The 562,544-nt window shown below is 43.0% G+C and overlaps 8 protein-coding genes and 1 long non-coding RNA gene across 32 annotated transcripts; 3 read left to right on the forward strand and 6 right to left on the reverse strand.

The window, feature by feature from the left end:
- Nucleotides 1-4,993: 4,993 nt before the first annotated feature.
- On the reverse strand, nucleotides 4,994-229,640 carry MSH3 (mutS homolog 3). Of its 5 annotated transcripts, none has more exons than XM_075932217.1 (24): nucleotides 229,302-229,640; nucleotides 222,124-222,238; nucleotides 218,273-218,496; nucleotides 216,616-216,831; nucleotides 204,984-205,100; nucleotides 204,098-204,217; nucleotides 202,596-202,739; nucleotides 187,607-187,773; nucleotides 146,679-146,791; nucleotides 145,413-145,527; nucleotides 139,179-139,263; nucleotides 138,425-138,534; nucleotides 117,521-117,653; nucleotides 114,156-114,343; nucleotides 101,541-101,709; nucleotides 80,186-80,250; nucleotides 78,344-78,460; nucleotides 76,407-76,514; nucleotides 74,044-74,158; nucleotides 66,572-66,729; nucleotides 15,163-15,349; nucleotides 14,819-14,948; nucleotides 12,485-12,659; nucleotides 4,994-5,459 (listed from the first exon to the last, which is right to left on the reverse strand). In XM_075932217.1, exons 1-24 carry the CDS (start codon nucleotides 229,638-229,640, stop codon nucleotides 5,369-5,371), a joined length of 3,501 nt encoding a protein of 1,166 aa, XP_075788332.1. In that variant the 3' UTR covers nucleotides 4,994-5,368. The 5 variants fall into 5 exon arrangements, with proteins under 5 accessions (XP_075788332.1, XP_075788336.1, XP_075788335.1 ...); XM_075932221.1 differs by having other exon boundaries at nucleotides 229,408-229,539; XM_075932220.1 differs by having other exon boundaries at nucleotides 229,273-229,485.
- Nucleotides 229,641-229,694: 54 nt separating this feature from the next.
- DHFR (dihydrofolate reductase) lies at nucleotides 229,695-278,685 on the forward strand. Of its 2 annotated transcripts, none has more exons than XM_075932227.1 (7): nucleotides 229,695-229,828; nucleotides 230,431-230,480; nucleotides 235,310-235,415; nucleotides 239,894-240,020; nucleotides 273,095-273,210; nucleotides 278,300-278,359; nucleotides 278,460-278,685. In XM_075932227.1, exons 1-7 carry the CDS (start codon nucleotides 229,743-229,745, stop codon nucleotides 278,491-278,493), a joined length of 579 nt encoding a protein of 192 aa, XP_075788342.1. In that variant the 5' UTR covers nucleotides 229,695-229,742; the 3' UTR covers nucleotides 278,494-278,685. The 2 variants fall into 2 exon arrangements, with proteins under 2 accessions (XP_075788342.1, XP_006124393.1); XM_006124331.4 differs by lacking the exon at nucleotides 278,460-278,685 and adding an exon at nucleotides 277,406-277,477 and having other exon boundaries at nucleotides 278,300-278,452.
- An 11,280-nt stretch (nucleotides 278,686-289,965) lies between these two features.
- On the reverse strand, nucleotides 289,966-294,131 carry LOC142829918 (uncharacterized). The gene is made up of 3 exons (XR_012904833.1): nucleotides 294,016-294,131; nucleotides 292,977-293,126; nucleotides 289,966-290,243 (listed from the first exon to the last, which is right to left on the reverse strand). It is a non-coding gene; the product is annotated as an uncharacterized LOC142829918 (long non-coding RNA).
- A 61-nt stretch (nucleotides 294,132-294,192) lies between these two features.
- ANKRD34B (ankyrin repeat domain 34B) lies at nucleotides 294,193-320,935 on the forward strand. Of its 3 annotated transcripts, XM_025185284.2 has the most exons (4): nucleotides 294,193-294,331; nucleotides 295,112-295,278; nucleotides 314,817-314,949; nucleotides 318,615-320,934. In XM_025185284.2, exon 4 carries the CDS (start codon nucleotides 318,661-318,663, stop codon nucleotides 320,209-320,211), a length of 1,551 nt encoding a protein of 516 aa, XP_025041069.1. In that variant the 5' UTR covers nucleotides 294,193-294,331; nucleotides 295,112-295,278; nucleotides 314,817-314,949; nucleotides 318,615-318,660; the 3' UTR covers nucleotides 320,212-320,934. The 3 variants fall into 3 exon arrangements, with proteins under 3 accessions (XP_025041069.1, XP_006124387.1, XP_075788337.1); XM_006124325.4 differs by lacking the exon at nucleotides 295,112-295,278 and having other exon boundaries at nucleotides 294,203-294,331; XM_075932222.1 differs by lacking the exons at nucleotides 294,193-294,331; nucleotides 295,112-295,278 and having other exon boundaries at nucleotides 314,520-314,949; nucleotides 318,615-320,935.
- On the reverse strand, nucleotides 303,207-361,685 carry FAM151B (family with sequence similarity 151 member B). Of its 6 annotated transcripts, none has more exons than XM_075932223.1 (7): nucleotides 360,884-361,261; nucleotides 358,510-358,635; nucleotides 356,754-356,919; nucleotides 345,671-345,888; nucleotides 336,050-336,185; nucleotides 332,172-332,254; nucleotides 303,207-304,528 (listed from the first exon to the last, which is right to left on the reverse strand). In XM_075932223.1, exons 2-7 carry the CDS (start codon nucleotides 358,526-358,528, stop codon nucleotides 304,434-304,436), a joined length of 717 nt encoding a protein of 238 aa, XP_075788338.1. In that variant the 5' UTR covers nucleotides 358,529-358,635; nucleotides 360,884-361,261; the 3' UTR covers nucleotides 303,207-304,433. The 6 variants fall into 6 exon arrangements, with proteins under 6 accessions (XP_075788338.1, XP_075788339.1, XP_075788340.1 ...); XM_075932224.1 differs by lacking the exon at nucleotides 360,884-361,261 and adding an exon at nucleotides 360,639-360,784; XM_075932225.1 differs by lacking the exon at nucleotides 360,884-361,261 and adding an exon at nucleotides 360,480-360,553.
- A 9,435-nt stretch (nucleotides 361,686-371,120) lies between these two features.
- Nucleotides 371,121-459,767, reverse strand: ZFYVE16 (zinc finger FYVE-type containing 16). Of its 4 annotated transcripts, none has more exons than XM_075932214.1 (19): nucleotides 459,611-459,758; nucleotides 456,776-456,883; nucleotides 441,005-441,113; nucleotides 438,516-440,770; nucleotides 425,324-425,420; nucleotides 424,531-424,704; nucleotides 423,681-423,823; nucleotides 417,681-418,077; nucleotides 403,722-403,844; nucleotides 396,239-396,394; nucleotides 394,593-394,817; nucleotides 393,166-393,248; nucleotides 390,041-390,145; nucleotides 384,248-384,395; nucleotides 380,970-381,050; nucleotides 380,174-380,336; nucleotides 377,735-377,840; nucleotides 373,704-373,868; nucleotides 371,121-373,090 (listed from the first exon to the last, which is right to left on the reverse strand). In XM_075932214.1, the coding sequence occupies exons 3-19, from the start codon at nucleotides 441,072-441,074 to the stop codon at nucleotides 372,929-372,931; spliced, it is 4,653 nt and encodes a 1,550-aa protein (XP_075788329.1). In that variant the 5' UTR covers nucleotides 441,075-441,113; nucleotides 456,776-456,883; nucleotides 459,611-459,758; the 3' UTR covers nucleotides 371,121-372,928. The 4 variants fall into 4 exon arrangements, with proteins under 4 accessions (XP_075788329.1, XP_025041067.2, XP_075788331.1 ...); XM_025185282.2 differs by lacking the exon at nucleotides 456,776-456,883 and adding an exon at nucleotides 445,108-445,261 and having other exon boundaries at nucleotides 459,611-459,752; XM_075932216.1 differs by lacking the exon at nucleotides 456,776-456,883 and adding an exon at nucleotides 453,077-453,182 and having other exon boundaries at nucleotides 459,611-459,752.
- Nucleotides 459,768-476,129: 16,362 nt separating this feature from the next.
- On the reverse strand, nucleotides 476,130-517,005 carry CCDC125 (coiled-coil domain containing 125). Of its 2 annotated transcripts, none has more exons than XM_006124319.4 (12): nucleotides 516,879-517,005; nucleotides 514,323-514,681; nucleotides 512,070-512,128; nucleotides 509,330-509,416; nucleotides 505,050-505,127; nucleotides 502,723-502,808; nucleotides 499,028-499,110; nucleotides 493,364-493,479; nucleotides 487,938-488,045; nucleotides 483,692-483,866; nucleotides 478,443-478,576; nucleotides 476,130-478,294 (listed from the first exon to the last, which is right to left on the reverse strand). In XM_006124319.4, exons 1-12 carry the CDS (start codon nucleotides 516,887-516,889, stop codon nucleotides 477,857-477,859), a joined length of 1,734 nt encoding a protein of 577 aa, XP_006124381.3. In that variant the 5' UTR covers nucleotides 516,890-517,005; the 3' UTR covers nucleotides 476,130-477,856. The 2 variants fall into 2 exon arrangements, with proteins under 2 accessions (XP_006124381.3, XP_075788345.1); XM_075932230.1 differs by lacking the exon at nucleotides 516,879-517,005 and adding an exon at nucleotides 516,513-516,803.
- Nucleotides 517,006-517,238: 233 nt separating this feature from the next.
- Nucleotides 517,239-525,167, reverse strand: AK6 (adenylate kinase 6). 2 transcript variants are annotated; one of them, XM_006124318.3, is made up of 5 exons: nucleotides 525,015-525,167; nucleotides 523,968-524,060; nucleotides 520,947-521,005; nucleotides 520,699-520,844; nucleotides 517,239-520,550 (listed from the first exon to the last, which is right to left on the reverse strand). In XM_006124318.3, exons 1-5 carry the CDS (start codon nucleotides 525,049-525,051, stop codon nucleotides 520,361-520,363), a joined length of 525 nt encoding a protein of 174 aa, XP_006124380.1. In that variant the 5' UTR covers nucleotides 525,052-525,167; the 3' UTR covers nucleotides 517,239-520,360. The 2 variants fall into 2 exon arrangements, with proteins under 2 accessions (XP_006124380.1, XP_014429665.1); XM_014574179.3 differs by lacking the exon at nucleotides 525,015-525,167 and adding an exon at nucleotides 524,468-524,907.
- On the forward strand, nucleotides 525,138-561,861 carry RAD17 (RAD17 checkpoint clamp loader component). Of its 7 annotated transcripts, none has more exons than XR_001368355.3 (18): nucleotides 525,214-525,608; nucleotides 525,975-526,076; nucleotides 527,959-528,228; nucleotides 529,570-529,653; nucleotides 534,258-534,414; nucleotides 534,916-535,052; nucleotides 537,453-537,505; nucleotides 537,598-537,723; nucleotides 537,814-537,883; nucleotides 538,801-538,912; nucleotides 545,474-545,668; nucleotides 548,255-548,340; nucleotides 548,503-548,649; nucleotides 549,158-549,304; nucleotides 552,917-553,037; nucleotides 557,060-557,117; nucleotides 557,936-558,241; nucleotides 560,887-561,023. XR_001368355.3 is itself a non-coding variant. In XM_075932229.1 (17 exons), exons 2-17 carry the CDS (start codon nucleotides 526,032-526,034, stop codon nucleotides 561,152-561,154), a joined length of 2,076 nt encoding a protein of 691 aa, XP_075788344.1. In that variant the 5' UTR covers nucleotides 525,138-525,157; nucleotides 525,975-526,031; the 3' UTR covers nucleotides 561,155-561,861. The 7 variants fall into 7 exon arrangements, 5 of the variants coding, with proteins under 5 accessions (XP_075788344.1, XP_006124376.2, XP_006124374.2 ...); XR_003089605.2 differs by having other exon boundaries at nucleotides 557,065-557,117; XM_075932229.1 differs by lacking the exons at nucleotides 525,214-525,608; nucleotides 557,936-558,241 and adding an exon at nucleotides 525,138-525,157 and having other exon boundaries at nucleotides 560,887-561,861.
- Nucleotides 561,862-562,544: the final 683 nt, after the last annotated feature.

A 562,544-nucleotide genomic window follows, 5' to 3' on the forward strand; every position in this document is an offset into this window, starting at 1 on the left:
GTTTAGGATAGTCAAGACAGAAGCAGACTGTGAGGGACTCCAAGAAGATCTCACCAAACTGAGTGATTGGGCAACAAAATGGCAAATGAAATTTTATGTGGATAAGTGTAAAGTAATGCACATCGGGAAAAATAACCCCAACTATATGTACAGTATGATGGGGGCTAATTTGGCTATGACAAATCAGGAAAGAGATCTTGGAGTTATCGTGGACAGTTCTCTGAAAGCTTCCACACAGAGTGCAGCGACGGTCAAAAAGGCAAATAGGATGCTAGGAATTATTAGGAAAGGGATAGAAAATAAGACCCAGAATATCTTACTGCCCCTGTATAAAACTATGGTACGCCCACATCTTGAATACTGTGTACAGATGTGGTCTCCTCACCTCAAAAAAGATATTTTGGCCTTGGAAAGAGTTCAGAAAAGGGCAACTAAAATCATTAGGGGGTTTGGAACGGGTCCCATATGAAGAGAGGTTAAAGCGACTGGGACTTTTCAGTTTAGAAAAGAGGAGACCGAGGGGGGATATGATAGAGGTATATAAAATCATGAGTAGTGTGGAGAGGGCTGATAAAGAAAAGTTATTTATTAGTTCCCATAATATAAGAACTAGAGGACACCAAAAGAAATTAATCGGTAGCAGGTTTAAAACTAATAAAAGAAAGTTCTTCCTCACACAGCGTGTAGTCAACCTGTGGAACTCCTTGCCAGAGGAGGCTGTGAAGGCTAGGACTATAATAGAGTTTAAAGAGAAGCTAGATAATTTCATGGAGGTTAGGTCCATAAAAGGCTATTAGCCAGGGGATAGAAATGGTGTCCTTGGCCTCTGTTTGTCAGAGGCTGGAGAAGGATGGCAGGAGACAAATTGCTTGATCATTGTCTTCGGCCCACCCTCTCTGGGGCACCTGGTGCTGGCCACTGTCGGTAGTCAGGATACTGGGCTAGATGGATCTTTGGTCTGACCCAGTACGGCCGGTCTTATGTTCTTATGTTCCGGCTTTTCCCCAAGATTTAAATCCCCCGCAGATTTCCCTATTCCCAAATTCAAAATTAGCATGCCCCTTCCGAAGAAGGGGCCAGTGTAGACGTAGCCATCGAACAAGCTATCTTCCTGTAACAGAGAGAGTCTGCAGACTGGTAACAATTAAGAACGGCCATACTGGGTCAGACCTAAGGTCCATCTCACCCAGTATACTACGAGTATACTGTCTTCCAACAGTGGCCAATGCCAGGGACCTCAAAGGGAAAGAACAGAACAGTAATCATCAACTCATCCTTCCTCTTTGCCCATTCCTAATTTCTGGCAAGCAGAGGCTAGAGACACCATCCCTGACTAACCTGGCTAATAGCCATTGATGGACTTAACCTCCACGAATTTATCTTTTTTTTTAAACCCTGTTATAGTCCTGACCTTCACATCATCATCTGGCAAGTAATCCACAAGTTGACTGTCCATTATGTGAAAAAATATTACTTTTGTTTATTTAAAACCTGCTACCTATTAATTTAATGTGGTGAGCCTTAGGCCTTGTGTTATGGGAAAGAATAACTAAGTCTTCTTTATTCGCTTTTGCCACATCAGAGCTTCCATAGTATGATTCCTGAGATAGTTGCAGTGCTTTCCGAGTAGGCAGAGTTCCTTTTGGCTTTGTCTACCACAGTGGGGACCAATGGAGAGGATACTGGCAGGTGGTGCTATTTGTGGATTAAAATTTCAGTCTTCTAAATAAGAGTGGAAATAAAATTGTTTTGCTCCCTAATGCACCTAAGTCATCTCTGTTAGCACGATATTCCAGAGTCTTGGGCCTGCATTCTGACAGTTGTTTTTCTGGCTTCTGATGATTTTACCTATTATTAGTCAACATGTGCCAGCTGATTGTAACTGTCATGATGGGTCCTAGATGGAGAAATGAACTTTGACATAGTTTGAGTCAATTCATAAATGGCTTTATTGATCAAGACCAGAACACTGAAGTAGATCAAGAAGCCAAAGGGAAACCATGTTCAGATTATGGAACTCTGGCACAAATATACTTTCTTTAGCACATCCTGTTTCCAAGACAAGCTATTGTACATTCTGTTATGCAACATATGTAAGCTTACTTATGAACATCTTTATCCAGACCTAGGTAAACAGTCCAGTTGAGATGTGATAAGGACATGGGCTACTGTAGCAATTGTTTGTGAGGAAGGGATGGGATCCCCTTGTTTAGCCACAGATGAGGGGTACCCTTATGTTGACTATTGCTATTTCAGTATTCAAACTCAGCAATGCTTCTGTAATACCTTTGGGGGATGCTTTGTAAGCTGCAGAACGATTCAACACTAAAAAAAAAAAAAAATCTTTCATGAGTTATGTTGACAGTTGCTTTTAAATGTACAAAAATCTATGTGCATCTTGGGATTAAATTAGTTCTTTACAGTGTAAGAACCATAATGTTCACTGACAAGATGGTACAATTTCAGTCATTTTAAGATACATTTAAAATGTATTATTTAAAAAAAAACCATGGATTCTTTTTTATTCTTGCGACTATAATCAGGCAGGTTCTCAGCAGCAGTTTTTACAATTGAGAAAATGCATTTTGTTCTTTTTCTCACAGCAAATGTTCAAAATAATAAGATGTTTAACAAAATTAGTGGAGATTTATAGAAATAAAATAGCTTTATAAGTACAGTAAATATGCATATTTTACTAAATCTTAAATGAACTTTATCTGGATTCATGTACTTTATTTTCACAGTGGCAATAACTTTTTTTTCCAAAACCGACACCAACTCAAATCATATTTCTATCTGTAAACTTATTCTTATATCTGAAACATCTAAGATCATTGTAACTCAAAAAGCTTAAAAGATTTTTTTTTCTTTTTCAGTTTTGCTCTGTCCAATCAACAGGACTTTATGGATTGCTACTTGCACACTTTTGGACTTGGTTGCTCCCTCACTATCTTATGCATTAACATGCTAATACCACTCTCACACAATGCTCTGGGAGAAACTTAGATGTAGTCTTTTCAAAGACTCTGCCAGAAAGAGTCAATAGCAGCAGTAAAACTGAAGTACAGTAAAACTCTGGTGGTCCGGCATCCACTGGTCCGTTACGCCTGATGGTCCGGCACCAACTGCAACCCGGAAGTGCTCCAGCAGCTGCTTCAAGTTGTTAATCAATTACACTAACTGCGGCTGGATCTGCAGGCGACAGGCTTGCAATTTATCTTTGCTCTATCTATTGCCTCTGGGGGGCGGAAGGGGACCGAGGTCGGCGATAGGTGCAGAGGCGGGGGCGCCAAATTCTCCGTCATGTTGCAGGGTGGTGAAGAGGGGGCAAGAGGCAGGCAGCTACTTCAGGAATTTCTAGTCAATTATACTGCCCCGGGCTGGATCCACAGCCGACAGGCTCTCAATCTACCTTTCCTCTCTACTGCCTGGAGGGGAGAAGGGTGGGGTGGGGTGGTGGGGGTGTGCCAAACCCTCCCTCCTCTTGCAGGGAGGCAAAGCCTGCGAGCGGCAGAAGGGGAGAGGCGGCGAGAGGCAGGCAGCCGCATTCAGGAAGTTCTAGTCAGTTACACTTACTCTAGCTGGATCCACAGCCAACAGGCTCTCAATCTACCTTTCTTCTCTATTGCCCGGGGGGGGGGCAGGAGAGGGTGGGGGTCGGCGGGGGTGTGCTGAACCCTCCCTCCTGTTGCAGGGAGGCAAAGCCTCTGGCTCTGGCAAGCGGCAGAGCCAGAGAGGGGGGCGAGAGGCAGTAGAGAGGAAAGGTAGATTGCGAGCCCGTTGCCAGGGCAGTGTAATTGACTAGAACTTCTTGAAACAGCTGCCTGCCTCTCCCTCCCTCTCTGGTTCTGCCGCTTGCAGGCTTTGCCTCCCTGCAGCAGGAGGGAGGGTTTGGCACCCCCCCGCCCCCTCCCCCGCCAACCCCTACCTTCCCCTGCCCCCCTCCCTCCTCCTTCTCCAGGCAGTGGAGAGGAAAGGTAGATTGAGAGCCTGTCGGCTGTGGATCTAACCTGGGGCAGTGTAATTGACTAGAACTTCCCGAACGTGGCTGTCTGCCTCTTGCCCACTCTCTGGTTCTGCCCCTTGCAGGCTTTGCCTCTCTGCAACAGGAGGGAGGGTTCAGCACCCCCGCCCGCCGACCCCCTCCCCACGCAGTAGAGGGGAAAGGTAGATTGAGAGCCTGTTGATCCAGCAGCGGCAGTGTAATTGACTAGAACTTCTTGAAGCGGCTGCCTGCCTCTCTCCCCTCTCTGCTTCCGTGGCTCGCAGGCTTTGCCTTCTAAAATGGTGGAGGGTTCTGCCCTTGCGGCGCTGTTCCCCTCCGACGAGACCCGCCCCTGCCAGAGTACCTCCTGATAGTCCGGCATAGTCCCAAAGGTGCCGGATTATCGGAAGTCTACTGTAGATACTGAAGAGGCAACAAACCATTGGGAGAATGGAAAAGAAAAAAGTGAGCACATCTGGCACAGTTGTTTTTTGTCTGCTGATAACACTTTTACAAGCACGAGAAGCAGAAAAATTCCCTTATATCCGTACCCAATGCACACTTTTTCTAAAAAATTAATGTTTAAACATTGCTTAAAGGGTGCTTTACCAGAATCATGAGCGGTGAGGAGTCCTGTGGCACCTTATAGACTAACTTCAGTTAGTCTATAAGGTGCCACAGGACTCCTCACCGCTTTTGCAGATTCAGATTAACACGGCTACCCCTCTGATACTTGACTCCAGAATCATGAATAATTTAAAAAATTAGCCAGTATAAAAATAATCCAATTGACAACGACCTTTATACAACTGAATCAAAAGTAAAAGCAAAATAACGTTGTGTGTTAATATGAAGATATGCCTATCACTACAATCAGATACACAGAATGAACATCTGAATTAAAATTTCGCAGAACACACACACACACACACACACACACACACACACACACACACACACACACACACACCAATATTTAATTTCTTCAGAAATCAAAGCACAAAAACCTTTAAAGCCATAATTTTATTTGTAATAAAAGAATTTTCTAACAATTACAAACATAATTATTTGTATTTTCCAATCACACTGTAAATTATCAAATGCAAATAGTCAGCACACTTTATTTATTTTTTAAATATAATTAAGGGATAGGGTAGAGAGAATCCATAAAATGATCCTGCCTTTAAAAACTAAATATGGAGTACATTATGATGTTTATCATCAAAGGGTAAACACCATATAGATTTACAGTCCACTTAATGTATATGAAATTGCACGTTGTCCAAATACATTACTCTGTACAGTAGTATTTTGAAGTGCTCATATTTTGTTAATTATTTCAGACCTCAATTACGCAGGATCTGACGCATTAAAATGGTCTATTCAATCATCTCCAGTTTCATGCATACTCCATTTTTGTAGTTCCTGGGAATCACATATAGTCCATATTTTGGCAAAAGATTTTAGTCTTTTTCTGAAAAACAAAAATCAAAATGACACTAACATTTATAAATTTAAATACATTAGCCACTGAAAACACTGAGGAGCAAGCCTTCTGAACTCAAAAGTAAAATAGTCCAATAGGTAAAAATGCTGTGTTAACTATCACCATTTAAATATATGGCCAAAATATTCTACAGTACATATTTAATATTTTTGGTCACTACTATAAGTGCATGAAATGCTACAAATTATTTTCATGAGGCTGCTAAGGTACAGAAAGCAACAAACACATGGAACTAAGGACTGTCTGAACACAATATAAGTTAATGAAGAGAAGAGAAATAAGAATTTGTTTTACATAGCTAAGAATGTTAAAAACAAATACCAACAGTCATTCAGCAGCAGTACTTTCATTGCTGAAATATGCACTTGTTAGAGACTGGAAGAAATTTGAGATTTAGTCTCATAATTTGTAAGAAAACAAATACATCCAATTATTTTTTCTTTAATTTTTTGATGCCCCAGAAAGACAGTAAGAGGAAACCAATTAATAGCAGCAAGATATTTTAAATGAGCGAGAAAGGATTTCTAATATTTCACATGAATATGAAAAGCTAGTGAAGTCCTTAGTGGAAAGTTTGGATAGACAATATCCGATTCATTTTCACACACAGCATACTAGGAGATATAGAAAAAAATGACGAGTCAGCTGACTGTGTAAATCTAGTGGTAGCACAATACAGTGACATATAAGGATCTAATTTTGATCTTCAAGTTCATATCCACATTTCCATATAGGAAGCAGCTGGGAGCATACTAAACTTCACTGGGAAGAAACCACTTCTTGTCAATTGCCCATGACCCTATATGGCAGGTAAGAGTTATATTAACAGAAGAAGATGTATCTAACAACAAATAAAATATGCATATTTGATATTACTCTATTTTAGAAAAATCTATCAAAAATATGAGTGCTTTCTTTTATTTAACGTTTCATTTTAAAATGTAAATATTCACAATATTAAATATTACTATTAGAAACAGAGATGGAGGGGGTTTTTTTGGTCAGAAAATGCTGCTATAACCCACATACCTTCTGGGTGTGCTGTACTATCGCATCTAGTATCACCTAGGCCACTTACAGAGAGAAAGAATGAGTTTCCTCTACAACCTTAGATGAGAGCAAGCTTTTAGCAAGCAAGTGGTAGAGATCAAGCACTAAGCTCCAAAGGTCCCAGGTTTGGTTCCACTTGTTGATGTTATACCGATTCATGAAAAAGTCTCAGTTTTGTTCTGACATGTAATGGAAAAATTTTGAAATCTCAGAAACTATCATAGGAAAGGAAAACCATTTCCTAAGATCTAATTACTATCCATTCATTAATGGTTTTTTTTTTTTTTTTTTACACAAAGTAATGCTGCAGATCAAATAATAGGGATATTTAATATAGGTTTCTCAACTCAGACCAATAACTGGAACCTGAGTCTCATCCTAGATGTACGCTCTAACCACTAGGACATAGAGTTACTTTCTTTTCTGGCCCAATTAACATTTAACTACAAGAAGGAAAAACAGATCCAACAGGGGACACTGAGAACAGGGAACAGCATGGTAGATCAAGGCACCAGCCGAAGAAATCTCAAAAGTGTTCATAGGACAGGAAACCTATTTCCCATGCCGTACTAATTACTATCAGTCCAATAAAGCTTTTGTACCTGACAAAGAGCGTACACATAATGTTGCAAATTAAAGAAATGGGGATACTATAGTGAATCATCAATTTTCATATAATTCTAAGAATTATATAACAACAAAACTATCACTAAAAATGGTTAGCGTTTCATTTCTCGGTAGGAGCATTTGCAAAATACTATGATACTAGTAGGATTATAAAACTGAAATGAAAGGCATGAATAGATATATCTGGAAGAAAATGTTTTTATCAAAAAGTAAAAACTGGAAGAAAGAATTACATTCTATACTAATGGAAAACTTCTTATGGTATGCAATCAAATGACATTTTGGTAATTTTGGCTGAGATTATACACATTACTTCAGACCCCAAATTTTTGAAGGAATGAAATAAAAGGGAAGTTACCTGCAAAGTATATGCAAGAGAGATACATCAACATGTGTACTCACTCCCTAGAAGTTTGCACAATAAGGTTCTTCGTTGTTTTAAAATAGGTGATGTTGATGAAACATCATAAACATCAAAACAATGACTGAACATTTTACAAAAATTATAATACTATGTACATCTTCCTAAATTAGGAAGAGTCCAAATTATACAGCAGTACAGCATGCGGACTGTATGTAATACAGAATAGCGAAACTTCCATATTGCAGTTTATTAATATTATTAATTATTCTATCATTTGACAAAAACAATGCTATACAATATCAAGAAAAAAATGCTAAAACATATACATAACACTGCAGTATTAAGGTTCAGCTTTCAATTATTACTCTACGTCTCCTAATATATGGCTACTTGATCTCTCAACTTTTTAACACCTCCTTCCAGAGGGAAAGGTCTAAAACAAGGCTTGTGACATTTTTTGAAGAACTCTGATGTCCCAGTGGTTTACAGAAAAACTTTTGACATTTAGCAGAGAAATAATTCTGGAGGCAAAAAGGAGCCTTTTGCTGTCACCATGTAATTCCATACAGATTAGGCAGAGATGCAAATTGTTGAATATCACTATTTTCTATCTGTAGTTCCCATGGTTGAGCTGGTTTTTGGCAGCATACCAAAATCCCACAACATTATGGCAGTGTACATCCAATGCCCTATTGTCTCACTTGAACATTTACCATTAGCACAAAATCCAAACAGACAAATGGATTATCTGGAGGTTGACACTAATTTATATACTCCTTTGATTAGGAGGCTGGGCATTGCATCAGAAAGCATAAGTCTGAGTCCAAGACTCACTACTGGTGCTAATTTTGTACCTTTCACAAGCAAAACCTCATACCTCACTGAAAGGTTTCATAAGTTGGGAGCAGGAACCTGATCTCTAATATGGGAACCCAACTCCCACCTGATTAGACTCATAGACTTTAAGGTCAGAAGGGACCAATATGATCATCTAGTCTGACCCCCTTCACAATGCAGGCCACAGAATCTCACCCACCCACTCCTGGAATAATCCTCTCACCTATATCTCAAATATTGAAGTCCTCAAATGATGGTTTGAAGACCCCAAGATGCAGAGAATCCTCCAGCAAGTTATCTGTGCCCCATGCTACAGAGGAAGGTGAAAAACCTACAGGGCCTCAGCCAATCTACACTGTAGGAAAATTCCTTCCCAACCCCAATTATGGTGATCAGCTGAATCCTGAGCATGTGGGCAAGACTCTCCAGCCAGTCACCCAGGAAAAAGTTCTCTATAGTAACTCCTATTATCCCACCATCGGCCTATTTACCACTGATAGTGAAAGGTCAATTAGTTGCCAAGATCATGTTATCCCATCAAACCATCCCCTTCATAAACCCATCTAGCTTTATCTTGAAGCCAGATAGGTCTTTTGCTCCCACTACTTCCCTTGGAAGGCTGTTCCAGAACTTCACTCCTGTAAGGGTTAGAAACCTTCATCTAATTTCTAGTCTAAACTTCCTGGTAGGCAGTTTATATCCATTTGTTCTTGTGTCCACACTGATACTGAGCTTAAATAATTCCTCTCCTTCCTTGGTATTTATCCCTCTAATATATTTAAAGAGAGCAATCATGTCTCCCCTCAGCCTTCTTTTGGGTAAGATAATCAAGCCAAGCTTGATTAGCCACACTGCCTCACAGAAAGAGTCCACTGTGATTCTCTTTTTGTCTAGGCTGTCTGTAAATGAGGTCACTCGGATATTTCCATTTCTTAGATTGCTGTTGTCTAGGGGCTGCTCAATATCAGATAACAATTTTCCCCTGATGACAGCTAGTGTAGTTAGTTCTGGAATTCAGGTGGTAGAATGCTGTGGTGTGCTGGAGTACTGAAGGAGCATGGCTCAACTCTTGGTGGTAATGCATGCTGACGGGTTTAAAACAAATAAACCCTTACTTTTGCTTTTCCTTTTAAAAAAATCCTACATATGCAAAGCTCTCTTAAAATGATGACTATGTAAGCTTAATTATGTGAACTGGGAAAATTCAGATGAGGCAGAATTAACATTACCAACTCCAACTAAGGTTAGGTCAAAACACCTGTGTTGCTACTTTAAACTGTCTTCTCTTTACACAGTAGTCTTTAATCAAATTCACAGCCATGAAAAATGCAATGCAGCTCACAAAATCTTGTTTCCCCCATGACATCTGGCATTTTGTGTAATTTTGCCCTATACTAGACATATTTTGGGGGGAGATCAGCATTTCTCAAAATGCAACTGCTAACCCAAAAGAGGGGTCTCAACGTCTATGTTCTCTCTAACCTGCCTGGTACGGCTACTGCCCAAGAGTGATTCAAGTGCCATGTGCTTGATTAGCAGAGCCACGCACATTGGCACCGTGTGTTCAGGCACCCCTCCCCCATTTTGAACCACATTTCTCAGGAAGCTTCTGGGATCCTCCTCCTGGCTGTGCAGTGTGGGGAGAGGAAAATGCTGATATCACGATGTTCCCCTCCCCTAAACACCGTCGCCACAGAGCAAGGAAGAGCGGAGAGCCTGTCAGAGGACTCAGAGCAGGAGTATACTGCTGTGGTCTGAACTAGCCTTTCCTTCCCAGTCAAGGGCTGAAACCCAGTCTCCCTTGTTCCAGTGCAGGTATTATCGTGCCAAGAGTGACCATCCTGAATCTTTGGGAGTGTATGGATATGTTGAGTCATCACAGATCTACGATGGGTCACCATCCTCCATTTTTATTTTGGGTCAGGAAATAGTGGAAGTAGAACCCTTTCCCTATGTCTTGCGGTGGAACTGTTGGAGCAAGGTCAGGACCTCTGTTCAGAACAGGTATTTGTTAGAAGGGTTTCTGAAGAGGGATGGGGAAGGGTGAAGGGAAAGCTTGAGTGAGATTAATGGGATAGAGTACCTAGAATGCACTATCTTGAGTACACAACAATCTTGTGTGATGTTGTGCCATGCTTGGAGGAAGTGTTTCAGGCAAAAACCTGTTGGAGAACACTTGAATCTTCCTGGACACTCATTAATGGATCTCCAAATCATCGTTTTGTTTCAGACCAATTCCACAAGCCAAATACACAGAGACGGATTGGAACTTAACTTCATTCACAAGTTTAATTCTTATGCTAATGGTTTGAACCTGGATAGAGGATAGCTCACACACTATCTTCCACCTTTTAATGACTTAAACCAGTGTTTCTCTACCCCTCAGGGGTACTCGAGAGAAGTCTGGGGAGTATGCCAACACAACTGAAATTTGGGGAAAACTGAACTTTTGTTTTAAGTTTTACAGCGCTTTATTATTTTTGTACTTTTTACACCCAAAAATTTCATCACCCGCCCATGATTAAGTTGTTTAAATAAATGTGTTGCAATGATAAAAAAAAAAATTGTGTGTCTGAAAACTGTAGGTACTGGGGATACTTATTTTTTTTTGAAAAAGGGGTCCTTTATATATATATATATAAAAAAAAAAGGTTGATAAACACTGACAAACAGTGGAGGTGCTAATGGTTCTTAATAGGTCAGATAGTTATATGAGGCTATCTACTCACTGTTTCTCTTTTGCTTCCTCCTCTACCCTCCCCTCCCCTCCCCTTTTTCCTTCTTTATCTCTCCCCCCCTTCTCTTATTTATTCTTGGATCTGGACTTACTATACTCCAGTCATCTGAAGTGGGTTTTGCCCACGAAAGCTCATACCACCATCTACATGTTTTGTTAGTCTATAAGGTTCTACTAGACTATTTGTTGTTTTTTAAGATTTTCTTCTTAAAGGCTCAGTCCTACAGAATGTACTATTTACATATGGGCTGTGTCTACACTGGCATGAATTTCCGGAAATGCTTAAAACGGAATACTATTCCGTTTTCAGTTTTTCCGGAAAAGGAGCGTCTACATTAGCAGGCCGCTTTTCCGGAAAAGCCCTTTTTCCGGAAAAGCGTCTGTGGCCAACGTAGACGCGCTTTTCCGAAAAAGAGCCCCGATCGCCATTTTCGCAATTGGGGCTTTTTTCCGGAAAAGACTACTGGGATGTCTACACTGTTCCAGAATAAGGACTTATGCCCGAGCAGGAGCAGAATAGTTTTTCCGGAATAGCGGCTGATTTTGTACAGTAGAACATCGTTGCTTTTCCGGAAATTCAAGGGCCAGTGTAGACAGCTCGCAGCTTATTCCGGAAAAGTGGCTGATTTTCCGGAATAAGTGGCCCAGTGTAGACACAACCATGGTGTATATAAAGTTTATATTTGAAGTTCAATATTAGCAAAATCATTAAAGTTCCTAAATTTTTGGAAAATGTAAAGTTTTGAGGTTTCTCAAAGCTAATTCAAAGATTTACTTTTAATTAAGTAACAAAGCTCACCAGGGTCCTTCTCTATTTTTATAAACAGCTAGCAAATGTGGTTTACGTGTCAAGTAAACAAATTGAAATTACTTTCTAAATTAAAAATATCTGGATTAAACATTTCAAAACATCAACCAATCATTTTGGTACCTGTTAATAAATAAGAAAGTTATATAAGTAGACATCGCATTACATATTTTTTTTCCTGAAGAAAATGTAAAAATATATGTTTCAGAACAAGTTAGCTTTTTAAAAGTCGCTGTAAAAATTCAAAATTGTTCCTGCTCATACTAGTTCAAATTGTTAAAAAAAAAAACCAAAAAAACCCCAAATATACCGCATATTTTAGTTAGTATAATTTTTTGATAGTGACTGAATACATAACTAATATCAATTATTTAATTTATAAAGCTTTGAATTAAGAGGACAGCATAATTTCATACATTTTTCAAGACTATTTTCATTTTTTAATTATTTTAGTGTGTCTACTGTAGCTTTTAATGCTCTTTTTGATACCCCATTTACTGGGGAAAAACTCCCCTACTCACATCTCAAGGTTTAATACACACAGAAAAATACATCACAATTATTCTGACCTTTTCATATTCACTAATCCCTCAAGCTCTTTTGATTTGTGAGCTGCTTTCTTTAAGATTTCTTCAGGAACATCTGCTAGTTTAGCAACATTTAGTCCATAACTCCTTGCAGCAACTCCTCTAGTTATCTGATAAAGAAAAGTGATAAATTCAGGATTCTCTTCATCTTCAGTTCCTAGAGAATAAATTTAAAAAAATCACTATTGTATCAATAGAATACAAAATCCTTAAGATTAAGTTGACATAACTTATCTCTGCAATTCGTGTTTCTTCCTTAATATCTACTCTACAAGGAACATTAGCCAAAAGATGATGGATTATATCAAGTACCAAATGTCTCTTACCTAGTTAGTATACTTTGCATAGCCCCTTTCCAACAGCTTTATTTTCACTTGGGGCTTGATAAGGGAGAAATTATGTGGGGGGAGAGACTGCAGAATTGGGCTCTATCTCTTTATAAGGCTGGTAAGGATACCAATAATAACTCAGGCTACATTTACACTGAAAACTGTACCTGGCAACATACAGGGTATATGTAGCTACAGATCACAATGAAAAGCAGGCTTCATCTCACAGGGTATGTCTAGACTACAGGGTTTTGTTGACAGAAGTTTTGTCGACAGATATTGTTGACAAAACTTCTGTCGACAAAGAGCGTCTAGACTACATCCAGTTCTGTCGACAAAGCAAGCCGCTTTGTCGACATAACAGTGTGGACGCAAAGGACAGTGTAGATGCAATAATGCCTTCTATCGACAGAACTCTGTCAACAAAAGGCGTTATTCCTCGTAGAATGAGGTTTACATACGTCGACAAAACTGCTGAGTTTTGTCGATGTTATGTCGACATAACTCAAAGGCAGTGTGGACGCAGGTACAGTTTTGTCGACAGAAGTCCACTTTTGTCGACAAAACCCTGTAGGTCCAGACACACCCACAGTGGTGTATCTTCACATACATCAGTAAAATGCTGTGACAGGGGAATGCATTTGCTAAAAACAGCAGTGTAAACAGAGAAGGCAATGCTTGGGCATGCAGAGTTGTGTACAATATGTACTCTAAAGGTTCAGACGTGTCTTTATCCAGCTACTCAGCTACATTTTCATGGGCTAGTGGAATATGCAATGTACTTACTTGACATGCTGCCATAAGTAATAAGCAGCGCAGACATACCCTTAGTGTACAATTTAAATGGATAAAACTAAATAGTTCTCTGAACCATAATATCACATCTCTTCAATATCCCTGAACAGATACTGAAGGAGTGGAGAAAGTGCCAGGATCTGTCCACAAAGGGCTCTCACACCAAAAGGCTCTCTGGACACCAATGGGCTTAATTTGAGGAAGAGCAGAGTGTGGGGATGGTGGAATTAAAATTACAGTTATAACTCTATCTATGTATTTTAGAAATGTGCATCTGTCTATCCATGAGTCTGTTTGTTCAAGAACTCCTCATAAACAGTAATAACTAAGACCACCAAATTTGGTATGTAGCTTCCTCTTATCCTAACTTAAAGCAAAGTCAGGGTTTGGTTATGCCAGGAAAATGGCAAGTGCCAGTAATGGGACTGTTTTCAATAACATTGAAAGGGAAGGGGCATACAATAGTGAGAGTGGCTACTGGGGGCAGGGAGCACAGGGTACACACACTACTGGGGACAGCCACACCACCAAGACAATGGCCAGCTGAGGATAAGTTAAGGATGTTAGATATTGGTTATTTTAGTAATCGTGCAGCCACAACAATTTTTAGTGGTTACAGAGTTACTAAAATTCTCCCTGAGCAGACTGGCTCCTGCCTGCCACCCATACTGCCTGCTGCATTTTATACAGAGGCCACGGGGGAGGGGATGTTCATGTAGTCATTTGGATTAATTGATAAGCCCAGGTTTAGCGGTACATCGTTTAAACTACATCGCTAGGATGAGGCTCATCATCCTTCCTGCCACCAGACTGGGTAAATAGCCCCCCGCCCCAAACCCTTCACCATCACCCTGGCCCTGGCTGCATTGAGGGGGCGAGGAGGCCCTTGCTGGTTAGGATGAGGCTTCCGGAGGGGAGAGAGAAGGCCCCTGCTGGCCAGAGGGAATTGGGAGGAGGAGAGAAGGCCCCTGACAGTCAGGTGAGGGGGAGAAAAGACCCCTGCCACATGGGAGCCCCTGCCCTGAAATCCTCCTCACCCGCTCAAACCTTATTCTCACCCCCCCACAGCCTTAGCCCCATTTACTGAGCTCCTCCTTAACCTCCCAACCCCACTCCTGTAACCCTCATGCCCCAGCCTCCTGCCCTGCCCTAGTATCTTTACTAGTAATCTCAGACACATTTAATACTGTACCTTTTTGCTGTTCACTTTCTTCTTCATTCACCAGGAAGGCCATATGGTAGTTCCCAACCTGTTCTGGGTATATCTTTTCTAGATCACATATTGAGGGGTAGTGAGTAACAAAAAGTGTCAACGGTCCCACCTACAGCAAAAGATACACACGTATGATATTTTACAACATCCATTTACTACGGTTGTCCTCTCTTCCACAGTTCTTCATTTTAAAGCTGAATACATGCACACTGCTCCACAAAGGAAAAAAAATATCCTTCCAGATGTGCATAGCATACCATTCAGTGTTCCCTAGAATACAGATACAAATATATTTAAAAGTGCATGACAGATTAAACACTTACATCTCTAATAAAATGTTCAAGTGTAGCATTAGCAATAGCAATTCCATCATGTGTGCTAGTCCCTCTCCCCAATTCATCCAATATTACTAGTGAACTTGAGGTTGCTTTTCTTATTATCTCTGCTGTATCTGTCAGTTCCTCCATGAAAGTGCTCCGACCCTTGTATATGTTGTCTGAAGCACCCATTCTGCAACAGAAAACAAGGTAGATAGTTTAAATTATTAAATTCAAATGAAAACAATCTGTGCTTTGGAAAACAAGCATAAAAATTCAATACTTTGAAAAATCAAATCAGCTTCCCATAAAACTTTTCTTGCAGTTCCAAGGACAGACATAAGGCTTGAATTATTATTGAACATCTGTAAAAACACAAGAGCCCATCTCTTCCAATTCTAAATCTCTTCTTTTAAAAGTTACAATAATACAAATATCCCAAAACAAAGATATTCTAAAAGAAAGAAAGAATCTGCAGTATAATGATGTAAGTAACAAATGTGCCCTAGAGTGATGGCATGTACTGACCTAATAGGATTTTAGGGAGAACCTTTCCAGGTCACCAGTAATCTGGTTTGTTCGAAGGCAAGTAAACCCATTATCTCTGTATCTGCTTCAGGATTTCTATAAAACCAGCAGGGGTTTAAACAAGTGAGTCTATTTGGCATCTGATCCTTGTTATTTTGACAACAAACCCTGCTGGAAAACCATAACCTGCAGGCCCTGGGAATTCATGAGATCTGCCAGCTCATAGTAAGGACTCTAGTGAAGATAAGCTGTAATGAAAACAATTTCTTCTATGCTCTGGACAGTTTGTTCCTCTTTCTTGTAAGTGTTTTTATTAACGTCAAGCAGAAGCAGCACAGATAGGACCTGAAGAAGAGATCTTTGGTGTTTTTTGGTTACTTCTGTTCTGCTAAGTGAGTCAAATAAATGTCACATTCCAGAAAATGGGTAAGACTTCATCAAACAAAGTGTCTGGATGACTCCTTTATGGCAGGAAAATCTAGGCTTTGTTTCAGAGCTTAATACTCAGAACAGAAGAGGAATAAAGGCATAACAGCCAGTGGAAGTTACTGGCATTCCCAAATGTAGGTGCAGAATCAATACATGGACTTATGGGAAAATCTGTGCACCCAAGCAGTGTTTCACTATGAAGAGCCCTCTGGACAATTATAGTCAGGGCTGGATAAACTCTTCTGGGGGTCTGGGGCTATGAGATTTTGTGAGGCCCTCTAGGCTCTGTAGTAGGGCTCAAAATGACGGGTCCAGAGTGCGGGAGGAGGCTGAGAGTTGATGCAGGGGGACTGGGTGTGGGAGGAATGAATTTCCTATACTTAACCTATGTTTCCAAACATAGGTTTTTTCTTTTCTTTTTCTTTCTATAATATGGATTTTTCTTACCCTTGAATGGACTATCTGTATCTCTCTCAGTTCTACCTACCATTCTCTTAACTACTGTTTACATAGTTTCCATGAAGCCCTCCCATCCATCTAGAAATTTGTTAATCTAATCTGTGTTCACAGAAATAGATTTTCAGGATTTCATGACTAAATGCTCAAGCTACAAATAGAAGTGAAATAGCTGTAAAATACATCTGTTTTTACTATCTTAAACACTGAAGTCTACTTCAATCTAATCCAACAGACAAAATAAAAACCTGATAAAGTTTAAAAATTCCATAAAAACAATTAATGTAATCAACAAACCAGTATGGATCTAATTTTCTGAAATTGTTCAGGAATGTTAAACTTTTGGAATTCTTTCAGCTCATTTTAAACCAATACATTCTCAAGAATGCTTAGAAACGAGTCTCAGAGTGATAGCTTTTTAGTCTGTAACTTTAAAAATGAGTAGCCAGCGGCACCTTACAGACTAACAAAAATATATATACTCACTGGGTTTTGCCAATGAAAGCTCATGATACTATATTTGTTAGAATCTCTAAGGTGCCACAGGTAAAAGAGGTGTAGTAGGTAAAACTGTTTAGTACTGCAAGTAGTTTAATTAAAATCGAGGAGTATTTAAAATCTAGATATTTTTATCTGCATGCCCACAGCATAGAGGGCCACATTTTTATATTTTATAAATAAAATGAATAATAAATATACCAAACTATATTTTATACGTATACTACACCCATTACAATGGTAGAAAACACTAGATAGACAGAAAAATGTAGTGTGACTGGGGGAGTACTAGCGATAAGAGAATGGAGGTATCCAGATAGCCTATGGATTATCTATGGTAGCTTTTACTCAATGCTAGATAAAGACCACCATGCACACAAAGGAAATGCATTAAAGAGCAGAATGTAATATTTCAGATTGCAGTAGGAACTTTACCAGCTCCATATAATGTGCTACTCCTGCCAAAAGCAATCTAATGTTAAACTTCCAATTCTGTAGGATTTGTTATTAAAATATTTACAATATATAAACCCAATAGTATTATATTTTGAAAAATATATTGTGTAAACATGTAGCATGATTATAAGCTCCTCTTAAGTGCTGGTGAGAGATTCGTCAGTGTTGAGAAAATGGAGTTTGGCTAGAAACAAAATAAAGCAATTTTTGTACAATTAAAAGCTCTTTGTATCACTTTAGTCAGTATACAAAGTAATATCTTTTCAGTGAAAAGTTCCAAATGTTAAATATTTTAAGATACAGACTGTATCAGAAGTATAATATTATTTCAAGACTATTTCAGAATATATGAACTGACATGCAATTGTAGGTAGTGCCATGTAAATCAGTAGCAATGAGCGTTTATGTGCTTTTCACTCAGATAACAGATAAATAAAAGCCCACAGCGAGAATGATTTTTTTCCTGCAGCACCTTATAGTCTAACAGATTTATTAGAGCATGAGCTCTGGTGAGGGGGAAGGGAGCAAGGGCAAGAGGCGTATTACAATCTCCCTGTTCAGCAATCACAGACATGGAAATGATAGCTTCTGTTCTAAGAGACATCCTTGGGAGTTGAGTGCAAGGCTGATCTTGACTCCCCCTCACCCCTGGCATCCTAGGGCACCTGGAAGAAGAGGCTATGGGACTTGGTGAGGAAGATAGGTGCTTCAGCACGGGATGCGGTGGGGAGGGGGCATCTCTGTGCTCCAGATGCTTTTTCTGGGCCTCTACCAGGTACACCAGCAGCTCTGTTTGCTGTCTCATGAGCCTCAATCTCATCCTGGGTCTTGTGTTTGTGTTCCCTGCATGCTCTCCACATGGTCTGTTTGTGGCATTTGCAGTATCATTCTCCACCATGCATTTAGTTGCACCCTGTCAGTAAGAACAGATTGCATTTGCTCATTAAACATGGCATACCTAATATTTTTTCAACTTCTGATCTGTAATAGCTCAAGTGCTGGAGGAGCTAGGGGAGTGTGCAACAATCTCACTGTTGCACCTGCTGTAATGAAAAAAGTAAAGGGCAGACTTTAGAGAAGATACATTGTAGAATTCAGAATCTGATCTTTTACTATGAAAGAACGTTTGTCCTACACAATAGGCATCTGTTATGCACAAGGCCAAAGTTATGCTTTTAAACACCCACTAGGCATATACAACACACAGCTCTGAAGGGAGCAGCTGGACTCGGTTTGGTGGCACTCATGGTAAACAACAGGTTGGGGGTCTTGTTTCCGCTTTGAAAGCATGTGCGACACAGTGGCTGCAAATTGTAGCTTTCACGGCTAGATGTGCATCTGCATTTGCAATAGGGGTCCGATGTTGTGAAGGGTTGTGCTGGAGAGTGGGGGATAGGTTTTGCAGGGTCTCGACTGGTCACCTTTCCTGTGTATGCCACCCCATTTGCCAGGAGAATGTAACTTGGCCTTCCCATTGGGGCCTGCTGGGAGGAGATGAGGCCAGGCATGGTGGCATGAGCTCCTATGGTCACTGTGTTTGCCACCCATTATTTTTCGGGAAAGTGCAACTTCCTCTTCCCACAGGTGCCTGCCTAGGGAAGGCAGGGCCTGGCAGAGTGGCAGGAGCTCAGGTGGTCAGCAGGAATGAGCAAACAGAGATTTATTGCCTCAGTGGTATCAACTTAAAGCTTTGCTTGCTTCATCCAGGTTGCAATGCACAGCATCAGTCTTCTGTGAATCACGCAGAGTGTTACGGAGCAGATGCTGACTGAATGTGGCCAGAAATCTGGACCTTAAAGTGCAATGCTTTGTGCTGCAATGATGCCAGATCACTTACTGCTGGCTTGGCAAGGTGTCCTACCATCAAGGGGCGATAAGGCAGGTTTCCCCAGACACTTTGTGAGATGGATGAAAGAGTGTCTTTATGAGAGCTTTGCAGAAATGTGTAGGAAGGATTCCTGCTCTGATTCCAGACACCTTAACCAACTGTTCCGGCGAGCCCCTGCTATGTAGGCAGAGTGGCCACCACAGCAATATGTCCTGGGAAGAGGGGACAGGCTTCAAAATTATAGAAAGGTCCTGGCTGTTAGTGAGATCAGATGCTCCATTTACCTGTTGAGCATTCTCTTCCTCCTCTTCTATAATATCCTCTTTGTTGTTGCCAAAGGCTGCCTGAAGAATCACCTGAGACGTATCCAGACACCTGTGGGACACTGGGTGGGTCCCTCTAGAATCCCATGCAGCTGGTCATAGAAGCGGCATGTTTGTGGCTCTTACCCAGACGGTTTGTTTGCTTCCTTTGTCTTCTGGTACACCTGCCTAAGCTCCTTTATTTTCATGTGGCACTGCTGGTGTATCCTTTTTCACTATGCCCCATGTGATTTTGGCACAGATATCAGCAAGTCTTCTGCTGCTTTGGAGTTCTGCCTACAGAGTTTCCTCTTCCTGAGCAGCAGTCAGATACAAGATGTCCTGCATGTTCCACACTGGAGCTCATTTGTGACCCTGGGCATTCATGGTCAGGGTATGCTGCTGAGGTGTGCTCCCGTGCTCACCATACTGGCCAAACAGGAAATGAAATTCAAATTTTCCCGGGACTTTTCTTGTATATCTGGGAGAGCAGTTGAGCTAAAAGTGCTGGCCAAAATGGTCACACTGGGGCCCGTGGCACACCTCTTAGAGTCCAAGAACATCTACATGCACAGCGCTGCATTTGCATTACCCAAAAGTCCATCACGCAAGGTTGAATTTAGTGTTACTCCTCTTAACAAGCAGAAATATTTTAACAGCCCTTAAAGTTGGCGGAACGGGCTTCCTGGTGTAGACACATTGTTTAGAAAATTGACCTAATGCAGCTAAATTCAACCTAAATTCATAGTGAAGACCAAGCCTCAGATTTTAACTCAGGTTAAGAGCTCAAGTTTAACCCCAGGCTTAAAATAACCAGTTATATTAATCTGGGTTAGCTAAAACAGTTTAAGAATACTTTGATGGTTTGGTGTGAAGACATATCTTCAGGGGACGTTTATATGGCAATGAGGCTAGCCTGTATCAGCCAATTCAGGCTTGTGGTGCTCAGAAGGGAAGCTGAAAGGCCAGACCTATACTAGACCTGGAAGTTCATCTTAAGGTATTCTATTCCAGCAGCGTAAATAACTTAGCTGGAATGGACATACCTTAAGCCAAGCTATATGCAGTCATCACAGCAGGAGGCTGATGGGAGTAAACGCTCCTTTTGGCTTCCCTTATGCCTTGCAACCATGGGCGCTCTCAACATTCAATTTAGTGGGTCCTTACTATCCCAGCTGAATTGAATGCCAGAAGATCAATCTCCAGCATGGCAAGTGGAGATGTGGCCAAAAACTGCAGAATAGTCACTCAGTTTCAGGTTAGAGTCCAGGCTCTGTGACCTTTCCTCTTGCAGGATCTTAGGGTATGTCTACACTACAGAGTTAGTTCGAACTAACGGACGTTAGTTCGAACTAACTTTCATAGGCGCTACACTAGCGCTCCGCTAGTTCGAACTTAATTCGAACTAGCGGAGCGCTTAGTTCGAACTAAGGGGTGTGTAGCCCCTTAATTCGAACTAGTGGGAGGCTAGCCCTCCCCAGGTTTCCCTGGTGGCCACTCTGGCCAACACCAGGGAAACTCTATGCCCCCCTCCCGGCCCCGGACCACTTAAAGGGGCACGGGCTGGCTACGGTGCCCGTGCCAGGTGCAAGCCTGCCAGCACCCAGCCAGCAGACTCCGCACCTGGCACGGATCGAGCCAGCCACCCGATGCCCCCCAGCCCTCCCCCTCTTCCCGGGACCAAGCTGGTGGCTCCCGGGAGCTTGCCCGAGACCACAAGAGGCGGGCACCCGCCTGGGCTAGTGCGGACATCGTGGACCTCGTCCACAATCTCCGCACTAGGCACAGGAAAGTGGCCGTCTAGGGCAGGAGAGCTGCCAGCCTGGCCACCCAGGAGCAGGTGTGCATGAAAATCAAGGGGGTCCACTGAGACCCCCCCGACCCTGAGCCCTGAGCTTACAATGGCCGTCCTGGGTCAGACCAAAGGTCCATCTAGCCCAGAAGCCGGTCTGCCGACAGCGGCCAACCCTAGGGACCCTGGAGGGGATGGACCGAAGACAGTGACCAAGCCATTTGTCTCGTGCCATCCCTCTCCAGCCTTCCACAAACCTTGAGCAGGGACACCACTCCTACCCCCTGGCTAATAGCACTCCATGGACCCAACCTTCATCACTTGATTTCACGTCCCTTTAAACTCTGTTCTAGTTCTAGCCTTCACAGCCTCCTGCAGCAAGGAGTTCCACAGATTGACTCTTTGCTTTGTGAAGAACTTTCTGTTACTAGTTTGAAGCCTGTTACCCATTCCTTTCCTTTGGTGTCCTCTAGTCCTTCTTTATGGGAACTAATGAAGAACTTTTCTGTATGCTCCCTCTCCACCCAACTCCTGCTTTTAGAGACCTCTATCCTGTCCCCCCTCCGTCTCCTCTTTTCTAAGCTGAAAAGTCCCAGTCTCTTTAGCCTCTCTTCATATGGGACCTGTTCCCAACCCCTGATCATTTTAGTTGCCCTCCCCCTCTCTTCCCCTCTCCCACCTCCTTTTCCCAGTCTCTCCCAGTTTTGTTCAATAAAGACAGATTCCATTTTTGAACACAATTGTCCTTTATTTTGTACATCAAGAAAAGGGGCTAGGGAAGGGTAAGTGGAAGGAGGTGAGGGAGGAATGGGGTACACGCCCCCGATGGGGAGGACTGGGCTGGCTCTGCGGGCTTTTGGGGTGGAACCTCTCCTGCAGCCCCCCAATTGTCCCCTCTCCCCAGATGGCAGCCTGCGGCAAGTGCAGCCAGTCTGATGGCTGAGTGCTGTGATGTGCCCAGTGTGGGCACTCCGGGCACTCCAAGCCAGGACTGGTTTGCAAGCAGGGCACCCCTGAGAACTGTCTGTCCGGGGTGGGAGTCGGGTCCCTTTAAGCACAGCCCTCGGCTAGCCTGAGACAGCATCTCCACGCTCTAAGTCCTCCTCTGATGCCCTGCCAGCACTGCTTCCGGCCATCCTTAAGCCCGGTTCAGGGTCCACTTAATGTGGACATGCTAGTTCGAATTAGCAAAACGCTAATTCGAACTAGTTTTTAGTTCTAGACGCATTAGTTCGAATTAGCTTAGTTCGAATTAACTAATTCGAACTAAGTTAGTTCGAATTAGCGCTGTAGTATAGACGTACCCTTAGAGCCTGAGGTACAGCCTGAGCCAAAAGATTACACATCAGCTTTATAGCCCTGCTGCCCCAGCAAGCTGACACACACCAGCTAGGGGTGCTTACAGACATACCCTTAGAGACAAACAGGGGGATTCCACCGCCACATCATGTTAACATGAATTTTCTCACTGATACCTGAAAACATAAAACTCTGAAAAATTAGATTAGCAAAAACAAAAGCATTTGGAAAATCCTTTTTTCCAGACAGCTCATCATTTGTATATAATGAATGACATGTTCATTTCCAGTTTATACAACATTTAATGCTAATCCAACTGGACAGTTCAATCAAACTTTAACATTTCACACTTTTATGTTGGCAAAATTAAATTTGGTGTTAAAGCCCATATGTCTAAAATAAATATTAGAAAAATGGAAATTGGTTCCTATTGCAGAGGGATGACCTGTCTGCAGATTGTCTTTACAATCTGACTAGATCATCAAACAAGATATTCACGTGTCCTAGAATGCTTCGTATTCCCATGCACCACAGAAGACCCACCGTGACAAGGCACCCTCTTTGCCACGCCAGGATTACCATTTCTGCCTCTGGTGATCCTGATGTAAATCAGTCTCTCTGCAAAGATTTTATTCTTCACTGAATTTTATTTTCTAATATTTACAAGCTGAGCCTCAGAGTAGGCTCAAGCTGTACTCTTCAGCCATGCAAACAAACAGAAGACAAACATGTTACACAAGAGACAAGAGAGTTACTCACCCTGTGCAGTAACGTCTGTTCTTCGAGATGTGTCCCCCCGTGGGTGCTCCACTCGAGGTGCTGGGCTCGTTCCAGCGCCGCAAACCGGAGACATTTTTATTAGCAGTAGCCCCCCTGCCGGACCACGCATGCATGACTGCCTCTTCGCCCCTCTCAGCTGAGCGCAGTCCGGTCCTGTCAGCTTCCTCCCAACCGGAAGCATCTGAAAGATATAAACAGGAGCTCCGAAGCAGGGAGGAGGGTGGAACGTGGAGCACCCATGGGGACACACATCTCGAAGAACAGACGTTACTGCACAGGGTGAGTAATTCTCTTTTCTTCATCGAGTAGTGTCGCCGAGGGTGCTCCACTCGAGGTGAGCACACAGCAGTGGTCCAACATTACATGAGTGCTTCGGACCTATCACCCCCGTGCTGTAGACAAGACAGCCTGGGCCACCCTTGAATCAGAGGTAAGTATGTTCGCGAGGGCATAGTGTCTAGCGAATGTGAGGGCAGACGACCAGGTTGCCGCACAGCATATGTCCTGCAACGGTACTCCGCGAAGATAGGCAATAGATGTTGCTATGCCCCGGGTGGAATGAGCACGAAGTCTACTTGGAAGAGATTTATTGCACAAGGCATAACATCGTGTGATGCAAGCGATGACCAAGCGGGAAATACGCTGTGCAGAGAGTTGGTTGCCCTTGGAGCATTCGGCTGTGGAAAGGAAAAGTCGCTGAGACTTCCTAAAGACCTGAGTTTTGTCAACGTAAAAGGCCAGTGCTTGCCTGACATCCAGAGTGTGCAGACATACATCTTCCAATGATGAGTGAGGCTTTGGGTGGAAAGTCGGCAGGGTTATGGGCTCATTTATGTGAAAAGTGGAGTTGATCTTTGGCAAAAACACTGGTTGGACACACAGTACTGCCGGATGACTGAAGAATTGCATGTACGGCGGATCAGTCGAAAGAGCTGCCAATTCACTTACTCGACGTGCCGACGTAATGGCAAGTAAGAACACTGCCTTCATCGTGAGCATTCGAAGATCACATGTTGCCAGCGGCTCAAACGGCGAGCGAATTAGAGTGTCCAATACCAAAGGCAAGTCGCAAGGCTCCAGCGGGATCCTGTGGGCTGGATATAGATTGCCTAGTCCCTTCAAAAATCTTTTGGTGATAGGATGGGCAAACACCGAATGGCTGTCAACCAGAAAGCCAAAATTGCTGCTAAATGCACTCTTAGGGAAGAAATAGCCATTCCTGTCCCCTTTAGATGCATCACATAATCTAGGATCTGCTGTATAGACAGCGAAAGAGGGTCAAAATCTTTTGCCAAGCACCATGACTGAAAATGACGCCACTTGTGGAGGTAGGATTTGCGCGTCATATGTCGCCTACTGTTAATCAACACATGCCTCACGTCTTGAGAGCAGGAGAGCTCGGATGCTTGGAGCCAGCTAGGAGCCACGCTGTCAGGTGCATGTGGTCGATGGCTGGGTGAAGCATTATGCCGTGTTGCTGAGACAGTAAATTGAACTGTTCCGGTAGTTGTCGTGGTTTGGCAACTGACATTTTTGACAGCTGTGTTAGCCAGACCTGACGGGGTATCAGAATTACTGTTGCGCCGTCCGATGCTATCTTCTCCAAAACTCTTGGGATGAGTGGAAGAGGAGGAAAGGTGTACAGCAATTGGTGATGACTCCAGTCTAGGAGGAAGTCATCCCCCAGAGAGTCTGTGCCAATGCCCGCTCATGAGCAACACTGATGACATTTCCTGTTGTGTTGAGTGGAGAACAAGTCCACATTGGGGAAGCCCCAGAGTTGGAAGAGGTCGCGGAGCACCTTGGTGTGTAACTTCCACTCGTGTTGTGAGAGGAAATGCCTGCTCAGAGTAGCGGTGATCACATTGTCTTTGCCGGGAAGGTATGCTGCTGTTATGGTGATACCTTGCCGAATTGCCCAATTCCACAGGCATACAGCCTCTGCGCAAAGAGAGCGGGAGCGTGCCTTTCCTTGTCTGTTGATGTAATACACCGTGCATATGTTGTCGGTGAGAATCTGTATGGAGTGACTTCGAATGATGGGTAGGAAATGTTTGCAAGCATTGAAGACTGCTCTCAGCTTGAGAAAATTTTTGTTGTAGCGACTCCTGGGGCGTCCAGAGACCTTGCGCCCGGTGCTCCTGTAGGTGAGCGTCCCAGCTGAGCAGGGAGGCATCTGTAGTGATTTGTAGTGATGGTTTGCGGGCATGAAAGGGGACCCCTGTTAGCATATTGTTGGGACTGTCCCACCATGCCAAGGAAACCCAGACCTGGCTGGGCATAGAAACCCTGTTTGTACTGTGCACATGTACACGGTGAACAATCAATGCTGAAGACTGAGCAGATGGAGCCTGGCTTGCGGAATCACATACGTGGTGGCCGCCATGTGTCCCAACAGCTGTAGACAAGTAAGTATTCGGGACTTGGGAGAAAATGATACTGACTGCACCAAGTCCTGTATGAGTTGAAACCTCTTTACAGGCAAGTATGCCCTCGCAGTCAGGGAGTCGAGTCTTGCTCCAATAAACTCCAGGTCGCGAGTAGGTGTCAGGAAGGACTTCTCAAGATTGATTATGAGTCCGAGGACTGTAAACAGAGTGGTAGTTGTGGACACTACCCTCGTGGCCCTGTCGACAGTGGAAGCTTTTAGCAGGCAATCGTCTAGGTACAGAAAAACTGTGATGTCGAGGCGCCGCAGATAGGCCGCCACTATCACAAGGGTCTTAGAAAAAAAACTTGTGGGGCCACCGACAGTCCAAAAGGTAGTATGCGGTACTGATAGTGGTCGGACCCCACTACGAACCGCAGGAACCTTTTGTGAGCCGGGTGTATTGTTATGTGAAAGTAAGCATCCTGACAATTGAGGGACGTGAAACAATCCCCTTTGTCGAGAGCAGGAATGATTGAAAATAATGTGACCATCTTGAATTTTTGCCTTCTCAGAGGACGGTTGAGCAGACATAAGTCCAGGATAGGCCTCCAACCTCCTGACTTTTTCTGGGTGAGGAAGTAGCGAGAATAGAATCTTCTCCCCAAAAAGCGTGTCAGTACCCTCTCCACTGCCACTAATGTGAGTAGGCAAGAGACCTCTTGATGGAGAAGAGTCTCGTGAGAGTGGTCCCTGAAAAGGGATGGGGAAGGGGGGGTAGGGAGAAGGAAGAGAAGTGAAGGGAATGACATATCCTGAAGTGATTACATCATGAACCCACCAGTCGGTGGATATGAAAGCCCAACGATGCTGATAAGGCCTGAGACGATGATGGAATACACCTTCTGTGATGCCTGGAGTCTCTATCAACGGGGTGGTCCAAAGTCCCTCGATCATCACATCAAACCTGCTGCCGGCCCTGCTGCTGGACAGGTGGCTTGTTAGGCTGTTGGCATCGCTTTTGGGGACGTTGCTTTGGTCTCTGTTGATCATATGGCTTGGTCTGAGGCGTCGCATAAGAGAATGGCCTTTGCCTGTTGTAGGGAATGTATCTTCTGCGCTTGTAGGGAGGTGTGTACATCCCCAGTGTCTTCAAGGTTGTATGTGTATCCTTGCCTGAGTGAAAGACCTGATCGGTTGACTGAGCGAAGAGTGACTGACTATCGAAAGGCTCACTAACTCGCCTTGCTGATGTGATGGCCAGTAGAAACACCGTCTTTACTGTTAACAGGAGTAGTGTGCATTTGGAAAGTGTCTTTAAAAAAACAATTCCAAATCCCAGGTGGGTGCTATAGGTCTATGTGGTGGATTGAGATTATGTAGGCCTTTGATAAATCTTTTAGAGGCAGGGTGAGCAAATACAGAGAAACTCAATCTGAGGGTGAAACACTGCAAGCGTAGCTAGGTGCACCCTGAGTGTTGAAACTGACAAACCTTGTTGTTTCAGGAACATAATATAGTCAAGGTAAGTACTGTGAGTGGTGTGACATCTACTGTAAAGTAAGACATTCTTTACTTGTTGCAAACATCTCTGCTCTGTTTCAGAGCCAGAGAGAAACCATGCCATCAAATGTAGTGTTTGTGGCTGCAGGTGGAGAAGAGTGCCCCTGTTTTGTGATAGGAGATCTGGAAGGTTCAAAAGTGGGTAAGGAAGTTGGAATGATATCTGATAGAGATAGGGAAACCAGTTCTGCCTGGCCCACTCTGGGGCTATGAGGATGACTACGGCATTGTCTGACTGTAACTTTTGCAGGACTCTGTAAATGAGCAGGATGGAAGGTAAAGTGTAAAGGAGGTGAGTATTCCATGAGACAAGGAAGGCGTCTCCTCGCGATCTGGGTCCTATGCTCACTCTGGAACAGTACTTTGGACACCTGGGCTGTGTCTACACTGGGCCACTTATTCCGGAAAATCAGCCGCTTTTCCGGAATAAGCTGCGAGCTGTCTACACTGGCCCTTGAATTTCCGGAAAAGCAACGATGCTCTACTGTACAAAATCAGCTGCTATTCCGGAAAAACTATTCTGCTCCCACTCAGGCATAAGTCCTTATTCTGGAACACTGTTCCGGAAAAGGGCCAGTGTAGACAACCCAGTAGTCTTTTCCGGAAAAAAGCCCCGATCGCGAAAATGGCGATCGGGGCTCTTTTCCGGAAAAGCGCATCTACATTGGCCACAGACGCTTTTCCGGAAAAAGGGTTTTTCCGGAAAAGCAGCCTGCCAATGTAGACGCTCCTTTTTCAGAAAAACTGAAAACGGAATAGTATTCCGTTTTAAGCATTTCCGGAAATTCATGCCAGTGTAGACAGAGCCCTGGTGTTTCGGCAAGTTGCAGAGATCTTCCCATTGGTGGAAGATGTTGTGTAGGACCAGGGTTTAGATTTCCCATTCGTGGTCCACTGCAAACTGGAAATGAGAGTATCTACAATAGTATTCTTGACTACAGGTAGGTATGATTTGATGATGTTGATGTTGTGTTTACACAGGTTCCACAGACACATCGCATCTATACAAAGGGATCAAGTTCGGGCGCCTCCCTGCCAGTGGATGTAACATATGTCGCTGAGGATGTGATGGACAAAATGTTTGCAGGCATTGCGGACCTCACGGAGTTTCAAGAGATTGATATGGAGCGCAGACTTGTGGGTGGACCATTTGCCCTGAACATGGTAAGGGCTGACGCCTCTGTGGCAATAAGGATGGCTGGCTGCATCTGATGGAATGGGACACGAGCAAGAAGGTTCTGAGGATTGGTCCACCAACATAACAATGATAGGATCCTCTGAGGAATCAATACTTGACCGTGCACATAGTGTTTGGCCACTGTGTACACCGAGGTAAGCCAGTGCTGAAGACAGTGGAAGTGCAGGCATGCATGTGGGACCACATATGTGGTAGCAGCCATGTGGCCCATGAGACAAAGTCAGGTTAGTATTGAGATTGTTGGACTCAACATCATGCTTGAGATCAAACTTTTTATGCTGTTGAAGAGCTGATTTGGCAGGTATGCTCATGTTGTTGTGGAATCAAGATAAGCTCCTATAAATTCTATGGATTGGACAGGACACAGGGTAGACTTTTGTTTGTTGATAACGAATCCGAGGGATTTGAAAACCACTTTTGTGAAAAGAATTATATCCTTTGTGGCTTGCTCAGATGGGGCACAAATGAGGCAACTGTTCAGGTAAGAAAAAATCATGACACCTTTGCAGCATAGGTATGCTGTGATTACCGCCAGGGTCTTGGAAAAACCTCTTGAGGGCAGATGAAAGACCAAACGGAAGAACTCTGTATTGCAAATGGTCTGATGCTTCTGTAAAGTGGTGGAAGCCGCGTATATGGTTAAATGAAAATAAGCATCTTGGAGGTCAAGGGCTACAAACCAGTCTCCTTCATCCAGTGCCAGGATGATTGTTGCCAGTGTGACCATCTTGAATTGCTGTTTGCGGAAATATTTGTTTAGATGACAAAAGTTGAGGATGGGCCTCCAACCACTCATCTGTTTTTCTATAAGAAAGTAGTTTGAGTAAAATCCCTAAATTATGCAAGGTGGGCTTTCAAGTAGGAATAAGAAATCCTCCAGAAAAGGGCTTATTTTCCGGAGAATCGCGTCTAGACTGGCGCTTTTCTCCGGCTTATCCCCAAGCTGGAAAAAAGCGGCAGCCATGTAAATGCAAATGCCGCAGGGGATATTTAAATCCCCCACGGATTTGCAATTCCGACTGGTCTAATCTGCATCCCTTTTCCGGAAAAGGGGTGCAGTGTAGACACAGCTCAACAGTGGAGCACCCTGGGGATATCACCAAAAGAACAACCTATGATCCTTTGAATGTGTATATTCTGTTTGTGTGCATATATTATTCTTATATGCACAGTAGAAATAGGAAGTGTAAACCTGCTTATTAATCTAGCATGTCTAGTGAAAGCCAGTGTTGGTGTTTAAGGAACTTAATAATCTGTAAATAGTTTCCTTTTCCTGTAAGTCCAAACTGTGGTTGGTCCTCCAAAGACATGTGACCATGCCACCTGGTGCTGGAATCCCTCTTGAATTTAGTATTTTTTCTGTGGGACAGAAAGGATTAAACAAAGGATTCCTGCCTGAGGGCAAATTCTATTTAAGGGATTTTGAAACGGTCTCCCCTGCCCTAAGAGGATACCCATGAAGAGACCTGAAAACAGAGAACTCTAATGACTCAAGAAGCTGTTAGATCCAGGCCAGAGAAAATATCAGCTCTGACTTGAAGGATTTTACCTGAAATTTCTCACCAGTAGTGTGAGAAATATGATCTCTAAAAAATCTCTCAGGGTGCATCTACATAGTTCATTAGTTTGAGCTAGGTAGGGCAAGGAGGGCAAGTGGAGTTGCAAATGAAGCCCGAGATTTAAATATCCCAGGCTTCATTTGCATGTTCCTGGGTGCCGCCATTTTTAAATCCCCCTTAGTCCGAACTCAGTGCCCGTGGCTACACGCAGCATGGAGTAGGTAGTTCGAATTAAAGATCCTAATTCGAACTACCGTTACTCCTCATTCCAATTACTTCCAATGAGGAGTAATAGTAGTTCGAATTAGAATCTTTAATTTGAACTACCTACTCCGTGCCACATGTACCCGCTGGCACGGAGTTCGGACTAAGGATGATTTAAATATGGCGGCGCCCAGGAACATGCAAATGAAGCCCGGGATATTTAAATCCCGGGCTTCATTTGCAACTCCGCTTGCCCTCATTACCCTACCTAGCTCGAACTAACAAGCTAGTGTAGACGTACCCTCAGTGTTTTAGGCTTAACTGGCATGTTTTATTTATTTTAGTAACTTACTTTGATTGTCTATTTTCACTTGCAATCATTTAAATCCTACTTTTTATACTTAATATAAACATTTTGTTTTTTATTAAACCTGGTGTAAATAATTGTTACCTCGTATTTGGGGTAGGGTGGGGGGAACAACTACTGAGAATGTTGGCTAAACACTGGACTAAATTCCCTTGGTACAATCTCCATTACTGGAGATTTTTAAGAGCAGGTTTATAAGAACATAAGAATGGGCATATTGAGTCAGACCAAAGGTCCATCTAGCCCAGTAGCCTGTCTGCAAACAACAGCCAGTGCCAGGTGCCCCAGACGGGGTGGACCAAAGATATTGTCTCTTGACTTCCTTCTCCAGCCTTTGACAAACAGAGGCTAGGGGCACCATTCCTTACCCCCTGGCTAATAGCCTCTTATGGACCTAACCTCCATGAATTTATCTAGCTCTTTTTAAACTCTATAATAGTCCTAGCTTTCACAGCCTCCTCTAGCAAGGAGTTCCACAGGTTGACTGTGCACTGTGTGAAGAAGAACTTTTTTTTTATTAGTTTAAAACCAGCTACCCATTAATTTCATTTGGTGTCCTCTAGTTCTTACATTATGGGAACACGTAAATAACTTTTCTTTATTCACTCTCTCCACACCACTCATGATTTTATATGCCTCTATCATATGCCCCCTCAGTCTCATCTCTTCTAAACTGAAGAGTCCCAGTCTCTTTAGCCTCTCCTCATATGGGACCCGTTCCAAACCCCTAATAATTTTAGTTGCTCTTTTCTGAACCTTTTCTAATGCCAAAATATCTTCTTTGGGGTGAGGAGACCACATCTGTACGCAGTATTCAACATGTGGAGGTACTATAGTTTTATATAGGGGCAGTAAGATATTCTTTGTCTTATTTTCCATTCCTTTTTTAATAATTCCTAGCATCCTATTTGCTATTTTGACTGCCGCTGCACGCTGTGTGGACTTTTCAGAGAACTATCCACGATGACTCCAAGATCTCTTTCCTGATTAGTTGTAGCTAAATTAGCCCCTATCGTATTGTATGTATAGTTGGAGTTATATTTTCCAATGTGCATTACTTTACACTTATCCACATTAAATTTCATTTGCCATTTTGTTGCCCAATCTCAGTTTGGTGAGATCTTTTTGACATTCTTTACAGTCTGCTTTGGTCTTGACTATCTTGAACTGTTTAGTATCATCCGCAAAATGATTGTTAGACAAACACCTGTGAGGGATGGTCTAGATAGTGCTTGGCCCTGCCATGAGTGCAGGGGACTGGATTCAATGACCTCTTAAGTTTTCTTCCAGAGCTAGTATTCTATGATTCTGTGATAGCAGACAGATGAGCTCTCTCTTTATGACGCTTGTATACAGAATAAGATGGACTTATTTTGGGTTTTGATCCCTACTGAGATTTGTCCTAGGTGCTGTCAAGTCCCCATAATCCATGCCCCAGAGCTGAGGTGGTTCATCCTCTGTTACTTTAATGGGGGCTGTTACCCCAACTCTGGGATTTTGCTGGGCGACCAGAGCTTCTGGCCCAGTAAGACATGATGGTGGGACATGCTGGACAGCAGATAAGAGGACTTGTCTTTTGAAGATACTGTGTAAGTCAGATATGGAGTGATTGCTTTTTGAAAATCACTTTGAAAATCATCTTTGAAAATATCCAAAGATTATAGGGTGTTTTCATCTTTTATCATTTTTCTCTGTGAATTCATTTCAGAATATAGTGATTGTCTGGATTCACCCACAGAGTTTGTTATTAGGACATCTGATGCACTGGATGAGGTATACCACATGTAGGACCTACGGATATCTGAGTTCTCATTATGTTATGTGAGGACTTAGATATGAGGTAGCCTTATAACCTGCCCACTTCACTCCTCCTTACAACAACAAATGGAGAAATTCACTGGTATCCATACATCAAACAATACATTCTCAGACTCCCATTACAGTGAATGTGCCAACTGGAAGGCTGAATTATTAACCTAACTGTGAAGAAAATGAAGCTCACCTTCCAGAAAGAAAATGATCTGACAGTCCAGAGAAATAAAATTGAGAACTGGACACCCTGAACAATCTACAGGCAGTCCCCGGGTTACGTACAAGATAGGGACTGTAGGTTTGTTCTTAAGTTGAATTTGTATGTAAGTCGGAACTGGTACATATTGTAGGGGAAACTCTAGCCAAACATTTCTCCAGAGCTCAATTTTATTCTCCCGCATCTCACTTCCCTCAGTCCTTTATTCTCAAGCTGAGGTGTCTGCTGAGAAAAGCCGCTCTGCGTCTCCCTGGTCTGCTGGGGGGGGGGGGGGGGGGGGGGGGGGCGCTAGCTTTGCATTTCCCTGGTCTGCTGGGAGGAAGCAGCTAGTGCCGGGTTGCCTCACCCCGTTTGTAAGTAGGGATCCGATGTAAGTCGAATCCATGTAACCCGGGGACTGCCTGTACTTTCTCTCCTACTGTAGTCAAATATCTGTGCATTATATTTCTTTAATAGGGTTAGTTTTACTGCTTTGTGCACAAAGGAAAGATGAAAGCTAGCATGTATTAGGACATTTACATCTGACTGTCAACATGAATTTTTTAGTTTAAAATTAGGACACTAGGTCTGAGGTTTATAACCTTAGATTATTTTTAATATTTACTGAACTATTATCAAGTTGGCAGATTATTACAAAAGTCATGTCAAGAAATTAATATGTAATACCTCTACTACGGAAAATAAAGCAACATTTTTGATGAATGAAAGAGCATCTACAATTTAGCAAGTATTACACTAATTAGTAAATGGCTGAAAAACCTCACTTGCTGATAATTCAGCTACTTTATTATCAATAGGCAATTTCTTTCCTAATTCAAATCAAATTCATGACAAGTAAAATAGTTTACACAGACAAAAATAATGTTTATACTAAATAGCAGAATGCATTACTCTTACTATAGTTTGAATAACACCATATTTATTTTCCTATTATTTATGAAGAATGTCCTACCTATAAACATTTAGAAGTTTACATGGATGATATGCACTCAGAACAGAATTTCAATACAACTAAAGAAAATCCCATTTATGAAAAACATACATCATCAGAACTATTTTACACTTAATACACACATTCTAACTGAAGAAATATACACAGCATGGTAATTGCACCTCCATTCATTTAGAGTTATACAGCATGGTAGGAATTTCAATTTTCAGTCCTATTTTTATTTTTTATAGTTCAGAATTGTGGAATTATTGATATTCCCAAGGACTGATAGTCTGATGTTACTTCTTTTACAACTGGAAATCCTAATCCGCCAGCCAGCCAGATTTTGTATGCAATGTATCCCATGTAATTTTAACACCCACTCTTCCAATCCTACTGTTTAGTACATTTCTCTCATACCACACAGACAAATTGAAGTGGCAAGTGGAAATTACATCTTAAATTTATTACTTTATAGGCATGGTCAAGAGAAAGATATTAAACAAGTGTAATACATCAGGTAACTTGCAAGCAACTTATGTAATGATTACCTTAACCTTCAGGATCTGTACTGCGCTGATTTTTGCAAGCACAAGTTACAGTGTTCAACATCCAGTATTTAAAAACCTCAACCTAAACTAACAGAACTGGATAGGATTGTGTTTAAAATCTATAAAACCATTCAAGTCAGTACAGTCTCAGAATAAAAAAGGAGTTGCCAACTTCAAAATATTCCTACGGTGCGTCTAGACTGGCAAGATTTTGCACAAAAGCGGCCGCTTTTGCGCAAAATCTTGCCAGCTGTCTAAACTGGCCGTGAGAATTTGCATAAGAACACTGACGATCTAATGTAAGATTGTCAGTGTTCTTGCGCAAGAACTCTGACGCTCCCACTCGGGAAAAAGCCCTCTTATGTAAGTGTTCTTGCGCAAGAGGGCCAGTGTAGACAGGGACAGGAATTTTTTGCGTAAGAAAGCCCCGATGGCGAAAATGGCTGCCGGAGCTTTCTTGCGCAAAACCACGTCTATGCTGGGCACAGATGCTTTTCCGCAAAAGCATATCTTTTGCGCAAAGGCACTTGTCAATAGAGACACTCTTTTGTGGAAATACTTTTAACGGAAAAACTTTTCCGTTTAAAGTATTTCCGCAAAATCATGCCAGTCTAGACGCAGCTCTAGTGTTTTACATGGCAGCAAAAAAGATTTCCATTCTCCCATCAGCAGTTCAGCCACCACTCAAAAATCATAGAATCCTAAGACTGGGAAGGGATCTCAAGAGTTCATTAGTCCAGTCTCCTGAACTCATGGCAGGGCTAAATATTATCTAGACCAGTGGATCTCAAACTACAGCAAACAGAGAAACATTTTGATGGTTTTTTTGGGGGGGATCCCCTTACCCCTTCACCAAAGCCCAGCTCCCCCATCTGCTCCATGCCCCTCCCTTTGTTGATCGCTCTCCCCCACTGCACTCATTTCACCTGCTTAGTGCTGGGGGTGGAATATGGGATGTGCGATTAGGGATGAGGAGTGTGGAGCGAAGGAGGGAGTCCAGGCTGAGAGGGTGTGGACTCCAGAATGGAATTTTGAGTGTGAGAGAATCTGGGCTGAGGGTTGAGGTACAGGCTCTGTGATGGGGCTGGGGTCAAGAGTAATGGTGTCTGGGGGTATGAGTTTGGGGGGGTTAGGTGTAGGAAAGAACTCTGGGAAGGGTAGGAAGGTTGCAGGATACTGGCAACACTTACCATGGCTTCTGGAAGCAGCCAGCAGCTCCCAGCAGGGATCAGACGCCGCCCCTGCAGCTCCCATTGCAGTTCCCAGCCAATGGAAGCTGTGGAGCCTGCATGCTGCTTCCAGGCACTACACACAGAAGAAGGGCAGATAGGGAGCCTGCCTTAGGCTTAGGAAGCACTGGGAGGGAGGAGTTGAGGGAGAGAGGGAAATGAAGAAGTTGATTAGGGCCTACAGAACTCCTAGATTTCCCACGCAGATCCCAGTTTAGAAACGCTGATCTAGATCATCCCTAACAGCTGTTTCTCTCACATGCTCTTAAAAATCCACAATCTCCCTGAGCCATTTACTCCAGTGCTTAACCAATTAGGAAGTTTCTCTTCACATCCAATCTAAACTGCCCTTGCTGCAATTTAAGCCCATTGCTTCTTGTCCTATCTTCAGAGGAAAAGGACAAAACATTTTCTCCCTCTTCCTTGCAACCAACTTCTTATGTACTTAAAAAGTTATGACCCCTCAGTAGACTCTTCTCTTGATTAAACAAGTCCAATTTTTTCCATCTTCCCTCACAGGTCTTGTTTTTTTAATATTTAAATAATTTGTGTTCTTCTCTGGACCTTCTCTAGTTTTTCCACATCTTTCTTGAAATGTGGCACCCCAGAACTGGATACAATACACCAGCTGAGGCCTAATTACTGTGCAGTAGAGTTGAAGAATTACTTACTGTGTCTTGCTTACAACACTCCAGCTAATACATCCTGGAATGATGTTGGCTTTTTTTGCAACAGAACTAAACTGTTGACTCATATTTAGCTTGCAGTCCACTATGACCCCTGCAGTACTACTTAGGCAGTCATTTCCCATTTTGTATGTGTGAAACTAATTGTTTCTTCCTAAGTGGAGTGCTTTGCATTTGTTCTTATTGAATTTTATCCAATTTACCTCAGGCCATTTCTCCAGTTTGTCCAAATCATTTTCAATTTTAATCCTATCCTCCAAAGCACTATCAACCCCTCCAAGCTTGGCATCAACCACAAACTTTATAAGTGCACCATCTATGCTATTATCTAAATCACTGATGAAGACACTGAACAGATCTGGACCCAGAATTGATCCCTGCAGGATCCTACTCAGTATGACCAGTTTGACTGTGAACCACTAATAAACTACTCTCTCTGAATGGTTTTCCAAGCAGTTATGCACCCCATCTAGCATAGTAGCTCCGTCTAGATCAGGGTGGGTAAGAATCTGCCCACGGGCTGCATTCAGCCCGCCAAGCCACTGGATCTGGCCCACGACTGCCTCGCTGGGACCCTTAAGGCACAGTGCAGTGGCAGCTGCTTTAAATGTGGCTGTTCTATTTTGGGAGTGAAGAGAGAGGCTTTGTGCTCTGTCCCATCCCCTCACCGAAATATCTCAGCTCCCACTGGTCAGTTTCTGACTAATAGCAGCTGAAATATTTTGCTGGTGGCAGGGGCAGCCAATGAAGCCTCCTCCCTACCACTCCTTCACCCTGCCTGGAGCAGAGCACATTCCTGCAGGACTGGCAGCTGCTTAGGTAAGCATCTCCTAACCAGAGCCTGTCTCTTGCACCCCCACACTCTTCCCTCCCTCCACAGCCATCTGCACCAGGCCACCACCCAAACTCTCTGTAACCCTTCCCCCCCACGTCACAACTTCCTCCCAGACCCTGAACCCTTCCTAGATCCCCTCCCTCAGGCTAGAATCCTCTCCTGCACCCATATCCCCTCCTGGACTCTGCACCCCAAGCCTCTGCCCCAGATCATCACCCCCTCCTTCATCCACACACCCTCTCAGAATCCACACCTCCTCTTGCATCCAATCTCCTACCCCAAGCTCCCTTCTGCATCCAATCTCTGTCCCAGACCCCAAGCCCCCTTGGTAGAAATGTGGCCCTTGACCAATCACCAAAATATTGGAATGACCCCCCATTAAAAATTATTACCCGCCCTGATGTAGGTTTTATTTCCCTATACTTACCTTATGCAAGGAAAGATTAGACATTGAGTTAAAGTTTCCCTACCTCAACAGAGGTAACTCAATAACACAAATACTTGCCAGAATATTCTTTTACATTTGTTTTGTGCAAATAAATTATTTGCCATTAAAACAACTCTGTTGGAGCCTCACTGCTTTCAAAAGCCTGTTCAAAATTATTATTATTATTTTTAGAACTTTACATGGATTTGGTCAATCATACCTACAAGGCCACATCTCTTGCTACTCTCCTCAGAAAACTAGCTGGCCACTAACACCACCATGGGTGCTTGAAACCCATAAGCATAGATAAAACCAAAAGAACAAAAAAAAGACTAAGTAGTAATAAGAATCTTTGTCACCTTTCCTCTGGAGGAAATGGAAATACAATACTTTTTCCTTTAAAGGACTCAGAGGGGAAAAAAGTTAGTCTATAACTTTAAATACAATAGGATTACTTGTATTTTTCCCCTAAATACTGTAATCATAAACCTCCCTGCCCAAAGCTAGAAATAACTCAGGGCCCCACAGCCAAGACAGAAGGACTGATCTAAGTAAGATAAGCAAAAGATAAGAGATGTGAGTATTTATCTGCTAAAGAGTGTTGACAACTCCTGTGACCCACTCATGTCATGGAACAACTTCAGTGTGGAACTCCAACACTGAATTTTAGAGTTGCTCAGTAGAAAAGGTGACTTGAATGTGACTCAAAAGACCCTTTCTGTTGACACTTTTTGAACAAAGAATCTAGCAAACACTGTTCATTAGCGATAATCATAGTCATTAATCCAAAAAGTCACTATGCTTAGTGCTATTGTATTTCTGTCAAAATGGACAGCCCATTTCAAAGTTTCCTGGAAGTTAAGGAATGAAAGTGTATGGTTGGCTGTAAGTTCTATGAGGTTTTAAAGTATTTTAAATAGTCATCAAGTTTTCAGAAACTTGACAGGACTAAATGCAATGACTTACTGATACAAAAGCAAAATTATAATAGGCAGTTATAAGAACATTTCTGGGAACACTCTTTTATGCATGGACGCATAAGATATCAAATCTCTTGTATTTTTAAGATTTTCGGTAGTATTTATAACTTGAAAATAATTTGATTAGAACAAGTTAATCTGCATTCCTTTATCCTATTACACCAAAATTGTGGACAACAATTCAAGAATTTGAGATGTATTCAGTTGACTTGGATTCTATAAGCAATTGTGGATTGGACAGTGCTAAAGCAATTTGTATAGATGTGCAACTAAAATGTGACTAGAATGCTTTATAACACTGTTTTGGTTTATATTTTATAATTATTTTCAATTTAATACAAATGAAACATTTAAAAATGTTTAAAATTTGAGCTTTTTCCTCTGTATAATACTGCTGGGCTTAAATAATATTTTCACTCAAGTTCCTTGTTCTGGATGCAAGAGGTATACAAATTGACACAATATGTATAGAAAAGCAAGTATGAGATGCCAGAGATGTTATGAAGTGTATATTAATCTGTAGTTTTGAAAATATGCTATCATCACCCTGATTTTCTATTTAAAAGTTAATAACTAAATAAGCCATATAATTAGGGTAGACAGTAATGAAAAAACTAGTTAATATATAATTGTCTTCTATTAATATATAATATATAAAAAACAGTTTTAAAATCTGTTTTTGATGCTGAAATTTTAGTGCTGAGGAAATTACAATAGCAAGAAACAATATTGCTTCGCTCCAAAATTAAAGGGTAAGAAGAATAAAATACAGATATTCTGATTCATATAGCATCAAGGAAGGATGAGGTCATATTTTTGGTATCAGTGAGTATATAATATCCTCATTCTAGAAGAATGCTTAAAATAACGTTAAGCAATGTTTAGTTAAGGGAAAGTTAAACAAAAAGTACAGTTCCTAACTGGATCCACTGAGGAAGATGGTCACTATGGTTTCCACCTGAGAGGAAGGGGGTAGCCATTTAACTGCTTGTAGCCAGACAGGAATCCCCTTGTAACATCCATTTTTGCTTGCCTGGAGCATACAGGGCACACAGAGCAGAAGGCCCAGGCTGTGTGACCGTGAATGGCTATAAACAGAGATATGCCAATTGCTGACCAAGAGGCTGCTAAGGAGTGCCCTTGACTTAACCTATATTGATACGAACACACATCCATCCGCGGGGGGAGGAATCTCTCGCCCAGTAAAAAAATGTCTAGTGCTCACAATTTAGTTATCTCTCTTGCAAGTGTAAATTAACTTGAAACTTGCTTGTAAGAACTGGCGCCACAAAACGGACCAGTACAATTCGGCATCTTAGATAAGAAAGAGAATACGGGCCCCCCCGGGTATAAAGATAGGTCCAGCAGCGCATTTTCTCTGAGTGTCAATCTACCATCTATCTGCTGGTCGGGTTTGGTGTTTGATCTCCCGAGGTTCCAAGGGGACGCCCACCTCGTATTCGTCTTTCTTAGGAATTGAGAGACCGGCCCTGGCCTGACACGCTGGAGTCGAGAGGCACAGAAAGGGGTAAAAATTGTACCTGGATGTGGTCCTTTGTTTAAGTGTATATATATATACATAGACTTAGAGCTCTTTAGAGATTAAGCTGTCACTTGGTACCATTATTTCTATTTTCTATCTTTATTTTCTTTGTAACCATTTTTAAAATCTGTATTTGTTAGCATTTAAGAAATAGAGCAATAGCCATTGTAACCATATGCTTTTATAAGTCTTTTAATAAACCTGTAACTGTTTAAGCTTTAACCTGACTCCTTCAGTTGCTGTAACAGAACCAAGCACAATTTAAAAGAACTTCAGCCGGTCATAAAGGGACAGACATAGGGAGAGCTTGGGCGTTTGGATCTGTGTCACTCCCAGGTGACAAGATCCGTTGGGGCACCTTTCCAGCCTTTCCCAGGCTGCCCGCTGCGAAGGAACCCCTGTGTTCTAGCAGTTAAAATCTAAGGTGTAATAAGCTCTTTCTATATAACGGGGCGTCTGTTGGCCTGCTGGCCACCCTCTGCGACGGGACCCCAGTCCTAGCAGTAAAGACACGGACGTTAAACCTTTTCTCGGAAGCATACACACACACACTGCCCTGACCGTCGGCTGACACTGCTGTGTAGACATTCACACCTGAACTGTACTTTAGGACACAGGCAAGCCCAAACATTCATACTGTAATCATCACAGCTCCTCAACTCAAGCCTCATGAGCCTGAGTCAGCAGGCACAGGCAAGGTGTTCATTTTTAATGGCAGCATAGACATACATTCCAGGAAAGCTGACCAGGAGGAAAATGATGGGTCAGGATCCTTAAATACTTGCACACATGCTCAACATTGTTATCATAAGTACTGTAGTCTCACTGAAATGAGTGGGACAACTCGTGGTAAAAAAATGTTAAGTACGTGCTCAAGTGTTTGCGGGATCAGGACCAAAGAAAGGCATGCAATGCAGCAGCAGAATAAGGAAGATAACTAGAGTATTCAGCATGATAGATAAAGCTTTCTACTTGCCGATGGGTAAAGTAGTGGACAGTCAGAAGCCCAGTCCAAATGGTGGTGAGGTTAAATCAAGGCTAGAAAAACTCCATAAAGACCATGGAAGAGAATGAGTTTCACTTTAAAGGACTATTCCAATGTTACTGCAACAAAAACTGTTAGCTCCCCAAGCAAATGTTGCTCTGTCTTAATGATCTTCTCAACTCTTTTCCAGATACAGGCTAACCTATTGTACATAGGGTATTTTGTTACAAATCTCACTGTAACTTCTGGCACCTTTGCATTTTCTGCGTATCATTCCTAACATTAGTAACTAGATTAAAAAAAATTAATGAGTGTTAATCACTGCTGAGCATATATGAATTATTTTTCCTTTGAGATTTTCTACATTAGCCCACATGGTGGTTATGGTTTTTCCATTAGGAGATGAAAGTAGTACACTGACTATTTTTGCTAAAGTCATTTCCTTATTTATAGAGAGCTTGCCATTTTCCTGAATGCAACTGAATTTTTAAAAGCAATTTATATAATGTCTATATGTGACACTATGTCCCCATACTTTATGGAAATGTGTTTTTGAATATGAATATGCATAACTCCAATCGGCTTTATGCAAAATGGACCACGTAACCTATCATTCAAGAGCTTGCAATCCCATTAATGTATACATTCTATTTGTGTGCATGTATCTTTCTTATATATGAAGTTAGAAATATGAAGTTTAAATCTGCTTATGAAGCTAAGTCTTTTAGTGAAAGCCATTAGTGGTTCTTAAGAAACTTAATGGCCCGGTGCTCCAGGCAATGACCTGTGTGTGAATGGTTTTTTTTCTTTTATGAGCCTAACTTGTGGTTGGTCATCAAAAACGTGTAACCATGCCACCTGATGCTGGAAGCCATCTTGATTTTGGTACTTTTCCACTGGGGTAGGGCGAATGGAACAAAGACTCAGACTCATAGACTTTAAGGTCAGAAGGGACCATTATGATCATCTAGTCTGACCCCCTGCACAGTGCAGGCCACAGAATCTCACCCACCCCCTCCTAGAATAATCCTCTCACCTATATCTCAGATATTGAAGCCTTCAAATACTTTGAAGACCCCAAGATGCAGAGAATCCTCCAGCTGTGATCTGTACCCCATGCTACAGAGGAAGGCGAAAAACCTCCAGGATCTCTGCCAATCTATCCTGGAGGATAATTCCTTCCCGACCCCAAATATGGCGATCAGCTAAACCCTGAGCATGTGGGCATGTGAGCCAGACACCCAGAAAGTATTCTATAGTAACTCCTATCATCCCTCCATTGATGTATTTACCACTGATAATGAATGGTCAATTAGTTACCAAGATCATGTTATCTCATCAAACCATCCCCTTCATAAACCCATCTAGTTTAATCTTGAAGCCAGATAGATCTTTTGCCCCCACTACTTCCCTTGGAAGGCCGTTCCAGAACCTCACTCCTCTAATGGTTAGAAACCTTCGTCTAATCTCAAGTCTAAACTTCCTATTAGCCAGCTTATATCTATTTGTTCTTGTGTCCACATTGGTATTAAGCTTAAATAATTCCTCTCCTTCCCTGGTATTTATCCCTCTAATATATTTAAAGAGTGCAATCATGTCCCCCCTCAGCCTTCTTTTGGCTGACATCCTGCCCTGAGGAAATTCTATATAAGGAATGGACAGCAAACAACACAAACCAGTCCAGTGTCATCTGAAAGACTAACAATTTATTGTAAAACAATAAAATTGTTAGTCTTCAAGGTGCCACCGGACTCCTTGTTGCTTTTGCTGAAAAAGACTAACATAGCTATCTCTCTGAAGCAAACAATGATCGTCTTCAGCTGGCTTCACAGGCTGCCCCGCATTGTAAGAGGATACATGGAAAAACCTGGAAACAAAGAACTCCAATGAAAGACGGGGGAGATGCAATGGGGCCCAGGTAAGAAAAAGGTCAGCTTTGGCCTGAAGGCCATTACCTGAAATAAGGATTAGGGTGAGAAACCTTGATGTCTAACAATTTATCTTGGTGTATTAGACTTAGCTGGCATGTTTTGTTTTAGCTTAGTAACTTACTTTCATCTGTCTATCATCACTTTCAACCACTTAAATCCTACTTTTTATTCTTAATAAAAATCACTTTTATTTATTATCCAACCCATTGTAAATAATTGTTACCTGGAAGGGGGGAGGGGAAAACAGCTGTGCATATCTCGCTTTCATTTATAAAGAGAAACAACTCTATATGCTTTGTGTGTGTAAACCTTTTATACAGAGTAAAATAGATTAATTTGAGGTTTTAGTCCCTTTGGAGGGCTGTGCTCCTGGGTGCTGTCAAGTCCTAGAACTGAGCCACCCCAGAGCTGAGACGCTGTCAGTGCCTGTGTTAATTTGCTGGGAGGATGTTACCCCAACTCTGTGCCTTTGCTGGGGCAGTCTAGAGCTTCTGACCCAGCAGGACAGGGTGGTGGGGAAGACTCAATGGTATGAGCAGCACTACAGGTGACATCTCAAAGGGATCTCCATCATCCAACCTATCACACGATGTACTTTAGGGTAGTCACACCAGATCAAACCAGTTGTTCATCTAGACAACTCACTACCCTGTTGCCAAGACCAGTTGATCCAAGGCAGGTACAAGAAACCCTGAATGAGCAATTATAGATTAACTCCAGAGAAAGATCATTTCATATACAATCAAATGTAGTGCACATGCACTAAATTTCAAATGTAAAAATATTGTTGAAGGGAGGGAGTGGTTTTTAACCTCTTTGATACCACGGTTACTAGCCCCACTTCTCTAGATGGGACTCCTCTTGCACTTGTCATTAAGGGAAGGGCTGGATGGCCACCTGCCCTCAAGTTTCATTGCTTCACAGTTTAAGGCAGAAGGGTCATTGGATCATTTAGTCTCACCTCTTGTACACCACAAGATATTAATTTCATAAATCACCTCTATGTTGAGCTCAATCATTAAACTAAAATATTTAAAAGCTTCAGAGGGGTAGCCAAGTTAGTCTGTACAGGATAAACTTAAAAAACAACAAATAGTATGGTAGCACTTTATAGACTAACAAAACATGTAGATGGTATCATGAGCTTTCATGGGCACAGCCCATTTCTTCAGATGACCAGAGTGTTGGATGTCCAGAAACAAAATTAAATAGGGGAGAAGGGGCAGGGGAGGGGGGAAATGGGAGGGAGGAACAAAGAGGCAGTGGGTATATAAATATCAAGGGGAAAACCGAGCTGGTATGTAACAGGCAAAACTGATAGTCTATGAGCACCTAAAGATCGGATAGTTAAAAGAAACAGATAAGGACCATTAATTGGCATTTACAGAGGAAGAGTACTAACACAAGAATCTACACAAAGAATCATCAGCACCTTCATTGTTTGGTTGGTTGATAATGTCCCGGCCATCCTGTATCTCAATTCAAACCACTGACATGAGAATTGAACTTGTGAATGAATTGTAGTTCCAACCCTTCCCTGTATATTTGGCTTATTGAATTGGTATATAACAAAACTGCAACTTGAAGATCTCTTAATGAGTGACCAGGTATTTCAGTTTTAGGAATGCTATATATAGATCCTGTAGGTGTTTGTGTCTGTCTGCGGGATTGGAGCAAATCCGGTTGTATTTCAGGGCTTGATTGTATACAATGGATTGACAAATGTGTCCGGGATGGAAGCTGGAGGCATGAAGGTAAGTGTAGTGGTTAGTAGGTTACCAGTATAGGGTGGTAGAAATTTGTCCAAAATATATTTAAGTCATCCAAAATATATTTAAGACAAAAATATTTAAGTCATCAGGAAAGAGCCAGAGAGAGAGAGGAGGGACTGAGATGCCACCAATGCCAGAGGCCCCTGCAGTAGCAGTAACTGCTTAGGTGAGATATACCTAGATGATCAGAGCAGGTGAACCATGGCCCATACTACACAAGTGGGTGAAAAATCCTTTAAGTCCCTACTAGTCTGATTTGGGGGAAACTTCCTTCCTGATTCCAAATAAAGCAATCAGTTTAACCCCGAGCTTATGAGCAAGAGATGCTGCCAGGCACCTAAATAATATGACTGTCTATACTGTGTCAAAGCACTGGTCATCTCCCTCCACAGTTCTATATGCAGCTGTGGCCAAACTCTGATGCCTTAGAGCAAGACAAAACAAAATCTCAGGATATTTCTGGACAAGTGTGCAGTGGGAGAAAAATTCTTTGACTCCTGCTGAAGCCCTGAAAATAAAATTTGATTATAGTCACTGTCTTAATGCAGAACTACAAGTGTTATGAGCATACTGAGGATAATGCAGGCAATCCCATTCTCCTCAGGGCCCATGAAAAAAAGGGGATGAATAGGAGGATTCATAGATTCACAAACTCCAAGGCCAGAGAGATCATCACCTTCCAGCTTGAACACACACAGGCCACAGCATTTCTCCCAAAAGCTTGATTAACATATATATTTTAGAAAGATCTCTATTCTTTACAGACACCAAGGGATGGTGAGTAAACGGTTCCATTTCTACAAAATTGTGTCTTATTTCAAGGTTGAATTTGTCTAACAGCAAGTTCTAGCTGAACCTTATTATGCTTTTCAAAAAATGTGGAGTAATGTTAGTTCAAACCCAGGGGTTTGATTTGAACCAACGTATCCCGGAGTTCACTTCCTGGTTCGAATCAGCTGGCGAGCAGAATAACGCGCGGGTGAGATTATGCTAATGAAGCATGGGATATTTAAGTCCCCGCTTCATTAGCGATTTCAGTTGCCTACATTTGCATCCCTAGCTTGAGCTAGGGGGCAAGTGTAGACGTACCCTGATAGAATAAATAAATATAGTGTTATGGTTACTGAGAGAATAAATGCCAAGCATCTATAACTGTGCCGGCCACCCTTCTTGGTAAGCAGGGAGGAACGATCTTTTAGGCCATTGGTAAAGATGCATTAGGCGGACTGCTTGTGTCTGTATCTGAAATTAAGTTTATTCAGCATGATCACTATTGCTTTTAGGAATAATTAGAATATAGGTTGTGTATAAAGAAAATATGAGAAATGATTAAAAGTTTGTACTAACAGAAGCTTTGAATTAGAAATAGATTGGATACCTTACAAAGATGATTATATCCCTTTGTCCATGTGAAACAATTATTTAGTTCTTGGAGGGAATGAATGAGTGAGGAATGTGGGTGTTTGAAGAGAGATAAAAACTTGAAGGCTACCTCAGAGTCCCAATGGCCAAAGAAGAAGCTGGAGATTTGGGGGTGCCAACACACTATCAAATGGGACCTTTATAAAAAGAGACTGGTGCAGGACAGATAGATAGCCTTGAAGATAAAAGTAAGCACCAACCAAGACAGAGAATGCAGTTCAAAATAACACCAAGGAGGAGGCACCAACATACTGATAATAGATGACAATACAAAAAAACACCTTATAGATAAACAGGTGTTCCAAGAACTGATTGTGACTGATTAAGAGCTAACAGAGCAAAATATATAGACCTAAATGGTCTCAAATCTCTTCCTCTCTTTCTCCTATATTATATTGGTTAAACAGTGGAATAAATTGCCTAGGGAGGTTGTAGAATCTCCATCTCTGGAGATATTTAAGAGTAGGTTAGATAAATGTCCATCAGGGATGGTCTAGACAGTACTAGGTCCTGCCATGAGGGCAGGGGACTGGACTCAATGACCTCTCTAGGTCCCTTCCAGTCCTAGTATTCTATGATACTATATGCATATTGTTACATTATCAATAAATGTGTCATTTTCCTTATCCCTCTGAAAAAGATCCCATGTAATGCTTTCAGGTATAACATTTTCTGTCATTGCTTAGATATGATCAGTGCAAACATAAAATATTCTAACTCAGCTGCAAAAACAGATTTTTGGAAAGCTTCACAGAGTTTTCCTACATATAGCACATCCTGTCGGTTGATAGCAAAACAGGAAGTCCTCAGGAAATGGATCTTTCCAACTTATACTAGACAACTCTTGAAATCTGAGCAAAAATAAAAATACATATCTATAGTGTCATTTATATGGTAATGAAAAGGTCTGGTGTCACCTAAACTCTTCTAAAATTGTTCATTAAAATATGTGCAGTCATCTCATGAAGTTATTGGCGGATAGCATCACTGCAGAGGGGAATTTGGCAGCAGCAGATCCCAACATAACTTTACCACCACCCAAGTGAAGGTTGCAATCAATGTTTCTCCAACTATAGGAGGCTTGACAGCTTTTAGTATTTGCAGTAACATCAAGTATTCATTCTCCACATTCATCTTTCACAGTATCTCTGCTGATTCTCACAGTCTCTATGCCTTCTCCCAGCCCCCTGAATTACAAAGAGGCAGCCATTCTGCCTGTGGATGTTGCTTCAATCTCATTGAAAACCATGGGAAGTACCAGGTGACTTTAAAACATCACTTCCACATGAAGATAAATTGTAGGGAAGTGGTGGCAATATTGCTAACTTCAGCCTCACAACTGAACTCTTTGGTAAGAAATGGCAATTACTTGCAACCAAAAGGAAAGGCCTGGTGTCAACTTGCATTTGAGGAAGGATGAATAAGGACAAGCTGCACAAAGGTGATGAAGATGAAGCTGTAGTAAGATGAAGGCCTAAAACATAAGTCAATATAGCAGAGGCCTGTGGCCTACCTAACAATGGACAAAACATGGCTTACATAAAGCAAAGCTAAGCTATGAGCAAGAGACAGCCTCTTACCCACAGAACTTGGCACAAACAGGTCTGAGAGTGCAAAACACTAACTGGTAATAGTCCCAGGTGCAGAACAATAATTGGTCATAAGTTGAAAATACATGGCATCACCAGCTCATCAAAAAAGACCTTGGTACCTACTCCTCACAGATACAGACCCAGGTTCAGGAAAGGGTCTAAAATGACAGCACAATTAATAGAGATGATCTAATCAAACCACCAGGTACAGGGTGATGGGTGGTATCTAAATAGCATCAGAGGGTGGCAACTTGATACGTCAGCAGTGATGTGTGATTTGTTTGTACCTGTATATAAAGTAGTGTCTTGGGGGGGGGGACAGTCTTTATATGACCTGGGAGCAGTGGAAATTTCCCACTGACTGAGTCATTCCACTGGGGCAAGTACATATGCATAGTGGTTCAGTAGAATCTACTGACAACTATTACTGTACTTCGCTTAACAATGAACATGGCCTGGCACCTTCGATCCTTATCTGGTTTGTTATCGTTGGGGGCTCTCTGAGAGTCTTCTGTGGTCATTGGGCCACATCATTGAGCACACAAGCAAGCAGCCTTCTGGTTATCATCATCAATGGAGCCAAAGACCTATGAGGACACCTTAGCAGTAAGTCCTCCTAACTACAAAGTGACTTTGGAGCATTTTTCTGAAAATATCCTGAGAGATTTTTTCCTGACACCATACTCCTAGACAGGAAGGTGACAGGCCATCACTGACCTACAACTCATTACTCAATACAATTTTAGGTAATTATTTGTGATGTTTTAAACCTATTGCTTATGTTGTGCTTAAATCTAATAAAGAAGAATAGATAAAAGTGCAGTTACTTGTATCAATCATTCATCAGCCAAAAACACTGCGTCCCCATGGATGTATTTCTGACATGCCATGGAGTGTTTAAAGAAACAGGTAACAGTTCCACTTGACAGTAATGGGAGATAGTGGCCATTTTGAATAAGACAAAAGCCAGCTCCCCATGAGCACCAGCTCCCACCTTCCCCTGCTCCCCGCTGATACAGAGGCAGCAGTGAGGGTAGAGAGGAAGGCCAGGCTCCAGGGGAGAAGGTACGCATGGGGATCTAGCTTAAAAGCAGTCTCCCCGCATGCACCTCGCCCTGGTTGTAAATGTGTAACTGTTGAAATTTTCAGCAGTTATAAGTTCATCTAAATAAATGCATTTTAACATCCCTAATAGACAATTCATCCTTAAGCCCTCTGCCCTCATAAAAAAAAAACAATGACAGCTGTTTATAGCGCCAAGCTGAGAGTCAGTGGAAGGAAACATAAGTTACTATTGACGATAGTGCCTGCGCAGGTCTGCACCAAGAATTTCATTCCCACCCACCGCCTCAGCAGAGCTGTGCAGCTGCGGCATCAGATGCTCCCAGGGGCAGAGCTGTGTGGCAGGTGACTGCCCACCCCATGGGAAGCCACAGTGCGGCCTGTATGGCAGCTGCCAGAGCTGGAGCCTAGACCACGGTAGTAAAAACAATACTGTGGCCTGGCTCCAGTTCCGGCACATGGGGCAGCCACCCGACATGTGGCCCAGCTGGGACTGTGGCTGCGTGGTGACTGCTGGGGCTGGGACCATGATACTAAAAAGAACACCACGGCCCCTGCTCGAGTCCCCATGGTGCAGCTGCTCCTGGGCCAGGGATGAAATACTAAAAATAGCACCACAGTCCTGGCTCCAGCTCCGGCATACAAGGCAGCCAACCACCCTGCTGCCCCACCTAGAAGGTGCAGGTGTCAGGATGGCAGAAGGGAAGGGAAGGGGCAAGGGTGGATAACTAAAGGGAAGATGGGATGAGGAGAGGAAGGGACTGAATGGAGTGGAGGGGGACAGGGCAGGATAAGAAAGGGGAAGGCACCAAGGGGCAGAGTGGAAGAGACACAAATGCCAGGGGGCCAAGAGGAGACAGCAAGGGGAAAGGGCAGAAGGAAAGCGGGTGGAGAGAAATGGGAAGGTGTCAGTGGTAGGGATGTTAAGTTTAGATTAATTGGCTAATTGAATAGTTGATGAAATTTTATCAATTCTTCGAATTGTGGATAAGGGCACCTCTGCCTTTGAAGTGTAGCAACAGCCCCAGGCAAAAGCGCTGTGGAAAGCATGGGGCCAGTGGGGGTTTCAAGGTGGCAGTGCCGCATGGAGCCCGGGATCAGCGGGGGAGCCCCTAACTGACCCTGGACTCCATGAGGTGCTGCCGCTTTGAAGCACTCCCTTCTCTTCCCCCACCATTGCTGCTTCTTTCTGATAGAGGCAGCTGGGGGGGGGGAGCGACTACTCAACTAGTGTGCCGACTAGTCGTTCACATCCCTAGTCAGTGGGGGTAGGACAGGGGAGGGGACAGGGTGATGCTGGGAGTGGAGAAGAGAGGGTAGGGGAGGGCAGGAGTAGGTGTCGGGAAAAGAGGGGTGGGCATGAATAAGGCGGGGGATGGAGCAAGTCATGTGCGAGGGCACAAAGGGGCATGAGGACAACTGAGCCAGAGGATGGTGAGGGGGTGGACACCAGAGAGGAAGAGGGCAGGGGGGCAGATGCTGGGAAGGAAGGGGCAATAAGGGAAGGGGGAGGCACCAGGAGGATGCAGGGGGAAGGTAAGGTGCAGGTGGGATTGTGAGCAGATATGAGGAGGAGTGTGGAGGGACAGACACCAGAGGGCAGAGGAGAGAGGCAGGGCAGGTGGGTAGAGGGAGGTGTTAGGAGAGGGGATGACAACGGGAACTAGAGGAGGGGAGGGAGGGCAGGGCAGTTGCAGGGGTCAGAGAGGATGGGGAGGGGGACAAGTCCCAGGAGGGCTGAGGGGAGAGAAAAGGGCAGGAGCCAGGACAGCAGAGGAGGGCAGGAGAAGGAGGATAGCAGCAGGCACCAGGGGAGCAGATGGGTCGAGGGGAGAATGGGAGACACGGCAACAAAAGGAAAAAGAGAGAAGTTTGTAACTTGGGTGCCATAGTGGCACACATCTTAACAAGAGCACATGACCTCAATATTGGTGCACAAGACAAAACAGACTCCGCTCGTGGATGGAAAAATCATAGAGGAAACACTGCTCACAGATACCCATTTTTGTTCCACCATCTCAAAAGCATTGAGTTAGCCATTCTGTAATATGCAGTCTTCAGATCCACCAGTGGTAAGTTGATTTAAAGTGTCTCTTCATTAATTTTTGTATTTGGGAGTTGCCTTTCCTATGTTGCAATCCACTGTGAGTGGCACTGTGTACTGAGGATGTTACATTTTGATTAATTGACTAATCAATTGCAAATGGCATTGACTATTCGATTAGTAGATAAGGGCACCTCCACCTTTGAAGTGGGGAAACAGCCCCACCCCCACTGGCCCCGTGCTCCTCATGGCATTTCAAAGCGGCAGTCTCCAGAGTGGGGACTCTCCTGCTGACCCAGGGCTCCATGTAGTGCTGCCGCTTTGAAACACAGCAGGGAGCTCAGCATCAGGCTCCACATGGTGTTTCAAAGTGGCAGCACTGAATGGAGCCTGGGGTCAGCAGGGAGGTCCCCAGCTAAACCCGGGCTCCACGCGGTGCTGCTGCTTTGAAATGCCACGTGCAACCTGGGGATTCCCCAGCTGGCCCCAGCTGCACACGGTGTTTCAAAACAGCAGCACTGCGTGGAGCCAGAGGTCTGGCAAGGGAGTGAGGGGAAATGACTAGTTGACTTGTGTGTTGACTATCCGATAATCATCTGCTTATTGGATAGTCGACTACTCATCTAGTCATTCATATCCCTATATATCCCCACCAGAACACAAAAACCTATTTATTTCAGTGATTAGAAATTCCTATTTACAGTATGTCTATCAATGAAATAAATCCAATGGAATTTATTTGAACATGGAAATAGATAGATAGGTGATTTATTTATTTGTTTAATTTATTTAAATATGTTTGCCTCGCCTTTCTATTTAAAATATTCAAGGTGGCTTAGAGGGGAAAGATTTTTTTATCCCTTTACCAGTCCCCAGAGTCATACATTCCATTTGGATTATTCCTCACATTGGTAAGAAATACACCGAAAACACATTTTTAATTTAAAATTTCCACTCGAGGGCCTTCAGTAATTGGAACTATTAATTGGATTGTTTACTTGAGCATACTCTTACCTTTAAACCATTACTCTCAAATTTTGTGACTTGAATCTTGATCAGGTTGATAATAATTACAAGACTGTCTGACAGCCATTCAATCATCTGAGACAAATGGATTGGATATCTTACTCGAGGTCCTGGCAGACAGTGTCTACATCACAATAACCATAATTCTTGACCATGGATACTGATCTAAATTCTAACCCCTATGGGATGATCTTTGACGGTGTTGTGGCACATATGCTGGAGAAGTGTTGGGATCCTTACAACGGATGTTACATTTCAATTAATCAGCCAAATGTACAGCCATAGGCGGTTCTTGCACATTTCAAAGAGAGAAGCACAGCAGTCAGAATCCTGTGCAAGCGGGGGCTGCTTCAGTCCTGGCTGCGCCTCTTCCTTTGAAATATACAAAAGCCCCAGGGAGCTCCTTTTAAGCTGGCTCCTCCCAGCACTGGCTCCTGTTCTCTCTACCCCCTTTGTGCCTCTGATACAGAGGCAGCAAGGAAGGGAGATGGGGAAGCGACTAATCGAGCAGCGACTCGACTACCCGATAACCCTAGGCTTATTGTGTAGTTGACTAGTCGCTCACATCCCTAATCCTTACAAAGCTGATTTTACTGTATCTTTCTCTGTAAGTAAATAGAATACTTTAGTTTCTGCTGCTTTGAGTAGGATACCTTTCATATTGACACACGCACACTGTTACTCTTAAAAATATCTTGCAGTTTCAACATCTGAATGACCAGTGCTTAAAAGCATACATTAATCTTAGAAAGACCAATATGAATCAAGGGTTATTTTGAACCAAAAATTAATGAATTTGCTACAAAAAAGACTACAGACTGGGATTTTCAAACACACCTCAGGGATTTAACTACTCGCACTTCTCATTGAAGTCAATGGAAGTTGACTAAATTTCCTAAGAATCCTCTGGAAACCTTATCCTCAATACAACATATTTTGTTTTACACTATGATCACTTGAAAGTATTCCACTTTGCATTGCACAAGTGAAAAATAAAAAAAAAGCAATCATTAAAATATCCTCAATATTTTTATTTATTCACCTTTCCAATAATAAAGCTGTGTTAACCAATTCAGAAGAAATTAAAGTTACCGAAACTACATTTTAAATGCACGTGCCTTCTCTGGGTCATGCACAAATTGTGTGGACATACAAGTGAAGACTGTTTTACACATGCACCTTAATAAATGTAAGCCATAAAATCCATGTCTTCTACAAATACTTTTTATAGGAAATGATTATTTTTAGTGTCTCACTTCATGCAACAACTGATGCATAACCAGCAAGGTAAGTGCTCTAAAACATGGAGTGCTCACTGTATTTTGCACTTCATGTGGCAAATGCTGCATCCTCCTCTGAGAATGAGGATTACAATATAGTAGTGAAACTGGCACAGTTTTACTGCACAGGATTTGAGGAGTCTACCCAGAGGAATTTTCTCAGGGTATTCCAGAGTAGCCACCTAAAATATATTGTGAATGAGATCAAGTAGGGGAATTGAGGACATGCTACTCTAGCTCTCTGTGGATCAGCATTTCTCCTGATGTATTATCTGGAGGAAGGATTCTTTCCCCTCCCTCTTCCAATGAGGAAATTACAAGCACACGTGTGAAATGCTTGGGTTGGGTACCGAGCACACGTTTTGTGTCTATATGCCCAATAATGCATAAGAACTGCTCATATTCCCATTTTATTTATAAGCAAATATTTGCTTTATTGTATAATCCTCCCTCTACAGATCTACAATTCTGAATATAATGCAGTATTTAAAGTCAATTCGGAGAAGCTATAATACATAACCGCTAAATATAACCAAAAGAATAACTGTAGTAACAACCTTTCAATTTCCATGGAAACACTACTTAGAATACAAGACAGGAAATCTAGGTAAGCGTTAATGTAATAAACCTATATAAATTCACACGCCAAAGTGAAATCTACAAGAAGGAATTCTACTAAAAAAGCTCTTATTTTTAAAGATAGCAAGGAGCACCAATGTTGCTCCTCTTCTTATATATTAACCTTCAAACAGTCATCCTAACAAACAACCCCTACCGCAACTTAGCTTTTTTTTAGTAGCACCGCCTATTAAAGACGAATCAACTAAGGCGGTCACAAAAATTATATTGCACTGGATATATGCCTATGGCAATAATTTTTCTCCAAAAGATTAAAAATCTATCTAGTTAGCAAAATAAATTATATTCCCACTTTCCAGCTATATTACTGACTGTAGTTCAGGCTGTGAAATGCAGACGTGGCTTATGGATAGCAGTATTCTCTGAAAAAACAGTCTATAGAGGAACAACAAGATATCTGAGGCCAAACTAAAACAGAAAGCCTAAGAGTGAGGTAGGGGAAAGGAGAAATATAAACAGAAACCTCTGACCCTTTCCATCAACCAATACCTGTGCAGACATATCTTCTTGCATAAGCCCACTTCTAAGAAATCTGCTGTAATGGGCTGTGTCCACAAATGCTTGTACACACAGTTGCAATAGTGTCTAGTGAAAGAATGAAAGGAACACCAAGTGGCAACTTTGCAAAGCATGTCTGCTAATGATTCCTCTCTCTCCACTCCAGCCCAAAAAATGGCAAAGGCTGTGGTGAAACAAGATCTTAGTCTCTTTTCTGCAGGAGGTTCATTTGATTTGGAGTAGTAAGGCTGCTGGAGACATTTCCCTAAATCCTAAGAGAGAAAAATGTGGAACAGTTTCTAATCTGTAAAAGTACACTTTCAGGGCACTCCTGAAATCCAAGATATGTTATGTCTCTGCCTTTCCTAGTTTAGGACAGGGAAATTGGTGAGTTGGTTAGGTAAAAGAGAAGTAGGCGAGGTGGTCAGGGACCACCTTGTGGCTATTGAAGGCCAAATGTGGAGGATTTCAGGAAAGTACTAAGAGCTCTCCTATTCATCTTACAGAGGTGATTGCTAGTTATTACTTTCAGGAACTGCAATTGCTGTATGATTAGCATGACGACTGCAGCACAACTGTGCAGTTATTCACATAACTGGCCATATGTGAACAAATATACCTAATTTCTGCATAAAATTTCAGAAAGACAAGTTGGGTGACAATTTGTATGCACAAACCTTTGAAATCAGGCCTCAAAGACACATATCCAGACACAAAAATTAGACAAATGCAAAATTTCAAACAACTGCTGGGAAACATATTAGTTTCATTACTGAACTACTACTACTATTTCAGGAAATCAGTTGAAGGCAACTTTTCTTTAGCTTAACACTTCCAAAAACTCCAACTGTACAGTACACTAAACTAGCTGGAGTTACCTGGTGTTGCTCAGTCCTGCTCCCCACTGGTCAATTTGCTTCCCCCCGTCCCCCACCAGCCCTACTTCCTGCTGGCCAGTTCTCCTCCTCCTGATCTCCCCTGGCCAGCCCCCCCCCCACTCTGATCTCCCCCGACCAGCTCTGCTTCCAGCCGGCGGCCCCCCAATCATCCCTGGCCAGCCCTGCTGCCCCCTTCTCCTCTCTCCAACCAGCTCTGCTTTCTACTGGCCGCCCCTCCCCTGATCTCCCTCAGCCAGCCCCGCTGCCTTCAATCCTCCCTCCCCCCCCCATCAGCTCTGCTTCCCGCCGGCAACCCCTCCCCTGATCTCCCCCGGCTAGCTCCATTGCCCCCGGCCCACCCCCGTCAGCTCTGCTTCCCGGCCCCTCCCCCTTCCTCCCGGGCAGCTCCGCTACTCTGCCAGCCGGTTCTTCCCCCCCACCCCTGATCAAGTTTGTCCGGATTTTTTTTAAGACTACCTGGTAACCATAGCTGTGGGGGGCAGGGTCAGTGTCTGAGCCATTGTGTGCATGGGAGTGGGGCAAGTCCTGGACAGCGCTGGGGGCCGTAGGTGGCAGGCACGCAGCGTGGAGGGCTATTTTTTATTTTTACAGGTTGAGATTGGGCCCGATTGAGTCCAAAAGTACCTTAAAATCTTCTCCTGGAGGAAAGGTTATCCCATGGAAAGTTTGGTTGCAGTAGGTTTTATATTATCCAACTTATTAGAGCACAAACATACAAACATTCTCCTTTATATCTCTCTGGAGATATTTAAGAACAGGTTAGATAGACATCTGTCAGGGATGGTGTAGACAGAATTGGTCCTGCCTTGAGGGCAGGGGGGCTGGACTCGATGACCTCTTGAGGTCCCTTCCAGTCCTATGATTCTATGATATATTAGATAATTAGCCCAATTTCCCAACATATCTGAAGTTGCCTACAGCCTTAGAATACAATTAGGTCCCATCCGCATTACAAATTGTAGTAGTATTTTACAAGATCATTGGATTTTGCCTTTGAAGCTGAAAAACAGGAGAGAAGGAAGAAAAAAAAGGAAGAACTTTCTCTTAGCCAAGAGTTAGCTTGCCAGAAATGTCTGTACATATCACAGATTTGCAGACTTGAGAATCATTTCAGGACACATATGTAAACCCATAACAGAGATCATCCTCAAGTTGAGGGATCACTGATGAATGCATGAATATTTCTAAGTGCAAAAGTGTACATCTAGGAACAAAGAATACTTAGAGGATTGGGTACTTCATCCTGGGAATTACTCTAAAAAGAATTTTGGGACTGGTGTAGATAATCAACTAAACACAAGATCCCAGTCCAATAATGTAGCCAAAAGGACTAGTATGAGCCTTGCTGGCATAAGCAGAGGAATCTTGAGTAGGAGCATAAAGGCTATTTTAGTTCTGTTTTATTGCTGCTGGAATACTGTGCCCCATTCAGGAAAGATGTTGAAAAATTGGAGAATTTTCCAAGAAGAGCCATAAGAATAATTAAAAGATTAGAAAACATATCTTGCAATAAGAGACTCAAGGACCTCAGTCTGTTTATCTTAATAGATGGAAAGTTAAGGGGTGACTTGGCTATAATCTTGAAGTACGTCCATGGAGAACAAATAGTTAATTATGGGCTCTTCAGTCTAGCAAAGAAAGGTAAAACACAAATAGATGAGCTAGAAGTTGAAGGTGGACAAATTAGATTAGATGTATATTTTTGACAGCAATATTTAATACTCAACCAAGGGTCATGGTAGATTCTCTATTCCTGACAATTTTCAATTCAAGACAGGATTTTTTAAGCCATTTGTTCTACCCATTATTTTAGGTATAATATAGGATCACAAGGGTCCCATAAGGGTTCTTGAGCACTTGGGCGAGGATCAACCATTTTCATTCATGGTCTTCCTCAATTCGAAATGTCTAACTTTCAGTTTTGGATCCGGAGTCTCTATTAAGTGAACTAGCTTTAAAAAAAAAATCCCCACCACTTAAGGTTAATGATCATTTCTCCCAGAAATTATTTTGAATGTTGTTTGTTTACATGTTTTGCTTGATTAATTTTGACTCATTTAGTTAGCTCTTAAGTACGAGCATTAAGGATGTTAAAATTAGGTAATTTTAGAATTTTGATTGACTAGTCAATTACTCAATAGGGGAAGGCAGCCAGCCCCTAAATTTAGTAGGAACCAGGTGGGCAGTTACCTGATCTGGACACCAACAACATCTAGGGTTGCCAGGTATCTGGTATTGAACCAGACAGCCCAGTATTTGTGCCTTCTGTCTGGTAAAAAAATTCAGAAAATACCGGACACATAAAATGGCTTGGGCATCCGACAGAAGGGCGGTTGGGACATGCGGCACAAGTTGGGCTGGCTGGGGCCGGGGAAAGATGGAGTGGGCCAGGAATTAAAGGGGCCGTGACTGTATTTCTGCCCCAGTCAGTCCTTCCGCCCCCCCCTCGTCCCCACCCTTTTTCTTTTTTTGCTCAACAACTCTTGCTTTTTTTTTTTTTGGTTGGTTGTCTTTTTTGCTCAACAAGTTTAGCTGGGTTTTTTTGGGGGGGGGAGAGGACGGGGGTTTTGATATTATTTGTTAAATCATCTGGCAATAACATCTCTAAAAATTCCATAGTTCCCTTTTGTAAGATTAATTACAACAACTGATCAGAATATCAGATGAGTGTCTTCTGTGAAACATAGTATCAGAGTACTTCCCAATACTATGCAATAATGGAGCATTGGTTCAGCATTGACCCAAGAGGGAAAAGAGTCAACTAGTGAATCACTAGTTTTGTTTCCTTTAGCATCTAAGTCTTAGAGACCTTGGAGACCTTTCCTCAAAGGACTGACTTGGTCCAATCCTGTTTAGCTTGAAAAATCTAACTGAAAGCAGCACATGGCATGGTTGACATGATTGCAGGGAAAAATTGTGATAAAGATCTATGCAAAAATATAAATCATGCTAAAGGAAATATTTAGTGTCACAGCAATGAATAATAAAAGAACACCTGCAACTCAGACACATAGAATGTGAGTTCAGACTGTGAAAGAAAGGATGCATAATACACTGACACCCTAATAACCATATAACCAAATGCCATTAATAGAGACACTGATGAGACATAAATTTGTCAAACTCTCTGAAGAAACAAACTTTCACAAGTGGCAGCTGAATATAGTGAAGAAATGGGAGTAAAGAAAGTATCCGAGTAATAGGAGGAAAGTAGAAAGCACACTTTATTGGACCAGTCTTGAGTTATTTTCAAATGATAATCTGTAATCATCCCACACACAGCAAGAAGCATACTATCTACAGTCAGGAACTTACATACCATGGACTTTCTACCTCCAAGTAGAAAGTCCAGCATAGATGCTCAAAACTACCTTCACTAAACAAGGACACTCCACCAGAAGTATATCACATCATGGAATGGGTCATCTAAATATCCCAAGAAAACCTGCTTCAATTCAGAAGAAGAAGTTACTCACCTTTGTGCAGTGTGTCCCCGTGGGTGCTCCACGTCTGGTGTCGGGCTGGTCCCGGCGCCGCAAATCGGAGCTTGCCAGAGCTGTGTTCAGCTGGACCGCGCGTGCGTGACCCAGTTTCGCGCCTTTCACCTGCCACACGCGGTCCGGCGCCCGCCAGTTCCTCCCGCTGCCTATCTGCAAGACAGAAAGAGACGAGATTCCGAAGCGGGGAGGAGGGCGGGTCGTGGAGCACTCACGAGGACACACCTTGAAGAACCGTTGTTACTGCATGAAGGTAAGTAACTACTACTACTTCTTCGGGTAGTCCCCGTGGGTGCTCCACGTCTGGTGACTCCGAAGCAGTAATCCCAGGCAGACGTGGGCTTCTGAATCATGATTCTAATAACTAGGCAGTACTGCTAAAGCTACCGCTGAATTGGAGGCGAGGTGCTGCACGATTGCATAATGTCTTGAAAAAGTGGTACTAGAAGACCTGGTCGCCACCCAGCAGATGTCACGCAGAGAGACTACTCTCACGAAGGCTACTGACGCAGCAACTGCTCGTGTCGAGTGAGACCTAGGCTGCGATGGGAGTGGCTTCTTACAAATAGCGTAACAAGTTGTGATACAAGAGACAACAAGTTTAGAAATACGCTGGGCCGATAGGGGCTCGCCCCTAGAAGGCCCTGATGTCGAAACAATGAGGCAATCCGTCTTTCGAAGAATGCGGGTTCTATCTATATAGAATGCCAAGGCTCGGCAGACATCCAGAGTATGCAGGAGAGCATCACGCTGAGAGGCATGAGGTTTTGGATAGAAACATGGCAAAACGATTGGCTCATTTATATGAAATTCTGTGCAGACTTTAGGTAGAAAGGCTGGATGAGATCTCAATATTACGAATTCATTATTAAAGACTGTATGGGGGATGTTGACATCAATGCAGCTAATTCGCTCACCCTACAGCAAGGAGGAAGAGTACTTTCATTGTAAGCATTGGCATAGGTACCATAGCCAATGGTTCAAATGGTGGCCGAGTTAGGACATCCAGCACCAGGTCAAGACTCCATGTAGGTGGCGGAGGCCTACGTGGTGGGTTAAGGTTAGCCAGGTCTTTGAGAAATCTAGTCATTATGGGATGGGAGAAAACTGACCTCCCATCGATGGGGTAGTGAAAAGCAGCAATTGCTGCCACATGGACTTTAAGTGATGACATGAAGAGTCCAGTCGCCTGTAGGTGGAGGACATAATCCAGTAAAACATGTAGTGGTGAAATAACGGGGTCTAGATGCGTGAATCTAGACCACTTGGACAGGTAGGTTTTCCTGGTGCAGTCCTTTCTGCTGTGTAGCGGGACATGCTTCACCTGGTTTGAGCAAAGATTCTCAGACGTGCTGAACCATCTATCATCCACGCGGTTAGGTGCAGAGTGTCCAGCTTCGGATGAAGAAGGGACCCCTTCTGTTGTGTCAGCAAGTCTGGTAGGAAAGGAAATCGGTACAGTGCTCAGACGGAGAACTGTAGGAGAGCTGAGTACCATGGCTGTCTGGGCCATGCTGGGGCTATGAGTATCAATCGTGCCTTGTCCATCATGAGCTTCTTGAGTACTCTGGGAATGAGCACAACAGGGGGGAATGCATATAAAACTGATGTCCCCCAGTGGAGGAGAAAATGCATCTCCCAGGGAGTGACCGCCCACTCCTGCTCTGGAACAGTAAGCTCTGCATTTCGCATTGGCATGTGTGGCAAACAGATCTATCGCCGGATGATCCCACCGATGGAAGAGAGGTAAGAGGACGTCCGTGCGGATCACCCACTCATGGTCCTGATGAAAATGTCCGCTCAGCGCATCCGCAATGGTATTGTTCACACCGGGAAAGTATGACGCGACGATAAAAATGTCATTTCGAATGCACCAGTTCCAAAAGCCGGATCGCTTCTGTACAAAGGGAGCGGGAGCGGGCACCTTCCTGCCTGTTCAAATAATACATCGCCACAATGTTGTCGGTGAGAATTCTGGTGACAGTGCCTCTTATGTGCAACTTGAAGTGTTCGCAGGCATGAAACACCATTCGGAGTTTGAGAAGGTTGATATCGAGCATCATTTCCGTCGTGGACCAATGGCCTTGGACTGTTTCTGTGCCCAGATGGGCACCCTAGTCGATAAGAGAAGCATCCATGGTAATCTCCCTTGGCAATATGACCCAAGAGTTGCAGGCATACGCGTACTGGGAGCATTGGAGATTGCAAGACCGTTTTTATCAAGTCTTGTATGAGTTGAAAACGCTCGGCTGGCAGATGAACTCTCTCTGACCGAGAGTTGAGTGGTGCTCCTATGAAGGTTAGGGTTTGCGTCGGTTGCAGACGTGATTTTTGAATGTTTACAATAAGGCCAAGGGAGTCGAATAGATCTCGAGTTGCAACTACCATGTGATGAGTCTCTGACTGAGTGTGGCCCTTGATAAGGCAGTCGTCCAGATAGGGGAAAATTGAGACCCCTTTTCTGCGTAGATGGGCAGCCACTACCGCCAGCGTTTTGGAGAACACTCTTGGGGCTGAGATAAGGCCAAACGGAAGTACCCTGTACTGAAAGTGGTCGTCCCCCACTACGAATCGCAGAAATCGTCTGTGAGCTATGTGTATTGTCACATGAAAATATGCGTCTTGTAAATCTAGGACTGCGAACCAGTCTCCTCTGTTTAGTGTTGGTATGATCTTGGCCAGCGTGGTCATTTTGAAGCGCTGCATCCGGATTAAATGATTTAGCCCTCTCAGATCGAGGATAGGTCTCCACCCCCCGGACTTCTTGGGAACTAGGAAATACCTGGAGTAAAAACCTTTCCCCCGGAATTCCGCGGGTACTCGCTCTATGGCTCCGATCTCTAGGAGGTGAAGGACTTCTCCTTGAAGAGCGACCCCGTGAGATTGGTCCCTGAGCAGGGACAGGGTGAGAGGGGTAGTGGGAGGAACTGAGGTAAAAGGGATAGTTAGGCCTGATGATATGACCTCTAGGACCCATCGGTCCGAGGTAATGCTGGCCCATTGATGAAGATATGGCCTCAGCCGGTGATAGAACAGGCCGGTGGCAGGCTTTTGTGTGTTGACCACTGGAGACGTGTTTGAGTCCTTCGCACAGAAGTCAAACCTGCTGTTTCTGAGCAGGCTGAGCTGATGGGCTATTCTGCTGCTCATGTTTGCATTGAGGATGCTGTCTAAACCTAAATTGGTCAGATCCGCATTGCTGTTGCTGCTTGTAGGATGAGTAATCGTATCTCCTTTGAAAGGAGTAGTATCGCCTGTGTTTGAAAGGCGGCGTGTACATCCCTAGGCTACGTCTACACTGGCCCCTTTTCCGAAAGGGGCATGCTAATTTTCCAGGTCGTAATAGGGAAATCCGTGGGGGATTTAAATATCCCCCGCGGCATTTAAATAAAAATGTCCGCCGCTTTTTTCCGGCTTGTAGAAAAGCCGGAAAAGAGCGTCTACACTGGCCCCGATCCTCCGGAAAAAAGCCCTTTTCCGGAGGATCTCTTATTCCTACTTATTCCTACTTCAAGAATAAGTAGGAATAAGAGATCCTCCGGAAAAGGGCTTTTTTCCGGAGGATCGGGGCCAGTGTAGACGCTCTTTTCCGGCTTTTCTACAAGCCGGACAAAGCGGCGGACATTTTTATTTAAATGCCGCGGGGGATATTTAAATCCCCCGCGGATTTCCCTATTACGACCTGGAAAATTAGCATGCCCCTTTCGGAAAAGGGGCCAGTGTAGACGTAGCCCTAGAGTCCGGAGGGTAGTACGAGAGTCCTTCCCAGAATGGAGAATCTCATCAGTAGTGGAGGCAAACAGCTTTTGACGGTGAAAGGGTAAATCTTCCAGTTTAGACTGCAACTCCTTAGGGGCTCCCACCGACAATAGCCAGGCGGCTCTTCGCATCGCAATACCTGTAGCCATGGCCCGTGCAGCCGTGTCCGCGACGTCAGCGGCGATTTGAAGCTATGTTCTGCATGCCGTGAACCCCTCTTGGACAACTGCTTTAAGAAGAGGTCTCTTGTTGTCGGGAAGGTGTTGCATAAGTTCCGGAAGCTAGGAGTAATTGTCAAAGTTATGGTTTGACAAAAGGGCAGCATAATTGGCAATTCGTAGGAGCAAGGTTGAGGAAGAGTAAATCTTACGCCCGAAAAGGTCTAATTTCTTAGTATCCCTATCCGGTAGGGAGTTTTTGAAGTGGGGCATCTTACTCTTATGGCGAACCACATCCACTATCAGTGAGTTAGGCTGTGGGTGATTGAAAAGAAAGTCCAACCCCTTGGACGGAACGAAATACTTCTTATCCGCTTTTTTGTTGGTAGGCAGTATTGATGTTGGCGTTTGCCAGATTTCCTCTGCTACCTCCATGATAGCATCGTCTATCGGGAGGGTGTAAATTCTTGAACAGCTTATGTTGTTTCACCTGGGCCTCAGTAAGTTGTACCTCCTGGGATTGCGTGACGCATTTAAAGAGATCTTGAAATTCCTTGAGGTCGTCAGGAGGTGTCATCTCGACGAGAGTTACTGGTTCATCCCTCAGGGGTATGGACGAGCAGGCATTAGGAGAAATGTCTGGGTCGGTTTCTGAGAGTTGCCCTTCCTCAAGGTCTGACATTTGTGATTGAGGGACCGGAGAACGTGGAGGTAGTGTATCCCGGAGCAGAGACTGCTTCTGAAGCTCTGAATGTACAGAACATGGGCTGATCAACCGACAGGAACATGGTGATCTGTGGTGAGATCGAGAGTGACTGTGATAAGATGATTCAGTGTAGTAAGGTCAGAGCCTGCAGATGACGAATGACTAGAAGACCTAGTGCTGCTATGCTTGACCTAGGAAGCGCTCTGTGGCGAACGGATTGGTGAGCGTGAGCGTCTTGATGGAAAACGAAATCTAGAGAATCTGTGGTGTGAGCAGCTGCGCTCCCTATAATAATGGTGGCGAGATGACACGCTTCGCCCATGATATTCCCTCTGAGCCCTTGTATGGTGTGCAGAAGTAGAAGGGTGAGGGGATGATTCCGGAGAGAAAACCGGGGAGGGAGAAAGAGATCTCCTGGACATTTGATTTAGGTGCTGCTTTAGTAGAGGCTGCTGGAAGCTGCTCCGAGCATGCAGAGTCATCAGCTGGCTGCAGTGAAGGAATCACCTGGGCAGCAGCATGCCCCTCGGGTGCCGGTGCTGAGGACAGCTCCTTGTGAGGAGGAGTGACTGCAGGGATCTCAGAGGCCCGTGCGGAGACCCTCGGTGCCGTTGTAACTGGCCCTTTAAGAAGCTCTGCTGTAGGCTGCGGTGCCGAGGGCTGCCGGGACCGGGAAGTGCCGGCCAGCTTTTTTGAAGTAGGTGCACGGGTCATCCTCGAGCCCGAGGTACCCGGCTTATCACCTGTGCTCACCCGCGATTGAGGAACAACTGGCAGGGAACGAGCAGGAGAGGCTCTCTTCCCTTTAGGAGATGGCACAGCTGGGGAAGGAGCTCTCCGCTTTTCTGGCGTAGGGTCCAAGGCAGAGGAGCCTGTTACATTGGAAGGCATGAGAGCCTTATTAAACAGGATCTCCTTTAGATGTCGCTCCCGCTCCTTGCGAGCTCTCGTCGTCAGCCTGGCACAATGTGTGTACTTTTGGGGAATATGTGCCTCCCCCAGGCAACGGACACAAGCAGAGTGCCCGTCAGAGACCGGCATTGGCTCCCCGCACATAGAACATTTTTTAAACCCGGGGGAGTCCGGCATTTTGGCACCCTGAGAGGAGTGTGAGTTCGCACCTCCTATGTGCCGCCGCTTTTGACTCTGACCGTGGTGTTTTGTTTTGTTTTTTTTTTTAAACAAAGAGCCCACAACCAAGGGCTAAACAAGAAACGGGATATAAAGCTAAAGAAAATATTATCTAAATGTTTCTAAACTTCCACTCAGGTAACCGTCTGAGGAGAAAGGGGGAGCTCTGTGTGCGACCCAAGGCGGATGAGAGGAAACTGGCGGGCGCCGGACCGCGCACAGCAGATGAAAGGTGCGAAACTGGCTCGCGCACGCGCGGTCCGGCCAAACACAGCTCTGGCAAGCTTTGATTTGCGGTGCTGGGACCAGCCCGACACCAGACGTGGAGTACCCACGGGGACTACCCGAAGAAGAAATAAAATAACTTCTGTCTGCACGTGTTGTCATTCTCTCTCCCCCACCCCCCGAATGCATACTGACTGTCATTGAACTGCTATAACCCATATTTAAAATTTTTCTTGAATTCCCCCTTTTCTAACCCTCAATCAACTCTCCTACCTCTCCAAGCTAATAATCAGAAGGCACAATCCCCACAACTCCTCAAAGGAGCACCAGACTCTGCCAAAGCAATCGATACAAAACCTGTAGACACAGTTACAACAATCAACAATCCAACAACACACCTTTCAAGATCAATGGGCCCTACACATGTTTAGCATGTGGTGTGTCTCATGCCATGTACTAAATTCCCCCACTAACAACTCTGAGGGTAAAACCAGACTGTCACTACATTCTCAAATGAATTCACACAAGAAAAGAAGGCAGGGTTTGTCTGGGATTTGAGCCCAGGATCTCTCTCACACAAAACAAGAATCATGTCCCTGGATCAGCAAGCCACATTTTTACAGGACACAAGAAAATTATAAGAGAAAAACAACCACATCACCTGTAGGTGAAAATTTTCCACAGAATGATCCCTCTATATTAATTTTCATCCTCAAAAGAAACCTGCATAACATTTTCAAGAACCTGAGCTTTGGAACTTAAAGTAATAAATGTATTAGACACTAAAAATCATGGACTGAAAAGACATACTGGATTTATGGCTTCTCACAACAATCTATAACCCATTAACAACCCCCTTTACTGGTCCTCCAATCCCCCCCACCCCCGCCACAAACACCTTCCTTTTCCCCTTACTGTAAATAGATCACATGAGATGCTGTTCCTTCTAACTATGAAAACAAAGAGATAAAAATGCAACATTTTTAAGCTATAAAAAATTACTAATGGACAACACAGGCTCCTTGTTTTCGCTAACTCTAAAAAGCATTTGAATACCACAGTACCTGGCACCGTATGAGAATTTATATAGAAGACCTCTACCAGAGGAATATGATCTGCTCAAAATTTAAATTCAAATGGTTTCAGAAATATGACATTTCCGCAGGGCCGGCCCACAATATTTTGGCACCAGAGGTAGGGAGCTCAAATGACACCCCCATGCCTGCTCGCTGCACCAGCAGCGGACACAATTTTCTACACTCTGGGTCCTAGTGGCGTCCCCCAGAGTCTGGCACCTGAGGTGGCCGCCTCAGTTCACCTCATGGTAAGGCCAGCTCTGCATTTCTGCAGTGAGAAAGAGGAGACCAGAAAGAGGAAGGTATGGGATGGGAGAGGGGAGAAATTACAGCAGGACATTTTCTAGAATTCATTATAGCTACAAAATACAAAAAATTGGAGTTTGTTAATACTTATTCTGAACTGTTTTTCTGAACACATCTATGACATTTCATGCAAGTTGAACTGTAATGACTAATTTTTTTAAATGAAGTAAGGGATAATATGCTCAAAGATAAGGCATAAAATATGTGGGCCACACAGACATCAATGTACTTGGTATGATTTTCAGATATGCCTAGCATTTCCTGATACCATTCACTTCTGTGCAAGTAGCAACTGCATCTTTTAAAATTAATCCAGAAAGATTCTGTTTAAAGATTCAAATGCCTAACTTTAGGAATAGAGGTTTAGACATTTTGGCCGGATGTTATATTGAGGGGTGAGAAGCCAGAAAGCGGATAGTTCATTTATAAGCAACATAATTTTGAAAAATATATAATTGTACATGTAGTCCTAAATTAAAAAATGAAACTGCTCTCAGCAATGAAAAAAAATGTGTTACAGTAATTCCATTCCACCCTCCACCACATTAAGAAAAGTTTTGATAGATTACCTGGTAAAAATACCATCTACAACACCAACTGTAGACTCCTCTGCGGGAACATAGGAACCTATCTGTGCCATGATCGTGATCAGTGCAACTTGTTTTATGTAGGAGCTCTTTCCACCCATGTTGGGTCCAGTAATTATCATTACCCTTTCTTTGTCCGCCTGAAAAATGCAAAACAACTGGTAAAAATACAGTACTAAGATAGAGTGCATATTTAATTTACAGTATGTTTTACAATGATTTACATATGAGATATATGTACAAAAGATACGCTCTCCGTATTTAATATGTCGTCTACACCATAAATGTCTTTTCCTGAGAGAAAGAGGAAGCAGCTTCAAAGAATTATTAGCAGAAGTAAATAACTGTCATTTTAAGAAACCATTTAACAGGACCACCCACTTTTGTTGCTCCATGTATAGTGTAACACTAGTGAGAATTCCCTTAATTTCATAAGAATGCTTGGCCAGCTTTTGAAAGGGTTGTATTTTCTAATATGGTCAGAAATGTATCCTTCAACCACATAAAAAAGTGCTACTATAAGGTTGCAACGCCCAATGTTTTACAAATTACTACTGCAGCATTAGAACAGGCATACTGGGTCAGACTAATGTTCTATCTGGCTAAGTGTCCTGTCTTTCGACAGTGGCCAGTACCAGATTCAGCAGAGGAAATGTATAGAACAAGACAATCATCAAGTGGGCCAGTCTTGGTTTCTACCTATCAGAGATTTAGGGACACCCAGTGCATTGGGTTGTATCCCTGACCATACTGGCTGACAACCACTGATTTGCCTATCCTCCACAAATGTACCTAATTCTTTTTTGAACCCAGTTACTTTTGGTCTTCACTACACCCTTTGACAATCAATACCACAGAATGATTGTGCGTAGTGTGAATAAGTGCTTCCTGCTGTTTTAAACCTGCTGCCTGTTAATTTCATTGGGTGATCCAGGGTTCTTTTGTTACATCACTTCCTTATTTCCCTTCTTCCATACCATTCATGATCTCATAGAACTCTATCATATTCCCCCTTTGGCTTCCTTCTATTCAAAATAAACAATCCCAGTGTTTTTAATCCTCCTTACATGGAAGCTGTTCCATATCCCCATTTATTTTTGTTGCCTTTCTCTGTAGGTTTTCCAATTCTAATTTTTTTTTTTAGATGAAATGACCAGAATTGTATCCAGGTGTGGGCATACTATGGATTTATATTTATATTTTCTGTCTTATTATCGATCTCATTCTGTTACTTTTTTGACTGCTACTGGACATTAAGTGGATGCCTTCAGAGAATCCACAATTACTCCAAGATCTCTTTTGTGAATGGTAACTGCCAATTTAGAATGAATAATTTTGTATGGCTAGTTGGGATTATTTTTTTTTCAAATTTTGCACTTACCAATACTGAATTTCATTTGCCATTTTGTTGCCCAGTCACCAAGTTTGTAGAGAAGTTGAAAAGACATCTCACAATCAGTTTTGGATTTAACTATCTTGGGTAATTCTGTATTATCTGAAAACTTTGCCATGTTACTGTTTACCCCCTTTTCCAGATCATTTATAAATATACTGAACAGCACTGGTTTGGGTATGGATCCTTGAGGACCACACTATCTACCTCACTTTACTATGAAAAACTGATGGCTTATTCCTATCTTTTCCCCCCTATTTTTTAACCAATTTGTGATCCATGAGAGGACCTACCCCTTTATCCCACAACTACTTAGTCTGCTTAATAGCCTTTGGTGTGAGACATTTACAAAAGATTTTTGAAAATCCAAGTACACTACATCCCCTGACTAATCCTATTCCACATTCTTACTGATCCCTCAAGACTGTTGACTCCTCCCAAACATACTATGTTCATCTATGTGTCTCAGAATTATCTTTTTTACTGGGATAAATCTGGCCCACCAAGAGGATTGATTTAGCTCATGGAGGCCCTGCCGCTGCCTCACACCCACACCAATTAGGGTGTGGAGACAGGGGGGAAGCGCATGAAGTTTCCTCTGCACTGGCGGAAGATTTTGTGCACTCCCCCTGATTGACCTAGGGGCGGGGAGCACATGAAGTTTCCTCCTCCCTGCACCCGCCCTGCAATGAGCATGCTGCGCTTTGAAACGCTACATGCTCATGGAAAGGTGGGAGGACACTTTGTACACTCCCCCACTTCCAAGCCTTTATTAGCCTGGGGGCAGAACAGGGAGTGTACAAAGTCTCCTCCCACTGCCAGGAGCATGGGCACCTAGGGGAAACCTCTGGGGAGCGGCAAAGGCACTTCCCCACCCCCAGACCAATCATGGGGGAGGAATAGCTCAGTGGTTTGAGCATTGGCCTGCTAAACCCAGGGTTGTGAGGGGGCCATTAAGGGATCTAGGGCAAATCTGTCAGGGATGGTATTTGGTCCTGCCATGAGGGCAGGGGACTGGACTCTCAAAGACCTCCCAAGGTCCCTTCCAGCTCTATGAGACAGATAGATAGGTATATCTCCATGTATTAGGGTCTGTGGGTGAGGAAGCAGGGAAGTATCCTGGCTCTGCCCTGCCCCTTCTACTTGAGGCCCCACCCCTTACAGTGCAACCCGGGGCCACTTTCCCTGGTACTGATGTTAGGATCAATGGCCTGTTATTGTCAGGATCACCACAAGAACCTTTTTAAGAAAATCTGCAATTTTGTATTTGAGTTTCTTCAGAATCAGAATTCTTGGGTGAATACCATATGGGCCTTATGACTTATTGTTTAATTTATCAATTTGTTTCAAAATCTCCTTTATTGAAACTTCAGTCTAGGATAGTTCCTTAGATCTGTAACCCAAAAGAATGGGTCAGGTGTGCTAATCTCCCCCCGCCTCCCCAATCCTTTGCAGTGAACATGAATGTAAAACATGTATTTATTTCTCTAATGGCCTTGTCTTCCTTGAGAGCACCGTTAGCATCTTGATAATCCAGAGGCCTCACTGACCATTTATAATTTGTATACAAGAATTTATCAAATGTATACATATCTAGTTGTTTACCTTCATGTGATATAATTGAAGGGGATTCTTTTTTGTTTGGCAGTTTCTCTTCAGTTCTGACTTGTATTTCATCAAGTTCTAGCCTCTCCTTTTACTAAGATCTAAAATAGCCCCTTTAATAAAGCCTCCCTAAGGAATGTTTCTGTCCAGGCCATCTACTCCGCTGCATCTGTCAGCTCCCTCGCAGTCCTTATTTGGACTGACTGTTGTGTAACATCAATATTTTTTTCCCTTCAAAAGGGCTATCATGATAACACTTTAAAAGGTGTTGCAAATGTACCAATATTAACTGCCAATATATTTAAAGATTCACAGTTCCATAACTTAGTATTTTTAAAATGGGTCCAAGTGATTAACACTTAGATCTAATTCTCATAATTTCTATTTTTAATTCCAATTAATTAAGTTATATTATTTAAGTTATTTCTGTACACAAAAAAAGAATAAAGGAAATACAGTAATTCCTCATTTAACACTACAAACGTGTTATGCGGGGTCAATTTTCCCATTGAAAATAATGGAAAAGGTGGGGGTTGCGTTTCAACTGGTGGTGTCTGTTGGGACCGTGACATAAGGTTGGGGGAGAAAGGAGACTGGGTTACAGCAGGGAGGGGAGGTGTTTGGCTCTGGGGAAGGGAAAGGGAGGCGAGGGGAGTGGGATTGGGTTGGAAGAATGCCCCTGTGACGGGTCTGCCAGGACCCGCACTGTGTCCAGCGAGGGGGGGGTCGCCGGGGAATGGCACGGCGAGCAGCTAACCCTCCGCCGCTTTGCAGGGAGGCAGGGGAAGCCCCGTGCAGCCGCTGGCAATGGTGGGGAAATCGTGTTATTCTGCGGACGGTCGTGTAATTCAAAAAACATTCCCTAAAAAAAAAAATTGTGCTATCGCGAAAACCTGTTCAGCGGGCAAGTGTTAAATGAGGAATTACTGTATAATACTTAGCATGGTACTTATAGGACTCCCACAATCATAATATCTGACCACCACCAAAACATTTGAAAATGGAAATCTATTTCTTATTTCCCAGCATATGGAAGAGATAGCTTAGTTATATAAATATGCTTTGAAATAATAAAACCAATTGTTAGGTTTAAAGTCTCATCATAAACTTGATATAAACGAAGAATAATTTCTGAATACAGGCAGTCCCCGGGTTACGTACAAGATAGGGCCGCTGCTGAAACTGACCGCCAGTTCTGACTTACATACAGATTCAACTTAAGAACCCCAAGCTTCCCCAAGTCAGCTGCTGCTGAAACTGATGAGCGCTGATTCCAAGAAGCCTGGGGCAGAGCAACTCTGCCTCGGGCTTCCTGTAGTCAGCGCTGGTCAGTTTCAGCAGCGGCTGACTTGGGGACGCCTGGGGCAGAGCAGCTGGGGTGCTGCTGGGTTGCTCCAGTAGCACCCCTCGGCACTACTGGACCAACCCAGCAGCACCCCAGCTGCTCTGCCCCAGGCGTCCTGATTCAGCCACCGCTGAAACTGACCAGCAGCGGCTGAATCAGGACCTGGGGCAGAGCAGCTGGGGTGCTGCCGGGTTGGTCCAGTAGTGCCCAGAGCGGGTGCTGCAGGACCAATCCGCAGCGCCCCAGCTGCTCTGCTCCAGGGTCCAAAACAAAACCCTGGTCTGCTGGGGGGGGGCACACTATCTGCGCCCTCCCGCCCCCCCAGCAGACCAGGGACACGGGGAGCAGAGCAGCAGCGGCAGCGGGGTGCTGCGCCTCTGAGGCTTTGCTCTGGCAAAGTCTCTGAGGCGCGGGACCCCCCCCGCGGCTGCGGCTTCAGTCCCGGTGCCTGTGGTCTGCTGGTGACGGTCCCCAGCAGACCACAGGCACCGGGTCTCAAGCAGCAGCAGCAGCGGTTCCCGCGCTTCTGAGCCTTTGCTCTGGCAAAGCCTCAGAAGCGCGGGAACCCGCCCGGTGCTCCTGGTCTGCTGGAGCAGCTTACGAATGGGGCTTTCTCGCCCCGGAGCTCGCAGGTACCAATCCGCTACTTCGACCTCTGGGGCGAGAAAGCCGCGTTCGTAAGTGCGGATCCGACGTAAGTCGGATCTGCGTAAGTCGGGGACTGCCTGTACTTTTAAAAGGAGATCAAGGGAGAAGGGGGACATGCTCATGTTATGGCCCTAACAGAAAGACTCTAGCAATTGTTTCAGGCAAATTTAAAAAAAAAAAAAAAAGCACATTGAAAGGCATAGTCCACTGATGATTCAAACTTATATTTGAAATTAGAAGCATTTTGAAGAAAGAGGTTCCTACCTACCATCCACAGAAAAGTAAAGAGCTGAAAACACCACTAGAATTAACACTGACTATACCAACATCACCCAGATTTTATCTATTGCTTCTGTAACAAATGAGTTGCTAAATTACAAAATTAGAACACGGCTAACAGAAAAAACACAGGATAATTATTGAATTAATGTCAGATCTTTTAAAAATACCGTTTGCAATGAGTTTTGAGTTGCAGAAATTTTTAATGTTCATTTTGCACTGAAGTCACATAAAATACTTTTATATCAACATTCTAGAATAGCTTTGAAAAATAATTCACATGTAAATGTATGCAATACAAAGTCGATTATACTTTACCATAGCAACAGCTCCATATCTACACCTATAGTAAACTTAGAAAAATATATTTTTAACCTACTTCTGAACATCAGTTGCCTTTGCACACTATTTTTTTTTCCCTGTTTGTACAAACCAGAAGTATAATATTACAAAAAAAAAAAAAAAATCAAGCTGAATAGTTAGTAGCAAGGCTTAAAAGATTTTGCAATTCATGAGAGATTTCAAGTTTCTTAGAACAACTTAACACATCTCTCCCCCCCCCAAAAATCATATTACATATGTTTGTCAGAAATATGCATATAAAATAAGAATATAGGACAATATTTTACTGCATTAGTTATATGATTATATAAATCTTTTATAGTAATGCATGTGCAGTCTACCGAATCATTCTGTGATATTACCGAGAGAACAGTAATCAGAGCTCCAAGATTATAAGGTGGGTTCAATTAGTGCCATACACATTTTTAAAGTACAAAAATGCTTTTAATCTAGTAAGAAGTAAAGAAAATTTAGAGTACAAATACTATCTAAAAGGACTGAGAAAACTGAAAACTTAATGAGAAAACTGTTATGATGCAATTCATGCAATTTTGTATACAGGCAGTCCCCGAGTTACGCGGATTCGACTTATGTCGGATCCGCAGTTACAAACAGGGCTTTTCTCGCCCTGGAGGACGGGAGCGGCGGGACGCCCAGATGCGCCGCAGTCCGCCGCCCCCATCCTCCGGGGCGAGAAAAGCTGCTCCCCGTCTCCCTGGTCTGCAGGGAGACGGGGAGCAAAGCCTTGGAGCACGCCCACAGCGGGACAGCCCGGGCGCGCTTGAGCTGTCCCCCTGCGGGCGTGCTCCGCGGCTTTGCTCCCCGTCTCCCAGGTCAGTAGACCAGGGAGACGAAGCAAAGCCGTGGAGGACTTGGGCGGTCCCGCCACCCCCGTCTCCCTGGTCTGCTGGGGGGGAGGGTGCAGCTAGGGCTCCCCCCCCCCAGCAGACCAGGCTTTTCTTGCCTACCCCTGGGGTAGAGCAGCTGGGGGCTGCCGGGTTGGTCCCGCAGCGCCGCTCCGGACCAACCCGGCAGCACCCCAGCTGCTCTGCCCCAGGCGTCCCCAAGTCAGCCGCTGCTGAAACTGACCAGCGGCTGACTACAGGAAGCCCGAGGCAGAGTTGCTCTGACCCAGGCTTCCTGGAATCAGCCGCTGATCAGTTTCAGCAGCAGCTGACTTGGGGAAGCTTGGGTTTCTTAAGTTGAATCTGTATGTAAGTCAGAACTGGCGTCCAGATTCAGCTGCGGTTGAAACTGATCAGTTTCAGCAGCGGCTGACACCAGTTCCGACTTACATACCGATTCAACTTAAGAACAAACCTACAGTCCCTATCTTGTACGTAACCCGGGGACTGCCTGTATTGTCCACTTTAAGTTTGTAAATAACAGTAATAAGGGGGAAAAAAAACACATAAAAAGTTTTGAAATGCAGCTACCACCTCTATATAGTCACTGGGTACTAAAGTAAGTACACCTAACTATGGCAATAACATTTAAGATAATTAGCAGATAGCCATCATATCTTCCTTAGAATAAATAACTTACATTCCAGTTTTCCTAACCCTAAACGTACTGAATTTTGATTTCACTTCTTCAATTTGTTTGTGCCACTAGTCAGAATGATATTGTAAAAGTGTGCAACTGGCCTTCTGAAACCTGAAAAAATGCAGACATCAAACAATGTGGCAAAACAGATGTGGACACGGATTCAAGTGATATCCTTCTGAAATGCAATCAAGCTGCCAACTGTATAATTAAATGATTTAATTTCTTGGGTTAGAAGCAAATTCTAGAATCCTTCCCGTGATTGATATTCAATCCCTCATTATACCCCATACTTACTGATAGGTTGGTGCTGTTCGGAACATACTGATCTTGTTCTCCTAGGAGTACATCAATCACAGGATGTCTGCCATTTTTTATAATTATTTTTTTCCCTTTATCTTGTACAACTGGTCTGCACAAAGAAGTAGACATCAATACATTTTTCATTACATTAATGATTTAGATGTATCATGAGGAAATCTTAAGAGGGTATAAGGAAGGAAAGTATTACAGCAAACTGATATCTTTTCAATAAGCCAGAAACAAAATGCAAAAATAATTTGAGCTTTAAGTTTCTCATGTAATACTATACTGAAGAGAATGTGAGATATAAATGTCATTTTCTGTTATAAATTGGTATTTTTTATTCTCTTCTGTATTTTTTCTTGGAATGAGGAAACTCCTTGATCTGTAAATACATTGTCTAGATATGAAAAGGACTTTAAAAACTGATATGGGTCACAAGGAGAAGAGAGATCCCTTTCATTTTCCAATCCACATATAGGCTGTGCAATATTCAAAGGTTTACTGCTTCACATAAAATTATTCCTATTAGCCTTAATTTTCAGAATGATGGATTTGATGAATAGGTCAATCTGCCATCAAGTGAAAGTCTAAGCTGTTAGGAAAAAAGCAAGAATATCATGACGGAGGTGCTCGTATTTATACATATAAACCAGAGACTTCAGTAAAACAGTTATGCTCCTAATGTAAAAATTAACAATGGATACGTCTGAAAGCTGTTCCCAAACAGGTTTAATATTCCTTACAACAAATAATCTACATATACAGGAAACGATGGTGATTATTTAAAAGATCACTGTCAAAGATGGGAAATGAAAATAGAAATGAAAATATATTAAAAATTTTAAAATATAATCCGAACTCCCCAATCTGTTTATATTCTTTTTACCCATAGAAGGCCATTTAAAAAAAACAAAACAAAAACAGAAAATATATTTTATTGTACAAACTTTTTTTGATGAAAAACACAGGTTTTGGAGCTTAAACAGAACTCTTCTTCAGGTCTAGGAAAGGTACTCAAGGCCAAGCTTACAGAGTTAGGTTGACATAATGCAGCTGACATCAATCTAAGGGTATGTCTAGACTACATGCCTCTGTCGCCAGAGGCATGTAGATTAGGCTACCCGGCATAGGAAAATGAAGTGGCGATTTAAATAATCGCCACTTCATTTACATTTAAATGGCTGCCGTGTGGAGCCTATCAGCTGTTTGTCGGTTCAGCGTGGTAGTCTGGACGCTCTGCGGTCGACATCAAAGGAATTTGTCGACCTCCCTGGTATTGAATGGCCATTTAAATCGCCGCTTCATTTTGCTATGTCTAGTAAACTCATCTACATGGCTCCATCGATGAAGCCATGTAGTCTAGACACACCCCAAGAGACATAGCACTTAAATCAATGTAGTTAGGTCGACAAAGTGTCTATGTAGACATTGGCTTGCTTACATTGCCTGTTACTGCCTGGTGCTGAAAGCTGGAACCCCGCACCCCCAGGGCGGACTGCTAGTGAAGCAAACCTCCAGCTGTCAGCCCTGGGATGATGTGGTTCCAGCTATCAGTGGCCTACATTTAAGTCAGTGTAAGCGTTCCTTGTGAGGACTCAGCCCACAAATAGAAGGATCAAAGTGTGGACATGAAGAGCCTATTTTATTATACCCCGCATCCTCAGCCCCCTCACTCACCACCCACTGAGACCTCGAACACCCCAGACCCCTCACTTACCCCTTCCACTGAGATCTCACACTCCCAGACTGCTCCTGCTCCCTCCCCTGCTCTTGCACCCTCCCCCCCATGGCCAGACACCTACCCCAGAAAGAGGGGGGTTGGCCAGCCCCCTGGGGTATTCTAAACATAAAAAAAAAATCTTATATGAATAAGCAAAAAAAATTCTCTCTTCATATTTATCCCACTTTATACCAATATTGATAGTTTAAGAAGAGATTTTATATGGTACATCAGCTGAGAACTACCAAATTGAAACAAACTTAAAACTCATCAACACTGCAGACATTTCAGGACCTGTTCACTAGGAGCATAAAGTTTTGGCCCCAAACCTATACAGATTTCCACAAATTTAATATGAAACAGTGTGAGCAGCCCCTATGCATGTATGAGTAAACTGTTGATTACAAAATGCATGACTGTCTAAAAACTTAGTTTTGTCTTTGAATTATATAATTCCAGTTATAAGCTCACCAGGGCTAAGACCATGCCTTACTTTACATTTGTAAAACACTGTTAAAGCTTACAATACAGTCAACATATTTAACATTACATTTTCCTGTACAAAGTCAAATAAAAGCTTATTTTAATATTCTGTGCCTTTTAAATCAATAAGCAACAGTTTAAAACTGATTACCTGCAATAGTCCCCTTGTTTAGGAACCTTGGCCAATGAGAAAATGCAGTCAATAGTTGCTAGGTGACCAACCGCTTTCAACACAGAGTGATAATGTTCACTAAAATTACTATACATGTATAGAAGAGGGAAAATAATGGATGAATAAATAACTAAATGCATAAATAAAGCAAACTTCATATGAATCCACATATACTGTCAAAATGTAGCCTTTGCTTGGCTCGGACATGGCTCTTGTGATATTCAAATTACGCTAAAATAAAATTGCCCAGCAGTTTGTTAAATTTATAAAGTCAGAACTCAGCCTTATTCATGATGTACTTTGTATTCACAGTGTAACCCTGGATTTTTTCTGTACATTAGAAAGACCATAAAACTAAATTACTCAGCTAGTATACAAAAGGTCTGCAGCTGATCCTTGCAGCCTAATGGACTCTACAAAAATGCTCCAGTTTATCACAGTGGCCAACAGGATGCTTTTGCTCACTCAAATTGTAAGTAAGTTACCATAAGGAAAAATTCAAAAAAGTGTCCAGCCACAGGAGCTCTCCAGGATCTCTTAGAAAACAATCATAATTCCATTTCCTTGAGTATGCATGTATGAAGTTAACAGAAGTAAAAAAGTTTTCAGTAAACTCATGCCCTTAATCTTAATACACACATGCCCTTAATCCTCCCTTTCCTGTTAATTTACAGTAGAAACATTTAAAGGTATCTTTTGTTTCACTTGAAAAATTGGAAGCACAAAGGATATACAGAACGTGCTGAGGAAACAAGAAGTTCAAAATATGTAAGATGGTTTTCTACAAAGTAACCCTCCTTCCCCCATCTCTATACTGCTCTTAAAACAAAATCAGGGAAATTCACTCAAGTGGAAGGCAGTTTGAAGGGGAAGAACTCAAAACATTAAAAATGGATCATAAAAGAAAATACCTGAAGACCAAAGATGAGAACCAAAGTTTAGAGGCTTTAGGCAAAAAGAATGTGAGTCTAATCAGTATCTGAAGAGGTGTAAGCCAAGAAGTTGGAAGAATAACTTTTAAACTCCTATGAAATTCAAAACTCACTTCTGATTAACTAAGAACAATTTGAGTAAACTCTACTTAGATGCAGACTTCCAGCATACGTAAATAGGGAGGGGCAATTTATTAAATTATTTTTCAAATGAAAGCACAATTATAGATGATAAGATGGCTAAAATCCAAGATGTATATCTGCAGAGACTCTGAACAGTTATATGAAACATTAACTCTGGATATTCTTCGCATCCTCAACAACAACAACAAAAAAACAACCCTTATCAGTATTATTATATTAGAAGATTTACCCAGCATTGTTCGGGTTCTTAGCTCAATTAAGTTTTGTTTTTCTTCATTTAAATCATTGCTCTTGGTTGGGGTTAGGACTAAGGGGCTCAGGATGCAGGCTACCCTGAGCAGAGAGGACACTCCAGCCCCCCTCTCACTTCAGCTGCTTGGGCCCAGGTGAGAGGCGCCTGTCCATGGCTACTGCAGCTGCTGTTTTTCAGTTATTTTGAACTTGAACAATAAAATCACTGACATCAGTTTCACTTTCCTTTATAAGCAGTTTTACCTTTCAGGTTCTTAATGCTGCAATATTTAGGTTTAAACATAACTCACCATTATTTGTTTGTTAAAAACTGATTTCACTGGCATTTTAAAATACCAAGAAACATTCCTGTCTTAGGTTTGATAAACCTTATTTAAGAGCTTTAAATTTAGGACCATATTTTATAGTTTTTCATATGGCAGTCTACAAGAAATCTGATGAGCAATTTCTTCTTTTCATTTTGATAAACGTTTTCTTGTCTTCCTTTCAAAACTAGCAAAAAAAAAAACAAAAACAAAAAAAAAACAAAAAAAACCCACCACCCCAAAACAAAAAGCCATCAAATTCTAGTTTTCATTGTAAACTCACTCTAAAAAATTTAGCCATTCAGCATTGCAGTCAAGGACTAGCTGCTCCCGGAGCTGATTCAGATGTCTGTAATTTTCTACAATAAAAGGAGAGTGGAAACGGCTGACAGCTTTTGTGCTAGAAGAGAGGAAAAAAAGCCAAATAGGAAATCAAGGTTACTAAGCAATCAGTTATGCCATCAACGTGGAAAATTAGACTGTGAGCCTTGAAAACAAACAGATGTAAAAAAAAATGAATGTTCTATTATTGTAGTATTGAACTCTGCTGATTTAAAATATTTTTTATTGTAAATATAGTACATGGTTACTATGGTGCAGTCAGTGTAGAAAGCTTTTGAAATACATTTAAGAATGTAATATTAATAGCTAAAGAGAATGGTATACAATATTCTGCTTAACAGAGGTTTATCAGCTTTTAAAAAGCACAAATGGGTGACTTTTTTGGATTATACATATAACGAACATCAAACAATTTCACAATTATAACTTCACTGAGAAAGACTTATTGGTAGCCATAGCAAAGTTAGTAAAAACAGACCGGCTTGCATGAATGCTAGTTTGATCTTGGACACTTATTTAAAACTGAAAATATCTTTTTTTCACATTAGCACACATTTTGCAAGTTATAGAGTAAATATAATTTATTGTGCAAACCTTAGTTATAGGCTGCTGTATATACTATTGTGGCTCTTCTATAAACCAAAGTACACATACCTAGTGCATGCTTTATGATGCCCATTACTGTACTAAATATTAAATATTATCCCTCTCTTAATAACATTGACCATTCAAGTGCTCAGTGACCTTGTTAGTCATCTTTGCAGGAAAAAAAACAATTAGATCATCCAGTCCAACCTCGTCACATCTAGCAGAATTCTTCTTTCCACAAAAATATCTAAAGCAATTCTTATGTAACCTAATCAACAAAGCAAGGACAGTTTGCATGCATGAGTATAAAATGACATTTAATAACAATGAATTCATTCAGATATACAAATGTCACATCTTTAGATGGCTAAGGTTATAGCCTGTGAATATATATAAAATCATCATAATTAAGTTAACACACATACACCTACACACCCCAAAGTTCCTTCTAAAGTGTGCGCCTGCACCGTCGTTCACAAAAAATTTGAGTCCTACTCAACTCCTCAGCAGAGCCATAGTGGCTGCTCAGCTGCTCCTGAGTGGGGCTGTGTGGTGGTCTGATGCCCTGCACCAGGAGCAGCTGAGCAGCCACCACGCGGCCCTGGTCCCAGCTTCAGCTCTTCTTATTTGAAGAAGCCCAGATGGGAAAGAATCTGGGAGAGGACTATAAAACAGAGGAAGTTGACTAATACGGAAACATTTTCAATATTACTTTTCTTTTTATTTAACTTCATATTGAACAAACATTTAAAGTCATGCACCTTGTTAATTATTCCTTGTTTTACTATTCTTTCTTCCGTACCATTTTTAAATATATTTTTTAAGATATTTGTTAATAACCACGGTGGCACACAACCGAACAAGCACACATGACTTCAACACTGGTGCACAATACAAATCTCACTCCACTCATGGATGGAAAATCTTACAGGGAACAATGACACATACCTATATATATTATGGAATACAGATTATTTTTCTGTTAAATATTTTTTCCAGGAATTCAACTTGCCAGTACTTTACAGAATTTACTATAACAGTTTAAATTAGAGGCTTTTAAAATTGCTTTCAAAAACTCTTTAAAGGTAGGGCAAACAAAGATACACACGACCTATTTTTTAATCATAAAATAATTATATTATAGTTCTGTCTATGTGCTGGACTAAAACAAAAAAATTAAGACACTTTTACATACCTGCCAACCTTAATCCAATCAGAGGGTATAGAAGATATAAGTGAATTCTTGACTTCTATCATAAACTGAAATAAATAAAAAAGTTACACATTAAAGATGTGATTATTAGACAGACTATTTAATAAAGTTTTTCATACACAAAAACATCTGTGTGCAAGAAACATTATTTGACTCTTGATACAGGTTGGACCTCCCTGGTGAGACCCAGATGAGGGATTTTGCCAGACAGGGGAGGTTATTTCTTGCTCCTCTGCTATCAGCTCCCTCTAACCCTGGACCAGCCATCAGCTTCCTTCCCATTTCCCCCATGGCACCAGCCTCGCTGGCCTGTTGGTTCCCCCACGTCCTTCCCTGCTATGCTAGGCAGCCTAGCTCCCTGAGTTCCTGGCCCCGCGGGGCAGCCATACTGCGGAGGACTGACCTCCTGGCACTGAGGGGGAGCCCTGTTGGGTTGTGCCTGGCTGCCCCGTTGTGATGCACCGGGCAGCCCAGCAGCGGGGAGCCCAGCCCTCCACCGTGACTCTCTGGTTCTGGAACACCCGTGGTCCTGCCGGACAACAGATGTTCAACCTGTAGTGTTCACAATATGTTGAACTGAGTCTACATGTTTAGGAAAAAAACAACCCAGCCCTGAACACATTCAAACTGGGGAGATTTTGAAGAAAACATCCTTTGAGCCTGTGAGAGCTCTGCACCAAAAATTGATCTTTTTAGTAGTGATATATACTGAATATATATATTAAGACATGTAGTTGGAGTAGATTAAATAATGCCCCATGCATAAAACCTTTTAGGTTTTGTGATGGATAGGAGTCATGCTGGCTAGGACACAGTGACGAAAGAGTTAAAACTCAGGTAGCTAGGGAGTATTGCAAGGGAGCCAGAAGAACCAATGGGATACAGTTCTGAAATTTGAATTGTAAGGATATGCCTGCCTGCCTATTCTCTTTTGTGTGAGTTTCTTAAGCCAGGAGATGGGAGAAACAGGATGTTTTAAATCAAGGCAGGATTACCATGCCTCCAAGGAATATTGGGCATAGAAATGGACTGGACTTTGAAGTGGATCATGAGTAATAGGGAAAAATGCATATTTAGTCACAATCAGGTTGTTTCCTTTGTTATGTTGTTGGTTAATTTCTCTGTGCTAATCCATGTGCACCCATTCCCCTTTTCATTGTATCTAAGATGAAACCCAGAGAGACTATGTTTCTCTGTGTTTTAATTTGTTTTTCTTAGTTGCTCTGTATCATTTAGCAACCAAGTATGCGCTTCATCAGTCTGTTTTGTTGAGTTAATAAAATCACCTTTTTTAAGGCATTGATGATTCAATTCTTGTGTCCTGGAAGGTAACATTAGGTCTGTGGGTATGTTTGCCTAGACTGAGAGATCAGCTATCAGAGATTGCAGGGATGTTTGGATTTTTGTTCGTTTTGTCGTCTTTTTCCAGCTTTCTTGTGGTAAAAGAGCTTGGGATGCTCCCTAGAGGTGTTTAAGTCTCGGCTTGACAAAGCCCTGGCCGGGTTGATTTAGTTGGAATTGGTCCTGCCTAGAGCAGGGGGCTGGACTTGATGAACTTCTGAGGTCTCTTCCAGTTCTATGATTCTATGATTTTATGATTCTATGCTCCTCTGGAAGAAATTCAAGTGATTCTTTCTGGATTACAGAAGAAGTTTTTACACTTGATGATGGCAGCCTATGTCCCAGGGCCATGGAATCTGTGACCTTGGGGAACCTTTTTTAAGCAGAAGCCTATTGAAGCAAAGTATTTTAAGGCCTCTTGCAGGCCCCCACCTCCTGCACTCAGACCGCCAGAGTGGGGAACTGCCCTGACAGGTTTCTTCCCAGTAACAGAGTTAATCCTTGCCAGCATGGATGTAGAAGCTCTGTACACCAACACTCCACACGAAGATGGATTATTAGCTGTCAAGAAATACTATCCCTGATGACGCCACTACACGTCTGGTTACAGAGCTCTGCAACCACGATAAGGTGGGTGCATAATTGGCTGGATAACCGTAGTCAGAGAGTTGTTGTTAACGGTGCTAAATCCTGCTGGAAAGGGATAACAAGTGGAGTTCCGCAAGGGTCTGTTTTGGGACCCGTACTGTTCAATATCTTCATCAATCATGTAGATATTGGGATAGAGAGTACGCTTATTAAGTTTGCAGATGATACCAAACTGGGTGGGGTTGCAACTTCTTTGGAGGATAGGGACGTAATTCAAAATGTCCTTAGCAAGTTAGAGAAATGGTCAGAGGTAAACAGGATGAAGTTTAATAAAGAGAAATGCAAAGTGCTCCACTTAGGAAGGAACAATCAGTTCCATACATACAAGATGGGAAGCGACTGTCTAGGAAGGAGCATGGCGGAAAGGGATCTAGGGGTCATAGTGGACCACAAGTTGAATATGAGTCAACAGTGTGATGCTGTTGCAAAAAAAGCAAATATGATTCTAGGTTGTATCAACAGGTGTGTTGTAAGCAAAACTCGTGAAGTCATTCTGCCGCTCTACTCTGCACTAGTTAGGCCTCAGCTGGAGTACTGTGTCCAGTTCTGGGCGCCACATTTCAAGAAAGATGTGGAGAAATTGGAAAGGGTACAGAGAAGAGCGACAAGAATGATTAAAGTTCTAGAGAACATGACCTATGAAGCCAGGCTTCATGAACTGGGCTTGTTTAGTTTGGAAAAAAGAAGATTAAGGGGGGACATGATAGCGGTTTTCAAATATCTAAAAGGGTGTCACAAGGAGGAAGGAGAAAATTTGTTCCTCTTGGTTTCTGAGGACAGGACAAGGAGTAATGGGCTTAAAGTGCAGCAAGGGAGGTTTAGATTGGACATTAGGAAAAAATTCCTAACTGTCAGGGTGGTCAAATATTGGAATAAATTGCCAAGGGAGGTGGTGGAATCTCCCTCTCTGGAGATATTTAAGAACAGGTTAGATAGACATCTGTCAGGGATGGTGTAGACGGAGCTTGGTCCTGCCTTGAGGGTGGGGGGGCTGGACTTGATGACCTCTCGAGGTCCCTTCCAGTCCTATGATTCTATGATTCTATGAACTTTGTTCTCATCAACAACTATTTCCAATTTGGAGACAATTTAGATCTTCAAATCAGTGGCACAGCTATGTGCACATGCATGGCCTCACAATATGCCAACATCTTTATGGCTGACCTTGAACAATGTTTCCTCAGCTCTTGCTCTCTATTACCCTTACTTTACTTACGGCACATTGACAATATTTTCATTAAATGGACCCACAGGAAGGAAACCATTGAAGAATTTCACAGGGATTTCAACACCTTCCGCCCCACCACCAACCTGAGCCTGGACCAGACCATTCAAGAGATCTACTTCCTTGACACTTCAGCACAATTACACGACAGACACATTTCCATCACCTTATACCAGAAACCTACTGACCGTTACACTTACCTACATGCTCCAGCTTCCATTCAAGACACATTTCCCAATTAATTGTTTACAGACAGACCCTAAGACAACCAGATTTGCTTCAATCCCTCAGAGACAAATAGCTACAGGTTTTATGTAAAGCATTCTTAAAACTGAAATACCCACTCAGAGAAGTGAAAAAACCAGAGTGACAGAGCCAGATGAACACCCTGTCATTAGGTACTTCAAGATAGGCCCTACAAAGTAAACAACAGGACATCATTTGTCATCACCTACAGCCCCCAACTTAAACCCCAATGCATTATCAACAGTCTACAACCTATTCTGGAAAATGACCCCTCACTCTCACAAGCCTTGGGGAAAGAGAAGTTATTCACTCTGTGTAGTAACAATGGTTCTTCGAGATGTGTGTCCTCACGGGAGTTAATGACACTGTTGGTGTCGGGCACCACGTATAGGAGACTTTTACAGCAATGTCCAGTCGGGCTACACACGCACGAAAGGTGTGTGGTGTTCCCTCCTTTGAAGTTAGCGCATGAAGCCCAACTCCTGTCTGTTTCTTCTTTGACCCCCTTCTGGAAAGTTGTTAGTACCCAAAGAAGTCAGGGGCAGTGGAGTACCACGGGGACACACTTCTCAAAGAACCATCATTACTGCACAGAGTGAGTAACTTCTCTTTCTTCTTCGAGTGATGTCCCCGTGGGTGCTCCACTGTCGGTAGCTGTGTAGCAGTGCCCAGTTAGATGGTAGTTGGGCTTTGTCTAATTGTTGCAGGCTGTGGAGAGGACTGTGGGAGCTACTGCGGTGTCTGTTGTCGAGCATAATGGAATCACATAGTGCTTCATAAATGTGTGGTTAGACGACCATGTGGCTGATCGACATATTTCATGGAGCAACATTCCCCGGAGGAAGGCCACTGACGTTGCCATAGTTCTGGAGGAATGAGCTTTGGGAGTCACTGGTAATACAGGATGTTATCAATTTTGACATGCGCTGGGAAGAAAGTGGTTTTCCCTTGGACCTTTCAGCTATAGATATCAGTAGTCTCTCTGATAGTCGAAAAGACTGCATCCTATCTAAGTAGAAGGCAATAGCCATTCTCATATGTAGCATGTGCAATATGGCTTCATCCCTGGAGCAATTCAATTTTGGGTAGGAAGTGGGAAGGAGTGTGGGTTCATTGATTTGAAATTTGGAACAAACTTTGGGTAAGACGTAGGAGTCGGATTGCAGAATAACTTTGTGTGTGAAAGGTCATATATCGAGAAGACGACGTGAGAGGCACGAGTTCACTAATTCTCCTTGCAGACGTGACTGCCAAGAAGATCATCATTTTCATGTCTTAGCTAAGTCTTTAAGGTGCTACTAGACTCTCTGTTGTTTTTTTTAAGTTTTTACCATTTTCATGGTGAGAAAGGTAAGTGATGAAGTTGCCCTTGGTTCGAAGGCTAGTTTTGTGAGTGAGTGGAAAACCAATTCTAAATCCCACGTGATAGGTACGGGTGTCTATAGTGGGTGAAAGTTCTCTAGGCCCTTCCAAAACCTCTTAGAGATGGGGTGGGCAAATATGGGGAATCCATCTATAGGGTGGTGAAAGGCCATAATCACAGCCAGGTGAACTCGTAGTGATTAAAGAGATAAATTTTGTTGTTTTAGGTGTATGTATTCCAGGATGAAATGGAGCAGAGCTGTAGATGGTTGGACTCCTTTCTGGGTGCACTGTGAAAATCGTTGCCATTTATACAGGTAAGTATTACATGTAGTTTGTCTTCTGCTATGTCGTAGTACAGTTCTTAGTTTTTCTGAGCACTGTTGCTCAGCTTCTGAGAATCAGATAGGTACCATGGTGAAAGGTGCAGTGTTTGTGGCTGGGGATGAAGCATCACACCCTTGTTCCAAGAAAAGAGGTCAGGGCAGGTCGGAAGCAGGCAGGGAGGTCATAAAGACAGATGATAAACACGTGGTACCATGTCTGCCGAGGCCAAGCTGTCGTTACTGGAATTAAACGGGCCCCATCCATCTGTATCTTCCAGAGAACTCTGGGGACCAGATGGATAGGAGAAAAGGCATGTAACAGGTGAGTATTCCATGGGTACAGCATTGCGCCTCTTAAGGAGTTGTGTCTTAGGCCTGCACTCAAACAGTATTGGTGGCATTTGGAGTTTTGGCTGCTTGCAAAGAGGTCTATCTTCAGTCACCCGCAAGATTGGAATAGATTTTGGGTGACCTCAAAGTGCATTCCCCATTTGTGCTTTGAGACAAAGTGGCAGCTGAGAGTATCAGCCATCGTATCCTTGTCCCCAGGTAGGTATGCCACCATGATGGTTATACTGTGAAAGATACACCAATTTCAGAGTCAAATCGCCTTCGCACATAGAGAAGGAGATCTGGCGCCCTCTTGGCGGTTGATGTAGAACATCATGGTCATATTGTCAGCGAGGATATGCATTGAGGATCCCTGAATGTGTGCAAGGAAGTGTTTGCAGGTGTTGTGAACTGCTCAAAGCTTGAGCAGGTTGATGTGGAGCCTGGACTCATCGTTGGACCACTTTCCTTGGGCCTATTGTTGCCATAAGTGTGCACCTCAACCTAGAAGTGATTCATCTGTCGTGATTTGTTTGAATGGCTGATCATGGTGAAAGGGTAACCTGCTGCAGTGGTTCTGTGCCTGGTTCCATCACTGTAAAGAGGTAAAGACTTTCTGAGGAGGCAAAACGTGCCTGTGGACGAGGTGTCTGGTTGGTGTATAAACTGAGGCAATCCAGTGTTGGAAACATCGAAATCATAGTCTGGCAGGAGGGACAACATATGTGGTAGCTGCCATGTACCCCCATGAGTTTGAGACAGATAGGAATGGGAATAGTTGGGCTGGTGGTCATGATTGTGACAAGGTTTTTTATAGTTTCAAAATGTTGATAGGCACATACTGTCACAGAAACTATTGGAGCCCCTATAAACTCTAAGGACTGTGTGGGGCATAGAGTGCATTTTTTTTTTTGATGGTTGATGATAAATCCTAGAGACTGAAGGAAGGCCTTTGTGAATCTGATCATGCCCCTTGTGGTCTGTTGGAAGGGACCTCGAACAAGGCAATCATCCAAATAAGGAAAGACTCACGCCTTTTCATCAGAGATGTGCTGCTGCAACTGACAGGGTCTTGGAGAACACTCTGGAGGAAGAGCAGAGTCTGAACAGAAGGATTCTGTATTGAAAATGGTCTGACACTACTGAAAGTGCAGGAAACATCTGTGCGCAGGATATATCATGATATGGAAATAAGCATCTTGGAGGTAGAGGGCTGCAAACCAATCCCCTCTGTCCAGTGCAGGAATAATCATGGCAAGTATAACCATTCTGAAGTGCTGCTCATGCACGTATCTGTTCAACTGACGGAGGTCTAAGATAGGCCTCCCAACCCCCATTCTCTTTTTGGTGAGAAAGTAGTTTGAGTAAAAACCTCTCCCTTGGTATTGTTTGGGGACTGATTCTATAGGTTCTATGTTGAGACGGTGTTGGACTTCTTGGCAGAGCAAGGTTTTGTGAGAAGGGTCCCTGAAAAGGGAGGGAGAAGGTGGGGAGGCTGGGGGGGATAGATATGAAAGGAATAGAGTGCTTGCAACTGATGACTTCTAAAACCCACAGATCTATGGTGATTGCTGCCTACTGGTTGTAAAAAGGGTGCAAGCAGTGATGGAAGATGTTGGACCTGGCACTGGTATGGAGGGGAGGTCGGGCAGACCTTCAGCCAAATTCTCACACCTGTTGCTTAGAGACCTGACTCGTGGAAGAGTGTGTATTTGGCTCTCTTCTCTGATGGTTTCATGGTTGGAATCATCTGTGGTCAAATGGTTGATGCTGCTGCTGTCTGCCAAAGGTTGTGTCCCTATGTCTTTGGTAGGAATGATAGCGCTTCCTTCAGTATACATCCCCAATGTGCACAAGATAGTGTATGAGTCTTTGCTAGAATGCAAAGCTTCATCAGTCTTTGCAGCAAACAAATAATCCTTATTGAATGATAAGTCTTCTACCATAGCCTAGAGGTCCTTAGGAACTCCAGCTGCTTGAAGCCAAGACGAGTGTCTCATTACTATGGATATTGCTGTAGCTCTTGCTGCAGTCTTGAGGGCCACCTGCAGAGCTATACAAGATATAGTATACCCCTCTTTAATAATGGCTTTGAGGATAGGTCTCATCATCTGGGAGACGCTGCATGAACTCTGTTAGTTTTGCATAATTGTCAAAGTTGTGATTAGTGAGTAGGGCTCTGTAGTTAGCAATACGAAGTTGGAGGGTTGAGGAGGAATACATTTTCCTCCCAAACAAGTCCAGGAGTTGTGGTCTTTGTCTTATATATTTGTTTTGTATTGAGGATTTTTAGACCTTTGATTTCCAGCATCAACCACTAAGGAATTGGGGTAAGAGTGTAAGAATAAAAAAATCCATGCCTGTGGATGGAACCAAGTATTTTCTATCTGCTTTTGTTGGTAGGCGAGAGGGGCTGCAACTGGTGTTTGCCATACTTTCTCTGCTGCTTCAAGTACAGGCATTCCCCGAGTTATGTGGATCCGACTTATGTCGGATCCGCAGTTATGAACGGGGTTTTTCTTGCCCCGGAGGACGGGAGCGGCGGGATGCCCAGATGCGCCGCGGTCCCGCAGTCTGCGTCCTCCAGGGCGAGAAAAGCTTCTCCGCGTCTCCCTGGTCTGCTGGGAGGGAAGCCCCCCCCAGCAGACCAGGGAGAAGCAGAGCACAGCCGCGGAGCACAGCCGTGGAGCACGCGGGCAGCGGGACAGCCCAGACGTGCCACGGCTGTCCCACTGCCTGCATGCTCCGCGGCTTTGCTCCCCGTCTCCCTGGTCTGCTGGTCTCCCAGCAGACCAGGGAGACGGGGAGCAAAGCCGCGGAGCACTCGGGCAGCGGGACAGCCGCGGCGCGTCTGGGCTGTCCCGCTGCCCCCGTGCTCCGCGTCTCCCTGGTCTGCTGGAGACCAGAAGACCAGGGAGACGGGGAGCAAAGCCGCGGAGGACCCGAGCGGCGGGACCGCGGTGCGTCTCCATCTGCCGCCCGCGTCTCCCTGGTCTGCTGGGGGGAGGGGATGCAGCTAGTGCGCCCCCCCCCCCCCCCAGCAGAACAGGCTTTTCTCGTGGACGCCTGTGGTAGAGCAGCTGGGGCGCTGCCGGTTGGTCCCGTAGTGCTGCTCTGGGCGCTACTGTATCAACCCGGCAGTACCCCAGCTGCTCTGCCCCAGGCGTCCTGATTCAGCCGCTGCTGGTCAGTTTCAGCAGCAGCTGAATCAGGACGCCTGGGGCAGAGCAGCTGGGGTACTGCTGGGTTGGTCCAGTAGCACCGAGGAGCGGCGCTACTGGAGCAACCCAGCAGCACCCCAGCTGCTCTGCCCCAGGTGTCCCCAAGTCAGCCGCTGCTGAAACTGACCAGCGCTGACTACAGGAAGCCCGAGGCAGAGTTGCTCTGCCCCGGGCTTCCTGGAATCAGCCGCTGATCAGTTTCAGCAGCGGCTGACTTGGGGACGCCTGGGGTTCTTAAGTTGAATCTGTATGTAAGAACTGGCATCCAGATTCAGCCTGTTAAAACTGATCAGCGGCTGATTCCAGGAAGCCAGGGGCAGAGCAACTCTGCCTCGGGCTTCCTGTAGTCAGCCGCTGGTCAGTTTCAGCAGCTGCTGAATCTGGATGCCAGTTCCGACTTACATACAGATTCAACTTAAGAACAAACCTACAGTCCCTATCTTGTATGTAACCCGGGGACTGCCTGTATTGCCTTGTCTAGAGGCAGCATAATTTTGGATTTTGTAAAGGGTTGGAGGTTCTATAGAAGCTTATGCTGCTTTTCCTGCACATCAGATATCACAACCTCCTGACTGACAGCCACCCTTTTGAATAAATCTTGAAATTGTTTTAGGTCATCACTAGGTGAGGAATCATCTGGGATAACTGCTTCATCAGGTGCAGAAGATGTGTTATCATTTGGTGGCATGTCTCCTTGCTGGATGGTCAGATCAGCCTCAGTCTGCTCTTCTTCGTGGTCAATGCCCTCTGCAGAGAGCGTGGTGGGTTAAAGTGTGTAGATGACAGTGTGGTGTGACAGGTGTTGGTTCTCGGTTCGGTAAAATGGCGGGAGTCCCAGAGGCTTAAGGCCAAATACCCAGTGAAAATACAGAATGATGTCTAGACAATAAGTTTTAACAAAGAAGGAATGATGTATTAAACTGAACAACTTAAAATGAGCAATTACCCAGTATTTGCCACAAAACAATTGAACCACAACAATTTTTAAAACTCTACCTAAGTTACAGCTAAGTCAAATATCTACACATTTCAAAAACTGTTTCTTTAAACACACTGACAATAGCAAAGGTAAAAGTTACAACTGAGCAATATATTTTCTAACCTGTCTCTTTTAAACCTCTTAAACAGTGATGGTAAATTAGTTACCTACGAACTCAGCAACAACAACAACAGCACAAAGACATACAAGGAATCGGAGCATGCTCGAGATTCATACACCCCTTTTTAAATTCGGTGGGTGGGGGGCAGCCTTTGGGTGATCAGTCCTAAGCCAGACTCAGATTCTGTCTTCCAGTATTCAGGAGTAGTCCCCGAGCTTAGGGCTCAGGGGGTTTTATGTTATTGCCTATTACCATATTTGGTATTTTTTGTCTTCTGGGAGTGGCATGGGCGTGGTCTGGGTGCAGTGTGATGCCCATATATGGTGTTGAGTGCTGGACTCTGACAAGCTCCATTTTATTGGTAGATATGCCTTGTTGCTATCCATGTGACGTGCTGAGGTAGATCTCGGCTATGCGCGCGAGACCTGGCCAAGAGAACCCATACTTGACTGCCGGGACAATGGAGCTGTGTCTTTGTGCACAATAATGATAGGGGGACCAGCGGCTATGATGCTCAGGGTAGTATTTCCAGTCGGGGTGCCATGGGAGGTATTGATACTGTTGTAGCCTGTGTGCCTCATATGATGCACGTGCTCTCTCTTGGGATGAGTATTGTAAGGAGAGACTTATTTATGAGTAAAAGTTCCCCTCCCCTTTTTTTTTTTTTTGTAGTTTGCTGCAGCTTGGACTGCACTAAACTGTCTAACTATATAGAAACTGAAATAAGAGAACTGTTTTGTTTTGTTTTTTAAACTATCAACTCGTTAACCAGTGAAAAATTAAGAGGAACAGGTAAGGCTACACTATCTAGCCAATTTTCTTTTTTTCCTTCACAAAATTGACACAAGAAGTAGAGAGGTTGGAGCTCTGTCCATAGGCGAGGATGGTGAAGGAGGCACTGAAAGGAGTTGGGCTGTGTGTGCTAACTTAAAAAGTAGGAACACCATGCGCCTCTTCTGCATGCATAGCCCAAGTGGACATCTCTGTAAAAGTCTCAGATCCATGGCACTGGGACGAGCCCAACACCAACAGTGGAGCACCCATGGGGACATCAGTCCAAGAACAGACCAATCCGCACCTACAGACAACCCTCTAACCTCAAACAAATCCTTTCCAAAATTACGCAGCACACCTCCATCATACTCATCCAGGAACCCACCCTTGCAATCAACCCCAATGCCAACTCTGTCCAAACATCTATACAGGCAATATGACAGGACCTAAGCATGTAAACCACCACATTACAGGCTCGTACAACTGCATATCCACTGTTATCTATGCCATCAAGTGCCAGCAATGCCCTAATGCCATGTATATTGGCCAAACTAGACAGTGTCTACAAGAATTAGTGGACACAAATCGGATTTCCGAAAAAGAAACACACAGACCCCATTGGGGAATATTTTAACTTGCCTGGGCACTCAATCTCAAAGTCACTGTATTATTTCAAACCAATTCCAAAAATCAACTCGACAGGGAAACTGTAGAACTTAATTTCATTTACAAATTTGATTTGTACAACAGAAGTCTAAATAAAGACATCGTCTGGACAGCCTTCTACATTCCACTCCTAATGACATAAAAAAACAAACAAACAAAGGGTGCTTAAAGTGGGTACTAAGTATTCTTATCAGCTTCATTTAGCGTGGACACTGACAATTTCTTTCCCCTTTTTTTTCTTTTTCTTCCTCTCTCCCCACATACTCTCTCTGGGCTATGTATTTGAAAACTGCATCCATCCCTTAAACTCCATTCATCTGAAGAACTGAGTTGTGCCCACAAAAGGTCATGATACTATCTATATTTTTAGTTAGTCTCCAAGATGCTGCAAGACGATTTATTGTTTTATAAGTTAATGTGAATTGTTATATAGACAGCTTGGAATTGTCTTAACCACAATGCCAGCTCTTTTTTCAAATAGCCATATAGAGAAAAAAAATCCCTTTTCTCTGGATAGCTGATTGCCATTAACTAGCCAGAGGCTAACATCCTGCATAATCCATGAACAAACTATTTTCTGTGACTAGCTACTCTGCAAGTGCCTCTTGACTGGATACTGAAATTCTCAGTGATAGGTCTACAACTAACAGGGATGAATGACCATATTCCCATCCACTCTAACCTAAAGTATCAAATACAATCCAATTTGAAGAGAGATTACTTTCTAAGTAAGAGTCTTCCACCAGGGTAAATGAGGAACTGGAGAAACAATGCATTCAGATGACTCAAGTATGGGTAACAAGGTAAGGAGAGTCAAAGATGAACAGCTATATTTGCTGTGGGCATAGTGACTAAGAATTGGAGGCAGTGACCAATTAGCGTGCAGAAATTCATAGAAATCAAGTAGAACATGTGGTAAAAGGAGGAAGAGAACATTTAAGTAACAGCTGGAGCTGATAGGACATTTTAAAAGGAATGTTTTTCCATTGGAAAACAATTAGTTGAAACCAAACTATTGCTAATTTGGGAAGGAGTGATGTGGCCAGTGTCCCTGCTGTGTCCCTCCCTAGCCACCACCACTGACTATAACTGCTATGATTTAGACTTAGTCTACACTTCAAACTTTAAAGTTCAGCTACAACTGGCTTTAATGTGGCAGTGTGGTCATGGCACCAGAGCTACGAGAAAGCTCTCCCAGCATTCTAGGTAAACCACTTTCATGGGGGAGTAACTAACAGAACTGGGTTCCTGTTTATACTGGCACTTTACAGCACTGTAACTTGCTGCACTCAGAGATGTGGTTTTTTTACACTCCCGAGCAAGAAAGTAACAGTGCAATAAAGTGTCAATGCAGACAAATCCCTAGGTAAACAGCCTTCCTCCCTCACAAACTCAACCTAGTCAACACCCTAAACATAGTCTTTTGTAATAAGGGAAAGAAGAACAGCAAGAACAAAAGATTCCATAAAGTCCACTATGGACACTATGCAGCTGTTGATCTGGGAAGCATTTAGATGTCACAATGCCCGGCCTTATAAAATTCCTAAAACTGATAAATTACATAATGAGATAGATGCAGGTTGGAGCAAAGCCACACAGGGGCTTTAAAGCGAGGAGAGTAAACGGTTTCTAACAATAATAGGGTTGCTGGTAGATTTATTTTTACAGCTTACCTCCTGATTAACTTATGATAGGATGGAGCACTGCAACCCATACATACTCTATATTTATTATCTAATGAATTTGAACCAAATTAGTCAGTTTGTTCTGCTAACACCTGTAGCAAAAAGTGAATGTAGAGATTTCAACATCACCTAGAAAATACTGAATGGTAATGCTTTTTCATCCTTTAATTCTTAGTACTATCAGATAAGCACTTGTTATATTTTTATTAAATGGTGACTGAAGCACGGCTTATGCCATAAAGGAAGCAAACCATTGCCAGATGCATCAGGAATTTTCCAATCCTTGCACAGAACAAATAGTGCTGCTATCACTAACTAGACAAACCTCTCTTCTGTTTAATATCTAAAATGAACGGCATTAGAGGTCCGGAAACAAAAGATTAGACAGACATGGGTGTAGCTTCATATGTTGTAGAACAATCCATCTGCCAAAATGGAGTGGAATTATCTGAATTCCAAGAGGAAATTAACACAAAATTTAAGTCAATATGAGTTGTAGGTGTTACCCGTCTGAAAATTATGCCCCATGCTTAGATTCTTAAGTTTGGCTTTAACAGTCACTCTTTAGGCAACTGGTTTATAAAATTTTGGCCCATGGTTCTTTGCATGATTACATGTTTTCTACCCAGAGTTTCCTGACTGGAAAGGTGAACTGCTCAAGTCTTTCCTACAGATTTCCAGATTATACCCCTATTCCTCAACCAACTCCAGTGAAGAAATATTAAACTAAAGGTGAACAGTCAAGAAAAACAGAAAATAATTTAAGCAAAGATTTCTAGGGTGCATCCATTACAGACAGAAACAGTACTTATTAGTAATTTACTGTCAGAGTACTTCCTCTTCTCCCATCCTGTGATAATTCCAAACAGCAAGCTACATAGCACCCTTTACTAGCATGAGGGGAAGGCAAATGATGAAAAACGTAGTAAAGTTATAAGAATACACTCCATTTCCCACCTACAGTAAATTTTTAAGGCATCAATTCCCAGCCAAAAAGAGTCCCCCACAGCACAAGGTGAGGATGAAGGAATTCAGGGTGGAAGACAAGTAGGGATTATGACAATAAATTACTAGTAAGTAATTTGTCTTTGCCACTTATTCCCTTCTTCTCCCATCTTTCCAATAAATGTAGGCCCAACCAATAGGTATAGAAAGCAGACTCAAAAGAGATGGGCTTCCATGAAAGATGACTTGAATAATCTTTCAGCGTTAACTCTGCCCCGTCACCTATATTCTCCTAAGAAAGTATCATGACATTTGAGGATCACTCAGAATTTCTGCCTCACAGTTTTCCAGTTTCTGGACCTCAGCCTTCTTAGCCAAGAACGTAGAAATGCATCTTTTCTAACAAAAGGTGGAGTCCTGAGTAACTGTCTACAAGTCAGGTTCACAAGTCATGAACATAAGAACAGCTGTACTGGGTCAGACCAAAGGTCCATCTAGCCCAGTATCCTGTCTGCCGACAGTGGCCAGCATCAAGTGCCCCAGAGAGGGTGGACCGAAAACAATGATCAAGCGATTTGTCTCCTGCCATCCCTCTCCAGCCTATGACAGACAGAGGCCAAGAACACCATTTTATCCCCTGGCTAATAGCCTTTTATGGACCTAACCGCCATGAAACTATCTAGCTTCTCTTTAAACTCTATTATAGTCCTAGCCTTCACAGCCTCCTCTGGCAAAGAGTTCCACAGGCTGACTACGCGCTGTGTGAAGAAGAACTTTCTTTTAATAGTTTTAAACCTGCTCCCCATTAATTTCATTTGGTGTCCTCTAGTTCTTCTATTTAGGGAACTAATAAATAACTTTTCTTTATCGGCCCTCTCCACACCACTCATGATTTTATAGACCTCTATCATATCCCCCCTCGGTCTCCTCTTTTCTAAACTGAAAAGTCCCAGTCTCTTTAACCTCTCCTCATATGGGACCCGTTCCAAACCCCTAATCATTTTAGTTGCCCTTTTCTAAACCCTTTCCAAGGCGAAAATATCTTTTTTGAGGTGAGGAGACCACATCTGTACACAGTATTCAAGATGTGGGCGTACCATAGTTTTATACAGGGGCAGTAAGATATTCTGGGTCTTATTTTCTATCCCTTTCTTAATAATTCCTAGCATCCTATTTGCCTTTTTGACCGCCGCTGCACACTGTGTGGAAGTTTTCAGAGAACTGTCCACGATAATTCCAAGATCTCTTTCCTGATTTGTCGTAGCCAAATTTGCCCCCATCATACTGTACGTATAGTTGGGGTTATTTTTCCCCGATGTGCATTACTTTATACTTATCCACATTAAATTTCATTTGCCATTTTGTTGCCCGATCACTCAGTTTGATGAGATCTTCTTGGAGTCCCTCACAGTCTGCTTCTGTCTTGACTATCCTAAACAGTTTGGTATCATCTGCAAACTTTACCACCTCACTGCTTACCCATTTCTCCAGATCATTTATGAATAAGTTGAAAAGGATTGGTCCCAGGCCTGACCCTTGGGAGACACCATTAGTTACCCCTCTCCATTATGAAAATGTACCATTTATTCCTACCCTTTGTTTACTGTCTTTTAACCAGTTCTCAATCCAAGAAAGGACCTTCCCTCTTAGCCCATGGCCATGTAATTTATACAAGAGCCTTTGGTGAGGGACCTTGTCAAAGGCTTTCTGAAAATCTAAGTATACGATATCTACTGGAACCCCCTTGTCCACATGTTTGTTAACCCCTTCAAAGAACTCTAATAGATTAGTAAAACAGGATTTCCCTTTATAGAAACCATGTTGACTTTAGTCCAACAAATTATGTTCTTCTTCATGCTTCACAATTTTATTCTTTACTATTGTTTCGACTAATTTGCCCGGTACTGAAGTTAGACTTACCAGTCTGCAATTGCCAGGATTGCCTCTAGAGCCCTTTTTAAATATTGGTGTCGCATTGGCTGCCTTCCAGTTAGTAGGCACGGAAGCCGATTTAAAGGATAGGTTACAAACCACAGATAATAGCTCAGCAATTTCGCATTTGAGTTCTTTTAGAACCCTTGGGTGAATGCCACCCGGTCCCGGAGATTTGTTAACATTAAGTTTTTCTATTTGTTCCAAAACCTCCTCTAATGACACTTCAATCCGGGACAGTTCCTCAGATTCATCACCCACAAGGGACGGTGCAGATTTGGGAATCTCCCCAACGTCCTCAGCCATGAAGACTGAAGCAAAGAAATCATTTAGTTTCTCCGCAATGGCTTTATCGTCCTTGATTGCTCCTTTTATAGCTCGATCATCTAGGGGACCCACAGGTTTTTTTAGCAGGCTTCCTGCTTCTAATGTACTTAAAAAAAAAATTGTTATTTCTTTTTGAGTTTTTGGCTAGCTGTTTCTCAAAATCTTTTTTTGCTTTTCTCAGTACATTTTTACACTTGGTTTGACAGTGTTTATGTTCCTTTCTATTTATCTCACTAGGATTGGACTTCCACTTCTTAAAAGATACCTTTTTGTCCCTTACTGCTTCTTTTAAACAGTGGTTAAGCCACGGTGACTCTTTTTTAGGTCTCTTGCTATGTTTTTTAATTTGGGCTATACATTTAAGTTGGGCCTCTATTACGGTGTCTTTAAAAAGTTTCCATGCAGCTTTCAGGGATTTGGCTCTAGTCTCTGTGCCTTTTAATTTCTGTTTAACTAACCTCCTCATTTTTGTGTAATTCCCCTTTTTGAAATTAAATGCCAGGGTGCTGGACTGCTGAGGTGTTCTTCCCACCACAGGAGTGTTGAATGTTATTATATTATGGTCACTATTCCCAAGCGGTCCTGTAACAGTTATTTCCTGGACCTGATCCTGTGCTCCACTCAGGAGTGAATTGAGAATTGCCTCTGTCCCTGTGGGTTCCTGCACCAGCTGCTCCAAGAAGCAGTCATTTAAACCACTGAGAAATTTTATCTCTGCTTCTCTTCCTGAGGTGACATGTATCCAGTCAATATGGGGGTAATTAAAATCCCCCATTATTATAGAGTTCTCTATTTTGGTAGCCTCTCTAATCTCCCTCAACATTTCAATGTCAGTATCGCTGTCCTGGTCAGGTGGTCGGTAATATATCCCTACTGCTAATTTCTTATTATTGGAGCATGGAGTTACTATCCATAGCGATTCTGAACAAACAAGAAGGGTGCTTGTGACTCATCATCACCCTTTTACCCATAAGATTGTTTTATTCTTTAAGGCTACAGCTACACTGCACGCTTTTTGCGCAAGAATGGCTGTTCTTGAGCAGAAACTTGTGGAGCATCTACACTGAACGCGCGTTCTTGCACAAGTAAATTTACAGTAAAGCATCAAAAGAGAGGGCTTCTTACCCAAGAGATATTCCTCTCCCCATGAGGAAGAAGCCCTCTTGCACAAGAGCTCTTGTGCAAGAAGGCAGTGTGGACAGGCAACAAGGGTTTCTTGCACAAGAAACTGCTATGGCTAAAATGGCCATCAGAGCTTTCTTGTGCAAGAGAGAGTCCACACTGCTGTGGATGCTCTTGCGCAAAAGCACATGGCAGTGTGGACGTGCTCTTGTGCAAGACATTTCATGCAACAACTCTTGCACAAAACAGTTCTTGCACAAAAAGCCTGCAGTGTAGAGGTAGCCCTAGGAGTGTAATAATGCTTTTAGTATTATGGAAGAACTTGTAATATTTACTTTAATCTTACAATATTTTGTACTAGATCTGTTTTTATAAAAGCAACTATGTAATTTTTGTTTGTGTGAATGTTATTAGTCTGAAAACCAGCCCAGCATACAGATGATCAGAAGAGGGGTCGGAGACTTGGGAGTGCAAAGGAACTATTAAATGATTCCACAGTATGCTGTGACATATGAGGGGCAGACTGGCAACTCTGATCTTAGAAGCCAGCACTCCCAACAAATCCCATCAAAGCCAGGGTGGGGCAACATCCAGAAAAATCAGCAGCAGACTGATATTAAACAACAATGAAAACTATCTCCAGATAAATAAATACATGGTGCAAACTGACTGATTACAACATAGATTTGCATGAGAAGAGATTCCCATAAAAGATGTGGTGTCCTTGCTTGGTTCTTCAGGTTCCGTCCTGCCAAGATTCTGGTGCATTGGTCTACTGACAGAGCCTGGCTCCTCCCTTGCACTCAGGCTAACCAGCCACTAGGTTGATGCAAGCAACAGACTGGGAACTATAACAAAGTTAGTAGGACTGGGATGTGTGTGTATACACATGCACATCTGAGGACGGATGCATATGCTTTATTTTGTATTCTCAATGAACACAGCATATTGCCTTTTCCTTTAAAAAGATGTGTGCTTCTTATAAGCATAGCATGCACCCTTATGAAACACACCATGAGCACTGGGGTTGGAATGTAAGCCAGTTCATAGCAGGTGTGGGTGCAGGGGGTAATCCTGGTTCTTGATGCACACCCTTTCAACTCTCACTACAGTATTACCCAGCATGCTAGAGATAATACAGTTTTCAGAAGAGCAGTGCTCCAGTCTGTGATTCTATAACTGTGACTCCACCTCTGGGGTAAGGCTTTGCAATCACCTAAGTAGAATCAATATAAGCAAGCACTCAAAAAAAACCAGTTACTCAAAATCTTGTGGTTATTCTTTAAAAGGTGTTGCTAATATCTATGAGCAGATGTAGATGAGATCCTTTGCAATGAGACCAGAAGACCTTTCATTCAGTCTGCCATCACCATAAACAGTTCAAGTTTCATACGTTTTGTGCACTCAAAGTAAAAGACGAGCGCCCATCAAGCGTCCAGTAAATGGCATATTTGTTCCCAGCTGCTCATACGAGGTTTAGGGTCAACAGAGAGGACAATATTCTGTTTGGAGTGAAATTCCAACACAACCTTTGGAAGGAACTCCAGGTGAGGTCTAAGCTGTACTTTGTCCTTAAAGAAAACCCATATAGCAGGGTTCCCAAATGCTTGGCCCATGATTGCACAAAAAGGCTGGCTGGGGGGAGGACATTTCTGTTACTTCCCCCAAGCTCCATCCCTTCGCGTTCCACCCTCTTCCCCCCATGGCACCCTATCTCTTCAGGACATGGCTTCAGGGATCACCGGGAGGGCCTCGCATGGCACAGCACCAGCAGTCAGGACTCCCTCTCCTTCCCTGCCCACACTCTCCATGCAGCAAGGGCTGAAGGGAAGCAGAGCACAGTGGGGCATGGGCCAGGAGTGTGAGATCCTCATCATAAAGGGAGGGTTGGAATTGAGGGCCTTAAGTTCCGAGACCCTCCTCACTAAAGGAATGGTAACTTGAAAGGTAACCTTCCATGATGGATAGAGAAGTGACCAAGTAGTAGTACGGCTCTGCTCAGTGGTGGTTAGACCTCAGCTGAAGTACTATGCCTAATTTTGATCAGCACTGTATAGAAAAGACAGAAAGAAACTGGAAAGGATCCAGAGGCAAGCAACAAAGATGATCAAAGGGATGAAATACAAGCCATATGAACAAAGGCCAAAGGAATTGGCACATTTAGTTTGGAAAAGAAACTTAATAGTGATCTTCAAATACTTGAAATGCTGCTGCTAAGAAGAAGAAAAGTTGTTCTCTTTTGCCACAGGATAAGAGGCAATGACGTCAAGCTACAGGGCAACAGATTTAAATTAAATCTCCGGAAAAATTTTGTAACTGTACAAACAGTAGGATAATGGAACAAACTGCCTAGGGAGTTTGTGGAAGCTCTTTCACAGGAGATTTTCAAAAAGAGGCTGGATAGACATCTGTCTTGGAGGATTTAGACACAACAAATCCTGCATCTTAAAAGGGGATTAGACTAGATGTTCTTTCTAACCCAGGCCTGGGCAAAATATGGCCCGTGGGCCAGATCCAGCCTGCCAAGCCACCAGATCCAGATCCAGATCCAGCCCATGGAGCCAACAAGGGAGCCCCAGGCAGGCTCTCTAGCTTGCCCTGCAGCCCTGCTCACCGTGAAGAAAAGTGGCTGCAGGGTTCTGTTTCTGTTTTGATACAAACTGGAGAGAAAAAGTTTCAGGATCCCCCCCCAGCACATTTCCATTGGCCAGTTTCTCACAGAAACCGGCTAATGGGAGCCGTTTGTTAGAATAACAGGCAGCTAAGAAGAATCACACCCTCTCTCCTGAGCTCAGTTATTCATGAAACAAATAGCCAGGCAGGCTGGCTGGCAAACATTTTAAGCTCTGCAGGCAGCTGACAAGATTCTTGGCCCCAACCTGTTTCTGGCACCGCAGCCCTTTCCTGACTCAACTCTTGCCCCCCCAATCTATCTTCTAGAACTGGAAGGAACCTTGAAAGATCATCGAGTCCAGACCCTTGCCCTCACGGCAGGACCAAGTACCATCCCTGACAGATTTACCCCAGATCCCTAACTATCGCCCTCATGGATTGAACTCACAACCTTGGGTTTAGCAGGCCAATGCTCAAACCGCTGAGCTATCCCTCCCCCCTTACACCTGCTGTCTCCCTGTTACAACCATACCCCCTCCCAGATCTGGCACCCAATCTCCTGCCCCAGATCATAAACTCCTCCCATCGTAGGTCACATCCCAAAGCCCTGCACTCCAGTCCCCTACCCTAGGTCACAACCTCCGGCTGCATCCCAACTCCCTCCCAGACTCCGGTCTCCCTTCTGCACCCCAGTCCCTTACCCCAAGCTCCCTTCTGCACCCAACCTCCATTCCAGACCCCACATCTCTATTAATATCATGTAAGAGTGCGGTCCTTGACCACTTTCCAAAATTAATGCCCACCCCTGTTCTAACTCTATGACTCTACTCCTTCACTGGTCTCTGTATAACCATCTGTTTTATACTTTGATTGCAAGCGCTTTGGGACAGAGATCATATTTTTGTTTTGTGTTCGTATAGAATCTATCACAAGGAGTCCTGGTCAGGGTAGGACTCCTGAATACTATAGAAATAGAAATAAATTTAAAAATGAGAGAAGAGAAAGACAAATTAAAATAATTGTACAGAAAAGAAAAATATTTTAAAAAACTGGTTAAAATTTCTAACTGTACTTCCTGGTTCAATAAAGATCTCAGAATATTATATCAGAAATATTTTACCGACAGTCTCAATTCAACCACATTAACAGTCTTTGGAAGCAAATTACCAATGGAAGCAAAATATTGATGAACCTAACTGAACCACACTAAAATGAATTCCAGTCTCTCAAAAACCCTAAAGTAACTGCCAAGATAGAATACCCATGGTGAAGTAAATAAAAAAGCAGTAAGAATAATATAACTGAAAATAACAAGACAGTACAACAATGTATCCTAACAGGCCTCTTCTCACAGACAGAATTGCTTTTATTTAGAGACATAATTTAAATAATCTTTCAGGTAAACCTAAGCTATTTGATTGTGCAAATCCAGGTAGGTGCATACACAAAATGACCTGTGAGATATTTATATTACCTCTTGTCCTGATACCGTAACATACTCGGCATATGGGTTCTTTATCAGTTGTCGTATTTCTTGCAGATGAAATTGGATCTGAGAAATCACCGTCTGAATGTCATCCTTCCGCCTTCTGATAGTAGGGAAGTCTGTAAGATCCTTGAACAATTGGGTTTTATCTCCAGTTCTATTTACAGGAAACAGAAAAAGTGGTGAATTCCATAATTTGACTGTTCCAGCACAATTGTTTATTTCCATCATAAACACAAATTATCTGGTGCCCACAAAGTTTTGAGTGCACCATATTATGCATTTGCCTCTTGCTCGCTCGCTCAAAATGCACAAAACATGTAACTTCACAAGGAGAAAAACATACATTCTGCAGATATGATCTCACTTATTTTGGGCCCCCATGTACATATGAACTTTGATTACATGATCACACAATATTTTTCTACCTTAACAGTAAGGCACTACCATCCCCACCTATAATAGAAATATTTTTATTTTAGAATAAATACAAAAATGTAATCTTTCTGATGCCACATTGTAATCTATTAAGTGATAAAAAAGTGGACACCAATAGGATAGCTTCTTGGTTTTCATAATTCTAGGAAAGACATAATAAACTGGACAAAGATGCTCTCATCAATTTGTCAAGATTGTTCTCAATTCTAATCCTGTTCACCAAAGTGTTTGCAAATCTGCCCAGCTTTGTGTCATCTGTAAATTTTATAAGCATATTTTCCATTCCGTTATCGAAGTCATTAACAAAGTGGACAAGCAACTGAACATAAGCTCCCAGCCAGTGTTCGCTCTACGCTGCACAGCAGCATAGCTTCATGGGTGATCAATCAGCCCTACCCAGTCAGAGGCTCAGGGCTAAGTGGACAGATCTGACTGACTGGTTGGGGCTGACTGTGAAGCTGTGCTGCACAGTTTAGAGGGAACACTGCTCCCGGTGTACAGTCCCCCGCTGGCCCCGCTCCCAGTGGCACTTGCTCCTGAAATGTACAAAAGCTCTCCCAGACCTATAATTAACAGGTACTTCTTTTACTGTTATACCTATCTATCTATCTTGATTTCTGTTATTTCCACTCCAACTCATCTGATCAGGTGGGTTTTACCCACGATAGCTCATGATTTTATATATTTTTTATTAGTCTCCAAGGTGTCACAGGACTACTCATTTTTAAAGTTACAGACTACCATAGCTACCCCTTTGAGGCTTATTATGAACAAGAAGCAGGTAGCATTATCTCCTGAAAATGTAAACAAATGTATTTGTCTGAGTGACTGTCTGAACAAAAAAACAGGGCTGTGGGCATTTGTAGGCTGTACAGTTTTACATTCTTTGAATTCTAAATTAAATATAGCCGCATTCAATTTTACATTTGGAAGTTTAACTTTCATAATAAAGAAATTGCCCTATAGTATTTGTATTAGCTGCATTGAAAACTACTGTTTCTTTTATTTTTTACAGTGCAAACCAATAAAAATAAAGTGAGCACGGTATACTTTTTTTCTGTGTTGTAATTGATAAATAGAATACAATTTAAATATTTGTGGGTGTTTTCTACATTTTCAAATGTATTTATTTCAATCTGTTGAATTGCATTATTAATTTTTAACCATGATTAATTTTTATCACTGACAGTTCTAGTTGAAGTTAGACTAGAGATTTAATGGCTCCTTTTGGCCTGAAAAACTCATAATCTATGGAACACTTACTGAACTTGTTGAACATACAGCTTTATAAGTTTTCTGTACCTAGAAGTTTGTTGCAGCAGTATGTTGTGTCAGGATTACAGACAACAAAAACCTCCTTATGGAGAGGCAGACAGCACCAAATCATCAGTAATTCTATGCAGAAATTTATGAAGAAACTTTTTTTTTTGCACAAAAGAGGGTCTTAATACATAAATCTTTAGGAATACTTAAATAAGGTATTACTGCTGATCACTGATTACAAGAGCAACAATTGCTCAATTAAAATATTTGATAAAAAATAGTAATTTATTTTATAATTTTATGGTCAAAGTGAACACATGTAATATATTACATCAATTAATTACATGTCATTTCATTAATGGGGAAGTATACATTTTTCTCTTTAGGTATGTCTACACAGAAGTGTTATTTCGGAATAACGTTATTCCGAAATAACAATGTCAAAATAACTAATTGCTTGTAGTGTAGACACGAACTATGTCAAAATAATGTCGAGCTGGAGGACTTCTTACTCTGACTCCTATAACCCTCATTTTACCAGGTGTAAGGGAAGTTGGAGGAAGATGCTCTACCTCACCGCCAAAATCCAAAATAAGGTACTTAAACTACGCAATTGATGTAGCTCAAGTTGGGGACTTATTTCAGCTTTAGCCCTGCTGTGTAGACATGTCCATACTTTCAATAAAATATGAACAAAAAGATTAAAAGATGTGACCCTGAGCTATTTCCATCAGAAGTTTCTGTTCACAGTAAGTTGAAGAAAAGAAGATGCATTTTGATGGATGCATCTCAGAATAGCGAACTTCCTCTTTTCAAATACTGTTCAATTTCCATTCAAGTGAAACTTCCATTTCCTTGAAATCTTTCATTCTGCCCTCCCTGTAAGCTCTTTTCCAGGTGATTTAAAACAATGTTTGAATGTTTGGGTCAATGGAAATCACTGAAAACATTTGCATAAACAGTAAAATGTAATTCAAGCAAAGGTGTAGTCATTTCAGCTACAAATTTGTTGAGATAACATACAATACCAGGAAATATTCAGGAATAAAATACAACACTGGAACCATTTTGTATGTTTCTACTAACTCAGACAAACTGAGGGCTGGAATTTCTGTGATGGAATTTGTGAATTAATTGCATGATTAATTGTGGTTAAATTTTCATAACATTAATTTTATCATCTGACAGCCCTAGTTAATAATGGGCTCAATATAGGAGCAACTAAACAAAATTCTATGGTAATATATAGAAACTCTGACTGGATGATCTAATGGTTGCCCGTGGCTTGAAAATCTCTGAATATATCAAACACTGAGGTGGAGATATTTCAGCCACAAACAAACAGTTCTACAAATTCCATTGAAGTATACAACACTACATTGCTGCTCTGTGAATCTCATAGTAACACAAATGATCTAAATGGTTTACCTAAGTGGCTCTCAAAACTTTTCAGACTATTGTACACTCTTCAGGAGTCTGATTTGTCTTGACTACCACCAAGTTTTGCCTCACTTAGCCCTGGTCTACACTTGGTCCATAGTCTGAAATAACCCCCCAACTTTGCATTAATAAATTGTGTGTCCACACCACCAAGCCCATTATTTCAGAATAATGGGCCACAGAATTCAAACTCTGTACTCCTGCTTTTCATCAGGAATAACGCTAATTCCAAATTGTAAGTCTGAAATAACGTTAGCATGGACACTCCGGTGCCACTAATTTCAACTAATTTGCTTTCAGGGGCCTCCTGCAGCTGTCAGCTCTGACTGCTATGGCCACACCTGGTGTCTCCACTGCTCTCCTCCTCCTGCAGAGCTGTAAAAGTCCGAGGAACAGGAGAAGAGCTGGTCTCACATGGCCAGCTTCATGAGCCCTGGGTGAGAAAGCACCATGGTGAGACATGAGTGCCCCCAATTCCCCCTAGGACTCTCCGACAGCTGCTAGCACGTCTGTTGATCCTACAGCTCCACTCCCCAGTGATGCAAAAGAGCTCTGGCCTGGACTGGATGTGGAGATCCTGAACCTCACTGAGATGTGGGGGGAGGAGTCCAACCTCCAGGATCGCCACACCAAGAAAAAGAACATAGACATCTACAATAGGATCGCCACCAGCCAGGCAGAGAAAGGCCACAGCAGGAGCCTGGAGCAGGGCAGGCTCAAAATAAAAAAGCTGTGCCAGGCCTACCATAAGGCCATGGAGCAGAGAGAACACCCTGGAGCAGCACTTCAGACTTGCTGCTATTATGAGCAGTTGAATGCCATCCTGGGGGTGGGGGAGGAGGCTGGTTCTCTCTCCCACTGTGGTCATTGAGTCTGGCCAAGACATGCCTGGCATCAGCCTGCAGAAGGGCAGGTTGGCAAAGGATGACGACGACACGGAGGTAGCGGCAGCCAGCCAGGCAACAATGTCCAAGAGCCAGGAGCTGCTCCTGATCTTGGAGTTGGTCTCCTCTCCCCCCCCCATACCAGGGCATCTTTCAGGCTTCCTATTACTCTGGGAAGGGCACTGCTGGTGAGTTCTCTAGCTTTCCCTAGCTACAAGCAGGGTCAGGTGACTGGCTGCAAGCTCCTCTCAGCGTACTCAGTGTGGGGGTTGCACAACAGCTTCTTCACGTATGTACATGGAGCACCAGTCCGGAGCACTCAGCTTCATGACGCTCTCACACAGGAACTACTTGATCCTTCTCACCAGGTTCCTGGAGAGGCCTGCCTTATTCCAGCCTCCTTGGTGGGACACCTTCCCACAGCAAGCCACCACTAAGGTGGCAGCCAGAGCATACAGGCCACCCAGAGGCAGGCACCAGTCTCAGTCCCTCCCTGAGCCCTCTCCGCCATTCCAGATTCTTTTCCCATTCCCTCCCGTTGTATGTCCCTCAAATAAAGATTCCTGTTTTTAAAGAACAACGTATTTATTGTTTGCTCTGGAGGGAAGGGGGAGATGGGAGAAGGTGGGACAGAGGAAGGGAGAGAGGAGAAGGGAGGGGTGGGGGTTGAAAGGCACACACAGGGAATACAGGGGCCCTTTGTGGACAGCCATGAGGGAGAGTATCAGAACTGGCCTTGCATAAAACTGTCCTTCAAGGCTTCTCTGATGAGCACAGCCCCTTGTTATGCTCTCCTGATGCCATTGGTGTTCTGATAAGGTGTTCTGCCTCAGCCATCCACCCTGGCAGAAAAGTCTCCCCTTTGTTTTCACACAGGTTGCAGAAACATCACAAAGGAGACGTTGCACTCGCTGAGGTCCAGGTGAGTGAGGAGACTCCTGAACCTCTCCTTTACATGCCCGAATGCACATTCTGCCACCATTCTACACCTGCTCATCCTGGTGTTGCAGTCTTTCTTACTGGGGTCCAGGCTTCCCATGTAGGGCATCACAAGCCAAGGGTAGGCTGCGTCACCTAGGATCATGATGGGAAGGTCTATCTCTCTAACTCTGATGTTGTCATCTGGGAAAAAAGTGTCTGTGTGCATCTTTCAAAAGAGGCAGGAGTTCCAAAAGATGAGAGTATCGTACACCTTTCCTGACCATCCAACACTGATGTTGATGCAGCATCTCTTGTGGTATGTAAGTGCCTGCAGCATCATGGAGAAGTATCCCTTTTGGTTGATGAACTCCAAGACACAGTTGGGGGCCAGGATGAGGATGTGTGTGCTGTCTATTCCCACCTCTTCCCTCTCACCCCCACAGCTGGAGGAGCCCACGGTGGCAAAGATGCTATTCACGTTGCCCAGAGTGACGACCCTCAGTAGCAGCACATGATTGATGGCCTTGGCTACTTCTATGAGCACACAAGCAATATGGATTTCCCCATCCCTAACTGGTTCCTGACTAAACAGTAGCAGTCCGACATATTGAGCTTCCAGAGGATGATGGTGTGAAAGCAGAACTAAGGGAGAGGAGATTTGGGTGGCCACTTCAGGTTTTGTCAGCAGCAGAGCAAGAGTCTGGTTCACTCTGACTCCTGCTAACGCGAGAGCTAGAAGAGACGCTGCGTTCGCCTCTCTGTCTCGCTCTCCAAGATAAGAGTGGAATGCTGACCTCAGTGAGAACCTTGGAGATAAGACAGTGTCCGATGGGAACTGAGTGGGCAGGGAAGTAATTGTTTAATGTTATATGTAACTGAAAGGTATATATATATTGGTTTTTAATTGTTTTGTATTTGAAGATCCGCTTATGCTGTCTTCCCTTGCAATACTGCTCGAATAAACTGCCTCTGGCAACTTGTTGCTTAAACACAACACAGAGTGAAGGCTCGGTATCTTCCACAATGGCCATGCACTTCTGCATGGGGATGGTGGGTCTCATGCAGGTGTCCTGTTGCCGGAGGGGCAAGCCACCTCGTAACTCCAAGAAGGTGGCCTTGTGCATGCGACAGTTGTTCATCCACTGCTGATCATCCAATCCCTGCATGATGGAACAGACTGAGCTCAACTCCCAACACCAGAAGCAGCATTCAACTGCGTCTAGGGGATTGAGGGGCATGCGCAGCAGAAGCACTGGGACTTGGTTGAGAAGGGACTGCAGGCCACACCAGGGTTCATGCTCCTCCTCCTCCTCCTCCTGCTGGAACAACATGCTGGGGGGTCCGGAGTCCAGTGGGGAGCCCTGAGGGATCTGCTGTTGGACATCTTGAGGCGCAGCACAGGAGCCATGAGCATGGCACTGCTTTAAAGCTGCTTTGTCCAGCTCCATGGTGGCAGTGCTATGGTGTCCGCATGGGCAACTGCAGCACGAGAAGGGGCGTGCTCACCATGCCCTTTTCTGTCTCACAACTGGGGAGGTGTGCCTGGCAAGATGCAAGCATAGAGAGGAGCTTGTGTAAGCAGTTGGTGCAATTTGTTGGACTGAGCAGACACAGGAAGTATCCCTCCTGGCACACTCCCCATAGTGCTTCTGGGGGCTCTAAGTCCAAGGCAGGCTCCATTAAATGTGGATGCGCTATTTTGGGCTAATTTTGAGGCTTCCTCATAATGAGGACATGCAAGTTCGAATTTATTAAATCAGGTGCCCAAAAGTAAAAATTAGTTATTTCTAAATAGTTTTCTAGTGTAGACATGGCCTTAAAAATTATTTGCTTACAAAATCAGACAAAAATATGAAAGTGGCACAAAATGCTGTTACTAAAAAATGCTTACTGTTCTCATTTTACCATATCATTTATAAATCAACTGGAGTCTAAATCTTGTACTTATTTCAGTACATAGTATATAGAGCAGTATAAACAAATCACTGTCTTTATGAAATTTTAGTTTGCATTGACTTTGCCAGTGCTTTTAATATGTAGTCTGTTGAGAAGCTAGGCAAGTATATAGATATGTTAATGTACCTCCTCAGAGAACTCTATGTATTCCCAGGGGTAATGCAACCCTGGTTGAGAATCACAGATTTAACTAATTGTATTATACAGAAATAGTGTAGTCATTTAAGTAGTTTGTGAGCATTGTAGTGGTTCTCACTGTTTTCTGTTCTAGAAGTCATCAGAACCCATTCAAAGGAACAGTATGCATTAGGCTAGCCCTTGTATCTAATATATATTTTAGAAACTATGTGTGTCTATCCATCCAAGTTTCTGTTTGTTCATGAACTCCTCCTAAAAGGTAATAGCTAGGGCCACCAAATTTGCTATGCAGCTACCTCTTATGCTAACTTATAGCAAGGTAAAGATTTGATTGTGCCAGGATAATGGGATGTGCCTGGAATTCAACTGTTTTTCATACAATGGAAAAGGAGGGGTCTGGGAGGAGGGACAGTTATACTGTAGAAGGACCATAGAAAGGCAACAAGACAGTAGAGATGGGAACCAGGACAGCTATAACCCCAATGAGTCAGCAGGAGGCAGGGATGGAGACAGGGACAGCTATCTGCTATATATTTAAGAGTTTGTCTGCGTGTGTCTGACCCCAAGCCAGGGAAAAATGCATCCCTCCACAAGGTGTGCCCCCTGCAGCTGCAGTGGCCATGGAAAGGCACTTCTCACCTGGCCCCAAGCTGCTGCACTTAGAGAGGACTGGGGTTCTCCTCTCTCCCTGGATCAGCCTGCATACTGAAGCCCACGTGTCCAGCCCCACTCACAACAATTATTTCAATGAAGAAAAACTAAACTTATTTGAGTTAAGGACCCAAGCAACACAGGGTAATTCTTCTGGTATTTACATATAGTAAATTAACAGGATTATCTGAGAGTCACCTGTACCAAATTAGTGTATTTTTGTTGCATAGGAAGAAAAAGACCATAATAGAGGTTTTATATCTGCAACAGAAAAGGCAACTCTTAATAAATTTAGTCTTTTTTTCCTGTTCTTAGTTCATGTAGCAGTCCTATAGACTTTTTTATTTGTAACTATTACACCATTTCCGATAAAACATTGCAGCTAGATTAGCAACAAATTGGCTGAATATTGATTTTTGTTGATTTTACATGCATATTTACTAAAAAGACCATGATGCATAATAAGAAAGTGGGGTGGAAGTGTGGTATTTGGCAGCATACTACACATCTGGTCACCCCAGGGACAGCAAGTGGCATATCCTGGCTCCTGAAAAACAGTTGGACAGTGATAGGAGTGACATTTGGGGTGACACCAGACTTATTTTGTAATGTAGTATCAGCCAAATCCCACCTCCTTACTCAATCACCATGTACAAAAAAGGGCAGTGTAGGGACGGGTATGACATTTGGCAATTTATTGCATAGGAACGAAGCTTCAGGTCAATGAATGGAACATCTCCACACCTTCAGGACAGTCTGTCAGTGGAGCATGTCATTTAACGTTACTGAAATGTATTTTGTCATATACATCCCAAATCTCTATAAGATTATTTAATAAATAAGTGTAAGCTAAATTTTCAAGCATATTACTGTGATATTTCTAAAAATTTTGACTTCTGAATGAGGAACTACAAACCATCAACAACAACCTGGTACCAAAAGCAAGAATTGGGAATAAGGAACAACTTCAGCCTCATGGCCAGCCTTTGGAACAATCCTGTTTTTCATATTCATGGACTCCATCAACAGGAATAATTCAAATGGAAAAGCTAAGACATTTGTACATGCAGATGACACAGCAATGTAGGCGACCCCAAAAGACAACGCTAAAGGAAATAACAAACCAGTGATATGGCCACCTAGACAGGCATGGGATGAAAACAAGCATTACTAAGATACAGGTCATGTGGCTCATTAGAGGTGCCACATAAATCAGACATAATAGTACTTACATAAAGAGATACATTTTGAAATGCAAGTTTTAGAACAAACGTCAAAGTCCCTGATACAGCTGATAAAATACAAGAAGCATTACTTTGCTGATTTGGATACATAGAGGGGATGAATGGAGGGGACCTTTTGAAGACAGCAAGGTAGAAGTAGTTACTAGGAAAGAGTGTTAGGAAAGCCAAAAAAGTGATGGATGGACTGCCTCAAAAAATACAGAAAGCAGATGGACCTTAGTAACATGGTGAACAAACGAAGATGCCTGATGTTTGCATGCAACCAGACTCTAGTCAACAGGATAAGGAGAAGAAGATTATTATGTATTAGCTGTGATATCTGATACCTGAAGAGGAAAAAAATCCAAGCCTGTTAAAAATAAGGTAGGAAAAAAACCTTACTAATTGTACCCGATCCAACCTCACTTTTCACAAAGCTAAAACTTGAACTACAGTTAGTAGTCAAGAGCATAACACTGATATAAGCTCTCACTCAGAGAACTTAATATAGATATTATACAAGAGAAATTAAAGCCAGCATTTTATAAAAGTGTATTTTTCAGAAATAATTTAACTGCCGATTAGTCTCATTTCCAGGGGAACTGTAGGAGAGAGACAGCTGCTAGCCAGCAGTTGATTATTAAAACTCTGTCATTGTCTCATGCTAGCTGTCTACTGAAAACAAAAATGGCAAATTTCAAAAAATGGCAACTTCAGATATTTAGACATTTTAGAGTTTTAAAGTCAGTAGTCCTTTTCAAAATATAATACAATATAAAATACAATGACAAAATATAATACAATATAAAATACAATGACAAAACCAACATCACTTATAGAATATCTATAGATATACAAAATACATGATGAAATGGGATAAAATACATATTTTTACTGACACAAGTATGAAACTCCTGCACTAGTTAAAATGTATAACAAAGCCAAGAGTGAGTTCTCCTGGTAAACACAAACAAATTCAAATAAACAATTTGCATTATGGTGATGATATTTTCTATTTATACTCTTTTAAACAAATGAAAAAATAGGCTAGCATTTTCCTTAGAACTATTTTTGTATTACTCTATCTACAACAGTGGTCTCCAATCTTTTTAAGCACAAGATCATTTTTTGAATAAGTTAGCCCAGGATCTCTCTCAAACCACAATAACTCTGCCCTGCACCTTCTCTAAGACCCTGTCCCTGTACCACCCCTTCACCGAGGCTATGCCCTTCTCACTCTGTGAAGATGGGGACTCGGCGCCTTCCTGCCTCTGTCTCACCCACCCTTCACAACAAGCAGGAGGCTCCAAAGGGGTAGCTCTGAGGCTCTGGGCAGGAGCAACAGGGAAGTGTGGGGAAAGGGCAGCTGAAGTGCTGGTACTTGATAGTCTCCCAGCCAAACTAGTCAGGATCACCTGTCAGAGGCTTCAAGATTACCAGTAGATCCTGATCTACTGGTTGGTGACCACTAATCTACAATATCAAGCTCTCTTAGATACCATGTGCAGTACATAGTGACTAATATTTTTAAAACTTTTAAGATGTAGCTATAGTAGAGCTTTTCCAAAGATCAGGTATTATAATGATGAGGTCTTCTATCTCACACCCTGCCAAAGCTTTAACTGAATGCTGTATATCAACAGGAAACCTATAATCCCCTCTATCCAATAGGACACAGCAAGTGTTTCTAACCTTTTAATTCTCTAATAACCCTTAAATCTGTCACTAGTCCAAGAGCAAATATTGGCAGTCCTAGATGCTGGCTCAGTTAACTTTTCAATCCCTGCTGTGGAGACAGATGAAAACATTTTTCTGTCAATTATTTTAAAATAAACATGTATTTTAAAAGTGCTCAGAGATTTAGAATATGAAATGTAATCCTGTTAAAGACAGATTAGAAGGCAAAGCATGAGGAGAAGGTCAAGAGACAGAAGGTGGAAAATAAATAAAATTAATTTCAGGGCAGCTTATTTTGTTTGAACCAAAGGATTTACTGTATTACTATGCAGCCCAAATATGGTGTAAATATTTATATAGTACCTTTCATCAAAGGATCTCAAAGCACTTGACAAACTAAACCTCTAACACCCCTATGAGGTTAGTCTTTTGCAGATATGGAACCATTGCAGAAAAGTTCAGTGAAATTTGCCCAAGGATATACAGGAAGTTGTGGAAGAACTAGACACAACGCTTGGAGGAGACACAGTTCTGGGCTCGTAATGTCTGTTCTATAAATATTACACACAAAAATCTACACTGAAAGAATATAAAGGCTTCAAAGTCAAGCTCTCAAAACTACTGAGGAGAGCAAAGGGAGAGCATTGGGAACACAAAAGAGACTGTCTTCCTTCTCTCAGTTCCTGTGCCTGACATAACAGTGCTTCTGGAAACCAAGAGGAGTAATTGCAGGGAAGGTCCTGCTGAGCCCCTGCAGTCCTAAGCAGGAGTGCGTTCTATTGTTTGTGGGGCTGATGCTTAAACATTCAGTCAACACTGGAGCTGTGAGGGGAAAGAGCATGATTAACACAGGCAGTATTTTCAGAAATGTTAATGCTGCCATGCTCAAAAAAGTTGCTATTAAACACTTGTGAACTAAGAAAAGGCTCATAACCTGATATTATTTGGATGAATTTTCACATGGACGGGAAACAGCTACTTCTTGACTCCACAGCAACCCCTCACCACATCTCCTGTCAAATATAATGTCCCTTTCCCAATATATGAAACTTCTCTGCAAAATGGCTTTAAGAATTTTTTTCTTACATGGGCAAACAATGCACTCTTCTTCCATCCTCATTCTCAGAAACAGCTGAACAATTCTCGGTGAAACTTTCAAAAAATAATGAGACTGAAATATTCATCCAACATGGAAAATTTCAGCCTGAAAGGCAGAAGAGATGATAGCATCTGTTGGTGAGACACACAAGCTTTTGAGCTCACCAACAGATCTGGAAAATACACTAGGCATGTCACAGCTCAATACAAGATGGAACAGATTGTTTAGCGTAAGTGGCTCACATCTATGTCAATCAGTTCCGTCTTACACCCTGAGTGTCACAACTCAGTGTGACTACACTGCACCATAGTTTGAAATAAGATTCACAATTTGAGCTACGTAAATTGTGTATCTTATTTCAATCTTATTTCAAAATAGCTTATTTTGTATTTTGGTGCTGTCTACACAGCGCCAAATTTCAAAATAACCTCTGCTATTCCTAAATGTTCCTTACTCCTCATGGAATGAGGTTTACAGGGACATCGGAATAGCGAGCCCATTATATTTTGAAACAACAGGCTTGCTGTGAAGACATGGGATCGCTATTTCGGGTTACTCCGGTATCCCAAAATAGCACTGCAGTATAGCTGTAGCTTCAGTGACAGTCGGCCCACTGAAAGAGATTACCTCACCCTTCTTGTATCTAATATCCTGAGAGCTACACAGTTACAACATTGCATACGTAGCCTGAATGGTTTAAGTTTGGCAAAATTATAAGCAACCAAAATCGTGGACTTTCAATGGAAAGTGTCAGGCAACCTTAAATATAAATAAGCCTATCTATGTCATCTATAATATACATTTTGTATTTATGTATTACATAAATGACGTAGATTAACCAATGTATAAAATTAATTCATCAAGTAAATTTATTAAAGACTTACAAGGCATGCAAACAGTTTTTATTACTTACTTGGCTGCTTCTTCATTAAGTATCTTTAAGTAATGTTTCACTGGGCAGAGGAGCTCAGGAATTTCCAAGAGGGCAATCTGTAGTAAAGGAGCTTTCACTTGGGAACGTATAGCTGGGACCAAAATTTGGAGTTCTGTCTCCAAGCGAGAGAGCGTGCTGACTATCAAGAAGAACTCTTGAGTTGAACACTGAAAGTGTAATACGTTTTAGTTTAAATTGTTACAACATTATATGTTCCACGATTCCCATATTACAACCTATTTAAATTAGACAAACTACATAGTTAATTTTTAAGTATTAAAATACTATTTGATAATCTGATATTCAAAAGATAAACCGGATGATTAACGTATTTATTAGTAACTTATTACAGTAGTGCCAAGGAACTGACTTAAAATGGGCGCTGGCAGTGAGGCCTGGCAGTGGAGATGATGGGGCTGGGAAGTACTGGCAGGGGAAGTAGGGCAGGGAGTCCCAAGAAGAGGAGTCAGCAGCCAGCAGGGGAGTATTGATGTCCCCTGGTCCAGCAAAACTCCCTGGTCTGTCCTGTTCAGGTCCCAGGGATTCTGGACCACGGAGGTCCAACTTGCAGAACATGATTCAACATCTGGAAATTAAAGCTAGACAAATTCAGGCTGCAAATGTGCAAGTTACTGATCATGAGGCTGGAACAACTTATCAGTGATCATGGTGGATTCTCTGGCACTGAATTTTTAAATTCAAATTGGAGATTTTTTCCCTAAAAGTTCTGCTCTAGGAATTATTCTGGGGAAGTTTTAAGGGCTCTGCTACATAGGGGGACAGACTAAATGGTCATAGTGATCCCTTCTGGCTTCGAATCTATGAATCTAGATTCCTGCCTGGTCACACACTGTCCCGCATGTGACTCCGTTATGATTAGTATCTTTGAAGAATTGAACTTTTAGGGGCTATTTTATTGCTAGAAACCTCATAAAGGGAATAGGTGAACAGTTTCTGAGAGATAATGAAAATGCCCTTTATTTACTTACTCACATCATGGCATACTCAGGTTTTATTTTAGCAAGCGCTGAAAACCGACAGTTAAATTTGACACCTTTGAAAAACTGGATCATTTAGATTACAAATTGGAACGGAAATGTAAATGTAACACTGAAGAGAAATTAAATCTCACCAGATTTTTTTTAAAATCAAAGGTAACACTCATCTTTATTATAAATGAGAAGCTTTGAGAAAAGTACAAAAAAAATCATAATTCACATGAAGTAAGTATGGCAGAGATAAAAATCTCTTAAAGATCCTCTCAGCTTTAACCAGTAATATTTTAAAACTAACTTTGAACCACCTCGAGTATTAACTAGAAATCCTTTCAACATGAGAACAATAACTCATAGCTGGCAATTGCTGATGAGCAGAAAGTATGCAAGACACCATATTGATGTGCAATGTTTAGTGCTGTTTCTTGAATAGCATTAAAGAAGTACACTACCAGCCAAACTGTTTTCAGCAAACCCTGAAAGAGGGTCACGAAGATTTGCTGTTCACAGCCACCGTCAACAGTAGATTGAGGAAGGGGCTTGTGCTGAGGGGAGACTAGGGGGCTAGGGCAGGAGAAGAAAGGGGCAGGCTCCAAGCAGCAGGGTAGAGGAGAGATAAATGCCAGGGGATCAAGAGGAAACAATGAGGAAAAGGCGGGGGAGAGGGGAGAAGGTGTCAGTGGGCGGTGCGAGAAGGGAAGGGACAGGGAGATGCTGGAAGAGGAAAGGGGAGGACCAATGAGGGCAAGAGGGGGGGAAGCGAAAGGGGAGGAGTGGGTGCCGGGAAAAGAGGGGTTGAAAGGAGGGATGGATATGAGGAAGGCAAGGGATGGAGCAAGTCATGTGTGAGGGCATATGGGGAACTGGGACAGAGAGTGCTAAGGGGGTGGGCACTAGGGAGAAAGAGGGCAAGGAGGGCAGGGATAGTGAGGGAAAGGGGAGGCACCAGAAGGATGCAGGGGTAAGGGAAGGTGCAGGTGCCAGGAGTATTGTGGAGGTTAAGCAAAAAGGCAGACACATGGAGTGGGGGGACAGCCACCAGAGGACAGAGGCAGGGCAGGTGAGTAGAAAGAGGTGTTAGGAGAGGTGATGAGGAGGGATAGCTACAGATGATCAGAGTGGGGCTAGAGGAAGAGGAGGCACGGGGGAAGAGAAGGGTGGGTGCAAGGGTCAAACAGAATGGGGAGGGGGGGCAGGTCCCCAAAGGGCTGAGGGGAGTGAGAAGGACAGGAGCCAGGACAGCAGAGGAGGGTGAGGGATGGGGGGGGCAGGACCAGCAGCAAACACCATCTACTGAAATGATAGTTTTGCTATCCCTCTGCACACCTATTTTTATCCAAAATGAATTACCAACGTATTAAATATAACAGGAAATAAAAGAACATAAGGTACAGCATACATGATATTAGCACATTAATCTGCTTCAACTAAGAATCAGCAGTGTCTCATTAAAAGTAATTTTTATTAAAATGTTCAAATAAGTTTATAAATTACAGAATTTATGCACATTAACATTAAACTGCAAACAGTAACAGTTAACTACAGCAAAGTTATTTTCACTTGGGCTATGTCTAGACTATGCAGAAGATTCGAAAGAGGATATGCAAATTCTGCGGGATATTCAGCAGAGCTTTCGAAAGTGAAAGTAGTCGGGACGCAGCTTTTTTGGCAACCCCAACCCTTTTTTTGAAAAGCCTCTCTTCCTCAAAAAATTAGGTTTACACAGTTTTTTGAAAAAGGGAGGGGTGCCGAAAAAGCCACATCCCAACTACTTTCACTTTCGAAAGCTAGGCTTCCAACTTTTGAAGCAATGCTTTCGAAAGTGATATCGGAAGGAGATATACAAATTCCTGCAGAATCTTTTGAATCTTCTGCATAGTCTAGATGAGCTCTTTTTGAAGATATTTTTAGATAAAAATACACAATTTAAATGTGCTGCTTTAGGGAACAACTGAATGCATACCAATCTATAGGATTCCTCATCTGCTAAGAGACCCAATAGATATTATGTGACTACAGAGATCTATATATTTTGCATCAGTTATAAGAACAAAATTTTGAATTGTCATCTAATACTGCTATGGCTTTTTTTTTCTCAAACTTAAAACAATATATTATTGGCCCTATTGGTGTTAAACTTGGACTCTACTGCAAGAAAAAAAATGTTTGTGATTTCATCTTCTACCCTCTTATTAAGTAAAATTTAACTTTAACTAAAGTTAAGAAAAAGTAAATTGAAATAAATATGTTTAAGTATTTCCTATAAAAAGTATGAAAGCACATTTAAGCATGCTGACACACAGTGCCAACTCTTTGTTTCCTAGACAGATTTGTTAGATAACTATTTACCTTTTTGTGATAAATACTACAGAGTCCTCTCTCTATGTCTGGCATCTTACACAGGTGATTTTGAATTTCACCAAACACACTGGATTCCGACAGGAGAATTTCAGACACAGCATCAAGTCGGGCATTTATGTCACTGGAAAACAACAACAAATCATGAGATCTGTAACTAAAATTTCAACTTCTTTAAAGAAGGGAACATGGCTGTCCAACATTTTGGACTATGGTTAAACCCATGCTATCATATATAAAGTAATATTAAATGTTAAGACATTGTTTATATTTGAGCATGATTAAAATTATCAAAAACCTCAAACGCATTCTTGAAATAATTTTCTCAGAGCTCCAGGGGGTAAAGTTGCCACCGTTGTAGGGCCTTTACTGTTTTGACTACACTGAAGAAACAAAGAGCAGAATGTACAGTGGTCCCGACTGGATTCTTTGTGTTCTAATTTGAAGTGCACCAGCTAGCACACTTACAACCATGCCAAGTTCCATAGACTATGGTGGTAGGGTTTATAACTTTACCAAAACCTAAAATATGCACCTGCATACCACCTAGATTTTATCAGTTTATCTTATTAGTTCAATGAAGGCTCAAATATGGTACTACTCAAACTGGATAATAGCTTGTAATCCTCCCCGACTACTGAAAAACCACATTTGAGACTTTCCATAAAAGTTCTACGTTCCTCCAACACAACCTTCAAAAGTTGTGCTCTCTGAAGTAGTAATGAAGAGATACACGTCTCAGAAGTTACAGACAAACTATTCATTTTCTTGAGTTTTAAGGGATTGAAAATGGTGTGCACAAACAATAAGGACATTCTCAGGAAAAATAAATTTAATGAACACTAATTATTGAGATTATAATTCCCTTTAAAATGTTTCTAGATGCTTAGTTAAAAAAAAAAGAAACTCTGGAAAGTAAGGAAAGTTTCAGTTTCCAGCTCTTTTCCCATATCCCCAACTATTCTCCACATGTGCGTTATATATCTTATTAGCTAACCTTATCCACCAACCTTATCCACATTTCCAAATGAGTGACCCACAATACACATATCTGTATCAGTGGCACATATCTGTATCAGTGGCACATGGCAGGCACACTGACAACTTGCCAGGATTCTGAACATTTCACCTAATTTGCATGCAAGTCTGTATGGAGCAAGATACAGGTCTTCAAAAACAAAACAAAACAAAACATGCTAGCTAACATGTTTTAGTTTATTGGTGTTTAACACTTAGTAGCATCTCATCTTTAGGGGTGACCTCAACCAGTCTTCCACAATTACAACTAACAGAATAAATCTGAGGGGTTTTTTTTTAAAGTATGGATGTAAACCAATATGTTTCATGGTATGAGCCTAACTAATGGGGCTGTAGTTTCTTGTACCTTTCTCCATATCACCTAGATCAGAGAGACTACTGGTGTAATCCAACGCCTAGGTTCCAATTAATATTAATATTTTTGAACTATGGGGCTATCCGCCACAGCTGGATCATAGCCTCTCCTCCTACCTGTGCCATAGCAGGAGGGGGACCATCACTAGCCCTTTCTGTGGACCTGGATCAGGATCAGGACTGGGGACAAGATGCTGCAGCCAGGTATGGGTTGAGCTCCAATTGGGGGCTTGTTGGACAGGCTTCATTTTTAATGTAAGTAAAATATTAAGTTAAAAAAAAGATTTCAACATTGTATTTATTAATAGCAAAGGTGGGAACCCTTTTTTGGGTTGGGAGCCTACAGAAAAGTCAGTTGGGGACTACACAAGAAAGAAGGGGAAAAAAGCCCCTTCAAAACCTCCCAACCCTCAATGATGTGGCCAGCCAACTGAAACTTCCCTGGTGCTCCATCCCCAGGGTAAGGTGGGGAAAGGACTGAGGTTCAAGGCCTCAGGCCAGATTAATTCCAGTGTTAGTGGATTTTGTGGGCCCTCTAGGCTATGTGGGGGAACCAAAAATGAGGGGTTCAGTGTGTAGGTCAGGGCTGCCAGTAAGTGAGATAGGAACTGGCCAGGAGGTGGGGTGTAGGAGAGGCTAAGGGTGCAAGGTCTGGGTGGAAGCTAGGGGGCAAGAGTGATCTGGGAGCAGGGCGTCTGACCGGAGAGAGGGGGCAGGAGCTGTCTGGGGGGAAGAGTGTCTGGCCGGGTGGAGGGGGGCAGGAGTAGGTTGGGGCAGGGTCTTAGTAGGGGATTGAGTGAAGGACTGGGGGTGCAGGGTCTGGGCATGAGGGGGTGGGGGCACTTGTCTTCAGGCCCCACATGGATCCCAGGCTTGGTCTTCCACTGCTCCCATTAGGTGGGATCTGGCCAATGAGAGCACAGGAAAAGGCTTCAGACAGCACGCTGCTGTTTCCCCAGCCTAGTAGGGGGAGTGCTCCCCCCAACACAGCAAGAGTGGGGGCTTTCTCTCCCTCCTGCCTTGCTGTGTGGGGAGAGAAGGGCAGACTCGGGGCTTTCTCTTCCTCCTGCTTCCCCTGCTGCAAAGCTCAGGGCTTCATCCCCCAAACCCAGTGAGGTTCAGGGATTTCTCTCCTCCACCCCACAGTGGGAAGCCAGTGCCAGTGCTCCAGTCATCCAAAGAAGGAGGAAGGGCGAGGGGCTGCAGCACCAAGCAAAGGGGGCCCAGACCACTCAGGTCAGTGCTGCCAGGTGCCTCCTCACCTGCCTTGCACATGTGCCACTCGCTGCTGCAGTCCCGTGCATGGCTGGGAGGAATGGAGGCAGTCTGGGGGCTGGGCTTGGGTCTCAACGGAGCGGCTCAGCATTGGGGTGAGGACGCAGCCACTCAGTGTGCGGTGGAGAATGGAGCGCTGGGACACTGGGAACCTCTCCCTGCACCTGGCACTTCCCTTGAGCCTGCTGGCCCAGCAGCGCCAAAAACAACAGTGGCCCAAGCAAGCAGCCCTGGAGCAAGTCCCTAAACAGTGTCCAGGGAAGGGAGCCTGTGAGACGCCAGAGTGATGTGCTAATATTACTCTGTTGTTCCACAGGAAAAGTTGTTTTGTTTTCCAGATAGCTAGTGAGAGAGAGCAAGCAAGAGCAAGAGAGCGAGAGAATAGCCCACAACAAATGTGAAGGCTAAAGGGAGAAATACACCAAAAGAGAAGACTGGCATTATTTCTGTGAATCCAGTTTCTTCATATCTGTCTTTATCGCTGTAGTATATGTAAGCATGACAGTCAAGTTCATGACAGACAACATATCCTCATGACCATACATTCTCCCAAAGAGTCATGCATAAGTAAACAGTGGCTATTACAAAAATCAGTGTACAGGTCATTTGGAAAGCACTTAAAATTCAGAAAGATTCTTTCATGAAACCTGGATAATACGATAATATGCCAATCAGTTCTACAATCTTCAATTTACTGTCATTTTCCAGCTAAAACCACATTGATTTCTTCCCAAAAAACAAACCCTTATTGTCCCTTCTCTTTGCTGAGCCATGAAAACTCAGAGCACAAGAAGATATATAGTGATGAAAACTTAATCATAAAATGTAAAGAAGTGTGCGATTGTAATGAAAGCAGGAATAAACAGGACTAGATCTTCCATAGATAAGCTTTACTGGTGATAGGATGCAGCAGCACTAAAGTATTTTTTTCTTTACAATCATCCAGAACAGAGGAAAAGGAATTTCTACACATACTGTTATATGCAGTATTGCTGTTACTGAATTGGTCCCAGGATATTAGAAAGAAAAGGTAGGTGAGGTAATATTTTGTATTGCACCTGTATTACACTCTGTATAAGCTCAAAACTTGTCTCTTACCAACAGAATTTGGTCCAGCAAAAGATAATACTTCACCCACCTTGTCCACTGAGAATGTAACTTTTTGGGAAAGGGACCTACCTTTTTTCTTTGTAAAGCACATCAACAACCCGCACATACATCACTGAAATAATTATCATCCCTTGTTGGTAGATAATTATGAGAGTTCAATTTGTAGACCTTGCAGCTGACTGTCTGATTTGCATCCACCATACAAATGTAAAAAAGGCTCCTCAGGTGAAGGGGAGAAAACCCAAATGCACAAATACAGAATGGGGGATAACTAGCTTGGCAGCACTGCTAAAAAGGATCTGGAAAGGAACTGGAATGGATCCGGAAGTTAGCAACAAAGACAATAAAAATGAATGGAATTCAAGCCATAGGCTGAAGGAACTATGTTTAGTTTGGAATATGTTTAGTTTGGAAGAGGAAATTAAGGTTGGATGTGATACCAATTTTTAGACACTTGAAAGGCTGCCATAAAAAGATGGAGAAAAGTTGTCCTCTCTTGCCATAGAACCAGGGGCACTGGCATTCAACTACAGCATAGCAAATTCAGATTGTATCTCTGGAAAAACTCTAACTGTACGAACAGTAGGACAATGGAAGAAAAACAGCCCAGGAAAGTTGTGGAATCTCCTTCACAGGAGGTTTTCAAAAAGTCTGGATAGCCATCTGTCTTGGATGTTGAAACACAACAAATCCTACAACTTAGCAGTGGGTTAGACACGAGACCACCTTTGGGAGGAATGATGGTGTGAGCGTAACTAGATTTTGTCCCCGAAGAATACTATATACGGAGGCTACGATGTGATGGTCTAGATCTCTGGCACTCATCTGGCTGAAATGATGGCCAGAAAAGAGGGTAATTTTTCAAGAAAGGTGCAGCAATGAGCATGTTGCTAGTGACTCAGATGGGGTTCAGTATATTTTGAAAGGACACAGTATAGATCCCAGAGCAGAATTGGACTTATCTGGGGATAATACCTCTCCAGGCCTTTGAGAAAACCGATCACATCTTGTGTGAAAAAACCAAAACTGATTGTTGACCTGGGGATAAAAGGCCAAGATGGACCTTAACTGAAGAGAGCTTGTTTCAGCTGCAGAGAGGACTACAAAGGTGCAATTTCCCATTGTGAATACCAGATGGAGAACCACTTCCATTCTGCAAACTAGGTGTTCCTGGGGGAGGGCTTTCAATTGATCAGTAAGACCTTGAAGATCTGCTCTGAATAAGCTTGATCCTCCGGATTCATCCATGGAGCTTCTATACTATCATATGAAGAAAGCTGAAATTCAGGTGGACCAGCTGACCATGGACTCAGAAGAGCTTTAGACGCTATAGTAGTGGCTCTACCAACAAGTGTAAGAGGATAGTTAAAGACAGCCTGGTCCATGCCAGGGCTATGAGAATGATCTGGATTTGATCCTGGTTGATCTTCATGAGAACTGTACGAATCAGCAGGATAGAAGGAAAAAGCATAATACAAGTGCTTTGTCTATGGCAACAGGAACACATCAGCAAGGGACATTGCAGAGTGCAGAACTGATAACTTTTCCTGTTATTAAGGGTGATCAACAGGTCTATAGAAGGAGACACTCACCATTGAAAGATGTCCCTCATGATGTCCAGTTGGAGAGAACTCTCATGATGAGAAGACAAATACCTGCAGAAGTGATCTGCTAGTTGGTTCTATGTTCCCCAAAGGTAAGATGCCTTTAGACCAGGGTTTCCCAACCTATGGGTTGCCATTACATTTCAAAAGGGTCGCCAAGTGTCTCCCCAGGTAGCTCTGCCCCCATCATCCCCCCATTTTTGAATTGCCTTGGGTCACCAAGTTTTCCTGAATTGTCAAAATGGGTCCCCATCTAGAAGAAGTTGGGAACCGCTCCTCTAGACCAGGGGTCTCCACACTACGGCCCGCGGGCCGGATGCGGCCCGCGAGGCCCTCTCATCCGGCCCGTGGAGACCGTCCCTGGGGCGCCGCCGAATGGGCCCTTCTTGCCGCGGGGGGGGGGGGGGGCCCTGTCAGGGGTGTGCGGCGTGTACTCACGCCGCGCCGGGGCAGGAGAAGCGGGCCGCTCCGCTGACAAGCGGCCGCGCGGCGGCAAACGGCGCAGGGGGCGGGGGTTAGCACGGGCGGCGTTCCCCCGCCCAGACTGACAGGGCAGCCGGCCAATCAGGGGGCAGGATGGGCGGCGGTGGTAACGCCCGCCCGGCGACGTGCGGGGGAACGTGAACCCCGGCGGGAACTTTAAAAAGGTGACCCCTTCCGCCCGGGGGGGGGGGGGAAGGAGTGAGCGGTGGCAAGCAGGAGGGGAGGACAGCGTGCAGAGGAAGGGGAGAGCAGGGGGAAAAGCCCCCCCCCCCTTCCGGGAGAAACGGATTCGCAGGCGAATATTCTGAAGAGGAAACATTAAAAGCAACAATCTCTCTACCATAAGTGGATATATTTGCACACTATATTCAGGTAAGTTTAACTTAAGAAATCATAAGAATTTTTAAAAATTGTTTCGGGTCATTTGCAGCTATTATTGCGACAAAATTAGTTCGCATAATCAGGTTTTTTGAGCGATATTGTGTGCAAGATACTTTCAGTTTCATTATTTATTCATGTTGAATTCACTTTATTTTAGTGCCCAGCGATGGCCGAGAAGAGGAAAAGAAAAATAGACGATGAGTGTCGGCAATTTCAAGAAGAATGGAGTTTGAAATACTTCTTCATCAAATCCGGCGAGAAAGCATTGTGTGTGATTTGCAACGAAACCGTGGCTGTGATGAAAGAATACAACCTGCGCCGTCATCATCAAAGCAAACATCAGGAGAAATATGTACAGTTGAAGGGTAAAGTCCGTGCCGAAAAATTTTCTAAATTACAAAATCAACTCACATCTCAGAGGACATTGTTCAGTAAATCCTCAAATGAAAATGAATCCTTAACTAAGGCCAGTTATAAAGTTGCCTACGTCCTGGCTAAAAGTGGCAAACCCTTTACAGATGGTGAAGTAGTGAAGGAATGTTTGTTGGAAGTGGCTGAGGAACTTTGCCCAGAAAAGTCAAAACAATTTGAAAATGTAGCTTTGGGTGCGAATACCATTGCCCGCCGTGTTGCAGACATGGGTGAAAACATTGTGACTCAAATAGCGAAAAATGCAAGCAAGTTTCGCCATTTTTCAATTGCAATGGATGAATCGCTGGACAGCTGCTCCACCTCTCAACTGCTTGTGTTCATTAGAGGTGTGGATGAAGACATGAACATAACACAAGAGCTGGCTTCCCTACATAGCATGTATGGCACTGTTACCGGAGAGGATATATTCAATGAGTTGAAAAAAACATTTGCTGATTATAACTTGGACTGGACTAACCTCAGTTGCCTGACTGTTGATGGAGGAAAGAACATGAGTGGCATAAAGAAAGGCTTGGTTGGACAAGTGAAGCAGATGTGTAATGAGAAAAACATTATACAACCAATGTTCCTGCACTGTATTATTCACCAGCAAGCTTTGTGTGCTAAATATGTGGACATTAGCAGTGTACTGAATCCTGTGGTGAAGATGGTGAATTTAATAAGGTCACATGGGCTCAACCATAGACAGTTCAGAGACATGTTGAAAGATACAGACACAGAATCGCAAGATTTGCCATATTACACAGCAGTAAGATGGCTAAGTTGTGAGAAAGTTCTGAGCAGAGTATTTAAGTTAAGAAAGGAAATAGGTGACTTCCTGGAAAGTAAAGGCAAGCCACAGCCATTACTGTCTGATGAAGAGTGGGTATGGAAATTGGCTTTTGCTGCAGACATAACTAGTCATTTAAATTTTCTGAACCTAAAACTACAAGGAGAGCAAAATCTAGTTTCTGATCTATACACCCACCTAAAGGCCTTCAGATCCAAACTTGTCTTGTTTTTGGAACAAGTACAAGCCAACAACTTGACGCACTTTCAGCAGTGCAAGGTCTTCATGGCTGAAGCAACAGCTGAGTTCCCCACGTCATTTGCATGCGAGATCATCAAAGACCTCCAGCTGCAGTTTCAGCAGCGGTTTTCTGACTTGGATTCAAAGGCAGAAGAAGTGAGATTGTTTCAAAACCCATTTGAAGCAGATGTGGCCAGTTGCCCAGATGAACTGCAGCTGGAAGTCATTGAGTTGCAAGCAAATGACCTCCTTAGGGACAAGTTCAAAATAGGACTGGGGGGTTTTTACCAGTTTTTGCCCAAGGAAGACTTTCCTAATGTCAAAACTTTTGCATCAAGGTACCTTTCAATCTTTGGAACAACATACCTGTGTGAACAAACATTTTCAAGAATGAAATATGTGAAGAACAATTTGAGAACAAACTTGTCCGATGATAATCTCAGGTCACTGTTGATGTTAGGGACATCAAATCTAAAGCCAGAAATGTCTGCTATTTTGGCATCCAGGAAACAATTTCACCATTCACACTAATACAGGTGTTCATGTGTAGTGTATCAATGTGTTATTAAATAATAACTGAATAAAATAATATTAAATAAATAATTAAAAACAACATCCATGTTTTGATTGTTTTTTTATTTGGACCTCAAGTGTGTAGTCGGCCCCCGAACTGCTGTTTGATAGTTAATGCGGCCCTCGGGCTGAAAAGTTTGGAGACCCCTGCTCTAGACTAATGGAATAAGGAATGCTGAACTTTCACACTTGAACTGTTTCCTGTCACGGGGGGGAAAAAACACACACTCCTGTCTCATTATGCAGAACACGGCTGTCACATGTCCTGAGGGGCACCTGTTAGCATTTTTCCACCAATTTAGATGAGTGCTGGATGGTGGCTGCGGTTCACCAGAGCCTTTTGTTCCACTCTTATATGCCCTCATTTTAAGAACAAGCAATCTTGACTGGGGTTGAAGCAGTCAAGCGGTCAAAGAAATTTTGCCATGTCTTTTCTTTGATCATTGTTTCAATACTCAAGGTGTTCATAATGCAAGCTAGAAGATCCTGAAATGTCTTTAAAAGATCATTGACCACTGGGGTAAGGGCTGGTGTGACCTACAAGGTGACAATGGTGACTCCTTCAGCAGAAACTAGGTATGCAGTTATTTCTCCATTGCTCCCAGCCTCTTCCATGCCATCTGCTCTAGAGTCAGTGGCCTGGGAAGAAATGACATGAGGGAGTATGATCTCCTCCCCTTCCTAGACCTAGAGGATGGGAACCTGCCATAGGACACTTGAAATAATTATTCTCAACAGAGTCACCATGGCCTGGTGTTATGTGTGGTGGCCTTGTTGCAGCTAGGGGGTCCAATGCCACTTGTCTCTTTTGTGGTGGTGCCCTGTGAGAAAGATCTCACATACTGGCTCTAGGTTCATAAAAATATAAATAGCCAGCTTTGTGATAGTAAAGAGAACCCCACAGTGAATTGCCTGCTGGGTGCCCAGGTTATTAATCTCTCGAGGCATATAAGACTTCTAAGGAAGCATTCTCCAAAACACTTTCAGTTTCAGGTGCAGAACTACAGAGTCTCGGTGCATGGATAAGACAATAGGATAGAGAGGAAGGTTCACTAAGAACTGGAGAACACTTTGAGAAAGGAGGAATCTTTTCAGGAAACAGGTTGCTGGCATGTAAAAGGTCATAAAGGAGCTTTGGAAGGACTTGGGGAAAAGGTCATCAGACAGACAAAGACTTGATGACCTCTCAAGATTCCTTCCAGTTCTAGTATTCTATAAAAGATATTCCACAAGAAAAGGCCTGTTAAAGGGTATTCTCGATATCTGTGGTGTCCAAACAGTTTTGAAGCAGTAGCCTCCATAGTAGTTCACTAAGTGAACAAGCCACACTCAACTGGCCAAATAGCCACATTATTCAAGCCAACTAGCAACATTCAGACCAAATAGCCACATTTGGCTAGCAGCTAGCATGTTGGACACCCTGGCTCTAGGATCCTAGTGAAAAGGAAAGAACAGAAGTTGATCAAGTCGTCAGGGATTAGAGCTAAGGCTCAGTACCAGGTTATCTGGAGTGCGGCAAGATAAGGGCACAAAGGGGGAAATAAAGAAGGAGCAAGGTTTGAAATAAACAAGAGCAGAGCAAGGCTTAAAATAAACAAGAGCAGAGGCTACTGCAGTCATAGGCAAATGTTCTGAGCAGCTTCTTGGCTGCTGCTTCTGGGCATACGGGCCAGTCTGCTGACTCTTCCAACCAATCAGGCAGTCTACTATAGGCCAGCTGTGTTTATTAAGTTGCCTAGAGACTGGCTGTGCAGCATGTGTGATTTCTGACACATCCTGTACAAACAAAGCTGGACAATAATTACTCTATGCATTCTGCCGAGAAGTGAGATCGCATCACCCATATACAGTCAAGAAAAAGATCTTATCCCATACAAAAAACACAACAGCAGCAGATCCCAAAGTATTCCATAATCCTAAGAGGGAGCTTTATTTCTTCCCTCTCTCTCCTTAGAGGAATAAAGAGAGAAAGTTTGTGGCCATATTTGATGCAGCATCAGAATGTCAGTTTCAAACTATTCACCCTCCACTTGTGTCAGCTCTGTTACCATATCATGAGAGGCTTTCCCCCTAATATATCAGATGTTGGCCATTCTGGTAGATTCAAATAAATTCACATCAGATTTACTTGAACAGCTTTGAAACAAACCAATCTGAATGGAGTTATAACTTGATACGTAACATTTTAAACATTGCAAGCCTTCCTTATTATCACTGCTAGAATTATAGGTATAAGAAAATTCAATCACATTTTGCTCATGAATTAACAGATTAAAAAAGGCTTGTCTATAAGAGAATTTTTGAACAAGGTATGTACCTGGTTACATTTACATTTACATTTAAAGAAAAGAAACAACTGGGCCAACTTTCAAAATCAAAAAGTAAAGTAAAAATCAAATGTAATAGAGTGGCATCCACTTCTCACAAGTGCTCTTTCTGGTTGGGCACAGCTGTAGTGTTAAACAGTCCCAGCCCTGGTACAGGGCCATAACCCCAAAGTTTCTTCTTTGGGGATGATGGTTTTGCCCTCTTGGTCTGTTCTGGCTCTGGTTCCAGCTCTCCAACTGGTCATCTTGGCAGTTTAGTTCCCCTTTGAGGGTATAATCACAGTTCAACTGTAGGCCACTTACCCAGCTGTCTACAGAAAGGATCTGGATCTGCCCACTATTCTGGATCCCAGTCTAGGAACACGAAGAACAGCCGCCATGTGCCATCATATCCCTTCAACAAAACTGCCTTCAATCTCCTGGGGCCACATCCCCAGCCTTCAACAATGCTGCACCCTTACCTCAGAAATCTTTTATAGTCAGACTTAGCAGCCAGCCAGAAGCTCTTTGGAATTCCCCTGGGCCCTGCTAGCACTGAGCTGTCCATGGTGCTGCAGTTCCCTTTGGCCAACCAGGAGCAGCCCTGAGCTCCTGATTCCAGCAAGGAAGCAACTATTTTTTTTTTAAATACAGCCCTCCTAAGCCCTGATTGGCTGCTCCTTCTAGCCTCTGTGACTGGTTGCTTCCTCTACAGCCATTGTAGACTGCTTGGAAGACTCCTCTGTTGCTCCCTTCCAAGTAAAGGTGTGGCAGAACACTGATGTCTCTATCAGGTGGGCCTATTGGCCTTATTCACTCTGTCACAAGTTATATCTTTTTGTGCAGCAACAGTTTCAAACAGTTTATCACCTAAATTACAAAGGGAAGTGGTGGATTCTCCCGCACCTAACATCAAATAAAAGTGACTGCTTCTACAGAAGATGTACTTCAGCCAAACAAGTTTTTGAGCTTAATATAGGGATAAGTGGGTGAAATGTAATGGCTTCTGATGCACAGGAGGTCACACTAGATGATCTAATTGTCTCCTCTGGCCTTAAATTCTATGAACTTATGTGCCTCCTCTTCCTTCTCACCATCCAGTGTCAACTCTGCATGTAATACTAGCAGAACACAGCTATCATCAACAGTGCAGTATCTGCTCACAAATGTAGGGACCATTTTCAACAAATGAAATCTCAAGGATGTATCTGACATGTAACAAAAGCATGTACCTAGTGTAGAGTGGATGGGTTGATAAAGGTTATGCAGCAACAAAAACCAAAGAGAACATAGAATTAAATTTAGATTAATTGGCTAATCAAATCAATGCAATTTGCATTAACTATTTGATTAGTCAAGAAGGACACCTCTGCCTTTGAGTGTAGCAACAGCCCCAGAGCTAGTGTGTCAACTATCCGATAAGCATTTGCTTATCAAATAGTCAACTAGTCATTCACACCCCTAGTTAGAATCCACACAGAAGACTCAAGAGAACAAGCTTAACATTTACAGAGCAACTGGTGAGAATTTCTAAACAACTAACAGATGAGGAAGGACATTAGATTTTGTTCATGACAGTGATGAAATAATTGAATATTTTAGTTTTACAGGTCTGAAGCCTTATTTACAAGTCTAAAAACTTTAATGGACAGTAATATCAACCGAAATTCCATTTTAATGAAGAATAAATGAAAGTATAACATAACATGCGACTCCTTTCTGAATTAAAGTTGTATTGCAAAAATACACTACTTTAAAACAAAAATAAAGTTTTATTAAATCAATGTATTTTAGAGGGATATGTAAGCAAAAAGAACTGCATTTTGAAACATACTGTCTATTAATAATATAAGCTCTTCTGGTAATTGTATGGTTTCAATGTGTAAATTAGATGCAGATATTTAAAAACAACCCATTTTTCAAAGGTTAATCTGGACTTTCATCATCCTCACATATAGGTACGTTACTGTTGTACCGGTAAACTATCACAAAATAAGCATCCATACAGTTTGCTTGGTGTTATCCTTCAAATAAAAAAGGACCAGGACAACATCATCAAACAACTTAGCATCTTTACCTGTAAATAAAACATGTGTTGCTAGATTTCTATTTCAAGAATCAAAGAAAAATAGGACTGGCACTAGTCTAGCCCTTTACACACAAGGCAGAACTAATTAGTATATAGATTATCCCTGACAAGTGTTTAGCCTGCTCTTAAAAACTCCTAATGACAGAGATTCCAAAATCTCTCTTGGCAATTTGTTTCAATGCATAACTAACCTAACAGGAAATTTTTCCTAATGTCCAACATATACTGTCTTTGCTACAATCTAAGCCCATTGCTTCTTGTCCTCTCCTCAGAGGTTAACAAGAACAATTTTTCTTGCTCCTCTTTGTAACATTTTATGTACTTGAAAAAACTGTTAATACCTTCCACCCTCAGTCTTCCCCAGACCAAACAAACCTACTTTTTCCCCAATTTTTCCATGTTTTCTAGACCTTTTTTTCCCCCTCTTCTCTGGACTGCAATGTGGCACCCAGAACTGAATACACTACTTCAGTTGAAGCCTTATCAGTGCTGAAAACAGTAGAAAAAATTACTTCTTGCATCTTACTTAAAATTCTCCTGCTAATACATTCTAGAGTGGTTTTTGCTTTTTTTATAACAATGTTACACTGTTGACTCATAATTAGTTTGTGATCTGCTATGACCCCCAGATCCCACAGTGCTGCTTTTTATGCAGTTATTTCCCATTTTGTATGTGTGTAACTGATTGTTCCTTCCTAAGTGGAGTGCTTTACATTTGAACTTGAATCATCTACTATATATTTTAGTTTGTCTCTGTTTGAGTGTTTGTTCAAGAACTCCTCCTAAATGGTAAGAGCTAGGACCACCAAATTCAGTATACAGCTTCCTCTTATCAGACCTTAAAGAAATGTAAGGGTTTGGTTGTGCTGGGGGAAAGCTGCTGGAATCCCCTTCATTACTGTCAAAACGTGGAGGTGAAGGTCCAGTGTGCTGAATTCCTCATTCTGGCTCAGGAGAACAGAGGGCAGGTAAATTGTGCAGTTTGCTCTTGCTCCCTGACATGGATAGGAAGGGGAACAGCAGATTCGAACCCCTCTTCCCCACATTCCTCCCCTACACACACCACCAACAACACCCTGTATTGAGCCACACATCCAGACCCCTGCCTTGACTACTGTTCCCCTCCACATTCCCACCCATGCACAATAGTTTGTGGGGTTAAAGATAGTGGGATGCTACTCCATTTCAGAAAGAAATAAGGATCAAAATGTTTCCAAGAAATGCTTCTTCATTTTTCTTAGTGGAAGAAAACTACAGGTTGGACCTCCCTTGTCCGGCATCCTCAGGACCTAATGAGTCCCAAATGAGGGAATTTGCTGGACCAGGGGAGGTCCCTCTTCTGATGGCCCATGCCGCCCTGGTACCCCCAGACTAGAGCAGCCTGGCCCCGCTGCTGCCCCAGCCTGGGGCTTTCTAGCTGCTGCCAGCCCCACTGCTGCTATGGCTGGAGGGGCATGGCTGCAGCTCCACAGCTAGGGCTGGCACTCTGCAGCCACTTGGCTCCGTGGATGTGACTCTGCAGCCCCAGCAGGGGCTGAGGCAAGAAATCCACAGCTGTTGCTGGGGTTGCAGCTCTCTGCCCATGGCCAGAGCTCCACAGTTGACACTGGGGTCACAGATCCCTGGCTGAGGCTGGAACTCCACAGCTGCCACTGAGTCATAGTTCCTGCTCCGACTGCCGCTCAAATTACAGCTCCCTGGCCATGGCTGGAGCTCCCTACTGCTGAGGCTACAACTCCCCGCCATGCCACGTCCCCAAGTCCCAACACTGGGCTCCCGGCTGATTTCCCAGTCCCCTCTACCACGCTCCTACCCTACCATGCGACCTCCCTGTTGTCAGACCAGAGGTTCCCAGTTAAGGGAGGTACAACTTGTAGTTCAAATTGTCCTGTGGTTTATTCTGTTTGCTGTTTGAACAAAATAGGTTTGCTTACATATTTTCTTATTCTTGTGTGAAATTCACAAAAAAGAGTTTTCTATTAATTTAAGACCACTAGAAGTTAGACATCTAAAGCTCATTTTCATAATATGTGCATAGCAAATAATAGCTTTATAATTCAATGATTCATTACACCCAAATGTTTCCCAAATGGTGTTCCACGGAACCCTGGGGTTCTGCGAAGTGAAAATTAGGGTTCCACGAGAAAACTCCATTACAATAACATTTTTGTTTTTAAATATGCGCAATTAAACCAAATGTTGATCTCATGTCCTTGTTAAGCATTTATTTATTATCATCCTTACTTATTTGTCATCTACTTTTTCAGCTCCATATATTAGACTGTTATTAGAGGTTCCACAAAATTCTTTCGAATTTAAAAGGGTTCCATGGCCAAATAAAATTGGGAAACACTGTATTATACTATAGGTACATAGCAATTCCTGTGTAATTACAATGTGGTTATGAAGTTTGATACTTGCAATTATCACTAATTCAAACAACTAGGTATTTAATTATGTGAGCGAATTACTATAACCACCACTCTAGTTTGATATTTAATACAAGTGTCTTTGAACCCAGGTATATGAACTGCATTGCATTTTATGCTGTAATTACTTTAAATTACTAGTGAACATTTACATTATATGCAATACTGAAAATGTCAGGTATCAAGAAGTATAATGAAAGTGGGATTGCACTATAATTACTATGCATCTTCAGTGTAAATAATTATACTGTCATCTAATAATAAATTAATCCCTTCCTTTCAGGTTCTGTTCCCCTGTTCTTCTTACACAGAAAGACAAACTAATACATCTCTCAATCTAACAATTATTCTTTTTTTTTTAAATGCACTTTTACCCTAAATAACTGAAACATGAAGCCTATGGAAACAGTGTTCTTGAATGGATCTAAAATGATTACTAGTAGTACGCAAGTTTTATGAATTTCTATTGCCACATCTGTTAAAAGAATGTGCAAAATATCCAAATGATAATCAAGCTTTTTTGTTTATATTCAAAAATAAAATGCATTTCTGCCATTTGTGCCGATCAAGGGACTTGTTAGCTATGTTAGTATGAATGAATGAATGAATGCTGCATTTGCATGGGGATAAAAAGTGTATACAATGGTACCAAAAACACAGCTAGCAAACTGAATAATTCGTGTAAGCATGATGCAATCCTTTACTTTACTAACAAACTTTAAGATCTAAGAAATATGTTATAAACCTTCACTTATGCAGTTAATACTGATAGTGACGCCATAGAATCTTTCATTTTAGGAGGAAAAATTAGTTCATTATAGCCTATCGTAAGATTGAAGTATTAAGCCAAAATCATTCCTAGAAATGAACTCTATGATTGAAATGGGTTTTCAGTGAGCTTTGGATTAAGGTGAATCCTCAAATTCACTCAGATAACTTGTTCTGCTTGGCTATCTTACTGTGGAGGCCTGGGAGCAATAATGTAGTTAAGTTTAAAAAAAATGTCCATGATAATTTTAAATTTGGACTCCCACTTTCCTCCTTCTTCTCTACTCACTCACTACATTTAATTTGAAACACCTGTTTTGGTATCTTGGCCACACTGTAATTTTAGATGGGAAGAATCTGAATTTGCTTTTATTTGAAGAGACTTTAATATAAATATATTATAATATATGGATATATACCTATTTCATAGAACTGGAAGGGACCTTCAGGGGGTCAATCAAGTCTAGTCCCCTGCCCTCAGGGCAGGACCAACTACCATCCCTGACAGATTTGCCCCAAATCCCTAAATGGCCCCCTTGAGGATTGAACTCACAACCCTGGGTTTAGCAGACCAATGCTCAAACCACTGAGCTATCCCTCCAGTTACTATGGAACTGTAACAACAGTTTTCTACAGAAGAATAACCTTACAGTTTTTCTAAAGTGCCCTAGCTCAAAAACTAAGCAATCTTACTTTACTAACTTCAAATGTCTTCTATGCATCAGTGTTTGGTGAAGGCTTGTGTATATTTCTGATTTTGCTATTTCAAAACTCAGGGCATTAGTATTATCTATCACAATATTAGTCATTTCTCTCTCCAGTCTGCTCACTAGTATCAACGCTATTCAAGTACAGTTTTGATTCATTCCAAAGTATCTAGGCAGTATTTCCAACTGAGACAAACATAGGCAAGGGAACTAGGGGTGCGCTCCGGGGCTCCTGGCCTAACATCCATGGTCCTGATTATGCCCCAGCAGCTGCTCCACATGCCCAGGCTCTGCTCCTAGCCACAGATGGTGGGCAGGGGCAGCACAGGGTAAAGGGGGGGGGGAAGATGTCAGCACCACACTCTTAAAAATGTTCCTGTGTCACTGAACTCTAATGACAAAATCATTGTGAATGCCACATTTATGAAATTCAGATATCACAAATTTATACTTTACAATTTTCATCCACTTATACCAACATGTCCTACAAAACTTGTAAAGCTCACAACTAACCCCAGTTGAAAAAATAGAGGGATCACTAAAGATTTTAAAAAACAGTTGGGGCCACTGTGAAAACTCCATCTGTGCTTGGTTCCTGTTCTAGCTCTCAGTCCACTTCTGCTTCCAGTTTAGGCCTTGATTCTGATATTAAATCTTGCAACGTTAAAGACTGCAAATGGATGAGGATAATGCAAATCACAAAATCTAGAACACAAAAACATTTCAGAACACACAGCACATTCTCAATCAATCAGATCCAGCCATGGAACAAATTTTCAAAAGATATTAGACTAATGCAGAGAGTCTGTAAGGTCATGTTACAAAATCATTCTCTTTGATGGTGCTTTCCTACCATAACCAGAATGGTATTTACAACAAACACCAGCACTCTCTCAGAAAATCCTACCCTACCATCCTATAACTTAGGCACAAAGAAAAGCCAAAGACTCCACAAAGCCCACTTTGGACCCAACTATGCCAATCTATTAACCTGGTAGGCACTCAGTGCCATGGCAAGGGACACTAAAATAAAACCCTTAGATAAATAAAGTAAATATATTTTAGTTATGTTTCTAAAATGTATCATGCCTATAGTTTGTCCACTCTTCATCTGCTCACCACTATGACCTATTCATTCATCCATTATTCTTTTCCACATTTGCCTACGAATACACTCTCATTTATGGCATAGGCTTGAACAAGCATCTTTCAATTCATCCTCCATTTACATACCAAAGATGTTATCTTTCCTGTGCCCAGATTCCTGGACCACGTTATCTTGTACATACTCGTGAAATCTAGAATCCCTTCAATTCTTCCAGAATCAAACAAAACAACCACTTTAATGCAATGCTCCAGATTCTATAAGTATCCCAATAAAACTCAGGTCATCTGAAGAAGTGGGCTGTGCCCACAGAAGTTCATGATACCATCTACATGTTTTGTTAGTGCTACAAGATCATTTGTTGTTTTTTAAGTTTACCCAATAAAATAGGCATATTAAGCGACAAATTTCTTAATATTGTATATTAATCTTAATTTCTAGTTTAAGCACCTACTCACAGTTCTAAGTGTTATATACACTTAAATTATACAACAAAAATAATATATTCGTTGTACAATAGATTTTTGCACAAGTTATGCCAGACGCATTTCTAGACCTAATATGATCTTATATTTGACTTCCCTCTAGAACTGTTGAGAGGATGACAATTCCATTTTGGGGTAACTTTTAAGATTTTGAAATTTATTTTTGTTCCTTTGAATTACAACATATAGTAAAAAAACAAGAGAGTTCCAGATATATTTTCTCTGCATATACCTGAGTGCATGTTAAAAATAGTGCAGAATCGAATGGAATTAATACAGACAGACAGAAATGGAGAAACTAAGGAAAAATTAATTACTTTTGTGGCTTCACTTGAAAAGAGAAATGTGAACAACTGGTTTGAGCAGAGGACGACTTCTTACACTGAGAGGAAAGTCCTGGGAGGGAAAAGACTCTCAGTGCTAGTTCTCTTCCTGTCTCAAATCAAAGACCACCTGGGAGAAGTGCAGAGACTAGGATTGCAGTCTACTAAATTTGGTTTTGCTGGAGTGTAGGAGAGAACGTGGTTGGCTTCAGAATGTTAAGCTGGTCTTTAAACTTCTAAACAGCTGCACACCCCAACTTGTCCTACTAGTTCCATCACTATCAAGCTATTGTGAATATATGACAGATGTGTCTTTCTTTCCCCTCTTCAATGCTTAGGACTGCAGTGGGGCCAGCGCCTTAGCCCTGGCACCTTTTGCTGAAAACAACCCAAGCAGTTTCAAACAGGCTGTATGGTTCCAGAAGTGTCACAAAAGAAATTAAGTAAATGTTTTAAAATTATTTTAATAAAATATGATATGACTGATATATAAAGATGGTCATACACCAGGATTCATTTTTACACCAAATGAGTTCCAGAAGTTGCATCAACCTTTTATAATCAGAAAAGGTCAGGCATATAATATTTAGCTCATTAAAATCATATGATAGATTGAAAGATGGGAGCATATCAAATGTTAAGTTTAATTTAAAAAAAAAAGCATTCAGGGTGACCTTAGGAATTACCGACAAACGAGAGCCTTACTTTAGTATCAGAAAAACTGATTCAACTAAAAAAAGTTATATAAATACTCATAAGGAATATGATATTATACAGACTCATTAGCATGGCTCTATAAAAGAAAACAGTAACTCATCAGTATATTGCTTCAGTAACTCATCAGTATATTATGTTTTCTGAGTACGCAAACAAAACAGTGGAGAACCAGAAGATGCAATTTAGTTGGATTTTTAAAGAGTCCCTGACAAAACCATATGAATTTGGATCTACAGACTAGGAAACTAAGCACTTATGAATTAGGAGGTGAATAGCTTTAATGGATTAGAAACTGACTGAGATAAAAAACAAAGAATACAGTAGGAATAATGATTGATGAGGAAAAAAGCAGAAAGATAACAGTGGGATACCCCAAGATTCCATTCTAAATGGGTAAAAGATGGCAAATGGATGGAAATTTTTAAGGTAAAATAATATTTCAGATAGCCTTGTCAAAACAGATCAGTGAAGGCAACTGTTCAATTTTCAGCTGTAGTCAAAAAAGCACGCAGAATGTTAGACTGTACAAATAATGGGATAGAAAATAGCAACGTTATATTTGATGGTAGGTCCGCCTCTGGACTACCAGGTTCAATTCCCATATCCTCGTCTCACTAGATAAAAGAAATAGGGAAGTTCACAGAAAGGAACTAAAAATAGTTAAAGGAATGGGAAGACTTCATTATTACTACTAATTATTTGTATTGTAGCACTGCTATAGAAGCCCCACACAGGATTTATGAAGGCAAATTAGAAAGATGAACACCGTTCAGTTCAAAGAGGAGAGGAACAACAAGGAACACAATCGAGGTAGTACCAAAAAATGCATTTTCAAAGAAATTAAATCAAGTGTTCCTATTTACTCTGCCATATAATTACAAGAACAAGGAAACATTCAATGAAATTCAAGGCAACAAATTTAAAACTGATAAAAGGAAATATTTTTCCTATATGACACATGATTTACAGAGATAATAAAAATAAAGTAAAATAAAATAAAATAAAATAAAATAAAATAAAATAAAATAAAATAAAATAAAATAGGGATCAGCAATGTTAATGGTAAACCGGGTGAGGCTTACTGTGTGAGGCTTATCAGTTACGGTTAACTGGTGTGGGCTGGAGCAGCCCCTAGGTCTGACATAGGCAGAGGGCTGTTCCACTCCTGTGGGGCCCACCACAGGTGGGGGGCCACTTCAGCCCAGTCAGAAGCAGGAGCCTCCCCAGCCCAGCTCACTCCTGTTTAGTCAGTTAACAAGTTAACTGATTAACTAATGAAAAAGGATTTTACATCCCTATTATGGATATTAAGCCCTTACATTTCAAGGAATAGGCCAAGCAATAAGTGGCAGAGAAAAAAAAACTTCCCCTACGAGCTGTTTATTCTTTAAAGTTTCCGATATTGGTCTCTGTCAAATAAAAAGATTCTGGTCCACATGAACCACTGCTCTGATTCTGTAAGATAATTTCTGAATTCCTATGAGACCACTGTTACCAAAACTTAGTAATGTGTACTATGGCAAAAGAGAAATTGACAGATTTCTCATGTTTACAATATAACAAAACATGAAGATTACACTTTTACCAGTTAATTATGTATCTTAATTTTGCTTTGGATCTCAGATCTTATGAAAAAATAAAGTGTTTCTTAGCAAACACTATGATTCAGAAAGCACAGACTAATTCTAAGATAAAGAGTTACTTTACCTGGATTTCATGAGAGGTTGTGTCACCCATTTCTTTAGCTTCCGACGTCCAAAAGAAGTTTTAGTATGATCCAAGACCCACAATAGGCTGCCTTTTGTTTTCATATCTGTCTAAGGTAAAAATAGCAACTGTTCTTTATTAATTTAATTGAATAATCGCACATATATCTAAAATAATTCTACCAATCCAAGTATTAAATAAAAAACATTAAGTTTAGTTTTTCCATAAAATAAACAAGTCCCTCTATTTTCACTTGTATGCAAAAGTGTTATATAAAGAGCATCAGAAGATATTTAAGATTTTTTTCCCTCTTTTTTAAAGCATGTTTTCTCACAATATGGCCTCACAAATTAATTGCAATGAATTCTACAAACTAAATTATATTTGTAAGCATGATCAGTGATACAGAGTTTGGGTAAAACAACCTCCACAGTAAAATAATCTAAATCAAGTTCCTCAAGAGCTTCCAGACATAAGGGCCGATTTTCAAAAGCACTTGTGGCAGTGGCAGCCTTAACTCCCATTCAAAGTCAATGAACGTTGAGGCCTAACTGCCATTTGTGGCTCTGAAAATTCTCTCCCTTTATAATGTTCCATTTAAAAGCATTTAAAGTTACCGGGTGAAATTTCTGAATGGCCATAGGGGAATTTAGATGCATGGTTTCTATTAACTTCAATAGAATTAGTGTATCTTAATTCTATAGGCAGCTTTGAAAATAATTCAGCCTTTATCAATAAATAATTATATTTTTACCTGATTCTGTAAGATTTCCAGATTTTTCAGTGTTGTCCCATTAATTGTCATGTATTCAGCTTCACTTGATAATTGTTTAAAATTACTGTGAAAAATATTTCATAGGTCAAATTGCAAGTGCAGAAAGAGACATCAGTGAAACACAAATATCTTGCATCAAACATCAGCTGTATGGTGGAAAAAAATCAAGTAAAGATGGAAAGCAAATAAAAAAAACTACAGGTTGATCCTCTCTAGTCCAGAACACTCTGCCCCAGAAACATCCGCCCTCTGGAATGATTTTAGGTAGCGCCAGACATCCACTTTTCACGGGTGTGGCTAAGTTTTCCACAGTCCTATAATGTTTGTTTACAGCCACCAGTCCTAGCTCTCTGTGTTCTGTGCTGTTATTTAGCTCTGCTTTACCCCTAAATGTCCTCTAACAGCCCACTAAGCAATGGATGTGTTGGTAATGCTGCTAGACAATACTGATCTCCCGTGGTCAAGAAAATTCTCTGGGTCAGAACCAATAAGTTCCCAAGGGTGCCAAACTATAGAGGTTCAACCTGTACCAATAAAATATCTATCAAATAAGGATCTTCATCATGTGACTGATAGGGACAATAAGGAACAGAATATCTGAGCAACTAATCCAAGGTTGCATAATGATTTAATAAGGGAGCTCAAATAAAACCAATTCTCACATTTCTAGTCCAGCACACCAATTCCTAAGCACCCTCCCATCTGCAGGCCAGCAGGAAAATGAATGACTGGCATTTCACTGGGGTCCAGAAAGATTTTATGATGTTTCAACGGGAGAAGAGATTTACTTCTCTCCATCTAAACAACACGTGTAATACAAATAATACAGATATGCGGAATTCTAAGGATAGATTTTATCATAGTCTGCTATCACAATTATTAGGGAGGAAACAACTATCAGAATGTGTTTAATGATTCCATCCAATATTTAATATGATGTTATCATGGATCAAAGTAATATCGCCTTGACTTCTTGACACAAAAATCCTGCACCTCCATTGTTATTGGTACCAAGAAGGTCCCTTGCTGCTGCTGCGTCATAGGGGCAGTGGCTGCAGACTGCCTCAATAGCACCAGCCTGAGTGCTGGAGTTGACAACTCTATATTAGGTTCAATCAGCTCTGGGGAACACCTCTTCTCCGGTGACTCTTTATCCCACATGCTTGCTAGTTGACAGTGCCAAAGAACATGACCATTTGGATGAGTCCTTGGAATCCCTTTGTCGGTTTCTTTTTTGGCACCAGAGAAGCAGATCAACACCATGACGTGTCAATGTCTGCAGAAGCACTCCTACTCAGAGTTGATGGACTTAATACCCACTCCAAGCGGGAAGGCTTGGAAGGCAGACACAGAGAAACCTCCATGAGAAAATGACACAGTCTCACCTCTCTATCCTTTGTTCTGGACTTAAAGTTCCTGCAGATGTGATAACTGTCAGAGACATAACCCTTTCTAAAGCACTAAAATAAGAATGAGGGTGAGTCACCATCTGGATTTTCTGCAATTACTACAAGGCTTAAAGCTTATAGACAAAGCATTCCCTAGCACTGGACATCAGTACCCAGAACCAGTAACTGACTGAACTTCCAATCATATTAACTAAATAATGTAAAATTAGATAAATACAAAAAACCTCATTAGGGCTGTCATGCATAGGATTTGTATTGGTCCTCCGCACAAAGGGGTGAATTTCAACTTTGAGAGTAAAATTATTGAGAATAACCCAACAAATTTTCTCCCTTAAAACTCTTCTTTTTTAGTTTATGAAGGTAAAACTATTTTCAGATGATATCCAAAAGGCATACATATGATTTATTTCTGACTGCAGATCCTAAAAGGAGAAGTTGCATCACCTACTAACCAACAGCCCCCACTGTACTCTCTAAATTACTCAAATTGGATATTTCTTCAGAGGTTGATGAATTCCCTCAAAGTAGCTGACATTAGACTCGAGAAAATGGTGCTATAAGAACTAAATCAATATGAAGACTACAACCAGCATACCCTTTAACTGTTGAAAGTACTAAAGATAAAGGGGGGAGAATTTAAAATGTGCTAATGGGAACTAGGCACCCAACTCCCACAGATTTTCAATTAAAATTCAGTATCTAACTGCCCTTTATGCCTCTGACAATCTCCCACTAGATGTTACTCATCCTTTTTGTAAAAATCTCACAGAAATAAACGATCATCTAATCTTACAATATTATAATAAGAAAATATTCGTAATATAGAAGCATATTCTTATTCGCAGTTGAATTTAAAAGCCTCTCCTGAAGAGTAATAACAAAATCTGGAGTACTTACTCAGACTTTAAGGTCACAAGGGACCATTATGATCATCTAGTCTGACCCCCTGCACAGTGCAGGCCACAGAATCTCACCCACCCCCTCCTAGAATAATCCTCTTACCTATATCTCAGATATTGAAGCCTTCAAATACTTTGAAGACCCCAAGATGCAGGTAGAATCCTCCAGCTGTGATCTGTACTCCATGCTACAGAGGAAGGCGAAAAACCTCCAGGACCTCTGCCAATCTACCCTGGAGGAAAATTCCTTCCCAACCCCAAATATGGCGATCAGCTAAACCCTGAGCATGTGGGCAAGACTCACGAGCCAGACACCCAGAAAGTTCTCTATAGTAACTCCTATCATCCCTCCATTGATGTATTTACCACTGATAATGAATGGTCAATTAGTTACCAAGATCATGTTATCTCATCAAACCATCCCCTTCATAAACCCATCTAGTTTAATCTTGAAACCAGATGGATCTTTTGCCCCCACTACTTACCTTGGAAGGCCGTTCCAGAACCTCACTCCTCTAATGGTTAGAAACCTTAATCTAATCTCAAGTCTAAACTTCCTACTAGCCAGCTTATATCTGTTTGTTCTTGTGTCCACATTGGTATTAAGCTTAAATAATTCCTCTCCCTCTCTGGTATTTATCCCTGGAATATATTTACAGAGTGCAATCATGTCCCCCCTCAGCCTTCTTTTGGTTAAGGTAAACAAGCCAAGCTCCTTGAGTCTCCTTTCATAAGACAGGTTTTCCATTCCTCGGATCATCCTAGTGGCCCTTCTTTGTACCTGTTCCAGTTTGAATTCATCCTTCTTAAACATGGGAGACCAGAACTGCACACAGTATTCCAAATGGGGTCTCACCAGTGCCTTGTATAATGGCACTAACACCTTCTTATCCCTACTGGAAATACCTCGCCTAATACATCCCAAGACTGCATTAGCCTTTTTCACAGTGGTGGCTCACAGTCATCCTATAATCAACCTGGACTCTGAGGTCCTTCTCCTCCTCCGTTACTTCCAACTGATGTGTCCCTAGCTTATAACTAAAATTCTTGTTGTTAATCCCTAAATGCATAACCTTACACTTTTCACTATTAAATTTCATCCTATTGCTATCACTCCAATTTACAAGATCATCCAGATCTTCCTGTATGATATCCCGATCCTTTTCTGAATTGGCAATAGCTCCCAACTTTGTATCATCCGCAAATTTTATTAGGACACTTCCACTTTTGGTGCCAAGATCAGCAATAAAAAGATTAAATAAAATTGGCCCCAAAACTGATCCCTGAGGAACTCCGCTAGTAACCTTCCTCCAACCTGACAGTTCGCCTTTCAATATGACCCGCTGTAGTCTCCCCTTTAACCAGTTGCTTATCCACCTCTCAACTTTCATATTAATCCCTATCTTTTCCAATGTAACCAATAATTCCCCATGTGGTACTGAATCAAATGCCTTACTAAAGTCGAGGTAGATTAGATCCACTGCATTTCCTTTATCTAAAAAACCTGTTACTTTCTCAAAAAAGAAGATTGGGTTGGTTTGGCACGATCTACCTTTTGTAAAACCATGTTGTAATTTGTCCCAATTGCCATTAGCCTCAATGTCTCTAACTACTTTCTCCTTCAAAAATGTTTCCAAGATCTTGCATACTACAGATGTCAAACTAACAGGCCAATAGTTACCCGGGTCGCTTTTTTTCCCTTTCTTAAAAATAGGAACTATATTAGCAATTCTCCAGTCAAATGGTACAACCCCTGAGTATAGAGATTTATTAAAAAATGTTGCTAATCGACTTGCAAGTTCATGTGCCAGTTCCTTTAATATTCTTGGATGAAGATTATCTGGGGCCCCCGATTTACTCCCATTAAGCTGTCCAAGTTTAGCTTTTACCTCGGATATGGTAATATCTACGTCAATATCCTTAGTCCCATTTGTTATGTTGCCATTATCCCTAAGCTCTTCATTAGCCTCATTAAAGACTGAAGCAAAGTATTTGTTTAGATATTGGGCCATTCCTAGATTATCCTTAACCTCCACTCCATCCTTAGTAATTAGCGGTCCTACTTCTTTTTTTGTTTTTTTCCTATTTCTATGGCTACAAAACCTTTGACTATTGGTTTTAATTCCCTTTGCAAGGTCCAACTCTACCTGACTTTTAGCCTCTCTCACTTTGTCCCTACATGCTCTAACCTCAATAAGGTAGCTTTCTTTACTGATCCCTCCCATTTTCCACTCCTTACATGCTTTCTCCTTTTTCTTAATCACCTCTCTGAGATGCTTGCTCATCCAGCTTGGTCTAACACACCTGCCTATAAATTTTTTCCCCTTTTCTTGGGATACAGGCTTCTGACAGCTTCTGCAACTTTAACTTAAAATAATTCCAGGCCTCCTCCACCTCAAGAGCACTTCATGCAAGAGCATTATTTCTTTAATTATGTGGGGAAAAGTTATCTTGACAACTAGTTCCACTATTCTCTAAGCAGTCTGAACTGATGTTTAACAGTTTGCAGGCACTCTTTATAATTCAAATGAATGTCTTTTTGTCCACACCTGCTTCCATTAGATCTATAAACTTCTTAGACCAGAAGTTGTTTCTCACAGCACATGGTATGTTCATTAACTCATCAATACATGCTCATTGACCTGAATTCTTTCTGCATTTTTAAGCTGTCTGTCAGTGTGGAAGAATCATTTATCTGCTTTATGTAGAATTGTCATTTTCTGCTATCTGATACTAACCACATAAAATGGATTTCCTTTCCAGAAATTAACCTTGTGTAATATTGTACTGATATCTTTAATGTTTATTTTTAATATGATGGAAGTTGTAAGTTGGCCCAATACTTTTTTTTATATAACAGGTTACTAATAATGAGCAGAGTTCCAGGAAACAAGTAGCTACACATGTCCTTCCAAATCTAAAGAGAAAGTACATACAATGTGTTTGTGAAAAACAAAACAACATCAGAAAGGCTCATTGTCATGTAAAAATGTATAAAAAGCAGAAGCAGATTTTTGTCCACAAAACAAATGAGAAGTTGAGAATGAGATGTCTAGGATTTATTAACAAACTTTTTCATTTCCCCTGACAGTAGCCATTTCCGCAGCTTGTTTGTTAATTACTTTTGGCTGTAGTACAAGCCAATTTAAATAGAGCTGGTACTGACTACAAGTGAATTCTTTCCTATTTCTAAAGATTTTTATTGAATATCACTTGGTGTTTTGTTGGTGTTAATTAGGAACTCAACTGTAGAACATCATGTATACAAAGACCAGGTTTATCACAGAAGCAGGTGGATTAAATTTGAAGAAAGGGAAGTTGCCAGCTAGCATTTACAAAATGGCAGATGGCTAAGGCCCTACTTCATTCACAATACTGAGGAAATTACAGAACCCATAATATTAGGCTTCAAACCACAATTCTGATTCTAGTTAGATTACTTTGTACATTTCACAATTTTGCATATATTTTGAGTATGCAATTAGCAGTGCACTAACATTCAATACCCTGTAAAATATCTAAGGCTTAAGTGACTGGACTTGCTTTCTACAGTAATTGTGTTAAGACTTTTAGTCTTTTGAATGTTAAATTATAGGTGTTTTAAAAATTAATAATATTATAGCTGCAGCAAAATGTCTGATTACCCAAAAAAAATTAGCAAGCATAATATATTATTTAAGTATTTGTATCATTCCAGACAATTTTACTTAAACAAATACGTCTACTCTGGCTTTTCTAAATTACCACTATTAAAGGCTCATTATTACTTTTCCACAATTTTCCATGTCTTGTTCGCAATTCAGACACATTTATTTGAAGACCATCCTGCAATTCAAATAGAAGTTTATTATCTATAAGGCCCTATCATTATTTTGATTTTCTGTGAATTATATAAAACCACTTACCTAGGGTTGTATAGTATCTTTTCCAAATTAAATTCTTTGAGGTACATGATTACTGCTGCCAAAGAGCAAATCACAGGCTTATCCAAGTTAAGGATTACAGATAGTTTCTGAGAACCTGCAAAAATATTATTTCCTTTATTAAATAAGTGTTTGCCACTAAAACATTAGACAAGATAATCTATTTTCCAATTAAGTGAAGCAGAAATCGAAGATTAATTGTGAAAGTGTTAAAAACATTGCTGGTAAAACAACAAAAAAACCTTTTAAATTAACATTTACAAACTAGGACAACAGTTTACGTACTTCTATGTTGTTCCAATGCAAGTGGAGATATAAAATACTGCCATCTTGATATAGACAATTGCAGGATTGAAGCCTTAATCTGTAAATCCATAAACCATACGGATTGATAATCAGCAATTTCTAGGGGATGGCACTGGCTTTGTGGGGTGCACATGTTTGCCCATGTAAATCAGATCCTATTCTGTAAAGTTGCTTTATGAAAGTGGAATTTTGCTCTTTCACTATTACGCTCTACTATAGCCTCTACCCCAATACCAATACTGTAAAATGTTGTAACAAAAGGAACATTTTACCAGACTTTGAAAGTGTAACAAGAATAACTGTGCTTTTTATAAAATGTTTTCTTATTAGAGTGTTAATGAAGAAACATTTACATAGGTGACTCACTGCCCTGACCGTCGGCTGACAATAGGTTTTTGACAAATTTTCTTCATTGTTTTTACACAAAATTTAGAATTTAAGTTTTCAAAATAAGCATCTTCAGATGGGAAAAAATATTAAGAATTCTTTACTACTAGCTCACTTCTCCAGATCACATCAGCACTCGGAGTTTTACAAATTTTAAGATCTGCTCTCATTCCACTCCAAATTTAGTCATAGATGTAGATGTTTTTGAGATGTTACCTCTTTTACAATACTACACAGCTTTACATTTCTGCCTTTTTCCAGCTACTGGTACTTGCTTTGCAACTACGTACCAGTCCAGATTATAGTTATTATTAAATATTACTAATAATTCTAAATCCAGGTCCAAGTTCCATTGTACTAACAACCAGGTCCATATTTGTCTATACAGAAGCTAATCAGCACCTGTGTTCCCTGTAAGCTGAGTGAGTGGCCTGATGGTTCACATTTGCACATACCTTGGTGCATGTAACCAATGTTATTCCACATATGTACAGAAAAAATTAAAGGGAACATTGATCAGCATTACAAATGTCAAAGACTTTCTCAATGAAGTACCTGTAGTATCAAGCATTCCTCTTGCATAAAAATCAGTAATTAACTGGAAAGCATGGCTGTATTCAAAATAAACACTTTCCATTCTTTCTATTCGAATTCTGTCATCTTGTAAACTGCAAAGAAAATAATGAAAATGTTAACGGGTTTTCAATTCCTAATCTCCTTTTATGAACAAGAGTAAAGGCGGCTCAAGTATCAACTCTCGGGGGGGGAGCTCCCCCTTCTTTCCTCTCTTTACATTGCTAAGAAGCCAGGGGATAGTAAATGAAGACATCCATTACTGCATCTAATTTAATAAAGATTCTAAAACAATTTTAACTTTTTAATTAAAAACTCATCTTCTCTCTGACACACTGCATGATTAAAATGTTACTTTCAAAAGCGACCATGTAAAAACAGTACCTTTCTACTCACCAGATTAGTTTCCTGAGTGTTTTCAGAACTATATCTGCTTTTACTGATAAAACCAATTTTATACTGCTTTTTACACCTCTCAAAGTCAACATAGCTAAGAAAGAAGGAGATGATTTCTTGACTGGATTTATCTGGAGCTCCCACTACTAATTGAGCTGGTCCACTGTCATGAACATACATGCATACCTATAACCATTAAGCCTGGACATTCACACCATGCTTTGTCAGAAATAAACCTGACCACCAAGTTCCTTTGCTAAAAATCAAGTCTGTGAATTGAATGGAGAGTTCAATCATAGTCTACTGTCTCCACTATCTGTGCAGAGCTGGGGCAGCATACAAAGAGAACACAAACCCTATCAATAATCGCATGTGTATTTATTGTTATATAAATTAGGACAAACATCACTGGCTCTCCAACATTATTTGGAACCTATAGCACACATGCATAACATTTAGTATCTTTTCACAAAAAAATTTTTTTAGGTGAGACTACTGAAGTAAAACATGTAAAATTAAACACATAGCTACAAAATACAACCATCTTTCTGGAAAAGGTCACTATTTAAGGTGGGTAAACACCTCTACAATCCAAAAGTTAAAGCATATATTGATTAATACTATAGCCCTATCATAGATGGACAAAGCATTCATATTTCACCCTTGAAAAGAGAAGAAGAGTTCAGCTCACTGAGATGCTCAAATGTCAGCTAGACAAGCTGTGCATGCCTTCCAAGGTAAACTACTGAGAGTGTCACCTTCAATGTAAGCCCAACTAGTGAGTCATGGCTACTTTAGCGGCCATCTCTGAAGTACTGGAGAGAAAGCATTCCTGATGTGGCAGGGAAGGTGGGAAAGCAGCCATTCCCCCTCAACAGTTTTATGCATTATTTTAATGAGTTAAAACAGGGAAGGGATTGGGAGTAGACAAGAAAGGAGGAAGAGAAGTACTAATTAATGTTTGAGCCACAAAAGTTACACACAACTTCAGTTATGTAACACTCCCAACTACTGAAACAGCACATTCTGTCTTCCTAACTGTTGGTATTATGTTATAACGAGGCCTCAGTGCTAGTTAACAGCTTAATCTGTCTCCATCCTACACAGAGAAAGGACATACCCACAAGTATTGACTGACCAGAATGCCTTGAACGGAGAACTTATAGTTTACAACAAACTACTTGAGAATCTGGCATAGGCTGTTTTCCATGTGTTGGGGAAAAAAAGTTACCTAACATTTGTTTTGCCATATTTTTAACAGAAATATCTGGACTGAAAACGGGACAGCTGGTGACTCAATTACTGTTCTAATTTGCATTCCCTTTGATAAGCTGCTACAGATTTAAAAATCCATTAAGTGTGATGAAAATTGACTTGTTGATTTTCTAACTAATTATTTTAGGCTTCTCTTGAAGATTTACAAAAATGCTAAAATACATCCACTTTCCTAAAGTATGTATTAAAACTTCATAATAAAATGTTTCAGTAACTATCCATATTTATATTGTTCCTTTTAAAAAATCCCATGATTAAAAACATTTTAAAATCGAAGAGCAAAAGGAACATATCCTAACAATAGGCTGCCCAGCTTGATTTCAGATTCTAAGAATAACCAACACTGGAAAAGAAACACAAATGTCATCAATACAAAACATTAATCAGGGTCTCTTCTTTGTCATACTTGCCTTTATTATGTGACTAAGCAAGGAGCATCCAATTCTAATGCACAGAAAGCATTTTGCTAATCTGCATTTCCCCACCAAGATTTGAATGTTCATCAAAGTTCAAGAAACTTAAATGGGTGATGTTGCCTAGAAAGCTCCTCGGAAGATTATACAACACCAATTGTTTCAAAAACTATTTCCAGCGTGGAAAATTCTGACATTTTCTCTCTCAAAAATCCCTGCAAAAAATTAACAGTCAATGCTGCAGGCTCAAATACACTTTCATGTAATTCTTTCCACCTTCACATCCAAAAAAAAAGCTAACTAATACTTGTTTAAAAAGAGGGACACTCCAAATCATCTACAAATGACTGGTACCAAAATACCTGGTTCCAAAAAGCAATTGGGATTCAGCTTCATTTATTATAGCATTTTATATGTCTTTACCAAAGAAAACTAATTTGAAGAATAACCCTGTTACCCATGAATTTGGAAATCCAGGAGCCCACAGCGTACTCTATGATTTTACACGTGTCAGAAAAGAAACCAAGGATTTATCCTTTCCTTTCATTCAGTTCCTATGCTTTTAAAATATGCTATGACTCAGCAATTTATAAACTCTCAGAGAGGTAGCTATATAAGTCAGTAACTAAAAATGAGTAGTCCTGTGGCACCTTACAAACTAACAAATATAATATATGATGAACTATGTGGATAAAATCAACTTAATCAGATGAGGTGGAATGGAAGTTACAGAATCCAGAGTATAACAGCAGCAAAAGCAGTTACCCATCAATTGTAGGACCGGTATTAAACTAATCGAGTCTGGCTGAATGTGTCCCATTCATAGCTTTTGATGTGTAAATGTGAATTTCAACGGCAGGGGAAATTGCCTTTGTAGTGAGTTAACCAGTTAGTATCTTTATTCAAGCCCAAAATTCATAGTGTCAAACTTGTATATGAATTTTAGTTACAACTACAGTTACAATTCATTTACTGTCCTTTGAAATTGGATTAACCCACCAGTAACAATCGCATTATAGTTTTCTATCACTATGAAGCTCGACTGGATTTGAACTGGCAACTTGCAATATCTACTGTGTAATTAGCATGTGATAAAGTTAAGATTGGTTAATTAAAATTATATTTTAGTTGTTTAATACACTGTAGAATAGATTCTCATTACTACAGTAACAATAAATCCATTGCTATATTCAAGTCAAAATTATGGAGAGAAACATTTCTCCTCATTTTAATCCTCCTGAAGGTCCGTGTCTGCCTGGGCATACAAAAAGAGTAATCAAAACAAAAATCAAACTTCTGTAAACCCTGTAGGTTTTATTTATATTTTGAAAAGTCCTCTAACTAGTGTACCCATAATTCACTATTTAGCCACATCATTCTTTAATTATAATTTCCTCTCTGGTTCCCGCATGTATTATGTCTAAATTAAACTGTTAAACCTTCAGGAAAGGTACTGTATCTTTTTATTCATACTATGATATGTCTAGCACACCTCTGAGTATTGCAATACAATATTATTGTGTACAATATTATTATAAAATATAATAAAGATGAGCTAATCAAAATGTGTTACGCCCTTTCCAAAGAAGAAGTGACTATATCAAATACCATGACCACCACATTTGATATCCTTATTGTAATCTCATCAAAGGATTGAATTGGCAGGGAGATTTAATTAACCTTCCAAGTAACAGTTGAGAAAACAGTATCACTTATCTTTTCACATCTGTTTAGTACTGGACTTCAGCCTTCAACAACTCCCTCCCATTCTTTTGATGGGTATTAAATTTACATTTTCTTAAAGTTACAGTACTGTATTCTGCATTCCAGTTACAAACAAGTTTCCCACCAAATAATCCAAGATACCACTGAAACCAAGCCCAGTTCAATGGGAATAAAGCTAGCATCTGCTGACTGTAAGGAATTCAACATTGTACCGATAATGTGATCCTATTGTAAGTGCATGTTCAAAGTATAGCCAAGAAAAGTAAGTGAAGCACATTTATTTTTTCACCTACATAATAACAGCCATAGTGGGTCAGACCAAAGGTCCATCTAGTCCACTGTCCTGTCTTCTGACAGTGACCAATGCCAGATGCCCCAGAGGAAGGGAACAAAACAGGCAATCATGAAGTGATCCCTCTCCTGTTATCCATTTCCATCCTCTGACAAACAGAGAAATCCTGGAAACCTAGATTGGCTCAAAACAATAATTCTGATGTTCTCAGCCAACATATTCTATTCTGCCTGGCTCAAACCAGGTCTATTTCTCACTTATTAACATAAGTAGTAAATTAAATTTGAGAGTGAATTTCAACACAGAGAGAGAAACCAAATAATATTTTAACATCATTAAATCATAATTGCATTTTAATACAGTAATTACAAATTATTTCTGTAGGTAGGCAAGCTCAAAGCACCAGCATCCACACACTGACATCAGCTACAGCCTCAGGACTGATCCTGACTGTGTATGAAATCTGTTGGGCCACATTTAATTCCATAAACTGATTAAACAGCTTGAAATTTAAAATACAGGGTGTGCGTGCTATTTTTTCAGTCATTTATAGCTCAGGCCTCAAGTCTCATTGTCCATATGTTAATTCTAGAACTTTGTGCCAGTAACACAATACCAAAATGTTACCAAGGTGTTCCCTCAGACCTGTAAGCAATACAAGATCTTATACTGCTAGTCAGTGGGAAAATGTGTCCCTTATAGCTCTTGAGATGTACAGGTCTCCACTAACTGGTGACAGTGCTCTAGGCTGGTATGAGGGGACCAGTAAGTGAGCAAGACTTTTTAAGTTGGAGGGAAGAAGAGAGTGTTGATAGCAGAACAGAACTCCATATCCCCTCTACGTACCAACCCAACAAACTAAATCCATAGTGTCCAACATGCTAGCTACTAGCCACATGTAGCTAGTTGGTTTGAACGATGTGGCTATTTGGCTGGCTGAGTGAGGCTAGTTCACTAGAGCAGTAGACACTGCTTCAGAACTGGTTGGACACCACAGAACTAAATGGTAGGCCTGGGGCAGATAGTCAAAAGGGGAAGGTGACAGCAGGACACCCCATCTGGCACATGAACAGAAAGTCTCTAGCCTTTCAGGCGGCACAGCCATTTCTGTTGCCCATTCCAAACACAACTGTGTTTATCCTGCAGAGCCTGCAGCATGTGTAACAATGTAACCACTAAGTTTTTTAGCAGTTACAGGACTACCTTATCGTAAAACCTTTACATCCTCATTAGAAACTTACAAAAAATTCCCTGAAGTCCATCAATATATTCCTTGCAATGCACCACAAAGTTTAAAAAACTATTATATTAATCCTGTATAGACCCATGTAGCAAAAATGTATCATTTTAGTATAGGTATATAAATGTATAATGATTTCCTTATGAGATCTGTATGCTTCTATTTCACCTTGTTTCTCATGAGTAGACAACAATGTCTGCATTGTAAACTAAGTTGTGTCTTCTAGTAACTATGTAATCCTTATCTGGAATGCTCTGTAAATTGTTTGGTATGAATGGAGAATGTGTCAAAGTCATCACAGAAGCCCAATTGGTCAAGAAGTGGAAACCTTGAAAATAAGCAGGAAAAACCCACTGTAACAAAGGCTGAATTAAACTAGCAGAATTGACAAACCCCTGGAGACAGGCAGACACCCCCAAGAGTGAGACACAATTGACAAGGATGGAAAAACTGACAATAGCCATCAAAGGATAACTGTGGAAAACTGAGATTAACACCTTTTAAGGATGAATGATTGCAGCATGACACAGCAATACCTACAGACTCCAATGGGAATTTACATGTGCAAGAGCACAGCTTCTTATAATTCTGGGTTCAGGCCTCAGAGGAGCCTCGAATAGCAATCAAAAGACCCCGATTCTTCACTCAGTCTTGCCTGGCCAGACAGACTGACTTGAGCCACAAAAGACTGGTAACTATACACCAGGCATGTCCAAAGTCCGGCCCGCGGGCCAAATGTGGCCCGCGGTCGGATTTAATACGGCCCCCCGCTTCTCCCGGCTCCCCGGTGCTTTTTTTAACTGGCGCGCTGAGCGCGCCGCTTCGGGCTGCCGCCGCCGCCGAAGTCCCAAACCCTGCCCCCGCACTCCGCTTTGGGGCTGAGAGTGCAGGGACAGCCCCCGCTTCCTCCCCCTCTCCTGGCTCCCCGGCGCTCCTCTGACTGGCGCCGCTTCCGGCCACGCCGCCGCCTCCGGCCATGCCGCCGCCGTCCATGGCGGCCGCTGCGGTCCTAAAGTCCTCCATGTAGGGCACGTCCGCAGCCCCGCTCCCCCGCTTGGCTACAGGTTCGCCCTGCCCCCGGGCCGCCGTGAGGCCAGCGTGCTCTGCACTCTCCGCCCGCCTCTGACCCTGCAAGCCCTCTACCTTGGGGCTGAGAGTGCAGGGACGGACTCCGCAGCTGCTGAGATCAGGGACGGACTCCGCAGCTGCTCAAGCTCAGTATCTGTGATTGGCCCTGCGCACTGTCAGCTTCCTGGCGGGCTCAGGCACGTGGAGCTGCGAACATTAGAGACTTCGCCACAAACGGGCTCAGGCACGTGGAGCTCATCATTAGAGACTTCGCCACAAACAGCCACAAAGGCAAGAGAATTCTTGTTGGGCAGTGTATTAGTGCAGTGTATTACTTGGGCAGTGTATTAAACCTCTGGCACTGCGCTCACATGATCCCTTCCCCTTCTGGTCAATTTAAAAAAATGGCAACTGTAAATAAGAGAAGGAAAGTTGACAGTGAGGGCCGCCGCTTCCAGGACAGGTGGAAAGTGGAATATTTCTTCACTGAAATAGAGAATCACTGTGTTTGTCTGATATGCCAAGAGACTGTGGCTGTTTATAAGGAATTTAATGTCAAGAGACACTACCAGTCGAGACATAGCACATACGACAAGCTTACAGGGCACGACCGCAGTGAAAAGTTGAAGCAACTTGAAGCTGTTTTAATGTCACAACAGAAATTTTTCATAAGAGCCCGTGAGTCAAATGAAAATGCCACAAGGGCGAGCTATGAGGTGGCAACGTTAATTGCTAAAAATTGCAAATCTTTTGCTGAGGGTGACTTTATCAAAGAATGCGTTATGAAAATGGTTGAGATTATCTGTCCCGAGAAGAAGCAAGAGTTTGCCAACATTTGCCTGGCTCGTAACACTGTAGCACGGAGAATTGAAGAGATTTCATCAGATATTAAGAGACAGTTGACATCCAAAGGAGTGGATTTTGACTTCTTTTCAATAGCCTGTGATGAAAGCACGGACCTATCTGACACAGCTCAGTTGCTGATTTTTATGAGAGGGGTGGACGATGAAATGAAAGTGACTGAAGAGCTACCTGACCTCCAGAGCCTTACGGACCAAACAAGAGGAAAAGATTTATTTGTTTCTGTTAGTTCCGCCATAGATGACATGAAACTGCCTTGGAACAAAGTTACTGGGATTATTACTGATGGGGCACCTGCCATGGTTGGTGAACGAAGTGGATTATCAACCCTAATCTGTAACAAGGTGATCGAAGAAGGAGGCAAAGCTATTAAACTCCATTGTATCATTCATCAACAAGTTCTCTGTGCTAAACATCTCAAATATGATCATGTTATGAAACCGGTGCTAAAGACTATTAATTTTATTCGCTCTAAAGCCCTGTGCCACCGCCAGTTTAAACAGTTTCTACTGAACATCCAGGCTGAATACGAAGATGTTTTATATCACAACGATGTAAGATGGCTCAGTCGGGGGTCTGCACTGCAGCGTTTCTACTCTCTCAGAAAGGAAATCGGAGAATTCTTGGAAACAAAGGGACAACCAATGCGAGAACTATCTGATCCTATTTGGCTGGCTGATTTGGGGTTTCTAGTTGACATAACAAAGCATCTGAATGTACTGAACACGAGTCTTCAGGGGAAAGATGCAGCGGTGAACCAGCTTTATTCACACCTCAAAGCCTTTGGGACAAAGCTGCAACTTTTCATAAGGCAGTTGTCACAAACACAGCCCAATACCATACATTTTTCAGCGTTGCAGGAAATAATGAACAGTTTTCCACAGGACAATATCAGTGCGCAAACGAGCAGGTATGCAGCAGACATTGCATCTCTGGCTGGGGAGTTTAAACGGCGCTTTCAGGACTTTGCAGCTATTGAAAAGGAGATCAGCCTTTTCTCCTCTCCATTCTCTGTTGACCCCGAGGATGCTCCAGATCAGCTGCAGCTCGAGCTCATTGAGCTGCATTGTGACAGCGAGTTACGCAGTCGTCACCAACAGCTCTCTCTTGTGAACTTTTACCGCCAACTGGATAAGAGCCGGTTTCAAGAGATTCGAACATTGGCTAAGAAAATGCTGAGCTTGTTTGGCTCAACATATATGTGTGAGAAGACATTCTCTGCTATGAACTTTAACAAGAACTGCGTGAGGACAAGACTAAGTGACTCTCACCTGCGTGACATTTTGCGCATCAAAACCACTGCCTTTGAACCAGACCTAGCCTATGTACTGCAGTCCAGATCTCAGTTTCACCCTTCACATTAGTGTAGGCAAGTTTTTTTTTCAATTGAGATGAATACATTGTAAAATCTCAGTTAATGTCAGTTGGTCTAAATCAGTTATAAATATATTTGGACACAACATGTATAGTTGGTGTTATGTCGTTTGCCGTTTGCAATAAACTTTGCATAAAATAGTTAATTTGCATTTAATTTTAATGGTTCAAAGAATGTCAGGCAAAATGGTCGGCCCTCACGCATGTTCACTTCATCAAATCTGGCCCTCTTTGAAAAAAGTTTGGACACCCCTGCTATACACCATCTGCAGGACCTCTGTGAGTATGTGTGTGTGGGGAGGAGGGGCTTTACGAAGCCTATGCTAACTGCTAATTTGTTTGACGTACAGTAATTCCTCATTTAACACTATAGATATGTTTCAGAAAGTGATCTTATTAAGTGAAAACATGTTATGCGGGGTCAATTTTCCCATTGCAAATAATGAAAAAGGTGGGGGTTGCGTTTCAAGCAGTGGTGTCCGTTGGGACCGGGACATAAGGTTGAGGGAGAAAGGGGACTGGGTTACAGCAGGGAGGGGAGGTGTTTGGCTCTGGGGAAGAGGAGAAGAGGGAAGTGGGATTGGGTTGGGAATATGCCCCTGTGACGGGTCTTGTAGCCAGACAGAAACCCCCCCTTGTAACATCCATTTTTGCTTGCCTGGAGCATCCAGGGCACACAGAGCAGAAGGCCCAGGCTGTGTGACCGTGAATGGCTGTAAACAGAGATACGCCAATTGCTGACCAAGAGGCTGCCAAGGAGTGCCCTTGACTCAAACCCATATTGATACGAACACACATCCATCCGCGGGGGGAGGAATCTCTCGCCCAGTAAAAAATGTCTAGTGTTCACAATTTAGTTATCTCCCTTGCAAGTGTAAATTAACTTGAAACTTGCTTGTAAGAACTGGCGCCACAAAACGGACCAGTACAATTCGGCATCTTAGATAAGAAAGAGAATACGGGCCCCCAGGGGTATAAAGATAGGTCCAGCAGCGCATTTTCTCTGAGTGTCAATCTACCATCTATCTGCTGGTCGGGTTTGGTGTTTGATCTCCCGAGGTTCCAAGGGGACGCCCACCTCGTATTCGTCTTTCCTAGGAATTGAGAGACCGGCCCTGGCCTGACACGCTGGAGTCGAGAGGCACAGAAAGGGGTAAAAATTGTACCTGGATGTGGTCCTTTGTTTAAGTATATATATACATAGACTTAGAGCTCTTTAAAGATTAAGCTGTCACTTGGTACCATTATTTCTATTCTCTATCTTTATTTTCTTTGTAACCATTTTTAAAATCTGTATTTGTTAGCATTTAAGAAATAGAGCAATAGCCATTGTAACCATATGCTTTTATAAGTCTTTTAATAAACCTGTAACTGTTTAAGTTTTAACCTGACTCCTTCAGTTGCTGTAACAGAACCAAGCACAATTTAAAAGAACTTCAGCCGGTCATAAAGGGACAGACATAGGGAGAGCTTGGGCGTTTGGATCTGTGTCACTCCCAGGTGACAAGATCCGTTGGGGCACCTTTCCAGCCTTTCCCAGGCTGCCCGCTGCGAAGGAACCCCTGTGTTCTAGCAGTTAAAATCTAAGGTGTAATAAGCTCTTCCTATATAATGGGGCGTCTGTTGGCCTGCTGGCCACCCTCTGCGACGGGACCCCGGTCCTAGCAGTAAAGACACGGACGTTAAACCTTTTCTCAGAAGCATACACACACACACTGCCCTGACCGTCGGCTGACAGGTCTGCCGGGACCTGTACTGCGTCCAGCGAGAGGGGGCGGAGGGGGGTGTCGCTGGTGAACCCTCCGCAGCTTTGCAGTGAGGTGAGGGAAGCCCCGCGCAGCCACGGGCGATGGGCCAACTGGGGAAATCATGTTATTCCGGGGACAGTCGTATAATTCAAAAAACGTTCCCTAACAAAAAATTGTGCTAATCGCGAAAATGTGTTAAGCGGGCACGTGTTAACTGAGGAATTACTGTATTCTTAATAAATGTGGCATCTTGCCTTTTCTCCTAAAAAGATCCTGTGTGCTTCTGATAAGACTAACACATAGATGCAAATTCCAATCCTACTCTTATTTAAAAATCAACTATTCTTTCATTAGGGAAATGAAGAAAAATAAGCAAGCTGTATGTAAAACATGTTTTATGTTGTATAAAGTCTCTTAACTTCTTCAGCTTTGTACATAATTCCATTTAGTATCTAGCCAAGCCCTTCCGGCCTTCCCAGAAAATTAGAACAGCTTAACACATAGATTCACACTGCAAATCTGGGTTTTAGGTATTTATTTACATGATTAATTAAATTCTTCTGTTATCCTTAAATTTAAAGCTCCAGTTCTAGCTTCTGCCTCTTATCCCATATCCTTTCCCCCCTCCCTCCTTGTTAGCCACAATTGGAGTTTATTTTAAATAAATAGTTCAGCATACACTAATTTGCTCTTTATAGTGTTTTCTTGCTCTGCTACAAGACTTGGCAGGAGGGAGTTCAGTAGCAAGTCAATCACAAGGCTCAGGAGAAAAAGGATCTGGCATGTGAATCCTGCTACCTGGCAAAAACGGGCTGAGAAGCAAATGACTAATTATGCGCTTTTTACAAAGGCTTATTAATTATTATTATTATTATTATGTCTAAAGGGAAAGTCTGCACCCAACAGGATTTACTGAAATCATCTTACCAGCACTACAGATAGAGTACAAGCTGTAAACTAGAGACAAACATTACAAGCTATGGATGTTAAATACTGAGTAATTGACTAATCTCATAGTCAATGATGCATTTTGCATCAGCTATTCGATTAGTCGATAGGGAGCCTAGGGCTGTTGCTACACTTCTAAGGTGAAAGCGCCGTGTGTAGCCCAGGATCAGCTTGGGGACTCCCTTGCTGATCCCATTCTCCATGCAGCGCTACCACTTTGAAACACAGCGGGGAGCCCAGCATCAGGCTGCACGCGGCATTTCAAAGCAGTAGCACTGCACAGAGCCCAGGGTCAGTGGGGAAGTCCCCAACTGATCCCGGGCTCCACATGGTGCTGCCACTTTGAAATGCTGTGTGCAGCCTGGGGACACCCCAGCTGGCCCTCGGCTGTGTGCGACATTTCAAAGTGGCAGTGCCACACAGAGCCAGTGTCTGACCACTGGCTCCTCGCTGTGCTGCTGCGTTGAAGAACTCTCACCACTTCTCCCCGTTGCTGCCTCTGAGGCTGTGTCTAGACTACATTCCTCTTTCAAGAGAGGAATGTAAATTAGGCAAATCAAGAGTGCAAATGAAGTGCAGATTTAAATATCCCATGCTTCATTTGTATATTCACGTCCGAACGTTTTTTCGAAAAAGTTTTTCAAAAGTGAAAGCACAGTCTAAACGCAGTTCTTTCAGAAAAAACCCATTTTCGAAAGAACTGGTATTCCTCATTTTTTTCATCACTTCTATCTGCATGCCAAGCAGCTGCAAGTAGCATTGCCTGTTTCATTCACAATATATTTACCAAGATTTTCAAAATTAAACCTAACGCCTAAGTAACCTAAATCCATAGTAAGAGGACTTAAATAAGTGACCTGATTTTCACAAGAGCTAGGAACTCACTACCTCCCAGTAAGGTTAATGGTAGGTGTTGGATGAAAAAATTCAGATTTTTAGGTGCCTAATGTGGACATAGAATCCTAATTTCCAGCCTTTTATAAAAAAAAAATATTTTGACCATTAGATATTTTGATCATTGGTCTTAGCCAGTTTTTCTACTGCTTTTCAAAAAGTTTCATACCACTGTATATTAAATCTACTAATGTCCTTCAAGACTCACAAAGTGACACTTTCTCTTTGAACAAATGCCAAATGTGTATCTATATATGTTTATAAATGACAGTATCAATTAGGGATGTTAACAACTAGTCAACTATCCGATACGCAAATGCTTATCGGATAGTCAACACAGTAGTTGCTTGCCTCCCCCCGCCCCCCCCCCCCCCCCGCTTGCTGCTTCTATCAGAAAAAGGGAGGAAGGTGGGGGGGGGGGAGAAGCGGAGGGCATGCTTCAAAGTGGTAGCGCTGCATGGAGCCCAGGGTCATCTGGGCACTCCCCCGCTGACCCTGGGCTCCCTGCAGCATTTTAAAGCAACAGTGACACAGAGCCTGGGGTCCCCAGCTGACCCCGGGCTCCATGTGGCGCTGCCACTTTGAAACACCGTGGGGAGCACGGAGACAGCAGGGGACTGGCCAGACACCCTGCCCCAAGACCCTACTGTACCCTCCCTCCTGGCCAGACACTCTGCCCCAAGTTTTCTCCTGTACTCTTCCTCCTGGCCAGGACATTTCAGATCATCTTTGTGATTTATACACAAAGATCATGAAGTATTTTCCAACCATAAATGACAACAATAACTGGATTTTACATCCAGAGAGTATAACAGGAAACAGTCAGTTTTTCTATGCAAGATTATGAAAACCTCATCGAAATCACTTCAGATGGCCAATTAATACAAAAATTTTAAAAAGTTTCTATGATTACGTTTTGGGGTGGCTTATGTCAAGAATATTCAGCTTTATTGAGACGTGCAATTCATCAGTTGTTACCCTTCACCAGCACATACTTGTGGTAAACGGGGTTCTCAAATTACGCAGCAACAAAAACAAAATACAGAAATCAACTGACTATAGCACCAGATATGCAAATCCAACTTTTTAGTATTAAACAAAGTATAAAAAGAATTTGCCAAGAAAAGAAAAACCACTCTTCACCACTCTTCGCCAATATAATTCATATTAGTTTTTGAGCTTTATTTTTTTGTACACTTTAAATGTTATTTTTGTTTTTAAATATGTGCAATTAAACTAAATGTTGATCACATGACCTTATTTAGCATTTGTTCATTATTATCATCCTTACTTATTTGGTCTACTTTTTCAGCTCCAGACTGTCTTCCTTGGGGGAGTCGTGGAGCCCAGATCCAGAGGCTTTTTTTTTTTTCCTTCTTCTTTGCTTGATAAATTTTCTCCTGGGTACCCTAGGCCTGGCTATAGGGGTTCCTCGAAATTCTTCCAAGTTTAAAAGGGTTCCATGGCCAAACAAAATTGGGAAACACTGCTCTAGGCCCTTTCCCCAAGAGACATGGCCTCAGGGATTACTAGGAGACCTGGTGCAGGGTTGCAGCAAAGACTCAGAGAGCACATCTTCAGTGGTGGCAGTGGAGCAACACGGCAGCCTCTGCTCTGTGGACATCTCCCAGGCCTGCCCAATTGCTCCACTTCTCTGTGGCAGAACTGGGCTAGATGGACCTTTGGTCTGACCCAGTATGACCATCCGGTTATTCGTATATAGAATCCATCTGTCTCTCTCCCTCCCCCCTTTTATAACCCACTAAACCCCACTCCACTCCTTGAGCTAAGCTAGAATGCAGGAGATCTGATGGGGTGTCTTCCTTGGCAAAGTTAGTAACAAAGCAAGAATACACATTTACATTTTTAAATCTAACTGTGCTCTTTAAGTGACTTGCCAGAAGATGTCAGAACATATTATTAGAGCTGATTTTTAGATGCCACTTGAGTACAAGTTAAATATCTAAAAAGTGCACCTTGTCACATAGTAGGGGGAAATACCCAGGTTTGGACTGAAAGGAGAACAAATTACAGATCAAGTTGAAAAGCTACCTTTCTAGTAAGAATTGAAGGTATAGAAGAGACTCCAATATATTACAGGCAAGCTTGTCTAGTCTTCTGTTCCTCAGACAAATCATAGCATCTTCTTGACTCCTCAGTAGAAAGATGCAGTTTGTCTCTATCCCTGCAGTTATAGTCCAACAACCCATCGTCTTACTTTTCATATGGATAAGCTTCACTGCTTCCCTTGTCCTGTATAGAACCTCCCCTGAAGATTTTGTGATCACTTGATTAGCATTTTGCTGAGACTGCTGTTAGGTGTTTGTTTTGAACTATACTATACTCAATTTACATGTAGACAAACTAGGGATGTAAAAAACCAGTCAACTTCCAATAAGCACAAGCTTATTGGATAGTCAATTGGTGATGCGACTAGTCACTTCCCCCCTGCTTGCTGCCACTATTAGAGAGAGGCAGCACGAGGTGGGGGGAACAGGAGCTGGTGCTTGAGGGAGCCTGCTTAAAAGCCAATTCTCCTCTAATACCATCTTCGCAGGGGGCAGGAGAGGTGGAGGCACAGTGGGAAACAGCACGAGTGAGGACTGAAGCAGTCTCCACTTGCACCAATTCTGCTGAGAGTCTGCTTCTGAAATGGGACTCTTGTGCATTTCAAAGGCTGAAGCACTACAGGGAGCGTGGGGCCAGCGGGAAGGCAGAGGCGTCCTTATTGACTAATCTAATAGTCGATGGAAATCCCATTGACTATTCAATTTGTTAATTAATCTCAATTTAACAAATGTGGAAGCTACTCATGAGTCACTTGTTAATGATTCCTCCAGCATGGGGAATTCCAAGAGAACCATAATGCTGCCATTTAAGCTCATTCTTTGCAAATGTTGGCATAGGAGGCACATTAAGTGAAGAGACAAAAAGTGGCAGGAGACTCCTGTGTTCTAGTTATTCCCAGATAACAATTTGGAAACTAGCTAGCTGACAGAAGTAACAACAGAATTCCACACAAGGGTGGAAAAAATTTCCAGGAACATTGTCTTTGACCTCCTGATGTGTGGATGGCCCCAAAACACAATTTAACATACTTCAACTCCAGCTACATAATTAACATAGCTGGAGTTGTGTATCTTAAGTCAATTGTCCTTTAGTGTAGGCCAGGCCATAGTGAGTCTACTCGTTTCGGCAGCAGAGCAAGTGGCCTGAGAAAAGGCAGCAAGGAATCGACCAAAAATTGCTTCAAGTGTCCCTTGATCATAACAGACATATTATGTAGGTCGCAGAGATGTAGGAGGCCATACTCCTTTCTTCTTACCACCTTCCCATTGTGACAAGACTGATTAAAATATTTCAGCTGAAAAATTATAGCGTGAAGCTCAGAGAGCACATCTTCAGTTAATAATCAAATACAACATTTCTTTTCAACATAGTCACCCTCAAGAGCCGCAGATTAGACAACAATGCTATCATGTTACTGGCATAGTGGAAGTTAGTGCATGAGTTGTCATTCAGCGAGGAGTATTTAGCTTCTCACATTTGGCAATTAACAGCATTTTAGTTCAGTGTACATAGATACATTTAGTCAAGTTACACACCTCTTCCTTTCATAGTTCATTTAACAAAAGACTTGCAGTTCCCATTTTAAGGCAAATAAAATAAAGTGCTGAAAAAAGTTTATGCACAAAACATTTATGTTATTTGAAAAAGCACAAATCCTTTTTCTCCTGCCAATTGCTAGTGTAGGCATGGATAGATCACTAAGGAGGAGAAGCGTGCTACCCCAGACCCGCCAATTGAAAGATGAACAAAAAAAAAGCAAAACATGCAACTGTTATGTGATGTCGCCAGATCATTTCTTACATTTCCTTTGCTCATGCCAACTTATGCCAGCTGGTTGAGAGACAGTGTTTGTCATCTACTCCCACAACAGCCCTGGGCACCAGCTATTTACCTCCTCTTCAAGAATAAATTACAATGCATCTTCCACTTCTTAAACATGGTATTTATGCAACCACATATTTAACAGTGCTGATATTCAAACAGTGTTCCTACTCACACAGACTCATGATCTTTGGCATCACGTGTTCTGTATGCTCAAATCTATACATTATTTAGTACCACCTAGAGACTCTAATAAGCACAATCTCATTACACTACAGATGTGCCCGACTGTCTGTCTGTTCAAGAACTCCTCCTAAATGGTAAGAGCTAGGACCACCAAATGCAAGGTAAGGGTTGTGCACCATCCTACCTCTCCTGCCTCAACTGGTACAGGAACATTACTGGCTGCTGCCCTTCCTTTGGGAGCGAGTGGAAAGTGCACAGTTTGCTACATTCTTGAATCTAGCTGGGGAGCACAGGAGGCAGACGAATGTGGACCTGCCCTGCCAAGAGACATGCATCTCCCTCCCCTGGCTGTGCCCAAGGGAGCTACAGCTGTCATGGAGAGGAACTTCTCACGTGACCGCAAGCTACTGTGGTGAGAGGGCTGGTGTAGCTGTCTCTCCCCAGGATAGCCTACATACTGAACCCTTCATTCCCAGTACCACCCCAAAGCAATGATTCAAATGAAGAAAAAAATTGAGTTAAGGACCTGAGCAACACTGGGTAAATCTTTAATCTAATATATATATTTTAGAGAGCTTGTCTCTCTGTTTGATCAAGAACTCCTCCTAAATAGTAAGAGTAAATTTGGTAAACAACTTCCTCTTATTATAACTTAAAACAAGGTAAGGCTTTGGTTGTGCCAGGAAAACAAGATGTGCCCACAATGGGATTGCTTCTCATAAAACCAAACTGAAGAAAAATAGAACCACCCAATCAAGTAGAATCCTCAACGTTGACATAATTGAATGAGTGATGATACAGACTGACTCGAGAAGAGCCACAAAAAATAGAATGGACCTGGAATAGGATTGCTTATCAATAAATGCTACAGAAAAAAGAGATAAAACAGAAAATTTGGAGTAGTGCTGCATAGCATAGGCATAGGCATAACTAAATCAATGCCTAAGGTATGAAAACTAGAAAATAATGTTTAGAAACCAAATTGACTATAGCCCTTTTTTTGTTAAAACACAAGAAATAAGAGTTTATAGAGATGATGAAATAAAATACCCTTAATGGAGTTCCCAAATTACGGACCCAAGAAATGCCAGGAAATCTGCTAGAATGATAGAACTACAACCTATGAGTTTACAATTATAGTATGTGATAGACCACAGAAAGGTGGGAGAAACAGATGAAAGGCCATGGTAATAATAAAACAAGCACATTTTTAACCGTAAGCAGTACTCACTGACCATCTCTTACCTACCACAGTCACAGCAATTTTAACAGAACAATCTGAAAGAGGGATTTGGGAGAAGATTAGATAATTGCTTTCCTGATTTTTTTTCCATGCTTCACAGACAGCACATGCAGAAACATGAAGGTTTTTGGGAGATCACCACTGGTAGATGGAAAATGAGGAGCTAATGTAAGGTTATTTTGGTCAGAACTATGAGCCATAAAGATCGTAGCAGCTGCATTATGAATAGATTTGAGGGGGTCATGGTTATTAGAGTCTAGGGTAAAGATGATGATGATGCAATAGTGACAAGATGACAATATCCTGGATAACAGTTCTGGTCATGTGATCAGAGAAAAGGCCTCACAACCTACTTGGGTAGAGAGAGGACTGAGTCCAAGGTGACTCTCAGATTACAGGCTCAAATAGGTGAGAAAAAGATGGTTGTATCCTATTCCACAATAACGGAACAAGTAAGGAAATTCCAAGGCTTAGAGGCAAAGATCACAAACTTTGCTTTGGCTATGTGGAATTTAAGTTGACATCTGGAATATCCAAAAGGAGATGTCAAAGAAACAGGCCAATATATGGTTTTAAGCATAATTAATAGTTTAAAATGGAGAGGTAGACTTGTGAGTCATCATTATAAAATGATATATGGCTTTCACAGTACCCTGGGATAACATACAGAAGGAGAAAAATGGACCAAGGAAGGAGCCCTATGGGATCCTTATCAAGTTAGCAATACCCCTCTTAATGAAACACTGAAAGTACAATTAAAGAAGAAAGAAGAGAATTAGGAGAGGAGAGTATCACTAAAGTCAAGGAAGGACATGCTTTCAAGAGGAGCCAGCAAGGGGGGGGGGGGTGAGAGGGGAGCTGAAGAAGTTGTGTACTGACTCTTTGACTTGGCCCACAATTAGTCACAGACTGTTCAGTACATGAAAACTGTCCATATTTCTGCAAGAAGGCTCTCTGTTACAGAAAATTATTTTCTTGGGTCTAATGAATCAGAGAAATTAGTTACAAATCTCTCCTCTCCATCTGAGACAACGTACTACTTGCCAGCAAGGACCACACTCATCTGTCCAATGGAAGCAGCATGCTTCTGTTAAGACACGTTTTGTTTGTTTCTTTTAAATGTTTACCTGATAGAATATAAAAAAATTGCTGGAAAAAAATGTAACCAATTAATTACATTTTATATGGATTTCAGTGCATTTCCTTCAGAGAGTTTGAGAGAAATACTAAAGGATATAGCTTACCAAGAAGAGACATCAACCAGTACTGAAAAGCTGGGCAGCTAAGTAACATGCTGCACCCAATAATTTAACAGTAAATAGATAACCAGTTTCACTGAATTATGCTAACTCTTCTAAAGGCTCTAGGATGAAAATCCTGGCTTCAATAAAGTCAATGGCAAAACTTCTAGGCTGTGTCTACATTGGCATCCCTTTCCGGAAAAGGGATGCTAATGAGACACTTCGGAACTGCAAATCCGCGGGGGATTTAAATATCCCCTGCGGCATTTGTGTTTACATGGCTGCCGCTTTTTTCCGGCTCGGGGTTTTTGCCGGAGAAAAGCGCCAGTCTAGACGCGATTCTCCGGAAAATAAGCCCTTTTCCAGAGGAACCCTTATTCCTACTTGAAAGGGCTTATTTTCCAGAGAATCACGTCTAGACTGGCGCTTTTCTCCAGCAAAAACCCCGAGCCGGAAAAAAGCGGTAGCCATGTAAACGCAAATGCCGCGGGGGATATTTAAATCCCCCACAGATTTGCAATTCCGAAGTGTCTCATTAGCATCCCTTTTCCGGAAAGGGATGCCAATGTAGACACAGCCCTAATGACTTCAATAGGGCCAGCATTTCACCTTCAATATTCAGAAAGTGCAACCTTAACTATTTTTGTGTTGTCACATGCACATATTAAAACAAAAAAGTCAATTAACCACTATGATAAACATATATGCTGAGCAACCAAGTCATTTTATTTTTGTAGAAATCAGCTTTCTTCACCATGTCTATTCACTTACTGTTTGTTACTGTCACTGTCATGCCTAAATTTACACTTTAAGCCCTTTGAGCCTGGGACCACATCTTCCTGTTTATTCTGCAGCATATACAGCACTGCACCACTAGTATGCATCTCCACAAGAATAATTATCAAGCACATTTTATTCAAGATCACCCATAAGACAAATGTAAAGTAACACTGTTGGCTTATTTGCTATTTATTTCAAAGAGTTTGTCTGTCTGTTTATTCAAGAACTCATCCCTCAATGGTAAGAGCTAGGACAAATCAAATTTGGTATACAGTTTCCTCTGTCATAAATGAAAGCAAGATAAGGGTTTGGTTATGCCAGGAAAATGGGATGTGCCTGGAATAAGACTGCTTCCCAGAAAACCATTCAGAAGAGACATACAATATCCAGGCAGATGTAAGAGGTTGGCCTCCCATCTGGGACAGCCTTGGCCCTAAGCTTCCCACCACCCAGCAAGCACCCTTGGAGGGGGGGGCAGAAGCTCTGCCCCACCTCCCAATTCTTATGGTAATATTGCTGACTGTTTCCCTTTGTCAGGGAGAGAAGAGGGAAGAGAACAATTTATTTCTCACTTTGGCTGGGGAGCCCAGGTGACAGGTGAACCTGGATCTGCCCCCATCGGGGGACATGCACCCTTCCCACAGCTGTACCCAGTGGAGCTGCAGCATCCATGGAAAGGTACTTTGCACCTGGCCATCAGCAGCTGCAGTGAGAGAGGGCTACGGCAGTCCTCTCTCCCTGGGGCAGCTTGAATGCTGAACCCAACCCCATCCTAGAGCAAACCCATCCTAGATTTAAATGAAGCATGTATACTGTATTCTCATTTTATTAAAAAAAATGAGTTAGGGGCCTGAGCAACACCAAGTAAATCTAGTATACTGTCTTTTTAAAAAAATAATTTTCCTTACGTGTATTATAAACAGCACAGGTAGCAACTCTATAGTTCAGTTTCACCAACTCTTCCCATTATAAAGACTGTCCAGTTTATAGCTTTAACAAGCATTAACCATTTAAGATAAAAATCTTCCATGCCACATGTATGCCTCAAGCAAAAAAAATTTTATTTAATTTTGGCATAAATTGTAAAGCCATTTTTGAGGGTGGAGAGATGTGCCTTTTCCCCTCGTGTTAATTTTTTTAATTTTTCTTAAGAAGTTCTGCACCTCCATGTTTTGAAGCAGGGACTTAAAATTTAGTACAGGCATTACCCGTAGTGTCTTAGATGTGCCTTTTGCTGTTCCTCTGGAAAAATGTCAAGTTATGAGGCCTCCAAAAAAAAATGTCCATTTACACATTATCAGCAGAGGGGTTTGTATAGTTTGCAATCTAAATCTCCAAAGAATTCCTCTGCATTAAGCATGCTGTAACCACCAGAGTCTGACTAAACAGCACTTAATATAAAGGATAAACATAATGGAGCTGCATAAAGGATGCACACACAACCTTCAGTCTGCCATTTCTTAACTTTGTGTTAGATTTGACAGCATGAACATACTTTTAACATAGATTTTGGATTTATTTACCAATTTGCCTTAGATTTAAAACTGAAAGAGGTTTAAAATGTAATATAATCAATTTTTTTTGTTTATCTTTTTTACTTTATTCAACTTAGAAAATGAAAACAAACTCATCAGTCTAAAGAGAGTTTCATTTTATGATTTAAATGCACTAACATACTGATTTAAATTAATCTGTGGAAATTCTTTCGCTATAACCACAAAGCATCCATCTTTAAGCAGTAGTGCTTCTTGCTGATTGCAGGCCCATCTAGGACTTGAGGAAGGATTTTCTGTGGACTGTTTTGTTTTTTGACAAAGTAATCTTAAAAAAGTACCTCTTTATATAGCTGCTTCATGTCTTTGTTGAGCATTTCATTGTGGAAAATTTAACTGTGATAAAATTTGTGGGTGTAATAGGATGGCTTTTAAGGGCAGGAAGCCTGGAGCTAGCCAGACCCATATAATTAGCCCTGAACTACTAGGAAAGGTACAGAAAATAAGACTGAAAATATCATAATCATATAAATTCATATAGCAAAACCTGAAAAAAAAATCAGGGTCTAGCGCAGTGAGGGGACACAGCTCTGGCCAGGCATGACTGGTGGAGGGCTGGAGGCAGCGGCAGGCAGCAGGGAGTACAGCCCCATCTGGCAGCCTACAGCCGGGTAGGGAGCCTTAACCTCCCCTCATCCAACAAACCCCATTGTTCAGGATGACTCAGGTCCCAAAGGTGTGGACAAAAGAGGTCTGACCTGAATATTGATTCAGGAGTTCACATTTGTTACTGGCTCAGTGAAACCTAATTATAGGACGTCAGCAGTTTGGGATATCTGCCCTTTCTTTCTGACAGTATATCCCAATACTCACAGTTGTAAGACACGCTAGACAGCGTGACAGGGCCCAGATGAGGGAAATAAAAACAGAACATTACAAAGCAATTATAGCCACGAGCAGGTGTGTGTGTGTGTGAGAGAGTCTGATTTCTCACAGTAAGCAACACCAAAATTAAGTGGGAAGTTAACACTCAGAAGAATGGAACCCAACTGAATAGCCTGGAGATACTACAGACTTTGTAGCAACCGGCAGAAAAGGAAAATGAGGTACTCATCTCCAAAATGAGAAGTCCAACGTTCAACAAATTGGAGAAGGGGAGAATAGGGTAAAAATAAAATGGCAGAGCTTATCTAAACAGCTACACCCATAATATTAAAGTGAGTTTATTTTCACATTCCTAATGTTGTCCTATTTACTTTTTCCATATACACAAGTATAAATAAATTAATATTAGTAAGAGTTAAATCAGTTTATGTGCATCTAAATAAGGGGACTGCATCATTTTCACTATGAGTTTATTAATTTACTCCAATAATAAGTGTACTTTTCTAGACAAGTCCTAAATTAAAACAACTCAACTCTTCACTACAGTAAGTTTTAACACCAGAAAGCCACAAGTTCTGACAGAAGTTTCTTTGAATACAAGATAAACGCAGTGCTTGGTCCTGCCATGAGAGCAGAGGACTGGACTTGATGACCTCTCAAAGTCCCTTCCAGTTCTAGGATTCTAAACCAAAAGTCTGTTTCATTCCCAGGGCTCCACTGCAGCAGCTCTCACAAGATTATCATCTCTTGATGGATCCTTGTCATTGTTATATTTGCTGAAACAGTACTTCAAAGAAAAAGAGGTGTCTCAGATGGTGGTATAAGAAAAAAAAGGCACTAGCAGTTCCTAAGGCAAAGGGTAAGTAAAGATGATAGAGAAAAATCTCTGTCTGAGAAAACTGTCACTCTTACAAATTAGCCACTATAAAGTTACCCAAATATGCACTACAGATTCTACCTCTATAAACCGGAACTCTCTGGCCCAGCAACATCCATGGTCTGGCAGAACCACAGATGTTCTAGGATCAGAAAACCCCAGCGCACTGCAGGGGGCTATCAGCACAATCCAGGTGAGTTGGCGGGATACCAGTGCACAGCCCACTGGGCTGCAGCTCATCTGGCCAGGAAGGCAAGAGTCAGGAAGCCTGACCCAGGGCTCTGCTGGTCTGGTGGATGCAGGGAAAGAGGGAAAGGTCAGCACGTGACCCAGCTGGGCTGCTGGGAGAGCTGAGAATCCCAGTGGGTCACCACAGCAAGGGGTTGGGCTGCAGCAGGGGGGCCAAAAATAGCCTCCCTTGGTCTGGAAAAAAATCTCTCATCTGGGACTAGTCAGGCCTCAAGTGTGCCAGACCAGGGAGGTCCAACTTGTAATGTAATGCATACACACTCTTGGGAAAAGGCTGCATTGTGACTTTTTCCCACTCCTGACAAGCCCGTGGTGTCCAACATGCTAGCCACTAGCCACATGTGGCTGTGTGATCAGGTGAATGTGGCTAGTTCACTATGATCAGGTGAATGTGGCTAGTTCACCTTCAGAAATGGCTGGACACCACAGTGACAACCCCTAAATGGAGGTGCCTCAATCTACCATTCAATACTTCAAAGTGTTTTGGTACATTTTCCTGCCACATATACGTTCTACAAAATTTCTTATTAGTGCCATCCAGAGTCTCAAAAACAACCCGGACATTATAATCAAACCAGCTGACAAAGGGGGTGCTGTGGTCATTATGAATAAGGCCGACTATAACCAGGAGGCAACCAAACAACTCTCCAAAACCACATTTTACAAACCTCTCTCCTCTCATCTTACCTCGGAATACCAAAAGAAACTACATTGTCTCCTTAAAAGCCTCCCCACAGCTACTTGGGAACGAATCCACACAGAAACACCTTCTGAACCCCGACCAGGATTGTTCTATCTACTTCCCAAAATCCATAAACCATGACACCCCGGACATCCCACCATCTCAGGTATTGGCATGCTGACTACTGGTTTATCCAGTTATGTAGACTCTTCTCAAACCCTACACAACCAATACCCTCAGCTATCTCCGAGATACTACTGACTTCCTAAGGAAACTACAAAACATCGATAATCTCCCCAATAACACCATCCTTGCTATCATGGATGTAGACGCTCTATACACCAACATCCCACATGAAGACGGATTATAAGCCATTAGAAACACTATCCCAGAGGACAGCACTGCCAATCTGATGGCAGACCTATATAACTTTGTTCTCACCCACAATTATTTCCAGTTTGAGAACAACTTATACCTCCAGATCAGCGGCACAGCCATGGATACATGCATGGCCCCACAGTACGCTAACATCTTTATGGCTGACTTAGAACGTTTCCTCAGCTCCCGTCCCCTCTTATCCCTTCTCTACTTACGCTACATCGATGACATCTTTATGATCTGGACACATGGCCAAGAAACATTGGAGACATTCCACAGAGATTTTAACAACCTACACCCCACCATCAATCTCAGCCTGGACCATTCTACACGAGAGATCCATTTCCTGGACACCACCGTACAAATCATCAATGGAAAATTAGACATCACTCTCTCCAGAAAACCCACCGACTCATACAGTTTCCTACATGCCTTCAGCTCCCATCCAGAACACAGCATACGATCCATCGTCTATAGCCAAACCCTTCGATACAACCACATCTGCTCTAATCCCACTGACAGAGACCAGAAACTTCAGGATCTCTACCAAGCACTTATAAACCTCAACTACCCACCTGGAGAAATAAAAAAAACAAATTGAAAGAGCCAGACGAATACCTAGAAACCATCTACTTCAAGACAGACACAAGAAAACCAACAATAGAATACCACTTGTCGTCACCTACAGCCCCCAACTTAAACCTGTCCAACACATTATCAATAAACTAAAATTGGAACAGGATACTAACCTCCAAGAGGCTCTGGGAGACAGACCCATAGTCTCCTATAGACAATCTCCTCATCACAAGATGATTCTTACAACAACCACAGGACATACCACACTAATACCAACCCTGGAACCTTCCCTTGCAACAAACCCCGTTGCCAGCTTTGTCCACATATTTACTCTGCTGATACCATTATTGGACCTAACCAATTGAGTTATAAGATCAAGAACACATATTCCTGCACATCCAGAAATATAATTTATGCTACCATGTGCCGAAAGTGTCCGTCTGCTATGTACATTGGACAAACATATCAGGCACTTCGCCAAAGAATCAGTGCCCACAAAACAGATATTAGACAGGATCACAAAGAAAAAGCAGTTTCTTGCCATTTCAACCAGAAAAGGCATTGTCTCAATGACTTGATTACCTGCATCCTGATTCAAAGACATTTTAACACCAGACTTGAAAGAGAATCCTCTGAACTGTCATTCATGCTTAAATTTGACAGTTTACACCTAGGTCTTAACAAAGACATTAATTACCTTACCCATTACAAAGATAGCTTCCCCAATTATCACCTCTAATATCATTAGCTCACAGACATTTACCTTCCCCCCCCTTATCCCGCCCTTCTGTTCTGAAATTTGATTTGTCCTTTTCATATGTGTTCATTTTTTTTTTTATTGTATCCTTTGGTATATATGGTCATGCCAATTTTCTTCCACTATTTGATCTGAGGAACTGCATCTGGCCCACGAAAGCTAATAAATCTAATAAATCATCTTGTTAGTCTTTAAAGTGCTACATAGTCCTGTTTCTTATTAGTGGCTTTCACATACTGTGCCCAGACAAACGTATTTGGGGAGGATGATATTACATAGTATGCAAAGGGAAACAGATTGCAGCTTTTTTGGCCTACATGCCAAGCAATGATCTTGTATCCACCCCACCCCAACCCCCCCAAAAAAGGCAACACAAGGTTTCATGAAAGAATCACATCTTACCATGGAATATCAGCAAAGTAGCAGGCACAGAGCACTCCACTGTTAGGTATATATTCCATACATTAAATATTTAAATAAAATGTTGCTTAAAAAGCAATTAAATTATATAAAAAGCTGGAATATGAGAAAGCAAGGTGACAGCATATTGGAAATACTGATCTTATATGAAATACAGCGAGGCCCTCTACTGTTAACATTTTCTTACGCTAAGAATATAAATTGAAGGGAGTTGGTTTTTTGCTTTTCAAAGAGGCTGCTGAAACAAAGTGAAGCTCTGGATTTTATTTCTATCACTCCAAAGCAATTAAGTAAATTTAGTCTGGAGAATTGCCTAGTTACCTACTACAAAGTGAAATATCTTACTACCATCTGTTCACAAAATCAGCCAAAGTATTTTAATATAAATAGTAAGCCACTTACTAGCATCAGATGTGTCTATGAAAGAAAAATAAAATGTATTTCATTAAACGGTCCCACAGCTTAATACATTAATTTAAGTCGCTTTTTTGTAAAATGCATTTGTTTTGCTAACAATTACTACTACAAACTCAAAACCAATTTTTAACTGGCTACCGATTTTGACAAATCCTGCTTAAGAATCAAGGGATACTGAAGTAGAATCTTTATCTGAAGTACCCACAGCATACTAGGCACTTTAAAAACAAATAATCAAATAAAGATATGCCCTGGGCCCTGTCTATAAGTTGACACAACACAAATGCTGGTAACAAATAAAAGAGGAAAAAATAAGTCAAAAGGAAGATCATGTGATTTTCTATATACATACATATACAGTCCCAACTTTCAAAACAAGAAAAAAAACACTTTGTAATATCAAAGAATAATTGTATAGAAAACATGAATTTACTTTTCTGGCAAATGGAAATTTCTATGAATTTACAAATCACTACTTCTATTTCTCTTAGTCCTAGCAAACCAGTTTTATATCAAGGAACGTGTTGGTATCAGTTATTGAATATTCAGTCTATTTAAAAAAATAAATCAACATTTTTGATTCCTGATTTCTATACATTCCCTCAAACACACTATTTTAACAGAAAAGTCTAATATGTCATATGATTCCATAATATAGGAAGTATTCATGCTCAAAATATTTAATATGCTGTAACTCTTGATTGTCACCTTCAACTTAAAATCACTAATTGCACTCCTTCATGAAGTCACATTTTAAAAAGATCCCTAAACCATAAAGTAGGGATGTAAACAACTACTCGACAATCAATAAGCAAATGCTTATCGGATAGTTGACACTACTCAACTAGTTATTTCCCCTCCCCCTTGCTGCCTCTATCAGAAAGAGGAAGCAAACGGGGGGAGACAAGGTACTGCTTCAAAGACCCTGGGCTCCATGCACTGCTGTCAGTTTGAGACTCCAAGTGCAGCTCCTGGCCAGCTGAGGAGTCCCCAGCTGACCAAGGGCTCCATTAGGCACTGCCACTTTGAAATGCCATGGGAAGCATGGGGCTGGGGAGGACTGCTTGAGTCCCCTGCTGGCCCTGTGCTCCCCACAGCACTTTCACCCTTGAAGTGTAGCAACAGCCCTGGGACTGTTGCTACACTTCAAAGGTGGAGGTACCCTTATTCACTCATTGAATAGTCGATGAAAATTGCATCGACTATTCGATTAGCCAGCTTATCTAAATTTAACATCCCTAACATAAACAGAAGCTTTTATTCTCTGGTCTGAGAATCTTGCCTCTCCCAAGATAGTCTACACTTCAATTCAGCATGCTCAAGCTAAAGTGCTAAAAAGAGCAAAAACAGCAGCGTAGCCATGGTAACACAGGCAGCAGCTAGTCGCCACAGTACAAATCCACCCAGATTCCTCAGCACCCATGCCACGCCGGTTGCACTGTTGTTTTTCCACACACTAACGCAAATAGAACCAGTGTGTGTCTGTCTACTGACATCAGGACACACTCAAAGTAGGCGTGTAGATATAACCTAAAACAGTTTGCCTTTGAAAACCTGATTTTTTAGTACAACATCTTTGGCGCCATCCATTTCCCCAGATGTGTTATAGGAAATGATTAGGGGGCTGGAGCATATGATTTATGAGGAAAGGCTGAGGGACTTGGGTCTGTTTAGTCTGCAGAAGCGAAGAGTGAGGGGAGATTTGATAGCAGCCTTCAATTTCCTGAAGGGAGGTTCCAAAGAGGATGGAGAGAGGCTGTTCTCAGTAGCGACAGATGGCAGAACAAGGAGCAATGATCTCAAGTTGTGGTGGGAGAGGTCCAGGTTGGATATTAGGAAAAACTATTTCACTAGGAGGCTGGTAGAGCACTGGAATGGGTTACCTAGCGAAGTAGTGGAGTCTCCATCCCTAGAGGTGTTTAAGTCTCGGCTTGACAAAGCTCTGGCCGGGTTGATTTAGTTGGAATTGGTCCTGCCTAGAGCAGGGGGCTGGACTTGATGACCTTCTGAGGTCTCTTCCAGTTCTATGATTCTATGAAATCAGAATTTTAAACTGTCTTCTGCCCAAGCTAGGTAACTGCCTGTCCTGTCTCTCAGACCTAAGTAATGTTTAGGGATGACAATGGAAGCATAACCCTTTTGGGGTAACAAAGAGACATTCTTCTGGCAAATTCATTTTTTTAAAAGGCAGATGTTTGAAGCTGCTGCATAATTTAGAATGTCAGAACAAGCCATAAAGGAGATGGATAAGTAAGTAGCATTCAGGTGAGGCGTCAAAAGTGCTGGATAAATGCAATTTACAAAAAGGATATCACCAAAGCACATATGATAGATTTAAACAACAAGATATCAATTGCATTAGAGAGATACTTCCTTGTTATCTGTTTTTTAAAATGTAGGTTTCAAAAGGATCTTTAGATTTTTCTGATTATGTATGTTTACTGGGTCATGCTAGTCTATTTTTGCTTTCTACGTTTGAACAAATTTCTAAACATAAAACCAAAAAACATGTTTGAATGAAAAATAAAAATGTCAGTCAAGAGCTTTTTGTAAAAGAAATAGCATTCCTCTGCATCATTTGCAACCTAAACACTGTGACCAAATATTGTGCTTTTCCATGAAAATCTTTAAGTGTAACAAAGTACAGATGTATTTAACAAAAATTAAATCAATCGACATGGATAACATTTGATTATTGAAATAAGAGGGGAAGATATTTTAACATGAGCTGTCTTTTATATAAATGCATTATTATTTAAAAAACTGTTTAAATTATTAAAATCTGATGACAGCTCATTGATGCAGCATATTCACTTTATTGAAATTATTTTGATTGATTATAGTAAGTTCATGCCTTAACATAGGTTATCATCATTTCAAATTTAAATGGAGCTTCTTTCTAATTATATACCTAACTAAAAGATTTACCTGGCATTACTTGGCCCTTAACAGAAATATTTTTGTTTTTCTTCATTTAAATAATTGCTCTGGGGTGGGGCTGGAGATGAGGGGGTCAGTAATTCAGGTTGCTTTAGGGAGAGAGGACTACCCCATACCTCTCTCACTGCAGCAGCTTGGGGTCAGGTGGAAAGTGCCACTCCACAGCTGCTGCAGCAAACAGAGCTGAGGGAGGGATGCATGTTCCCTGGCTGGGATAGGTCCAGGTTCCTTTGCTGCATTCCTCATTTTGGCTGTAGAGCGCAGGAGGCAAACTGTGCACTTTACCCTTGCTTCCTGACAAAGGGGAATAACCAGCAATGTTTCCATACCGATCGGGGGAAATAGAGGGAAGCCTCCTCCCTAAAAGGTGCCTGGGGTGTGGGAGGCTTGGGACTAGGGATAGGCCCAGAGGTGTGGGCACCCACAGCTAGCCCCTTTCACCTGTCTGGTGATTCTGTCTCTTTTCTGTATGGTTTTAGTAAAGGACTTATCCCGCGTTGCTCAGGTCCTGAACTGAAATAATTTTTTTTGTCTTCATTCCAATCATTCCTCTCTAGCTAGCTGGGGATGATGGAGTACAGTACGCAAACTGTCCCAGGGAGAGAGGACAAACCCAGGCCTCTGAAACCGCAGCAGCTTGCACCAGGTGAGAAGCACCTGTCCATGGCTTACCTTGTTTTAAATTATGTTAAGAGTAACCTATGTACAAGGGCTGTCAAGTGATTAAAACATTTAATCACAATTCATCGTGTGCGCCTTTCCTTTGAAACGCTGCCATGGTGTTTCAACGGGGCAGCGCTGCACTATGCTCCCTTTCCCCTTCCTGCCAGAGGGAGAGGGTCAGGCCAGCCTCGGCACAGGCCAACCACGGCCTCCCCCCACCACAGGCCATATAGTGTGCCAGGCCAGCTGCAGCCTCTGTCCGGGCCCAACCCTGGTGGCTGTGTAGCCAAACATGAACCCCATCTTGTTTTCCCCCCACCCCCAGAGAGCAAGAGAAAGGCAGTCAGCCTTTGATGCCCTGGGAACGCAGGTGTGCTGCCTGTCCCTGACTCTACCATAAACAGAAACCAGACAGTAAACGGACTAGCTGACGACTGGGAGGCCTCCCGTCGCCATGATGGCTAGTATCAGTAATTGACACACCTGCACTGTCCCAGGAGAGGAATCTTCGCCCATCACATACCAGAGATGCCCATTGTCTGCATTTTCCCAGGTGTGAATTATGCTTTGCACCCTTCATGGGAAACTTGGCGTTCAAAGCCATTTTTCCTAATTGGCCACTTGAGACCAGGAAGAAGCCTACATGACCCAAGGAGTATAAAGAGGGGTTTAGTAGCCCACCCCATTTGAGCTCCAGTCACCTACACCTGCTGGCAGGTATTGATTGTCTCCCGAGGTCCGTGGGACACCCAACCTCGCCCTACTTCTTCCCGAGAGATTGAGAGAAAGACGCTGGCCACGCCAAGTCTGGAACGAGGGGTGAGAATTGTACCTACAATGTGTTTTCTTTATGTGTACACTTTAATTGTCACTCTGTTGTAAGTTTAGTTACTTTATTATAGTTTCTTAAGTCAAACTGCTTCATTTCTATTGTAAACTGCCTTTGGTAAGGTGATTTAGCTAAAAACTTTGGAAATAAGTGGGTGCCCTCATTCACTTATAAATATATATATATTGAACCAAGTTTCTTTTATTTTATTTTCTCTTTCTTTCTCCTATAAATAAGCCAGTGTGTGTCAAGCTTCTGACTTGAACCCGTGCTGCTATACCCGAACCGAACACAAACAAAAGAACTTCAGCCGGTCAAAAGGGACAGGTATAGGAAGAGCTTGGGTGTTTTGGATCGTGTCACTCCCAGGTGACAGATCCGTTGGGGCATCTCTCAGTCTTTCCTAGACTGACCGCTGCGAAGGGATCCTGTATCCTAGCAGCTAAAATCTGAGGTGTAATAAGCTCTTCCTATAAACTCGGGGCATCTGAGAGCCTGTTGGCTGCCCTCTGCGACAGAACCCTGGTCCTAGCAGTAAAGTCACAGACGTTAAACTATTTTTCGGGGCGCCCTCCAGCCTCCTAGGCTGCCCACTGTGACGAGACCTTGCGTCTCAGCAGTTGAAGACTTGGGTGTAACACACACGCACACACTGCCCTGACAATCGGCTGACAGGCTGGGAGGGAGGCAGGCCAGCCTTGGTCTGGCACAAACCCCTGGTGGCCAGAGAAGGGACAGCTGGGTCAGACTAGGTCCACCTCCACTTCACCGACAGCCTGAAGGGGGAGAGCCGGAAAAGACCAAGGTTGCCACACGTTGGGCTGGCCCTCCCCAGCGGCCTGGGGGAGAGCTGGGACTGCCTATCCCCAGAGAGGGGTGTTAGCAAGTGTAGCAGGTGGGGTACCTCCCCGTAATTTAGCCATAATGAATATTATGTAACCTATCTGCAGAAAGATCACAAGTTGTAAAGGCTCATGTACACTGTGAGATATATGTAAGGTAGTATTTACAGATAACATATTTATACTAAAAGCATGTTTTATAGGCTTAAAATAAAAATTACCAAGGCACATCACCCCTGGTGATTAAACTGTCAAAGGAAGAGGGAGTTGTCACTCCACCCTATTCAGCTGGAGAAGTAATGTGAAGTTCTTGTCTTCCTTTTTCACATCCCAGTACGGTCAATGGAAAACCATCGACAACTTCAAACTCAAAGCCATTTGCAAATGAAAAAGAACATGACTGGAATCAGGAGATCACTCTGGCTATGAATAAAGACAAAAGACTGTTTTCAGTTTAACAGAATGTATGGGAATGGATTCTGGATCCATTCATTGAGGAAAACCCCTGGCCATGAAACCAGCCAGCTTTGAAACAGACTGGAATTTCTGCAAGTAACCAGGGTCCTAGGCTAAATCTCACAGGGGGAACAAAGGAACTCAGAATTAACCAACCTACAAGGAGAAATTAGGGCTGGCATAGCCCAGTAGAGTGCTTGAATGGCTGACACGCAGCTATCTTTTGCTGGAGGCAAGGGGTTACAAGGTGATTCACAGTCCTGGGTACTCTGACAACCATCACAAATTACTTACCGTTTCTTCTGCATAGAAAAGCTTTTGCCTTAATTTTCATTTAGCTAGCCTATTTTATGCGAAGTTGAGAAGTCACCCATGAGCGCAAAATGCAAGAAAGTATCTTTTGCTCTAGCTATTTTTGAGTAAAATCAAGATGCAGAGGATGTGACCTAATTTTAAAACCTTCCAAGACAAGAGCATGCACATTTCAAACAGTGTAACCAAGAAATGCAAGGCCTGGTTGCCTGAATGAAACATTGTCATAAGAGATGTTCCTTTTCAGGAGGAAGCTGTGTTGATGATGATGAAGAAAAGAACGTGTCTGTATATAGAGGATCTTCAGGTTGGTAAACTTATTTTATTTCACACTTCTTTCTTAAGGACTGCCTATGTTCCTTCTGGACTATTCTTAAATTCTCATGTTTGAGCAAAAAAAATCTAGTTGTTATTTTATGGAACTACCATGTTTTATACAATTGTGATAAAAATCAGTAGTTGAAACAGGCAGCAGGTCTTCCTTTTACAGTTTCACCTTTAAAGTAGTAGCGAGTGTCAGTGAATGCAGTAAGTAATACTAAGTGAGCAGTATGACAATAATAAATAATTCCATTGGCCTTATTTTGTTTAGGAGAATCCATCAACATATAGGATTCTGAAGACTATCCACCTTCAAGATCACCATAATTTTCTATAGTTTCAGAGTCATCTGACAATGATAGGTTTTCAGGTCATACCATGTATGTGACATAGCCACAGTATATCACCTTTAGCAAAAAGAAAAAAAAATCTATCCTCCAGAAACAACTATAGATAAGTTTGTAGTAAGAACCAGATTACAAAAAGAAGTGATGAAAAAATTGCAATAAACTCTCTTTTTTCATATGATAGAAAACCCACACTTCATTAACATGATTCAGTCATTAAGACCAGGATACAGTCTACCCAACAGAGCAAACGTTGCAGGCAAATTGCTGGATAAAGTGTATGAAAGAGAAATTAAGCAGTGTGCAAAAATTCTAGAGGAGAAAGTTGTTAACCTGAGTCTTGATGGATGGAGCAATGTCCAGGATGATCCTGTTCAATGCGCTTGTGTGACAACAGAATAAGGGAATGTCTTCCTTACAAATACAGCTGATAGATCTGGAAATGCTCACACAGCAGAATACTTATAAGAAGGAGCCGTAAAAGCTATAACAAACTGAAAAAAAATCAAATGTCTAGTATGCACAGACAATGTTGCAAATATATCCAAAATAAGAAGAAACTTAGAAGAGAGCCCCAAGCTAATACCATACAGTTGCAGTGTTCATTTGATGCACCTTCTAGCCAAAAACTTCAGTGTTCCAGATATAAAGGCTAATGTTGTTGAAATTCCAAAATGTGTCTGTAACAATCACTTTGCAGCAGCTGCTCAGAAAAAAAAATGGGAGGAACCAAGTTAATTCTCCCACACAACATGTGATGGAACTTAGTGGTGGACCGCTGAACAATTTTGAGCACTATATCAGGTGGATATAGCTTTGAGCACTATATCAAGAACTGGCCTAATCTGATGATAGGTTGTGAACAAAATCATGAAAAAATAAATGGCACTGTCACAGCCAAGGTTCTCAACACTGGGCTTAAGAGAAATATTCAACACATGCTGAGTACCCTGAAGCCTATTTCTGTAGCTTTGAACAAAATGAGGGGAAATAGCTGTTTTACTGCTTATGCTGTTGAAATTTTGAAAGAACTGAGATCTTTAAACAGAGAAATATGAAATGACAGAGTTGACTATGACATGGGCATCCAGTGATCATCCCTCCATAATGCCAATTATAACAAACTTCAGAACTAAAGGTGAACCATTCAAGAAATACGTGTTTGCTGATGAGGTTTTAAAAGAAAGTCACGCCAGTAAACTAGTGGAAGTCACTTAAGCAGTTGGATTCAGAGACTGTTGAAGTAATAATCCCACTTAACAGCAGTAGCTTCTTCAGCCAATATAGAAAGAATATTTTCTTCCTTTGGACTAATTCATTTCAAATTGAGCAATCATTTGGGACCTGAAAAAATAGGAATGCTTGTTTTTTTTTTCTTTTCCAGGTTATGGACAAACAAGAAAATGAAGATGACTAAGTTAACTCCAGAAGCCAAAATTTTAAGTTTCTTACGCTGACCTGGCTGATGCAGTCAATTTAATTTTGGTTTTTTTTTTTAAATATTTAACTATTTTAGTTAAAAAACAAAAACAAACCTGATTTAAAAAAAACTTGCATATTTCACTAAATTCAATCAATCATGTTTGTTTTGTTAAAAAATGTTAATATATGTTAACATATATTTATGTTAATGTAGGTTCGCTGTTGAAGAAAAAAATCTAGACTACGTAACAATGTTTTAGTTAAAAAAAACTAATTTAAATAACTGTCTGGTGAGGTTTTCCTCCTAATATAGCATGACAAGAAAATCCTCCAAATATTAATGATTAACTGGTTGAATTGGAGATATTTATGAAGTCATTGAGAGGTGAACTATCTGCTTCAATTAGCTTTGGTAAATGAAATAACCAAACCATCATTCATTTTCTGATATAGCTGTAAAACCCATCTGAAAAGTTTTCAAAATAAATCACTGTTTAAAAATGTATACTGTGTACCTTCTCAAAATGAAACCTACATCTATGAATTGTGAAGAATATGTATTAAGGTTATAACAACCAACAAGAATGCACTTTTATCTAGAAAACTGTGATTAAATCGAGTCTTCCTGACTAGTGATTTAAATAATAATTTAAATCAATTTGATTTAAATCATATCCACCCTGGGTGTGACTAGTTTTGCCTCAGAACGGAGAGATGGACTTGATGACCTGTTAAAGTCCCTATATTTTTATGATTAAAATCACTGATTTAAATCAATCCACCTGGAAACTAAACAGTGTATTTCCATGGTCCAAGAAAATCAAATAATAGATGGCTGAGGCCCTCTTTCTTACTTTCAAAGGCAAAGCTAGAATCTGAGCCAGTTCTACGTACAGTAGTCTTCCAATAATCCAGCACCTTTGGGACCCACGTGGTGCTGGATTATCGGACATGCTGGACTATTGGGAGGCACTCCGGCGGGGGGCTGTGATGGGTCTGCCAGGACCCGCACTGCATCTGGTGGGGGCGGGAGGGCGGAGACTCGGCGGGGAACGGCACAGTGAGGACCGAACCCTCCACCATTTTGCAGGGAGGCAAAGCTTGCAAGCAGTGGCAGCAGAGAGGGGGCGAGAGGCAGGCAACTGCTTCAAGAAGTTGTTAGTCAATTACACTACCGCGGGCTGGATCCGCAGGTGACAGGCTCACAATTTATCTTTCCTCTACTGCCTCTGGCAGGGTTGGGAGGGGTGGAGGCAGCAGCCAACGGCACGGTGGGGGCTGAACCCTCCACCGTTTTGCAGGGAGGCAAAGCCTGCAAGCAGTGGCAGCAGAGAGGGGGCGAGAGGCAGGCAACTGCTTCAGCAAGTTGTTAGTCAATTACACTACCACGGAGCCAGCCCCGATGATGTCGGTCTTGGAGCAGAATGCGGCTCATTCGGTGCCGCTTCAGCTCGTGGTGCCACCAGCGCCGGTGCCGCTTCAGCTCGCAGTGCTGCCAACACCAGTGTCAATTCAGGCCATGGTGCCATGCGGGCCGTCAGCACCAGTATGAAAGAAATTGCAGGGCTAAGCGCAGAAGTGCTACAGGCTTTAGATGTCTTGCCCGCGGCATGCTTAGGTAGAAATCCTGATGTGCTCAGTGCATCCCCTGCACTAACACCCCTGGCTGGGGGGGGGGTCTTCTCTTCATGGGACTTATACGCCACATTTCCCTGTCCTGTCTGGCACGGGCAGTTAATTTGGAGCAACGAGTGCACTTTTGGGGGATATGCCCTTCCTCCAAGCACCTATTTACACCGGGAATGACTGTCTGACGCTGGCATGGCGTCTCCACATGACGCACACTTCTTAAACCCGGGGGAGCTGGGAATGATGACTAGAGAAAGTCCGTCAAACTCAGTCAGTATGAGTTGGTCAACTGGCCAAATAACTATATACAAAAACAGCATATTTTTTTTTTTAAAGTAGAACAAAGTAACTAACTAGAACTATAGGGTAGAGGCTAAATTGGGACAAAAACCAAGCTTTCTATCTTTTAACTGCTATACTATGTTTCTCCTCAGGGCGGAGGTAGGAGCTCGTCCCAACTCCGTCCGCAGCCGGGGACGGATAGGAGGAATTGGTGGGCCAGACCACGCGACACAGAAAAGGCGCGAATGGCACGAGACACCTTCTGCGCATGCATGGTCCACCGGGGCTACTGCTACAGAAAATGCTTTGAGCTACAGCGCCAGGACAAGCCCGACACCTTTGGTGGAGCACCTACGGAAACACTACTCAAAGAAGAATCACTTCTTCCAGGGGGCCAGGGCTGCACTACCCAGGCCCCTGGCCAGCCGTTTTTGGGTTGCCTTCTGTCCAACCCCACAGGCTAGCTAGCCTGCCCGACACCCCAGTGGCACCCTAGGAGGGACGGGGTGGGACCAGACTGCAGTTCCCAACACTCACCAGCCTCTACTCATGGGAGGGGCCTGGGCTGTGGTTCCCAGCACCGTGGCTTCTACTTGCAGAGAAGGGGGCTGTGGTTCTGGCCCCTGGACGTCTCTTCATGGGAGGGCCATATCACAGTTTCTGGAGGAGTGTCCCCCTGGAGGGACAGGCCATGATAGTCCCAGGAGGGTGGCACGGCCCCAGGGCTGGTGGGAGGCAGGTCTCTCCTCCCCCATACCGGTCTGATGGCCAGTAAGATCATAGAATCATAGAATCCCAGAACTGGAATGGACCTCAAGAGGTCATCAAGTCCAGTCCCCTGCCCTCACAGCAGGACCAAACACTGTCTAGATCATCCCTGACAGGTGTCGGTCTAACCTGTTCTTAAATATCTCCAGTGATTGAGATTCCACAACCTCCCTAGGCAATTTATTCCAGTGTTTAACCACCCTGATAATTCAGAAGCTTTGCCTAATGTCCAACCTCAATCTCCCTTGCTGCAATTTAACCCCATTGCTTCTTGTCCGATCATCAGAGGCCAAAGAGAACAATTTATCTCCCTCTTCTTTGTAAACATCCTTTTAGATACTTGACAACTGCTATCATGTCCCCTCTCCGTTTTCTCTTTCATAAACTAAACAAGTCCAGTTCTTTCAGTCTTCCCTCACAGATCATGTTTTCTAAATCTTTAATTTTTTGTTACTCTTCTCTAGATCATCTCCCATTTCTCCACATTTCTTGAAATGTAGCTCCCAGAACTAGGCACAATACTCCAATTGAGGCCTAATCAGTGCAGAGTAGAGCGGAAGAATGACTTATTGTGTCTTGCTCACAAGACTCCTGTTAATACATCCCAGAATCATGTTTGCTTGTTTTGCAACAGTGTCACACTGTTGACTCATGCTTAACTTGTGGTCCACTATGACCCCTAAATCCCTTTCAGTAGTACTCCTTCCTAGACAGTCACTTCCCATTCATTATGTGTGAAACTGATTGTTCCTTCCTAAGTGGAGTACAGTAAAACTCCATTAGTCCGGCATCCAATGCTCCGGGACTCCTGATGGTCCGGCACCATCAGGAACCCGGAAGTGCTGGGGCAGCCGGACAGGCTTCCCCCATTCAGCTGCTGCTGAAACTGACCAGCAGCTGAATCGGGGAAGCCGGGAGCAGAGCAGCTGGGGTGCTGCCGAGTTGGTCCCGTAGCGCTGCCCCTCGGGGCTGCAGGACCAACCCGGCAGCACCCCAGCTGCTCTTGGGGACGCCTGGGGCAGAGCAGCTGGAGTACTGCTGGGTTGGTCCCGCAGCGCCAAAGGACGGCGCTGCGGGACCAACCCGGCAGGACCCCAGCTGCTCTGCCCCAGGGGTCCCCAATTCAGAGCTGCGCTGCCCAGGGCTTCCTGGAATCAGCCGCTGATCTGTTTCAGCAGCGGCTGACTTGGGGACCCCTGGGGCAGAGCAGCTGGGGTGCTGCCAGGTTGGTCCCGCAGCCCCGAGGGGCAGCGCTACGGGACCAACCGGGCAGTGTCATTGCAGGCATCCCCGATTCAGCTGCTGCTGAAACTCAGCAGCAGAGCCGGACTATCGTAAGGGGGGGCTATGAGGGGTCTGGGGTGGCATCCCCTCCCACCCCACTCCAGACCCCTCATAGCCCCCCTTCCTGATAGTCCGGCATATCTGATAATCCGGCACCCCTTGGGTCCTAAAGGTGCCGGATTATCAGAAGTTTACTGTACTTTGCATTTGTCCTTATTAAGCTTAATTCTATTTACCTCAGAACATTTCTCTTGATTGTTCAGATCTTTTTATTTGTTACCCTATCCTCCAATGCACTTGCAACCCCTGCCAGCTTGATATCATCAGCAAACTTATTAATCGTACTCTCCATATCATCGTCTAAATCACTGATAAAGATATTCAACAGAACCTGTCCCAAAACAGAACCCCTGAGGTATGCCACTTGGTATGCCTTTCCAGAATGATTGTGAACCATTCTTCTGTGAGAATGGTTATCCAGCCAGTTATGCACCTTATAGGAGCAAGATGGTGAGCCCTGGCCCAGCTGGCCATTGTCTTGCTGGAGCGGCCATCCTCCCTGTGCTCACTCTGCAGTACATATGCCCCCTCATACACACACACACTCACTGCCTCGCAGTGGCCACTCTGCAGGATAGCTTGCCCTCCATTCAGCCCCATAGGATGGAAATCAATTGAATTCCAGACACATCCCATTTTCCTGGCACAACCAAACCCTGACCTTCCCTTAAGTTAGGATAAAGAAGAAGGTGCATACAAAATTTGGTGGTCCTTCTTCTTAGCATTTAAGAGGAGTTCTTAAACAAATGGGTCCACAGATGGACATAAAGACAGACACACATTTCTAAAAGAGATATATATATATATATATATATATGCTGGCTGCCCTAACACATAAGAAGGATGATTATTTTTTCAGATAATGAAGCACCACTTTCTCTTAGACAATTCAGAACTCCTGAAGTCACAAAACTGTTCATTTTAGCTGCACGGTAAGTCATATTGAGGACACCTTTTTTTCAAGATTATAAATACAGGCAACATCCAAATATAACTAATCTGAAATAAAATTATAACAAAATGTAAAACTGAATACTGCAAAACTAATGCTGAAATATTTTGGAAAAAACTCACAAGCAACTATTTGCAAAATGTAGAGTCCTCTTTAATTCTGAGGAATTTTCCAGAGCACCTGACCTCAACAATTTTATCAACACTCAGTCAACTGAGAAATTTGCTATCCAAAGTAAGTAATATAAACTTGAAGTTTTACTAACTGAACTAGCCGCTACATAATTTTAAAGCAAAGGTATCTTCATTTTACTAATTGGAACCCTATACACTGTTAAAAATTGTCATTAAACTCTTCTGAAGAGAGCTCTGTTAAACAGGACATTGTTTTTAATTAATAATTGTTATATATTATACACACACACAAAAACTGGTTTTTCCCCTTCAAAGTATCTGCTAATCTATTTTTCCATTTGGACAAAGAATAAGTGTTGTACCTAGCTACCAACAATTCCAAAGTTCTACAAGTTGGCTAATTTGTTCAAATACTATTATACAACTCTTTCCCATGATTAAGTATCTCTCATATACTGTGTCTTGAACACAACCAATAATGTTTCCATCTAGAAGAGCAGAACTACATTTCAAGTTCATTTATTCCTGTTTTCACAATTCCTGTATAAATACAGGAAAGCTGCCACTATAAACCAATCAGTTGAACAGCATGGCAGTCCTGCAAGATAGAGTTCAGGAACTCACTGGGGCCTGTCAAGTTCCAGCATAATTTTTTAATCCTGCTGTGTAAGGGAAAAATTGTATGGCTTCTTTAAAAACTAAGAAAAACAGTTCCTTCAATATTGACAATTTTTTTAATTGTTTATAAAAAGTGACACTACCTTCTCAGAAAAATAGTGGCAACCATAAAAAGTGTCAGCAGAACTTTGAGAGTTCACAAGCCATATTTAGAAGGATGAAGTGTTCTTGTCCTATTGTCAAATAGCTATGCTACCAAGCTACAGATTTATAATCTATTTTTATCTCAGCTTGAAAGCCACAATAAATTTGCTACTGAAAAGGACCTCCAATTGTCTTTTGAGTTACTTGTCATTAAAAATATAATGCTGAAATATAAATGATGGAACAGACATAATACTTCTGTCCCAGCAGTTTTAAGAGAATCTAATAGAATAGGAAGTACCAAAACTTTCCATAGGTACGTATTTCACTCTCCAGCTTTAATTAAGTGCTGTAGAGAAAAAGGCTTCACATCATTCAAAGATATTAAAAGCATAAAACCCAAGTGGCTCAACATGATATTCAGATACCACAGTGATGGACACATTAGAAATACTTACATTCAAAAGATAGACCATGTCAGTTGAGGGGATAGTTATGCAAAGTGAACTGTGAAAATGTTAAAGATGATATTAGCTTAGAAAACTATGTATCACTGCTAGTTTCCTGAGGCAAATTTGCAACATAATATAACAAATACCTTAAAGAGGTTATACTGCTGATGAGCCTCTCAGAACAATCCGACAATACTGATGGAAGCAGTAGTTCAACTGGCTGCAGGCGCAAAACTCGACTCTCTAATTCTAAGCGAGATGCTGAGTCTTGAAAACTGTCAAAAATTACTTCTCCAGTAGTGGGTTGGACCGCCTGTCAAAGACAAAAATATATCAATAGAGTTTTTGCCCTGTCACTGACAATCATATTTTGTTCGGGCAGCAGAAGCCAAAATAAATCAATTATTCTTGCTTCTGAGCGTGTACAACAATTATTGCGTATCTGTGAGCAGACATAAAAAGCTGAGAATAGCTTTGGTTAGTCAACCACTGTAGGTTTTAACTAATTAGTAAAGAAATTTCACAAACATGTAATGGTGTGTTATGCAAAAAGATGACGCCACCAGTCCCACAATTTCTTGGTGACATTACAAAATTAAAAACTACACATTTCAAATGAGAACAAGGTCCTAGCCTAATTTTAAAAGCCCAAATATCAGTCTACACAAGGTAATGATGTCTTTTAAAATGTTAAGATAGCATTGGTTCATTTATATGACATTGTGAAGAAAATTACTTACCTCGTAACTGTTGTTCTTCGAGATGTGCTGCTCATGTCCATTCGAATGAGGTGTGCGCTTGCCACGTGCACGGATTCCAGAGCTTTCTCCCCCCCGGCGGTACTTATTCGGCCAGCAGGGAGTCCCCTGGAGTGGCGGTACTATATTGTTGCATATATACCACTGCTGGCCCTCCCCACCCTCAGTTTCTTCTTGCTGGAACTCTTCAACCAAGGGGAGGTGGATAGGATTTTGAATGGACATGAGCAACGCATCTCGAAGAACAACAGTTACAGGGCAAGTAACTGTTTCTTCTTTAAGTGCTTATGTCCATTTGAATTAGATGACTCTGTAGCTGAAACATAGGGGGCAGGGTCAGACACTAGTGGTTCCTTTACGCAGAAATTAATTGCAGCACTGCCCTATCAAGAGCAGCAGAATGCCTGGCCGGCTGAGCAATGGCGTAATGTGCTGCAAAAGTGTGCATAGAAGACCACCTAACTGCCCTGCAAATGTCCAGTATGGGCACCTGTGTCAAGAAGGCCAATGACGAGGCGTGCACCCGAGTGGAATGAACCATGATAAGGGTAGGGGTGCTGCCTTACCAGCAAGGCCATAGCACTCCTTAATACAGGAAGTGATTCATGATGATAAGCACAGGGCTGATCCTGGCAGGCCTTTCATCCTCTCCACTATTGAAATAAAGAGCTGTGGTGATTTCCAAAACCCTCTTGTCCTGTCTACATAAAAGGCCAGTGCCCTCCTGGCCTCCAAAGAGTGCAAGGTATGCTCTCTAGGTGACAAGTGGGGTTTGGAAAAAAATACTGGGAGTTAATTATCTTGTGACGTGAAAGGTGGAGATCACCTTAGAGAGAAAGTCAGGGTGGAGGCAAAGCTGGACCTTGAAGAAGACAATACAAGGGAGTCTGCTGCTAGCACCCTCAGTTCTGACACTCTCCTAGCCAACATAACAGCCATTATCAAGGTGACCTTATATGGTAAGTGCTTTAAGGAGCATGTAGCCAAAGGCTCAAATGGGAGGCTCATGAGCCTGGTGAGTACCGGACTGAGACCCAAAGAGGCACCTGTTGCCATACATAAGGAAACAATCTGTCCACACCCCTGAGGAACTTCTCAACCATTGGGACAACAAACATCCTGGCCCCCTCCCCCAGTGGAAGGCTGCTATGGCCACTAGGTGCACCCTGAAGGAGAACGTGGAAAGGCCTCTCTATCTCATATCAACAAGATAGTCCAGGATAACCAGGATGGGTGCCTGTAAGGGTTGTAAACCCCTCTGCAAGGTCCACACAGAAAATCGCCTCCACTTAGCAGAGTACATGCCGGCCTGGTTGAGGGATTCCTGCTTTACAGCGGAACCCTCCTCACTACCTCTGAGCACGCCTGCTCCGCCCAGTCAGACATGAACATTCCATGCCACCAGATGAAGAGACAGAAGGTTCGGGTGGCATAGTTGGACCTCCCCCAGGTCCTGACACCAGCGGTTGGACAATGTGTCCCTCTCGTACCAAGTCAAGGAAGGTTGTGAACCAGTGTTGATGAGGCCATTCTGGTGCTATCTGAATGACCACAGCCATTCTGGTGATATCACAATGACCATATCCCTGAACCTCTTTACCCTTATGAAAGCTTTGTCTATCAAGGGGAAGGGCAGGAACACACAGCAGGACTGGGGGCCACCTGGCCTGCACTGCATCCCCTGGGACCCTCGTCCATCACCTAGGTAGGAATAGTATTCCTGGCATGTCTTGTTACTGTGGCAGGCAAAGAGGTCCATTTAGGACAACCTCACCTCTGGAAGATGTCCGCCAGCACATTATTCTTGAGGGACAACTCGTGGACAGCAAAGGACTGGCTTAGCATGTCTGCCAGGACATTCCTGTTCCCCACTAGGAATGCAGCCTTCAGATGGATGTGGTGGGCAATACAGAACTCCCAAAGGAGCAGAGCTTCGCAGCACAGAGAAGAACGAGCTCCCCCTATCTGTTGATATAGAAGATTGCTGCCATGTTGTCTATCTGAACAGAGACCACCTTGCATTTCAGGTCAGACAAAAACACCCCACATTCCAACCGGACTGCCCTTAGCTCACTGACATTTATATGAAGGCCCCATTCCTCAGGAAACCACATACTTCAAGTCTGGTGATCGAAAAGATGTGCACCCCATCTTGTGTCTGAGGCATCAGTGACCAGCCACACTGAAGTGCTCTAGCTGGTGAATGGGGCCCCAGCACATACCACTGCCTCCTGCAGCCACCATTCAATGGAGTGGAGGATACCCTGAGGGTCTGTGAGAACCACACCCCTGAGGGCATGGACCTGGTTGTGAGTGCGTGCCAGCCAGGCTTGCATAAGTCTAAGCCTCAGATGGGCATGACAGACCGTATAAGCGCAAACTGACATGAGGCCCAGCAGCTTCATGCAATTCCTCGCCATATTGAGAGGCGAGATCCTGAGGTCTTGTATAGTAAGTCTCATCGTTATAAACCTAGCTCTGGGGAGCAAGGCCATGTCTCTGGTTGAATCCAAGTGGATCTCCACAAAGTCTATCACCTGGGTTGGCATAAGAGTGGACTTCTCATTTTTGAGGAGACCAAGTCTGCGGAATGGACTTCTGACTAGATTTGGGTGTTTTAACACCTGGTCCCTTGAGTGGTCCTTGATTAGTCAATTGTCCAGGTAAAGAAATACTTGAACTCTGCGCCTCCTTAGGAAGGCAGCTATGATGGCCATACACTTTGTGAAAACCCTTGGTGCTGTGGATAGACCAAAGAGGAAGACCTAACACTTGAAATAGTCTTGTCCTATCATAAACCTGAGAAACCTCTTCTGGGCCAGTATAATGGAGATATGAAAATACGCATCTTTCAGATCGAGAGCAGCGGACCAGTCTCCTTTCTCTAGTGAAAGGTGTAGCCAGCTAAGATATATTTTCCTTATCCTATTCTTAATATATTTTTAGTAATAGTATGCTAGTAATGCAAGTTGCCTACAGGATTAAATTTACTATATGGCCCAGCTTTAGCAGAAGTATAGTAGTATGGTGATAAGTCTAAGATTTATTTCTTGTTATTGTCCGAGATAAGTAGTGTGTCAAGATTATGAAGGCCTTTGTGGTTAGTTTTATGGATATTTGGAAACCATTACTCAATTTTGACAGGGACAACATGATCAAAATCTACAAAATTCAACCAACTGACTTTACCATTCTAACAGAAACAAAGCACCCAGATTTTCTCCACCTACCCACAATGCTTCCCATTTTCTCCTCTGTTACGGAAGCCGGTCCAAGAAGTCATGTCTTCTCATTAATATATATTAGACACACACACACCCAATATTCTGCCCAATCAGCTGTAGGTACCTACAGAAATCTTAGGGTACCAGGCCCAACTTTGGGTAAGGTATTGGACATCCAGGACGTTTTAGCACCGAAAGGGAAACATAGGCCCAGGGATTAAGGAAGTCAGGACTGCTGCAGCCATCGCTGCCAGGGCCCACTCCGGAGTGCAACCTGTCTTCTCTTGAGGTCAGAAACCAAGTTTTCCTCTCTCTTCTACTTTTATATTTCTATCTTGCTTCATTTATTTTAAGTCTTGCTCCTAAGTATCTCATACTCCACCTGCACCAAGACCTCGCAGGTGAAGGGAGGCTGCTCCTTCCACACCTTTGTGGGAAGACTAAGATTCTGTGAGTATGAAATGCTGTTAGGTAGGTAATCAAGATCTGTATACTTAAATAAATCTAGTTTGTGTTAATGCCATTTACAGAAGAAATTAAATTAATCTGTGTGCTCAGTGCCATATTTTTGTAGTTTTTGTGAGTTATTCCCGGGGCAATAAAACTAATTTTTATTTCATTTCCTGATTTGCAGTATGACTGTCAATCGGCGCTTGCAGACCCTTACGAGGGAGAATCTAATGGTTCCACCCACTTGTAACCTGCGATAGGGAGGACAAACTTCAAAACTCTGATCAGATCGCCTAGTCTTACCCAACTAAATTCCACTATAATTCCTTCCCAAGCTACAAGGGATAATGGAGGCCAATGTGACCATCTTGAACCTTGTCTTTGTTATGAAGGTGTTAAGGCCTTTGAGGTCCAACACAGGTCTGAGGCTTCCTTTTGATTTCGGGATAAGGAAGTAATGTGAATAGAAACCCCTCGCCCTGCAATTGTGAGGGACCTCTTCCACGGCTCCCAACGGTAGAAGTGAGGACACTTCTTGATGTAAGAGATGCTGGTGAGAGGGATTCCTGAAGAGGGACGGGGTTGGAAAGTGGAAAGGGATAGTATATCCCATTGCCACTAGGCTCAGCACCCAACGGTTGGTTTTAATCTGAGGCCATGCCTGGTAAAAATGGAAGAGCCTGTCTCCAAAGGACGGAACTGGTATTCTGTCCTCACTCATATCTCAAAATAAAGACTTGGGATACCGAGGAGGGGGTAGCCCATTGTCCCTTTCCGAATCAAAGCATGACCTCCACCTTCTATTGCACCCACAAGTGTTATTATTGGCATTATTCCTGCCCCTACATCTTCCTTGGTCTGACCTATAAGGGTATGTCTACACTAGAAAGTTAGTTCGAACTAACGTCTGTTAGTTCGAACTAACTTTCATAGGCGCTACACTAGCGCTCCGTTAGTTCGAATTAAATTCGAACTAACGGAGCACTTAGTTCGAACTAGGTAATCCTCATTCCACGAGGATTAAGCCTAGTTCGAACTTACTAGTTTGAATTAAGGGGTGTGTAGCCCCTTAATTTGAACTAGTGGGAGGCTAGCCCTCCCCAGGTTTCTCTGGTGGCCACTCTGGCGAACACCAGGGAAACTCTACTGCCCCCCTTCCCGACCCCGGACCCCTTAAAGGGGCACGGGCTGGCTACGGTGCCCATGCCAGGTGCAAGCCTGCCAGCACCCAGCCAGCAGACCCTGCACCTGGCACGGATCGAGCCACCCACCCGATGCCCCCCAGCCCTCCCCCTCTTCCCGGGACCAGGCTGGCGGCTCCCGGGAGCTTGCCCGGGACCGCAAGAGGCGGGCACCCGCCTGGGCTAGTGCGGACATCGTGGACCTCGTCCACGATCTCCGCACTAGGCACAGGAAAGTGGCCAGCTAGGGCAGGAGAGCTGCCAGCCTGGCCACCCAGGAGCAGGTGTGCATGAAAAGCAAGGGGGTCCACTGAGACCCCCGACCCTGAGCCCAGAGCTTACAATGGCCGTCCTGGGTCTGACCAAAGGTCCATCTAGCCCAGTAGCCTGTCTGCCGACAGCAGCCAACCCTAGGGACCCTGGAGGGGATGGACCGAAGACAGTGACCAAGCAGGGACACCACTCCTACCCCCTGGCTAATACCACTCCATGGACCCAACCTCCATCACTTTATCTCACTTCTCTTTAAACTCTGTTCTAGTTCTAGCCTTCACAGCCTCCTGCAGCAAGGAGTTCCACAGGTTGACTCTTTGCTTTGTGAAGAACAACTTTCTGTTACTAGTTTGAAGCCTGCTACCCATTCCTTTCCTTTGTTGTCCTCTAGTCCTTCTTTATGGGAACTAATGAAGAACTTTTCTGTATGCACCCTCTCCACCCCACTCCTGCTTTTAGAGACCTCTATCTTGTCCCCCCTCCGTCTCCTCTTTTCTAAGCTGAGAAGTCCCAGTTTCTTTAGCCTCTCTTCATATGGGACCTGTTCCCAACCCCTGATCATTGTAGTTGCCCTCCCCTCTCCCACCCTCTCTCTTCCCCTCTCCCACCTCCTTTTCCCAGTCTCCCCCAGTTTTGTTCAATAAAGACAGATTCCATTTTGGAACACAATTGTCCTTTATTTTGTACATCAAGAAAAGGGGCTAGGGAAGGGTAAGTGGAAGGAGGTGAGGGAGGAATGGGGTACGAGCCCCCGATGGGGAGGACTGGGCTGGCTCTGCGGGCTTCTGGGGATGGAAGCTCTCCTGCAGCCCCCCAATTGCCCCCTCTTCCCAGATGGCAGCCTGCGGCAAGTGCAGCCGGGCTGATGGCCGAGTGGTGTGATGTGCTCAGTGTGGGTAGTCCGGGCACTCCAAGCCAGGACTGCTTTGCAAGCAGGGCACCCTTGAGAACTGTCTGTCCGGGGTGGGGATCGGGACCCTTTAAGCGCAGCCCTCGGCTAGCCTGAGACAGCATCTCCACGCTCTAAGTCCTCCTCTGATGCCCTGCTGGCACTGTTTCCGGCAATCCTTAAGCCCGGTTCAGGGTCCACTTAATGTGGACATGCTAGTTCGAATTAGCTTAGTTCGAATTAACTAATTTGAACTAAATTAGTTCGAATTAGCGCTGTAGTGTAGACGTACCCCAACTTTGGTAGATCAGTCTCACGGAGGGCCTAAGGGTATACGTACCTCTTTGTGGTGCAGGGGTATGGATACCTAGGGATCTCAAGGTGGCCCTAGAGGCCTTCAAACTATGAAGCTTGTTATCTGTCAGTTGTGAAAAGAGGCCTGTCCCCTCAATCAGTAGGTCCAGCAACATGTTCCGGACCTGTGGAGGTATGCCTGACACTTGTAACCAGGCACTATAGCGCATTACAATACCAGTGGCCATAGTACCCGCTGCTGAATCCACCGCGTGTAGCGCAGCCTGTAACGCCATATGGGAGATCACTCTAACCTCCTCCAACAGTGTGGCAAACATTTGACGGGAATCCTGAGGGAGACGCTCCCTGAACGTCTCCATTGTCAACCACTTGTTGTACATGTACCGGCTTAGCATCGCCTGTTGGTTGGTGATGCATAGCTTCAGGCCCTACATACCATATGCCTTCCTATCCATTCTCTTTGGCTCCCTACTTTTTGGCATTGACCCCGGCTGACCTTACCTTTCCTTCTGCTTGGCTGCCTGCACCACAAGGGAGCCCAGGCGTGGGTGGGAGTATAAACATTTGTTCCTCATCTGGGGGATAAAATAACGTCTCTCCACTTCCTTCTGGTGGGATAGATGCTGTTGTCTGCCACAAATTATTGGCGATCTTTAACACCATCTAGTAGGCGTGTCCACATTAAAATGTCCACCATAAGGTAGTCTTCATTAACCATCTCTACTTGATCACTCCAAGTGGCTGCCAGCTTGCGGAGCAGGTCCTGATATCCATAGACTGCATAAACAGGGCAGAGCCACCAAAGCCTTATCGGGGAGGATGACGACGACTCCCTGAATATGGGTTGGTCCTGAGGTAGTTCCCACTGCCTACGATGCTGGAAGCTGTTTGTCTTTTTTCAGGATTCCCCTATCCTCAGATATGGGGGCCCTCGTTAAGTGGGGGGGGGGGGTCACCAACAGTATGCCTCAGTGAAACGTTACCAAGCCCTGGGTTGAAGATACGGGGCCCTGCATCTGATGGCAGGGGCAAGGGGTCCAGAAAGGCCAGTGCAACTGTAGTGCAGGATCAATGTGTGTTCGTTGGCACCATGCCATGAACTGTTCACCCTTTTGCAGGTAAGTCTTTCGAATGGATGGCCTCCTAATATGAAGGACGATGGTTCTCACTTATTCTGAACATCGGGATTCAGTGCCTTGGAACCATAAAGAAGCCAGATGTGAAAGTGTAGCATATGCGGTTGGAGGTGAAGTAGTTTTCCCCCATTTTGAAACAGAAGGTCGCATCGATATGGTAGTGGGAGAGGTGGCTTGACTGACATGCGCTGAAGGTACAGGAACAAAGTTTGTCTGGACCATGATGGGGCTATTAAGATGACTCGAGCCATGTCTGATTTTTTACAGATCCTGGGGATCAGCGGGACTGGGGGAAATGCATAGTGTATAGTGTAAAGATTTGTTCTAGACAATCCGGTATGTATCGCCCATAGATCCCTTGCCCAGTCCTGCTCAAGAACAAAATCAGCAACACTTAGAATTATCCTTGGTTGCGAAAAGATCTATTACTGGGTAGCCCCACCTGCAAAAGATAGATTCCGTAAGCATTGGGTGCACTTCCCACTCGTGATCTGTGGTAGAACTCAAAGTATCAGCCATGATGTTGACGACTCCGGGTAGGTAAGACCCTTTGAGGACAACCCAGTGCTGTACCAATTCCAGAGGTGAATAGCTTCAGCACAAAGTGATCAAGAACAAGCACCACCCTACGTGTTTATGTAGAACATGGTTGTTGTATTGTCCGTTAGGATCTGGACAGTGTGGTTCATAATGGTGGAACCAAAGCGTCTGCACGTACTTCCTGACCGCTCTGAGTTCAAGAAGATTGATGTGCAACGTAGCTTAGTGTGGTGACCACCTTCCCTGTACTGTGTGGTGTTGCAAGTGTGCTCCCTATCCTATTACTGAGGCGTCTATGGTAATTTGTACTGATGAAGCACGTTGTAGGAAAGGGACTCCCCATATGTAGGTTGTGATGTGAAGTCCACCATCTGAGAGAATCTAGTACACTTGCCGGGACGACGACTCTTTTCCCGACAGAGTGACAGGAAAGTTTGTAGAACGAAGTCAGACAAAGCTGCGCATAGCGTGGAAATGGAGATGCGCATACTGGACAAGGTACATAGTAGCTGCCATATGGCCAAACAATTGAAGGCAGGTATGGACAGTAGTCAATCGGTTCATGGTCAGGGTAGTCGCTAAGTCCCGAAGTGCATTGAATCGTTGGTTTGATAAATATGCCCGGGATGATATAGAATAGAAGCAAGCTCTGATGATTTAAATGTTTTGAGCTAGCTTGCAAATTGACATCTGTTCGTTTATGAGAAGTCCAAGATAGTGGAATAATCATGTGGTCTTGGAGACTCTCTCAGATGTCTTTGCCTGTGGTCAGCCCTTGATGAGGCAATTGCTGAGATACGGGAAGATAATGACCCCTCGTTGCTGGAGGTAGGCTGCCACCACTGCAAGCACCTTCGAGAAGATGTGGGGGGGCCGCAGAAAGGCCAAAGGGAAGAAACGTCTACAAAAAGTGGTCATCCCCAACCGTGAACCGGAGGTAACATCTGTGAGAGGGATATATTGTGACATGGACGTATACATCTTGCAGGTCGAAGGCTGCGATCAAGTCTCCCTTGTCCAGTGCTGGAATTATTGAAGCAGGTGTGATCTTGAAATGCTGTTTGCATAGGAATTTGTTTAGTTTGCGAAGATCCAAAATGGGCCTCCAACCTCCTGTCCACTTTTGGATGACAAAGTAGGTTGACTAGAACGCTCTCCCTATGTAAGATTTGGATAACCTCTTTATTGTGCCTATTTGGAGGAGGTGGTCAATTTCCTGCCTGAGAAGGGTCTCATGAGAGGGGTCCCTGAAGAGGGACGGGAAAGAGGGGGGGAAAGGTAGGGGGAAGCAACATGAAGGGTATGGAGTATCCCATATGGATGACCTCTAGTACCCATCAGTCTGATGTTATCGACTCACAGTGATGGAAAGAGGGACATGCCTGTTTACCCACAGGTATTTCTGGCTCATTATCACTGGATGGTTGGGGAGGTCAGGCAGACCCTTGACTAAGTTCTCAAATTTGCTGCTTGGTGGCCTGTGATCCGGAGGAGCATGCTTGAGGTGGGTGCTTCCTCTGGGACCGCTGCCAGGATTGGTTGTACTTGTATGGTCTTTGCTGGGGATAGTTACAGTAGCTGTTTCTATTTCTGTTATAAGGAGTGTCTCTCTTTCTCCGATATGGTGGCGTGTACATATCAAGCATGCGGAGCGTGGTGCGGGATTTCTTCCTGCTACGCAGTATCTCATCTGTGCTCACAGCAAACAGCTTTTGTTTGTCGAAAGGGAGATCTTCCATTTTCATTTGGAGATCTTTAGGCACCCCTGCTGCATGTAACCAGGAGGCTCTCCTCATCACCACAGCTGTGGCCGTCGCTCTAGCCACTGAGTCAGCAATGTCTGTGGCTGCTAGTAGAGCAGTACGGGCGATAATGTCCCCCTCGTGGATGGATGACCACCCTGAGAACGGGCCTCTTGGAATCGGGCAGATGTTCCATGAGTTCAGCCAGCTTTGAATAATGGTCGAAATCATGGTTAGCCAGTAGTTTGCTATTCTAAGCTGCAATGTGACTGATGAATAGGTCTTCCTGTCAAAGATATCTAGCTTCTTGTACTCTTTTTCACTGTTCACAGACTTGATCTGGGGAGCTTTGGAGTGTTGATTCACTGTATCCAGCATCAGTGAGTTTGGCTAGGGGGTGGGAGAAAAAAGTCCAGGTCCTTGATAGGGACAAAGTACTTTCTATCTGTTTTTGCAGGTTGGTTGGGTGGAGGTGGTTATCCGCCAAGCGTCGTCAGATATCTCCATTATTGCCTCATAGCATCATCGGGGGTGGGAATGAATGATCCCCAATTGTCTGCTGGGCTTGTGAAACACTATCCCCGTCAGGAATTTGACCTTCTTCCTCCTCTTCGAGTCTACCAAGGCTGGAAGGGTATGAGATGGAGAGGCTGGTGGGAGCCTCCAGTGTGAGACAGATATGCTCCTGGACTGGCATCTATGGGGCTTCCAATAGTCCCATGAAGTCCACCAGGGAGGAGATAAGTAGGGAGGGGGATATTGCCATTCTGGGTACCAGTTAGAATAGTGAGGTCTTTCATGGTAATAATGAAACTGACAAGATGTAGTTGGAGATGAATGTTGTGAAGAGAAAGTACTCCTCTGATCGTCTTCATCAACTGAAACATTCCCTTGTATCAGTGGAGGTCTGGCACAACATGGGGATGGACCTGGAGAGTCAGTTGACAATAAGAGGACCCCCCCCCCCCCCAGTGAGGGAAGGAGAAGCTCAACTGAATATTGTATGTTTCAGCTGTTAATGCAGCATTGTTCTCTATTAGCGCTGACTTCTTGTCCTTGCGCTTGTGCGTCAGCCTCCGGTGGAGAGGGTCTTCTTCTGGGTGACGGCTCAGGAAAAGGTGGTGCCGAAGATTTGCAAGGTCATTTGGTCAGTGGTTCCATGCTCCATCGCGGCACCAAATGGTATGGTGCCAATTGCAGTGGTCTGCCAGCACAGCGCCTGCGATGCTGCTAATGAGCGTGCCAACACAGAACTAGAGGGGCTTGCAGCTTCAGCCGTGTGTGGTAAAGATTTTGCCACTGGTCCCACTGATACATGTACTGTGTCCCCCCTAGTCAGTCTGGGGGACAGCTTTGTTGGTAGTGATCTGGCTCGAGAGACTTTGCCCTGCGATGTTTGTGGCATAATGGAGACACAGACCTGTGTTTCAGGTTTCTGTGTTTCACAGCTGGTTCCAGCTCATCTGAAGGTTGCAACGCCCTTTCAAACAAGATCATGCAGAGCTGCATTTCACAGTCCTGCCTGGCCCTACCCATCAGGCTCCTGCAATGATCACATTTTTGGGGGGCATGTGCCTCCCCCCAAGCATCTAATGCACAAATCATGCCCATCCAAGGGTGGCATGGGCTCTTTACATTGTAGGCACTCCTTAAACCCTGGGGGGCTGGGCATGGCTGAGTACTGTTTAAGCTCAGGCTGCCTTCTTTTCCTTTGGTGGGTTTTTTTTTGGGGGGGGGGGAGGAAAAGGTCTTCGAAGTTATAACAAGTAATCAATTAAGGGCAATAGCCAAGAAACGAAGAAAAAAAAAAGTAACAAGAGTGTGTGAAGAGACAAATGCCTGAGGTGAAAGAGAGATCAGAGCTCCATCCGCAACCAAGGGCAGCTCAAGAGGAACTGAAGGGGAGAGGATCAGGCTGCCACGCGAGGTGCCAAACTATCAGTGGCCTCCTGCACATGCACAGCCCAACTCCTATGAAAAGCTGTGAACAGCGGTTCTGAAGGTCGCCCATCACCAACAGTGGAGCAGCCACAGGGACATCACCCAAAGGCGGCGGCCATATTTGCTGCATCTGGTAACCCTGGTGCCAGGACCAGTGCTGCAAACTGGACCAGTGCATAGAGGCTCTCAACCATACCCAATCAGCATCAGACTCTGATGAATAGCCTGACGCTGACCAGGAAGGCATCAATAATGAGGGTGTCAAGCCATTGCCTCCAGCTTGCCTCAATGGATCGGTGCTGGTGATCCCATCGGTACCAGAGGGGGCCTTTCCACTACATGCTGTACCGGTGCCACCATGGCTCCTTGTGCTATAGGTCGTGCAGTCAGGTCTGCCGGTACCAATAATGCTGGTATAATGGACACAGTTGGTACTGCAAGTGTTACCCACACCATTGATGTTGCTGGTGCCATCGATGCCACCAGTGGGCCCATCTATGGCGCCACATCTGGCCTGCTGCAGCTTGGAGTCTGGTGAGGCTGTGATCTCTGCAAGTTTTCTGGCAGCGTCGAAAGCATCAAGAGTCAACGGTGGCCTAACATCCTGCGGTACCATGTCCAGCACTGGACTCCTTGGACACACCATGCTCAACCGGTGTCTAGATGGATTGGGGGCCTCGAGATGATGAGGGGACAGTTCTTCCAAAGGACCCTCACTTGGTGCTACCCTCTATGTGCCTGCTTCAAGGGGGACCTCCCTCTATGCGGTCTCCCCTTGGGCACTGAAAATTGCAATCAGTGCTTCAGAGCCGAGCTCTTCTGTGGAGCCACGGAGTACCTCAGTGCTGTTGAGGTCTCGTGTACTAATACCGGCGCACTTTGCACCACTGCTGCAGATTCCAGTGCTGACTGCAGTGCAGACTCCATGAGCAGCTGTTTTAAACAGCAATTGTGATCCCATTTAATGCGCAGCTTGAAGCTTCTGCAGATTTTGCAGGAATCTGTGAGGTAACCTCCCCCAGATACTTCAGACAAGAGTCATGGGGGTCCCCACAGGGCATTAACTTTGGACAAGTCGCACAAGGCTTAAAACCGTGTGGCTCTGTTATCCCCTCCCCAGGAAGGGAGAGATAAACATAGCCTTAACTATTTACGCTACAAGAACAATCGAAACTACAAAGCTAACTATATATATATATCCTAGGTAGCTGAGAAAGCACAAAGATGCTCCAGCTATCATCACATGTGGTAAGAAGGAAATGAGGGTGGGGAGGGCCTGCAAGGGTATATATGCACTGTTAAAGCGGTGCCACTCCGGAGGGCTCCCTGCTGGCCCAACGGGTACCGCTGAGGGGAAAAAGCTCTGGAATCTGTGCACACACAGACTTCATTTGAATGGACATGAGCAAGCACTCAAAGAAGAAATTGTCACTATTAAAGGGAAAACAAATACTATGAAACCTGTGGAATTTAGACAGGATTCTCCCTAAAGATGAGATGTCTTTCAAAATGTGCTTTTACACTTGAGAAGGGACAAAGTCATTGAGGTAATATCTTTTATTGTTTGTTGGTGAGAGAGACAAGTTTTCAAGTGAAAGTATCTGTAATATCTTCATACTGACAGGATATGTCACCACGTATAATTGAGACAGATACTCAGTGGGGTAGTCAGACATCACAATGATAAAGTGCAATCAAAAAGCTGGAAAATAAAGTGAATGAAACGATCATTAGACTGAGTGTCAGTTCTCATTTTAGTCTCCTCACTGTTTTCGCAGTTACATTGTTCTCATTTCACAATCCCCAAAGAAAATCAGCAATTAAAGTCTAAGAAGACTGTTAATCTTTCATTACTAAACTTATGTGAAGAAAGAGCAATCTACTGAGGAAACTGATCCAGTTAGCAATAAGTGTAAGTGTTTTGAACATATAGAAAGGATAACATTTTAAAAATAAATTTACAAAACATATTTTAACTCTAATATTGTCTTTTTTGGTCTTTGTTTAAAACAGTACTATGTTTTCAAGCAAACATGTATAAGCAAAAGTGGTAGATCTTGTATATCTGATATACAAATCTGGCTATCCACTCAAGTGGTTCTGAATATTTTTAAACATACAGGCTGTGTCTACACTGGGCCACTTATTCCGGAAAATCAGCCGCTTTTCCAGAATAAGCTGCGAGCTGTCTACACTGGCCCTTGAATTTCCGGAAAAGCAACGATGCTCTACTGTACAAAATCAGCCGCTATTCCGGAAAAACTATTCTGCTCCCGCTCGGGCATAAGTCCTTATTCCGAAACACTGTTCCGGAAAAGGGCCAGTGTAGACAGCCCAGTAGTCTTTTCCGGAAAAAAGCCCGGATCGCGAAAATGGCGATCGGGGCTCTTTTCTGGAAAAGCGCGTCTACATTGGCCACAGACGCTTTTCCGGAAAAAGGGCTTTTCCGGAAAAGCAGCCTGCCAATGTAGACGCTCCTTTTCCGGAAAAACTGAAAACGGAATAGTATTCCATGTTAAGCAGTTCCGGAAATTCATGCCAGTGTAGACACAGCCACAATGTAATAAGGCATAATGCAAACACTGTTGCTGTCAGAGAGACAACCACAAAAAATTTTTTAGAAGTGAGAGAAATCACAAAATTAGCCCTAGCCATAAACTCAAATTCCTCAAGGAAGACAACTTACCACTATGCCTATGACAGCATCTCCTTTCTTCTTGTCTCTTAAGCTTTCTTTATTTTCACAGATGCAAAGAAGATAGTTATCAGAGACATCAAGTGTTATTTCTTCAACTTCTACAGAATCATCTAGCTTCAGCAAAGGGTTCACATTTGATAAGTATTAAAAAAAACAATGGTTCACATGGATAAAACCAGTGATAGTTCCTGAAAACAATTTTCTTTCTGGCATAAACATGGCAGCATTCCATATTTCCAACACAAACATCAACTTGACAGAGGACAACCTCCTTCCTACCTAAAATTGACTCATATGGTATGACAATTTCTTATTGCTGACCACACCAAAATCAAAAAGTCAGTGGTAGCTTTAGGACCATGTCCACTAGAGCCTCACAGTGAATACATACATATGATCATTCCAACAACAGAAAAGGTATTTATCGTATGTCTGAAGACTTCCATTCAGCAAGCTGCTGCAGGTACTAAATTGTAGTCTAGTAGACAGCTTATAAACCTTGTGCAATTGTTAGTAAAGAGCAAAATTTGCTGATGAGCATCGTAGTCCAACAAGCTAGGACCTGATGTAGTAGCAAAATGTGCAATGAAAACCACTACCATCCTAGCAACAGTAGTGGAGAGCAAATTAAGTCCTGCACTTGTTTATTCCATTCAGACTACACAAGGTGCCAGTCATTCAGTGTTGTTCCTCATTCAGCTTGCTTTTACCTAAGCCTTCCAATACATTTCAAGAATAACTAGAGTCACAATGGTGTCTCCAAGAAAAAAAAAAAATATTTTATTATAATGCCCTTGCTCCATTAAGCAACTGTACAGCAAGTCACTCCCCTGATATATGGGTTTTAACATCTAGTATCCCTTTCGCTAACTGCAGTTTTAGGGTGACTTAAACATGAAATAAATAGAAGATGTGTTTTCTCTTATCTCTTGTCTCCCTCCTGGCACATAGGGCCTCACAAAGAGGGCAAGTGTACCAAACCTGAAGAATGATTTTGGCAGGAAATAGAAAGAATGAGTTTAGACACAAGAGGTGGCAAGTGGATGAGACCACACATCTTACTTGTATATGGCTAGCTCATCCTAAAATAGTGAGCTCATGTTAGGGATACTAAAATGCATTTATTTTGGTATATGTGAAATTTTCAGAAGTTACATTTTTAAACGGGCGGAGGCTGCACAAAGAGCCGATGCGTGTAGAGAGCTGGCTTAAAAGTCAGCTCCTGCAAACACTGGCTCCTGCCTGCTCCTCCCACCATGCTGCTGCCTCTGATACAGGTACAATACAGTCAGAACCTTTCCAATGATGAGGGGGGCAAGAAAACAAACAGTCAGCACTTCCCACCCACCTCAGTTACTGAACATGCTCTCTTACACTGACACATTATAGCAAAAAGTCTCAAACACACACAACACACACAGAACATTGAACAACACAGAGCACAAAGAAGGCTGGTATAAAAACAAAATAATTAACACCAAAAAAAAGATATCTTCTCCAATAAGTGTAGATTTGGTATAGAGAGAGGTCAGTTTTCGAGTAAATAGAGCGCTTTTGTTTTCTCCAGCAGCCTTCAGGGCTGCAGTTTCTGTTTGTTTTATAACGCCTACCTGTAATGTACACAAACAGAAAACGTTAACTGTTGAAAGAAAAAAGGATAACCAAGTTTAAACAGCAAAATTTTAAATTATGATATGCAAATATTAAATCATAATTTTTTGATGAGGGGGGGGGGAAGGGCTAGAACCAAACCTGCTAATTCAGCCTATCAAGTATGACAGAAATTCATCTTACCTGGAACTTCCTTTCTGCACTTGCCCTTACTGTCTCATGTTCTATATTGAAACATAGCTTGAAAGGTTGGCTACCTGTCAGGGAAGAAGTGCTGCAACAATTCTCTTTCGCTGTAGACAGTAAAGTTCACCAAAACATCAGGCAATAAGAGGTACAAAAAAAAATTTAAAAAAAACGAGGATTAGCATAAAGGGGAAGGGAAGGGAAAGAGATTAGCAACAGAGAACAACAAGAGAAAAAAAACCCATGGGAAAAAAGCAGAAAACAGAAAGAGGTGGGGGAAAGAAACTGAGAGTTTTCTGTCCCACTTTCTCACTGACAGGCAGAACTGCTTCCAGAAAAGTCAAAGGGACCCTGAAATTATGTGAGAATAACTAAAAAAAAATCCTAAAACATTATATACAGAAAGCACTGAATGAAAGTGAGTTAGTCTGTTATGTTTTTCCAGTAAAATATTAAACTGTTTCATATTTTATATTTCAAAAAAGTGACACAACATCCATATAACATCAACTAATTCTTTCCGTAAGAAATGAGACTATTTTGTTTTAAAAAATATATATAATTAAATCCAAAGATGACCTTATATCCTTTTGCTACAAGCCGCCGTACGTGAACAAATAATCTGTGAGTTGGTATACTGGCAGTCATAAAATTGTGATCCTGATGACAGTAAATGTTTAGCTCTTTGGCTGCAATCTGCAAAGTATTAAAAAAAACATTCTTAGCATATTAACTGGAACAGAGGTTCCACTCCCACAGGTTAACTTATCAACGTAGATAAAAATCAATGTTTTTTTTTAAAAAACGAGATTTTGATTTAAAATGGATTTAAACGCCAGGGTGGCATTTCAAAGGGGCAGCACGCGCGATTAATCACTATTACATTTTTTAATCGTGTGATTAATCGCAATTTTTTTTAATTGCTTAGCAGCCCTAAAATGAACCTGTTTAAATGGTTACCAAGCAATGAGAATGAACTTTTCTTTACAGAGGTGAATAAAAAGTACAGAAACAAGCTTAAAATTGTTAATTTAAACCACTGATGTAAATCAATCCCCTTTGCAATTTATCCCATGGTATCTTGAATGAATATAGCCAAAGAATTACCCTTGAAGTCCAGAGCAAGAAGGCATTCTTAAGTCATGTTACCTTGATAAGCTACCTGGCCCTTGAAACTGCACTTATCACAGTAGCATACAAAAGAAGATTACTCACCTTTAGCAGTAACTGATTTTCTTCAAGATGAGCGCCCCTGTTGGTGCTCCACAGCAGGTGTTGGTGCATCCCAACACCATAGACCAGAGCTTTCATAGCAGTGCCTGGGGAAGGGCCATGCATGTATGGCAACTACAGCATGCCATGCGCTGAGACTGCACATGTGCAACTTCCCTCCCCTCAGTTCCTTCTCTACCCAGAAACACGGCCAGTAGAAGATTTCTGAAGTAGAAGGGAAGAAGAGAGGGTAGTGGAGCACTCACAGGGACTCTCATCTTAAAGAATGTCAGTTACTGCTAAAGGCGAGTAACTTCCTCTTTGAGAGAGACATGCCCCTTTGGGTGCTCCACAACAGGTGACTACAAAGCAATGTGTCCTACAGAGGTAGGGACTTTGGATCAGGCAAGTACTCTGTAGACAACACAGACTTGGCCACTTTGGTTGTTGATAGCAGGCCTTGAGAGAGTGCATAATGTTTGACGAATATCTGAGCAAAGGCCCATGTAGCTGCCGCACATATGTCCACAACAGGAAACTTGTGAAGAAAAGCCACTGATGTGGTCACAGCTCTGGTGGGAGTGAGCACATATTGAAGTAGATGGCATTACTTGGTTATGTTCATAACAGTCTGAGGCAGTGTGAAATCCAATGACAGAGCTTCTAGGATGATATAGCCTTTCCCTTATTATGTTCTGCTAGTAAAACAAACAGCTTTGTGATGATCTGAAGGGCCTTGTTCTGTGTATGTAAATGGATAGTGCCCTGCGGACATCAAGCATGTGCATTTTTACTTCAAATTGATTGGAGTGAAACTCAGGGAAAAAGATATAGTAAGGTGAACTGTCTGATTTATGTGAAAGGAAGAGTCCATTTTGGGCAGGAATTTGGAATGGATGCAAAGGGTTACCTTATCCTTAAAAAAATATGGTGTATAGAAGGTCAGCTACTAGCGCCACTATTTCTCCCACACATCTGGCCAAGGTAATGGCCTCTAAGAAGGCAGTCTTCATCAACAGGTAGAGTAAGGAACATTTGGCTATGGGCTCGAAAGGTCCTCTGGTGAGCACGCTGAATACCAAATGGAAATCCCATGGTTCAGTCATAGGAGCTACGCCGGGGTATAGGAGCTGGAGACCCTTGAGGAACCATTTTGTCAGTGGGTGGGCAAATATGGCAGTATTATCAATTTTTTATGTGGAAACTTACAATTGCTGCCAGGTGGACCTTGATAGAGATCATGGAAAGATGAGACTGTTTCAAGTGTAAGAGTCATTCTAGAATAGAAGGTAATTGAACCACCTCAGGTGGAATGTTTTGTGATGTGGCCCATTGGGCAAATTGGGTCCATTTGTGTGCATATGCTTTTTGAGTAGACTCAGCTCTACTATGTAGTAATAGGCTCTGTACTTGTTTGAAGAACTGCAGCTCTAACCCTGAGAGTCATCTAGGTGCCAAGCTTCCAGTGAAGCCTGCATAACTGGGGATGCTGAATTTGGAGCCCTGGCTGGTGTAACGGAGCAAAATAGGAAGCAATTTTTGTTGCTGCTTGTGGCAAAAAGGTCTGTCCCAGGATAGCCACAGTGATGGAAGATTGTTGACAGTACTCTGTAGTTCATCTGCCACTCATGTTCTTGAGGTAGGGTTGTGGTATTTAGAATGCCCGGGACGTAGCAGACACTTACAGTAATCCCATGTCTGAGGCACCAGTTCCCAAGGGTAATAAGCTTCCATACACAGAACATGGGAGCATGCATTGCTCTGTCTATTTGTATATAAACATGCATGTGATGTTGTCGGTGTAGACCAGGGGTCTCCAAACTACGGCCCGCGAGGCCCTCTCATCCGGCCCGTGGAGACCTTTTTGTCTACGGAAAAAAAATTACGGAAATTTACGTGTATCCTGCCAAGATCAGCCGCCGCTTACGTGGACGTTATGTTTTTACCGAATTAAAATAGAGGCACGCAGTAGTGCGTTATGTTTTCCAACCGATCATTACATTGCAAAAACCTTATTCGCTGCTTACTTTTTCTACTTCCGTTCACAGTCAATGAGATGATATAACGCCATCTAGTGGCGGAGTTTTTAAATGGTTTGCTGCTGGTTCAAGACTTGATTATTTTGATCACAGTTTGCCAGTTGCGGTTGACTGTTGCAATGAGGAGGTGTTGGTGTCAATTAGCGTCTGATTTCGAAACATGTTGCACTCTATTTTATTTAGTGATAATTTCCTTCGCGTAATTACTTAGTGTGTTTAAAGTATTGGGAATGTCGTTAGTTTAGTAAGAATTTTTCGAATATTCTGAAGAGGAAACATTAAAAGCAACAATCTCTCTACCATAAGTGGATATATTTGCACACTATATTCAGGTAAGTTTAACTTAAGAAATCATAAGAATCAATGTGTTATTAAATAATAACTGAATAAAATAATATTAAATAAATAATTAAAAACAACATCCATGTTTTGATTGTTTTTTATTTGGACCTCAAGTGTGTAGTCGGCCCCCGAACTGCTGTTTGATAGTTAATGCGGCCCTCGGGCTGAAAAGTTTGGAGACCCCTGGTGTAGACTGATACATCTGCCCAACAATGCTGGGAGAAAATGGTGGCATGTGAGTCTGATGGCTCTGAGCTCCAGAACATTTATGTGCAGGGTCCTCTCTGCTGAGAGCCAAAGACCCTGAGTTGTTGTATTTCCCATGTGCACTCCCCATCCTACGAGGGAAGCATCTGTATGATGAGGACAGAGGATTCTGGAGTTAAGAAAGGAATTCCTGTGCATAGATTTTTAGGTTTTGTCAACCATGGTATTGCACTTTTCACAGTTAAGGGGACGGAGAGAGTCTTGGTCAAGGGGTGGCTGTTTGGTTTGTATACTGTCCTGAGCCATCCCTGGAGACAACACATGAAAAGGTGTATTTGGTACTACAGGATTACCAAGGTTGAGCAGTCTCCTGCCACCACTGCGAGGAAGAAACGTAGGGTAGTGGTGGTTGGAGAGTCTTCTGAGGGGAACGGAGGCGCCCATTTGTCACCCTGACAGTTCATCTCGAGAGGTATGCTGTCTGCCAGGGGCCCATATCCGAGATGTTACGGAAGCATTGTCGAGGATTATCCGGCCCTCTGACTACTACCCCATGCTACTCATCCATGTGGGCACAAATGATACTGCCAGGTGTGACACTGAGCGGATCAAGCGTGACTACAGGGCTTTGGGAGTACAGGTGAGGGAGTTTGGGGCGCAGGTGGTATTCTCTTCGATCCTTCCTGTCAAAGGTAGGGGCCCGGGCAGAGAGACGTGCATCCTGGAGGTGAATGCCTGGCTGCAAGGATGGTGTCGCCAGGAGGGCTTCGGCTTCCTTGACCACAGGGTGCTCTTCCAAGAAGGACTGCTTGGCAGAGATGGAGTTCACCTTTCCAGGAGCGGGAAAGCCTTGTTTGGACGCAGACTGGCTAACCTTGTGAGGAGGGCTTTAAACTAGGTTCGACGGGGACAGGTGAGCAAAGCCCACGGGTAAGTGCTGAATGTGCGGGACTGGGAAATGGGTTGGAAATGGGGGGGGAACACTACGGCCTATAATGGCAAGGAGAAAGGAGGGTCAGGGGACATCAGGGAGGCAAGATCAAATCAGTATCTTAGATGCCTATATACAAATGCAAGAAGTATGGGTAATAACCAGGAAGAACTGGAATTGCTAACCAATAAATACAACTATGATATCATTGGTATTACAGAAACCTGGTGGGATGGGACGCACGATTGGAATGTTGGTATGGAAGGGTACGGCTAGCTCAGGAAGGACAGACAGGGAAAAAAGGGAGGAGGGGTTGCCTTGTATATTAAAAATGTACACACTTGGACTGAAGTGGAGATGAACGTAGGAGATAGCTTAACCCAGAGACTCTCTACACAGCTAAAAGGGGTAAAAAATGAGGGTGATGTCATGCTAGGAGTCTACTACAGGCCACCTAGCAAGGTGGAAGAGGTGGCTGAAGCCTTTTTTAAACAATTAACAAAGCTATCCAAAGCCCAAGATTTGGTGGTGATGGGGGACTTCAACTATCCAGACATATGTTGGGAAACTAACACAGCGGGGCACAGGCTATCCAATAAGTTTCTGGACTGCACTGGAGACAACTTTCTGTTTCAGAAGGCTGAAAAAGCTACCAGAGGAGAAGCTGTTCTGGATTTGATTTTAACAAATAGGGAGGAACTAGTTGAGAACTTGAAAGTGGAAGACAGTATGGGGGACAATGATCATGAAATAATAGAGTTCATGATCTTAAGGAAAGGTAGAAGGGAGACCAGCACAATTGAGGTAATGGATTTCAGGAAGGCAGATTTTGATAAGCTCAGAGAACTTGTAGGTAAGGTCCCATGGGAAGCAAGACTGAAGGGAAAAACAACTGAGGAGAGTTGGAAGTATTTCAAAGGGACGTTGTTAAGGGCCCAAAAGCAAACAATTCCGCTGTGTAGGAAAGATAGAAAATATGGCAAAAGACCAGCTTGGCTTAATAAGGAGATCTTGCATGATCTCAAAATAAAAAAGGAGTACTATAAAAAATGGAAACTAGGACAAATAAAGGATGAATATAGGCAAGCAACACGGGAATGCAGGGGCAAGATTAGAAAGGCAAAGGCACAAAATGAGATCAAACTAGCTACAGGCATAAAGGGAAACAAGAAGACCTTTTATAAATACATTAGAAGCAAGAGGAAGACCAAGGACAGGGTAGGCCCACTGCTCAGTGAGGAGGGAGAAGCAGTAACAGGAAACTTGGAAATGGCGGAGATGCTCAATGACTTCTTTGTTTCGGTCTTCACCGAGAAGTCTGGAGGCATGCCTAACATAGTGAATACAAGCAGCGAGAGGGTAAGTTTAGAAGATAGGATACACAAAGAACAAGTTAAAAATTACTTAGGAAAGTTAGATGTCAGCAAGTCCCAGGTCCTGATGAAATGCATCCCAGGATACTCAAGGAGCTGATAGAGGAGGTATCTGAGCCTTTAGCTATGATCTTTGAAAAATCATGGCAGACAGGGAAGATTCCAGAAGACTGGAAAAGGGCAAATATTGTGCCCATCTATAAAAAGGGGAATAAGAACAACCCAGGAAACTACAGACCGGTCAGTTTAACGTCTGTCCCAGGGAAGATAATGGAGCAGGTAATTAAGGAAATCATATGCAAACACTTGGAAGGTAATAAAGTGATAGGGAATAGCCAGCATGGGTTTGTGAAGAACAAGTCATGCCAAACTAATCTGATAGCTTTCTTTGATAAGATAACGAGCCTTGTGGATAAGGGAGAAGCGGTGGATGTCATATACCTAGACTTTAGTAAGGCATTTGATACGGTCTCGCATGATATTCTTATTGATAAACTAGGCAAATATAACTTAGATAGGGCCACCATAAGGTGGGTGCATAATTGGCTGGATAACCCTAGTCAGAGAGTTGTTGTTAATGGTGCTAAATCCTGCTGGAAAGGGTTATCAAGTGGAGTTCCTCAAGGGTCTGTTTTGGGACCCGTACTGTTCAATATCTTCATCAATGATGTAGATATTGGGATAGAGAGTACGCTTATTAAGTTTGCAGATGATACCAAACTGGGTGGGGTTGCGACTTCTTTGGAGGATAGGGACATAATTCAAAATGACCTTAGCAAGTTAGAGAAATGGTCAGAGGTAAACAGAATGAGGTTTAATAAAGAGAAATGCAAAGTGCTCCACTTAGGAAGGAACAATCAGTTCCATACATACAAGATGGGAAGCGACTGTCTAGGAAGGAGCATGGCGGAAAGGGATCTAGGGGTCATAGAGGACCACAAGTTGAATATGAGTCAACAGTGTGATGCTGTTGCAAAAAAAGCAAATATGATTCTAGGTTGTATCAACAGGTGTGTTGTAAGCAAAACTCGTGAAGTCATTCTGCTGCTCTACTCTGCACTAGTTAGGCCTCAGCTGGAGTACTGTGTCCAGTTCTGGGCGCCACATTTCAAGAAAGATGTGGAGAAATTGGAAAGGGTACAGAGAAGAGCGACAAGAATGATTAAAGGTCTAGAGAACATGACCTATGAAGCCAGGCTTCATGAACTGGGCTTGTTTAGTTTGGAAAAAAGACGATTAAGGGGGGACATGATAGCGGTTTTCAAATATCTAAAAGGGTGTCACAAGGAGGAAGGAGAAAATTTGTTCCTCTTGGTTTCTGAGGACAGGACAAGGAGTAATGGGCTTAAAGTGCAGCAGGGGAGGTTTAGATTGGACATTAGGAAAAAGTTCCTAACTGTCAGGGTGGTCAAATATTGGAATAAATTGCCAAGGGAGGTGGTGGAATCTCCCTCTCTGGAGATATTTAAGAACAGGTTAGATAGACAGCTGTCAAGAATGGTGTAGACGGAGCTTGGTCCTGCCTTGAGGGCGGGGGGCTGGACTCGATGACCTTTCAAGGTCCCTTCCAGTCCTATGATTCTATGATGCCATGTGTCCCAGCAGTTGTAGGCAACTGTGGGCTGTGACTCAAGGCATGACCCGTCATTTGAAGACTAGGTCCCTGATTCTTTCAAACCTGTCGGCTGGTAGAAAGGCTATGGTCATTTTTGCATTTCGTTGCACTCCTATGAACTGTATTGATTGCTATGGAGTGAGCACTGACTTAGTCTCTTATTAGCAGATCCAGGGAGTTAATGTATGCTTTGACCAGGGACGTACTGCAGTGGGAGTCTAGTTCAGATTTTGCCTTGATCAAGCCATCGTCCAGGTAAGGAAAGACTATGTCTGGCTTCCTTAGGTAAGCGACAACTACTGCCTGCATTTTAAAAAAGGCTCTTAGTGCTGTGGAGAGTCCAAATGGCAGGACCATATACCGATAGTGATCAGTACTTAGGACAAAGTGGAGCAGGGTAAATCGTTACATGTAAACAGGCATCCTGGACATCGACACACAAAAAACAATGCCCTTCTTCCAATGCTGGGATGATAGTGGCTAATGTCACCATCTTGAATCTTTGCTTCTTTACATATCTTTTGAGAGCTCTAAGGTCTAGAATTAAGTGCCAACCTCCCTTCTTTTTCTGTGTAAGTAATGTGACTAAAACTTCCCTCATATTCATGGGGGACAGCTTCTGTGGCGCCTATCTGGAGGGGTTCAAACTCCTGCATTAGCGTAAGATCATGAGAGTGGTCCCTGAAGAAGGGTGGGGTGGGTAGATGGATGGGAAGGAGGGAGACAGATGAAGGGATAAAGGTGAAGGGAATGGTGTACCCTGACTGGATCGTTTGGAGCAGTGGTTTCCAACTATTGGCCTGCAAACCGGTGCCAGGCCATGAACCTCTGGCTGCTAGACTACGGCACACTACACACTCTGGGACCAGGGGTGGAGTATACTCCTGGGACGTCATTATTTATTAAATGATTTGTAACTGAGTAATGACACTGGAGTGGATGATAGTATTTTCTGTCCCTCAACAAAGGCCTTAAATTTGCTTATTTTGCTGTGGTGGATGATTTGTAGAATGGTTTCATGTAGACATCTACGTTGTCTATTATAAACACACTGTTGTTGTGAGGGTGGTCTTGTCTTTGGTGCTAAGTATATTGTGGGTACCTTGGTCTGGGGTATGTCTGGTATCTATATTGTCTTCTTCGGCTCTAAGCAGGGTCCTTTCTGCTGGAGACCAAAGACTCTGAGTATGTATTCCCAGAGAATGAAGTGTCTCTCTGGAGTCTTTAATGGAATGATCTCATTGGTCTTGGTTGAAAGCAGTTTCTCACCCTCAAATGGAAGGTTGTCCACGGTCAATTGTATCTTGCAGAAAAAAGCTGCTGAGTTGAACCACAAGGTTCGTCTCAGGACTACAGTACTTTACTTGCTGTAGATTTTGTAGTCTTGTCTGCAGCATCAAGAGGACTGTTTGAGAAATTGTGTGGCCTTAGCAAAGGCAGCTTTAAACTGTTGTTTCTTTGCTCTGGTATGTCGTCAATATAAATATTAAACTTGGAATAGTTGTTAAAGTTGTATTTGCTGAGTAACTACACTGAACTGTAGAGTGGATGATGTATAAACTTTCCTCACAAACAGATCTAACCTCTTGCTGTCTGTCAGCCAGGGCAGAATGATGTTGCTGCTGTTTATTCCTCTGAGCCGCTTGTACCACCAAGGAGTGGTGGATAGGGGGGTAAAAAGAAATTCAGAGCCCTTGACTTGGTGTCTAGAGATGTATCTGGTCCTGACCGGAGAGAGGTGGTTCCAGCAACTCTCCATCACCACAACGAATGGAAGACTTGTGGTGGCGGGGAGGGAGCAGGATATATGTTGCGCTTCTTCGTATTTTTTTTCCTTAGGATTATAGGACTGTGACGGCGCGTTGGGGGTCCCCCGTCTCCTGCACCCCGAAATGGCACGAACTGACTGCACCAGCCGGTGGAATAGAGGAAGTTTATTGCCTCTCCAGGATACAGCACAGCACAGATGTCATCTGGTCACAGAGCTGGGCTAGGATGCCTCAGGCCCCCTTGAGATGGGGGGAGAGGGAGACTGGGCCCCTAAACTCCAGCCCCTTTCCCTAGGCTGTCTCCTCCATGCTCCCAGACAGCAACTAACTCACACTCTTCCAGCCCTGCCCCCCAGCCAGGGCAGCATTGCCCCTTCCTTTGTTCCTCTCCATGGGGGGGTATCTGGTTCAACAGGTTTGGCGTCACCTGTGCATAGTAAGGTTTTCCCTGCTGGGTCTTGCTCCAGACAGCAGAGGTCACCACAGCCCAGCAAGTACCCCCACTACGTCACAAGGACCATGGGCTCCAATATTGCCAATGCACCAAATATGGCCTGGGTGGTGGCAGCCACGAGTGTGGCCCCTATAGTGGGATAGCACTGCTCAGTGGAGGTCTTAGACTGGGATAAACAGATGGTATGGCGACCTCGGTGCCAGGTGACAGTTGGGGTGACAAAGTTACATCCCCATCATCATCGGATAATTCCATGGGCGACATGAAGTTTTGGAACTGCTGTGGCGGGTGAAGTATCGGTGCTGAGCAAAAAAGAACTGAATGTGGAGGAAACCAGGTAACTCAGTGCTGAGATAGATGGTACCATTGTAGTCTGAACCACAACTGGCACTGATGCCAGCAGCAACGTTGTTGGTGCAGATGTACGCTTTGGTGCTGCGGCGGTCATGGTGCTGGCATTCAGTGCAGATAACTATTGCAGTGCCTTTGCCTCCAGTTCTCTGCACCAAGGTGGCAGCATCCTGATTGCTCAGTACTATGCTGGTTCCTGAGCTTGTTGTCTCAATACGGCTTCTGCGTGCACCATGCTTGATAACATTGTGATCGGTGCCAGAGATGCCTATTGTACCATATGTACTGAGGAGCGGTGCTATTTTGACCCTAGGCGCCAATTTCATACTTCTGTGCCGTTTGGGTGACTGTGCTTTATGAGGCATGGATGAGGCGCATTTCCTGGGGGACTTCTTCCCCTTATCAATTTGTTGGTTTGTTTTTTTTTACTCATTCAATACTTGGAATTTCTCCAGCATGATCATTTTTACGCAGAGGATGTCTATCTTTGCGGCTTCACGCTTTCAGCTTAGCACAGTCATGGCAGTCCTGCTGGACATCGGATTCCCCGAAACACTGAGCGCATTTGGAGTGCCCATCAGATACAGACATGTAATTGTTGCAACTCAAGCAACTTTTTAAGCCTCATGACCCCAACATAAGTAACCGAAAACTTAGAAAGCCCAAACAGCAGAAAAAAACTTCAGGAAGGAAAGTTTTCGGGGTTTTTTTTTGTTTGTGAGAGATCTTGGATCAAACGGGGAATTAAAGAGGAAAGAAAACTAGAACTATCTACTTACCTACAGGATTAACAACAGTGAGTGAAGAGCACTGCCGAGCTCCTTCTCAAGTTAGGGATGCAAAGAAGGAACTGAGAGGAAGTGAGCTGTGCATGCAGTCGTGGCACGCATGCACCACAGTTGCTGCGCATGCATGGCCACCTCCCCAGGCACTGCTGTGAAACCGCCCGTCTACAGCACTGGGACGCACCAACACCTGCTATGGAACACCCACAGGGACCTCTCTCCAAGAAGCAGCACCTTTAAAAGTATACAATCACAGCAGCTGCTAGAAACATGACATTACACAATATCTCAAAGACATTTTTCTTTCCAGATGCCAGCCCTGTGTCTGGACAAGCAGATGCGTGTTAACCAACCTGAACAGGCATATTTCAAGTCAGTAAATCTGTTAGCTAACTGGAAGACCAAATACCCAGTACAAAGACAACTAGAAAAATGAAGCCTCCAGTGGCTAAGCCTCCAGTTGCTCCAAATGAAACATGGAAATAGCTCTGAACAAAGGCTAACTCAGTATTAATGATTTAGTTAAAATGAAGGAAAGATTGTTTATGCTTATTTGAGGTGTGCAAACTATAATCCAACTTCCTTTGAAATTTCTGCCTATTTATATAGATTATAGTCATGCAGATAAATAGTAGATAGAATTTCACACCTGCTTCTGTCAAGTATCCCCCATTAATTTCTATATAACTACTACCATCATTAATAGAGGGCCATTTACACACAAGAGAATCAGTTAGAACACTTGGACACTGCATTTTTAGAAGTCATCAAGTTAAGCTAAATATTTTTATTCTGCCCATTAGTTCTATGCCATAACACCATTCACCCTTAATTTTTTTCAGTTTAACTTTGGTGACCAAGATAATGCTACTCTAAGTATCTAGTATTTGCTGATGTGTCAATAGTTAAAAATAGGACATATTGAAAATGTTGGTGCACCTTTATTGTAGTACTAAGACAATTTGTAACTGATACTTTTACATTTAAAGTGTGTACATCTTTTGTATCTTGATTACAAGGGTTAGAAAAAGATTTTTTATATTGAGGCTATCAATGACAATGGTCTGTCCTTACAATTTAACAGAGTAATATAAGGCGAGAACCATTAAGTGCTCTTGGTAAAAATTACTTACTTCTGCATCTTCTCCAAAGAATCGATATTTATATCCACATTCCACACACAAAATAGCATCTTTATACTGTTCTTTCAATTCTATGAACTGGAGTTCTAGTGGAGTGTAAATGCTTTTGGTTCTTTTATTAAAGAAGCTTGTATTAGAAATATTTTGAGAGCCTTCATAACTCTTGCATGATGCTGAAAACTGAGTAAAACTAAAGCATGATTGTTCCTGTGAATAAAAAATAATATTACAATAATTATGGAAGAATACTTAAATTACACTTGTCATAAAATACAATTCCAGTTTCCAGAATTGGCTGTCAGATTAAAATAATTCTAATGCCAGTAGCGTAATATATATATGCAAGCAAAAGCACAATAAACTGAGAGCACAGTTCATGAAAAGAAAATACAAGTCAATAAAGAAAAATTCTGTGACTGATCACAACTGCACACACTCAATCCCACTCCACCCAAGAGCACTTCAGTTGACCTCTCCTCCTTCCATCAGTTGTCCATGTTAGTGTCACATTTTATCAAATTTGGTATCTTTCCTTCAGCCAAAAATGCAACTTAACTTATCTAAAACGGGCAAAATAAGTATAGAATATAGAAGCGATGAAAGGAAACCTCTCCTCTACTGAACAATAACCAGCCAAGAGATCAGAAGTAGCACATCAACCAAGCATTTATGTGCCTCAGTCTCTAAGGCTCCAACGCCACAATTTGATCCAGGTGAAAGTTTATTGTGCCCATATGGAGCTCCATGGAAATCAGTGAAGCACCAGGCTGACAAGGTTCACCTACTTCAGGGTTTCCCAACCTGTGGATTAGGACCCAAATATGGGTAGCCACTACACTTCAAAAGGGTCCCCAGGTGGCTTTTAAGGAGCCATTCACACTTTTTTTGAATTGCCCTGGGTCACCAAGTTTTCCTATATTGTCAATATGGGTCCGCATCTGGAAAAGGTTGAGAACCACTGACCTACTTCATTCAAATTGCAGGATTGGGGCGAAACTAGTTAGCAAGTACTCCTTATATAGCCTGCTTTGAGAGTACAAGGCCACTGTGTTTAACTATTTTTGTTATTGTGCAGATGTCATTCCGATGTTTTTTCAGTGTAAGTCTAACCACATCTTCCCTAGTGCAGAATGCAACAAAGTGCTCCAACAACCTTGAGTTCTGCTGGAATACATTACATTCCAGTAATAATTTTGTACTACTTCTAAGGTGAGAAAACTATGAGAATTTTTGCAATCATTATTATAATGCCTGAACTAAATAAGAACTCAGTTGAAAATCAAATTGGAAAGGATGTGAATAACCTCACCCGCATCCTGTAGTTGGGATATTTTACCACCATTTTCTATCTTTTAATCTTTAAGCATTTCTTATTTAAAACAACATTTAATTAGAACTTCAGTTGCACAATTTTTAAGAATGTCACTGAAGAACAGCAAGAGATATTTTGCTTACTGTGTTAAGAGCTCTGTAAAATATTGTAATATGAATGTCAGATTCTTTCATTGGTATGACATTGCATAATTTCATGCTGCATTCTGTCATGTTGAACTTAAAAGAAACCTAACAACAAAGCCTGTATTTTAATCATAAAAAGCAATCCAAACTGCACTAATTCAGTGATCCCTGGAACACAAGCACTGCATACCTTGTGATTGCTCTGAGAGCCTGAATCCTGAGAATCAAGAGCGCTATGCAATTCTGGGGTCCTTCCCACAAAACCATGACATTTTTCCAAATTGACGAGTTGATTCCCTTGAGAAGTATCCACCTGGACTTTGTTACATGGGTGTTTTGAATCACTGCAGAATTCCCTCAGTTTGTTTAATGTTTCCATACATACACGGGGACTGTCACATTTCTTAGGCTCCTCTTCATTAGTAAAAATACACAAGGAAAATTTATTAGCAATTAGGATAACCTTGCAATTAGGATTTCAATTAGACTGGCATCAAAGATGAGAGAAACAAGATAGATAAGGTGATATATTTTATTGGACCAACTTCTTTTGGTGGAAGATACAAGCTTTTGAGGTACAAAGAGCTCTACTTCAAGTGAGAGAAGGATGCATAGTGCCTGGACTACATATAAATTGAGACAGGTGGTTATGCAAAAATAGTAATTCATGTTGGAGACAGTCACTTGAAGTGGAAACTGGGAGTAGATCATTATGAATAAAGTATCTAAAGTGGGCAATTAAGGGTACCAAACAGTGCAATGTGTTACTAAAGAAGGCTACGTCTAGACTATGGGTTTTTTCCGGGATACATCCTCCTGCCACATCCAGGGAGCATGTTTGTTCTTCAGCTTTTCTCCCCTGAAAGAGTAAATGCGTTCTTTCAGGGAACCCTGTATGCCCCTTTCTAGGAGGGATAAGGGCTCTGCCAAAAGAGGCGGATTTTCTAGACAGGGCCAAATGGTGGAATAGCATTTTCTGAAAAAGCGATCAGAAAAAACTATGCAAATTGTGAACCACAATTTGCATAGCTTTTTCCAATAAAGCCCAGTAGTCTAGATCTAGCCAAAGACAGCACTCAGTTTCTTACTCAACCTCATTAGCCCAGGATAAATATGCTTTTAGATTACTACAATTAGTTGTTTATAATTCTAGTTAAGATTACATTCACATTAACATTAAACTATAATCAACTATAGTCGCAGCCTAACACAACTCATGTTTACGTGGATGCATAAAGAAATAGGGTCAACCGTTAAAAAAAAAAAATCACACTTCTGACTTTTAATCTATTATTGCTACAATTTACACCTATCTGAGACTGGTCTACGTTGCAAGTTTATACAGGCATAACTACATCTATCAGGGAAGTAAAAAAACTCAACAATCAGGAGAGATGTAGCTATTCTGACCTAACCTCTAGTGTGGAAAGCTCTAGGTCAATTAAAGACGTCTTCCACAATCTAGTTACTTGCCTCTGCGGGAGGCGGATTACAGTGATGGGAGAACCCCTCCCACTGCTGCAGTATCTACACTGAAGCACTACAATGGCACAGCTGCATTATACCACTGTAACATTTTAAGAGCAAACACAGCACATACTACCCATGCCAATGTGATGATTCTTCTATTACCACAGGTAATTCACTACCCCGAGGCGCTGGAGCTAGGTCAATGGAAGAATTTTTTCTACTGACCTAGCACGGTGTACAGCAGGGATTGAGCTGACAACTACACCACTCAGGAATGTTGCTTTTTCACACACTTGAACCATGTCACTAGGGATACGTCTACACTGCAGAGTTTTCCCAGAAAAACAGCTTTTTTTCTGGAAAAACTACACTTATGTCCACACTGCAATTGCGTTCTTTAACAGACAGTCAAAAGAATGCAGGTGTTTTTCCAACAGCAGTAAACCTCTTTCTATGAAGAAGCAGCCTTTTTCCAAAAGAGCTCTTTCGAAAAAGGCGTATTTGGCCATGGAAGAGGTTTGTTTTTTTTTCCCCAAAAGAGGAGGCCTCCAGGAAAAAGCAAAGGTGCCCTAGTAGCCACTCCGTCCACAGTAATCACAACTTAAATGTGAGATAGTGTCCAATCAATGTGGATGCTTTTACTGTGTGGACGCTCTCTTCCGGAAAAACTTCTTTTGAAAGAAGCCTGCAGTCTAGATGTAGCCTGCGTTAATCCAACCTTTTAGTTGGAATCAGGCTCTACATTATGTCTTTAAAGACAGAGAAAAAAAATCCTATTTATTTTGTGAATGTGAGAGAACTGTATGTATGAACAGCTTCACTATTTCCTCTGTATAATCTGCGAGGTCCAGGTCACAAAGACCAAAAAAAAAAAAAAAAAAAAAAATCTGTGGAACAGTGGAATTGCAAAGCCTGAGCTAGGTGCCTACCCTCATTATACAAAGGAAGGTGGGAAGGTGAGAGTCAGGCACCTAAGAAAGGGATCCACAAAAGCCAGCATTCTAAGTGAGGAGCCATCTTAGGGAAATGCCAAAGAAAAGGGAGTATCCAGGCTGCCAGGAGGTAATAATCCTTGAGGGAGGAGACTAGATCTCTTACTTCCCACATGAATACCCTAACCACAAGGATACAGAACCATTCTCAGCCACACTCTCTGGCCTAATGACTAATAATTTATCCAAGGAAGAACAGCTTCAACCTGACAGACTGAAGGATACTCTTGAGTCTTCAGTAACGCAGTGGTTGCCTGAGAGATAGCAAATGCCTGTTTAAATCCTCTCTCCCCCCATCAGACAAAGGGAGATGAGTGCTCTAACCACTGGGATGCACCTCCTCTTCCATCTGGAGGACCAGCTCAGCATGCACACACGAAAAATGTCTGCTGTACCATGTTCCGCAGGAACACCTATCTTCCCCTGGTATGAAGATCACATTGCCTAGAATGAAATAGCAGTGCACAAGCCCAGAATCAGGAATTTAAGCATCTAGGGAACTAGCCAAGTGGGTGTTGATGGATCGCAGAAAAACCTAAATCTAGGATTGAGATGCCTAAATACCCTTTTTGATCTGAGACTTAGTTTCACTTGTTTGTGTGTGTCTCACGCAGAAGGCAAAAAAAAAAAAGCCGCTTTTATTTTTAATAGAGCCAAGTAACAGAGCAGGACAAGAACCTCTCGACTTCTAATCAAGAGAAGAAAGTGGGGATGGCTAGCCCACGCTCTCAGAAAACCATTATCCAACATAGGCCGTCAAGCTTTCACATAGAACCCGCAACAAAAATGCAAAAGGGGAAGACCTTGGACAATGTGGAGAAGATTTACTGAGACTGAAGAACAACAACTGGGGTATTCCTGGAGTCAGCTAGAAGTTGTGTCTCAAGACACAGTGAAGTGGAGGAGACTTGTAGATGACCTGTGCTCCACTGAGAGTACAAGGGTTTAAGAAGAAGAATTGTAAAGCTATAAAATGAGTAGGGCATCTCAGAGTCCAATGTATAGAGCCCTGGACAAATACAACATTTGTATCCACATCTGCAAAAATGAACTGTGGATATCAACATCCACATCTGTGGATGCGGATACCCACAGACATAAAGCAGATATTTGTAGATTTGCAGGGATCACATAAAACTACTTCAGCTATTTTTTAAACCAGAGTGTATTCCAAGTTAGTGTGTCTCAACGTTTTTTCACTCTTATTTCTGATGGTCTTTCAAGCAGTATAAAAGTGTTGTTTTGATATCACTACAGTCCCTTTCTACTATGAAAATTGATTCTTTCCCAAAAATCTGAGTTAATGAACCTTTTTATTTACTGCTTTGTTTTTCTACCAGCATTAATTTATTAATTAAATGCTTGGTGTAAAAACGGATAATGCAGAAACTTTTTCTTGAAATAGTTTCAACATAATTAGCAGTCATAATTGCTCAACAAAAATGGAACTTTAAAATATATATATAGAGAGAGAATTCAAAAGCCAGTGTCTAAAGTATACGACAAAGTTGTCAAAAAAATAAAATTACAATTTACTCAGTGTAGATGCCTGCAAGTTTTTGTTTTACAATGAGCTCACCGAAGTCAAGAATCTTCACTGTATCCTGGTCTTCCTCTCTATTACCTTCAATGGGTTTCGTCCTCTTTTCACTAGGCTCATTGTTTTCAACAGCTCTTCTCTTAGATTTTGAAGTCTAAAACATTAATTTAAAAAATTAGTTTATTTTCTTCCCTTGTCATATGCTGAAAGAATTTAAAAAAAAAAGAGACACCCACAGAACAAACTTTATCCCTGCACAATAAAGCAAACACTAACTCTGCTATTTTAACTTACTACATGAATGTATACAATGGTTTTTATAACTGGCTAGATTTCTTCAAAAGAGAAACAAAAATCAGTTACTCCGAGGGGAATTATGTGCCATTGTGCATATGTCTAATCAACGAGCTATGCATATTTTTAATTTGTTGTGCAGAAAAAAAGCTTCTGCCAAAAAATTGATGAAGTTTCACCTTTTTCCCCACCAGAGGGTGCTGTGGCACTAGAAAAAGGCAGCAGCTCCCAACCAGCTAGGGAAAAGAAAGAGCCTGCCTTCTTCACAGCACCTGTAACACCAGGTCAGGAGTACAGGGAGACAGTCAGCATGGAGCTGCAGGGGGCAGACACAGAGATTCATAAGGGTTTGTGGGGGAGGACAGACTGAGACAGGGGCTGAATGGGAGTGGAGGCACAGAAACACAGGAGGAAGGGAGGTGCAAGACCACGAGGAGTAGGTGTGCGGGAGTGGTGGATGGACACATGGTGACAGAGGGTGCAAGGACAGATGGTCGTAAGGGGATACCAGAGGACAGGGGCAGATGTACCTGACTGAATGGGAGAGGCTAAGGGGTCAGCCAGGTTCTGCATGAGGGAAGCTCTGTAATAATCCCTTCCCACCTCCCAAAAAAAATCCCTGATCCATACTCTTCCCAACCACACCCAACAACCCTCAAGTTCACACCAGGCTCCTTCCCAGCAGTTAACTTCATGTTCTTAAGCTCTTCCACTATACATGATTGCCCCCAAGCCACTGCACTGCTTCTGAGGGTACAGGAAATACAGTCCTGTGGTGCAGTTTAAATTAATATTGCAACTTAAATTATTACTCAGAATTCTGTGTTAATATGCGTAGTAAGAAATCTATGCGTCAAAAAACATTTCCTGAATCTTTGCAGAATTTTGCAGAATCCAAGAATACTGTGTGCAGAGCTTTTAAATTTTTGGTACAGAATTCCTCTAGAAGTAACTAGTGTACTCTACCAACAGTAGACACATCAAGGTATAATTACAACATGGCTCCCCTCCAGCTCACAGGCTTGACTAAATCCACAAGTAGGGATGTGTGGGTTCCAGAACAGTAATGACAAATTTATCACGTCCAGGACTGATCCATCACTTCCCAGACTGACCAAAAGGGTCCCAGAGCAATCACCCCAATTCACTGTACCTGAGGATTTTGTCAAATATATAGATGTCCTTATCCCAATAAAGTAATTGGCGAAACTTCCATTGACTTCAATGGAACTAGGATTTAACTCTTTGTAACAAACATTATCATTAGAAAATGTTTAACTTCCCTAACTGAAGTGACTTGGGCCTTCACTCTGCACTCTCAGGCTTTCAGAAAGCTCATTAATTTAGGCCACCAAAGACCTAGTTTGTATAGTGCCATAGGTTAACACTTTACAAGCTGAAAAAAAATGCCTTTGATCCCCTTAAAGCTCACAGTGAACAAACATCCACATTATAAACTTCCCCACAAGTAATCACTCATTCTTTGAGAAAGATGACAAGAATTAATAATGCATGTAAATGGAACAGGATGAAGGTACACCGATGCAAGTAATGTGACATCTGCTATGAGGAGAGAGACTATTTCAGTTACCAGGTCTATCCATCTAGCATCTTCCACCCATAATTAATTCACCTTCAAAATTATCTTTTCTGTATTCATGAAGTTTGTACATTGAAATGTATATTTCATCATACTTTCTATGTTAATTTATCAAAAATTATTTCAACTGTAATTGCTACTCATAACGATTTTTTCCCCCCTTTAAAAAGTATTTTAACCACAAGTTCTTAAATGATGGAATCAGGTAAAATGATTCTTTACCTTTCTATGGTCAGTAAATTAGTCAGAATATTCTAATTTCATCATTAAAATAGTCTGATCAATAAAGATTACATGTGTATACCAACGTCAGTTACTTCTTTATATTTGACTATTTCTTTTAATATACAACATGTGCCAAGTCATTCTACAGTTCCATATACATATAAAATCACATATGGTTTTGTGGCATTTCTAACAGTAGTAGCATTTTACATGAGAGGTGGTTTGTAAATATCACTAGGGAAATTGAAACTTCATCTAACCCTGTACCCAGTTCAAGATCTACTACAAAAAGAGAGTCATTTGCCATGATATTGGTGGTTGAATTTCCAGTATGGGATGTGCCCTTTCCCACCCTGCACAGATGAGCATATATAATTTTCTGAAAAATATTGCCCAATTAGGCTGCACAAACACCATCTTATGAAATGCTCTAAGCCAGGACTGGGCAACGTGTGGCCCAAGGACCATATGTGTTTGCCAGCATTAGCCCCTAGCAGGCTACCGGTGCTTTACTTAACTGCACACCCTCAGGTATGGCTGCTTGCAGCTCCCGTTGGCCGCAGATCACTGTTCCCAGCCAATGGAAGTTGTGGAAGCTCAAACGCCACTTCCCACAACTCACATTGGCCAGGAAGAGCAATCAGCAGCCAACAGGAGCTACAAGCAGACGTACCTGCAGATGCACAGGTAAATAAAGTGCCAACAGCATACCATGGGCTAACACTAGCAAACTACATCTGGCCCACAGGTTGCTTATTGTTTACCCGTTCTAAACAAAGGATATATCATGGCCACAGAACCTCAGTTGCTTCACTTCTTGCTAAATTTCAGACTCCTACAAGAAAGGATAACCAAGGAAAAAAGACAGCGGGCTGATAGCATGAAATATGCAGAAGCAACACTTTCAAAACAACATTGTTTCTTCACTAAATAGAGCTCTTCACAATTCCACTAGCGGGTCTCTCACAAACACCACAACTCTTAAAATGGGTTGAGGAGACATAGTTTAAAAAACTGTAAAATTGCCTTCCCAAAGTAACCATCAGTTCCAGATGTCATGTTCAGAGTAATCACGTAAATGTGTATAGAACATAAGATAGCAGCGCTGCGCTGCACATTTTTGCGGTGAAAACATCATGAAGGTATAAATGTTGGCTTAGCCCTGACAGTCCCTGCGGCTCACAGACACTGTAGCTAATGCAGAACACGTCTCAATGGACAGCCTAATCCACTTAAACAGAAGCAGAAATAGAATTCCCTTTACACAGACTTCCTAAAACCCTTAGAACAGGGTTTCCCAATAAAAAGCCCTCTTCATCAATGGTAGGGAGATTCTCCAAAGAGAAATTAACTATAAAATTTAATGGTCTGATTCACATGGATCTTGGATAGTATTTCTTATTTAAATTTTGGATGAGAACACAGGACAACTTTGTCTCTATAATACAAAATGAATGAAAACCTGTAACTCATTCTTCTCGTAAATATAACTGATTAAAAATTCTATCTTTAATTATAAAGAATAAAGAACACTTTTCCAAAAAGTAAAAAGGTGATTGTCATCTCAGCGGCAGCAGACTCATGTTTATCGTAGAAGATCTCTAATTGCTACAAAGGTTATAACCACAAAGACTCTTTTGAGATTAGGAGAACTAAACGCAGTAGAAAAGCTATGTTGAGGTAATACTGAAAATGCTGACATAAGAAAGCTCAAAGACTAAAATATAACCATGACTCTAAAATACATTTTATGAGCATGGAACGCCAAAAATGTTTTTCTAGACTATAGCAGAAATCGTATACATTTCAATAGAGCATGCCACATGATATTCCATACTTCAGGGTAAAGTGATTCTACATTAGAGGACATGACTTGAGAAAGAAAGTTTGATGATATTCAAAGAAAGGCTCCTGAGAAACAGAGGGTCAGATCTGCATAGAAATATTGTCGGAGTGACATGCTTTACTCCTTCAGGAATTCTGTGCCACTGTACCCATGTAGAATTCATGTCCTCTGAAGACTGTTTTTTCTCTGCAGAAAACTTTCTTCTGAAGAGATGCTGTAGTGACACCTTTTACCTACAAGGGGGTAATGTGGTACCAAAATAGAAAGCAACCAGTTCATCAGCTGTAGTAGTCAGTAGGTAATAGGGAGGAGAAGATGCAGCATCCCTCACAGTACCCCATTAGAAAACATGGGATATGAGGGAACACAGAGTGGTTGAGAGGGTCAGGCTGGGTTTCAGAAGTTTAATAATCTAATAGATAGTCAATGGATTTTCCATCAACTAGTTGATAAGTGGGGGAGAGGTAGTAGGGTTAGCTCCCGGCCCCAGGAGCTAATACCACTGGGGCTCAGCCTTTTAAATGTATTAAGAGGATGACTCTTAATACATTTAAAAGGCTGAAGCATAGCAGGAGGACCTGGTGCAAGCTGGGCCAGCTGATGTCCAGCTCATGCCGAGTTCCACCACTACCCACCAATCTTAAATGTGAAAAGGCTGGAACGCAGCAAGGAGACCTGGTGCAAGGCTGGAATCAGCCGATTCCCAGCTTGCACCGGGTCCCCTCTATTGCACATCTGATTTTTAAATGTATTAAGAGACAGCAGGATCTTAATACATTCAAAAAGAAGAGGCACAGCATCTAAGACTGGGTACGAACCGGGAATCAGTGGATTCCAGTCTCGCTCTCAGTCCTCACTAGCCTCCTGCCTCCCATGCACTCTGAAGAGATGGTGCTGGGGGGAGCTGGCTTAAAAGCACCAGCTCCTGCTCCCTGCCTCCTGGCTGCCTCTGATACAGGCAGCAAAAAGGGGGCAGAGGGGAGACTGACTAGTAGTTTACATCCCTAGCAGAGCCACCTAGTAATGGCTGTCTGTATTGTAGTTTAAATTAATTATTACTCAAAGTCATCTGTTAATATGTAAAGAACCTGTCAAAACATTTCCTGAATCATTTTTGTTGTCTTTATTGTTACAGACATACCTGTGGACAGGTATTTTTAAATAAGTTACCAAAACAATTGAAACTGGCATGATTATAATGTGGTATTTTGAAAAATACACAGAATTTTGCACAATTTTAAATATTGTATGCAAAATTTTTTTTTGTTTGTTTTGGTATAGCATTCCAAAAGCAATGCTTGAGCAACACCAGTTTATACTTTCCAACAATGATAATGGACCTGCTCTGCTGGTTTCTTGAGAGTTTACACTTCCCTTGCCATTAATAAAGTTCTAGTATTACAAATCTCAATTCTCAGGTCTCAATTGTCATTGCCAGCAAGCCACTGACCCCACTATTGCTGTTTCCAGTTACTGAGTCTGAAAGCTCTTCTAATTAAGAAAGGCACTGTACTAGTGCTCTTTGTTGATGTAGGTTTAATAATAGTACAGCAAATAAGCAGCAATCTGAGGAACAGAAAGAGAGAACCAAGAATTCCTGCCTCCAGATACATCAAAAGGCAAAATACTCATGACTTAAATCTGCCTTTCTTATCTGGTTCTTTGGAGGTCTGATCGGTAATAACCAAAAATATCATAGGACAGTGGGTCAAGAATAGAAACATAATTGTGCAGTCAAGCAAACTTCATAACACTTCCTATGTACAATACAATTTATAAATTTAGGGAAATTTAATTTAAAAAAAGACTCTAAAAGCACTCCAGACACAAAGGTCCTTATATGCTCACCTGACTTTGGAAAAGAAAAGCATTAGATACTTGGTGTAACACCATGCTTTTATAATCTCAACTACAAATATCTGATGCTGCAAAGGTAATACTACGATGGGCCCAAAAAAGCATTGCTTTCCAAAAAAGTGTCCAAAGCCTAGGTGAACTGCAGAAAGGGGGTGCCATCCAATGAATGGGAATCTGCAATAGCCACTTCGGAGAATGTTTGAGTTTTACATGGTATAACTCTCAGAACATAAATTTAAAGAAACCTTGCCAAATCCTGAACACTCACTGAGCCAAGGCAAATAATTTTTCTTAATATATTTTTGTAATTATCATTAATCACCAAAACTGACAGATTTGTATAATTTGGCAAAGTTGATTTTAAATTTAGTTCCTTTTAATTGCAGCTTTATAAAAACTAAATATAAGCAAACACACAACACAGACGCTTGAGTTCCAATGGTAGGTGTGTCTGCTGAACTGCATTTCCTGGCTATTTTGAGTTCTCATTCAAACCTAACATTATCTGGATTTGAATTAGGAAGTAAAGAGATTATTACTGCTTCCTGTGCCCTTAATAATATGCAGAAAAGGAACAAAATTTCATATGTTTAGGGTTTACTAAGTAAACATTGTACATAAAAGTCTCATCCATCTGAAGTAGGTTATGCCCATAAAAGCTCATCTTTTTTGTTACTCTTAAAGATGCTGCAAGACTATTTGTTGCTTAAGGTTCTATCAAAGAAGTTTAATCCAGGCTACTGCCCTACAAATTACTTCAGTATAATTTACATAATTCAAGGTTGTGTGTAAACTACACTCCAAGGCAACGTAAATTACACTAAGCACCCATGCAGACAGCACTGTATTGGCAAAACTGACATAGCTACCATTTCTTATTGAGGCAAGGGTTAGTAAACAAACGGGTTCTCTCTTGCACATCACCAAAAGTCTGATACACACTACATCTTACTTTGCAAGGGGCTCAGGCACGTGGAAAAGCTGCTCTCAGGAGCAACATAAATTACACTGACCTAAGCATTAGTGTGGACAGTACTATGTTGGCTGGAAACACTCTCCCACTGACATACCAACTGCCAGGGAATGGAATAACTATGCCAACAGGAAAGCTGGCACCCATCAGCACAAAGCAGTGGTGCCCAACAAGTTCTAAAGCAACAGCCACTACAGTGGCTACTACTATAGCAAACGGCAGCTAAGTGGAGGGGGCATGAGACCGAGGCTTAGCAGCCCGGTGGGACAGGACGGGACGTGGCGCTGACAGGGGTTTGTTTGTTACAGGAGAGCCACGCACACGGCGGGCTAGGAAAAATCCGCCCCAGGAGCCGCGCGGCCCGCCCCGCTCCCTGCACCCGACACGCCGCACCGGCTGCTGCTGCGCCCTTCCCCGCGCACCGTGTGCGGAGCCTGGAGCCCCGCGTCACCGCTCGCCCTGGAGCAGGCTGCTGAGCTGGCTACGCGCAGGGACCCCGCTGGCCGGAAGAATTTACTCAGCACCGACCGTCCGGGGCCGCTGGGCGCCCGCCCGCGCGGCATCGCAAAGGCAGGAACCTGCAGCCCAGACGCCGCAAGCGCCGCCGAACACAACAGTGATGTAATCACGTCACCACGTGCAGCCTCGAGAGGCGAAGCTGGAAGGAAAAGGGATGGGGCCTGGAGAGGGGGAGAGAGGTAATTGGTGCTTTCCCGGTCACGTGAAGGGCAAGTAGGCCAGGCGTCTGTCTCTCTGCGCATGCCCAGTGCTCTAAGGCTGGGACTGTGGCGCGCTAGTTCCAAAGTCCGAACGAAGCGGGAAGCTGGAGAGAGAGCAGGATCCGACCGCACAAAGGAAGCGCCATGGTCCGCTCCTTAAACTCCATAGTGGCCGTGTGCCAGAACATGGGTATCGGGAAGAACGGAGACCTCCCCTGGCCGCCGCTCAGGTAGTGCAACCCGGGTCCTTTCAGCCTCTGGCGGGAGCTGCGCAAACGGCCTACAAATCCCAGGGTGCCACGCTCTCCATGCCTAGGGGTCGGTTGCCTCTGTAGGGGGCGTTGCATGCTGGGGGGCGTAGTCTGCAAGGAGGAGGCTGTCGGCGCTGCGTTGTAGGACGGAGGTTTAGCGGGTCTGGCCGCTGGTCACTTGGCTGCATGTGAGGCCTTTCTCTGTCCGGTGTCCGAAGCCAGGCGGATCAGTAGTAGCGAGCAGCATCTTCTGATCTCCTGTAGGAAACGAGCGTGAGCGGTCCCAGCCCAGGCTCGGTCCCAGCAGCCTGCATTGGGCGCTGGATCACTCTCTTCACATGAACGTAGGAGGGAACGTTGAGATTTCAGGCGGGTTCTCAGCACTGTAGCTTTCGATACTACAGCATCTGCGGCAGAGCTAGATGAATCGAGGACTTCAGGCTCCAGGGCATTCAGCATGACACCTCAGCGGCTATAAACTTGCTTACATTTATTTAAAATGTATTTAAATTATATTTTTCTTTATCATTAAAAAATCCATACACCCAGTACATTGTGATTTTTTCTTTTTCTTTTGCTAGGAATGAGTTTAAATATTTTCAAAGAATGACTATGATGACCACTGCAGAAGGTAATATTTGGGTTTTAGGCTTCTACTTATTAAAAATGTGTTTCTGTGATGTAACTAAATTGAAAATATTAGCAACTTTTCCCTGATTACATTGATTTTATTGCTGTTTTAGTATAAAATAAGTTTACAAGTGTATCTTTTCACCTTCTAGTTACAAAGTTTTTTTACACTGATAACCTCTCTGCTGCACTGAACTATCTGTGTAGCTCACATGCTCTATTCAATTATGTTTTCATAATGGGTTTATTTTAGAATGTAATTTGACCAGCCGAATGAAAGTCTAATAATTTACAAATTACATAGACCTAATTAAGATGTAGAAATCGTTTTTTATCATGTTTTCACCTGTCAATGTAAGTAGAAATTGAACTATTTAGTTTACTTCAGACAGTAACTCTTTTTATATTCTGAAAAAGGTTTTTTATTTTCTCTAAATCAAAACATAGAACTTTAAACCAAATGTTTAAAAAATCTATATACTAATGGTAGGAATAGTATAACTCTTCAGAATAAATGCAAACTGCACAGATTTTTTATATATATTTTTAGGGCTTAATTTTTTAAAAAATGTTCTACTTGACATTCCTTCTCCCCCCCCCCCCCATCCCCGCTACTCTGGGGTGTCCTCACTGTCTTGGTTCAGATATGACCTTAAGAAACTTTAGCTCCTTTAGAGTGTGTATGCCAGCAAAATCATATAGACCCATGAGCAATGCCAGCTATCTTATTATTGGGAAACTTTCAACCTTTTTAACTGGATAAACCTCAATATATTGATTTATTAGCATATGTCTTAACTGACCTGCCATAAAATTGTCTAGTGTATGTTATGTATTTTTATATACCCCATTGAAACTGTGTAGAATACCAGCAGCTGCCACACACAGCAGCGCAGAATTAAAGTGGTAGTACCACCACACACACCCCATAATAACCTTGTGAGCCCCACACACACAATTCCTTTTTTGGGTCAGGACCCCTACAATTAAAACACCATGAAACTTCAGATTTAAAAAACTCAAATACATTATTTTTAAAATCCTACTACGGGACCTCACCCCTGCTCGCTACATTCACCAACCCCCCCCTCTTGGATGGGGAGGGCCTGGGGCTGAGGCCACCTGGCCCCAGCTCTCTCCCCACCACAAGTAGGGAGGGTCAGAGGCTGCCCTGGACCCGGCTCTTCCCACTTGGCACTGGGGGAGGGCCCAGCCTCAAGACCTCCCCACACAGCCCTGGCTCTCCTGGGGGCTCCCCCAGCCGCCAGGAGGGGCTGAACCAAGGTTCTTTCCCTTCCCCCACTACCAGGGAGAGTCCGAGGCCACCCTAACCTGGCTCTTCCTTCCTGCCCCCGGTCACCACGGAGGGCCCAGCCACAAGGCCACCCTAGCTCGTGGGAGTTCTTTGACTCTCCCAGCCCCAGATTTTTGCATTCTTCCCCCACCCCCAAGGCTGGGGTAAGGTGATGCCCAGCTCTGCCCCAAGCCACCAGGGAGGGCGGAGTGTGGGCCAAAGCCCTGCTGTGCTCTCCCCCCAGCCACCGGGAGATGCTGGGATGGGCTCTTCCTCGGCCATGGGGAGGGGCAGGCCAGGCTTTCCGCCCTCCCCCAGCCATCAGGAGGGACTGGGTCAAGGTCCTTCCCACCACCACCAGGGAAGATCTGAGGCTGCCCTAGCCCCCTCCCCCTACCCCCGGTCACTGGGAAGGGTCGAGCTCCAAGGTCGCCTCAGTTCTTGCCCCATCCCAAGGCCCCTTGCCCCAGCTCTCTCCTCCTGGATGCTGGGGGCAGGCTAGACTCTACCTTCCCCCCTCCCCCAATCTCACCAAACCTGGCTCTACCCACTTCACATCTCTCCCTGCTCCAGCGGCCAGAGGAATTGGGCAGTGGTGAGCCCGGGTCGCTCCCCCTGGCCCTAAGCACCAGGGAGGCAGGAGGCTGCACGACTACTAGAGCACTAGGGACGAGGCCATACGTCCTGAGAGCCACAAGACTCGCAGCTCCCACACTCCTCCAGCACAGGGGAGAGCAGAGTGGGGAGGCTGCATGGCTGCAGCTCCTGCAAAGCATAGGGGAAAGGGGAGGCCACGTGGCTGATGGCAGAGGGAGGGGCTGTGGGACATGGAGTGATGCATGACTTCACTCTGTCATTCTGCAGGAAACTTTCTTTTATTTTTATACATATACATATACAGAGAGAGAGAGAGAGAGACCCATGAAATTGACCAAAATAGAGCATGAATTTGATAGGACCCTATTCATAAAATTGAAGATGTCATGAATCCTGCCTTATGTTTACCTTGCATCCAAGATTTTAATGTAAACCTTTCTGAACTGTGCACTCTTTATTCAGCACTGGTAGGCATTCCATTGATGACCCCTCACAGACATCTTCTTTGCAGTGTCCACACTTCCATTGATGACCCCTCACAGACATCTTCTTTGCAGTGTCCACACACAGGTCTTTATTACAGTAGCGGGCCACAAGATCTTCCTGCACTGATGCTGCTCCCCAAATTGCTGCGAGAGCTGCAGCATTTTGTGATGTTTGTGGAGTAGAATCTCTGTAATATCACAAGAATGCTGAAACACTCAAACCCAGGAGTAAATGGGCAAAATCCGGCTCCATGTGTCAGTTGCTCAAAGGAGAACGGTTTACTCTATGAACTTGACACCAGAGCAGGTGAAGGCACACATGTAAATGGAGAAGTCCATATAAGTCAACCTCAGAGTGATGTGGAATAGCCATTGGAGGCATGCAAAAGTGATGTGCAGCTGTTTCATGTACACAAACAACAGACCAAACAAAGTCAATTTGCAGCAGACTTGGTCCACTTTGCAAGAGCATTCCAGAATACAGTAAGTACAGCGTCATTGCATGATGCGTTATCACGTGCATGCTCGTGTTTTAGGTGCCCAGTAACTCAACTTAAACCAGTGCACAACCTCCATGTAGTCAAGTCCTAATTTACTCATTTAGAAGCATCCTAATACCTAATGTTAATCTAATTTGAACATGTAGCTACAATTTTATCTGAGGTTTTAATTCTTGCAAATTTGCCCCAACTATGACAGTGTTCTTGAACAACATCCCTTTTAAAGTTATAATGCTTGACCACAACCCTAAATCACTCCTTCCCTTTCACCTCAGTGCAATAGGTGCACATCTTTGGCATGACATTTATATGCATATTGGTATGTAGCTGTCAATTTTGTTGTTATTGCTGCAAAGAGAAATGAATGGCTTATTAAATTAGATCTCAAAATGAAATAATTATTGAATGTGGGAGGAGAGAAGCAGGCTCCAGGCTGAACCTCCCAAATCCAGGACTCTCTGGTCCAGCAACATCCCTATGGCCTTGCCCAAGAGCCACAGAGGCTGGGAAGGGGAGCCAGCTGGGAGAAAGTGAGGGCTGAGGAATCCCAGCCAGGTCAGCAACAGCTGGACTAAGGAACTGCAGGGCCATGTGGGTCAGAGAGCCCAGGCCATGGCTGGGGAACCTCCCAGTGGCAATGGGGCCAGGCAACCGGAGAATCCACAGCAGCATCAGGTCCAGCCCAACAGGGGAACCCCAGGAAACCCCTGGTGGCTGGGATACCTTGATGGCTGGAGAGTCCTGGCCCTGGCAAGGGACTCCCCAGTGGCAACAAGGCAAGGTGGCAGCTGGAGAACCCCTAGAGGCAGCAGGACCGGCGGTGGCAGAGAGGCCCCACAGGAGAGCTCCAGGGAACCCTGGCACTAGCAGCCAAGTGGTCCCAGCTGGGAATCCTGACAATGACAGGAGCCCCACCTGGGTCAGAGTTGGCAGGGTGGGGAGCCCTAGCCTTTGAGGCCCCAGGGAAAGGAGCCAGAAACAGGACAGCCAGCAGGGGAGCATTAACCACCCCTGGTCTGGCAAACTCCCTGATCTGGGATTGCTCAGGTCCCCAGGGTGCTGGATCAGGGAGGTCCAATCTGCAATTCAAGAGTTTATACAAGGTATCATCACTTAAAAGTTTCTAAATAAGCTTCCAAAAGCTTTATCTTTACCAGCATTATTGTGCTTGTGTGTAGCTTCAGTTTACACCTAATTCTATGCATGATTGTCAGTGCTTTCATTTGTACACTTTGGGTTCACACAGTGCATCATGTAGTGGTAGTGGTCTACTAAACTAGTACACTGAATAGTAGTGTGACTATTCTTATTTTTTTCACTAACATTTTAAAATAGTTAAGTTTGAGACAAAGTACAGCTTTGTAAAACAGTCCCGTTCATTTCATGTAGGTGAGTTTGTTTCCTGGGTTTGCATTAGCTTCCTGGAAATGTTTGCAATGGCAGAATTGTTTTTCTATAAGTTTGTGAGATCTTGGTTGTATATTTTTGTGAAAAAGATATTTGAAATGCTTTTGAGTTTCAATAGCAGATACTGAACATGTTGTAATTTGGTTCTAGTGAAAAGAAACAGGGTTTCAGGAACTTAGGGCCAGATCAAAGCAGCTGTGAAGCTATTTTCTTTTGGATAGTGAAGGTAGTACTGTTAATTATAAAGTATATAGTTATATTAAAACGTATGTTTTTGTTTGACTTGAAGAGTGCCTAGCAAGGCCCAGATCCTAAAAACACTTTATGTATGTTGCTATTTTAGTCATAGAAGTAATCACAGGATCTGGGCCTAAGCTTGATGTTTTATTTGCATTTAGTCTTGCTAAGGTTTTCAATTTGCACTTAAACTTATTAACCCCATTTTTCTTTGAATTTATTTAAACAGTTGAGTCCTCTAGATGTCACTAAACCACCAACTTTGATCGTGTATTAAGTTACAACTCTTTATTTTTTTTATATTACACAGGTAAACAGAATGTGTTGATAATGGGTAGGAGGACTTGGTTCTCGATTCCTGAGAAGAATCGCCCTTTAAAAGATAGAATTAATATAGTGCTTAGTAGAGAGCTCAAGTAAGTACTAATCTTGATGATCTCATAAGTACATGATGATGAAGAAACATTCAAATTTAACTTTGATTATGTAGTGTGTTAACTTTGGAGTAAACACAGCTATGAAATGCCAGTCTTAAATTACCTGGAATCATTTGTAAAATAATATTTTGTGGAGAGGGATTGGGTAAGGAGGTGAAGGACTAGTTGACAGGATAGTCAACTAGTCACTCTCCTCCCTTCCCCCCCCCCCCCTTTGCTGCCTCTTATCATATAAAGGTAGCAAAGGGTGGGGGAGAAGGAGGAGTACTTCAAAGCTGCAGTGGATCCTGGGGCCAGACCCCAGGCTCCGTGCGGTTCTGCCACTTTGAAATGCCACATGGAGCCCAAGCCAGCTGGGGTGTCCCCAGGCTGCACACGGCATTTCAAAGTGGCAGCACTGCATGGAGCCCAGGATCAGCTGGGGAGTCCCCGGCTGACTCCAGGCTCCGAGCGGTGCTGCCGCTTTGAAATGCTGCAGGCAGCCCAGTGTTGGGTTCCTCACGGCATTCAAAGTGGCAGCATTGCAGGGAGCCCAGGGCCAGCAGGGGAGTCCACAGCTGACTTGAGGCTCCACCCAGCGCTTTGGCCTTTGAACTGTAGCAACAGTTGTAGGGCTGTTGCTACACTTCAAAGGCAGAGGTGCCCTATCAACTAATTGAATAGTCAATGCAAAATGCATTGACTATTCAGTCAGTATACCCGATACTTAACATCTTTAGGGTTGGAGATAAACAGAACATGCATCCTGTCTCTTATGTTTCTCCTTAAAAAAAAAAAAATCAACTTCTACTAGATTACCTGCTTTCAATCTTGTTGATTTTGTATAGAAAATCCTTTTTGTGTTTGCCTGTCTATCAATCCTAAAAGTCTGTGCTTCCTGAGTCAAGGAACACCCATTCAAGTGTGTCTGGAAACAGCTCTAGATACAAAACGTGTATCTGCAAAAATGAGTGGATGCAGGTACATGTGGATATTAAGCAGAGATTGTATATTAGTAGGGCTCTGCAAACGTACTGAGGAGAGGGGGGAAATCTCTGGGTATGTCTACACTACCCCGCTAGTTCGAACTAGCGGGGTAATGTAGGCATACCGCACTTGCTAATGAAGCCCGGGATTTGAATTTCCCGGGCTTCATTAGCATAAGCGGGGAGCCGCCATTTTTAAATCCCCGCTGCTTCGAACCCCGTGTAGCGCGGCTACACGGGGCTCGAACTAGGTAGTTCGGACTAGGGTGCCTATTCCGAACTACCGGTACACCTCGTTTCACGAGGTGTACCGGTAGTTCGGAATAGGCACCCTAGTCCGAACTACCTAGTTCGAGCCCCGTGTAGCCGCGCTACACGGGGTTCGAAGCAGCGGGGATTTAAAAATGGCGGCTCCCCGCTTATGCTAATGAAGCCCGGGAAATTCAAATCCCGGGCTTCATTAGCAAGTGCGGTATGCCTACATTACCCTCCTAGTTCGAACTAGGAGGGTAGTGTAGACATACCCACAGACACTCATCAGCTAGGCACACACTCACTAGCAGTAGAATGATTGTGTGCAATACCTATCAAAAAATCTCTAGTAATAATTTATTACCCGACATAACCTAGTTATTCAAGAACATGAAATAACAGCCTAATCGTTGTCCATAATGTTTCTTTATATAAAGGGGAAAGATTAGGTTATTTCCAGGAAAGAAGGAAACTAATTTTATTCCCAGACATTTATGGATCATCGTAACGGCTACTGGATGGCTTAATGAGATGGAGGTGAAATGCTTGCCTGTGTCAACAGTTCAAATCCAGTCCCAACTGCAAAGAACCCTGTGCTGCAGTGTGTAATATACAAGCAGACTGCTTTGCTCACATGGAGCACTATTGAAATCAATGGGTATCCATATGAGTTTGGCAGTCCTTCCTCATATTATACAGGGATAGTGGGATTGGCATAAAAAAGTGTTATCCTCTGAAATTTATTAATGTCCCATGTAATATAATCCAGTTCTCAGGGAACTGTTATTCCATTCACATACACATTACAATTGGAATTAATTAGCCAACTTGTTAGCCAGGTCTGGGTCTGGAAATTGTTTTACCCTCTTACCTTTGGAGCTGATGCCTCTAGAACATTACTGGGAGACAATCGTGGTTTGTTCTAAACCTGTTCCATGGATGACCCCAAAAATCACATTTCTGCAGTTTCTTGACTGCTTAGTAATTTCATTGCTTATGTTGCTTTGGGGTGAGGAGGGGGTTCTCTTTAGCTCTGTTTTAATTTTGGGTATTAATAGCCTTTAAGGGGAAACATATAATTCCAGTTTCTTAGAGCCTTGCTCCATGCTTTTCTTAAGCTACATACTCCCTAGTCACAAGCAACTCCCCTTTTAAATTATTAAATGTTAACTTGTACACATCCATAACCAGAAGCTAACAAATGTAAATGTCTTGCAAGTTAAATAATTCCTACTTACTCTTTCTCCATTCTCCCCTATTTTGAGATGAGAAATTGACTCCTCCTATCCTGCTCAGTAGAAACAAATACAGTTAAATTGTAATCCATCCAAATTACATACTTCACCTGATTAATTCATAGTAAATTGGAGCCAAAATAAAAGTAGAAAGGAATCTCACTTGAGAAGAGTGAAATGCAGATTAGAGCTTTTCTTAAAGTGGTGAGGGTGTTTGTTTATTTTACATATAGTAGTTGGTGAAGTTAATATTCATAGCTTCTAGAGCAGCGCTTTTCATGCAAAGGTTGTTGGGTTTGGGTGATATAATTGTTTTCATTACTAAGGAGACAAGAAGCGCATTAAACGCGTCAGAAGCCAAAATTGTTAAATGGTTCGAGAGAATGTTTGAGAGAACAGACTGATTACCGGAAATCTGGTGGAGCAGGCACCCAAACAGTAAAGAGGAACAGCAGGGCAGAAGTATGTTTTTATCTAATTATAGCTACATTACATCGTGCGGCCCATAATTGGGTTAAGCAATGTCACACATCTGTTCCTAAATCTACAGCATTTAAAATTTTATGCAGTTATCCAAAATATGAACTTTTGTAAGAGAAAACCCTATTAGGGACACTAGATATTGTTTATTTTAACAATCATATAACTGCAACAATTTTTAGTGGTTACACAGTTACTAAAATGTTCTCCCCACCTCCCCAGGGGACAGGACCAGCAGCCAATACACTCTCAGCTCCTGGCCCCACTCCTGAGGAGCCCCATGCCACCTCACCCTGCTACCTCTGATACAGAGGCAGCATTGTGGGGCAGCAAGAGCCCCTGTCCAGAGGGGACCCAATCTCCCTGTGTCAGAGGCAGCAGTGTGGGGTGGCAGGCAGCTCTCCTGCATGCTCTTCATTTAGAAGTCATACCGACAGTCTGAGACTGAGCCAGCCTGAGTTTAAAATGCCGAGCATGCGGGGATGGGGGGGGATGTTGCAACTAACCGGGACTATTAACTGATAAGCAATTGCTTATCCGTGAAACAGCTGACTAGCCGCTAACATCCTTATAACCCGTTCAGCATTGCATCACCATTACCCAGTGCTTTTTTTGTGACAGTACTGCCCAGTATGCAGTACCGGCACCTCCAGTCAGAGCTCAACAACTTTTCCCCTGGAGTACCGGCACTTTTTCTTTTTTTTAAAAACACAAAAAAGCACTGCCATTACCCATTGTATTGGTCTATAAAGGGAAGGCCTAATTCTGCTCCTCTTAAAAAGAAACAAAATACCTGGACATAAACATGCAGCCTTCATGTCATACATAGTACTGTAGAGGGTTTATGGGCATTTGACTAGAACATAAAAAATGGCTGAAAACATTTTATATTGAAATAAATTTTACAAATCTTTTTCTTGAAATAGCCAAAGACCCACACAAACCTAATTTATTGTTAAGAGTTGTGTTCGTTGACAGAAGTTTAGTTCACCTAAAGTGATTTAAATATTGAATTGTTTGAGCATACTTTCTAATCTGACATTCAAATTAGTATAGTCCTCTTCAAGGAGAGGGAAGAATTAAAATAACTTGTTTTTATTTTGGATAGGGAGAGGATTGTTGTGTGTCTAGTTTCATTATGAAAAGTGTGATTTGTAGTAGAGGTCAAGTTGAAACAGAAGTCTAGTTGCTTGATTAGATTTATCAATCTAAGTCTCTTGCGTTAGATAAATAAACAACCCATACAAAATGTAAATCCCATAATTTATAATACAATGTAATTAATTACATTTATTAAAATAAAATGCTGATTTGTAATGCAGAAGATTCTATTCCATTGTATGATGGGAATTTTTAAACTTATTTAAAAAAACCTACCTTCTTCAAGATGGTGCTAAATGTGAAATGTATTTGGATGTGTTTATAAACAAATTTAGACAAAATATAAAATATCTATTTAAATTACACTAATTGTTGTGTTGAACATACACTACAGATATTAAACAATAAAATTTTATTTTTCTAGGGAAACCCCAAAAGGAGCACATTGTCTTGCCAAAAGTCTGGATGATGCTTTAGTTCTTCTCGACTCTCCAGAGTTAAAAAGTAAGATAGATGTAGTTTGGATCATTGGAGGCAGTTCCGTTTATAAGGTACAGTTGGAACTCCAAATTAATACTCTTTAAATGGTATTGTGAAAACATGAAGGCAGGAGCTAGGTGGCCAAGCAGTTATCCCATGCATACAATCACATGCAGTTGTAAGTGTATGGCAGAACTAGCACTGGGTACGCTTGAGCCCATATTGCCAAGTTCCCAGTGGACAGGCAGTTACTAGCAACAGTCTCTCAATATTTTACCTTTTACTACCTTATTTTTCAGAACTATGACTGTGACTGTTATTTCCTGAATCCTTTTCTTTGCTAAAACTGGTTAGAAACAATTTCAATAACTGGGACTTCTAAAATGACTTTTCTCCTATCAGTCACAGTCCAGGTCCAGTATTTGCAATCAAACATACCATCTTTCAAGGCCTTTCCACAACTGCTATACACATGCTTCGCATTTTGTGTAAAGTGCATATATACGATTTTGGCTAAACTAATTTAACCCTTTACATATACTTATTTAAGCTATAACTGGGCTTCAGGAATGGCCCTGCAATTGCAGTTCATGGCTACTAGAAACTGTATGTGTGAGCAAAAGGGAATCTGGGAGGAGCAGGTAAGCCATAAGGTGGCAGCAGTAGCAAGCAGAGAGTCGGAGACAGAAAGTGAGGGGTGTACCTATTGGTTCTAACTTCCATCACCTGCCAGTCAGCCATGCCTCATGAAGGCAGTCCTATCCCAAACCATTCATCTTCCACCACCCACACCACAGAGTCCAGCTACCCCTGACACCATCCCCACAAGTCACTTTAAATTGTCATTGCTTCCTTCTCAGCTATAGAGACACCAAACCCCATTAAAGAGACAAGGTGAGGACCAGCACAGCTACAACTACACTGCACACCACAATCCCTATTCTCAGGAAACTTTGGCGTAGGAAAGAGTACTTCCTTTCCCTTTCAGAAATTAGAAGGGGAGGCACTTGATAATTTTTAGGTGCTCCTTTAACCAGATTATGTGGACGATGACCCCACTCCCTTCAGAGAGGGTCTAGGGCATTGGCCTCCAACCTTTTTACACCCAAGATTACTTCTTAAATGATAGAACAAGCCAAGATCTACCGCCCCCCCCTTCTTGAAGCCCCACCCTCTCTATTCTCCTCTGCTCCATCACTTGCTATCCCCAACCCTTATACTGCTGCTTTTTTTCCTCAATTCTTCTGTAGGAAGAGGTTTTTCCAACATTTGGCCTGTCTAGACTGGACCAAATGTCAGAAAAATCTTTTCTTTTGGAAGCTCCCTTATTCCTTGTGTAAAGAGGAATATAGGGGTGACCGAAAGATCATGTTTGCTGTTCCACTAAAAGAAGTGGAAGAACAAACGCATCCCTGGATGCAGAAGAGTTTTTCTGGGATATCTCCGGGATCCTGAAAAACTCCTGCAGTCTAGCCATACCCTCGCTGGGCTGAGACAGTATGTCTGGGGTGGGAATGAGGGATTTGGGTGTGGGAAGGGGTGAGAGGAAGCTCTGGGAGGAAATCTGGATGCAGGAGGAGGTGGATAAGGGGACACTGGCTCAGGGAGGGGGCTCCAGGCCAGGCAGTATTGGGGTCAGATATCGGGTTAGGGTACTAAGCAAGCCACAGACTTGTGGATGTGAGGGTTCAGGAATTTGGTTTGGGGTATGTGAGGGACTCAGAGCAGGGGGTTACAGTGTATGATAGGCTCCAATGTAGGGTCTGGGGGAAAGGGGAGTGCAGGAGTGTTATGATGCTGTGGCCAGATGGGGGCTTGGCCCCAATTGGGGGTTTGTTGGCCAGGCTTCATTTTTAAATAAAATACTATGTCAAACACAAAGTTTCTGCATTGTCTTTATTTCTGAGAAGGGCAGGGAACCTGTTTTGAGTCAAGGGTCACTGACCCACAGAAAAGTCAGTTGGGGCCACACAAGTGAGATGCAAAAAAACCCTCCTCCAGCCCCCCCTACCCCCCAAGCTTCACTAATGTGGCCCCAATTGTGTTGGTGGAAGCAGGGGACATAGTACTGGAGAAGGGTGCTAGTGGGTGCTTTGGCAGGGGATAGGGTGCCAGTGGGGACAGAGTTCTGTGGCTGGGGAGAGGGAACAGGGCGCAGGAGAGAGGGAACAGGGTGCCAGGAGGGCAGGGAACGGAGCCAGTGGGGCAGAGTCCTCTGCACCCGCCTCCTCCCAGGATTCCCCCCCCCCATGGGAAGCCGGCACGTGCCTCCTATGGGCCCAACTCCTCACTCCCCCGTCGCACGCCTGCTCCACGCCAACACCCTCCCATCCCCCTCCAGCGCAGGGAAGCCCCCGCACACACCTCCTCCCGGGCCAACCCTTCCTCACGCGGCACAGGGAAACCCCCGCGTTCCTCCGGGGCCGACTCACCCCTCCTGCAGCGCAGGAAAGTCGCTGTACTTCTCCTCCGGGGCCGACACCCCCACCACACCACAGACCTGGTGATCACGGGTATAGGGACATCTGCCTCTTAAGAGTCACGACATTCTTCCCTTTCCCAGAAGTTATGATTGATTAAAAGTTGGGCTTCCCGCAAGGTATTTGCCTCAGGATTTCTGGTAGCTCACACACACACATTCAGGGTTTTTTTTTATTTATTCCTAGCTAGTAGATTTGGTAATATTTTTTAGCATGGAAAAATGATCACTGATCATCAATTCTAGATGATCCATCCTCATTGTATACTTTACAAAAAGGTAAGATTTTTGAATCCCTTTGCTAGGACTGATTAAGGTAAATTTATATATTTTCCCTGTAAAGGACAATAAGGTGTCCTTACATTCATTTAATAGTTGTAAGAAACACATTATTTTAAAAATATTTTTATCTTTCATATTACTGTAATACTCCTAATTTGCAATCTTAAAGGAAAATGTAGAAATAGTAGTTACCCTTCATCACCCAACATCTGAACCCTCTGCTTCCATTTTTAAAGGAGATGCCTTTTTTGGTGCTGAACTCTCTTCTGATTTGATATAGTTACACATGAGAATAAGAGTGGTTGACTTGGCTTCTGTCTGAATTTCAGAAGGAGGAGCAACTTAAGCAGATGTAATTTCTTCTTGCACATCCATTGGTTCAAAATGGGCATTTTAATGTTCCCTTCTCTTACAGTGAATTAATTTTACATTGTAGACTTCTTACTTAGTAAACTTTTATCTTACCCTTATTTAGAAAAATTAAAAATTGCAATATGAAGACTTGATCAAAAGTGGCTTCACGGCATCTTAACGGTACTGCTCAACCGAATCTTCTTTTAAATTGAACCCTTTCCATTATTTGAAGTATCTAATCCAGACATCTTGTGAAAGTTTTTAACTTACTGGAAATAATATGACAATTGTGTACAGATTTCTGTATTTAATTAACATTATAATTTTAATTGTAAGGATTTGATTAAACATGTAGGTATATTTTTAGTGCTCACATCAGGTGTGTACTGTAGTTGGATGGTAAGACTATCTGGAACATTAGCTACCAACACAGCACTACATGGTAATCACCTGTGAATACTAAATACTTTTGGATAATTTAAATAATTTTATCCACCGACAGTAGGTATCTGCTTTTTAAAGCTTTGTTTTGATTGTACTGCTGTGTGTGAGCCAGCATTACTTCTTAGATGCAGACCTATGTTGGAGGCAGTAATGAGTCACCACCTCTTCAGTAGGAGATTCAGAAGACAATGGGTCTCAAATACAGTGCTGCCTAGAGATCCTGAGAACAGCCATTGCATCACCCTGTATAATAATGTAGCCTGTGCTCTTCTCAGCTTGTCATCAAGGGGAAAGGGATGCCTGGCCGTATCTCCTTCTGCCTGTTTTGATGTTTGGACACGTAGATGAGCTCATGGACTACAGCTGTTTTTGTTCTCTGAATCAATGTGCAAACGAGAATTAGGAGAAGTCTTGTGACTAAGATGGCTTAGAGATGTAACTCTAGAGAAAACATTTTCCAGAGCATTCTGGCGTGTCCTCTCTTTGCTTCAGTAGATCCTTAAAGAAGTAAGATTTTTCACGTTCTTATAGAGCCAGCAGCAGCGTATTAAAAACAACCAGGAAAGAAGCTCTCAGAATCTACTTCTGATCCAAACATCATCTTTGATTTTGTCAGAGAATTGTGCTGCAGGGACAACTATCAGCATAAATTATTTATTTACGTTCAGATTCATCCAGACAAATGGGAACTTCATCCTTCTGCTTTATTGATCCATTTCATTAGACACAATTTCTGGCCTTTGGTTTCAGAAGTATTGTTCAGCAGGTTCAAGAATCTCTGGGATATTAATGGTAAATATCCTGTCTAACCACTGGACTTTAAACCAGGGGTAAGGAGTCATCTATTGATTTACGTCCTTCCCATCTGTAATGTGTGGGGCTATGTCTAAGCAGCAGCATTATTTCGGAATAACGGATGTTATTCCAAAATAGCACAGTCTGTGTCTACGCAGCAAGCAGTTATTTAGACATAGTATCGAAATTATGTTGAGGTGGAGGACTTCTTACTCCAACTCCTGTAGCCCTTGTTTCATAAGGAGTTAGGGAAGTCAGAGGAAGAATGCTGTAACTCAGCTTGAGTATAAAGCTTCCTTGATCACAGGATGCTGTTTCAAGAAGGAGGATTGCTAAGCAGGGATGGGGTTCACCTTTCGAGGAAAGGGAAAATTTGGATGCAGACTTACTAACCTAGTGAGAAGGGCTTTAAACTAGGTTTGATGGGGCAGGTGACCAAAGCCCACAGGTAAGTGAAAAATATGGCGCCTGGAAGATGGCTCGAAATGGAAGGGAGTATGGGCTATTATAGCTGAGATAAAGGAGGGATAAAACAGAATTGGGAAGCAAAAATCAAATCAGTATCTTAGATGCCTGTACACAAATGCAAGGAGTATGGTAAATAAACAGGAAAAACCTGAAGTGTTAATAAACAAACACAAGTATGACATACTTGGTATCACAGAGACTAGGTGGGATAGTAAACATTATTGGAATATTGGTACCACATTATTGGAATATTGGTACAGAAGTGTGCAGCTTGCTCAGGAAGGATAGGTGGGGAAAAAAAGGGAGGAGGTGTTGTCTTATATATTCAAAATGTTTATACTTGGTCTGAGGCGGAGACGGATGTAGGAGATAGACTTGTTGAGAGTCTCTCAGGTAAAAAAGGGGTAAAAAAACAAGGCTGATGATGCTACGGGTCTACTACAGACCACCTACACAGGCAGAAGAGCTGGATGAGGCTTTTTTTAAAACAATTAACAAAATCATCCGTAGTGCAGAATTTGGTGGTGATGGGGAACTTCAACTGTCCAAACATATGTTGGGAAACTAACATAGTAGGGCACAGATTATCCAATAAGTTCTTGGACTTCATGGGAGACAATTTTTTATTTCAGATGGTAGAGAAAGCTAATAGGGAAGAAGCTGTTCTAGATTTAATTTTAACAAATAGGGAGGAACTGGTTGAGAATTTGAAAGTGGAGGGCAGTTTGAGTGAAAGTGATCATGAAATCATAGAGTTCATGATTTTAAGAAATGGTAGAAGAGAGAACAGCAAAATGGAGACAACTGATTTCAGGAAGGCTGATTTTAGTCAACTCAGAGAGCTAGTAGGTAAGGTCCACGGGAAGCAAGATTAAAAGGAAAAACAACTGAAGAGAGTTGGCAGCTTTTGAAAGGGACATTACTAAGGGAACTATTCCACTGCGTACGAAAGATAGGAAGTATGGCAACAGACTGCCATAGCTTAACCAGAAGATCTCGCATGATCTAAAAATAAAAAGGAGTCAAATAAAAAGTGGAAACTAAGTCAAATTACAAAAGACGAATACAAGCAAACAACACAGGTAAGCAGGGTCAAGATTAGAAAGGCAAAGGCACAAAATGAGCTCAATCTAGCAATAGACATAAAGGGTAACAAGACATTCTAATGTATTAGAAGCAAGAGGAAAACCAAGGGCAGGGTAGGCCCATTGCTCAGTGAAAAGGGAGAAACAGTAACAGGAAATTTGGAAGTAGCAGAGATGCTTAATGATCTCTTTCTTTCCATCTTCACCAAGAAGTTTGATGATGAAGGGATGCATAACATAGTGAATGCTAGTGGAAATCATTATTAAGTTTACAGATGATACCAAGCTGGGAGGGGCTGTAACTGCTTGGGAGGACAATGTCATAATTCAAAATGATCTGAACAAATTGGAGAAATGTTCTTAGGTAATTTTGTGAAGCTTAATAAGGACAAATGCAAACTATTCCACTTAGGAAGGAACAATCCATTTCACACATACAAAAAGGAAGTGACTGTCTAAGAAAAAAGTACTGCGGTAATGGTTCTAGGGGTCATAGTGGACCACAAGCTAAATATGAGTCACTGTGATGCTGCTGCAAAAAAAGCAAACATTCTGGGGTACATTAACAGAAGTGTTGGAGCAAGACATGAGAAGTGGATTTTGCCCATAGGTGCAGCAATTCAAAGGGTCTTTGCAACGCGGAGCGGGGGATCAGCTGGAGTCCTCAGCTGATCCCAGGCTCCAAATGTACTGCCCCTTTAAAACGCCAAAACAGCATTTCAAAGGGGCAGTGCAAGGAGAACCCGGGGTCAGCTGGGGACTCCATCTAATCCGCAGATCCACTGTTGCAAAGTCCCTTTGAATTTTTTAATCACTTGACAGCCCTAAAATTATTCACCCATTAAGAACCTCAATTTCAGTGTATGCTTATTGGCAGGGCTTGACGAACGGCGGTGAAAGCCGCTCACTAGCCCCGTGCTGCGCATGCGCAAGACCCGCATTGCGCATGTGTGTGCCTCAAATGAACGGGGTGCACGGCTGAAAACTACTCGCCACGAGCGAGTAGATTCAATACTTTGTCAAGCCCTGCTTATTAGCAGCAGCTAAAGTCTTAGGCAAAGAAATAAGATTATACCCAACTGCCTTCCTCTTATCTTTGCAGTACCACTAAATCTCTCTCATGCACACACACAGATACTTTATTTTAAATAACAATATTTTTAATGTCAAGCTGACATTGATTGTTCATGGATCAGTTTCCTTTTTCAACCTAATGACTGAATCTGAGGCACACACAGTTCAAATAGCAATGCCATCCTAACTCCACTACAAAAACAGATTTCTAGAAAGCTTCAGGTATTACCCCCCCAATACATACACACTTTAGCACATCTTGTCAGTAAGCTGAAAAATAGGAAGTATTTACATATGGATCCTTCCCACTCACACTGGGCAAATGATAAAGATGACTGCAGACATCTGTGGTTTCATTCATTTCTTCGGTGAAATGGTGGTATTGCTCATCTGAACTCCTACAAACAGCTGCTATGAACACTGGAAGCCATGTCTTTAATTTTTCAGTTGATTGCATCATTGGAGGGGAAGTGCTTTAACTTGACTAGCATCAGCAGATTCCAACATAATATTAGTTACATTGAGAAACATGTTGCAGTCAGTCTTTTCTTGCTTATGAGATTTGGCAGCTTTAATTATTCATAAAAATTCTAAGCCTGATAGAGGATTTCATATTTATAAGATATCCACGTATTTAAATAAGTCTTATTTTACAAACCCATAAGCCTTTATTTGAGGAATTAAGTGGATTCCTTTCCTATAGATAGATGTGTGGTCTCCTTATGGCTCAGTGTTCCCTCTTTTCAATGCTGTATGCACACCCACAATCAATTGTTCATTATTATAGTGCACCTTTTCAATTTGTCAGCTAGTGCAATATGCTTTGATTTGTTTCCACTAGAGAAGAAAGTAAATCTGGAAGTGATGTATCTAGAAGAACAGGAAAAGACAGAAAAGGGGGATGGAGGATGTTTGATTCTTTAAGACAATAGTAGCAATTTGACTGTATATCAAAGGCTTCACATGCTAAATTGCAGTGTGAAAGTCTAAATAAATTATTCACCCAATAAGAAACTCAATTTCAGTGTATGATTATTGGCAGTAACAGCTGAAGTCCTAGGCAAAGATATAGTGTACTTAGATCTCCAGAATACCTTTGTCAATGTCCCTCATTAAAGGCTCTTAAGCAAAGTAAGTTGTGAGAGGATAAGAGGGAAGGTCCTCTCATGAATTGATAACTGGCTGAAAAACAGGAAACAAAGGGTAGGAATAAGTCATCAGTTTTCAAAATTAGTTTTCCTCCAACGGTCCATACTGGAACTAGTCCTCTTCAGCATATTTATAAATTATCTGGAGAAAGGGATAAACAGTGAGGTGGCAAAATTTGCAGATGATACTAAACTGCTTAAGATAGTGAAGACCAAACCAGACTGTAAAGGGTTTCAAAAGGATCTCACAAAACTAGGTGATTGGGCAACAAAATGTCAAATGAATTTTAATGTTGACAAATGCAAAGTGATACTTATTGGAAAAACTAATCCCAACTGTACATATAAAATGATGGGGACTAATTTAGCTATTAGGACTCAATAGAGATCTTGTAGTCTTTGTGGCTAGTTCTCTGAAAACATCCCCTCAGAAAAAGCAAACAATGTTGGGAATCATTTAAAAAGGGATAGAGAAAATCTTATTGCTTCTATATAGATCCATGGTACGTCCTCATTTTGAATACTGCATACTGATGTGGTCATTTCATCCCAAAAAAGATATAGTGGCATTGGAAAAGGTTTAAAAAAAAGGGCAATAAAAGGAATTAGGGATTTGGAACATGTGCCATATGAAGACAGATAAAAGATTGGGACTTTTCAGCATAGAAAAGAGGAGACTAAGAGGGGGTATGATACAGATCTATTAAAATCATGACGGGTATGTACAGTAGACTTCCGATAATCCGGCATCCTTGGGACCCAGGTGGTGCCGGATTATCAGAAATGCCGGACTATCGGGAGGTACTCTGGCAGGGGCGGGTCTCGTCGGAGGGGAAGCGGGGGAGGAGGCGGGGGTGTGCCAAACCCTCCCTCCTGCTGCAGGGAGGCAGAGCCTACGAGCGGTGGAAGAGAAGAGGCGGTGACAGGCAGGCAGCCGCATTCAGGACGTTCTGGTCAGTTACAGTCACTCCGGCTGGATCCACAGCCGACACGTAGTTCATGTAACTTTCCTCTCTACTGCCGGGAGGAGGGGGGGGCAAGGGAAGGTAGGGGTCGGTGGGGTGGGGGTGTGCGGATATATACACTGCTGATATATATACAGTCTGTTAATTATTCACTTAAACACTAAAAAATGCAAATTTTAACAAACCCCTGAAACTTAAATCTGTAACTTTATTTTGCCATGCTGCACAATTACTCATCATCAGATGAAACCAGTGCTGCTTCATCCCTGTTATCATCCCCCTCTTCAATATCCTCCTCTGCTTCTATGGAAGTGTCAACAACAGTAGGCTCTGGTGGTGGTGGTGGTGAAGAAAAAGGCTGAACTGTCTTCTGTGCCCTTGCAAACATATCCCTGAGATCAGCTTGCTTAGAGGACTGTGACTTCTTAGCATAAAAGTTATTCAGAATAATATGAAGGTTCATCACTTCAGCTGCATTATATTGGCTGCAAGACTCTGCAAATTCTATAAATTTGGAAATAAATTCAGTTGCCTCTCGCCAGGTATATTTTGCTCTCTCCATCACTTCCTCTTCTTCTTCTTCTTGAGGTTTTTGTGGATTCAAAACACTTTCAATGATCGTAGCATCACTCAAAATTTCTACAACTGGTTCATCTTTGTCCATGGCAAGCCATTGTTCAATGTCATTTTCTGAGAGCTTTGCAACAGCATTCTTCTCAGAGACATTTTCAATTATTTCTTGTATGTTACTAATGTGCTTAGGCCTAACATTAAATCCACAAAATTCCTCTTCATCAGAAGAATCCTCACAAAACATGATGCTAGGCCAAAGTTTCCTCCAACATTTTCGTACAGTAACCTTCTTTACGTCTTTCCAAGCCAATGCAGCAGCATACACAGCGTCCTTAAGGTTGAAATCAGATTGAAATTCAGAAACACTGCAGGCTGAGTTTACCAACTTTTGGACAAAAGTCCCCCTGTAGAAACACTTAAAGTTCTGTATCACACCTTGATCCATCGGTTGGATCAAAGATGTCACATTTGGTGGCAAATATGTAGCGAAGATATTTCCACTTACAAGCTCTGAAGCGGGCGGATGTGTTCAACAGTTATCGAGCAAAAGAACAGCTTTACTATCCTCCGGTAGACCCTCCTTTCTAAAATTCTCCTTAACTGCGAGCACAAAATGGTTTAAAAAAAACAGTCCTTAAAGATTTCTGACGTCATCCAAGCATTCCCCTGTGCCTCAAATCACTGGCAAACTCGTAAGAGTTTTAAATGCCCTTGGTTTTTTGTACTTCCCTATGACAAGAAGCTTAAGTTTATGCGTGTCAGATGCATTTGCGCATACCAGAACTGTAATGCGGTCTTTGTTCATTTTGAAGCCATGAGCAGCCTTTTCACCACCGCCAACTAGAGTAGAGTTTGGCAAACAATGCCATAAGAGCCCAGTTTTATCAGCATTGTACATTTGACAAGGTGACAACCTGTGTTCCTCCACCAACTGCTCAAAAATAGCACTATACTCCTCAGCAGCTACATGATTGGCAGACTTTTGCTCACCACTGATATCTAATTTTCGGATCCCATGCCGATCCTTAAAATTACGCAACCAACCTTCTGAAAACACACATGATTTGCTAATATTCATTTGACTGTGAAACTGTTTTGCTTTTTCTATGAGCACTGGCCCAGTAATGGGCTTACCTTCAGAACGCTTTGCACTAAACCACTTAAAGCTACATCCAACTGTGCCATCTTAGGCATTTTCAGGGTTTGCCGTAGCGCAGTACGTTTAGTAGGTGCTTTACTTTCAGCAACAAATGCTCGCAATTTATCCTTCTGTTTCTTTGTCATAGATTGTCGAAGATCCAACATTAAATTTACTCATGATAACATTCCGATTTATGCCTCTTTCTAGCATCTTTATAATTTCTAATTTCTTGTTCAGTGTCAGGGTTATATGCTTCCTTTTTAAAGTTTTCTTACCACTACTACTAGCACCTTCATTCACTTTTGACTTCATCACTATGTACACTCTGATGGGCAAAAATATTCAAAAGTCAAAACAGCACTCTCCAGTGGGTCACAATGCTAATGGCAGACTGACTCAATGCCTTCCGGTTCACTGGGTTCAACTGCTGCCTCTGTTTTTTTGCGCAAGCTCACTCACTTGATCTTTTGATCCTGAACTATCAGTCTACTGGTAAAAGCAGCAGGGACAGGGAGGGGAGATGATCTCTTGTGAGTTTCAGCAGCAGCCTGTCACCTGCGGATCTACCTGTTCCCACCGCCCCCGCTCCCCCCGCAGTAGAGAGGAAAATTACATTAACTGCGTGTCGGCTGTGAATCCAGCCAGAGTGACTGGAACTGACCAGAATGTCCTGAATGCGGCTGCTTTGGCACACCCTCGCCCCCTCCTCCTCTCCCTCCCCCTCTCCCAATGACCCCTACCTTCCCCTGCCCCCCCTCCTCCCAGCAGTAGAGAGGAAAGTTACATTAACTGCGTGTCGGCTGTGGATCCAGCCGCAGTTAATCAATTACTCTAACAACTTGAAGCAGCTGCCGGAGCACTTCCGGGTTGCAGTTGGTGCCGGACCATCAGGCGTACCGGACCACTGGATGCTGGACCACCAGAGTTTTACTGTAGAAAGTGAATAAGGAAAAGTTATTTACTTGTTCCCCTAACATAAGAACTAGGGGTCACCAAATGAAATTAATAGGTAGCAGGTTTAAAACAAACAAAAGGAAGTTTTTCTTCATGCAGCACAAAGCCTGTGAAACTCCTTGCTAGAAGATGTTGTGAAGACCAGGACTTTAACAGGGTTTAAAAAAAAAGCTAGATAAATGAATGACGATTAGGTTCATCAATACTTATTAGCCAAGATGGGTAGGAATGGTGTCCTTAGCCTCTGTTTGTCAGAGGCTGGAAATGGATGACAGGAGAGGGATCACTTGCTGATTACCTATTCTATTCGCTTCCTCCAGGGCATCTGGTATCAGACACTGTTGAAAGACAGGATACTGGGCTACATAGACCTTTGACCTGACCCAGTATGGCCATTCTTATGACTTCTTGAAAATCTTAGCCAAAATGTTCAGCCCTTAGCCCAAACATTAAGTATTCTGGGGGAAATAATCAGTAGTTGGGGTATATATGTGCACTCAGGATGCCATGGTTCAATACCCTGCTTACTAGGATGGCTCTGATCACTCTGCTGCATGGAACACTACAGCGAGTATGCATTATACTCTAATTATCTTCTCCTTAAGGGGAAGTTGCAGACAGTGCCTAGCAGATACCTGGCTGTAGCAAATTCTGAGGGTAAAAAAGGCCATGCCATACTGAGAAAAATACCAGTTTCTATAGCTGTGGAGTTCATAGAGCTTTTAAGCAGAATATAGAAAATAACACCTTAGTTATTGTTTCTAGCTATCCGCTAATCTAAACAGGGACCACTGTCTCACTTAACGCGGTTTTAATTTCTATCATGAAAGAGAAACTTTTTTTTTTCTGTCTAAAAACCATTTTTAAAATGGAGGAAAAGGTAGGATAGTTGTGATGTTCCTGAAATTTGTTCATGTTCCCTTTGGGGTTTGTCATACATGTGGTAAGAACCACTGGTTAATCAAGTTGTAGTGTTTCTCACAACTTGCTCAGCAGATAATTGATTAATCAGTAGACCTAAAGACTAAATGGAAGGAGCTGGTCAAAGGATGACTGTCTAATAACCATGCAGACCCCGAAAGGTCAGGGGTGGGCAATAATTTTTAATGGTGGGGCCACACCAAGATTTTGGAAAGTGGTCAAGGGCCACATTTCTATGGAGGGGGTGCAAGGTCTGGGTTGGAAGTCGGGTACAGAAGGGAGCTTGGGGTAAGGGACTGGTGTGGGGGGGGGGTGGAGGTTTGAGAGGGAGTATGGGTGAAGGAGGGGTTGTAATCTGAGGTAGAGGCTTGAGGTGCAGAGCAGTGTTCTCTCCAAGATGCACTGCAGCACAGTTTCACAGATGATTGATCAGCCCCACCCAGTCAGTCAGCTTTGTGCATGGATCCCTGAACGGGCAGGGCTGATTAATCACCTGTGAAGCTATACTGCTGCACAGTTTAGAGGGAACCCTGGTGCAAGGTCCAGGAGGGGCTATGGGTGCAGGAGAGGATTCTGGCTTGGGGGAGGGGACTAAGAGGAGTGCAGTATCTGGGAGAGAGTTGTGACCTGGGGAAAAGGGGTTCACAGGGTTTGAGTGGTGGCCTGGAGCAGGTAGCTGGGGGGCGAAAAGGGGATGCCAGATGCAGGCTCTGGCTGGGAGGTACTTACCTAGGCAGCTCCCAGCCAGTAGCCGTGCAGGAACCTGAGCTGTAGTCCCAGACTGCTGCTCCTCAACATAGCTCTGCTCTAGGTATGGGAGGGAGGCTTCACAAGCTGCCTTTACTCCTCAGGAAAATTTTTCAGCTCCTATTGGCCAGAAACTGGCCAATGGGAGCTGAGAGATTTTGCTGGGGGTGGGAGCAGCATGTGAAGTCTCCCTCCTCTCTCCCCAGCCATATAGAGCAGAGAGCAGCCAACTGTTTAATGAGCAGGTCTCTACCTAAGGGTTCTGCCTAATGGTAGCCACGTGCTGAATCCAGTGGCTTGGCAGGCCGGATCAAGCCCACTGCCAGCCTCTTGCCCATCCATGCCAAAGATTCTGAAGCAGTGTTACTTATTAAAAGAAATGTGACTCCATGTCTTCATAAATGTTGTTTAACACACATAAGCCAAAAATAAAATCAAGAAAATATCAAAGTAGTTGTTACTTTATTTTTAGTTTATTATTAAGACAGCTACAAATCCAGGTCAAATCAACAAATTAGTCAATACCAGACTGGAATTAAATCATAAAATGAGGTAAGCCATCAATATTCTAGAAATAAACAGCCTTTATGTTCTAAAGGGGCCTCTAAGAAAATGACTATCCATTGAATTATAAACCCCAACTAAATATTTTTATAAACTTCAGTAAAATCTGTGCTTTACAGCTGATTTAAAATCTTAATGCTCAGACCGAATTAGGTTATGTCTAAAGCAAAAACTCAGAGCTGGTAAAGCTTTCTTAGAATTCTGTTCATTTGTGGTGATTAACTTTTTCCTTCAGCCCAAAGAAAGGTGATATAATTGTGATTGTAATAACCAGGGTTGCGAGGCACCACACTACCACCTGCCCTTAGCATGAGAGAGCCTTGTCTGTGTCTGCCAATGGTCAGTTTCTGAACTCAATCAGCCACAGGCAACACAAGTACTCCCCTCTATGTCTAAACAGGTCTTGCTCTCTCACTAGAGTTTAGCGATAGGCACACTCCAAATCTCAAGTCCTTAGATAATCTCCATGAAATGTAACCCCCCGTTCCATGGGAATCTGATAGTATTCATAAATTTGCTGCTCCCAGTGAAGCAGTACACACCAGCTTACCAGTTACATGACAAATCACTACTCTGCTTAACACACAGGGCTTAGATAAGTTTACGGTGAACATTTATTTAACAAACAAAGATTCACGTGACAGCAAGTAGAACTATTGGAAACAAATGGTTACATATAAAATCAAAGCAAGTATTGCCTGGAGTTATTCTCAAATATTGTTTACCAGCATTTTTCAACCAGGGAAGTTGCAATCCCTTTTTTATAAGCCAAGATAAGCAATCAACTTGTCTGTAGCATGAAGGATCTAGACTGTGCTTCTGTACTCCCAGACATGCCTCCACAATCTATTACTAAAAACTGATTTCTTAGGGAGGAAAGATATGGACAAATTAGAGAAAGTCCAGAGGAAGGCAACAAAGGTGATTAAAGATCTAGAAACTATGATCTATGAGGAAAGATTGAAAAAATATGGGTTTATGTAGTCTAGAGAAGAAGACTGAATAGGGACATAATAGTTTAAATGCATAAAAAGTTATAATATGGTAAAAAATTGCTCCCATTTATCTTTGAGGATAGAACAAGAAGCAGTGTGCTTAAATTGAAGTAAGGTTGGTTTAGGTTGGACATTATGAAAAGCTTCCTAAGCGTCCATCTAATTAAGCACTGGAACTAATTGCCTAGAAAAGTTATGGAATCTCCATAATTGGAGGTTTTTAAAAACAGGTTAGATAAATACATGTCTGAAATGATCTAGTTATTTTTTAGTCCTGCCTTGAGTTCAGGGGACAGGACTATATGACCAATTGAAGTCTCTTGTTTTACCTATGATTTTATTGACAGAATTCCCTCCCGCTGTTTCACTCTTCCTGTAAATTTCTTGTTGACATAGCAGTCTTTTGATGGGTGTTAGGCTTCTCCTATGAGACATACAATGCCCAATACACACAAGGTAGAGAGAGAAGTATCTGCAATCTCCTGCTTGAAAGGAACCTGTTTAAGACATGTCACCTCTTGGTTACCTGCCTTAACTCCAAGGCTTTTGAGACCATAATTTCCACTATAGAGATGTAGCTCCTTAAATCATGGGTGGCATGTAATAAGAGACAGGGGAAGGCAATGCCTTCCCACACTGCTTGGCTGGCCCTGTTCACACTTGGCCCAGAGCTTTCCCCCACCTTCAGCGTGGCTTCCCTCCATCTCTTGGAGCTGCCTGGGCTTCAGTCATGTACTGTCAGTCCTCCCTGTGCTCCTGGACTGGACTGGATGTTCCAGAAGGGCTTGGGAAGGCTATGGGCTGGCCGCGGTCTGGGGGAGGGGAAAGCAGATAAGGTCACGGGACTGGCCATGCTCAGAGGGGGAGAATTTATCTCTACAGTCAAGGCGGGACTTGACTACCATGGGCAGAAGGAGCAGCCCTAGGTTCACCAACTGCTCATGCCTTAAATATTATCTCTCACATATTATCCTACTTCCAAACCTTAAGATTAAAAAGGATGTATCAACTTCCAGATAATAAGAAATAAAAATAGACAAAAGAGACAAGATTCAGATTTTCAGACTGTTGTTCTCACTGTCTTCTGGATTCTTAGAGGAGATGGAACTTCTATGAAGGATAAAGCTAATGATGTTCTTTTTGATTCAGTGCGTGCTTCCTTCAGGGATGGATGGCAATTTTTAAATTGTCGTTCGAACAGGAAATCATCCAATGAAGTCCCATGGATTTTTGCTATTTGGGAGGTCAGCTAAGATCACAGTGGTCACTTCTGGTCTTATGATTATGAAACGGCTGGAGTGGATTGTTTGTCAGTGTTGTAACTTTCTCTCCCAAGGTGGTCAGTCTTAGTCTTTGTCTGCACAAAGCAACTTTTAGTGACACAGTTGCGTCAACACAGTTGTGACACAAAGTTGGATAGTGTAGCCACTATTTCTCCGCTCTTTTGCTGACAAAATACTTCCAACCCCAACAAGCAGCATTCACATTGCCAGTACACTGGTCACTCTGGTACTTGTTATGGTAAAATCTTTGGGTTTCTGGGTGTGGAGGGAGTGTTAGCACCTCTCATTTGCCAGTGTAAACAGAGACTTAGGAAGACTGATATTCCAGAATTTTTTCAGATTGCCTGCTGTGCTGAAAGGCAAGCTTCTCAGCTTTGTTCTTGATTCTCAGAGCTTGCAAACTTTACTGAATCTTGCAACACCACCCTTCACATTCTTTGAAACAAAAATTAGGCATCAGGCTTACTTTGGAGCATGAGATTTGGTACAATCAGAGATCAAATTGTCATCATTAGCTAGAAAAGTCTCTCAAACTAACAATTGCAAACATTTGAGGTTTCATATACCATAGAGACTAAAAATCCAACGTAAAACAACTTTTGAAGAAGCAGACAGTCTTGTGGGGGTGAAAGATCTTATGATGGCATTATGTGACCCGTTTATGAAAAGTCCAATACAAATATCTTCACCTTAGAGTGATTGCTCATGTGCATTCCAATTAGGTGTGTGCACGCAGCGTGCGTGTGTCGTCGAAAGTTTTTCCCTCAGCAGTACCCTTAGGGTCAGCAGGGAGCCCCCTGGAGTAGTGCCAGTATATCAGCCCATATATACCCTTGGTGGCCCCCTCACCTACTCAGTTCCTTCTTACCACCATGACAGTTGTTGAAACAACCCTCAGCACTTCTAGCGATAGTTCTCTTCAGTATTGTTTCCGTGTCTTCAGTTAGCTTAAGTACCCGCAGTTAAGTTAAAAACTCTTTTGTTGTTCTTTGTTCTTTTCATTGCTGTTCCTGCCACCGCACGCAAGTTTTAAGTCCTGCAAAAAGTGCCACAAGCCTATGCCCCGAGGTGACCCTCATTCCTCATGTTTAAAGTACTTGGGAGAGATGCACTTCGCTGAAGCTGCAAAATCTGCAAGGTGTTCAAGCCACGAACGAAACATGAGAGAGTGTCACATCTTAAGATCATCCTTATAGAGGCAGCTCTCTGGCCGTTATCAATGCCGGAGTCAGCACCAGGTCCTCAAAGCGCACCATCATCAGTGCGGGATTCCTCCCTGCACTGTGTCTCACCAGCACTGCAGAGACCTTGACACGGGTCTCCGTCTCCAGCACTGCAGAAGAGGAGGAGGCCTAACAGGGGACGGTCCCTTGCTAGGTACACATCCTCCGTGCGCCCTTCAGTGGGGCACGCAGGGCCGGCAAGTCCGGAGCCTGGACTTTCCATGTCAGGCGGACCTTCCTCCCAGCCTACGAAGCCGAGCCCCTTGGAGGACTTTCCCGAACTCTCCACACCGGAGGCCTTAGAAGTAGCAAGGGGGCTCATACACTCTTCCTCCTCGCCACCGCCTACTCCAATGCCTTCCAGGCAGCATGGGACATCCCGGCACCAGAGGCCCACACTCACCGCCCTCCCCTCCTCGCTCCACCGGTGCCACCCGCTGCACCGCCCAGCGGTGCATCCCTACCTGCAGTGCCCCATCAGGATGCGGTACCGAATACATCGTGGTACCATACCCCGGCACCAGCTCCCACTGCCCCAGCACCTACCTCTGCACCATATGCCCACACCACTATGCTGCCGCTGCTGCCTCGGCACCGTGGGAAGCTGGAATCTATGGCCAGGCACGTAGCTGCTCCGCAGGTGTCTGTGTCGGCTCCTCCCTGGTCCGCCTTGGACTACATGTCTGATTCCAAGGCGGAATCCACCTGATTTTCTCGGGGTTCCCGGTCACAGTTGTGTCACCGCTCCCGTTCGCAGCACTGCTCCCAGCACCATAGTCTGCCTCATCCATACCAGCAGCAATGGACACAACCAGTCCCGGTACCAGTGCTCCAACAATCGTGGCCTCCTCGACCTCCGGCCCAGTGGTCTTTTTGGACTTGATGGGCATATCACCAAGCCCAGGGAAACCCCCCTTCCAGGTCGACTTGGGTCGCATCAAGTCCTCAGGCCCCTCCTCCGGTGACCCCACTGGTCAGATCGCCAACCTCTGTTTCCTACTTAATAACGTTCATGTATTATTTTATTACATTTTGGAAAATGAATTATTAATTTGGCAACACAAGAAAATAGAAAGTCATATTTGTTGGGAAGACTGTATTTTTGTGTTTTTAATTAAGCTGTGATAAATTAAAATAAAACTTTAAGTATATAACACCTTTTGCAACAGTCGATATTTTTCTGCAGTGAGCTTTGAACAAGAAAAGTCTACATTTGTGCTTTTTTCTTGTATTTATTTTAAACCATAAAATGAATCCGTTGTGTTTTGTTTTAATTAAAGTGTGTCTTTTGTAATGCTCTTAGACTTGAATTCTGGTCACATTTCGCAAAGATTTGTTATCAAATATATATCCAGGTGTCTAATGTAAATATTTAAATAATAAGTACTAATAATTCAAAATAGCAAATATATTTATGGGTTTGTGGGTCTTTTTCTTCCTCTTAGTCTTATTTTTTAATTAAGAAGCATAAATTTACACTTGCTTGTTGTAAAAAAGTCTCTTGCATATGATTAACTACCCTCTTTAATTGAGTGAGCACTTGTTGACGAGCTATTGTATATGCAGGTTGGCAGTTTCTGAAGCTAAGCTTCAATATGCAATAAAGCCCCCCTTTCCTTTGGGGGAAAAAAAAGCTTAATAACTTGCATCACTACATTTATGGATACTTTAGAGAGTTTTTCCTTATCCTATTAAAATTCTAAGATGAAAATTACCTTTTCTTTCTAGGGTTTTTCACCATATAGCACCATAATATCTGAGCATCTTACACATTTTAAAAAAAGAAATACATGGCCCTTCAATTTTTTTCTCAATTCTCTGTGTGGTCAGAAACTTGCGTAGTTTTGCTGCTTATTGAGGTTGGCAAAACTAGGTTCTAAAAGTGTGATTTGCTTTTTGTTTTTCAACTAGAGAGGTTTGGGGGGGGTTGTTTGTTTGTGTGTCTAATATATCCCAGCAGTGATATCCACAGTTATTGGACAGCTGCAGAGAGAGCACTGTTTCCTATGTCCATTAGCCACACTTCAGTGGTTGAAAATTCTGTTGTTCAAGTAGGATTTTTTTCAGATAACATTATCCAGAGGTTGATATTGTCCAGAGGTTGGGCCATTTACAAAGAGGCTGAGCCATTCACAGAGAGGGCTTCAAAATTCAAGTCTGAAGTCTCAGGCCTTAGACTGCCTCCCCACTAAGTAGTATAAAAAGCAGAGCATTGAGGTCTTGTATCCTCCATAGATTCTGTTGCTAAGCAAATGGACTGGTATAGCTTGAACTCTTTCTAAGACAGCAATTCCATCTTTAGGTATATTGCATTATAGCAGTCAAACCCATAGATCATGAATATATGATTCACAATAGCCAGTCTGCTAAAGCATTTTGTTCTTTTTATCTAGGCATAGATGGAAGAATACCTTTAGCATAGCTATTTGTTTGTCCATTATCAGTGAGGAATGGAAATTTTATGTCCTGTGTAATACAGATCTGTCTGGATGATTATAATAGTTCCTTCTGCCTTTCGTAATCTATAGAAAAACTTGAGATTGTATGCAACTAATCTGAAGCTAGACAAATTTGTTATGGTGGCACTGTTTGTTTGGGTTTCCCCTAGAATTACCTTTGTCTTACCTAAGGTTAGATGCTTCTTATACAGATGCTGATGAATCTAGGTGCTTGAATTTCTGAATAAATATTATTATTTATTTCTTTTTAATTTTATTTCTGGCGTCTGAATTCATGTGGACATAACTTCCCCTTGTGGCTTCAAGTACAATGTATTAGGATGAATGAGATGATGGAGGTGCAAGACCCATTTTCTCCCTTCCTCTTGACCCTCATGTGTTGTGAGAGAAGGGATAGAAACCATTTTAGGTAAATCCCCCTCACATCTCTTCTACATAAAGCAAGATAGCGTCATTCCAAGTAATGGCACTAAATATCACAAAGAGCTCCAATAAGAATTGTGTCTGAACTGGGGTACAGATCCAAAGTAGCTTGTGTATCAGCATAAGTGTTGCTGTGGTCTTGTCTCAGCCACAAACTAGAGTGGGAGAGGAATTACAATATTAACAGTGAGCAGATGGAGTTATTAATTACTGTTTAAAAATCTAATGTTTTCTTTTATAGGCATGTCTGTTTAAATAGTTGAGATTTTTTTCCAGGATTCTTTGGTGGTGGATTTTAGATGAGTAATTGAATCCTTTCACACTCTTTAGAGAAAGAGGGTGAAACCTTGCAGTAAATTTTTTTTGAACGAGACAGAAAAGCAACCTTTTAACATGGGAAAGAATCACAGCTGTATAGGTCTGGAAGAGACCTTGATAGAAATGTAGTGTTATATTCTTGTTAGTCCAAAACAGCATGCCAGTGTTTATTCTTATAAATGAACATACTGATTTGACATTCTCCTGGAAAACATTATGAAGGCAAAGGTTAACATGAGTCAGAAATGCAATTGCAAATCATGTAAATAAAGTTCCTTTTCAAAGGTGCTTGCTGCAACAGTAAGGATACTTCTACACAGCAACATTATTTTGAAATACCTAGCGTTATTTCAAAATAACAGTCTGCATCTACACTGCAGGCAGTTATTTCAAAATAATGTCGAAATACTGTCAAGATGGAGGAACTTCTTGCTCCAATTCCTGTAACCCTCATTGTATGAGGGGTTGAGGGAATTTGGAGGAAGAATGCTCTATTTCGAATTAAGTGCTATGTAGATACTCCCAATTTCAAAATAAGCTACGTAATTGATGTAGCTCAATTTGCGTAGCTTATTTCAAGTTAAGCCCTGATCTGTAAAAACCCCTTTAGGGAGGATATAGAAGACTTTTCTCTGATAAGTAGAGAGGGGAACTTGAATAAGTGTACCAATATTTCTGTTTTGGCAGAATGAGCAGCTTTCTAGCAATGGATAATTGTCCAATTAATTATAGAATTGTTATGTGAGATATAGGGCTTTTGCAAATTCATGGTCCATTTTCATAAATTTCTCAGTCATAGCACTTTAAAAATCTGGAAATTCATGGCTTCACATATTTAAATCTTAAATTTCAGTGGTTTTGTAACAAAACCTGCGTATGTATTTTTAAAATGGGTAAATTTAAGCATGTAAAGTCCTTAAAATTCAGTTTTTCCTCATACTGGGGGTTGCAACTCTTTTGGGTTGAGACTCCAAATTTGAGAAATGCTATGTATTTTTGTATATCTTTGCCCTGTATTGTAGGCTATTCTTTGAGTGTACGATAAAAGTACACAAAACACCAGATTTCACAGTGCATGGGTGGGTGGGCGGGCGGGCAAGAGTAACGTTATTGGATATGCTGGTGTATACTGTCTTTTGTCCCTAGTGAAGCAGAAGCAATACAACTTAGTGCAGAATTACACTTTTCACTTTGGGTATGTCTACACTGCATCCCTCTTTCAAGAGAGGAATGCAAATGCAGCTGAGTGAAATTGCAGAGGAAGCGCAAATTTACAGGCAGGGTTATTTGAAGAAAAAAACACTTCTTTCAAAATGACCCTTAAACCTCATTTTTTAAGGAGTAAGGGTTATTTCAAAAGAAGGGTTTTTTCTCGAAATAACCCCATCTAGACAGCACTTTTTTTTTTTTTTCAAAATAGGGTATTTCAAAAAAGCGCCCGGATGACATTATGCAAATGAAGTGCGAGATTTGTAAATTCACCCTGCATTTGCATTCCTCTCTTGAAAGAGCAATGCAGTGTATACATACCCTAAGTTCAGTTACTACAGCTTCATAGGAGGGTTGTACGGTATCAACTCACATTTGTTATCACAAGTATTGTCATTGATGGTTTCTAAAATTTCCAGCTTTTGCACAGACTTACATGAGAATTCAATATTTCATGTATTTTCAGTTATTTTCAAGCTCTTACTGGTTCAGAGAACAGTTTGAAAATGTAACCCAACTATACCTTACAAGCTCAAAAATGAGAAGGCAAATGAAAAGAACCCAATTTTTTATTTTTTAAGATTTAATTATTAGGAAGGTTAACTCAAGAAGAAGCATGTCAGATCGTTACCTATACAAGAACCAGTAAAGAAACCCTCACCATTCACAAATACTAGGAGCCATGGCTCCTGGCCCCCGCAGTGAGCTCCTCACAGCTCCTAAACTCACTGCGGGGGCGGGGGAGGGCAGGTAGCTGCGGGGAACTCATTGCGATGACTGGCAGGGGGAGAGGGGACTGATGTGAATTCCCTGTGGCTCCTGGCCTCTGCCCTCACCCCAGGCCAGAACAAGAAACCCACAAATATGTGGAACCGTGAATTGCGATTCCTTGAATCACAAGGGTTGTCTTTATTTTATCTTACACCATTAGCAGAAGTAAGGGAGGTAGATGCTTTCTGGAAGACCTGCTTTACGTATACCTTTCTGAAATCAAGAATTCTAACACTGCTAATGAAAAATGGCCTCTTCTGAAGCAATTTGTATCTAATGCTTCTAAAATACTGTGATGCAGTGAGTCATTTTCTGCAAGTGAAAAAGGCAGATCAAAGTGAATTATTAAGCCAAAATAAACAAAACATACCAATTAAGCCTAATACACAAAAAAACTTGTTAGATGCAAATTCTTACCCAAATTAGTAATTCTAATAATCTTTTTTACAAGCTAGGCAGCCTCCTTCCCCTTGTTCAGTCTTAGATATTTCCAGCGGGCATCTTGGGTGATAAGTGGGGGTCTCCTGGCATCTGCATATCACCGCTATTGCTGTAATGTTGCTCAAATGGGCTCCCCAGCCCATAAGAGAAGCATCTGTTGCAATTGTCAGCACAGGAGGAGGGTTCTGGCAGGGAACTCCTGCTAGCATGTTCTGCAGATCTGTCTACCAGCGGAGGGAATTGAGAATGCGGGGTGGGATAGCCACCACTTTGGAGAGTGGGTCTCTGGAAGGCTTGTAGGATGTTGCCAGCCATGATTGTAGACTCCTCATATAGAGTCTGGCGAGCCTGACTACATATGTCGTAGAGGCCATACGTCCGAGAATTTTGAGGCATTGGTGTACCGTCATGGTAAGAGTTAGACATGCCGTATTAATCAGGTCTCAGATGGTAGCGAACCTGTGCTCGGGTAGGGTAGCCTTTGCTACTACCATGTTAATGTAAGCACCTATGAACTCTAACCTCTGTGTTGAAAGTACAGAGGATTTTGCGTGGTTTATATGAAAACCCAAGTTGACCAGAAGGTGCTTCGTGGTATCAGTCATGGCCTTGGTTTCATGGAAAGAGGAACCTTTTATGAGGCAATCATCCAAGTACGGGTATATCATGACCCCTTGATGACGAAGTGCAGCCATTATCACTGCTATGGTTTTTGAGCGGTTGAAAGGTCAAAGGGGAGCACTCGGTACTGATAGTGCTGGGTACCTATGGTAAAACGCAGAAAACTTCTGAGCAGGATGGATCATGATATGGAAGGAGGCATCCTGGAGGTCGAGAGCCAAAAACCAATCTCCTTGATCAAGTGCAGGGATTATTGTCGCTACAGTTATCATCTTAAAACGTTGGTAGGCGATACACTTGTTGAGTTGCCTCAAATCCAAAATGGGTTGCCATCCTCCACTCTCTTTTTCTAGGTTAGGAAGTAAATTGAGTAGAATCCTCGACCTTGGAACTCTGGTAGAACTGGTTCTATGGTGCCCAGTTGTAGAAGGTGTGAAACCTCTTAATTGAGAAGGGTCCCTAAAAAGGGATAGGATGGGTGGGAGGTAGGGAAGTGAATGGGATAGCATAGCCATATTGAATCAATTCCAGGACCCATTTGTCTGATGTAATGAGGTCCCATGGGTGGTAGAAGACCCGGAGGGGGTGGTGGAATTGAAGAATACCAGTTTTCAGAGTTGGAGGAGTGGCTTTCTAGCCCTCGACTTAATTTTCAAATCTGCTGCGTAACAGGGTGCTGTTGCTGCTGACGTTGAGACCTACGACGCTGTGGCCTTTGTCAGCGGTGGGAGTCATATTTCATATGCTGTCTGAAAGGCTCTCTGGGGCATTGGTAAGGCTGGTACCTGGTCCTCTTAAAGGGGGAAGTGTACATCCCCAGAGTTCTGAGGGTATTCCAAGAGTCTTTCATAGAGTGTAACACTTCATCCGTTTTGGCCGAGAATAGGTTGGTCTTGTCAAATGGTAGATCTTCTTCCTTTTGCTGCAGGTCTCTTGGAACCCCGATGCCTGTAGCCAGGATAATCTTTGCAGGACAATGGCGGAGGCAGTGATATGAGCCGCAGTGTCCGCTACGTCCATAGCGAACTGTAGGGCGGTACGGGAGATATTATGACCCTCCTGCATGATATCCAACAGGACTGGCCGCTTATGTTCAGGGAGGTGTGGAAGAAGGTCCTGCAGCTAGGAATAATTAGTATGGTCGTAATCTGCGAGCATGGCAGTGTAGTTTGATGCTCTAAGGAGCAAAGTAGCAGAGGAATAAACTTTACGACCCATGATGTCAACTTTTTTGTGATCTCTGTCCTGTGGGGTATTTCTGAAATTAGGCTATTTACCCTTAGGCCGAGCAGAGTCCACCACTAATGAATTCAGAGGGGGATGAGTAAAAAGAAAATCCTTGTCTTTGGGAGCGATGAAATATTTGCAATCAGCTCTTTTATTTGTCAGTGCAATAGAAGCCGAGGTTTGCCAAATGACATTGGACGGGTTCATAATGGCTTCATCCATGGGGTTTGCTATCCTGGAGGCAGTTGGAGGTTGCAACGTGCACAGAAGCAGATAGTGCTTCACCTGGACCTCCTGAAGGTCTCGTTGTTGTGCCACAGCCACTCTCTTGAACAGGTCTTGAAATTTCTTAGCATCATCGCCTGGTGGTGGGGCTTTTGTTGTGACTGCGTCATCTGGAGATGACGACGAATTATGCAAAGGCGACCTATCTCCCCCTCGGAAAGGGAGTCTTGTATGTCAGAATGAGGTGGGGAGGCCGGTTCAATAATGAGAGCGAGGCTGGTGGTAGCCTAGAAACAGTAGAAAGAGTGGTTCTTTTTAGGATGTGGCTTCCAAGGTTGCCATTGGGTGGCATACAGTGGTGGTGGGTAGGCGTACTGTTGTACATACCATAGTGGTAGAGGAGGAGAGTATGCGTACTGCACTGTGGCAGGTTGCCAGGATGGTGGTCTAGGTGTCAGACTGGAATGTTGGGAGGAAAATCTGCTTCTAGATCCAGTGCCTATTTCACTTGGGGAATGAGACACCACAGAGGATCGTCGAGACGATACGGACTGAACAGAAGAGCCCGGTGAAGGCAGTGCCATAGGAGTATGACTCCGCACAGGTGAATGGTACTGACTGCCGCCCTCTCTGTGCTGAATGGTGGTGTCTAGATGGTGCCGAGGATGGCAACGGTGCCGAGGTCATTGTAGACGCCGGGGGCACTGTAGGTACCGAAGGTGACAGCGGCATGGCAATCTGCTCTGGTGCTGAACATTCAGGTGACGGAGCATCGGTGCAGGGTTTCTTCGGTGCAGGCATCGGTGGTGGTTTAGGATGTTGTTTCGGTGCCATTCGATCTGAACCCTGGCCAGTTGGTACGGTCCAAGTCTCATGTGGCCCCGGTGCCGTAGGTTGCAGTGCTGCTGGCCTCTGCTTTGGCTCCGAGTGGACTCTCTTATGAGTCAGCACCGACTTACGTGGCACCGTGCCTGAGGTCCCCGGTCTCTCTACGCTGCTGACCTGTGCAGTCGTTGGTGCTGAGGGTAGCGAGGGAATTGGGGAAAGGCCTGTTTTCGAGGCTGTATGGCTGGAGTGGGTAGAGGGATGATTTTTATCCATAACCTTACTCTGTGCTGCTGGTTTAGGAGCCGCGGGAGAGTCCTCAGAAGAAGGGCGAAGGGACTTCTTGTAAAGTAGCGTCTTGAGCCTATTGGCTCGGTCACGGCGCGCTCTCGTGGTGAGTTTAAGGCAGTGGGAGCACTTTTGTGTCTGGTGTGCCTCTCCTAAGCACTTTATGCACTTAGAGTGCTGTTAGAGACGGGCATAGCATCGCTGCATGCCTCACATCTCTTAAAGCTGGGCGAACCGGGCATGAGGCGCCCGGGGCAAAAGCGGTGGGCCGCAACTGAAGAAAAAAAATTATTATTCTTTTCAACAGATTAGGTAAGGAAAAGAGGAAACTAGGGAGTTTGTGTATTTTTAAACAGAAATGAGGAGAACTCAGTGGCGCCGTCTGCTGCCGAGGACTGTAGAGAAGGAACTGAGGAGTTGCACTGTGCAGGTGCTTTAGGATTCCAACAGCACTAGAGGGCACTCTGGCACCTGCGTGGAGTGGCAGAAACTGCTGGAAAAAGTCGCCGGCGTGAGGACGCACCAGCACCCAGAGTGGAGCACCCACAGGGACCACTCAAAGAAGAATCTTTTTTACAAGCTAGGCAGCCTCCTTCCCCTTGTTCAGTTGTAGATATTTCCAGCAGGTATTTTGGGTGATAAATGGGGGTCTCCTGGCATCTGCATACCACCCCTATTGTTTGGCTTCCTACCTTGATTCCCCTTTTTCCCCAAGGTGGGAATTCTGTGCCGTCAGTTCAGACTTTTCTCACCGTGAGTGGAAAAGTACAAGATCCCAAATGAGTTTCAGCATCTGGTGGCCTGATTACATGTCTTTGTAGGATCAATCACAGTTTGGGCTTACAGAAAAAATGTATGTGGAATATTATTAATTTATTAATTACCCTTATTAGTACATCTAAAATTATGAAGAGCTCCACACTTCACATTTCTAATTTTATGTACAGGAATAATATGCACACATATAAAATATCCACATTTGCAGATTTTAACTTTAAAAATGTCACATGATGCACTTTGCCTAAAGCGTCTTCAAGTTATGAAAATTGTCTTATGAACAGGAATATGCATAAAACATGGGGGAAATGACACACTTCCTCTTTCTGCCCAGAGTCCTGCAGCCCGTATTCCCCCCCCCCAGAACCCGAGGATCCAGAGAGAAAGAGAGGCAGCCTAATGCTGAATCCTGGGCATGTCAGGAGTTTCCTGCAAGCCAACTCCTTCCTTCAGGATACACCGGGAACTGTAACTATCTGGAACCTTTCAGGTCTCCTCCTTCTTGCCTCCTAGCAGTGTCCTGTATTTGCAAGCTGAAGACCCAGTTTTTGCTGGATCCAGAAGCTCCTACAGGCCAGCATCAACTGCAGCACCAGTTCTGTCGGGGAAAATGAAATTCTGAGCAGACTTACTTACTATTCTGTGGAATTCCCCCAGGAGTAACAGTATGTGCTTGTGTACACTGTTAACTGCTCAATTTTCAGGAAGGTTTAACCCTCAAATGCTATTTTTTCCAAAGAGATTGTAATAAGGTAGTGGTCCTGGAAATGCAAGTAGCCCAGTGCTGTGTTACAAGGCCTCCTGTAGAATATTTAAGGGACACTTTTTTAGTGAACCAGGATAACTGCAGAGAGAGCATGCTGTGTGGAGTGTCTTTCTATAGAGATCGGAAGATTTGGTTGGGCTAATAGAACTGGAATTGGTTCTCTTGTCATCAGAGGAGAAAGACAGTTATTGAAGGCCTGTGTGGTTATGGAGGCAGTTGGGAATGGCGCCCATGGGGCCTATCAGGCCTTTGAAAAAAGCAGCAGAGTCCAGAAGTGAAAACTGTTCTCTGGCCCTTAATGCAAAAAGAAAGAAAACCCCTCTGCTCTGGATTATGACACGCACATTTAAATTCAAAAGAATTCACAGTCCTGATACAAAGATGAAGGATTTTACTGAATAATGTTAATAAGCCTGACCCCTGAAGCAGAGACTTAATTTGTAAAGCCATTTGTGTAACATGCATTTACATCAGTGGTACATAAAGAGCAGGAACACAGCAGTGCTCTTAGATGGAGAGAGTATCTGATTGGGACACACTGATTGCCTAAAACACATAAAGAGGACCATGTGCTCTATCTAAAACCTCATTCCTCTGTTTTGATAGTCTACCAGTCTATTCCTACTGCCCTGATACAGCAATCACTGGCAACAAGGCAGCCAGCCAGTTCCATACTCCCATATCATTCTTCCATCACTCACACTCCTAATATTTGCAAAAAAAAAAATGGAAGAGTCAAAATACATTATTAGATTATAACGTTTCATTGTATATTCAAGGGACAATCCATTTCCAGTGAAATATAGCATTAATATATTATAGTATTTCCAAGTAAGTACAAAAAACCCTGTTAGTTGCTATGCAATAGAAGACTCAAGTTCTACTTACATTCATACGATGGTCTTCACCACCATCATTCATAAAATCAAACAATCATCCCAATTCTGTTAATAAAAATAGCCTACTCCACTAATTCATTATGCTGAGAAATTGCTCAGAACTCACATAGCTGACAGTACCCTTTGAAAATGTTGTTATATATTACTAGAGGGCTGTGTCCCCACTCGTTGCACTCCCCAATCCTCATTTTTTTTCAAGAAGACAGCTCCTTTTTGTGCAAAAGTCTCTTGTACAAAAACGCCCCCTAATTAATGATGCAAATGAAGTGCATCAATATGCTAATCTGTGCTTCATTTGCATAGGCTTTTGTGCAAGAGAGGCGCAATGTAGACATAGCGTGAGATTGTCACAATTCAGGGCAACTGCACCTGTATTTCCTCCTCATGGCTCAGCAAAGGCACTCACTAGGGCAGCTTCCAGATTCTCAGCCATGACCTCTTTAGAGCAGAGGCTCACATCTCTCTCTCTCTTTTTCACCCACCTTATTAGTTACATGACAACAAGATCAAAGGCACAAACTGTAACGGAGTGACTCATAGGTGTATTTGTTCTGAGCCAGAGTGGCTATGAATTTGTAACCATAGAAAACTGATTTGAATGGCTACTTTACCAAGACCTTGTTGACGCTGGAGTGATTGCTGGTAATCTTATTAGCATGTTATCACGTTTTACTAGTGAATCAAATTTCTTAATTTTCACTAGTTTACAATTGAAAAAAATGTTGTTCTTCCCTCGTCTTCTCCACTCCATACTCTCCCTTTCTTTTAAGCTATTGGTGTTTACATAATTGCCAGAAGAATTCTAGTTGAGTGCAAGGGCACTGTGATTTATCCTTTTCACATTAAAGCATTGACTAACAATAGAGCAGTTTGAGAAACTCTTTCCTCAGTAGTGCTGTCTGTTAAAAGTAATAGATGAAATTTGCATAAACAAGTTAACAAGCATTTGTCAGAGATGAGGCAGTAGTTAGTAGCATGGTACAACATGAATGACCTTTAGAAAAAGGAGCATTGTCCAGTGAAAAAAGATTAAGGGAAGAGGAAGAAAACTGAAAATATTTGTATTGTGTATATTGTATCTAGACAATGATACGGATTTTAACGGTGTAAATCCAAGAAAGTCAGAAAGATGAAAGTGTTTCTATAGAACCATGGGGACAAATTCATCCTTGGTGTAACTCGAGCTTGCATGAATTTATGTTTGGGATGAATTTGACCCCAAAGATTTTGTAACTTTGGTCATGCTTTAAAAAAAAAATCAAAGCTTGACTTTTTTTCTGGCACATTGCTCTGTGGTACTATAATGATGTGACAATCAAAAAAGGCATGTCTCATTATGATCAATGGCTTAACAACTTAAACACTGGTTGCAATAAGGAATACAGACTAGAAATGCAAATGCTTAACAATAAGGCTAATTAACCATTGGAGCAACTTACCTAGAAGTGTGGATGATTTTCCATTATTTGAAGTCTTAATATCAAGTCTAGATGTGGTGGAATCTCCCTCTCTGGAGATATTTAAGAACAGGTTAGATAGACATCTGTCAGGGATGGTGTAGACGGAGCTTGGTCCTGCCTTGAGGGCGGGGGGCTGGACTCGATGACCTCTCGAGGTCCCTTCCAGTCCTATTATTCTATGTCTTTCTAAAATACATGCTAGATCTAGACTCAGCCAGAAAGTGTATGCTTAATGCAGAAAACATCTGGTGAAATTCTGTGACATGCAGAAGGTCAAACTAAATAATCACAGAAGTCCCTTCTGGCCTTGATCCATGAATACCTTGCACTTCTTCTATAGTGGCATATCAGATGACATAAAATTCTTAGCAACCCAAGAAGTAGGGATGTAATATCCCATTTAAATGGCTAAATGGTAAAACATATTGTTAAACTGGTTAGCTCATTAAAGAGGAGAGCAAGAGGAGGCACCTGGCCTACCACTGGGCTGGAATGCTTCCCCCCACCAGGAACAGCTCTTACCTACAAGGCACCTGGGCCACAGGCAGGGGCTGCTCCAGCATCCCAATCAGAGCAGCTCCTGCCTATTGGACACCCAGACTTGCCGCAGGCAAGGGCTATGCTGAAGCAGTCTCTGTCCATGGTGGGCCCTCCACAGAGCTGGAGCAGCTCCACCGGTTAACAGCTTAGACCTTCGCATCCCTACTAGGAAGTACATGTGATGGTCCGTTCCCTCTCAGGGTGTCACGTGGAACTGAGGTACCACTGAGTCCTCTGTATTATCAGCGTAGATTCCCCCTCACATTGTGCTGCTGTGACAAGCTGAAAAGCCTTCCAAGCTTGCCCTCACCCCCAAACATCCACAGGAAGGGGCCATTCTTCTCTACGAGCTATATTGCATAACTAACAGAGAAGCTCCTGTCAAAGTACCCCCAGCTCTTCACCATCCTGCCCTTATCAAAAAACTGATCAGTATGAATTTATTACCCAGTTTGTCAGTTCTATAAAGTTCAGTGAACACACCCTAACCCTTGTCCCTTACCTGAGATTTTTTCCCCCTAGCACTTCACCCAAACCACACTGTTTTAGGTTGAAAAAAAAACCCAGATATATTAACTGTAGAAAGATGGATTTTAAGGGATTATAACTGATAACCAATAGATCAAAGTAGACTGCCAAAGAAAAGCAGTCTAAGCCTAATATACTAAATTGGAATTGAACCAAGCAGTGTCTCTCCCTGTTATATAGTACAAGCAATTTGCTGATGTTTCATACACGACAGGGCTTTCTTCCTTCCTTTTTGGAACCAGCACTCCTCTGCTTCCCAACACTGGTCAGTCTTTTTTTCTTCCAGTATTTTCAGTGTTGTTTTGGGAAAGTAAGATCCCTTCATGATGTCACTTTCCACTTTTATACCTTCTTCCAACTTTCTGGAAATCAATTGTGCTATGACCTGGGTCAGTCTTCAATGAGTAGTGCTATCTCTCAGAGGTTCCTATTGTATTCAGTTTCTGAGATACGCACTCTCACAAGGATTATGTCCTTAATTAGGCCGTCAACATTAACAATGAGGAGTCTTGTGGCACTTCTCAGGATATTCCCATTTCCACACCAAATGCTGTGAATGACCCGCCTCCACAGTGACTTGATTAGCTTCATAAATACAGGCAACTTCTTCCTAATATATATTCCTGCTTCTGTAACTTCCACTCCAGTTCATCTGATCAAATGTGTTTTACCCGTGAAAGCTTATGCCCTAATAAATCTGTTAGTCTCTAAAGTGCAACAGGACTCCTCATTGCTTTTGCAGATACAGATGAATACTGTTATCCCTCTAAGACTTCTTGCCCAGGCTTGCTGCAGACAAAGGCTGCTTTGCAGCAGCAGCCCCTATCTGTGGGCATTCCAAGCTCTCAGTGGACTGGGGTTGTTGCCACGGAGCAGCCTCTGTCCAGGGGGAGCTCAGACTTTTCCTCCTTTTCCCACCATGGACAGGGACTGCTGCCGGGGAGCAGCCTCTGTCTGTGGGGAGCTCAAGCACCACATGGATAGGGGCTGTTGCCACCCCGCACTACTGCCTCTACATCAGAGGTAGCAGCATGTGGTGGCAGGTGGAGCCAGTCTGCCTAGGAAGCTGATTTTTAAATTGGTTCCCCTTGCAGACTGCGCCCCCCCGTTTCCCCACCACCACCACCCCTGCCCCTTCACTCCATGCTGCTACCTCTGATAGAGAGGCTACAGTACCTGGTGATGGGAGGCTCCCCAGGAGTGGGGTCAGGAGCACACTGGCTGCTGGCCCCGCCTTCGTGAACTATCAAATAGTCGTGTAACCGCTGAAATTTTATGCAGTTACACACTAATATCTCTATACCTCACAAAGCATACTTTGTACAAAACATGGTGAATATTGAGTGTAGGTGCTGAGTGTCTCCTTGGGGCATGCACAGAGTGCCATGGTAGATGGTATCACCATTTAAAAGATGAGATTTGGATGAAAAAATTAACTTACCTAAGATCCCACTCTAATTGGATGGAGCCAGAAATAGAATCAGAATCTCCTGACTACCAGTCCCATGCGATAATCAAGGTACATAGAAGACTCTCTAAATTTCAGCTGAATACATAGTGTCAGTCTTTTCACAATAACTGTATAGGGAACCATAAATGTTTCCATCCTAAAACTCTGATCTCTAGGGGCTTTGGGGCATTTCACTAGGGATATTTAGTGCAGATAATGAGGTCAAGAATGGGGGGGAATGGCAAAGAAAAATAGCATTTGAAATGATAAATCTATTGGATGTTTTTTAAAGTTTGACTAAAAATATTTCTGAATCAAAATATACTTTAAAAATCTCCATGACAAAAATAATTCTCCATGTTGACTAGTTTGGTGTTGTAGAAAGAAACTAATCAATTTTAACCCTTTATTTTGATTTTTCAGGCAGCAATGGCAAAACCAGTTCACCAGCGATTGTTTGTGACAAGAATTTTGCATGAGTTTGAAAGTGATACATTTTTTCCAGAAATTGATTTAGAGAAATACAAACTTCTCCCAGAGTAAGTATAAAGATGTGTTTATCTGAAATGATGTGCTACAGTTCAGTTTCAAATAGCAGAAAAATGAAAAACTTCAGAATCAACTTTGAATTATTTTTAATACTAGTTAGGGCCATATTCTGCTCTCCTTTACTGGTATGTAAGTTTTCAAGAAAAAAATCATTTGAATAATATGGATCAGAGCTAATATGCCATCCTTGAAGAAAAATGTAGCTTAATTAAAAACTAATGGAGTCTCTGTCCAATATAATAAAACAAATTAAGGCTCCAATATTATAGCCAAAAATGTAAGCCTAATGAGACTGCTCACATAAGTAAAATTACACACGTATAAATCTGTGCAAAATCAGAATCTTAATTTGTTTCACCCTCCCACCCCCCATTTGACAGAAAACACCCTACATGTGTCTCTAAGGGCTTGTCTTCACTGCAGCCTTAGCTTGAGCAATAACTCAAGTTTTGCCAAGTCTTGTCCACAAGGTCACATCTCACTCAGTATAAGCTGTTCTTTAAACTTGATCTACCTGGATTGTTTGGAGGGAATTTGCTAATGATGGGGCTAGTGTTGCAGCTGAGGTTCCCCATTTCAAAATATATCAGCAGATAAATCCAATCATTCTGGTACTAATGAAATCTATGTAGCATCACAGTGTGATTGCTTTCCCTCAAGGTAGGCTAGCTTGAGTGGGGAAACTGAAGACAATTCCCCTACAGTTCCTACTCCTAACCACCTCAAATTTTCTAGTGCTAGTTTTTCAGATAGGCGATTTCCTCTTCCTCTACAGTCTACACCATTTGCAGCCCCGTCAGCACGCAGCTACAACCCACGAGACATCTTTCGGGCCATATGGGTAGTATATATGTGTGTGGCTGCAGCCCACGTAACACACACAAAGCTGCAGTGGTAAATAGGTTGAAAATCGTTACTCCAATCACAGTCCCACTTACATATCCCAGCTAGTATGGTGCAGCTGGCAGAGTGAAAAGGGGTAAGTAACTGTGTTCTCCTAATCTCTTTTGAAAAATCCTGCACCCTGATCCGAATGCCAAGACTCTCTCCAACATACTGGTCTTTAGAGCCCTCAAATCCACATATATCTGCTGATGTGAATAATGATATCCATGGGTGTAAATGCAGCTATCCACAGCTCATTTTTGCAAATATGGATGTGGATATAAATTTTTTTATCCCGAATCCTGCAAATGTGCAGATATCCATTTTATATCCAGGGGTTTCTGCATCCGTGGACATCAACATAGATATCCACAGCTAATTTTTCAGATAGAGACAGTTCAAGCACCTCCCATGGCTGCTTCCCAGGGTGCAGAGGAATTGGTATCTATCTCCTCTTATACATTCTCCCACTGCTCTGTGACTCTTGGAGGCAAATTAGTGATTTAGTTTTCTTTAGTGAAAAATGTCGTATGTAGAGCAGCAAAATATTTGAGAATTAATAAGTACATTTGCCCTGTTCTAACATTTACTGCTTCTATAGGAAGAAATAAAAGTTTTGGTAACATTATCTATGCTCCCTTTTTAAGAAATATATATAGTATGTCACGCGTTAGGTTTTGCTCAATTAAATTGCATAGACTTTAATTAGATTGTCTTCTATGAAGTGATGACAACTGTTATGTGAAAAAAATCTTAAATATTTTAGCACAATGTGCATTTATGGGCTTTTTCCTTTCCAGACTAGGGGTATTTTAGCTGGCTTAATGTCCTAAGCAGACAATTAAAGTACCATATGCAACTGATTTCAGAAACAGATGACGATAAAGCAGTGTTTCTCAGTGTGGGCCACAGGCCCACTTTGGGAAAGCGGCTAGCAGACCACACTGTTTTGTTTACTCATGGGTCTGCAGCCACGGAGCCTCGTGGCTCCCATTGACTTCAGTTTGGCTGTTTCCATCCAAAAAGATCCGTGAAAAGCAGCGGCCTGGGCCAGGTGCTCTCCTTGACTGGAAACAATGAATTGGAGCCAACGGAACCATGAGGCTCCGTAACTACCAACCCTTTGGGTAAACAAAGCAGCTGCGGGCCCACGGCCCACTTTGAGGAACACTGCAATAAATCTTAAAATAATTTACAAAGGTGTCATAAAACTTACAGAAATTCTGTCTTCATATAAAAGTAACCAAAGAGCTGTTTGGCTAAAGTTGCACAACTGTGGGTTTAACTTAGTCTGTGTCTAAACTACGAATTTTCTTGGCAAACAATATGCTAATGAGGGACTCATTTGCATGAGTCGCGATCTCAGTTGCATATATTCTGCCGATCCGTTTTTGCGCTGGGATTTTTGTGCCAAAAACAAGCAGTGTGGATGTTTTCTTTTTGCGCAAAAACCTCTTTTTCCACAAGTTTGGTATACCTCCTTTTTTGGGGCATAAAGATCTTGCGGAAAAAGGGGGTTTTGCGCAAAAAGAAAACGTCCACTCTGCTTGTTTTTGCACAAAAAGAAAATGTCCACTCTGCTTGTTTTTGCACAAAAACCCTAGCGCAAAAACAGATCAGCAGAATATGCAAATGATATAGTGACTCTGCAAATGAGTCCATCATTAGCATATTTTTTGCCAAGAAAACTCATAGTGTAGATGTAGCATTAGAGAAAACAAGTACAGCAATCTTCTGATAATCCAGTCCCTTTAGGACCCAGGGGTGCCGGATTATCAAATATTTTGGACCATCGGAAGGGGGGGCTATGAGGAGTCTGGGGTGGAGTGGGGGGGGGATGTGCCCCTCAGCACTATGGGACCAACCTGGCAGCACCCCCAGCTGCTCTGCCCCAGACTTCCCAAGTCAGCCGCTGCTGAAACTGACCAGCGGCTGACTCCGAAGGGCGGCGCTAGGGGACCAACCCAGCAGCACCTCAGCTGCTTTGCCCTGGGCTTCCCAGAGTCAGCTGCTGGTCAGTTTCAGCCCACAGCTGGGGTGGCACTCTTGCTGTGCAGTCGGGGGGGGGCACACTCCAGCCTAGCCCATCCCCATTTAATCAGTTAATGGGTTAATATTAACATTTAACCAGTTAACTAATTAAATGGGATGTTACATCCCTAGTAATAAATACCAGAACCAGATGGCATTCACCCAAGAGTTCTGAAAGAACTCAGATGCGAAATTTCAGAACTACTAACTGTGGTTTGTAACATATCCTTTAAATCAGGTTCTGTACCAAATGACTGGAAGATAGCTAATGTGACATCAGTTTTCAAAAAGGGCTCTAGAGGTCATCCTGGTAAATACAGACCAGTAAGTCTAACTTCAGTACTGGGCATATTGGTTGAAAGAACAGTCAAGAACAGATTTGTCAGACACATCATGGACATAATTTGTTGGGGAAAGTCAACATGGTTTTTGTAAAGAAAAATTATGCCTCGCTCTACTAGAATTCTTTGAGAGGGTCAACAAGCATGTGGACAAGGGGGATCCAGTGGATATAATGTACTTTAATTTCCAGAAAGCCTTTGAGAAGGTGCCTCATCAAAGGCTCTTAAGTAAAGTTAGTTATCATTGGTGGGGAAGGTCCTCTCATGGACTGATAACTAGTTAAAAGATAGGAAACAAAGCATAGGAATAAATAGTAATTTTTCAGAATGGAGAGAGGTAACTAGTGGTATCCTGCAGGAGTCTTTACTGGGACCAAACCTATTCAACATATTTATAAATGACCTGTCAAGTGGGATAAACAGTGAGTTGATAAAATTTGCACATGGTACTAAACTGCTCAAAATAGTTAAGACCAAAGCAGATGTGAAGAGCTTCAAAAGGATTTCATGAAATTAGGCAACAAATGGAAGATGAATTTTAATGTTCATAAATACAAAGTAATACATATTGGAAAACATAATCCCAACTATATGTATAAAATGATAGCTGTTACCGCTCAAAAGAGAGGTCTTGGGATCATTGTGGATAATTCTCTGAAAACATCAACTCACTATGCAGCAGCAGTCAAAAAAACAAACAGTGTAATTTAAAAAGGGGATAGAGAATAAGACCAAGAATATCTTATTGCCTCTATATAAATCTATGGTACACCTACATCTTGAATACTGTGTGCAGATGTGGTTTCCTCAAGTCAAAAAGATATTTTAGTGTTTGGAAAAAGTTCAGAAAAGGGCAACAAAACTTATTAAGGGTGTCGAAGTGCTGCCATATCAGGAGAAATTAATAAAACTGTGACTTTTCATCTAGAAAAGAAGAGACTCAGACGGGATATGATAGAAGTCTATAAAATCATGACCGGTATGAAGAAAGCAGATAGGGGTAAAATTATTTACTTGCTCCCATAACACAAGAACTAGGGGTCACCAAATAAAATTATTAGGAAGCAGATTTAAAACAAACAGTAGCAAGTATTTCTTCACACAATGCACAGTCAACCCGTGGAACTCCTTGCCAGAGAATGTTGTGAAGACCAAGACTTTAACAGGGTTCAAAAAAGAACTACATGAATTCATGGAGGATAGGTCCATCAATGACTATTAGCTAGGATGGGTAGAAATGGTGCCTATAGCCTCTGTTTGTCAGAAGCTGGAAATAAGTGACAGGGAGGGATCACTTGATGATTACAAGTTCTGTTCATTCCCTCTAGTGCACCTGGCATTGGCCACTGTCAGAAGACCAGATAAACTGGGCTAAATGGACTTTTGATCTGATCCAGTATGGCTATTCTTATGTTCTTATCTCTCTTGCTATGTACAGAACTACCATAAAATTTGTGAAAAATTCAAGATGCCTTTATAGTTGCAGTTTTTTCTGAGCTTCTGAGAAACAAACAATGCAAAGTATCTTATGCTTTAAAAAGTGATTTTTAAACAATTAAAATTTATCAGAATGTATATACAGATTTTGCTTATACTCATTATTTTGGATTGGTTTGATTCCTCTTGTCATATGCTTTCTTGATAATGACTTAAGACTAGGGTTAGCTGCTATTATACATACTTGCTAAAATATTGATATGTAATCCACATTCCCATGTTATGAATGGTGTTTTGGTTTTCAGACCTTTCCAGTTTGTTTGATTTGTTGCAGACACCATTCTATTAAACTATAAGGTTTTCTTCTTTTTCCTCTCCTTCCCAGATACCCAGGAGTCCCTGCTGATATCCAGGAAGAGAATGGCATCCAGTACAAATACGAAGTGTATGAAAAAACTGTTTAGATATAATTAATGTGAGGGTTATTGAACTAATGCATACTGTGGACATATATTAAAGTTTAATTATTTATACTTTTTTTATAGTTACCAGAGAAACCATGATTATTTCGGAGTTTAGAATGTTTTGATCAGCTGTCAAGTTAATGGAAAGACACTCGCTTGACCTCAGGGAGATTTGATCTGGTCCAAAGCATAGGGAAATAACTGTGGTATTTCCCACTTTGTGTGGTAACTAAAAATAAATTTTAATTTTAAGTGTCATCCACAGTGCTATATCACATAATAAATATTCTATATCTGTTTACAAAACCTTCTGGCCTCAAGAGGGGTGCTTTCTGCCATAGCCTTATCTTACTTGAATGCTGCTGCAAGAGGTAGACAATCTAACTCTTTTGGGTCCATGCAAAACTCCACACACAAAGCCACCTCTGAGAATTAGCACTGGTCAGCAGACGAGCAGCTGCCATGTTACAATAGTAGATAATTCCATTGTATACTGTAGATATTGATTTGGCAGAAAACAGTTATGGGTGCTGTTCACCCCTCCTAACTCTGAAGTTAATGAGAGTTTTGTTGGGTAAGAAATATTAACTAAAAGTCTAATCCAAAACCCATTGCAGTCTATGTAAAGACTACCTTTGACTTCAATGGGACTTTGTCTCCGTTCCTATCACTTTTAGAGATAGCATTTATGCTTGTGATTTTAAGTTGCAAGTACCATATATATTCTTTGGTAAACAGGATCTTACCATAAAGGTAGTGAGTTCAAGAATGAAATTTTGAGACTGCTGTTCTCTGTGGCAAACCTTTAATGTAGGTGATCAGGAGATATGTAGAACCTAAATATGAAACAAAAATGTACATATCAAAACCAGGATGGGTGACAGTACTAGAAACTAACCTAAAGAAGCCCAACTATACAATATCATTTCACTGGCATGCCTATGTCACATATTAGGAAAGTGTAGGTTTGTTTTAAAATATTGACGCCCTTTCTTACTGACAGAAGTGGCATATATCCTTATCTATTGTAAAGTAGCTAACAGTATCTTCAGTAATATACTTGAAACTCTCTTTAATCCAGCAGCTCTGGGAAACAGGGAATGCCGGATTAAAGAAATTGCCAGGTGAGGGGTCTGGATGTGAGGGGGATGGGGATTGGGTGATTAGCTGGTGCCCTGCTCCCAGGGGCACACTTGGTTCCACGCCCCCCACTCCTATGGGAGTGGCGGGGAAAAGCCTCAGTGGAAGCACGTCACAGTACCACCATGAGTGTTCCTAGATTAGAGACACCCTGAGTACAGAGGTTCTTGTGTATTACAAACCCTGACAAATTTCAAATATGTGATGACCATACCACTATCAATTAAAAAAATATGCTAATCTCTATTAGATGCTGGGTTAGATATAAACTTTACAAAAGCAACATATACACCATTTTTCCACTCACGATTTATGTAATTACCAAAAATCTCAGTGGAAAAAATATAGTCTTGGTTTTGTGTAATTGGGTATAATTTTTAAAGGCCAAAAGCCTGATGATTCAGTTATTTCTTTTTTCTTTTAGCTGGGGATATTCTGGAGTAAATACATACTAAACAGAATTACATGTGCCAATACAGGAAAACTAATGTTGGTAAGAAAGTGTCAGTAAATCCGTGGTCCCCAACCTTTTGGGGCTGCCAGGCGTCCGGGGGCGGGGCTGGCCATGCCCCCGGGCTGGCACCGCACCTGGGGGCGGGGTCACCCACGCACCGCGGGCCCGGGACAGGGGCCGCCCATGCACTGTGCACTGGCGGCAGGGCCAGCCCAGATGATAAATGCCCCGGTGGGCGCCATGGCACCATAGGCACCATGTTGGGGACCATTGCAGTAAACTATCAAACCAAAGTTGAATAGTATTTTTCAGGTTTTTTTTTTTCCCCCAGAACTTAAAACATGAGCATGAAAAGTCAAATGATGGTCAAAATAACTTCCATAATTAGATTTGGTCCTGCTTAAGGAAAGAGATTCATCTTGTAAAAGTAATTTAGTATTCAGGTCTGCATATTCAGTACAACTAAGGCTTTGTCTAATTCCCTTGTTCATGTATTTATGCTAGCTTTTATCAAGCTAGTATAAATAAAAATAGGAGTATAACCATGGTGGCAGCAACAGGGATGGTGGAGCAATGCCAAGCACTTACTCATGAGTTTCAGACAAGTCTATACTCAGCACAGCTCAGCCACTCTTCCACTGCTACTATCAGTACTGTTATGACTAGTTTGACATTTATATTCACACTCATTTGATGAGAACTAGCACAAGTATGTTTATATAAGCAGAGGAATCTCACTGAGAATGCCGTATAAACATAGTCTAACCCAACCTAATATCCCTTTTGAGATCGTGGATAAAATTGGTTGTATAAAAACATTTTATATTCTGCTACCCTGGGGACTGAAAGTATAGAATTACCAACTATTTTAAAAGCACAAATTTTCTGTTTTGTACTAATCCATGTACCATTTTAAATAAGTCTTAATAGCGTTGGAACAAATACAAACTATGCCTATGTCTAGACTGCCCAGTCTTGTGGAAGAGAATATGCAAATGAGGCGAAGCGGTGAATATCGCGGCACGTCATTTGCATACTTAATGAGCTGCCATTCTGTGCAAGGGGCTTTTTCGCAAAAAGGAGCCCCCCTCCTCCCGTGCAGAGCCATTCTTCCTAAAAAAAAGTGGCATAAGAGGGGGGTTTTGCGCAAAAGCCCCTTGCACAAAAATGGCAACTTATTGAGAGTGCAAATGAGGCGCAGTGATATTCACCGCTTCGCCTCATTTGCATTTTTTCTTGTGCAAGAGGGGGCCGTCTAGACATAGCCTAAAAGTGCTTTAAATACTATATCCTGACAATGTATGGTTGCAGTTAATCATCTTCTATTTGTTAACTCCATCTCCCAATGATCATCTGTTGATAAATGTATACTGATGATCACCATGAAAAAGCTAGTTTACTATTGTGGCAATAATGGTACCATGTTTTCACCCGTAAACTCCCGCTATACTCTTTGTTATTTTGCTGATATTTCATGCATGCTGTGTTCTAGGCAGTATTTTCTGCTGTTCTCAAAAACCACTTTAATTATTTTGGTGATTTTTTTTCCTGTTGACCGAAAATTAGTTGCATCAACAGATTAAATCAGAAAAATAGGGGCTGTTTTGATAATATTTCTTGAATTAACTTTGTGGGAGGAAGGCTATTCATGGTTTATGAAAATGTCCCCATCCTATTAACTGAAGTTTAATAATTTTTACATCTGAATTTTTCCGTTCAATTTAGTATGAATACTGCTTTTTTATAATGCATTTAATTGTGAGTATTCAACAGTACCTCAAATAACGGTTTGAACAATGTACCATGGGGAAATTATTATAGTTTTTCATTTATTTTTAAACCAATTTTTAAATTAAACTCTAGGTTATTGGGGCCCTACCTATCCATTCTCTAACATCAGAAACCATAATTACACACTTCATGCAAAGTTATAAAGTTTACTTCAGATATCTTTCACTACTGCAGTCTCCTCCTTTTTGGCACAGAAGACTAATTTGACACACCTTTTAACCTGCTCAAAATGCCAGTGAAAACTAAGCATCTGACTCACTTTTCTGACTACATCTAGCCTTTCTTTCCTTCTCCTCACTAGCTTCACCTTCACTTTGTATCTTATTGACGCTCCTTTTCCTAGCCATCAAGGCCCCACTTAGCCTTGCTTCTCTCTCTCTCACTCTCACACACACCCACCCACCCACCCGTTTACTTAATCAACTGAATCCTTCATGACTTTTCTCACTCATCTCCATGCCTTGTTCCATACAATGTGGAACTTCCTTCCATGACCTGGTCTCCTTTTCTTCCTTTGAGTCAGAGTTTGATATCTTTCTTCCAAATGGCCTATATAAGCCATGTTGCTACACTCAGAATGAAATATGGGCTAATCAATCTGATAAAAGAAAACCAAAATGTTAAGTTAGAATAATATACCCAATCAAGAAACTAACAAGTCTCATCTTATGTATGATGGTCAACTATAGGGCTTTTAAGATACAAGCTTTTAATCTTTTATGATTGGAACACCAGCCTCCTCATCTACCCCAGGTATGCCAAACAATGTGGGAGAGACCCAAAGTGAAGTACACCAAGATAAAAGATGTACAGAAAATATTAAATGGTTTGTAGCTGACATAAGCAAATCTCTATAATTGCACCCCCTTCTCCATTCATGAAAACAATTATGAAAATAATTAAAGGGCAGAATTGATAAGTAATAAAACGGAGTCCAAAGTGAATGCTTATCACAATGAAAGACAGAGTAATCTCCTATATTTTTTCTCTTAACTGTTCAAAGAAGATGGATGTGTAAATGTTGATCTGTTCAGGAACCATGTTCAGAAAACGAGAAAGTTGCTTGGTTCTTTGACAGGTTTTATTTTTTAGACAGTAGGTACTCAGTACTTTCTAAAATCAAGGTTTTTATTACTATGTCTAAAATTAGGCAGCAAAAAAGTGAGGCATAGAAAATTCACTAGTTTCTTTTGAAAATCAATAGCTGGAATTTACATAGGACATTCTTCAAGTTTGTACCTGTAAACTACATTTTACTGCTTTCTCCAAAGAGCAATAGGATACAGTTGTCACATTTGTCAGATACACTTAAGTAGGAGCTTAGTCCCATAAGTCTCTCACTCCCTCACAGTGGAGGAGAGAGGGCTTTTTGGTTGCTTGAAGAAAAAAATAACATCCAAAATACAACTTTACGATATTGTTTACTCATGGATATTATTCCCAGGATTGCTACATGATACTGTAAAAAGCCAAAGATTTTCACCATGTTTCAATACACAGGGAGGGGAAATTTCCCTGAGCTCTATGCAGTTAAATGCAATGAATAGTGTAGCATGGTAAGTGACAGTATAATTACCAGTCACCAAGAAAAGTATATAATTTAATCCCCCTCATTCATGCTTTGCTGAGAACAAAGTGTTCTAAACATGTTAAAAATTAAATATCAAAGAATAATAAGTGCTAGCAAGAGATCTAAAATCAGAGGGTCTGTACAATAGGTGAAAAAAGCAGACCATTGACATTACTGTAACTTTCTTGTTTTTATTAAAAATGCACAATTTAGTTGAGGCCGTTTTTGCATCCAAAATGGGGGGGGGAGGGAGAGAGAGAGAGAGAGTGAGTGTGTGTGTTCTAATATACTTCCACAATCAGAATGGGCCTTTATGAGCAATATCAGGCACATTCTTGCAATAGATCACCATGAAATATCTGTGCAGAATGAGGGAGAGATAAGTATTTTGTATGGCTGTTATATATAATTCAGTTTACCTATTTGAAATTATTCTGTGTGATTCTGTGGAGTTAAATCGAAGGAAGTAGTTAGGGGAGAACAAACTGGAAAGAAAATAATGACAAGTAAGGTTTCTCCATGGAAAATATGAAGGGCCCTTAAGGGATCAATGAGTGAACTTTTAATTGGGATATGCGTGTCTGTCTCTAGTGAGGTTAACAAGCTGTTTTTTCCAGGCCAGAACCTAAAGCCACGTCTCCACTGACCGGAGTATCTACACTCTGGAGATCAATCTTCTGGGGTTGGATTTAGTGGGTCTAGTAAAAACACACTAAATCCAATGCTGAGGGTGCCCCCATTGGCCCACAAGGAGTAAGGGAAGTTGATGGAAGCATTTCTCCTGTTGACTTCCCACTCTGGAGACAGCACCAAGCTCGGCTTAAGATACGCAACTCCAGCTACATATTTAAGCAACTCCAGCTGTGTACCTTAAGCCAACCTTCATCCTGCCATGTAGTCCTGGCCTAAGAGAAAGAGAGCAGTAAGTTGTTAAAAATCCTTTCCCAGAGAAAGGGTGTGAATAGGCAACAGCTGCTGTGTGAGAAACTGAGCTGTCTGTTTCTCCCAACCCAGGGTTATTATAACCTTCTTTGAATTCTGGAGCAGTCCTCTTTCTAAGCTAGGCATCCAGAGTGGAGTATATCAGCTGAAGCAAATGTCTGATTAAGTCAAGCCTGCAATTTAGACAGACTTTCACAGCTGGAACAGACCTTTCTATAGGAAATCCTCCTAGGCTGGACCTGGCCTCTGTCAACCCTAAGGACATGCATACACTACAGTATTAGGTTGAATTTATTAATGTCAATTTTTTTAGTACCCAATTTTGTAAAGCTGAAGGGGCATGTCCTCACTGTGCAAATGAGGTCATCAGAGTGCATCCACAGTAAGGTGGTACCTTCAACTTTGACAGTGGTATACTGTGGGTCGCTATCCCACCAGTTCCTGCTGCCCCATTGCATTCTGAGTTAAGCTACCAGTGCCTGATGGGACAAAACCATTGTAGCATGTGAGTCTGGGTACTTGTGGTCGGCATCCCATAATGCACTCATCTCTCATCTCCTCTCTTTCTCTCACTTGAAAGCAATGGCAAACAATTTTTTCATACCCTTTTTTTCCCCTGGTTAACCATGCAAATGCTATAATGGACCCCATTCAGCTTCAAACTGCTGTGGCAAGCATTGTAAACACCACGCACATTGTTTCAATGTGTCCAGGGCTGAGCCCAGGAGCCACTAGAGTGAGGAAGACTGTGAAGAGGCCCTGAACACATGTGCATGAAACCATTGATTGGAGCAATTGGAATATACTGGCAGCAGTCAATCCTGTTGATACAGTAGAATGCCGATTCTGATGCTGTGAGACAAGCACAGACTGGTGGGACCACATAGTTATGCAGTTATAGGACAATCGGCAGGGGCTGCAAAACTTTTGCATGTGTAAGGCCACTTTCATGGAAGTTTGCGAATTGCTTTCCCCTCTCCCTAAAGCACAGGAATACCAGAATGAGACCTGCTCTGACAGTTGAGAAGCGAGTGGCAATAGCCCTGTGGAAGCTTGCAATACTAGACAGCTACTACAGTAAAACTCCAATGGTCCAGCATCTGACGGTCCGGCACTCCTGATGGTCCGGCACCATCAGGAACCTGGAAGTGCTCCGGGCAGCCGGACCATTGGAACTGCTCTGCCCCCAGCTTCCCCGATTCAGCTGCTGCTAAAAGTGACCAGCGCTGAATCTGGGAAGCAGGGGGCAGAACAGCTGGAGTGCTGCCGGGTAGGTCCAGTAGCGCTGCCCCTAGGAGCTGCGGGACCAACCCAGCAGCACCCCATCTGTCCCGGATTCAGCCGCTGCTGAAATTGACCAGCAGCTGACTCCAGGAAGCCCGAGACAGAGCTGCTCTGCCCTAGCTTCCTGGAATCAGCCACTGGTCAGTTTCAGCAGCAGCTGACTTGGGGACACCTGGGGCAGAGCAGCTGGGGTGCTGCTGGGTTGGTCCCCGCAGCGCCGAGGTTTGGCGCTACCAGACCAACCCAGCAGCGCCGTCCCAGGCGTCCCAATTCAGCCGCTGCTGAAACTGACCAGGGCTGACTCCAGGAAGCCCGGTGCAGAGCAGCTCTGCCTCTGGCTTTCTGGAGTCAGCCACTGATAAGTTTCAGCAGCAGCTGACTTGGGGACACCTGGGGCAGAGCAGCTGGGGTGCTGCTGGGTTGGTCCAGTAGCGCCGAGGAGCAGCGCTGCGGGACCAACCCGTCAGCACCACAGCTGCTCTGCCCCAGGCGTCCCCAAGAGTAGCTGGGGTGCTGATGGGTTGGTCTCGCGGTGCCAAGGGTCGGCTCTACCGGACCAACCCAGCAGCACCCCAGCTGCTCTGCTGCAGGCGTCCCCGATTCAGCCGCTGCTGAAACTGACCAGCAGCGGCTGAATCGGGGACTCCTGGGGCAGAGCCGGACTATCAGAAGGGAGAGCTATGAGGGGGTCTGGGGTAGCTTCCCCCCACCCCACCCCAGACCCCTCATAGCCCCCCCTTCTGATAGTCCGGCCTATCTGATAATCCGGCACCCCCTGGGTCCTAAAGGTGCCAGATTATCAGAAGTTTACTGTAGTTAGTTGGGAATCAGTTGAGAGAGAGTAAATCTACAATGGGGGCTGCTGTGATCCAGGTAACTCAGACAATCAATACCCTTTTGCTAGGATGGATAGTGACTCTGGAAAACATGCAAGACATAATGGAGGACTTTGCTGCAATGGGGTTCCCTAACTATTGTGGGCATTAGAAGGAAAGCACCTATCCCTATCTTGTCACCTGACTACTTTGCCAAAGAGTACATAAACTGCAAGGGGTACTTCTCGATGGTGTTACAGGTACTGGTAGATCACAAGGGCCATTTCACTGACATCAAAGTGAGATATCCAGGAAAGGTGCATGATGTGTACATCTTTAGGATCTCTGGCATTGTCAGAAAGCTTAAGATGGTACTTTTCAGAGGTGGGAAGAAAATTTAAGTGGCGATGTTGAAATGCCAATAGTTATCCTTGGAGGCCCAGCCCACCACTTGCTCCCATGGCTCATAAAGCCATAAACAGGCAGCCTGGACAGCAGTAAGGAGCAATTCAACTACAGGCTGAGCAAGTGCAAAATGGTGGAAGAATGTGCTTTGGATGTTTAAAGGGAAGATTTGCCAATTTATTGACTAGGTTAGACCTCAGAAGCAGCAACATTCCCGTTGTACCCCAGGGGTATGCATACCCTAGGTTGAGAATCACTGGATTAGAGCACGAAAGTTCCACAGAAAATAACAAAAGGATAAAAATCACTCACTACAGTAGTATATGCATAGATGACCTGGACCTCTCAGGTGGAATTATACTCAGGTGGTGAGCCTGACTGGTCACTCATGCTAAGACTGTCACACTGCTAGTTTTAGACATTAGCTCAAGCAGAGCTAGTGTGTATAAATCTGCCCAAATTGGGAACTACATCTCCCAGTTATTGTGTAGATATACAGTGATTAAAGAATCTTTCCCCTTTTTAAATTCCCATTTTAGTAATTAAAACAATGCCTGAGACTTATGGATATTTAGGGAATTGTTCTGATCAAAGAGAATACAGGGATTTAAGCCCCTCTAGTCAGGAATGTGCTTAACTTTCATTGATTAAACTGAATGCAACCATGGGATGTTCTTGAGTGCATTCCAGAATAAAGATGCTTTCCTGAAATGGGATTAAATACTTTGCTTAACAGAGATTGATTTAAGCACATGCTTAAGTACTGTGCTGAATTAGGGCTGTCTTAAAAAGGCAGCTGGCATGAAAAATCTAAAATATGTAAATTGAGATGGAAGAATTTTAAAAGTGCATAGCTAATTTGACAAAGCTAGTGCAAAGTATTTTCCTTAGCAATTAAACAATGAGCTACTGACACCAAATAGTAATTTTTTAAAAATCAACCAAACCTTTATTTAGAAATTACTCTGCCTATAAGTTAGTTTAGTAATTTTCTGTTTTCTTCTTTAATTTTTATTACCAAAGACATTTGCATGAAAACAGTATTTGATGCTTAGTTCATCTCTTTTTACTAAATATTCTTCCCCTGAAATCACAGAACCTGTTTTGTCCACAGAGATAAATTTTCTGGTGGAGAAAAAGGTATTTAAAAATACAAGTGACATCCTTCCATGGTGTCAGTTACATTGAATTACAGTCAGGACAGCTCTTATTGCAGCCATAGAAGAGAAAGTGCTGCTTAAATGGAAGAACCACAAGATATGGGAGACCCTATCCCATAGATCCTCCACCTTAACAGCTCCTGTGCTGTCCTGTGCTGTGCTGCTATTGATTCCTTAATTGCACCTTACCACTGGTGTTCCCTCTTCAGTGAGTACAGCTGTGATAGGGAATTTAATGCTTGTCTGAGAAGCATTAACATCTGTGACAATGAGTTATGAATTTTCCACTTTTTAGGAACTACCACTGCTTTGTGTGTATGTGTGTGTGTGTGTGAACAATCTTCAGTATTCAGGGATCCCACAGGGTGCTCTGCTCTATTGAAAGTGAAGAGTCATTGTATCTCACTGTGGTGAAGTGCACAGTTAAAAGACTGTAGGGTGGACATATATCTTGTTACCATGTTCAACCATCTAATTACTGCATCAATGTAGATACTGACTTATAACACACAAAAAGGCTGCTTCTCACATTGTCCTATCATAAGGTGACAGAATAGCAGGTAGCCCACTGTAACACTGGTCACACAACCAATTTTTTACAGTGTTATGAGCATTTTCACAGCTACCGATAGCGAACTCAGCAAACAAAAGATTAGTCTGGGACTTCAGATGAAGAAAAAACAGCAAAAGCTGATGATCTCTTAAGAAACAAATACTAGTTCAATGCAAATACTAATGTTTTTTAAAAAGTGAAAAAATACAAAGATTGTGTCTTATATAAGTACAACTGACTCTAAATAGAATGGATCAATTTAATCTGTAGAGTAACTTCATTTAAAAGAAGTGACGTTATATTGGGCTAAATTAAATTCCCAGTATATTTCAAAGCTTTCTGTGAGCAGCAGCAATCCTTTAAAGTGTTGCACAGAAAAGCCAATAAATTATTTTTGTAGGGCCTTCTTGAAAGAAACTCCCAATTTTACGAAGTATATGGATACAATATATAGTGATTTAATCTTTTCCTATCCTTTTTGTCATATTTTGATTTTGAGAAATTCTCAAGTATAGACCAGAATCTCCTTTCAATGGAGAGTTCAGGATGTCAAGAAAATGCTCATCAATTTAAAGATATTCCACTTCAAACAGAACAAACATCAGTGTTTCTAATTTTTGGCTTCTGATTAGATCATTAACTGCACAGAAGGTTATCTTGCAATGGCATGATTGTTTTATTAAAAAATACTTTGGGGCTTCCTGCTATTTCAATCAATTAAACTGACTTCTATGCAATATTGAGACTCAGTGTCTTTCATCAAATAATTGTCTTCAAATTCTTCAAATGTGCTCATATAAAATTGTGATTTTTTACCTCACTAATTCTTTTTTGTCAGCAGGAACATGTCTATTGCACAACTGATTATTTACTTCTCTACTATACATTTTTCAGCTTTCCTTAAAAAGTCTTTGTGTGCTATTTCTGCACAATAATTTCTTCCACTATTTTATTTTTCTTATAAAATAAATCCATATTCTTTCTTTGTTCATTCTGGCATTTGGCAAGATGCTAAGGGGCTGAAAAAATAGCTTTACAGGAAAATCTTGAGCATGTTTCTGTGTATAGATTTTAAATATGAGCCTTTAAATACAGAAAAGAACTGCTGATGTCTTGACTTGATATATACCTGTTTTGTATTACCAAAAAAACCCCAACAGAATCCTTGATCAAAATGTATTATATAGGAAACAGGTATTTTATATAACATGGGCTAAAAGGAGGTCTTTGGTACAGTCTGTTTATGCTGATTGGTCCTGATTATGCCTAGGGCTATAATGTCAAACTGTCTGGACACATATTCTTTCATAATCTTTATTTTTGGTGCCACTGCACAAACCTCAAGAGAAAAAAACCCTCTAGATATTAATACTGGGGCACAGGGGCACTGAAACTATTTTTATGGTTAGGGTTCTCAGCTGTGCCCCCTTAAACACTTGTTCACACCCCTGACTTCACTAGGCTGAGGTCATTCCTAAGGTTGCCATTGCCACAAATGCCATCTGATCCACAAGAGTTGGCTACCTAGCCACAGCTAGAGGCAGCTGTGAAGCCAAAGGCTGGCAGCTGGACCCTGATCAGCAACAGAGACTGCAGAGCTGGTGGCCTTCACCCCAGGGACAACAGGCTGCAGAGCTGGCAGTGATGGTGGGCGGCAGGATCCTAGAGAGTGCTGAAGCTGGCAGGACCCCAGAAGAGCTGCTTGGAGGTGGAAATCCCCAGGGCTGCTGGGTTGGTAGCAGAGCTGGTCCCTGGGCACAAAGAAGCTTGGTATAAAACCTGGCAGTGCTGCAGCACCTTTCACCCCCCCTACTTCCCACATGGTCTACTCAACAAGAAGCAAAACTCTGACAAGAATTAAAAAATGCTACAAGTCAGATACTTAACTAGTGTAAAGCCATGTAGCTCCAGTGACTTAGCTTAGGCTCTTGAAGCCCTATCATTTTGCTTATAGTAAAGGAAATGTAGAGGTAAATTCTCCCAACAGATATGTCAAGGGAACAAGATTTTTTTTCATTTTTGTTGGTGTGACATACTCTATAATATTGTTTGAAAGACCTATGTGCCTGCACTTGTGGCTATTACTCATACAAGTAATCCCACTGTCTTCAATAGGGTAGAGAGACAAGGTGGGTGAACCAGTATCTTTTATCAGACCAACTTTCACTGGTGAAAGAGACAAGCTTTCAAGCTTAAAATAGAGCTCTTCTTTAAGTCTAGGAAGTGTATTCAGAGGATACTAGTTTTTTAAGTATTTTGGGGTTGGGTTATTTTTTATTTAAGCTACTAAAAACATGCACCAAACACCATAGAGAAAATATTAGTCCTGAAAGCATAAACTAAAAATGTTACATATATTTAAAAAACACATGGGCTGTGTCTACATTGGCGCGATCTTGCGCCAAAGCAGCCGCTTTTGTGCAAAAACATGCTGCCTGTCTACACTGGCGGGGAGTTCTTGCACAAGAACACTGACATTCTAATGTGTGAAATCAGTGCTTCTTGCACAAGAACTATGATGCTCTCGCTCAGGAATAAGCCCTCTTGCGCAACTGTTCTTGCACAAGAAGCCAGTGTAGACAGGCAACATTAATTTCTTGCGCAAGAAAGCCCAATGGTTAAAATGGCCATCAGAGCTTTCTTGCGCAAGAGAGCATTTACACTGGCACGGATGCTCTTGCGCAAAAGCACATGCCAGTATAGACGCTCTCTTGCGCAAATACTTTAATGCAAGAACTCCTGCATTAAAGAGTATTTGCACAAGATCATGCCAATGGAGACGTAGCCATGGGGTGAAGTTCATGCCCTATGTCACTCCATTGAAGTAAATAAAAAATACCAGTGTAAATGAAAAGAGAATCAGGCCCAAAAGTTTCACTTGATACACTCAACATTACAGAAATTGTGTAATCAAAGACATAGTATAATTTACATAAATTACATGGCAAATGAAAAACTTGATGTTTATAAACAGAGAGTACCCATATAATTCTACATAAACGTTCTAATGATTTTGTACTCCAAACAGTAGTAGCTTATCATCAGGACTCTATTACCTTTTATTCTGTTTTGGTTCTTTGTGTTCAAGACATGTTTTTCTGTATTGTTACTGCTCTTTTCTCTTTAGCCTTCTCAAATGCTATCTATAGTTCTTCATACATCTTTTCACTTTATTTTTTAAGCAAAGTTAATTCTGTGTAAAAACTGATTCTTGAAAATAGCTGCTTATTGTTAACAGTTTATTAATTCATGACCATTATCAAATGTTCTATTACAGTAAAAATGTATTTATACATAAGTTTGTTCTAAGCAAATAAGCAATTAACAGTTTTGCAATGAAATTTCAGATCTTTTTATTCACCCATAACAAACAAAATAAGGAGCAACATTAAGAATGGTTTTTTTTTTCAAATAATTTGTATTTATGTGTTTATATGCTGATTTCTAAAGCATGATGAATATGTGGAAAGGATGCAAAATATTTTTGTCTAATTTTAATAGTTGTTTATAAATTCTCTAACTATACAAAAGAAGAATGTTTCTTTGAAGTAGCTTTTGGTACTGGGTGGTTAGTATTAAAAGGAGTTTAAAATGGTAGGGGTGCTATTTATCATCCAAAAAACAAACAAGTGAAATGCAACATGGACTCATAATAAACTTTGACCTCACCTTTAAAATAATATGTATACTTATAGTAACTTAACAAGTACTTGATCAGTGCTGCTATACTGTATTTCCTTCTCTGATGTCACCCTTTCTTGATTTTAAATGTAACAAACAACATACTATAAATTATTATATTTATATTAAAATGTAGCGAAACTGTAACAAAAATATGTAATATGAACTCCTAGCATAAAGCCAACAGTATACCTGAAAGTTTGCTTTTCCAAACGATTGAGATAGTTTGATTTTTTTTTTTTCGTTTGAAAAGACTCTTGAACATCTGCTATCCTAAGCACACTAATTTAATGAGCAAGGCATACAAGGACAGGAGCCAGAACAAGTGGGTGTTTATAAGAGCTGCACTAGCTACAGTGGGGAAAATGCTTCCAGCAGCAGCACTGATGAACCATCCAGAAGTGTACACCACCCCCACATCTTATATAATGCACACAATAACAGGTCTGAGAAGAGCAGTAACCTTTCCAAAGAGTGTGTTCTGTGCTTATGCTTTCTCCAGCATGTTCAATAAAAAACTGATATTAACAATGGAAGGATATGTGGGATGGTAGAAGCAGAAATCATTAAAGAGTCAGCGCTCAACAACAAGCATGTCCTTGGACAGGCTTAAAACTTGGGTTTTCAGCCATCAACATTACAAAGAAACGAAGCTTCCCCCGCCCAACCTTGGGATGGTTGTTAGCACAGGTGCGTTATTCACAACAATTCACCCGGCTCTTAGTCATGATATTGACCTAACATCATGCACGTTAAAAGATAACATAACACGATTCGCCTCCACAGCCCTCCTTAAAACTCACCTCTGAAAACACTGGCGAGGCAGTGGGTGCGCGGTGACTGCTGCTGCGGCTTCTGCCCAGGCTGCTTCACTGTTCTCTGGCTTTCTCGCCTCCTAGTCCCACCTGTGCCTATTCTATGCACCTGCTGGCTTTTGTCATCTGCCAAGGAGGCTGTAAAGGCTTTGAGTCAATGGCTGCCTTTTGCAGGGGAGAAGGGCACAGCCCCTAGGGCCACTGGCCTTGATCCCCGAGGGGGCTCTCCCCGCTCCCCCAGTCCCGAGAGAGCGCGGGAAGAGAAGCTGCCCGCCGTGGGGAGCTGCCCGTTAACCATGCCGCTGTGTGGTTAATAAAGTTCCTGCTTTGTGTTTCTGCACCGGACCACCCCCAGGGAACTGCGAGGGGATGCGGCGAGGCGGGAGGTCCCGGGGCAGTCGAGACGGCGGGTGGGCAACGGGGCGCTGGGGTCAGTAGTGAGGGGGCATGGCGGGACAGCTGCCCAGTGGCGACTGAGGAGGAAGCGCTGCCAGGTGGCCGTTTGGACAGGGCGGGTGCGTGCAGCGGGGTAGGTGGAAGGGAAGGTGGGTGGCCAATGGAGGCGGCCTTTCATAATGCCGGCGAGGGAGGGGCAGGTTGCCGACGGCAAGTGGCGGGTTAGAAGGCGGCGGGCAGAGAGGTGAGCTCTGGCCGTTAAAATGCGAGGGGGGAGGGGCGACAGGTGTCGATTGGGGCGCTGGGCTGGAAAGCCCGTAGCAAAAGCCAGGGGGCCGTTCAGTGAGCTTGGGGGGTGTCACAGCGGTGCTAGGCGCCAGGGGGAGGTAGGTCGGCGCGCGTAGCCGCCGCCGAGAGGTGTCCGCTTAGAGGGCGGGAGCGGGAGCGAGAGCGGGGGCGGTTAGCCCGCTGGAGGAGCTGCAGGGACCGTTAGGAAACGGCGGGAAGCTGGGGAAGGGTTGGGGCGGCGATGCCAGCCCGCTCTTTCCGCGCGTTGCCCGCTCCAGCCCCGGGCCTGCCCGCTGGCGTCTGAGGGGCTAGTGCTGCCCTTGGCGGCCGCCGCCTCAGACACCTGCTCGCAGCCATCCCAGCGCGCACGCATCGCCTGGCTGGGCTCCGGCCACAGGGCGGGGGCGGCCAGAGGAGGAAACGTCGCCGCTGGTCCTCTCGCCAAGGGCTGGGCGCGCTGCGCAGAGCGCGGGGGCGGCAGCCGCGGAGGCAGCGAGGGGCAGGGGCGGCAAGTGGCAAAGCAGCAGCAGCATCGTGAGGCGTCTGCGGCGCCGGGGCTCTAGTGCCGCGCTGAATTCCTGTGCACTGAGGCGCCCGCGGCAGCCGGCGACCTGCCTCATCCTCCGCCGGGCTCCAGTGGAGACGCGCCTGTCTCGCAGGTAAGAGCCGCGAGGATGCGCCGGTTCTTCTCCGCGGCCAATCTCTCCTCTCTTACCAAGCCGCCCGCGCCGGGCACTGTTGCTCTGGTTTGCGGACTTGTCTCGCTGCGTTTGTCCAGCTGGGGCCAGTCCCTTTCTCCAGCGCGTTTGCAACTTTCTCCCTTTCTCTTCTGCGTCTGCATTGGCGCCGGGACAAAATGACATAAAGTTAGTGCCTAGCCGCTCGCTGCCCAGCCACGAAAGGGAAAGTGGCTGAGATAAAGCATCGGATTTTAAACAACTTCCCCCACCTCCCGCTGGAAGGCAGTTATTGGAGAAAGTTCCTGGTGACTAACTGGCCCTTGACATAGTCTTTAACTACATGCTTTTGTCCCGCACCCAAAATGCATAGCCCTAAGGAATTTCCTCATATTGGTACATCTAAATTAATTCTACCCTTCAATCTTAAGGTCACGTATTAAATCCCTCTCTGGGAGCAACTTTCTCTCCGCCACAGACTTTACCACGAACTTTACAGGAGACAGGATAGTTTGTTGCTCTTTAAAAAACAAGATCGGGTTTGCTTCCACGTTAATTACCTTGTGGGATCCAGTGGCGATAAGAAGCTAATGCGGAAGTGGGGGAAAATGAGATGGTTTCCCACGTTTCAGCTGAGTTTTCTGGAAAAAGTCATCTTTATATATTTATTTCAGTAGCAAGATAGAGGTCTATGCTCTGCAAATTTGTGGAATTTATTTAAAGTAATATTTATTTTGCACGTCCATTCTGATGTTTTTGCAGAGTTCTTTTGACTCAAGTGATGATCAATGGAAATGCTATTCAAGAGCACAGACAGCTTCCATTGTAGCCGACAGGCTGTTATCGGAAAAAAGCATGCAACTTTAATCCAAATATCTCTGTCGCTAGAGGAGCTACACGTGCATTACTGTTATTTCTTCCAGCATGAGGTAACAGGGAAAAATCAAGAATTAGAACACTATAGAGTAAAAACTATTCTCACACTCTAAAATAAGAGATGTGCTTAGCTGTTAATATAGCTCATTTTGGGGTTACAATTAGTCTTATTTCCCGTTTCAAAATCTTGTTAGGTATGGTAGATTTAAATGTAAGTGGTGCCACAAACCTGTTCAAGTCAGACTATTGATTTTTGTCTTGCTTGGTTAGCTTGTCTTGCAGCTGCCTGTGTTTAAAGGTTACTGAGGTTAAAGAATCCAGTATGTTTTGGGATATTTGTGTTGAAACAAGATTCTGTTAGGAACCTCAGAGATTAAGAGCGAGTCCTGGTCACTGGCCTTTCAGTGGAGAGGCAAGAAATTTGTAATGGAAGGATTTAAAATGTTTGTTCTAGACTTCCTTTATACCTTCCGTCATATTTTCTATGGACTTCTAAAGATCAGCTGAACTCTGGTTAGGTAGGGAGATTGGATGCCATGCTACAAGTGCAAACCACAGCAAGCATAACATGCTGCAGCACCCCACACCACCTTCTCTCTCCAGTGCAGATTTTCTCTCCCATTGTTCCTTTCCATACCTGAGTCAACAGTTCTCAGAAAAAGAGAAAATTAATTTGTTATATAAAACCAATTCTGGAAAACTCAAGTTGTGATTCAAATTATATACAGGTAATAGAATGTGATAGAGGAGACTGTGGTAAATGAAGTGGTTGGAACACAAGCTCTCTCAAACAGACAATAAATCTTTAAACCTGATGTAAATTAGATCTGTTCAACCTACAGGAGTTTGATTAAACAAAGCAGCTCTCATTGAACCAGTTCTACAGTGGTGCTCCTGTCAATGTAAGTTGCCTACTACATAGACTTTGGCTATGGTTACACTGTACTCTAAGGCTGTGTCTACATTGGCGTGATCTTGCACCAACATGTTTTGCATGTTGTACAAAAACATGCTGCCTGTCTACATTGGTGGGGAGTTCCTGCGCAAGAACACTGACGTTCTAATGTGTGAAATCAGTGCTTCTTGTTCAAGAACTATGATGCTCCGGCTCAGGAATAAGCCCTCTTGCGCAACTGTTCTTGTGGAAGAGCCCAGTGTAGATAGGCAACATGAATTTCTTGCGCAAGAAAGCCCGATGGTTAAAATGGCCATCAGAGCTTTCTTGCACAAGAGAGTGTCTACACTGGCACGGATGCTCTTGCGCAAAAGCACATCTCTTGCGCAAAGGCACATGCCAGTATCGACTCGCTCTTGCGCAAATACTTTAACACAAGAACTCTTGCATTAAAGAGTATTTGCGCAAGATCATGCCAATGTAGACGTAGCCTTTGATGGGAGAGAGCTCTCCTATAGATTTAATTATTCCGACCCCCACAAACTGCTATAGCTATGTCGGTGGGAGAAGCATAGGTCTATGTAATTTACCACTCCAGGGTGGCTTATTCACACCCCTGTGCAAAAAAACTTATATTGATGTGTGTGGTAATGTGTCTTAATAAATCCACATCCATGAGAAACATAATGCTTTAGTCCAGAGATGAGCAATACAATGGCAGCAGTTCACCAGGGTTACTGCCTCTAGATTTACCTGTGCTTCCTCAGGTATGGGCAATCACAGTTCTCATTGGCTGAAAATGGCAATCCATTGCCAACGGGAGCTGTGATCCCCTGTACCTGTGGAGGTTTCGGTAAATATGTCAGTGTGGAGGCCTACCAGAGGCTAACCCTGGTGAACTGGATCCACCCTGCAAGTCAGTATTTGCACACCCCTGCTTTAGTTGATGTCATTAGGGTGATGCAATATCTGTGACGACACTATTATGTTCATTGCCTGTTGGCTGTCAGCATCCCAGGGAGGCTGACAGCTGGAGGTCTTCCACCCTCTTCCCCATTTGTGAGCCTGAGGAACCCAGGTGCAGGTCCTCCAGTTGTGAGCCTGGTGCCCAGCAGATAATTCAGGTTATTATTTCTGGGGTAAGGAGGCTCCAGCTTTGAGCCCTATGCCTGGGTGGGGAGGGCAGGTGTTCCACTTATTAGTTCCACAATGCCCCTCTTCATTTGGTGGAAGTACTCCTAGCAAGGATGCACATTGCTGACAGAAGAATCATTGTGTGCATGGGATGTTAAGAGGTTGATATTTAATTAATGGAATAGTGTTGATAGAATTTTTATCAACTACTTGGTTAGTCAATAGGCAGCTGGGCTCAGTTCCAGCTCATGCCAGGTGCGGGACCAAACCCCACTGCAGCTCTGTAATTTAGAAGGCAGTAGGAGTTGGGCAGCCTGCCCCCTGATTCCTACTTCTTTTTAAATTGCAGCTCCACAAAGGGGTTTGGTCCCACACACAACACAAGCTTGGACTGAGCCAGGCTGCCTGCCCAGCCAGCAGCAGCTCCTGCCTGTGGGGGTAGAACGGGGGATGGGCAGCACTATGGAGATGGTGCTGGGGGAACCAGCTTTTAAGCCACCCAAACTGGCTCCTGCTCCCCCCCCACCCCAACTTGCTGCCTCTGGGTATGTCTACACTACCCCGCTAGTTCGAACTAGCGGGGTAATGTAGGCATACCGCACTTGCAAATGAAGCCTGGGATTTGAATTTCCCGGGCTTCTTTTGCTGGTTCGAACCCCGAACTAGGTGGAATGAGGAGTAACGGTAGTTCGAACTAGGAAGCCTAGTTCGAACTACCTAGTTCGTGCCCCGTGTAGCCGCAATGCACGGGGTTCGAACCAGCGGGGTTTTAAAAATGGCGGCGCCCAGCTTATGCAAATGAAGCCTGGGAAATTCAAATCCCGGGCTTCATTTGCAAGTGCGGTATGCCTACATTACCCTCCTAGTTCGAACTTGGAGGGTAGTGTAGACATACCCTCTGATACAGAGGCAGCAAGGAAGGGGACAGCTGCCTCAACGGCATTGTGAGTGCTATCATGGCATCCATATTATAAAATTCATAGTATATCACTGTAATATTTTCTATTACATTGTGCTTGATTTTGAAATTCCATACTTATTGCTTCTCAGGATCAGGTTTTATTTCCTCCCTCCACCCCCTCAAATGAGAAAATGTAATGTGCTAGTTAGCATAGTCATCAACTGAACAATCCTTCTTTACAACAGGCAGTGCAGGCCAGTATTAGTGCAGAGTCCATATTCATAATTCCACATACAAACATCACACAAGTATATGAGTCCAGTCCTACTTGTTTGACTCACAGGGGTATTCTAAATTATGTGTAATGAGGAAATATGTTTGAGTGGGTAAGTCAGGAGACTTAGTCTTGGTTGACACTGGGAATTTAGGTTGTTTTTTCTAAACAAGTCCACACCAGCAAACCTGTTCCATCGACTTTGAGGGCTGTTACAGTTGATTTCTGTACTCCTGCTTTCATGAGGAATAACTTCTAAATTTGATCTTGAAAGGTCACTTTATAAGTTGATTTTTGGCCTCCGGGAGGTCTGATGGACTGGGCTGGATCTGGGCACCGCTGAGGGCGTCCACTCAGGGGGAATTGCTCAAAACCAGGGCTGCTTACAGCCCCAGGCTGGAGACCTTTCCCAAACAGGTCACAAACCAGTCACACAGAGCGCTTCAGCTGCCAGTCCAGCCAGCAGAAAGCCTCATGAGCAAAACCCCTCAGACACACCAGCTCTCCCTGTACCACAATCAGCCCCCAGCTTTACGCACAGGTGAGGGGTTATAGAACCCAATCTCACCTACCCTAAATGGGTCCTCCCAATTCCAAAGAACCAGCCACAGATTCCTGGTCAGTTTACACTTTGCATCTTACCTACAAGATCATGCTGGGCCAATTCTTTAGAATCTAAAATCTAAAGGTTTATTAATGAAAGAAAGAAAAGCTTGAGAGTAAGGTTATTAGGGAGAATATATTACATGTACCAATCACCAAGTTCTTGATGCAGGCTCTCAGCAGAGATGTTATAAACTGCTAGCTTTAAAGTCTCTGATGTACATCCTATGTCAGGATGGGTCAGCAACCCTTCTTGGCTCTCTGTTCCTTGAAAGGCTGCATCTAGGATCAGTAGCAAAATTGAAGACAAAATGGAGTCCGCCTCGTGGCACTTTATATCCTTTCCTGGTACCTTCCAAGGTGGAGCGGGTCACATGGTCAAGTGACCTATCCTTATACCCCATGACAGCAGCCATGATATTGACTGGTTTGCAGGTTTCCAGACACATTCCTCAGGTGTGTATTGGCCACCTTGAGAGCCATTGTCCTTGGGGACTGTGCTAGTTAGCATAGTCATCAACTGAACAATCCTTCTTTACAACAGGCAGTGCAGGCCAGTATTAGTGCAGAGTCCATATTCATAATTCCACATACAAACATCACACAAGTATATGAGTATCATACATAGAATCAATAGAACATAAGCTTTCATTTGACACCCCACATGGCCCCCTTTGTATGGACTTCGGGGCAAACACAGCTCCCATGGGCGCAGCAGTGATCTGGCTGCTCCCCTTAAAATCCAGTAACGTTACAGGAGGTGTCCCACAGTGTTCTGTGTGGTAACCCCTATGACCATGACTTTCAACTCTGCTGCTCTCCAGGTGAACAGGAAAAGCCCTAGGAAAATTGGAATTTCACTTCCTGTGTTACCAATATGGAGAGCAGACCTAAGAACAGACAGCACACATGAGCAGCACACTGACCATGAGATCCATGAGTTGTTCTTCGAGTGATTGCTCATGTGCATTCCAACATAGATGTGCATGCGTAGTGTGCACGTGTCGTCGGAAGATTTTCCCTCAGCAGTACCCTTAGAGCCAGAAGGGAGCCCCCTACAGTGGCACCCTGCTGGCTTCCTCCCCACTCCAGTTCCTTCTTACTGACGGTCGGTCTTTGGATCAAGCTCAGCTCTCCTCGAGTTGTGCTTTCACTTGCTAATTCTCCATTACTTATCTCAGTACTTCAGTTAATTACCTTAAAGATTCTCTTTGTTGTCCTCTCCACCCAGCCGCGGCACTTGAGGTGGACGATGCCAAGCCATAAGGGCTTCAAACCCTGTAAGAAGTGTGGTAAGCCCATGCTCTGCAGAGACCCACACTCTTCCTGTCTGAAGTGCTTGGGAGAATCGCGCACAACATCAGCGTGCAAAATCTGCAAAGCCTCCCAGCCCAGCACTAAGCGAGAGCGTGAGTCTTGCCTCCGGGCACTCCTAATGGAGTCAGCTCTACGGCCGGCACCAGCACCGGCCACAGCACCAGACACTGGAAGTGCACCGGCCTCGGTGTGGGACACGTCGTCCTTCCTCAGCACCGCGGAGGGCCTGGCACCGATCCCACTCGCCGGTGCTGCCTAGGAAGAGGCAAATGAACAGGGGCCAGTCTCCGATTGGGCACGCGCCCTTCGTACGCTCCTCGGTGGGGCACGTGGCGCCTGACAGCCCACATCCTAGCTTTCAAGGTCGGACGCTTATTTGTCCCGGTGGTGGGCCGAAAGACACGAGGGCCATGCTTAAATCGCTGGGCCTGCACACCCTGGCCACGCAAAGGCATTCCTTCATGGGTAGGAGTGCCACTAGGGTGCCTTAGTATGTAAGGACCTCACAGCTATGTGGGGAGAGTAATGTGTTCTTGCAGAACTATGACCCAGCAAAAGAAGCACAGAGTTCTATGCCAAGATTGCAAAGGGCATGAAGGGGAAAGGATATGCCAGGGACACCGAGCAGTGCAGAGTGAAAATAAAGGAGCGGAGGCAGTCGTACCAAAAGACAAAGGAGATGAACAGATGGTCCGGAGCATTGCTGCAAACATGCCACTTCAGTGAGCAGCTGCATGCAATCCTTGGGGAAGACCCAACCAGCTTGCCTAGCAGGTCCATGGATTCCTCCCAAAACACTCAGGCAGCAGCATGGGGAAAAAAGGGCATAAAAGACTGCTTGCTGTTGCTCTGAAACAGGAGGGTAGAAAGGAAATCAGTGCATTATGGGATGCTGAGGATATGTACCAGAGCCACCTGCTGCACAGTTTTCGTCTCAGCATGCACTAGGAACATAACCTAGAAATCAAAGGGGCATAGGCACTGTGAGATTGATGCACTGTGGGTAGCTGTCTCAAACTTGAGGATAGCCAGCCTACTGGGGCTGTGCTATTTTAAACTACATTGAATTTTTGCACACTGTGGGGACATGAACCCGCAACTTTACAAAACTGGGTGCTAAAAAGTCAACCTTAATAAATTCAACTTTATCTCATAGTGAAGACATGGCCTTAGGTGCTGTTCCTGGCTCGGGCAGCTGACCTGTTCATGAGAGTGCTTTCCCTTTTTGTGCTTCAATTTGGTGCTTTTAGCAGAGTGCTTTGATATCTACTATGGCTGTCAAACAATTAAATACATCATTAATTGTGCTGTTAAAAATAATAGTAAACCATTTATTTAAATATTTTCAATGCTTTCTATATTTTCAATTACAATACAGAATACAAAGTGCACAGTGCTCACTTGATATTTTTATTACAGATATTTGCGTGATAAACAAAAGATAGTATTTTAATTCACCTAATACAAGTACTGTAGTGCAATCTCTTTATCATGAACACTAAACTTACAAATGTAGAATTAGGTACAAAATGTAGAATTAGGTACAAAAGTAACAATTAAAATATAAAACAATGTAAAATGTTAGTGCCTAGAAAGGGAATCCACTCAGTCCTATGTGTGCAGCCAATCACTCGAACAAATTTGTTTACATTTGCAAGATATAATGCTGTAATCTTATTGTTTACAATCTTATCTGAAAATGAGAACCAGCTTTCCTATAGACCTTTTTAGTAGACTTGGCAAGATATTTACATGCCAGATTCAATTAAGATTCGTGCTTCTGTTACCCCAGAGTCTCAGTAAAAAGCATAATCTTTTGAATTAATTTAGAATTTAGGATAAGGGATCTGATTGATGATGTTAAATGCTCTGGTTACCAGAAGGGAGGCCCTTGATACCGTATCTGATCACCGGTGATTTCTCCCCCCCCAAAAAACCACGCTTGGAGTCCAGATTAGAGTTCACTAATATTGTAGAATTTAATTTGACAAGTGCATGAACAAGAACAAAAAACAACAACTAACAAATCCAACCTCCACTCCAAAACAGAAGAGAATGAAGACAGAAAGACCCCAATACAGGTAAGGTATTTGTACGTTACAACAGTCTCTGTGTTGCCAATCGTGGTACTGGTGCTTGTGATCTGCTACTTTTGGGCTCAGGTTAGCCCTTAGGGAGGAACCGCAAGTGATCCTTCGCAGTTCTGGGATGATTTTCGTTTGGCCTTCACCACAACGGAGTGTTTCACGGATGGTGATGATGTGATGGTCCGAGACAGGTAGAGATCAAACACCTCTGCTTGGTGTATCCCAGATCACCAGTGCTGAGCCTCCACCACAGCATGGTGTGGGAGTCCACCGCAGTTGGGAATGATCCCTCTGCCTTTTCCTTCTGTGGTGCTGTGCTGCCTTCACAGACACAGACCGGAACACTGCCCACCCACACCTGGGGGCAGGACTTTTTTTTCCTTTTAGAACCTTTGGCAGGTAAACTGTAAACTTGTGTAGGGTGGTGTGCACAATTCCGGGCTGGGTGCAAAGGATCTTGTGTGCCTAGTGCTATTTTGGTACTGAGTGCAGACACTCAAGGGCTACGTCTACATTGGCCCCTTCTCCGGAAGAGGCATGTTAATTTCCAACTTCAGAATAGGGAAATCCGCGGGGGATTTAAATATCCCCCGCGGGATTTAAATAAACATGGCCGCCGCTTTTTTTCCGGCTTGGGGAAAAGCCGGAAAAAAGCGTCTAGACTGGCGCGATCCTCCGGAATAAAGCCCTTTTCCAGAGGATCTCTTATTCCTACTTCAAAGAATAAGAGATCCTCCGGAAAAGGGCTTTTTTCCGGAGGATCGCGCCAGTCTAGACGCTTTTTTCCGGCTTTTCCCCAAGCCGGAAAAAAAGCGGCGGCCATGTTTATTTAAATCCCGCGGGGGATATTTAAATCCCCCGCGGATTTCCCTATTCTGAAGTTGGAAATTAACATGCCTCTTCCGGAGAAGGGGCCAAAGTAGACGTAGCCAAGGTGGGAGAAGTTTAACTGACTTTCCAGAAACTCCATTTTGTTTTCCAAAACTCCATTTTGTTTTTACTTACTGATGGCATCAACCGCTCCTCTAAGTGTGCACGTTACCTACATCCTATTTACAACAATTACATTACATTATAAACATTATAAACAAATCAACATTATAATACCACTCTAACATTTCAACCACCATCCTAGAGGACACGTGTCCATGCTAAAAAAGGGATCTGCTCAATAATCATCCAAAGCTGTTCAGCCCATGTTAAGTTTCATTATCTGAGGACCCTAGCAAAACCTTATTATTTTTTTCTTTTTGGTAGTTCAGATTCTGTAGTTTCTGCATCACAGAAGTTTATGCAACTTCTTAAGCACTTTTAAAACTTCTGAAAGCATGCTCCACACTTCATTCCTCTTAGATTTTGGAAGGCACTTCAGATTCTTAAACCTTGGGTAGAGTGCTGCAGCTACCTCTAGAAATCTCACATTGGTACCCACTTTGTGTTTTGTCAACTCTGCAGTGAATGTTCTTAAAATGACATGTGCCACATCATCTTCTGAGACTGCTGTAACATGAAACATATGGCAGAATGAACATAAAACAGCAGAAGACATGCAATTCTGCCCCTTAATTTATGCATTTTTAAAGAAGCATTAGCAGCATAGAATCATGTCTTCTGGAATGGTGGCTGAAGCATAAAGAGGTATATGAACGTATACAATATCTTACATGTAAATACCTTGCAATGCCAGCTACAAAAAGGCCATACAAATGCCTGTTCTTGCTTTTAGGTGACATTGCAGATAAGAAGTGGGCAGCATTATCTCCCATAATGCAAATAAACTCGTTTGTCTTAGCGACTGGCTGAGCAAGTAAGACTGAGTGGACCTGTAGGTGCTAAAAGTTTTACATTGTTACATTTTTTAATACAGTTATGTAACAAAAATTCTTTTCAGGTAGTCCCCATGAGTGCTCCACATCTGGTGTCGGGCTGGTCGCAGCGCCGCAAATCGGAGCTTGCCAGAGCTGTATTCAGTCAGACCGCACATGCGCAAGCAGCTTTCACGCCTTTCGTCTGCCGCACGCGGTCCGGCACCGGCTAGTTCCTCTCATCCGCCCCTGGTCACAGACGGAGCACCCTTCAACTCTCATGTTACCTGAGTGAAAGTTTAAGAAAGACTTAGAAAATAATTTCTTTAGCCTTGCTGTTAATTACTTGGGTCCTCCATTACTATTAAGTAACAATAATAACCCGTTACTTAATGTTTATAGTTATAAACTTGGGTCTCAGCTACTGTTGCTGCTATAGCCCTTAGTCCAACCAGAAGAGAAACAGTTACTAATTGTATATAGTTATAGTGTCTGTTCCTAGCTACTGTTGCTGTTACAACCCTTAGTTCAGGGCTTCTTCTTAAAAAACAAAAACAAAAAACCCCACACACACCAGAGGAAAAAGAAACATTTCTTCAAGTTAAACATTTTTAGACCCTGTTTTAGTTACTGTTAAGCTCATTAGTTTCCCGGACTTCTTATCTTAAAAAAAAAAAAAAAAAAGAGACAGAAGGGAAGAAGGAGAAGCAAAGCAAGGACACATAAAGAGGGGCAAAGAGAGGCCCCTCTCAAAAGGTCAAAATGCCAGGCTCCCCTGGCTTTAAGAAATGTTCCATGTGCAGGGAGTCAATGCTGATCTCCGACGACACTCTGCTTGTGTCCGTTGCCTTGAGGAGGCACATATCCCTCAGAAATGCAGTCACTGTGCTAAGCTGACGACCAGAGCCTGCAAGGAGCGGGAGCGACGTTTGAAGGAGATCCTGTTTGATAAGGCTCCTCTGCCTTCTAATAAAACAGGCTCCTCTGCATCGGACCCCACTCCAGAAAAGCGGAGGGCTCCTTCCCTGGCTATGGCTTCCCCAAAAAGGAAGAGAGCCTCTCCTGCTCATTCCCTGCCAGTTGCCCCGCAGTCGCGGGTGAGAGCAGGTGATAAGCCTGGCTCCAGGATAGCCTGTGCACCCATTTCAAAAAAGCTGACCGGCACTTCCCGGTCCTGGCTGCCTGCAGCACCGCACGCAGCAGAAGGGCTTCTTAAAGGGACAGCTCCATTGGCACCAACGCTCCAGGCGCCAGTTTCTCCGATACCTGCAGTCACTCCTCCTCACAAGGAGCTGTCTTCAGTACCACTGGCACCCGCAGTACCTATTATTGGTATTACAGAAACCTGGTGGGATGGGACGCATGATTGGAATATTGGTATGGAAGGGTACGGCTTGCTCAGGAAGGACAGACAGGGAAAAAAGGGAGGAGGGGTTGCCTTGTATATTAAAAATGTACACACTTGGACTGAAGTGGAGATGAACGTAGGAGATAGCTGTGTAGAGAGTCTCTGGGTTAAGCTAAAAGGGGTAAAAAACGAGGGTGATATCATGCTAGGAGTCTACTACAGGCCACCTAGCCAGGTGGAAGAGGTGGATGAGGCCTTTTTTAAACAATTAACAAAACTATCCAAAGCCCAAGATTTGGTGGTGATGGGGGACTTCAACTATCCAGACATATGTTGGGAAACTAACACAGCGAGGCACAGGCTATCCAATAAGTTTCTGGACTGCATTGGAGACAACTTTCTGTTTCAGAAGGTTGAAAAAGCTACCAGAGGAGAAGCTGTTCTGGATTTGGTTTTAACAAATAGGGAGGAACTAGTTGAGAACTTGAAAGTGGAAGACAGTATAGGGGACAGTGATCACGAAATAATAGAGTTCATGATCTTAAGGAAAGGTAGAAGGGAGACCACCACAATTGAGGTTATGGATTTCAGGAAGGCAGATTTTGATAAGCTCAGAGAACTTGTAGGTAAGGTCCCATGGGAAGCAAGACTGAAGGGAAAAACAACTGAGGAGAGTTGGAAGTATTTCAAAGGGACGTTGTTAAGGGCCCAAAAGCAAACAATTCCGCTGTGTAGGAAAGATAGAAAATATGGCAAAAGACCAGCTTGGCTTAACAAGGAGATCTTGCATGATCTCAAAATAAAAAAGGAGTCATATAAAAAATGGAAACTAGGACAAATAAGAAAGGATGAATATAGGCAAGCAACACGGGAATGCAGGGGCAAGATTAGAAAGGCAAAGGCACAAAATGAGATCAAACTAGCTACAGGCATAAAGGGAAACAAGAAGACCTTTTATAAATACATTAAAAGCAAGAGGAAGACCAAGGACAGGGTAGGCCCACTGCTTAGCGAGGAGGGAGAAGCAGTAACAGGGAACTTGGAAATGGCGGAGATGCTCAATGACTTCTTTGTTTCGGTCTTCACCGAGAAGTCTGGAGGTGTGCCTAACGTAGTGAATACAAGCAGAGAGAGGGTAAGTTTAGAAGATAGGATACACAAAGAACAAGTTAAAAATCACTTAGGAAAGTTAGATGTCAGCAAGTCACCAGGTCCTGATGAAATGCATCCCAGGATACTCAAGGAGCTGATAGAGGAGGTATCTGAGCCTTTAGCTATGATCTTTGAAAAATCATGGCATACACGGGAGATTCCAGAAGACTGGAAAAGGGCAAATATTGTGCCCATCTATAAAAAGGCGAATAAGAACAACCCAGGAAATTATAGACCGGTCAGTTTAACGTCTGTCCCAGGGAAGATAATGGAGCAGGTAATTAAGGAAATCGTATGCAAACACTTGGAAAGTAATAAAGTGATAGGGAATAGCCAGCATGGGTTTGTGAAGAACAAGTCATGCCAAACTAATCTGATAGCTTTCTTTGAAAAGATAACGAGCCTTGTGGATAAGGGAGAAGCGGTGGATGTCATATACCTAGACTTTAGTAAGGCATTTGATACGGTCTCGCATGATATTCTTATTGATAAACTAGGCAAATATAACTTAGATAGGGCCACGATAAGGTGGGTGCATAATTGGCTGGATAACCGTAGTCAGAGAGTTGTTGTTAACGGTTCTAAATCCTGCTGGAAAGGGATAACAAGTGGAGTTCCTCAAGGGTCTGTTTTGGGACCCGTACTATTCAATATCTTCATCAATGATGTAGATATTGGGATAGAGAGTACTCTTATTAAGTTTGCAGATGATACCAAACTGGGTGGGGTTGCAACTTCTTTGGAGGATAGGGACATAATTCAAAATGACCTTAGCAAGTTAGAGAAATGGTCAGAGGTAAACAGGATGAGGTTTAATAAAGAGAAATGCAAAGTGCTCCACTTAGGAAGGAACAATCAGTTCCATACATACAAGATGGGAAGCGACTGTCTAGGAAGGAGCATGGCGGAAAGGGATCTAGGGGTCATAGTGGACCACAAGTTGAATATGAGTCAACAGTGTGATGCTGTTGCAAAAAAAGCAAATATGATTCTAGGTTGTATCAACAGGTGTGTTGTAAGCAAAACTCGTGAAGTCATTCTGCCGCTCTACTCTGCACTAGTTAGGCCTCAGCTGGAGTACTGTGTCCAGTTCTGGGCGCCACATTTCAAGGAAGATGTGGAGAAATTGGAAAGGGTACAGAGAAGAGCGACAAGAATGATTAAAGGTTTAGAGAACATGACCTATGAAGCCAGGCTTCATGAACTGGGCTTGTTTAGTTTGGAAAAAAGAAGATTAAGGGGGGACATGATAGCGGTTTTCAAATATCTAAAAGGGTGTCACAAGGAGGAAGGAGAAAATTTGTTCCTCTTGGTTTCTGAGGACAGGACAAGGAGTAATGGGCTTAAAGTGCAGCAGGGGAGGTTTAGATTGGACATTAGGAAAAAATTCCTAACTGTCAGGGTGGTCAAATATTGGAATAAATTGCCAAGGGAGGTGGTGGAATCTCCCTCTCTGGAGATATTTAAGAACAGGTTAGATAGACATCTGTCAGGGATGGTGTAGACGGAGCTTGATCCTGCCTTGAGGGCGGGGGGCTGGACTCGATGACCTCTCGAGGTCCCTTCCAGTCCTATTATTCTATGATTCTATGATTCTATGAACAGATGCCTGCATCATCGCAGTCAGCTGAGCCTCCAAGCTCGCAGCCTGCATGCTCTGAGCAGCTAGCAGCAGCTTCTACTAAATCAAATTCCCACGCAATTTCTCTCTCCTCCTCCCCTGTCTTCTCTCCAGAGCCATCCCCTCACCCTTCTACTTCTGCATACCATACAGAATATCATAGGCAAAGTATATCATCTCGCCACCATTACTACAGGGAACGTAGCTGCTCACATCACAGATACTCTAGATCTCAATCCCCTTCAAGATGCTCGCGCTCACCGATCTGCTCACTATGGAGTACTTACTACATCAGGCACAGCAGCGCTAGGTCCTTACTTGCAGGCTCAGTGCATGTAACGTCGATCAATCATAGACCCTACTACTGTGAGTCATCTCATCATAGCTGCTTGTGATCTCACTGCAGATTACCATGCTCCTGTTGGTCGATCAGCCCACGCTCAGTACATTCTGAACTTCAGAAGCAGTCTCCACTCCGAGCCATGCTACCTCCACATTCTCCAGCCCCTCAGTCACAACAATCAGACCTGGAGGAGGGGCAACTGTCAAATGGAACCAGACCTGTCTCCTAATGCCCGCTCCTCCGTGCCCTCGCCGGGTGAAGCAGTAACTCTGGCCAAGACGTCACTTCCCAACGACCTCAAGGAGTTCCAAGACCTCTTTAAACGTGTTGCGCAATCCCAGGAGGTACAACTTACTGAGACCCAGGTGAAACAGCATAAGCTGTTCAAGAATTTACACCCTAACCATCAGCGAAAGATTGCCCTCTCAATAGATGAGGCTATCATGGAGGTATCTGATGAAATCTGGCAAACGCCAACATCGATACCACCTACCAACAAAAAAGCAGACAAGAAATATTTTGTTCCATCCAAAGGGTTAGACTTTCTTTTCAATCACCCACAGCCTAACTCCCTGATAGTGGATGTGGTCTGCCATAAGGGTAAGACACCCTGCTTCAAAAACTCCCTCCCTGAAAAGGATTCTAAGAAATTAGACTTATTCGGTCATAAGATCTACTCTTCCTCAACCTTACTCCTCCAAATTGCCAACTACGCTGCCCTCTTATCAAACCATAATTTTGACACCTATTCCAAGCTTCCGGAACTTATGCAACACCTCCCCGACAACAAGAGACCTTTTCTAAAAGCTGTTATCCAAGAGGGGTACACTGCATGCAGAACATTGCTTCAAATCGCTGTCGATGTGGCAGACACGGCTGCACACGAGCCATGGCAACAGGTCTGGTTCCATGCGGAGAGCCTCCTGGCAATTGTCAGCGGGAACCCCTAGAGAATTGCAGTCTAAAGTTGAGGATCTACCGTTTGACTGACAGAAGCTGTTTGCCTCCACTGCCAATGAGATTCTCCATTCTGAGAAGGACTCTCGTACTACTCTCCGAACTCTGGGTATGTACATGCCGCCTTTCAGGCACAGGCGATACTACCCCTTTCAAAGGAGGTACGATTACTCATCCTATAAGCAACAGCAACACGGACCTGACCAATCTAGATTTAGATAGTGTCCTAAATGCAAACGCCAGCAGCAGAACCGTCCATCAACTCGACCTGCTCCTAAACAGCAGGTTTGACTTCTGTGCCAAGGACTCAAACACGTCTCCTGTGGTCAACACACAAAAGTCTGCCACCAGCCTGTTCCATCATCGGCTAAGGCCATACTTTCATCAGTGGGTCAGCATTACCTGGGACCGATGGCTTCTACAGGTGATAACATCAGGCCTCACAATCCCATTTACCTCAGTTCCCCCCACGTGGAATTTCGGGGGAAAGGCTTTTACTCCAGGTATTTCCTAGTCCTCAAAAAGTCCAGGGGTTGGAGACCTATCCTCAACCTGATAGGCCTAAATAATTTCACTTGAAAGCAGCGCTTCAAGATGACCACGCTGGCCAAGATCATACCAGCATTAAACAAGGGAGACTGGTTTGCAGTCCTAGATTTACAGGACGCATACTTCCAGGTCACAATACACGTCGCTCACAGACGATTCCTACGGTTCGTAGTGGGGGACGAGCACTTTCAATACAAGGTACTTCCGTTCGGCCTTGCCTCGGCACCAAGAGTGTTCTCCAAAACACTGGCAGTAGTGGCTGCTCATCTATGCAGAACAGGGGTCTCAATTTTCCCCTATCTCGACAATTGCCTGATCAAAGGTCACACTCAGTCAGAGACTCACCACATGGTAACTGCAAATTGGGCTCTATTCGACTCCCTCGGCCTCATTGTAAACATGCAAAAGTCGCGGCTAAAACTGACGCAAACCCTAACCTTCATAGGAGCTCGACTTGACTCCCTGTCAGAGAGAGTTCATTTGCCAGCCAAGCATTTTCAAGTCATAAAAGACTTAATAAGAACGGTCCTGCAATCTCCAACACTCCCAATACGTGTATACCTGCAGCTCTTGGGTCATAGGCAGCTACTACAATCATCGTGCATCATGCAAGGTTACATCAGCGGTGCCTGCAGCACTGGCTGAGCACGGTATACAATCCCGTCAGACACAGTACCCGCAAAACTGCATTAGTGGACCAACTCCAACAACACGTTGTCAGTTCTTTTCACGTGGCACAGCCATCAAGGGAGATAACCACAGACGCTTCTCTCATCGGCTGCGGTACCCACATGGGTATGGAAACAGCTCAAGGCCATTGGTCCATGGCGGACATGATGCTGCATATCAACCTCCTCGAGCTGCGAGCGGTGTTCCATGCCTGCAGACAGTTCAAGATGCACATAAAAGGCACGACAACCAGAATTCTCACCGACAACATCATTACGATGTATTATGTGAGCAGGCAAGGAGGTGTCTGGTCCCCGGTCCCTTTGTACAGAGGTGGTCCTCTTGTGGAGGTGGTGCATTCGAAACAACATTTTTATCATGGCATCATACTTACCCAGTGTGAACAATACCATTGCGGATGCACTGAGCAGACACTTTCATCAGGTTCACGAGTGGGTGATCCGCACGGATGTCCTCCTACCTCTCTTCCATCGCTGGGGTTGTCCAGTGATAGATCTGTTTGCCACACGTGCCAATGTGAAATGCAGAGCATACTGCTCCAGAGCAGGAGTGGGCACCCACTCCCTAGGAGACGCATTTCTCCTCCACTGGGGGACATCACTATTATATGCATTCCCCCCAGTTGTGCTCATTCCCAGGGTACGCGAAGATCATCATGGACAAGGCACGATTGCTACTCATAGCCCCAGCCTGGCCCAGGCAGCCATGGTACTCAACTCTCCTGCAGCTGTCCATATGAGCACCGTACCAATTTCTTTATCTACCAGACTTGGTGACTCAACAGAGCGGCTTCCTTCTTCTTGGTGACTCAACAGAGCGGCTGAAGCTAGACACTCTGCACCCAACGGCGTGAATGATAGATGGTTCAGCACATCTGAGAATCTTTGCTCAGACCAGATGAAGCGCATCTTGCTAAACAGCAGGAAAGACTCTACTAGGAAAACCTACCTGTCCAAATGGTCTAGATTCACGCGCTGGTGCGCTCCTAAGGACCTAGACACTCTTATCTCACCACTGCATGCCTTACTGGACTATATCCTCCAGCTACAGGCGACTGGACTCTCCATATCATCACTTAGAGTCCACGTGGCAATTGCGGCTTTTCACCACCCCGTCTGCTGTGTTCTGAAACTTTACCAGCATTTTCATTGTATAGGTCATACTAAACATTAAATTATGAGTTTTTGAACTTTAATATTGTCTCCTGAAGTTCTCTATGAAAAATAGCATTTCATCTATGAAATAGTACAAATTGCAATGTTACGCATATACAGTTAATAGTCCTTTGTTTGAAGAAACACTGTGCTACAGATGGAACTGAATTCCATTTCTATTAGGACAACACAGTAAAATTATCTTCACTATATATTTTAGAAATGTGCATGTCTGTCCATCTGAGGGTACGTCTAGACTACATGCCTCTGTTGTCAGAGGCATGTAGATTAGGCTACCAGACATAGTAAAATGAAGTGGTGATTTAAATAATCGCCGCTTCATTTAAATTTACATGGCTGCCGCGCTGAGCCGACAAACAGCTGATCAACTGTTTGTCGGCTCAGCGCGATAGTCTGGACGCGCAGGTGTTGACATCAAAGGTATTTGTCGACCACCCAGGTAAACCTCATCCCAGGAGGCATACCTGGGTGGTCGACAAATACCTTTGATGTCAACACCCGCGCATCCAGACTATCGCGCTGAGCCGACAAACAGCTGATTAGCTGTTTGTTGGCCCAGCGCGGCAGCCATGTAAATTTAAATGAAGCGGCGATTATTTAAATCACCGCTTCATTTTACTATGTCTGGTAGCCTAATCTATGTGCCTCTGGCGGCAGAGGCATGTAGTCTAGACTACCCCAAGAGTGAGTTTGTTCAAGAACGCCTCCTAAATGGTAAGAGCTAGGACCACTAAATTAGGTATGCGGCTTCTTCTAATCATAACTTAAAGAAAGGTCAGGGTTTAGTTGTACAAGGGGGATGTGCATGCAATGAAATTTTCATATAAAACAGAAAGGGAGGAGTGTTATAGGAGGGATAATTATAATCACAAATGACTACGGGAGGGAGGGGGCAGCAAGTACTCCAGTGAGCAATCGCAGGCTGGCAGCACAGCTCCCACCAGCCCAGCCTGCACTGGGAAGCAGCTGCTAGCCACCGCACAACCCCCACCACTCTGGGCTGGCCCCAGGAAGTGCCAGCAGGTGGCCTGTGTGGCCCCTGCTGTGCCTAGGCTGCCCCCAGGGAGAAGCCAGTGGGCAGCCTGTGCAGCTCCCCACTGTTCCAGGCCAGTTCCTGGGAGAAGACAGAGGAGAGGTGTGCGCCTCCCCAACCCCCATCCCGCCCTAGACCAAACCTGGACCCAGACAATGCCAGGTAACTCTTTTAGTTAAGAGCATGATTGTAATATTACAAAGTTACTAGTCTTGGTATTCAGCAAAAATAAAGAAAGTTTCTTTCAATATTATTTAGCAATCAGCTTCTTTGTATTACGGTAACTAGTACATTAGTATTTTTCCCTGTGCTTTTACAAGAGGAGAGGAGTCAAAATTATATAAAACTACTAAAAGGTTTCTTTGTATGTTTCCTCCTGACTTCTAATATCTAGGAAAGACTTCCCCAAGAGCTCCATGCAGTTAGAGAAGGAAAGGTAGAGCCGGACATTATCTATGACAGATAATCTGACCAGAAGTAGAGTTGCTTGAGCTAAAGGCCTAGAAATCAGTTGTCTTCAAATGAACTTGAAAAAGAAGCATATGCAGCTAGACCTGTATTACCATTAGGAGCTAGTTTACAGTCCTATTGTAATTTAAAATTACCGTCATATTAAATACATCAGTTAATACCATAATTTGATGCCACTATTAGGTCCCTACTAAATTCATGCTCCATTTTGGTCCATTTCATTATCATAGAATTTTTAAAATGGTAAACTTCATGATTTAAGCTATTTAAATCTGAAATTTCATGTTGTTTGTAGGGATCCTGACCCAAAAAGGAGTTCTGTGCGGCTGCTGGCAGCTGCACTGCCTTCAGAGCAGGAAGGCCAGGAATCCTGGCCTAAAGAAATCCAAAGGTAGGTTCAAATCAGGCTCTGAAGGCAGTGCTATAGACAACAGCAGCACAGAAGTAAGGATAACATGGTACAGTATTGCCACTATTACTGCCTGCAAAGCTGGTCACTCAGTAGTCACCACTCTCTGGCCACCCAGCTCTGAAAGCAGCAGTACAGAAGTAAGGGAGAAATAGACATGGTATTGCCATGCTTACTTCTGCACTGCTGCTGGTAGGTGCTGCCTTCAGAGCTGGATGCCTGGCCAGCATTACAACCGCTGCTCTCCAGTTGCCCAACTATGAAAGCAGCACAGAAATAAGGGTACCACTATCATGATCCTCATAAAATAACTTTGTGATTCTCTTGCAACTCCCTTTTTCAGAAACACTGGTCTCCCCCCGTAAAAACTGTATAGTATAGTATAGTAAAAGCAAACAAAAGGCCAGATTTCAAGGTGTATAATGCATTTTGCATGGCTTTGAATTTGCTTGGGTTCTAATCATTATATAGAAAACAATGTAATCCAAGTTATGTCAGCTGCAACAAATCAAATCCGTTATTGTAAAAATGAAAAAGGACACATTTGAGAATTTTTATTTCTCTTACATTATAAATACACTATTTTAATTGTTTTAAAAATTGTCTGTGTTAAATGTATATTGATTCTTTTTTAATATTTTGAAGTAATTCACATCTTCTGGGTTAAACAAAAAATTACTTTTAGTTGTATCTTAAATCTAAATAAAACATTTTTCACTTACAGGAGACATTGTTTTTATTTAATCTTACATTGAACTTATATCCAACTCATGAAGTAAATCACAAATGTTTTACTTTTGTTCTTATCAGGTTTTTCTTTCTTTTAGAGTTGATGATATATGTTGAAGCACTTGATCCTTCTCAGCCCACTGAGCCCCAAGATGGATAAGACATACTGTATGTCACCCAATTATTGCTATTTCAGCCTAAGAAGTGTATTTTCAAAGCAGCACAAGGAAGGTAATGTACACTCAGAATTACTGTTTTGTATTACATGTGTTTACAAAAGGGTATGTCTACACTACATGGCTCCATCAACGGAGTCATGTAGATGAGCTTTGTAGACATAGCAAAATGAAGTGGCAATTTAAATAATTGCCGCTTCACTTACATAAAAATGGCTGCCGCGCTGTGCCGATCAGCTGTTTGGCAGCACAGTGCGGTGGTCTGGACGCTCCGCAGTTGACATCAAAAGCCTTTGTCGACCACCCCAGTAAACCTCATCCCATGAGGCATAACGGGGCGGTCAACAAAGGCTTTAGATGTCAACCGCAGAGCGTCCAGACCACCGTGCTGTGCCGCCAAACAGCTGATTGGCACAGCGCGGCAGCCATTTTGATGTAAATGAAGTAGCGATTATTTAAATCGCCGCTTCATTTTCCTATGTCTACAAAGCTCATCTACATGGCTCTGTCGATGGTAGTGTAGACATACCCTGATTTTCATAAGTCTTTAATGTCTAGTTCTTAATATAGAAATATTTATTAGTATTTGATTGGTGTTCCATTAATTTTTATATACATTCTTGATTAATTGAAGTTTTTTTGGCATTGTGGTCTTCTTAAAAAGTTTGTGAAATGTGATATTGTATCTAATACTAATATGACAAAATACTGTAGGATTACTTCTGATCTTGTTTCCACTGATATATACTAGGAATAGTTCCCATCTGACTAGAACTGTCAAATGAGTGAAATCAGTGAAAATCTCATGTACTGAGTTTAGAATCACTTTTGTATACTGTATGTACGCTGATCATACACCCTGATTTTTCTGGGACTGTCCTGATTTTAAGTACTCTGTCGCGGTACCCCATGAAGTAGTGAAATGTCCTGGAAAGCCATCGGACATTTCACTACTTAATGGGGACACGGATTTGCGGGAAGAAGTGACTGAGTCCATTGCTCCTGGCATGGCATGGCATGGCATGGCATGGCGCAGCGCAGCAGCAGAGTCCTCCCTCCCCCCTGCAGAGCTCAAAGATTGGAGCTTTGCCAACTGCGGTGGGCTTCTGGTGGCATAAAATTCTGCCACTCCACCATCCACTGCCCCACCACCATGCAGCCCCCTCTCTACTCCACAGGACTGCCTCTGTCTCACAGGGCCTCCGGTCCGGCCACACGGCCTCCTTCTCCACATTTGCAGGTAGTGGCTTGTTACAGTGGCCACTGCTGCTGGAGAGAGGCGTGGTCAGGTCCAAGGCAAAAGGTGCTGAGTAGCTGCTCCTGGACCTCAGTGCTTTTGAATTGTTTTTTGAGCGCTGGCAGGGGCTGCGCAGAACCCAGGAGAGGCACTGCCACCCGTTCAGGGCGTGCTTGGGTTTGGTGCCCCCCGGTGTGCTGCCGCTCTCTCTCCCCTGTGCACCTCTCCACCCTGCTGGTATAATGGCAGCAAGCCTGGTTTGGTGGGGAAGATGGGGTTTCTTCACACACCCCTACGCCCTCCCAGGAGGAAGCCTAAACTGGTGCTGCAGGTCCATGGCTTTGCTGGGATCCCCACTGCATGGGGCGAGGGGGACTGTCATTGCCTGCTGGGGGAATGACAGTATGTTGCCTGGAGGCTTTCCTTGCTGCAATGGGGTGCCAAGCCAGGTAAGTGTCCCTCCTCATGCCCAGACCTTGTACCAAAATCCCCTTCGCTCACTCCCCTCCCCCTGCCAAGACCCCACCCTTCCAGCTTGCTCTGATACCCACCCTTGCTCCTGCACTCTCCCGCCTGGCCAGACTCCCTACCCCAAACCTCCTCCTGCATCCTCCCTTCTGTCCAGAGACCCTATCCGCAACCTGTCTCTGCTCCCTACCTCTGACCCAGACCTCACAACCTCGTCCTCTTCTGCACACCCCCTGCTGCCCATATCCTGCACTCCATCCCTATCCCACACACTGGCAGCCCTGTCCTGCACACTGAACCCCATTTTTTCTCCCCACATCAGAGACTAAGGGGGGGCATAAAATCCACTAACTCTGGAACGTCAGAAAAGTAAATCTTGCATATGGAAAGCTCTGAACTAGGGATATTAGGAAGTACTCGACTACCCAATAAGCAAAAGCTTATTGAGTAGTCAAGTAGAGTATCAAATACTTGCTCTTCCCCCACCCCCTTGCTGCCTCTGAGAGGCAACAAGGAGGGGGAAATAGCTGGTGCTGGGGGAAGCCAGCTTAAAAGCTGGTTCCACCCGTAACATCTCAGTGGTGCTACCTGCCCCAGCACCTGCTGCAGGGGAGGCTGCTACGAAGCAGCTTCTGTCTGCCGCAGGCTGAGGCTCATCATGGGCAGAGGCTGCTTGGGCAACAGCCCCATCCATGGTGGTTCCAACAGGGAGCTGGGGCTCCCACGGACAGGGGCTGTTGCTGCCAAGCAGCCCCTATTCATGGTGGTCTAGGCTACCTGCTGTGAACAGGGGCCGCTGGTCGCTGCGTCTCTGCATTTTAAATGTAGTAAGAGTAAGGGTGGCTCCCAGAGCTGGCACAAGCCAGGACTGCTGAGTCCCAGTTCGAGCTGGCTTCTGAAGCTACCCCACTGTGGCATGGCACTACAGAGCGACACTTATCGACTAATCACAATTAGCCCGATAACCGCAATTTAACATCCTTATCTTGAACCTCATTCCTCTCTGTCCCATCCCCTTGCCCTGTAGGGTTAGGATGCAAGAGGAGTGAGGTGTCGTAGTTGGGGGCCAGATAAGTGAGGGTTGGGGTTTTTTGGAGTCTTTTTGCTTCTCACTTGTGTGGTCCCCAGCTGATTTTTCTGCGGGTCAGTGGCCCCCAACCCAAAAAAAGATTCCTCACCCCTGCAATAAATAACACATTGAAGCTTTCTGTGTTGGTCATAAATTCATATTTTACTTTATTTAAAATGAAGTTTGATAAACTAATACAAGAATGTTAAATCACTTAATTTAATAATTTGAATTAAACCATTCTCCCTAGCTAAAGCACTAGCAAAATTACTCAAGCATAATTATATAATTAACAGTGAGTTTCCATTAGCAACTGGCGGTCCACAGAAAGGTTTACATTGAGCCAGGTGGTTCACGGGCCAAAAAGTTTGAGAACTACTGAATAGAGGCATCCCCAGCCTCTCCCCTGAATTAATGCAATGCAAGATTGATTAATGCAACTGCAGTATAGTTGTATGGGAGGATCCTGTGGGGTCCAAACCCCCATCCCTATTAACAGAGGATAGTGGGAGGACTTCTTAGAGGGGGGGTCACACAACACCCTTTACTTCCAGTCACATGTCCATCTTAGCCCCAGAGGTACTACCTCCAGGGTTGGGACTTTGTGACTGGTGAGTGGGGCCTAAGGGATCAGGGGTGTGTGGCTAATGAGTCTGGGGGCATGGCTAAAGGGTCCCTATTTTTGGTTCAGAAAATATGATAACAGTAACTATATGGGATGTAATGCAGTCTGCTTAATAAGCATGAACATTAAAAAGAGAACAATTGTTCATTAAAAATGTAAATCAATGATGACTTAATACGGCAATGTTATTTAATGCAAAGCTTTGTACTTGTTTATGAAAATGGAGAAATTATATTTTAATATATTTTTCACAAAATTACTATTAAATAGGGAAATTATAGGCTGGTTAACTTTTTTCTATCCATTCTCTCTGAAAATTAGGTGTTATTTTCACCAGCTAGGAAAGAACAAGGGCAAGATTGGTACGATGGATGAATCTACAGAGGTATCAATTGATGGGAACTCTCTTATAAAAGCTGTCTATCAAAGCAGACTTCGTCTCACAAGACTGTTATTGGAAGGTGGAGCATACATTAATGAGAGTAATGACCGAGGTGAAACACCTTTAATGATTGCTTGTAAGACACAGCATGTTGACCAACAGAGTGTTAGCAAAGCAAAAATGGTTAAATATCTGCTGGAAAATAAGGCAGATCCAAATATACAGGACAAGTCTGGAAAGACAGCTTTGATGCATGCATGCTTGGAAAAGGCTGGCTCTGAAGTGGTTACTTTGTTGCTGAAAAATGGAGCTGACTTAAGTCTACAAGACCATTCTGGTTACTCTGCACTTGTTTATGCAGTAAATTCTGAAGACAAAGAGACCTTGAAAGTTCTCCTAAATGCTTGTAAAGCAAGAGGAAAAGAAGTAATCATCATTACAACAGACAAATCTCCATCTGGAAGGCAGACAACTAAACAGTACTTAAATGTGCCTCCTACTGACACTGAAGACTGCCATTCTCCAACTGCTTGCACTTCTCCATCAGAAATAGAACTCAAGTCATCTTTATCTCCACTTTCAAATTCATGTGAAACAGAAAATCCTCTTTTTAGCTTTAAAGAACTAGATCAGCCTGGAAGCATTGAAAATATATCTGAACCACTTTCTCCTACTGGAAAACCAAATTTAACACATGTAGGACCCAAGTTGGCACAAGTGCAGCGTCTGCATTCTGAGACTTGGATAAAAAGTTCATCTTTGTTCCATCAGAATAAAATTTCCTCTTTACAAGAACTTCAGGATATAACTCCAGAGGAAGAACTGTCTCTGAAAATCAATGGTCTAGCCTTATCCAAGAGATATATTACTAGACACCAAAGCATTGATGTAAAAGACACTGCACAATTGTTGAAAATATTTGATCAAACTGGCTCAAGAAAGTTGTCATGTGAAGAGATAAATTCTCAATCACTGTATGCTGAGGGAAACCATAGCCAGAGTGAAATTCCTGTGGATCAGGATTTGGATTCAGTCCAAATGAGATTTGTTTCAACCTTGAGAAGTATTTTTCAAAAAAGAAGTTTAGGGGCAAATCACTACAGCTCTGATTCTCAGCTAACAAGTAGTTTGAGTCCTGCTATTACAGAAGATGGTAAATCATTTCTAGGAAAGAAAAAGATTCTCTCTCCTTCTTCATCCTTGTTATCAAGTTCCAGAGAATTACTAGAGAACATGCCTCCTGGTCCTCTGAATAGGAGAAGCCATGCTATTTTAGAGAGACGAGGGTCAGGAGCTCTCTCGTTGGATCATATTGCTCATACCAGGCCAGGTTTCCTTCCACCTTTAAATGTGAATCCTCATCCTCCAATTCCAGATATTAGTTTTAGCAACAGGATTTCTGGAATTGTTTCTTTAGGACAAAAAAACCTAATTCCTACAGCACCCACTTTTCCCAAGGAGTTTAAAAGTAACAAAATGTTGGTAAGGAGACAATCATTACAAACTGAACAGATTAAGCAATTAGTGAATTTTTAACAGGTTACTAACGTGTTAACAGATCTTCAGGGGGTAGCCGAGTTAGTGTGTACAGGTAAACTGAAAAAACCACAAGTAGTCTGGTAGCACTTTATTGACTAACAAAACATGCAGATGGTGTCATGAGCTTTCGTGGGCACGGCCCACATCTTTACAGATGTATTCATTTAGCATAAATATACCCAAAAACACATGACCCATGCATAATGCTTAACATGGGACTCTTAGATGGACTCATCTTAGATTTAGCAGATAAGTGTGCTCAGATAAATTTACACTGATGCTATAGTCTGAAAAATGACAAATATTTATAATAGAAAAAATACTAAGGGCCTGTCTGAGTCCCTGTGACCCAATACTTTGAGTCATTGACACAAGATTTGATAGAATTTCACACCGTTAGTACTCATTTTTCACAAATGTAAATGACTACATAAAGTGCAGAGAAATGGAGAATTAAGTTATATGATAGCTATTCTCTACCTACAGTGATGGAATTATTATCAGGAGTTGATATTAGAAGAAGTTAAACCCATAAAGAGCAGAATAGTTTTAATGTGGGAAAATTATACAACGTAGCTACAATTCTAAAGTAAAACAGACTACAAAACTGATTCAAAATAATGTACAATTCATGTGTTTATTAAGCAACAGCTTCAGTTTAATTCAATCAATGTAGTGCATTTCTCAATCATCTGAATTATTTTAAACACTGCATATTAGATAATGGAGTAACTTATTGCTAAACAAATAAATGGATAACTGTTTCAGCATGAGCTGGACTAAATTGTCATAATTTAAGATTTCCAAAACGTGTGCTGCTTTTTCACTTAAAGTTCAGATTCTGCCTTTGTTAACATTAATTCTATGGCTACTCTAGGATTTGGCTCTTAGTGTCATTTTTATCACCTCACTTCTAAGAATCTGTACATTTATTGTTTTATTTTCACATTTTATACAAATGAATCTTTTATTCTTATGGAACATGGTGATTGTGAATTACACTGAAACTAGATCCTTCTAGAATAATCAGTAGATATTTGTGGTGTTGCAGCTTTAGTCCTAATGCACATAGAATCAATGTTTTCTAAAAATATTTAATGTTAGTTATTTTTGCCATCTGTATTAAGTTTCAAATAGATGATAAACATACATTCCCTATCATCTCCTTTGATGCAAAAACACTTGCTCCCCTGGACAAAGAAATATTAGTCACATGGAAAAGATAGGGGTATAGTTTGCATTCATGCAGAATCTAACAGTCTGTAGCAAATGCTGGCCTCAAACCCCACAGATTTTAGAGCATAGCATCAGCTTTTCTACACTCTGAGCCTGGGCCCTCTAATCCATGGCAGCATGACTGCCTGGGTGGCCAAGTGATATTGTCATGGATTCCTATTCCTTGGCTATATCCTAGCCTTCCTAAGAGCAGCTAGGATGAGAACTGTGATTGGTATAAGTACTGGTGACTGAGGAGAGTATACATTGTAGAAATCTGATCCCTTCTTTCTACCATATCTAACTGTATTCAAGAATGATTGCCACATTTGTCCTTAACTTTGCACAAATGACTTCTGCTCTGAAAAATGTGTGTGTGTTTTAACAGCTTTTTTCAAAGCCAGTGTTTTGATCCAGACCATTCTTCCAATGAAAAGCTCGTCACTTGCAGTTTGGTAAGTCAAGCACTCCACTATTAGGCAACTATAATTCTGAAATTTCCCATGGATTTCATAGCATTGGCTAACACCTGAGGACTCAGAAATCAGAATAAGAAGACTGGAAGGGACCTTGAGTGCAGTCTCCTGCACTCATGACAGGGCCAAGCAACATCTAGACCATTCCTGACAGGTGTTTGTCTAACTTGCTCTTAAAAATCTCCCATGATGGAGATTTCACAACCTCCCTGGGCAACTTATTCCAGTGCTTAACTACCCTAATAAGGATATTTTTCTTAATGTCCAACGTAAACTACCCTTGCTGCAATTTAAGCCCATTGCTTGATTTCTTCTCCATATCTTTCCTGAAATTTTTGCCCAAGTTGGATGCAATACTCTAATTGAGGTCTAATGAGCCCAAAGTGAAGACGACTTACTTGTCATGATCTGTGGAACGGGACTTCTGGGTCCGATTTATTTTGCATGGGCCCATCCTGGGTGGGTGCTCAGCATGATGGAATTGCATGGCCCAAATTATCACTTTTGGCTGCTGTTTGATCTCTAGTCTCCTTGTTGTTGGGGAAGAAATAATAAAGGGTTCTTATCCATGTGAGAATTGAGGTAGCAAAACTGTACTGGGCATACCCAGATGGAGGGATTCACCCTCAACTAAACAGCACTCACTAGGCACAGGACCTGGTTTTCAAAGCCCCAGTAGGTTGAAAAAATTGTGACGACAGGTGTTTGTACCTGGAGATGTTAGGTTAGGCACTATTTGACCCTTTCTCTCTATATAGTATGATAACCGTTAATTTAGACTCAAAGTATCTTGTTTACATTCGGCAGAGCTGAAATCACTGATGCCTAGGTTGTAGGTATAGTCCAATGTCTTTGATGCAAGAAGACTGCCAAGTGAGGTTCCCCCAACAGCTGAGAACACTCAGAGCAGTGCTATAAGTAAGGTGTCCTGAAGACATCTTGGTGAATGGCCAGCTGAGTGGTTGGTGGAGAGGCATGACCAGCAGGGCAGCTGACAGGGAGGTAGGTCTGGCAAGGAGCAGCACAGCCAGCAGCAGGGCAGCTGGTGATCCATGATCTGCAAGTCGTCCAGTGGCACTGGAGGCTGCATATGTCATCAGTTGGTTTGTATTTATTGTGGATATTTATTAAAAGATGGGGTCCATCAGTAATCTATACTATGGCGGCATTCTCTATTTAGATCAACAGCCCAAACATAGATTTAGTTCATAATAATTGTTGAAAGGTATTCTCAAGAAATCCGTTGAGAGCCCAAAAGTTTCATTCTCAAGGTTAGAACTGAGATGAGAGTGGCTCTGACTCCCCTTCCAATGGGAGATAATGGTTCTAGAAGCAGGGAGAAATATCTAAGTAGGGAACTTAATTGTGTTTTACATGCACGTAAAATAAGTGAAACTTTTTCACATTTTTTCATAGAAACAGTTTAAGCTGAAAACACTTTTTTTCTTCCTAGAGTCAATAATTCTCAAATGTAAACATGGAGGAAGCATTGGATTTGATGCAATACAGTACTTCAGATGTGGGCTCACCAGTGCCAAATACAAGGGAATAATCACTTCCCTCAATCCATTGACAATGCTCCTACTAATGTAGCCCAATAAACCATTGGCCTCATCCACCATTATTGCTAAGTCCTTCCCTGCAGAACTGACCCATAGCCAGCCTGTAGCAGTGCATAGGATTCTTCAGTCCAAAGTGCATTTGTGCTTGTTGAACCTCATCAGATTTTTTTGGCTGTCCTCCAATTTGTCTACATCACACTGGACCCTATCCCTACCCTGCAGCATCTCTACCTCTCTCCCCAGTTAAGTGTCCTCTGTGACCTTGCTGAAGGTGCATTCCAACCCATCATCCAGATCATTAATGAAAGTGTTGAAACAAAATTAGCCCCAGGAACAACCCCTAGGGCACTCTACTTGATACCGGCTGCACTATGGACTTTGTCAGATGATCTATCCACCTCATAGTCCGTCCATCCATCCAATGCATACTACTTTAACTTGCTGCCAAAAATACTGTGGGACACTATCAAAAGCTTTGCTATAGTCAAGATACATCATGTTCACCACTTTCCCCAATTCACAGAACCAATTAAGTCACAGAAGGCAATCATTTTGCTTAGGCATGACTGGACTGTTCCTAATCACCTTCTTTCTCCTCCAAGTGCTTAAAAATGGTTTCCTTGAGGACATGCTCCATGATTTTTCCATGGACCAAGGTGAGGCTAATTGGTCTGTAGTTCCCCAGTTTCTCCTTCTTCCCTTTTTTAAAGATGGGCACTATTCTTCTCTTTTTCCAATCATCTGGGACCTCTCTCAATCACCAAGGCTGTGTCTAGACTTCATCCCTTTTCTGTAAAAGGGATGCAAATTAGACATCGCAATTGCAAATGAAATGGGGATTTAACCCCCTCCCCCCGCTTCATTAGCATAAAAATGGCTGTTGCTTTTTTCCGGCTCGGAGCTTTTCTGGAAAAAAGTGCCAGACTAGACGCGGATCTTTCAGAAAATAAAGCCTTTTCCGAAAGATCTCTTATCCCTTATTTTAAGAGGAATAAGGGATCTTTCGGAAAAGGCTTTATTTTCCGAAAGATCCGCGTCTAGACTGGCGCTTTCTTCCGGCAAAGCTCCGAGCCGGAAAAAAGTGGGAGCCATTTTTAAGCTAATGAAGCGGGGGGGGGGGGGGGGATTTAAATCCCTGCTTCATTTGCAATTGCAATATGTCTAATTTGCATCCCTTTTACGGAAAAGGGATGCAGTCTAGACACAGCCCAAGAGTTTTCAAAGATAATGGCCAGTGGCTCTGCAAAAACATTAGCCAACTCCCTCAGCACCCTCCAATACATTAGATCTAGCCTCATGGATTTGTGCATGTCCAGCTTCCTACGTGGTCCTTTAACCTGTTCTTTAATCATTAAGGGCTACTCATTTCCTCCCCATACTGTGCTGCTCAGTGCAGGAGTCTAGGAGCTGTCCTTGTTTGTGAAGACCAAGACAAAAAAAGCATTGAGTACTTCTGCTTTTTCCAAATCATCTGTTCGTAGGTTGCCTCCCCACATTCAGTAAGGGTCCTACACTTCCCAACATCACCTCCTTCTTACTGACATACCTTAAAAAACCCTTCTTGTTACCCTTTACATCCCTTGCTAACTGCAATTCCAATTGCATTTTGACTTTTCTGATTTCATACTGCATGCTTGAGCAACATTTTTATACTTCTCCCTTGTCATCTGTCCAAGTTTCAACTTTTTGCAAGCTTCCTTTTTATGTGTAAGCTCTCCAGAGTTTTCTGTTAAGCCAAGCTGGTCACTTACCATAGTTGCTCTTTTTGCACATCAGGATGGTTATGTTCCTACACCCTCAGTAAGGCTTTTTTAAAATACAGCCAGCTCTCCTGGGCTCCTTTCCTCCTTATATTAAATTCCCAGGGGAGCCTGCTCATTAGTTCCATGGTGGAGTCAAAGTCTGCTTTTCTGAAGTCCAAATTCTGGTTCAAATTCTGCTGCTCTCCTTTCTTCCTTTTATCAGGATCCTGAACTCAGCCATCTCATGGCCATTGCTACCCGCTTCTATTTCCCCTACCAACGTACCCTGTTTGTTAAGAGCAGGTCAAGATGATCCAGGAGATTACATGGGTGCCCGTCATGTGGTGGTAACAAGGGTTGCTTCCTCCCCTGTCCCATGCATGCATCAGTAGCAGGAACCAGAACAGCCCAGCAGCCTGTTCCTTTCTGCCTCTGCACTCTTCTGGCCCACTGCACTCAGCTTCACAGAGGTAATAGGAAGGAGAGTGCCCAGGTGGGGCCTGTAGCAGAAGTGTTGCCTCTGGCCCTGCAACATCCTAAGGATGGCCCTGGGTACAGAACGAGGATTCATCACAGAATTTGGTCTACAGGCTGATCATTAGCTAGGCCAGATACTGACAGGCAGCATAAAACATGGGACTGCAAAAAGGGACCTAAAAGATGCTAATCTGGCCTGTTGTTGCAAAAACAATGTTGATATGAAACAGAAAACATGCAACAGGAATTTGAATTACATTTTCCAGTCTCCAAATATAACATAATAAAAATCAAAAGTGAAAGCTTTGTGTGCATGAGCTTGATGAGATAACATCAAACAGGTTTAATGGAAAGTTACGTGCAGAAATAAATCTATTACAACCATAACAAAGGGCCTGTGATCAGAGACAGCTGGGTGATAAAGACAACAAAAAGGGTTATAATTAAGATGGAAGAAAATTACATTTTAAAAATATATAAAATAATTCAGCAGCTATATATTGAAGATGACCAGAGGAAAATACTGTTTTTTAAAATGTGGTGGTAGCATCTGCTTTCATTCAAAAATAAATTTTAAGCAGTGGCAAGCTCAGAAAGATTGTTTCTGCTTTGCTTTAATTATAATACATACTGCTATGGGCCATTTACTATTTGAATGGTCATAAAATATATAGCATGGCAGCTCTAAACTACAAAGTGTTGTATTATCAGTTGTGAAAATTATATTAAGTACATATAAATATGAATAAAAAACTGCTACACTTGCAATGTAAGCCTTTTAAAATGTATATATTAAAGAGTTTTCATCCAATCTGTTACTTCCTATGACTATCCTTGCAAAGTTTTAAATGGAGTTACTAAACACAAAAAAACCATTGATGAAAGCCTAGTTCCACAGAATTCAATGGAAAAACTACCTTTGACTTCAGTGGAGCCAAGATTTTACCCACTGTGTCTAAAGAGCAAGGAAGAAGAAAAGTCCTAAGATTTGACTGAAACTTATAAGCAAACACTGAGCAATACAATACAAAAAAAGGATTATACAAAGAGGAGGCATAGTACACAAAGTCTGTGTCTAGACTGGCAAGTTTTTCCGCAAAGAAAAACTTGCCAGCTGTCTACACTGGCTGCTTGAATTTCTGCAAGAACACTGACAATCTCATATAAGAAATCAGTGCTTCTTGCGGAAATACTATGCTGCTCTCGTTCGGGCAAAAGTCCTTTTGCGCAAAAGGGCCAGTGTAGACAGCTCAGATTTGTTTTGCGCAAAAAAGCCCAGATCGCGAAAATGGCGATCGGGACTTTTTTGCGCAAAAGCGCGTCTAGATTGGCACGGACGCTTTTCCGCAAAAAGTGCTTTTGCGGAAAAGCATCCGTGCCAATCTAGACGCTCTTTTCCGCAAATGCTTTTAACAGAAAACTTTTCCGTTAAAAGCATTTGCGGAAAATCATGCCAGTCTAGACGTAGCCAAAGAGTTAAACTCCCAAACAAAGAATTTCTCGACACAGGAAAGACTGGTCAGGAGCAGAACAGAAGTGAGATAGCAGAGAAGTAAACTGTTAGGATTGGTCTACATACAAGTTTCCACCAAAATAACATTCACACCTTTTATTACATCAACGCAAGTCTGTGCACATATCCTGGGGAGTCATCTGAAGGGCAGACCACCTCCTGTTCCCATTAAGATGGATTAAATTGACAGCTGGTTTTCAGTTATAGGTAGGCTATTTCTGGTGTGCTTCAGGTCCAAATTTGTGGGTAACAACATGATATCCATAGGTAGGCTCACAGCGCTATTTCTTATTTTGAAGCCTAAGGGAAGGTACAGCACTGCATACCAGGTCAATGGATGACACCAACCAGTACGTTTTTGTTTATCTTAATGAATTGTCTTGCAAACTGATGTCACAAAGTTCACTAAGGATATGGAGTCCAAGGTAAGTAAGAGCCTTTTTGTCATAATTTTTAAAGGGTATTTGCTAGAAATTGCTGTTATACTGATGTTTGAGCTGAAATCTAAACAAAAAACATTTTTTAGGCTGATAATCAGTAGTTTCTGAAGCTGGAGCCAATCACCCCAAGAAGATCAGGGAGTTTAGATTAAGGCTGGTGAAAGGGTCAGTTTAGAAGTCAGTGAGACAAGGGCAAGACGACCCACGAGAAACAGAATTAGGTATGGAAGGCAGAGGCTGGAAGGAGGCAGATTCCAGAGATCAACACTGAAGGTTAAAGAGCCCAGGAGGCAGACATCTGAAACTTTTGAATAAACATCCTTTTTAGAAAATAAGGTGTAATCAAGAATCATAACCTAGATTTCCCCCTAAAGTGTCAATAAAAATTTAGTAGGATAGCAACAAGGAAACAGTAGCACAATATCTCATTAGAAACAACGTTGAGAGGTAACTTAGGATTTGGTTCTTGGAAGGAAGGCATGTTCATTGGGCCTGATGCATACCATCAACTGTGTAGCAATGAGAATAATGGGTTCAACCTTAGGGGGGAAAAAGAATGTCTTCAGGAAAACCCAGGAAAAGGAGGAAAAGTAAGCTGCTTTATAAGGGCTACAAAATGTAGCTAGTACCCTGGATTTAGAAATAAACAAACACAAGAAATACAAGAATTTTTAAAAGTGAGACAAAGGATAAATAGTTAACTTAAAGCAGAAATTAATACAGTAGGAGCAACTAGGTTAACTCAGACGTTTCAAATTGAGTCACAAAATGAACTAAATGAAATTTAAAAAAAGCAGGAAATATCGGTACAGGAAATTGAGGAATGGAAACAAAAAGCAAAAGACAGGCAAGTTGCCATGACAGTTGCAGGTAAAAAGAGAAAAGAAAGAAATCATGCATTTTGCAAAAGGCAAATAAATACACGAAAGGAAGAATTAAGAACAAGTAAAGGGCTAATAGCAGTAATAAAAACTGGAAGCGGTGAAGAAACAGTCAACATGAGGAGGATTTATACCATCCTTGTTGTTATTCAAAGAACTTCTCCCAGGACATTATAGTCCCATTGGTATGAATTCCTAGAGTTTATAGAATAAGTCCTCAGTGACTTGTTCTTGGAAAGTCTACCCATTAGAGAAACTATTAATCCAAATCTGACAGTAGAACCATCAACCCAAACAGTAAAACCACTAAGTCATACGGTGGAACAACCATCCTAAGTTATAATATCACTGTGGAAAGGCAGACATGAAAGACAGCTAGTAGACGTAAATAAAGATAAAAATTGACAACTATTGTCAATATATGTAATTCAACACACTTTCTTCTACATACTTCTTCAGAAATACCAGGAATATGGAGGCACAGGGAATAACAAGCAAAATTCCATAGAGTGTTCCACTGATAGTTGGCACAAGAAACAAAAAATAATGTGTATTTTGGAATCATGAAACTAAGCATAAATGGACCTAGAATAGTAGGGACTGATACTCTCCAAGTGATGCAATGCTCAATAGATCCTGTAAAAAGTATTCTATGGACAATACATTAATGAAATACAAGTCCTAAAAAGGCAGGGGGAAAAACGTGAAAGGAAAAAAAACAAAGTAACAAAAAGATCTGAGGACCTCCCAGAATTAAGTGACCAGGAGATACTTAAAAAACAACAAATAGTCTTGCAGCGCCTTAGAAACTAACAAAAAATGTGGATGGTATCATGAGCTTTCGTGGGCACAACCCACTTCTTCATGAGATGTTAGAGATGCCCAAGAAGGACTATTAGAATTAATAGCAGCTGCAGAAGATGAGGATAATGGCATACACAAAGAGCTAGAAGAGGAAGAGATGCCAGCTATAGGGACAATCCACACCTATTTTTGCACTCATGTGGAAGACTTTTGGTCTCAATAGTGTTAATCCAGAGGAGGTGAAAATGCCAATGTTCCTAACTAGCCCAATATCAATTAATATAAAATTCCAACAACTAAATAATGTCTAGCTTGACTTGATGAATGGAGGGCAGGGTCATATGGAATAATCAGGGTGAATATTAGTGTAGAACACCAATTGTTACTGGTCATAGTTGAAAGCACATGGTACACAAGCTCCTTACAAAAAAAGATGGTACCCAACATTCCCCACAGATACAGACTCAGGTTCAGGAAAGGGTCTCAAATGGATAATATGATGTATATAGCTGATTTAATCAAACTATGAGGTACAAGGTGATGGGTGGTATCTAAGTAGTGTCAGAGGGTGGTATCCTGACACGTCATGAGTAATGTGTAACTTGTTTGTACCTGTATATAAAGTGGTGTGTTGGAGGGACTTTGTCCAGCCAGGGGACAGTGGGGGTGCATCTAGACTGGAAAGATTTTGCGCAAAAGCGGCTGCTTTTGTGTAAAAACTTGCCAGCTGTCTACACTGGCTGCTTGAATTTGCGCAAGAACACTGACATTGTAATGTACAAAATCAGCGCTTCTTGCGCTAATACTTTCACGCTCCTGCTCGGGAAAAAGCCCTCTTGCACAAGAATCCTTGCGCAAGAGGGCCAGTGTAGACAGAGAAGAACTGTTTTGCGCCAAAAAGCCCTGATGGCTAAAATGGCAATCGGGGCTTTCTTGCGCAAAATCGCATCTAGACTGGCCATGGATGCTTTTGCGGAAATACTTTTAACAGAAAAACTTTTCCGTTAGAAGTATTTCCGCAAAATCATGCCAGTCTAGATGCAGCCTGGGAGTTTCCCCACTGGTTGAGTGGAGTCCATTGTTACAATACCATGTGTGTAGTGACCCTGTGACCCCAAACCCTTTATCCCTAATTCCAGAGCCTGCACCCTAATCCTCAGCACAAGCCCTGAATCCGCTCCAGCACCATGAATGCCTCATCTTTGACCTTCCCCTTACAAGGCAGGTGGGCAGGGCAGGACTTGGACCTATTCTGGGCATCAACAAAAATTATACAAACCTGATGCCCCTGCATGAGAGATCATAGAAATGAATAGAGATTACTTCCTATGAAGAATGACTCAGCAAAATCCCATAGGAATACACTGTAGCCCACAGAGATCAATGGGACTTTCAGACAGGAAAAAGCTAGGGTTCATCTTAAGGACAGATGAAAAGAACATCATAGGAATGCATTGAGCCCCTAGAAGTCTATGGAACAGGGGAGAAGCTCTCAGTACATATGACTAATTAGTAAATGATAAGTGGTAAATAGCATAGGCTAATCCCTGGAAAGTGATTAATTCAGATGGCATGTCACATATGACAAATTAGCACGTGCAAATTCATGCAAGAGGATTGGATGGATTATAATAATAAATGAATAGCTAATAAACTGAAATCATATATAAAGGCATCAGCCAGCAGGCTACAACTCTGTAGGTGACCAGGAAGAGAGTGAAGCTCTGCTGGACACCTGGAAGGAAGAAAACACTTATGGGACAGTGGCAGCAGCTCCAATGGAACCCAGCCAAGGAAGAGTGGGTTGAAAACCAACAACTGAAACAGCAACTCATCCAAAGTCCCAGGTTACCTTAACAATGTCTGCTTCTGGCACTTGGCCATGAGGAGGCCTTTGCACCAGTCCAGCAGCAGCAACCAACAGGCTTCTATCTCTGCTGCCAAAGAGCAGTGCTCATGTCAGCAACAGCTCCTCACTTCAGCAGTAGCCTGCTGTGAACCCACCAGGAAACCTGCTCCCTGAAAATACACCAGGCCATAATTGGGGATTCTCTGCTACAAATTTTGGAGTAATGTGAACTTAGGAATAAGTGTTCTATTTCAATGTTTTTATTCCAAAGTAAGTGTTCCCCTACAGACTTGCACTGAAATAACGAAAGTAACAATATTACAACAGATTTTTGTATTATGGTGTAAATGTTTTGAGGAAGGACAGCTTTGCGCAAAAGGGGGTTTTTGCCCAAAAAGGAGCTATACAGCTCTTTTTTGCGCAAAAACCTCTTGCACACAAGGGATCCAAAGAAGAAATACAAATGAGAGTGTGACCTATTGTACTTCATTTGCATTTCCTCTTGTAGAAAAGGCTTGCAGTATAGACGCCGCCACAGTCAACCTGTGGAACTCCTTGTCAGAGGATGTTATGAAGAACTTTAACAGGGTTCAAAAAAGGGGTAGATAAATTCTTGGAGGTTAGATCCATCAATGGTTATTAGCCAGGATGGGTAGGAATTGTGTCCCTAGCCTCTGTTTGTCTGGAAACAGATGACAGGAGAGGGATCACATGATGATTACCCGTAGTTTACTTCCTCTGGCACATCTCTCATTGTCCACTGTCAGCAGACAGGATACAGGGCTAGATGGACCTTTGGTATGACCCACTATGGCCATTCGTATGTTCAGGAGCCAAATTAGCAATCAATATTACCCAAAAGCACCACAGCAGTGTGAATTCATTGTTTCATTTACTGTTTACAGTGTGAGCGTATTTCCTTTGTATTCAGGCTTCTAGTCCTATGGCCTTTCTGAATTCAGATTTTTGTGGTTCCAAAATATCATAGTAAACCCTACTTTTATCAAAGGTCTCTCTGATGTAAAGCAGGTCTTCTATGAAGTACTCATCTTGCCTTCCTGTCCAAACAGTCAGACTGTACCTGTTTTAACAGAGTTATTAAAATTACTTAGAGCACAAAACACACAGAAAAGACTACTAGGACTTGTATCTTAATGTCAGATACAATTACATATAAAACACTGACAGATGGTAAAGTTAGAAATTCAAGCACTGAAGTTAGGAAATAACAGAATTAGGGTTGTTTGGGCACTGTTAATACTTGCGCACTTGTGCCTGTGCAATTTGATGCAGTCTTTAATTACATGATCACATACTATTTTTCCCACCGGACCACAAATACAGATGATGCTCAATGGTAGCTAGTCAATATTTCTTTTTGTGCTAACCATTCTATCCCTGCTAAGTAATTCAAACCAAACATTTAATAAGTGATTAATGATAGTGTTGGGACAGTTTCTGGAAGTTTATCTTGAGATACCTGGAGCTGTATTTGCCATACTCCTGATGCTTACTGGGAAAACTGAATCCAATTGGCGTTATGCATTATTCATATATAGTGCCATAAAATGCTACATACTATGAAAAAAAGATCAGCTCCTTTAAAAACTACTTGCTTGCAAAATCAGAAATAAAAATACAAGAGTGTCAAAGAATACTATTACTGAAAAAATGCCTACTTTCTTATTTTTAGTATGTCATTATAAAATAAATCAACTGGAATAAACACATTTTACTTTCATTTCAGTGTATATCACACAGAGCAGTTTAAACAAATCATTGTATGAAATTTTAGTTTATACTGACTTTTCTAATGCTTTTTCTATAGTCTATTGTAAAACCAGGCAAATGGTTATACGAGCTGATGTACTGATTAGTTAAAGTTTAACAAAGCAATAAATAATTAAAACAAAGTATTATGAAAAAGGTTATGCAATCTTAACTATAGTGGTTTTAATCGCACAAGAACTGCAAAGCTATATGATTAATTGAATTTATTATCCACCTGGACCACCTCACCAATACTTTTGTCTGTCCTGAATTTATTCTAACCTTTAAAAGAAGACACACACACAAAACCATTATATATATAAAAAAAAAAGTGAAATATATTTTTCTTCTACACCAGGGATGGGGAACCTTTTTAGGGTCACGGGGCACTGAAAAATCAGTCAGCGGCTGGAGGGTTGGGGGAAGGTGACAGTGTGTGCTCTTCAATGCTGGGGGAGGCCCTAAGCCTCAGGAGCCAGATTCAGGCAATCCAGAAGCTGCATCTGGGCCCCCAGGCCTTAGATTCCTCACCCCTGTTCTACACCTATAAATGTGTAAATCTTTACCCTCCCACCACTCTCCAAAATTATATTGGCCAAACACCCAAGATGGTCAATATTCTGTCCTGTATCAAATGACAGATTTAAGATTTGTTATCTTGTGACACTGAAGAGCTCTTCAAGGCAGAGCAAAGTTAAATAAAGAATTAGCAAATAAAAACCCACCAGGTGAACTGTTAAAAAGTTATAAGAATTGAAGAAAATGGCATGTGTTGAATCATGGCGACATGCCCAGAACTGTTCCTTTGGAATTGGGTGAGTAAAAGGCAACAAAAACAAAAAGACTAATAACATCAACGTTAATAATAATGAAACTTCACACATTTGCAAGTTGGAGTCTTTCAACAATCCAAAGTCCTGTTTACATATGGTGTGGTATTTGTTGACTTCCTGCACCTTGTAACTGAACTAAACCCCAACTAAACATCGGAACTCCTGACAACAAACTCTGATGTAATGTTATTTGGGATATAAATGTGAAGTAAATAAGGTTCATTTTATAAGCAATAAAATGTACTTAGAGTATTGTACAGTAAAAATCCGATAATCCGGCCCTTTAGGACCCAGGGGGTGCCGGATTATCAGATATGCCGGACTATCAGAAGGGGGGGCTATGAGGGGTCTGGAGTGCGGTGGGAGGGGATGCCACCCCCAGATCCCTCATAGCCCCCCCCTTACGATAGTCAGGCTCTGCCCCAGGAGTCCCTGATTCAGCCGCTGCTGGTCAGTTTCAGCAGCAGCTGAATCGGGGATGCCTGCAATAGAGCAGCTGGGGTGCTGCCGGGTTGGTCCCGCAGCGCCGAGGGGCGGCGCTACGGCACCAACCCAGCAGCACTCCAGCTGCTCTTGGGGACGCCTGGGACAGAGCAGCTGGGGTACTGCCCTGGTTGGTCCCGTAGTGCTGCCCCTCGGGGCTGCAGGACCAACCCGGCAGCACCCCAGCTGCTCTTGGGGACGCCTGGGGCAGAGCAGCTGGGGTCCTGCCGGGTTGGTCCCAAAGCGCCAAAGGATGGAGATGCGGGACCAACCCAGCAGGACCCCAGCTGCTCTGCCCCAGGCATCCAGATTCAGCCTGCTGGTGAAACTGACGCTGCTGGTCAGTTTCAGCAGCGGCTGAATCCCGACGCCTGGGGCAAGGCAGCACCTGCTGGGTTGGTCCCGTAGCGCCGCCCCTCGGCGCTGTGGGACCAACCCGGCAGCACCCTAGCTGCTCTGCCCCAGGGGTCCCCAAGTCAGCCGCTGCTGAAACAGATCAGCGGCTGATTCCAGGAAGCCCGGGGCAGAGCTGGGGTCCTGCCGGGTTGGTCCCGCATCGCCGTCCTTTGGCGCTGCGGGACCAACCCTGCAGCACTCCAGCTGCTCTGCCCAGGCATCCCCAAGAGCAGCTGGGGTGCTGCAGGGTTGGTCCCGCAGCCCCGAGGGGCAGCGCTACCGGACCAACTCGGCAGCACCCCAGCTGCTCTGCTCCCGGCTTCCCCGATTCAGCTGCTGGTCAGTTTCAGCAGGAGCTGAATGGGGGAAGCCTGTCTGGCTGTCCCAGCACTTCCGGGTTCCTGATGGTGCTGGACCATCAGGAGTCCCGGAGCATTGGATGCCGGACTAATGGAGTTTTACTATATATCATTTCTGTGTTTGGTATCTGCCTGTTCCCCCATCCCATAAGAAGGCCCCTGTAGCAAGTCTAACAGTCATTTGTACAGTATTGGTACTGTGCCTAGCATACTGAGGCCCTGATCATGCTTGGAATTTGTAGGAACCACTGTAGTAAACTAAAATAGTAAATGTACACCAGTAGAATATGCATAGGCCTACCAAGGATTAGATAAAAAAGGAAAGTAATTGAAAAAATCGTCATTGTACCGTATTTCTTTTCCTATACTATGAATTTCTAAGAATCAGTTGGAAATTGAAATATGAATCAATGTTTCAAAAACAATAAAAATAATATCTTTCGGGTATCTACACAAAACTCACTGACTTAGAGCAATTGCTTGAACTTCCATTTAAACATCCTCATATTTGAAGTATTTATGTCAAATGATCATGAAATGTATACACAATTTAGTATGAAGTACATACAAAATGTGACAAATTGGTTTGAACTGATTTAAAATCATGAAATTAAACTACTTAGTATACTCACTAAAGTAGAGTTGAGAAGTCTTTGTGATGGAACTTAGTGCAATGTGCCTTAGTTTCAAGCCTTTAAAGATTCAGTTAGTAAGGAATTTGAAAAATAAGTTTTGTAGATTTTTAATACTTTATACACATATAAATTGTGCCTACTTTATTTCAGCAGACAGAATATCTTTAATCCATATATTTTATGGGGAAAATTTCCATGTAAAAATAATTTCATTTTTCTCTTTTATTGATAATGTAGTATCTATCTTGAATGTAAATGACAAAACAAATTTAAAAAGTTAAAAAATATTTTTAAAGCTTAAAATATGGCGCATACACTTATTATGTGCAAAAATGTTAAAGGGCTGACTAGTATCTGTCTTTATCATGCAAATGACTAAATTAGAAATCCTCAGACTCACCTGTTTGACTTCTGTAATAACCAGAGCAACTCAGATTTTGACTGTTGTAACAAAGATGCTCTTACAGGAAATGTTACAGGTTGAGTAAGTGCTCCACATATCTCAGCCATCTCTTTCACCATTGCCCAACTGTATCCTATTGAAAAGATCATTTGATATGGTATTATGAAACTCTCCAAATTCCTGTCAGATTATAAAGTTTTCATGATTCATAAAATAATTAGGTTTAACAATATACCCCACTGTTCCATACTGTCAATATGTGGATTTCGTAACATCAACCATTTAAAAAAAAAAAACTCTTTGAAAAAAGAAGAAAAAGGTCATTCTAAGACTTTTAGACTAAAAAAAACCCAATAGAAATGTAGACTAAAAAACAACTGATATTAAGTTATACAGATATGAGTTGACAACAATTGTTAGGGCTTGGAGAAAGTATATTTAAAAGAAAGCAATTTAACACTTAAAATTGCTTGTTTTTAACATCTATTTTTGCAAGCTTCAAAGCTAGTAAAATTGTTTTTTTGTTTGTTCATTAAGTTCTATATGCAATAGAAAATCTTCCCTGAAGCTACTAGGGTAATATTTTTCTACGTGGTTAATTAATCACAGCATGATGAATACAATGAATACCAACTGATTTAAAAAAAAAAATTAGATAAAGCTGTGTGTGTGTGTGATACACACACACACACACACACACACACACACACACACACACACACACACACACCCCCCCCCCCCTATACCCTGCACAGATACTGAAGTTACAATTGGCCATACCAGCTGCTTTTCTTAGCTCTTGTATATACTACTGGACAATATCGTATATTAAAAACTTCCAGGTGGCTAGAACATCATCTGAATAATTTTTGCATCACAAATTGAAATTAAATAATAACTTGGTAGTAACTATAATGCTTCCTTCTAGCAACATTTTACCCCATCCACAATAAAAGTTTCAGTAAACGTTTTGAACATATCACTGCAAGGTGTGATTATACCACAATGAAACATAGGTATGTGCAGTTATCAGTTCTGATCCTTTTTTTTATTTTGTCTCTACAATTACAGTTGACTTCAACGGGGCTATTTAGGTGCTGCAAGTTAAATACAGATGTTTGTGGAACTGGAGCCTCAGATCAAAATGGATGTGATTTTCATACATGCACAATCTCTGAGGGGCACAAATGAATACAAAATAATCATCATATATTCAGGATTTTGTATGAGAACTTATTAAAGGAGGAGGAATGGTCTTGTGCTTGAAGCAAAGAGCAAGGAATTGGGTATCTTTGTTCTTTTTCCAGGTTAACCACACATCTCCTACACGACCATAAGCACATAACTACATTATAGAAAATTAAAGAATAAAAAACCACAATCCCAGGTGCCCATGTAAAGACAATTTTGCAAATGCAGTCATTCAAAAGTTAAATAAAAGCAAGAATTAATGTTGCGGCTAGAACCTTAATCTGGCTCCTCTGTGACTATGTATTGTAATTATTTCAATCGCTATTTTTTCCATAGAAAAACCTAACTCAGTGCGTAGTATGCAAGATGCTCAACAAACATGTAGCTATTAAATTTCTTTTTATCTTCCAATACGAGAACTCAGACAGCATTTACTGTATATCATCCAAATCCTGCACTGAATACCAAGAATTCACTTTGTTGTGGGCTTTTCTATGGTGTTTTCATTATATCTTAGTTCCTTACAAATACTAGCCAATTTATTTTCACAGCACTCTTGTGATATTAGATGACAATATCCTCATTTTACACATGGAGAATGGATGAACAGAGATTAAACTGTCAGAAGTGTACATTTATTTTAGGTATCCAATTTAAGAAGCCTAGGCCCTGGCTTTTCAGAGTACATAGCATTATATAGCTCTTTTAGAACAGAGACATCCCCTCTCCATCCCCCCAGTTACAGCTCTAGTGTTTAAAGTACCCAGAAAAGGCATACAAAAATACCTATCTGTGACCATTTTTATTTCAGTCAAACATGAACTCTGTAGCATAGGTAGAATCTCCAAGGCAGCATTCAACCATACCTTAACCATGGTATCATCTTTCTTTTCCTGCAATTCCCTGCTTCATTCTCTAATCTGCAACACATGAAAAAGGGACCTACACAAACAATACTGCCATCCATACTGAACAAAATATGAGTGTTTGTGGAAAAAATAGTACATGATAATATGTAACCCTTCTGCCAGGTAGGCCTGGCAGTAACCAGGGCTGGGTTCAATATCTGGGGGTCAATCTCACAAAGAACCGTCTCGAGCCCCCACCCAGTGATCTGGGAAATTCACGCACCCCTGGGCGCCTCTGAGAGGCAATGCTTCCCCACTCGCAAGCACTGAGTCTGAGTGTAGGAAAAGAACATTTAATGAAACAGAAAGAGAATTCATACGGCATTAGCTTGGGGAAAACACCACAGAGTTCATAACCCAAACATGAGCCAAGCCCCCACCCCAGCCAAGAATCGCCCGAAGTCCACAGAGTCCGACTCCCCAAAAGTCTCTGTCCCTGGTCCGTGCCACCCAGAGTCTCAAAGTTCACCTGCAGGGTTTCACCTCCCAACCTGGGTAGAAATGGGGGTGGGGGAGATAGATAGGGGGCACCTTATATGAAACTCCGCCACGCTTCACCAGCTGTCTCGTCCCACACCTCTGGACGCTCCGCTGGGCACCTGTCGCCACTCCTCGTCTGCTGCCGCCACTGGTCGCCGCTTCTCACCTGCTGCCGCTCCACGCCACACTGCCGCTGGTCACTGCTCCTCGCCTGCCGCCGCTCCACGCCATGCCGCTGATGGCCGCTCCTCACCCACCACTGCTCCACGCCACACCGCTGATGGCCGCTCCTCACCCGCCGCTGCTCCACACCACACCGCTGATGGCCGCTCCTCGCCTGCTGCCGCTCCACGCCACAGGACTGGTCCACCACCACTTCACTGGCTGCAATAGGTCTGGCTCTCAGCCAAACCAGTGATTTCAGCTCAGTGATTTCAACTCTCAGCCAAACCAGTGATTTCAACTCTCAGTGATTTCAACTCTTTAGCCACCAGCTGGGCTGCCAAATGAATCCAGCTTTCACTGGACTAGCAAACAAAAAAACTCCTCAGGGAGTCTGCTTTAGGTCTGTCCTTAAAACAAAGGGGGAAAGGTGCAGGCTGGGCCAGTCTGAAGCAGGCTGACTCAAGTCCTTTAACCCTTTCCCCCAGCTCTGTCTACTCAACTCTGGAAGGGGGGAGGCTTGTTCTTCCGAGATCTCTTACCATGATGGTGGTGTCTCTCCTGCAAGCACTGGTGGCATGTTTTACAGTTCCCACATTTAGGGGTAGCATGATTAGTTACCCCCACAACAGTCCCAAATTATACACAATTCTCCACATTCCATTCCAACACTGACCCTCCATCAGCCCTGGCTGAATGGGATTTACATAACCACACCTTGGATTCTCTCCTGAGAAGTATTTACATGTCAACGGTTAACAGTTAATTACCTTGCAGAGCTAAACAATTGTAGTGGGCACACCCACCCCTCCGTTTAGCTGGCTGATAGCAAGCAGCAGTTCAGCCCCTGCTTACAAATATGTTGTTGTTGTTGTTGTTGTTGTTGTTCGTCCATCGTATTCGAAGAGGACCTTGACATCTAACAGGTTGTGGACTGTCCACGGTGTGTCCGCAAATGGCTGATAAGGCCAATACGGGCACGGAATGTTCTACCACATGTCGGGCAGACATGTGTGGGCACCACAGTTGCAGCTTTTGCAACTCTGGCTTTACGGAGTGCTCGCTTCTCTTGTGCTATGGCTGTCCTTCTGGCTTCAGATGTTTGACAGCCTTGGTAGATCAGCGTGTGCCATGTTGATCAGTCTTGTGCCAGGGTCTCCCAGGAGGTGGTGTCAATATCCAGGGACTTGAGAGAGGCTTTAAGCGTATCTTTGTATCGCTTCTTTTGTCCCCCGTGCAATCGCTTCCCTTGAAACAGCTCACCATAGAAGAGCTGTTTAGGGATGCGATGATCTGACATCCTTGCAACATGGCCTGCCCAGCGTGTCTGAGCTTTCATCAGCAGGGTGTAAACTGACGGCAGACCTGCTCTAGAAAGGACGTCTGTGTCTGGCACCTTATCCTGCCACCGGATCCTCAGAAGTCAGATGGTGCAACTCTCATTACTGAGAAGACTCTGATTTTACAGCGTTGGGCTGAGCACTTCCAATCCGTACTGAACTGCCCATCTTCCATCAATAACGAGGCAATTGATAGAATGCCCCAGGCGGATATCAACCACAGCATGGATGTCTCACCATCAGAGACTGAAACCTTACAGGCCATCAGCCAGCTGTCCAGTGGCAAGGCCCCAGGATCTGATGCGATCCCAGTGGAAGTCTATAAGGGTGGTGGTGCAGTGCTTGTCGACAAACTCACTCAGCTGTTCCAGTCCTTCTGGAATCAAGGATCTATTCCTCAGGAACTGAAAGACGCGTCCATCGTACACCTCTACAAGAGGAAAGGAAATCGACAAGTTTGCGATAATCATAGAGGAATATCACTGCTTTCCATCGCAGGTAAGATCCTTGCACGAGTGTTGCTGAATCGTCTGATTGACCACCTGCAACAGGGTTTATTACCCGAGACACAGTGCGGTTTCCGCAAAGAGCGTGGCACGGTGGATATGATCTTCGCAGCCTGACAGCTCCAAGAGAAGTGTCAAGAGCAGAATCGTGAACTGTACACCATCTTCGTGGATCTCACCAAGGCTTTTGACACTGTCAGTCGCGAAGGTCTGTGGCGCATCATGTCGAAGTTTGGGTGCCCTGACAGATTCATCTTGATGGTACGTCAGTTCCACGAAGGCATGACAGCTCGTGTTCTGGATGATGGAGAAGCTTCAGAGGCCTTTCCCGTCACAAACGGCGTCAAGCAAGGGTGTGTGCTGGCACCGACCTTGTTCAGCATAATGTTTTCAGCCATGCTGTCAGACGCCTTTCAGAACAGTTCCTTGGGAATTAGACTGAGATACAGGACCGATGGGAAACTGTTTAACCTGCGAAGACTCCAGGCTGTCACCAAGATAAAGGAGACTGTGCTACGAGATCTCCTTTTTGCTGATGACTGCACCCTGAATGCTGGATCAGAGCAGGAAATGCAAGCCAGCATGGACAAATTCGCAGCAGCATGCGACAACTTCGGCCTTCTCATCAACAAAAAGAAAACCGAAGTGATGCACCAGCCAGCTCCGAAAGCTAAACATCAAGTGCCCACCATCACAGTGAAGGGACAAAAGCTGCAAGCAGTGGACCAATTTACATATCTTGGCAGCACCCTCTCCCACTCAGTGACAACTGACATCGAGGTCAACTGCGGAGTCGCCAAGGCAAGCTCTGCATTCGGCAGACTGCTGACCAAAGTGTGGGACCGCCGTGGAATAAGCCTTGCTACAAAGCTTAAAGTCTATCGAGCAGTAGTGTTAACTACCCTGATGTATGCCAGTGAGACTTACAAATATAATCAAAGACTGAATCATAATAAAGTGGATGAAGGGTCCCAAATCACCATAGGGTCGCAGGAAGGGTCTCGGTATGCTGCACATGCCCATAAGCATTCCACCCACACCCACACTTCTCTTAGGAAGCTGAAATCAGGCAAAAGAGGGAAGGAAGTAGCAAGGGCCAGAAAAGTGCAGTCAGCAGACTGTCCTGCACAAAGCTCCATGTTGCCGCTGTCTGGAGCCCAAGGGAAGGGAGAGCACTTGCGGGGGAGGGGAGAAAGGAAGAAGAAGTAAATTGAGAACTTGTGGGCACACACAGGGCAGGGATAGGAAACTGTTTGCTTGCTTACTCCAGCCACTTCATCTGGGCTACCACTGCCCAGATCCCTGGCTCACTTCTAGTGGACAACAGGATATGGCAGGGCTGGGCAAAATTCAGCCTGGGAACTGGATCTGGCCCCCTTAACATTTTGATCTAGGCCACAGACTGCATCTGGCCACTTTCTATTTATATCCTGCTAACTGTGCCACCCAATTTTCAGGCCGTGGCTCAGGCAGCAGGATCTTATTTAAATGGCTCATAGATCCTGGTCGTGGCACTACCCCAGCAGGGGCTGGAGTCAAAAGCCTTTTTTCATTGTTGCTATTTAAACAGCTTCCAGCTCCCAGCACCGCTGCTACCATGTTGCCTGGGAGCCACCCAAAGTTGCTGCAGCTATTTAAAGGGCTCACCGGTTATGGTGCTACCCCAGCAGGGGATGGAGGTGTGAGCCCTTTAAATAACTGCAGCAACCCTGGGCAGCTGCCAGACAATGTAGTAGCAGCTGGGCCAGGATCTGCAAGCCCTTTGGTCTGTTTTTACTTCAAAGACTCCAAACCCAGACTACTCGGGGGGGCAGGGGAGACTAGTCCCCAGCCCAGCCCCTTCTACCATATGCCCCGCCCCTTCCAGAGGTGGAGCTGACCTCTGCCCACGTACTAAAATATACTAAGTGGCCGCCCTGTGAAAATTCTTGCCTGCCCTTGGGATATGGGCAGCAGTAGGGCTGAGCAAGTGGCCAGGGCCAGCAGATAGACAGCAGCCTGGTAGCTATTACAGCCCTGCCACAGAAAGAGAGGAGCCATCTGGAGCTGCAGAAAGAGGCAAGGCTGAAAGAGCAACAGAAAGGGGGATCTAAGCAGAAGATCTGGGGACGGGGATAGGTTGCATGGGGGGGTGGGAACAGGGAGCTGACGGGCTGAGAAAGGGAACAAGGAGGAGGATTAATGGTGGATCCTTAAAAGATAAAATGCAGTCCGTGGGTCTCATTGAGTAGGTAATTTGTGAACCCCTGTCATAATGTGTATGTCCATTGTGCATATACAATCCTAATTTTGCCATTTCCTAGCTTCTGAGGGCTTGGATTTGGAAAGATAATTCATTTTTAATATAGTTTTTGAGATATAATTTCCAGTGCTTATTTTTCAATTTACGTTTTTATTATCATATGAAACAAGACTGATCTCTCAATATGGCTTAGCAGGAAGGTTGGGACATTTAGATCCACAGCATAGTCCTCTGCCACTGGAGGTGAGTAACTGGTAACAGCAGAAAGCTATGTGGACCTGCCACTTGAGGGAAAAGGAGACACACTTTGCCAGCAGATTGCACAGAAAATGAATATGGAGACTCAAGATAACGGAGTTAATTCTAGGGTCTGTAGGGTCAGTGATTACAGACCCATTTCCCCTCCATCATCCTTCCACACCTTTACTTCTATTCTTATTTGCACTTCCTGCCTCTGTACCCCAGTGCTATCCCCCTGGCTCCTGCCAATCCCCTGTCCCTCCTACTACTCCTATCCTCCCAGGCAGTGTAGATGGCACACACTTAATGCAGATAGAATCTTTGCAGAACTTGAAAGCCAAACTCTAACATATCTCTATTAAACATGTGCAACCAGTGATTTGCAAGTCATCCCTGTCCCAAAGTTCAAGTTTATGTTTCAAAGCACAGAGATACTAGTTGAGCATTATGGTTAAAACTCCTCCCTCAAAAAATAAATCTTCCTGAGGCAGAAACCCAGCACAGAAAAGTTCAGCTTGAATGGCTGAAGTATGTCAAAATTATAGATCAGGTGAAAACGTTATAATGGAAAGCGTAAAGTAACCTTAACTACAGGCATTGTTATTTGTACCACCTATAACATCACAATGGTAAAAACACTAGAGGCCAGCAGCATCTTGTTTACATCAGTGGTTTCACTGTTGCTGTCACTGGTGAAGATGCATCAGTGTTTGTAAACATTTTGGGGAAAGTGTGATGTAATATGTAGGTAATAACCACTTCAAATATCTAGTTGCAGTATATCCATACAATCACATTTTGCACAAACAGCCATGCATCATCCACTGTGTTTGTGTCTTCACAACTATCACACTGCTCTTTTGTTTGAACAAGGTACTCTGAGGCTACGTCTACACTGCAGTCTTTATCGTAGAGACAATGCAAATGAAGTGCTCATTAGCATTTCTCGCACTCTCATTTGCATAGTCTCATCTGATCCATTTTGTGGAAAATGCAGTGTAGACAGCGCAAAAAAATCCTTTTGTGCAAGATCCTCTATACTTGCTTTTTTGAGGAATAAGGGTTCTTGTGCAAAAGGTTTTTTTTGTGCAGAATGGCCCCATCTACACTACTTTTTTGCGCAAAAACCTCTTCCACAAAACAGATCGGAAGAGACTATGCAAATGAGATTGAGAGAAATGCTAATTACTGCTTCATTTGCATTGTCTCTGCCAACAAAAGCTGCAGTGTACACGTAGCCTGAGGGAAAAAATCTGGGTTGATATCCCATAGTGCCCAAGGAAGGAATTAAATGTCCAGGTAAAGTACCAACATCACCTCTTGGGGCAATGCACTCTGGGATGCTGTGCTGCAGAGAGTGGGAGAGAGAAGTATCAAACAGTCTTGTTACTCAAGCATAAATAGCTGCTCCTGCCTAAACATCACAACAGGATGTGATGTTTACTGGATTACAGGAAGATAAAAACCAACCTAGGCTACTGGCAAGGGCAATACATAGTTAACTGTCACCTTATCTCACTGTAACATTCCTCTTTCTAACATATTATGCCACTTCTGAAAAGGAAGTTACACGATAATCATATATCTCCACAAAAGCAGAAACAATCCATTAGAATCTGTGTCCAGTACTAGTTATGTTTTACCTATCCCGTACACCTGTGTTAAATTGGCCGAATTAAATGTTATCTTTGGTGTCTTAGGCTGCTCAGTATTGGTTTTGCTGGTTTTTATAAGTGCACACATGATAAGCCTTCAGTTTCCATTTGTCAGCTTATAAAAAAGGCTTCCTACTATCTTTGAAGGAAAGGTCATTTGGTGTGAAAATAAACAGATGCATACATAGAAGATCAACTATTTTTTTATATTCATTACAAAGTGAGGTAAGAGTGAAACAAAATCTCCTGTCTTAGTAGTATCAGTATGCATAAAATGAACTGTAATTAAATACTTAAACTTGTCTTACACTTCCTTAGATAGTCAGATTTGTTTTCACTTTTTTAAATTTCATGGATAATTGGAATGCTGGAGTGAACATGACCTGATTTACAAAACCCTTGCAAAGTATTTAGATTCACAAAATTAAAACAATTAGAAAGCAGGTCATATACTAGGACCTTGTTTAAACTATGTTTAGCATCATCTCATTATTCCAAAATATTGCAGAAGTCTAAACCAGGATTAATTTCTTGGAACATTCATAACTAAGGGCTTGATCTTGCAGTAATTCAGTGGGAGTTTTGTCCAAACTGAGACTGAATATTGACAGCTGAAAGGATTGACCTCAGCACTATAAAAACCCTGAAGGTCAAATAAATAAATAGTGAACTTCAGCAATAGAAATACAGTGGATCTATACACATTCATAAACCATATTTTCCACCTCTATACAAAATAAATTGCAAAATGACATACATTTAGTAAAATTGTCTGTTAGTCTATTTATATGAATTACGGTTTTTAAAAACTAACACTGAAGACAAAACAATTTGCATGTTATTGAGGCAAATGAGAAAACTAAGCCTTGTAGCATGTACATCTTCCATATTTACCTTTATTGCATTGATGAGGGTGCCATCCAGTTGTCCAGCCCAAAGATAAGGTCACATCTGGGAAGAATGAAGTTACAGTGTCTAGAAATGTTTTTGCATCCACAACAGCATTACTTCCGTTAGGTCCGGGTAGTATGTCTGCATTAATCCAGACAGGTCGCTTCAGATGCAACTTTATGCCTTCAAGAAGCCTCATAGATGGCTGAACTGCTGCTAAACTATAAAGATAAATGCACAGATTTCTAGTGATATGACAAAAAAAATACGATACATACATACTCTATTGAAACTTGGGTTAGTTTAGGCAATGCTGTTAATCAGCTGCCAGGGACCTCATTTATAAAGCCTCATCCCATTCATATCTAAATTACAAACCTCATGTGGGTAAATCTTATACTGAACTGTTGCATGATATGGATTATTAAATACTTCATTCTCACTGAGAGTTCTAGGGAAGGGCTACTCAACTCTGAAAGGCCCAGGGACCACAATTATACTCACAGTATATGGCGAGGGCTGCACCTTAAGGCTGTGTCTAGACTCAGGGGTTTTTTCGAAAAAAGTAGCCTTTTTTCGAAAAAACTTCACCTGCGTCTAGACTGCAGCCGCATTCTTTCAAAATTAAATCGAAAGAATGCGGCTTTTCTTTCGACGGTGGTAAACCTAATTCCACGAGGAAGAACGCCTTCTTTCGAAAGTGCTCTTTCGAAAGAAGGCGTTCTTGAAAGCAAACAGGCTTTTTAGAAAGAGAGCATCCAGACTCACTGGGTGCTTTCTTTCGAAAAAGCGGCTTGCTTTTTCGAAATTCCGCGTGCAGTCTAGACGCTCTCTTTCGAAAGAGGCTCTTTCGAAAGTATCTTTCGAAAGAGCCTCTTTCGAAAGAGGCTTGCAGTCTAGACATAGCCTAAGTGTGGTTGCATATACATGCAAATATATATGCGAATAGCTTTTCACACTGACGGGCATGAATATAAAAATTAAGGCAAGACTACACAAGACGCAGGTGCCATTTAAGTCAGTTCTGCCGATATTAATAAAATGCAGTATTTACCCAATTTCTACCCATATGACAGCACTTTAAATGAGCAAAGACAATCCAGGGATTTAACTACTAAAACACGTATCAACAGAACTACTTTTTTGTTTTGGCTTCTCAATTTTAACAAATCAAACAAAAAATTGCCAATACAGTACTGGAATTTACTGGAGTATAAGTACAATCAATGGCTACGTCTAGACTACATCCCTTTTTCGTAAAAGGGATGTAAATTAGACGTATCGCAATTGCTAATGAAGCGGGGATTTAAATCTCCTCCGCTTCATTAGCATAAAAATGGTTGCCGCTTTTTTTTCGCACGGAGCTTTGTCGGCAAAGGAGGGTTTTAAGGAGGTATTTTCAGAAGGAGTTGATTTTTGTGGATGCTTACCAGGACCATCTCCCAAATAGGAGGGGCAGCAAGGGAAAAAGCATGAATGTTCTTGTGCGAAAATTTTACAAGTGGAAGATGGAGATAAGCATTATGTGAAGAACTCTTCTGTAAGCCTAGCTACTATCTCTTGGTGAGGTGGATTAATTACAACTACAGAAAAAAAAATCCTTCAGTTGATCTAGAAAGCATCGACATTACAGCAAGTGCAGCACTGTAGCAGCTGTACTATAGACAGCTCAATGTATAAGAAACTTATCTAAGCAAAAGGAAAGTATCCTATTGATTCCTAATGAAAGCACGTTATATGCAAGCAGAAAAAAAGCTAAAATATTAACCAAGAAAGAAAACTATATCCATTAAAGATCTAAAACAACTCCTCTTAAGTGAACTGAGTATATATAACAGCATGTTTTTATTACTTAAATAGTAGGTATATTTTAAAAAACACCCAAACCCTTCCTGAACAGAGTGGGAATCTGCCTCAATTATGCCCAGTGTCCAAAGCCAGCATATAAAAAGTGGAACTACATGATCAATCACACTGCTGGCAAAGATTACAGAAATAACCAACAGGAGAAATATACAAAAGGTTCCAGTATATCTCTCCAATATTTGAACAACTGTATCCAAAGAACTACTGTCCAAAAGAGCAGCATCTCTCAGGTTACTCTCCCAGCAGGACATAGAGCCAGCAGCAACGGATTACAGCCAGCCCCCCAAGAGTGGGGCAGACTGGAAGCCTGTGTGTAACCAAGATTATCGGTTAACCGTATATACGGTTATCCTATTACATCCATAGTATGTAGCTAGCAATCAGAAGCAAAGCCACAGTGTGATGGGTTGGATCACACAGGTCCTCTTGGAACTGTCAGCCGGTGTACTGATTATGCCGATACCTATCTTCCTGCCCTCTGGGTACAGTGACCATATTTTCTGAACCAAAATTAGGGACACCTTGGCCACACCCCCTGAAACCATTGGCCACCCCCCTTGCCCCTTACGCCTCACCGATCTGGCACAGGAAGTCCTACCCCTAGGAAAGTATTTCCGGAGTCAAGATGAACGCATGACCAGAAGTTAAGGGTGCCATGTGACCCCCCCCCCCAAGAACTCCTCCCACCATCCTCTGCCTATAGGGATGGATTTGGACCCCACAGAAGCCCCCCATGCAACTACACTGCAATTGCATTAACCCAGGGTCCAGACCTAGGGTCCCATGACAGTGCAGTGCTATCGGTCAAACCTCGATTCAAGATGAGATCCAAGATCTAAGACCTATTACTCTGCAGTGTAGATGCAGCCCCATTTGACTCAAGAGTCTGGGAATCATCCAGAACTATCCCACAATTTCATGGGACAACTTCCATAGTCCTCTTAATGGATGTTGCCTACTGGTTCCAATTAACTGGTAATCAGAGGGGGCTGGAGCAAATCCCCACCTACTTCAGGAAGGGGGCTGCTCCAGGGTCACAGAGGGCCTGCTGCCAACAGGGGTTGTGCTCATCCAGATCAGCCCGTGTCTCTGGGGAACTCAGGGGCCCCACAGGCACGAACTGCGCCAGTATCCAGAGCAGCCTCTCTCCCTGGGAAATCCAGCTTGCTATGGACAAGGGCAGCTCCGGAAGGGGCTGGGAGCCAGTGGCAGCCCCAGTGTGACCTAACATTAACCAGTTAACTGATTAATGGGATTTTACATCCCCAATGAGATGTATTGCAACTGCATTTTTTGAAGTTACTGCAAAATTATCAAATGTCCTCAATTTCCACAAGTCAGAATGACAATACTGAACCATGACAATTACAGCGTGGAGAAGACCAGGTCACTAACCCTCACTACCACTGGTTGAAAGGTATATTGCCCATGGAGATCAATGGGGCTGGGTTATTTTATATATAAAGCTACTGAGAAATGTATATGTCAATACCATGATGGCAATGCCTATATTATGTAAATAACAGCTAATAATAATTGCCAAATGAGACCACTTCCCGACCTGCTTCCAAAGCGCCTTATCCTATTTAATTTTAAGCTAGGATTGGGTACAAAGCAATCTGTTGATATTACCCAAGAAGATCCAGGCAATATTTAGTCATCCTTCAAAAATATAAGGGACCAATCAGTCAAAGCCCCAGTGCCTGGCAGAGATGATCTTTCAAGATATTTGGAGAAACTTTGAATTTACTTCTGACAACAGTGTTTTCTCTCACTGAATGTGGAGTCTTCAGCACAAATTTCACTTTGTGTCAGAATAACTCAGAAATGTGTTGTCCCAGCTAAGTCCACTCAAGTCTAGGCAATGTGCAGCCCAAAGACAGAACAAATTCCTTTGAAGTTGGAAGTCAAAACATCTCACCTCTTCACATAGCTCACAAAGGGCTTTTTCACCATGACACAACCCTCTCTGGAGAGAGACAATACATCCTGCATCTCTATGGATGCACCAAGTGTCTTCATCTGGCATCTTAACACATTTAAAAAATCATAAACTGCTTAGATGAGGAAGACTCACAAAAAGTCAGCCCATCATCCACACCTAAGTGACAGTGATTTCACCACTATGGTAACAGACCCGATCTCTCTGTGGGCTCTTTTGGAGGAACAGAGAGCATGGGGAGGTCATCTCTGGGGGAGAGACTAAGGGTACCTCTATTTCAGTGATTCTCAACCTTATTGAGCCAGGGGGTCCACAGGCCAATGCAAACTTCTCCATGGACCACCAGTTGCTAATTATAACTCACCATTAATTACATTTCACCTGAGCCATTTTTCTAGTGTTGCAGCTAGAGAGAATGGTTTAATTTAAATTATTAAATAAAGCATTTTGACTCTAACTCAAACTTCATTTTAAGTAAAATAAAATATTAATTTATGTCCAGCACAAAAAGGTTTCAATGTTTTCTTCATTTATCAGCTTCAGAGGGGTAGCTGAGTTAATCTGTTCAGGATAAACTTTAAAAACAAGTAGGCTATGTCTAGACTGACATGATTTTCCGCAAATGCTTTTAACGGAAATGTTTTTCCGTTAAAAGCATTTGCAGAAAAGAGCATCTAGATTTGCACGGACGCTTTTCCGCAAAAGCAATCTAGACGCGGTTTTGCGCAAGAAAGCCCCGATCACCATTTTCGCGATCGGGGCTTTTTTGTGCAAAACAATACTGCGCAAAACAAAGCATTTGCGCAAGAGGGCTTTTGCCCGAACGGGAGCAGCATAGTATTTCCACAAGAACACTGACAATCTTACATGAGATCGTCAGTGTTCTTGCGGAAATTCAAGCGGCCAGTGTAGACAGCTAGCAAGTTTTTCCGCAGATTTTAAAGTTAAAAATGATATGTTATAATGATTTAACACCTGTTCTGCATAAAGCATCTTTGAGTTATGCATATTCATGAGCCAGTATTCATAAAACATGGGGGGGCATGATACATAGTTCAAGCTGGAAGTCAGGAATGGGATAACAGGCAAGAAGGGGTCCAAGGCAGCAGCAGAACAGAGGAAAGACAGGGGAGCAGAAACACAGTAAGGGTGTGTCTAGACTACAGGGTTTGGTCGACAAAAGTGGACTTTTGTCGACAAAACTATACCTGTGTCTACGCTACCGCATAACGTCAACAGAACTCAGCAGTTTTGTCGACGCGGGTAAACCTCATTTTACGAGGCATAACGCCTTTGTCGACAGAGTTCTGTGGACAAAAAGGGCAGTCTGGACGCGGGGGTCTTTTGTCAACAGAAAAATACCTCCAAGGAAACCCCCTGCTGGACAGCCCTTCTTCAGGAAAAACCTCTTCTTGTTCCTGTCTGTAGCCATGTTTTAAAGGCACAGACATCCCTGGCAGGCATTGTGACAGGAAGCTGGCCACAGAGGAAGCCTGTCAGCACACAGCTCTCCCAGCTTCACTTGCATGTGGCCATGTGTGCAGCTCCAGATCCACGAGGCCCCCAAGGACCTTCGAGGGAGCCAGCCCTTGTGCCCACAGCCGAGAAAAGAGAGCCCCAGCCTCATCAGGGCCAGAGGTCCTGACACTGCTCGAACTGTGGGGGGAGGAGGAAGCGGTCCAGGCCCTGCACACCCGGCGCAGGAACACCAACATCTACAACCACATGGCTCAGGGGCTGGCCGATAAAGGGCACCACCCAAGGACACTGCAACAAGTTCGGGCGAAAGTCAAAGAGCTTCGGCAGGGATACACGAAGGCCCGAGAACAGAGGTCAGCATCAGGTGCAGCCCCGGTGCACTGAGCCTATTATAATGAACTGGACCGCATCCCGGGAGGCCAGGAACCTACGTCTGCACCGGTGCTCGTGGAGACAGGGTTGCACACACGGGTGCAGCAGAGCCGGCAGGAGGTTCCCAGGGAAGATGTGGAGGAGGAGCAGACGGAGGACACCCTGACCCTGACTCTGCAGCCTGTCCCAGAGACCCAGGAAGCCTCGCAAGCATCCTCTGACGCTGGTGAAGGAACATCAGATGAGTGCAGTCAGGGTCACAGACACAGAACAGGGGAGGTGGGAGCAGAAAGGATGCAGAGCAATGTTCACATCTTGGTCCTCCTGGACAGCTTGCATCTCTCTGTGCATGTGCAAGCAGGCGGACAGGTGTTGGGTATGTGGGTGGAGGCCATGGGAGATCCAAGGTGCTGCAGGCCCCTGTCCTGCACACTGATCTGTCCTGGACAGCCACGGTGGAGGGGGGGATATAGGGAGTGGAGGTGGACATTGTCCTAGCCACAACGGGGCCCCTGTGCAGCCGAGGTGGCTGGCAGGGCCAGATGTGGCCTACCAGTAACAACATTCCCATCCCTTGTTGTAAGGACTTGTGTGTGAATTGCTAACACTGATCGGTTCTCCCTCTTCTCCTCCACAGCCGGACCTGCTGCTGCTGACCGCCGAGCGACACCTGTGCCACCACTCACCCGGTTCCACAGCACCTGCAGGCATTGGAGGGCCTATAATGACCTCTTGCGGAGGCATGTGGAGGTGATGGAGAACATTGAGGGGACTATGGCCAAAATGCAGGAGACCATGGCTGAAAGACCCAGGGAGGAGGCTCGCTGGCATACTCGCCTGCTTGAGGACTTCCTCCAGCAGTGGAGCGCAATGTGTGCCACCGTCCGGGAGGCCCTGGGTGTGCCAGGTCCTCTCCCCCTGGGGACTCCTCCTGCCCATCCAGCTCCAGCCCCCTCTGACCCCCCTTCCTCCTCCCCGGCTAGAGCAGAGTCATTTTCAGCCCCAACTCGAGCCCGAGGACGGCAGGGTCCACGGACAAGAGGTGGCAAAGTCTTGCAGCCCAGGCGATACCGCCATTACCCTTAAGTTGTCTGCCCTTCCTCCCTCCCTCCAGGTTGAAATCCCCCCTCCTACCACAGGTTAATAGTTCCAAAAAAAGTTTATTTTTTAACAGTTGTTGAACAATACTATGTTTTATAACAGTTCCTAATTCTAACTTTACTTGTTAATAAACATTATATTTTTCATATTTAACATGATGTGTGTGTCTTAACTGCTTGGAGGCTGATGCAGGGATGGATTATGGGAGGGAAGGTTTTGGGACAGGGGGGCCCAGGGCCACAGACCCTATTGGGGATACCCTGGGGAGTCACTGGGCTCCAGCTGAGAAGCGTTCACGCAGAGCCTCCCGGATGCGAACCCACACCTGATGGGCTTGGCAAACGGCAGCTGTCTGAGGCTGAGCAAACCGCCTCTCCTTCACTTCAGCCATTGGCCCCCAACCTGGGAGGAAGGCCTCCCCTTTGCCCTCCATCAGGTTGTGGAGGATGCAACATGCTGCCACCACCTCTGGGATATTGTGTTCCCCCATGTCAAGGCAAGTTAGCAGACACCTAAACCTTCCCTTCAGCCGGCCAAATGTGCATTCCACCTGTAAACGTGCGTGTCAGGTGCGCGTTAAACACTTCCCTGCTAGGGGTCAGATGCCCTGTGTATGGCTTCATAAGCCAGGGCATGAGGGTACGCTGCATAGGCCACAATGCAGACCGGCATCTCTCCATCCCGAATAGCAAAGGTTCGCTGTGGGAAGAAGGTTCCTGTCTGCAGCCTTTCGTACAGGTGCGAATTGCGGAAGATCCAAGCATCATGTGCCCGGCCTGACCACCCCACACAAAGGTCCATAAATAGTCCATGGTGGTCAACCAGGGCCTGCAGCACAATAGAAAAGTACCCTTTTCTGTTGATAAAGCAGGCGGCTCGATGGAGTGGTGCACAGATGGGAATGTGTGTTCCATCAAGCGCTCCTCCGCAGTTTGGGAATCCTAGCCCTGCAAAACCGGCCATGATGGTGTCTAGGTCTCCAAGGTGGACAATCCGATTCAGCAGCTGAGAGTTGATGGCCCTCACCACCTGCAGAAATAAACACATACAAACACACACAGAATATGAAGTAAGAGGGGTTGCCCAAGTCCTTGGGAGACCGTCCCCCCCCCCCAAAGCCCCAGTATCCCTCCCCCCCCAGTGATTGCTCCCAATAGTATGATGGTGTAAGGCACAGGAGCCCCCCACCCACCCTTTTTCTGTTACAGTCCCCTTACGGACTGCACCCCCTTCGACCCAAGGGACTTACCTCCATCAATAAAGCACCAACAGTAGATCTCCCCACACCAAACTGGTGTCCCACTGACCGGTAGCTATCAGGAGCGGCCAGCTTCCAGAGGGCAATAGCTACCCTCTTGTCCAGCGGGATGGCAGGGCGCAGGTGGGTGTCCTGTCATTTCAGGATGGGGGCAAGCCAGTTGCAGAGCTCCAGGAAGGTGGACTTCTGCATCTTGACGTTTCGGAGCCAAGCCTGATCATCCCACTGCTCCATTACGAGCCAGTCCCACCAGTCCATACTTGTTTCCATCCTCCAAAATTGCCTCTCCAGGATAAAGTTCAGAGGCAGGAACAGTGCTGCTGCATTCTGAAGGAGCGGCTCCAGTCTGGGTTCAGCATCCGGACCAGGCATTAACAGCATGAAAGTCTCATGCAGTTGCAGCAGCATTTGAAGCACCGTGGAGCGGGGCCAGCGCCTGCCCAGGGGAAGCTCTCGCTCCATGGCAAACAAAGGTTTGGAAAAACCTTCCCCCCTCCCCCCCACAAAAAAAAACCCCACTGCTGTGCTGTGCCAGGAAGCAGGGCACTCCAAGCAAGCATTGCAGAAACTTTGCTGTCCCTCTAGGAGATAAGCAAGGCAGCTGCAGCAGCAGAGCAACGGCTAGTCGGGGGGGAGGGGGAGTTCCTTTTAGCATGTTTCTCTGCAAAGGGCAGGCAGCAGCACCAGGAAGTACATGCTGCCCCTGTGACCTGGAAGAAGCAGTTCCGGGTACTTTCTTCTGTCGACAGAGTGTCCTGCAGTCTGGACACTCTCTGTCGACAAAGCAAATAGTTTTGTCTATCTGCTTGATGTAGTCTAGTCAAAACTTCTGTCGACAAAAGCCTGTAGTCTATACGTACCCTAACACAGGAACAGGTACATATACATGAGCACTAAAAAGCAGCAAACTGCTGATGGTGGTGGTGAGTCTGCTGGCCCTTGCAGCCAGGCACTGTGGCTAATCAGGCTACCTGCTGCAGACCAGCTGTACTAATCAGGTTACCCAGAGATGAGCTCTGCTGCAGGTCACGATTCCTGACAAAATGTTCCAGAGTGAATCACAATAGAAACCGTCAAATGCAGTTAAATGGTAGAATGATTAATAGTTTTTGCCATTCGGTGCCCTCTTCAATTAATCTAGGGTGAAAATCATGATCTTCTCAGTCAAAATTCAATCTGCTCTTCCCTTAGCTTTACATTAGCAGTTTCTTTTAGTATTTTTGGGAGATTTCTGTGCCACTATGCACATACAGAATTCATTCCCGTGCAGAATTTTTTTTTCTCTGAAGAAAATGCATAACTGCAGCAGAATTTCTTTGGACCACCAGAGGCTGCTGTGCTGCCAGAACAGAGAGCATCAGAGCAGCCCCAGCTACAGACAGGAAAGAAAAGAGGTTGTGTTCTTCGTAGTGCCCTGCTCCTGGTGCCAGGTCAGGAGGCCTGGGACATGGAAGGATGGACAGCATGGGACACATGGGTCTGCTGGATGATCTCACAGACTAATGTTCAGAAGGGCTAGTTGGGGAGAGAGATTGGGGTGAGGGCTGAATGGGAATAGTGGTGCAAGGATACATGGGGATGAGGGAGGCGGTTGCACAGGGATACATGGGAACAGCAGCAAATGTGCCCGACTGAATGAGAGAAGCTAGGCATTACTCAGGATCTGCATAGAAGAGGCTCTGTAACAAACCTCCCCCCCCCCAAAAAAAAATTCCATATTTCTCCCACCCACACCCAACAACCCTCCAGGCTCACATCCAAACTCCTTCCGAGCAATTACTTTCCTGTCCATATGCTCCTCTCTTACTCCTGGACTCCCCTCAACCTTTTGTACTATTTCTGAGAGGTATGAGAAATATATATTCCCGTATTGTAGTTTAAATGAATTATTACTCAAAATTCTGTATTAATATGCCGAATATGAAATCTATTAGTCAAAAAATACTTCTTGAATTTTTTTTATTTTCTGTATTATTACAGACATACTTGCTGACAGATTTTTTGAAATACATTACCAAAATAAATTAAACTGGTCTGATTATGTGTTATTTTTACAACTAAAATATGCAAAACTTTAAAATACTGAGAGTAGACTATTTAAATTTTGGACACTGAATTCTTCCAGAAATACTGTAGTCTGCTTTAAAGATACTGCAAAAGACTTTACCTGTCACTGAAAGGAGTATAACATCTCACCAGTTATAGCAATCATTTTAGGTCACTTTTTTTTTTTTTTTGTATTTTGACTACAATGCCTTTTTCCTTGTTGTTCTGCAACCTCGTTGTTGGTCTCAAATTTTACTGAAAAGTTTGTTGATTTTATGATCTGTCTTATCACAAATTTTCTGTATTTTCCCAGTGACTTGGTGCTCACCTGCATCTTTTCCTGTTTTTAATGTTTGTATGGCATCTTTCACTTCCTTTTGTTTTATACGAGATGTTACAATGACTCACGCCAGTTATTTAATGTTTTGTCAAAGTAAAACAATTCTGATGGCATTGGTCTGATTTTTTTAGAGCACTAAACTTTCTGATAACATATTAAATATTCAAAGCACATCTACAAAAGACTTCACTTGCAGCTGGGAGAATTCAAGGTAACAGTCCCTGGGTAGGCTCCCTTTCAAAGACCCTTTTCCAGCCCCCCAAGTACATACACCTTTTAAGGGGCAAGCCTCCATCTCCTGCCCCTCTCTGTGCCTGGTCCCTGCAGTGCCCCCCTCTTGCTGCTTCCTGCCAGCCCCATCCTGTGCCTGCCTGGTCTCTGCTACATTCCCCACCCCCTGCACCGCACCAGCCCCTTCCCTTACCCACCTCCGGCAGCACCCCACGTCCTCTGTCCGCCTAACCCCTTCCCAGCTACTGCAGCATCCTTCCTCGCCAAAGTAGGGTGGGGGTGTCTTTGCACAGCTACCCTGCACCCAACATCCCCTTTTCCCGTAGCATCCCGCTCAGTGAGCATAGGGCATAGCCCCCTAATAAAGTTAATAAATGTTCTGTAAACAGAAGTTTGCCCTACTATTAATAAATAACAATAATGCAGAGTCCTTGTGAATCTTTTTACATACCTCTTAAAATCCAGCTTAATGCCTTTTTTAGTGTTTACAATCTCATTTAGCCACTCCTGTAATGTGTTGTCACTGTTTGTTTCAGGAGGATGAGCCATGATTGGTTCACCATTTCCTTCTTCCTCACCACAAAGAAGAATATCTGCTTCTACCATATGAGCAGCACCTGTTTATTTAAAACATTAATATGATGACATGTCCAGGTCTAACTTTGCAGATTTTGTGTTTGTACATTACATATTACTCACAAAAAACTACATTAAAAGAACATTATAAGGTTACAAAGTCAAGCACTCCAAAGTTAGGAAATGCCAGTATTAAGATTGCCTATGCAATCTTAATTCAACCTCTTTCTACGTATGCATTATGATAGTGTTTAATTATATGATTACATATTATTTTTTCCATATTCAGTGCACAGGACTGATGGTGCTCACTTGGGCTGTGTCTAGATTGCACCTCTTTTCCGTAAAAGGGATGCAAATTAGACAGCGCAATTGCAAATGAAGCGGGGATTTAAATCTTCCCCCCTTCATTTGCATAAACATGGCTGCCGCTTTTTTCCAGCTCGGGGCTTCGCCGGCAAAAAGCGCCAGTCTAGACGGGGATCTTTCGGAAAATAAAGCCTTTTCCGAAAGATCCCTTATTCCTCTTAAAATCAGGAATAAGAGATCTTTTGGAAAAGGCTTTATTTTCCGAAAGATCCCCGTCTAGACTGGCGCTTTTTGCCGGCGAAGCCCCGAGCCGGAAAAAAGCGGCAGCCATGTTTATGCAAATGAAGCAGGGAAGATTTAAATCCCCGCTTCATTTGCAATTAGGCTGTGTCTAATTTGCATCCCTTTTACAGAAAAGGGGTGCAATCTAGACACAGCCTTGATGAACAGCTATTCAATATTTAGCTATATCCCCATTGTGCTACATGTGACCATAGTCTTTATTTACTTCACACTATCCAACTGTACTCTGAATATGGGCTTTTCTACAGGACTCATCACTACAGAATCCAAATGCTTCACAAACATTAACTGATTTATTTTAACACTCCTGTCAAGTGACAGAGGTGGATTACGCACACTTTAAAGTGCAGAGCTGAGGTAGAGATAAATTAAGTCAAAAGTGGGTGTCCAATTTGAGATACCTAAGATCTGATTTTTCATAGTAGCAAGGATTTATATGTTCAAAGCACAGCATTCATGTACTTCAGTTACAGTTGTGAATGTGCAACACTTCCACAAGTCAAACCATAGGGTTTCAAGTTAGCCACCCAGAAATAAGGAGCACACAACTAATGGCCACCTGTGAATGGTAAGATTTAAACAATTTGGAGGAGCACTTTAACTGGAACACTTTACTTAAGAAAAAGGAAAACCTATAGCTGAATACACACTTTGGTATATAAAAAGGATAAAAGGTGTGGTAAGCACTAATCAACCCAAATGGTTGGAATGGAGTGCATGGTATAGAAGTCATAGCAGGTGTGTTTAGTTTATTTTGGTTTAGTAACTTACTTTGATCTGTCTGTTTTCACTTGTAATCACTTAAATGTTACTTTTTATTCTACATAAAAATACTTTTGTTTGTTATCAAGCTCAGTGAAAATAATTGTTACCTGAAGGAGAGCAACCACTGGGCCTATCTCTCTTCCACTGATAAAGAGGGTGAATTTATAAATTTTCTCTGTGTAAAATTTTTATTCGGCATAAGATTATTTATTTGGGGATTTGGTCCTTGTCAAAAATACACAAAGAGTACTTACTTTGAATTGCTTCTTTCATTTGTGACTTATTGTTTGCTGCATGGTACCAGATGATTTCTGCTCCATCTTTGGTTTTAATCTGGTTAGTACTCAGAAAATAATCCAATATATTTTCACTCCAAGCTCCTATGTCAATAATAATATATAAAGTAAGTAGTCCATACATGAAGAAAAGTTTTAAGTAATTTCTTACCATTGCAACAGAAAAAAGAAAGATATCGGGCAGATGCCTTTCCAAACCTGCTCTAAAAACGTAATCTACACAATACATGAAGTCCAAATTAGGGATGTAAAAACCCATTTACAGTGTTAACATATTAAACTATTAAACCAGTGAGCTGGCATGCCATGTTGCATGTGGGAGGGTGGGGGGGGCAACTGGAGCAGCCCTGCAGGGCAGTGGGCCCAGCTGGGCTGGAGCAGCCCCCTGTCTGCAGCTGCTGCCCCTCGCTACAGGCTCCAGCCCAACCAGGCACCAGTTAATTGGTTACCCCAGTAAGCATGCCGGTAAGGTAACGCTTATTGGGTAACCCTTTACATCCTTAGTCCAAATTCAAATTCTTCCTGGGGATTTAGTTTACTAGTTAAAAAAAAAAAAGATAAAAATCTCCTAGTCTTGGCTGTTCTTAAGGTTATCCCCAAAAGACTACTGAAGAGGAATGGTGAGGAGGGATAGAGAGGAATTGGAGGATATATCCCTGAAAGATAGTACTCAACCTCTAAACATATGGGCTACGTCTACACTGGCATGATTTTCCGAAAATGCTTTTAACGGAAAAGTATTCCGTTAAAAGCATTTTCGGAAAAGCACGTCTAGATTGGCAGGATGCTTTTCCGCAAAAGCACTTTTTGCGGAAAAGCGTCCGTGGCCAATCTAGACGCAGTTTTCCGCAAAAAAGCCCCGATCGCCATTTTCGCTGTTCCAAATCATCAATATATTTAATTAATTGGGACGACCAGATCTGCATGCAGTATTCAAGATGTGGGCATACCATGACTTTACATCAAGACAATATTATATTTTCTGCTTTATCATCTATTTCTTTCCTAACAATTCCAAATATTCTATTAGATTTTTCATTGCCACTGAAGACTGAGCAGATGTTTTCAGGGAACTATCAATAATGATTCCAAGATCTCTTTCTTGAGTGGTAACAGCTATTTTACACTCCATCATTTTTGTATGTATAATTGGGATTATATTTTTCCACTTGCTTTACTCTGCATACATCAACAATAAATTCCATCTACCCTTGTATTGCCCAACAACTCAGTTCAGTGAGACTCCTTTGTAAATCTCTGCAGTCAGCTTTGGACTTAATATTTTGAGTAATTTTGTATAATTTGCAAATTTTGCCATTTCACTGTTTACCACTTTTCCAGGATCTTTTAGGAGTAAATTGAGTAAGTTCAAATGCAGATCCATGGATTATACCACTATTCATTCATATACATCTAAGGATCCTTCAATTACTTGAATGACAAGCCTTTTGTTATCTTAATCACTCTGCTTCCCTCTGTTTATAAACAAACTCCCTGCCCAAAAGGTAAAGCTGGGAGCAGGGCAAGCTCTGATGCAGTTAAGAGCTGTCTCTGGAGCTAGGGCAAGTGCTTTAAGCCAGTGGTTCCCAGCCTTTTTTATACCAGGGACAAGCAAACCCATTTACAAACTTTTGGTGGACTGGTAACATTTTATTTGCATATTCATATTTTGTTATCAGTCCACCAAAAGCTTTGGCCCCCAGAGCCATCTGTAACCCCTAGAGCCCCCATCCCTCCACTACCCCCCAGCACCAGCCACTGACCCCAGCCCCACCTCATCCAACCCCCCCAGTGCCAGCCCCCAATATTAAACCTGTCCCCAAGAGCCCCTTAGCGCCAGCCCCCCACCCCAGATGCCCCAGCCCTAACCCCGCCCCCTCAACTAGTCCTGCGCTGCCTCGGGGTGGTGGCTGCCCCGCCGCGCTCACAGGGAACCGTTCTTCTGTGTCCGCGAGGAGCCCCCAACCCCGCCCGGCGCTGGTTGGCAGAGAGGCGGGGTAGGACACGCCTCTCCCACCGGCCATTGCGGAAGCGCTGTACCCCAACCGCCGCGGCCTAGCAGTTGGGAACCGCTGCTTTAAGCGGACCTCAAGTGTGAAACCCAACGGTTCAAACGTGAGGGAGACGACAGACGCCTGAGTGCGCCCCTAAACGGTGCCCTGGCGAGCTCTCTCGAGCAGCCCTGACTCGTGATGTGCTGAGACCCTTTGCCCCTCCTCCCCCTCTATGGTTGGGGACACGTGACCCTCGTGCACATTCCCACCCTCCACTGCACAAAGCAACCGGCTTTGTAGGTGGGTCTGAGTGAGACTCGGAGCCGAGAGCAACCGACCTAGGAACGAAGGGCGGCGCACTGCTGGAGAGAGAACACGGCCAGGCCCGGGAGAAGGAGGGAGGGTTAATTGTGCCCCGCGGGTGACGAGACGCAAACGCGCTCGTGCATGACGTCACATCAGTAGCAGCGATGACGTAACGAAGTGGCCATTCGAAGCTCCTCCTCCCACATCTAGGCCTGTTTTCCGGCGGCCTGCGCTGCTCTCGTGTGCCACAGACCCCGCCCCCGAACCGCTAGGCAGCGCCTCCCGCCCGCCACAGCTCATGGAAACAGCGTGACGGGAGTGACTGGGAGAGGCAGGGCTGGGCGCAGACTTTGCCTCCGCTCCCTCACCCCTCTCCTATCCCGGCCTCGTCGCCCTCGGGCTGAGCCGGACCCCAGAACTTCCCCCGCGCCCGGCCCTCCCACGGCGCGGGCCTGGGCCCCCGGCTCTTACCGCGCTCCGCCCGCTCCATGGTCGCGCCCAGGCGCCTGGGGCTCTGCTGGCTTAGCTCCGCCTGCAGGCCGCAGCCCAGCCCTCGAGGAGCCGAGATTTCGGGCTCTTTCTAGGAAGGCAGCGGAGCGTCTCATGGCCGCCCGGCCCTTTCCTGGGCGGGGCCCCCCGGAGCTGCGCCGGGGGACGGACCCATCTCCCCGCACGAGAGGAGCAGCGCTTGCCCAAGAATCACAGCTGGGAAGGGGGAGGTTGGGCCGGGTCCGGCCCGTAGCAGCTAGAGGGGGGATGGTGGCGGGATTATCCCCCCCCGTCCATGGCCGCGCGGGGGAAGACGACAGCGGTTCAGCCTGATGAATCCAGCACGTGCTGCTGCCGCTGCTGCCCTTACGTCATCGCAGTGAACTGTGACGCCATCACCGCCCAGGCTTCAGGGAAGGATAATCCCTTCTGGCCGGGCAGCAGCTCTGGGGGCACGAGCTCTGTGATGAGTGTGGGGTGAAGCTGGTTAACGCTCAACGCTAAGACATTTTTTCCCATCTAAGTATTTTGATGTTTTTAAACAAGCAACATGGGGCCTGATGTAATGCCCAAGCACTGCAGCATTAAAAATAAACGAGAAACCAGTTTCCACGCTGATCCTTGGCAAAGTGGAATGCAATCACTAAGTCAGGTGTACCAAGTATCACAGGCTTTTTATTTTAAGGAGTTTTAATACCTGTACAAAACATGTAAATAGAAATAAAACAATTACAGCAAAAGAAACGAAGTAATATCAAATCTCTATGGAAGGTGCTAGCCTAAATATTGTAAAGAGACTAGACCAGTGGTTCCCTATCTTTTTGAGCATATGGACCCCTTTTCAATCTGTTAAAATGTTATAGACTCTCCCCCTCCCCCCGCAAGGGGAGCTAGAAGCCAACATGTCCCTTGGCCCGTGCTGCTTCTTCGGCTCCCACTCCCTCCATCCACTGAGGATATGGCAAGGAGGCTCTTGTGGCCAAAGGTAGCTCCTGCCCCTGCATTCCAACCTTGGCTGGGCCCAGTGCCCTGGGGGAGGGAAAAAAAAGGAAAGTAAGGATCAGGCCCACTCTGGGACTGGGAGGAGGGAGAGGATTGGAGTGTAAATGGAAGTTCAGCTGGCGGTGGAAGGATAGATGGTGCCTCCGGGGGTATCAAGATCCCATCCCCAGGACAGGAGGTAGCTTGTGTGCAGCTGGTTGCAAACAGCAAGTCCAGGGCAAGAATCACCTGATAGAAAGTTCCAGTCCCATGATGGGCCAGATCCTTACTTTCTCTTTTCTTTCCTCAACTTTCTGTAGACCCCCCCCCATCCCTCCACAGTACAATTCTGGACACCTAGAGGTCTGTGGACTCCGCATCGGGAAACACTGGACTAGCACTTCTGATGTCCAGGTAAAATTGAGAAATTATAAAACATTAATATTTAAAATTGGACCTATGTAAATATGTTCTGTGATTATGGAATAAATTCTAACTAAATCTATTGGTGGTGGTGGTTTTGCTGGATGATGCATTAATTTTTCCATAACTTCCTAATTTTGTTGTAATCGCCATTGTCAGGTTTGAACAATTTTTCATTTGTTAGTAAGAGGCCATCAGTAGTACAGCTAGTAGTAGATAAAAAATAATTAATTTAAATGTCCATTTCCATGAGGAAGTCCTGGCAAATACAGTAATATCCAGCCATTTGTAAAATTTGTTTATGAATAGCAGCCCAGTATTCAGCATAGGTATGATCATCATATCTGCCTAAAACCTCTTAAACTTTATCCAGTATTCATCCCCATTCACTATTTTTAACATGACGGGTATGAACTATATGTTAAATAAATATTATTTTTATCATATACAACATGATTATTGCTGGTCCTCTTTTCCAAATAAAAACTCATTCTTCATCTATCCAAATCATATTTTGACCATGTGGATATGATAGGAAAGTTGTCTGCAAAGACAAATTAGTTATGTTTCTACCAGAAGCCATCAATTCTATTAAAGTTAGTTTTCTTGATAAAACAGCTACTTAGAAAAGTTGGGAAACAATACATCCGGAAACTCTGAACAGTAAATGGAATGCTTGGAGATGAGCACGCAGACAGGATATCACATGAGGTGTACGTGAATCTTCAAATCATGATTTTTCAGCAGCAGGTCTCAGTTGGTCTGCATAGCTGCTTTAGCAATTCTTATGACCCATAGAAAGGGATCATATGATTTCAAAGTCCCATAGAGATGAGATTCTGAAGCAAAGGGAAAGGAGGGTAGGTAGTAAGGGATGTTAGAATGTGTTTAATCAACTAAATGTGTAACTGCTAAAAATTTCAGCTGTTACAGGGGGGGTGGGTAAAGGGGAAGAGGGCCAGGTGGCTTCCCAGAAGCTGGTGTTTAAACTGGCTTCTTGTGCATACCAGGAGCCTGCATGTAACACTGAAGGTTAACGAATGAGCCCAGGTACATCAGTTAATTATGTACAGTTACACTTTCAAAACCCTAGTAGGTAGTGGAACACACACAGAAACATCTCAAAAGTACAAGGTAAATACCTTCTCTTCATTTGAGTAGTGGCCCTGGGGGTGCTCTGCTGGAGATGATGCTCATGTAGAACCCTCTGAATGAGGCTGGAACTTCAGAAACTGGTCTAGAAACTTTACAGAATGAAAGGTAGAATCCAGTGGGGGCAGGAACTCCATGTGGAGTGGAGGGGAGATACCTAGACTTAGCTAGGGTGGTAGACCCAGTTTTATTCTGGGAAAGAGACTCTGGGGAATTCTTGTTTCAGCTCTTCCAAGTCTTACTTAAGAGCCTGAGCAGCATGGAGGTCATTCTAATTCCATCTCTGTGGCTAGATCCCAGTCACTCCAGCTCTCACTTTCTATTGCAGAGGCACTTTTACTAGAGGTATGCACAAAGGAATAGTGCCTTGAGGAGATGTGAACCAAGGCCCATATAGCAGCTTTGCAAATTTCCACAAGAGGAATATTAGGACAGAAGTTTCCACCCTCTGGAGTATGTCCCCTTATGGGGGTGCCAAAAAACATTTGAGAGGCTTTGATCGTGCCTGTGAGGCAGTTCCAAGCCCCACCCCTTACAGTGTTGCCTCAGAGTAGGAGAGGGGCACGAGCTCTTCTAACTGCTTCTATTTAAAAGGCTCACATCTTTCCTACGTCTTGCCTAGCAGTCACAAGGAAGGCACAAGCACTTGAGACAGCAAGCCCTTTTTTCTCTCTAGCAATGTCCTAGAGGCATGGGGAGCTGTGAGCCCTTTTAAGTGCTTCTATTTAAAGGGCTCGTGCCCTCCCTGTGCCTGTCAGGCAGCATTGCCTAGCACCCATAGGGCACAGGAGAGCACTTTAAATATAAACAGTTGAAAGGGATTGTGCATCTCTGGCCATAGGCTAGAGGCGCAGAGAGCTGCATGTCTTTTCAGCTGTTTCTGTTTAAAGGGCTCTCATTATCCTCAAGGCTGCTAAGTAACACATTGCGTGAAAGGCACAAGGAAAGTCCAATCCCTTTAAATAGAAGCACTTAAAAGGGCTCTCAGCTCCCCTCATCACTAGTGTGTTCCTAGGGAGCCAGGGACATGAGCCTTTTCAACTGCTTCTATTCAAAGGGCTTGTGGATGCTGGGCAGCTGTCAGACAACAGGTTAGCAATGGGGGCCAGGAGCTGAGAGTCTGTTGCATGAAATCAAAATATCCATCCCAGACAACTCTGGGAGGAGGCTAACCCCCAGCACCCTCCCCTCTGCTCCAGGTCCCTTCCATTGGCCAGAAGTCAGGGGCCCCAGGCCCAGGAAAGCTCCTGATAGGGTAGCTCTCAACCCCGCCCCTTCCAGATTGGCCCACAGCCACTTCTGAAATGTATGAAGTAGCCTCCCCACATTCAAAAATTATTGCTCACCGTTGGTCTATCAGAAGTGAAATAGGTTGAAGGGTTACCATTTTGAATTTTTGTACTTTCACAAATATATTTAGCATCCTAAGATATAGATTGCTATACATTTCTCCCTGCCCTTTTTTGGAATAACAAAGTATCTGGAATGGTACAGAGGAAGATTTTTAAGTGGGAGCTGATTCCATGGCTCCTGTGCAGAGGAGGAAGAAAAATTGTCTGTCTTGAGGTGTGTGACTGCCTTCAAAAGGGATGGAGGGGGAGTGATGGAGTAGAAATGGATATAGAAGCCCAATGTTATCACCTCCAATAGATGGTTTTTGGAGTTTATGTGCTTCTATGAGATGTGGAAATGAGAGAAATCACCACCAAAAAGACTGGAGGATGAAAAGGGCAGAATGATACAACAGCAGACTCAGATTGTGGGACGGCAATGATCATGGGCCTCAGCTGCCATGTGAAAATGAACACTGTACATGATGGCTGCTGTTTCGATCCAAAAGCAGTAGCAATAACTTTCCTCTCTGCATTCCGTGGGGCAGAGAGGTTCAGGTGGCTCAGATGCTCTATGGTATATGGTGGGGGGAGGGCGGAAAACAGTTGCTTACCTGTACACCAGGCAAGATGAGTAGTGCACAATGTGTCATCTTCAGTGGGAGACTTTTGCCAGAAATATTGATAGGCAATATGTATGCCCCTATTTTCTGCATGATTCAGGGAGGGGCATAGGGAGGAGTTCAGTCGGTCATGGAACGTACATGAACAAAATCTCTCTCAAAGGACAAACAGTTATGATGTGGGTTAGTAACCATTTCCCCTCTTTTCAGTGATTGTGCATGTACACCTTCCACTGTAGGTGACTCATCAGCAGTTCCCTTATAGGTGGAGGGGCTATGGCTCATTAAGCAGCAATTGTAACACTCATTTGCTAAAGCCAGATGATCATGAGTTGAAAAGATATGGATAGGACTGTGTCATTGCCTTGCATATATCAGTAATTGAAACACTGCTCAGAAAAAGTGATTGAGCAAGCCCTTATTCTCACTGGAGGAGAGATTTAAGCAACATTGTCAAAGAGCTTAATGCAGTCGGAAATCCAGTGTGAGAGTCAAGATTGACCTTTAATTGTCTCAATATAGGCTACAAGAAGTCTGAAGGAAGTCCTGAATTACTTAATGTAATCCAAATAAAATGCCTAGGCTACACAAATATCCAAAGTATGAAATGTTCTCATTCATCTCCAGATGAGAGGTTTCAGGAAAAAAACCACACAAATATAAATTGTTTGGTTTAGATGGAATACTGACATTACCTACAGCATAAACTTAGGGTGTGGCCTCAGGGAAGCCATATCCTTATGGAATACCATAAAGAGAGTCAATAAGACAGCCCTAAGTTCTAAAACCATTCTTATGGAAGTGACAGCATTTCTGGAGGCTATCTGCATAAACGATGAAGACAATTAAATTGTAGCCATAAGTTCAAAAGGGGATCTCTGAGTCTGGAAGGGACTAGAGAGATGTAAATCCCATACAGGTAAAGTAGCAGACACAGGAAGGTAAATGGGGATGAGGCCTTTCAGAAATTTAGAAATGAGAATGAAAAAAATGGAAAAATCAATCTATTAGTAGATACAGTGCAGAAACAGAAGCCCAGAGAACTTCCACAGAATTTATTGGAAGGTCTGTTGACTTTAGATATAAAGATAACATAGCATATGTGTAATCTCTATGTGATAAGGAAATAAATGCTGAGATAATTAATCCAAACCAAAATCTCTTCTTCACTCTATACGTGGCTCCAATGGTCTCTCTTCTTCTACTCACTATGATGGTCTGGACCATTCAGGAGCACAAATTCTCAAGTATTCAAACAGCAATCTTCCATGTTGTAAAATGGTGAGTTGAAGCTGAGATGCGGATACTTATTCTCATTCTGAGACAAGATTAGAAGTAAAATTATCAGCGGCTGGATGGAACACTGATATAGGTCCATAAACTAGTATTGTCTCACATCAGCTTCCTGAGTACCCTCAGAATGAGAAATTAGAGGAAACATATAGGACAAGATTAGCCCATAGAAGATAAGCACTTGTGATGGAACCTGGGCTGTGGCCTGCCCTGGAACAGTGTTTCATGTAGTAGTTCAGATTGGCAGTGAATTGCTTTTATTGAACTGCTTGTATTGGTTTAAAAAACATCCTGAGGGAATACGCGCTTGTGTTTCTGATTCAAGAAGATGAAAGGGGACTGGAGAGCTGTTTTCCTATAAGCTATGCATTTGTGTGGTCACGCAGGAGAGATTCTAAAGGCACTTAGCTGATTAGCACAGAACTCACAGCTTGGTTTGTGTTTCCTCTGGTGGTGCATATTTGCATGTCTTTTGGGGTGCACATATAAATTTATTCCACATATGGACAGAAAACATTAGAGGGAACATTGCTGATGAGCACTTAGATTTATAAAGTCTTGAACCAGTAATGGAGGACTTACTAGGAGATTTTTTGGGAGAAGAAATTTCAGAAAGTTTGAGTGCTTCAAAACTGGCAAAGACGAAGCATGATGTAGGGCACCAGACGTGTGCTTTGAATGAAAAACAGCTGGAGAGGTCCGTCAGGTAGATTCCCATGTCTCCTGTGTTGTGATCGAGCTCAGCTTCACTGTGGGTTGCATCACCTTTTTTATATGAAGCAAATCTGTTAGTCTATTTTTTAAGTCATGATGGAGAGTGGGGGGTACAAAAATAGCATTTATCCTCATCAGTCCCTCACCAAGACAGATCAGACCACTCATGCCAGTCTTGCATGGAAAAGAACCCAGCATACGGCACATTGTTTAAAACAGCTTTTTTTCATAATAAAATTCTCCAGGAAATTACTGAGATATAATTAACTGAACTACTGAATACTTACTATAACTGGATGTACTAAAGCTATAAAAAATAGCTAAATTAAGCAATTTCTGTGGGGAGAAAGTAAACTATCCTCACAGGCAGTGAGAAGAAAGAGGTGACAGACATCTATGTTATGCTTTTGTCAGAAACCAGGTGCACATATGCTGGCTAGTGATACTGCAGGCAAAAGTCCAATTGATTGCTCTGGATGCACATATACCTACTGTGGAATGTACTCATGCATAATCACTCCAACTAGAACTGAACTGGGTTCTAGTGCTATCTGAGGCATATTTACACTTTAAAGCCATTTTTCCCCCAGTCATGAATTGTCTAAGATAATTGTAGGGAAATGCATTTGTTTAACAATATACATTTAGCATGTAAAGCTATTTTCTGAACGTTTTATTATTCTAAAGTTCATTTCTTAGCCTCTTTGTAAAAAGCTACACACCCACTACAAAAAGTAAAGGAGATACGGGACAATACTGCCTGTCTCTCCTGTGTAATTCAAACAGCAGATTTAACCCCAGTTGAGGCTCTCAGCTGCTTTTTGCCTGGTATAATTGGTGCTATGGCTTGGTCACAGAAATCACCAGCTCTGTAGTATCCTCCTGAAGGGTTGTAGCAGACATGGTCTGCTCAGCAGTTGGGGTTGTAGTCATGGTTACCTTGGTGATGATCTGGACAGACTGATCCTGTGATGTCAATGATTCCAATCCCTTAGAGGCTGGATGATATTTAACTGGCTGAGCATTCGAGTTTGAGACCACCAACCTGAAGCCCCGGGAAAACTAGTTTTGGTCCTCATGATAACCCCGCGGGAGGCGGGGGGAGGGGAAGAGAGCCATTGCGCTGCCAGGACAGAGGCCATGTTACCAGTGCCTCACTTCTGTACTATGAGAATAGCATTAACTATGGTGGGAATAAAAGGAGTCCAATGACCGTGATCTGGACCAAGACTATCATTGTGGTGCTGACAACCAGTATTGGGGATTGGTGCCAGAAACCTAGACTCTTGTCTAGACAGTGCCAGTTGGATGCCAGTGCCTTGGTGATAGCATGTGATCAGTGCTGAACTGGCCAAGGAGATCACCACATCATAGACAGTTTTCTTCTAGATGGGACTGAGCTCAGAGGCACCAGAGGCTTGTCCTGACAGCCAAAAGTTGGGGTGCTGTCACTTCTATTAACTTCTTGTCAGCTTTAAAAGTGTCCAGAGTGCAAGCTAAACTCAACTCCACCACCTTCCACTATTTGAGCAATTGCTGGGCACCAGACTGAATGGTCCCCTCCAGGGAACTAACATCAATAGTGCTGACTCCTGCTTCTTAGGTGTCAAGTGCTCCTTCTTGGGATGCACTGCTATTGAGCCTGGCAGCTGGACAGCCTTCAGCCCTGGGTAATCACGACATCAGAATTCTTTACTTGTATGGTACTGGTGAATGGGACTGTGCTGGGATGCCTCATCTTTTTCCAGTGCCAGGGACCAGTAGTGTCAACAGTTTGAATCCTTCCTCAGTGCCATGTTGTACACTGAGGCCAGAGCGCTCTGCACAAATATGCACAGCACTGGGGCCCGGTGTGCCGAGGTGGGCTGAGGATAGAGCAGACTTTATCAAAAGATGAAAGTCCCACTCCTTCATCCTTGAGTGGAAAGACCTGCAGATTTTTCACTAATCTGTCTGGTGCTCTTCTCTCAGACACTTCAGGCATGGACTTGCTGCATGCCCAAGAGCTATGGGGAGGTAAGGGATAGGGCAAAGCCCTACTCCCTAACCTTAACATAACACAAACTAAATTCACTATGAACTGAAACATATATAAAAGCAGAAACTAGAGAACAAGCTTACGGAAGCACTTGCGAGGCAAGTGAACATTGTTCAAATGACCATTACAAGCAGTAGGAAGGAACTGAAAGTGGGGGTTGAGTCAGCAAAGTCATATATTAAGAAGGTGCCAGTTCACAGAGCCTCAGAGCCAACCCCAGGGGTGCTGCTAAGGGAAAAACTTTCCAACCACTGTGCATGTAGCGCACACGTACTGGATTGAAATTGACAGGAACAAGCATTAAGAAGATATAAAGCAGATCAGTGGTTCTCAAACTGTGGATCAAGATTGCACGGGCTGGCTTACAACTTGCTGGGGGCCAGGGTCAAGCCCCAGACCTACCACCTGGGGCTGAAGCCCGAGCCTGAAGGCTGCCCCCCCCCCAAGCAGTGGGGCTCAGCTTACAGGCCCTCTTCCTACAGTTGAAACCTTAGGGTGTCTGCTTTGACCCATCTCCACCCAAGGCAGTAGCACTCAGGTAGGCTCAGGCTTTGGTTTCCGTCTCAAAGAGTCAAGTATAGGTGGCCCCCGACTTGCGACGCCATCAGTTTCTGGAGAAGCATCGCAAGTCAGGGGCATCTTAACTCAAACCCTCATTTACAATAGGTGTCATGCGCCGTTGTAAATGTGGGCCAAGGATGTAAGTCAGGGGTTTCTGGCCCCTTCCACACTTACAAAAATGGTTGGGGGGAAGGAGGCCATAACTCCGACGGTTGCATCTCGGGGGTTTCCTGTAGTAATTTTTGTTGTGAGAAAGAGGTTGTGGTGTAATGAAGTTTGAGAACCCCTGGCATAGATTGATATTGGAGAGCAGGTGGCCCCTTCTGTGCCATCCATGTGCAATCCATTTATGTTCATCACTAACTGTACTACTGCACCTTTTTTAAGATTTTTAGATTTTGGCCAAAGCCAGATCTTCAGAACCAGAAAAGTATCTGAAACATTTCATGCTGGTCCATTTATTTGTCAGTATTATTTACAGCCTATTGCCGAAAGCTGTATTTGGAAATAAACAACAATTTCTGTGGTAAGAATAGTCTATAACTCCAAGTACAACAGCAGAATTAAGCAAAAAAACAAACTTTAAAGACAGAAAAAATATGGGAAACTTGTGTCCAAGAAGTACTTTTTGCTTTAATAGAACAATGTTATTTTACCTCATCTGTTAAGCATTTAAATCAGTTTTATTTGTTAGTGATAATTATTAAATGAAATTGAAACATTAAATGGTAAGAGTTTAAAGACATGAATCTGATTTCCCAAATTACCAATATGGCAACACCAAAAAAGAGAAAATAATTAGTTTGCAAATTGTTTTCATCTGGTGTAACTGAACTTAACATTGAGAAACATGACAATGGTCATTTGTCTATTGTTCATGTTTCTAATACTGCTTGCCCCTGCTGTCTTCTTGTTAGCCACTTTCAGAAGACTACACATCCATTTTGTTCATTCTACCTAACAATGTCTCTGGCTGGTCCACAGAACTGCAATTTTTCTCTGAACAAAAAATTGTCTGCATTACTACAATGAAATACCTAGTTTCTTTAACCTAAGACCTTAAATCCTGTACATTTCCATTATTATGGGTCTTCAAGGTGTGGGTAATAGGACTGGTGACTTTTTTTAAGTTACAAGCTATGTTTTTGATACAAAAAATATATATAAATATCTCCTATGAGAATGAAGAAGGCATCTAGATATTTAGGTTTTTAATGATCTGTCAGTCTAAAACTCAACATTTTATTCAATTTTGGTTTTAGATATAGCGTGTTAAGATGCTCTTCAAAATGAACAGGTTAATTACACAATAGTTATACCTGATCAGTGTTATCTAAATCTCTGCACTCAGGCACAAATTACAAACCTCCTCTTAGTTTTTAATTGCTAATACCCCAGTATCAAAAATACGTACTATACAAAGAACCTCAAAAATGCAATCTAATCATGAAAATTCACACTTAATACATTTTCTTCCTGAAAAATAAATAGGGCTACGAAGAGGTTTCAGAAGTTAGAGATAGAAGCAGAAAAGGTATTACAGGTTTCATGCCCGGCTTATTGCTACATGACAACTACTCAGGGTCACCTGGGCTGTTCTTTATCACTCTTGGAAGTCCCAAATTACAAAGGTATATTTTAAGCACAGGAAAACAAAAATCAGTGTAATACAAAAATAATACCCAACAAAGTTAGATAAGTCATTATAAATACGTAAGGAAACCAGCTACTCTATAAAGAGACTCAGCTTAAAAGCACAAGTTCCAAAAGCACCACCAAACATACTAATTCTCTTGATTTTTAAGCCAGAACAAGGCCAATTAAGAAATCTTAAAAAACCCAAATATCCACAACATATTGGACAAAGTTCTGTTCTCTATTCTTCCCACACAATAAATATCCCATTGTGTAGGCAGATTCTACATATTACAAGTACATAAGTATCCACTGTTTGGGGTCAACCCTTAGATTTTATACTGGATCTCAATAGCAACAAACAGTTCTGTACCAATTAAATATACAAGATTTAAAAAAAATTTAAATACAACTCATTTGCACATCCACATGGAGTGTCCCAGATTTATGCTACATCTAATTATAAGGACTGTTACTAAATCATTTGCTTGGGTTTAAGAGGTATATGGCTTACCCTTACAACAAGTATAGTAGATGCTACAGATTGCTTAGAGGTAAGAAGTCTTTGCCTTTTTTTCCAGTGACTATATTAAGTGTAAAGTTTCACAACCATAGGAAAGCTTAAACTCTAAAATAAAAAAAGTTATTTTTTATACTAGGGTTAGAGGACTTGGTTCATTTTTAGAAACTAAACCCAGTATAAAAAATCTATTACTCAATTATATTTTTGAAATAAACCTTAACTTCTTTAGTGTTGATAGGATTACAGCTTTGGTGCTGGGTTAATTCTAGCAAATCAGAACATTATACATAGTATAATATATATTGTCATTTATATTAAAAGAGGTATTCTGTAATAAAAAATATTAATTCAACTTCTAATGGTACACTTGTGGTGTCTGATGTCCCACCATGGATCACAGGAATCAGAGCACTGTCAAGGTCCTTTAGATAATGCTGTGGAAGAAGCTGGCCTCCAGATCCTAACTGATACTCAACCTAAAATAAAAATAGTTATTTTAAGTTGGTATATCACATGAGATGTTAATACAAGCCCAAATTAGAAGAGCAATAGATACAGTGTGCAATCATCAATATAAAACAAATTTCAGGTAAAGTCTTCTATTCTAACAAGTAGCATTGACCAGGGATTGGAGACTGGAAGAGACTCTGGGAAAGTTAACACATTAACTGGCCAGAAGACCGTGTATTCAGAATTGAGACACACTGCCTTCTCCTCAGAGTGATGAATTCAGGATGCAAGCAACCAGATCTTTTGTATATTCGTTACTTCATGACAGACCTTTGAAAACTATCTAACTTGAAAACAAAATTTGAAGTTTAAATTGTGGTGAGTGTAAATAAACTCCTGCATCTCTCTCAGCTAATGATCTTAAAACATGACCTACACAGTTTCTCTAGGAACAATAAGGATTGAGTCTAATTCTCAGACTCGTGTTCTGAGTTTTTTCCAGTAACATCCATTGCTGGCAACTGACTTTGCATTTGGCCATGTGCAAAGGTTTAAAAGGGCTACAGACATTATATCTAAATATCATTATTTTAAGATGGTAATATTACATATTGTGTGTGTGCAGTAAACAAAAATTACCATATCAGTATCAATGGAGACTCTGAGGCCTATCTTATTCATTCCATTATTTTTCAGTGTTTTGAGATGCGGGCAAAGAGCAGCACTGCTGGCTACAGCAATCTCTTTAGCAAACTGGTAAGGCATTGCACTGGATATCTCATGGTCCTTTAGGATATAGAATACCTGAAAGTATAGTAAGGACAAAACATGATAAGTGGCTTTTTAAATAAGAATTTCAAAGTTGTCAAAATGGCTCAACGTACAGTATGACTGCTTAAGATTGAGTAAAAATATCTACCTACACTTCCTTACTGCCAAAAGACATTCAACTTTGGAACTGGGTAATTTATCAGTAGCAAAGCAGTTCTGATACAAGTTGTCCATTTTTATCATATTTATTATCGGGGTCGACAAATTATGGAAAACCCTACTAGTCAGACAAAAAAGGGATTCGCCATCCTCCCCCCGCAAAGTGTTTTTTAATGGCATAAATTCCTAATAAGAATAAGAACAATAATTACTAATAAGTCATTAATAAATATCACCCAGGTTATTAATAAATATCTTATAAACCTCTACCTTTTCTCTCTGCTGCCATGTCTCCTCCCGTTCCGCCATCAGCTCCCCTGGTTGCCTGCTGCCCCCCAACCCCTCATCCTCTGCTGTCCTGACTCTTGCCCTTCTCACTGCCCTCAGCCTTCCTGAGACCTACCCCCTCCGCCAGCCCTTCTCTCTGCCCTGTGCCCACTCCTCCAGTAACCCCACTCTGATCAAGTGAGCTACCCCTCCTCATCCCCTCTCCTAAAACCTCCCTCTACACACCTGCCCTGCCTCTCTCCTCTAGTGCTGGTTCCTCCCCTGCAGGTGTCTGCCCTTCTGCTTCACCCCCAGAATCCCTTGGCACCTGCACCCTCCTGGTGCCTCCCCCTTCTCTCACTGGCGCTGCCCCCTTTGCTCTCTTTTCCCCTGATACCCACCCCCTCACTACCCTCTGCCCCCGTTCCCCCACAGATGCCTTGCTCCATCCCCGCCTTCCTCATGCCCACCCCCACTTCTTTCAAGCCTTCTCCCAGCACCTCCCCCTCTAGCCCCCAGTGCCCTTACCCTCTCCTCTCCCAGCATCACTCTATCCCTCCTCCCACTGACACCTACCCTCCTGCCCTTTTCCTCATTGTCTGCACTTGGCCCCCTGGCATTTGTCTCTCCTGCACCCCTGTTCCTTGGTGCCTTCCCCTTTCTTCTTCTTCTCCTGACCACCTCCCCTCAGCACAAGCCCCTTCCCCATATTTTTCCCCTCCCTTCCCCACAGTCCAGCCCAGCCCAGCCCAGCCCCACCACTTCCCCTCCCCAGGGGCCAGCTCTAGGTTTTTGCTGCCCCAAGCAAAACATTCCCCCCCCCGCCCCTTTGTTGTTGTCTTTTACACATCTCTGCATTTTGCAATGGTTTTTTTTTTGTTTTCTCTTTTGTCCCGGCATTTTAGCTCTATAAATAACGAATAGCATTTTCATTCTTTTTTTTCCATAAAGGCAAATGCGCTTCAATTGAACTCCCCCTTTCACTCGCTGCTGGGTCACAGCAGCCTTTTCCCTGCCCTGTCCAGCCCCTCCCTATGGGCAAGCACCCTTTGTTCCCGACCCACAGGGGGATCAGGATGCAGGGACAGCACAGAGCCAGAGGGGTGCAAGGATCGGGAGTAGCAGGGTGCGGTGGAGGCACGGAGAATGGGACGCGGGGAACAGGAGGGGCAGAGGGATCGGGGTCTGGGGCAGTGCAGGGAAGGGGCAGTACAGAGCTGGGGGGGGCAGGGATCGGGGGGTGCAGGGTGTAAGGGCCACGCAGAGCCAAAGGGTCACAGGGAAGAGGGAGAGCAGGGGATCCAGGGTGCAGGGGAGGTGTGGCGAACAGGCGGCACGGAGACAAAGGTGGGCTGGGGACGTGGCAGGACTGGAGCCGGCGGGGCGGGCCCTGGCTGTGCTACGCGCCGCAGCCAGCTCCCAGGGAGGGACACACAGCCAGAGCAGAGCTGCCGTGGCTCTTTAAAATCAGCGGGGCCAGGTCATGCCAGAGTCCTGGCGTCCCACCCCGCCTCCTCATGCCGGAACTGCACACAAGCAGCCCGGTGGGAAGAATTGCAGCACTTCCCCCTTCCCAGTGGCATTGTGCTTTTCCGCCGGCCGGCGGATCGGATGGGGCCTACCGGGCCAGTCCGCCCCTGCACTCGCCAGCTGGAAAAATGTACTCACCATGGGCGAGTGCATTTGTTAAGCCCCGTTTATTATGATTATAGCACATTTGGGCACTAGTGATAGAAATGTAGCCGTGTTAGTCTGGTGTAGCTGAAACAAAATACAGGACTATGTAGCACTTTAAAGACTAACAAGATGGTTTATTAGATGATCAGCTTTCATGGGCCAGACCCACTTCCTCAGATCAAATAGTGGAAGAAAATAGTCACAATCATATATACCAAAGGATACAATTAAAAAAAAAAAAGGTGAACACATATGAAAAGGACAAATCACATTTCAGAACAGAAGGGGGATGCGGCGGGGGGGGGGGGGGGGGGAGGAGGAAGGTAAATGTCTGAGCGCTAATGGTATTAGAGGTGATAATTAGGGAAGCTCTCTTCGTAATGGGTAAGATAGTTAGTGTCTTTGTTGAGACCGACATGTAGAGTGTCGAATTTTAGCATGAATGACAGTTCAAAGGATTCCCTTTCAAGTGCAGATTTAAAAGGCTTCTGGAGCAGGATGCAGGTAATTAAGTCATTGAGGCAGTGTCCTTTCTGGTTGAAATGGCAAGAAACTGTTTTTTCTTTGTGATCCTGTCTAATATCTGTTTTGTGGGCATTGATCCTTTGGCGAAGTGTCTGAGACGTTTGTCCAATGTACATAGCAGATGGACACTTTCGGCACATGATAGCATAAATTATATTTCTGGATGCGCAGGAATATGTATTCTTGATCTTATAACTCACTTGGTTAGGCTCAATAATGGTATCAGCAGAGTGACTATGTGGACAAAGCTGGCAATGGGGTTTGTTGCAAGGGAAGGTACCAGGGTTGGTATTAGTGTGGTATGTCCTGTGCTTGTTGGTAAGAATCATCTTGAGGTTAGGTGGTTGTCTATACGAGACTATGGGTCTGTCTCCCAGAGCTTCTTGGAGTTTAGTATCCTGTTCTGAAATGTGATTTGTCCTTTTTTTAAAATTGTATCCTTTGGTATATATGGTTGTGACTATTTTCTTCCACTATTTGATCTGAGCAAATGGGCTAGGTATTTTCCAAAAGTAGGAAAAAATAACAGGTCCCCAACAGTAAATACTGTGTTAGTACTGTTGGAAAATATCCTTACAATTAAAACATGTAGTGAATTAACAAGTACCAGGAGAATAAATGGATTCGAAGTTTCATAATTAAGGCTACAATTTAATCCCAGATATTTTCAATAAAAATTATCAACAGGACATGGGCAATAAAAAATTTTTTTACGGCCTTTGACCTGCCTTTTAATCAGAGGTATTCTTAGTATATTGGGGGATAAAGGGGTGGCTGAGACCAATAGCACCAGTTGCTATGGTGGCAGCTGGTCTGGCCAACTAGGAACCACTGCCCAGAGGTGTTAAACCAATAGCTGATGTAGCTGTCCCCAGGGCTGCTCCAGCAGCGGCTGATGTGAGAATGTCCTGAGGGCCAGCTGCTTGGTCAGCCACACTGGTGGATGAAGAAATCACCCAAGCCATGGAAAAAGGTGACAGAATCCACTACTTCCATGACAGAGAGCCCTCGTTCATAATTACATCAAAAGTTTCTAAAAGGAAAATGTAACACCTCTACTTTAAAAAAAAATAAAAATATCACTCCTATCCACATATTTGATATGAAAATCAAAGAGAACTGCAGTAATGTAGCTGGCATGTTCCTATAGCTACATGCCAAAAAGGTGGCTATTTCTGTGGTAGTGCCTTCCCTTATCAATGCTATTTAGAATAGCAACTGGTATCAATATGATATTTTAACAAACTATTTACTAGTATTCATTTACTTACTTCAGTACACTTCATAAGCTTTTCCTCAGTTTCAAAATCTTCTCCCTGTAGTATTCTTTCACTTTGAATCCCTTCCATTGACTTTCCATCTACTGGGCTTATAACTCTATAAAATAAGTGTATAGTACATTACAACTGCATCAGAGCATTCTTCCATCTAAAAATAAACTGTTCAGAGGAAAACACATTGCTTTAAATTAAATCAAATGTCAGAGAGTGTTAAATTTTGGCTCATCTTTAATGATCTCTCTATATAAACAAAATGTGTAGTATCAAAATACATATAAGAAGGGAGTCTATGGTATGTGTATGTTTTACACTAAACATTTGATATTTTCATTCTATATAAAATTTAACCCTTACCATATTCTAGGTAAACACATACACTTTACAGAACAGTACCTAACAGACTAACCAGGGGTATGTCTACACTACCACCCTAGTTGGAACTAGGGTGGTAATGTAGGCAACCGGAGTTGCAAATGAAGCCCGGGATTTGAATTTCCCAGGCTTCATTTGCATCTCGCCGGGCGCTGCCATTTTTAAATGTCCGCTAGTGTGGACTCCGTGCCGTGCGGCTACACGCGGCACGTACTAGGTAGTTTGGACTAGGCTTCCGAGTAACTACCGTTACTCCTCGTGAAGCCTAGTCCGAACTGCCTAGTCCGTGCCGCGTGTAGCTGCGCGGCACGGAGTCCGCACTAGCGGACATTTAAAAATGGTGGCGCCCGGAGAGATGCAAATGAAGCCCGGAAAATTCAAATCCCGGGCTTCATTTGCAACTCCGGTTGCCTACATTACCACCCTAGTTCGAACTAGGGTGGTAGTGTAGACCTACCACAGATTAGTAGAGCTCCATCTTTTCCTTATTTAAGAGAAGCTCTTCTACTCTAGGGATGTGAATGACTAGTTGACAGGCTAGTCAACTAGTCCCTTCCCCCCTCTTGCTGCCTCTATCAGAAAGAGGCAGCTGGGGTTGGGGGAAAAAGGAGGGGGCACTTCAAAGCAGCAGTGCTGCGTGGAGCCTGGGGCCAGATCTAGAGCTCCACGCAGCGCTGCTGCTTTGCAATGCCATGTGCAGCCCAGGGCCAGCTGGGTATCCCCAAGCTGCACTTCAAAGGCAGAAGCGCCCCATCGACTATTGGATTAGTCAATTATGTGATATTTAGCATCACAATTATATACTACTTTCCTGTGTATGCACTTGTTGATTCTGTGAGCCATTAGAAGGAGGATTAAGTCAAGCCCATAATTTGAGAACCACTTGTTTTGGGGTATTTAATTACAATACAAGAGACTAATTTTGAACATTAATCATGATCAGGGCTCGACAATCTATGTAATCTACTCACCTGTGGCGAGCAGATTACAACCTGGAAGAGCCGGGTTCGGGCGATCTAAGCATGCGCAGATCGCCAGACTGCGCAGCTGGTGAGCAGGGCTTGCCGTGGCTGAGCAAGCCCTGATCATGATATTCAAGCACAAAAAAGTTTCTGTAAGCTACCTAACAAAAAAGTTTCTGTAAGCTACCTAAAATGAAACTTAAACCAATGGTTTTAAACTTGCAGTCTGTAGACCCATGTGTCTAGGATTTTCCAAGTTGCCCACATCTCCATTTGAAATGTTGAAGTCCACAGATGAAAAAAGTCTGAAAGCTACTGTGTTAATATTAATTCATATGTTATACAGGTTGAACCTCTCTAGTCTGGCATCCCTGGGACCTGACCATTGCCAAACCAGAGAATTTGCCAAACCATGGGAGATCAATATTGTCTCATAGCATTACCAATACTTCTACTGCGACACTTAGGGGTAAAATGGAGCTAAATAACTTCACAGAACAGAGCCAGGACTGGTGGCCATAAACAAACTTTATGGGACTACAGGAACCTTAGCCAGACATCCACTTATCATGGGCATGGTCATCTAAAATCATGCTGGGCCACAGACATTGTCAGACTACAGAGTACTAAAACAGAGTACTAAACCAGAGAGATTCATCCTGTAGTACTGATTGTGCCTGGACAGTCACAGACATGGGGGCGGGAAAGAATCTTGTAGCACTCACTGCACAACCCCTCTATCTTATTAATGACACTGTTGAACTCTGAAGGGAGCCAATCTCTCTCTCAGATTTACTGTGGCTAAAAACAAGTGTCCCCATAAAGAAGACCCTCTTTTCCACCATTCCCAAATCATGCACTTGCTTAAAAATCTCACAAGACCATTGTAGTCTTAAGTGGTTCTCACTATGTATCTCTAGAGATGCACAGGTAGTTTTCTCTCCTATTCACTCAGCAACTTTAATAGCAAGACATTAGTTTTAATTACAAATACTTCACTTTCCATTCTTTAAATATTCACCCTTCATTTCATGAGAGACAGGAAGAAAAGAGAAAAGCCCAACAACACACAGCTTTAGAAAACAAATATTCATACCCCTGGTTTACTTTGTCTTCACTGTCTACCCAGAAAATATCTACATATTCTCTTTGTTCTGCTGCATCCATTTTGCCACATGTAATTTTAAAGTCCTTTTTGTCCCTTAAAGCTTGACGTAAACCTTCCATCGTCTCTGGAGTTATCTGTACCATTAGTCCATCTGAAAGAAAAACAATACAATTTTCCACTTTCCTTTACAGAATAAAAAAGGAAGAATATTTTAATAGAACCTTGGCTAGTCAATTCATCTTCAGTTGTTTAGGAAATGGAATTTCACAAGCCTGTGCACTGAATATTAACTTCTTTCCTCATCATAAATGAAATGCTATATGAAAAATTGCTAATTGAATTTTCATTTTTTTTTGTGAACAATAAGGTAAACTAAGGGACCCAATGTTCTATCTGGTCAAAAAGTTTATTCCATGAAGCTTGAACAACATAGTGAGCCACAAAATATCATACAAGAAGTATAGGTAAACACGTAAGCATACAGGAAACAATTAGAGTTAAATTCTCTTATAAGCCTCTCATTTTGAAATTCTTTACAAAGTGACAGGTGTTAAGTGAAGAGGTCAAAAAAAAGCCACATAGTACAAGTATGCTTAAAAAAATCTATATCCTAAACTGGGAATTTACATATCATGATTTATTACAAGTTTTTTTTAAGTCACAAACCTTAAGAAAAAGCTTAGTTTACAATGGGACAGACTTAATCACATCAATATTACACAGAATAGTGTTTCAACACCAATTCTTTTCCTCTTAATAAGGGACCATTTGATGCAATTCATACCTTCAACTATACTTGATTTAGCAAGAAATCCAGAAGATGTTTTTAGGGCTCCATTGAATACTACAAAACTTGCACCTGTAACTGAACACAAAAGTAAACACATGAAGTACTTCATATTCCACCTTTAAACTTAGTGAGTTGTTAATCCTCACTTTGAAAATGTAAAAGCACTCCAGATCAAATGCTAAATATTATCCTACATTCAAAGTGCACATAAATTTCCTCATTTAGAGGAAGATAATGCTGATGTGGCTCTTGCTACAGTCAAGAGAATTCACTCCTTGAAACAAGGATAGAGAAAGGCATTGATTTTGCTACTTTTTGTAGTTTTAAGAAAACATTCAGCATCCCAACGGGGTGCTGGCAGTCATACAGGCACAACAGCAGTCAAAGGAAAAAACAGAAAGAATAAAAAATATGTAGGACCTAAAACTTATTTCTTCCTTATACATGAACTTTTCTCTAAAATTAGGTTTTAATATCTGGAACATTCTATTAAGAAAAATAATAAATCAATCTGTAAATGGCACTAAACCCTCTGAAAACCCATTTACTTCACCATTAATACCCTCCTTTGAAAACAATTAGTACTGAGTACTTTTACAGAATGAGTCTGTAGTGACAAAGGACTATACAAACAGTTTGATACTGCTAATTTCTCTTAGTCTCTAGTCTAGGTCGTAAGTAGACAAATGTAAAAGATGTGTATCGGTTTAGAATCTGAAAGATACACCACAATTTACGGCAATTTTAAGAGTGTCAAAGTAATGGAGCAGAAGCTATTCCACAGTACCCTTTTAAAAATGTAAACTGAATTAATCTAAGAACTGTAACAAACATAAAGCTTTGGAAAAGGGACAAGTAACAGGTCAAAAGTTAGTGAAAGTTGAATAATTCAGTATAAATGAAGCAAAATACAGGACTATGTAGCACTTTAAAGACTAACAAGATGGTTTATTAGATGATGAGCTTTCGTGGGCCAGACCCACTTCCTCAGATCAAATAGTGGAAGAAAATAGTCACAACCATGTATACCAAAGGATACAATTTAAAAAAATGAACACATATGAAAAGGACAAATCACATTTCAGAACAGGAGGGTGATGCAGAGGGGGGAAGGAAGGTAAGTGTCTGTGAATTAATTATATTAGAGGTGGGGAGAGTTAGATGTCTGTGAGCTAATGGTATTAGAGGTGATAATTGGGGAAGCTAGTTTGAGCCTTTGTTCATTCCAGCCATAAAGATGTTAGCATACTGTGGGGCCATGCGTGTACCCATGGCTGTGCTGCTGATCTGGAGGTATAAGTTGTTCTCAAACTGGAAATAATTGTGGGTGAGAACAAAGTTACATAGGTCTGCTATCAGGTTGGCAGTGGTGTCCTCTGGGATAGTGTTTCTAATTGCTTGTAATCCGTCTTCATGTGGGATGTTGGTATATAGAGCTTCTACATCCATGGTGGCAAGGATGGTGTTATTGGGGAGGTTACTGATGTTTTGTAGTTTCCTTAGGAAGTCAGTAGTGTCTTGGAGATAGCTGGGGGTGTTGGTTGCAAAGGGTTTGAGAAGAGAGTCTACATAGCTGGATAGACCAGTAGTGAGCGTGCCAATACCAGAGATGATGGGACGTCCGGGGTGCCCAGGTTTATGGATCTTGGGAAACAGATAGAACAATCCTGGTCGGGGGTCAGAAGGTGTTTCTGTGTGGATTTGTTCCCGAGTAGCTGTTGGGAGGCTTTTAAGGAGACAGTGTAGTTTCTTTTGGTATTCCAAGGTGGGATCGGAGGGGAGAAGTTTGTAAAATGTGGTATTCGAGACTTAATGACAACCACCTGCATTCTGCTACAAAGACCTTTTACATCTGCACTTGAAAGGGAATCCTCTGAACTGTCATTCATGTTAAAATTCGACACTCTCCAAAAAGGAATGAACAAAGGCTCAAACTATCTTACCCATTACCAAGATAGCTTCCCCAATTATCACCTCTAATACCATTAGCTCACAGACATCTAACTCTCCCCACCTCTAATGTAATTAATTCACAGACACTTACCTTCCTTCCTCCCCCCCCCCCCCCCCCGCAACCTCCTCCTGTTCTGAAATGTGATTTGTCCTTTTCATATGTGTTCATTTTTTTTAATTGTATCCTTTGGTATATATGGTTGTGACTATTTTCTTCCACTATTTGATCTGAGGAAGTGGGTCTGGCCCACAAAAGCTCATCATCTAATAAACCATCTTGTTAGTCTTTAAAGTGCTACATAGTCCTGTATTTTGCTTCAGCTACACCAGACTAACATGGCTACATTTCTATTACTATTCAGTATAAATGGAATATTAAGAGAAGGCTGTCAAACACTGCTTTATGAAGTATTTTTGCTAGCTACTGAATATCATACATATATGTAATATTCACTGCTTAATTGTTCCACTCCTTTGTACTGTGGTCCAGGCACTTGGAATTATATAGGATCTGCCCACACAAAACTACAAGAATATGCACCTTGTAGCTACCTAAATCATTAGAGCAGGGGTCTCCAGCCTTTTAAGCACAAAATCACTTTTTGAATTTAAGTGCAATCCAGAATCTACCTCAACCCAATACCCTTACCCCACCTCCTTTGTGCCCCTTCTCTGAGGCCCCACCCCTGCTCACTCTGTACTCCCTCCCTCCCTCCTTCCAACCAGGAAGGGGGTTGGGATGCAGGAGAGGGTTCAGAGTACAAGCTCTGTAAGGGAGTTTGGGTCCAGGGGGCTCAGGGCTAGGGCAGGGGCTTGGGGTTCAGGAGGGGGTTCATGACTGAGACAGGGGTTTGGAGCTGGCTCCAGCTAGCAACTGCTTACCTTAGGTGCTTCCTGGGTGGTGGTGCAGTGGAGCTAAGGCAGACTCACCCCTGCCCTGTCCCTGCACCACTCTCAAAACCAGCCAGCAAACCCCCTCCATCTCAAGTCCTATTGTACCCCCCTCCATTCTGTGGAGACAGAATACAGGATGGGAGAGGGGGAATGCTGACATCAGCACTCCCTCCTCTGCCTTCCCTCCTCTGCACAGCAAGCAGGAGGCTGTTGGGTGGGGAAGCTGTAAGGCAAAGGGCAGGAGATGTGCGGCAGTGGGGGGAAGGGCAGTTGACACACTGGCACTTGATAGCCTCTTGGCCAAACTTGTCAGGATCACCTATCAGGGGCTTCAAAGATCTAACAGTAGTTCCCGAGCTACTGGTTGGTGCACATACAAACTTCAGAGATTTGATGGAACATTAAAAATATAATAAACCTCTTACCTCTCCTAGGATGGCCAGTAGCACTATTTGCTTGTGTCTGATAAACTCCATCACTCTGTACACAAACTAAGTGAGAATCTGCTTCAGTGCTAAAACTGGCTCCAATGCTAACAACATGCTCATTGGAAGAATTTATCACTTTCATGATCTGCAAATATGAAATGTTGATTTAGACACTGACATTTCTGCATCAAAACTTTGCTCTTTTGTTGAGGCCTCTGTGGACTCTAGTGGTGTAACAGCAAAATAGCATTGTTTCAGATGAAATGCTACATGGGTTGAACTCTCAACCTCTGGTTCAGACCTGAGCAGTGTGGAACCAGAGAATTTGCCAAACCATGGGAGATCAATATTGTCTTGCAGCATTACTAGCACTTCCACTGCTTACTTGGCTCTTAGAAGACATTTAGGGGGTAAATTAGAGCTAAATTTCAGCACAGAACACAGAGCCAGGATTCGCAGCCGTAAACAAACGTTATGGGACTGCGAGGAAACTTGGCCACACTCTTAAGTGGATATCTGGCTAACTAAAATCATGCCAGACCAGAATGTGCCGGAGTTGAAAATTTCAGCCTGGATTAGGAAAATAACTGCTTCTCTAGTGTATGCACAGGGATGTCCCGGGCAGGAGGGCTGGGGGCCACAGGCCGTGCCCTGCCTCCACCTCTTCCCCCAAGCCCCATCCCTTCGCCCTTCCTCTGAGCAATGGGAGAGCCAGGGGATTTACCAGAGGCTGGGCATGGGACAGAAAGCAGGGTTTGCCCCCCCCCATCCCCTGCACTCATGGTGACAGGAGTCAGAGCAACCTAGCAGCCTGCTTTACTCCTCCCTGCCTTCATCTCCCGTCCGGCTGTGCTCCACTTTTCCACAGTGAAGGGAAGCCTAGGATGCTCTACTTCCTGCTGCCATGGAGAAGTGGGGCACAGCTAGATGGCAAAGGCTGGTGGGGAGGGAGGAGCAGAGCAGGCTGTTGGGACACTCTGGCTCTCACCATCACGTGAGTGCATTGGACCAGTGGGGGTGAACCCTGCTGCCTCCCCGCACCAGCCTCCTTCCGCCCTCAAGTAATTCCTTGGGTCCCACCCAAAGGATGGTTGAAGTAGTCGCTAGGGGGACTCCCTAAATCATGGGGCTTGAGGCAACCACCCTAAATCATCCTATGGATAAGATAGTTCTGTGTAAGCATTAGCTTTTTCTATATAAAGCTGAAGTATCATTTACATTTTTACATCTTGTTTTTTAGAATTAACAACTTATCAGGATACATTTTTATGAACTTATGACCATAACTTCAATGTTTGACTGATTGGGAAGAGTTGATGTAAGTTAATCCTCTCACAAAGTATACTACCAAACATTAAGGACCTCCAAAGACACCTTTTTATCACAAATAGTTTCTAAAGTGCAACAGGACTAACAAAAATATATATGGTATCATGAGCTTTCGTGGGCAAAACCCACTGAAGAGCTCATGATACTATATTATTTATATGTATTTTGTTAGTCTTTAAGGTGCCACAGGACTATTCATTTTTAAAGTTACACGTTACATTTTTTTTTATGTATAGGTCAACCCAGTTTGCAAAATTTGCAAAGCCCAATAGGGTCCCCTAAAACCAGAAAACAGTTACCTGTTCCACAACTAGTGCTCTTCAAGTCTATTCCTCATTAGGAGTGTGTGCTTCCAACATACACCAGTGCCAGAAGCTTTTCCCTCAGCAGTATCTGTAGGGGAACAGCTCTGGTGACCTCTGGAGCGATGCCGCCATGGCATAGTATAAGGGACAATGTGCTCTGTGCCTCCCACTACCACACTCAGTTCCTTCTTGCCAGAAACTATGACAGTGGGAAAGGACGATTGGTCATGAAACAAACACGAGCAACACATCTCAAAGAACACCAGTTACAGAAGCTTTGAGTGCTTGCCCACGTCTGTTCCACATTAGGTGACCCCAGGCACTACGTGTGGAGGCATGTAGGAGTTTACAGCTGTGTAGATCAGGCCTGGGCAAAATACAGCCCATCAAGCCACCAGATCCAGCCTGCAGATGCTGTGGCGAGGCAGTTTCACTTTAAAAACTGAGCCTGGAGGGGAGGAAGGAAAGTTTTAGGAGCTGCTCCTGTCCCTAGCACAATCCCACTGGCTGGCTTCTGGCCAGAAACTGGCCACTGGGAGCTGCCTGTTTCAACAACAGGCAGCCATGAAGCACAAGAGGCTCATAGTTATACACAAAGCACATGGCTGCAGCCTATAGGGAGGCTGATACAGGAATGGGCTGCTGGCTGTTAAGTCTCCTGGCTAGACCCTGCCTCTGGTACTCCAGCTCCTCCCTTCCCCAGCCCTCTGCCCCCCCATTCCACATAGCTAAATCCTCTGCCCCCATATCCCCTTCCAGATCTGGCATGCCCCAGATCACAGTACCCTCCTGCCCTAGTTCACAACCCAAACCCCTGCACGCGCACGCACACACCCCTTACCCTAATGCGCTGTCCTAGGTCACAATCCAACCCCCTGCATCCTAGTCTAGTGCCCCAGGTCATAACTGCCTCCTTCACCTAAATTACCTCCCTTCCTCAAGCTCCCTTCTGCACCTAACCTCCGTCCCAGTCTCTGCAACTCCTCCATTAATATCATGAAGAGCGCAGCCTTCGACCACTTTCCAAATTCTCCGAGTGGCCCCCCTGTCAAAAATTATTGCCCACCTCTGCTCTTGACTGCTCCACAGCAAAAGGAAGATATCCAAGAAAGTGCCCTTGTCCAGCCCCCGGCAGGAGCAAAAGTGATGGCATTTCCTGTTCTACCTGGTAGCGAACAGATCAAGTTGGGGAATGCCCCACCTCTGAAAGAGCAAGGAGGCCACCTCCGGGTGGAGGAAGCACTCATGGGTAAGAGAAGAAATCCCTCGAGATGATCCATCAAGATATTTCTGGTACCAGATGGATGTCATGGCTGATGTAGAAGTCCTCCCTAACTGTTAAATGTAGAACTAGAGATGTTAGATATTGTGTAATTGAACAGTCGTGTAACCACTTGAAATATTAGCAGTTTCACGACTATTCAATAGTCCCTGGGGAAGGGGCCCACAGCCAGTACACGCCTGAGGAGGCCCCTTCCACCTTGTACTGCTGCCTCTGCATCAGTCAAAGCCATTCCATGAGGGGAGTCACTTAAAAACCAGTTCTCATCATGGAATGGCTGCCTGGCACCCTGCGCTGCTGCCTTTGCTACAGAGGCAGCAGTGCAGGGAAGCAGGGCCTGCGGTGGGCCCAAGCTCACGGCGGGCTTCTGGAGCAGGAATTGCTGCTACTAAACAGCCTCTGTTGGTGGTGGGTCTGTGCTCCCTGTGGACAGAGGCTGCTTTGCAGCACCCTCCCCTGCACATCCCCATGCTGATGCCTTTCAGAGGCATCACTGTGTGGGAGGGGGCAGGTGTTACAGTGGAATTGGTGCTGGGGGGAACTGGCTTTTAAGCCCACTCCCCCAGCACTGGCTCCTTCCTGATTCCGCCCCCCAGCTACCTCTGTAGCAGATCTGGTGCTTGTGGGAAGCTGGCTTTTTATCATCACGGGCACTGGTTCCCGCTCCCTGCCACCTTGCTGCCTCTGATAGAGGTAGCAAAGTGTGTGTTTGGGAGGGTATGCATGCAGTTGACAAGATTACCCAATAAGCCTAGGCTTATCAGTTAATTGTGTAGTTATCCACACAATGACATCCCTAGTAGAATACTGAGGATATGTTATCCATCACGACCCTCACCAGTTTGCCCAACAGACGGAGCAGGAATACTCATCAGGCCCACTGGATTGCCCTTAGCTTTTTGATGTTTATGTGCAACAAGATCTCATCCAGGGACAGTCTCCCATAGTCTTCAGACCTACCAGTTGTGCTCACCTACTGAGGTTCAAGGCATCTGACACCAGTTCAGTAGGGTGAGTGAGACCACTGAACAGGACTCCATCCAGGACATTTTTGGCTCCAGTCCACTACTGAAGTGAGGCAAGGACTGCTGGAGAGATGAGGATAACTGTTTCCAGGTGGTCCCTAGACTAGGAGTAGGTCAAAGCTAGACAGCGCTGGGGCAGTTGCATGTGGTGTCTAGCATGGTGCACTACATACTGCATTCTGTCATGTGGCTCAACAGGCATACACAGACCCTGGCTGTCATCAGGGGAAATGTGGACACCTCTGTAATGAGGCTCAATAGAACTTGAAATGTGTACAATGGCAGGAAAGCTCTTGCCTGGGCAGAGTCCAATACTACTTTCATAAATTCTATCTTCTGTACAGAGATAATTATGGACTTCCTGGTGTTCACAAAGACGCTGAGAGTCCTGCAAATGATCAGTAGCTCCTGAGCACCCCATCAAACCTTGGATGAGGAGCAGGCCTTGACAAGCCAGTTGAGATACGGGAATAGATGCAGCTTTCGGTATCTTAGGTTAGTAGGACCAGCCATACACTTGGTGAACGCCCTCAGTGTGGTCACCAGGCCAAAGGGAGGACTGAACTGGTAGTGTCCAGGTCTCATTGAGAACCAGAGGAATCACCTGTGTCCTGGGAATATCGCTATATAAAAATACAAATCCTTTAAGTTGAGGGCAATGAAAAAGAGTAGAAACAAAATGCACGGTGTATACTCCTGCCATCATCTGAGGGACCCACTTGAGCAAAGTGGTATGTGTCCAGGCATGGAGGAATTGGGAAAGACAGTTGGATCCCAGAAACAGTCTGGTAAGGTCATCCTTGGGCATACCCTCAAAATAGATGCTTGGTTCCCTGTCTGGTTCCCATCCTAAGGCAAAGTCCTGTTTGAGCCCAACTACTAACACTAGCTATACTAAAACTATTAAAGGATAACAAATAGCTAACAACTATAACTTTTTTACAGGAAAAAAGGTTGAGCGTAACACTAACAGTAGCTGCACAAGGCAGCAAAAGGTTCCAGCACCATCACTGGCAGCAAGAAGGAATGGAGGGTAAGTGAGCAAGCAAACCATGCCAAGGAGGTGCCACTTTACAGGTTAACTCAACTGCTCACCTATGGATACTGCTAAAGGAAAAGCTTCTGGCATCGATACATGTGGGTAGCACACACCCTTAAGGTAGAATGGACACAAGCAAACACTTGAAGAACAAGTGCTTATTATTGGTTTCTGTCATAGTTCCAAGCAGATTTACTGTGAATGTGCAAAAACAGTATGAATTTTAAGGCTGAAATTGGCAAAAAATTATTTAAAATAACTTCCGGGGAAAAAAACTCATGCGCTGCTTGATTATACATACAATTCTATGTTTCTGTCAAGCCACCTTTTAAACAAGAACAAACTTCACAGTTCAAGAAACTGAATGTATAAACATTCTTGAAAGAAATTTCAGTGAAATCTTTCTCCACATTTCTATTATCAAATAGCACCTATACTCATCACCCATCTTCCTGCTTAACTTTACCATCCTAGAGTGATCTTGTCAATCTTGCTAAACTATTAGCACTGAAGCAGGTAGTCAATCCAATGAAAATATATTGTTTGGGGGAAGGGAGGAGTACTTGACACTTAAGTTTAAAAACTAAAAAATTAGTCCACTGAACAGTTAATAAAACAATCATAGGCCACTCAATTTGGACAAGACAGTAACCTCTAATGAGGTCTTTTGAATTTTGCAGCTTCTAGTTAAATTGGTTCACAGTATTTTTGTCAATTTCTCATCTTCAAGATTTCAGAGATATTATAGGAGGAAAATGGAAGGGTTAGATTTCCTGAATATATTAGTATGATCTACGCATTTTTACTCACTTCATTATATCTCTTCAGAGGGATTTTAATGCAGCTTTTACCCATTTCCATATGAATAAATAAGTTATCTATGGTATGCAAGGTATATTGGTAATTTCTGAGATCCTGTAACAAACAAATACTTTATTAACTAACTGTTTAAGTGTCAAAGTTTTAACCTGACATACCATCATTTTAAAAAAAATAAAAAAGCACTACATCACTTAAAATTTACCCATAGGACATCTTCACATAACTCTTCAGAAGTTTACTTGAGCTAAAGGAATCTCAATTAGCTGCAGCAGTATTGTTACTGGTGAGCGTGCCCATACAAGGGAAAAAAACTTTTTGAACGTGTTTACACATGGTCACTCGCATGATAAATTCCTGTTGTGGTCAAGGCAGTTACAGTTTCATGTGGCATTTACAAGAGTTTACCTTGACTGGTTAACACGTTAAAATTACACCTGCTTTGTCTACAGTAGGATTTTACCATGTATTAGCTAACTCATGGTAAAAACCCTTTTTTTTTGGGTAGATCAGTTATTACAAGGCAACAATCAAAATTAGCCATCTAATAGATCATAAGCTTCAGTTGTACTGTATCATTTCAGCAATACTACAGATGTGCATGGCAAATGATTTCTTCAAACAGAAATCTAGTGATCACCTTAAAGGACACTGCCATCTCTGTATCATGTTGAGTTTTATAACAAAATTGTTTAAAATATAATACTTTGTAATTCTAATCACTCCACCACTCCCCTGGCACTCTTACAGAACAAATACTTTTATTTCCATTTTACAGAAAAGGAAACATGCTAAATGACTTGCCAATAAATACCATGGTGTAATGCAGTGTTTCTCAACCTTTTTTTTATAAAGTACCCCTTTAAAAAAAAATTATAAATACCCCCAGTATCTATAGTTTCCAGACACAAATTTTTTCCCCCATCATTGCAACACATTTGTTTAAACTACTTAATCGTAGCCAGGCAGGCAATGAAATGTTTGGGTAGAAAAAGTACAAAAATAAGACGACGCTGTAAAATTTAAAACAAAAATTCAGTTTCCTCCAAATTTCAGTTGTGTTGATGTACCCCCCAGACTTCTCTCAAGTACCCTAAGGGTACTCGTACCACTGGTTGATAAACACTGGTCTAATGAATTGAACAGTGTAACAAAGTAAGTAACCTAATCATCTCATCATCCTAGTCAGAGGCTCCAGATTTTGTCAAAACCAACAACTAAAACAAAGCAAGTATTTATAAACAAGCCAAAAAAAGGGGTAGGAATGGTTTTTAAAAAGGGAACTTTGCCCAAAACACTTGTTCTAATTTCAACTAACCAGAAAAATTCAACCCTGGGCCAAGAAACTGTAATTTAACATACTTCATATACAGGCAGTCCCCGAGTTACGCGGATCCGACTTATGTCGGATCTGCAGTTACGAACGGGGCTTTTCTTGCCCCAGAGAACGGGAGCGGCGGGACGCCCAGATGAGCCGCGGTCCCGCCACCCGCGTCCTCCGGGGCGAGAAAAGCTGCTCCCCGTCTCCCTGGTCTGCTGGTCAGACCAGGGAGACGGGGAGCAAAGCCGTGGAGGACGCCCGCAGCGGGACAGCCCAGGCGCGCTGCGGCTGTCCCGCTGCGGGCGTCCTCCGAGGCTTTGCTCCCTGTCTCCCTGGTCTGCTGGTCAGCAGACCAGGGAGACGGGGAGCAAAGCCACAGAGGCCAGCAGACCAGGGAGACGGGGAGCAAAGCCGCCGAGGCCGCCCGCAGCGGGACAGCTGCAGCGCGCCTGAGCTGTTCCGCTGCGGGCGGCCTCCGCGGCTTTGCTCCCCGTCTCCCTGGTCTGACCAGCAGACCAGGGAAACGGGGAGCAAAGCCGCGGAGGCCACCCGCAGCGGGACAGCCCAGGCGTGCCGCGGCTGTCCCACTGTGGGCAGCCTCCGCAGCTTTGCTCCGCGTCTCCTGGTCTGCTGGGGGGGGGGGGGCGCAGCTAGTGCCCCCTCCTCCCCAGCAGACCAGGCTTTTCTGCCCACGACGCCTGGGGTAGAGAAGCTGGGGCGCTGCTGGGTTGGTCCCGCAGCGCCGCTCCTCGGCGCTACTGGACCAACCCGGCAGCACCCCAGCTGCTCTGCCCCAGGCATCCTGATTCAGCCGCTGCTGGTCAGTTTCAGCAGCGGCTGAATCAGGACGCCTAGGGCAGAGCAGCTGGGGTGCTGCTGGGTTGCTCCAGTAGCGCCGAGGAGCAGCACTACTGGTGCAACCCAGCAGCACCCCAGCTGCTCTGCCCCAGGTGTCCCCAAGTCAGCCGCTACTGAAACTGACCAGCGGCTGACTACAGGAAGCCCGAGGCAGAGTTGCTCTGCCCCCGGCTTCCTGGAATCAGCCGCTGACCAGTTTCAGCAGCAGCTGACTTGGGGACGCCTGGGGTTCTTAAGTTGAATCTGTATGTAAGTCAGAACTGGCATCCAGATTCAGCCGCTGTTGAAAATGATCAGTTTCAGCAGCGGCTGAATCTGGACGCCAGTTCCAACTTACATACAGATTCAACGTAAGAACAAACCTACAGTCCCTATCATGTACGTAACCCGGGGACTGCCTGTAGAACCAATTTGGTTACGTTAAAGAGTATCAAGCCAGCATCAACCTGTCTACTTAAACATCTTTCCAGCAATAGCTATCACCAATTCACCTGAAAAAGTTGGTGTCCCTTCTGGGCATGCACACCAAGTCGTTTTAACCCTGTAAGATCTAGTTTGGATTAACTAGGTACAAATCATAACGGATAAAAGTCCGATGTTATGGAGAACAAAAGATCTAATTGCCTAAAGCTGTGTTACCGAAAGCGCTAATTAATATTGACTACTTATAACTTTGATTTATTCCTTTAAAATATTAGTATATTTCAATATCAGTAACTAACTTTAAGTACTTAACACTATTCTAATAGACCATTTCATTGTGTAAACAGACTCAAGTCTAATATGTCCTTCACACCCAAGTAAATTAAAACACATTAGAACAGTTTTTGCAAGATGACAAATAGTTTAACTTCAAGGAGCCATACCAAAACTGAGAGAGGTTAGCTTCACATTCATCTGAAGTATAATTAGGAGGGTAACAAAAATTTTTACTCACAACAAGTAAATTCATGATTGTGTGTCCTATCTCCCCAAAGAGAGGCTTTCGGTGTCTGATACTTATTACAGGAGTTGGGTACACTTTTAAAGGAAGAAAGAACATTGTGACAAAGACCATTGCAAAATAATCTAAACCAATTAAAATGTGAAGCCAGCTGCAGCCTTTCTTTCCTTACCGCATGCAAAATGATACACTTCATTACTTATTGCAGGGAAATGACATCAGGAAACTGATAAAGTCTGTGCTTATTCTGATTCAGCAGCACAAAATGTCTGTATAGCAAAATGTAAAAGAACAGCACTCTGTACAAGTAGGAAGACTGCCACCGAAAAGTTGCATTGCAGTGGCACAGCCAGCCTATCAACTGGGGTGAAGTTCATGCCCACCTGGACTATGAAAAAGGCGTCACTTTTATTCTAATGCCATGTTTCCACTTAGCAGAGGAATGACACTTTGGCGATCAGTCTTCTGGGTTCAGTTTAGAGAGAGTCAAGTAAAAACTGGCTAAATTGAATGCTGAGGGCACTCCCGTCGACTGCAGTACTCCTCACTGTCACCAGGAGTAAGGGAAGTCAGCAGGGGAGAGTTTCTTCTGTTGACTTCCCACTGTGGGGCCACCACCGAAAATCAATATAAGGTACACAGACTCTAGCTATGCAATTCACATACTGGAGTTGCACAACTTCCATGATTTTCTCTGCCAGTTTAGACCTGGCCTAAGTTTCCACACATTTCAGATAAATTAAACACACAACTAATTATCAATGAGATTTGTGTATTTTGCTCCTTTTACTCCATTTTGAACAGCCACAACCCTTATTTTCAATGGAATAAATGACAATTAACAGTGTCAATTTTATGGGGAAATCTGCTTATTAATGACCTATATGGAGTTAAAGAATTTAGTCCATAAAGTATTAGACACTAGCATTAAGTTTACATTAATAAGATCAAAGCTCTGTTTTCAGTACACTTCACAAGTATTACATCTGATCATTCAGAAAAGTTTCAATATACTATGGTACAACACAATCAAAAATCCTTTGTCAGCACGCTCAGATTTCATATCACAGGTTGGGTTAGCAAACATTTATCTTTGTTTCTCATGAAACAAAATTGGAAGAATCAATATTTTATGGTCAAAACTGATATTTTAAGTACATCTACCCTGACTAAATTGATACCGTTTTAAAAGGTGTTCAAGCAGCATGAAATCTGAACCACATTTACAAAACTTTAAAACAAAACAAAAACAAACAAAAGCAGGTTTGATGTAAAAAATACAAATTTAAGGCCCAAGCCTTTGGAGAATCACACTCATGTTTAATTTTTGAAAGGAATAGCATTCACAGTGCACAAAGTTACATGTGCGTATGTCTTTGCAGGATTGGGCCTTAACATACACACTTAATGTTAAAACTTACCCCCATATTCTGCTCCCAATCTCAACATTAAACGAATTGGAAAAACCTTTGCCCATGGTATTTCCAGTTTCTGAATGAGAATGCCACAAAGAAAAGGATTATTTGGTAACAGGAGACTGTCAAGTTTCTGCAAAGTTGGTGCAACAAATAGGAATCCTCCATGATCCTTGCTACCAAGAAAGCTTTCAGTGAAGGTAACATTTTCCAAGTTTCCTATGTACTTTCCTAGTAAAAGAAAAGTGTAGTTAAAGTCTTAACATTTAAGGGTTTTTTCCATGGTGAAGTATGCATTCTTACACATGTTGGTATCTGGAAGAAATCCACCCGTTACTATGTCAACTAAGGATGTTAAGGACTAGTAGGCTATCCGATAAGCAACTGCCTTGCTTATCGAATAGTCTGTCGACTAACCTATCCCCCCCACCCTTACTGTCTCTATAAGATAGAGCAGCAAAGGGGAAGATGTGGGGGACAAAAGGGGTACTTCAAAGCGGCGGGGCCACACAGCAGAGCCAGGGATCAGCTGTGCAGCGGCTGCTCCTTTGAAATACTACCTCCGTGTTTCAAAGGGGCAGCTGTGGAGCCCGGGAGCATTTCCACAGGATGCCACGTGGAACCCGGCTCTATGGCTTTGAAATGCACAAGACACCCTACTGGGGACTGTTGTACATTTCAAAGCAGGCACCCATGTGCAGCCCAGAGTCAGCAGGGTAAGAGCTCTTAGGCACTTCCGCATTCCTCCTTTGAAATGCACATCGACTAGTCAATAGAAATTCCATCGACTACTCAACTAGTCAGTTCTCCACATTTTAACATCCCTAATGTGATCATCATCTCGCTTGTGCATTTTTACAACAACAGGGTGCATATTGCAGCTTTTCAGGACAACAGGATACAGACCTTCTTCACCCTTTCCTCTTATTTAAGTCCTTTATAGTTTTGTACATTAAAAATTGGCTGTTTTTAGAAGCCAAATGCACTAAAAATATTGTGTTTGAGCTTTGGTACTATCAACATGGTATTGCATTTTGTTTTTATCACTTTTATCAGTTTCACAACATTTTTTTCCAACTCAGATCTTTTTAATAAAACATTCACAAAACTATTGATATTTCACAAAAATTCTGTTCAGCAAGTCTATGTACATAATATTAGTTAAGTTTTTCCAATCAAGCTCTAATTCAAGAAACCATTTAAGCATGTACTTAACTATTTAAAGTTAGGGATGTAAAACCCTGTTTAATCAGTTAGCTAGTTAAACATTATGTTTAACCAGTTAATCACAAAGAGTATAGGTAGGGGGCCCACTCCAGCTTGGTCGCTGGTTAACCACATCCAGAAAAGCATTCACATCCCTATTCAGGACAGCTCTTGTCTTGCTGGACCAGGGCTCAAAGCATTTACATCTACAACCCATCATACCAAAGTTTGTTTTTTTTTAAAACGGATGAGACAAAAATGCAGTGTGGTAGCTTATAGTATAGTGAAAAAAAATGAAACATTCCTAAATTAAATCGCCTGTATAACTTTGACAGAAGCTGAGAAAATAGTTATGAGTGCTGAGAACTTTCAAACAAAATTGGTAGGAACCTTCTTAGAATATGTCAGCAATAAGATATCTTAAGCTACAAATTAAAACTCCATACCTTTCACTGCATCCTTATATATGTTAACAAACAACGTGAATATTTCTTTAGGAATAACATCTTCATTTGGCAAACACAACAACATAATGATAATTTCTGCCTGACCCAAGCCATGTAATCCGTTTGTTGCGAAGTACCAGCATTCTTCTGAAGAATCTTAGTGATAAGAAAAAAAAAGTTTTTTTTGTTTTTTTTTTTTTAAAAGATTCCCCTATTTGGTATTCGATTTTAGAATCCAAATTACAAGTTGGAATAAATAACCTGTGGACCTCTATCCCTTTAATCCTTTCAGTGCAATATTGCTCTCTACAACTTTAAAAACAATTACCTGAAATTTCAGAAAGCACTGGATAACCCACTGCACAGGAAAGAGTAGCTCTCATACGGACACTTTTCTCACGCCGTATCATCTAGAGCAGCAGTTCTCAAACTTTTTGGGCTCCAGAGCCCTTTACATGCGTAAAAATTTATGCAGAGCCCCAGCGGTCCACTGATAGTATGTGTTGTACCTATCGATGTTTCCAGTTTGTCAACCTCGCGGAGCCCCTGGAGATGTCTTGCAGAGCCCTTGGGCTCCGCGGAGCACAGTTTGAGAAAAACTGATCTAAAGACTCAGGGGAAACATCACAAATCAGAAACACTGAACAAGATAGTTGACTAATGGGCATCAACAAAACTGACAGGATACAGATTCTGAAGAAATGGTACACACTTGCTTCCTCACTGAATCAAAGTGCAAATTAAAGTTTTAATTGCAAAGGCAAATTTCACTGTGGAAGCCTAGGCATAGGCTTGTATATTTGAATGAAACAAGTAGTACATATTAGGGATGTTAAAAATGTGTTGACGTAAACGTGTAACCACTAACAAATTCAAACCATGGGGGGCGGGGAGAAGGAGGAGAAGAGATGGCTCTGCGGAATCAGTATGCGTGGGGACCTAGCTTAAAAAGCTAGCTCCCCATACATACTGGCTCCCACCTGATGCCCCCTCCTGGCGCTGTTGCCTCTCTATCAGAGGCAATAGAGCTGGAGAGGGGCCTTGCATGTAAACGTGTACACATTTCCTCTTCCACATCACTGATAGGTCTTCATTTATCATAACTTCTTGGATAAATAAGTATGCTACACATAGGTGCTACATTTCTGTTTAAGTTACTAATGAACAGGACATCAAAAACTCATTTTAATAATAAAGGTCAGATAGGACCACTGTGATTATCTAGTCTGACATCCTCTGTAATACAGGCCATAGGACTTTCCCAAATTAATTCCTAGAGCATCTCTCAGAAAAAAAAAATCCAATCTTCATTTAAAAATGGTCAGTCATAGAGAATCTGCCAGTACCTTGATAAGTTGTTCTAATGGGTTTTTTTAGCCTTACTATCAAAAATTTACCTTATTTCCAGCCTGAATTTGTCTAGCTTCAACTTCTAGCCACTACATCATGTTATACCTTCTTCTGCTAGACTAGAAAGTCCATATTATTAAAAATTTGTTCCCTATATGGGTAGTTACCAACTGTATTTTATGTCACCCTTGAACCTTCTCATTTTTGAACTAAATAATTGAGCACCCTAATACAGTCTGCCTATAAAGGCATGCTTTCTAGTCCCTTAATCATTCTTGTGGATCTTCTCTGATCCCTCTCCATTTATCAACATCATTCTTAAATTGTGAATGCTGGAACTGAGCAGTGTTCCAGCCACAGTCACACCAGTTCCAAATACAAAGGTAAAATAACTTCTCCACTTCTACTCAACATGCCCCGATTTATACATCCCACAAATTTACATTGGCTCTTTTGTCCACAACATCTTATAGAGTCATAATCATAGAGCTGGAAGAAACCTCAGAAGGTCATCAAGCCCAGCTCTCTGCCAAAGGCAGGACCAATCTAACATATAAAGGAAAATGTTTGTATGTTTGTGCTCTAATATCTTGGACACTATAAGAGCTACCGCAATCAAATTTTGCAGGGGATAACCTTTCCTCCAGGAGAAGGTTTTAAGGTACTTTTGGACCTCATCGGGCCCGATCTCAACCTGTAAAAATATAAAATAACCCGCTGCACTGCGCTGCCCAACCTAGGTCACGAGCTTGCCACCTGCGGCCCCCAGCTCTGTCCGGGACTAACTCCAACCCGACACGCACAACAGCTTGGGCAGCTGTCCTGCCCCCCACAGCTACAGTTACCAGGCAGTCTTTAAATAAAAAAATAAAAATAAAATAAAAAAAAACCACACAGACACACTTGATCAGGGGCGGGGGGAAGGGGAGAGGAATCGACCGAGAAGTGAGCAGAACTGACCAGGAGGAAGGGGGGGGAGACCGGGAAGCAGAGTTGGCGGGGAGGAGGGGGGCCAGGGGAGATTGGGAGAAGGGCGGCCAGCGGGAAGCAGAGCTGGTTGGGGGGGAGAAGGGGTGGCCGGCGGGAAGCAGAGCTGGTCGGGAGAGATTGAGGTGGGGGTGGGGGGCGGCTGACGGGAGTGGGGCTGGCCGGGGGAGATTGGGAGGAGGAGAACCAGCCAGCAGGAGGCAGGACTGGCAGGGGAGGGGGGGAAGCAAACTGGCTTGTGGGGAGTAGGCCCGAGCAACGCCAGGTAACTCCAGCTAGTCCCAACCAAATCAACCCAGCCAGTGCTTTGTCAAGCCGAGACTTAAAAACCTCTAGGGATGGAGATTCCAGCACCTCCCTAGGAAACCCATTCCAGTACTTCTCCAGCCTCCTAGTGAAATAGTTTTTCCTAATATCCAACCTAGACCTCTCCCACTGTAACTTGAGACCACTACTCCTTGTTCTGCCATCCATCACGACAGTGAACAGCCTTTCTCCATCCTCTTTGGAACCTCCGTTCAGGAAGTTGAAGGCTGCTATCAAATCCCCCCTGACTCTTCTCTTTTGCAAACTAAACAAATCCAAATCCCTCAGTCTTTCCTCATCTGTCATGCGCTCCAGCCCCCTAATCATTTTGGTCAACCTCCGCTGGAACCTCTCCAATGCGTCGTCATTCTTTCTGTAGTGGAGGGCCCAGAACTGGACACAATATTGTAGATGCGGCCTCACCAAAGCTGAATAAAGGGGAATAATCACTTCTCTGGATCTGCTGGCAATGCTCCTCCTAATGTACCCTAATATGCCATTAGCCTTCTTGGCTACAAGCGCAGACTGTTGACTCATATTCAGCTTCTCATCCACTGTAATCCCCAGGTCCTTTTCTGCAGAACTGCTACTTAACCAGTTGGTCCCCAGCTTGTAACTATGCTTGGGATTCTTCCGTCCCAAGTGCAGGACTCTACACTTGTCCTTGTTGAACCTCATCAGATTTCTTTTGTCCCAATCCTCTAATCTGTCCAGGTCACTCTGGACCCTCTCCCTGCCCTCCAGCATATCTATCTCTCCCCCTAGCTTAGTGTCATCTGCGAACTTGCTGAGGGTGCAATCCATCCTCTCATCCAGGTCATTAATAAAGATGTTGAACAAAACCGGTCCAAGGACAGATCCTTGGGGCACTCCACTAGAAACCGACCGCCAACCTGAGATTGAGCCATTGATCACTACCTGTTAGGCCCGACAGTCTAGCCAGCGTTCTATCCATTTTACAGTTCATTTATCCAATCCATATTCCCTTAACTTGCTGGCAAGAATATTGTGGGAGATCGTATTAAAAGCTTTGCTAAAGTCAAGGTATATCACATCCACTGACTTTCCCATATCACAGAGCCAGTTACCTCATCACAGAAGCTAATCAGATTGGTCAGGCACGACTTGCCCTTCATGAATCCATGTTGACTATTCCTGATCAGTTTCCCCTCTTCCAAGTGCTTCAAAATGGACTCCTTGAGGATCCCCCCCATCATTTTTCTGGGGACTTAGGTAAGGCTGACTGGTCTGTAGTTCCCTGGATCCATCCTTCTTCCCTTTTTTAAAGATGGGCACTACCATTTGGTGTTTTTCCAATCATCCGGGATCTCTCTCGATCTCGACGAGTTTTTGAAGATAATGACCAAAGTCTCTGCAATGACATTTGCCAACTCCCTCAGTATCCTTGGATGCATTAAATCCGGGCTCATGGATTTGTGTATGTTTAGCTTTACTAAATAGTTCCTAACGTGTTCTTTCCCCACCAAAAGCTGTCCACCTCTTTTCCCATACTGCGTTGCCTAGAGCATTTGTCTGGGAGCTGACCTTGTCTGTGAAGACAGAGGCAAAGAAAACATCGAGTACTTGAACTTTTCCTACATCATCTGTCACTAGATTACCTCCCTCATCCAGTAAGGGCCCCAAACCCTCTCTCATCACCCTCTTATTGCTAACATGCCTGTGGAAACCTGTCTTGTTACCCTTCACATCCCTTGCTAGCTGCAATTCCAATTGTGCTTTCACCTTCCTGTTTACTCCCCTGCATTCTCGAGCAATATATTTATACTCCTCCCTAGACATCTGTCCCATTTTCCTCTTCTTATAAGCTTCCTTTTTGTGTTTAAGCTCACCAAGAATTTCCCTGATAAGCCAATCAGGTCACCTACCATATTTGCTTTTCTTGCTGCATATCAGTATCATTTGTTCCTGTGCCTTTAATAAGGCTTCTTTAAAATACTGCCAGCTCTCCTGGCCTCCTTTCCCCTTCATGTTAGCATCCCAGGGAATCTTGCCCATCAGTTCTCTGAGGGAGTCAAAGTCTGCTTTTCTGAAGTCCAAGGTGTGTATTTTACTACCCTCCTTTCTTCCTTTGGTCAGGATCCTGAAATCTAGCATCTCATGATCACTGCTTCCCAGGCTGTCACCCACCTCTACTTCCCCTATTAGTTCCTCCCTATTTGTGAGCAGCAGGTCAAGCTGCGCACGGCCCCTGGTTGGTTTCTTCAGCACTTGTAGCAAGAAGTTATCATCCCCCACATTCTCCAAAATCTTCCTGGATTGTCTGTGTACTGCTGTACTGGTGTCTCAATGGATGTCAGGGTGATTAAAGGACCCCATGAAAACCAGGGCCTGTGATCTGGAAGCTTCTCTCAGTTGTCCGAAGAAAGCCTCGTCTACTTCATCCACCTGATCTGGTGGTCTATAGCAGACACCAACTACAACATCACCCCTGTTGCTTCCACCTCTAGACTTAACCCATACACTCTAGACTTAACCCAAGTCTTTTCTCCCTCTATATACTGGAGCTCTGAGCAATCATACTGCTCTCTTATGTACAACGCAACTCCTCCTCCTTGTCTCCTTCGCCTGTTCTTCCTGAACAGTTTATATCCTTCCATGACAGTGCTCCAGTCTTGCGAGTCATCCCACCAAGTCTCTGTTATTCCAATCACAGTTCTTTGACAGGACTTCTAATTCTTCCTGTTTCCCAAGCTTCTGGCATTTGTGTACAAACACCTTAGATAACCAGTTGATGGCCCTACCATCTCCATCCGAATCGAGGTCCTCCCTTGTTGCTCATTCCTTCTCATGTTTCTTCCCGGTATCCAACTTCCCCACTTACTTCAGGGTTTTGGTCACCATCCCCCAATAAATCTTGTTTAAGCCCTCCTCACTAGGTTTGCAAGCCTGTCCGCGAAAATGCTCTTTCCTCTCTTGGTTAGGTGGATCCCATCTCTTCCTAACAATCGTTGTGCCCGGAACAGAGTCCCATGGTTGAAGAAACCAAAGTCCTCTCTCTGACATCACCTGCGCATCCACACATTTACTTCCTCAATTTGACGATCCATACCCAGACCTTTTCCTTCAACAGGGAGGACAGACGAGAACGCTACTTGCGCTTCAAATGCTTTGATCCTTCTTCCCAGCACTACATAATCTGCTGTGACCTGCTCAAGGTTATTCTTGGCCGTATAGTTAGTTCTGACATGGAGAAGCAGGAAGAAGTAGCGATCCGAAGGTTTGATCAGTTTGGGAACTTTTGGTCACATCCTAAATGCGAGCTCCTGGTAGGCAGCACACTTCTTGAGATTCCAGGTCTGGACAGCAGATGGATGACTCCGTGCGTCTTAGGAGGGAGTCCCCAACCACTACCACCCATCATCTTCCTTTTGGGGGTGGTGGTCATGGAACCCCCATCGCTAGGACTATGCATCCCGTGCCTTCTGCTAGATGGTGTTATCTTCGGATTTCTTCCCTGAGAGATCCCTACCAAAGCCTTCTCTACCGCAGTGCCTATTGAGAGAGCTTGAAAGCGGTTACTTACCTCTACAGCAATGGGGGATACCTGAGTTGGCCGCCTCCTTCTTCTAAAGATTACATGCTGCCAGTTTTCTTCCTTGTCCTTCACTGCCCTCACTGGCTCTTCAGTCTGCTGTGCCTGCAGGATTAAACACTGCCTACTATTGAGCAAGTCTTCATCCTCTCTGATGGAACGTAGGATCAATACTTGGACCTCAAGTCCTCTAATTTTTTTTTCCAAAATGGTGACCAGCTTGCATTTACTACGAAATCCCTTCTTTCTTCCAGGAGGAAGACAAACATGGCACATGCTTTGCATGTCTGCTGTTGTTACCTATCACTATTAATATCTGCATTCCTTCTGAGAGATTCCTCAGATGTTATTAAATGCCTCCTTGAAGGGCAGGAGTGTAGTGAAAAGATTTTCAAGAACAGTGAGTGTACCTCGTCCCCTTCTCAACTCTCTCTCAAAACTCGCTGTTTGCAGTCCCTGTTTGCAAGCTCCCTGGTCTCTGACTCACTCCTTTATAACGCCCTGGACTTCCTGATAATCAGGGGGAGGGGCTAAGGCTCAACCAAGGAGCAGAGGCTTCTAGATTTCAAACCCTGATTAGAAGCTCACAGCTTCCACCTGTCAGCCACAGTACACGCTCTGTGGGGGTGGGATGTGTGGGGGGAAGTAAAAGGGGAAAAAAAAACCAAACAGCCAAACACAAGCTCAGCACACAGCAAGAAACCCCCAAACACATACACTATAGACAGTCCTAATAAAAGCTAACGTTCATTTGAGTATCAATCACAACCCTCAAATCTGAAATTGCTGTAATAGGAACAGAAGTATCCTTTCATTAATTTACACAGCAAGGTCTCCTGAGCTTTATTAAAACCTAGAGATAAAAGAATCCCAGTTAGACAGCACCTTACATAAATAAGTATTCAAGCTGTGTACAAAGTGCATACAAAATACAGAACACATTTATCGGGAAAGCATTCATATAGAAAAGAATTTTTATTCCTTTCCTATGAAAGATATTGTTATGGTGAATATAGCCCAGGGTTTATTCTACAAAGGATATGACAACCAAGTAGGCACATGAATTACAAAAGGGGTTTAAAGATTCTTGGAAGCACATTGGATAAGTTACTTTAAAAACCTTAAAATTTACAGATGGGATAAAATAAGGAAGCACATCTCTCAACTGTGAGAATGTATGAACATCTGCTCATCACCCAGATAAGTAAATTCAGTGTTTTCACATTTCAAACAATGAACCACAGAACATACATAAATAAAGGGAAAGAATGTATACTGCCTACTTACAAGATACTAACTTGACATTCACAAGGAGGTTTGCATTTAGGATGAATGTTAATGGATTAGGTCCATCTTCTCCAAGAAGCAAGATGACCTGCTGATGAGATGGGTGTTCTTCCACCAGAGGATCTAAATAAGATAAGGCCTGGATTAATTCAACATACCAGCCAATATCCATTTCTTCTCCATCTATAAAAGACATTACAGACTACAGGCAATCCCCGGGTTACGTACAAGATAGGAACTGTAGGTTTGTTCTTAAGTTGAATCTGTATGTAAGTCGGAACTGGCGTCCAGATTCAGCCGCTGCTGAAACAGACCAACAGTTCTGACTTACATACAGAATCAACTTAAGAACCCCAGGCATCCCCAAGTCAGCTGCTGCTGAAACTGATCAGCAGCTGATTCCAGGAAGCCCGGGGCAGAGCAACTCTGCCTCGGGCTTCCTGTAGTCAGCGCTGGTCAGTTTCAGCAGAAGCTGACTTGGGGACGCCTGGGGCAGAGCAGCTGGGGTGCTGCTGGGTTGCTCCAGTAGCGCCGCTCCTCGGTGCTACTGGACCAACCCAGCAGCACCCCATCTGCTCTGCCCCAGGCGTCCTGATTCAGCCGCTGCTGAAACTGACCAGCAGCGGCTGAATCAGGACCTGGGGCAGAGCAGCTGGGGTACTGCCAGGTTGGTCCAGTAGTGCCCAGAGCGGCGCTGCAGGACCAATCGGCAGCGCCCCAGCTGCTCTGCCCCAGGGTCGAAAACAAAAGCCTGGTCTGCTGGGGAGGGGGGGGGGCACACTAGCTGCGCCCCTCCCCCCCCAGCAGACCAGGGACACGGGGAGCAGAGCCGCAGCGGCAGCGGGGTGCCGCGCCTCTGAGGCTTTGCTCTGGCAAAGTCTCAGAGGCGCGGGACCCCGCCGTGGCTGCTGCTTCAGTCCCGGTGCCTGTGGTCTGCTGGGGATGGTCCACAGCAGACCACAGGCACCGGAACTGAAGCCGCAGAAGCGCGGGAACCCGCCCGGTGCCCCTGGTCTGCTGGAGACGGTCTCCAGCAGACCAGGGGCACCGGAGCAGCTTACTAACGGGCCTTTCTCGCCCCGGAGCTCGCAGGTAGCAATCCGCCACCTCGACCTCCGGGGCGAGAAAGACCCGTTCGTAAGTGCGGATCCGACGTAAGTTGGATCCGCGTAAGTCGGGGTCTGCCTGTATAATATATGAAATATGGTACTTGAAACATCAATCTTTTTACTTACAGTAACTGCTAAAACACATTTTCTTAAGCCCGAGGCATATATATAGCAACCAATGAACAGTGATATCGCATTTGTTTAGAAGATGACTGGACCATATTACATTCATAGAGTCAGAAAGTAGTATGTTCTGAAGTCATAACGAACATACTGGGATCTTGCCAGCAGCTTCAGAGTCACAATTAGTTTGCTGAACATAGGCCTAGCTTGACATGAATAACTGAACATGGATTAGGCCTTGGATTGCCAGATGGCTGAAAAAAAAAAAAAATACCCAACACCCTCCTCCCCAAAAAAAACCCCACCAGGAAAAAATTTTGTTGAAGGGAAAAAAAAGGGGGGGGGGGGAGAGACCAAAGTTGTTGAGGGAGGGGGAGGGGGGGAAAACACACATCCGAACATGTTTCATTGGGGGGGGAGGGGCGCATCCAGGAAGGGAGCGGTGCTGGCCGGGAAGGGGGGGGCTGGAAACAGCTAATGGGGGGCAGTAACAGGGCTGGCCGGAGGAGATGGGGGGGCAACAGGAAGCAGGGCTAGTCGGGTGGAACGGGGCTGGCCGCAGGATATCGGGGGAGTAGGGGACCGGCCGGAAGGGGGCGGGGCTGGCCTGGCCTGGAGTAAGGGGGGGGTGCGGGAAGCACAGCTGAGGATGGGGGAGCCGCGAGGAAGGGGGAGCAGGAAGCTAAGCTGGCAGGGGGCGGGGGATCAGGAAGCACAGCTGGTGGGGAAAGAAAGCACAGCTGGCCTTTAAGAGGAATAAGGGATCTTTCGGAAAAGGCTTTATTTTCTGAAAGATCCGCGTCTAGACTGGCGCTTTTTTCTGGCAAAGCTCCAAGCCAGAAAAAAGCGGCAGCCATTTTTACGCAAATGAAGAGGGGGGGATTTAAATCCCCGCTTCATTTGCAATTGCAATGTATCTATTTTGCATCCCTTTTACGTAAAAGGGATGCAGTCTAGACACAGCCATCTAGTATTTTCTAATTTTTTTTTTTTTTTTAAACCAGAGCACACAAATACCGGACTGTCTGGTACAATACCGGAAACCTGGCAACCTTAATTAGACTTCATTACTTGGAAAACAGGATTAGGGAGGCAAATCAATCAGTGGACTGGAAATAAAGAGTCTATACAGGAGACTCTTGCAATTCATTAAAAAAAATTGCTACTCAAAGTTCCTCGTATTCCCAGGTCTCCTGTCCCAGAAGGGAGGAAGAAGGGGATTGGAGTTTGGGATTACCTGTGCAGTTCTATGCGAAAGATGTTAAATTGTGCTCATCTGGGTAATCATTTAGTAGATACAATTTGTATGAACTACATGATTAGTCGGTAAGGGTAGCACTGCAGAGTTGCAGCAGGGGTAGCTCCAGGAGCCATGACTAAGTAGTCCCAGCTCATGCCAGCTCCAGGAGCCACCCGCACCATAATTCTGAATTTGTAGTAAGAGCTGCCAGGGTCTTACTACATTTAAAATGCAGAGGTGCAACATATTGCACCAGAGTGAGCAGACTGCTTCAGTAGCAGCCTCCCCGTTCTCTCCCCCACTGCCTCTGATAGAAGCAGCAGGCGGGGAAAAGGGGAGAGCAGGCAGTACTGAAGAGATCGTTTTGGCAGGAATCAGCTTTTGAGCTGGCTCCTCCAGCACCAGCTCCTGTTTCCCCCACCTTGCTGTGACAAGGTGGCAAATTATTAAAGTGCTTATACACAAATGCTAGAAATCTAAATAGTAAAATGGGTAACCGGAATGACTAGTTTTAAAGGAAGATACTGATATACTAGGCATCATGAAAACTTGGTGGAATGAGGACAATGGATGGGACACAGTCATACCAGAGTACAAAATATATTGGAAGGACAGAGCAGGTCATGCTGGTGGGCAAGTGGCACTATATGTAAAAGACCATGAAGTAAAAATCTTAAATAAGTCAAAATGTTCCATAGAATCTTTATGGATAGTAATTCCATGCTCCAAGATTAAGAATATAGCTGTAGGGCTATATTATCAACCTCCTGATCACGACAGTGATAGTGACTATGAAATGCTAAGGGAGATTAGAGAGGCTATCAAACTAAAACACTCAATAGTGGGGCATTTCAACTATCCCCATATTGACTGGGTACACATCACCTCAGGACACAATGCAGAGATAAAATTTCTTGATACATTAAATGACTGCTTCTTGGAGCAGCTGGTTCTGGACTCCACAAGGAGAGAGGCTATTCTTGATTTAGCCCTAAGTGGAGTGCAGGATCTGGTACAAGAGGTCAATCTAACTGGACTGCTTGGAAATAGTGACCATAATGTAATAAAATTTAACATCCCTGTGATGGGAAAAAACACCTCAGCAGCCCAGCACTGTGGCATTTAATTTCAGAAAGGGGAACTACACAAAAATGAGGAAGTTAAACAGAAATTAAAAGGAACAGAGACAAAAGTAAAATCTCTGCAACTTGCATGGAAACTTTTCAAAGACACTATACTAAAGGCCCAACTTAAATGTATATCCCAAATTAAAAAAAAATAAAACAGTAAACCAACCAAACAAATGCCACTGTGGCTTAACAACCAGGTAAAAGAAGCAGTGGCAGATAAAAAGACCTCTTTTAAAAAGTGGAAGTCAAATCTTAGGGTACGTCTAGACTACATGTCTCTGTCGCCAGAGGCATGTAGATTAGGCTACCAGACATAGTAAAATGAAGCGGCGATTTAAATAATCGCCGCTTCATTTAAATTTACATGGCTGCCGCGCTGAGCCGACAAACAGCTAGTCAGCTGTTTGTCGGCTCAGCGTGATAGTCTGGACGCGCAGGTGTCGACATCAAAGGTATTTGTCGACCACCCAGGTAAATCTCATCCCAGGAGGCATACCTGGGTGGTCGACAAATACCTTTGATGTCGACACCCGCGTGTCCAGACTATCGCGCTGAGCCGACAAACAGCTGATTTAAATCGCCGCTTCGTTTTACTATGTCTGGTAGCCTAATCTACATGCCTCTGGCGACAGAGGCATGTAGTCTAGACGTACCCTTAGTGAGGAAAATAGAAAGGAGCATAAACTGTGTCAAGGTAAGTGTAAAAATATAATAAGAAAAGCCAACAAAAAAGAGTTTGAAGAACAGCTAGCCAAAAAACTCAGAAAGTAATAGTAAAATGTTTAAGTACATCAGAAGCAGAAAGACTGCTAAACAACCAGTGGGGCTCTTAGACGATCGAGATGCTAAAGGAGCCCTCAAATATGATGAAGTCATAGCGGAGAAGCCAAATGAATTCTTTACTTCAGTCTTTACAGCTGAGGATATTGGGGAGATTCCCAAACCTGAGCCCTTCTTTTTATTTGACAAATCTGAGGAATTGTCCCAGATTGAGGTGTCATTAGAAGAGGTTTTGGAACAAATTGATAAACTTAACTGTAACAAGTCACCGGGACTAGATGGCACTCACCCAAGAGTTCTAAAAACTCAAATGGGAAGTTGTAAAACTATTAACTGTGCTTTGTAACCTATCCTTTAAATCAGCTTCTGTACCTAATGATTGGAAGATAGCAAACTGACACCAACATTTAAAAAGGGCGCTAGAGATGATCCTGGCAATTACAGACCAATAAGTCTAATGTCAGTACCGGGCAAATTAGCTGAAATTATAGTAAAGAATAAAATTGTCAGATAAATGGATGAATATAATTTGTTGGGGGGAAGTCAACATGGTTTCTGTAATGGGAAATCATGCCTTACTAATCTGCTAGAGTTCTTTGAGGGGGTCAACATACATATGGACAAGGGGGATGCAGTGGATGTAGTATACTTATTTTCCAGAAAGCCTTTGACAAAGTCCCTCACCAAAAGCTTTTAAGTAAAGTAAGCTGTCATGGGATAAGAGGGAAGGTCCTTTCGTTGATTGATAACTGGTTAAAAGATAGGAAACAAAGGACAGGAACAAATGGTAAGTTTTTCGAGTGGAGAGAGGTAACTAGTGGGGTCCCCCAAGGGTCTGTCCTGGGACCCATCCTATTATAAATGATCTAGAGAAAGGGGTAAATAGTAAGGTGGCAAAATTTGCAGATGATACCAAACTGCTCAAGATAGTTAAGACCAAAGCAGACGGTAAAGAGCTTCAAAAAGACTTCACCAAGTGATTGGGCAACAAAATGGCAAATGAAATTTAATGTTGATAAATATGAAGTAAAGCACATTTGAAAACATAATCTTAACTATATATACACAATATGAGAACTAATTTGGCTACAAGTACTCAATCATAGAATCATAGAATAATAGGACTGGAAGGGACCTCAAGAGGTCATCGAGTCCAGCCCCCCGCCCTCAAGGCAGGACCAAGCTCCACCTACACCATCCCGGACAGATGTCTATCTAACTTGTTCTTAAATATCTCCAGAGAGGGAGATTCCACCACCTCCCTTCAAAATTTATTCCAATATTTGACCACCCTGACAGTTAGGATTTTTTTCCTTATGTCCAATCTAAACCTCCCCTGCTGCACTTTAAGCCCATTACTCCTTGTCCTGTCCACAGAAACCAAGAGGAACACATTTTCTCCTTCCTCCTTGTGACACCCTTTTAGATATTTGAAAACCGCTATCATGTCCCCTCTTAATCTTCTTTTTTCCAAACTAAACAAGCCCAGTTTATGAAGCCTGGCTTCATAGGTCATGTTCTCTAGACCTTTAATCATTCTTGTCGCTCTTCTCTGTACCCTTTCCAATTTCTCCACATCTTTCTTGAAATGTGGCGCCCAGAACTGGACACAGTACTCCAGCTGAGGCCTAACTAGTGCAGAATAGAGCGGCAGAATGACTTCACGAGTTTTGCTTACAACACACCTGTTGATACAACCTAGAATCATATTTGCTTTTTTTGCAACAGCATCACACTGTTGACTCATATTCAACTTGTGGTCCACTATGACCCCTAGATCCCTTTCTGCCATGCTCCTTCCTAGACAGTCGCTTCCCATCTTGTATGTATGGAACTGATTGTTCCTTCCTAAGTGGAGCACTTTGCATTTCTCTTTATTAAACCTCATCCTGTTTACCTCTGACCATTTCTCTAACTTGCTACGGTCATTTTGAATTATGTCCCTATCCTCCAAAGAAGTCGCAACCCCACCCAGTTTGGTATCATCTGCAAACTTAATAAGCGTACTCTGTATCCCAATATCTACATCATTGATGAAGATATTGAACAGTACGGGTCCCAAAACAGACCCTTGCGGAACTCCATTTGTTATCCCTTTCCAGCAGGATTTAGCACCGTTAACAACTCCTCTCTGACTACAGTTATCCAGCCAATTATGCACCCACCTTATCGTGGCCCTATCTAAGTTATATTTGCCTAGTTTATCAATAAGAATATCATGCGAGACCGTATCAAATGCCTTACTAAAGTCTAGGTATATGACATCCACCGCTTCTCCCTTATCCACAAGGCTCGTTATCCTATCAAAGAAAGCTATCAGATTAGTTTGGCATGACTTGTTCTTCACAAACCCATGCTGGCTATTCCCTATCACTTGATTACCTTCCAAGTGTTTGCATATGATTTCCTTAATTACCTGCTCCATTATCTTCCCTGGGACAGACGTTAAACTGACCGGTCTGTAGTTTCCTGGGTTGTTCTTATTCCCCTTTTTATAGATGGGCACAATATTTGCCCTTTTCCAGTCTTCTGGAATCTCCCCTGTCTGCCATGATTTTTCAAAAATCATAGCTAAAGGCTCAGATACCTCCTCTATCAGCTCCTTGAGTATCCTGGGATGCATTTCATCAGGACCTGGTGACTTGCTGACATCTAACTTTCCTAAGTGATTTTTAACTTGTTCTTTGTGTATCCTATCTTCTAAACTTACCCTCTCTCTGCTTGTATTCACTACGTTAGGCACGCCTCCAGACTTCTTGGTGAAGACCGAAACAAAGAAGTCATTGAGCATCTCCGCCATTTCCAAGTTTCCTGTTACTGCTTCTCCCTCCTCACTAAGCAGTGGGCCTACCCTGTCCTTGGTCTTCCTCTTGCTTTTAATGTATTTATAAAAGGTCTTCTTGTTTCCCTTTATGCCTGTAGCTAGTTTGATCTCATTTTGTGCCTTTGCCTTTCTAATCTTGCCCCTGCATTCCCGTGTTGCTTGCCTATATTCATCCTTTGTTATTTGTCCTAGTTTCCATTTTTTATATGACTCCTTTTTTATTTTGAGATCATGCAAGATCTCCTTGTTAAGCCAAGCTGGTCTTTTGCCATATTTTCTATCTTTCCTACACAGCGGAATTGTTTGCTTTTGGGCCCTTAACAACGTCCCTTTGAAATACTTCCAACTCTCCTCAGTTGTTTTTCCCTTCAGTCTTGCTTCCCATGGGACCTTACCTACAAGTTCTCTGAGCTTATCAAAATCTGCCTTCCTGAAATCCATTACCTCAATTGTGCTGGTCTCCCTTCTACCTTTCCTTAAGATCATGAACTCTATTATTTCATGATCACTGTCCCCTATACTGTTACTTGCTAACAACCCTACTCTGTGCTAGGGCAAGCAGGGAAGGGCTCCCTCCCACTGCCTCTGGCAGCATCAGGGCTTCTGGAGCACACTCTCACCCATACAGCCCTTAGTGCTTGCATGGGGCATAATGAGAAACTGTGCAGCCCCACACCTGTAGGGGAAACTTAGCTGCCAACCCGATCCCCCTTCAGTTCCTTCTTCCTGCCCGTGATTCTCTGTTTGTCCCTAGAGTTGTTTCTCCATAGCTGTACTTAGTGTTAAACATCCTTAGTTAGTTGCAGTTTGTTAGCAGTGGGGATGAGGGATTTCTTCTCTTCCCATCAGGACTTAGGGAAGGGGTGGCTAACCCGTTCCAGACAAAGAGCCAAGATCCAGCTAGATCCAGCGCAAAGAGCCTGGGGCAAAACAATGGCAGAGAAAAAAAAACTGGACCTTTAAGAAACATTTTGGATCCAACAGCTTTTTTGCCTCAGTCGACTCTGTGGCTGCCATTTTTGATCCACCATTTTGGATACGGACAGCTCCCCTGCCCCGGCGAGCACAGGGGAGCCGGGAGGCAGGGGCAGCTTTGCAAGCCACAGTGATTGGGGGGGAAGAGGGCGGAAGAGTCACATGCAGCTCACAAGCTACAGGTTGGCCATGCCTGACTTAGGGCATGCCCAAGTCTCAAGGATTCAAGCCCTGCAGTTCCTGCACAAAGCCTATGCCCAAGTGCTCAAAGGTGTTCTTGAATAGCAGATGCTGATCCTGCTCAAGGTCGTCAGATCCCGATCTACGACTCCTGTCTTTGGTGTCTGGGGTAGCGATTAAACAGAGTAGCTGATTAACCGATTACAGACTACACGCATTTCTCTTCCCCTCCCAACCAGTAAATTTTTTTGCAGGCTGACCAGCAGCCTGGCTAGCAGCCTGGCTCAGTTCTGGCTCATTTCGGGTCCAGAACGTACCCTTGCTGTGGCTCTGCATTTAAAGTGTATTAGGAGCTAGGCAGGCAGGCAACCTGTCAGTTCCGGTTCATGCTAGGTCTGGGAGCTCAGACCCACCGTCCCATCCCCACGACAGGGGCTGCTGCTGCCCCGCACTACTGCCTCTTTATCAGAGGTAGCAGCACAGGACGACCAATCAGCTAGTCTGCAAGAGGAACTGGTTTTTAAACTGACTCCCCTCATGGACTAGCTCTCGCCTGACACCCCACGCTGCTGACGGCCCCACCCCCAGGGACTACAGAATAGTCAACTAACCTATAAGAATTCATGAGGTTACTCAACTATTCAGTTAACCAATATTTAACATTCCTAATCTGGGGGAGGGTCCTAAATTTAAGAAGTGCAGGATCTGCAAGAGTTTTAAGCCTCTGACAAAAAAGGAGCAGGACTTTTGCTTAAAGCAGCTCTTTAAGGAGTCAGCACTCCATCTCCAGCAGAGGCAGGACCTGACACCAGGGTGCCTGGGTGTGGAGCACTCCTCTGGCAGTTTCCAATATGGTGCCAAAATAAAATTTGGTATGGCAACCTAGGCACTATCACACGCCAGCACCCAAGCTACCAGGTTTCTTGTACTGCTCCCATTCCCATGCCTGTCATAGTAAGCATGCAAACTATCAGCAATGGTTGCTCCTGCACCCACGTCTCCTGGCAGGCACAGTGCAGGTGAAGGTCCCTCGGGTCACGTATTATCAACCATGTGAGTTCCCAACCCTCTAGTAGGCCCCATCCTCCTGGACTCCTGCAACTGCAGGTGAAGGTGGCGGCCAAGCTCTTCACCCTTGACACTTTTGAGGCTGCCAGGGGCCTCATCAAAATGACAATGAAGAAGTCTCTTCCTGTTCGAGGCAAGCCACCACTTGCTCATTGCCAGACACCATCCACAGGCAAACCAGACATGCTGGGTCTGTTGGCACCCCGACCTGCATCGCAGTGCAGCTCTGAGTTCCATCACCACTCCCATGTGTACCTCTGAATAGCAGCACTGGTCCCACTGTCTTGACCGTGAGGGCCAGTCACACACAAACTATGTGCAAGGACAGCAGATGCTGGCCCTGATTCCTGACCTCATGGCACTGTTCAGAGTCTCCACAGTGCTTTCTGCGACTGCTCACCATAGGCCTGCTGTCCAGGCTCATGGCATCACCCTTTGATTGACATTTTTCAGACTTCCAGTACTAGTTTGTCTCCTTGCACTATTCCACTCAAGACCACGGGCACTATCCCACTCAAGACCACAAGACTTTGTGGCACCAATCTCAATCACAGCTCTCCCCACATCTATACAGTACTGTCAGGCCAACACACTCCACTCCAACTTGGCCATCCCATTCCAGGTCATCCTCTGCAGTCTGAAGGGCCTCTGACAGGTCTTGAGCCAGGAAGACAAGATCTGGACAGCATACTGCAGCATCCCAACAGCCACTCCATTGGCAATTCTGGGCCGTAGGGCTTTCCACATGGCCCAGGATGGCAACTCCTTGGCCTCAATCCTTTAATTTAAGGAACTTTTGCTACCTCAGTCCTGTGCTGAGTTTGAACAGCTCTTCAGGCTTTCCTCAGTGCAGCAGACTCTGCTGCACATGTACTGTCCTCTGGGATAGCTATATGCTGCAATGCTTGACTTCTGTCTTCCAGCCTGCCTCCAAAGGTCAAAATGATCCAGGACCTTCCATTCAATGGAACTGGGCTGTTGGTGGAGCAGATGGATTCTAGGCTCCACAGCCTGAAGGACCCCTACAAATCCTTGGGTGTGCATACTCTAGCTACTCAGCAGAAGCCTTTTAAGCTGTAGGACCCTCGGCAGCAGCCATATCCTTCCAAGCCCAGACAGAATTTATTGCAGAAATGTAATAGATAAGACAGACATCCCATCTTCTATCTGGGCAAGGTGAAGGACAGACTAAGCTTTTGTTGGGGTCTAAAACATTTAGAAGGTGCACCTGAGGATGGATTACTAGTCAATTCACCAGAACCCCTCAGTGCCCTTCTGAACTACCCCATTTCTACTGGGCATGGCCGCAGATCAACTCAGACCGCTGGGTGCTTCACACAGTAATGGTGAGCTATTTTATTCAGTTGTGCTCCTTCCCACCCCGTTGCCTGTCCCTCTTCAGGAATCCTTCTCAGGAGCAACTCTTACAGGAGATGCAGGTGCTTGTAGCCTTAGGAAAAGTAGAGGTGGTTCTTTAGGAGCTGAGTAGCAAGGGATTCTACTCCAGATACTTGCTCATCCCCAAAGCAAAGAGGGTCTCAGAGCCATCCTAGATCTGTGTGCATACTTCCCCATCACCATCAAATCTTCCCTCAAACACTACTTTCACTTTATTGTGAACAATGCACACTACCAGTACATAGATCTTCCATTAACTGTCTATGGTACTCCATGTTAGCAACTTTTCCTTGCCATCATCAGTTCTAGGTAAGGATAAACCTGTGTGACTGGTTTCTCAGAGGCCACTCTCACCAAAAAATAGAGGCACAGGTCCTCATGATCAGGTCCACATTTGCCCTGTTGGACCTCATGCTCAATACCAGCTAATCTATCCTCATTTCATATCAGACAAGAGTTCATTGGAACAGTCCTGGACATGACTCAAGCAAGAGTTGACAACTACATTTCATGGCAATATCACAAATAATTCTAGGCTTTATCAAATTTCCCACCACCACAGCAAGGCAGTGCCTGAAGTTCCCCAGGCACATGGCAGCCTGCCTGTATATGGTCCCGCATGTCAGACTGACTCAGACCCATGTAAGTGTGGCTCAGGTCAGCATATCACCCAAGCTTTGACAACCTTGACACAGTGACCAGGCCTCATCAGATCTTCAAGTTGCTTTGGTGGTGGTTAAATCCATAAATAGTGCGTGCAGAAGTCCCATTCCACTCACCACAACCTGTTCTGGCTCTGGCCAGACGTGTCCCCTTTGGGATGGGAGGCACATGTCAGTGATCTGACAACTCAGGATCTATGGAAAGTGGGAGAGATATCCTTCCACATCAAAGTCAAGCAACTCAGAGCAGTTCGATCTGTATGCCAATCATTCCTATCTCACCTTCAAGGACATTGTTTAGCAGTAATGCCAGACAATAAACCACCATGTTTTATATAAAACAAACAAGGCAGTGCCTGGTCACACCCCCTTTGTGAGAAAGCCCTCCAGCTGTAGGAGGTCTGTGTGGCCCGCTTCACTCACCTGGAGGCTAACTTCTATGGAATCAGAATGAGCTGACTAATTAGCTGAGTACACTTTTCTTCAGACACAAATGGTTGATCCACCCTGATATTTTATACATGATCTTCAAAAAGTGGATCTCATTGAGCTTATATATTATGAAAAAATAGATGAATGTAAGTTCATATCAGTGCCGGTTCAGTTACCAGCTTGATCCAAAATACAGCAAAATAATGTGAATATTAAAACAATTTGGCATCTGGAATGCCATAATGTATACAAGAAGGTTGATAAAGATCAGGTATGCAGGGGCAAGATTAAAAAGGCAAAGGCACAAAATCTAGCTAGAGACAAAGGGCAACAAAAAGACATTCTATAAATATATTACTAGCAAAAGGAAGACCAAGGACAGGGTAAGGCCCATTGCTCATTGAAGAGGGAGGAACAGTAACAAGGAACTTGGAAATGGCAGAGATGCTTAATGACTTCATTTCAGTCTTCACCAAGAAGTTTGATGATGAAGGAATGCCTAACATAGTGAATGCTAGTGGAAATGGGGTAGGTTTAGAAGATACAATATGAAAACAATAAGTTAAAAATTACTTGGAAAGGTTAGATGTCTGCAAGTCACCAGGGCCTGATGAAATGCATCCTAGAATACTCAAGGAGCTGAGAGAGGAGGTATCTGAGCCTTTAGCTATCTTTGAAAAATAATACAAGTCGGGAGAGATTGCAGAAGACTGGTTAAGGGCAAATATAGTGCCTATCTATAAAAAGGGAAATAAAAACAACTCAGGAAACTACAGACCAGTCAGTTTAACTTCTGTGCCAGGGAAGATAATGGAATAAGAAATTCATCTGCAAATATCTGGAAGAAGAAAAAATTTACTCATCTTACGCAGTAACCATGGTTCTTCGAGACGGGTGTCCCTGTGGGTGCTCCACTTGGGTCTCGGTGCGTCCTTGTGCCACTGAGCCGAGATTTTTGCATAGCAGTGCTTCCCACACCACGCATTTGCAGTTGCCATCTCACGCTGTTTATGTCTGTTAAGTATGCACACAATGCAAGCTTCCCTCTGTTCCTTTTCTACTGGAAATCCGATAAAAGGACTCCAAGTAGAGGAGAGGAAGAGAGGATAGTGGAGCACCCACAGGAATACACATCTTGAAGAACCATTGTTACTGCACAGGGTGAGTAACTTCTCCCTCGAGTGGTGTCCCTCTGGGTGCTCCACTCAGGTGACTTAGCCTCACTGCCGTACACGGTGATAAGCATTGGAGTCATTTGTGTGTAGAAGAATGGACAGCATCTGCTGGAGTGGTAGTAGGTGTGGGTCCTTTCTGTAGAGCATAATGTTGTGTGAAAGTATGATAGGAAGACCATGTGGCTGCTCTACAAATTCCCGCTAGTGGCACATGATGTAGGAAAGCAGTTTATGTGGCTATCGCACGTGTGGAGTGTGCTCTAAAGATCTGTAGTGGTTCTTTTCCATGAAGCTGATAGGACATGTATATGCAACTCGCAATACACTTGGAAATCCATTGTGCAAAGACAGCTGTTCCCTTGTGGGGACCAGACCAAAAGATGAAGAATCTGTCTGATTTCTTGGACTCATGGACTTCCTGGTCCTCTCTAAATACAAGGCTATGGCTCACCTGGCATCTAGTGTGTGCAAAATTGATTCTCTCAGAAAGGCATGAGGTTTAGGAAAGCACATGGGTAAATACATGGGTTTATTCAGATGGAAGTCCGATATAACTTTAGGGAGAAACCTGTGATGATGTCCGAGCATGACCCTATCCTTAGTAAAGGTAATGTATGGTAGCCATGAGGGCTGCAATTTCACCCACTTGTTTACAGATGTTATTGCCACTACAAAAGCCACTTTCAAGGATAGGTATTGTGGTGGGATAGTGGCTAATGGTTCAAAGAGTGGCCCTAGTGAGTGTGTCAAGTACGAGGTTTAGTTCTCAAGGTCTCTTCCAGTTCTAGTATTCTTTGATTCTATGATATATTTTTAGAAAGCTTGCATACAACAAATACCAATATCCCAAGCCCAAATTTTACCTTTTCCTTTTTCTCCAGTTGCAAGTAAGAGAGGTGGCAGTCCATCACCATCAGGAATAAGGCTGAATTCTTTGCTAACGCAGTTTTCAATACCACACAACATTCTGTAGTCTGAAGGACTAACAGGAGAATCATGAGTAGCTTGGTCCACTATGCCAAGGCTAGGAGATTTCTCAACTTTTGTAAACTGTTTTGCAGCAGCAGTTGGATTTGCAGCAGCAGTTGGAATTGCAGAGTCAGGACTATGCAACATCTCAGTTTGCCCTGTAGTGGGCAACTGGTCATCATCCAGAGCAACATATAAGGAACAGTGGAATTTCTCAGTTCCTGCAGTAACTGAAGTTTCATCCTTTGTTTTTAAATCAGTCACACAAATGTCATCTACAGGACCTGCAACCTATGAGAAACAAAATAGATTGATAATTAGATTTGTTATTTACTGTCCCCCAGGCAACACTAGTAGTCTCCTGTTTTAGTGTTTCAAATGCAAAAGCAGCCAAAGGGGCTATACAGTAGGGATGTTAAAACATGTTTAATCAAGAAAACATGTAACTACTGAAAATATCAGCTGTACATAGTTACACACAGAAACAGTATCAGAGGCAGCAGCATCAGGGGAGGGGAAAAGGGGGCAAGGGAGACAGCTCCCTGGGAGCTGGTGTGTGCCAGGAGCCTGCATGTAACTATGTACATGGTTACATTTTCATATCCCTATTATACATCCCTACTATGGAGAATCTCAGGGAATATTTCCCTAAAATAGAAAGTAAGACATCTCTGAAAATCACAGTACTTTTGCCTCTTTAACACATATTAGTCTCTATTATGGAACAGACAAATATCTGAGTGTAAAATAATTGGCATATTTAGTCTGCCATTTTCTTGTATTATAGTAATTCATATTAAAAATGGAGCAGCCACCATTTTAGAGTATGACACAGGTCACTGTGCAGCATTGTGAGTAAAACTAGATCTTGCAAAGCTCCCGAGTACTGGAATGTGCCATAATTTGGACCTGGAGTTCCAAAACTTCAGGCAGTTTTTATGTTTATCCAATTTACTAATAGCAGCTTACTTCAGCAATTAATAGTATTGCTCACTTCTGCTTTAGGGTTATATATATGTTGACACCCCTCTCCCCCCCCCCAAGTCAATTATGTAAACCAGTCAACGTGGGGAGATACAGGTTGAATCTCCCAAATCCGGGACTCTCTGGTTGGCAAAATCCATGCTCTGGCAGGGCTAGGAATGTTGCTGGACCAAAGAGCCCTGTGCAACGCAGGGGTTGGGAATCCCTGGCTAAGCCAGATGGCACTTGGGGAGTCCCTGGCCTGGCCTGGAACCCCCAGCAATAACAGGCCTGGAATCCCCAGCAATAACAGAGCTAGGCGGTGGCCTGGGAGCTCCCACCCAGCCCGGGGAACCCCTGACTGCAGCTGGGCAGCCCTGGCCAGGAACCCCGGGAAACCCCTGTGGCAGCTGAGCTGGGATGACCGGGTAGCCTCCATCAGGAAACCCCCAGCAGTAGTGGGGCTGGCGGAGGCGGGTGGTTAGAAATCCCCAGCAGTGCAGTGGCTGGGCAACCCCAGCTGAGGAACCCCTGGAGGCAGCAGGGCCAGCAGCAGGAACCCCAGAGAACACCCTGTGGCAGCATGACCAGCAGCAGCCAAGCACTGGGAACCCTGAGGCAACGGACAGGCAGCAAGGTGGGAAACCGTGGAGAGCCAGCTTTAGTGGGGCCAGCAGCAGGGCAGGGAGCCCCAGCAAGAGGAGCCCAAAAGCGGGGCAGCCAACAGGGGAGCACTGACCTCCCCTGGTCTGGCAAACTCCCTGGTCCAAGACAGCTCAAGTCCTAAGGGTGCTGGACCAGGGAGGTCCAACTTGTATGAAGCATTACAAAAAGGATATCAGTTTTTTTCAAATGACTGAAGTAAAGCTAAAATCCCATGACATCACCATGACATCAGCCCAGATCCATTTCCCTTCTCCCTTCTTTTTTCCATTTTATCAGTGCAGCTCTCCTGCAATTGGCAGTTTCCTTATATGCACTATATACATCCTCTTAAAGTTTCAAAGGAGACACAGTATACTGCATACTCTTATTCACGTGGTTTCTGTTGAAAGGTGGTCTCATCTACTACTTCAACCTAAAAACTGATTAGCTACCCAAAACCCTCATCAGAAAGCAGGATAAATAAAAAAGACCCTTTTTAAATAAATTAGATATTTATTTTAACCTGCATTTTTATTATTTCTTGTTAAAAATAAACCTGTTTAAAATTAGAGTGGAATAAAAATGTGTTTAAACTTCAACTTATCATAATCTCAAACAAGAAATAAATATGTTGAATTCATGAGCCTCTACCAATAACTTTGAGTTCAAGGCTGCTTTTCTATATACAGAAAGCAGAGGAAAATTAACTTTTGAGGCCAAACTTTATAAAGATGGCACAGTAAGTCATATATACCTTAAGAGCTTGATCTTTTGGGGATCCAGGGCTGTGCTAATGGATACAAGAGACGAACAAAGACATCACAAATGCTGGAATCCAATTTCTGGCTCCAGGAATTATCATCATGTATCTCATCAGGATCACCACTGAACCTACCTGTCTAGTCTCATACTCTATTTTATCATTTCACTACCTGAGTTCTGACTGGTTCAGGTTTTCAAATTCTGAATATTTATAATTCCACCCAGACTCAAGCTCAGAGGTGGGCAATAATTTCAGAAATTTTTCAAGTGGTCCTGGGCCGCCCCGGAAGGGACGGGGCCTCGGGTGAAAGGGGCAAGGCCAGGACACTTAAGTGCTTCCCCACCTACAGACCCTAATTGATCTGGGGATAGGGGCGCATGCAAAGTCTTTGCCCCATCTCAGAGAACTGCCAGCTGTTACGAACAGCTGGCAGTTCCCTCTCAGTACCCTTACCCCTGCCAGTGTGAGGAGACTTCACATGCTCTCCCCTTGCTGCCCCCAGGCTCCACAGCAGCTGGCGGTTTGACTTAAAGTGCTGAGCCCCTTGCAAGGCAAGAGCAGATTTCACAGGCTTCCCCCACCCCCAAGCCCTGACTGGCCTGGGGGCAGGAGAGCGCGTGCAAAGTCTTCTCCCACCCTGCCCCTGTCCTGCAAGGAATGTGCAGCACTTAGAAGCACCATGCCCCTTGCAAGGCGGAAGAAGACTACGTGCTCCCTCTCCACCCCCAAGTCAATCAGGAACTCTTCCCACCCTGCCATGAGCATGCAGTCCTTGCAAGGAAGGGGCAGGGCGGGAGGTGACTTTACACACTCCCCCCGTTCCCAGGCCCTGGTAAATGGAGGAAAAACAGTCATAGCTGAAGAGAAATTTAGATCTCTCTGGATAATAAGAAACATCTGTCAAATGTAAACAGTGCAACAAAGATGCAAGGCTTGGTTTTCAGAAAGAAACACTATGAATTTGAAGAGGACAACACGTACATGTCTGAATGGCATCTTTGGAACTGGTTAGTCAACTTTTTCTGTACCATTCTGACGGACTCCCTGCAATGTCTTAATATGCTAGTAAATGGAAATTTTAATTATGGGTGGATTACTTAATTTCAAAGCATGTTCATAATACAGTTGTCTTCGTTTGTTATGGGAGTATTTTTTTATTTAATTTTTACTATTACTACTGGACTACTGAATTACTTTTATTGCTCAATATAATCAAACATTCTAGGTGAAGACTTCCTGTTAAAAAGTAACATTTGTATATAAAGATGGATATAGATGACATATTTAAACATCCATCATCTGTAAAATCTGCTGGTGTCACCAGTAGGGCTGCAACTAAGTGTATGTCAGGCAGTAAACTACCTCTTAATAAAAGATTCTTTATCAACAACCGTGGATGAGGTCATTATCAGAACCAGCAAATTCCAGCAAGGATCCATAGATTAAAAAGCTATTTGGTTCATTTATGCAACACATTCCCTTTTCATCTTGTTCAAAAGAAGAACGTCATTGACACAGTTCAGTCATTACAGCCAGACTACACTCCACCCAGCAGAGCACACATTGCTGGGATGTGGTGTATGAGAAGGAAATCGAACAATGTGGCAAAAACTGATGGAAAATTCATTAATCTGAGTCTTGATAAATAGAACAATATACACAATGATCCAGTAATATCTTACAGAAAGAATTGATTTATCAGAAAATCCCTATATAGCAGACTACTTAAAAGTAGCAGTAAAAGCCATAAACTAGCTACAAATATAAGTGTGAAGAGTGTAGCTTTGTCAGACAATGCTTCAAATATAGCAGAGATGAGAGGAAATCTAGAAGATAATAAAGGAAAACTGAAACATATATGGGAGTTAAGCTAGCTAACACATCTTTTAGACAGATTTAAGTACAACTTCAGGAATAAATAAAAGTGTTCACATTGCAAAAGCCTTCTGTAAACAATCCACTCTGCTTAAACAGTACTGAGTAGAGCTGAAGAATCCAGACTATTTCTCCCAACATGTTAATGGAATTTAGTGGTTGACTATTTTCAGCTATTAATCAAGAACTAGATGTTTCTGATAAAAATCGTGAAGGAATTTGTGACAAAAACAGATGGAACAAAAGCAATTAACTACTAACTAAAGCAAAATGTAGACAATATGCTGAATATGCTAAACCCACATCCATAGCCTTGGACAATTGGCAGAAAGATTGCTACTGTATTACTGATGCTGCTAACATTTTCAAAGACTTCAAAGAGACATTGCAGAAAAAAATACCGAATGACAAAGTTAAATTTCTGCAAGTAAAGAAATGGATGATCAAACATTTACTCCGTCTCATTTTCTTGCCAATATTTTCAACACAAACTCCTACAGTAGATGCCTAACTCCCAAGAAAAGGAGACACTGCTATGGCTTGGACATCAAATAATCATCCACCAATTATGATAACCATGAGAAGTTTCAGGGCTGGAGGAGAATCAGGTTTGCTGACATGACATGTTGCTGGGTTTTTTTTTTTTTTTAAACTCACACCATTGAACTGACAGAAGTCATCGAGCACTTGGAAACAGTTTGCTTAAATGCTAAATAAACTTTTTTGTTTTGACATCAGAAGACAAATATATTTTTATTTGGACTAATTCGAAATTGAGAAATCTACTGGGAATGGAAGAAGCAGGAAAACTCATCTCAATTATGAAGAAAAATTAAGAAAAAGGGGATGAGAGTTACTAGTTTTAAAAGTCTGAAAAACAACTACTGTATAAAGCAGGAGACTGCTGTCTCATTTTTAAGAGACTTCGGTGAATGGGAATTTAAGCTTCAGTGAGTCACTTTCACTTACTGATATATATAACGTTTTTCGAAAGCTAACCTGAAATAACCTGTTTAATCCACTGACTACAATTAATCACTATTCCTTTATTAAATCATTTAATTTTAAATATGAAACCTGTTTTGACAAATAAGTTTATTAAACAAAACAACCTTAATGTTTTGGATATATAAGTTTTATACGTTGTTTTGTTTTGAATTTAATTCCATTTACCATCCTAATTACAGCTTGACACAAATAATGAGCAAAAAGTTATTTATATAGGCAATATATGATTAAACATATTTTAACACACTAAACATGTATAATTAAAAATAACTGAAAACATTAAACTAGATAATTACTTAAATAAATGTATATAGTTACAGCATACCCACTAAGGCAGCAAAAAAGAGGTATCAAATCTAGTGCAACTAAATAAAATATACTGAATTTATAACAATTCTAATGGCTCTATCAGCCAGTGACTGTGCACCTTTCTTTACAGAACTCAAGTACAAGGAAAACATTTATTAAATTTGATTATTTAAATCAATTCAACCACCCAGAAAGAAGTCAAAGCCACATAACACTGCAGTTATGAGGGTGTCATTTTAAATAGGCAAACAAAGTTGTTTGAAGACAATCAACTTTTTATTGGTGAAAAATCATGCATCAGTGTATACTTTTGAGAACATAACATATGCACCTCTGGTAAGTCAGGGCTTTCTGGACTCAAATCTAGTGAAGACCTCTTGACTCCAGATGATAGTTTTGTTGTGTCTGCAACTTCACCATTAGGCAAAATACCATCTGCAAACCAGACTCTCCTCTGTTCTCTGGGGCACAGCCCTAAAAAAATGGGTTAAAAAAAATAACACTAATTTGGTATTTACCACAGTTTTCCAGCAGCAAAAAGGGACATATAAGGTTTCTGGCTCCCCCCCCCCCCCCCCAAATTAAGTTATTACATTAAGCATGTTGGATTTAGCATGAACCACAATGATAGTTCAGAGATTTTTTTTTTTTTGAGGGCAAATGATGCTTTTTTCTGCATATATTTCTCCACATCATAGGATTGTTCTAATTTAGAAGTAGAAAACATTATTGGTCCTTAACAGCCACCGTACACACAAAACTGTTGTTCTCGCCAATCAGAGCATCGAGACAACAGGCCCTCGTGCTATACCTTGGGCACAGTAAGAGACAGTCCCTATAGTGAAAAGCTTACTATCAAATAGACAAGATAAAGGCAGTATTACTCCCTTGCTATTTTACAAATGAAGAATGAAGACAAGGAGATGGTACGACTCTCCCAAACTCACACAAGGATCCTGAGTCCATGGCAGAGCTCAGAAATGAATGTAAGTTCCCCTGAATCCTAGTCCAGTATCTTAATCATTATAGTATCTTTGTTCTCAACCCACAGTGTTCTTTGATCAACTGATTAAAGAAACCAAACTATTCTGCAAAATCATCTATGTATGTGCTGAAAGAGTACAAGCTAAATAGCTTAGAAACAGATAATAGATAGCAACCCATAAAATTACTTAACTTACCATCAACACCTGGTTGTTTCAGGACAGAGATAGGTAACAAAACAGAAGATGGAGAATTAGGGGTGCCAAGTGTCTGCGCTTCCTGCAAAGGTGGAACAGTAGAACAACATTCAAAGGAGATACTGGAATTAGGGATAGGACCAGTTGGACTCATCATCCTTTCAAATGCCTGTGCTAAAAGGAAAAAAATGCACTTAAGTTTTGAAGATCCTGCCATTTATTAAATATTTACAGCTGCCTCAAATTGTACATTAAATATTCCTGTCTGCTATTCGTCTTCAAAATGTAGACATGGACACTCATTGTACAGCCTGTTGTTTCAGCAATTACCATACAAACCATGCAATTCCTGTAACCACAACTGACTCACAACAGTAATCAAACGGAAAAGGATATTCACAGAGATAGTGAGGAAAAAAAAAGTTACTTTAAGTATGATTTAAAGAGTAATGATTTCCCAAACGAACGATATGCAGTAGTTTTTCAACTTAGACTCCACACTAGCCAACCAAATAGCAGCTCTCTAGCCTCATCAGAACTCCCATGCCTTTCCATCACGTGTACTCATAATTACTATGGCGGAGGATGAAGGAGGAAGATTGAAGTCACTGAGATGTATTAGCTAGGCAAAATTTAAATCAACATTCCAGTCATTGTCTTAGAAAGGAAAAGCTTCCTCCTGAGTGCACAGATTCATTCTTCTGTCCTAAAATAACAATTCTGATTAATTCCCCCCCCCAATTGATGGAAGTAGTAACTAAAAGTATATAAAACCACAATCACAACTTTTTACCTTTATTAATAGATGTGTAACAGTCAATACAGACTCTTGCTTCCTTTTCAGCATACTGCAGCTTGCACTTCCGATTGCAACAGACACCACAGAACACCTGAGTCAGAACAAAATTGATTTTAAACAGTTATGTGGAGATGACAGTGCCACCTATAGTTAACGCTGCCTGACACTTTTCATCATCAGACTGTTTTTAGTTACTTATATCATTACCATGCTAACATTTTTCATGCTAGGTATCTGCTTCATGCTGAAAATTTTACATTTCAGGAAAAAAAATGGTGCAGACCAGTGTTCGCTGAGCACTTGGGCAGACACCCAGGAGAGATTTAAATGTTTCCAGCTGTTTAGCAGAGCACCCACAGCCAGTAGTACGTGTTTCTACTGATGGTGCACATTTGCACCTCCCTCTGTGCACATAAAATGTATTTCACACATGGACAGAAAGAACTAGAAGGAATATTGGTATAAAGAGCTCAAAATGTGGTTGGGGGTATTTTGCCCTTTTCCCTAAATACATATTTACAACCACTTCTCAATGAGAAACCATACTTAGTCATGCTTTGAAACAGGAAATTTGAAATTCTTTTTTTTTGGGGGGGGGGGGGGGGCATTGCCTTTATGCCCAGGATGCACTTTTTACTGTTCCTATGAAACACCACCTAAACATTTGGCCAAGTTATAAATCTTTGAGAAAAATATTTTAGGTCTCATTAATATGGTCATTTCTTAAATGGAAAAAAATGTTTTTACTAAAAATGCATAAGAAACCAAAAAGTATAGAATGAGAAAAGATGTGTTTGACTTCAATATAACTTCTGAGCAGACAAGGCTGATATATAGAACTTTAGAGAAGTTAATGGTAAGCCCCAAGACTTTAAGACAGCAGGGTTTCCAGCCTTCCACTGAATAAAACTTTTATTCAGTGGCCTAGATAGTAAACTCACCTGCATTTCTTTTTTCTTTATTGGGGGGGGGGGGGGAAGAAAAGGGGTGTCATACTTTAGACTGGAGGCCTCTTGGATTGGAATAAGGATGGTGTGAACCTTCAGAGAACAACTCCATTGTCCAGAAAATTATGCTCCATACCCGCCAAAGGTTAAGTCCTACTTCCACCCTAGGTTGTGTGGCAGAATCCTTCCCCTTAATCATGGGACAAGCAGTAAGTAAGGATATTCCCTGACTACCAGTAGAAGACCTGTATACTGGTACTGTCAAGGTTCAATGTTGGCTCTGTTGAGCCTCATCTTTAAGATTCTGGGCATCAAGAGAATGGAACTGAAAGTATATTGATGATAGCTCTAATCCACAAGAAATACATCTGAGAGCTTTTGCCTGTGTGCTCTTGTCTGGTGCTCTGTCCCAACTCTAAGGTCTCTGAGTGATCCCATTTACAAAATATTGCAATGTCCTCCACTCATTTCAAGGGTCATTTGTGTTGATGCTTAATCCTGAAACCTCTTAGTGAGCTAATAGGCTTTCACATTTTCTTACTGGGCGAGTCAAACAACTTTGGGCAGATTTGGTTCTGAATATACTAAACCTAAAGTTTTCTTGTATCTGAAGACAGGAGATGGAAAATGTGCTCCTCCCTGCTTGCTGATTTAATGCATGACCATGCTGCTGTCAAGCACCTGTACTATACATAGCTATAGGAATGAGCAAAAGACTTTCACAGCTCATTACACTGCCTTGAGCGCCAGCACAATGATACGATGTCTGGACTCCAGCTGTTCCTTAGATCATATATTTGATACACAACCCAGCCAACACTGGATGCATCTAAGGCAATGATGCTAGCAGGTGAAGGGAAAACAAAAGGTCCCCCACCCTGAAAATTGTGTCTGTTTTCCTCATAATTCAACTCTTGGAGCACAGGAGAAGGGATGGTCAATTTCATCTATACATTTACTGTGTCATTATCTACCACCCAGGGTCAGATAACCAAAGATCATGGTATAGGTTGATGAGGAAACAGGCCCACTAATCAATGGAACTGCTTGGTTTGTACCAGTTTTTGCCTGGGACTGTCAAGGATGAAATTGTTGCTCACCTTGTGCAGTAACATCCGTTCTTCGAGATATGTGTCCCCGTGGGTGCTCCACTACAGGTGTCGGGCTCGTCCCGGCACCGCAAACTGGAAAATTTTTGCTAGCAGTAGCCCCCTCCGGAAGACCGCGCATGTGCAGAGCGTCCCGCGGTGTTCGCGCCTTTTCTGTGTCGCGTGGTCCGACCTGCCAGTTCCTCCTAGCCAGAACATCTGAAAGATACAAAACAGAGCTCCGAAGCAGGGAGGAGGGCGGGTCGTGGAGCACCCACGGGGACACACATTTCGAAGAACGGATGTTACTGCACAAGGTGAGTAACAATTTCTTCTTCTTCGAGTGACGTCCCCGTGGGTGCTCCACTACAGGTGAGTATGAAGCAGTCATCTAACCGCTAGTCGTGCTTCGGAAGTACTTGTGCACAGAAGAAAGAACTGCTTGAGCGACGGCTATGTCTGCTGCTTTGAGACGGTCAAGGGCATAATGTCGAGCAAACGTGGATGAAGACGACCATGTAGCTGCACGGCATATGTCCCGTAGCGGTACGTTCTTCATGAAAGCCGTGGAGGCGGCCATACTCCTAGTTGAATGTGCTGTTGGTGGACAGGGTAGAGACCTGCCCCTGAGGGTGTAGCAACGAGTGATACAGTTAACGATGTGCCGAAATACGTTGTGACGACAGTTGATGACCTTTAGAACGATTCGCCAGTGACAACAGTAATCGTGGGGACTTCCGGAAGGGACGCGTTCTGTCTAAATAGAATGCCAACGCCCTTCTGAAGTCTAATGTGTGCCAGCGGGCTTCCTCAGGTGTAGCATGTGGCTTGGGGTAGAAAGTAGGAAAGACTATAGGCTCATTGACGTGAAATGACGAATTAACCTTTGGCAGGAAAGCTGGATGACATCTCAGTGAGACTCCCTGCTGAGTGAATACTGTGTAGGGAGAATTGGCAGAGAGTGCCGCGAGCTCGGAGACTCGTCGAGCCGAGGCGATCGCAAGGAGAAAGGTAACTTTAATTGTGAGGGTCTGTAAATCACAAGTTGCAAGTGGTTCAAATGGTGGGTAGGTAAGAGTGTCCAGGACGAGGGTAAGGTCCCATGGTTGTGAGATAGGTCTATGCGGTGGGTAGAGATTCGAAATACCCTTGAGGAACTTCTTCGTGAGTGGATGAGAGAAGACGGAAAAACCCTCTATTGGAGCGTGAAAGGCCGAAATTGCTGCCAAGTGTACTCTTAGGGAAGCAGCAGCCAAGCCTTGCGAATGTAAATGAAGTACATAGTCTAGGATGCACTGAATATGTGCTTTGAGAGGATCGATGGTCTGTGATTGGCACCATGCGAAGAAGCGACGCCACTTGTAGAGGTAAGATCATTGAGTGCTGTGGCGTCTGCTCTGTACTAGTACGTCCCTGACTGCTTGGGAGCAAGTTAGCTCTAGGCCTTGGAGCCAGTTAGGAGCCAAGCCGTCAGGTGCAAACGGTCGATGTCCGGATGGAGAAGATGGCCGTTTTTCTGCGAGATCAAGTTGCTGATCCGTGGAAGTCGTCGAGGTCTGGACACCGACATCTGCATGAGTTGCGTGATCCATGTCTGGCGAGGCCAGAAGGGGGCCACCAGGATTACTGTCGGTGAGTCGGATAGTATCTTCTCTATTACTCGGGGTATCAGTGGAATTGGGGGAAAGGCGTATAAGAGATGGTATGTTCCCCACCTGAGCAGGAAGGCATCCCCCATCGATTGGGTGCCTATGCCCGCTCTTGAGCAGTAAGCGCGACATTTCTTGTTGTCGCGAGTAGCAAAGAGGTCGATCTCTGGGTAGCCCCATAGCTGGAACAGATTGCGAGCTACGGAGTGAAGGAGTTCCCATTCGTGTTGGGAATGGAAGGATCTGCTGAGTGCATCCGCAATTGTATTGGTTTTGCCAGGGAGATAGGAGGCTGTGAGTGTGACATTGTGATGAATTGCCCAGTTCCAAAGGCGCACTGATTCCGCACACAGGGTCCTGGACCTGGCTCCGCCCTGTTGATTGATGTAGTATACAGTGCATATGTTGTCCATAAGGACCTGTAGAGTGGTTCCCTGTATTTGGTGGACGAAGTGGCGACAAGCGTTGAAAACTGCCCTGAGTTCCAGGAAGTTTATGTGAAGTAGGGATTCTTGGTGGGACCATAATCCTTGGACTCAATATGCAGCATATGTGCCCCCCAGCCTACGAGGGACGCATCCGTGGTAAGTTGAATTGACGGGGATTGGATCCGGAAGGGAACACCCGCCAGAGTATTGGCCGGTTGGAGCCACCATGCGAGCGATTCCTTGACACGGCAGGGACAGGTGTGAGACTGTTGATATTGGTAATGCCCGGTTTGTAGGCTACAAGGAACCAATGTTGTAGACATCGCATGCAGAGGCGAGCGTAGGTTATGACATACATGGTGGAGGCCATGTGGCCTAACAGCTTCAGGCAGGTAAGGTATGAGACTGTCGGGGCCGTAAGCAAGATGCTTGATAGGTCCCGTATGGAGTCGGCTCTGTCTGTAGGTAGGTACGCCATAGCGGTGGTAGAGTCTAGTTTGGCTCCAATAAAAACGATGGACTGGGCAGGAATCAGAGTAGATTTTGGAAGATTGATAATTAGTCCAAGAGTCTCGAAGATACCGTTTGTAGTGGTAACTGCGGTCTCGGCCTCTTGTCTCGAAGGGGCCGTGAGGAGGTAGTCGTCGAGATAAGGAAAGATGGTGATGCGGCTCGACGGAGGTACGCAGCTAAGACTGCCATGGTCTTTGAAAACACTCTTGGGGCTGCGGATAGGCCAAAGGGGAGCACCGTGTATTGGTAATGATCGTCTCCCACGGTAAAGCGTAGAAATCTCCTGTGAGCTGGATGGATGGCAATATGGAAGTATGCGTCCTGTAAATCGAGGGACACGAACCAATCCCCTCTGTGTAGTGTTGGGATGATGGAACCCAGAGTAACCATCTTGAATCTGTGTCTTCGCAGGTGGCGGTTGAGGCCGCGAAGATTTAGGATCGGTCTCCATCCCCCTGACTTCTTCTCGGTGAGAAAGTACCGGGAATAGAACCCTCTGCCTCGGAACTCGGGAGGAACTATTTCCACCGCACCCATGGTAAGCAGGTGCATGACCTCCTGACGTAACAGGGATTCGTCAGAGGGGTCCCTGAACAGGGACAGGGATGGGGGGTTGGTGGGAGGTAAAGTGGAGAACGGAATGGTGAGCCCAGAGGTTACGATCTCCCTGACCCAACGGTCCGTGGTGATGGCGAACCAACGAAGGGAGTAAGGGTTCAGACGGCGGTGGAAAAGCTTGGTTACTCATGTTGGGGATTCCAGTAAGGGGATGGTACGCAGACCCTCGACAAGTCCGTCAAACCTGCTGCCGAGGTTGCTGCTGGTTGTGATTTTTGTTAGGCTGCTGGCGGCGGCGTTGGGGGCGCTGCCTTTGTTTATGTTGGTCGTAAGGTCTAAAGCTTTGGTTGGAATAAAAAGAAGAAGTAGAAGGGGGAGGCCTTTGTCTGTTATACGGCCACGCTCTCCTGCGCCTGAAAGGCGGAGTGTACATCCCGAGAATTCTTAACGTGGTTCGGGAGTCTTTTCCGGAGTGAAACACTTGATCCGTGTTTTGGGCAAACAGGGACGCTCGGTCGAACGGAAGGTCTTCCACCTTAGGCTGTAGATCTTTTGGCACAGAAGCCAGGTGGAGCCCAGAGTCACGTCGCATGACAATCGATGTCGCCGTAGTGCGGGAAGCTGAGTCGGCAATATCCAGAGATATCTGGAGTGCATTACAGGCCACTGTGTAACCCTCCTGCACGATGGATTTCAGTACGTCCCTTTTGGAATGAGGAAGATGTTGTATCAACGGCACCAACTTCGAGTAGTTATCGAAGTCATGGTTAGCAAGATGGGCGGAGTAGTTTGCCATCCTTAATGTGGCTGTTGCCGACGAATATACCTTCCTGCCAAGCAAGTCCAGACGCTTGGCTTCTTTGTCCGCGGTGGAATTTCTCGCTTGTGCGGACCTTGCCTTTTGTTGCGCTGCGTCGACAACGATGGAATTTGGTACGGGGTGAGTAAAAAGAAATTCTACGTCTTTGGCATCAATAAAGTATTTTCTGTCTGTGCGTTTATTGGTAGGGGGCATAGATGCCGGGGTTTGCCAGATGTCATTAGCAACTTCAAGGATAGCGGAATCGAAAGGGAGAGCTAGTTTAGATTTGCTGGACTGCTGTAAGTTTCTAAGGAGGGCATGGTGTTTTGGTGGTGCCCCAGAGGTGCCTAAGTTTTGTGAATGCGCTACCCGTTTGAAAAGTTCATGAAATTGCTTGTAGTCATCCGCAAGAGGAGGTTCGTCGTTAAAAACCGCGTTGTCCGGGGAAGAAGAAGCGGCATCTGTCGGAGAGGCCACGGGCTGGTGCTCTGCCACCGGCGACTGAGTGGTATCGTCATGCGGGGCAGAGGTTGTTGACGCATCCCCGGTAGGTGTTGGTGGGCGTTGAGCCGGCGGAAGAGAGTCCTGGGTAGTCGGCCGTGGCGAATATAATTGTTGCCGGTCTTGGGACAAGGTTGAGCGCCTTGTGACTGAACGTGAATGATCAGAATGAGGCGAGGTGTGCATACGATGGCGAGAACCACGGTGTGAATACTGCGGAGAGTAAGAAGCGGCGCTCCTGTGGCGATAGTAACGGGAGCGAGGAGGAGATCGCGGGGATCGTGAGCAGTATGAGTAACGATACGGAGATCTCGAGTAGTATGTGCGGTGATAGTGAGGCGGTGTAATGGATCGCCTTGGGGATCTGTAATAGCGATGTGTAGGGGAATAATCATAATAGTGGTCCCGCCGTCTTTGAAGTGGTGAGAGCGATGGTCCAGGAGAGAAGGTCACCCTATCTGAACCTGGAGAAGGTGTGCGAGGATGGTGGGTCTTCCTTCGCGCCTTAGTCGGCACCGCCGTGGATGGTAGAGCCTGGGGGACTGGGCTACCCGGAATGGAGGCAACTGAGGCAACTTCAGAGACTTCTCCCAGAAGGTGTGGTGACCGAGGCACCGAAGATGGAGATGGTGGGGCCGTGTCACTCCCAGAGACATGGGGTTGTAGGGCCTTAAGGGCCAGTGCTGAGACCACACACGGAGCCGGCTCAGCCGCGCACAATGGTTGGTCGGTGCGGGTTGGTGCAGACGTGCCCCGAGTGTGTGGGATAGCTGCATCACTAGGTCTTGAGTGGGATGACCTAGGTGCCGAGTGTTTCCTCGGTGCCGCATCCGGTGCCTTAGGTGGTTGCGGCTTGGTCTTCGGTGCCTGCTTAGGCTTCGGTGCCGGGTCGACTCCCGGTGCCGGCTTGGCCTGGGAGCGATCATGAGGCAACAGTGCCGAGTGCCTCGGTGCCGAGGACCACACCGTATCTGGCTGCGGTGCCGCTCGGAGACTCGGTGCCGCCGATGATGGTGCCGATTCCGGGCGGCCTGGCGGGACCGATATCACTGAGAGCGCGGGACTCGGCGCTGATGTGCTGCGGGCTTTCGATAATTTGTCGGCTCCCTGTGTGGGAGGGTGGCCCGACGAGCCTCGTGCGTCTGTTGCACTTAGGCTCTTGGACGGAGCGGAGCCTCTTCCGTCCTTAGACTTATGCGCACCCGGATCCTCTCGTTCTGTTGCTGACGGAGGCTGGAGAGCCTTATTGAAAAGCAGCATTTTCAGGCGCATTTCTCTGTCGCGCCTTGTGCGTGTGGTTAACTTGGCACAGTGACCACATTTCTGGGGGATGTGGCCTTCTCCTAGGCAGCGAATGCAACGGGAGTGGCCATCAGAGACAGGCATGGCTTCTCCACACGAAGCACATTTCTTAAATCCCGGAGAGCCGGGCATGTCTGCTGAGGAGGTCTCCGGGAACAGACCAACTTGAGGGCTCGCCGGAGCGTCCCTCAGGGTTTATAACGGGAGAGGAAAATTTTTTTTTTTTTAAACTATCAACTACTAACTAACTAATCTAAAAGAATAACTGACTAACACTAAGTAGGAAGGGGCTAACTGGGAAAGAATATAGAAATACAAGAATAACAATTTCTCCTCAGGAGAGGAGCGTGTTCCAAATCCGTCTGCGGCCGTGGATGGTTAGGAGGAACTGGCGGGTCGGACCGCGTGACGCAGAAAAGGCGCGAACGCCGTGGGATGCTCTGAACATGCGCGGTCCTCCGGAGGGGGCTACTGCTAGCAAAAACTTTCCGGTTTGTGGCGCCGGGACGAGCCCGACACCTGTAGTGGAGCACCCACGGGGACATCACTCGAAGAAGAACTTGAATGTTCTATGTTCTTTTATTCGTCTGTGATACATCTGGTCTTCTCTTAGGGTACGTCTAGACTACGTCTCTGTCGCCAGAGGCATGTAGATTAGGCTACCAGACACAGTAAAATGAAGCAGCGATTTAAATAATCGCCACTTCATTTAAATTTACATGGCTGCCGCGCTGAGCCGACAAACAGCTGATCAGCTGTTTGTCGGCTCAGCGTGATAGTCTGGACGCGCGGGTGGCGACATAAGAGGTATTTGTTGACCATCGTGCTGAGCCATGTAAATTTAAATGAAGCGGCGATTATTTAAATCGCCGCTTCATTTTACTGTGTCTGGTAGCCTAATCTACATGCCTCTGGCGAAAGAGGCACGTAGTCTAGACGTACCCTTAGAGACAGGGGATTAAAAGGAATAAGCCAGATATCCTTGGCTGGACTGAAAATCAGAGCAAGCTTCTCCCTGGTCTTCATCTGCAACATGTCCAATAAGGTATCAGATGTCTCTGATGAAACTGTGCAATTTGAGCGTATTTGCCTACCTCCAAGAGTTTCTGAAATGATCAGTTTATCAGGAGGGGAAAACAGATGATGCACCAATCTGTATGTTCCACTAAAGGAGTCTCATCCCATTCATCAGATATAGGCAGCTACCCCTGCAGTTGTGAGGAGTCCAGAGTCAGCAAGAAAGAGTGAATCAGGGCCAGGTGAATAGGCAGCTTAGAGATGAGCAGTGCCAAAGGAGGAATGGTATAGGTGTCAGCGCACAGGTCAGTGCCAGATGTGGTCTTGTTGACTCCAAAGTCCTATACTTCAGGCCACATGAGGAACTCAAGAGGGCCCTGAATGAAATGTTTCCACGATGTCTGAAGCAAGAGCAGATATGCAGAATATCAAGGTCAAAGCAGGGTACCCTAAAGGTTCATTTCCAGAAAGATTCAAAGTCTCTGAGATGGTTCCAGATCAAGACCAGAGAATTTGGTACAAGAACAGAATCAGTCAGCAGAAAAGCATGCGGTAGGTGTAAGAAGGTCTAGTAGTCTCAGTGGTGTTCCCTCACTCAGGCCCAAAGAGATTAAAGGGGTTTTCAGAATCCAAATCAATGAGGGCGTCCAAGCTGGTTGAGGACCATATGCTGGCTCCAGAGGAACTCACGAGATGACAGCTGTGCCATTTGAGACTTCAAGGCTTGTGTGTTCCAGGAAATACAAAGAATAGCACTTGTACTCTCCTGTGTTTACCCTGTTGTCCTGGTCTCCTCCTTTTAATCCTAATGGGAATCTACATACACTCACTATGCCAAGACAGAAGTGTCAGTACTGGAGGAAAGGTGTGGTAATGGGGCCAAGGGAAATCATGTCAGAAGTGAGCACCAAGATGGCTGCTTCCAACAGCATCACATCAATATACATTTTGTAGCACTTATAAGGCTCCAAGCCCAATATAGAACCAATAAAGGCCCTGAAGATTCCTGGAACAAGTCAGACTATGTACAGATTTCCTCCACACCTCTTAATTACAACAAATAGGTAAGTTAGACTGAAGGAAAACCTAGCCTGACTATATGGGAGCAGATTCCATTCATTTTCTGCAATAACAGTGAAGCAACTGCATTTACACCCTTATAAAAAGGGCTATGACATCTCCCCAGATTTCCTTTTTTAAAAAAAGCTCCACAAATTACACACAAAAAGGGGGGGGGGGGAGAGAAGTAAGTTTGTGAAGTCTAGTACTCAAAAGTTTGGCAATATCAGAATTAATGTTACCTATAAACTCATATATTCACCCTGCAAGTATGCATTATGATACAAATCTCCATTACATACTATTTTTTTCTATAGGACTCCTACTGTAGCCAGGCACAGAGTAGATCAGCTCTGAGGATGAAACAGGATGGCATAACAAAGGACATGTGTGTAAGGCTTCTGTCTCATTTAATGAGGAAGTTAGAAGGTATGTGATGAATATGGCTGGGGACAGCAGGAAAAGAAAAGATGGTCCCATGGTAACAGCAGTTCAATGTGCCTCTGAAGAACCAAGTTCTCTCTCTGCCTGACACTGAGCCTCCATATGATTCTGGACTACTTGCTTAAATCCCACAGGTAGTCATTAACAATATGTTTCTCATTTTCTGGAGGTTTGATCATTTTCTGAAGCACCTGTTGTGGTATATGCAGAAGTGCTGAGCATTCAGCTCTAACTAAAATCAGTGCAGATGTGCTTTGGCCATGTGAAATGATAAAAATAAATTTACTTCAAGTACTTTGAAGAAAATCAGGTATTAGGCATCTCGAATTGAGCACCCAAAATTAGTTTACACTCTTGACCTTAATGCCTGGGCCACAGCTTCCTGTGTGTAAAATGGGAATAATACTATCACTTCACAGGAGTAATATAACAGTAAAATGTATTCCTATTTATGAAGCACTCACCCTCTATAGTGATGGAGTGGCACAGAAAAGCCTATGGAGAAATTAATTATGTATTCAGACCAGGCTTTAAATGATGTGCAATAAATAAAGTATAGGGCCACCCACTGAACCAAGATAAAATAAAATATTCAATAGCAGCTTGCTGCTTAGTAAGTGAATGCTATTCATTTTTTATACTGAATGAGGCAGGGGATCCCTGATATAAAATATGTAATCATATAATTAAAAATGATTTTAAAGTATATGCACTAAGGCTCCAATTAATGTGACACAGGCTTAGACTAAGCTCTTTGTGGCACGGATCTTTTGTTCTATGTTGGTCCATCACCTAGCACAGTGAGATACTCATTCAAGATGAGGGGTACCAGGTGTTAGGATAATATCCTGAATTCTAGCATCTCAACTTTGGAGTGCTTGACTCTGCAATCTTAATAATCTTTTAACTCAATGATTTTGCATAATATATTAGCTCCAAAGCACATTACTCACATACAGTGGAAAATAGCAGCTGAAAATAGCAAACCTTATTCCTTACGCCAACCACTTCACAGATTACCACGATTAAGAGTAATTCTGAGTTGTCTCCACATAGCCCTGAGTTTCATATATTTCATTAAGATGTAATAGTTTTGAAAAATCTTTAACATCATTTAGAAGGTAAAGAAAAAGTTGGTATACCAAAAGAAAAAAAATCTTAATAATCAGCTTAAGTTGACAAATAATAGGTCACAGGCAAGGTCCCCTTTAATATGAGCAGTTTGGCATCTGCCCAGGAGAAATACAAATGCCACCCATCAGATTAGCAGAGGGCCTACAGCCTCCCCCTAGGAATGTTAAATTTAGTTGATTAAACTTATTGACTAGTCAATGGATTTTCCATCGCCTTGTCGGTAAGCGAGGAGCCACAGTGGGGTTAGCTCCCAGCCTTGAGCTAACCGTGTTGTGGCTCTGTCTTTTGGATGTATTAAGAGCTGACAGACTCTTTATCCATTTAAAAAACTAAAGCACAGGAGGAGGGATCCAGCACGAGCCGGGACAGCTGATTCCCAGTTCTTGCAAGGTCCCCCCGCTGCATACCAGCCTTTTAAATGGATTAAGAGCCTGTCCCCTTTTAAAATACATTTTAAAAGGTTAATGCGCATCAGGGTGGACCCTGCACAAGTCTGTCGGCTCTTCATACCTTTAAAAAGCAGAGGCGCATCTGGGATGAGGCACGAGCTGGGAATCAGCCAGTCTCCACTAACCCCCCTGCGTCCTCTGCCCCTAAGGAGACAGTGCTGGGGGGAACTGGCTTTTAAGCAGACTCCCCCCAGCACCAGCTCCTGCTCCCCCCATTGCTGCCTCTGACAGAAGTAAGGATGTTAAATAGCGATTAATTTACTAGTCGAGTAGCCAATGGAATATCCATTGACTAGTCGATAGGCACTTCTGCATTGCTCCTTTGAAATGTACAAAAGGCCCAGTGGGGGGGTCTTGGCATTTCAAAGTTGGAACTCTGCATGCAGCCTGGGAGCAGAAGGAAGTCCTGATGACTCTGGGTTCCACATGGGTGCTGCCACTTTGAAATGCACAAGATGAAGTGCGCTACCGCTTTGAAATGCTGCACCTATGAGGCTCCCCAGCTGATCCAGGTTCTGTGGAAATCATGAGTGGAGACCATGGTCAGCTGAGGAGTCCCCAGCTGACTTCAGGTTCTGCGGAAATGCCGCGCAGAGCCCAGGGTCAGCTATGTGGTGCTACCCCTTTGAAACGCCGCCATGGCACTACACTGAGCCTGTACTCTGGGTAGTGCTGCTGCTTTGAAGGCCCCTATCTCTGCCTTCCCTGCATTTGCTGCCTCTAGCAGAGGGGAGGGAGGGGCAAGTGACTAGTCAAGGAACAAGTCAACTATCAAATGAGCTTTTGCTCATTTCTATTAGTGGTGCACATCTGCACATGCCTCAGTGCACATAACATTTATTCCACCCTTAGATGGAAAAATTAGATGGAACACTGGTCATAGGGTAAGATTTTTACCCCTCAGTTCTATTTTCACAGTAAAATCTTATATCTCTGCTTAATACTTCATATTTTACAATCTGTAACTCGTTATAAAATATAGTATTAAATTTAATTTAAAAAAGTTTACTAATGACAGGTTGATATAGCCTAAAAAACAAATAGCACTAATTATAAGGCAAAGTCAAAATATTAAAAGAAGGAAACTAAGTCAGAATGGTCTTATGATTCCATACAGTGGTTTTCATCTTTTTTTCCATTTGCAGATCCCTAAATAATTCTGAATGGAGATACAGACCTCTTTGGAAATCTTAAGACAGTCAGACCCAGGGGTCCACAGACACAGGCTAAATACCTCTGCTGTAACAATACATGGTAAAAAATTGAATAATACAAAGCATTTTTTCATAACTTACTTTCCCACATGCACGACAGTGGTGTCTTCTTTTTGTAAATGTGAACTTGACTTGGCAGTTCATGCAGTTGGGTGCCTTTGAATCAGGAACCCAGGCTGGTTGTTTTTGTCCCAGAACTAGAGGAACTTTAACAGGTTCTACATTTGCATGCACACAACTTCCTCCTGCTTCCAAACTGTTTTCTGTATCAGACTGATTACAATTGGAGCTTATGTCAGTACTAATTTTGGTTTCACACAAAGGGGCCTTTATGGGTGTGGTATTCACTTCCTGGAATTCAGTGCTAGGCATATTTGTCTTGCTGATCTCTCTCTCAGGTATATTTCTTTGAGGAAGATTAAGCAATTGTTTAGGTCTAGCACCTCCAATATGTACATTCTGATGACTAAGAGCAGACACAGGTATTTCAATATTAGTCTCAGTTATATGGCTAGAGACCTCTTGCTGAATAGGATATGTACTTTTTTCTGGTGGCGTCTCTAATTTATAGTCAATATCAGCTACCCTGCAAGTACTATTAATCTCATCTCTCCGATCTCTGATCTCCAGTTTTGCTTTTGTTTGTGATTCATTGACCTTTTTGAAATCCAGCTTATTTACATTTACTAAGTTCACTTGATTTGTATCAGTCTGCGGCAATTCATCCATTTCTTCTCCAAATGGCTTTGAATTATTGGGCTGAAGACACTGTCCAGATAAGAAAGCATCAAGCTCTGCATCACTAATTAGACTTTTAGTGAAGTCTTCCTCAAAAGTTAAGTCAGCTAAAGCTGGACAAGTAATACTTTCATCATGAATGTCAACTGGCTGAAAACCATCACTGCACAGTTCAATTTTAGATTCTGGAACAGGGCCATCAGCACCTGTGTGTATTTGGGGAGAATCATCTTTATTAATTTCATCAGATTCCCCCTTCTCTCCCTCTAAAGTTATAATTTCTTCCACAAAGCACTGATTGATTTGTTTTAGGTATTCTTCCGGTTCAGAAGCTTTCATCTTTCCAAAGGATTCCATACTAGGGAATCCATGCTTAGATTTTCCTGCATGCATAGTCACAGTATCACTGATGACATCTGCTATTTCGTTGTGAGGTATATGACCAATTTTGTCTTCTGTTACAACTACTGGACCACATATGGATACAGGAAGTGGAAGACACGACAATGAGGTTTGAACATCTTCAGCAGTTACATATGAAGTTGAAACATTGTGCAATATTTCATTGGTATGAAGGGCTGGATTGCACAAGTTTTGTTCTGTATTTTTTATATTATCTAATACTATCCTATCCTCTATTTGAGATGTAAAGTCTGGTGAAATGCATTTTCCAGATAATTTTAAACTGATTTTGTTTAACTCAGAACTCTTTGGCAGATCAGAAAGCAAGGATTCCCCATTACCTTCATCTTTTGAATCTACATTTTCAACAACACTCTCTTCAGGTGCCTCTTGACTTATCATACCACAAGGACTTTCATCTTTCAATGATTCACAAGGCAGCTTTTCAAATGTTAGGTCATCTTTGGAAATAACTGTATTTGAAGTCTGTGATTTTACAAAGGCAGATGTAGCATTAAGGCCTGTAATTTGTTCCACCTGATCAAATACTCTATTATCCTTTAAAGTTTCTGTCTTATTTTGACCATCACATGAATCGGAGAGCTTTGTTTTACTCCAATTATGTGTTTTAAAATCTAATTGGCTTAACTCTTTTGTTGGCAGATGTCCTGCATCTTGTAGTGCTGAGTCCCCACCATTCTGTTGCTCTGTGTTTGAAACACTGTTGAAACCCATTGAAGAACTACAAACTGTACCTGGTACTAAAGATAAATCAAAGCCAACCAAAGAGTTCTCATTGCACTGGAAGTCATCTGGCTGCAGCTTCTGAATATCTTCATGACTACTTGTTGCAAGGATCGAATTACCTGTGTCACTGATGAGATCACATATGGGTATACTACACCTCCCCAGGCTCAAAGGTTGAATTTCATTTGAGACCCCACCATCCACAGTAGACAGAAGATCGAGTCCAGTAACATTTTTCTCATTTTGTGCTGCGGAACTCAGTTCAAAGTTTGCTATATTTGTTGTAGCTTGACTGTCTAGAGAGAGTTCTTGTAACGTATTACAACTGCTAACATATTCTTGCACTTTGGAAACTAGGGATACAGGTTGTAAATGATCCAATTCTGAAGAGAATGAATGCTGTATTGACTCGCACTGGTCTGCAGCTGTTCTGTAGCAGTCAAGTTCATCTATTTGAAAACAGAAGGAGATCAAAAACAAAACTTATAAAACAGGTTCCTCCTACTGCCCTCCCACCTAGCAAAAGTTTTATTTAAAACAAAAGCCAGCACCACTTATAAACAACAGACCAAAGTATTTTCACTTCCTCTTGTTCTTAATGATTTACATTTTTTTTAAATGAGGAAAACAAAACACACACAGAACCAAAAAAAAAAAAAGTGTACCACGAAGATCTAACTAACCTGTATTTTGCTCAAATTCATCAAGTAGTTTGTCCAGGTCACAGACTGCTGCTTTAAAATAATTATCCATTCTAGTTATGGCTCTAGTGAAACGTTAGCCCTCTTGGACCTATAAAGAAGAATGTGCTGTTTTATTTAATTGAAGGACCAGGTGGCAAACTGTTTACACAATTACCATATAATAATCTTTTGAGAATTAAAATGGTTTATATTTTACAATGAAATATTTCCTTGAAAATTTTAGAATAACTTCTTCTCTTGTCCCCACATACAGAGTCCAAGATTATAAATACTGCATTGTAAAATCCCTGATGTTCAATATGCTCGCAAGAATCTTCACAAAGATAGAAAAAACAAAGGGATTTAAATGGTCTTCCCAAACAATCATTTGAGTATCAGAGGGGTAGCCGTGTTAGTCTGAATCTGCAAAAGCGGCAAGGAGTCCTGTGGCACCTCAACCTCCTTGATTGGATCCACCTCGTCATCTCCAGCCTGATTCCGGCCTGCACATTTATACCTGCCTCCGGAAATTTCCACTACATGCATCTGACGAAGTGGGTCTTTGCCCACGAAAGCTTATGCTCCAACACTTCAGTTAGTCTATAAGGTGCCACAGGACTCCTCGCCGCTTTTGAATCATTTGAAGGCATTTACTGTAATGTAAAAGTTAAATAGTTTCAAAAAGATTAAGGCAGGAATGAACAATTAAGAACAGACACCACTTGATCATTTAATCCAGTGGTCTCCAACCTTTCTAACCACAAGATCACTTTTTCAATTTAAGTGCAATGTAAGATCTATCCTTGTCCCACTTCCTTCCCACCCCTTCTGATGCCCTGCCACTGCTCCACCCCTTCTCCGAAGCCTCACCCTGTTCACTCCATCCTCTTTCCTCCCCCAGCCTCATTCACTTTCACCAGGCTGGGGTAGGGGTTTGGAGTGCAGGCTCTGGTCTTGGACCAAAGGGTTCAGAGTGTGGGTGGGGCTCCAGGTGAAGGATTGGGTTCTAGGAGGGGTTTCAGGGTGCAAGCTCTGGGTAGGAGTTTGGGTATGGGGGGGGACTCACGTCTGAGGCAGGAGGTTGAGTGTAGGACGAGGTTCAGGGCTGGGACAGGGGTTGAGGAAGCATAGACTGCTTCTGCATGGTGAAGCAGTGGAGTTAAGTCAGGCTTACTCCTGCCCTGGCCCTGTACTACTCCTGAAAGCAGCTGGCATGTATAGGATGGCTCCATGGCACCATGTACTGCCCCTCATCTATTGGCACTGAGCCCACAGCTCCTACTGGCCATGGTTCCCCATTATTGATCAATAGGAGCTGCAGGAGTGGTGTCTGCAAGCAAGGACAATATGTGAAGAGATCCTTTGCTTCGCCTTTCTCAGGGACCACAAGTATATTCCAGCCACTTCCAGGAGCAGCAATTACCACAAGGATAATTACTACAGCCACAACAGGCTAGGCAATTTAGAACTCACTACTCAAAGAATTAAATTTAAGTGTAAGAGAGAAATGAAAATTATGAAACGCACAGACCAGTCAAAAATAAACACACTTTGCAAGCAGTAAAAGTAGTAACAACAACCCCCCACATACGTGTTGGGTCAGGAGATGAGCATGCAGGACAGTGTGTGTTTGTGAGAATAAGAGAGACATACAGTGTAAGAGTGACAGATTTGCATTGTCAAGCTCCCTCCATCCCCTTCTCGGTGTGAAAATAGGGTACAGAAGTGAGCGGGAGGGACACCCTGACATTAGCAGGCCCCCCTCTTTTCCCTCCCGCATCCTGCGTAGCAAGCAGGAGGCTTCCAGGGGAGCAGCTCCAAGGCAGAGGGCAGGAGCAGCACGACAGTGGGTGAAGGGGCAACTGAAGTGTCAGCGCCTGATAGCTTCCCAGTCAAATTAGTCAGGATCATCTGTCAGAAGCTCCAAGATCTACTGTTAGATCCCGATCTACTGGTTGGTGACCACTGATCTAATCTGACCTCCTATGTATCACGGGACATTGAATTTCACCAAATAACCCTTATATTGTACCCAAACACTTCAGCCCTCTGGAAGCTAAACTGAAGTGTGCCATGGGCAGAAGACAGAAGAATGTGGAGGTACCACCAGGGTTTTTGCTGGATATTTGCAGGGATCAGGAGAGGCAGAACACAATTGGCCAATTGTGTACTGGATGGAAAATTTCCCCCCTGATCCCTGCAAGTAATCAGCCAAAACACTGAAGCATGATATCTGATTACAGTTGTTATCTTAGTGTAAGCTGCAAGTGTTATGAGTATGCACAGCACAACGCAGAGCTTCTTGGTGTTCTCCATCACGTGAAGGGAAAGAATTAACAGGGAGAATCACAGATTATAAAACCTAACTCCTGACCATCTAGAGTACATAGAATTCCTCCTACAAATGGATTAAAGTATATTTTTGAAAGATTTCTAATCAATTTTAATGTTTCCAAGTGAAATTGAATCCACAACCTCCCCTGGTAGTGTTCCAATGCTTAATTATCTCCACAGCTAGGAAGCTGCATCTTATATCAAGGATGAAGTTATCCAACTTCAACATCGAGCAATTGGATTTTGTTTTGTCTTAGTCTGCAAGACTGAAAATCCCCATACAATCAAATGTCTTTTCCATGTTTATATATACACACCTGTGCACACTGATCAAGTCACCCTTTCAACCATCTTTTCAGTAAGTTGAAAACTGAGTAAACAGTATATATTGAGCTCATTCAAACTTTGTCTTACAAGACTTGCTTGTCAGCCCTGGATTATTTTTGTAGCCCTTCTGTGTACAGAGGGAGGTGATTTGATAGTGCAATGCTATAGTCAAAAAAGCCTCAGTGTGATATCTGGATGTATAAAAGGAAACTGAGTGCTCATGCAGATATGGTAATCTACAATTTAATGTAAAGTAATGCACACTGGAAAAAATAATCCCAACTAGATATACAATATGATGGGGACTAATTTAGCTGTAACTACTCAAGAGAGAGATCTTGGAGTCATTGTGGATAGGTGCTGAAAGCACCCACTTCATGTGCACCAGCAGTGAAAAAAGCAAACAATGTTCGGAATCATTAAAAAGGGACAGAGAAGAAGAGAGAGAACATCTTACTGCCTCTATATAAAACCATGGTACGCCCAGATCTTGACTGCTGTGTACAGATGTGGTCGCCTCATCTCAAACAGATATATCGGCATTGGAAAAGGTTCAGAGAAGGGCAACAGAAATGATTAGGGGTTTGGAATGGGTGCCATATGAAGAGAGATTAAAAACACTGGGACTTTTCCATTTGGAAAAGAGAAGACTAAAGGGGGATATGTTAGAAGTCTATACAGTCGTGACTGGTGTGGAAAAAGTAAATAAGGAAACTTATTTACTTGTTCCCATAACTTAAGAACCAGGGGTCACCAAATGAAAGTAATAGGTAGCAGGTTTAAAATAAACAAAAGGATTTATTTCCTTCACATGACACACCCTCAGCCTGTGGAACTTCTTGCAGAGGAGGTTGTGAAGACCAGAACTGTAATAGGGTTCAAGATAACTAGATACATTCATGGAGGTTAGCTGCTGACAGACCTGTTAGCCAGGACATATAGGAATGGTGTCCCTAGACTTTGTCAGAGGCTGGTAATGGGTGATGGGAGAGGGATTGCTTGATAATTCCCTGTTCTGTTCACTACCTCTGGGGCATCTGGCATTGGCCACTGTTGGAAGACATGATAATGGGCTAGCTGGACCTTTGGTCTGACCCAGTATGGACATTCTTATCTTCCCATCTATAGTCCTTCTATAAATCACAGCTTTCCAAGACTGAGGTCAGCCAGCAGTCTACATTCCCAGATGCATTACTTGCATTTACCTGTATTAAAGACATTTTGTTGGATGTGATTATTTACCCAGGCTATTCGTATCACTGTAGAAATCTGCTATCCTTACTATTTAGTATTTTACCAATCTTAGTGTTATCTACCAATTTTGACAACAAAGATTTTATAATTAAATGGAAGTTAAATGGAAGCATGAGGAAAATGAAATGTAACTGCTATATGCATTTCACTGCACTCTGCAAATATGTACAAGAGGCGGCAAGACTCACCAACTTAATTATGCTTGAATACAACAGCTACGAAACTTTTTGAATACATAATGTCTCCTTTGGGTTACTATGCTCCCAGATTTATATTAGTTACTCCAACTGATATGCAGTCTTTAGTGAGCTGTATGACTTGTCAACAAAATCCTTGATTTGCCTATAAAAAAGAGGTATAACAGAGAAGTGGTTCTCAAATTGTGGGTTAAGACCCTCGAATGGATCCCACTTTAATGTAGTTGCCAGGACTGATTTGATGGGAGCCCACAGCTGAAGCCAAAGCCCAAGGGTTTCAACACTAGGCAGTAGGGAATCAGCTTATAGGTTTCCAATGCTTTTACTCCTATCCTGGGGCAGCAGAGCTCTGGGGGGCTCAACTTCAGTCCCCCCTCCTGGGGTCCTGTAGTAATTTGTGTCAGAAGATCATGTTGCAATGAAGTTGGAGAATCCCTGAAACAGACAGAGCAGTGTAAACATCCTAAACTGTTTTAACCTCATTCTTCTCCTGTCTTGCCTTTCACATGTATTCAATCATCTATACCTAATGCTGCAAAAAATTACAACCATAAGAACAAAATAACCACTACATTTAATAGGTGGTTTCCTTGCAAGTGAGAATTTGACTGAGACCACAAACTCATTTTGTATAGGCAATAAAGAGCCTTCATATGGCAGCAACTTTCAGTTATTACCCATTTGATATAATTTGGGCTAATGTTTTACTGCATAAAGATTATTTATATTAATATCTTGAGAAATAACAAGTCCAAAAAATTACTTTCAATATATTTTATGCATAAAGTTACAAGTATTGAGTGGAAATGATGCTACCAATACTAGAGACGTAAGCAACTACTTGACACTGCTCACTTTCCCCCACCCCGCTGCCTCTGTATCAGAGGCACTAAAGAAGGATGGGAGGAACCAGGAACCGTGCTGGGGGGAGTCAATTTAGAAGCCGGTTCCCCCCAGCACCATCTCCATGTTGCTTGGAGGGAAGGCAGAGGAGGCAGAGCTACAGTGGGGGACCTAGCGTGAGCCGGGACTGCTGAGTCCCAGCTCAAACCAGTCCTGGACCTACCCCCACTGTGGCTACGTCTAGACTGCAAGTCTCTTTCAAAAGAGTCTTTTTTAAAAGATACTTTCGAAAAAGCTTCTTTCAAAAAAAAGAGCATCTAGACTACAATCAGTACTTGCGAAAAAGCAAGCTGCTTTTTTGAAAAAGAACACCCAGGCAGTCTGGATGCTCTCTTTCGAAAAAGCAGTTTGCATTACATAGAGCCTTTTTTTGAAAGAGCACTTTCGAAAAAAGGTGTTGTTCCTCATGAAATGAAGAGTACCGCCGTCGAAAGAAAAGCTGCGTTTTCGATTTAATTTTGAAAGAACGCAGCTGTAGTCTAGAAGCAGGTGGAGTTTTTTTGAAAAAAAGTAGCCTTTTTTCGAAAAAACCCTACACTCTAGACACAGTCTGTGGCTCTGCAGTTTAAATGTACAGTAAACTTCCGATAATCCGGCACCTTCTGATAATCCGGCACCAGGGGGTGCCGGATTATCAGATATGCCAGACTATCGGAAGGGGGAGCTATGAGGGGTCTGGGGGGGTGCCACCCCAGACCCCTCATAGCCCCCCCCTTCCGATAGTCCGGCTCTGCCCCAAGCGTCCCTGATTCAGCCGCTGCTGAAACTGACCAGCAGCGGCTGAATTGGAGACGCCTGGGGCAGAGCAGCTGGAGTGCTGCCGGGTTGGTCGGGGTAACGCCGACCCTTGGCGCGCGAGACCAACCAGGCAGCACCCCAGCTGCTCTTGGGGACTCCTGGGGCAGAGCAGCTGGGGTGCTGCTGGGTTGGTCCCGCAGCGCCGCTCCTTGACGCTACTGGATCAACCCGGCAGCACCCCAGCTGCTCTGCCTCAGGCGTCCCCAAGTCAGACGTTGCTGATACCGATCAGCAGCTGACTCCAGGAAGCCCGAAGCAGAGCTGCTCTGCCCCGGGCTTCCTGGAGTCAGCTCTTGGTCAATTTCAGCAGCAGCTGACTTGGGGACGCCTGGGGCAGAGCAGCTGGGGTGCTGCCGGGTTGATCCAGTAGTGCCGAAGAGCGGCGGTGAGGGACCAACCCAGCAGCACCCCAGCTGCTCTGCCCCAAGCGTCCCCAATTCAGCCGCTGCTGAAATTGACCAAGAGCTGACTCCAGGAAGCCTGAGGCAGAGCAGCTCTGCCCCGGGCTTCCCGGAATCAGCCGCTGGTCAATTTCAGCAGCAGCTGAATTGGGGATGCCTGGGGTGCTGCCAGGTTGGTCCCGCAGCCCCCAGGGGCAGCGCTAGGGAACCTACCCTGCAGCACCCCAGCTGCTCTGCCTCCGGCTTCCCCGATTCAGCCGCTGGTCAGTTTTAGCAGCGGCTGAATAGGGGAAGCTGGAGGCAGAGCAGCTCCAATGGTCCGGCTGCGGAGCACTTCCGGGTTCCTGATGGTGCTGGACCATCAGGAGTGCCGGACCGTCAGATACCGGACCAATTGAGTTTTACTGTAGTAGGTTGCCTGTACACCCAGCTCCTACTACATTTAAACTGCAGAGCTGCATTTTATTGACTAACCCTGTATTCAATACAATTTGAGTACAGGATTAGTCAATTACCCACTTAACATCCTTAAGCAATACTAGACTAGGGATGTACATACAGATCAAAAGAGTTCACCAGTTAATTAACATTCGATCGTTTAACCAGTTCAACCATTGGTGGGCCAACACAAGGCAACCAGGGAGGCCCAACTTGGACTTGCGGCTCGGAGATCTACCACAGGATGTTCTTGATCTCTTCGGTGCCAGGGAGTGAGAACGGTGCCGAGCCCTCAATACCGAGGCCCGCTCCCGAGATGGAGTGTCACGTGAGGATGCCGGTGCACTGCACACCACAGAGTGTCCAGCCAGTGCCAGCTGGAAAGCTGCCTCCATGAGGAGAAGTTTTAAACGGGAGTCCCACTCCCTCTTAGTGCGCGGCTTAAACGACCTGCAGATCTTACAGGCATCTGTTAGGTGGCTCTCACCCAGACACTTCAGACAACTATCATGAGGGTCTCCTTTGGGCATAAACTTCACGCACACAGCACACGCCCTAAAGCCTTGCGGCCCTGGCATTCCTCACCCCTGAAGGGGGAGAAGAAAAAACAAAGAGCTACTAACTATCTAACTAATTTGAACTTTTTAGAACTATTTACAATGCTAAGAGAAAACATGAACCATTAACTGCTCTAACAGAGAGACATGCTCCAACGACCATCACGGGCGGTAAGAAGGAACTAAGATGGGGTCGCGCCAGCAGGGGTACTTATGCCCTGCCATGGCAGCGCCACTCCAGGGGGTGCCCTGCTGGCGCTATGGGTACTGCTAGGAAAACGCTCCAGAACACACGGTGCGCACACCTGATTCGAATGGACATGAGCAACCACTCGAAGAAGAACTATTGTAATCAGCTGTACAAATTTGGCCTAACTTTGAACATAGTGAGCAGTGTAGGGATGTGAATGATTAACCGGTTTACCCATTACTGTTAGTTAATCCAAATTGTTGTGTGAATAATTAAATCTAACCCTTGGATAAATTGTCAAAAGGTTGGGCTATTCCACCCATCACTCCCCTTTTGGCTGAATCCCAGTCACCATCTAGGATGCAAGACTGTGTAAAACTCCCCACTCCTTTGTGTTTTCTTCTCCTTCCCAGATGATTTCTCTTTCATAACCTTCACCTTTTTCCTTCTTTTTAAAGTCTGTATTTTGCAACCTTGCTGTGACCAGAACAAGGCATCTAAAAGCACTGTCCTGAATTCATACCAGTATCGTGCTATTTACAAGTCCCAGAGTGGCTGTACCATTTTTTTTTCTCCCAGCAGCGGGGTTGCAAGTGAGTCCACATCAGAGACAGAACATGAATTTTCTACCTCTGCTGGTCTTTACTCCTCTCTTGTATGTGCGTTTGTTGTGTTTTGACTCAAAGGAAATGGGATCAGACTTAGTAACAACAACAGTGCCAGTTATTTCAACTAACTTCTCTTTTCTTTAGAGAGACAGTTACCACCATATATACTACCATCTAACAGACAGTCAAACAAGGGGTTCTGCACTTCTGAAAACTCTTCAGTTAAAGGGAAAGGCAAGAAGAGATGTTGTTAGAAGCTAGTCTTCATAAAAGAGATATAAAATCCCATAAAATTGGTTAACTGGCTAAACATTAAGGCAGAGGCTGGGCTGAAGGAGCCTTCCCTGCCTGCAGAGTGCCCAGAGTCCAGAGCAATCCTTGTCTGTAGTGGGTGCTCTGAAGAGCTGGAGCAGCCCCCTGCCCATGGCAGGCAAGGAGCTGCCCCAGCCCCCCCCCCCCCCCCCCCCCATCAGCTGAACAGTCAACCAATTCTGGTTTGCATCACCCAACTGTTCACATCCCTACTTCATATTTTACATTTCAAATGCTATAACTGCTTTCCTTCTTATCTATATTTTTAACAAAGGATTGCAAGGATTTTTAATTTGTTTGAATCATAGTAATAAACAGGTCTCTCGTTACTAACCCTGAACCTTGTTTAAAACTATTGATTTATGCTGGTCAGTAATTTATGCTATCACCTCTCATTCCTTGGGCCTATTTATTCCATCTAAATTAACGTAACAGCACTTATATGGTACATATGGTAGATAAAGGTGTTTGCTAATGTATTACAGAAAAGAGTACTAAAAGTGTATTTGACTTGAGGTAAAATTTGGTCTACTTGGAAATAAATCCACCATAAAACCTTGAACTCGCGTTCTTGTTTTAACTTACCCAAATATTTTAGAATGAGCTTTCAATTTACCATCTTACTCAAATTTATGTAGTAGAAATTCATCATACAAAAACAACTGCAAAATCAGCAAGTACGTGATATATAGTGTAATTACCATGTACTTGTAATACACCTATATAGTGTAAACCAAGAGTCAGTACATGTAGAATCTACTACATATTTGAGAGAGTTAGTGTATGTGTGTCTGTCCCTCTATCAGAGTGATTTTTGTTGAAGAACTCCTCCTAAACAGGAAGAGCTAGGACACCAAATTTGGTATGCAGCTTCCTCTTGTAATTTAAAGCCAAGTAAGGATTTTGCTGTGCTAGGAAAATGCCTGGAATGCAACTTTCTCTCATAAAACGGAAAGGGAGGAGATCTGTTGGCAGAGACAGTTAAACTATATACTGACCTCAGCAATGAGAGATGGTGACCCAGACAGCTATAACCCCACTGGGGCAGCAAGGGGTAGGGGGTGGAGAAAGGACAACTATGCACTATCAGAGTTTGTTCATGTCTGTCTGGCTCCCAGCCTGGGAACCTGCACTCCTCCCTCAGCTGTGCCCAGTGCATGGGACAGGCTCTTCTCATCTGGCCCCAACCTGCTAGCGTCAGAGAGGTCTGGGTTGTCCTCTCTCTCTAGGACAGCCTGCATACTGAATCCCTCATCCCCAAGCCCACCCCAGAGCAATGATTTAAATTAAGAAAAACAAAAATTATTTCAGTTAAGGACTCTAACAATGCCAGCTAAATCCTCTAGTACTCTATACTCTTCATCTTTAAGGAAGGCCTTAGAAAAAAGTAAACCTTTAATAACATCTTAGAATATACTAATATGCTGATCACCCTTTTTTCCAACCAAAATGAATATTAAAGAAAGCTTTATCCAAACAATACCAGCAGTGTGAATTTCAGCCATATCACATGACAAAGCCATATCTTAGATTCCTGCTACAGCACTTAATATTCCACAGATAAAAAGATTAAAGAAATATTAAGCAAGTGTTTTACCCAGTTCAACCTGACATGTAAAGAACTCACACTGTACACAGCGTTATGTTCATCTAAAATATAAAGAGCATGATAACTGGGGTCCTATGAATTTCACACCCCTGAAAAACATATCAGGGACCATCTGATTGCTCAGAAATCAGACTAGGGAGGGATAGGACGTCTCCTTCCTCTACAGCAGGGGTGGGCAAGATACAATTGGAGGGCCAGATGCAGCCCACCAAGCCATCTGACCCAGCCCACGGCTGCCCTGCCACTTCCCTGCCTACAGACAGCTTGAGAACTGAGGACAGGGAAGCACACAAAGTCTCCTCCCGCCACTAAAGGCATGAGACACCTAGAGAGGGGGGCCATCAGTTGTTCAAAACAGCTGGTGGTTCTCTCTAGGTGCCATGTGCCCTTTGAAGGGCAGGGGGCGAGAGACTTCACGTGGTCCCCCACCCCTCAGGCCAATCAGGGTCTGGGGTAGGGATGTTAAATTGCAGGTAACTGACTAATTGAATAGTTAATGTATTTTGCATTGACTAGTCCATAGGGTGTCTCTGCCTCTGAACTGTAGAAGCAGACCTAGGCCTGTTGCTACACTTTAATGCCAAAAGCACCACTTGGAGCCTGGGATTAGCTGGAGACTCCCTGCTGACCCTGGGCTCCAAATGGTGCTGCTGCTTTGAAACATTGCCACAGGAGCCCAGCTTCAGGTTCCTCCCAGCATTTTAAAGCCACAGCACCGTTTGGAGCCCAGGATCAGCTGGGGACTCCCCAGCTGATTCCCAGTTCCACATGGCACTTTTGCCTTTAAAGTGTAGCAACAACCCTAGGACCATTTCTACACTTCAAAGGCGGAGACACCCTAGCAACTAGTCTCCTCAGCTCTCAGGACACCCCAGCTGATCCCGGGCTCCACAAAGGTCTGCTGCTTTGAAATGCCAGGAGGAGCCTTTAAAATGCCACTGCAGGAGCCCAGTGTAAGAGGCAGTGCTGCTTAGAGCCCAGAGTCTGGCTCCAGGCTCCATGCAGCGCTGCCACTTTGAAATACCCCTTCCTTCATTTCCCCCGCTGCCTCTTTCTGATAGAGGCATCAACTGGGGGGGGGGGGGGGGGAAGACAACTAGTCAACAAGCTTGTCCACTATTTGATAAGCATTTGCTTATTAGATAGTCGACTAGTCCTTCACAACCCTAGTCTGGGGACAGGGGAGCACCCAATTTCCTCCCCCTGCCAAGAGTAGGCCACACCTAGAGGGATATGCCGATTTCTGCCCGAAGCCCTGCCCCTTCAAGGGGCAGCCCACAATCACTTCCAAAATTCATGAAGTGGCCCCCCTTCAAAAATTATAGCCTGTGGGGCAGAGGTGAGCTATTATGGGCAGAAATCAGACCCCCCTCCACAAGAAGCTCAGGTTGTTGCCCCTATCAAGATGGTGATTAGTCCTACTGCAAGTGCAGAGGACTGGACTTGATGACCTCTTGATAACCTCTTCTAGCATTCTGATTGTATGAAATCATGAAATTGACCAATTTTAAGTTAGTGAAACTGACCCAAATGAACCGTGAATTTGGTAGGGCCCCCACTAGCAACACTTGAAAAATAGCTGTAAACAGCTTATTTAAATTCTAATTATTGATGTTATATTTTAGTAGAAGACTTAACCAGCATTGCGTGGGTCCTTCAGAGGGGCTGGCAGTGTGGGGGGAGGAGGAGTGCAGGAATCAGGGCAGGGCCTTGGGGATGTGGAAGAATGATAAAGGACAGAGTAGGAGGGTCCCATCCAGCAGGGATTTCTTCCCCCCTTAATACCTCCCCAGCACCCAGGGGCTTCCTCCCTCCCGAAGCTGTAGCCAAGGGCTGGGGGAAGAGGGGATTAGAGTGGGGGGGCTACTTACCTGGTCTAGTGGCAGGCAAGATGGCATGCCCCAGTCTTGCTGGCCATTCTCTTGATGATGCAGCTGCCCTCAGTGGACTCTATATAGTATAGCTTTCCCCTGCATGCTTACTGCCCTCAGTATTGCAGCCCCCTCTCTGTGCCGCTCCCTTTCTAAATATGGAACAGTCCCATTCCCAGCACTTCCCATTTTTTGGCACTACCAAACCCTGACCCTGTTTCAACTTACAGTAGGAGAAAGCTGCATAGCAAGCTCAGTGGTCCTAGTTCTTACCATTTAGGAGTTCTTGAACAGACTTGAAGACAGATGCACAAATCTCTTAGACACAGATATTTTTAGTTTTCAGGAAGTAGCCTCTTATGATCTTGCTAGTCCACCCCTTAACAACAACAACAACAACAACAGGAATGTCTTCACTTTGAGTTTTGTAAACTTACAGACTTAACCATAGGTCAAAATTACTAAGTATCTATCCACTTAATCTAGAGATCAAAATAATGTTTTAGGGTTTAATAGTAACTAATGGTACTTGCTTCCACTGCAAAGTTCATAGCTCAGGGTATGTCTACATTGCATTCCTCCTTCGAGAAAGGAAGGCAAATGCAGACAAACCAAATTGCAAATGAAGCGCAGATTTGAATTTCCCGTGCTTCATTTGCATCATGACCAGAGGCTTTTCCAAAATACCATATATTGAGAAAAATGGGGTTATTTCGGAAAGAAACCCTTCCTTTGAAATAACCCTTAAACCTCATTTTTAAGGAGTATTTTGAAGAAGGGTTTCTTTTCAAAATAACCCCGTGTGGACCACTTTTTTGTCCCCCCTCAAATATGGTATTTCAGAAAAGCAGCTGGACGCAATTATGCAAATGAAGCGCAGGACATTCAAATCCGCGCTTCATTTGCAATTTTGTTTGTCTGCATTTACATTCTTCTCTTAAAGGAGGAATGCAATCTAGACATACCCTCAGTCAGGGAGTTAAGCCAGTGATTCCCAACCTTTTTCCCCATGAAGGAACCCCTAAAATAGTTTTTCATATCCCGAGGAACCCCTACCTATGAAAATGTTTGCTTGGCCAGAAAAAGTTGACAGCAGGGAGCGCAAATCAATTACTGCTAAATTATTGTCAAGAAAATTTATTTGTAAAGAGCTGTTATATTTATACGTCAGCTTTATTTATTCCATGGTTTCTCACAGAACCCCTGACAATGGTCTGCGGAACCCCAGGGTTTTGCAGGACCCGGGTTGGGAAACACTGAGTTAAGCTATGGAAATGCTTTCAAACATACAACACACATGAGCACTTAACTGTAGGAATATGGCCTTGCTCGGATGAAGTGTTGCTCCATATTTAAGAACATACAAATGCCACTGACAGAGATTCAACTCAAATTAGGGATGTAAAATCCCATTCAAGTTTTTAACTGGTTCATCAATTTAAGAGGGTTGGCAGGTTGCTGCAAAAACTGGCCAATGGGAGCCACCTGGGCCATGCTTGAGGGTGCATGCAACACATGACTCCCTGCTCCATCCTCACGGTGTATGTGGGGCCGACACGCACATGCTGGCTCCAGCATCCAGCCTCTTTGAGTGATATGTGGGAGCACAGCAAGCACTGAACCTGCCCAAGGGTCCCACTCTGCTACTAGCCGGGAGACACCTATGGTAAGTGCTTACCAACCATAGCATACACTTTGCACCCCACCTCCTCTGGCACCCCACCCTTGTCACAACTCCTCCTGCACCCAAACCCCTTGCACCCATCCAGAACCTCCGCCCCACATCAGAATCCAACCCTGCACACCCTCTTCTGCACTCCCACCCTGATCACAAATCCCTCCCTCAAGTCAAATCCACTCCTGAACCCAAATAATCTCCCAGACTCTGTACCCCAATCCACTGCCCCAAATCACAATCTCCCTCCTTCACAACTCCCTCCCAGACCCCACAGCCCTTCCTGCATCCCCATCCCCTACCCCAAGCTCCTTTCTGCACCCACTCCTGAGGATAATAAATTACGGTTGTGTGACTAATCGTGCAGTTGATAAAATTTACATCAACCACATGATTAGTTGATAAGGTCCTCTCTGAAGAGCTACAGTGGTGGTAGCTCCAAGAACCAGCTCAAGCCGGGACTGAGCAGCCCTGGCTCATGCCAGCTCTGGGAGCCACTCAAACTGCAGCTCTGCATTTTAAATGTAGTAAGAGCCACTGGGCCCGAATCACAGAAGCACAGCAAGAGGGGTAGAAGGGTGGGACAAGTAGTCGATAATCCTCTAGACTACCCAATAAGCTTATGCTTATCAGGTAGTTGTTTTGTCAAGTTCTCACTAACTTTCCCCATCTCAGACCCCGTATCTCCTCCATTAATATAATAGAAAAATGAGGCCCTTGATCACTTACCAAATTCTTAGAGTGGCCCCCCATCAAAAATTATTGCCCACTGTAATATTATATTAAGAATCAGCTTAGTGTTAACCTTGAAGTTTTAGAAATGAAGAAACATGTATTTTAAGACAGCATGATTTTTAAGACTTAAAAAAAATGTGCCACTGGTACACAAAGGCTATTTGACATATATGTTGTTGAATTTTACTCAATTTTACCTGTAGGTACAACTGACCAACAATTGAATGATTTAATTAACATCGTCAGTTCAAGAGAGTTACCACCATGACACACAGCTTGTGAAGTGCAAACTGCTTCAATCCAAGATGACTCAAGAACATAACTATGCTCCACAATAACAATTTGCAAAGTACTAGTTTCCAATATTTTAAGGTGTGTTGGGTTTATCAACCCAAAGTGTAATTGTGTACCTCATGGTTAACCAATGAGCTAACCAATGGACTCATTAGTTCTTGGTTACACGTAAGTACTGAAAAGCAGGCTCCCTGTGCACACTGGCTCCTGGGGAGCAGATGGCCACCCTGTGTGTAACCATGTAACTTGCTGTGCTGAAATTTTCAGCAGTTACACAGGTAAACACATTTTCACATCCCTAGGTAGTAATTTGTATCATATCTGCCTAGATTAGATAGTATAATCCTTATGGCAAAAAGTTTCTACATGTCTAAAAATTTCTCTTTCCAATATATAAATACCTTGTACATCTAGTAAGAGGCGCAGACAATCATTTGCATACCACTCATACGTCTTTGTTACTTAGTTATAAGAAATGATGAGGATGGGCACAGGCTAGAAAAAAAACTGTTCACGTTCTGCACAAGATGTTCCATTTAAAATGAGAAGTCACAAAGAAGTTTAATATGTTCACAGATCATTCATTTTACAGCCCCCCCCCAGACAGAAAGTTAGTTTCTAAGCGTGTCTAGACCAGTATTTCCCAATTGGTGCTCCGCGGAACCCTGGGGTTCCGCAAAGCAAAAGTAGGGGTTCCGCGAGGAGCCGGCACTTCCCCGCCCCCTCTGAAAGAGAGAGCACTGGTGTGACATGACAGACCCATCCTGGGGGGAGGACTCACTGATCTCTGCGCTTTACGGGGCGCGCAAGGGGTGGACGCCTGTCTGTGCCACCTGTTCTTGCGCAGCAGCACAGCATGGCTGTTCTGCCATCAGCGGAACGCTGAGCTGGGAGACCTCAGCTGCCTGCCGGTCCATGCATCCAGGGAGGGAGGGGGCAAGAGGGAGCATGCGTCAGGGGAAGGGATTAGCATGGGGGAGCCAGAGCGGGGAATTCAAAATGTTTGCGGCCGCAAGAGACAGGGCGGAGAAGGCAGCGAGGGAGATAGGAGAATGGGAGCAGAATTGGAGCGAGGGAGGAAACACCAGCATTATCCCAACACCTGGAGTTAAGGCACGAAGGTGGTGAGTTTTGGAGCTAGGGGAGCACAAGGGGCTGAAGTTGGAGGTCCCTGGATGTAGGAAGACGCCAAGGACGGGGCTTGCCTACAGATGGCCTGTGGGCTGGTGCATTGAGGCAGGAGCCTCACCAGTCAGACAGGTCCTTACCTGTACCTGTCTTTGGAGTCCTGGGCTGGGACCCGTTCCCCTACCCCCATCTGCCAGCAGCGGGGCAGAACTGTTGGAGATGCTTGTGGTATCGGACCACAAAACAGACTGCCATGGAGAGAGAAACAATTGTAAACTGGTTAACAAAAGGACAGCGGGGCGGCCGTTAAAGCCAGAGTAAACTGACAGAAAAGGGGAAGCGGACTGCTACCCCTTTACAGCCAACTAGCCAGCAGAGGCATATGGAGGCAGGGGCAGAGGGAACAGTTGCTCCCAGCCAGCACACCAGGGGAGTGCCAGACAGGAGTGACCGCATGTGACCCACAGCGGGGAAGGAAGCACTTCCCTTCTCCGAAGGAGCCAGCGTGCCCTACCTGAATAGCTGGGGCTGTGGCACCCAGCAACTTAGTTCCGGGGCCTTTCTGCATGGTGTGGGGGAAGGGAGGAAGTTCAGGAGACCGGGGACTGCGTATCTCAAACTATGAAGGCAGCACCCTCTGCCCTGGGACTCCCCATGCCCCACACCCTGCTCCCCCCTACCCAGCCTGCAGGACGGTATCACGGAAGTAAGTTGCTGGGGTTCAACAGCCTCTGCTGCTCAGGCAGCACGCACACCAGCTGTTTGGGGAGGGGAAGTGCAGTAACACACTTCCCGGAACCCGAGGTGCTGCAGGATTACCAGGTACTGGTCCCAGCTGCCCCTGCCCAGTCCCCCGCCTGAGTACCCAGTCCCTACCAGCACTGTCCCCAGCACCCAGCAGCACCCTGCCACCCACCCCAGGACCCAGCAGCACCCTGGCCCCAGAACCCTGCCACCCACCCCAGGACCCAGCACCACCCTGGCCCTGGCCCCAGCCCCAGCACCCTGCCATCCCCCCTAGAACCCAGCAGCACCCTGTTCCTTATGCCAGCACCCTGCCAGCCACCTCAGTGCCCAGCAGGACCATGTCCCTGACCCCAGCACCCCGCCACCTGAGCCAGCATCCTGACACCCAGCAGCACCCTCTCCCCAGCTCCAGCACCCACTAGCACAGTTGGGACCACATTAGTAAGGCTTAGAGGCTTTCGGGACTGACTTTCCTGGTTCCTCACCCCTCTCGTAAATAAAGACAATGCTAAAAACTTTTGAGATTAACACAATATTTTATTTAGAAATGAAGCCTGACCAACAGGGGCCAAACCCCCATCTCACTGCAGTACCGTAACACTCCTGCACCACTTGACCCCAAATCTGAGCCTATCATAACACTGGAACCCCCCTGTCCTGAGACTCTTACATCTCCAAATTCCTGCACCCCCACATCCTCAGTCTTCTGCCACAACACTCCTGCACCATTCACACATCACAAATCTGTGTCCTGAGCTCATCATACTCACAGCCTCCTGCCCTGAGCCCCTCACATATCCAGCCCAAACTCCTGCACCCTCACATCCACAAGCCCATGGCTTGCTCAGCACCCCAACTTTCCACCTGAGCCCAACACTCCCCAGGCCAACATCCCCTTCTCCTGCATCCAAATTCCCTCCCACAGCTTAGAATTCTCACCCCTTCCCACACCCAAATCTCTCATTCCCACCCCAGAGCCTGCACTTCCTGTCTCAACCTAGTGAGAGTATATAAGGGCTGGGGACAGCAAGTGATGGAGAGGAGGGGAACAGAGAGAATGAGGCCTCAAGGAAGGGGTGCGGGGTCTTGGGGAAGGAATGTGATTTTTATGAATCGCCCCCCCCCTTTTTTTTTCTTAACAAACCTAGGGGTTCCTTGAAATTCTGAAAGGGGTTCCATGGCCAAATAAAATTGGGAAACACTGGTCTAGACTACAGGGTTTTCGTGAAAAAAAAATCACCTGTGTCTAGACTGCAGCTGCATTCTTTCAAAAGTAAATTGAAAGAACGCGGCAGTTTTTTCAATCGTGGTAAACCTCATTCTATGAGGAAAAAGGCACTATTGAATGCAAACTGTGCTTTTTCGAAAGAAAGCGTCTAGACTTTCGAAAGAGAGGGTGTAAACTACACACAGATTTTTTGAAAGAGGCTTATAGTCTATCATGGGTTCCCAAACTGGTGGCGTGCCCCCTTGGGGGGACGTGTAAAGAAATTTCAGTGAGGGTGCGAGGCAACCCAGCCCTTCCACCCCATCAAGTTTCGCTGCCCTGGTCAGTTCTTTTCTTTTTTTTTGGCTTAAGTTTTCCTGCTGTCTTGGGGGGAGGAGGCCTCAGGATTTCTCAAAAAGGGGGCATGATGCCAAAAAGTTTAGGAACCACTGTAGCCTAAGTGCTGTAAGAAAGAGAAGCCAGCTGAAACTGGGGCCACAAAGAAAAAGAACAGGAAACATTATCCTGTGATCCCGCAGCAGTCAGGGGTCTCCCTGCACTGGGGACATTCAAAAGCCTGCACGAAGGTGGAAGGGAGAGCCCAGGCCTGGGGCAAGCTAGGGAGGCGAGGCGGCACAGACAGACCCCCCCACACACACACGGACACAATGCCAGGGGCGCGCACCCACTGGGGCAGCTTTCCCGGGGCTGTTGGCCAGTCCAACGAGCGAAGCACAGCAAGTTGCGAAGAGTCTCGCCCCCTGACTCTCCCCCACCCGGTCCCCACCACCCCCGTCCCGCCGGGACGCGCCCTGCCTGCCCCACAGGCCCCTCAGGGCGGGCGGAACTCCCGTCTCCCCACTATAATAGGGGGGAGGGGAGGGGAGAGGCCCGGCCCCGCCCCAAAGACGCGGCGCGACCCGGGTCAGGGAAGCTTCTTCGCTGCCCCTCAACACAAAGGGCCGATCCCCCCCTCCCGGGTCCCCCGCCAGGAGCCTGGGCCCTGCGCCGCCTCACTCACCGCATAGATAGGCAGGCGCCCCTCCCCCGCTGGCTCCAGGACGGCGGCCCTGCAGAAAGCGACAGCCACCGCCGCTTGTTTGCGTTTTCACGGGACTCGCTCGGGTTTCTCCGCGCATGCGCAGAGCCCGGCTCTCCTTGGCCAGGCGGAGGCTACGACCGTTCCTTGGAACGTCATTTCTGCGCTTGCGCAGAATCCTCCTCTTCCCTTTTATGGGGGGGGGGGGACAGTTTTGGCTCCCGTGAGTCGAGTTCCTCGAGAGTCTCCTGCTGCGCCCACAGAGCCACGCCCGGGCACAGGAGGCGCTGCAGAGCTGAGCGACTGGGCTCCCTTAGCAAAATCAGCCCTCAGTTCCAGATGTACTGCTGCTGCGGGGCAGCTGACTCCAGACGGGTCACCGCTCTGTTCTCACACCCGGTCAGTTAAAATGTCATTAATGGGCTTAGTGGCACACACAGGGAAACTGATCTCCGAGGGCCCTCACAGCACTGGGCATGGCTTCGCTACAGCAGCTGTCAAAATGTCAGTGCAAGATTAGTAGGAGGAGAAGCCCTCAGTTCCTGTAACTCGGAGTAAACAGTTTCAGTATAAATTATGCACCAAAGTCTATGTTAAAAGACTAGTCGGAACGGGTTTCAAACTCAAAGCACATTAGAAATTGCCGCAATTAGGATTGTCTGTACGCCCTTATTTTGTTCCCTATGTGTGAATGTTTAGTGATGCAGACTGTAATTGCATGATGATAACTATTTTTTCAAGGGTCCCTGCCCCTGGGCAAGGAAACGGGGAGGAGAAGAGGGGAGATTAGGAAAGACTGGATGAAGGGACTAGAATAGAGCCTTAGCCAGAGTTTAGGAGCGGGGAGGGGGGGGGGGACAAAACAGGGAGAAGGGTTGGCTGAGAGAGAGGCAAAAAATCTGTGAACATTAGAGCACACTAGTATACTGAATCTGGTGTGGAAACCAAAACCCCGAATTCTCACTGTTCTTCTCTATTTACAGCTACAGGAGAAGTCAATAGGAGTTGTGCTCTACTATATGAAAAATGAGACACTAGGGCTATGTCGACACTGGCGGCTTCTTGCGCGAGTAATATGCAAATGAGGCTAAGCGTGGAATATCGCCAAGCCTCATTTGCATACCTAATGAGCCACCACTTTCAGAAGAGACTCTTGCGCAAGGAGCGTCTCCACTGCCCCTTCTTGCACAAGAAAAACTCTCTTGCACAATGCCATTACGCCTGTTTCCTGAAAAGTAATAGGCATAACGGCATTGCGCAAGATGTTTTTTTTGCGCAAGGAGTAGTGTAGACACTCCTTCTTGAGCAAGAGCTTCTTCTGAAAGTGGTGGCTCATTAGGTATGCAAATGAGGCTTGGCGATATTCCACGCTTACCTCATTTGCATATTACTCGCACAAGAAGCCGCGAGTGTAGACATAGCCTAGGTGATTCAAATTGGCCATCAGCAGTGAAAATAACTTCACATTTCTTACAGGTACCGTCCTATCAGGGGCAGATGACTGTTTTGCGGGGCCCCAGGCAGCGTAACTCCACGGGGTCCCCCCTTTGCCACGGCGCATGCGCCGTGACGCCATGCGCATACGCGGTGGCGCCACGGCGCATGCGCAGGGCTTTTTTAAGCGCGAGGTCCTGGGCGGCCGCCCCGTTCGCCCTGCCCTATATCCGCTCCTGTGTCCTATTGCAACCTTGGTCTCTGCCAGCTTTTTAAATAGCTTCCTGCTGGCTTTTGCTGCACCTCAGCTAGCTCTTGCCAGAGCTATGCACACCCACTTACTTTCACCTCTGCTAGACATAAAAAATAAGTGCACACTTTGGATCTTAATCTCTCCTTGCCTCAGTTCCTCATTTCTAAAATTAGGATAATAACCTTTTACCTCAAAGGAGTGTTATTGAGAAAAAATAAGTAATGTTTGTGAAGCACTCAGATACTACAGATGAATGTCACAGTTTCAGAATAACTACACCTAGCTTTCTCCCACCATAGTCTCTGGAGGGCATGGTATTAAGGTTTGTGGCTGCACTTCTAGGTGGAGACCCACATCTCACTTCATCCTGACCAAGGGTTTTAAAGCTGCACAGTTACCTGGCTTTTAATACAAGATCCCCAGCAAGCTGTGCTTCCTCTCCAAAGGCTGCGATCAGTGTATTGCCTGCACTTATAAACTACTACACAGCTCCTGCTAAGTAAGCATGTTTGTTCTAATGGTAAAAGCATTACAGGGAAAACATATCTAAAAAATATTATTTTAATACTTGCTAAAGAACTGCAAGAGGTCACCCTTAGCTCCAAACTAAGGTTCTGGTAGGTTTTAATCATTCAAAACCTCCAACTGGGTTTTATCTGTGCTACAAATACAGCCCTGTCTTAAATCCAGAGCAGAACAGAGGCATAATTTGTTTCTTTAAGTAGCTTGGACATTTGATCCTGGTGTTGTGTAAGAGGTAATCAGCAGAAAAAGACCCTCTCTTCATGGAGTAGCTTCAGAGCTTGCATAAATGAAGCTGGATAATTTGCATTCACTTCTCCCTAGGGATTCCCCAGGAGATCCACTTCACACTTATTGTCCCACAAATTCATATTTGTCTGTCATATTTTCAGTACAGTCTTTTGAACTCCTAGGTCTCACATCAAAGCTCTCCCCTAGAGAGGTTATGTACAATCCCATACTACAAAAATACCTACAATTAGTGCAATGAGATCTTCCAAAGACATTTTAGGAAACTGCCATTATCTGTTACAATGAGCACCAGAGGAAAGCCCATGAGGGCACAGGTACCAACTCCATGACTGCTCCAGGACTGGGGCAGAGCACCATTATCTAACACTCCCCTCCCCCTGTGCTTCTCCCTGGCTGCCTTTACCAACTCCTCTCCTCCTCTCCCAATGCCTCCCAATCACTGTGAACAGCTAACTCACAGCATTCAAGCTCTGGGAAAAAGGACGAAGAGAAGGGAAGGGGCAAGGCATGGCTGGATCAGGAGCAGAGGGGCGGGTTGAGCACCATCAGGCAAGATGAGAAGTCAGTGCCTACACATGAGGAAATGTATAATTCTAAGAGCCGGGTAGGGATGTTATCTGGTTATAAGGTAAGCATGAGGCTTACCAGTATGCTTACTGGTTAACCAGCCCTTGCCTGTGAATTCTGCCAGCAGCCTGCAGCCCTGGATGCAGAAGGGCTAGCGGGGTAGGTAGCAGGACCCCAAAGTTGCAGTGGAAGCTCATGGTCGCAACAGACTTGGCAGTGGGACCCCACAGCTGTGGCAGGCTGGGCAGCAGGCCGAATGTTAAACAATGAACTCTTTTAACATCTTCATAGCAGGGTTTGTATAATATTCAGTAAATAAGGCATAAATAAATGAGGCCATCCATTTAGTAACAAAGAGAACAAAATATGGAATAACTGCTCATTAAGTGAGTATTATCCATTCTGTGCACTGAATAAGACCAGAGTCCTATAAAAAAATAAGATGTGATCATGGAATTAAAGACTATTACAATGTATACACACAAGGAGGATAAACTAAGGTTACACAGGTAACCTTAAATCCAAAGCTTCCTTCTACCACTGTGTCTTAATCCTATTTTGAACCAAATTACTCATGAAATAAAAATATATTTCTTAGGGGAAAGGCTTAATTTAAATTGATAGTTGGTAAGAGTGTCAATTATGATGCTTCTAGAAAGTAGTAATTTGGTCAATGGGAAGGAACTTAATCAGAGACTAGTGTCACCACCCACCCACCCACTCTCTAGTCAATCAATCACCTTAGCACTTTCCTGTTCTGCACTTGAGATTGTGACTTTGAGTTGTAAGACTACATGGCTACGTCTACACTGGCCCCTCTTCCGGAAGGGGCATGTAAATTTCAGTAGTCGTCGTAGGGAAATCTGCGGGGGATTTAAATATCCCCCGCGGCATTTAAATAAAAATGTCCGCCGCTTTTTTCCGGCTTTTAAAAAAGCCGGAAAAGAGCGTCTAGACTGGCCCCGATCCTCCGGAAAAAGTGCCCTTTTCCGGAGGCTCTTATTCCTACTTTGAAGTAAGAATAAGAGCCTCCGGAAAAGGGCACTTTTTCCGGAGGATTGGGGCCAGTCTAGATGCTCTTTTCCGGCTTTTTTAAAAGCCGGAAAAAAGCGGCGGACATTTTTATTTAAATGCCGCGGGGGATATTTAAATCCCCCGCGGATTTCCCTACGACGACTAGTGAAATTTACATGCCCCTTCCGGAAAAGGGGCCAGTGTAGACGTAGCCCATATGAATGCTACCATCTCCTCTCCCTCACCAATAATTCTCATTTATATTTTAACTGTCATGACCAAACCTTACCAAAAGTAAGAATGTTAAAATGCGGTTAATTGCCTAGTCGATGACATTTCCATCAACTAGTTGATAGGCACTTCCACATTCCTCCTTTGAAACGTACAAGAGGCCCAGCAGGGGCTCTTGTACATTTCAAAGGAGGAACGTGAAACACCGCATACAGCCCGAGGACAGTGGGAAGTCCCACTGATTCCGGGCTGCACGCGGGTGCCTGCTTTGAAATGCACAAGAGTCCCCAGCAGGGGCTCTTGTGCATTTCAAAGTCATGGAGCTTGGGGTTTCAAAGTGGCAGTGCCATTGTGTGGCGCTGCCACTTTGAAGTACCTCTTCCCTTCCCCCTTTGCTGCCTCTATCTCATAGAGGCAGCAAATGCTTATCGGATAGTCAACTAGACTTTTATATCCCTAACCAAAAGAATATTCTACAACCATCAGACTGAATCTTGTTTAAGTATCTGAACATATTTTATTATTTTAAAGCCTGCTTGCAGCCTATGCTCTTGTGGAACTAAGATCTGTGCATTTAGTATTTGTTGCAAGATCTACTTTACAATGCTTCAAGGCCACAGATATTTCTGTACTGCTTACAAACAATGCTATTATAATTCATATAGTACTTTCAATCTGCATGGAACTTTACAAATCGACAGTTTCTCAAAGCTGAAAATCACTATGAGCCAGATCAGTCAAAAGAAAGAATTTAATCCGAAAAATGTGAAGGATAATTGGGAATGAATTAAGAACACCTTCCTTGTTGTTCATAAAACCACAATCCCACACTCAAGAAGACTATTCTTGTTAAAAACTTGACCTGATATAGAGGGGAAGTGAAGGAAGCTATAAAAATAATACATATCAAATGGAAGAAGGGCAAAGTTAATATTAATAAATATAAATCAGAAGTTAGGAAATATAGAAGATTGATAAGGGAAGGAGAGGAACATAATAAACCCCACAAAAGAAGAATATTTATCTAAGTACTCTGGTCTCATAGGAAATCACTGCTAGACCCAAGAGGGAAGAGAAGAGGGAGATGGTCTACAAGGACAAAATCTGCCACAAAGGTGTGCGTACAGGGATGGAGCCTATCATTGACCATTATATTAGAAGCTGCATAAACACTTAAATGAAACTGTCCCTACAAGAGCTGGTCAAATAACTGATTTTTTTCAGGCAGGTCCAAAAAATCAGAATTTTAGAACATAAGAACATAAGATCGGCCATACTGGGTCAGACCAAAGGTCCTTCTAGCCCAGTATCCTGTCTGCCAACAGTGGCCAGCACCAGGTGCCCCAGATCAAGCGATTTGTCTCCTGCCATCTCTCTCCAGCCTCTGACAAACAGAGGCCAAGGACACCATTTTATCCCCTGGCTAATAGCCTTTTATGGACCTAACCTCCATGAAATTATCTAGCTTCTCTTTAAACTCTATTATAGTCCTAGCCTTCACAGCCTCCTCTGGCAAGGAGTTCCACAGGTTGACTACACGCTGTGTGAAGAAGAACTTTCTTTTATTAGTTTTAAACCTGCTCCCCATTAATTTCATTTGGTGTCCTCTAGTTCTTCTATTTAGGGAACTAATAAATAACTTTTCTTTATCGGCCCTCTCCACATCACTCATGATTTTATAGACCTCTATCATATCCCCCCTCAGTCTCCTCTTTTCTAAACTAAAAAGTCCCAGTCGCATTAACCTCTCCTCATATGGGACCCGTTCCAAACCCCTAATCATTTTAGTTGCACTTTTCTGAACCCTTTCCAAGGCCAAAATATATATTTTTGAGGTGAGGAGACCACATCTGTACACAGTATTAAAGATGTGGGCGTACCATAGTTTTATACAGGGGCAGTAAGATATTCTGGGTCTTATTTTCTATCCCTTTCCTAATAATTCCTAGCATCCTATTTGCCTTTTTGACCGCTGCTGCACACTGCGTGGAAGTTTTCAGAGAACTGTCCACGATAACTCCAAGATCTCTTTCCTGATTTGTTGTAGCCAAATTAGCCCCCATCATACTGTACGTATAGTTGGGGTTATTTTTCCCGATGTGCATTACTTTACACTTATCCACATTAAACTTCATTTGCCATTTTGTTGCCCAATCACTGTTTGGTGAGATCTTCTTGGAGTCCCTCAGGCTGGGTCTAGACTACATGCCTCTGTCGTCAGAGGCATGTAGATTAGACACATAGGCAAAGTCAAATGAAGCCGCGATTTAAATGATCGCGGCTTCATTTAAATTTACATGGCTGCCGCGCTGAGCCGACAAACAGCTGATCAGCTGTTTGTCCGCTCAGCGCATGGGTCTGGACGCTCCCCTGCCGACATCAAAGCCCTGTCGGCAGCCCCGTTATGCCTCGTGGGATGAGGTTTACCGGGGCTGCCAGCAAAGGGTTTTGATGTCGGCAGGGGAGCGTCCAGACCAGCGCACTGAGCGGACAAACAGCTGATCAGCTGTTTGTCGGCTCAGTGCGGCAGCCATGTAAATTTAAATGAAGCCGCGATCATTTAAATCGCGGCTTCATTTGACTTTTCCAAACAAAGAAATCTACATGGCTCCATCGACCGGTCCATGTAGTTTAGACGTACCCTCACAGTCCACTTCTGTCTTGACTATCCTAAACAGTTTTGTATCATCTGCAAACTTTACTACCTCACTGCTTACCCCTTTCTCCAGATCATTTATGAATCAGTTGAAAAGGATTGGTCCCAGGACTGACCCTTGGGGGACACCACTAGTTACCCCTCTCCAATCTGAAAATTGACCATTTATTCCTACCCTTTGTTTCCTGTCTTTTAACCAGTTCTCAATCCAAGAAAGGACCTTCCCTCTTATCCCATGGCCATGTAATTTACACAAGAGCCTTTGGTGAAGGACCTTGTCAAAGGCTTTCTGAAAATCCAAGTATACTATATCTACTGGATCCCCCTTATCCACATGTTTGTTAACCCCTTCAAAGAACTCTAATAGATTAGTAAGACAGGATTTCCCTTTACAGAAACCATGTTGACTTTTGTCCAACAAATTATGTTCTTCTACATGCTTCACAATTTTATTCTTTACTATTGTTTCAACTAATTTGCCCGGTACTGAAGTTAGACTTACCGGTCTGTAATTTCCAGGATCGCCTCTAGAGCCCTTTTTAAATATTGGTGTCACATTGGCTACCTTCCAGTCATTAGGTACGGAAGCCGATTTAAAGGATAGGTTACAAACCACAGATAATAGCTCAGCAATTTCCCATTTGAGTTCTTTTAGAACCCTTGGATGAATGCCATCCGGTCCCGGAGATTTGTTAACATTAAGTTTTTCTATTTGTTCCAAAACCTCCTCTAATGACACTTCAATCCGGGACAGTTCCTCAGATTCATCACCCACAAAGGACGGTGCAGATTCGGGAATCTCCCCAACGTCCTCAGCCGTGAAGACTGAAGCAAAGAAATCATTTAGTTTCTCCGCAATGGCTTTATCGGTTTTGGTTTGGTTTGGATGGAAACAGCAGTATTTTGTGATTAGGCCTCTCAACCAGAAGGGTGGAGAGCTGGCTTCTAGTCCACATTCCAGAGCAGAAATGCAAAACTGCATCTTCCAATGTTAGGTTGACTACCCTAACCACAAGGCTACAGCATATATTTGAATAGTAATTAATCTGGAGAGGGAGTGGAACTTTTACTCATTATCTAGAACACTCACCTAAAAGGGATAGGACACCCAGATTCTAGTCCCTCCTACACGGAATATTTTTACATGCACAAAGTGGAACAGGTTGAGGAGAAATTCAGACCCACCAGCTAGCCTATAAATTAGTGGGTCAGGTATTTACCAAACAAAGGGGAAAACGGGGTTCAAGTCCCTGTGTTGCTCAAATCTCAGATGAATGCCTGACTTGAACATTGTAAGAAGGGACAGTATCATCACCAGCAGTCTTGGGGTCTAAGTCTCCTTATGAACCCAGCCTGAAAAATCAAAACAAGATGTTTCAGAAGTGTCAAGACTGTTCATTTAGAAAATTTGATTCTTATGTATTTTACAACTTGGAATGAAACACTTTGCTGAAATAGACACACATTTTCAAAATGTTTTGGTTGACCCAAATCTGCCTTGTTTAAAAGAGTTTCAGACAAAAAAATTTACAGAGATTTAGACCCTACCACAGAGAGTTTAGACACTGAGATTATGAAAAGATGCAAAAGTTGAAGAAACAGACAAAAGAAGGGTGCAAATAGTACAGAAGATCATCATCAATCATCATGTACAGCCAACAGCAGTTCACAAGACCTATTGAGATTGCTATACCAACCACAGCATTCAGAAATGAAAAAAAACTATTAAAAACTTTTTTGAAGTGCTTTCCTCCCACTTTAGTGGTAGAGCTGGAAGCCAAAAGTGAACTGAGCTACTCTTGTAGGAATCTGGCATTTTTCTATTGTCCTGTTATACTGTCAGCAGATAATATCTGAAAGGGAAAGATTAGCATCGTTAGCCCTTCATTCCATCCAGGGCAAGACTTATGACACCACAGTGTGCAATAGCTTCTGCTTCTTATCATTCTGTAATCTCAGATGTTTTGTTTATTTTACAGTTTTCCCTTTTCTTTTTTCCAGATAAGTGGCAGAACTCCATGTATTCTGATTCATTGACCACATAATGAGTGGCTGCTGATGGCATTCCTTGCTTCAGAATTGAGATGCTGCACCTAGACAGCTCTTCAAAAAATACCTAGGCTCAGTGCTTACATAATTATAAGTATTTCCCAGACTTCCCTCCTCATTCCCTCCATGCTTTAAAAATTCCAGTAGGTTTGAAACTATTTAGCAGATCCTTCGGATAACTCCGGCTGAATTTAAGCCCTACTTAAGCTTTATTATGAGGATAACTTTTCCAAATGTGAATTAAGTGTAAACCGCTGTGGTACTGTTTCAACAGCCAGCCTGAAACAAATGAATGTCCCTCACTTACCTTAAGGGACCATAAATTTAAAACCTTTTAATTTGTTATTGGACGCAATAAGCTGGGTGTGGTAGCAATTCAAGTCACCTCCACCTTTGAACACTAGTCCCTGGGAAGGTGGGAGGGAAGGGGGGGAAGCAAACAAATTATCTTAGACAAGACATTGTAGAATGTATTTCTAGTGTAATCTCATTAGAGGATGATATTATGGAGTGATCTTTTTGTTTTTATGTTTAAAAAACCATGCACCTGGAAACAATCTTTTTAGGGATATTTTTATAAACCTGGAAAATACATCATGAACTTAATATGTCAAACTTAGTTACTACAGAAAGAGTAAATAGGGGCAAAATATAAACATATTATTTTAAAAAATTTGCTATAAGAAAATGGCTTTTTTAGAAGTGCTCAGCAATCCATCTTATTAAAAGAAGCACCTTTGCAAAGTTAGTCACTACTATATGAAGACTCAATCTAATGTGCACCTGTATGTATTGCCTGCATGACTACACTGCTGACTGAAATAATATAGAATTTCATACTTGAATTAAAAACAATATGTTTCTTTTTGTAAATGTTACAGTTATCATATAATACGTGAAATATTTGTGCCAGGATTTAAAGCAATTTTAGTGAGGAGAAAAATGATGGGTAAAGAACAACTACAACATTATTTAAAGATATTGCATTTCACATTTGGACTAATACAAGTTTTTTAATTCACATGCAGTTGGTGTGTAGCAGCAATAAAGTCATCATTTATCTATCCAGAAAGCAGCAATTGTAGGTTGATTCAGCAAGTAAACTTTTCTTAAAGCTTTCCTAAGACAGTGCTCCTGTAGAACTAAAGATGCAAGCCCCGAAGGTATATTTTTCTTACATTCATAGACTCCATTGACAATCAAGTTATTGGAGTTTATTATCAAATAAAATAAAATACAGCAATGTCTTTGCTTCATATAGGCATAGATATAGACTTATATCCCTAAAGAAAAACTGAATTACAAGCAGTCCAGTAGCAGTAAAACATAACAAATATTTTAGTTTACATTTTATTTATATAAAATCTCAATATACTCTGGGGTTTCAGAAATATTCTCTCTGGTTAAATTACATCATGTATTATTCATATTATGTTAGCACCTAGAATTGCTAGTTAGGGATCAGAGCTATATTGTAGTAGTTGAAATCCCCACCAACTTCCAGAGAAATAGCACTGGACTGAGAATCTTTTCCCACTATATAAAGAAGTTTTTCCTGCTGGACAACAGAATGTTCCTGCTGGGTGACCGAATGTCATCAAGTCATCAGTGTCAACAGGCTCTCTAGCCACTTTTGCAGCCAGACTGGGGGGGATATTGTAGTAAACGATTGTAGCGAGGAGGGCACAGTCCCCTAGGAAAATTAAGTGCTCAAAAAAACAGTGACTAGCAACCTTATCATTATCCAGGAATGTGTGGGCAGGTGATTTGAAAGGTTCCACAGTTCTGCTAATGTATCTTAGGTATGGAAGCACTATGAAATTGGCTGTGTGGAAACATGTTTGGAAACCACCATGTTACGACTCTGATTTGGTCTTGGCCTTTGTGGACAGGACCACTGTTATAATTAAGCTAAAATACAAAGCTAACCTGTTTTGGACTTAGTCTTTATCAAGTTGTTCCCCAGTGTTATTAAATCATCATGCTTTAAAATAGTCACTTTCAAAGTGTAGATGGGAGCAGGATTTGGGCCTGTGACTTAACAGTGAAATTCACATTCCCTTCAATGACTGAATTTGAATGACTGAATTCAAAGTCTGGCTGGTGAGTCTTGCCCACATGCTCAGGGTTTAGCTGATCGCCATATTTGGGGTCGGGAAGGAATTTTCCTCCAGGGTAGATTGGCAGAGACCCTGGAGGTTTTTCGCCTTCCTCTGTAGCATGGGGCACAGATCACAGCTGGAGGATTCTCTGCATCTTGGGGTCTTCAAACTATTTGAAGGCTTCAATATCTGAGATATAGGTAAGACGATTATTCTAGGAGGGGGTGGGTGAGATTCTGTGGCCTGTACTGTTCAGGGGGTCAGACAAGATGATCATAATGGTCCCTTCTGACCTTAAAGTCTATGAGATACGGCTTTCATCCATAGTCCCTTAATAGGCTACCCGGTGAGAGGTACTAGCTGTGGTGTGTGTGTGTACCTGACTGTTTGAATTTTAAAGTTTGAAGTGTGAATTGAGAGTCTGATTCCGATGAGTGCTAGCAGTTTCAGTTTCAGGTTCTGTGGCAGTTGGGAATGAGAGGGGACTGCAAACAGGGGAGTTGAAGAGGGAGTTGAGCAGAGGGAGTGCCTGATGGTGATGAAGACCCAAAGCGCTTGTGCCAGTACTTCTCCTGTCTCCTCCACCTGTGCCTGTATCCAGACAGAGAACCTGAGCATGGATGCCTCTACCCAGGTCCTGGTGCGGTGTTGCAGTATTTGTGGCTTGCAATTCCCACTGAGTGATCTCCAGGCTGGGGGAGACAACCATTGTGAAAGGTGCCTGCTGGTGGAATCTCTCAGGCAGCAGGTGGGAGAGCTACAGGAGGAGGTGGCCAGGCTGAGGAGCATTCGAGGTCATAAGGAATTCCTGGACAGTATTCCTATGGAGTCCACTGAGGTCACTGTCCTAGGATGTGGGACTGTTGACCCGCCACTTATGGAGGAGGAGGTGGTGTAGGGTGAGCACTGGCAGCTGGTTACTTCTGGCAGCAGGCAGTATTCCACCCCTGCTCCTAACCCTCCCACTGTTTTGTTACATAACCGTTACACTTTACTTTCTGCAGGAGACAAGGAGTCACCCCCCACAGTGGAGGAGACCAAGCCTTGCACCACCAAGGTTGAGCAGTCTCCTGCCACCACTGCGAGGAAGAAACGTAGGGTAGTGGTGGTTGGAGACTCTCTTCTGAGGGGAACGGAGGCGCCCATCTGTCGCCCTGACAATTCATCTCGAGAGATATGCTGTCTGCCAGGGGCCCGTATCCGAGATGTTACGAAGGCATTGTCGAGGATTATCTGGCCCTCTGACTACTACCCCATGTTACTCATCCATGTGGGTACAAATGATACTGCCAGCTGTGACACTGAGCGGATCAAGCATGACTACAGGGCTTTGGGAGTACAGGTGAGGGAGTTTGGGGCGCAGGTGGTATTCTCTTCGATCCTTCCTGTCAAAGGTAGGGGCCCGGGCAGAGAGAGGTGCATCCTGGAGGTGAATGCCTGGCTGCGAAGATGGTGTCACCAGGAGGGCTTCGGCTTCCTTGACCACGGGGTGCTCTTCCGGGAAGGACTGCTTGGCAGAGATGGAGTTCACCTATCCAGGAGCAGGAAGGCCTTGTTTGGACACAGACTGGTTAACCTTGTGAGGAGGGCTTTAAACTAGGTTCGACGGGGACAGGTGAGCAAAGCCCACAGGTAAGTGCTGAATGTGCGGGACTGGGAGATGGGTTGGCAATGGGAGGGACTACGGCCTATAATGGCAAGGAGAAAGGAGGGTCAGGGCACAACAGGGAGGCAAGATCAAATCAGTATCTTAGATGCCTATATACAAATGCGAGAAGTATGGGTAATAAGCAGGAAGAACTGGAATTGCTAACAAATAAATACAATTATGATATCATTGGTATTACAGAAACCTGGTGGGATGGGACGCATTATTGGAATGTTGGTATGGAAGGGTACGGCTTGCTCAGGAAGGACAGACAGGGAAAAAAGGGAGGAGGGGTTGCCTTGTATATTAAAAATGTACACACTTGGACTGAAGTGGAGATGAACGTAGGAGATAGCTGTGTAGAGAGTCTCTGGGTTAAGCTAAAAGGGGTAAAAAATGAGGGTGATGTCATGCTAGGAGTCTACTACAGGCCACCTAGCCAGGTGAAAGAGGTGGATGAGGCCTTTTTTAAACAATTTACAAAACTATCCAAAGCCCAAGATTTGGTGGTGATGGGGGACTTCAACTATCCAGACATATGTTGGGAAACTAACACAGCAGGGCACAGGCTATCCAATAAGTTTCTGGACTGCATTGGAGACAACTTTCTGTTTCAGAAGGTTGAAAAAGCTACCAGAGGAGAAGCTGTTCAGGATTTGATTTTAACAAATAGGGAGGAACTAGTTAAGAACTTGAAAGTGGAAGACAGTATGGGGGACAGTGCTCATGAAATAATAGAGTTCATGATCTTAAGGAAAGGTAGAAGGGAGACCAGCACAACTGAGGTAATGGATTTCAGGAAGGCAGATTTTGATAAGCTCAAAGAACTTGTAGGTAAGGTCCCATGGGAAGCAAGACTGAAGGGAAAAACAACTGAGGAGAGTTGGAAGTATTTCAAAGGGACGTGTTAAGGGCGAAAAAGCAAACAATTCCGCTGTGTAGGAAAGATAGAAAATATGGCAAAAGACCAGCTTGGCTTAACAAGGAGATCTTGCATGATCTCAAAATAAAAAAGGAGTCATATAAAAAATGGAAACTAGGACAAATAAGAAAGGATGAATATAGGCAAGCAACACGGGAATGCAGGGGCAAGATTAGAAAGGCAAAGGCACAAAATGAGATCAAACTAGCTACAGGCATAAAGGGAAACAAGAAGACCTTTTATAAATACATTAAAAGGAAGAGGAAGACCAAGGACAGGGTAGGCCCACTGCTTAGTGAGGAGGGAGAAGCAGTAACAGGAAACTTGGAAATGGCGGAGATGCTCAATGACTTCTTTGTTTTGGTCTTCACCGAGAAGTCTGGAGGTGTGCCTAACGTAGTGAATACAAGCAGAGAGAGGGTAAGTTTAGAAGATAGGATACACAAAGAACAAGTTAAAAATCACTTAGGAAAGTTAGATGTCAGCAAGTCACCAGGTCCTGATGAAATGCATCCCAGGATACTCAAGGAGCTGATAGAGGAGGTATCTGAGCCTTTAGCTATGATCTTTGAAAAATCATGGCAGACAGGGGAGATTCCAGAAGACTGGAAAAGGGCAAATATTGTGCCCATCTATAAAAAGGCGAATAAGAACAACCCAGGAAACTACAGACCGGTCAGTTTAACGTCTGTCCCAGGGAAGATAATGGAGCAGGTAATTAAGGAAATCATATGCAAACACTTGGAAGGTAATAAAGTGATAGGGAATAGCCAGCATGGGTCTGTGAAGAACAAGTCATGCCAAACTAATCTGATAGCTTTCTTTGATAGGATAACGAGCCTTGTGGATAAGGGAGAAGCGGTGGATGTCATATACCTAGACTTTAGTAAGGCATTTGATACGGTCTCGCATGATATTCTTATTGATAAACTAGGCAAATAGGGCCACGATAAGGTGGGTGCATAATTGGCTGGGTAACCGTAGTCAGAGAGGAGTTGTTAACGGTGCTAAATCCTGCTGGAAAGGGATAACAAGTGGAGTTCCGCAAGGGTCTGTTTTGGGACCCGTACTGTTCAATATCTTAATCAATGATGTAGATATTGGGATAGAGAGTACGCTTATTAAGTTTGCAGATGATACCAAACTGGGTGGGGTTGCAACTTCTTTGGAGGATAGGGACATAATTCAAAATGACCTTAGCAAGTTAGAGAAATGGTCAGAGGTAAACAGGATGAGGTTTAATAAAGAGAAATGCAAAGTGCTCCACTTAGGAAGGAACAATCAGTTCCATACATACAAGATGGGAAGCGACTGTCTAGGAAGGAGCATGGCGGAAAGGGATCTAGGGGTCATAGTGGACCACAAGTTGAATATGAGTCAACAGTGTGATGCTGTTGCAAAAAAAGCAAATATGATTCTAGGTTGTATCAACAGGTGTGTTGTAAGCAAAACTCGTGAAGTCATTCTGCCGCTCTACTCTGCACTCGTTAGGCCTCAGCTAGAATACTGTGTCCAGTTCTGGGCGCCACATTTCAAGAAAGATGTGGAGAAATTGGAAAGGGTACAGAGAAGAGCGACAAGAATGATTAAAGGTCTAGAGAACATGACCTATGAAGCCAGGCTTCATGAACTGGGCTTGTTTAGTTTGGAAAAAAGAAGATTAAGGGGGGACATGATAGCAGTTTTCAAATATCTAAAAGGGTGTCACAAGGAGGAAGGAGAAAATTTGTTCCTCTTGGTTTCTGAGGACAGGACAAGGAGTAATGGGCTTAAAGTGCAGCAAGGGAGGTTTAGATTGGACATTAGGAAAAAATTCCTAACTGTCAGGGTGGTCAAATATTGGAATAAATTGCCAAGGGAGGTGGTGGAATCTCCCTCTCTGGAGATATTTACGAACAGGTTAGATAGACATCTGTCAGGGATGGTGTAGACGGAGCTTGGTCCTGCCTTGAGGGCGGGGGGCTGGACTTGATGACCTCTCGAGGACCCTTCCAGTCCTATAATTCTATTAATCGTTTCTCTTGAGCAGAAATTACTGATCATTCCTAATTGCCTGAATTGTTAACCGAGCTCAAATCTTCAAAAGTATATTGTTCCTTTTACTAGTTCCCTGTTTGAATACATGCATCCTCAATTACATCAGAATTGGCCCGAGTACACATATAGCACATAGTTAAAAACTGTTCGTTGAACAAAACTGTCACTATAGAATAGATCAACTTTTACAAAGTGTCTAAACAGCTAATCAAAATTCTGTTTAACTGTAGTTTCAGGAACTTAGTATAAGTAGGGTCCAACCAAATTATCTGCCATGAAAAAATGTCACAACTGTGAAACCTAGTCTTTTGTGTGCTTTTATTCTATAATATGCAGATTTCACAGAAAAGAAGCAGTGTTTCTCAAATTGGGGGTCCTGATACAAAAGAGAGTTGCAGGGGGATCAATTGCAAGGGGATTAGAAGGTTATTTAGGGGGCGTTTGCAGTATTGCCACCCTTACTTCTGGTGCTGCCTTCGGAGCTGAATGGCTGGAGAGTGGTTGTGGTCGTTCAGGTACCCAGTTCCGAAGATGTTGTTGGCAGCAGCACAGAAGTAAAGTTGGTGATTCCATCCCACCTCATTCTTATTTCTGTGCTGCCAGCAATGGCTTTGTCTTCAGAGTTTGGATCCTAGCCAGCAGCCACCGCTCTACAGCTGTCCAGCTCTGAAAGCAATGTTTCTGCCAGCAGCTACACAGAGGTAAGGGTAGATGTTCCACAACTCTCCCACCCTACAATAACCTTGCAACACATCCACAACTCCTTATGGTCAAAATCCCTACATGTGCCACACACTGAAATTTCAGATTAAAATAGCTGAACACATGATATTTATTATGTTTAAAATCCTACAACTGTGAAATTGACCAAAATGGACCATGAATTTGGTAGGGCCCTAATCATAAGGTATGTCAAAACACTGGCATGATAACTTACATAATAATAAAACAAAACCAGTGAAACCATGAACCTATTTGTTGGAACTTCAGTCTGGAATGGACTTTGCTACAGTGGTTACATCTAGACTGCAGGCTTCTTGCGCAAGAAGCTTTTATCAGAAGAAATATTCCACAAAAACTTCTTGCACAAGAGCACATCCACACTGCAAAAGCGCATTGAAAAAGCAATGCACTTTTGCGAAAGAGAGCGTTCAGACTGCATGAATGCTCTCTCAAAAGTAAGCACTGACTGGTATGCATAGAATGGCCACCAAGGTACTTGTGCATTTTCCTCTTTTTGCGCAAAAAGAACTCTTTTGCAAAAAAGCTTCTTCCTCATAGAAAGAGGAATACCAATTGTGCAAAAACCCCTCCATTCTTTCAATTTTTTTGCCCAAAAATGTGCTTGAGCTGTGGATGCTCCACAAGTTGTTTTTGAAAAACGGCCATTTTTCCGAAAAAAATCTCTGTAGTATAGACAAAGCCTGTGTGGTATATACAGAATTGTAGCAATGCTTGATGTATTTCAACATGAATTAATGTTCTACAGATATAGCACAGCATTGGTTTTCCAAAGATACATTTCTTGTATCTTCCTTTTAAGTACATGGCAGAGTTGGCAGAGAATCAAGTGACTTTTTAAATCTTTATTTTAGTTATCAGACGTAAGAGGGAAAGAACAGGTGAAAGACAAAACCATCCCCACAGCGAAAACAAGCCTCCTTCATTAATTCAAAAACTTTTGGCTGATTTTTTTTTCTTAGTTGCAAGCACACTGAAAACCCACAGATAGCCTACAAAGTCTAACAGGACAGGAGTGGGGAATGTAAGGCCCTGGGACTGGATACAGCCCCTGGCTTGCCTGGATTTGGCTTTACCCCCCAGCATCAGAGATCTTGAACTAGTGCTCCAGTCCTGCACCTTCCCCTCCCCCTGCATGGGGCTGGAGCACCAGCAAGGACTCCCTACCGCAGGGGTGGGGGGAAAAGGGTAGCCCTGAGCTTCACAGGACCGGAGTCAGGCAAGCCATGGCTGGACCCAACCCAAAGGCTCTGACTGGTGGGGGGAAGAAGTGGCTCCATGCACTGCCACTCCCCATCTCGCCGGCTGGGGAAATAGCAGGGCAGCAAAGTGCTGCCTGGCGGCTTTTCCCATGCCACTTTGTTTGGTCATAATTGCGACCAATAGGAACAGCAGGGGGCAGTGTTTGGGAGCAGCAGGGGACATGGAGCCATGTGTGTCCTTAGGGAGCTGCGCCAGGTAAGTGCCTCCACATTGTCTAGACTCTGCACCACTCCTCCCGCCCAGACCCCCCCATTCCCAGGCTGCTACTGCACCCTATTTCCCACCCATCCCTTCCTCACTCCCCGACTCCACACCCAAGCCCATCAGTGAGGGGTTTTGTTTTGGGGGGTTTTTTTGCTCCTCACTTTTGTGTGGCCGCCAACTGATTTTCTGTGGGTCAGTGGCTTCTGACCCAAAAAAGATTCCCCACACCTATGCTAACAAGATACTAACTTACTACTTTTTAACCTAAGTATTAAAATATGTTTCTTAGAAAAGTAGTTCATAGAACATATTTCCTGGAATTTTATTCCAGAATTAAAGTTTAAATTTAGTGCCGTCTCTGACATCCTCTGCAAGGCTTCCTTGTACTTTGGCACTATCACAAAGTTTTTTTTCTTCTAAGTGCTCTTGATATGCACAGTTCATATCTGTGGTTTCATCTACCCTTTGCATATAATTTTCTTCATAATTCCTGGATGGCCAGGAATGTGACTTTTGAAGTGCTCTTGTAGAATTTTGATGTATTTTTGTGTTGAGAATTGAGCAAGTGTTGTTCTGAGAACACAAATATGCAAGATCATTTGATTTGTGAGATTCTGAAGCCGTATCCAGATGGTTCTTCAGAGTAATGCCCTCTCCTGAAAAACTGTTTTCTTTACTGTGCATTGATGCATCTTCTTTTTCTTCCAATGCACGAGCTAGCATATAACTAACCTTTCTTTGATGAGCCAAAGCCTCTTCTTTATCATTCAGCTGTATTCACATTAAAAAGAAAAAAGAAAACTAGTTTATAAATTATTCCTTAGAACTACATCATATGAGAGTCAACAGTATTTGTTTGATCAGAGGGAACTAAGGTAACTTAAATCAATATGCCTTTGCAAGATTTTAAGATACTAACCAAATCTATTAGCATCCTAAGGATTTCATGAGGATTATCCAAGTCTTCCATTTTCCTACAGTCAGTATCAGAAATAAGCATACCCGTCAACTTTTGACCCAGATTTTTCTTGTTCCCTTGCACCATACCAAGTCCTGAAAAAAGGAACAGACTTCATTTGAAATACACAAGGACATAAAAAACTAGTATTCTTTAAGCAAACAAGATGCTAACTTTGGGATAAAATGTACATTTACAAAATAAGATATGGAAGGAACTACCACCTTATAAAGCAGTAATCCAAATTATAGTTGACTTTCATTGGACACAATATGGCAAATGGTTTTGCAAGCAATGCTGCCCAAGCCCACACCAATGATAAAATAATCTTTGGCTGCAAATATGGGTCAACAAAATGGAAACTTCTGGAACTGCATGAGAAGTTCATTTTGGCTCTTGTTTAAAGCCTATGAAATTCTTGACATCCACCGATGAAAAAAAAAACACACACAAGAGGCTAGGTATTATTATAACAAACAATTCCTATTTGTTTTGGGTTTTGTTTTTATAAAAAAGGGACACTGTGTATGCTAGATTAAAGAAGATTTTGTGAAAGAAATGTAAGTAGTTTATAAGTCTTAAACTACTACATATATATATATATATATATATATATATATATATATATATATATATATATATATATATATATTAATTTAAATGAAGATAAAAATAAAGGGTATGGACATTTTAAATTCTTTTTATGATCAGGACACATAATTAGTGAACAAAGACATCAGACTAATCATTAATTTCCTGCAAATTTCCTGCAGGATCCATACAACCTACCCATGCCCTCTACACAACCTCATGGCACACATCAGCGGTATATAGAGCTGCACAAACTTGTGGTGCAATGGAATCAGATGTATGGCAAATTGTTGCCAATATGCTGTGCAAATGTTTCAGTGTAGCCACTGTGGAGGCTGCTACAGGAGAGGGGTGATACCCCAGACTGATCCCACCATCCCTGATATGGATAAGAATTCTTGTCAAAGTATGAGTTCCTGTCATGATGCAGGGGGAAATTCTGCATCGAAAAGTAGGAGACCATCTGGTTTATCTTGCTCAATGTTCTTTAATGGGGCAGAGGGACCCAACAGAAAAGGATGGAGAATCCCACAAGGTAATATTGAGAGTCAGCATTCTTGAAACAGCAGAATTCCTGTGGTACCAAGTAAATTGGTACTAATGCAGCAGTTGAAATGAAGAGTAATGTTCATCTGGAGCATTTAGATGCTGGGGCTGACGGTATCTGGTGCTTTGATTTTGCTGGTACTGATGAACCAGAAATACAGGACACTATTGCTAAGTCTGATGTAGGTGATGCCGTTCTGCAGGAGTGGATGTCCTCGGCCACTCTGACCTTCACAGATGGTATCAAGGAGCTGTGCTTCTCTAAAGTGCTCCAAGATCTCCCAGCCACACAGATACCAAACAAATAGTCCTTCACCTATGTGATACTGAGTCAAGGAGGCAAGGCATCTGACAATGTGGACTTAGCAGGAGATTGGCGCCTTTTGGGAGCTAATTCTTGTGGTGGGAGACCAAGAGTCCTCTTCCTTAGTATCTTCCCTGAGTCCTTCACTCTCTTCTCCCCCTTAGAGGAGACATTAGCCAGGATTGAAGGGGCACTGGAGACAGATGTATAGGAGCCAGTCCCTTGGCCTAATTCAGAAGAGGCTGCAGGGAACAGTCCATCATCCAAAGCATCAGTTTGGTCGTCTGATTTTTCTATGCTCTAGATTTTAGAACCAAGAAAAAGCCACTTTTGTAATACATAGAATTCCTCCAAGCAATAGCAGCACTTAGACTGGCTATCAATGAAACTAGACACACTACACCAAGGGTCTGTAACCTATGGCTCTAGAGCTAAATATGGCTCAGTATGGAATCAAATATGGCTCTTCTCTCATTCCCAAAATACAGTTCATGACAGAGCTATGAAAATGGACCATCAAATTGACAAGGAACAAATGCAAAACTGGAGTACAGCTACTTATTTTTTGCTTCCTTTGGACAAGACAACTGACATGTGTGATGCTAATCATTGTGTATTCTTGGACGATATATTTGTGGAAATGCTGTGCATGAAGAAATGACTGAGATATTGCCAATGAAAAATCAAGCAAGGGTCGAAGACATCCTTAAAACTGTAGTGAACTTTGTAAACAAGAAAGAAATACAGTTGGATAATCTTCTGTTAGTGTGTACAGACTAGGTGTACCTTACATGGTCAGCAAATACAGGGGATTTCTTACTCTTTTGTCAGAACAGCTGAACTGCCCACTTTTGAACTTTCATTGCATTGTGAATCAGGAGGCACTTTGTGCGCAATCTTGTGGAACCGAACTCAGAAATGTAATGGGACTGGTTGTTCACATTGTCAATTGGATTCTTGCACAAGCCTTTAATAACCATTAATTTCTATCACTGCTCAAGAAAGTAGATTCTGAATACCCCAATCTAATAATGCAGAGCAATGTTCGGCTGGTTATCTCATGGCCAAGTTTTGTCTCGTTTTGCCGCCTGCATTAATAAGATTAAGTAATTGTATATGAAGGGTATCAAAAGCCCTGAGCTTTCAGACTGAGACTGATTGCTCAAGTTTTACTATCTCGTCTACATTACTGGTCATTTGAATGAGTTGAACCTTAAGCTACGAGGGCAAGGAAATACAGTCCTAACTCTGCAACAGGCAGTGTTTAGATATGAGTCAAAATAGACTGTCTTCATCAAAGATAATGAGATGGACAGACTGGCACATTCTAAAAGATTACAAATGTTTTGTGATTTGTGTCAGAGAGAGAATCCAAACAACAGCCTTGATTTGCAGCAGCTTGCCAGGTTTGTTTCTGAGCTCCTGATGGTATTCAAGTCTTGTATTGTTCACTTTTACAAACACAATGCTCTGTTTAAGTTTATGATTCGTCCACATAAAGCATCCATTGAAGAACTAGATCTGACAGTCATTCCAGGTACTGGAGGCCCTCGACTTGCAACGCAATTGGTTCTGGGGGAAGTGTCACAAGCTGTGGGAGTCATAACTTGAATCTCCATTAACGATAGGTGCCGTGCACCGTCATAAATGCGGGCCAAGAATGGAAGTCAGGGGTTTTCGGCCCCTTCCACACTTACAAAAATGGTTGTAAGTGCGGGAGGTCGGATCTCACGCAGTTGCAAGCTGGGGGCCTCCTGTATCTGAGTCAGCAATTTGGAAATGGAAATAGCAGATTTCAAGGAGTCGGATATCTGGATGGAAAAATTCATCAAGCTGCATTCTGATTAAGAATGCCTTGCTCGGCAACGTACAGAATTGGCAAATTTGCACAAATGAGCTGATGTGAAGGAGCATGATGATAATCTGATTCTGCAAAGCTGGGAAGAACTTCCTGTCATACACCATGCAGAATGTCAGGTAGGCCTTACTTTCAATGCTTTGGTCCACCTATGTGTGTGAGCAGGCTCTCTCTCATTTGAATCACATCAAAGGTAATTTGCGCTCAAGACTGACACAAGACAGCCTGAATGAGTGCATGAAGCTGAATTTGACCAGTATGATGTAAACTTCAAAGAAATGTGCAAAAAGATGCAGCAGCAGAAGACCCATTAAATAAAGTCCTCGAGTACAATGTTTCATTTATGCTATTCTTAATCATCATGTCAATTATCAATAATATTAAGTTGTATATTTTCAGTCATGCAAATGGGCAATCTTATATTGGCTCTCTGTTCACCACTTGTTCTGAATTTTGACGTAGTTTGGCTCTTTGGTTTGAAAAGGTTGTGGACCCATGCACTAAACTAACCAGAGAACAACAGCAAAAGATGACAGATGTGACAGAGCAGGTTAAAGAGCTCGATAGAAGGGGAGAAAGGCAACTCTAGAAAAAATAGCAACAGCCCTCATTAATTAGGAGCAGCTGAGGCAGGGCGGCTATAAATCAATTAAAGGCCAGGTGAGCTGACTTCAGAGTGCCACAGGACCTCTTTAAAAAGCTTCCCAGTGGGGGAGGAGGAGAGGGAGTGGAGAAGGAGTTTGGAGAGTGGAGATGGAGAGGAGCTAACAATTGATAAGGAGAATCAGAGAAGCTGAGCAGAACAACATCAGCACTGCCAAAGGCTGTGAGGGGCTCCGACAGGGACTGTTTGGATACTCCCTTCCCCCCATGTGGCCAGAAACTTTGGCAGGTGTCTGAGAAGAACTGTTTACTCAGCCCCAACTGGCCAGGGGCATCGGCCCCAACACCAATTTGTTTTGCCAAGGGGCAGAAGGAAAACACTGAGAAAAGGCAAGTGGGATTTGTACCATGGCCCCTAAACTGCAGGACAGTGGGTGGAACAAGGGTCTGGGACCCAGGAGTGGGACTGCCACTGCCACATGGGGCATGCACAATCTGAACATGCTAGAGCTCCATCTTAGGCTCAGGTTGTAAAAAGGAACTGAGGGTGATTTGCCTGTTATATAACCATGATGTGTAACATGAGGTTGTATAGAAAGCATGTGTGATCTGAACAGATACTGCCTATGCAAAATCTCCAATCAAGGGTTCAAGAGGCACATGTGTACCTGAAGTAACTGAAGTGGAACATTACTCAAAAAAGAACAAACATTTCCTCTGCAATATTTATAATATTTACACTATGCTACAATAGAATAACCTAAAAGTGAGATTGATAAAAAGACCAGTCTATTTTCATGGTTCAAGCTGAGTGCACAAGATAAAACAAATATAATAAATGGTGTAAAATAGGAGAGATTCGCTAATCCCTGCAATTTTAATATCCAATGTTATAAGTGCCATAGTTAAAGATTTTTTTCAGTGATACTATTCAGATGGTATCCTTTGAAGACAAGATTAAAAAAAACTGAATTGAAAAACCTAGACTGGTATATCCTATATGCTTTTACAGTTATTGCTGGGGATTACAATCAAGTGTGATTAATATACAGAAGACCTAAAATAAAAGTTGTGAAACCTCCAGCAGAAAAATCTCTAACTAGATGATACTATATTGTGATGTATTTGCAGTTTTTACATGACATTTCCCATTTTCTTGATTCTCAGAATTCCTACATCAGCAATTGGATCCCAGTTGTAATGAAACAGAATGCTGTAACTCTTCAGTAAATCTATCCTCTTTCCTACAGATACTTATTAATTTTTCTTAAATTCCAACAATAAAAAATTATAAAACATGACATTTACCGTTCTCTCTGAGGCGTTTCCAGTTTATAAGTTTTGTTTCTTTTTTACAGATCTTATTCACTTGCGTGAGCCGCAAAGCCTGGTCCTTTCTCTGCATTAACTGCTGCTCAAATGCAATTCTGAAGGCATCTGCCATTATATATGCTTCTTCTTTACTCTTCTTCAGAGCATCACACTATTTTTAGTTAAGGGAAAATTAGAATGCATTACACAAATCAGGAAGCCAAAATAGTCTCAAAAAATCAGACTGTCTGTTAATACAGTATAGCAGAACATCTTATGCTATCATTGAAAGAGCATTGCCAACTCAGCCATGCACGTACGAGGCCTCCCTGGGTGAATTGAAGTACAGGAGGAGCTCACCAGATACGATTAAGGAAGTGAAGACATTAGTCCTGCCTTTAAAACAATCGTGGTTTTTTTGTTGTTTTTTTTTAAGAAAAACTAAAGATTAGCTTTCTAAAAGAATAATTGTTAGGTGGGGATTGAAATCCTTACAGAGAGGCTGTGTCTACATTGGCGCGATCTTGTGCCAAAGCAGCCGCTTTTACACAAAAACATGCTGCCTGTCTACACTGCTGGGGAGCTTTTGCGCAAGAACACTGACATTCTAATGTGTGAAATCAGTGCTTCTTGCACAAGAACTATGATGCTCCCGCTCAGGAATAAGCCCTCTTGCGCAACTGTTCTTGCGCAAGAGGCCAGTGTAGACAGGCAACATGAATTTCTTGTGCAAGAAAGCCCAATGGCTAAAATGGCCATTGGAGCTTTCTTGCGCAAGAGAACGTCTACACTGGCACAGATGCTCTTGCGTAAAAGCACATCTCTTGCGCAAAGGCACATGCCAGTATAGACGCTCTCTTGCACAAATACTGTAATGCAAGAACTCTTGCGTTAAAGAGTATTTGTGCAAGATCATGCCAATGTAGACGTAGCAAGAGAGAGTAAGAGAGCATACGTAACACTTTATATGGTAGAGTTTGCAATGAAACCTTCAGCATGGGTCCCAGAAAGGAGGATTCACTGTAGCAATGAAGCCACCTCCCAGAAGCTGGCTGAGTTTAACACCATTAACCAATAAGCATCAACTTACTGGGTAAACAGCCGGTTAAACTTTTAACAGCCCTAGTACGCACCACAAACACACACACATATGCATACATACACACACGTTATCTGCACTAATTGGCTCTCTTACACAACTGTTTTACTACGTCCTTCCAGGACAGCTGAAAGAGAAGCAGGAGAGTCGCATGCCAGTTGAGTTCAGCACAGCTGTCACAAGTAGGTTGTGAACATATGCAAGAAAGTTCTATGTTCTATTTTAAAGTCAAATTCCAAGAACGTCCTTGTAAAAGAGCAGCACTGCTCCACTGTCAATTAAATATAATACACAATATATACTCTATTGGACTAGAGTACCCATAAGGCACTTATAAGGATTACAAGGGATGCAGCAACTGAATCGAAGATTAATACAATCAAATCTAGCAAATCTAGTCTTGTTTTACAAAACCTTTCGTGGATAAAGCAAGCTTTTTTTATATCATATAAAACATTAACTTATATTAACCGATTACATTTGGGCTCCAATACAGCCAAGAATATTTGCTGCTATTTTCAACTTCTCTTTGAATCCTAGGAATGATCATAATGTTCTATTCAGATATGGTGAATTTGCACCAGAAAAATGAAAAAAAGCTATGAAGCTGTGTATGTATTTCATGTTTTTCCCCTTTACTGATCAATAATTTTAAACTATCCATTTGCTTTAAAACCACCACAACTTTTAAAGAGCTGATAATTAAAATTTGGAGAAAATGTGGACACAGGTTTAAAGGCTGCTGCATCTTGCACACACTCAATTGTAATTTGTGGCAAAGGTTATAAGAAAAATAAGGGAGTTGTCCCTCTGAATTCCACAGAAGGAGGGGAGCTTAAAAATACCAGCAACTTGGTTTTAAGAAAAAATTATGCCTGGACTATAAGATTGCATGAGTCGTAAAAGTGCTATTTTTGATCTCTAGGGTGCTATCTTCCTCCATGTAAAATTGCCACACTGAATACCTGAAATTAGTGCTGAAAAACTGATTTGGAAGCAAAAGGATTTCTCTGCCTCTCATGAAGCTCCTCCCTCTCTCTGGGAACTGCTAAATTCTCCCTACCAGTGGGGACCTAAATCTAGTAAAATGACTAGCCAGTTTCCTAATAAAGCTATACTGGCCAACCTTCTACTATAGATACAGCTTACACAAGCAAGAGTGCTTTTGCTGGTATAGCTTATACTGGTTTCTCAAACAAAACATGCTGTATAGATTAGACTTCCCTGGTCTGGCACCCTCAGGACCTGAGATATCCTGAACCAGCGAATTTTTCTGGATCGGGGAGGTCAGTGTTCCCCTGCTGGCTGCCCCCGCAGTTCCTGTCCTGGGAATTCCCTGCCCCATTTCTGGCCCTGCTAATGCTGGACCGGTAGGTAGGGCTCCCTGTTCCTGCTGCCCGTCTGCTGCCCCAGGATCTCCTGGGGTTCCCCAAGGGAATTGCCTGGCTGCTGCCAGCCCTGCAACCACAGGCTGTTCCCCGGAGTTCCTGGCTGGGGCTGCCCAGCCACCCATCCCCGCTGCTAGGGTTGTCCTGCTGCTGCTGGAGATTCCATGGCTTCCCCGGATGCCCACCTCTGCCAGCTCCGCTTCAGCCAGGAGTTCCCCGGTGGAGGCTCTCTTCTCACCCCAACCCTCCACTACTACTGGGGGTTTCCTGGGGTTCCTGGCTGGGAGCTGCCTGGTCGCCAACAGCCCCACTGCAGCCAGGGATTCCCTGGCTGGGGCGGGAGCTCCCCAACCACTGCCTGGCCACCACCTAGCCCCACTGATGCCAGGACTCCCCGGCCACTCTTGGCCCTGTTGATGCCAGGGCTTCCCTGGCCAGGGCAGGGACTCTTCAGGTGTTGCCTGGCCTAGCCAGGGCTCCCCAGTCCCTGCATTGTCTCAGCTGGATCGGGAGCTCTTTGGTCTAGCAACATCCGCAGCTCTGCCAGACCACGGATGTTGCCGGACCACAGAATCCTGCATTTGGGAGGTTCGACCTGTACTGATAAAAGTGCTTCTTTGCCAATATTTCCATTTATACAGTAATTCCTCATTTAACACGTTTTCGTGATAGTGCGATTTTTGGGGGAGAACGTTTGTTGAATTACATGACCGTCCCCAGACTAACACGATTTCCCCAGCCATCCCGTTGCCACCGGCAGCGCAGGGCTTCCCTCACCTCCCTGCAAAGTGGCAGAGGGTTCGCCGCTCGCTGCACCATTCCCTGCTGACTCCCCCTCGCCAGACACCTTGCCCTCTCTCCTCCGCCCCCGCTTACAGGCAGGGGCAGTCCGAGGCTGGCTGTGGCAGCTGGCACCACAGACGGAACGTGCGATCGGCGCCCCCGCCTGCATGGTCGTCAATGGCTGTGACGTCATCATTGGGTGTCCGGGCGCCTCGTGACGTCATCATCAGGGCATGCCAGGCCGGTGACGCCCTAGGTGTCCGCCGAGTCTACCTATGCTCATGGGCTACCCCTGCTTGCAGGCCAGCGGCTGGGTTTCCCCAGCCGGCCTGTCACCGGCGGCTGTGCGGGGCTTCCCCCGCCTCCCTGCAAAGCGGCAGAGGGTTCGCCACTCACTGCACCGTTCCCTGCCCAACCCCCCTCACCGGACGCAGTGCGGGTCCTGGCTGACCCGTCACCTGGGGCATATTCCTAACCCAATCCCCCTCTCCTCTCCTCCCCTTCGCTTTCCCCAGGCCAAACACCTCCCCTCCCTGCTGTAACCCAGTCCCCTTTCTCCCCCCAACCTTATGTCCCAGTCCCAACAGACACCTCCACTTGAAACGCAATCCCCATCTTTTCCATTATGTTCAATGGGAAAATTGACCCCGCATAACACTTTCACTTAACACAATCATTTTCTGAAACATATCTATAGTGTTAAATGAGGAATTACTGTAATAGGGCTTTTGCCAGTACATAAATGTTGTAAAACAAAAAATTACACAAGCAAAAGTTTCTAGTGTGTTACTACTACTGCTTATTTGTATTACCACAGCATTCACCAAAGCTTCCAGAGACATTTAAAAAGCACTGTTTTATTTTTATTTTATTTTTTTGAAATGTACTAGACTGCCCAAGCAGCAAATATTCTCTGAAGTTTTTCATGAAAAAGGTATCTATGTTGCTCCACATTCAAGTTAAGCTATATTACCTCTTGTCTGAGCTGAAGAAGCTGCTTTCGTGTTGCAGCTGACATTTTAGCACAGGAACAAGGCTCTCCTCCAGGAGCATTACAGGTGCAGGCTCCAAGAACTGCCAGCTTAAAATCCAATAGCATTACACACCAGTTACTCAAACAATTCGATGTTCACACAATGTAATTTAAAGAATCTAGATTTTTTTACCAATAAACAATACCTTGAAATATTAGTGGAATAGTGGATAGGGAAACCTAAATTACTTACACACACGTCATTTACCTTTGACTAAACTAAACAAGTGATAAGAACTATTCAACCTCATAACATGCATCTCATGGAAGTTCTTGAGCTCCTTTTCGACTGTTCCTCCTGCTCTTTAAAGTATTTCTATGTTACTAATCATGTCAGTATGGTATTTGATATTTGCAGTACCTTGGGGAGGAGAGGAGAAGGGAAGTAAACCCTGATGGTGGGCACCTCCATAGGAGTTTAATGTGTTTTAACTTCACACTGTTAAGTTAACTCTTGAGTGTCCCCCATGTAGACAAGCCCTGAACAGAAATATGTCCAAAGTCAGGGACAGAGACGATTTGCTATATTATACTCTAATTTTGGGACATGTGCATGGATAACCTCCCCTCCGCCTTTTGAGCATTCACCTGTTTAGACACATAAAACCTGGAAAGATGTATTCTGCATAAATTAAGGCTATGATTATATTACAGAGGTCACAGAAGTCACAGAATCCGTGACCTCCAGAGAACCTTGTGACATTGGGGTACTGAAGCAGCCTAGCCACTGCTGGCAGCAGGGAACCTTTCTGCAGTACCCTTGTCACTATGGACTGCAGACGGACCCCTGCAACAGACCAGCTGCTGCAACCAGCAAGATTGCTCAAGCTACCAGTGCCACCAGTGGGGGAACCTGGAGCTTTCCAGCCACAGTGGGACATCCATCCCACAACAGCTCCTAGCCTGTGTGGATGGCAGAGAATCTCCTCCCCCCCAGCTCCCAATCCAACGAGTAAGGGGGGGAACGCACAGCTCTGCAGCCATCACCATAGGTGAAGAGATCCTGGAGTTCCACAGCAACCATGGGTGGTGGAGGGATCCCAACAGCTGCTCAGCCACCACGGCTGGTGGGGCCTAATGCAGTCATCACAAGCAGGTGAGCGCCCCCTTTCCCTGCCCCCCCGTGATCCTAGCTCCGCATAGTGTGTGCGTGGAATTTCCCACAGCTCCCGGCTCCTGCCCCCTATTGGCATCAGGGGATTTCATAGTTCCCAATCTCCGTGGGCAATGAGGGGAACTCCCCCAGCTCCGCAGGATAAAGGGGATCACCCCAGTTCTGAAGCTGACCTCTCCCAGGAGCAGGAGGCTGCAGCTCCCGCTGCTGCATGCAGCAGGGCAGGGTTCTGGACCCGCCTCCATCCTCATTCTGCTGTGCTATTTTTGACTTCCGTGAATTTTAGTTTATTGGTCTTGACCTGTTGAAACTGGGTGGACTAGACCCAGAGGCCCTCTGCTGGAGGCCACGGTGTCCTAGTATACTTGTCCTAGGTAAGGAGCAGTGGAGAAATCCTGCAAGCAAGCTAGAGTGGCTACAAGGGAAGCAGCCAATCAGTGCCCAGGAGGACCCTATAAAAAGGAGCTGCAGAGCCAAAGACAGGGCAGTTCCTCTCTAGAACTGGAGGATCATGGATGGTGTGGCTGGCTGAGGGAACTGCAGCACAACAGATAGCCTAGTGCTAGTAGCAAAGAAGACAGGTGAAATAGGGCTGCTACCCATTCTCATGAGCACAGAGGAACAAGACAAAACTACTAGCTGGCTACTGGAACAGAGTTGAGAAGAGCCTTTATTTAAGGGCAAAGCAGTGACAAAGTCTAGGGCCCAGAGTATTAGGCAGGCAGGCCTGAGTCGTTCCCCCCCGCCACCACACACACACACACAGGCTAACAGGGAAGGATCTACAGTAAGACATCAGTAAACTCCCAGAAAGGGACTGAACTGTCAGGAGATCCAGCTGAAGACTCATAGACTTTAAGGTCAGAAGGGACCATTATGATCATCTAGTCTGACCCCCTGCACAGTGCAGGCCACAGAATCTCACCCACCCCCTCCTAGAATAATCCTCTCACCTATATCTCAGATATTGAAGCCTTCAAATACTTTGAAGACCCCAAGATGCAGAGAATCCTCCAGCTGTGATCTGTACTCCATGCTACAGAGGAAGGCGAAAAACCTCCAGGGCCTCTGCCAATCTACCCTGGAGGAAAATTCCTTCCCGACCCCAAATATGGCGATCAGCTAAACCCTGAGCATGTGGGCAAGACTCAAGAGCCAGACACCCAGAAAGTTCTCTATAGTAACTCCTATCATCCCTCCATTGACCTATTTACCTCTGATAATGAATGGTCAATTAGTTACCAAGATCATGTTATCTCATCAAACCATCCCCTTCATAAACCCATCTAGTTTAATCTTGAAACCAGATAGATCTTTTGCCCCCACTACTTCCCTTGGAAGGCCATTCCAGAACCTCACTCCTCTACTTGTTAGAAACCTTCATCTAATCTCAAGTCTAAACTTCCTACTAGCCAGCTTATATCCATTTGTTCTTGTGTCCACATTGGTATTAAGCTTAAATAATTCTTCTCCCTCCCTGGTATTTATCCCTCTAATATATTTACAGAGTGCAATCATGTCCCCCTCAGCCTTCTTTTGGTTAAAGTAAACAAGCCAAGCTCCTTGAGTCTCCTTTTATAGGACAGGTTTTCCATTCCTCGGATCATCCTAGTGGCCCTTCTTTGTACCTGTTCCAGTTTGAATTCATCCTTCTTAAACATGGGAGACCAGAACTGCACACAGTATTCCAAATGGGGTCTCACCAATGCCTTGTATAATGGCACTAACACCTCCTTATCCCTACTGGAAATACCTCGCCTAATACATCCCAAGACCGTATTAGCCTTTTTCACGGCCATGTCACAATGGCGGCTCATAGTCATTCTATAATCAACCAGGACTCCGAGGTCCTCCTCCTCCTCCGTTACTTCCAACTGATGTGTCCCCAGCTTATAACTAAAATTCTTGTTATTAATCCCTAAATGCATAACCTTACACTTCTCGCTATTAAATTTCATTCTATTGCTATCACTCCAATTTACAAGATCATCCAGATCTTCCTGTATGATATCCCGATCCTTTTCTGAATTGGCAATAGCTCCCAACTTTGTATCATCCGCAGATTTTAATCAGGACACCTCCACTTTTGGTGCCAAGGTCAGCGATAAAAAGATTAAATAAAATTGGCCCCAAAACTGATCCCTGAGGAACTCCGCTAGTAACCTTCCTCCAACCTGACAGTTCACCTTTCAATATGACCCGCTGTAGTCTCCCTTTTAACCAGTTGCTTATCTACCTCTCAACTTTCATATTAATCCCTATCTTTTCCAATGTAACCAATAATTCCCCATGTGGTACTGTATCAAATGCCTTACTAAAGCCTAGGTAGATTAGATCCACTGCATTTCCTTTATCTAAAAAATCTGTTACTTTCTCAAAAACGGAGATCAGGTTGGTTTGGCACGATCTACCTTTTGTAAAACCATGTTGTAATTTGTCCAAAACAGACTAAGAGGACAAAACCATTGCTTCCAAAAGCAGGGCTGGGACTGGTTTAAAGACTGTGGACATACCCAACCCGAAAGGAGGCTCACAAGAAAGGGTGGCAACCCTATTACACCTGTCCGTGATTTTTACTAAAAATATCTCTGACAAAATTGTAGCCTTGTACATAATGCATTAACCCTTTTCTTTTTAAAATAAATAAAAATGCCAAGCTATTCCCTGGATAAATGTGTAAGCAAGGTATTACTGCAGATAGTTAACACATGAGGACATATCTACACGTGATCTTAGCTTTTAATAGGCCAAGAAATGATACTATTATATATAGAGAGTTTATTAAAAGGCTTAGGTGCAGATTTTCAAATGTCTTAAGTGATTTAGGAGCACAAATCCCAATGTCTTTCAAAAGGGAGTTGTGTTTCTAAATCCCTGAAAAACTTTTAAAAACATTCTCCCTAACTGTAATTGAATGCCAAAGTAATCAAGAGACCATTACAGTGTAATCTTGCTAGAATGAACACTTGCAGAAATGTGGTTACAATCTCTCATGTAATACTATTTGTTTCTCTCAATCGCATTTTCCTCCTGGTAAATTAAGGAAGCTTTGGATATATTCCAGATGGCTTTCTGGAAATCTGTCAGACCTTAGATCACATAAATTGGATTCTCAGCTGTTCATCATCATTTTTGCCTCACTGACAGAATGACACAGAGGATAATGGAATGCTTTCAACTGACCAGGAGCCTGCTAGAAGCATGGCTTTCACCATACAGCATAAGGACAGTCAGAAGAATTGTCAACATGTGTATGCTGTGCCTGGAAGATCTCAAGAGATTACCTCTTGTAAGAGAAAAGTGCCATGCTTGAGAAGATCATGCTAAACTTAACGTAAGTAGGATATCCTGATGCTTCTTCAGTCTGTTCTTCCTTTCCATGACAGTAGCAAAGCAGAGTGCCCGAAAGAGTCACAGACCATTACTGCATGCAGTCAGTAACAGGAGGCATTTCTCTTTTGTTATAAAAGTCACACTACAACTTGTACCACCAAAATCCGGCACTCTCTGGTGTAACAGGACTGTGGATGCTCCTGGTCCAGAGACCCCGGGAGCCTAGGGGCAGGAGGGCACAGCTGGTTTGGGTGTCAGAGTCAGCAGCCCAGGTGGGAACAGCCTGGGACCGGAGCCAGGCATCAGCCTCCAGCAACCCTTGGGAGTGCAGGACTGAGGCTGGAACCCCATGGCAGTGCAGGGCCAGGACTGCACAGGGCCAGAGTTGGAGCCCCACAGCTTCCCATGGCTTCCCCCAGCTGCATAGGGCTGGGGCTGCGTAAGACCAGGGTCAGAGCCCAGTGGCTTCTCCTGGCTGCACAGGGCCAGGGCCAGAGTTCCAGCCCACAGCTGTCCCAAGCTGCGCAGAACTAGAGCCCCATGACAGGAGCTGGAACTTATGTCACCCAGGGAGCCAGCAGTAGCTAGGCAGGCAGCCCAGCCAAGTTGGGCAGGAGGGCAAGGCAAGGTTGCCTGCTGGTGCAGCCTGCCAGCAGTAGCTGATGGACTTGGGGGTCGGTGGCAGGAGATCTCCCTTGGTCTGGCAAATTCTCTTGTTCTGGACCAGTCAGGTCCCGAGGATGCCGGACCAGAGAGGTTCAACCTATACATTCTGATGCAGTATGAAAATGAATATTTGGAAAGAAATATTTTGTGAAATTTCATTAATTGATCAATAAACAAAACGTTTAAATACATCTTCCAATCAACCACATTAACTGAAATGAAAAAAAAAAACCCACCACATTTTCATACTTACTTCAAGACCTGTGATTTCTGTAAAGCCACTTTTATTAATGGACATATTTTCCTGAATAATCTTCTGTTGTTTTACATCAAGCATTGCAAGAAACTCCAAGCGCTGTTGATTCAAAACTATGAAATTCAACATTGAAAATTATTAGCTTTTCATGCTTCTAATCTCTCTACCTGACTTTACTAACCAAGACATTACAATAGAGTGACAGATCTCCTACAGTTAAGTTAAAATCAGCTTTCTGTTCAAAACTTGAATCCTCAGAGAGTGCTCTAAAATCTACATCATCTAATATATAAAGGAGAATGTTTGTAAGTTTGTGCGCTAATAACTTGGACACTAAGAGCTACTGCAACCAAACTTTGCATGGAATAACCTTTCCTCTAGGAGAAGGTTTTAAGGTACTTTGGGACCCGACTGAGGTCCCGCCCTGCCCCCCGCGGTACTGGGCACGAACTTGGGCACCCCTCCTGCATGTAGCCTCCTCCCACCCGCGAGGTTACATAACCAACCCTCTTTCCCCACCCCCATGCGCACAATGGCTCGGGCACCCGCCCTGTCCCCCCCAGCATCTGCAGCCCCGGGTGCAAGCTGGGGCGCCCATTCCGCATGTAACCTCCCCTCCACCCGGGGTCGCTCCCTACCTGCCGCCCCCACCCTCCGGAAATCAAAACCAAAGCCGGCCAGCCTTTCTGCTCAGCTCACTGGGCTTATCCGAGCAGAAGGAATCTGTGTGCCTGCTGCAGCACAGGGTGAAGGGGCCGGGTTAAACCCTCCATGTGTTACACTGCTGTGAAGCCAGTCAGCTGCTGTTCGTACTGTGAGTGGGGCTCTTCTGTATCTGGTTCCAACCATCGGGGTTAGATGTAAGCTCTGAGCTTTTGCTTGCCAAGGCAGGGCGGGTAGATCCCTGAGCCAACCTTGCAAAGAGAAGTCCCCTTTATACTGGCCGCATGACTGTGTACTGTTCTCCTGGGAGCTGGCTGCTTGGTCCTGAGGGGAGGAGGGTCTTGCTGCTCTCTGAGGGTCAGGTGTGGGCCAGGAGCCATCAGCCCCCAGGGTCTGTGGCTCTGGGGGTCCCCTGGCTCAGGGTCTCCTCCTTTCCTAAATTTTCTAAATTTTGTTCCTCTGGTTTCCCGAGCAACACCAGGTAAATCCAGCTAGTTAGTCATATTGCATTGTAATTTGTTGTGCTGGTCACAGGGTTCCATTAATGATCCAAATTTGGGGCCATATGATCAAAGCATTACTAAAATAAATTCCTGAAAAAAACCCTCAGCTTCTCATAAAGTTGAGAATTTCTGGCAACCTTTCCCCCTCCCCCCCTCAGATCATTGCATCAGTCTCCAACATTCAAGTATTTCCCACCAGCCCTTTGGAAGAAATCAAATTAAAACCGTTGAAAAAGATTTTGCTTCTCCACTTGAACTCATTGCAAACTTCATGTGCTTATTTTCATGTTCAATAGATTATACTAAGAATGCATGGACAGAGGATGTAATAGGATTGTCAGCTTCACATAGCTCAAGGGGATAAGCAATAGTCGGTTGAATCTGACTCATCCTACCAGAGTACATTCAAGTCCCTTTGCGGGTAAAACCTAGAAAAGGATGAATGGCATATTCCTAAAATTTGTATCTGTCAGTGTGCTTACTTTGGGGGTGTGTATTTTTTTATTAAAAAGACCTGATATGAATGTTTGCTGAGAGGAGAAGTGAAAGGGGTTTGCTGCCACATCAAGGAACAGGGGATAAGTGGGGATGGATGGTAGTGAAGGCGAGGGGGGTTGGGGGTTCAGGTAAAGGTCACTGGAGAACAGGAGGAAGGTGGAGAGACTGCAGGTAGATGTAAACATATACAAGAAATTACTACGGGAGGAAAGCATGAAAACTAGGTGGGGCAGGAGATAGAAGAGAGGCATGCTCATCTTTCACATACTTGAAGTTACTGTAAAAAAAGAGTCAAAATTTTGGGACATAGACCATAAGATTTTTCTCATTGGCTCTGTTAAAAGCTACACATGACAAACATTTCAAAGTATAACCTCCTATTCCCATCCCGCTGCAACAAAATGTACAAGAGGTGGAAGGAGCACTGAGGAATCACATAGTAAGTACGCAGTGGCAAGACTATTGGAGAAGGACTATTCCTAGTCCTGTCACCTGCAGGATGATCTTAGGCCAGTCACTTCACTTCTCTGTAACTCAGTTTCCCATATGAAAAATGGGGATGACACAAATTTATCTGAAGCCTACTGATGAAAATCGTTATATAAAAGTTCAGCCTTTTGGTTATTACCTGCTCAGAGTAGTATATCAATTGCAAACCTAGGTAAAAACTAAAACTTCCTAAATGACTATTAACCCCTACCAAGAGACAGATCTCTTTCTATTTAAAACCTAGGATATTAAATGACAAAAAAAACTTTATTAAAACAGAGTTAAGGTTGCCTGCCAATAGCTCATGCCCTTCCAGAACATTAAGTTCAATAAAACTCAAAGTTCTGAAAAGTAGGAAATATAGGATAGGTACTACCTACATTTCTCCTATGCTGAAACACTGAGGGTATATCTACACAGCAGGACTTTACTCAAAATAAGCTATGCAAATTGAGCTACGTCAATTGCGTAGCTTATTTTGAAATAGCTTATTTCAAAATTGGTAGTGTCTAGACAGCACTTATTTTGAAATAGAGCACTCTTCTTCCAACTTCTCTTACTCCTCGTACAATGAGGGTTACAGGAGTTGGAGTAAGAAGTTGCCCTGCTTGACAGTATTTTGACATTACTTTGAAATAATTGCCTGCTGTGTAGACGCATACTAAGTTATTTCAAAATAACACTAATTATTTAGAAATAATGTTGCTGTGTACACATACCCTGAGCCTACTCTCCTGAAAAAAATACCACACCTGTAAAATTAAAACAATTACTTCTTATGTGCACACAAGATACCATCCAAACCTGTACATTCTCCTATCCATCATTAAATCCACAGACTTCTTTCATATCCCATCTCCCTACTGACAACATCCCTGGCACAAACATCCCAGTGTTCTGCTACTGACACAACCTACACCATTGTGTATTAAAATTATACAGATTGGAACTTCAAGGTATATATGCATCTTTTTCCTTTCCTTACACATGCAGGGACTCATTTCCTCATATCATAATTACAGCTTTATGATGCTCCTCAAATTAATCCCCAGATCTCCTCACATCACAATTAGAGTTCTTTCAAGCTGTTCCTACTTGTTGCTCCACCATTCTCAGTATAGCCATCTATAAGTGCATCTACACAGTACCCTAAACACGAAATAGCTTATTTTGAAATTTGGTGCATCTACACAATGCCAAATTTTGAAATAACACACTAGTGTAAACATACCCTAAGTCACTGAATGCAGCTGGAGTATACAAACATCCACCCATCACTTCCTTTTTAGGTCTTTAATAGGGCTGTCAATTGACCTGCATGAACACCTGCGATTAACGTGGGACAGGATTAACGTGTTAACTTTTTTAATGAGTTAATCACAGGCATTAATGCTGCTCTGCCCCTTTGAAGTGCTGCTCTGGAGCTTCAAAGGGGCAGCACAAGCAGAGTGGCACTTCAAAGGGACTTTGCAACAGGGGAGCTGAGGATCAGCTGGAGTCTCCAGCTGATCTCAGGCTCCTAATGCACTGCCCCTTAGAAACACCACCACAACACTTCCAAGGGGCAGCGCTGCATGAAGCCCAGGGTCAGCTGGGGACTTCAGCTGATCCCAGGCTCCATGCAGTGCTGCCCCGTTGAAATGCTGCCACAGCGTTTCAAAGGGGAGGTGCACGCGATTAATCACAATTAATTTTTTAAATCACTTGACAGCCCTAGTCTTTAATCAAAGAGACTTGTGTGGAGGGAAGAAGAACAGACGGAGGGAAGAACAACACAAGCCATCTTAACTAATATGGCTGCCACACACCCCACATTATCCTGATCCTGAGGGATGCCCTGATCAGACTAGGGATGTTACGTAGCGATTAATGTGCTCATCGTGTAGCTGATGGCATTTCCATTGACTGCTCAACTACTCATTAGGGAAAGACAGTTACAGCAATCACTTCTAGGTCTCAGCATAACCCCTCCCCCAGCTCTGCACTCTTAATGGAACAGAGAGGAGCTGGCTCGCAAAGACCCTGGCTCAATCTCTGATCCTCTGCCGGGTCTCAGGACAACACCCTGTTGCACCTCTGCATTCTGAAAGGGACAGAGCAGTGGCAGCCAGCTCTGCAGGTCTCTCTCAGCACAAGCCCTCCACCCCCAGTTGCCCCTCTGCATTTTTAAAGGGAAAGAGCAGCGGCAGCTGCTTAAGCTGGAGCAGCTCCCCTCCTCCCCTTTCCCTTTAAAAATGCAGTGTGGCAACTGAGGGGTAAGGGAGCTTGTGCTAAGACCCACGGGACCGGCTGCTGCTGCTCTGTCCCTTGAAAAATGCAGAGGGGCAGGGGGCGGGGAGAGAGCTTGTACTGAGAGAGACCCGCAGAACTGGCTGCCGCTGCTCAGTCCCTTTCAGAATGCAGAGTGGCGGCAGGGGATGGGGGGCGGTGTTTTCTCCTGAGATCAGGCGAGGGACCAGAGATTGAGCCAGCGTCTCTGTGCACTGGCTCTTCTCTGTCTCTTTAAGAGCGAAGAGCAGCGGTGGGGCGAGGGTGACCGAGTAGTCAATAGTACTAGCTGATAAGCTCCTGCTTATTGGGTAGTGGACTACTTGACCACTCGTTCACATCTCTAGATTTGACCAGGTCAAAGACAGGTACCTGTATAACATCACCAATTCTATGAATTCAAGTTGAATCCCAAACACCATCTGGTAGGAAATGGGATAAGACTTACAATAGTTCAAGCCCACTTTAAATAACTCTTTTCCCGCAGAAAAGCAGTCATTAGCATATTTGAGACCATCTAAGAGTCTGTCAAATAAGGTGACTTTCCTTCTAAAAGGATGTTTAATAATATATTTGCTAGGGGTGTAAAATCTCATTTAATTGGTTAACCAGTTAAACATGAAGTTTAACTGATTAACCAATTAAGGAGGGGGTCCTCCAGCCCAGCCTCCGCACCGACCCTGCTGCTGCACCCAGAACAGCCCCTCCCTCCAATGCACTTGGGCCACCACGGACGGGGCAGTTCCGGACAGCCCCTGCCTACGACACAGCAGACCCCAATGGCCTAGAGTAGCTCTCTGCCCACAGCAGGAAGGGAGCTGCTCCAGCCCCCACTGATTAACTGCAACCAGTAAACATCACCCTAAACAACTAATACTTACTTGTTTATCCCTCACATTCCTAGTGTTTGCCATGGTACTAAGCAGGCTCTGGTATCTATATAACAAACCCCAAATCTTGTTTAACATTGTTTAATGTTGGATAATGACTATGTTAACACCTTTGGCCCAGATATTCCATCTCAATTAATTCAAAAAAACTCTTATGCTTAACAATCTATCCCAACTTGTATTCAGACACTTGATACATTCCCCAAACCTGAAGAAGAGCTCTATGGACCTGTCCATTCCATCATCAGAAGTTGGTCCAATAAAATATATTGCCTCACCCATCTTGTGTCTCTCATGAAAAATAGTACTTGTAAAAAGGAAAAAGTATTGAGGATGTAGAGTTTGCTCACTTGCATTTTCAGATTTAAGAGTTCTGACCTCATCTGTCCTGAGTTTCAATGTTTCCTTAAGGGCTGCATTTTCACAATATATCCTGCAGAAGTTGGAAACAAACAGACTGTATTAAATTTGAAATAGTTATTTAAAAACTAACTCTCAAGTTAAAATCACTTGTATGTTAAAATGTTTTCCTCAACTTTTTTATAAGTGTCATTAGAATTACGGACAGATAAAAGAAAAATCCCCCCGCCCTATTTTTTTTTGTTTGTTTTCTTCTTCTTTGGCACTGAAAAGACTACTAAGGTAATAAGTTTGCATGTGAAGATTTTCCACAGCAATGGAAAGAAAAAAAATGTACAAAAAATACAAGATACTAAATCATAAAATTTCAAAAACTGTCAGAGGGCTGGAATGAATAGAAAACAGAGAACCTCAAACTACTTTTAACTTGTAAAAAAATATAGCTATTCAACTGATAATGACTCTTCAACATCAATGATTCTTCCTGGGAGACTCTGCCAATAATATTTAATGTATTGCCCACTATAGGACAAAGAGAAAAAGTATTTTAAAATATGCACAAGTGCATATTTAAAGCCTTTGCAAATGAGAAACATTTTAAAAATCACAAGTAAAATGGAACATAAGATGCCTAAAAAAAAACACCTGAACTTGAGGAAAATTAGAAGATAACGTATTGTCAGTGGGAACAGTCATTAAAAAGATATATAAAAATACATAATTGTAGTACTTTGAAATATTTTTAGACAATCCATAACATCCATTAAAGGTTGAAGTCCAGTGAGTTTATTGGGCACATTTGTCTGTTGCACTAAGGGTTTGTCCTTAGCATACAATGCAAACTTCCTGTTTCCTTAAATGCAATTCTAAAACACTCCTGTACTTTTAAACCTTGAGTACATCAAAAGGTAATGCACCTCACCATGTATTTGGCTATTTCCTTTTCCTGGAAGTAAAGGGACACAAGCCTTATTTTGATGGTGAATTAATAAAGACTTTTCCTGACATATTTCTGGAGTTTTTATTAAAATACATTTAATTACATCTCATGATTTTTTTAAAACAATGTGGCAAAGCCCTGACTGTGTCCCAGGGTCCAATGCTTCTGCCCCAGAGGCTCTCTGTGACCCTCCACATAGCGCCTTACCCTTTACCAGAGGCAAGGATCACAACCTACTGAGCCCTTCTTATTACCGGCAAATCCACACTGTGGAGTAAAAACCCCTTCATAGTCCTAGACTCCCTTCTCAGAGGCACTCTCTGTAGTGGCGTGAGAGAGGTTTGGGGAGAACCCGGGCCTGCCCACTACTCTGGGTCCTAGCCCCGGAACCCTAAGGCAGCCACAACAGACAGGATTTCTTTTACTTCCAGTCTGGCAGCTTCTTCCCTGGGCCAATTCCCCGAACAATCACTCTCAGTATCTTTCCTCTGATACCTGACCAAGTCAGTCCTGCTCCTCCATGGCACTCTGCCTTGCCCGTAGTCTTCAGCTCACACTCACAGTTCACCTTCTCACTCTCAGATCTTGCGTTACTGCTCTCCCTGGTGTTGTGAAGGCCAGGACTTCAACAGGGTTCAAAAAAGAGCTAGATAAATTCACTGTTGATAGGTCTATCAATACTTATTAGCCAGGATGGGTAGGAATGGTGTCCCTATCCTCTGTCAGAGGCTGGGAATGGGTGACAGGGGAGGGATCATGGGGAGGGAACACTTGATGATAACCTGTTCTGTTCATTCCCTCTAGGGATATCTAGCATTGGCCACTGCTGGAAGACAGGATACTGGGCTAGGTGGACCTTTGGTCTGACCCAGTATGGCCATTCTTACGTTCTTATAAACAACCCCCAGCAGGTCGTAATGGGTTCTAGGTGATTTGACTAGCCTGCTGCTTCCAGCAAGCTCTTAAATGGTCCCATGTGCCTGCCTGACTATGCTGCACTAGGCTCAGGCCTGTTTACTCAGGGAAAGACGCAACTGTTCACCCAGGCTACAGCTACACGGCCATTTTTTTTTGCGGAAAAGGATATGCAAATTGTGCTCTCATTTGCATATCTTCTTCCAATTCTTTTTGTGGAAGAGGTTTTGCCGATAAAAAGCCCTGTGTAGATGGGGCCATTTGTCAGAAAAAAACCCTTTTCACAAAATCGTGTAAACCTTGATTATTGAGGAATAAAGGATCTTGTGAAAAAGGGTTTTTTTCCAACAAATAACCCCATCTGCATGGGGCTTTTTATCGGCAAAACCTCTTCCGCAAAAAGAATCGGAAGAAGATATGAAAATGAGAGTGCGATTTGCATATCCTCTTCTGCAAAAAAACGTAGCCGTAGTCTCAGAGTCCCGGATACTTTTCCTCCATTAGTGTGCAGCAGTCATATGATCTGGGTCTGTCACAACAGTCTACAGGTATATGAAATCTCTTCCTTTAAATATATATCTCAAAGGCAAAAGATCCACACTTCTTATCTTGTTATCTCAGGTATCAGAAAACCTTTTGCAAAACCTATTGAGCTCTTGAATTATTGCAGCTTTCCAAAACCATTTATCAATTTCTGTTTCCAATCAAATTTTAATCAGGCCTACTCAGCAACACTTACTACATAGCACACAAGTTCCTATCGTGCAATTCTAAACATTCAGAGTATCAATTTACCATTTTTCCTGGCCCTCTTTTCATGTGATTCCACAGCATGTGAGGTCAGCTGAAGTGCTCATGTTAAAGCACCCATGATTATATGGTCAGACAGCAAGCCCTTATCTGAGAAGCCCTTAAGTCTGGAAGTTCCTTTCTCATTAAGCTGGACAAAGGCAGATTATAACCTTCAGCACATACCAAAAGGCCTGTTATATCCAAACTTTTGAGAAGAGAGTATGTATTAGGAGATTAATTTAAAGAATATTTGTTGATAATCCTGACAGGTTACATGAGTAAGAAAGAGCTGATATTTTATAAAACATAACCAAGAAGTATATAATAATTAACTAATTTACATGCAATTATCCCTTGTTTCTAGGTGTATCTTTTAAAAAATCTAAAATAATCTTCACTGAAATTATTGAAATTCTGCTGTTTGGACTTCAGAGAAGTTACTCATGTCTTAAATGATCAAAAGAAAAAGTGTGTTGGGAGCCTGCTTGTTAGTGCTCTCCATGTCTGTTATTGTGTTACTAATTTAGGGATTTGGGTTTGTCCTACAATTATTTAATTGGGGGTAGATGGTAATATCATATTCCACTTGAGCACACTCTTACTGATGGCTACAGTGTATAAATTAAAAATATAATTAATTATTGTGTTACTTTACTGTATGCATGAATGCATGAGACACCAGCATTATTTTCTACACCTCATTAAATAAAAATACTAATTTATGAATTTTCCTTTGCCAGCTGCTTAGTATAAGAAAAAAAATGGATTGAACTGAAAGCTCAAACCAGCAAAGCCACTTGACATATATTCTTCAGGGTAAAAGATTGTGAGTTGTCAATTTTATTGCTCAATACTTAAAAACTGACATAACTAGCATATTGATGAATGTTAAATTCTTTCTGAGATTATTATAAAAACAACATAAAGAACCAGAAAATCTGGCACTTTGGGACATTCAAATGATATTAGAAAAATTTAACGCAAAAATCAACATGATATTTCAAAATAAAAGACGACTCCATCATTTGATGCAAATACCTGTCACATTTTTCTGCCCATGTCTCTTCTTTGTTTTTAAATCTTTCCTGATCAAATTCAATTTCCCATTGCAAAGTATTTATTTCCTAAGAAGAAAAGATAGCAACAGTTAATTACAGGAATGAGTCTAAAAGCACCATAATAGTTACGTTTTTTTTTTTTTAAAGCATCCAAGTTCCAGACTTGTTACCCAAGCTAGTTCTTGGTTTTGCTTTCCCTAATGTCAGAATTCAGTTAATGAGCCAACAATAGTTCTCTTTAAATGTAAGCTGTCTTCAAAAATATGTATGTGGTAATTTTATATGACATAAAATAACTACACAGGAAACTTCAAAAAATAAGCACACCTAGAAAAATACAGTGGAAAGTATCTGTAGATAGCCTCTAGATCTCGTCACAGAGTGCTGAAATTTTTCTCAGGATTTACAACATAGTTTTAGCTAGTCCTTTTCTCTGAACATTAGTCAAAGGGCAATGTGACAGACTTCAGGACTGTCTGTACTCAGAGTTGCAACAGTTTGAAGTACAATTTTAAATGGATTTAGTTAAACTGATGCAAGTCTAGTTTGAACCAGGCTTATTTAGGTTTAGTTTAAAATTATTAGAAACAGATTTAAGCTAACCTGAAATAAGACACTCGTAAACTGGAATAAGAGTGTTCAAACTAGGGATGTTAAAAGGTGTTTATTTAGGTAAATTTGTAACCAATGAAAAACTCCAGCCTGCCCCCCATTCCTAGCGCTGCGGCTCATTTCACATCCCTAACTCAGACTAGTGAACAGTTCAATTGAATTGTGCAAATTTGTCTAACGATAGGTGCTCACAGAAAGGGACATCTTAGCTCCAGTGAAGTTACTGGGAGTTTTGCCACTGACTTCAAACCAGGATTTCACTGGAAGAGTTTAACAGATTATAATCTGCTGGGGTTTCTAAAGCCTATGTGACACAAATCCCAATTACCTTTCTATATTAAGGCCTTCTATATGGTTATTTTCTTTGGGTGATGCCCACTAATTGGGCAACTGGGGGCAAAAACACAAAAAACAATAGATTCATTTTCAGACATAAGGTTAAACTAACTAATAGTTTGGTCTGTTAAAAAGAACACATGGATATTATGTCCTGGTCTCTTTAAGTACCTCTTTCTCTCCCTAATATGTGTTCTTTTCAGTACTCGTATACCTAAGAAGGGCCTTTTTGACATGAGACAACTATGGGAGTTTCCTTTACTAACAGTAAGCTGCTATGAGTATAAAAAATATCAAGTTAAAATTATTTATATAAAGAATATCACCGTGTATAGAAATCAGACCTAAATCTGGAGGTAGCAGTTTAAATTAATACTTGATAGTAGATACTGTGTAACTGAATAACCGTGTAATCGCATCAAAAGTTAGCGGTTACACAATTATTTGATAGTTCCCAGGGGTGGAGCTGGCAACCAGTGTGCTCCCGGCCCCACTCCCAGGGAGTGCCCCCCACCAGACTGTGCTGTCTCTGTAACAGAACAACCCTTGTCGGGGGGGAAAAGGAGGTAGGACTCAGCGTCCCATGGAGCACATGGAGCAGCTGGGGCCCGCCGTGGACAGAGGCTGGTCTGCAGCAGCTTCCCCTGCCCCCCACACAGAGGTAGCAGCGTGGGGGCAGAGTCAGGCGGCTGTCTTTTAAGCCAACTCCCCTAAGCACCGGCTCCTGCCTGCCACTCCTTGCTGCCTCTGGCGGAAGCAGTAAGACGGGGCAGGCAGGTCCACAGAGCCAACATGCATGGGAAGCTTGCTTGAAAGTCAGATCCCCGTGCGTATTGGCTCCTGCCTGCCCCCCTCACGCTCTGCGCTGCTGCCTCTGTATTACAGGCAGCAGTGTGGGATGGGCGGAAGGCGGATTCAGTGCTCATAGGAAGCTGACTTAAAGCCAGTTCCTCGTGGGCACTGGCTCCTGCTCCCCCCATTGCTGTCCCTAATACAGAGGTTGGGGGGCAGGGAGAGTGCATGTAATTGATTGTATTAACCATTATGCCTAGGCTTATCGGCTTATCATTTACTTGACTATACTCTAACATCCCTATTCTCAATATAGTAATATTAAGAATTATTTGTAAATAAATGTGATAAGTTAACATTGTCTCCTTAGCTAAGTGGGATGAGACTACTACCAACAAAACCTAAGAGTGAAATAAAGTCTGATATCTATTATATTCCAAAATAGGGGGGCCATCTTTGTCATTTCAGAATAAATCCAACATTATTGGTTTAGCCTTACAAATCAAAAGGAATAAAGATACTATGATTCAGCATGATTTTGCAAAGACAAGGAGTCAGTACCATTACCTTTTCTAAAGCTCTCTTTTGTTCCTCAGTTTTTTGAAGCATTGCTTTTGTATGACTAGTGGCTTTATTAAACACTGTCTGTGAAAAAGATGAACAACGAGATGATATAGACAAGTCTGACAGGATTATATAACAATCAATATATCAATTTACATCATATGGAAACTGCAGTTCTAGATTTACAGGTAGTAACAGTCATTGAAAGAATGAAGGGCAAGAGAAGCAAGGTAGAAATTACAATATTATTTTAAGGTAAAGATTGGAACTTACCAATTATATGCTTTCAGAAAGCTAGGGTCTCTAGCCCTGTTTTTGAAAGACTAAACTTTGCACTTGCTGTTAGGGTTAAGGTTAGCTGCCTCACTGTTCTATTTGGCACTAGTTAAAGATAGAATGTAGAAAGTGCAGAAGGTGGTTTTCAATTTCCAGAACTATTTGTGGAGAATTCATCAGAAACTAGGTATTTAACTCCCAAAGTTATCCTGCTCACAGATGACAAATGTCAGTACCTGTGAATCAAACAGAGCTCTTCTTGGTCCTAGGTTTTAGAGATTCCAAACCCACATTTTGCTTTCATAACACACAGCAGACATTTCTTAAAAACTTAAGTAGATTGATTCAGCATTCCACTTCCTCATATCAAGTGCAATTCCACTTCCTCATATCAAGACTCATAAGGAAGATAAAGAAAACTCTTTAAATTAAATTTACATTTAAACTCATTACAAAAATCCTAGTGATTTTAATATTCAAGATGTTAAGCTTTCAATAGTTGGGCTGCAAATGACAGCTGTGTTTCTACTCCTGCTAGTCTTTTTAGGATTTAGCAGCATTTCAAGAACATAAGAACAGCCATAATGAGGCAGATCAATGGTCCTTCTAAGTCAGAGGTGGGCAAAATATGTCCTCCAGGCTAAATCCAGACCACCAAATATTTGGATCCAGCCTGCCATGACCCTCTGAGCCACTAATATCTCATGGATCAGTGGAGTGCAGTGACTCCATATGCTGCTCAAAGTGGCCAGCTGCTGTGGCAAGTGTGTGTGTGCACATCTGCCCATTCGGGGGGATGAAGGCAGCGGGTCTCCACGTGTTGCCCCCACCTCCAGCACCATCCTCACAGCTCATATTGGCTGGAAACTGAAACACCTGCTCAACTAGTCAACTGCTTTGAGCAGTGTGTAGAGCTATGGCAGAGTGCCCTGCTGTGTCACTGGCCAGGAGCTGCCCATGGTAAGTGCCTTCAGGCCAGAGACTGCATCTGGCACCCCATCCCACATCCCAACCCCCTTCTGCACCCCACTCTGTCCCAGACCCCACACCGCCTCCATTAATATAGTGGAAAAGTGTGACCTGTGACCAGTTATCAAATTCTTGGAGTGGTCCCCTGCAAATATTATTGTCCACCCTGACCTAAGCATAGTATCTTGTCTTCTAATAGAAGCCAATGTCAAATGCTTCACAAGGAACTGAACAGAAAAGAGTGTTTTCCAATGATCCATCTCCTGTCATGCAAGCCTAGCTTTTGGTATTTGACAGTTTAGGGACACCTGGAGCATGGAGTTCTATCCCTGACCATTTTGGCTAAAATTGACAGACTCTGTCTTCCATGATCTTAACTAATTCTTTTTTTAAACCAGTTATACTTTTGGAGGCAATGAGCTCCATAGGTTGAGTGTGCATTGCAGGAATGATGCATTGTGTGGGGGAAGAGCTCAATGGGGTACCTCCCCAAACACTGTGGACAGGAGGAGTAAGGGGCCAGCAGTCAGTGGGGCCAGAGCCTCTGGGTGGCTAGTGGTGGAAATGGAGCAATGCAGCCAGGAGAACAGAGTGAACTAGGGTAGCATTGCTTCACTACCCCCTGCCGTTGCTGGAGAATGCAAGAAGGACTGACTTGTGCTGCTGGTACCTGATCCCCCACATCCTGCTAATCCGCTGGGGACACGTTGCTCAGGGGAAGGACAATGGGGAAAAAGGCAAGGCGGTGTTGAAGCAGAAGTGGGAAAGAGGCAAGGAGGCTGCAGGGCAGGGAAGAGGAGGGGTAGGAAGAGGTGGGGCAGGAGCAGGGCATGGAAAGGAAAGGGGTTGTCCCAGTCCTCCCCTGAACTAGAGGTGCATGGAGCAGTCACATAGTCAGTGTCAACCCTGTGTCCCTTGTGGGTTGTCATCCTTGTGCACTGTGTGAAAAAATATTTCCTTATGTCTGTTTTAAACCTGCTACATATTAATTTCATTGTGATCCTAGTTCCTGTGTTTTGTCCATGGGTAAAGACCTCTCTATTATATAATTCCTCAGTTGTATTTTTTTTTTTTTAAGATGAACAGTCCCAGACTTCTTCATCTCTCCTTTTATGGAAGCTATTCAATAGCACTTATAATTTTTGTTGCCCTTCTTTGTAACTTTTCCAGTTCTAATATCTTTTTTGAGATGGGGTAACCAGAACCAAATGCAATATTTAAGGTATAAGCTTATCATGGATTTATGTAGTGGTATTATGATATTTTCTGTTTTGTTATTTCTCTCAGTGGTTCCCTACATTTCATTAACATTTTTAACTGCTGCTGCACATTGAAAGGATATTTTCAGAGAACTATACGTGAGGACTTCAAGATCTGTTTCTTGAGTGGTAACAGTTAATTTAGAATAACTTTATTTTAAAATTCTATCTAATTATAATTAGATTATATTTCTGATAATTGAATCCCCCCCATTACTATAACCTGGCTCTTCCTAGTAACTAGAATTCCTACTCAGGGAAAGTTACTCTCAGTGTGAGGATACCATGACATCATCTGGAAGAAGGATCCCAACTATGGAATTGTCACACACTGTTCCAACTTGAAACAAAAATCAAAAAAATTATGTTTCTTTTAGAGCCTATGTTACAAAAGTAATTTTAAAGGACCCAGGGTACCCAGGATGACCCTTGACCCAGGTACAATGTTGATATAATATTAAGGGAGTGGAACCTAGCAGTATTATAAACATGTTAAGTAACAACAGTACAAACCTTGGAAACTGATTGTGGTGTCCTTGATTTTAACAGTAAACACAAACATCACAACACATAAAAAAAGGATATCCTAATAATTAATGGGAATTGTTTTTCATTGTGAGAGAGCTGAACATTAATTGAAGGTAATCTCTTATTTGTGATCAAAGGCACAGCCGAGGAAGCAACATTAGTTAAACGAGTCAAAAGAAAATAGCATACACTGAAGAAAGTGGATAGATCCTATAAGGTCAAACTACTAGTGTGCTATTATAGCATAACCTCTTTCAATAATACAGGCAGTCCGCGAGTTACGCGGATCCGACTTACGTCGGATCTGCAGTTACGAACGGGGCTTTTCTCGCCCCGGAGGACGGGAGCGGTGGGATGCCCAGATGCGCCGCGGTCCCGCCGCCGGCGTCCTCTGGGGCGAGAAAAGCTGCTCCGCGTCTCCCTGGTCTGCTGGGGGTAGCCCCCCCAGCAGACTAGGGAGACGCGGAGCAAAGACGCGGAGCAAAAACGCGGAGCACGCGGGCAGCGGGACAGCCCAGACACGCCGCGGGGGGGTTCCCCCCAGCAGACCAGGGAGATGGGGAGCAAAGCCGCGAGGACGCCGGCAGCGGAACAGCCGCAGCGCGTCTGGGCTGTCCCACGTGCTCCGCGGCTTTGCTCCCCGTCTCCCTGGTCTGCTGAGGAGAAAAGCCACGGAGGACCCGGGCGGCGGGACCGCGGCGCATCTCGGTCCCGCCGCCCGCGTCTCCCTGGTCTGCTGGAGAGCGGGATGGGGGGGCGCAGCTAGTGCACCCCCCCCCCCCAGCAGACCAGGCTTTTCTCCGGACGCCTGTGGTAGAGCAGCTGGGGCGCTGCCGGTTGGTCCTGCAGCGCTGCTCTGGGCGCTACTGGACCAACCCAGCAGCACCCCAGCTGCTCTGCCCCAGGCGTCCTGATTCAGCCGCTGCTGAAACTGACCAGCGGCTGACTACAGGAAGCCCGAGGCAGAGTTGCTCTGCTTCGGGCTTCCTGTAGTCAGCCGCTGGTCAGTTTCAGCAGCGGCTGAATCTGGACGCCAGTTCCGACTTACATACAGATTCAACTTAAGAACAAACCTACAGTCCCTATCTTGTACGTAACCCGGGGACTGCCTGTATTTCAATAATATTTGTGAGTCCATATGAAAAAGCAGTAAAAAATATAATAATTGCTAGCTGTTTAATAACCGGGTATAGTTAATGCTTTACATTAAAATTATATTAAATAAGCTGTTGATTTATATGCACTTCTTACCATGTTTTGCAGAATTTTGAGTGCTTCTTCTTTTCCTTCAAGTTGTCTCTGTGATGCTTCAAGCTCTACTTTTAAAATCTCTACCTTCTAGGGTGCCAAAAAACAAAATAATAAAAAGCTGAAGTTAAAAACAGAAGTCTTGCTATGTCTCAACAATTTATGTTACTGAATGAACATCCTTCACAAGATAATTTCCCTACTAATATGATTTACAGCTTGTTTCCAACATGAAATAATACTAATGAGAATGCGTATTTAAACAAAACATACTATCAAGCATACATTCAGCAACTATTTCTTCCCATTCTCTGCAAATGTATTTTAACAACATATGATTGGATTCTGCAGCTCTTTTGTTTGTGTTTATTCTGGCACAGGCTTTTGAACATTGTACCCTGTTATGCTCTCTTATTTTAATTTTGCTACAACTAGTATATGGATATTTTATATAAGGATATTATGCTAGAATTATTTTGTATATTGAGAATTAAGTTGATGTCCAGGGGGGGAAAGGCCCAATGTATTCCTGTCTGGATGCCTGGTTGGAAGCCCTTCCCAGCTGAAATTCACGTAGCAGAGTTTTAGGTGGTCAAAATCTGACTGGCTGCTATAATTAGATTCCAAAGTCAGTGCTGCTATTCAGCATGGGTTACATTTCCACCAAGTCAGGAACTGAGACTGAAATGTGCCTGTATTTGGAGGATTGGGCTGGATGTACAGATTGAGCCATTCAGTAGATATCTTTAAAAAAAAAGGGGGGGGGGACAAAAACAAACTTTGAATGAACAGCTAATGGCAATTGAGTAATTTGCTTTAGAACATGATTGTATGTGCCTTTTACAAAATCGAGAGGTCAAGTATTTTTGAGTTTCAAAGTAGACCTTTTCCTAGAAAACGACAATTTTCTTACCCAGTGATTTTAGCCTTCAATCTAGACTACATAGGCATGTATGCTTTAGATTTAGTTTCCACCTTACATTCTGTTTATAGAAGCAGCATATGCTAAATCTTTGGCAAATCATGACTTTGAAACTTCAGGGGGTAGCTGAGTTAGTCGGCACAGGATAAACTTAAACAACAAATGGTCTAGTAGCACTTTGAAGTATCTCACGTTTAAACTGCAGGACTAAGTAGAGATAGGGATGTTAAATATTGATTAATCAGCTAATTGAGTAGTTGAATGAAATTTACATTGACTATTCTATTAGTCAATAAGGGGGGCACTCGCTATCCCACTGCACCTCTCCCTCTGAAATGTACGAGAGAAGTGGCAACTCATGCACATTTCAAAGGGAAAGGGGCAGCAGTGAGACCAGACAGCCAGACTGTTTCAAACCCCACTTGCGCCATTTCCCTGCTGCTCCCACTGGAGACAGTGGTGGGGGGGACAGGGACCAGCTTTTAAACTGACTCACCAGCAACAGCTCATACTCCCTCCACTGCTGTATCTCTCTAATAAAGGCTGCAAGGGTGGGGGATAAGCAACATGTCACATTCCTACTCGACTACCGGATAAGCATTTGCTTACTGGGTAGTTAACTAATGTATGGAGATATACCTATCTCACAGAGCTGGAAGGGACCTTGAGAGCTCATTGTGTCCAGTCCCTTGCCCTCACAGCAGGACCAAGTACCAGCCCTGACAGATTTGCCCCACATTCCTAAATGGCCCCCTGAAAAACTGAACTCACAACCCTGGGTTTAGCAAGTCAATGCTCAAACCACTGAACTATCCCTCCCTGCTAGTTAACTCGTTGATTACATCCCTAAGTAGAGAATTTCAATACAATATGGACTCTCTTCTCTCTTACAGATTATTGGGTGCATGATGCAGAGTGATCCTCCTGTCTTTTGCGAGCTGCTGAACACCTACAACTCCCACTGAAAGGTTGAGAGCACTCAGCAAATCCCAGGTATTGAGCATCTTGAGGTACTTGGCCCACGTTTTATGCTGTTTGATGATTAATAGAATGTTTTCTGCCGTGCGTATTCTCTCTAAGCCAAAACTTTAAGCTCTTATCTATATACCCTCTTGAAATGATTCTTATTTTTCCTCTGCTGGAATGAATGCTACTATCCCATGGCTTTAAATGGAGGCTCCTCTTTTGTTCTCTTTACATTTCTGTGGTTTATTTCATTACTAAGACAATGCTAATGTGTAAAAGAGGGGTTTTTGTTTTACTTGGACAGTAATAAGATTTGTATTTCTATGTTTGTTCTCAGTTAATAGAAGTTGCACCACAACATGTCCAAATGACAATTTTTCTTTGCACAGTATATAGCATCACAATTTACTAACATTTGATTCATATCGTAGGGGTGTTACTTGAGATGTCACTGTGCTGTGCATTCCAAGGGCCCTTCAACACAGCTGGCTTAAAATAGGCCTGCCAGCTTCTGTGTTGGTGCTTTAGGTTTCCAAAACCAAGAATGTAATGAAGAGAATGCTGCTAAATGAAGTATTGTCCCTTTAAGGCCCTCCACACTTTGGAAATCTAGAACAAAATCTTCCTCTTCATTTCACTCCAGAATCGGAAAATCCAGTAACCTTCAGGCTTATAGATCCTGGGGCACAGAAGTTTAAGTCTCCCAATTAGCTCTTTAATTGGCTATGCCCATGTTTACCCAAAAGTTTTGGCTGTTCTAAGATCTTCCAGTGAAATAACACCATCTATATTTTTTTATATTATAATAAAGTATTTTAAAAGGATTAGTACCAACCATTCAGGACTAGTACCAACCTCTATAGCCTCTTGAAGTTGCTGCCTTAATTCTTCATTTGACACTTCAGAATTAGACTCTATAAAATTAATGAGATACCAACACAATCACAACATTCCCATTTTTTTTAGTTTTCTTTACATTTAAGAGAGCTCATTTAGACACTCATCCTCTTTGAAATTTTTATGAGGCTGAATACCACAGAATTATAAAATATATTAAAACAGTATTTATTAGCTGGTTTGCAATATTTCACATGTAAAGAAGCCAAAGTTAGAAAAATGAGAAGTTCAGCTACACTGAGAATAAATTAATTTCAACAATTTCCTTTTTTCAAAAAGCACTTTTCCCTCCAAAATGCATTTTCATTTTTTCTGTATGTATTTATGAAAAAAATGTGTTAAGTTTTCACTGATAAAACTCCAACACAAAAACTAGCCACCAGGTGTTTTGGAAAGGTACATAAGGTGTTGCAAGAGTGCATGGAGGGAAGCACTACACTGGATACACTCATTCAACTCATGTAACTCTCAGATGGTTATTATGGGCAAATGCTTTTTCTCACCTGTCCTGAACTACCAATGACCTCCATTCCACATGGGTAGACCCCTATTCAGAGACCCAACAAATTCAATATGGCCCCATGTGAGCCTCAAGCTCTGCTTGCATGGAGCTCATTGCATAGACTCTTATAACTTAGGCTGCAAGCAGTACAGTACTATTGTGAAATTGACTGGGGTTGCACAAGTGTCATAAATTTCACATGGAACCTGCTGATTTCAGCCAAAGAGCAATTATGTTAGAGGGGGCGGGAGTGAGCCAGTGTCTAGAACACCAATGAGGGAACCATTCAGTTGGTGATAATAAGAGTAACTAAAAAGACATTTGAAGGAGAGGAGAAAAAAAAAAAAGCACTAACTGTAGTTGATTATATTCACAGCATTGCCACCTTTATATAACATTGAAACACTAATAATGTGAAAACAAAGAGCTTTAAATGTTGTAGAGTAACTTTTTAAATGATGAGATTGTTCCTAAATGACAATTTCAATGAAATGTTAAGCACAGATATTTGAATTTTAGCTGGAAACTAAATTTTAGATATAATTTCAGAGATGATACACGTAAGCAGCTTATAGCTACTAGAACAGTGGTGAGCAACCTGCGGCGCACTGGGGCTCCACCTGCAGCTTACAGACCCAATGATTGCCCCCTCCCACACTCGCCTCTCACGCACTAGGGCACTGGAGCCTGCACTTCCTATGTCTCCCCACTCTCTCCCAGCAGTTTCAGAGGAGCCACGGTCCGCCTGATTCACACTCTGTCTCCTCTTCTCCCCTACTCTCCCAGACTTGGAACACTGCAAATGATTTTGCTGCATTCAAGCTTTGGGAGGGAGGGGGACTGAGTGGAGATGGAGAGTAAATCAGATGATTTGTGCACTCTGAAAGTGCTGGGATGGGGAGGCCTAAGAAGTGTGGGGCTCTGGTGCCCCAGTGCATGAGAGGCACATGTCGGAGGGGGACAGCCAGGGTCCGCAGGGCCACGGTTGGAACTCCAATGGGCCATGGGCTGCTGCAGCCCACTCAGATGAAAGAGGGCCATTTTTGCAGCCCACCCACTGTTTATGGTTGCCCATCTGTTTATCAGAAAACAGAACAGGATTGTGTCATTCAAATTTCTTCATAAACAAAGAATTAGTTTGCTTCTCTACCCACCCCCCACCTTATTTCCTTATCTTTTGGTCAAACCTCATTTTCAAAAACCCCATGAAAGAGGGGTCACAGAACCAGTGGCTGGAAAGGAAAAAGCCAATATAGCCTCAACCCCTAGCATTTGAAGAACTAAGATCATCCCCAACAAACTAAACTGAAATTATAGTCCAATGGGTATTTTATCCGACAATTTACAGTCTACATAATCATCATTCTGATTGTCATAAAAAATTTCAGCACTGCAGAGCAGTATCCAAAAATCTAAGCAGAATAACTAAAATTCTTAAGCATGTATAGACTCCTATGGATGATTAACTTTACTGTGACACGACATTAGCTCAAAAGACTGCAAAACACTAACTTTTAAGATTGCCAGTTACCAATGTACTGTGCAAACATTAGAGGCACTTCTTAAAATATTTCATTAGAGAATCTCAAAATGTTTCTGAAACATTTTGACTAAAACTTCACAATACTCTCATAAGGTTGATTATTTTCTCAATTTCACACATACAGCAAAACATTAGAGGGAAATAATTAACTAGAAGTTAGTCTTACCAGAACTATTTTGTCGGCTGCATCTAGTAACACCACTTATTCCAAGCTTTTTGGATGATACATCATAGAAACCACTGCAGTTTGAACAGTGAAAAATTGCAGCATCATTTTCTTCCCCTTTCTTTTGCAAAAGCATATTGAAGATCTTATCAGATCCTTTCCTAGATCTGTGTGTGTGCACATTTAAACCTTCCATTTCATAGACACCACCAGGTCTTTTACCAAGTCCATTTCCCAAGTCTCCACAAGTCATGTCATCCTCTTCGTCTTCTGAGTCTTTCTCCTCCTGCTTGCTTTGTAATGTGAACATCTCACTCATTGGCAATGTGAACAGTGTCTCCTTCAGAATTCTATTGTACCTATTTTGAAAGGGAAAAGATCCTCAAAGTAACTGTACAGAAGGGAATGCAGTATTTGGAGATGAAGTGAAAAATCTTGTGTTTTTAAAGTCCCAGTGTTTTCCAACAACATCTTCAGGATCCCAGAAAATGTTTATTCTGCACTGAAACAACACACACTAAAACAACAAAGAGCAGAGTGGCACCTTAAAGACTAACAAATTTAAAGACTAACACATTTATTAAGGCAAAAACTTACAGGATTCCTTATTGTTTTTGCTGAAACAAACAGACTAACATGGCTACCTCTCTAAAACACACTAAGACAATCTGAGTCATTTGTCCATAAAACTACCTGTTAGGTATGCAAACGCGATTCCAGTGACTTGAAGTTAAGATTAAACAAACAGATGAGTTTAACTGATACAAAACCTGCAGATATTTTCAGTTTGTTTGAACAATGTTTCTATTAACATAAAAGCATATTGCCATTCTGGTAAATGCCAACAAGGCACAAAAGAATACGCCTAACCACCTACTCACAGGTTTCTTTAAATAAAAAATAAGGCAGTAAAGATGAAGTATATGAGCTGGGAGTCAGGAGCCTCGCACAGGGCCATAAGTGGCAGCTGGGGTGAGTTGTGATACATTTCTTACAGGTACTGTCCTAAGTTACTTTCGCCTCTGCTAACATAACACAAGAAGCTCACCCAATGAAATGTATAGGCAGTAGATTAAAAAAAAAACCAAAATCTTCATGGTCAGACAGTGGAACTCTTTGTCCAGGGATGGAGGAAAGACCCAAACCATAACAGAGTTAGGGTGCGAAAATTGGGATTCCTACTGCCGGCACCGTCTCTCTGGCCTCACTAGTCCCCTAAACCACCTCGGCTGGAGGGAGAGGCAGGGTAGGAATAGAGCAAAGGAGGGAAGGGCTTAGGACAGAGGGAGGCTATTCTGGGAGGAAGGGGAATACATGGCCTGTGCCTGATCTTCGTTTCCTCCCTTCCCCAGTTGCCTCTGGACAAGACCCGCTCATACAGTAAGCCCACTTTTAAGTCTGGGCCTACCTAAACTCTGTCTACACCACTGCTTCCTGTGCTGCGTCTGATTGAAACCACAGGTATAAAAATAATTCAGTTACAAACAAGAAAAGAGAAAGTTCCAGTCTAAACAGATCCCGAATTTCTAATGTAATAATACAGACAACTATTAATCTTTTCAAGACTTCTTTATCCACATCCTAACACCAAACAAAGAATTACAAGACCATTTTTGTCCTTCTGCAGGTCACATTTAAAGAGCAGTGAGATATGGAAGGTCAGGGCCAAGTGGCATTCTGGTCAACATGCAGGAGTGAAAAAATAGGTGGCTCTCATGAAGCAGCAAACTCCAGCAAGTGCGCGATACTATTGACGAACACTCAAGGCATCAAACCCGCGGCGCTCCCCGCCCTGTGCACACGTGTGATTTCTCCTAGAGAGCGAGGAAAGAAATCCGCCTGTGTCCGGGCTCAGCCGCACCCCCGGGCCCAGGCTACTCAACAGCCTTGACCCCAGAGCGCCTGGTAACAGAGGAACCGGTAGCCCCCCTCCCACAGCACCACTGGCTCCTGCTGCCTCACAGTGTGTAAACTTTGTGTTATCGCCCCTCCCCCGGCCCCTCGGCCTTTCGCCTCCTGTGCCCGGGCCCCAGCCTGCCTGGAGCGCCCAATTCCGCCCCCGGCCGGCTGCCGGGTGCTGAACTCCCTGCCCAGCCCGGGCCCCATCCAGCCGGGGTGCTGGAACACTGCGGAGCTCCCCCGGCACGGCAGCAGGCTCCAGGGGGCTGAGACCAACCGCGGCCCACCAACCTGAGTCTCTGTGTTCCGCAGCCGCCCGCACTTCCTCGTCCCGTCCAGCCCAGCCAGTACCTGCGGCGCGGCGCCTCCCTCGGGGGCAGGGCCTCAGCCGCTGCCTGGGGCGGGCTGAGCCAGGGCCGCCCCCGGACAGGCGCTGTGCCGCTAGTAGATGTTCGTGTGGAGACAGGGCGGGAGAGACTAAGCACGAGCGGGGCAGGTCGTGCTCCTGCCTCACAGCCGCGTGAGCCCCTGCTAGCGGAAAGCAGCCACGAGAGTGCGGGCGGCAGTGAGGGCAGGGACAGAGCTGAGCGTGTCACCCAAATGCCCTCTTAGCTACCTACTGTGCCCGGGGGCAGAGAATGAGCTTTAAACACGCACATGAGGTACATGCAATTGCTTCAGCTCACAGCCATAAAGCGGTAGACGGGCCCCTGGAGAATCGATTCTCATGCACCTGCTGCTGCTGGCAGCTTTCAGACACTGGATTCTACACTTGATGAGTCACTGCCCAGCTGTCCTATGACAATTCTGGGACAGGAGACACTGATAGAGCACCCGAGTTCAAAATATTCACACAGCTATTGCATAATTATAGTGACATTCAGTACAGCAAAAGCTAAATTAGATGTAAAGGTATACATAATACCCTATCCATACCAATCCCATCTCTTTCTGGAGAATATGGTTCTAGATGTTACATTCCACAACTCTAATACAAGAAAAGTAGACCCATTAACACTAATTTTAATGTACTTTAATTTTCATGTTTTCAAAAATACAAGACAGCCCAAATTTGCAGTGAGAAAAAGTACTAAAATAGAGCGTCAAGTTAACTCCACAGAACTATATATTTATAATACAATTTTTACATAGACTATCCCAATAACTGAAGCCATTTATAAAACAAGTGTTTGTAAAGTCATTCTTATATTAAATTCTTTGCTTAAAAAGGCACTCATGCTTTGCCATCACTGAGAATAACTCATTGAGAAAGGTATTAAAGATTGATACTGACAAAGTGACTGAAAGATTTAGCCTCCATTCTATAAAATCCAGGCTGATGATGTCCAACCAGTTCTGATGCAGTAGCCACTACAGTGGCTACTATAGCAAACTAGCCACACACACAACTGGCCAAATAGCCACATGTGACTAGTGGCTAGCATGTTGGATACCATGGCTATATATGAAACTTCATGTGGGCAGACAATGGTTGCTTTCATTGGTCAATCCACAGAGAGGGACAAGCACCTGTTAGAACTCTTTCTCTCCCTCCTTACATCCCAGAGACTGAAAAGCAAAAGAGGTGACACAAAAAAAGCAGCTCTCATTTAAAACATTGAGGCATTAAGAAACATGTTTTCAAAGCGAGACACAGGAACTTCCCTACTGTATTCCCAGACAGGAGAGAAAGTGCTATGGAACTCTATGAACCCAACCTCCTTTAAATAAAGTGTTATAAAGCCAGCCTGATGGTTGATGTTTTACCACCCTATGAAATTCACCTATGCCCCAAGAAGCAAAATACTCTAAACAGTAGAGGCTGGAAAGTGGGAATACCTTCTGCATCTCATTCTTGTGCCTCCTCTCTGACAGTAGTCTTCCCTCTGAACAAATAAGGAGTAGCATTAATAATATTAAAAAAAAAGTCCTCTCTCATTTTCAGCAACAATACTAGTAGCCCTGAAGTAGAATATATAATCCCAAGGAAGCTGCCAAGAATGAGTCTTTCCCAGAATTTGGTAATACTCTTCTGTAACAGGAATATTTGATGCGACAGTTATTTTTTAAAATTGTATTTGAAAACACAAGGCCCTTAAGTATTTAACAATATTTTCACACGTAACTATGATTTCATTACTCAACCACATATACTTAAAAAGATTAGTAGTGAATAACATCATAAAACTTTATACTTCTATTGAATCTGTCATAATGCCTGCACGAATTTTACATATGGGGAAAATGAAGTGTAGCAAAGTATTCAGACTTGTCCAAAGTTATACAGAAACCCTGCAGCAGAGATGAAAACAGAATCCAGAAACTGAAAAAAGTCCACATTCCCATCTTTGAGCTTTTACTCTATCTATAAATCTCTTTATGAAGCGCATACATAACTTCTTTGCATCATAGCCCTTTAAAGCAATTTCAACAACCAGTTAAGACATTTTCCTCTTCCAGTTGAGGCTAAATTTAAGCAACTCTGTGGCAGTTTCTTGTAAGATTTTGTGGTCCTTATTCACGCAACACTACCAATTGTGTTCAGTTGGAATGTAACTTGCAGGACTTGGAGGGCTCAGAGCCTACCACAAACAAAGAAGATACACCCACCCAAATTAAATGCTATCCTTTCACACAGATCCTCATTGACAGAGTGCACACAGATTATTTCCATGTACAAAACAGTTACAGAGAAACCTATAAATAATGGCAAGCAAAAGGCCTGCTAGTATTCTGGCTGTAATAACAGCTGAGTGCATAATGCAGTAGGGATTTGAAACCAGTAAGCATCACCCTTAATGTATAATGCTTACTGGTTCCAGTTAATCGGCGGGGTATGGAGCACCTTCCTGCTGCTGCTGGAAGGGGGCTATTTCAGCCCTTCAGGGCCCACCCAGACAGGCTGTTCCAGGTGTCTGGCACATCACAGGCAGGGGCTGCTCCGGCCAGACTGGAGCAACATCTCCATATGGTAGGGGGCCACTCCAGCATGGGCATGGTGGGGGCAGGAGGGCTGCTTCAGCCTAGCTAGATTGGAGCATCTGCCTTGCCTATATGCTAACTGATTAACCAGTTAAACATCACATTTAACCAGTTAACCAATTAAATGGGATCTTGCCTCCCTATAATGCGGTACAATTAATAAAGAGGAATTCTTGCAAGGATTGACATCTAACTAGCCATTATGTCAGGTGACCATAGGCAGTCAGCTCAGGTATTACTGTAGTCACATAGGGTGCTTCTACACTGCATCCTAAACTCAAAATAAGATATGCAAATTGTGCTGCGCAAATTACATATTTTATCTTGATTTTATTTAAAAATAGTGTATTTTGAAATTTGGTGCATCTACACAGCGCCAAATTTCTAAATAAAATGCTGTTTCGAGCCATCCCTTATTCCTCATGCAACGAGCTTTACCAGGATGGTGAAAGAGCGTGCCTGTTATTTCAAAAAATATTTCCAAGTAATGAGCAGCTTGTGTAAACCTCTGGTATTCCGAAATAACCTTGCAGTGTAGACAAACCCTTAGACCTGTCCCCAAACAATAAATCACATTCCCTTTTCCACAAAATGATGTACTGCTGCTTCTTTCAACTTTCTGTTCACAAAAACTTTAAAATAAACAGCTGATTATTTTATTTTTATTATCTTATGAGAAAATATTTGAGGATATGCACCTTTATACTACAAAGAGGCTTATGCTGTTTTAAAATATTTAAATATTTAACAGCAGCTCATGAAAGTCATGCATTTCACATACCTACCATGAACATAAGCCTTCAAATATATAGGTTCACTCCATTGTAGTCTACTGCTTTCTCAAATGTAAGAATACTGTGTGTGCACCTGACTTCCTCTATAACCATTTTATGAATAAAGATTCAAGTTTCTCTCAGTACGAAATCCATTCTTCAATGGCTAGCATTACACTTTAAATACATAAGATTATCCATTATTATCAATCATTATTAGAATTCCTCAGTTTCTCAGATGAAAAAATTCTTATTGTTCGATTGCATTTTAGTGACTAAAAAAGGTTAGTTTACCATGCCACAAATACAAATTTCATTTATTGAACAGCCAGAATATCCTGGAAAAAAGAGTCCAATATGTTCCTTTTCCTTCTCCTTCATATTTCAGTTGTTGTCTTTCATCCACTGCTCAATCCACTGTATAATCTGATCTAAATTCCGCTCCAGGTCCTCTGGTGTGTTACTAGGCAACTGGTGTACAATTTCTTCCTTGTAAGATGACATTGCCTCTTCATAAATAGTCTGAAAAATCTCACATTGGATGTTGTCCTGTAGTTTTTTCCCTTTGTACCCTCTAAAAACAAAGCCAAAAACCACATAGGTAAGCAAATATAAAAAAGAGGACTATGTTTCATTATTTTAATACAAATCCTGAGTTTATACTCTTGAAAGTCTCTTATGAAACTGCATGATAATTCACCTTCATTTACTCCCTGATTTACCTGCTTTCAAGTCTATCATACAGAAATGAGTTTTCGGTGCGAAGTACAAATACTATATGAAACCAGCGTTCTGGGAAGAAGTCACAGCCATGATAATCAACAATAACTCCACCTTCATTCATTTTGTCTTCTAATTCATCAATTACCTACAGAAAAATCAGACAAAGGCACAAGAAAACTCAATGCAGCTTCTTTGTAATTAATCCCCCCTCCACTTCTAATATGCTAAATTTTGAAGTTACACTCACTCGGTCTTCATCCAAAATTGGGCATTCATATTCCTCATCAAAGCCTTCATATAATTCCCCTACAGAAAAAATAATATGTTGTTTTGTGAGATGATAGCATTTGACAATACATTTATGTTCATCAGTTAGTCAATAAAAATTGTTTGCTTTTCAAATTCTTTAAAAATCTATTCTACAGGATTTTTTTCAATTAAAAAAATGATACAGATAAAAGAATTAGATAGAACATTAAAGCCAGATGGATTGACATCAGCAAACAGGAAACCTTGATTTAAATGACTGATTTTAAATATGTTTCGCATTTGAACATTTTAATTATTTTCCTTAAGAAAAGAATTGATTCTTCTTGGCTGGTAACAATTAGCATACCGATTTGGAAACAAATATGGAGTTGACACTAAATTTGGTGCCTTTTTTTGATTTGCTAACCAAGAGGACACTCCATCTATACACATGAATTGAAGCAAATGTATCGCTTAATTTACATTAATCCAATTTTTTTATTTGTGATTTCTGTCAGGCTTTCTTTTGATTAATAGTCAATTAAAATGTAAAAAAAAAGCATTTTTATTAAATAAAACATCTTAATAAGCTACATAAGAAAAAGGTTTATCAAAACATATTTTGTACTAATTTCAGAGAGTAATTCCTTTAACACATTAGTTAGTGAACTGAACTGATTATTTCTCATATTCAAGATTTTAGAACAAGTAGATATCATCCTCTTGCAGACAGTGATTTGATTCATAGATTAGAAGAGGAAAACAAGTGCTTGTTCTTTTTCAACTTCCAATTGGTTTCCTAACTTTAAATGAACTTGTTGAATAAACTGAAATGAAGAAAATATTCTCTCTGCACCTCAGAAGAGGCTACTGTTATCAAAAGATGATTTAGCACTTATGCAAATTCTGATCTAGTACATAGCCATTGACTTCCACCAGTTCAGTGGTCTGGAGTTTCTTTCGTCAGCAAATATGTACTACTTAATTTTATTTCTGGTATTTAATTTAAATGATTTTAATGAATTACAATAAATTAGACCTTAACATAAGCGGTGAATTTCACATTTAAATAGTTTATTTAAAAAAAATTCTGTTTAAATAAAATAGTGGATTCGTTTAAAAAATATCAATTTTTATCCACCCTTCATTAAAATGTCTATCATGCTACAAATCTTTTAGCACTGAATTATGCCTCTACATGGCAGAGCTGCTCAGATAACCGGTGTAATTGTTTAAGGTTGGGCAGTATAGTGACCAGTCAGTCTTGCTACACCTTCAAAAAGATGCAGTTAACACTTTCCCAAGTGTTTATCTTTCTGTTGTCTTGGGGCTTAATGCTGCCACTCTTGCTCTGGTAAGTAGTCAAGAATAAGAACAAGAATAATAGCCATACTGAGTCAGACCAAAGGTCCATCTAGCCCAGTATCCTGTCTGCCAACAGTGGCCAATGCCAGATGCCCTAGAGAGGCAACACAACATGTAATCATCATGCAATCCCTCTCCTGTCATCCAAGTCCAGATAAACAGAGGCTAGGAACACCATTCCTACCCATCCTGGCAAACAGCCATTGATGGAACTAACCTCCAGGAATCTATCTAGCTCTTTTTTGAACCCTGTTAAAGTCCTAGCCTTCACCACATCCTCTGGCAAGGAGTTCCAGAGGTTGACTGTGCGCTGAGTGAAGAAAAACTTCCTTTTGTTTGTTTTAAGCCTGCTGCCTATTGATTTCATTTGGTGACCTCTAGTTCTTATATTATGGGAATTAGTAAATAACTGTTCCTTATTCACTTCTTCCATACCAGTAATGATTTTATAGACCTATATCATATCCCCCTTAGTCTCCTCTTTTCTAAGATGAGAAGTTCCAGTCTTTTTAATCTCTCTTCATATGCCACCCATTCCAAAGCCCTAATCATGTTTGTTGCCCTTTTCTGAAGCTTTTCCAATGCCCATATATCTTTTTTGAGATGAGGCAACTACATCTGTATGCAGTATTTAAGATGTGGGCATACCATGGTTTCATATAGAGACAATAAGATATTTTTGTCTTGTTCTCTATCCCTTTTTTAATGATTCCTAACATCCTATTTGCTTTTTTGACTGCCATTGTACACTGAGTGGATGTTTTCAGAGAACTGTCCACAATGACGCCAAGATCTCTCTCTTGAATAGCTGTATTCTCTCTTGAATAGCTGTATTCTCTCTTGAATAGCTGAATTAATCCCCATCATATTGTATGTATAGTTGGGATTATTCTTTCCAATGTGTATAACTTTACATTTATCAACATTAAATTTCATTTGCCATTTTATTTCCCAATCACTTAGTTTGGTGAGATCTAACACCGTTGATCGATGTAGTTCCCACCCCTGTTTTAGCATCTCCTGATCTGAGTGCCCTTAATGTGCAACCTTAATTTTCTCATAATGTAGTTGTTTAAATGGAACAAGTAAATGCAAGTACTATACACTAAATCATACTCTTGCTTTTATATTCATGAGGAAGATAAATAAAAAAGAAGGGAACAGGAGAAGGCTGCCAAAATATTATTTGTTAATATCCCTATGATCCTATCCTGGCTTGTATGTACTATGAAGAACTTAGCACTAAAATACCATCACATCACATTTTTGGCGACAGAGGAAAGGAAGAAACAGGGATAAGTGTAAGAAAAAACTGTATAATAGACACTGGCATGAATCACATTTTGTAAATACACTCAGTGTGATGGACAGATACACAGTTAAGATGGTAGCATAATTTTAGACTATTTGTTTAACAATGAATACCTTTTATTCTAAAAGAGTTTATATGAATATAAGTCTTGTATTTATCTCAAAAGAAGGGATTACAAGCTCTTTTAAATGCATCACCCTCATCAACCCATCCAAAAATGTACTATTTTGATTAAGCAGCAATAATGAACATTTAATATGTACTTATCTACTGCTTTCATGTCTGTCTTATTCAAAGCAATATTCCAAATGCTCCAACAGAGTATTATGTTATACAACCTACCTTCTTTCGCTAAATCACCCACATTAATATATGTTGCCCCTACTCTTGTTGCAAGCTCTTTACCCAGGGTTGTCTTTCCTACACCAGGAGTACCTATAAAACAAATTACATATAGTGATAAATTATTTAAATGAACATTATTAATGTAATGTAATTTTATCATACCTAACATAAGTATTTTAGCAAATAAATACACCATAGTACATCACAACCCTAAACTCATTGATAAACAGAACCACAATTATGATAAAATGTCTTAAAAGAAAAAAATAAATGTTAGATTTAAAGAAACTGAGTCAGCTGTGCATATCATAAAGGCTACAAATGTCTGTTTAAATAAATCTGCCAAATAAGTGCACATACATATAAAAACCCACAACAAAATAACTACTACCAAACATCTAACCCCACAATATAGCAGAGGAGGAGAAGGAGAAGAAAGCTGGGAAAGAAAATACAAATATGAATGCATGAACACATAAAAATTAAATCTGACTCACAATATGCAATTTCAGACGAACCCCAAACTAAATCTGGTATCCTCATATAGCCATGGTAAATGTCTTGCAACAGTCTGCAAAACCCTCACTATGAAAGCCAGTTGTCAGAGTACGTATGCGAATGCATCACTGCCATTCTCGGCAAAGAACTAATGTATGTATGTATGTATCGGGGGGAGGTAGGGGGGGTGGACTGCTCGGCCTGACGTATCAAAACCTGATAATGGATCTAACAAAATTAATAAAGCACGTAATAGGCTCACTCGACTTTGCAGTCGTTAAGCCACGTAACCCAAAACAGATCCCTAGTTTCATGACTAGTCCCAGATTCCCACTGGTAGGGACAGAAGAGAAAATTAACTTTTGCAGACGCGGCTGCTGCTTCGCTGAGGATCCCGGGCTGATCGCTCCGGAGAGCAGCGAACCCCGCTCAGGGAGCAAGTGCAACGTGGCGGCGCGCGGCTCCGTCAGCTTGCGGTGAGGGGCCCCTGGAGCCCATGTGGCTGCTTCAGCAACACACAGCTCCGGCTCCCCCGCGGTCCCTTACCCGTGAGCAGGATATTGGGCCGCCGCATGTTTGGCATCTCCGGCTCCGAAGACCAAAGCAGACTAGTCACCTAGGCGACACGTGGCCGCTTCCCGGGGCCTTCTCTAGCCTTCTAGCTCGGCGCACACTAAAGACGTCAGCAGGTGCCCCTCCTCCGCTTGGTTTGTTTGTCGGGGTTTTCTCTGGCGGGGATGCGGGTCAGGCGCTGTGCGGGCAGCTAAGTGCCGAGACTTGTGGGAAGTCCCTGCCTAACGGCGGTAGCAGAGAAACGCTGGGTCGGTTTTTCCGGCGCTACTCCGCTGCGCTAAGGGGAGGGGTCTCGGGGGCTGCGCGCTCCAGGCCCGGCCGGTGCCTCTCCTCGCCTGGCGCGGGTGACTCAGGGGTTGGGTCCCGCTGTCCCCAGGCGTTTGTGCTGTTGGGACCCGCGGTCGCTGGCGCCTGGCAGCTCGAGCCCCGCAGGGCTGCAGGAGGAGCGAGCGCCCCTGCCAGGTCGCCCGCACCAGCACCCCATGGGACCGTGACCCGCTCGAGGTGATCACAGCAGCGGGGATGGGGCTCTGAGATCACTGGGACTGGACCCCTCTTCTGGTGCAGGTGGGGGCCCTGATTGCCTGAGCGATAAGTGAGTCGGGAGAGCTAGGCTGTGCCCGGACCCGGCTACAGTCAGTGCTAGCAGGGAAACTTTAAAATGTCTCTGTAACCGGGTCACTGCTTGTGGGCGGTGCAGGGCATAACTCAGTTGCAGGGAGCCCCCTGCTCTGGAGCTGGCTTGTACCCGACCCCCCAGCTTCTTTCTAGGACAGATAGGTTGTATTTTTTCATTTTGTGTATTACTTAAAATTCACATAGGTTTCAGTTAGAAGACTAGTTAACAGTTTAATGTCTATAAGTGCTTTAGAGTCTCATCCTCAAGAAGGAAATATGCTTTAAGTCTGTTGCCCTGCCCCTTTTCTGTTTCAGGTCACTTTCTTTAATGTGCTACTAGTCATACACTGCGGATGGGAATGATAAAGGTTAATGATGTCAAAAAATTATTCTAGAAGAAAGATAGTGCCAACCAAAGTAGGTAATTGCTAAATAAAACTATTTTAAATAATAAGTTTTTTTTGGATTGGGTGTTTAAGATGGAGCTTTACTCTTGCTATAGCAGAAGTACATCTTGAATACAAGTGTGTAATTTACGTATAATATTAGAAACAAACCATTTCTACCCTTATATCTCATTCAGAGACTTAAGTGAAGGCAAGAAAGGAGAAAAAGGCAAAGGATTATTTGTAATATATTCCGTGGGTTTATCCTGAGTTTATTTCAGTGTTCTCTTTGATGACAGGTGAGGGAATCACTTGATGATTGCCTGTTCTGTTCATGCTCTTTGGGACATCTGGCATTGGCACTGTCAGAGGACAGGATACTGGGCTAGATGGACCTTTACTCTTACCCAGTATAGCCATTCTTATGTTCTCTTGGAATGGCTTAATTTCATATTATGTGATAGTTTGTGTTAAATCTGAGATTGGGTCAAGTACCAGTAGATTTGCGTCGTCTTTATATACCTGGCTCTGGCTTTAAGTGAACCATTTAAAAAGGAAGACAATTTGAAAGGTAATGTTAAAAAATGTAAACAAGTTCCAAGTAATGCAGGTGCTCCTTAATCTCTGTGACAATGTTTGATTTTCAGTCATATATAAAAAATGTTTTCCCATACTGATGCAGTGAAAAATCCATATAAATCAAAGGTAACACTGACTTTTAATTAAGGACAGTGGCCAATGCTAGATGTCCCAGAGGGAGTGAACAGAACAGGGAATCATCAAGCAATCCCTCTCCTGCACCCATTCTCAGCTTCTGACAGAAGCCAGGGACACCATTCCTATCCATCCTGGCTAATAGCCATTGATGGACCTAACCTCCATCAATGTATCTAGTTCTTTCTTGAACCCTGTTAAAGTCTTGGTCTTCACAACCTCCTCTGCAAGGAGTTCCACAGGCTGACCAAACGCTGCGTGAAGAAACTTCCTGTTTGTTTGTTTTAAACCTACTACCTATTAATTTCATTTGGTGATCCCTAGTTCTAATATCCACACAATTGTTCTTTAGATCTAATGTTTTAAAAAAAATGTTCTAGCCCTGTGGTTGATCAGTGGCAGGCAATAAAAAAAATAGCTGTAAGATGTGTATACTTCCCCACCAGGGTCAGTCAGATTTATTAGCTTTTTCATTACTAATCACTATAGGAGAAACTTGTGGTAATTATGCTTGACCCATGTTTCCAAATTAATTGCCATATCTCTCCATTTAACAAAGCTCAACTATTTTTTACTTAGCTGCCAAACTTCTGTTTTCCCTGCCCTCATCACCCACCCACAAATAAACAAATGTGCAGCATCTCAAAAGTTCAAAATATAGAGGCAACATAAATTGAATAATATAAAATATTAAAGAGGCTGTCACATTCTTTGTTTTCATATTTATCTTATTCTAAACCCAGACTTTTTAATCAATAACAAAATTGCTCCAGAATTTCCCATGCTCTGTATCAGAGTGTTCTGATAAAATGTCCTTGCCACGGAATTTAGGTCCAGTGTCCTGTGGTGCATAGGGGGCTTTCATTGTAGAACATAAGTAAGAATGAGCAAGCCAAAAGAGCTTCCTCTCAAATATTAAAGGGACAAAGCAAATGAGATAATATCATTTGGACCACATTCTGTTGGTTGCAAGAGGCAAGCATTCAAACTTACTCTTCAATTATTTTTCAGTTATGGCATTTCATTATATTATTTTCATAAATGAAAATGATTGGTTGTTATTGAAAATCTTAGAGATGTAAATTTATATACTTGAAAGATAATGCTAAGTTATTCAGAGTCAATGACAGCTGAATGTAGAGTAAAAAAAAAATAAAGTTCTGTCCGAAATTAACCTTCACAAATATATGTTTTGTTAGGTAACAGATTGGGTGGCACCTTCATTTGATGATTTCTTTGGGAACACAAATATTTTACCTAGTACCATTCCTGTGAAATCACATGGGGACGATAATCAGCATCAGAAGAGAAAAGATCATTCCTCTCTTCCAGAAAATAGCAAGAACAAAGTTCTGGGCAGAATCAAGGGAAAGTCCTCTTCAATAGATCACATTTGTGATTGCTCAAAACAAAATCAAAACCAGTCTCAAAATGAACCATGGGTGGATAAATACAAACCAGGAACACAGGTATGAGAAGTATTCCAAGTGTTAAATGTGGTAAGGAATAAGTCATTTTTGTGCAATTTACTAGTTGTTCTGTTTCTCAAACTCGTCCTACCCAGAGTACAGTTTCTCAAGGTTTGATTGTCTTGCACCAGTGCAAAATCAGATGTATTAGTTGACTGTGCCAACTATCAGCAAGATAAACTTAGGTTTTAACAGCTATTTATTTACAGAATTTGCATTTTTATTCGTGTATTTCAAACATGTTAGTGTGTGTATTAACTTTCAGTCTCAGAATGGACAATCTTGCGATATAAGCGCGTACTGCAGTAAGTTGTATCTGTTGGAATATTTTATCTGTGGAGTGTAATTGAATTAGAAGGTGAATAATCTGAGTAACTGCAAATTTGCAGAAAAGTGTGGCAAAATCTGTGGAGTATTAAATTAACATTCTTATGCTTTTAAAATAATTTTCTTCTGAAATATATAAATAACAAACCTATGTCTACTTAACGGATCACTTCAGGGCACATCTTTGTTCCTTGATATTTTGAAAATTGGTAGGAATTGGAGTTGTTAGAGAAAGCAATTTGCAGTGGATTGCTAAGCACAGCAATTTGAAGTATGTATTTAAATCATGTTAAGGATAGCCACTTCTTTCTCATATAAGCACCTTGTTTGGTGTTTTTTACAAACATAAATACTAGGGATGTTAGTTGCTAGTTGGTAAACCATTTAACTGATAAGCATCGCTTATTGGTTAACAGTCCTGGTTAACTGCACCTCCACCACTCCCATGTGCTCTGCATTTGAAACTTGGACCAGCGGGCTGGCTCAGTTACATCCCACCGGTACGAGTTTTAAATGAAGAGCGTGCAGGGAGCCACCTGGTACCTCACACTGCTGCCTTTGATACAGGGAACCAGGCCCAGGGTTGCTGTGGACAGAGGCTGTTCCATGGGATACTGGAGCACCCTCTGTCCATGGGGAGCTCAGGGACCCCCCCCCACAGACAGGGGCTGCTGCCTCTGTATAAGAGGCTGCAGTGCAGGAAGCAGGTGGAAACTATTATGCACAGGGAGCTGACTTTAAATAGGTTCCCCTCGCAGACTGGCTCCTGCCTGCCACCTTGTGCTGTTGCCTCTGATACAGAGGCAGCAGCGTGGGATAGCAGAGGGTTCCCTGGGAACACACTGGCTGCTGGCCCTGCCCCCAGGGGGAGCATTTTAGCAACTGTGTAGCCACTAAGAATTGTTGTGTAGCCACTAACAATTTCTAATATCCCTAGTATTCTTAACCTGTATTAATAAAAGCTCATGAATTAGAGCTTATATGCATTTCTTCTGTTCTTTCTCATCATTCTAGAACGAGCTTGCTGTACATAAGAAGAAGATTGAAGAAGTTGAAACATGGTTAAAAGTTCATATATTTCAAAGGCAACCAAAGCAGGTAGTCCATAAATTTTCTTTTTTAAAATTTCTGATTTAATTAATGAGTTGTAAGAAGATGAATTTGTAGTAATCATATAAATGATGTAAGAGCTCTTTTAGAGTTCAGATAAAGTAATCTCCACATCACTGAAACAGAATTAATTATGCTGGTTCGTGGGATTCAAGATAAACAAGATATTTCTTGATGTGTATCTGAAAACAAATTGGTTTGATGGGGTTTGACGTAAGTGACGGCCTCTGTTCTTTGTTTGGGAGATACCATGTTCATAGAGGAAATCCCAACTTACGAATGGGTTGTGTTCCAAAAGTTCATTTTTAAGTTGGTTGTTTGAAACTCAGAACACAGGGCCTCAACGCCTGATTCCAGCTCTGGTGGCCACTACACGGCCCACCTGGCAGGGCTGTGCAGAGGGCAGCTGTGGAGCTCAGCTGCCCCGGTGAGCCTGTTTTCCTCCCTTCCCACTTGATGTGAGCCTTTCCCAACAACTATTTATGCCAGCTGAGGATCTGCCCAGAGATTTTTATGGAGAGTTTTTTAATGGCACAAAATGGAGTCAGGCCAACAATCTCCTTGAAATTTTAGCTGGCATGTTAGTGTCTGCTCAGCAGGGTGCCTTTGTACTTCACGATATTACTATACTCCAAGTACCCTAGCATAGACACAATTATACCAGCATAAAAGTAATTTTGCCAGTATAGCTGATTTTGGTTGGGGATCTTGTATAAGATCTACCAGAAATAGCATTTTTTGTCAGTAGAAGCTGCATCTTCAGTAGGCGGGTTTGCTGGTACAGCTGTATTGGCAAACCTTGGGTGTAGATCTGTCCTTTGGTACCCAGTTCTTATTGATTTCCAATTGCAATCAACTGCCTTTGCCTTTATCAGCTAGTGTGGGGACCCCCTGGCACTACCCAGGTGACTGAGATGGGGTGACAAAGCCAGGTCTGTTCTGGGGGGCTGGTCTGCATGATTTTGATCTTCCACACTATGTTTTTTGCCTTTATACTTCACATTATTTGGGGAAGGGATACTTTACTATTAGTATGGCACAGCTTTCCTACTGTATAACTCTGCATTCACTGATAAAACTATAGGAAAAATAAAATCTAAGCCAAGGGTTGGCAACATATGGCACGTGTGCCATAACTTACACACAAGATGATTTTTGGTGGCACACAATGCACTTCAATGAAAACCCAGTGGGGGAGGGAAACTGCAAGGCTCCATCTGGCTTGCAGGGAAGCGCACTGTGCTCCTCCTCTCCCTACAGCAACGTGCATGCTGCCTTATCCACCCTACCTTCCCCAGTGCTCCAGGGAGGCCCAGAGCAGGAGACCGACTGGGGCATGCGGTGGAGAGCCCCTCTCCCCCCTCCTAGGAGAGCAGCATGGCCCAGAGCAGGAGTGTACGCTGGGGCAGAGGCAGATATAGGGCAGGGCGAGTGGGGCGGCTGCCCCGGGCCCCACGCTTCAAGAAGCCCCGCCCATGCACTGTGTCAAAGGGGGGGCCCTGCGAAATTGTGCTGCGCTGGGCCCCACAAAATTCTCATCTGCTCCTGCGCTGGGGCACGCCACTTCTGAATGGTTGCTGACACCTGATCTAAGCTATTGTTTATTAAAAACTAAACTGCATTATTAAGTGCATAGGAATCATCACACAGGCTAAGGCCAATGAATGACACTTATTGTGTGGTTACAGATGCAATGTAAAATAACACGTGACTGTTTAAAACCAATTACCATAATGAATATGTAAATTAATTACTATAATGAATATGCAAATGTCTCTATGCCAGTGGTCCACCAGACGTTTTTGAATGAGTGTCGGTCTATGGTCTAAAAAAGGTTGGGAACCACTAGTCTAGAGACCCTGAAAAAAGACCCTATCCTGCTTTCCTTGTACATTCAACATTCCCACTGAAGCCAAAAGGGGGGGTTGATAGAAAATGGAATGGAGAATTCAGCCTCTACTGGGTTATTTTCAGTCTCAGATTTTTAAGATTTTTCTCTGAAAGTCCATTTTAAAGCAGAACTGATGTGCAGCATCCTATGTGGGGGAGTTGAATCTGTTATTAGCAAAATAGTATTTCAAACAATTATCTATCTACACTGTCTTTGTGGATCTAACTAAAGCATTTGACTCTGTCAGTCGTGAGGGCCTTTGGAAGATTATGGCCAAATTTGGATGCCCAGATACCTTCATTGAAATGGTGAAGCAGTTCCATGACGGCATGCTTGCCAGAGTCCAAGATCGTGGCAATTATTCAGAGCCATTCGCAGTCACAAACGGTGTGAAATAGGGATGCGTCCTGGCCCCCAGTCTCTTCAGCCTTATGTTCTCTGCTGTGCTGATAGATGCCTTTAGAGAAAATAATGTCAGGATCGACTTGCGCTACCGTTTTGATGGAAGGCTATTTAACTTGAGGAGGCTTCAGACCAGAACCAAGGTTCAGGTCGAGACCATTCATGGCTTTCTATTTGCGGATGATTGTGCCCTCAACTCAGGTACGCAAGCAGGCATGCAACACTACATAAATCTATTTTCCGCCGCGTGCATGAGCTTCGGCCTCACGATCTCCACCAAAAAAACCAAGGTTCTGCATCAGCCCACTCCTGGCTGTGACTACACTGAGCCATCCATCACTGTCAATGGCCAGAAGCTCGATAATGTGGACAGGTTTACATATCTTGGCAGCACTTTATCGAAGGCAGCCAACATCAACGAGGAGGTGAATACTAGAATCGCCAGAGCCAGTGCAGCTTTTGGAAGGCTTCAACTTAATGTTTGGAATCGAAGAGGCATTAAGACTGAGACCAAGCTAAAAGTCTACTCGGCGGTTGTCTTGCCCACCCTCCTCTATGCTTGTGAGACCTGGACTGTATATAGTCGTCATGCGAAAAAGCTGAATCACTTCCACCTGAACTGTCTACGGAAACTGCTGAAGATAAGATGGCAGTATAAAGTTCCAGATACTGATGTTCTTTGACAAGCATTCACACCATGCTTTGCAAGGCACAACTCAGATGGGCTGGCCATGTTGTGTGCATGTCCGATGATCAGTTGCCCAAGAAGATGCTCTATGGTGAATTACAACATGGTAAGCGATCTCTTGAAGGTCAAAAGAAGGGATTCAAAGACACCCTTAAGGCCTCCCTTAAGAACTGTAACATAGATCCTGGAAATTGGGAGAGTATTGCTGATGATTGTTCCGCCTGGCTCAGACGAATACATGATGGTGCAATAGCCCACGAACAAAAGAGACTGGTTATGCTGCAGAGAAACGTCTTCTTCGCAAGTCCAGGGCTGGTATCTTCTCTTCCTCTGGTCGGCAGTCCGATCTTTCATGTCCCCACTATAACCGTCAATTTCGAGCTCGGATTGGACTAATGAGCCATCTCCTAACCCACCCCCAACTAAACTGATGACACTGGGTGGTCCTCATCGACTTCGATGGACGAACAGCATCTATAATGTAGATAATCTTGAAAAATAAAATTATTTCACATCTTATCTATGGCAAAACGCTACTAGGCATGTGAATGTTCAGATTCCCTAACTGTGGGCCATTTTGCTTAGTGTTTTAAAATGACAAGTCCACACCTCCTTTCTTAACCTCATACTCAAAATCCAGAGAAAATATATAGAAAATATTTATGTTGAGCTGTCTTCTCTCTCCTGTCCACTAATTATGTAGTGTTGTGACTAGACAAAGTGAATTGGATCACTGAGAGATAAGACACATGCATACAGATGCTTATTAAAGTTAACTTTGCAAGTATCAGCAATGAACCCTTTAAGAGTTTGTCTTATGTGTCTCAACAAATGAGTGATGTCCTTGTCAATTACTGACTTCAGCTAAAAAATAATTGAAGACATTTCACCCTTATTTCCAGTTTTAATTCGGGTAAGATTTACAACCTCCTTTTTTCCCCAAGGTTTTTTTTCTGCCCTCTTTTTTCCATTGCACCAGGGATCACATGAGTTTTAACATTTGTGTTTGGAGTGGGTAAGGGCTGTGTTGGCTCATTTTAAGATAGATTCTTTTTCTGTGATTTAAAATGATCTGCAGTCATCTTTGCAGTCAGTGGCCTTCTTTTTAGAAACTTCCCCTTACCTCATTAGTTATTTGTTGGACCAGACACCCTCCCTATTTCATTCCTTCTGCCCGTCACTTTTTATTTTCATGGTCTTCCTTCTCCTTGCTAATCAAACCCTTTCTTTCCAACACATTTATTTCCTTACCCAGATGTAAGTTACCTTTAATTATTTTATTTTTATACTTATCCTACATAAGTAAAACAATTTAAATTTTGTGATGGGTTAGGGATGGGGTTTGTTATTCATGCTAGAATCTTTACTGATGTGGCCAGACCTACTTAGGCTATGCATGAGGAGTCCTTTTGACATTGATATTGGTTGTAGAATTGAGGTTTAAATATTCCATGTGCTGTGTATAAAATTAACACACTTTCTGATTTTAAAGATCAGGTTTTTAATTTAAAAAAAAGTTATACAAAACAACAGAAACCTTAACTTAATATTTCTTCTCTGCCTCATCTGAGATCTGAGTTTTGGTTTATAGAGTTCTTTTTTTATTAACAGGGTGGCTCTATTTTAGTACTAACTGGACCCCCAGGCTGTGGAAAGTCTGCAACTATACAAATATTGGCTAAGGAGCTTCATGTTCTGGTGCAAGAATGGACCAACCCAATATCTCTAGACTTTAGAAAAGAAGATTTCAAGGATGCTTTTAACTATGGTAATTTTCCATCAGCTATTTTTATAGTAACTTAACTGTAAAGATTTTTTAACACCTGACAATTATTAAATAAGGAGTAACTTTAAATTCCTTTTTGAGAGATCTGATGACAGAAAATATACTTGGCAAAAAGATTGTTTTATGTATTTGTTTGATATGCAATGTCAAATTAAGGCCAAAATACAGCATTCTATTTTTTAGGTTTGGTTTGAAAGGTATTTTGTTTTTCTAAAAGGACTGTTCACTGGTGGCGGAAATTCACTGTTATATAGAGGGCCTGAATAATGTCGTAAGCATGACTAAATCCACTAAGTAAGAATTAAATGCGTCAGAGGGCTTTAGGCAGATCTGTTGCATTGGAAAAGAGATTTGAAATATACTTGACAGTGAACTGTTAAATAGTCATTGATATTTTCTGTTAATGGAAGATGATGGCTCTTGTATGTCTTCATAATATTTGAAATAATATGGGATTTTTTTTAAACGAATTGTACTTTTCAGAATCCAGTTTTCAGATGCTTCCCAGTCAGGCCCAGACTGTATTCTTTCAAGACTTTCTGTTAAGAGCAAATAAGTATAACAAACTTCAGATGTTAGGGGACTCCCCAGAGGCTGATAATAAACTTATTCTCATTGAGGTAAGTAAAAATCTTGAAATTGTTATATTCTTATATTACCATAAAGACCCTCATCATGTACCAGTATCTCCTTGTGCTAGATACTGTAGTACAAACTAAGGACAAAAAATGACAATCACTTACCCCGGAGAGCTTATGTTATAAGTATAGGACCAGATAAAAAAGATGATTTAGTACAGTCAATACAATGAAACAGTATTGGTCAAGGTGAAAGGTTATGGTCCCAGCACATTGTGAGTCTAACTATTGTCATGTTATTTGTAAAAACAACAAGGAGTCCTGTGGCTCTTTAAAGACTGTAGGATTTATTTGGGCATACATTTTCATGGGCAAAAGTCCACTTAGTCAGATGCATTTGACATCTTTGTCCATGAAAGCTTATGCCCAAGTAAGTCTGATAGTCTTTAAAGTGCCACAGGACTCCTCGTCTTATGCAATGAGATTATGAAGATAAAAGATATACAGGGAAGAGTCAAGGACCAAGAACAGATCTTTATGGAACCCCCACAGAAATCTAGAGGGGTATGAAGGAGATATTAGAGGAGTAGGAGAACAACCAGGAAAGGAAACTATGGCTACGTCTAGACTGCAAGTCTCTTTCAAAAAAGAGTGTCTAGACTACAACCAGCGCTTTTGAAAAAGCAAGCCACTTTTTTGAAAGAGAGCACCCAGGTAGTCTGGATGCTCTTTTTCAAAACAGCACAGTTTGCATTACATAGCGCCTTTATTTGAAAGAGCACTTTCGAAAAAATACGTTATTCCTCGTAAAACGAAGTTTTCTGCGGTCGAAACAACTGCTGCGTTCTTTCGATTTACTTTTAAAAGAATGCAGCAGCAGTCTATATGCTGGGGAAGCGTTTTGAAAAAAGCCCCCCTCCACACCCACCCCGAAAAAAACCCTGTAGTCTAGACATACCCTAAGAGGGGGAAAGATTTTCAGAAGAGTATAGCTGACTGTGTCAAAAGTGGTTGACAGGTCTAGAAGGATCAAGATTGCAGTGAAAAATATGGAAATTGGGTTGGTGAGGATCTAAGATGGAATTGGAGAAGAGGAACTCCATACAGTGAATTTAGCGAATTTAGCCCCATCCCCACTACATGAATTTTGTTATGTGCGCCAATATGAAGATGTCACATCACCTCCACATTGGTGCACATAACAAAATTTTGTTCTGCTTAGGGGTGGGAAAAATTAGAGGAAACACTGATTTTGAAACATGCTTGTATGGTGAAGGAACGAGCCAGAGTAGAAGGAGAGGTTAAGGAGAAAAATAAGGGAAAGTATGCATGGGGTGAGTGGATGCATGGGAGATAAGCAGATCAATTTTTTCCATTCAAGGGTCAGAGCAGACAAACTTCTAGTCATAGGAGGGGAAGCAAGAAAGTTACTTCATAATAGTTTTCTTTTGGAAGAAATTGAGATCCCGTGCAGGGAGAAGTGGAGGCAGGAAGAGATGTGGTTTTGAGGAGTGAGTCAAAGGTGGCAAAAGGGTGCTATTCAAATCTGTGATAGTTTAACATTTAACAAATGATCATCAATGTTAAATGGATATTATGTTTCTCAAAGGTCACTGTACCACAGTTTAAAGTTCTGCTGTCTTCTTTGAACCTGTTTTACTGTCTTTAGTTATACCCATGTGAATTGATTGGAAAGCAGAAGTTGCTTTAATCTCTGGCCATAGAAAGTAAGTGAGTATGCTACCAAAGAGTGGCTGAAAACTACACTGAAGAGCAGCTCTCCCACTAAGTTTCAGTATATAGCTTTAAATGTAGCTTGAAAAGTGAAATTATTTGTGGTTGTATCCTCTTCTTTTGCTGTTTTGTTGTGGAATTTCCTTGCAGGGCATGTGAGTTTGGATCTTTCACTGCCCTCACTGCAGGGTGGGAGGAGGAAAATAATCTTTTAATCTTTTCTTCCAATTATTTGTTCAGGCATTTTTGTTTAACACATTTCAATACAGTTTGAATGAAAATTACCTTTCGTCAGTCATGTTTCTTTGACATGATCTTTCTGAGTTCATAAGTGACCTACTTCTCTAGTCCTCCATAATCTCCATGAAAAGCAAAGTAGATAAGATCTAAATTCCTAATTTCAAAACCTCCCACAAAGTAACATATTTGTGGAAAGCAGGAAAATTCTCAGCCCTCTTAATCCATAATAAAGGAGGAAAAAGGTACAGAACCATTATTTTCTTCTACTGTTTTGTTCCTATCTTAAGTTTATTTTAAAAATTATTTAACTACACATTTATGTAGTTTATCCAACCACATGTTGAATTTTGGTTGAATCCAGTGTGGACAGGAGAAAAACTCTCTCTCTTCATAGAAGGCTTTAACTTTTAGTCCACTAACAGAGAACAAATAGACTTGAATTACAGTACTTCATTTTGTTTTCAATAGGATATGCCTAACCAGTTTTATCGTGATCCTGATAGTTTACATGAAATTCTGAGGTGAGTTGTCAGTAACCTGCTTCTGGGCTGAAATCCTTAACTGCCAATAAATTAGAATTTGTGACCCTTGTTATGCTTATTTTGTGTTTTAGGAGGTTTGTGCGGACAAGTAGATGTCCCCTTGTGTTTATAATCTCAGACAGTCTCAGTGGAGGTAGCAACCAAAGGTTATTATTTCCAAAGGAAATTCAGGAAGAATTTTGTATATCTAGTATAAGGTAAGAAATTATTCAGTACATAAAATTGACCAGAAGGTTAAGTATGGAGCCAATTGTTTAATGAAAACTTTTTCTTATTGAATTTGCTAGTTTTAACCCTGTGGCTCCAACAATGATGGTGAAAGTTCTTAATCGAATAGCTACAGCAGAAGCAAGTATGGTAAGCCATCAAATGCTGCTTAACTTCCACATGGTACTAGGGTGACAGCAAAATATTTTAGGATCTTAAATAAAAATATATTAGTGTTGATTATGTTGTGGTTTCACCCGTTTTCTATTAATGCAAAGATAAATTTTTCAGAAGTGTTTTGTTTGCCATAAGTAGTGATCCATTGAGAAGAGTCTGTCTTAATTCCTGAGGTGACTTTTGAAAATTCTTCTGTATGTAGGCCTCAATTGAAATATTGTGTCCCAGTTCTGGACACCATATTTCAAGAAAGATGTGGAAAAATTGGAGAAGGTCCAGCGAGGAGCAACAAAAATGATTAAAGGTCTAGAAAACATGAGCTATGAGGAAAGACTGAAAGAACTGGGCATGTTTGGTTTAGGAAAGAGAAGACTGAGAGCGGGCTTGAGAGCGGTTTTCAAGTATCTAAAAGGATGTTATAAGGAGGAGGGAGAAAAATTGTTCTCCTTGGCCTCTGAGGACAGGACAAGAAGCAATGGGCTTAAACTGCAACAAAGAGGTTTAGGTTGGACATCAGGAAAAACTTCCTGCCTGTCAGGGTGGTTAAATACTGGAATAAATTGCCTAGGAGGATTGTGGAATCTCCATCACTAGAGATACTTAACATCAGGTTAGACAAACACCTGTCAGGGATGATCATTCTATCTAGATAATGCTTGGTCCTGCCACGAGGGCAGGGGATTGGACTTGATTACCTCTAGAGGTCCCTTCCATTTCTAGTGTTCTGTGGTTCTAAAAGCAGCTGCTAAAGCGCATAAAGCAAATTATTTTTACGATGGTGATATCACAGATGGACTCCATACTCACAGCAATGGGCCTTGGGTATGCAGGAAATATTTGAAAGTTATTTTTACTTCAGATATTGCAATAATTTTTGCTTTGTCTTGTAGAATGGAGAAAAATTTGCTGTCCCTGATAAAAGCTCTTTAGAGTTGATTTGTAAAGGCTGTTCAGGTGACATTAGAAGTGCAATAAACAGTCTTCAGTTTTCATCTTTGAAAGGTAAATATATAGAACTTTTTCAGCTCAAGCATATGGGTAGTATTTAAACCAGTGTTTCCCAAATGGTGTTCCATGGAACTCCGGGGTTCCAGGAATGAAAATAAGGGTTCCATGAGAAAATTCCATTACAGTAACATTTTATGATTTAAAAAATAATTAATATTTAAGTATGTATTTTATTTGAAACCATTTTTGTTTGTTTGCCACGATAAGTGTCCCTGTTTAATGCCGGCTTAGCCAGAGAGTGGGGATGATGATGTCCCTACTCAGAGCTGTGCGCGCAGTCAGTCAGTGGTGCAATCACCTGTTATATATCACCGTAAATCCTTGTACTCACTCTTAGAGAGTGTAGAACATGTGGGTGACTGAATACGCATATATTAGCACTGCATCAGACAAAGTCGAAGCTTCAGCTGTCAAACCAGTTGCTTGTATGGGAGTGCACAGGCAGTGCTCTTGCTAATACTTTACTTCAGTACAGTCACATACTTTCTTGACTGTTTATCTCATGACCTTGTTTAGCATTTGTTTATTATTATCCTTATTTATTTGTGATATATATGGAGCTGAAAAAATAGAAGACTGTTTATTGGGGGTTCCACAAAATTCTTTCGAGTTTAAAAGGGTTCCGTGGCCTAATAAAATTGGGAAACGCTGATTTAAACAATTCTGTGGCAGACACACTTTTTTTATTTTTTAACCCAATTATGTCAACTTCCGAGAAAACCCTTTCCACATCTACATTGTCAATGGAATAGTAGGGAGGACTTCTTTGAACACTGTTGCTATGTGTCTTTCTTAGACATCTTAACTTACTATTAGCTTACAACAAGGACTTTTCTTAATATTGGCCAACTATTGAGGCTAATACATAGCTTTGGAGAAAAGAGGTGTAAGTAAAGATTTTTAAATGACTGAAAGAAGAGCCAAATATATATTTCGATATTTCAGTGGAAACTCTGAAACAAGATACCATCTACATTCAAGAAATATGACGTGGGCTTTGTAAAAGTGAAAATTTAGGAGTTGAAATTCACATTAGAACCCATAGATGGTGCCAGCATAATTCTTCAAATTAAAAATATAGGCACTGGCTTGGAAGTCAAAATGTGATTTATCTGAGTGTAACAAATAGGATGATTGGCTAAACCTGAAGAAGATATTCGCATAAGCTTGAAAACTTGAGTTTTTCATGAACAGCAGTTGGTCCAATGAAAGATATTACTTTTTCCACCTTGTTTCTAGAGAAAGGGATTTGTTATCATCTGCTCGATTATTTTCTACCATCTCAAATTTAATTTGTTTGTTGCTTCATGTGTGTGCAGTGGCTATGATAGGGTAGCCAGAGCTACCACAAATGCCACAAATTGGGATTTTCAAGAGCTTTCTGCATTAGAGGCAAGCATTGCATGCTTTAGAAATGTCCTCCCATGCATAACAAACAAAGTAATGAGATAGTTGAGGGTTTGCTGCACATTAATTTACTTTTGTTAATATACATTTGCATAACCTCTTAAATGTATGATTTTGTAAGTTTTATGTCTCTAGATTGATAATTCAGAGTTTAAATTTTATTTTCCCTCCTAGATACTGATTTTCAGATTAAAAATTCATGTTTTTCCCTCTAAAATATTCAGAGAGACAGTTTATTGTGCTTTTTTTAAAAAAGTGTATTCATTTTTGTAAGGGGGAAAAAACTACTATCAGCCAACAGTCAGGGGTGTGTGTGTGTGTGTGTGTGTGTGTGTGTGTGTGTGTGTGTGTGTTAGTGTTACACCCAAGTCTTCAACTGCTGAGACGCAAGGTACCGTTGCAGCGGGCAGCCTAGGAAGGGCGCCCCGTAATTTATAGAAAGAACTTATTACATCTCAGATTTCAGCTGCTAGGATACAGGATCCCTTCGCAGCGGGCAGTCTGGGGAAGACTGAGAGATGCCCCAACGGATCTGTCACCTGGGAGTGACATGATTCAGAATGCCCAAGCTCTTCCTATACCTGTCCCTTATGACCGGCTGAAGTTCTTTTAAATTGTGCTTGGTTCTGTTTACAGCAACTGAAGGAGTCAGGTTAAAGCTTAAACAGTTACAAGTTTATTAGAGAAGCTTATAAATCATATGGTTACAATGGCTATTGCTCTATTTCTTAGATGCTAGCAAATATAGATCTTAAAAATGGTTACAAAGAAGATAAAGATAGAAAAATAGAAATAATGGTACCAAGTAACAGCTTAATCTTTTAAAGAGCTCTAAGTCTATGTGTACACTTAAGACAAAGGACCACATCCAGGTACAATTTTTACCCCCTTCTGTGCCTCTCGACTCCAGCGGGTCAAGCCAGGGCCGGTCTCTCAATTCCTGGGAAAGACGAATACTAGATGGGCGTCCCCGTGGAATCTCGGGAGGTCAATAACCTAACCCGACCAGCAGGTAGATGGTAGATTGACACTCAGAGTGAGTGTGCTGCTGGACCCATCTTTCTACCCATGGGGTCACGTATTTCTCTTTCTTATCTGTGATGCCAAATGGTGCTGGTCTGTCTTTTGTGACACCAGTTCTTACAAGGGAGTTGTGAACTTAATTTACACTTGTAAGAGAGAGAACTAAATTGGAAGTACTGGGCTTTCTTTTCTCAGTGGGAGATTCCTCTCCCAGGGACGACTGTGTGTGATCATATCAACATAGGTGCCAACCAGGGCAGTTCTCGCAGCCTTGAGGTCAGCATATTGCCTTAATCACTCTTTTCTCATATCTATGTTTTCAGCTTTTCAGGATCAGATGAGCCAGCATAGACTATGCTGATTTTATTGCTCCTTCTCTGTCCTGTATGCTTCAGGAACCTCAGAGAGGCAAATAAGATGGATGTGACGGCGGGGAGGGGTCTGTTTGGCTACAACTACCCACTAAATATATAAGTTTGAGTGTTTAGTTTTTAGGGGACATTCAGATTGACACTGAAATAAGCATTTTGTCATTTTAGTATTAGCCTAACTTACAAATACGAAACTGGCTTAAGTGCTTATGTATCAGAATAAATGAGCTTGGGACTTGTGTTCATTATTTATTAATAATTAAGAAACACTAAAATCCGTGAAACAGAAGTTTTATTTGTTTCAAGATGAAAATCAGTCATTTAATTAGAAAATTTACCCAGCATTTTTCGGATCCTTAAGTCAAATAAGTTTTGTTTTTCTTCATTGTTCTGGGGTGGGCCTGGAGACAAGGTGTTCAATATGCAGGCTGTCTTGGGGAGAGAGGACAACCCCAGTCCTCTCTTACCACAGCAGAATGGGGCTAGGTGAGAAGTGCTAGTCCTGTGCAGTTACAGCTGGGTGAGGTGTGCATGTACCCCAACTCGAGGACTGACAGACAAACTTTCTGACATATTCAGGGGGTAGCTGAGTCAATCTGTACAGTATAAACTTAAAACAACAAATGGTCTGTAGCACTTTATAGACTAACAAAACATGTAGATGGTATCATGAGCTTTTGTTGGCACAGCCCACTTCTTCAGATGACTCATGCTACCATCTACACGTTTTGTTAGTCTATAAAATGACACCAGACCATTTGTTGTTTTCTGAAATATATATAATAGAATCATAGAATAGTAGGACTGGAAGGGACCTCGAGAGGTCATCGAGTCCAGCCCCCCGCCCTCAAGGCAGTACCAAGCTCCGTCTACACCATCCCTGACAGATGTCTATCTAACCTGTTCTTAAATATCTCCAGAGAGGGAGATTCCACCACCTCCCTTGGCAATTTATTCCAATAATTGACCACCCTGACAGTTAGGAATTTTTTCCTAATGTCCAATCTAAACCTCCTCTGCTGCACTTTAAGCCCATTACTCCTTGTCCTGTCCTCAGAAACCAAGAGGAACAAATTTTCGCCTTCCTCCTCGTGACACCCTTTTAGATATTTGAAAACTGCTATCATGTCCCCCCTTAATCTTCTTTTTTCCAAACTAAACAAGCCCAGTTCATGAAGCCTGGCTTCATAGGTCATGTTCTCTAGACCTTTAATCATTCTTGTCGCTCTTCTCTGTACCCTTTCCAATTTCTCCACATCTTTCTTGAAATGTGGCGCCCAGAACTGGACACAGTACTCCAGCTGAGGCCTAACGAGTGCAGAGTAGAGCAGCAGAATGACTTCACGAGTTTTGCTTACAACACACCTGTTGATACAACCTAGAATCATATTTGCTTTTTTTGCAACAGCATTACACTGTTGACTCATATTCAACTTGTGGTCCACTATGACCCCTAGATCCCTTTCCACCATGCTCCTTCCTAGACAGTCGCTTCCCATCTTGTATGTATGGAACTGATTGTTCCTTCCTAAGTGGAGCACTTTGCATTTCTCTTTATTAAACCTCATCCTGTTTACCTCTGACCATTTCTCTAACTTGCTAAGGTCATTTTGAATTATGTCCCTATCCTCCAAAGAAGTTGCAACCCCACCCAGTTTGGTATCATCTGCAAACTTAATAAGCGTACTCTCTATCCCAATATCTACGTCATTGATGAAGATATTGAACAGTACGGGTCCCAAAACAGACCCCTGAGGAACTCCACTTGTTATCCCTTTCCAGCAGGATTTAGAACCGTTAACAACAACTCTCTAACTACGGTTATCCAGCCAATTATGCACCCACCTTATCGTGGCCCTATCTAAGTTATATTTACCGAGTTTATCAATAAGAATATCATGCGAGACCGTATCAAATGCCTTACTAAAGTCTAGGTATATGACATCCACCGCTTCTCCCTTATCCACAAGGCTCGTTATCCTATCAAAGAAAGCTATCAGATTAGTTTGGCATGACTTGTTCTTCACAAACCCATGCTGGCTATTCCCTATCACTTTATTACCTTCCAAGTGTTTGCATATGATTTCCTTAATTACCTGCTCCATTATCTTCCCTGGGACAGACGTTAAACTGACCGGTCTGTAGTTTCCTGGGTTGTTCTTATTCCCCTTTTTATAGATGGGCACAATATTTGCCCTTTTCCAGTCTTCTGGAATCTCCCCTGTCTGCCATGATTTTTCAAAAATCATAGCTAAAGGCTCAGATACCTCCTCTATCAGCTCCTTGAGTATCCTGGGATGCATTTCATCAGGACCTGGTGACTTGCTGACATCTAACTTTCCTAAGTGATTTTTAACTTGTTCTTTGTGTATCCTATCTTCTAAACTTACCCTCTCTCTGCTTGTATTCACTACGTTAGGCACACCTCCAGACTTCTCGGTAAAGACCGAAACAAAGAAGTCATTGAGCATCTCCGCCATTTCCAAGTTTCCTGTTACTGCTTCTCCCTCCTCACTAAGCAGTGGGCCTACCCTGTCCTTGGTCTTCTTCTTGCTTTTAATGTATTTATAAAAGGTCGTCTTGTTTCCCTTAATGCCTGTAGCTAGTTTGATCTCATTTTGTGCCTTTGCCTTTCTAATCTTGCCCCTGCATTCCCGTGTTGCTTTCCTATATTCATCCTTTGTTATTTGTCCTAGTTTCCATTTTTTATATGACTCCTTTTTTATTTTGAGATCATACAAGATCTCCTTGTTAAGCCAAGCTGGTCTTTTGCCATATTTTCTATCTTTCCTACACAGTGAAATTGTTTGCTTTTGGGCCCTTAACAATGTCCCTTTGAAATACTTCCAACTCTCCTCAGTTGTTTTTCCCTTCAATCTTGCTTCCCATGGGACCTTACCTACAAGTTCTCTGAGCTTATCAAAATCTGCCTTCCTGAAATCCATTACCTCAATTGTGCTGGTCTCCCTTCTACCTTTCCTTAAGATCATGAACTCTATTATTTCATGATCACTGTCCCCCATACTGTCTTCCACTTTCAAGTTCTCAACTAGTTCCTCCCTATTTGTTAAAATCAAATCCAGAACAGCTTCTCCTCTGGTAGCTTTTTCAACCTTCTGAAACAGAAAGTTGTCTCCAATGCAGTCCAGGAAATTATTGGATAGCCTGTGCCCTGCTGTGTTAGTTTCCCAACATATGTCTGGATAGTTGAAGTCCCCCATCACCACCAAATCTTGGGCTTTGGATAGTTTTGTTAATTGTTTAAAAAAGGCCTCATCCACCTCTTCCAGCTGGCTAGGTGGCTATAGTAGATAGCTATCTCTTTCTCTTTCCCTGCCCTCTCCTGGCCTGATGGGGTTGTAGCTGGCCTGTTCTCTGTCTCTGGTCCCTTGCTTTCCCTCTCTGCTCATTCCAGAGTATAATTCCTTCCTGCCAGACCACTCCATTTCCATTTTATGAGAAACAATCTAATTCCATGCACATCCCATTATCCTGGCGCAACCAAACCCTGACTTTGCTTTAAGTTGTGATAAGAGGAAGCTGCCTACCAAATTTGGTGGTCCTAGCTCTTACCGTTTAGGAGGAGTTCTTGAACAAATGGACTCAGCCACAGACACACAGTCCTAAAATATATAATAAGAAGGGAGTTAATACAGTTCTGAAAATGGACTATTCAGGAGCTCTCCCTTTTTATTTCACAGATGTTAGTACCCCCTTTATTCTAGTTGGTTTTTTTTTTTGCTTTGATTGACAGAGTACTCATCAGAGAACAACTTGTGGTCAAGGAGAAAAGGGAACTCTACATTAAAATGTAATACAGAAGCATCCAGAACCAAGAAGAAAAAGAAAGCTGATAAGATTTCAGAAAACCAGGAGATACAAGCTATTGGTGGAAAAGATGCCTCCATCTTTCTTTTCCATGCTTTGGGGAAAATACTGTACTGCAAAAGTAAAAGGACTTTATTTACCTATTATTCATTGTTTAAATGTGAAACAATTAATGATCTGTTGATAGTCAATGGATTTGCAAAATTATTTCTTAGACTTTACCTGTAATTCAACTATTCGTTTAATCATTAGCAAGAGCATGAAGAGATTAGCAGTTGTGAACAACAGTTTGTTTCTTGTACCTTGGATTTTCATTGACTGTTCACCTTTTACATACCGTTTTTTAAAAGTTACAATTTAGTTATTTATTTAACACTTTTACACTGGAGTACCTCTAGAAATCTATTTGGTCAGAGCCCAATTGTGCTAGATGCTGGACAGACATAGAAAACCAACTCCAGCCCAAAGGGATTATGAGAAAATGGTGAGGTGCAAGAAAATATTTTTTGCAAATGGTTGATGATACCACAAATAACCTGTAACTAGGGCTGTCCAGTGATTAAAAATTAATGGACAGTAATCATGTGATTAAAAATAATCACAATTAAGTGCTTGATTAAACAATAATAAATATTATTTAAATACGTTGATATTGTCTATATTTTCAAATATTGTATTCCAATTACAACACAATAGGGTGTATAGTGCTCACTTTTTCACTACAAATATTTGCACTGTAAAAACAAAAGAAATAGTATTTTTCAAAATGCATAATAAAAGTACTGTAGTGCAATCTCTTTATCATTAAAATTGAACTTTCAAATGTAAAATTGCGGGGGGAGGGGAAACCCCAAACTCTACATTCAGAAATAAAACCTCAAACTTTAGAGCCTACAAGTCCGCTCATTCCTACTTCCTCTTCAACGGATCACTAAGAAAAACATTTGCATGAGATAATGCTGCCCACTTCTTGTTTACAGTGTGACCTGAAAGAGAACAGGTGTTCACATAGCTCTTGTAGTCTGCGTTGCAAGATGTTTACGTGCCAGACCCACTAAAGATTCACAAGCCCCTTCATGGTTTATTCCCCATTCGGGAGGACATGCATTCATGCTGATGATGGGTTTACTTGATAAAAGTCCAAAGCAGTGTTGACCAGCACATGCTCATTTTAATTATATGAGTCAAATGCCACCAGCAGAAGGTTCATTTTCTTTTCTGGTAGTTCAAGTTCTGTATTTTTTGCATCACAGTGTTTCCCGTTTAAGACTTCCAAAAGCATGCTCCACACTTTATCCTTCTCAGATCTTGGAAAGACTTCAGATTCTTAAACCTTGGCTTGATTACTGTAATTATTTTAATAAACTTGACCTTGGTACCTCTTTTGCATTTTGTCATATCTGCAGTGAAAATGTTCTTAAATTGAAAAACTTGCTAGGTCATCATCCAAGGCTGCTATAACATGAAATATATGGCAGAATGTGACTAAAACAGAGCAGAAGACATACAATTCTCCCCCAGGGAGTTCTACACAAATTTAATGAAAGCATTATGTTTTTAACATGCGTCAGCATGGAAGTATATCCTCAGAAATGGTGGCTGAAGCATGAAGAGGCATAGGAAAGTTTAATATCTGGTATGTAAATACCTTGTAGTGTCAACTACAAAATTGCTATGCGAATGCCTATTCTCATTTTCCGATGGTATTGTAATTAAGAAGCAGGCAGCATTATCTCCTGTAAATGTCAACAAACTTGTTTGTCTTAGTAGTTGGCTGAACAAGAAGTAGGAATGAGTGGACTTGTAGGTTTGATTTATTTTTTAATCCAGGGGTTTTTTTTACACAATTTTATATTTGTAAGTTCCCCTTTCATGATGAAGAGATTGCACTACAGTATTCATGAGCGTTGGATTGAAAAATACTATATCACATTTACAGTGTTAATATTGGTAATTGTAAATAATACCAAGTAAGCACTGTACAGTTTGTATTCTGTATTGTAAATGAACATATTTGAAAATGTAGAAAAACACCCAAAAATGTGTAATAAATGTAAATTGATATTCTATTGTTTAACCATGTGATTTAAACTGCAATTTATCGTGATTTTTTTTAAAGTTAATTGTGTGAATTAACTGATTAATCGACAGCCCTACCTATAATATAACGAATTCCTTATTGCTGACTGTCTAGTATAAGTTCATTAAGCAGTAATGCTTAGATTAAGCATTTCATGGTAGTTAAAACCAAGTATGCTTAATCTAAGCAGTTACTCGCTGCCAAGAAGTGCCTGATAAAGGAGAGGCCATTGTTTATAAATCTTGTTTAGGTGCTAAAGTTAACAGTCGTACAGCCTGTTCTCATGGATATGATAAATCAACATAACATGGGGTCTAATTCACTAAAAACTGAGGTGCATTCCTCTGCTTTTGCAAGCAGTGGCTTTGGCTCTAGGCTTTTCCTAGCAATTAAAAACCAACACAGTAACCAATAGGAAAAAAAGACTTAATTCTCAGCATTCTATAAACTGATAATGCCATTTTACGTTATACATTTCTATCCTTACCCCATCCCCTCTTTCACACCATAAATTTAAATATAAAGTAAGATATCGGATTTTATTATTGGTTTATGGTTAAGGTTCACTACAAACAGCATTGTTTTATATTTAATATTAAAGACTGGAATTATTTAATTGACTTACAGGAGAGCCATTATCTGATTCAGAATTTCCTCGGTTACCCTCTCACCTATCTGAATATGAAAGAGACACCTTGCTTTTTCAACCTGAGGTAAAGGCTTTTATGCTGTTTGATGGATGCAACAGTTTTTGTCACTTACTGTGTGTATAATTATAAATAAAATAAATATATTAATAATGAACATTACATGACACTTCTCTTTTCCCATTGTGGAGAACATAGACTTACTTCTGTATTTTTTTAATTAAATAGGATATTGTAGAAAAGTCACACATGCCTGGAGACCTATTTAATTTATATCTTCACCAAAACTATGTAGATTTTTTCACCGATATAGATGATCTTGTGAGAGCCAGTGAATATTTGAGTACTGCTGACTTCCTCTGTAGTAACTGGAATGTAAGTTTGATTCATTTTCCTTCTTAATTTTCCGATGCAGCAGCCACATATCAGTGGATGCTTCCTGATTTATAATAAAAGAAAATAACCTAGGTTTTTACCTTTTATCAATGTTTTAATTGATTTACAACTATGTAAGAATAACTGTCCTGAGGGTGTAGTCAAAATTGTTTCTGCATAATAAACTGTTTAATGTGTACATATTAAGCAGCTGTACACATTTTTGTTAAGTTTTATATTAATATTTCCCACAACATACAATAGTGTGAACAAAATACTTGCCTCGAGTGCTGTTCTTGTAGGATTGGGATGAATATATTTTAAAAATTGGTTTGGAGAGTATGCCTTTCACTTGAAATAACTAAGCCAGTTCATGCTTTTATCCTTTCTGAGTGTTCCAAACATGGATGAGTAGCTGCAAATATACAGCAGTGTTTGCTTACCTTTGTAGTCTTGCACATTGATTCAGCAAACTTCACAAATTGCATAATGTCATCTTTTATTTTAGTCACGACCTACACTCAGGGAATACAGTGCATCTGTGGCTACAAGAGGTGTCATACATTCAAATACTGCTAGAGCCCTTGCTCATTGTCAAGGAGGAATGGGTTTTCGGCCTTTTCATAAACCCCAGTGGTTCCTAATCAACAAAAAGGTAAATACTTCACATTCAAGATATATTTTCACATTTGAATATAAGTAACTGCTGTGATTTATAATGTTGTGTATGGGATTATTCGTATTAAAAGCAGTATACTAAAAATTCAGTAACTGTTTTCAGACACAGACTTAGATCATAGAGCTTGAAGAGACCTCAGAAGGTCATCATGTCCAGCCCCCTGCCCAATGCAGGACCAGTCCCAAGTAAATCAACCCAGCCAGGGCTTTGTCAAGCCGAGATGTAAAAACCTCTAGGGATGGAGATTCCACCACCTCCCTAGGTAACCCATTCCAGTACTTCACACCCTCCTAGTGAAATAGTTTTTTCCTAATATCCAACCTAGACCTCTCCCACTGTAATTTGAGACCATTGCTCCTTGTTCTGCCATCCGTCACTACTGTGAACAGCCTCTCTCCATCCTCTTTTGTACCTCCATTCAGGAAGTTGAAGGCTGCTATCAAATTCCCCCCACTCTTCTCTTCTACAGACTAAACAAACCCAAATCCATCAGTCTTTGCTCATAGGTCATGCCCTCCAGCCCCCTAATCATTTTGGTTGCCCTCCGCTAGACCCTCTCCAATGCGTCCTCATTCTTTCTATAGTGGGGGGCCCAGAACTGGACACAATATTCCAGATGTAGCCTCACCAGAGCCAAATAAAGGGGAATAATCACTTCTCTGGAGCTGCTGGCAATGCTCCTCCTAATGCACCCTAATATGCCATTAGCCTTCTTGGCTACAAGCACAGCCTGTTCACTCATATTCAGCTTCTCATCCACTGTAATCCCCAGGTCCTTTTCTGCAGAACTGCCACTTAGCCATTCAGGCCGCAGCCTGCAGCAATGCTTGGAATTCTTCCATCCCAAGTTCAGGACTCTACACTTGTCCTTGTTGAACCTCATCAGATTTCTTTTGGACCAATCCTCTAATCTGTCCAGGTCACTCTGGACCCTCTCCCTGCCCTCCAGCGTATCTACCTCTCCCCCTAGCTTAGTGTCATCTGCGAACTTGCTGAGGGTGCAATCCATCCCCTCATCCAGGTCATTAATAAAGATGTTGAACAAAACCGATCCAAGAACAGATCCTTGGGGCACTCCACTAGAAACTGACCGCCAATCTGACATCAAGCCGTTGATTACTACCCGTTGACCCGACAGTCTAGCCAGCTTTCTGTCCATCTTACAGTTCATTTATCCAATCCATATTCCCTGAACTTGCTGGCAAGAATATTGTGGGAGACCATATCAAAAGCTTTGCTAAAGTCAAGGTATGTCACATCCTCTGACTTTCCCATATCCATAGAGCCAGTTACCTCCTCATAGAAGCTAATCAGATTGGTCAGGCACAACTTGCCCTTCGTGAATCCATGTTGACTATTCCTGATCACTTTCCCCTCTTCCAAGTGCTTCAAAATGGATTCCTTGAAGATCCCCTCCATGATTTTTCCAGGGACTGAGGCAAGGCTGACTGGTCTGTAGTTCCCTGGATCATCCTTCTTCCGTTTTTTAAAGATGGGCACTACATTTGCCTTTTTCCAGTCATCCGGGATCTCTCCCAATCTCCACGAGTTTTCAAAGATAATAGCCAATGTCTCTGCAATGACATTTTCCATCTCCCTCAGTACCCTCGGATGCATTAAATCCGGGGCCATGGATTTGTGTATGTTTAGCTTTTCTAAATAGTTCCTAACTTGTTCTTTCCCCACCAAGGGCTGTCCACCTCCTTCCCATACTGCATTGCCTGGTGCATTTGTCTGGAAGCTGACCCTGTCCGTGAATACAGAGGCAAAAAAAGCATTGAGTACTTCAGCTTTTCCCACGTCATCTGTCACTAGGTTACCTCCCTCATCCAGTAAGGCCTCCACACCTTTTCTGATTACCCTTTTATTGCTAACATGCCTGTAGAAACCTTTCTTGTTATCCTTCAAATCCCTTGTTAGCTGCAATTCCAATTGCGCTTTTGCCTTCCTGATAACTCCCCTGCATTCTCGAGCAATATATTTATACTCCTCCCTAGTCATCTGTCTAAGCTTCCCCTTCTTGTAAGCTTCCTTTTTGTGTTTAAGCTCGCCAAGGATGTCCCCGGTAAGCCAATCTGGTCGCCTACCATATTTGCTTTTCTTGCTGCACATTGGGATGCTTTCTTCCTGTGCCTTTAATAAGGCTTCTTTAAAATATTGCCAGCTCTCCTGGATTCCTTTCCCTTTCTCCTTTTCCTCATTTTTTGAGGAGTACAGGATCTGTTGAAAAATCACCTCGCTGTCGGCAGAACCGTGGCTAAGCCGTGGTTTCAGTTTCGAAATGGCTCCCAAACGTGATTATGCAAATGAAGTGTTGCACTTCTTATGTATCTAATTTACATCCGTGTGCTGACAGGGGTGTAGTTTAGACATGGCCTTATTTTCTACTAATTAGAAAATAACGAGGGATCCCAGCCTGTTTTCCACCCAAAATCAGTGTTCGAAACCTTGAAATGCAAGTTAATAAGATAGAAAGTTAGTGCAAAAGAAGTATAGTGAAATGTGTTGTAAATGAAGGCAGACTCATGCCCCTTAAGCTGTCTGAATCTGATTTGTAAGGTGAATAATTGTTTCCCTTACTATTATTGTGCTTTACATGTCTGTGATAAACTGTTCAACTATACAGTTACAAGGCCCTTGAAAAAATGTGTACTTCATTTAAAAATGCCTTGTCCTGGCACACAGATTGTTAACCTTAATGAGGCATTCTGTAATTCACTTAGAGGAGTCTTCAGAAACACAAGAGAAACACAAGACAGATTTGAAGGAAATAAACTTAATGTACGGATGTTAAGTATCTGGTAATTGACTAATCAAATAGCTGAAGCAATTTTGCTTCAACTATTCGATTAGTCGATAGGGCGCCTTTGCCTTTAAAGTATAGCAACAGTCCTAGAGCTGTTGCCGCACTTCAGAGGCAAAAGCGCCGAAGCCTGGGGTCAGCTGGGGACTCCCTCATTAACGCTGTGCTACATGCAGCGCTGCAGCTTTGAAATGCTGTAGTGCCGTGCAAAGCCCAAGATCAGCAGGGGACATTTCAAAGTGGCAGTGCTATGAGGATCCTGGGGTCAGCAGGGGACTCCCCGGCTGATCCCGGGCTCTGTGTGGCGCTGCTTTGAAATGCCGTGAGGAGCCTGACACAGGGCTGCCTGTGGCATTCAAAGTGGTAGCACTGCACGGAGCAGCTAGCCCCGGGCTCCATGCAGTGCTGCCGCTTTGAAGTACTCCCTTTTTCTCCTCCTGCCCTTGCTGCCTCTATCTAATAGGAGACAGCAAGGGACAGGAGGGTAGCGACTAGTTGACTATCCTGTCAGCTACCCAGTAAGCATTTGCTTACTGGATAGTCGACTAGTCCTTCACATCCCTATCTTAATGATGTTGTTTGTTAAACCTGGTTGCTTATCTCTTGTTTCAACTCTCACCCCTTATTAGCTGTCTGAAGAACATATAGTAAACTACATAATTATACACACAAAAGTACAAAAGCGGAAATGTGGGGGTTTTTTAATTTTTTTAATCTTAATTAAACGTGCAGGTAGTATGGGGTTTTTTTCAGTTTTTTTTTTTTTTTTTTTTTAAATCTTGTAGTATCAAGAAAACTGCCTTGCTGCAAAATCTCTATTCTCAAGTTTCTGTTTGACACCGTTATGTCTTCAGACCCAACTGTTGCCTTTTCTTGCTCTGCTGACAAATCCAATGAGAAACCAAGGTAAGCGTCAACATAACCTTTTTTGTAATTAAAAATAAGATTAAATTCCTGTCCACCAGCCACTACAGGGATTGGTAACATACAGCATGCATGACATAAGTGGCATGCAAGATGATTTTCAGTGGCATGCGCAATGAATGGGCTCCCTCTCACCTGCAATGGGGAGCCCATGCTGGTAATCCAGCATCGTGCCACCTGCAAGATTGGAGCCAATGTTGGCTTCCTGTGGGTCTGAAGCCCTGAGGCTCCACGCTGGATCTGGTTTATGGGGGAGCGCATGCACGCTGCTTCTCCCCTCCCCACAACAATGCATATGCTGTCTTATCCACCCTACCTTCCCCCATGCTCTGGGGAGGCGGAAAACGGGAACTGAATGACCTTCTCCTGCCTGGGAGCCCAGGGCAGGAGACCGAGCAGGGCACGTGATGGAGAGAGTCCCTCCTTCTCCCAGGAGAGTGGCGTGGCCCAGGGCAGGAGGATGTGCTGGAGCATGCCATTTCTGAAAGGTTGCCGATCCCTGTTCTACTGTATATTTGAGAGAGTTTGCCTGGCTGTGTGTTGTTTGTTTGTTCAACTCCTCCTCCTAAACATAAAAGCTAGGACCACCAAATTGGGTATGCAACTTCTTTTTACAACTTAAACCAAGGTAAGGGTTTGGTTGTGCCAAGAAAGCGGAATATGGCTGGAATGGGTTTGCTTCTCATAAAACCATGGAAAAAAGAGACAGAATGACCAGTCAAGTGAGAGGGGCTGGGGCATCTGCCCATTCCCCTATGTGTGCCCCACTCCCCTTGGATTCATACGGGAACATTGCTGTCTCTTTCCCTTCATCACTGAATGAGGGGAAATGAACAATTTGCTGCATTCCTTACTCTGGCTGGGGGGCATAGAGGCAGACGAACCTGGATCTGCCCGGGCTGGGGATGTGCACCCCACCCCTAGCTATGCCCACTGGAGCTGCAGCAGCCATGGAGAGGCATTTCAACCTGGCACCAAGCTACTGCAGTGAGAGAGGCCTGGGGTAGTCCTCACTCCTCGGGGCAGCCTGTGTGCTGAACCCCTTATTCTCAGCTGCTTCCCAGAGCAATGATTTAAACAAAACAAACAAAAATTGAGTTAAGGAATTGAGCAACATCCGGTGAGTCTTTTAGTAATAGTTATAGAAGGTCCTTGTGAGACAAAATCATAAAACAATTTGCAGTATTAAAACAGCACATTGTGAAATAAATATATACGTGTAAGACTTTGAGAGAGTTTTTTTAGCTGTTTCAAGCCCATAATGCTTTATTGGAATGCTGTTACTTAAAAACTATTTTTTAAATATTATTTTACTCTAAAAATTAAAATACATGTCCATGTACATATGTGAGACTGTTTGTTTATAATGCGCCTTAAAATCACAAGGTGCTTTACATACACATAAGACAATAATAGTATACCCTCTGATTTCAAGCATTAGATTGTAATGTTTTGCAAGATAAGGCCCTGTATGTCCCAGACTGTTTCACAATTTAGGTCCCACTATGAATACATAGTAATAATTTGGATAGTAAGCCATTTGGGAGGCGGATTTTGTACTGTTCATGCAATGCGTGGCACATTGGAATCCTGGTGCATGACTGGGGGTCCTAGGTGCTACAGGTATTTATATATAATAGTCAATTAATACTAAAACTATTGTAGTGCTGCACAGAACTTGCCAATATTATACATTTTCCGGGGTATGTCAATTAAGCATAGCCAGAGTAACAGAAGCTTTTGAATTCTCTGTAGGAGAGGCCAATAAATACATTTAACTAGGTTAAATCCTACTGTCCCTTTTACTTCAGATATTTGTAATGCGCATTCCAGAAACAAGGTGATGCATTTGAACAGGAATTTTTTACCTTTGTATGGCATGTCCAGATTTTGTATTGCTATTTACATTTTGTACTATAACCTAGTCTTTAGTCCAGTTCACTTCATGTGGCAAATACTGTTACATCTAATTAGGAAAAAGTATCTGTATCAATTGTTTTCATTTTCCCTCTGCATTCTGTGACAATATTTCTATTTATTAGCGGGTAAGCCAAAAAGCTGAAGGCAGAGTATCTTACTGAAATGCAGAAATATGATTATAGCATAATAGGAAATCAGAGAGGGTCACGGTATTGCTGTTAGGGTAGAACTTTAGCTGGTTAATTTATTTGAGGTTTACACAAAATAAGTTGGGAAAAAATGGAATTGTTGAAGATACATTTTCTGCCAAGCTTAGGAATATAGAGAGTATGAGAAATATGAGCCACTTGGTTCAGGAAGTTGATGGCAATTTAATTGACATATTATCACAAAGCTAATTGTTTGGAAAACAGGGTCCACTTATTAGATATTCATTCACTGCTATTACCTAGTTTGATATAGAATTGTGTGATCTAATTAGGCTCCTACCAAAATTATGATCCATTTTGCTCATTTTCACAGACAGGATTTTAAAAATAATAAATATCATGATTGCAGGTATTTAAATCTGATATGTCACTGTGTTGTAGTTGTGTGGGTCCTGACTAGGGATGTAATAGTGTAGTCGATTAACCAGTTAACCAATAAGCAAAAGCTTATAGATTAATGCTATAGACTACATGCATCCCCTGCCCTTTGCCAGTAAATTTTTTAGCAGGCTGGCAAGCAATAGGTCTGGGATGTACCCCCACTACGGCTCTGCATTTAAAGTGTATTAAGAGTCAGGCAGGCAGGCAGCCTGGCTAAATTCTGGCTTGTGCCATGTCTGGAAGCTCAGACCCACCCCAAACGGGCTGTTGCCACCCCACGCTGGTACCTCTTTATTAGAGGCAGCAGCACAGGGCGACAGACAGCCGGTTTGCAAGGGGAGCTGGTTTTTAAATGGACTCCCCTCATGGACCAGCTCCCCTGATACCGAGGCAGCAGTGCAGAGGGACAGGGGGTCCTTGGGAGTGAAGCTGGAGCGTACTGGCTGCCAGCCCCACCCTCGGGGACTATAGAATAGTTGACTAACCGATACAAATTCATGAAGTTACTTGACTATTCAATTAACCGATATTTAACATCCCTAGTCCTGACCCAGAAAGGAGTTGTGGAGGAGGTGGTTGCAAGTTGGAGTTGTGGGGGGTGGGAAGGGAAGTTTGCAGTCATGCCCACTGACTGGGTTGGGAGCAGCAGTGACAGTGACTTAAAATTCTTACAGGCACTGTCCTACTGCAACACGGGTCCCTGCCAGCACATAAAATAGTTGCCTGCTGGCTTTTGCTGCAGCTCAGCCAGCTTTTGCCAGAGCTGTGCACCAGGGCACACCCACTTCCTTTCACCTCTGGTGGAAAGACAAGAGGGGCAACTGCCCTAGGGCCTGGTGATTTCAAAACAGCCTGGGGCTCCCGGCAATGGCTGGGGTCCTGGGCACGTGAAATTGCTGCTGGAGCCCTGCACTGTGTGATCCAGGCAGCACTCAGAGCTGCTTGGGGGAGGCTAGACCCAGCATTTGGAGGCTTTGAGGGGCGTGGAGTCACACACACTGCACCTTGCCCAGAGACCCATTGAGTTTGTCAGCCCCATTGATTGCAGTACTGTTAACCTTATTTCTGTGCTGCTCCCTTTAGACCTGGATGATCAGAAAGTGGCGACTGCTGATTAAGGGCCTAGCTCTGCAGACAGCAGCAGAGAAGTAAGGGTGATAATACCACAGTCCCCCGAAAACAACCTTGTGATTACTATGCAACTCCCTTTTGGGTCAAGACCTTCAATTTGAAAAACACTGATCGCCCTTTGAGATCTGCATGGTTGGGGGACAAAAGGGGGTAAAAATGCACTTAAAACCATATTTCACAGTCCATGATATATTTTTCATGGCCATAAATTTGGTAGAGACCTAGGCATAATACATTGTGAAAATTCATGGTAGGAAAATCTTTGACATTTACAAGATTAGTGAATTGCATTTAATTTTTCTTGTGTGCTTTATGTGTATTATGACCAGTCCAAGGTGACAGTGATTCTGTCTTTGTTCTCAGTTCAGATTGCTTTTATTCAGGATGTTGGAAGGCTTCCCTTGAAGAGACACTTTGGAAGGTAAACTTAAGTCTGTCTTGTATTAGAAAAACACATTTCTGTTTATATATTGAAAATCAATTATATTCTACAGTGCTTCATCTTTCCTGCTTAGGGTCTCCAAAATGAGATCTTTTCTTTCTGTTCACACTGCCCAAACTCTCAACCTTTCATCTCACAGCTCAGCTACTGCAAACTCCTCTTCCTCTTTGGCCTCAATGTGTGCAACCTGTCACCACTCAAATCCATTCCACATGCTGCTGTTAAAATCATCTTGCTGGTTTGTCAATCTGTCTACATTTTCCTTCCCTCCATTAACTCCCTTTCTTCCACTGCATTAAATGCAGCCTTTTTATCCTGTCACTTAATATATGCTTGTTCAGTGCGTACTCTGGGGGCACCTGATCTGTTTGAGGCTTGTGTTAAATGTTAAATGAGTGCAAATTAACTTAGGAGAACTGAAGAAAAAAGTAAAAATTATTCTGTCCTTTACCTCATCAGATACAATGAAATCACCCTGGCATTTTGACAGGTGCAATATTAGATGAGCAAGAAAAATTATATTAAGCAGAAACTATTCTTACCTCTTTTGAAACAGTTGTTATAGAAGTATAAAAACTATGATCTATTGCGAAACTGACTTTTAAAGTATTCCTCTTACTCTGAAGTTAAAAACATGATTTTTTTTTCCTGATGGAATTTTAGACTACTGCTTTGTGCTTATTTGGGGCCTGTTTTTATTTACTAGAAAGTGGACAAGTTAAATTAATAGCAGGTTTCTAGTTTGTAATATATGTGCATTTATTATGTGTTTCCACTGTTTTCTAAAATCCTTTCAGAGCGAGAGCCAAAGTCCTCTATTGTACTTATTCACAGCACATGTAGAGCTCAGACAGTGACACTGCACCCTATCCCATATTTAGATACCATTGGGCCTCAACTAAATGACACATTTTGAAAGAGAGGATGACATAAGTTTTCATAACCTCCCAGTCCTTGATCTTTGAGAAACCAGCAGAAGTTTTAGTTGTGATGTGTTGGTGGTTGGTTGGTTTTTGGTGACATGGAAGCTTGATCACAAGAAACTGGAAAGAGATTATCAAGTCACTTCACCTAGCAAAACCATTAGTCACTGAGCAGATCAGGTGATTATGACTTTACGCCTCTATTTTAACTGAATTTAAAATAGTCACATTGATTTATGTTGCCCAAGAAATGCAATTTTAGAAATAAAAAACATTTAAATGATATAGATTTAAACTAGGCACCATTTCCTTACCCACTGACTGATAAAAATTGAGAAATCTACTATTCTCATGTTATTTTAAGACTTCTATTTGGAATGTTTCTTTTTAAAACAGACTTTAAATCATGATAATCCATTGATATCTGCATTTTATTGATTGTTGTGGTAGCAGAGGTTGGACCTCCCTGGTCCGTCACCCTCTGGACCTTACTGGTCCTGAATGAGGGATTTTTGCCAAACCAGGGGAGGCCTTTTCTTTCCCCCACATGCCACTGCACTCCCCCACCCCACCCATGACCTGGCTGCCAGCCTCCTAGATGGCTCTCACCTGTTGCCAGCCCCTCTGTGCACAGGGCTCCCGGCCACACTGTGGCAGCCCTGCTGCTGGGCTTCCAGACCTGTGGGCAGCTACTGCTTTGATCCAGCTGTGCCACTGGGTAGCAGTCTCGCTGCTGGGGTCTAGGCCTGTGACGCAGCCCTGTTGCCTCCTGGCCTCACTGGGCAGCTCTGTCAGGTGGCAGCAGGATTGCTGGGCTGTTTGCTGTGCTGCTGGCCACCAGCCCCTCTCCTGGGCTCCTGGCCCTACCACCAGGTAGCTGCACAGTCAGGGTCCTAGCCCCGCGGGGCAGCCCCACTGCCTTCTTGTCTCATTAGGTAGCTGTGCCACTGGATTGGCTGCAGGGCTGCCGGGCTCCTGGCTTTCACTGCTGGACGGCAGTCCCGCTCCCAGGCTCCCAACCACTGCTGCCAGGTGGTCCTGCTGCCTCCCAGTCCTTCTGGGCATTTTCACCGCTGGGTGGCAGCCCTGCTGCCTGGCTCCTGGTTTCACCACCACAGGGCAGCACAGCTACTGGGCTCCCAAACTGCTGCAGGGCTCCCAGCCACCACCTGGACTCTCTGGTCCTGGATCGTCCACCATCTTGCTGGAGCGCAGATGTTGACAGACCAAAGAGTCCTGGTTTAGAGAGGTTTAACCTGTATTTTGATAAGGATTTCATTTGCAGGACCACTTTACTTGAGAAAAAGCTGCAGATCATAGCTCATTAATATTTTTGGAGATGGGACTAGAGAAAAACATTGGTTTACCATTGTAATGCCCTTTAAAGAGTGTGTGTGTGTGTGTGTATATATGTATAAAGTATTAGAAATATTGTAGCTTTGTTGGTCGCAAGATATATGAGAGCTACAAAGTGAGTGAGAACTTTCATTGGTAGGAGAAAAGCTTTTGTGTCTTTCACCCACAGAAGTTGGCTCAATAAAAGATATTACCTCACCCACCTTGTGTGTCTCCTTAAATATATTGCCACTGGTGAAACATTTGATGCTGTCATAAAATCCTAAAATAAGAATAGCCATATTGAGTCAGACTAAAGGTCCATCTAGCCCCGTATCTCTCTTATGACAGCGGCCAATATCAGGTGCTTCAGTGGCAGTGAACAAAACCGATAATAAAATAACCCATCCTTTTCACCCATTCCCAGCTTCTGGGAAACAGAGCCTAAGGACACCATCCCTGCCCATTCTAGCTAATAGCCACTGATGGTGTATTTTGTGTGACTGTGTTGTGTGAAGAAAATGCTTCCTTTTGTTTGTTTTACACATACTGTCTAATTTCATTTGGTGAGCCATAGTTCTTGTGCTATGAGGAGTAAATAAGACTTTCTCCAAACCCATCATAATTTTATAGATCTCCATCATATCCTCTCCCTTAGTTGTGTCTTTTCCAAACTGAAAAGCTTCAGTCTTGAATCTCTTTTCATATGGAAGCTGTTCCACATCCCTAATCATTTTTATTTTCTTTTCTGAACCTTTTCAAATTCCAGTATCTTTTTTGAGATGGGGCAACCACATCTGCACCCAGTATTCAAGATATGAGTGTACCATCGATTTTTATACAGAGGCAATATGATATTTCCTGAACCTAAAAAGAAAACTAATTCCTGTTGTCTAGGCTAGAAGAACTGTAAACAGGGAGTGATATACATACGTGTGTGTGTGTGTGTGTGTGTGTGTGTGTGTACGCACGCATGCACACACGGAAGTGTCTAGTATGTTGCTGCGGGATCTGCTTTACATTTACACTTTTAATTATCTGGAAGAGGCAGCAAGGTGGGGGGGGGGGGAGCAGAGAGGGTATTTCCAAGTGGCAGCCCTGTGTGGAGCCCGGGGTCAGTTGAGGACTCCCCCGCTGACTGCAGGTTCCATGAAGCACTGCCACTTTGAAATGCCACAGAGAGCATGCTTTTCGCCTTTGAAGTGTAGCCTTGGGGTTCTGGCTACACTTCCAAGACAGAGGTGCCCTTATCAACTAATTGAATAGTTGATGCAAATTGCATCAACTATTCGATTAGCTGATTAATCTAAATTTATCATCCCTAGTTGTAATAAAATAATGTAAATATTTTGAAAGCTGTCCCATAGCAAAGAAGGAAAGGGATTATTTAGCGTGATACATGAGTGACTTATTCCATTTCTACTTCTATGATCTTGTAAGAGTGCTTCATTTTGTTTTTGTTACTAATGGTTATGATGATTTTTTTGCAGGTTAAAGCTTGAAACTCTTACAGATAAAGATCCTGGTATGCCAGGCTTTGAAAATATTGATGATGGGGACTTCACAGCTATGCGACCTCTGAAGGTGCTCTTTGAGTTGGAAAAAAACAAAATAAATCACAATGAGCCAGATGAATTTTCTCTTAATTGTAGCCAGGCTAGTGGAAGTGAACTATCAGGTAGTCAGCCTCAGCCTGTTACTGCACAAGCAATCATGGAGGAAGATGAATTAAAAATAGATGATTATGATAGTGACTGAGGACAAGAAAAGTCAACAGCAATGGTCTAACATGGTTTAAAATATTTTCATTCTGTGCTAAAAGAGTCTTCCTTGAATAGATAATAACAAACGTATCAGTGGTGTATTAGAGTAGGCTTATTATATAGTAATTCTACCTTAATAGACCTGTAATTATTTACATAAGAGCATGCAGTGGGGTAGTATCAAGGTGCTAAGTTTTCTTAATTTCCTTGATATTGCAGTAGTAAGCCCCAAGTGTGTGTACTTAATCAAAGGTGTTGCCTGTCCTGAGCCATCAAAGTAACCCATATTTAAACAAAAATAAAATTGTAAATGAGCTGAAATATTTGAAAGAAAACTAATAGTGAATAGTAAATGACACTTTTATTTTTTACACTTTTTAATTTAATCTTGGAATTTCTGGGTATATCTTGTATATTTTTGTCAGCACTTGGAGGTTTACATATTTTCAAAGACATTTACTACTGTTTGGAAACATTTTGAGGGAAGAAAAAATACAATGTATATTGTAAAAAGTTAGCTCAGTATTGATGTAAATAATAAATTTCTTACTGTTACTTATACAAGTTTGTACTTTTGTCCTTATAAATATTATTTGTTTATAAACAGAAGCATGTATTGTATAGTAGATTATTTTAGATGTTTTTTTTAAATATTTGTATAATTTATCATGGAATACACCATTAAATTTCAAGTGCTTTGTACCCGTTAGGAAATTTGGTATTTTTATCTGGAACCCATTTTTTTCTGCAGAATATATCTGAATTTAGAAGGTGTCGTTCAAATGAATAAAACCATGTGATATTGATAAATGAGATAAAAATGGAAATATTCTTCATGAATAGACTATAAAATGGTAAAGATGAAATTTTTACAGATCTTTAGTATGGCAATTAAGACTACAGGTCAACTGTTCTTAACTTTGAATTTAATCTGATCATTGCAATAATCTTAATAGCAGCCCAATCCTGCTGTGGAAGTTCTGCCTGAATCAGGACTACAGGATTGCACTCACTCATAGCAGGATAAACTCTGTTATACCAAGAAACATAGAGTACATCCAGCATCTGGGCTGTTAAAAGGGGTACAGTTGTCTTTCCTTGTCAAATCATTGAAAACTTTGATTATTTTTTTTTAAATCACCCAATAGAAATGACACACTATAACCTTTTATAAATATTTTGGCTTTTTTTACATAGTGGAAAATAGTGGTTATTTTTATTTTAAGATTAGGAAAACAAGACTGAATACATTGACACGTCAGTTTTCTAAATGTCTCTTCATAATAGAAACATCTAGCTCTTCAGAAGCTGAAGCTGATTGATTGGTTCTTTAATACAACTAATAAAAAACCCTAAGGCTGGTGCCACTATAAAGATTACCACTT

This window comes from Pelodiscus sinensis, chromosome 6, assembly GCF_049634645.1.
Source record: "Pelodiscus sinensis isolate JC-2024 chromosome 6, ASM4963464v1, whole genome shotgun sequence".
NCBI classification, from domain to species: Eukaryota; Metazoa; Chordata; order Testudines; family Trionychidae; genus Pelodiscus; species Pelodiscus sinensis.

Excerpts from the sequence above, each read along its gene's own strand:
- MSH3 (XM_075932217.1), bottom strand. The coding sequence starts at position 229,640 with ATGCGCAGAGAGACAGACGCCTGGCCTACTTGCCCTTCACGTGACCGG. Across the intron at positions 218,497-222,123 it reads AGTGAAGATTCTTGACTTCG|AGGAGCCTAAGAAATGTGAC; the intron begins GTGAGCTCATTG and ends TTACTAATGAAG. Across the intron at positions 74,159-76,406 it reads AAACAAGGGGACTATTGCAG|ACCAGTTGTACAAGATAAAG; the intron begins GTAATCAGTTTT and ends TTCTTTGTGCAG.
- DHFR (XM_075932227.1), top strand. The coding sequence starts at position 229,743 with ATGGTCCGCTCCTTAAACTCCATAGTGGCCGTGTGCCAGAACATGGGT. Across the intron at positions 235,416-239,893 it reads GTGCTTAGTAGAGAGCTCAA|GGAAACCCCAAAAGGAGCAC; the intron begins GTAAGTACTAAT and ends TTATTTTTCTAG. Across the intron at positions 278,360-278,459 it reads ATCCAGTACAAATACGAAGT|TTACCAGAGAAACCATGATT; the intron begins GTATGAAAAAAC and ends CTTTTTTTATAG.
- ANKRD34B (XM_025185284.2), top strand. The coding sequence starts at position 318,661 with ATGGATGAATCTACAGAGGTATCAATTGATGGGAACTCTCTTATAAAA.
- FAM151B (XM_006124327.4), bottom strand. Across the intron at positions 332,255-336,049 it reads TTATTACAGAAGTCAAACAG|GTACAGTCTGACTGTTTGGA; the intron begins GTGAGTCTGAGG and ends CTGTTAAAACAG. Across the intron at positions 304,529-332,171 it reads CAGAGAGACCTTTGATAAAA|GTAACATGAGAGTTGAAGGG; the intron begins GTAGGGTTTACT and ends ACTTTCACTCAG.
- ZFYVE16 (XM_006124320.4), bottom strand. The coding sequence starts at position 441,074 with ATGGATAATTATTTTAAAGCAGCAGTCTGTGACCTGGACAAACTACTT. Across the intron at positions 424,705-425,323 it reads TTACACATCTATTAATAAAG|CACAGGCATTTGAAAGGATG; the intron begins GTAAAAAGTTGT and ends TTTTCCTTTTAG. Across the intron at positions 373,869-377,734 it reads AGCTTATGAAGTGTACTGAA|GTATTCTATATCCTAAAGGA; the intron begins GTAAGTAAATGA and ends CTATACTTTCAG.
- CCDC125 (XM_006124319.4), bottom strand. Across the intron at positions 512,129-514,322 it reads CAGCCGACAAAATAGTTCTG|AGTCTAATTCTGAAGTGTCA; the intron begins GTAAGACTAACT and ends TTAATTTTATAG. Across the intron at positions 505,128-509,329 it reads TCAAAATTCTGCAAAACATG|ACAGTGTTTAATAAAGCCAC; the intron begins GTAAGAAGTGCA and ends TCTTTTTCACAG.
- AK6 (XM_014574179.3), bottom strand. The coding sequence starts at position 524,513 with ATGAGGATACCAGATTTAGTTTGGGGTTCGTCTGAAATTGCATATT. Across the intron at positions 524,061-524,467 it reads TTCGTCTGAAATTGCATATT|GTACTCCTGGTGTAGGAAAG; the intron begins GTGAGTCAGATT and ends TTTGTTTTATAG. Across the intron at positions 520,551-520,698 it reads TATGATAGACTTGAAAGCAG|AGGGTACAAAGGGAAAAAAC; the intron begins GTAAATCAGGGA and ends CTTTGTTTTTAG.
- RAD17 (XM_075932229.1), top strand. The coding sequence starts at position 526,032 with ATGATGTCAAAAAATTATTCTAGAAGAAAGATAGTGCCAACCAAA. Across the intron at positions 538,913-545,473 it reads TCAGTTTTCATCTTTGAAAG|AGTACTCATCAGAGAACAAC; the intron begins GTAAATATATAG and ends TTTGATTGACAG. Across the intron at positions 557,118-560,886 it reads TTGAAGAGACACTTTGGAAG|GTTAAAGCTTGAAACTCTTA; the intron begins GTAAACTTAAGT and ends ATTTTTTTGCAG.